At 39.7% G+C, this 532,525-nt stretch overlaps 1 protein-coding gene, 1 non-coding gene and 4 pseudogenes across 19 annotated transcripts; 5 read left to right on the forward strand and 1 right to left on the reverse strand.

Annotated features, from left to right (window-relative positions):
- Nucleotides 1–40,489: 40,489 nt before the first annotated feature.
- On the reverse strand, nt 40,490–395,647 carry STAU2 (staufen double-stranded RNA binding protein 2). Of its 18 annotated transcripts, none has more exons than XM_021672674.2 (17): nt 394,983–395,078; nt 389,024–389,137; nt 387,438–387,503; nt 353,470–353,600; nt 332,486–332,645; nt 301,356–301,491; nt 256,911–256,946; nt 246,897–247,056; nt 245,539–245,646; nt 242,970–243,182; nt 227,159–227,296; nt 221,356–221,487; nt 200,949–201,009; nt 176,631–176,938; nt 149,121–149,234; nt 46,682–46,770; nt 40,490–40,532 (listed from the first exon to the last, which is right to left on the reverse strand). In XM_021672674.2, exons 4-17 carry the CDS (start codon nt 353,581–353,583, stop codon nt 40,505–40,507), a joined length of 1,797 nt encoding a protein of 598 aa, XP_021528349.2. In that variant the 5' UTR covers nt 353,584–353,600; nt 387,438–387,503; nt 389,024–389,137; nt 394,983–395,078; the 3' UTR covers nt 40,490–40,504. The 18 variants fall into 18 exon arrangements, with proteins under 18 accessions (XP_021528349.2, XP_021528257.2, XP_012319199.2 ...); XM_021672582.2 differs by lacking the exon at nt 40,490–40,532 and adding an exon at nt 44,404–45,523; XM_012463776.3 differs by lacking the exons at nt 40,490–40,532; nt 394,983–395,078 and adding exons at nt 44,404–45,523; nt 394,360–394,380.
- Nucleotides 365,054–370,973, forward strand: LOC135278093 (thyroid receptor-interacting protein 11-like; annotated as a pseudogene).
- A 13,382-nt stretch (nt 395,648–409,029) lies between the features above and the next one.
- On the forward strand, nt 409,030–409,329 carry LOC105724910 (leydig cell tumor 10 kDa protein homolog; annotated as a pseudogene).
- A 44,230-nt stretch (nt 409,330–453,559) lies between these two features.
- On the forward strand, nt 453,560–475,393 carry LOC105716338 (BOS complex subunit NOMO1-like; annotated as a pseudogene).
- Nucleotides 475,394–490,215: 14,822 nt separating this feature from the next.
- On the forward strand, nt 490,216–501,387 carry LOC105716340 (tubulin beta chain-like; annotated as a pseudogene).
- A 23,817-nt stretch (nt 501,388–525,204) lies between these two features.
- LOC135278219 (U4 spliceosomal RNA) lies at nt 525,205–525,345 on the forward strand. Its single transcript, XR_010345756.1, has one exon. It is a non-coding gene; the product is annotated as a U4 spliceosomal RNA (small nuclear RNA).
- Nucleotides 525,346–532,525: the final 7,180 nt, after the last annotated feature.

Below are 532,525 nucleotides of genomic sequence, written 5' to 3' on the forward strand. Positions count from 1 at the left end.
CTCTTTCCTTTATAAATTACCCAGTCTCAGGTATGTCTTTATTAGCAGTGTGAGAACAGACCAATACAACTTCTGACCTATGCAGTGCAGTAGTCAAGTCTGTAGCACCTCTGTCATCTTCTACTTGTTTCAGCATGTTAGTCCTGTCCACTCAGGCTGGCTGCAGGTTTTTAAGGACAGAGACCAAGCCATGCATCTCTGTACAGAGCTTGGCAGTGCTGGGTCCATTGTCACCAATAACGAAACAAGTGTCATGTAGTAGATCCTCTGAATTCAGTTCTGCATTTGTGGTTTATCAGAATAAGGTGAAAAGGGATGAAAGGAAAGGTGAGCATCTGTCATACACAGTCTTCCCATGGCTCATTTGTTCATTCATTAGTAGTGAGCATGATTATTTTCCTATATACCCTGTTAGGAAATAAAATAAATTTATTTTCTTGTAGCTGATCTGAATTTCTAGCAAGGCTCCCTGGGTAGTAGGAGAAACTTACTTGCAGTCAATCTAGAGTTTTCTTTCCATCTCCCCAGGCTGGATCTAAGAGATGGAGAGCCTTCCATTGCACTACAGCTGGGGAGGGGAGCTGAAGCTGGAGGCCCGGTCCCAGGTGTGATCTAACCTCCATGAAGGACTTGCTGAAACATTCCGGGCTTCTATGGCTGGTCGCAGCTGTGCCCACCCACTTTCCCAACCTAGAGACCTCCAAGTGACTGTCAGGTCCTTGTGCTCTGAGGATGCCATGGCCAGCCTGAGGGATGTTCTGCAGTTGGGCCCACAGAGCAGGCTGTCCACCATTTATGCCACCCTTGGGCTCACGGGGAAATCCTATGGCTCCTAGGTGAGGCGTGCACAGCCATGTCTCCTCTGGGGCCTTGGTTCCACCTCCTCCTGGGCTTAACCAGAGGCTCGGGCTCAGCTCTTATCTCTCTCAGGTTCCTCAGGCACACCTGGGATGTGGCTTACGGTAATGATGTGGAAGAGAGGTCAGGGGGCTCATCCATGCTCTCCTGGCCTCTCACTTCTCTGCAGGACATCTAGATCTGATTCGAGCAATACTTGTCCTAATCAATGGTTTCTGCCCTGAGTTTCCTCAGAAGTTCCACCTTCCCAGTCACTCATTTCCCAAGGCAATCAGCTCCATTCTGTGGCTGCCTGAGTGAGGTGCAGCAAGGGTTATGGGGTAGAAGGAAGTGTTGGGAAGAGCAAATGCTAACGTTTTTAATGGAAATATCTCATCCATCTAGCAAATATTAATGGAGCACACCTCCTACATGATGGGCACAGTGCTAGTGCTGGACAGACCACAGAAAGAAAACTGGGGACATCACTGCCCTGTGGAGCCAACAGCACAGTGCAGAGTTTCCAGTCCGGAGGCAAAGAGCTATGGATCCCTCCTGCACGGAAGAAACTCTTAGCGCTTCAGAAAACTGCAATCTCAAAGGATTTAAAAATGACTTCTTAGACATATTCGATTTTTTTTTTTTGACAGAGTCCTGCTCTGTCACCCAGGCTGATGTACAGTGTGTTCTAGGCTCACTGCAGCCTCTGCTTCCCGGGTTCAAGGGATTCTTATGCCTCAGACTCCTGAGTAGTTGAAATTACAGACATGCATCACCATACGGGGCTAATTTTTTTTTTTTTTTCATAGGGATGGGCTTTTGCCATGTTGGCCAGGCTGGTCTCAAACTCCTGACCTCAAGTGACCCACCTGCCTTGGCTTCCCAAAGTGCTGGGATTACAGGCGTGAGCTACCATGCCCAGCCTGCCATTCAATTTTTATTATAAATAAGAACTAAAAGAAAAGACAGCCCCTGAGAAGAAAGAAAGCATTTCATGGGTCACACTTGTGCACTTACAAAATGCACACACACAAATATGTGGTGAATAAAATACTCATGTCTCTGAGCAGTGGCATTCCACTTCCTTCAGCTCTCCTCCATTAGGATGAAGCTGGGGAAATGTGTGTGGGTGCTGCTGCTTCCCTGATTCCCTTTTTGGAAATAAAGGGATGGAGGATGGGGGTCCTCTCACAGGCCAGTGTGTTTCAGTTCCCAAGGCCTCCAGCACTGGGAGCGGCCAGAGAGGCCATGGGCATCATCTCAGGGGAAGAGAAAGTTGAACTACAATGAACAAAGGAAGCCAAGTCCTGCAGTGCCTGGGGGCTGGCCTCGGGGTATCAGGCCAGCATGGTCCCCTAGAATAACACTGCCCAGAAAGATCCTCATGGAGAGGCAGGGGACAAAGAAAGCAGGAGGCCAGCTACATTCTGAGACAAGCAGAAAAGAGATTGTGAAACTCCCTGATGGCCCAATACAGAAAAGAGGGATTTGCTTCTCTAATGCCACAGAAATGCATACAGAAAATACTATTTTTTTACTCTGATTTATTGATGATTGCAAAGGAAAGGCATGTTGATTTCTGGCTCTCTGGTGATATGCTTTTGTTGATGGAATTTTTTTTTTAAGACAATACAGTTGACCCTTGAACAACATGGGTTTGAACTGCACAAGTCCACTGAAATACTCAGGTTTTCTGCCGCCTCTGCCGCCTCTGCCACCCCTGAGACGACAGAGCCCACCCTTCCTCCTCCTCAGCTTTCTCAGTGTAAAGAGGATGAGGATGAAGACCTTTATGATGATCCACTTCCACTTAAGAAATAGCAAATATATATTTTTCCTCCTCATGACTTCCTTAATAACATTTTTCTCCAGCTTATTTTATTGTAAGAATACAATATACAATACATATAACACACAACATTTGTAGTAATCAGCTGTTTACATATGGGGAAGGCTTCTGGTCAACAGTAGGTGTTAAGTAGTTAAGTTATGGGGAGTACAAAGTTATACACATATTTTTGACTGTGCGGGTAGTGGGTAACAGCGCCCTTAACCCCTGCATTGTTCAAGGTCAACTGTATATCACACATTAAACTACTAACAGAAACATAAAACTGTAGGCCAAGCGTGCTGCCTCACGCCTGTAATCCCAGCACTTTGGGAGGCCTGGGCGGGCGGGTCACCTGAGGTTAGGAGTTTGAGATCAGCCTGACCAACATGGCGAAACCCCATCTCTACTAAAACTACAAAAATTAGGGGGGTGCAGTGCCACACACCTGTAATCCCAGCTACTCAGGAAGTTGAGGCAAGAGAATTGCTTGAACCTGGGAGGCAGAGGTTGCGCTGAGTGGAGCTCATGCCACTGCATTCCAGCCTGGGCAACAGAGGGAGGCTCCATCTAAAAAAGAAAAAAAGAAAGAAAAGAGAAAGAAATGTGTAAAATATTTATTTAAGGAAGCCTGCATTTTTCTCAAGCAGTTCTTAGCAGCTTCTATGAGAATCATGCCAGAGGAACACGGCAGCATTTGTCAGTGTCGGCTGTGTGGCCCTGGGCATTGCTAGATAGTGGAGATGAAGGTGGGTAAGGCAGAGCCTGGGTCCTCGAGGAACTTACAGCCAGCAGGAGGAGGAAGACACTCAGTGAGGAAGAAAAGAAGCGTGTGAGGAAGGAGGAAGAGGTGCCTGGGTTCCTGGAATAGCGTGCATCCTTCCACCTACTCACGCTCTCCAATGGCTCCCATCTTGTTTTGAGTAAAAGCCAAAGCCCATCAATGGCCTCTGAGACCCTGCTCCACCTGCCTGGCTCCTGTCCTCTCAGGCCTCATCTCCTGCTCTCTCGCTGCTCTCTTTTTCCCTTGTTTCCCTCCAGCAAGCCAGCCACAGTGGCCTTCTGCCAGGCGCACCCACCTCAGAGGCTTTGAACTTGCGGTTCCTGATGGAACACTCTCCCAGGGACAGCTCAGGATGACTTCTTCACCTACTTCAGGCCATCATTGGCCCTGTGAGGCCCTCCTCCCACCCCAACATCCTCCATTATTCCTTCCTGCATCACATACCCCCCCATAGCATATGGGGGACCCTCAGGGGCCCATGGACCCCACTTTGAGAACCACTGAATTAGAATTCGCTGGGAGGTTTATTAAAACCCAGCTCTTCTGCCTGCCCCTGAGAGGTGCTGTTTTAGTAGCTCTGGAGAGGAGCCTGGAACTCTGTATTTTAACAAGCAGCTCAGGGCTAGGCACAGTGGTTCTACTTGTAATCCTGCCACTTAGGGAGGCTGAGGCAGATCACATGAAGCCAGGAGTTCAAGACCAGCCTAGGCAACGCAGTGAGATTCCGTCTCTACCAAAAATTAGCTGGGTGTGGTAGTGCGTGCCTGTAGTCCTAGTAACTTGGGAGGCTGAGATGGGAGGATCAATTTTAGGCCAGGAGTTCAAGACTGCAGTGAGCCATGATCACACCTCTGCACTTTTATTTTGAAACAGAGTGAGATCCTGTCTCAAAATAAAAAAGAAATAAATATATAAAGCAGCTCAAGTGATTCTAATGACTCATAATATGATCCAAAGCCACCTTTTGCAACAATAATGAGAAGCCATTGAAAGGTTTTTAAATTGAGAGTGACAAATTAGATCAGGCCTGCAGGGAGCCCTGAGGGTCTTAACCTTAGAGAAAGATCCTAGGAGTCTAAATCAGATGCCAGAAAACTATACCCTGGCGGATGAAATCCTGCCCGCTACCTGATTTTGTAAGTAAAGTTTTACTGGAACACACAACCACATCCATTCTTTTATATATTGTAATTGTCTATGGCTGCTTTGGTACTAAAATCGCAGGGTTGCATCCAGTAGTCCCCCCTTATCCCAGGGAGGTATGTTCCAAGACCCCCAGTGGATGCCTGAAATCCAGGCTAGATATATACTATGCTTTTTCCTATATGTACATACCTCTGATAAAGTTTAACTTATAAATTAGGCACAGTAAGAGAAGAACAACAACAATAATAGAACAATTATAGCAATATACTGTGATATTTTATCATACTATACTCACTTGTTTTTGTATTGGGGCCAGGTAACCACATAAAGCAAAACCATGGAGAAGCGGGGAGCTACTGTAGTTATAACAGAGAGTGTAAGGTCGGCAAAGCAAGAAATAATTGCCTGACACTTCCCAGAGAGAGTTTGCTGACCTCTAGTCTAAATCAAGGGCTGGAAGGCAGGGAGAAAAAGTGATCAATATTTAGAGCCAAGAGTAGAGGAGTGGCTGGGATGCGGTGGGGGTGGGGAAGGGAGCTGAGCCCCTGAGGATGGGCCCTGGCTTTCTAGCTCAGCCGGCAGGGGGACGGTGACAGCAGCAGATGAGGTACATGTTTTTGCAGGAAGAAGCCCAGAGTTGAGTGAGGATGGTAAGTATGTCTGGGGACACATGTTCCATATATTCTCCAGGCTTAATGTACAGCTTCATTGAGGTTTTCCATACTTTGTCCCTATTGCCTTGGTATTCACTTTCAGAAATAACACTAATAGCTATAGCAGAGGAACCCTAGACACTAAGAGAAAATGTGTTACCTCATTCATCGTCATCACCCTAATGAAAAGGTACAATCATTTTCATTTTACAGACCAGAAACATGAGGCTTATTGGTTAAATAACTTCCTCAAGGACAGATCTGTCAGACTCTAGAGTTCTTAACATCACCTTTTGTAAACTTGAAGATCCGCATGCTTTGTATGGTTTACAGAAGCAACTTTTTAAAAGGCCACTGCTGAGTACAGGTAATGGAGGATCCTGTTGTTGGTATGTTTCTGTCCAGTTTCCCTGCACTCTTTGCTTCGTTTCTAAGTCAGTTTCGATCCATAACAAAACATTACACTTAATCCCACCTACGGTAACTGAATATTTTTATTACTAGTTGTTGTGGAGCCTTGCCAAGGCTTTTGATAAGCTAAATAAAATAAGCTACATCCATTGGTAATTTATTCCCCCTCATTGATACTGTCAAAGCTGGAGGAGGGAATGAGCCTCAGAGCAATGGAAAGTTCTGCAGTCAAGGTCTAATCCTCAGTGCCATCCACAGCAGCATGGGAGCAAGCACTTTAGAAAGGAAATGAAATGCCCCCCCAAGCTGGTGATGGTCCCATTGAGTTTCAGCACAAACTCCACTTTCATCTCATTAAAGCCTGAGTTTATTTCGCAGCCAAGAGGAAGGAAAAAGAAATATTACTCAGATGCTCCATTCCTTTTCCATCTTAGCTAAATAGCACTGCAAACCTACTACCAAGCAGTGAGAAAATGAAGAGAACTGGGTTTATGTGCCAGGTTACTTCAAGAAAGTTCATAGAAAAATCTCTTGATAACCTGGGATTACTTTCCTACAAAAGATCAAGACTGAAAAGAAAGGAGGGGCTGGGCACTGTGGCTCACTCCTGTAATCCCAGCACTTTGGGAGACCCAAGTGGGCAGATCATGAGGTCAAGAGATCGAGATCCTGGCTAACACGGTGAAACCCCATCTCTACTAAAAGTACAAAAAATTAGCCTGGCGTGGTGGCACACACCTGTAGTCCCAGCTACTACTTGGGAGACTGAAGCAGGAGAATTGTTTGAACCTGGGAGATGAAGGTTGCAGTGAGGTGAGATGGCACCACTGCACTCCATTCAGCCTGGGCAAAAGAGCAAGACTCCACCTCAAAAAGATAAATAAAAAGGAGAAGGTAGTAACGGGAAAAACAGTAAATAATATTTTTTAAATAACACAGTAAATGATAGTTCTAGAAGACATCCACTTCCAAATTTGTTATGGTTAAGAGCCTGCCCCAGTCTCTGACTCCTCCCTTAACTCTTCCCTTCCAGGTTTCTCACTGCAAATAAAACGAAATTTGAACTCCATACTGTGGCCTATGATCCCCTAATGATCTGGCCCTTGTGTCCACATTGGCTTCTGTGGGATCCTCAAGGCTGCGTCCTCTCCGCCTCAAACTTCTGACTCTCAGACCTCTGTCTAGAACACGCTCTGCTGCTCTTCATTCTTGGGGTCTTGGCTCCAGCTGGACTCCTGGAGAGGCTGTCCGGAAGTGATCAGTCTCTCAGCAGCCTCGGGTTTCTTTCCTTGTAGCATTTATGACAATCAGCAGTATCTTGTTTATGTGTTGGTTTAATTGTCTCTCTTTTGTCTGCTCCACCAGAATGCAAATTTCCTCAAGTTAGAAACTGTGTTTGCTTTTCTTCTGATAGATCTTGACTAGAATAATGTTGGGCACATAGCAGGCATTCAAAAAGTCTTAGCTGAAATTCCACATCTTTGCCCTTAACGTTTTATTTTGTCTCATTTTTGTAATTCTTTGAAAATATCTGTGTGATATTACCCTAATTAATCTGTAAGTTTAAAATAGTTTTAATCAAAATCTCAACATAGTTTTTCATAGCCCTTGACAAACCAATTGTAAAATTCACAAAGAAGAGTAAATGTTTAAGAATAACGAAGATAACTGTCTCAAAGGGAAGTGGAGTAAACATGTACTGTATGAGAGATCAAGATACATTACAAAGCTAAGGTAATTTAAACAGCATGGGACTGGCACAGGAACAAATAAAAAACATAGATCAGGAGTATAGACATGGGACTTTGGTGCATGGTAGAATTGATGTTTCACATCAGTGGGGAAAAAGCAGATTATTCAATAAATGGATCTGGGACAATTGACTAGCTGTGTGAAGGAAACAAAAATCACCATCTTACATCACACACACACACACACACACACACACACACACTTCGGATGGCTTAAGACCTAAGTGTAAAAAATAAAACATTAAAATTATTATTAGGAGAAAAACATTATTAGAAAATGTAGAAATTCTTATTATGATCTTGGTAATACTAGGGAAGTAATATTAGGGAATGCTTACTAATCTAAGGCCCCAGAAATACAAACTACAGAGGAAAAAAATGATTTTTGACTACATAAAAATTAAGTCTTCTCTCCAACAAATGGCATCATAAACAATGTTAAAATTTTAGCAACATGACCTGGCTTGGTGGCTCATGCCTGTAATCCTACCACTTTAGGAGGCTGAGGCGGGCAATCACTTGAGCCCAGGAGTTCGATATCAGCCTGGGCCACATGAGAAACCCCATCTCTACAAAAAATACAAAAATTAGCTGGGCATGGTGATGTGTGCCTGTAGTCCCAGCTACTTGGGAAGCTGAGTTGGGAGGATCAATTGAGCCTGGAAGGCAGAGGTTGCAGTGAACCAAGATCATGCCACCACATTCCAGCCTTGGTGACAGAGCAAGACTCTGTCTCAAAAAAAATTGGCAACATGGTGAGAAATTTTTTTTTTTACATTTTATGTAACAAAGGACTAGAAAAAAATTTAAGATATAAATTAATAAGAAAGAGACCATCAATTAAAAGTGGTCAAAAAATATACACAGTTTTAAAATGGAAATATAAATGACCAATAGACATATAAGTTACTCAGTCTCCTTAGCAAACAGGGAAATGCAAAAATGAGATGCTAGTTCACACCTATGGGATTGGCAACATTTAAGTCTGATATTATCTAGTGCTGGTGAAGATGTGGGCAAAGAGAAATCTTCAATTGAAATGTTTCAATTGTAGATTAGCATACTCTGCCCTTTGGGGGCAGCAATTTAACGGTATGTGTTATAACCAGAGTTTCTACTCTACCACCCAGCAATTACAGCTCTAGGCATCTTCTCTAAAGAGACCTGAGCACACGGAGGCACATGCAAGACTGTCAGTGCAGCATTGCTTGTTAATGTGAGAATTTTAAATGTATATCATGAGGCGAAATGCCTACATAAGACAATACACAGTACATTAAGAGAAATGAATCCGATCTATAGGGATTAATGTAGATAACCCTCAAAACATATTGCTAGGCGATAAAAACAACTTTCAAATTATGTATACAAAGTGTGGTAATCACTTATACAAAGATGTCCACATGAAACAATGCTATGCATTTTCTGGGGTGCATATAAATGTATGCAAAGTGGTGAAAGTGGTCTGGCTGTATACCCACCAGTTCATGACCACAGTTTCTCCTGGAGAGAGGAGAAGGGTGGTAAGATTGTGTGGCAAGGTGCTTGAAGGAGATATTTGCTATGTGCAGTGCTCTATGTTTTTAGAAGGACGTATTCATCTATCTCTTGTGTAATTGAAATAGTAAAAAATAATTTGTATTTAAGAAAATAAGCTAGTCTTCAATGAGTTGGATACAGAAGTTGAGAGTAACACATTAGAAAATTGTATAGTGATTTGACAATGCCTCAGCCTTCAATCTCATGATCAGTGGGCTCATCTCAAGAGTGTAGGCCAGCTGTTAAGCTCAGCAAGAGGTTTTCCCAAGCTGGGGACACAAGAGAAAGATCAAGAGATTCCAAGTGAGAGCAGGGTTCAATGCATTGTTTATATGAAGATGGAGCGGGATCCTGAGAAGGAATGTGAATGGCCTTTAGTGGCTGAGAGAAGGTCCGGGCTGACGGCCAGTGAAGAAACAGAAACTCCAGTCCTGCAACCACAAGGAGCTGAACTTTGCCAACGGCCTGAATGAGCCTGAAAGCAATTCCCTCCCTAAGCCTTGAGATAAGCCCAGCTGATGTCTTGATTTCAGTTTTGTGATACCCAGTGGAGCCCAGCTGGCCTTCCGATTTATGGAACGGTGTGCTGGTAAATGGGTGTTATTTGGAAAAAACAAACAACAACAACAAAAACTAGAGTAAAACACCATAATCAAGAATATGTTTTCCTGGGATGGGTCTGTCCCAAGTATTAGGAAGTTGGTACCCACATAGCCCCTCCTTCTGCTCTGTTTTCTTTTGTTTAAGCCTGTGGTTCTTAACTGATATTGGGGAGGGGAGTGCTCCCTTCCCAGGGGATGGTTATTGTTTTTAGGCAAAAGAATTTGTAGGCGTTTGAGATCGTCACAATGACTGGGGGAGGTCTTTCCTGCCACTAACTATGAGCACTGAAGAGGTTAAACCCTAAACATCTTATACTGTAGGCACTATGCTGCCCTATGAATGGTCTTGCCAGTTGAAAAAACATTGCCTTCAGGCGAACCAAACTGAAACTTACAAATGTTAAAAGATATGGGATTTTCTTTTTTTTTTTTTTTTTTTTCTGAGACGGAGTTTCGCTCTTGTTACCCAGGCTGGAGTGCAATGGCGTGATCTCGGCTCACCGCAACCTCTGCCTCCTGGGTTCAAGCAATTCTCCTGCCTCAGCCTCCCAAGTAGCTGAGACTACAGGCCTGCGCCACCACGCCCAGCTAATTTTTTTGTATTTTTAGTAGAGACGGGGTTTCACCGTGTTGACCAGTATGGTCTCGATCTCTTGACCTCGTGATCCACCCGCCTCGGCCTCCCAAAGTGCTGGGATTATAGGCCTGAGCTACCGCGCCCGGCTTCTTCTTTTTTTTTTTTTAATCCACAAATGTAAAATTGGTTGGAGAGGGTCTATGAACAGGCTGCTCTTCTGTGCAGCTGGGGGCTTATCATCATCGAACAAGACTCCATAGTCGCTGAGCGAAGCTTACACATCACTTGAAATCAACAGGAAGGAGAGAGGATTAGTGCCATTGGTGGCCGATAGCACACCCAAATTACAGTCCTGTTTACTTGCGGGTTGGTGTGAATTTATGAGGTAGGCCGCGGGCAGGGCGTGAAACAATGAGCTGCTGCTTGTGGTGTAATAGATTTGCCAATGGAAACTGGACTCTGGAGAAGGCACCACAACGTCCTGGGGTGCAGGGCAGCATGTTGGCAGCCTAAAGTCAGCCCCACAATAACTCAGCCCCCATGGGCAGTCGGGTCAGAGAGATTTATAGACCCCAAGGAACACGTGCAACCAAGGCTGCTCAAAGGAGGCAATACATTGTGAGATTCTGACTGTCAAATAGCATGTTGGGGTTTCTTCAGTGGTCCCAAGACTTAAAGATTACATCTTTAACACATCAATAACTTAGCCTCTGGTTAGCAAGGCTCACTGGGGCATGACTAATCAGTGGATGAAAGTGTCTTTGTGGGGATTAACTTTAATGAAAAGAAAAAGGATAGTTATTTGGGGAGTTTGAAATCTTCCATAAATCAAAGGGAACACTGACAAAGCAGGTTCATAAGGTAAGAATGAAGCCATTGTGGGGAAAATTAAGGAACAGCTACTTTTTATATAAATCACAGATCAGGGCTACATTGGTTGAGGATTCCATGGGAACAGGACTGTTTGACTTCTTCAGGTGTAAAGGGGGTAATACTTGGGGAAGCTCCACTCTCCTTAAGGAAAAGCAGATGTTCTGTGTCCTTATTAACACCTTCCCATTGGCTTCCAGAGTATCTGAAAACTGGCTAATTAAATCTTTGAGGGAGTATCTCCACTTATTCCAAATGCAGCTTTCTAAATATATCCTGAACCTATCCCTTACCAAAGGGCCCTGTAATTCAGTCTATCCAGGAAACCATGGGAATGACTCCATGAAGCCCATAGATTGTATAAGAAAGATGATTCTCTGTCTCCCTGAGAGCCATAAGAATGAACCAGAGATGGCCTCCCCTGTAATCAACTGATCAAGTTTACTCCACCAGTAATGGCTGACATGAGAGGGACACATCACCAATGTCCTTTTCCTGCCAAAACTGTGTAACCTAAATCTAATCACAAGGAAACTACCAGATAAACCAGGTTCAGGTAAATTCTACTAAACAACAGGTCTGTTCTCTTTTTTAAAATGCCAATTTCATCAAAGACAAAGAAAGTCTGAGGAAGCATTCCAGGTTAAAGAGATAAGATGACTAAAATGCAAGGTGTCAACCGGGATTGGATTCTTGTCAAGGACAAAAAAGTATTCCTGTAAAACAGCATTGAGACAATTGCTGAAATGTGCAGATGGCCCACGCTATAGATGATGGTGCTCTATCAATGTGAAATTCTTGAGCTTCATAAATGTATAGTGGTTATGTAACAGACTATCCTTGTTTCTAAGGGATACACATGGAAATATTTTGGGGTTAAATTTCACGGTATCTGCAACTGACTTTCAAAAGGTTCAGAAAATTGTTTTCATATATGTAGAGGAGATGAGAGAGAGAGGGAGCAAAACATTAGCTGACAATTGGTGAATCTAGATGAAAGGTACCCAGAAGTTTATTGTACTACTTTTGCAAATTTTGTCTAGGTTTGAAATGTGTTCAAAACAAAAAGTAGAAAACGGAGCCAGGTATATTGGAGAACAGTAAATGCAATGTAAATGCATAGAATCTTAAAACAGCAAAAATGCAGCAAATGCACAGAATCTTAAAACAGCAACATTTCTAGCTGAGTTCTGGTTGTTGCAGTCAGAAACAGTCCACCAGGGAATGTGTGTAGCATGAAAGAAATGGTTCAAAAAGTTTCCATTAAGAATGCTGTTGGCCTCAGTATGGTGGTTCACACCTGTAATCCCAGCACTTTGGGAGGCCAAGGTAGGTGGATCACCTGAGGCCAGGAGTTCGAGACCAGCCTGGCCAACATGGCCAAACCCTGCCCCTTCTGAAAATACAAAACTTAGTTGGGTGTGGTGGCAGGTACCTGTAATCTCAGCTACTCTGGAGACTGAAGCAGGAGAATCGATTGAACCCAGGAGCCAGAGTTGCAGATGAGATGAGATCGCACCACTGCACTCCAGCCTGGGTGACAGAGTGAGACTCTGTCTTAAAAAAAAAAAAAAAGTTTTTGACTTCAAGTTTCATACAACCCACCTTGAGCAAATAGGAATCTGTGTTTCCCACACTAGCCATTCTGGAGCTGGGGAGGAAGCTCCCAGTCTCCTCTCTTTTCACTGTGCCATTTTTAGTGAACTGGCCTTTTGCCCGTAGATGCAAAGTGCCTACAGCACTCCCAGGCATCAGGTCTTCTCTCCAGGAGAGAGGAAGATAGAAGAAGAAAGATGGGGCAACACCTGTTTAGAAAAGCAAAAACCGTCCCATAAACCTCTGTGATGCAGTTTTGGTAAATGTGTTCAAAATGCATCTGTTCTCTGGTTACCCCTTCCCTTGACCTTGAAGTTATGGATGGTCACGTTTCAAAGAAAGATAACTAGAAGCCCAGAGCCTGGGATCAGTTCTGAGGTTCTGTTTTTCACTCTATAGGTGTCACTCAACTTTTCTGGGCCCCAATTTCCTCATTGCAAAATGAGAGAGTTTTCCTTTCCAGCAATAACAATCTATGATTGGATAATCTTTCCGATTGTTGAAGGGCGCTTTTGTCTGAAGTTCACAAAACTTTGACTTAAACTGGCTTCAACAATTAGAAAATTTACTATCTCACAAAAGAGGAAGGCCAGGTAGGCCTGGACTCAGGGTGTTTGATTTAACTGCTTCAAAGCAGCAAACATCAGCCTGCCGGTTCTTTCTGTGTCTTGGCTTCATCCTCACGCTGCTGATGCGGCTATTCCTGGTGGTGGATCCAGATAAGACAATATGCATAGATAGAAAAACAGTGTCTTGTCCTTAGTTCTCTTAGAGGAGATGGGTGATTTCCTAGAAGCCTCCTAGCAGATCCTCTTATGGCTCATGAGACAGAATTGGTTTGTGTGTGGGTCCTGAACCATCATTGGCAAAGAGGACAAAATTATATCCGGTAAAAGGGATGGGAAGGACAAATAGGTACAAACTCTGTGTCCTCCCATGACAGAAGAGAGTGAACCTACTCCCACAGGGCCTCTGACAAGGGCTTTCCCTCATCACATCATGACCTCCTAAAGGCTCCTCTTAATGCTTTCACATTGGCCATTGAGTTTCAACATACAAACTTTGGGGAGCACATTCAGACCATATTAGCCCCCCACAAATTCATATGTTGAAATTCTAATCCCCCAAGGACAGAGTATTAGGAGATAGGGCCTTGTGGGGTGATTAAGACATGGGGGTGGAGCCCTCAGGATTGGTCCCTTATAACAGAGACCCCATGGGCCGGGCGCAGTGATTCATGCCTGTAATCCCAGCAGTTCGGGAGGTCAAGGTGGGTGGATTGCTTGAGATCAGGAGTTTGAGACCAGTCTGACCAACATGGTAAAGCCCCATCTCTACTAAAAATACAAAAATCAGCTGGGCATAGTGGCGCGTGCCTGTAATCCCAGCTACTCAGGAGGCTGAGGCAGGAGAATTGCTTGAACACAGGAGGTGGAGGTTGTAGTGAGCAGAGATGGCGACACTGCATTCCAGCCTGGAGACAGAGAAAGACTCTGTCTGAAAAAACAAAGAGAGAGAGAGAGACCCCAGAAAGATCCCTTGCCCCTTACACCATGTGAGAATCTTGCTAGGAGCCAGCAGTCTGCAAGCCAGGAGACAGCACTCACCAGAACCCAAGGGTGTTGGCGCCTTGACCTCGAACATCCAGCCTCCAAACTCTGAGAAATACATTTCTGTTGTTTACAAGCCACCCAGTTTGTGGTGCTTTGTTACAGCTGCCCAAACAGCCTAAGACGAGGTCTGTGTAGCCACAGGGGTAATTACGATGTTTGTTTTCTTTTCTGTAATCTTTAGCTATATGATCTTATTCCTACCCGTTCTTTCTTCTTACACGTTATGATAAGAGCTACAAATTTGCCTCAGAACATTAATGTTGAGTCCCTACAGTGTCCCATCTCTAAGAGTCTCCCTTTTATATCTATAGGTTTTCTTATTCTAATCATTCTCTGCCTACCTCAAGAAACAGGCATCCTCTAGGAAAATTTGGGGCTCTTCTCCTTTAAAAATGACTTTCCTCAGAGAACCATCCCAGCAACCCGACCACAGCTGGTCTTCCCTGGACACCATGAACCACACTGTCCAAACCTTCTTCACTCCCACCAACAACGACCGTGCCCCCAGCTATGAGATGCTGAAGGAGGAGCATGAGGTGGTGCTGGGGGCGCCCCATAACCTGGCTCCCCGACATCCACCGTGATCCACATCTGCAGCAAGACCACGTGCCGGACCATGTCTTCTGGTCCCTGTTCAACACTCTGTTCATGAACTCCTGCTGCCTGGCTTCATAGCACTCGCCTACTCCGTGAAGTCTAGGGACAGGAAGATGGTTGGTGACCTGACCGGGGCCCAGGCTGATGCCTCCACCGCCAAGTACCTGAACATCTGGGCCCTGATTTTGGGCATCGTCATGGCCATTCTGCTGATCATCATCCCAATACTGATTTTGCAACTCTATCAATAGATCAAGAGGAATCATCCAGGCCAGGGGCTCTGCCTGTGACCTGTTTCCCACATACTCAACCTTCCATTCCTTTCCTGCCCCGGAGCCAAGTCCTGTATCAGCCCTTTATCCTCATGCACTTTTCTACAATGATGTTTAATAAAGTGCACATGTTCCTGGTGGGAAAAAAAATGACTTTCTTCATAGCCTAATCAATATCCTTTCTGTACTTAGTTTTGATACTCTCTCAAGAGTACTTCATGATTTGGGGTGAGTCTCAGTTTTCCATTTGTTAAATGGGGCTCAGAATGTCAACTTTATAGACTTGTAAGGATCAACTGTGACAGTGCTTTGTAAACTCTTAAATTATATATTGATATCAGTTATTACTAAAAGGAGTTTACATTAGCAGTTGTAGTGGTAGGAACCTTCAAAGAAGGGGCTTAGCTTTGAGAGGATTAAAGTCTAATAGACAAAGGCCTGCGTTGATGTTATGCATAAGTTAAGTAGGTACTCCCTATGTGGATTTATACTCTAGGGACTGGGAAAAGCAATGAGGCAAAGAAGTAGCCCCCATCAGCCTCCTAAGGGCCTATATTCCACCATTTATTTTCATTGCTTAGCCTAAGTCTTTGGTTACTCTTCAAATACAAAAACTCAGTTTTGGGGTTTTTTGGGGACAATCATTTTTGGCATGTATGCTAGGAGCTATGGATGCTAGGAGCTGGGACCAGAAGAGTAGACAGATGGTAATGGTATATTGCCCTGAGTGTAGATGCAACCATGTGATCAGATTCCTGAGTTCTGGGCCTGAGGCTATGTGGGAAAGCTGAACCTTGGATTTCAGTGCTGAGCTGAGACTCTTTAGGTACAGTGGTGCCTGGTAGAAGCAGTGCTAGAACCCGAGCACCAGGAACCCAGGCTTTGCTGGTGGTACTGGTGCCAGAAGCAACTTGGGTCAAAATGACGATGTCAGCACTGTTTTGGTCCCCTCAGCCTCCGCATTCTGATCTTTCTCTTCATGAAGAAAAAATCCTTTCTTGAAGAAATATTGCTCAGTTTAGGCCTGCAGGTGTCCCAGAGAATAAGAACAATGAACTCACAATCAAAAATCAGTAAGCACTGGTGGCTCATGCCTGTAATCCCAGCACTTTGGGAGGCCGAGGCAGGTGGATCACGAGGTCAAGAGATCGAGACCATCCTGGTCAACATGGTGAAACCCCGTCTCTACTAAAAATATAAAAAAAATTAGCTGGGCATGGTGGCACATGCCTGTAATCCCAGCTACTCAGGAGGCTGAGGCAGGAGAATTGCCTGAACCCAGGAGGCGGAGGTTGCGGTGAGCCGAGATCACGCCATTGCACTCCAGCCTGGGTAACAAGAGCAAAACTCCTTCTCAAAAAAAAAAAAAAAATCAGTAAGCACATGAGAAGATAAACCACTCTCAGTGAGAGTAAACAGAAACAATAAACAAGAGATTTTGGATCACAGGGATTAAAAACATTGGAATTGTGAAATATGTATAAAATGTGTTTTAAAATAAAGACTGCAATCACAAAGATAAGTAAGTAACAATCAGTATCAGGACAAGGCAGATTTTGAAATAAATATATCACTTCTAAAAATTAAAAATATAAAATTTTAAATGTAAAGCCGAATGGAAGGGTTAACTATCAGACTACACACACCAGAAGAGAGAATTTGTGAAGTGAATGCTATGTTGGAAGAAATTGCACAGAATACAAGGCAAAGAAAGATTGTCAGACTGGATTAAAAATGCAAGAATAGGCTGGGCACAGCAGCTTACGCCTGTGATCCCAGCACTTGGGAAGGCTGAGGCAGGAGGATCACTTGAGCCCAGGAGTTCAAGACCAGCTTGCACAACATAGTGGGACCCCATTTCTACAGAAAAAATTAAAAATTAGCCAGGCTAATTAATGTTCCCCAGTCTGGTCTCGAACGCCTGGGCTCAATGATCCTCCTGCCTCAGCTTTCCCAAGTGCTGGAATCACAGGCATGAGCCACTGTGCCTGGCCCATTGTGACTTTTATATTATGAATATTTACCACAATTTTCAAAAAGTGAAAAAAAACTTCACTAGTAAGACAACAACCTGATTTTCAAATAGTCAAAGCCTTTAAATAGACATTCACCAGAGAGATATATAAGTGACCAGTAAGTACAGGAAAAGATGCTGACTTTGGTTAGCCATTATGGATATGCAAATCAAAACCACAGTGAGATACTAGTACACAGCCACTATGATGTCTGTAATTTTAAAAGTCAACACTACCAAGTGTCGGTGAGTATGTGGAAAAACTGGAATTTTCATATATTGCTGATGGGAATATAGAATTATACAGCCACTTTAAAAAACAGTTTGATGATTTTTAAAAATTAAAACATATGCTTAACTATATATCCCAGAAATTTTACCATAAGTATCTACTCAAGAAAAAGTTGTCCACACAGACTTGCATAACCAGCATCATTCATCATAACCGAAAGCTAGAAACAACCCAAATGTTCATCAACAGGTGAATGGATAAATAATGTCTGATCTATCCACGCAGTGGAATAAGAGCAATAAAAACAAATGCACTACTGATGCATGAAACAACATGGATGGACCTTAAAAACACTAGATTAGATTTTTTTAAAGCCAGATACCAAAGTCTGTATATTGCATTTGTATGAAATTTGTAGAAAAGGCAAATTCATGGAGATCAGTGGTTGCCTGGGGCAGGGAGTGAGAGTACATATTGGCTAAAGCAGGTAACGAGGGAACTTTTAGGAGCAGTGGAAATGTGTGGTTTCACAGCTGCATATATGTACATGTATCAAACTGTACACTTGTGATGGGTGAAATTTATAGTATGTAAATTACATAAAAAAACTGTTAAAAAATGAAATAGATTAAAGAGGTATAATAAACAAATACAAATGATCTTTGATTAAATCCTGGATCCAAAACCAAAACTTATTCAAGGAAATTTGGGGACATTTGTAGAAATATGAATTTGGGCTCTAAATTAGATGGCATGGTCATTTTTATAGGTATGATAAGAGTAGGTTAATGTAAGAGAAAGTCTGGCTTAAAAGATGTCTGCTGAAGTTCTTAGGGATGCAGTCTCATGATTCTACAACTTATTTTCTTTTCCTTTTTTTTTTTTTTTTTGAAATGGAGTCTTGCTCTGTTGCCCAGGCTGGAGTGCAGTGGCACAGTCTTGGCTCACTGCAACCTCTGCCTCCCTGGTTTGAGCAATTCTCCTGCCTCAGTCTCCCGAGTAGCTGGGACTACAGGCGCATGCCACCACACCCAGCTAATTTTTGTATTTTTAGTAGAGATGGGGTTTCACCATATTAGCCAGGCTGGTCTCGAACTCCTGACCTCATGATCCACCCACCTCGGCCTCCCAAAGTGCTGGGATTACAGGCATGGGCCATCACGCCTGGCCCTACAACTTATTTTCAAATGACTCAGAAAAAAATAGAGAAGAGATAAAACAAATGCAGCAAAATTTGATGTGAATATAGATGAAGGGCAAATAGATGTTCATTGTATTAATATTCAGTTTTCTTTAGATTTAAATTTTTTCTAAATAAAATTTGAGAAAAGAACAAGAAACCCATGCGTATTCACAATAATGAAACTATAATACCAAAGAAAAGTAGGAGGTATTAACGGTAGACAGAGGGGGGAAAAAAGACAGATTAATTACCAAGGAATGATATTTAGAATAACAGCAGATAAGAGCAACAATTTTTTAAATTAATTAATTAATGTTTTTAAGAGACAGGGTCTCACTCTGTCACCCAGGCTGGAGTGCAGTGGTGTGATGATCACTGCAGTCTCCACCTCCTGGGTTCAAGGCATCCTCCCACCTCAGGCTCCTGAGCAGCTGGGATCACAGGTGCACACCATCACACCTGGCTAATATACATACACACATACACACACACACACACATACATATATACATATGTGTATATGTACACATATGTATATATATATTTTGTAGAGATGGCCCAGGCTGGTCTAGAACTCCTTGGCTCAAGCAATCCACCCACCTTGGCCTCCTAAAGTGCTGTGATCACAGGCATGAGCCACACCCAGCCTTGATATTTTTTAAGGTTTGAGAGAAAATAACTTAAAATCTACATTTGAGCACCCAGCAAAACTATCTTTCCCAAGAGAGTGAACGACTGCACAGGACGTCTAATAAGAAACATCTAAATCTAAAAGACTGTGTTCCAGCAAGAAGGAAGGTTTATCCTTAAGGAGTTTGAGATGGAATGCTGGGAAAGAAAACATATGTGTAAAAATCATAGTAAAAATGGTTATGCCATGTCACATTTGTATGGTTAATAAAAGGACAGATTAAGACCCTGGACCATAAATAAATTGGAAAGGGATGTTTGGAGGGAAAACATTCTAAGATTGTTGCATTCATTTGGGAGGGTAAAATATAGTTTAACTTTAGACTTTGTTAAGACAGATGGGCATTGTAATATTCCAGGAGAAACTACTAATATAGCAAAGGAAAATATAAATTCCAAACTAGTAGAAAGAATAAAAGTGGGGAGAAAAAGGAAAAGAACCAAAATACCTAATCGAACCAAAAAGTTCAATAAAACAGAACAAAGAAGCATAGAAACTCCGGGAATTACAGACATTTAAAAAGCAAGATGGAGAAACTAATTCAAATGTACTGCCAACCAAAGTAACTGGAAATGAAGTACATTCATCAGTTACAAAAATACAGATTGTCAGATTGAATTAAAAATAATTCAACTGTATGTTGTTCACAAGAGATGCACCTAAAATAAAAGAACATGGAAAATTTCAAAGGAAATGAATGGAAAAACATGTGAGGCAGATGCTAACCAAAGGAAAGCTGGCATAGCAATATTAATATCAGAAAAAAATAATATCAGGACAAAGAGCATTTTAAAGTGTATATGAGGATGGGTACCGTGGCTCACGCCTGTAATCTCAGCACTTTGGGAGGGTGAGGCAGGCGCATCACCTGAGGTCAGGAGTTAAAGACCAGCCTGGCCAACATAGTGAAATGCCATCACTACTAAAAATACAAAAATTAGGCGAACGTGGTGGCGGGTGCCTGTAGTCTCAGCTACTCTGGAGGGTGAGGCAGGAGAATCGCTGGCTGGGAGATGGAGGTTGCAGTGAGCTGAGATCGCACCACCGCACTCTAGCCTGGGAGACAGAGCAAGACTCTGTCTCAAAAAAAAAGCGAATATGATAATAATGACTCAGTTCAACAGGAAGATAGCAATTCTAAACATATAAAACTAGAGTCTCAAAATACATAAAGCAAAAACTGATAGAACTATATGAAATTTATAAGTTCATCTTGAGAGTGGCAGATATCAACGTATTTCTTAAGTATTGATAGATCAAGTAGACTGTATATGTTTATATATATATGAAAAAATATGTAAAAAATAGGAACAACTCAAATAACAATGCTTTAACTGACATATATAGGGCACTATGCCAATTAAGGAATATGGATTCCTTTGAAGAATACGAAACATTCACACAAATGGATCACGTAATGCAAGTCTCAATGAATGTCAAAGATTTCTGTTTATTTTTCCTTATTGCAATTAGTTAGAAATCAATTAAAAAATAAATAATTAAGAGAAAAATACTTAGATCTAAACAAATTAGTAAAAATAATATATGGCAGATCTTGTGGGATGTAGTCAAAGCTTTACTAAGAGTGATATTTAGCCCTTTTTTTTTTTTTTTTGGAGGTGGAGTCTTGCTCTGTTGCCAGGCTGGAGTGCAGTGCTGTGACCCCAGTTCACTGCAACGTCCACCTCCTGGGTTCAAGTGATTCTCCTGCCTCAGCCTCCCAAGTAGCTGGAATTACAGGCACGCGCCACCACACCCAGCTAATTTTTGTATTTTTAGTAGAGACAGGGTTTCACCATGTTGATCAGATGGTCTTGATCTCTTGACCTTGTGATCCTCCCACCTCGGCCTCCCAAAGTGCTGGGATTACAGGCGTAAGCCACTGTGCCCAGACTAGCCCTTAAATATTTGTATTAGCAAAGCAGAGTCAGCCAGACATGGTGGCTTGTGCCTGTAATCCCAGGATTTTGGGAGGTTAAGGAGGAAGGATTGCTTGAGCCCAGGAGTTGCAGACTAGCCTGGGCAACATAGCATGACCCCCATAACAAACAAACAAACAAAAAACTTTAGCCAGAAACAAAAGAAATAGGTGCCGCATGTGGAAACTTGAAAAGAAAAGCAGAAAAGCTGGAAGTTAAGTGTCTAATTTAAGAAGTGAGAAGAACAAAATAAATCCAAATGAAATAACATGATAAGGGTAAAAATAAATATAAAGCAAACATACAGTAGCAAAGATCAAGAAGCCAAAGTGTCTGCCCTGTTCTGAATGTTTGCCCACCCCTCCGCAACCTGCATGCAGATGTTGATACACACTACATATATGTACATACCATCAGAATATCTATACACACACTACATATATGTATATACCATGTATATATATACATACCACAGTTTTTTTATTCACTCATTGGTATATATATATGATATGTACATATATGTAGTGCGTGTGTGTGTGTGTGTGTGTATATATATATATATATGACAGTTTCTTTATCCACTCATTGATTGATGGGCATTTGGGTTGGTTCCATATTTTTGCAATTGCAAATTGTGCTGCTATAAAGATGTATGTGCAAGTATCTATTTTGTATAATGACTTATTTCCTTTTGGGTAGATACCCAGTAGTGGGATTGCTGGATCAAATGCAAAGCAGTGATACACCCCCAAATTTAGGATAATTATGACCTCTGTGGAGGAGACCTGGGGCTCCTGGATGGAGAAAGCATCAGATGTATGCCTTATTGGCAATGTCCTAGTTCTTTGGCTGATGGGGCCACATATTTTCATTATATAAGTAATCTGTATAAACACATGATATATATATGTGTGTGTATATATATACACACAGATAATACACACACATAAATATTTTTAAGGTGATTTTTTTCAAATAAAAAAAAATTCTGTGGCCAGGCACAGTAGCTCCCGCCTGTAATCCCAGTAATTTGGGAGGCTGAGGCAGGCGGACCACTTGGGGTCAAGAGTTCAAGACCAGCTGGTCTACACAGTGAAACCCAGTCTCTACTAAAAATGCAAAAAATTAGCTGGATGTGGTGGCTGGCGCCTGAAATCCCTGCTACTTGGGAGGCTGAGGCAGGAGATTCGCTTGAACCTGGGAGGCAGAAGTTGCAGTGAGCCAAGATCACACCACTGCACTCTAGTCTGGGTGACATGAGCAAAATTCTGTCTCGAAAAAAAAAAATTCCACAATGTTTTGATTGGTCGCTCCTTACGGGACTGCCCTCTCTCTGTGCAGTTGCACTGCATTTCTTAGAAATCACAGGGTTAAGGGCCCAGGATCCTGACTCCTGCAATTATTCTGTGGGTTTGAAACGGAGCGTGTTTTACCAGGCCAAGAGCCCACCCTCTGGCACCCGTCCTGATTCCTTCTCACTATTCATCTCAATCAGTCTGTATTCAGTGGCTTTATAATGTTCCAGAATTTTCCATGAAGATAATTTCCAGAAGAATGAGCGGTGAGGTTTGGACAGCAAACTCATTGGCTCACTCCCTGCCCCTACAGGACTAGCAGGGAATGATCTGGCCATTCTCACCACCTACATGACCTGCCCAGGCCTTAGAGCTCACCAGCCTCATCTCCCAATATCTTGGTAAAGAGGGGGAAGCCACAAAGCCAACTCTGCCTCCTATAGCTGAACTTCGGTCCTCACCACTTTCTAGCCTTGGGCACTACACAGCAGGGCCTCCTGGGCTCTCCACACAACAACGCTTGGAGAAGGATGGGCACTCAGTGGAGTCCTGGCCCAGACCTGTGACCTAGGCTGACCTTACTTCAGAGCAGGACCCTAGTCCCACACCTAAATCTGGCCCTCCACTACTTTTGTAAATAAAGTTTTACTGGCACAGCCTATGGCTGCATTCTTGCTGTAATGGCGTAGTTGAGGAGTTTTGAGAGACCCTGTGGCCCACAGAGCTATTTACTATCTGGTCCTTTTACCAAACTGGTTTGCTAACGTCTACACCATTCTGCAGTGCCAAGGACTCTGTTTACCCCTTAATGGGGAGCTCCCTGTATCAAACCTGGTAGTTGACAAACACGAGAGGCCCCATGGGGGATGAGGGTAGTTGTGAGTGACTTTCCTCATCTTAGCCTTCAGAAGACCTGGGTTTGGGTCCCTTATCTGCCACTGATTGGTGAATCACTGAATTTCTCTCCACTTCATCTACCCATCTGGTAGATGGAAAAGACAATCCCTGTGGCAATGCCAGTCACTCTGCCTTTCCCAGTGAGGATCAGATGAAATACTATCTGTCTGAGCTTCTCAAACTGAGAAGCACAGAGTCAAGAGCAGCAACTTTCCAACCTCAGCAGGCATCAGAATCACCTGGAGGGCTTGTTAAACCTTAGCTGAGGGCTCCGCCCCCTGAATTGTGGATTCAGTAGGTCTGGGTGAGGCTGGAGAAAATTGCACTTCCCTGAGACTCTCTGCCCTAGTGAGTGGTTCTTCACCATGGCTGCACATTAGAGTTACAAGAGAACTTTAAAAATCCACAAAAAAATAAAATACCTAGGAATACAGATAACCAGGGAGGTGAAAGATCTCTACAAGGAGAACTAACAAAACACTGCTCAAAGAAATCAGAGATAACACAAATAAATGGAAAAATAGTCCATGCTTATAAATAGGAAGAATTAATATTGTGAAAATGGCCATACCACCCAAAACAATTTATAGATTCAATGCTATTTCTGTTAACCTACCAATGACATTCCTCACAGAACTAGAAAAAACTATTTTAAAATTTATATAGAACCCAAAACGAGCCTGAAGAGCCAAGGCAATCCTAAGTAAAAAGAACAAGGCTGGAGGCATTGTGTTACCAGAATTCAAACTATGCTACAGGGCTACAGTAACCAAAACAGCATGGCACTAGTACAAAAACAGACACATAGACCAATGGAACAGAATAGAGAAACCAGGAATAAGGCCACACACCTATAACTATACAATCTTTGACAAACCTGACAAAAACAAACAATGTGGAACGGACTCCCTATCCAATAAATGGTGCTGGGATAACTGGCTAGTGTTAGAGACAGAATGCTTGTTCTTAGGTACCACAAGGGAAACTTAGCATTTAGACAAAAAGTTTTCTTAACAAGTCCATTTTATTTTCTGCAGAAAGGGCACTGCTCATCAGCAGTCTTGCCACAAGAGTGCAATGAACAAAGGAAAGGCAGGCATATTTATTCCTTATGCATTGGGTTCTTACTGCTGTGTCCATTCTCTGTTGGTTGGAGCCAGACCTTACAATTTAAAACTGAACCCAATTGACTAATAACTTAAAACTTTTCTAAATAGGTAAAGGCAATGGAGAACAAAGGAAAAGAGGAAGTTGCTTGTGAAAGCACTTAGAAAAGTAATAACATTCCTAAATAAGGAAAGGGTATAGGCTGCAAGCTGGGACATGCCTGTGAGCACGTCCAGCACAAATATCTTGGTTAAAGTACAAGGACATAGAATATACTTATTCCTTTATTTCTGACAGCTACATAGGATAGGGCTTAACAAAGGGTTGTTAGCAAAAAGCAAAAGGTTTTGAAGAAAATTAGTCTTTAAAAGAGACTATTGTTTCTAACATTTATTATTATTATTCTTTAACAAGAAGGGAAACTTTGAAGAGGAACTTTTTACTTTCTACAACTAGCCATATGCAGAAGACTGAAACTGAACCCCTTCCTTATACTATATACAAAAATCAACTCAAGATGGATTAAAGACTTAAATGTAAAACCCAAAACTATAAAAACCCTGGAAGACAAGCTAGGCAATACCATTCAAGACATAGAAACAGGCAATGATTTCACAACGAAGATGCCAAAAGCAATTGACACAAAAGCAAAAATTGACAAATGAGATTTAATTAAACTAAAGAGCTTCTGCACGGTAAAAGAAACTATCAACAGAATAAACAGACAACTTACAGAATGGGAGAAAATATTTGCAAACTATGTATCTGATAAAGGTCTAATATCGAGAATCTATAAGGAAATTACAAGAAAAGAAAACCAGGCCAGGCATGGTGACTTATGCCTGTAATCCTAGCACTTTGGGAGGCCAAGGTGGGTGGATCACAAGGTCAGGAGATTGAGACCATTCTGGCTAATATGGTGAAAACCCGTCTCTACTAAAAATATAAAAAATTAGCCAGTCATGGTGGCATGTGCCTGTAGTCCCAGCTACTAGGAGACTGAGGCAGGAGAATTGCTTGAACCCGGGAGGCAGAAGTTGCAGTGAACCAAGATTGCACCACTGCACTTCAGGCTGGGCAACAGAGTGAGACTCCATCTCAAAAAAAAAAAAAAAAAAAAAAAAACAGAAAGAAAAACAAACAACCTATTAAAAAGTGGGCAAAGGGATCAGGTATGGTGACTCATGCCTGTAATCCCAGCACTTTGGGAGGCCAAGACAGGCAGATCACTTGAGCTTAGGAATTCAAGATCAGCCTGGTAAACATGGTGAAATCCCACCTCTACTAAAAAAAAAAAAAAAAAAAAAATTAGCCAGGCGTGGTGGTGGTGGGCGCCTGTAGTCTCAGCTACTCAGAGGGCTGAGGCATGAGAAGTTCTTGAACCCTGGAGGCGGAGATTGCAGTGAGCTGAGCTAACACCACCTGTACTTCAGCCTGAGCAACAGAGTGAGACTCCGTCTCGAAGAAAAAAAAGAAAGAAGTCGGCAAAGGACATAAACAGATATTTTCCAAAAGAAGACATACATGCAGCCAACAATCATATGAAAAAAAGCTCAACATCACTGATCATTAGAGAAATGCAAATCAAAACCACAATGAGATACCATCTCACGCCAGTCAGAATGGTTACTATTAAAAGTCAAAAAATAACAGATGCTGATGAGGCTGTGGAGAAAAATGAATGCTTTTACACTATTGGGGGCAGTGTAAATTACTTCAACTATTTGGAGGATGGTGTGGTGATTCCTCAAAGACCTAAAAATAGAAACACCATTTGACCTAGCAATCCCACTACTGGGTATATGCCCAAAGGAATATAAATCATTTTATCATAGAGACACATGCATGTGTATGTTCATTGCAGCTAATTATCCACTATAGCAAAGACATGCAATCAACCTAGATGCCTATCAGTGGTAGACCGGATAAAGAAAATTTGTTATATATACACCACAGAATACCATGCAGCCATAAAAAAGAACAAGATCATGTCCTTTACAGGAACGTGAATGGAGCTGGAAGCCATTATCCTTAGCAAACTAACACAGTAACAGAAAACCAAATACATGTTCTCACTTATAAGTGGGAGCTAAATAATAAGAACACGTAGATGGAAACAACTCACGCTGTTGGCCTATCAGGAGGTGGGAGGAGGGAGAGGATCAGGAAAATTAACTAAAGGTACTAGGCTTAATACCTGGGTGACAAAATAATCTGGACAGCAAACCCCCATGCTGCAGACTTATCTATGTAACAAACCCGCACATGTACCCTTTAAGTCGAAATAAAACTTAAAAAATCCAGACGCCCAGGTCACGGCTCAGGACAATTATATCAGAACCTCTGGAGAGGGACCCAGAAATTAGAATTTTCTGAAGCACTTCAGGTGATTTCAGTGCACAGCCAACATTAAAAACCATTGACAGAGAGTATTAACCAGTGACACGGGGAGGAATATCTGGGTCTTTTTCTTGTTTATTTATTGATGCTATGAGATTTATACTTTTAAAAAATCAGATTGAATACAGATATATTTATGGAATAAAATGCAAAATATGCATGAATTTTCAGGCATTTTCTGTTTGCAATAAACTGCTTAGGTTACATCCTGCTACCAAAAAGTATCTTGCATTTTGAAAGAAGCTGAGGTCAAGCTGCCTTATCCTGAGGAATCTTTGTCCAAATTCCTACACAGATGTGTATCCAGTGCAGCCACTGATAGCATCTCCAGGGCTACTTTCTCTTGGGTCCACTAAATCAACTTCCTCCAAAGTGCACTTGCATCTATTTCTCTTCTCCTCCACCATCCAAGCCACCATCCCCTCTCACCTGTGTCCTGCAGAGGCCTGTCAATGAGACTTCTGGCTGCTCTTCCCTGCATTGCCTACCAACAAGAGCAGTTTTACGAAATGTAGAGCTGGCATGTCTCTCCCTTGCCCCAAAACTGTCAGTGCCTTCTCCTTTACCCAGAATAAAATCTAAACTCCTCACCTGGTTTATAGCTCCCACCCACTGCCCACCTCCACACCCGTGTCTTGATTCACTCTCATTGAAATGACAGGGTTTCACTCAGCTCCTCAAGAACCCAAGTGCAGCCCCACCCAAGGCCTTTCCTCCACCCCAGCACTCTTCCCCAAATCTCTGCATCCTCAGGACTCAGCTGGAAAATGCTGGCCCATGATCACTTCCCACCACCTTAACTAAGGCAGACAGGCACTCCCCACCTACATTACACTCCATCGCATGGCCTCTTCCACCCTGTCTCTTTCCTTATAACAATGATCATAGCTTGTAATCATTTTCTTTCTTTTTTTTTTTTTCTTTTGAGATGGAGTTTCGCTCTTGTTACCCAGGCTGGAGTGCAATGGCGCGATCTCAGCTCACCGCAACCTCCGCCTCCTGGGTTCAGGCAATTCTCCTGCCTCAGCCTCCCGAGTAGCTGGGATTACAGGCACGCACCACCATGCCCAGCTAATTTTTTGTATTAGTAGAGACGGGGTTTCACCATGTTGACCAGGATGGTCTCGATCTCTTGACCTCGTGATCCACCCGCCTTGGCCTCCCAAAGTGCTGGGATTACAGACTTGAGCCACCGTGCTCGGCCAGCTTGTAATCATTTTCTTTCTTTCTTTTTTGGATTGTCTACCCCTCCAGAATCAAAGTTCCTTTAGAAAAGGAACTGAGTCAGGGCTGGGCACGGTGGCTCATGCCTGTAATCTCAGCACTTTGGGAGCCCAAGGCAGGTGGATCACGAGGTCAGGAGATCGAGACCACCCTGGCTGACATGATGAAACCTTGTCCCTACTAAAATACAGAAAATTCGCCGGGCATGGTGGTGCACACCTGTAGTCCCAGCTACTCAGGAGGCTGAGGCAGGAGAATCGCTTGAACCTGGGAGGTGGAGATTTCACCCAGTGAGCCGAGATTGCACCAAGGCACTCCAGCCTGGTGACAGAACAAGACTCTGTCTCAAAAAATAAAACAAAGTAAAATAAAAATAGAAAAGGAACCGAGTCTCTTTGTTCTCCATCCTGCCCCTAAAACCAAACACTGCTCAGTCAATATTTATTGCATTAAGGTTACTGTTTTTATCAACCACCCTTGACTTCTCCCTCTTGTCACACAAATGACATGACATGCAAGGGTGCAGCACCCATGTCCATGGTGGGGAGGTGGGAGTGGGTGAGGCTCAGGCTCCAGGGGGCCACTGCCCTCATTCCTGACAACTGTGGCCAGGTAGGCCCATGGTTGCCGGATCCAGATTTTTATGTGATTTTAAAATCTTGGCAACTAAACTAAAATTAAAAGGAAAAAAAAAAACCCACTGGGAGGCCAAACAAAACACACAACACATCTGTGGGCTGTATTCAGCCCGAGGGCGGCCAGTTTGCAACTTCTGCTGATATCCAGATGGACCGAATTTCTCCTCTAATCTACCAGCTCAGTTACCCTATCAAAGGAGGAATGAGGTTAGATGTGGTTCGGATTATCAATGTTTCCTAAGAAAGGATAGTCCTTTGAACCATGAATTTGACTATGAGCTTCAAGGGCTGTAGGCTTGGTGATGAGGCGAGCTTGGCCAGCCTGTCATTCAATCCACATTCCTTCATCCCTGCTATGTGCCCAGGACCAGGCAGACTTTGGGTAATGGCTGATCAAAGCCTTAAGCCGTGCTGCTTCCAGCCAGGTTCCAGTGCACCCCTTCCCCACTGTGGCCCCCACTGAAGACCAAACTTTATTCCAAACCTGACCCTTCTCCCCAGCAGCAAAACTCATATCTCCCACCTCACATATCCCCTTCCTGGCCCCTCAGAAACCTGCTTGCCCTCAAGGACACCACCTCCTCCCCGACATCCTTGTCAGAGGAGATGTTCATCCTTCCAGCTTCCCCTTCTCCCACAGTGGCAGCTCTTAAGGTAAGTGCCATAGTTTGGGGCAGGGGATGGCCAGCACAGTGGCTTTGTTTTGTTTGCTTCGTTTTACTATGATTCCTCCATCACCTACCTAACTTTCCATCCCTCTCTCCATCCATCAATAAGCGTTCCTTCCCAATGCATTTCAAAGCAAATTGCACATCACTAATATTCAATATTTGTTAGTGGTTTTTTCTTTTGAGATAAAATTTGCCTTCCATGAAATGCACAAACCTTAAGCGGATAGTTGCTAAGGTCTGACAAATGCATACCCCTGGGAAACCAAACTCTTGTTGATATACAGAACATTACAATCATCTCAGAGAGTTCCTGAATGCCCCTGTCCCACTTACTGTCCTCACTCCATCCCCCAGGAAGCAAGCACTGTTTTATTTTTCACCACAATAAGTTTGGATGACTCCAAAACTTCATATAAATGAAATCATGCAGCATACACTATCTCGTGCAAGGCTTCACGCAGTGTAATGCACTTGAAACTCATCCGTAGTATTTTGCATATATGTAAGTTGTTCCTTTTTATTGGCGAGTATTCCATTGTATGTTTCTCTGTTTTCCTATCTATGGGCATGTGGACTGTTTCCAGTTTTTGGCTCTTGTGAACAAAACTATTCTGAGCATTCGTGTGCAGGCATTTTGGTGTTCGTTTCTGTAGGGTAAATACTTAGGTGTGGAATTACTGGGTCACAGAGTCAGTAGATGCATGTGTCACCTGCCTGTGATGGGGATTTCTGTTTGATCAAATGATATTGGCAATCACAACTCAGTTTCTTCCGTGGGCCAGACCTGATTGGATATCTCCAGCAAACGAAAGACCAAGAACTTGCCCTCAAGGTGCTTGTAGTCTAGTGAGGGGGACTGATGAGCACATGTCCACTTAAATGACAACACCTGGGACATGGGGCTCTCCATCTGCTAAAGAGAGAATGAATGAGGATGCCCAGCTGAGCCTCATGTTCTGAACAGGGAGAAGTCCCAGCTTCCAGGAGGGCTTCTTGCAGGAAGCAGTACTTAAGCTGCACCTAGAAAGGGTGGGTGAGAACAGGGCAGGGGGAGGAGAGTCATGCTAGGCGGGGAAGGCAAGGAAAACCTGGGGGCAGGACAGGCCTGGGTATGTCCTGAAGACAATTGGCCTGGCCTAGAAGGGCCTGGGGAGTAGAGTAGCCTAAAATCAGGCTGCAGGATGTTCAGGGCACAGATCTTTGAATGTCAGGGTACATTTTACATTTTGTTTTGTTTTTTGAGACAGAGTCCCTCTCTGTCACCCAGGCTGAAGTCCAGTGGTTCAATCTCGGTTCACTGCAACCTCCTACTCCCAGGTTCAAGCGATTCTCTTGCCTCAGCCTCTCGAGTTGCTGGGATTACAGGTGACCACCACAATGCCCAGCTAATTTTTTGTATTTTTTCTTTTTTAGTAGAGACGGGATTTCTCCATGTTGGCCAGGCTGGCCTTGAACTCCTGACCTCAGGTGATTCACTTGGCTTGGCCTCCCAAAGCGAGTTTCAGTTTTTGAAAGACTCTTCTTCTTCCCCTTGTAGGACACAGTAAACTGGGTTATCAGTCCTTTTAGCCCTCAAAACATCCAGACACAGCCATGAAATGTTTAAGTTTCTTAGAATTTCCAGTTGCAGAAAAATGATTCTGTCATTCCAACACTGCTCCAGTGACATCTTGGTTTTACTTTTGAGTTTTTCAGTTCAGTGGTTAAGCTTCACAAGAACTGCATAGAGCTGGGAGTCTCTTGTCCTAGGATTAAGTGGTTCCTACAATTGCTTCTTAATCACCCCCAATTTGGGACTTCATGCCCTGCTCTCTGCTCTGTGCTGCCTACAGAACTGAAGGCTGGAAAAGCAGGATTTTGGCCACAGTACTTAAGTGAGAACATCTCTGATGCTCATGTTCCATCCTCAGCAACCTGGGCCACAGAACAATATGCTCCAAATGGCTGGCATTGTCTTGAGGCTTCCAGGTGACAAGAATGAGATTGTGCTTCAGGGTTTTTGCATTCTTTCCCGGTAGGACAAATCGTCTCTGGGCAAGAACAAATGTCTCCACTTCTTAAAGTCTGTGTATCTTTTCCAGACTTTGCAAAGAAACTACCAGCGACTAAGCCTAGCTGGGTCTCTGACTAAGAATCCTATAAAGAGACTTAGATGGCCTCAGGCAGGAGAAAAATCTGTTGACCGGCTCTTGCAGAACTTACAACACACTTGAGTTGGCAAAACTCCAAAGTGGCCTTCTGATGTGATTTGCCGGGTTGTAGAAAGTGGGCAGCCTTGGGGAGGTGCTCCCCCGAAGAAGAAATGGAGGACCACCGTGTAAATATCCAAGGTACCTGCAGGCCTTCACACCACCATTTATTCTATTTAGAAGACAAATCTCGCTGAAATAACTCAGATAGGTTCCCTGGGTACAAACCTCAGCTTTCATCATGCTGGAGAGTGCAGGGAATAATTGCCTAATTATTTATAAATTTCCCGAGATGGCCAGACAGCCCACAGCTAGAGGGCAGTTTGTATGGAGTTGTAGAACCTTTATGATTTCCTCTCCTCTGCCCCTATCAAGTAGACTGTCCCAGTTTGCTTGGAGTTTGTGGTTTCAGTACTAAAGTCCCATATCCCTGGGAACCCTTCAGTCTTGGGCAAACTAGGGTTTGGTCACCCTGTAAACAGTAGCAATCCTAAAAAGCATGTTCTCTAAATAAAACTTGGGCTTTCTAAAGTGTTGGTTAAAAGAAGAATTCTCAGAGGTATGTGCTGACAGCTACCACCCCAAATCCAGAGCCACCTCGCTGCCTACCAATGGTGGCTGAGTGGGGCACAGTCATGACCCCCCTCTAGCCAGGCTGTCAGTAACTTGGGCCCTGGGCCCTGGAGGATGTGCCGGTGGGTCAGGGGGAAGAGTCAGGGCCATGGTTTTGGCTGCAAATATTGTTTCTGGATAAGTTTCCAGTCTTTGATGAGGCAATAGATCTTACATGACTGTTTTATTTGTAGATTTCAGAGGAAGCAAATGATCTACACCCAGTGAGCCTGACTCTGACCTGCAGTTAGCAGGTCAGGTCATTGCAGGCCTTTGGAGGGCTTCGTTCTGTGCTGAGTTAGGAGAATCCGTCCCCTATCCCACCTAGAAGAAAGATGATACAGCTTTGGAGGGTGATTTGTTGCATCCTGCAGAGTGAAAAGGAGACAATTCAGCTATGTAGGTTTTATTTCTGGAAGGTCATTCTCTTGTATGCCTATTCCTCTCCATTAGACTTGAGGGATCTGAGATTTTTGCTGCCAAGGAAGCCACTTTTGTCCTCCACATATGTGAGTGTTGCTCCTCAGGCAGCAATCGCAGAAGCCAGTGCAGATCAGAGCTCTGAATGATCCCTCTCCTAAGCCGCATTCGAGATATCATAGAAGTTTGGAAAATCCCATCATTCCACAGGGATTGGGCCAAATAGTCTGAAGCAGATGTCAGTCTAAACACAGATAAACTGTTCTAGGAGCTGCCTCCCATCCTCTATCCCACCCCCACCACACACACACCTGATACTGTGACAATGCCCCATTAACAACATCACCAATTGACCTCGAGGAGGCAAAGCTGAGCTCAGTGCACACGGCTCTCAGACAATTGTGGGCATCTGTCCTCTCCCGCTCATGCCAGCCAAGACACACAATGTGTTCTGCATTACGGACCAGACAGGGGGTCTGAAATACAAGGAAATAATTCAATCTTGTAGGCTGGGGTGAAATTGTGAATCAAAAGAACAATTTATGAGATCATCCAAACCTGGATGTGAAATTAATACCACACGGGATAACTCACCGCAGACCACCTTGTTTGATTTTATTTTTTCTTAGGAATAGGGTCTTCATCCTGCTATCATTTATGTTCCAGACACTAGAAAAACAACATAACCCTCTTGCTAGAAATTCCTGTAAGTCTGATGTGTGAAGAGTTATGACAGTAGTGTGAGCTTGAGACAAATTTTGTCTATTATAAATGAATTCACTTTAGTGGAAGAGACTAAGCATGTTTCTTAACCATTATCACAACCCAGCAAGAAAAGTGGAACTTTGGCCAGGGTAGTTGAACCAGAACTTTTCAAGTCGTTTGTTTCAAGCTCAAAGCCCTGGTCCTCGGGACCCCACTCTCGTGGTGAACTGGCGTTTTCTCTGGGCTCCCACGAGACAAAAAGGAAGCCACTTCAGCCTTTTGCCATTCCTTCCTAACCTGCCACACAGGGTCCAGGAGCCAAAACAAGTCCTGGTCCCACCCTGGAGGAGCTCAGGACTGAGGTTCTGAGGGGTTTGGAGCAGGCCACAGGGCTGAGCATGGTTCACAGGGCTCTGGTGGCTGCAGAGACTCAAATCCGTGGTGCTGAATAAAGCCACAACCCCGTAGTTACTGGGATCAAGTGTCTTATTATGTCACTAAAATCGGCCCTCAATGCAAGAAAGAATGGGAACCCAGTCATCTGGGACCACCTACTCTTGGCATCGGGCCCTGTCCTATGGAGACTGGCTGAAACACAAAATCACTGCTGCCTTCAGCCGTCTAGGTAAAAGTGGCCCTGTCCCAAGCGGCTCCGCTAACCCGTTTGTAGCAGGCCCTCTCTTCTCCAGGTGGCTTTTCCCAGTCCCTCTGGGCCTCCACCCCGTACCTGCGACATTCGCTGCACTGGATGCCCCTACAACAAGGAGACAGAGAGGCCAAAGGAACACCGGCTTTCTTGCGCTACTGAAAGAGATCATGGGCAGGATTGTATGCCGCACAGATGGATGCTAATGGGTAAAGTTTGCTCTCGTCGGTTTACTCCAACAATTGGGTAGCAGCTCTACGGAAAATATAAATGAAAATGGTTCTGGTTATCTACAAACCATCCCCACACTTAGTGAGTGACCCAAACCAGCAACTCTTGCATCGTTTCTCAAAAGGCCAGGTGCTGACTGGGCTCTGTTGGGGGCGTTTCTGCCCCATGTGATGTCGGCTGGGGCTGAGGTCATGTGAGGCTTTCTTGGGCTGGCACATCCCAGGTGACCGCTCATTTGACTGGCAGTGGGTCCCAGCAGTGAGTTTGGAGCTGAGTGGAGGCTGCTGACCACAGTGCCTATGTGTGGCCTCTCGTGTGTCTTCGGCTTCTCATGGTGACTGGGTTCCAAGAGTGAGAGTCAGAAAAGGGAGTGGCCCAAAGAGGGAGGAGGCAGGAGGCTGGACTCAGAAGGCTGGCCCTGAGATGGGCACGATGCCACTTCCACTGGGTTCTACTGATTTAGCAAGTCCAGGGCCAGCCCAGCTTTAAGGGGAGGGAAATAAACTCCACTTCTTAGCGAAGAGAGTGGCAATTTACAGCCACCTTTAATCCAGCACTGTAACCTAAAGTGCAGCCTTTCCAGAGAAGACACTATATGCTAGCCCGTGCCCACACAAGCCCATCCTCTCAACCTACGCAATTCTTGCTAAGGGTCCCGAAGCCAGTCTGACTTCCCATGGAGTTTAAAACCAGTATTCCCAGCCTAGGCAAATGGCGAAATCCAGTATCTACAAAAGATATAAAAACTAGCTAGGCATGGTGGCATATACCTGTAGTCCCAGCTACTTGGGAGGCTGGAGAGGAAGGATCACCAGAGCCTGGAAAGTTCAGCCTGCAGTGAGCTGTGATCACCGCACTGCACTGCGGCCTGGACAATAGAGTGAGACCCTGTCTCAAAATAAAATAAAATGAAATAAAACCAGTACTCCACTCATGGCTCTTCCCTTGAAGTGGATGCACTGTCCTCAGAAGGTGAATCAAAACAGGCGGAGCTCAGACCATAGCCACCAGAGCAAAGGACAGCTCATTGTCAAGGTGGGAAGGAGCCTCCCCCTTGGGGCACCTGCATCGGGCAGCACCCACGGGCTGGGCAATGGCAGTTGCCATCTCCAGGGTCAGCCACCACACTCCCCAGTCACAGGCCACTGGGGAGGCACTGATCTGACAGAGAGTCACTTGTTTTCAAGTTCCTGTGGGCACTGACTCCTGCTACAGCATGGACAGCCCAAACAGGTGCCAGCACTGGGTGGCGAGTGGGCAGAGATCGCTGACAGCAGCATCGTTTCTTCACTCAATATTTGGATGCACACTGCCACGTTGTCCTCCAGAAAAGCCACACCAGTTGCTAATCCTTATATCTAGTGTACTGGTATAGCTAAAACCCTTATATCTAGTGTACTGGCATAGCTAAAACCTGGACAACAGTGGGCTTAGGACTTAGCTGAAGGAGCTGTCTAGCATCCCAAAGGAAAGTCAGGCTCCCTTCCTTGTGTCCTCCTCCGCCTGTCAAAGTCACCCATGACCTGCCAGCGCCAGTCCTGACAGGCTCCCTTCCATCTTCGCTCGCTCACTCACCTCCTCATTGCTATGATCAGTGCTCCTGTCCACCCCATTCCCCATGGCTGGCCTTTTCTCATTGCTCCGATTCCTTCTCAGTTTCCTTCATGAACTCCTCTCTTCTGCCCACCCTTTGAACATTACATAGATGCTTCCCAAGGCTTTGCCCTAGGCTTTTTACTCTTCTCTTATTCCAAGGGGGGAAACACTGTAATTATATTACTCATTACAACCCAAGGGCTTACTGCTCACAGATACCCATTCTTCAACTTAGATGTCCCTTTCCATGTTGTTTTTGGTTTTGGGTTTTTGTTTGTTTGTTTGTTTGAGACAAGGTCTCGCTCTGTCACCCAGGCTGGAGTGCAGTGGCGCCATCACAACTCACTGCAGTCTCAACCTCCCAGGCTCAAGTAATTCTTCTGCTTCCCAGCTGGAACTACAGGTGTGTGCCACCACACCTGGTTAATTTTTGTATTTTTTTGTAGGGATGGGGTTTCACTCTACTCAAGCAATTCTCCTGCCTCAAGCAATACTCCTGCCTCTCAGCTGGAACTGCAGGTGTGTGTCACCACACCTAGCTAATTTTTGTATTTTTTTTTGTAGAGAGAGAGTTTCGCCATGTTGCCCAGGCTAGTCTTGAACCCCTGGCCTCAAGCCATCCTGTCACCTTGGCTTCCTAAAGTGCTGGGATTACGGGCATGAGCCACAGTGCCTCTCTCAATGTTTGATTCTACATCCTTAGTTACCAGTGACGATCTTTCTTGGATGTCTCACAGGCATGTCAGACTCAACAAGTCCAGACAGAACTCCTTGCCAACATGCTTTCCCTTGGATTTCCTGTCTCCATGACTGGCATTGCCACTGGTCCAGGTCCCTATGCCAGGGCACTGGAGCCAGCCTGGGGGACCTTCCCATCTATCTACACCCCCATATCCATTTGGTGATGACAGCCTGTTGAGCCTGCCTTCTTTGTGCTTCCAACTCTTCCTGTCCTCCCTCTCTGCTACTATTGCCCTCATTCAGACCTTTATTACCTTAAGCCCTTTGGAAATGATGTTTTATCACCTACTATGTGGTGCTCTCCGGGTCTCTAATCTTCTTTTCTCAGTGCACCAAGACACAATGTAGAAGGACAATGCAATGGCACTGTTTGTGATCAGATAGTCACAGACTGTGTTTCCCATACTGGCCAGGAGGGATGGGCTATTTACAGTTCCTTCTCTTTACCTCTAAGAAACATGCCAACAGACACCAAACCCTGCTTGGGCCTGATATTTCAGAACCATCTCACCAGCCTTGGTTTCTCTGACTCTGTGGGGGTGTGTGTGCCTTCCTGGGTCATTGATAGGCTTCTTCTCCCAGCTTCCCATGGCTCCCTGGGGAGCCTAGGTCAGGAGGTACAGCAGGAGGTGTGTGGGAAATGTGTCATCCCTTTTTCAGAAATATTCTCTGACCCATGCATCATTCTCACTAAACCAGGCCCAGGAGGCATTTGGGGGCCACAGGTATTTGCTTTGTGGAGAAGGTAACTCAAAGATGATCCTAGGGTCTGGGTGGCTCACAGGACTCTCCTGCAGTAGCTCCCTATTCTGGGTCTGAAATCATTCAGTTTGGGGTAATACTTGCTTGCATGTGTGTTTTTTGCTTGTTTGTTTGTTTTTTGGTTTTGGGGTGGGTTTGAGATGGAGTTTTGTTCTTCTCACCCAGGCTGGAGTGCAATGGTGCAATCTCGGCTCACTACAAGCTCTGCTTCCCGGGTTCAAGTGATTCTCTTGCCTCAGCCTCTCAAGTAGCTGGGATTACAGGTTCCTGCCACTATGCCCAGCTAATTTTTGTATTTTTAGTAGAGACGGGGTTTCACCATGTTGGTCAGGCTGGTCTTGTACTCCTGACCTCAGGTGATCCACCCACCTCAGCCTCCCAAACTGCTGGGATTACAGGCATGAGTGACCATGCCTGGCCATTACTTGTATGCTTGTTTTATGATTGTCTTTAAGAAACCAAAATTCCATAATGCAAAGCAGCTGTGCCTTATTCATCTCTGCCCCTTTCTCTTCTTAGCACCTGGTTCTAGTTTCTGGCACACAGTCATTGATCAATAATTATTGACTAATTCATTGATTGAGTTTCGGTCAATCATAACTTATGTTTATTGAGTACTTACCTGTGACACATACAGTTCAAAACACTTTAGATATATTAACTCATAAAATTAACTTATTGAGTCCATGTAACAACACTGGTATCCTCATTTTAGAGCTGAGAGTGAGACTTGGAGCAGTGAAGGTAACTTACTAAACACATAGAGTGAGTTAGAGGGAAGGCCAGGAGTTGAACCTAGGCAATTTGATTCTGGAATCCAACTCTTAACCATAGCCAACACTGCTTTTGTGGTACAAGGTGAATGAGGATTATGCATCAGTAGTTGGAAAGGTTGTTGGTGGTAAAAGTGGTGTTGGAAGGGGGATGTTGGCTCATAAAACCTCAACTATCACAGGGATTTACCCCAGAAACAGGAAAACTGTGAACTGGATTCCTATAGCTTTGGTTGTATTAGGTTGGCCAACCCAGGTCACAGATTAGAAAAAGCAGGAGTCTGGGTAGACATTCTATTATTTTTTAGACAGGGTCTCATTTTGTCGTTGAAACTGGAGTGCAGTGGCACGATCTCAGCTCACTGTAACCTCTGCCTCCTGGGCTCAAGTGGCCCTCCCACCTTAGCATCTGAGTGGCTGGGCCTACACGTGTGCACCACCATGCCTGGCTAATTTTTGTAATTTTTAAGAGATGGGGTTTCTCCATGTGTCCCAGCCTGGTCTTGAACTCCAGGGCTCAAGCAATCATCCCCACCTTGGCCTCCCAAAGTACTAGGATTATAGACGTGAGTCACCATGCCCGGCCAGGACACTCTTTTCTATATTAAATCCTGGGTGATTGGCCCAAGTGTCCCCATGAGGCTTATGAGAAGCAGAGAAGCTGAAATCAATTCCTATTGAAGTGCATCTATTTCTACCTTCTTACATTTTCTCTCCATTTTTCAATCCTATTTCATCTCCCTGTTGAACTGGAAGCTTTTGAGGGTAAAGACCTTACTTCAGGCTTCATTTTCCTCACAGTGACTAACTCAAGGATGGAGACTGAATCCATATTTGCTGACTCACTGATAGACTAGAATTTGGTTAAGTTTGGAAACTGGAAGGCACGATATGGTTAGCCAGACATTTTCAGGCTAGTCATCTCTTCTCTTCCTAAGACAGAGGGAGTAGCTGCAGCAGAGCCGAAGGCACACACAGCTGTTGTGCATTACATTGTGATGACTGTGAAAGCAACTCTGGTTCCATACCAAAAAAAAAAAAAAAAAAAAAAAAAATTAAAGGTGCTGACTTTTTCTGATGTCAGAGATAACCCATTGGCTAGATTCTCCTTGGACTTCACATCCAGACCCGGTCTTTGCCAAAGATGGAAGTTTATTAATTATCCTGAGTTGGTGAAGCGAGATCTAGTTCCCTCCCCTGCACTCAGAGAATTAAGAAGGACTAGTGGCCAAACACCACTCTGGAAAATTACTACCCACGTAGGAGATTTTGTGCCAGGCTCAAAAGGAAATGGAAGATTTTGACTGCTCATTCCTGAGCTAAGGAGAAGGCATTTAAAGACTTACCTGTAGGGAACACTTAGTCTGCTCCCATCACAGACGCTTTCTCCAGACCTTCCTGTTTCCTCGTTCTTCTCCAGTGCATCTTTTTTTTTTTTTGAGATGGAGTTTCACTCTTGTTTCCCAGGCTGGAGTGCAATGGTGCAATCTCAGCTCACTGCAACCTCCACCTCCCGGGTTCAAGCAATTCTCCTGCCTCAGCCTCTGGAGTAGCTGGGATTACAGATGTGTGCCACCACACCCAGCTAATTTTTCTATTTTTGGTAGAGATGACGTTTCACCATGTCGGTCAGGCTGGACTTGAACTCCTGACCTCAGATAATCTGCCCATCTCGGCTTACGAAAGTGCTGGGATTACAGGCGTGAGCACTACGCTCAGCTCCAGTGCATCTTGGCTTCCTCATCCATTTCAGTTTTCAATTCAAATTTCTGATTCTTTCTATCATCTGCCTCCTCCCATCACCTCAAATAACCAAGTCTCCCTTCTTCTTTGGGCTCTTTTGAAAACTTACGAGCAAAATTTGAAAGAGAATTAGATCAAGTTTGCCTCTGTCTTTCCCAACCTCAGTTGTAAGAATCAGAAAGTTCCTTACAGTTAAAATCCACTCAGGCTAACAAAGCAGGGAAGTGGCCTTTGGTCTTTGGGTCTATACACATCACGGAGGATGAAGGACCAGTCCACTATGTACGTTTCTCATTATCCCTGTGTGCCTGAGGAAATGAGGTTTTTAAAAAATATACTAATTTAAGATCTGTGGAAAAAAATCTCAGTTTTTATTCTAGGTAATTTTATGACTCATTCAGGATAGTTCTGTTTCATCGGATCATTGAAACTAAAGACTGAAAGGATTAAACAAAACCAAACAAAATACTACAGACTTTGCAAACCTGAGAGCAATCTATGACATTTAGGAGAAGTAACTCCTTTAAGCTTCACCGTTAATGTTGAAAATAAGAATTAGCACATGGTTATAATGAGCTTTGTCCTCTGAAAACTGTGGGAAGTAGTTGAGGCAGATATTTAATGGGTTGTCTCCCAAAACAGTGATGATCTCTTCTCTGATGATTACTCCACCGTGCCACATAAGGGTAGGCTTGGGGCAGCCATATTTGTGCAATGTGGGCTGGAGTGAATGGCTCGTTCAAGACGGGTCAGTCAGTGGCTCCTTCCTAAGACAATGGGAATGAAATCAAGAGAGACATTCAGTGTTTCTGCAGGTGGCTGCAAATTTGGGTTCTATTGGTAACCATGTTCTCTGATGTGTGTACTTGAGAAGCAGAGGTAGTTTACAGAAAGAGAGAAAGAGGGAGAGAGGGAGAGGGAGACAAAGAGCCTGCGGAACTGAGAGAGAACTTCCAGGTTTCCCCACGGCCTTCCACTTCCTGGCCCCAGTTTCTTTCTACATTTCTGCTCATAGGTTCTGTAAAGCATCCCTCTGGCTTTATAATAAATTTCCCCTTGCTGGTTTGAACCGGTTTTTATAACTTGAAATCAAAAGAATCCTAATTGATATGAGTGATATTTTTCTTCCAGGTTATTTGATTAAAAATTCATATGTATTAGAGACAAAATTTAAATATAAGCATACCACTATAGAGGTACTAACAGAAATGCTAACGGGAAGATTGGTCTAGAGCTGCAGTGCTTTTAGGGGGTCATCATTTAATACACATGGAAACGAGGCCCAGAAAGGCCACATCCCTTGCCAAGGTCACATCCGTGTCCAAACCAGGCGCCTAGACTTGACTCCTAGACCATTACTCTTTCCCTAATACTCCTTCACTTTGATTGAAGTATTGCATTTACATTCACAACTTGAGCACTTTTAAAAATACTCCATACACTCCTGCATAGTCTTATCTCCAGTTTTTGCTTGAAAAGCTGAAACTTGAAGATGCTAAATGACATCAGCAAGGCTACACACTAACAGAACTAAAACTAGAAGCTTTCACCCAGGCAGGAGGCTCCACCCAGGAAGCCAGATTTCTCTGTCCATGAATCCAGGTCGATGTTGATGCAGTTAGATGGGCAAATCTATCAGGCAGAGTTTTGGGGGTCATTCATCTATTCAACAAACGTTTATTGAGTACTTACTGAATTAAGGTGGGCATTGTTCCTGGGTCAGGAGATATGGTGAGGAATAAATTAGGATGATTGGTCTTCTGAGTGTTGGTGAGCTTAAACCTAATATATGTGTATGTGGGGAGGAGTCTATGGATGTTTGGGCTTTGAGTGGCAGCAATAGTTTACCACTAGAGTGTAAGTTCCATGAAAGCAGAACTGGCTTATTCGACAGTGTCACCAGAATAAATACCATGGTGGCCAAAGCATGGTAGAGTGAATGAGGGAATGAATGTGACTGACCCAAAGAGTCAGGGAGGTAAACAACGACTACGACACAGTGACTCTGAGTACAGAAAGTTCAGCTATCCAGGCTCATCTCCTTATCTGTCTTTCCCAGTTGCTAAAGCGTGGCTTCTTTAGAGTGAAGTTGTTTTGTTAGTTTATTTATTTTCTGAATTTCCAGCACACATCAGAGTGTACTGGGGATATAGTCAAGGAAGCTCTTGCTCCTGTTAAGAGGTTGGGACATAAGAGGAACTCTTCCCCAATGTGGTAACTTTTAAACAAGTCCTGACAAGGTGAGAGAGAACTTGGGTAGTGTCTGCCAGAAAAAGACAGTTGGGTTTGATCAGGTCTAAGGCAGTCTCTGTTTTGACCCAGTTATTAGTAAGTCCCTCCTCACAAAGACACACACATGTGATTGTGGAAACAGTGGAATGTATCCGGGATTAGAATGAAATCTACCAGCTGATAGAAAGAATATAAATACAGAAGTGGGAACATGGGGGAAGGATGGTTCCATGGGTCCAAAGTCCTCTGAAGTGAGGGTTTTTTTGACTTGCCATGTTCTTGATTAAGAAATGTCACAGTTCCCCTTGGATTGCAAATACAATATCTGACCAACAGTAACACCATTGATTGCCATGGGTGCCTGCCTCTGTGTCATGTAAAAAAAACAGTGAGATTTAACATTTATTTCTTCACTGAGTGTTGAATAATAAATCATCCATTCGTTCATTTATTCAATGTACGATTTCTACATTTATCTGGTGCCTATATTATGGTAGGTCAGGCTATGAGCAGCTTAAAGATAAATTCACACAGGATTATGCAATTAACAGCTCATCAGCTTTGTGTACAAAAGTGTTAGGTCCTCAATCATTCTTGGCCATAGTGGAAAGAGGTGGCCTTTGGAAATTAAAAGTACAAAACAAACTTTAGGCAGTTGCAGTGATAACCCACCTGCAGCAGGATTTAAATACCAGCCAGTTGGTCTGGACCACGTTTCCAAAGTCACTAGGAGTCCTGAAAACCTCTGTATAACAAGGTAAGTTTTTCATTAAGTTATTTTTATTTTATGGTGCAGGAAATTGGTTGAAGCTGTCAAAAAGAATCACTATTAAGAATGCTTTCTGGGGAGAAGAATGCTGGGACAGCTTATCAGAGGGGTCACCCCAGGAAAGGGGAGGGATGCCTGTCAAAGCCTGATGGGTGGTGTCTCACCGTTGATCTCTGGCAAGTTGTCCTGGAAAGGATGGTCTGAGTTCCAAAATGCAATATTATATTTCCAATTAAAATGTAAAAATAAACCTTTTTCATAAAACACATTGGCCTCGGCATTGGAAAGCAACTACAAAGCCCAGTGCTTTGATTGAGAAAAGCTGAAAGCAGACACTGTAATTGATAAAGGAGATAAGTCAATCTGTGTCCTTTAGAGAATAATGAGTTCCATTTTTCATCAAAAAGATCTCCTTGTGCCGAAGAAACATACTTTCAATAAATCTACTTAATGGTTTCCCCTCTAATGATATATAACATTGCTCTTTGGAACCGAGCGTTGCAGCGAGTCCCTGCCAACAACTGCAGGCCACCCATCATCTGCGTTGGTAATTCAACCCAAAGAAAACCCAGGCGGTTCCCAGGAAGTGCTGCTGTGCAGGGGAAAATACCCAAAGGCCTTGCTGGGCTCTGTGAGCAGGTAGAGAGAGGATGGAATTTTGTATAAATAAGCTATCACTAAGCTGGAGCTCTTATGCACATTTCTATTCCCTCGCCGCCCCCGACCACTGCTGTATTCATGGATATATCAGCTCTAAGGAAGACTCTGTGTCAGACAGCTCAAGAGTTAAATCCTTCAGACACTTGGGTCATGAGAACTGATTAGCTGTGTTTGTTCCTGGAGCTCACTGCTCTCCTACAGACCTGACAGCCTTGGTGTAGTTCGATGTGGACTGCAGGAGGGAGCCTACGTTTATTGCGTTGGGTAAACTGAAGATCCCCTTCAACGATCCTGCCCGAAGCAGTCCCTCGCCCCATTTGAGGGTCAAACCTCAGGTGACGCAGGCCTAGCAGAAGAAAGGGCCCCTGCCCTTCAAAGGGAATGATTTAGGGCTGTCTGCGCCCTGGTGTCAGGCAGCAGGACTGAGTTTCTATCCAGTTTACCTGTGTGAGCTCCAACTTTACAAATGTGCTGCTTTTTTTTTTGCAACGACCCAGCTTTATGTAACATAACCTATTTCCTCCAAGGGCACCCAGCCCTCCCAATACTGGCGGACTTCCCCACGTGGGAATCATTAAAAACAACCCTAGAGTTATTTCCTTATGTTGCTGTTTGTTTATTCTGCAGTCGCGTGTGAGTCAGCCAGATCATGATTTGTGGCGGTTTTGCTTGTGAAATCTTACATAATTATATTCCTATTGTCATGTTGGGTCGAGCAGTTAGACCATATAGTGTTTTCTCATTGCACAACGTTTGCAAATCAATAAGGAGAAAGCCTGAACAATGCGATGACGTTGGCCAGGAACCTGGCCCGAGTCACCCAGAGGCGGCTCTGCAGTTTCGCAGGTACAGCCTATCTGTCCTCTAATTCCACTGCCGGGCAGGGTGACTAGGCTGGGTGGTGGCCTTTCGGATGGGTTTCACAGAGGTGATATTTAAAAGATGAGAGTGAGAGAACGAAAGAACAACAACAGCGCTTCACACAGAAACCAACCACATTTTTACTGCATTTGCTCCACGCTGGATTCCAACATGCTGGCCCGGAGCGTGGCTGGCTGGAAGCAACTCCAACAGATTTTCCCTTCCCCGCCATGTACATTATTTATTTTTGATCCTACTCACTGTCCCAAGTCCAGAGGCAGTTACGAAAAACACTCTTGATGCAAACCGTGAGTGGCTACAACACACGGATGGAGGTGGGTGCGATTCCCACAACTGGGAGTGGGCGCGATTCCCACAACTGGGAGTGGAATCCGGGAAAATGATATATAGGGGCAAGATGCCCCTTACTTGCTAAGCGTATACGGAGCTCAAAACCCACAACTGCTTTGTTTTGTTTTCAGTTCCTGGAGTATGATGAAACTACTTGCTCCTAACATTAGTTTGTATTTTTCATCAAATATCTGACCTGATTTAAAACATGTTTATTTGCATACATCTTTTTGTAGTGCATCTTATAGTTATTCATACTGATATAGGATGAAGATAATAAATATCTGCATAAAAGGAGAAACCATGTGACTCTATATGAAGACAACAACCATCACATTCCACAGCACATCATCGGTTAGTTTTCAAATTGTCAAGCATTATTTAAAATGAGAGAGAGAGAATATAACTGAACACAAGCACCACGACAAAACAATCATAACAACAGAACCAAACCCAACTTCTCTATTATTAATCATGTTAAAATTTTAGCTCTGTTTCTAACACTTTTCTTTACTTGTTATTTTAAGCTCCAGTAGCAGGATCAGATTTCTGCTGCCTCTGGGCAAATGAGTTATGATCTGATCTTGAGTTCCAAGGGAAATGCTCAAAGTTTTATTTTTCCCCAGTTGAATAAACAGTACCATGTATATTATCTCTTGTGTTAGAATAGTGTTGTCTTCACATAAGACTCAAATAATGGTATTAGTCATTCATTTCCCTGAACACAGACACCCTCATGCGTGCTGACAGGTTTATAAGGATGCGGTGGCAGCCGCGGGTTCTGGGAGCTGCTAGACGGCCGAGTTTGATTTCTTGCAGTCCTGAGCGATGGAGCCCGGGGCTGCCTGGTTATTGTCCGCTTTCTCTCTCAGATGCTTGGCTTGTCTGAAAGATTAATACATTAACAAGAGCTGAAGGTCTGGGGTTGCACATCTTCAGACATGTTTATTAGCAGATGGCACAGAGGATTCAGAGGTCACCACAAAAGTGACATTTTAAAGTGAAACAACAATATTTATGTTCAGATAGTCTACTGATGAGATCATGTGGAAATGTTTTTGATTAAATTAGCTTATAAATGGTTGCCAATCTATAGACGACTTAACATGCCACGTCTGTTTACCAAATGTTTTCTTCTCACGCTCTCACCTTCTAAATATTAATGACCAAATGCTGTTTTATCTTATTAAAAAAATTTTTTTGGTGTGCTCATTTTAACTGTAGGATCAGTGTATCTGGTTTTTACTCCCCGAGTTGACTATTTTTATTTTCTCTTAAATCTAAAGATGTCTCCTGCATGTGTTCTGAGATCCCACCTGCTATTATTACTGCTTTGAAAGAGTTTGAATTCTACTATGTAAATAAAACCCCTTTCCATTTTTTTTTTAGTATAAATTGGGTCTCTGGAGAGACCCCAAATTCAGTCTCTTTGATGAAACCTTCTGTTCACATCTCATTAAAACAAAGCTATGAGCTGAATTTCAAAAATAATTATGATAGCTGCATTTTTGCCTTTGTAGCCCTTGGAAGCCAGGCTTTGGTGGCAATGTGTGCTGGTGTTTCATAGACAACAATGTGAAAAAAACAAACAGCCAAGGGGAGGGGCGCCTCCTCTCAACTTCTTTTTCTTTTCTCTCGGCTTTGCCCACAACTTAGCAGGAGGAGTGTGAGTGAAAACTTTTACCTCTGAAAATGGCTTAACCAGACAATGCTCTACAGTATGAAGTGAAAACCAATCACTTCATACTGTAGAATTTTGCAAGTCTCTACAGTCAAGACAACGCACAAGTATTTCCAACAAAGGCAATGAAATGCAATAACAATGATCAATTAGTAGGTTAAAACTTTCACAGACACATTACGGGAGATGTATATGGCTTTATATATTGTTTTGCATTTCTTTACATTTAATTGTATTATTGATAATTGTGTAAGATGTAGATACTATTGTCTTGACTTTTTAAAAACATTATTATCTTTGTCTTATCTTTTGTACAGTTACAGAATTACAAATGAGAGAATACTGACAGGGGATTTACTCACTTTTCAAGAGGACCTTTTTCGATATTCATTGTTCCATCGATTGGATCCAATCCTTGTTCAGAAAATTGTTTCAAGGCACTTAAGGCTGCCTAAAAATGAAAAAAGAAAACAAAACATGGAGAGCCATTCACTGACTTTAATATAACGAACAAGTAACTGTGAAAGAAAGCTGAGATAGAAAGACTCTCATTTTCATTAGTCTAAAGAAATGCTTTTTTTGCATTGTTTAGCGAAAGTACATCAGAAAGGCTGCATTGTCAGGCAGCAGTGTATATACATAGCCAGAAATAGAAGGGCTTTATTTCAGTCTTCTGCCTTATCCCTTCCCCACAATTTTGCAAAATTGTGATGTGTTTTCTGCAAACATGGAAACACCTCGTATAAGCTTAAAATACGTCAATGGTGACATTGCATAATTTCTCACGTTACTGAAACTACAAATTATTTTCCCTCAGACATAACATCCAAATTTTCCACCTTGAGTATTCTTTCCAAGCTGAGCATAAAGATATTGTTCAAATTTATAGACATTTAGCCCCAATCAAGCTACAGAATGTCAGCAGAGGAATGGACAGCAGGTCCTCGTGCAGATCAAGGGGATGGATGGTACCATGGGATCCTGAGAGGATGAGGACAGAGAGAAAGTTCCGACTGGTCATGCCCTGGGGAGGCAGGCCTGCCGGGCAGAGCCTTCCGAGGTGTTGATAGGCTCGGAGTGCGTGGGAAGCCACAGGGTGTGAACAGGCTGGTGGAGCCTCTCTGGATAGCTGGGAGGCACCAAAAATGCCATGCTGATAAGATCTACATAACTTGTTGACACTCTTGTGCACGTTCCAAACTGTTATTTCTTTGAGGAAGAATTTGGGTCTTCCTCCCCTCCCCCAAGCCCGACACTGATGAGCGAGATTGGAAGGCTCTGTTGAGTCTGAGATGGGCGTGACCAGGCACGGCTGTTTTCACATTGGGGGCATCCTGCTGGGTCACACTTGGGGCATCTGTGTCTTGTCAGCTGCCTTTGAAAATGAGCTAGTTCTTGGCAGTTTCCCAAACTTTTATCTGCCAAGAGCTCCTTTTGGGTAGCTAAGTGCATGATTTCCTTTAAATTTCTTTACTCAGAATATATTTTGGAGGTGTGATTTTTTTAGTTAATAGACTTGTGAGGTTACAGAAAACTTGGGCGGGTAGTACACAGAATTCTCATATTCTTCCCTCCCCTAAATACAGATCCCCCAGTCATCAACATCTTGCATTGGTATGGTACATTTGTTAGAGCTGATGAACGAATATTGATAGCTTCTCATTAACTGAAGTCCATGGTTTACAATAGGACTCCTTCTGTGTGGTATATTCTATGGGTTTTGACAAATGCCTAATGGCATGTGTCCACCATTAGAGTAGAATACAAAATCGTTCCACAGCCCTACACATCCTCTGTGCCCCACCTGCTCACCTCCCCCCACACCCTGCCAACCCCTGGCAACCATTGACCTTTTTTACCATCGCCACAGATTTGCCATATAGTAGCTGGGATCATACAATACGCCACCTTTTCAGATTGATCTTTTCACTTAGCAATGTGCATTTGAAGCTCCCCTATGTCTTTTTTTTTTTTTTTCTGAGACAGAGTCTCACTCTGTTGCCCAGGCTGGAGTGCAATGGCGTGATCTGGGCTCACTGAAACCTCTGCCTCCTGGGTTCAAGCGATTCTACTGCCTCAGCCTCCCAAGTAGCTGGGAATACAGGTGTGCACCACCATGCCCAGCTAATTTTTGTATTTTTAGTAGAGATGGGGTTTCACCATGTTGGCCAGGCTGGTCTCGAACTCCTGACCCCAGGTGATCTACCTGCCTCAGCCTCCCAAAGTGCTGGGATTACAGGTGTGAGCCACTGCACCCAGCCCCTCTATGTCTTTTTGTGAACGACAGGCCTTTTCATAAATGAGCTTCGTAGCTCCTTTCTCTTTATTGCGGAATAATGTCCCATCCCATGGATGTACCACAATTTGTTTGTCCATTCACTTATTGAAGGATATCTTGATTCTTTCCAGTTTTTGACAACTATGAATAAAGCTGCTATCAGCATCCATCTGTGGGATTTAATGTGCAATATTCATAATACTTCTTTCTTCTCTCTTGTTTTTCTATTTTTTTTTAATCACAACTCCTATAACCAAACAAAAGTCGGCATGTGTCCTTTATTTTCCTTTAGATTACTCCTTCCTTTTGAATCTTTAAACTGGGCTTCCTAGTTCAGAGGTGCTAACGTGAATGCCCATGCAGGTCTGCAGCCCTGGCCCGAGCATCTCCAAGCAGGGAGGATGCAGTGCTCAGGTCTCGGTAATCATCATAATCTCTTTGGACCAGTAGTGCTGCAGGGAGAAGGTCAGTGATGCCACCCCACAGCTCCTGATCCTCACTCATGCTCATGCTGGACAACAGCTAGGTGGGTTATGGTGGGAAGTGGGCACTGACTTCAGTGGGGTAGGAGCCATGTGGCCACCTCCCTGGGTGCTATTTTAGGCTGAATTGTGCTCTTCTCCTACGTTCATATGTTCAAGTCCTAAACCCCAGTATCTCAGAATGTGGCCTTATTTAAAAAGACGGTTAGTACAGATGTAATTAGTTAAGACGAGGTCATACTGGAGTAGAGTAGGTCCCTGATCTAATATAACTGGTATCCTTATAAAAGGAGGAAATTGGAACACAGACATACCCAGGAAGAACACCATGTGAGGATGATGGCAGGGACTGGAGAGATGCCACAGCAGCCAAGGAATGCCAAAGATTGCCAACAAAGTACCCAAAGCGAGGAGAGGGGCCCGGAACAGATTCTTCCTCACAGCCCTCAGAAGGAACCAGCCCTGCAGCACCTTGATCTTGAACTTCTAGCCTCCAGAACTGTGAGACAATACATTTCTGTTGATGAAGCCGCTCAGTTTGTAGTACTTTGCTACAGCAGCTCCAGCAAATGGTAGAGGGACCTCATAGTTTCTCTCTAAGGATAGCAAAATCTCATTCTCTCTCTCTCATGTTTCCCTGTATTATTTTTTGTTATAGAAAAGTGAGAATATATAGACAAGCAAAAAGAATGTAAAAATATCCACAATCCTGCTCACCATTCACAACCTGTGGTATGTCTTTCCATGTCACTTGCTTTTTTTTTTTTTTTTTTTTTTGACAGAGTCTCACTCTGTCACCCAGGCTGAAGTGCAGTGCTGTGATCTCAACTCACTGCAACCTCCGCCTCCTGGATTCAAGCAATTGGATCAGGGACATAGCCTACTTCTGCCTCCCAAGTAGCTGGGATTACAGATGTGAGCCCCACACCTGGCTAATTTTGTACTTTTAGTAGAGATAGGGTTTCACCATGTTGGCCAGGCTGGTCTTGAACTCCTGGCCTCAAGCGATCCACCTGCCTCAGCCTCCCAAAGTGCTGGGATTGCAGGTGTGAGCCTCTGCTCCCAGCCTCCATATCACTTTCTATCCCCTCCCCATGTCTACAAACTTTAGCCTGGATCACATCTTCACACCTTAGGTAATCTGCTCTTTTTTTTTCATTGATAAATAATAATGTACACATTCATGGGGTAGGTAATGATGTTGCAATACACATAATGCGTAGTGATCAGATCAGGGCAATTAGCAAATCCATCATCTCAAACATTAATATCTCTTTTTGTGGGGTTCATATGATAGCCTCCTTCCAGCTGTTTGGAACTACATATTATTGTTAACTATAGGAATTCTACAGTGGTATAGAGCACTAGAACTTATGCCTCATATCTAGCTATAATTTTATATCCTTTAATAAATTTCTCCCATCCCTCTCTTCCCCCTGCCCTTCCTAGCCTCTAATATCCTCCGTTCTACTTTTTACTCCTATAAAATCAACTTTTTTAGCTCCACACACGAGCAAGAACAAGTGGTGTTTAACTCTCTGTGCCCAGCTAATTTCACCTAATGTTGCCCAGTTCCATCCACATGGCCAGAAATGACAGGATTTCATTCTTTTTTACAGCTGAATAGTATTCAGTTGTGTACATACACTGTGTTTTTTTGTCCACTCGTATGTTGTGTGTTCTTTTATTGAATGTATTTTCCTTTATCAACAGAAACATTTCAGTAGCATCACTTCTCATGACTGCACAGTATCCTGTTGACTTTACATGCCCTTGTAGGTTTAGCCGGTCCTACTGTTGGACATTTAGGCCAGTTCAAATTTTTAAGCTGTGACCAGCACTGCACCAAACTTTCTATTAGTTAAATCTTTATGTATCATCCCAATATTTTCCTTATGATAAATTCCAAAAAATTGCATTTCTGAGCCAAAGATGATGCCCATTTTTAAAGATTTTCCCCCCTTTTTTTTTTTTGAGACAGAGTTTTATTCTTGTTGCCCAGGCTGGAGTTCAATGGTGCAATCTTGGCTCATGGCAACCTCCACCTTCCGGGCTCAAGCGATTCTCCTGCCTCAGCCTCCGAGTAGCTGGGATTAAAGGAATGTGCTACCATGCATGGGCAATTTTGTATTTTTAGTAGAGACGAGGTTTCTCCATGTTGGTCAGACTGGTCTTGAACTCCCGACCTCAGGTGATCCACCTGCTTCAGCCTCCCAAAGTGCTGGGATAACAGGCATAAGCCACCATGCCTGGCCTTACAGATCTTAATATGAGCTCTCCATCTACCCTTGGAGAGGCTGTGCCAGCAGCAGCAGTGGGAGGAGGGTGTTACTCTAGGTGCTGCTGGAATTACTTCTCAGAACCATTTTGTGGCTCAGAGAAGCAAACCAGTTTTGCCATTTTTTTGGTCCCACCTTATTTTAATGTGTTCATTCTGGTTGTTGACCTTCTTCACTAGACTTGGCTTTGTCTAAAGTTTTGCTGTTTTCAAAAATTAAACTCACCCTCAAAAGACTGCGGTTTGGACTGTTCTCCCCACCCTCCCTGCAAGAAAAGAATTCACAGAGGAATTTGACTCTCAAGGAGCTTTGATTCAGTGACTCTGAGGTCCTTTCAAGTCCTGAAGTGCCGAGGTAGCTATGCTGAGAGCAGTCCCAGTTGTGCACGTGCCCACGGGCTGGGCCCATCAACCGGGCCCGCTGTCCCACTTCACACATATGCATGGGATGCTAAAGGCCAGCCTCACTTACTTGTAGGCTCCAAGGACCAATCCATGCCAGACCTTTTTCCAGATATTCCCAGTTCACAGAGTGGGCTCCTGAACTTGGAGTTATTTGTATATTCAACAATTTGAACAAATGACCAGCTATTTTGTTCTGATCCATTAATATGTGAATTATTGGCATAAATGCTGTTATTTATCAATTTCTTCCTAAATGGACAATTACATTTTTAATTCTACTATTTTTTGTAATACACTGATAACTTATTTAACATTTTCTGTGATGAGAACATTTGAAATATACTCTCAGAGCAATATTGAAATGTACAGTATCCATTATTAGCTATATTCACCACATTGTGCAGATTTCCAAAAAAATCAAACTTACCTTCTTATCTAACTGAGATTTTGTACCCTTTGGCTATCATCTTCCCATTCCACCTGCACCCAGCCTCTGTACCTACACTACTCTCTGCTTCTGCAAGTTCAATCGTTTTCTATCCCACATATAAGTGAGAACATGCGGTATTTTTCTATGTTTGGCTTATTTCACTTAGCATAATGTTTTCCAGTTCTATTCATGTTGTTGCAAATGACATAATTTCCTCCTTTTTAAAAGTTGAATAGTATTCCATTGTGTATATATACCACATTTTCTTTATCCATTCATCCGTTAATGGACATTTAGGTTGATTCCACATCTTTGCTGTTGTGAATACTGTTGCAATAAACGCGGGTGTGCAAATAGTTCTTGACATCCAGATTTCAAACTTTTCAGGCAAATACTCAGACGTGAGGGTGTTGGATCCCAAATGCACCATCACAGAGGGCTACTGAGAGCCGGGAAATGGAACTTCGCAATGTGATATCGATGAATGGGGTTACTAAGGGCTCTAGGGCTTCTCAGTCCTGTTTTATTCCTAGCAAGGACAAGACAACAACTAAAAATGATTTTTAAAATATTTTAAAAAATCGTTTTTAGGCTACTTGTAGCCTGTTTTCACTAGGTGCACTGGGAATACTTGGTTCTTAGTGTGGCCTGAACACCAGAACCAAAGGACCTACTTCACCCAGACCAGGACCTGGCACCCGCTCTCTCCTATCTGAAGACAGCTGCGTATATGAGACGAAGGTCAGGTCTCAGGGGGCAGCTTCAGTGTTTCAACCCTTGCAAAATCTCCTGGATGACTTTATCAACATGCCAGGCAGGTCCCCCATGTGCTGTCAAAATGATTGTCATCACTCCAAGAATGTCCTATAGTCTGGAATGGCAGCGTGCTCTCTCACTTGACACCATGAACGGATTTTCAAAATTCTTGCGTGGCTGCTCTCCTCCACAGGTATGCTTAAAGGCTTCCAAGGGACAGTCCCTTATCTACCTGGTCAGATAACTCAACCCACATCTCACTGATAACCCTGCATACAATAGCTTATAATCATGAGAGGGATTTCTTTCTAATTGATAAGAGGCAGTGGTGACCGATTTATCTTAACCTGTGTAAACAGTAATAGCTACCATTTGATGAGCATCACTCTGCCCTTGTCATAGGACCAGCCCTTTACCTGCCATGACCTGAGGTGTTATCACAGCCTTGTGAGATAGTTCCTACCCAAAAGGAAACAGAGGCTCAGAGAATTCAGTAACCTACTTAAGGTCACTGTGGTAGAGCAGAGATTTGAAATCAACATACGTTCTTGCTCAGGTCTCTCTCTCTTTTTTTTTTTTTTTTTGAGACAGGGTCTCGCTCTATTGCTCAGGCTGGAGTGCAGTGGTGTGATCAGAGCTCGCTGCAGTCTAGACCTCCCAAGCTCAAACGATTCTCCTACCTCAGCCTCTCAAGTAGCTGGGACTATAGGCAGGCACCACCATACTTGGCTAATTTTTTTTTATTTCTAGTAGAGACAAAGTCCTGCTATGTCATCCAGGCTGGTCTCAAACTCCCAAGCTCAAGCAACCCTCCTGCCTTGGCTTCCCAAAGAGCTGGGATCACAGGCATGGCTCATGTCTCTTATTTCCTCCAAATTTAAAACTGCTCACATTCAGCATACCCGATTTCAGCAGAGCTTCTTTTAATATTACTATTTCAAAATTACTCTTATTATCTCTTCCATACTCATTCTATTAATTGTTTCTTATCAATAATTACTTGAGGTAAGCTCAGAAAGTTATCTCCATTTTCTAGAAAAGGATTGTTTTGTGGGGAGCACACGGTTTCCCGTTGGCAGTCCGCCCCCAGCCCTGGGTTGGCCTCCGAGGCTTCGCTCAGCACCTCTGTAACACTTGCAATTTTGGCTAAAACTAAATGACTCGAGTAATTATTTTGTCACTTGGGTTTTATTACCCAGTGGCCACAAACAAGACTACTGGATTCTTCCTTTCTTCACATTCTGAGAGTCTTGTTCCCTCTACTTGTCTCTCTTCTCCATTTTTCTGAAAAGACTTTCATTTCTTACCTTCCTGTGGCTTCTGGCAGGAGGGAGAAGCCTCAGGGTTTTGCTGGGCGCGTGACATGCAGGACGCTGCAGTGAGAAGAGGTACTGGGATTGCAAAGGTGAAGCGAACAAAAATCAAGGGTGAGGGTTTAACTGTGATGTACAGATAGCGACAAGCTCAATACCTTCAGGAAAACAGTGGGCAGGGCTGCCCACGTACCCCTCTCACAGGTACAGGCAAAACCCTTCAGAGCGACTGCCTCCACTGCTCGCCATGAGCTCAAGGAATCAGGGCTCTCCTCTCACACTTCATTACCCTCTATTTTCCCAGAAACGACACTTTACGGATTAAAGAATGGCATGGAGAGAGATGAATTTGCTTCTCTTTCTACAGGAAAACGTCCAAAATAGGATCACATCAGTACCTATAAGAGCCACACTACCTTTAGCAAGACCCAAGTATATACTGAAGTCGGCAAGCAGAATGAGCTTTTGCTACCAGATCGATGGTTTCAAAGAACATATAATGCAGTGGCTTTGTGAACAAACACTAAAATTTAACAGTCCACAAAAATGTTTTACTACACATCTCCAAACCTGTCCAGAAGATGGTAAAATCAACAATAGCCTCATGTTTAAACTAGAGGCCAACTGCTTTAAAATTCAAAAAATTATAAATATGCTATATAATGTTAAAAGACACTTTGGAGTGAGAGAAAAATCAAATAACCTTCATTTTGGAAGACCTACTTGAAGCCTAATTAAGAAGCAAGCTCTAAACTTTATATTTACTGAGAGGGTAAATTGATAACAAGGTGTTCAAATCCTACGGTCTGCAGTTCACTTTCAACATGGACAATTTGCTGTGTAATAAATGTGAAGTAATATTGGGGAGTTGTGGGCAGGAGGCAAATCTGGGTTCCTTAATGAGGAACATCCTGAATGATGCTTAAATCCAAGCTGCGTAACTTCCCACACGCTGAGGATTAGAGAATTTCAAAGATACACTAACATAAGTAACCAGAACGCCCCATAAGTCTTTGGCCATAGACAAACAGACAACTAAATGATTTCATTTCCAAGCTTAGAAGATATTTTCCTGGCAAATCAAAACAAACACATTTAGCATCTGCTTGTATGTTACCGCAGGCTACTAACTGGAATCTTAAACTTGGCTTTATGACAGTATGTTCTAGGATTTTGAAAAAAGAAAGGAAAGGTACATCTAAAGCAATAAATGTAGGTTCGTTTGAAAGGAAAAAATTAAACAAGTTTTTTAGAGAAGTGGATGACATTTCCTTTCCTTGTCTTTTCAGGTAAACACATATTCATTTGCATGTGATTGTGTGCATGTGTGTGTCTGTGTCCCTTAGAGGAAAGCATCTGTGTAGATACACAGAAATATTTTTGTCCCCCAAAGATTTTACAACTGTTTTGTGAGCAAAGCCCCACGGATTCTAGAACAGATGTCACTACCGTTTCATGTATCGCTTGTTTTGCACGTAGTTATAGCAATGCCAGAAACATGATGCCAATAAGATACTTTTCATGCCTGTTTTTTGGCCTTCCTTTGCGCACGCACGCACGCGCGTGTGTGTGCGTGTGTGTGCCCATAGAATGGAGGTGAGTCCAGTCATTTTTGTAATTTCTTACTTTCCTCTTGTCAATTAGCAATTTGCAAATAGTGTTGAAACCAGCCCTGCTTCCTTCTTCAGAATTAAACAGTTTGTAACCACAATGTAGCAGCATTCGGCCATTCTCTGAGAGATGACAGCAGTCTTCATTAGCAAAATGTGGGTATTAATTTATCCCCTGTGACATGTAGTTCTTTGTGGCGTCTGTGAGCATTGATGCCCAGTGCATCTTTTTATTTTTCCTTTTTTCATTTCAGACTTCCCCCACCAACGTCATATTCTGGTTCCGAGAAATAGACAAGTAGTTCCCATTAAAGTCGATAGTAACCAAACCTGTCTAAATTTGGCTTTCATTTTTTAAGTGTTCAAAGTTTTGATTTGTTTTGCCTTTTCTCCCTGAAGAACTTGTTTATGTTGAGCTCTTCCTGGGAGCTGATCTAACTGCTAGATTCACCTCAGAATGCACACAGTAGTCTTATATGCAGTTGATTAAATCCGTCTCCTTTCACAAGGAAATAAGAGGTTTCAAATGTAAATGTCTTCATGTGCAGTTGAGTATTCTCCTAATTTCTCATCCCAACAATCTCTGATACTGATTCTATATTAAATCATCAAAATAACTGAAAAACCAGGAGGTTCTTCAATAAGCTTGAAAGTTTATTGCCCAAAGTATATGAATATTAATGTTTCTAAGTCATCATTTTCTTTCTTTGAAAGGTCAGTAATTAAATACCACGTACCATGTCTCTTTTTATATAAAATAAGAGAAATCAAAAAGAGACTTGTATATTTCAAAATTTATCACATTACGACAGGCTCTTCAGTCTATTACATTTCAGATGAATCAATGATATGACCATTTTTTTTTAAATAAAAAAGGATTATATTGAACTTTAACTCATTTGCTTCCCTGTTTTCTAATAATTTTATTATAGCCTGAACTTTTTATTCGTGCTTCCACAATCCTATCAATTCAGATAATTTCCATAAAATTGGTACTTTCTACTTGTCTATTATTTCTAAAACTTACTCTCGGAACAAAGGAGCATCTGCTTGCTAAGGTGATGGTTACTCATGAAAAAAATAGAGGAGTAGGTGGTCGGAGAGACATGCAGATTTTATACAGTTGCCTCAGACAAAGAACAGGTGTTTTAACTCTAGAATTTGGGGAATTCACTTAAAATCGAGCACTTAAATCACAGACTTAGCCGCTGCCTTTATTTCTGCGGTCAGGCTCTCAGAAGGGGAATGGCGTAGCTGCTAGCCTTGACAACACAGAGTGGAACTGACAGCAGGAGTAACTGCACAGAAAGTGTTCTGTGCTTAGAACAACGCTCAGTGCAGCATCCTCGCTACTAGGTCTTCCTCTAACCAGGCTCTTCCTGTTTTCTGAATATTATTTCATTTCAAATTCTGTTTTTTTGTCCTTTACTTAATTTTTTTTTTTTTTATACAGAGTCTGGCTCTGTCTCCCAGGCTGGAAGTGCAGTGGCACGATGTCGGCTTACTGCAACCTACGCCTCCCGGGTTCAAGCGATTCTTGTGCCTCAGCCTCCCAAGTAGCTGGGATTACAGGCCTGCATCACCATGCCTGGGTAATTTTTGTGTTTCTAGTAGAGATGTGGTTTCTCCATGTTGGCCATGCTGGTCTTGAACTCCTGGGCTCAAGCAATCCATCCGCCTCAGCCTCCCAAAGTGCTGGGATTACAGGTGTGAGCCACTGTGCCTGGCCTATTTAATTATTTTTGATTCAACACAAAGTTCCCTTTGTCATGGGGCTTACTGAAACAGAGCTATGGGTGCATCCATCTGCTGCCGAGGTACATGTCCACACAGCAGGCTCACTCTGTGTGGTGGGCAGCATCGCAGCCCCCTAAATGCCCACATCCTAATCCTCAGAACCTGTGAACACATTACCTCCCATTGCAAAAGGGACTGCACATGAGATGAAGGTGTATGAATGCTGAGGTAGGAAGGTTAGCCTGGGTTCTCCAGGAGTCCGCTTCAAATGACACAAGTCCTTTAAATCAGAGAACAATTCCTGGCTGTGGTCAGAAAGAAAGACGTGGCTAGGGACAAAGGGTCCAAGAAAGGCAATGTTGTTGGTTTTGAAGATGGGGGAAGGGGCCTTCCAGCTCCGAGAGGTCACTCACATTCCTTGTGTTGAGTTAAGGAATGTAAGTGGCCTCTAGAAGCTGAAAAAGGGAAGGAGGTGGATTCTCTCCTAGAACCTCCAAAAATGCACTGCTGACTCCTGATTTTAGCCCAGTGAGACCCTTGTGTGACATCTGGCCTACAGAACTCCAAGATCATACAATTGTGTTGTTTTAAGCCACTAGGTCTGTGGCAATTTGTTAAGGCAGCAAGAGAAAACGAATAGACTCTCGCTGTCACCTGAACAAGGAAGGGAGAGTGCTTGGCATGTGGAGTCTGTTAGACCTGGATTAAAACTCCACCTCCACTGCAGACCAGCTGTGTGTCCTTACGCAAGTCATTTTATCTCTCTGACCCTCTTTTTCATTTGTAAGTTGAAGACTACATGAATACAACAGATTATTTCAGAGGTGAATGCCTTGACCCTGGTGGTGTTTAATAAATGAAGGCTTTCATTACACATCTTTCTCTCTTTTGCTCTCTCTTGAGTCCAACATCCAGCCATGAAATTCTTTCCACTCCCTTTCTCACTCCATGTTAACTTAAGTTCAATTTCCTTTGTATTTTTCTTCATTCCTTCAGCCTGTTGCTCTCTCGCTGTTCTTCCTAAGAGAAAATTATCATTAAGCCACTCTCTCAATCAAAAGCGATTAGTAACTCCCGGCCCTAGAATCACATTCCATATCTTTGGCCCAGCGTTCAAGGACCCCATTGGCTGGCCTCATTCAATCCCACAGCCTCACTGAGTGCCAGTCCATTTCCCAGACTGTGACGCCCACAACCCAGGAGACCAGTCCCCAGCCTCAGGAACACCTGGCAGATGTCAGTGTTATCCACAAGCTCCCTGGCCAGCTAGTGTGGAGATGCCCCGTGGACCTTCTGCCCTGGTGAGGTCGGTCTGCCCACTGTCTCCACACCTTTTCTCCTGCAGTCTTTTCTGCTTCTCCAGGTGGATGTCCCTAATTCCCAGCCTGTCTCCCTTTGGGTTCCTAACAGTGCTTGCCATTTGCCTCTCTAAACTGTGAATCACCTTTGATGTGTTTACATCTTATCTCCCAGGTAGCTGGCCAACCCTTGGCTGGTGGGGTCACTTCCCTCTTTGAAATCTCCACAGGGTATCTACAGAACATCCTCAAAAAAATATTCCTCAGCTGATGACCATCCACTTCTATCTGAAGTTCCCCTAGGCAGACAGATGCTTGCAGACAGGGGTCTTATTCTGTTCTCTCTGTTCTCGGAGCCAGCATCTTGCCCTGGTTGGCTTTCCTCTCGGCAGGGCGTGCTCCACATGTCTCTCCGCCTCTAACACACCCCTCCACCCCTCCCTTGGGCTCTGTGGCCAAAATGCAGTCCCAGAAAGCATGGGTTGTATCTATCCGTCCAAGGAAAATGCAGGAGCCCCATAATTTACCTTCAAAGAATATGGATAATAGTTACTGTTTGTTTGAGATGTTCGTCATTTGAGGTGTCAATCATCCATCATCTTTGAGGTCTGAAACAAGTACTTTGCTCTCTCCAGACCAGTCTGGGGTCTGCAAAGGAGAGGCCTGGGAAACGTTATCTGGGAAGACTCCACAATTGGGGTTTTGCCCAAGACCTTGGTGGTGGCATATCCTGAACCAGAGGGACCCGAGGGGAGCACCTCTCGCCTGAGAAGAGCCTGGCTCTGCAGGGCAATCATGGCTGCGTTCTGCCTCCACCCCTCACCCCTCACTGCTTGGAAGGTCCCTTTGAGATTTCTTGGTCCTCTGATATTCAACTCCAACAAAAATGTGAAGCATTCCTGCTGAACATGGGCACAGACAGCTCTACTTAGGAATTTCATTTTGGTTTGAGCAAGTAATTGATAAAACCTTACATTACGGTTATTTCATCATTTTTGCTGCACTTAACGTACTCTTAGAGTGCATGTGGGAATGTTGGGGAGGGGGTGATAGTCAAACAAGATAACCTTTGAAGTTCTGTTTAATTCTGAATATTGGTTTTATTGAAATAGAGGTCCTGGCATAAAAGATGGTAAAGGCAGGTGACTCACTGGTTCTCTCAGGGGGTGAGGGATGCAGCGAGCCTGATGTTTTTCTTGGGACCCCTGGTGGCCATCCTAGTGGTAGGAAGACAGCAGAGATGGAGCCAGAATAGACCGCTCCATCCCAAATGTGTCTCCTTAACCTCTTACATCTGACTTTACACGTATATTTCTATTTTTCGACTTTTAAAAATAAAAGTTCTAAATATTTGCAAAAGTACAAAGGATAATAATACACTGAATCTCCCTCATCCATCATCTACATGAATTATCAATATTTTGCCAATTTTTGTGTGTGTGTGTGACAGAGTTTCACTCTTGTTGCCCAGGCTGGAGCGCAGTGACGATCTCAGCTCACTGCAACTTCCACCTCCCAGGTTCAAGCAATTCTCCCGCCTCAGCTGGGATTACAGGCACGTGCCACCACGCCCGGCTAATTTTTTGTGTTTTCAGTAGAGATGGGGTTTCACTATGTTGGCCAGGCTGGTCTCAAACTCCTGACCTCAGGTGATCCACCTGCCTTGGCCTCCCAAAGTGCTGGGATTACAGGCGTGACCCACCACGCATGCCTGACCTATTTTGCCAATCTTGTTTCAGGTGTCTCACTCCATATTTTTCCTGTAACATTCCAAATCAAATATCAGATAAAGATACATGCCATTAACACACCTAATAATATCAACTCTAAATCCTTTATATCATCTAAATACCCACGTGAACATTTCCCTGATAGTCTCAACAATGTCCTTTAAAGTCAGTTTTTGAATCTACATCCTGACAGTTCACATACTGTGTTCGATTGATTGATCCTTTAAGATCTAGGAGTCCTGTGGTGGGCAGGATAATGGCCCCCAAAGGTGCCCTTGTTCTAATCCATGTTACCTGTGATATGTTACTTTACCTGGCAAGGGGACTTTGTGGAGCTGAGTTAGGGTAAGGAGCTGGAGACGGGACAAGTAGCTAGGACTACCCAGGTGGGCCCAATCTAATCACACACATGCTTAAAATTAAAGAACCTTTCCCAGCTGAAGACAGAGATGAGGATGTGCTAATGGGAGAAGGGTGTGAGGGACGTGTCATTATTGGCTCTGAACATGGAGGAAGGGGCCATGAACCCCGGAATGCAGCAGCCGCTAAAAGCTGGAAAGGCAAGGAAGCGGCTTCTCCCCTACAGCCTCCAGAAAGGAACTCAGCCCTGCGGACACCTCAATAGCTGCAGTGAGTCCATGGGATTTCTGACCTGTAGAACTGCAAGATCACACGTTGGTTTTGGTTTAAACCCCACATTTGTGGCAATTTGTTACCACAGCCATGGAAAATGAATATACAGCTTTTAAAGAGGGACTGAAAGTCACACTGAGGTGTAAGGTTGGTGTTGGGCCCAGGGAAAGGGGAGAGTCTGGCCAAGATGCCTGGGGAGGGGAGGCTGAGCCTGAGAAGAGAGGCCGAGGTGCCAGGGGGTCCTTGGTTGCCTCTGCCCATTCCCCACAGACCAGTCGGGCAAGAAGAGAAGAGCTCGCCCCACTCCTGCAGAAGGAGGATCAGGCTGCCTGCCCGCTACACCCTTCAACAGCCTCCCCTGCACTTGGAAGGTAATCACACCTCTTCCCAGGGCCCATGCACCACGCCCCCTTCCCTGCTCTGCTCTATGCTGGGCTCTTTTCTGTTCCTCTCCTGGGACAAGCTCCTTTCCGCCTCAGGGATTCCCACTGGCTGGTCCCTCTGGCCATCCCTTCTCCACCAGCTACTCATCAGCTCTAGGTCTTAGCTCAAGGGAGGCCTCCCCCAACTGCTCCGTCTAGAGTGTTGTCCCCCAAAAAATCACAGCACTGTGCTTATGGCACTTGTCTCAGTCTGTCATTATTTCCTTGAGGGAGGGGCCTGGCCTCTCTGACTCACCACTGGGTATGGCCACACATTCAACAAATACTCATGGAAAACCAGGCACCACACTAGGCGCTAACAGACAGTCATCACCTTTCGATGGCATGCATCGCAGCAAGGAGACAGGCAGGACAGCGACGGCAGTGGAACCAAACGGCTGTGAGGAAAGGACATACAGCAATGGCACCAAGAGGTGTCCCAGAGAGGCAGCATTTGGGGTGAGCCACAGGGAGCTGGGGTGAAAAGCCACTCAGATTGGCCGCAGCCTTGAGGGTGAGTGGGAATTGAGGGCACCGTGAGTGTCCCAGGCAGTTTCTAAGCGATGGTGTAGAAAGGGGCAGTGCCTTATTCTGGGGAAGGCTGGGCCACGTCCAAGGAGTGGAAGCTGCAGGTAAACGGATTCAGGCTCAAAACAGGAAGGAGCCTGACATCCGGCAAGGGCACGCTAGATGCTAAGACTGGGTGACGCCCACTGCTATGAGCCAAATGTCAGGTGGGAGGCAGGCGGCTGTGAGGCCTCTCATCTTTCAGGCTCCCTGATACTCAGAGTTAGGCCTGCTCACGGGGACAAGGCCACACAGGTAAACAGCACCAGCAAATTTACAACGTGAGAAGGGCTATCGGAGACATGAGGTTTAGAACTACCAGATGTGCGGTGAGCGTGGTTTGCTGGTGAAAGCTGTCTTCCCACTGTCAGGAGGACCCATTTGTACCTGAACTTGGCCACTAGTCACATAAGAAAGCCTCCATATCTGGTTCCTCAACGTCTCCATTTAGAAGACGGCATCAGCAAAACCATCCTACCACGGGGATTAACTGACGGATGTGTCTGGACTTCCTGAGGGGTTCTCCATGGACAGTACTGTGACTGACTCTTGGTGCGGGGAGAATCCCTAAATGTAGCATCTGTTGACACCCCCACCCTGGCTGATGTGCAGTTGGGAAGACGTGTGCACAGCTGGCACCGTGAGATGGCAGGAGCTGCGCCAGCACCCCTATTGCATGCAAAAGTCAAGCACTATCTTCAGTTCCCTGAATCCTATGTGGAGGCAGGACAGCAAGCTGATTAAGAAGCTGAGATTTGGCTGGGCATGGTGGCTCACACCTGTAATACCAGCACAAGGAGGCTGAGGCGGGTGGATCATTTGCAGTCAGGAGTTCGAGACCAGCCTGGCCTACATGGTGAAACTCCATCTCTACTGAAAAATACAAAAATTAGCCTCGCATGGTGGTGGACACCTGTAATCCCAGCTACTCAAGAGCGTGAGGCAGAAGAATCGCTTGAACCCACCAGGTGGAGGCTGCAGTGATGGGGTGGGAAAGAGGCTGAGATTTTCAGCTGAACAAACTTGGGCTCAATAGCAGCTCCACCTCTTACCAGTCATACGACCTTGAGCAAGTACAAATCCTCATTAGTAAATAGGAAAGTATCTTCTGCTGATGAAACATTCACCCTGTTCTAAGGACTTGCCATCTCCTGACTCACTTCATCTTCACAGTAACCACAAGTTGGTTTGACTCTGATCTGCAGTTAAAGACAAAGAGACCGAGACATAGAGGAAGTCATTTGTGCAAGCTCCTATGACTTGCTCCTGATAGATCTGGAATGTGGACTCAGGCAGCCTGGTTCTGGAGCTGAATTCTGAACTACCTATATCATCCCACCTCAGTCCAGGAAGAGAGTGTGTCACCTGAGTGCTCAAGATACAGCGCGAGTCCTGGAGCTTCTTAATAGTGAAGGTCAGGGTGCAGGACCTGAGAGGGTGTTAATCAGCTGCTTCCATTTTTTCCTTAATATTGGGAGACTAGATTTTGCTTGACTTCTGGGACCCTCTGCCATCTTGCTTTTCCTCCTACTTCAGCTCTCAGCCTCCTGTATAGCTGGCTTTTCCTTCTTGACTTTTCAAGCCCATCCTTGGATCTCTTATCTATCAATATTCTCTCCCTAGATGATTTCACTGAGACCAATGGCTTAAATCCCTTATAAATACTATGGCCCCAAATTCCTATCTTTAGCATGGCCTCCTGCCCTAGAGGTCACATATCCAACTGCCTAGTGGATTTCTCCACTTAGATGTCTAATAAGCATTTCAAAATTGCCCGAAATGAAACTTGATTACCAACCCCAAACCACTTTTCCCCGAGGAAATGGTATCCCTGTTCCACCAATGGCTCAGGCAAAAACCCTAGCAATCAGCCTCACTTGCTTCCATTCTCTCCCATCTCCCACATCAAACCCATTTGCAAGTTCTATTGGTCCTTTTTTGAAATGCACTCAGAGTCTACTCACCACCAGCTCTGCTATGGCTCTAGCCCAAGCCACTGTCATCTCTCTCGGAGGCCCAAGCTGTACCTTCCCAACTCGCACCCCTGTGTCCATCCCTACTCACCCAAAGCTAACCCTTTGCATATATCCAGAGTGATGTTTTTGAAATGTAAATAAGAACTGGTCGCTAGCCTATTCAAATCCTCCAAGAGCTTTCCATTTCTCTTACAACAAAAGCCAGACTCCTGACTACAGTCCCAAAGCCTTAAATGATCCTGCTCCACTTGCAGCTCCAGGATCATCCCCTGTGATGTGCTCCCAGCTCACAGATCATCAGCTACGATGTGCTCCCAGCCCCAGGATCTCCAGCACATCAGCCTCTTGGCTCTTCTTAGAACTCCCTGAGTTCACTCCTGAGTCTCCCTGAGTCTCAAGGACTTCCCTATGATTTTCCTCTCAGTTCACATGACTTGCTCCCTCACTTCATCCAGGTCTCTTCTCCAATGTCCCCTCCTTGTGACCCCTGGATCTAAAGGAGTCAAACCACCCCACTCATACTCTTATATTCTCATAGGTCCTCACACTGCCTCACTTTTGGCAAAATTTCTTAAAATTTTAATGCTTCCTAAAATTCTGTTATATATTTAACCATTTACTTGTTTAGTATCTGTGTCTCCCATTAGCAAATAAGTTCTGTCAGGCGTGGTGACTCATGCCTGTAATCCCAGCACTTTTGTGGGCGGATCACCTGAGGTCAGGAGTTCAAGACCAGCCTGATCAACATGACGAAACCCCGTCTCTACTAAAAATACAAAAATTAGCCGGGCGCGGTGTTGTGTGCCTGTAATCCCGGCTACTCGGGAGGCTGAGGCAGGAGAATTGCTTGAACCCGGGAGGCGGGGGCTGCAGTGAGCCAAGATCATGTCACTGCACTCCATCCTGGGCAACAGAGCAAAACTTTGTCTCAAAAAAAAAAAAAGAATGAAAAAGAAAATAAGTTCCTCATAATTTTCTGCTTTATTCATTGCTGAATTTTAATTGTAGATCCTCCATACTTATTGGCTGAATGACTGAAAGAACGAACGAGTGGTTAAAAACAGTACCCATGTGCAAGAATATCTAGCCACCTCAAAGCCACCTCTTACATACGGTTTCATTAATTTTCAGAAGTTTCCTGTGGACATTAGAGAGCAGATTATGTCCCCTGTTTATTGAAACCCAGAACTAATGATTCGCTTGATGTTTAAAGACAAATCAGTCTGGAGTAAGTAGCTGCTGCACGTTGGTTGGCCTTTCAAATGAAGTAAGGTAAGTGTTATATGTCTCTAAAGTGTTTTAAATTTATGTCAATTATATTGTCAGAACTTTGGAAGAAACTTTATTGGGACTTTAATTTTTTTTCTAGTAAGTATTTTTTTTTAACTAACACAAACGCAAAGTTACTCTCAAGTTCAAGAAGTAAACTATATCTTCTTTTAGCTACAACTGAAAGGAAAGCACATCACTAGTGATACCACACTTGATTTGGCAATTTTTAGAAACCCCATTAAAGTAGTGTTTAGAGTCTATACTTAACCATTTCAAAGAAGCTTGTATCCTGATTTCTGCAAAACATCTTCATTAAGACAATGTAATCATACAAAGAGATTTACTCTGTGTTTGAATAATATGGTCATAAGTGGTCCCCCTTACCTACCTCCACCCCCAAATGAGAAGAAATTTAGTATACTCATGGGGATATGAGTTAGGCCTGCCAAGTACTTTTGGAAAAAATTCTCCTAAATTGTTTCTAGAAACTGCTAGTACTCTAAGAGGGTTGACACATTCTAATATATCCAAACACAGTTTTTTTTTCTAATTGCTTGGCTGCAAATGAACATGTAAGGTTAAAAGCATAAGAATTTATTCCATGATCAGTGATGGAATCCTAATCCATCTTAAGCTGTATGCATGACAACTGGCATTTCCTAACGTGTATTACGAGACAGAGAATTTTTTTTAAATTTTTGCCTAAGGGTACATTCCCTTTCAAAAGCAGAATATTTTCTTTTGCTTTCTCAAGATATCATGCTAAACTTCATTCTTGATGGTTCATCTATTAAGGAGGCAAAACAGAAGGGAGAATCCATGATAGATTTATAAATTTGGGGCAAAATGTAACACAAGGCATTCCAATATGCAATTTCAAATCGAAACCTTAACTTGGGCAAGGGATGTTACATCAACTAACAGCATTCTTTAGAAATGCCTGACATTCAATTGGATAGAATCATATATTGAAATAGATTGTAGGCATATTGTGAATATTTTTCCTCTAGCATCTGGTAGTATCAAAACCCAGGAGGAAAAAAAAGGGTGACTGTGCCAGAATTAAAAAGCTGCCTCTTTGGATAAATATGTGGAAAGGATATGAATTAAGTTATCAAAAGGATAGAAGAATTTGCTGAAAGTAGGAGGGGGAGGCTGTTTCTAAAAGCAATAAGCTATTTGGAATTTGGCAGTATGCAACTTAGTGCTTTGTATAGCTAGTATTATTAGCCAAATAAGGGTAAAATGACATTTCAAAGGAGGAAAATGAATGAATGAATACACACATAGAAAGCAACAAGGCAATATCCTGATTTCTAAATGTAACTAGTACTCATAGTATTTGAGATGTAATGTGGGATGAGCACCAAGGGAAATCAGGCACCTTCTCTACGAAGAAGCCTTTTTGGATTTGAAAAAAGTATCAGCTGGGCTCAGTGGATCATGCCTGTAAACACAATGTTTTGGGAGGCTGAGATGGGAGGCCAGGAGTTTGAGACCAGGTTGGGCAACACAGTAAGACTGCCTTTGAAAACTAAAAATTAGCTGGGTGCGGTGACATGTGCCTGTAGTCCTAGCTATTGGGAGGCGAAGGTGGGAGGATTGTTTGAGCCCAGCAGTTTGAGGATGCAGTGAGCTGAGATTGCTCCACTGTACTCCAGTCTGGGTGACAGAGTGACACCCTGTCTCTTAAAAAAGAAAAAAAGGAGTGACTTGTGATTTCTGTGCCCTGGATACTAGTTAAAGTAAGCTAACTGCTAAACAAACACTCAAGAATCTCAATGTTTCTGAAAAGCCCAAGTGGGTATTCCTGGGCAGTGGACCCTGGTCAGTCAGGGACCCAGACTCCTTCCATCTTGTGACTCTGCTCTCCTCCAGGCTAGCATTAAGGTCCTTTCCTTTCAGCCAATAGAAGAGAAAATAAAATGGAAGGTAGTGGGCCGTGCGCGGTGGCTCACGCCTGTAATCCCAGCACTTTGGGAGGCCGAGGCAGGTGGATCACGAGGTCAAGAGATCGAGACCATCCCGGTCAACATGGTGAAACCCCGTCTCTACTAAAAATACAAAAAATTAGCTGGGCATGGTGGCGCATGCCTGTAATCCCAGCTACTCAGGAGGCTGAGGCAGGAGAATTGCCTGAACCCAGGAGGCGGAGGTTGCGGTGAGCCAAGATGGCGCCATTGCACTCCAGCCTGGATAACAAGAGAGAAACTCCGTCTCAAAAAAAAAAAAAAAATGGAAGGTAGTGCATATTAGGATATTATGAATGAAGAGTGAAAGCCTTCATATTCCATTGACCAGAACCCAGTGACACGACCACACCTAACTCCATGAGAGGCTGAGTAGTGTATCTGTGAGCTGAGAATTCTGAGGAAGCAGGTGTGAATAATTAGTTTCTACTGCAAGTGGTACCATGGCATTGTACTCACTTCTGAGGAATTTCTGTTCTATCCCTCCACGGTAAATTGTAAGTTCCTAGAACAGGACAGAGTTAGGTCTTATGTGTCTTGGTATCTATAACACTAACACTGGTATGGAGTTGAGGCTCCATTTGTAGTCAGTGGATGTGGCTGCCTGGCTCACAAAGCCCAGCAGGGTGACCTGGAGATGTTAAGACCGGTGTTCTGTGTTTTAATATTGCCAAGAAATACTTGCATTTTTCTCCCCTCCTCAAGATGGCCTCCCTGTGAAGACACTTCCAGAAGACACAGGGACCACATGCTAACAGTGGGCAAGGGGCACATCCTTTGTTAACTCTCACAGTGTCTTCAAGCTAGGAGAAGCCTTCAGAGGAAGGCGTCCTCACACCCTTCATCTCTAGAGGGAGCTCCTAGAGGAGGAGGCTTTGTTCCTGGAAGACAAAGAATAGGGTGGAGGGTTTCTAGTGAAACCCAACCTCAAGAATACAGAGAGAGCCAAACTCGAACCAGACGTCCTTATCAGCCAAGAGAGAAGTCAGAAGTTCCAGGTGAGTGAGCAGGACTATAGAACTTTAGACAAATCCAGAATCTTATTCTCTCTCCATTTTGTTTCACTTAAGACAGGAACAGCCCCCGTGTGAGGAAGGGGTTTCTGCAGGGCTGCACTCCACTTTGCAGTCAGGCTGGGGGAAGATGAATCCTAAGGAAGAGATGGCAGCAGCAGTCTCTTATTCATTTTTTTATACAAAAGTACAAAACAAAAGCCAAAATCACAAAACACAAAACAAAACGCCCAAAACTACAAAACAAAAAAGCGCAAAATTACCAAACAAAAAACACGATTTTAAGCTTTATTTTATTATTATATTATTTTGTTTTTTATTTTTTTTTTCTGAGACAGAGTCTCACTTTGTCACCCAGGCTGGAGTGCAGTGGTGCAATCCTGGCTCACTGCAACCTCTGCCTCCTGGGTTCAAGCAATTCTTCTGCCTCAGCCTCCTGAGTAACTGGGATTACAGGCGTGCGCCACCACACCTGGCTAATTTTTTTTGTATTTTTAGTAGAGACGGGGTTTCACCATATTGGCCAGGCTGGCCTCGAACTCCTGACCTTGTTATCCGCCTGCCTCAGCTTCCCAAAGTGCTGGTGTGAGCCAACGCACCTGGTGCTTTATTTTTTAAAACACAATTACCATCAAAGAAAAATAGATAAATTGGGCCTTATCAAATTACAACTTATGCTCTGTGAAAGATTCTGTAAGAGGGGGAAAATGGCAAGATGCAACAGGGAGGAAATATTCGAAGACTACATATCTTGACAGAGGACCAGTATCTGGACTATATAACGAACTCTCAAAACTCAACAGTGAAAACAAAGAATCCAGTAAGAGAATGGGCAAAGGGCACGAAGAGACATTTCACCAAAGAGGATTTACAGATGGCAAATAAACATGAAAAGATGCTCACCATCACTAGCTATTAAGACCACGTTATACACTGTCAAAACAGCTGACATAAAAAGTCGTGACACCACTCTGTGCTAGAGAAGATTTGGGGAACTGCATCCTCATCCGCTTCTGATGGGAATGTAAACTGGTTCAGCCACTCTAGAAAAATAGAGTGGCAGTTTCATAAAAAACTAAACATATACTTACCATACAGCCTAGCTATCATTTACCCCAAAGAAATGAAAATTTATGTCCATACAAAAACCTGTACACAAAACTAGAAACAACCAAAATATCCCCAAACAAGTGATGGGTTACAAATGGAGGTGCATCCATCCCGTAGAATACTACTCAGTCATAAAAAGGCAGAAACTATTGATACAACTTGGCTCGACAGGAAGCTGAGTGAACAAAAGTCCATCTCAAAGAGTCACGCTATTACGATTCCATTTATCTAACGTTCTTAAAATGATAAAAGCATAGAGATGGAGAAGTGATTCATGGTTGCCAGGGCTGGGGATGGTGGGGAAGCAGGGGATGAGGGAAGACTAGAAGGGAATGACAGCACAAGAGAGAACCTCCCGGTGACAGAAGAGTTCTGCATCTCGATCACTGCAGTGGTTGCACAAATCTTACACGTGATAAAATGGATCAGAACTGCAACAAATGTGTTCTACTAATATGAATATCTGGGTTTAGGTACTGTCCTGCAGGTCTGTGAGATGTAACCACTGGAAGAGACTGCGTGCAGAGTACATGAGACCTCTCTGTACTATTTCTACTATGTTCTGTGAATGTCAATATCTAAATGCAAGGTAAAACAACAGCAAAAGTAGAACTGTGCTTTTGGAAAAAATAGTATTTTACATTTTAAAATTAAATTAAATTTTTTTCTTTTTCTTTTTTAAGACAGGGTCTCACTGTGTTGCCCAGGCCAGTCTTGAACCCCTGGCCTCAAGTGATCCTCCTGACCCGGTTTCCCAAAGTGCTGGGATTACAGACGTGAGCCATTATGCCTATTTCTAATTTTAAAATGAATAATTCTCATTGTAAAATGTTTAAGAATATTTCAATGTTAAAGGAAATTCCCCCCTATTGTCTCACCCTTCAATCAACTCCAGTCTCATGTCACAGAGAAACTACTATGAACAGTTGGGTGTGGTGTGCATTTTTCCAGGTATCTTATTTGTTATATTCTTATATACACATATATGGACTTTGGTTTTTTTTTTTCCTCAAATGGAATCACTATGCTAATTCTTCTGCAACTTGTTTTTTTTTAATGTAAGAATAATAATACATCTTGAACATCTTTTCATGATACCATAAACAGCTCTCATTCTTTTTAATAGCTGCATGGCATTGCATTGTATGGCTGTACCATAATTTATTTAATCAGTCCCATGATAATAAACATTTAGATTGTGTCCAGTTCTTACCAAAAGTGCTGCAATGGATATTCCTCTACAAACATTTTGTGCAAATACTACATCTATAAGACAAATATGTGCTTTTGATAGATACTGTCAAATTGCTTTCTTAAAAATTTCTAACAAGTTGTGGGTAAAAGCAGCTTTAAAGAGAACAGGAGGGCAGCTGCATCCCCAGGACCTGGAAGGGAAGGGACCCGAAGTCGCCTCGCTGACCACGAGGTGGCCACCTGGAAGAACCAGGGCGCCCCCCACCTGCACTGCTGGGGAGGCCAGGCTGATGGGAAGTCAGCAGTCGTGTTCCTTTTCCTCCTGCCTCTGGGCGGCTAGGGGACACTTCATGTTAATCCGGAAATGAAGTGAGATGCTCTAACATGAGAAGATCTATCTTCCCACCCTCTGGGAACCGACAGCAGCATTGGCCTTCCCTCTCAACACACACTGGGACATCCCTATGAGTGCACACACTGGCTAGGGCATCCAATGATGGGTTTTTAGCCAACATCATCCAATTTCACTTCCTCGTTTCCAACCACCGACCCATTCCGGAAACAATTCTAGTTTGACTTTACACTGGACTAGCCCGGGTGCAAAGTGACTGGACCCTCCCAAGGAGGACCCTGGGCAAAATCCTAAAAAGGGCCTGCCATACACTGCATGAGTGTTAAACTAGAGAAAGCAAATTTTGGCATAATCATATTGGCTTACAGGAATTCATGGGTCCGGGATCATTTTGGGAAAGAAGGATAGGATTTTGTGACATTTGCTAAAAGGAGACACAAGTCTTAATAGGGTTGAGGGACACTGATCTGGTCCTGAGCTCCTAGTTGCTCAGAAACTGGAGTCTCAGAGAGGTCATGGGACCGTCCACGTCACAGGGCTGAGAGATGCCCCACCTGGCCTTGAACCCTGGTTATCTGTTTCCCTGAGTCTGAGTTGGTGGACAGAGCAAGGACAATCCGGCTGGAGGGATGGCTCGGGGTTTGTGTTCACCTAGCCCTTTCGGGACACTGCGTACTGGCACTGTGGGAACGCAGGTGGAAAGCCGGGGCCTTCCGTGGGCGCTGGGGGCCAGTGCGGAGCGCGGGAATGTTCCCACCACCACGTGCGCGCGGACAGCAGGTGCTCTGAGGAGGGACCTGCAGCGTGGCTGGGGCTGGAAAGACTTCCTGGACGAGGGGCAGCCCGCGTTTTCCTCAAGGATGAGCTGGAGTCGGCCCCAGACGCAGGAGCGAGGTGCCGGGACAGGGCCTAGTTGGGTAAGGGCCTGGGCCAGCAGCAGCTGCCTTAGTGCAGGGACCGCGCAGCTCCGTGTCCCCGCAGTGGGAGGGCGGCGGGCAGGGGCCTGGCGAGTTAGCCCACAAGCATCTGCCGGGGTCGCCACAGCACCATCCCACAGACGGCCACTGAATCAACAGCAGTCGATTCTCTCCGGGTTCTGGAGGCCGGAAGTCCAAGAGCAAGCAGCAGGATCGTCCCTCCTTGGCCTGCAGGGGGCGGCCTTCGGGCTGCGTCCTCCCAACGCCCCCCTTCAGAGCAGCACACCTGCTGCTCTGCGTCCTGACCCCCTCTTCTGAGGACACCAGTCAGGTTGGATTGGGGCCCACTCTTATGATCTCATCTCCACTTTACCTCTTTCAAAGATTTTATCTCCAAATACATCCACATTCTGAGGTACTGGGGGTTAGGGCTTCAACTGATGAATTACAGAGGTGGGGGCACAATCCAGCCCATAACAAGGCTTTTGTGTCATTTCGAGGGGCACAGACTCTCCCACGCACCAACTGGAACCAGGACAGCAGCGAACTCAGATTTGTTTTTGGAAGGCCTGTCTGCCCTGTGGCTGGGGCGGGGCAGTGGGATCCCCACAAGAGGCCTCCAGGACAGACTAAGCCGCCCCTTGACTAAGCCCCCGACCACTTTTGCTGGTTGGCTCTCTGGACTCCTGAGGCCCGGAAGGGCTTAGCGTAGGGGTGAGGCGGGGAGAGGCCTTTCCCAGGGGCCCCCTCACTACTCCTGCCTCTCGGGAGGAGCTCTGCAGGGTCCCTGTCTGGACCCAGCCCTCTGGGGACCTTCTGCAGACTCAGAAGGGAGCAGCACCTTCCCTGCAGGGATACAGGGAGGGCCAGATACCTTCCAAGATGCAGTCCTGGACAAAGGTGACAGGATATGCCAGGCTTGAGGAGGCAAAGGATCAGTGGACAACCAAATGGCCTTCAAACCAACCCAGGCGGGTCACTTTGGGTGCATGGATTTGGGAGCTCTATGAATTTACACATTTTAAAATACATATTTATAAGTAACAAACTTACTTCTTTAGGCACAGTACTAGAAATATTGGAAGTATATTAGAAGTAAAGTTATTAGACCAACTGGAGATCTTTTTAGCCAATATCTTAAAGACATTTATGACTATATTGAAAACTTATTTTCAAAATACTGCAATAGCTGTATGGCGACATAACTTACGGAAATTGCATGCATTTTTATCTTACATAGTTTAAAAATATTCTTCTGTGAAGATGCCCATAAGTTTCACCCTACTGCCAAGAGTCCATGGCTCAAAAAAAGTTAAGAATCCCTGTTTAACCAAAGCTATGGATGAAATGAGATGGCATTCAAGGAGAGGAAACTAAAGACTCATTTTACCCTCTAGTAATAAGACATCTGGGGGCTAGGACAGGGAAAGAAAAGCAAAGTATTGGTATTCTTCTGATGACAAGAGTTCCTTGATTTTCATCATCCTTCTGAACCCAAGTCACAAGTCTGAAAACCTTTATGATGCTGATCATCTCAAGGACCCCTCCGCCTTCAGTCTTGGATGCGTTTATTTGAAACCTAACAATGTGTGCCAAACCTGGAGAAGGCTAGGGAGTGAGGGATTTTGCTAAAGTCACACAAGTGTGTGTGCTGTCTCTGCTCCAAGCTGACTAGATGCTTCTATTGTTATGTATCGAGACATCTCAGGGTGTGGTTGCCCTAAAGGGGACAGTGAGGCAAGAAGGTGACGGCATTTGTAGTTACCAGCCACCCTCCTGCTCTTTTAGGATGTTTGTGTATACACACCCTAATGCCAGCACAGGAGGATGTGAGACCAGGCCCAGGAGGAATCTGTCCTCACAAATACCAAAGGACCCAGTTATCTGTGTGCTGATCCACACGCTGCCAGACAAAGCCTGTAGTTGGCAGGCATCATGCCACATTTCTCTCCCAAAGCAACCCTATAAACGTAATCCTTGGACAGGGCCTTCTCATTTCCAGCAGCTCTTTCATAATTTTGTGCTTTCTACTTCTTGAGATGTTGTCTTGGCTCATCCCACTTGAACCTACGGCCATCAGCTTCTTTAATAGGGGTGTCTATAAAGAACTGCCCTAAAATATGCTTTTCCAGTGCACTTAATGTCTTTCCAATTACATCCAGATGTGAATAGCTGAAGGAACAGTTCTCAGGACTGGACAAGATGACATAAATCTTGCAGCTGACAGAGATCCCACTGAGCTCAGTTGGGGAAACTCACAGAGAACTTGTTTGGGGCCAGAAAAGCGGCTGGGTATAAAGACAGATGTGTACACTTGGATTCAAAAAAATACGTTAAGAGAGAAAGCGTTCCTCTAACACAGTGCCTCGAAATACGGCTGAGGCATGAGCAGGCTGGGCTGCATCCCCCAAACTAGATCAAAGGAGGTGACTGAAAAGGCTTTGGAGAGAGCAGACCAACTCAGCGATGCTTCCTGGTCTCTTTAATTGCTCTTCTCAGGGTGAGGAAGGTGGGCACTCCTGACAGACCTTGCTGGAGGAGAGCAAGAGCTGTTTGTGCAGCTGAGGGCTTGGCTTTTATTTTTTTAATGATCAGGTTTTGTACACTTTCCAGAATTTTCCTTTTAAAAATAGTATATTCTTCCTTCTCTTCTCCAGATGCTAGGAAGTGCAGGTTCAACCCAAACCGTGTCTATTTCAAAGGGACAAAAAAATCCAGAGCCAGAGTTAAAGGAGTTTGGTGGCATGCCATCCAAGGACTGAAGGCTTTGGTTTCCTTTTACTCTCCCAAGTAATTTTGTTTTTGAAGGTTGGAAAACAAATTCCATGGAAGGATCAGCTTCTGCAGGATACAGCATGGAGCAGGGCAGGGCTGAGCCAGGACCAGGGCAGACCCAGTCCCTTAGACAGGTGCCGCCCTGGACAGACAGCTCCTGACGCATCCAGGGGCTCACTTTCGAGCGTTTCAGGTTCCCAGAGGAGAAATTGAGGGTTTTCTTTTTTCTCTCAAGAGGCTCCCTCCAATTATCCACTGCCTCTTCTCTAACCCTTCTCTCTCCCCATCACGACACCCAGCTGTGTGACAGAGGACACAGGGACTTTTCTGCACACTTGCTCTGAGGCAGTTCACAGGGGCCATTTACAGTGCCTGGTCAGGGCCATTCTTGCAAACCTTGCTGGGGCCCAGCCCACCCAGTGCCGGAGGAGCCCTGTCCTTCTTCGCTGAGACCTTTTGCTTTTTCCTGCCATGCATCCCACAGAAAGCCTGATGATGGTGCATTTCGTTGACAATTTTATGACCCTGGCCATTTTCCCCGAAACAGTATCTTTAAAATGGCTCCTTGTGTTCAGGTGGGTGAGAGCAGAGCTGTGCTCCTCCCTCTCCTTCCTGTCGCTGAAGGTCTCTGCCTGGAACAATCACACTGAAGCAGCAGAAAGTGAGTTCTGGATCACAGAACTGCACACATCACTTTGACCACTGTTAGTTTCCATCCTGAGATAAAAGCCAAAACATATTTTTTAAATTTATGCTTTACATCTTTTAGTTGGGCATTGCTTTTCTGAGCGAATTCTAAGTATTGTAAAGATGTCTTCAAAGATAGACAACCTCGACTCTAAAGAAATTAATGCAAATTACAGTGTATCTCGGTGACATACTAATTTATAGCACCGTAAAGGTACAGTTCAAAGCTCCAACGAGCCAGAAGGAAGTCGGTGGATTGATGGTTTGCAGTAAGAAAGGTTTAGAAACAATAAAATGTAACTAGGATTTTTAGTTTGGAAATGAACTAGGGGTCCATTTGTTCCACGTTACTGAGTTTTTAATTTAGATCTGCTGTTAAAACCTAATGCATTTTGTATTTGTGGCTAGTAAATGACTCTGACTTGATGTCTTCAAGGAAACATTGAAAAAGAGCAGGCGTAATTCTCAAAGATGAGACTTGCAGCTGCAATTTTCTTAACAAAAAATATAATCTCTAGATCTCACCTCTCAAATGTGGTTACAAAGCAGAAAAGTAAAAAGAAAGAAACAAACAAACAAAAGAAATGCCTGTGATTTTTTAAAAAGAGATTGGCAGTTATTGTCAAAGGGAAAACACATTTCCGTAGAGGCAAAATTCACTTGTAACAGCATCTAAAATATTATGCTGTATTTTCATGAACCATTGCTGGCAATTATTAATCCCAAAATCTGAATTTGAGTAAGAATGTAAAAGCAATCATTTGATGTTACAAACAACAACTACATAAGCATAGCTTCCCATTTCTTTGCTCAGTATTCGTGTCATTTACACTCTATACGGACACCTAATGGTGCAAATATATTCGGCAAACACACTCTAGATTCTAAGAGCTGTCTGGGAAAGATCAAATGGCAATTTGCTACCTACCCAAACCAAACTGGTGAAAATTGGCACAAGTGCTTGGGTGCTTTGAGGCCTGAGTAGCTAAACCAGTTTGAAAATAAATACCTTTTTTTTTAACTCAGAAAGAGAAAAAAAAAGTCTTAAAAGGCAATTAATTTCTTAAGATAGGTAGATTTTTGTTTTCAGTTTTATACCAACAAGAAATATAAACTCTAGTTCGGTAACACAAATAACATCTTTTTAAAAAAAGATACAAAGGTACTGATCAGGCATTTTGCTTTATTGTTTTAAGAAGGCAAGGCTGGGCGTGGTGGCTCAAGCCTGTAATCCCAGCACTTTGGGAGGCCAAGGCAGCAGGCGGATCATGAGATCAGGAGTTCAAGACTAGCCTGGCCAACATGGTGAAACCCTGTCTTTACTAAAAATACAAAAATTAGCTGACTGTGGTGGTGGGCGCCTGTAATCCCAGCTACTCAGGAGGCTGAGAATCGTTTCAACCCGGGAGGCAGAGGTTGCAGTGAGCTGAGATCACACCACTGCACTCCAGCCTGGGCGACAGAGCAAGACTCTATCTAGGAAGGGGCGGGGAAGAAGGCAAATGACAAATGTCCTAGGTGTGGGTGAGTGTACCCTCTCCCGGTGACGACACCAGTTCTCTGAACTGACGACTTGCTCCAGCAGCCACCCCACTCCAGAGGGCTAAGCTTCAGGCTGTCCCTCGGAGGCACGCCTACATAGCCAGAAAACAAGTGTGCACTTTTACTAAATGTTGTGTTCCTTTTACTCAAGACCACCTAATTCTAAATACTTTTTTTCCAAAAAACTCAGAATATTAGACTATTTAAAAATTAGTTATTCTTAATGAATGTTATCTATGAAATAGAGGTTACTAAAATTATTTCTCAATAGAGCGAGCTGTGAAAAAGGAATTCTGTTCCCCAATCTGGCAGTCCCAAATTCTGCACTATAGGCTGTTAGTTTTTAAAATGCCACACATTCATATCATTGTGTTTTACGACACATGCCAAAACATTAAACAGTAACTGTGATATGACACCGACTGGACAAATTTAAAATTTATGGAAGCCTGAATAACAGTATTTCTTCCCGGATTATTGCTGAATTCATTTGCAGCTATAACCTAATCTTTACAATGTTAAGAGAACCTACCCTCAATTCACAGTTACTTTTGCTTCTTGATAATATTACCATAAAATTGGATGTGGAAGACTTCTTTTTGTGATCTGTGTATTTGTACGGAGGGATGCTTTCTCAATCCCTGAATCAGAGGTGGCAACACACACGGGCAGTGAAGATTAGGACTCATAGAATGGGGTCCTGGGTCCCTCTGTCCCAACAGGACATGCCAATCATTTATCCATCCACTCTCTTCTTCAACACAGAAATAGCAATAACAGACCATGATGATATCTTCCATTTGAATGGCATTTTCCATTTTCTTATTTTTAAAGAGAGAAGAATAACAGTATTAGGCAAGGAAGAGACTAACGAGGGTATTCTTTCAAAGGCGATTCAATATGACTTCAGCCTACTGAGCTGCAGAGGTTACAGATGTATGGTCTGTAGATGTATATTAACACACAGAGATCATAGCTTTAAATAACTTTATAGTAAAGCCACAGTGGGACTGTGGCCTCCACAGGACAATGGTGCCCAGTGAGAGCTGCAGCCTATGCAGGTCTAGGAAGTGGTGGCTGTGGAGCACTTGAGTGGACCCACTATTAGGAGAGAGGGGTGGTTTAGGTAGGACCTTGGAGTCCAAGCCAGCTCACGGTTAGAGATAGGATTCAGCTTCAACTGGAGATGGGAACATTTAGCCAGTTCATCCTACGCAGTGTTTGCGGCATGATCCTAGAATTCTACCATGTGCAAGCCTACCAAAAACATGTCTTGCTGCCGGCAGCAGGGCCATCTGGATCCCATCTCCTCATACAAAGGTGCAGGTCACAGAGCCTACTGTCTGCTCTGCTTGGGCTGGCTCTGAGTCTCACAGTTATCTGATGGTAGGGAAGTTTACACTTGCAAAGGCTCAGGAAGGACAGGTTGTGACGTTGATTTGGGGAACTTAGCAACTTGGTCTCTGGTCAAACTACTACTCTCTCAGGGGCTGTGTGGCCAGGGTGGAGGGCTCGAGAGCCAGGAGTACAGGTTGGGAGTCAAAGGCCATCATGTTTAGGACTCTCACTGTTGCTGCAACAGACACTGAGAGAAGATCTCCTTTGACCTAGAGAGATTGTGGGAACTGTCCCCACTGGGCTCTGGGGCAGCCTCAGCTCAGGGCAGGTCAGAGCAGCCCAAACCAGGAGTGTGAGGTATGTTCACAATCCCCAGAGACAGGCCCAGGGGTGCTCTGTGCCTCTGCTGAGATTATTCCCTATCCCTAAAAGGCCTTTCCCTCTTATCTTCACCGAAAAAAACACCATCATTTCCTCCCCTAAAATGCTCCCCAAATTCCCTGAGTGTCCGTCCTTTGCACTTCCAGAATGCTTTGCCCATGTATCTGTTACAGTTTTTTTAAATCACACTGACAATATGTGAGACTACAATGTGTCTCTGTATGCCACCTGGCCATGGTCAAGGGGCGTCAGGTACATATCTCTCTAGCCCCAACACAGAACCTAAAACATAGTTGATGTTCAATATATATGAGATGGATGGATGGATGGATGAGAAGCTGAGGCTTAGTGTCTGAGCGTGTCATCCAAATCAAAGTTCACTGGCTGTTTTCAAAGTTTAAGAAGATAGGTTAAATGTCTAGGTCCGTATCAGAAAGGGATCCATGTACTGGCATAAATGAATGACGATGGGACATGCTCTTCAGTGGGCAGACTCAGGCTTAGCAGCAAGACCAATAACCTTAAAACTGTCAGATCTGTGAACAGCATGTGTTTCTAGCTTATTGTCATGGAGCATTGTTCAGTTAAAAATCAAAAGTCAAACAGGGTATAAATAAATGTGCCACATGAGATTAGGCACAAAAGGGCAATCTAAAATATACAGTGTGGTCTATTTAAAACAGGTCCCAGTTGGCGATATAGAAGACTTTAAATAGGCCTCTTTAAAATAGGTGAGCCTACATTAATCCAGCGTAAGAAATGGAACCTCTCATCTTGCATTACATGGAGAAAGAATAACTGAAATCTGCCCAGAGTTATCAATCATTCATTCAGTCAGGTATCTTTGGAACACCTCCTAAGTGTACAATATAGTCCCTGCTTCAAGGAGAATATAAAGAAATTGGAAATGTGGTCATGAAGGAGGAAGAGTTTGTTGGGTGGGAGGGAGAGGGAGCAGGTGCTCCTCATGGCAGGAAGGGAGGGGGCAGAACAGCCCTAGTGTGGAGGCAGGAATGAGCATGGGGCCCATATTCGGAGGTCTTGGGGAGTTTCTATTGCATTCCATCTTACCAGATAATTATTCTCTTCCTATCGTTCCTGTGTGGGTTACTGGGCCTGATAACATTCTCTATGTTTAGGAGCCGTTGATATTTTCTCTATGACAGCATATTTTTCAAGTATGGAAAAATGTACATGCAAACACATTTGGGCATCTATTTAAAAATGGAAATACAGGGGCTGCTGGATTCAAATTCCAGGAGTTGTACAGAACATTTTCTTAGTAGTGAATCACACACAGTATACCGAGTAACAACATTTATCAAATGAAACCAAGGTCTTTTAATGTTCCCAAATCTTTGATTCTCTGATACAATAAATATATTGCTACTCGAACATTCTTTTAGCCTGGACATCTTTCTTAAACTTGCATTGGGAACTCTCTGGAGTTTTCCTCAGGTCATATTATATCCATGAATTAAGATTTTTTTTTCATAATCCTCTCTGGCCTTTTCTAGCTCATCCATGGCACTGAAAGGGATAGAAATGATGACTGTGCAGTCAGATACCTGTTTTCCAATGGAAAAAGGCAAGAATATTAAATAAATACACAGAAAGAAATCTCAACAACCAAAAACCACCTCCCTTCAGATGCTACTATAAATGACAATCAACCATCCAATACGCTGTAGGTTGGTGTCCAAGACCAGGCCCTTGGAGGCTGCAGCTCCCCCAGGGACCTGATTCGGGTAAGGGGCAACAAGGCTGCCCGCAGGGGCTGTGTGGCCTCCATGATCTTACAGGTGTAGTTGAATCTTCATCTCGAATGAACCACTTAGGCTTAGGCACCCTCTCATATTTCCATTGGTGATGTTGTCATAAAGGAATTTCCTTTTATACTTTCAAGCCTAAGAGATTTGGTGCAAAAAAGCTATGCCGCCAAAAAAAAAAGATGGGGGAGGAAAAGAACATCTTCTCCCACGTCCCTATGATGCCAAAGTTTTGTCAGAATTTATTTAAATCTGGATTTTAAATACCATTGTTAGTTTTTTCTTTGGTGTGATATTTGTATTTGTCTGACTTCCCCTCTACTGAAGTTTCTCCATTTTTGATTCACACAATTTCCATTAGGATAGGCATGATATGTAAAGTACTTAACAGGTAGGGAGTGCACAGGCAGAATGAATTGCCACGCTGGGCTGGGGCAGAGCCTGAGATACTCCCTTGTTGCACTAGGTGTGACTCCTTGAGTAGCTGGGTCTTTGGGAGGCAAAGGACGTCTCAGGAGAAGGACCTAGGCATGGGGTTGGTGGAGGGCACTGGGGACTTAAGGCCATAGCTACTACTTACCACTAGCAGATATTGGCAGCATGGAAGTATTTCAATATTTTAACAACCTGCATGGGCATACTAAGGCACACTCACACCAACCTGCTGAATATCACCCCCATTAAGATCTACCCTGAATTTTCATTACTAAACTTGACTTTTAAATTTCCTTCCCAGGAACCTCGCAGGAAGAACTATTTCATTAAAATTATCAGCTTTACTTCCATAAAATAAAATTGGTCCTAGGATTGACTTGGAATTTTGGTTTTCGCCATTACGGTTTTCCTCATTAGATGATTCAGCTTCACAATAATGGTTATGAATCTCATGGTTTCCACTTTGATCCCTGTTCAGTATTATTCTAAGAAATTCAGCAATAGTATTCTTATTCCTTCTTTCATTTAATCGTACAAACACCTTTTTACCTTATCAGTTCTTTGAGCTTAATCCCATCTAGTAAGTTTACAGAAACAAGAAAGAAAGAGAAAAAAGCCTACAGTTTCAGTAACAGTTGCCAGACATTCCTCTCCCGATACTTGTCAAGCAAGGCTCAAGGAGAAAGCTAAAAAACGGAGAACAAAAAGAATCCCCCCCGAAGTACCTACAGTATAGAAGCTTCTTTAAAAAAATATTCACTAACTTGAATATTATCTCTAACTGCAAACATGTTGGCTTATTCTGAACCCATTTACAAAGATATGAGAAAGTTACTTCTTGTTACATGGATCTGATTCTTGTCATGTATATTCTCAAGAGGGGAAACCAGCATTTTATCCAGATATATTTGGAACGAAAGTGGTGTAAACCAAGCTCTGAATACAGAAAGAACAGGAAGAAGTTGATGCTGGTCAGTGGGTGGATGGCACTGGAGAAGGGCGGTGACACTTGACATTAATTATACATCGCCCCATCCGATCCTAGTCAGGGTATTTGCCAAGAAGTTCTTACATTCCTGTGGCCAGGGAACAGGGCCACACTAGAGTTTCGTGGAAAACAACAGTGCATTATAAAACATTTAAATCACTCCAACTACCTACAATGACTAAAGAATTTGACATTTCCATTCAATGAAACAATTTTCATTGAATGGAAGCCTACTTTCATGAAAGTAATCACACTTTCACCTTAAGGGTTTTTTTCAAAAAGAACTTTACTATATTCATTTTCCTTTAACAACTAACGGCTGGTGTTTTAGTGTTAACTTGCCAAGGTTTTTATATTACTAAGGTAGATGCAGAGGCATAATGTGAAAAAGAATGATAACATTTAAAGGATGCCCTTACTTTGAGAGTGTATAGTCACAGAGGAGGAGCCAAGAAGCCAAGCTCCTTTTCTAACATGAAGAATAAATTCCTAGTGAATACAGATAATATGAACTATTTCAGATAGGCTTTATTATTAGATTTGCACCCAAAAAAAAGCCATACTTTTCAAGTCTATACAAATAGCCTTCGAGAATACATTTTCCATATAGAAATCAGAAACCCCTAAATACATTCTGAGAGCCATCTTGAATGTCCAAAGTGTTTAAAAGGGGAACTTCAGTTGGGAAGCATTCTGGTTTCTGGAGTTACGCTTTTACCCTTCACCCTGTCAGGAAGTGGGGCCTCCTATGTGAAGTTGCCTCTCATTAAGATGATCCCCTCCGCAAAGACCTTAACCAACAGCCCTACCATGTGCAGAGCTCCCAATGAAATCAAAACCCAACCTCAAGCTCACGCAGCTCCGCTTCCACATATCGCCACATCCCACACATGCTGCTGTCATCACGCCCACGCTGTTGTCACAACACCCAGCGGGCTGTTACTAAGGGCCCTGGTATGCTACTGAATATATGCATTCAATAGGAATTTCCAAAACATATTTCAGGAATACTTGTCCTTGGTTCTACATCTTCATCTGCTCAATGCGGCCACTGTCTCTGGAAGGAGCAACTCCTATCGGGCACGGCTCCTTTGACTCTTGGGGCCTCCTGCGTCCCCAGCCCCAGCCGTGAATACACAATGGAGATCAGAGGAATGCTGCAGGAGGAATCTAGGGCAGTGCTTAATTGGATCATTCCCCTTCTATTAGACCATTCATACAGGTCAGCACATCTCACTTCACCCTCTCCCTCTACTCAGTAGCGGCTGCCAACTCAAGCTCAGATGTAATTCGTTTTGTATCTGTATCGTCTTAAGATTCCCAAGGTCTTAGCTTGAGGTACCTGACAAGCTATGTGTCTGGCAAACATTCCTTCCAGCCCCTTCGATTCTACAGAGTAGCTGTGGTCTCTATATTTAATCAAACAAAAACTAGAAGAAAATGGGGGAGGGAGGGCATTATTGTTGTTTTGATTTAAGTGGTTTGGCCAAGGTCATCTGTTCCATGCTAGAAGATAGACAGCACAGATGACTAAATCAGTATTTGGGGGCCCTTAATTCTTGTTAAACATGTATGGTGAATTACTACAGGGGAGGAAAGAGGTTTTGAACAAGTTTATACACATTTGATGATACCTAGCTTAAAAACTCCTTTTCACTTTTCCTGGAAATTGATGTGAGTGACCCAACAGAGGTAAAGGATGGCTAAATAATCATTACATTGGGCTTTTTTTGAGGAAAATGCTTAAGTGGGAGGGATGCCTTGTTCTCTGCTAAGGCTCTGAGTACTCCTAGATCCATGGTCTTCTAGACCCAAGGTGTCTTGTGCATTCTCTAGTTGCTTTGCAGGTCTCCATTTTGGTGACAATAGAGGCATTATCAGTTGCTGCTGGAATGACAGCCATAATTATTTACTACCAGACACTGTACACAGCTTTATTTTTATATTTTTCAGACCAAAGTCACAAGGACCTCTAAGATAGTCTTAACATTATCTTATGATATGTTGGTCACATCCTACAGATATCTCATGCTTCTGAGAGCTATTCATTCCAACGGTTTAGCCATTGACACAAGAACCAGCTTAAGACTGGGAACCTGAACTGTAGCTCTGAGCTTCTGTTTCTGCCTGCTCCTCTCCTCTCCCCACAACTACTTTCCTTCTTTCAGTTGAGTTCAACCAGCATTCACTGGGTGCCAGGCTCTTTGGTATGTACTGCGTAGTAGGTGATGATACAGGCTGTAGAGTCAGACCAACCTGGCCTGAGACCTGGCTGGGAGACTTAGGGGAAGTTACTTTAGCTCTCTAAGTCTCAGTTTCTTCAATGAGCATCCTCAAATGAGACAATGCACACAAAGTATTTAGCAGAGTGCTTGGCCCACAGGAGATGTGCAGGACATAGTAGCTCTCACTATTACACAGATCTACGTGACAGCTCACAAACAGCTCATGAGCTAGTGGGAAGGAAAACACTACAGGCCATCTGAATTATTTCCTAGTAAGGGCTAGTTTCAAAGGAGCGATAATTATTCCAGCCTTAGTAAGTGGGTAGGTGGAAGATGGGACTCACAGGAGTAATACAGGAAACGATACCTGAGCTATACTTTATTGGATAAGTTGTGGAAGCCATCCCCTGTGGTTTGAAAGAGATAATCACAAACCTTGTAGAGTCATAAGTAACATGGCAAACATGAGGTGACTTTGGAAGCTCCACACCTTTCTTCCATGTATTCAATGCATCCACGTGCTGAGGAGATACCACTTGCATCATGTCATGCTGATGGCAGCAAAGAGGTCAACAGATAGCATAAGCACAAGCACGGCAGCAAGTAGGAGGAGGATGGAGACTGTGTAGGAGGGGGAGAATGAGGTGGGGAGAAGCAGAAGCTGGTCAGGAACGCAACCGCGGGCTTTCACCAATCTGTGGAATGTAGGGGAACTCAAACTCAGAGCCTGCAGGGATGGAACTGGACAGTCCCCAAGAACTCTGCACTTGGGACTCTGCCCAGCCATGTGGCCACACCCAGGGCCCCAGCTTTCTGGTTCCCAGCAGCTCTGCCCAGGTTTTTCCCCTTTGTCAATCCAACCTTCTTTCTTCTTCTTCGTCTGCTTCGATTACCTAAGCCAGGTCTAGCACATCACCCCCTCTCTATCTTTTCTCTTATTACCTCCCATGTAGAATGACTTTTTGTTCATATCTATCAGTAAACAAAACATTTTACTTATTCTATTATTTTATTTTATTTATTTATTTATTGAGACGGAGTTTTGTTCTTGGTTGCCCAGGATGGACTGCAGTAGCATGATCTCAGCTCCACCTCCCAGGTTCTGTAGTTCTCCTATCTCACCCTCCTCAGTAGCTGTGATTACAGGTGCAAGCCACCATGCATGTCCTATTTTATTTTTTTGACAGTCTTGCTCTGTCGCTCAGGCTGGATTTTAGTGGTATGATCATGGCTCACTGCAACCTCCACCTCCTGGGCTAAAGCAATTCTCCCTCCTCATTCCCCAAGTAGCTGGGACCACAGACATCCACCACCATGCCTGGCTCATTTTTGCATTTTTTAAATAGAGACAGGGTCTCGCCATGTTGCCCAGGATGGTCTTGAATTCCTGGACTCAAGTGATCACCCTGTCAGGCTTCCCAAGGTGCTGGGATTACAGGCATGAGCCACTGCACCTGGCAAATAAAACATTTTAAACCTAAAAAATATGTAAACGATTTTCCCTAGTCCTGCTGCATCTATGCACTTCAAGCACTGCCTATATTGTGATATGTGAAAATATGTGTCTTTAGTCAAATTTAATGTCTTTATGATTCCTAGTATTAAAAAAAAATGACAACTTCTTTGAGTGCCTTTAGTGTATACACAACAAAGACTATGGGATTCCAGCGGGTGTAGCCAATGATGCTGAAGAAACCTTCTTTGAACGTGTTTTTGCAGAATAATGACCTTGAAGGCAGTCATATGAAGAGGCAATGGGAAAGCCCCTTCTTCTTCCTTCCAGGATGCCTGCCTGTCTGCCTGCCTACCCACTGGCACTTGCTGAGGTACAGTGGAGATGCAGAATCTGGTAGACCTGGGTTTGACCCCTGGCTGTGTGATTGTGGACAAGTTATTTAGTAGTTATGATGCTTACTAGAGAGTTACAAGATGAATACTGTCCAGTTTGATCTGACTTTGTACCTTCAACACAATATGCTGGTCTTTGGAAATGAAAATGGCCATAGAACTTGTGTATGGCAACGTGTGTGTGCTGGACTTTCGCTGGCCTATTTTTACTTTCTTTTGACCTGCCTCAAACTGGTAAAATACAAATTAAAAACAGCTTTTATAACAATGTTGTCCAGAAAAATTGTATTCCCTGTATCTACATTTCCTATGTACCAGTTCTGAGGAGTAAATATGATTTCTGTATGAATCGCTGAGTACTTGTTCATAAAGGATACTGCTTCATAAGAAGGACTACAGAAAAATAAATCACCATAGTTATGACGGAAGCTGATGTTACTAATGTCACAGTTCAGGTTGCTAAGTCTAAGTGCTCAAGGCCTTAGTCTGATGCTCTTCCCACGACTTTACTATAGGTTTACTAATTGATGTGCAATCTAACATTTGGACCCTTACTTTTATGAGAAGCATGTTTGGAAAAAGAAATCAAGGTATCTACTCCATTTGAGAAGGAGGCTTTCAAACAGGTAGTTTTCTCTGGTTCTAATTTATCCCATATCTGGAATGAGTAAGTTTCATTTTTGCAAAATGATTTCTGCTCAGTGAGCAACCACAAGGAATATTCATGAACTGTGGGATGCATGATGAGATAAGGACAGTACCTTATGTCTGCTGGAACTGACTTGGAGGGATCTTTTATTTTCACCTCTCACACAGATTTGCTCACCTGTGTGTGCTGAGAAGGAAGTGAGGTTGATTGCTACAAAAGACTTCAAAATGGTGTGAATACATCATGATTCTTCTCACTGAAGGCCAGATTTGTTAAGAAACATCTTTAGCATACCTATTTTTTCCTTTTAGTAAAGAATTTGGATTTTGAGACAACAGTTTACAATTGGCCTCACAGTCTAGCAATTTTTAGCTTTTGAATGAACTTTTCCAGGCTATTGCCTGAAGTAAAGGACCCTGTTTTTCTGTTTGGTTTGTTTTGGATTTGTCTTTCTGCACACAAGCTCCTAAGAAACAGGCTGGCAGATAGATCAAGCAGAACCCGATTTTGAGAAGCTATCCAATCTTCTAAGCTCACGTCAAGCTAGAAAATTAGTTCTCAGAAGTCTCCATTTTCCCTCAGAATCGTCTCTGAATGAGGTCCTTGCAGCTGCTTACTGTTCTTTTAGAGGGTGACACCTATTCTCTATTCTCCTTCACTTTGAATATCATTTTTCAAGCTTTCTGAGAAGCGCTGTTACACTTCTATGAAGAGACTCCAACTGCCAATCTTGAAATATTCTTTGAAATCAGTAACACCAGGTGCTCTGTTCAAGAAGCAAAGGAGGCAGCTCCATATATTATACAATGCAACATTTGTTCGCAGGCAGCACTGGATTTAAATACACACACAGATGCACATGTGTACACATACACAGGTACACACACACACACACACACACTGCAGCCTTAATAGTTCAATGTTTCTCTTGAAACACTCCAAGGGTTTCAGGAAATGCAAGGAAACTTTCAAAAATAAAGCACACACACAAAAAAAAGGAAACAGAAGAATCAAAGGAAAGATTTAAAAAGGAATCCAAATTGAATATGTCTTGTAATAACATGCTTAACAGAAAGGAAGCTGGGAGGTTAGATGAAGTTATATCACCAACCTGCAAATAAAAAGATCTCTTTCAGAATGATTAAAGATCTACTCTTTGTAAGCAATTTTAGAGACATGGATTTGTTTTGTGAAATCATATTAAGAAGATACAGCTAAAATGAGGTCCTTGCCCAGTGGAGGATGCCACTATGTTCTCAGCATAATTTATGTATGAAACCAAAAAACATGTAAGAATAAACAGCAAAATGATGCCCTCTACTCTTGCTGAGAAAATACTTATCTTTGTTTTGAGTTTTTAGACAGCCTTGCTCATCAAAGAGCAGAAAAATGCAAAGGAGAGAAGTCAGGTGGAAGAGAAATAAGCCAAATAAGCCCACCTCAGCCCACACTGACAGCTGAGCTGGGCCCCTCAACTTCCAGCTGCGGAGGCAGTGGCTGAACAGCGCTGGGGCAACCTCTTCAGTGCTCAAGAGTCATTTCCATTTCCTTTGGATGCCTATTTTGTGTTTTCCAGCACATGCAATAATATCATAGTAAGTATTTAATGGCATTTTTTCTTAACCACAGTTCCTTTATGATATCCTAAAATATAGCCCATCGTCCTTGATTTCTATATTTAATAGGAATGTTTTTGACTAGAAAATGTTATACTCATTTTTTCTTTGTTAGTAGAAGTATTAGAATGCCTCATGTACTATTTTATTTTTTAATTATGTCTTCAAACTAATTATCTCTTTCTAACTAGGCGTGGGTGGCTGCATATAGTTTTTTGTTTGGGATGATTAACTTCCCTCTTTGCTTTTATAGGACAGTGTTTTTAACCTTTTTCTGTTCCTAACCTTCCCCAGGTGTGACCGTTTTGAGTTTGTTGTGACTGACACTGAATACCAATAATTCTGTGTCTCCATCACTGGCTTGCTTGGGTGGAATCCTTGTAACTATGTGTGGTCACTCGCGTGTGCATGTGTATTGCTTGATTAGACCATATGGGACTTGGTGTCTCCTTCCCTTGTTGTCTTTCATTCTATTGCTGCCTCTTCCTCACCCCTGTTTTCATTTATTTATTTACTTATTTTGAGATGGAGTCTTGTTCTGTTGCCCAGGCTGGACTGCAGTTATGCGATCTCGGCTCACTGCAACTTCCCTCTCCTAGGTTCAAGCAATTCTCCCGTCTCAGCCTCCCAAGCAGCTGGGATTACAGGTGCGCACCACCACGCCTGGCTAATTTTTGTATTTTAGTAGAGACGGAGTTTCGCCATGTTGGTTCACCCCTGTTTTCAAAGGCAGTGTAAGCTGGTGCAGAGTCATGCCCAGATGCTCTCATCTTAAACTTAACTAATTCATCAAACTCAAGCAATGCATTCTTGCACTTTAGGACAGCACACTTGTAGACCTCACAAATACAAATGGCAATCCATACATTATATTCCTTTAAGCCAAAATACCATGGTTCAATCTCACAACTGGTTTTCTGGGTTTTAGACTCACGGAGTTACCCACTCATCTTTATTATTTCCAGGTTCTATTTATCTTAATGTGGCTAGAAAATGTGTTCGTCCTTCTTTTCACTGGAGTTCTGTGTCTTTAAAAAAAATAATCCCTAGTCTTTGTAATAAAATTCCTCTAGAGGAGAGGTGAAAGGGCTTGAGCAACGCCTTTCTCCCCTCTGGCTTATTAGAGAGGATGAAGGTTTCTAGGCAGGATGAAAGAAATAATCCAGGAAGGAAGCCAGGAAGAAAAAGGGGGTGGAGGGAAACTTAAGCCAGTGTCAAGAGGTTGGCGAATGGAAGAATGTGACACAGAAGAGGGTGAAAGGAGAAGCCACTCTGATAAATCTCACCATCCTTTCTTAAAGGCCTGTTTCAAAGGCCTCTTCCCGTGGAGTTGCCCCAGCCTTTCCCGCCCTCTCACTCTCCCACCTCATCTGAGACTCCACTGAAATCCCAGAACGTTTTACCTGCGTCTCCCTTATAGCCTTCACCAACTTCTATTTTGTGTTGTGGATATTTATGTAACTTCCTGTAAGCCCGGACTCGCCACTTAATCAACCATTATTGAGCACCTCTCTGGGTGCAGGGCACTGTCCTAGATGCCAGGGATACACAGATGGCTGTGGCACCACCCCAGCTCTCAGGAGCCTCCCAGTCTTGGCCTGGCTCTGGTCTACACCACTAGGCTCACCGTCCATTGCACCCACCATGGCCTGTCAGTGCAGTCTCCCTGCCTGTAATGGCCTTCCTCTCCTTTTCTCTTGTTTGTCTTTCAAGGTCTTAGACATAAACTCTTCAGGAAGATTTTTCTGAACTGTTGCGCTCCTATAGAAGATGCACACGTCTCTTTCAGGACTTCCCATAAGTTGACCTCTTCCATTTACAAGTCTATCTCTGCCAGTGGACCCAGAGCAGAAATCTCGCTTTCTAATCTTTGATTCTTCAACTTCAAGAGCTATGCCTCTTCCATGGTAGATAGCCACTCAATATTAGTTGAATGAATAATTGATTAGTTCTTCTCACACTGTCCCTCTGAGGTGGGGTGGGAAAGATATCACTTGTCCCGTTTTGCAGGTAGGAAAACAAAGGGACAGAGAGCATCAATAACGTGTCTCCAAATTTAAATGATGGTTGAGCTGGACAAGAAGTGTGTCTGCTCTATCCTCCATGCTAAACAGATCTATTAGAAAACGGTGCACCTGTTTCCCCTGTGTCATTTTAGAAAGTGTGTCTAGACGGAGACTGAGTAGAAGGACGGAGTGAAAGAACAGGGGACAGATGTGGTAGGAGGCCTATTTGGCAAAAGAGAGAAGTCACCGAATCACAGCCACTTCTTGTCATTTCTAAAGAAGACAGACTGGGGGTTAGTGCTGCTGCATGGATTCTATCCACGGTCAAGTGAGAAAGGAAAAGAATGTGGGCTGAGAAAAACAAGGGTGAAAAGCAGATTAATAGTGGCTGCTACTGGATAAGAACTCATAAAAAAATATCCAGACAGAGGGCACCTGGGGAGAATCAGATTAAACCTTGAATTAAAGCGAGGCTGTTTGACAAACAACACTGTGACCCAGGATATATGGGAAACCGGCTGAGGAGATTTATGAGTGAGTTTCTAATTGAGGTGGCTTGTAAATGTGCAGATATATTTTTGTTTTTCTGTAAGGGTAAACAAAAGGCAGGCAGCACAAGCAGATGGAGGAGCCTGACTGATCCATTTGAAGCGAGAAGCCCTGGATTTAGGTCTCTCAAAATGTACAGGCTCTGTGACTTTGGGCAAGTGACTCAGCTTATCTGAACCTCAGTTTATTTTTAAACAGTGGGTAAAGGCGATGCTTTTGCAGGGATGTGGTGAGATCAACTCTTCTTTTCACTGGTAAATTTGGATTTGTTTTTCAAATGACTCCATTCAGGGTTGGATTAGATTGCTGGCCAGCTTTCCCAGAGGCTTCTAGGCAGATGTGTCTTCATGTCTCCCTGGGAAGCCTTCAGTTGTGTAGCTATCCCTGAGTGCAAGAGAGTTTGGGTTTTCCTTTGGTTTGGCTTCTATAAAGGGAAGAATTTAAGGCAGAAGAAAATTAGGAAAAGCTTTGGATTAGTCAACATAGGCTACAATACCCAATACGGGGTAGCAACAGCACAGAAGGAAGGGATTAGGAGACTAATAAAGCAAAGCAGTAGGCCAAGGAAGGTGAATCTATTAAAGAGTAAATTAAAAGTAGTAGAGGCCAGGCACAGCAGCTTACACTTGTAATCCCAGCACTTTGGGAGGCCTAGATGGGAGGATCGCTTGAGGCCAGGAATTTGAGACCAACCTGGGCAACAGAGTGAGATTCCGTCTCTACAAAAAATACATTTTTTTAAATTAGCTGAGTGTGGTGGTGTGTGCCTGTAGTTCTAGCTACGCTGGAGACTGAAGTGGGAGGATTGCTCAAGTCCAGAAGTTTGAGGCTGAAATGAGCTGTGATTGCACCACTGCACTCCAGCCTGGGTAGCAGAGTGAGATCCTGCCTCTAAAAAATTTTTTTTTTTTAATAATAGAGATAGTGGTATGAAGAACCCACTAAGAAATTACTGAAGCAGTGCCACCACTAGTTTCTAGGAATAATAACACACAGGCACATTTCTGCAAAACTGAGTAGAGATTGAGTTATTTTTTTTAGGGTCTCCCTTTCTTGGCATCTGATATTACCATTTGCTTTTTACGTCTTCTCTTTAACTTCTACTCCAGTCCCCAAATCCTAATGGTTTTTAGTCCTCTAAATCAGTACTCCCTAATGCTATTTTATAGTGAATTCTGTTTTCCAAGGTTTTTTAAATCTTTCTTTCCCCTAATAACTCAACCGTCTTATATTTAATTTTTCTCAGATTCTCTTTTTTTTTTTTTTTGAGACAGAGTCTCACTCTGTCGCCCAGGCTGGAGTGCCATGGCACATCAGGGCTCACTGCAGCCTTGACCTCCCAGGCTCAAGCAATCCTCCAGCCTCGACCTCCCAGGTAGCCAGGACTATGGGCACACACTAATATGCCCAGCTAATTTATTTATTTATTTACTTATTTTTGGTAGAGACAGTGTTTCACTGTTTTGCCCAGGCTGGTCTTAAACTTCAGGACTCAAGCAATCTGCCTACCCAGGCCTCCCAAAGTACTGGGATTATAGGCGTGACCTACTGTGCTCAGCCTCAGATTCTAATTCTTGATTCCTGCTTCTGTAATTAAAAAACGTGGGGGCGGTGGGATGGGCGCGGTGGCTCCCGCCTGTAATCGCAGCACTTTGGGAAGCCAAGGCGGGCAGATCACCTGAGGTCAGGAGTTTGAGACCAGCCTGGCCAACATGGTGAAACCCCATCTCTACTAAAAATACACAAATTAGCTAGGCATGATGGCAGTTGCCTGTAATCCCAGCTACTCAGGAGACTGAGGCAGGAGAATCGCTTAAGCCCAGGAGGCGGAGGTTGCAATGAGTCCAGATCGTGCCACTGCACTCCAGCCTGGGCAACAAGGGCAAGACTCCATCTCAAAAAAGAATAAAAAGATGTAGGTAGGTTAACACTCTCTTATAATACTTGCATTTTAATAGCAGCCATTAATCCCTGAATGCAAAGTACAACAGATAATATCGGTATGTTTGGGAGCCTTGTAGGATAGAATCAGTGGAGGAGGGACTTTCAGATCACCTGAAATGTGTCAGATGTTACATACCTACACTGTTTGAGCTAAATGCTAGCCCTGTTAACAAAGCCCAGGAGTGGAGGAGCAGGAAGGGAATGCAGAATGGATTTGCCTTTCATCAGCGTGTGGTGTGATAGGACAGGGCGGTAGTGTACTAGAATTGGGTGGAGAGGGACAAATCTGTCAAAACATGAGAAGAAAAACTGATGCACTAAGAAGAGATGACATTACATTTAAAATAAAGCTTCAGGAAAAGCTATACAGTTGGGTAACACCCAATCAAAATAGTGCCGCTAATGGACTAATGATGAGCATGGAGACATAACTGTGAATTACACATGGAACTGAGGGAGGGCGGTGGGTGTAGGGGAACAGGACTGGGGGAAGATATATTAAGGGTAAATGAAAAGTTGGTCCCACTTAAACCAGGCCAAAGTTACAGAAAATGCCTTTGCTTCATTTATTCTTCAGTAAAATATATTATTTTTTTCTCCTATGTGTTTAACTCTAAGTGTGCACTATTAGAAAACCATCAATAAAAAATATGGATAAATGAGGGAATAATTACTTAAAATATAAAATAATTACCAGCTTTACAAAAGAATTTTCTTCAAGGCTTAAGTGCCATTTAAAATAATGTTCAACATGCCAAAGAAGTTTTTTTGCATACAGTACAAACTTTAAAGAATTCTATTTCATAAAGTAAGGCTAGCTCATATAATAGAGAAAAGTTTCAGTGAATTTGGTTCAGCATTAAAAAAAAGCAACCCATAAAACATACACTGCTAATAGATAAAGGAGATAAAGAAATGCAACCCACCTTCAGCTGCACTAAGGAGTCATTTTATAGGTTGTGCCAGTAAGCTCCTGTTTCACCAAGAAGAATTCATTAAGTGAGAGCAAGTCAATGAAAATGAGCTTTATTAAAAAAAACAGAACTGATGTAATTAAAGGTATTGGTGAAAACTAGCTCAGTTATGAAGGGGAAATGACTCAGCAGCAAAGAAATGAAACCATATACCATAGAATCTTCTCCCAGTTTTAAGCTCTTTGGGGAAAAAATATACTCCACACAATAGCCAAGGTGCATGCCAGCATGAAGGAGGAAGAAGTGCTTATATAAAACCTCATTCTTCACATACTAGTGAATTATAGCATTCATGTGCTGGCAGGCCAAGCAGTTAATGAGGACAGTAAGAAAGCCTGAGACGCAGGCTGACCCGGCTTCAGATGGGCAGCGCTGACCTTCATCAGTGCTGTTCTGCACGGTACAGTCTAAATGAGAATATGTGGCCTCCGGAATACTTAAAGAAAGCTGTATCCAGGGGAAAATATGCCTAAGACACTTTGAGCACCCCAGATCCAATAATATCTCTGTGGAAAAAATGTGTAGGGAAGTTGGATGATAAAATAGCCACAGCAGAGTTGCTGTGCAAATACGGTTTTTGAAAAAGAATCGTCCTATCCAATTTTATGTGGTCTTAGTCACAAAGCCTGAATATGAGACAAAAATCCACACGCCTCAAGTCCAAGCAGTGTGCACACTGGGCGTTTTTGCAGACCTCAGATATATGGATATGGGATGGAACCAGATGGCTGTGTGATGACTGGCACCTTCTCCCCCGGGAAGCCTTCAGCTTAGTGTTGCCTTGTGATCTGACCCCTGGCCTGGAAGGCAGAGAAACAGCCAGAGGCTTGGATTTGCCAGTGATGCCACTTGATAAGCCACTGCCTAGTCTAACACCTCCTTATATAGCACCATCACAAGGATTAAGTGCTCACCAGCTAAAACATAAAATTAAAAGTGGATCTGAAGGTGCTTTGAGTATTAGAACACTTAGACCCTCCTCACCCACATGCCAAGGATGTCAGGCAGAAAGCGGGGAAGTAAAGAGGAGCATCATGAGAAGAAAGGAGATGGAAGAAGGTTGGAAATTTCCAGCTACAAAATAATAAATAACCCACAGTAAAATAAGTTCCAAGTGGGCAGTGCTTTGCAAATGAGAATGTCACGTTTTCATATACTCTGTCATCCATATAACCTTTTAGAGAGTTGCTAAGACGAGTGAATAAAATACTGTCTGCAAGAGTGGTTTACGAACTACAAATCCTTTAATAATTTACTATGGTATGTGGTCTAAATGGTTAACAAAAAACCCCACAAAACCTGGGAAGCTTGAAGAGGAATATCTGAAAATGGTTATGCCTTTATCAAGTCCCTGGAGTCTGCAGGCATTTTCCTCTTGAAATGTCTGCCAACATGCATTGGAACTGAATATTCTGAGGTAATAAAAGGAATAGTTCACTTATAAAATGTAAATCAAAGTTGAGTGATCAAGTTTAGGGGATGGGTTACTTCATGATCTAATTACCGTGGACTTGCTGTGATATGTAAGGAAAGCGCGCTAGCAAACGTCTCCGGTGCATCTGAAACTTTATCTCACCTAGAGAATGAAAAGACCATCAACACTTTCTACCCACAATCTGCAGCTCTATTAACAAACAAAAAGCGAAACCAAAGCCCACCACTTTCTATCTCTAAGCAGTGTTCATGGTTGGGTGTCTCATGGCTTTGTTCTGCCATTCCTCAGGTAAATGAGGTGTGTTCTGTTCATCCTAATGGGTGAGTCTTTTAGGGGGAGAAGGAAAAAAAGTAGGCTGGTTTGAATGTAAGTTAATCCTGCCTTTTGATATTTATACAGCTAATTTCTATTTAATCTTCCAACAAACAAGTAGTCTATATGCCAAAGCAGCAGAAAAGGCAACATTTAAAAAATGGGCCAGTCTCCTCAATAGAACTGAGTACACATATTCACCAAAAGATAAAAGTAACAGTGTACATCACAATATTATTCAACATAGCTAAAATCTAGAAAGGATACATAAATTATGAGACAGCCACATAACTGAATATTAAACAGGCATGAGAAGAATAACTGTGACTATAAACAGATACAATATTAAGTGAAAGAAACAGAAAACAGACTCAATATTGAGTCACCAAAAAGTATTTACAGTAAGATTTCACTTATGCAAAGTACAAAAACAAGGACCACTAAATTATGTTGTTGGAAGATAGAAGAGAGAAGAGTGGTGACCTTTGGGGAGGGGGTGTGACTGGAAGGGGATGATAGGGTGGGGGCTTCTGGGAGGCTAGCGTGTCTCCTGAGCAAGATACTGATTTGATTACACAGGTGTGTTCAGTTTATGAAAATACATTAAATGTGCATTGATGTACACTTTTCTGTAGTATATTGTATTTCAGTGAGTTTTTTTTTTTTTTTTAATGGAGTAGACTCTAAGTTGGCAGGATTCAGTTAGACTTGCTTTGACTAGTGCTCTGAGGCCATCTGTTCTCAAACCCCCTTGTTCCCACAGATCAGGATGCAGCTGAGGCACAGAAGCTTGATTTGCTTCGAGGCTTTACAGCTGAGACCCGGAACATATGAATGAGTATTTTACTCTTACTGTAAATCATGGAGTCAGTAAATAGATCTATAAATTTAGTGGATGCTATTTTAGCAATGTGGATTTTGTTCCATTTTTGAGATGTCTTAAAAACCTTAGAGATTTCACATCTCCTGTCCAAAAGAAATCTATAAAAATGGTCTATTAAATTTATTTAAGTCAACAAAGGATTTTCTTACGGATATGTGATCACGGTCTCATTTAATACTAATTGAGAAGGTCCCTTTGGAAACAATCATGCTATGACTTTAACTCCCTCATTTTGTGGATCAGGAATCTGATACCCAAAGAGGTTAAATGATATGCGTATGGTCATGCAAATACTCAAAAGCAGAATATGGACTAGAATTTAGGTTCCGTGACTGCTAAACCAATGTACTTTTCATTCTAGCTTTCTGGCTTCCATGTTATTGTTGATTCACAGAATTATGAACAACTAAAAAGAGATGATATGAAGGTAAATGACATGTAAAGACACTAAATGTTTACTTCATTGTGATATTCATATTTTCTAAAGAGCAGGGCCAACATATTATGTGATCCTGAGTGATTACCGATTTTTAGAAATTAGCTAACAGAAGTTTGGAAATTAATATGTTAACAGTATCTTGAAAAAAATTGAATACTCTTATATTGGAAATTATTGTTACCAACGGGAGCTATATGGACACTTTATTTTCTTATTCAAGAACATACCTTTTCCGAGGAGCACAAATGTCCTCAGACCAGCTAGAATAGAATTTATCAGGCCCTTCTACACACATCTGAGGACATTTATCTGAGATAAATCTTGGTGTTATTATAGAAGTTCTTGCTTTGAGAACATTTGGATTATTTTTATCTTATAATGCTCTTTCAAGGACTATCTACCTGCTGTGGGTCATTTCTATTTGTAAATGGTAATAGTCACCTGAAATCAAAACTGTATTTACCCATGTCCATTCTGTTTCCCAGAACCTAGATGGCTCTAACTCACTTGCTATAGAACAAAAGAAATTCATTATTTTTCAACTGACTTACTTTCTGTATTATGGGTAATGTACTATGACTTTGTATTATGACCCTTATCAGATTAAAAATATATGTTTCCTTGATCATGGCTGTAGAACATTTATGGTCTGGTTCATACACTTCCAATAATAGGAAATGCAAGATTAAACTAGGCTTTAAAAACAATCACTGATGAAAATAAATTAACAACATAAAATATTGAGGCAGACATTAGTATCTTACCGCATTCTCACCCTCAGGCCCTCAGATCACTGGATGTAGACTGTACTTTCCTCTCAAATCTGAGGAAGTGGTTACATCTCTCATGGCCCTTGTACCCACAGATGACCTGCTGGCCAAAGGCCCAGTGGACACATGGAGACAATTGCTCACTAGAGCAGCCAGACTAAGAAGTGGCTTGTAAGTACCATAGAAATGCCAGCACAGTGAGAGTCTTACATGTATACCATTCCAGTTCCAAACAACAACTGCAGGGGCATAATGTGAAGTTAATTCATTCAACAAGTATTACTGAGCACCTCATCTGGCAACTGGAGCGCAAATGAGATAATCCACATGAAGGGTTTGGCATAGTGGCTAGTATATGATAGACGCTTTGTATAAACAACTACAGGATAACACTTCCTGTGACATTGAAGAACTGGAAGAATTAACCAGGTACGTGGGGGTGGAGTGGAAGAGAGTCGTCAAAGGCAAAAAAGAGCAGTGCCACTCAGGGACACTAAGAAGCTCAGGAGAACGGGGCCATCACGGGGAAGGGAAGAGTTGGGGCTACAGAGATGAGCAGGTGGCAACACATGGAAGCCCCATCATTCTTGTTACCGAGGTTGGTTTTGATCTTGTAGACAGTGAGAATTATAAAAAGCAATGCTTTCCACACTGTAGGATCTCATCTATTAGTTAGCTCTGAAATAACTTTCATGGGGTCCAACTAGCACTACTTTTTCAACAAAAGAGATCAAAATAGGATATGATAGGAAAGGACAGAAAACATAAAACTTGTTTATATATATACTGATGTGAGTATTGAGTCATGATGTTAAATTTATTTTTTATTGTGAGTCACAGTCCAAAAAGTTTGAAGGTCATTTCTTTGAAAGCATTTAAGCAGAGGAATGATCTGAACAGCCTTGTGCTTCAGAAAATCAATTTGGCTGCTGTGCAGAAATGACCGGAGGGCGGCCCGCCTGACTACAGGAAGAACTGTTGCTGCCATCAGGCTAACGACGACAATGCTAACTGAGGGTGGGGCCAGTAAAGACGGATAGAAGTTCTACAGAGGGATACCAGGAGGGATACACTGAGGAGGACAAGATTTAGGTGAGGAAGGTGTCAAAAATGCAACCTGGACTGTCTAGGTTTCTGCGTTAGACAATTGGGTGGGCCTTGCCCTTCTTTGTGGCAAACAAGGAATGCCAGAGCAAAAACAGTTTTAGGGACAGAAGAAGATTATTAGGTTGGGACATGTTGAGATAAAAAGTTGAAAACATAGAGAATAAGTATAATTCGGATAATTTTATAGAAAAAAAATCCTTATATTCCTCTACAAACCAATCATGATCAAGTGTTTATTGTCTGATGCACTAAGGTGTGGTACTAATGTTAGAAATATATATATGGCCGGGCACGGTGGCTCACACCTGTAATCCCAGCACTTTGGGAGGCTGAAGCAGGTGGATTATGAGGTCAGGAGTTCGAGACAAGCCTGGCCAATATGGTGAAACCCTATCTCTACTAAAAATACAAAAAATAGCCAGGTGTGGTGGCGGATGTCTGTATTCCCAGCTACTCAGGAGGCTGAGGCAGAAGAATCGCTTGAACCCAGGAGGCAGAGGTTGCAGTGAACCAACATTGCACCACTGCACTCCAGCCTGGGTGACACAGCGAAACTATTTCTTACTAAATATATATATATATATATTTAGAGACATATATATATATATTTATATGTAGAGAAAGAGACTATATATAGTTATATAGAGACTAATATATTATATATATAATATATAATATATATGTAGAGAGAAACTAAATATATATATATATTTAGTAAGAAAATGTAGTAAGTACAGAAGGGATTTGCTAGTGCCCACAATTTGGGGAAGAGTTTTTAAAAGACATTTTCTAAAGCAAATGCAAAGAATTATTATTGACAGGTAAGTGTTGTAAAGATTAAAGACAAAGTATATGAGCACTTACAGAACACTCATTTATTATACAGGAGTATACTGATTGTTTTTTCTATAAAATCATCCGAATACAGGGGTGTCCAATCTTTTGGCTTCCCTGAGCCACACTGGAAGAAGAATGGTCTTGGGCCACACATAAAACACACTAACACTAACGATAGCTGATGAGCTAACAACAACAACAAAAAAAAAAATGAAAAAATACCTCAAACTGTTTTAAGAAAGTTAATAAATTTGTTCTGGGCTGCATTCAAAGCTGTCCTGGGCTGCATGTGGCCCACAGGCAGCAGGTTGGACAAGTCTGATCTAGTGTAATACCTGACACATAGTAGACGCTCTAAAAATAGGGTTTTGTTTCCCTCCACTTTTCTATACCTTGTCACTAGGTCTCAAGATGCAGCAATGCAAACTATTTACATGAGTTTATTTCAAGTCACTTGACAGCTAGAGTTAGCAAATGATGCTCTGATTCACAAAACGGTTCATGTTCTTTGTTTTACAAGGGCTGCCAAGAAGTTAATGGGCAAATTCATAAAACATCTCTAGTAAATGTAGAGAAACTCATCATATGCATTTTGTTTATTTCACCTATCCTATTTTTAAGCCTTTTTCTCAATTCCTTCACCCTCCAAAAATCATTAAGAATTGTAAAAAATCACTTGAAATCTTTTTCTGAAATAAGCCAAAGCCTATAGGCAGGTGGGTAGATGGATAAATAGACTAGATAGACAGATGGATGGCTGAAACTGATGGATGGCTCTATTTTAAATTATTAATCAAAGATCTATGAGTTTGGGTAGCTGAATTGGTTCCCTGAACCTTGTTTCTTTCTTTTATTAAAATAATGTATTACACATCAAATGTAGAGACATCAAATGTAGAGAGAAGAGTATAATGAACCCCTATAAACCCATGCCCAAGTCCACAATTATCAATTCATGGCCAATTTTGTTTCATCTATACCTTCACCCACTCCCCCAACCCCTGGATTAATTTAAAGCAAATTCTAACAACTACATCATTTCATTGGCAAAATGTTTTAGTATTAATCTCCAAAGAATAAAGACTCATAACTACATCATTGTGATACCTTTAAAAAGTTAACAATAATTTCTTAATAATATCAAACATCAGTGTTCAAATTTACCCTAATGTTTCTTAATTTTTTTTTAATAATTTGTTTGAATTTTAGATACTGATTATTTCTGAGTCAACTTATAAAACCATTTATCTGAAAGTTAAATTGAGGACCAGAATAAAACCTTCCCAAGGAACCTTCTCTTCATGGCATGAGGCTCGGATTCCTCTAGCTGTTCATTCAACTTCCTTCTCTCTTCCTGCTTTCTCCCTATTCTGCCTTATCTCCTTTGACTAAAACACGCACACACACACACACACGCACACTCATACAATGAGGGAAGCTTTAAAAGTTGTGCTACATGTTAGGTTGTATGAAAATGAATGTTTGACATAAAAATAAAAATGGTGATACAGCAGGAAAAAATGAATAAGCACTTAAGAAAACTAGTCTTAAGAATTATCAAACTTTTAATTAATGACAACTATCAAAACTTTGAGCAGAATATCTTCCAACAAAGATATACTTAAATACAATATACATGTGTGTGTGTGTGTGTGTGTGTGTGAGCAGATATAAAAAGAACACTTTACTGCGCATTTTGAAATAAAATATCCTACTCCAAAGTTTCTGAAGTTTCATATCCATTATATCCCTCAAAACATCTTCAGGAACATAGACATATTAAAATAAATGGCTTCAGGAAAGAAAAAAAAAGAAAAAGCATCCTCTACTGGCAGATGCATCTTTCCTTCTACTGCTCCCATCTTCCTACTGGTTTCCCTGTCTCCAATCTTTCCTTCCTCGGTGTTATCTAACACAGAGATGCTAGCAAAGTTTGTTTTCTAAAACACAGAACCAAAATGTCATGTCTTATTTAAAAGTCTTCCATTGTTCACCACTGACTGCATAATAGAGTACAAATTTCTAACACTGGCAATCAAAGACTGATATAATCTATCCCCATCCAATTCTCCAGTCTTCTATCCCACTGGTCTTTCCACCCCAATATCCTCAACACCTTGGCTATGTTGAAATAGTCTCATTCCCTGAACATGTCTTCCTTATGTCTCCTATGGTTCTGTTCATGTTGTTCTCTCTGCCTGAAGTACAATATTTCTTATTTACCCAATGTATAATAAATGTGAGCTTGCAATGAAGAGATAAAGGTATAAGACATGAGCTTTGCTCTCAAGAAGCTTACAACCTCATGACAGACAGAGATAACTTTCAAGAGAGGTGTGATAAGTACAGACATACTAAGGTTTGGTGTTGACATGAAGAGGGATTTTGCTGTGGACATGAGACTATTAGCATTTGGAAATACAACATGCAGAAAACACATGGAGAAAGGAGAGTCCAAATGATGAATTAAAATCTCCCAAAAGTAGACATGTCGAATTAATATATAGCCATGGGATGGTTGTATCTAAGAGATAAATGAAAACCATTTCATTATCTACGAGATGAATGAAAATCACAGGTAAGGCCTATGAGAGATTGTAATTGCAAACTCAAATATAATCAATTTGCTTCTTTTAAGAAGCCTTTGCTATCAAATAAACACGAAATCTGTGGGAACCAAACTAGAAGTGTAGGATGGTAAAGGAGTGTAGGAGGCTGAGCAATCTGACTAAGGCATGAAGAAAATGAAGCAGTTACTTCCAACAAAGAATGAAGCATGTTAAAGTCCGCATTCACAGAAGGAAGAAGTTCAATGTGATGCTAATAAATCAAGCTAGCCTAAACTTAACGGTGTGCCATACTTGCTGCTACATTCGGTTTGACATCATTTAAATAATGTAAATATTTTAAAATTCTTTTTATAAAAAGTATAATACATACAAAAGAATACATATATGCTGTTTTATTTCAAACAGAACATTATCAGTACTTTGGGAGCCCTCAGAATCCTCCTGCCCAATTGCCTTTCACTCTCTTCCTCTGAGTGGCAACCACTGTCTTGCTTTTTGTATTAATCATTCCTTTACTTTTCTTTATAACGTCACCACACACATTTTACCACCTAGAAAACACTTGGGGTTTTAATTTTGGAATCCTGCATAGCCAGCGCAAAGCCAGAGTCTAAGAAAAGCACAACACTGCCATTACGTATCAATGGAGGGCCGGGAGAAGAGAGACACTCAGGTTCTCTGAGAAATCAAATTGCACCTCGGAATTCTGACGCACGCCAGAGTTTCAGAGTCACTGCGAGTCCCTTCTAGCTTCTGATTCTAGAATAAGTATTCGGATCAAAATAAGCCAAAAATAAAACAAAACAAAACTTTTTCTGAGGTGAACCAAACTGAAGAATTCTCCAGCTAGAATGAGATTTCTGCAACCCCGCATTTCTAGAATGTTGCTCCAACCAAAGACTGAGTTGTTGTATGTTAGGTTCATACTAATAACAACTATGCAAAGAACTAAAACGTTTTAAATAGAATTGTATTCCAAAAATATGGGGAAATATTTCCTGCTTTGACTTTTTAGCTGTGATTTTTAAAGGTAGGAAATACGGCTTGTGGGAACATAATAATGAATTCTCGCTACATGTGACCAGTGAGTATTGGGGATGAATCAGAGTTGAGTATGACGCAAAAATCCCCTCCTCTTAAAACAACTCTACAAGGCAGCACTTGTGTCTGCTTTTAGGTCTAGTACAGTAGATGGGCCATTTTCTGAGTCAAGTTTCCCTACCGTGCAGTTAGTCTGTGTATAGACAGTCTTTTGAGTGCTATCCCACAGAGGTGGGGTTCTTTTTCCTTTTATTTGAATTTACTTTTATACCTGGAGAGATTCTTTTGGCGGCTGCTGGCTTATACCATTTGAGCGCCTCCCAGGTGTGGGGCCACACTTGGCGCTTCACACCTATTATCTCACCTAATCCCCATTATAACCCTGCTGGGTAGGTGTTGAAAGCCTCATTACAGACAGGTAGAGCAACTGGCCTGTGGTCACATTGCCAGGAGTCTCTTGGTGAGCTGGCAGATAAACTCCCTGTCTCCAACTCCTGGAGAATTCCCACCTGGGCCACCACAGCTACTGGCTACAACTTCAAAAAAATAGAGAATAAAGAAAACAAAAAGATTTATGGTCTAAAAAAAAACACCTGTCTTTTTTTCAGTTGAAAAATTTAATAGACACTTGAACATATGAACAAGTTGGTTTATTTTCAGGTATCTCTAGGTATGAAAGGAATCCAAAGGAAGGAGAAGAAATCCTTTGCCTTGGCACTTTGCAAACTGACTGCATGCAAACACACACTCTCACACGAGCACTCTATGCCACAGAAGCTCTTTTGGGAGACAGTAACAGAAGTGATCTCAGTATTCTGCCCTGCGTGTAACATAGGCCACTTATTTGTGTTAAAATATATTTAAGTTTTATTTTTAACAGAAGTCTTTTATTTGGGTTACATGCTATGTATACTATTAAGAAATTTATTTTCACAGAGAAATTAAGAATTACTAATTGTGACATAAATATTTTATCATATAGAAATAACGGGGGGATTATGTTTACAGTTTGTTAATTGATTGAAAACCACTCAAAAACAAGATTTCACAACTTCATTTGCAGGATCATGTTGAGAAATCAGGACCAACTACTGTGTACTTACACCAAGGTTCAGGTGTTGAAGTACGAATGCTATTTAGCCAACTGGGATGACTTAATTGGTGGTTTTCTTCACAAAGAATGGTAAACAGAGCTCCCATATCTCTTATAATTTCCTTGTATCAGAACCAAAAATAATATTTAATATTTGCTTTGCACCTTACACAAGAAATTTTTTAAAATCCCCATATACAGAGTAATCAGTGGTCAGCAAAGAATGTGCAGGCCTCTAACAGACTCTGCAGGATGGAGTTGTTGGAGCTTTTCCTCTGGTCTCTAGTACCATAAAAATGGAGTTACAGAAAAAGTGCTTTCAACATGCTGATAAAAGATTAAAAAGAATCACTTGGCCTGAAGGAATTTTAACAACATAACATTAAGGAGAAAAGAAGCTGTAAAATAAAACCAAAAAGCATGTCCACAAGAACACGAAAAAATCAGGGGGCAAAAAAAAAAACCTCACAAATTGACCAGGCAATCATGAGCAATCATTGACTTGGTTTGTTATAATTTTAAATTAACTTCCCTTCAAATATGTGATTTATATGTGACCATTTATATAGCTCTTATCTATGATTTCAAAGGTGATCAGTTCAAAGCTTAATGAATTTTCTTGATATTGAATTTTTAAACCTTTGAAATCTTATATTTCAGTAATGTACTGCTACCTTAATATTTAAGCAAAGCTGCATGATCTAGAGAAAATTCAATCTCTTCTGATGATTAAATTTCAGTAATTGAACATAAAAACATTTGGAACAAGAAGGACTGTATAAATGAACTGTCAGCATATATTACAACATTACAATGTTGCTTAGGTAAGAAAATGCTCCTTGAAGAAGTTGGCACAATGAGAAGCCAATAGGAAAAACAGAGGAAGTAAGCTATCACTGAAATAATGAGCAGGAATTCCATTAAGGCTCCAGGCCAGGTATGTGAAGGAGGTGTGATTGATATGCAGGACTTGGAGATTAACTGTGTGGGACCTGCTGAGGCCATGCCTACATGCATCTAACATAGTGCTATATTTGGTATCAGACTTTGACTGAAGTGGTGTTTACAGAGTCACTGCTCTTGCTAGTTCTTTTCTTTTAAATGCTAAGGATTTTGTTTCAGTCACAGTGTCAGAAAGGGAGAATTTTCACGAGGCAAAGAAAAACACAGTCATATCCAGAGTTAGTCTCACATTAAGATGCAATTAGTGTTCACTTTTAGTGTCACCAACAATTTAAAAAGCTACATTTCATACAAATACAGGGATGACAATGACCATGAGGTCATCAAGTCCCTATGTTCCTATCAGTAGGTCCCTTTGGATACTGCTAATAAATGATAAGGTTTTAGAAGCCAACATAACGATATGATATAAAACCAATTTCAAAAATTTGATATTTCTAAGTATGGCAGTATGGAAGAAGACATTGGATTGGAATCTAGTTCAAGTTAACGTAACATCTTTGAAATGTTAAAAGACAAAGGTTACTTCTGAATATATTATTTCTATTGCAAGTGACTACATCATCGAATAGTGGTCAGCTTGGTAGATTTGGAAATCCTGAGTCTTTAAAACATTCTTTCTGGAATAGAAATGAAGCCCTGGAACTCTTGCAGAGTAGAACTCAGCTAATGAATGGCTTTCTATTACACGACTTGCAATATAGTGAGGGTTAAATAATGTTCTACCAGATTCACCTATTACTTACAATAAAATATGTAAAAAAAAAATACGACAAAAAATCTTAGGTTGTAAGGTGGGTATCAGTCTCGCTTACCAACACCCAAGTTATACAAAAGGATCCCATTTTCCTGTTTATGGCTTCTGCTTTTCACTAGAAGAAATGAACAGTCTGTGATTCCCAGTTCTGCTGCTAGCTCACTGTAAGACCCTGATAAATCAATCACTCAGCACTCCATGGCAATCACACTCAGACATAGGCACACTGGAGGTTAGTTCAAATTACTTACAAAGGTTTCTCTAATAAAATAAGGATTGACAACTGGGGTCTTGACAGAAGAGAAGTCACTTTAAAGTATTTACCTTTTCCATACTTTATTAATTAGTTGGTAATTTCACATCATAATTACACTTGATCCTTCTTCTAAGACCAAATTCAGGTAGATACATTCTAATTTCACAGGCAAAAAACCCAGAACAGCCCCTCTTGTTTGGATTCTATGATGCATTCCTCAACCCCAGCAACTGGTATTACAGGTACTGTTTAAAATGTTGCTTTGTTATCCTGTGAACTACATCCTTACTTTTTTTTTTTTTTTTTTTAAAGAGACAGAGTCTTGCTCTATCACCCAGGCTGGAGAGCAGTGGCGCAATTATAGCTCACTACAGCCTTGAACTCCTGGGATCAAGCAATCCTCTCACCTCAGCTTCCAGAGTAACTAAATTATTTGTTTCAAAATTATTATTTATATAACATGTAAGCATTGATTCTTTCTAGGACAGGCACAATTCTGTGAATGTAAAAGATGGTGTTCTGCCCCCGAGGAGTTTACAATCCAATTACCAAGTGGCCTTGTGAGAAAAGTGCAAGTGTAAGTAGGGCCAGGGAAGGGAGTGATCTGAATCAGCCAGAAAATTAAAATACATGCTTCTGAGATTTCAAGAACCAATACAATGGCAAGCTCGGTAGCTCAGGCCTGTAATCCCAGAACTTTGGGAGGTCCACTCCAACCTGGACAACAGAATGGGACCCTAGCTCAAAAAAAAAAAGAACAAACAAACAAAAAATAGGCAAAAGTAGGGAGAAAGGAGTCCAAAATGAGGAGAGGCAGAAGGAAATAAACAGTCAGGAAAATTAGGTAATTTGGCCAAAGCTAAGGACTGTTTGTGGGGGCCAGTAGAGGAAGAGGCTGACAGGAAGTTCAGGGTATACCCTTCAGGGTCTTGGCTTCTTCTCTTAAGGAGTCTAGACAGAGGGAAAAACATAGAGGCCAGGCCTCTTTCTATAAGTAACTAACCTGTAACTATGCCAATTAAGTACATAATACAACACTCTTCCTCTTATTGATTGTGTGAACTCAATGAACACAAGAGTCATGTTTTTCCACTCCTGAATCCCAGGGCCTGCCATTAGTAAACACTCAACTTTTTGTTGAATAAGTAAATGAACAAATAACTACATTGATTCATTAAAGGTAAATATGAAAACTTTAATTTTGCTATTAGTTTATCTCTTAGTGAAAATAAGTTCCTGTGTAATTTATTTCAAATAAATGAGCACTCGAATAATCCAGCAGAGTTTCTTCCCTCCACATTACTTCCTTCCCAGGTTACTCAAAATGTCATATAACTAGAGAAATATTAACAAATTTTATATGCAAGAGATGATGTCACAAACTTGTACTTGAGACTGGTTTTGCATATTATCAACTAGCTATTAGTATAAAAAAATGGCTACTTTATCAAACATGACAGCTAATTTAAAAAATTCGTTTCTCTTTTTCCTGAAAAATATCTATTACTTATATAAATATATGAGACAGAGTTTTGCTCTTGTTGCCAGACGGGAGTGCAATGGTGCAATCTTGGCTCAATGCAACCTTCACATCCCGGGTTCAAGCGATTCTCCTGCCTCAGCCTCCTGAGGAGCTGGGATTACAGGCATTTACCACCATGCCTGGCATTTTGTATTTTTAGTAGAGATGGGGTTTTTCCATGTAGGTCAGGCTGGTCTAACTCTTGACCTCAGGTGACCCACCTGCCTCGGCCTCCCAAAGTGCTGGGATTATAGGCGTGAGCCACTGCGCCATATTTTTTATTTTCTTTTCTTTTTTGAGACAGGGTCTTGCTCTGGTACCCAGACTGGAATGCAGTGGCATGATTATGGCTCACTGCAGCCTTTACCTTCTGGGCTCAAGTGATCCTGTCACCTCAGCCTACCAAGTAGCTGGGAATATAGGCTTGTGCCACCACACCTGGCTGATTTTTTTTATTTTTGGTAGACATACTGTCTTGCTATATTTCCCAGGCTGGTCTTGAACTACTGGGTTCAAGTGATCCACCTACCTCAGTCTCCTAAGGCACTGGCATTACAGGCCACTGTGCCCCACCTGATATCTGTTTCTAACAGGGTTATTTTAAGCTGGAAACACAAGCAAATATTTTTATAATGGCAACAGGAAACTATATCTATTATTTCAAAATTTTGCTTTCTCACTGGCCATTGAACTCTTGAGATGGGTGGAAGTGGTAAAGGCAGTAAGCTCTTGTGACATCATCCAAGCACAGAAGCATTTTCGTGAAATCACGGCCTAAGAACACTCTTGTTCATCAGGCTGCCAGTGCTATCTGTGGATCAGTTAGGAAAATGATGCAAAGAACTTATTTTAAAAGGATTCTCCAGGATTTCCTCTAGGAAGGACTCTGGGACTCAGTGCCTGTAATTAACTCTGGTGGGTAACAGGAGTGGAGGTTGGCAAATGTGTCTTGACTGGTATGGAAGAGAGTGAACCTGGTCTTTCTCTCCCACTGAAAACCTCTAATAGCCATTGGAAATTAATAAGAAAGTGAAGAGGTGACTTGTGAATTTTCTGTAATAATAGAAGAGGCTCCCAAATATAGCAATGATTATGGATGAAGAATTTACTTCTTTCTCCTTTTTCACATAAACACACAGAAGTGCCCTTCCATTTGATAAAGAGGGTGACAGGAGATCTTCTGGTTTGTTTGTTTAATGTCTAAGTCTCGTCTGATCCTGCTGCACTCTGCAATTTGAAAAGGAACACTTTTCTTATACATAGCCCACATAAGGCATCTTGGCACATCTTAAGAGCTTTACACATATCTCTAGAAGGCAATATTGTGGCATTATTATCAATATTGAACAATGGTTCAAAGAATCCCAGGACAAATTAGCTTAATACAGATTAACCACTGGTACAACAAAAAACCAAAATTTGGTATCCAAAAAAGGAGAGGTTAAACTCCACTTAAAAACCAAAAAATAAATTCTCATTAGGTACAAACTATAATATAAAAATTAGTAAATCACAACCTATGTTAGCTGATTGAGATAAAATATTTAGAAGAATCAGTAATTCTGAAACACAAATTTTCTTACATAAATTCTTTTGGAAAGAAATCTGTTTACCATGAACAGAAAACATTTTGTGTGGCTCAACTATTTAAGCTAGGCCAATTATTTTGTTTCATGGCATACACTTTGCACTCAATAAATGTTAGGAAATATATGTGTGAATAAATAAAAAATTTACCATAAATACTTTTTGTCTCTTGAAAACACAAAGGGGTAATATGATTGTACTCTTTTACAGAGTATGAATTTTTAAATAACCTTAACTTGTAAACATAATTTCAAATTCCAAATAAAATGATAGGACTAAAATCAGAAAACAATATATCATTTTCTGAATTTTTACAGTGCTTTTGACACTATGTTTATATTCCAGTTGTGAATGTTCAAATACAAAAATGGATTCTAGTTTTCTATTTAGAATACCAAATTCACCATAAAATAGCTTTTGATCAGACAGATCCCAGCATTTATGTCTTGCTGGTTCAAGGAAATAAAGCTGTAATAAAGGAAATAAAGCTGTAATAAATCGCTCCAAAGCAAAGGCAAAATGACCACCCAATTAAGCTATAACTAAAAATCACCTTGAGGTTACACTGGGAAGAAATATGAGGAAAAGGGCAATTAAAGATCAGTCTTTTAAATCTGAGGTCTCCTCATTGACAATGAAAGATTCAGTTACTTAAACTGTTTTTCACTGTTTCATTATGAGTTGCTTTTAACAATATTTCATCCCTCAACAGGGGAAATCAGGAATCCTTGAAAAAAAAAAAAAAGCCATACCAGGCTATCAAAATCTTTGCTAAGGAAAATAAACTAATCAAGATTGATCTCCTGGGTCTCTCAGAAGTTCACCAATTCCAAATGTTCTCATAAGTTTCAAAAGAGAAGAAAACAGTAAAGCTTCTATATAATACAACGTTTAATAACTCATTGTGGGGCAGAGGAATTAATGACAGTGGTATTTTGTAAAATACATTGAGCTCTGAATTCAAATAAGTACTCATTTATTTCTTTTCTGAATAATCTAACTTTCTCTTTCCCAGATACTAAGAAGTCAGAGTCAATTTTTTTTCTATCAATTCTTAAGGGATTTTCTAGAATAGTTGTAAAGAAGATTGGATATACTGCTGTTAGCAATAATTTCAGCAGAAGGAATTTTTTTTTCAAATTTACTACTTTTTAAAAACCAACAATGTAACTAAAGAAAAAATGTCTACAAAGCAAACAAAATAGTGACTTCCCTTATGTTTAAGCACAATGATCCATTATTTCCTTTTCAAGAGGCCTTCAATATTAGTTACTGAGAGGGCAAATGACAATGATAAAAAATATTAATTGCATTACTGGAAAGAGACTATAAGGCAATAAGCTTATTTTCCCTCATTTAAAAATGCTCTTCAGGCTTCTTTTAAATTCCATTTTAAAAAAACATAGTTTGCTATAAATGACACACAAATGAGATGGATAAATAGTTAAGTACAATCGATGGAGGTCTTAATCTAATGTACTGTTGTCTGTCAGCTAATCTCTCCTGGTTTAACAATCTGAGTTTAACTACTTCATGATGAATGAGACAGGGTGCAAATGACCTGAGTGTTTCAGCCCATAAAGCAGGCTTAGGGAAATAAAACCTGCAAATTTGATCACCAGACTTAGACTGACCACCATTGGCAATACAGTTAGGGCTTTAAAGGAATTGTCTATGTGTAGTATTAAGTAATGAAATTCCAATCATTTATACTTGAAGTACCATTTGCTGTAAAGCAGTTTACTACTATATGCAAGATTTGCCGTTACATAACTGAAATTCGGATAGCTCTGAATTCAAACTTGGTGAGCTAATTGTCAGAGGACCTACTGAGGCTGAGAGTTTTATAGACTCAGTTCTGCAGAAAGTTTCTTAGGAGCATTAACATGTACTCACATTGAGCAAGAAAGACTCCAGTTGTTAACAGCAGTAGGTCTATTGTTCAGGAAGTAATACTTTTCATGAGATTCATTATGAAAGAGAGGGGGGAAATCCTTTTTGGCATTCTGCATATAAAATCTTCTCAGAAAGACATCTGCAGTTTTAAAAAATTCCACCTACTTTTACTACTACAACCTTTGTTAATTTTCTACAGTTCTCTGCTCCAGTAACTTAAAAGTCATTTCCTTAAGAAAACAGATGACAGACAACTTGAGTGACTGATTATATTGTGCCATCACTTTGTTTTTCTCAGAGGCCTTGGTTTAAGAGGATGGATGTTAGTGTAAATGACAGCAAGGGGAGCTTCGCATAAGATTTCACTTCTGTTCAAAGACAAGCTAATGTAACCTCACTGCGGTGCCATCAACTTGACAAATGGACACTGCGCAACCCTCTGCCTCCCACTGAAACCCGAGAGCCTGATTTACACAATATTCTCCCTGTGGATGGAAAAAGACTTCATGCTGCTAGGCTGTATAATGGGTTGATCTGATAATTCTTTTCATGTAATGAAATTTGATAATATGAAGGTGAAATGCATCTCAAAGATTGAAGCAAGCTAATGAACTTATAAAACTACACTTAAGTCTTTAAAAACCCGAATAAACATTAAAAGGAACTTAGCTCAATCCATGTTGAGACAACGTAGCAGTTCTCATGTTTAACTCTGCAATCAAAGATACATGGCCTTTACTTAGAAGGAATAAAAGATTCCAGCTCTAAGGAGTATAGCTCTATTCAAACAATTCAATATAATCTGTAGAAGTTGCCGTGCCTTATCTTTACCATCAGATTTTGCTGGTCCTCAGTTCTTTACCACAAGAATTCTACATTACTTTATCCTGTTAATTTCTCTGGAAGCTCAATATTTTCCTTCTAAAGTAGGAAATTTCTTAAAGCATTGATAAATAGTGCCATGCAAAATTAACAAATAGTTCATCCGGAGATTTAAAGGTACCCTAAACTGGTACAAAAATGACACAAAAATCACAAAAATTAGAGCTTCATAAGAAACATACACTTCTGCTTTAAAGTTGTAAGTTCTTACATATTCAAAGTATGAATGTTTAAAGTTTCTGAAAAGAAATTCATGGTATAGTATATTTTACAGGCAAGGCTGATTTCAAATCCTCTGCAGTAAAACTGTCTGTTAGTATTAATGCCTGGAAATAAACACCATGAATGTAAACTACAATCAGAAGCAGTTTTAACACATGTAAATGTTGAATGAGGTAGAATTTTAGTCTTATATTTACTTTGCTGTTGTCACAAATAAAAAAAGCACTTATGAAAACATTTCATGCTGAAGTGAATGGATTTCAACAGCTGCTGATTTGGTGACATGGAGAACCCCAGAGGAGACATCCTGCTGAATTAACGTTTTGGAAATGTTAAAAAGAAACTTCAAACAGACCTTGTTTAGCAGGCGGTCAAAGATTTTGCTCTGTGGGGATCATGTGAAGGCTAGCAAAGCAGTCACTCAGCCATGAATCAGACTTGTCAATAGTTGCCTATTTTCTCAACAGGTGACTTAAACAGGCAGGCATACAGTCTATTTCCCCTAACATTTCTGTGTGTACTTGTGCACAAAAAATTGTCCTAGACTTTACTCTGGGATTATTTAGGAAGGCACAGCATGTAGGGATGGGGAAATAGTTGTTCAAGGCATTTAGATGCATTTTTAAAATGTGCGCTTTTGCTTTTTTTTTTTTTTAACTAAAAAAATTAGCTAAGTTACATATAAAATCTTATTTTCAAAAAACTTTTATCCTAAGTTAGAAATTTGGAACAGATTGAATCGAAGAATTATTTAGGACAGTAAAGAATCTTGAAGATAACAAAGATCAAACCCATGATTTCACAGATGGGGAAACTAAGGCCTACAGAGCTTTAAGTGATTTGCCAAATATTTACTTGTTGATGTGTTCGGACTAGAACTTCCATTTTCTGACTCCTCAGTTCAAAATTAGTTCACTATACTTATCCTTAAGAAGTAGCCTTCTTTGAGCAATGTAAAAATACTCAAGGGAAGAAACCATTAAACTGAGTAAAATCTCATGGTTCAGTGTTTTTCTGATTTGGCATGTTTTGATTATTTTCCTTTAAGCTGGCCACAGAGAAAGAGAGTTAATGGAAAATTCCTTCCCCACACCACCAAGATGTAGAGGTGGGGGCTGGGGTGAGAAGAGGCCCAGTACCAAGATGTGTTTTCTACTTTCAACATTTAGGAGTTTAGTGGAAATATAGAGTACAAAAACAATAAAGCATTTCTTTGTTACTGACTCAGATCAGCATTGTAAACTATGCCATACAAGCTACTATTATGTCAGAAAATTACCAGGTATCCATTAAATGAGCTCAGACTGTTTTCTATTGTTCAATGATTTTTTTTAGTTGTTTTGGAAAGCCTAAGTACAGAGTTCAGTGAAAGTTCTCAGAGGTGACTCCACAATCACAGCAGTCCTCATTACCTTAGTCAACCTCTCCTACTGCCTCCATCAATGCACGGTCATTACCAGCCAACGCTAAAATGGAATTCGAGGCTTAGTAAATCACCTCCAATTGACAAGATGCTTCCTAGATAAGTACCCTCTTGAAAATACTTTCTACATGATTCAGAGTTAAAAAGTAGGAAGAAAAGTAAATGCCAATCCCATCAACATACACACACATATAAATACACAAACCTCTTAGGGTCCAAGTTCACTAATTCTTGTTATTAAAATCCATCTTTTAGAAGTTTAATTCTTCATATGCTATGAGGAAACAGGTACTCTAATGCAAACGTTGATGGGAGTGTAAAAGACAGACTGGATTTACACATCAAAATGAAAAATGCATTCATCCTTTGACCCAACATTCCTACATATAGAATGCTGAGGAGATAATTCAACAAGTGAGGAAAGATATATTTGCAAAGATTATCATGGCAGTATTTTTTACGGTAAGACAAAGCTGGAAATTAAACTGGTGGTAAAATAAAGGTATATATACATACTGCAAACATGCAGCTGTTAAAAATCACTATTCACTTAATATAAAGCTACAGTAGTAACAGTAAATAGATCAATGGAACAGAACAGAGAGCCCAGAAACAGACCTACACTTATTTGTCATTTGATTTTTTAAAAAATGCCAAGAAAATCCATTTATATCAGAATAACTGAATATCCATGTGGAAAAAATAAATTTCAACTTCTTCCTAACATCACATACAAAATTTAACTTGAGGTCTACCTTAGACCTGAATGTAAAAGCTGAAACTATAAAGCTTTTAGATGAAAACAAAGGAGAAAATCTTCACAAATTGAGAAGAGGAAAAAGTTTCTTAAAGATAAATAACCATAAAATAAAAACCATAAATTGAACTACATCAAAATTTAAAAATTCTGCTCATGAAAACACATTGATAAGAAAATGAATAAGGAAGCCACAGACTAAGAGAAAACATTTGCAAAACATAAGGGTTTGGATAAGATATATAAAGAACTCCTATAACTTAATAACGAAAAGACAAACAACCTAATTTAAAATTGACATAAATTTGAATAGACTTTTCACAAAGAAAGATAAATAACCAATAAACACAGGAAAAAGTACTCAACGTTATGTCATTAGGGAGTAAAAATTTAAAACCCTAATGAGATACCATTACACACCCACCAGCATGGCTAAAATTAAAAGGTCAATATCAAATGTTGGCAAGGATATGCAGCAACTGGAAGTTTCATACATCGCTGGTGGGAGTGTCAAATGGTCTCTTATATAAAACACACACCTACCCTATGACCCAGCAATTCCACCTCTAGGGATTGACGCAAGAGAAAAAACCATGTCCGCAAAAGACTTATACAAGAATGCTCACAGCAAACTGGAAACAGCTCAGGTGTCTATCAAAAAGAAAATGAATAAACAAACTGTATTTATGCAATGAAATACTATTTAGCACAGAAAGAAACAAATCATGGATACACACAACAGGACTGAATCTCAAAAACACTTCACTGAGTAAAAGGAGGATTACAGTTCATTTATATAAGGGTTGGAACAACGGTTGCCTTTGAGGGTCGCGTGGGCTGAGATTTGCTGAAAAGCGATATGAAAGAACTTCTTATTGTGATGACAATGTTTTATATCTTGATAGGGGTCTGAGTTGCACAAGCATATGATCATAACTTGTCAACTGGTACACTTAAGATCTGTATACTTTGTTCTTTATCCTAAAAGAAAAAAGGAACCATAAGTAAATACTGAACTCACGTTTAATGACACCCATGCTAAAGAACTTGCGGTGGAGGGAGTATACAGATATCTATTTCTTTCTTTGAAATTCAATTCAAAAACGAGATGGGTTAAAAGAAACCCACTTAAATAGAAAGATGAGATGAACAAATATAGCAAAATATTAATTATACAATTTAAGTGGTAGGTATGTGGGTATTCATCTCAAAATTCTCTTTGTCTCTCTTACTCTCTCAGTGTGTGTATATGCATGATGGCAGGTGATTTACAAAGAGCATGTTTAATTTTTCAAAATACCATTTTTCCAAACTGACATTTTAACCTCTATTAATAGACACTTGTTTATTTTTGCACTTAATGAAGTTTAACTTCTCTTAAAACATAGCATGACTGAATAATTTTCAAGTTCATCTATGGCAAATGTCAAAAGAAGATATAAAATAAAACTGGTTCTGCTTGATCAGTTGATTTGAGTATCAAAGTTTTCCACATTTTTAGACAATATGAAAGTACAGTAGTGTTTGTGCCACCTTCTATTAAAAATCTACAACATGGCTCAGAGCAAAGACTCTTTTAAAAATAATCTATAACAACAGTAAATTGTATGCCACTTGCATTGTAATTAGAAATCCTAAAACTTTCATGAAATATGATCTTAAATTTTAAGGGAAGTTTTGTTAATAAATAACATTTTAAATTTTGTAGATGACTGATTTGCATGTACGCAGAAGGAAAAGCAAAGTCCTTCCAATTGTGTTGAGCCATTAAAATGGAGATGAACCATAAGATGCTGCAAAGCCCAGAAGGTCATGTGTAACTAAGCACATATTCTCAGGATTCTTCTATCATATATTCATATTAAAAGCTTAAACTGTATTCCCATTTATAAATCAATGGATTCTGCTGATAAAGAGGGGAGTTTTTATTCTTGTTTGTTTTATTCTTATTTGTTGGGTATGATAGTTTTCATTTTCAATGGAAACAATAAATCTACTTTGTACCACATTCTAGGATGGTTGGGTGTAAATATCAAGCAAGGAAATTGATATATTCAAATTAGTAGTGAGTTGGTCTGTCCAGGTATTTTAAGTACCACATACATTTCTATATATAAAATTTGGTGACATATAAGGGAATATGCTTATGCTAGTCAGTAATTTATAAATATTGAGTATCTATAATAAGTTAATATTATACTGTATAGTAGACCTCAGAAGGATTTCTTCATTTTGCAGGCTGTTAAATTATGCTTTTTCCTCTCAGGTATACAAATACTTAGCATCAGATAGCAAATAAAGTAGAAGTATTCTGCCACTTAATTGGAATTGAGGATTTTTTTAATGGTTAATAAGAAATAGTCAAAATGTTAAAGGAAGTTTATCTTAAACATTTACATTTTTCTTCTAACAAGTTATTTTTAAAAACATATCAGTTACTTTGCCAAATGATTTAATTCCTTATTGTGTTCAAATAAAATGTCAATAAAAGTTTATACTTTTTATTGCTTAATTTGCTCATATTTGAATATATTAAATATTAAATATTGCCCTTACTTAAATCATAAAGGAATAATTCATAAAGCCAAATATATATATATATAATGTATAGTCAACACTATTTATGGATTTATCTAATGAAAAATGTGACTATAAAACAACGATTAAAATATCTAAAAATCATGTATATAAATGAGTATTGTTTTATGCACATTCATCTAGGGAAGCGACAACTGGTTCATATAGTCGTCGAATTCCATTCGGAACCCTCTCTTTCACGAGTGTCCACCTCAAGTTTGTCTCCCTCCACACACATATGTACACACAAGAAGCTGCTCTCTTTTATGAACACATTTTCAGACACCCAGCATTACTTAGCAGACACCTCCATATAACTTGTAGCTATTTCAAAAAATCAAAGTCACCTCAAAAATATACAAATTTCCTATCAAAAGAATGTTTAGAAAATTCCAAAGATGTTTCTGAAAGTGGAAACCTAAATGTGTTACTAAAATATGCATACACAGCCTCCCAAGATGCAAAGATGACCACTTTGGAGGAGCTGAAGCTTACTTAGATGCATATGTTCTGGAATGTGTACGTGTCTGTGTGTTGTAACTGCCACATTTGAAGGAAGTGTGCTAGAAATGAAAGAACTGTATCAGGTATCACAAAGCCTGGGTTTGGGTATCAGCTCTGCCATTTATAGGTTGTATATGTTTAGATTAATCCCTTTACTTCTTTGGGCTTTAATTTTCTCATCTTTGAAATAAAAGTGTTGATCTAGGCCAGCACAGTCCAACAGAAATATAATGCAGGCTACATATATAATTTTTATAGCCACAGCTAAAAAGTAAAAAGAAACAGATGAAATTAATTTTAATAATATTATTTATTTAACCAACACAGTATATTACCATTTCAACATTTAATTAATAAAAAATTATTAATGAGATCATTCACATTCTTTTGTTTTTGGTGCTGCCTTTCAACTCCAGTGTGCATTTTATTCTTAGAGCACACATCCCAATTTGGATGAGCCAAATTTCAAATGCTCAATAACCACATGTGGCTAACAGTTAACGTACTGGATAGCACAGACCTAGACAGTTGTTAATAGTCCTTTCAGTTTTTAAATTTTTATTACTTTATTGTCAAAATTAATATATTAATAAAATTAGCATAAAATTCAGCACAAGTATATGAAAATCATAGATCAAACGCTTCCACGGAACATCTACTTTCATCAGGAGAGGTTCATTAATTCTTATCTGGCAGTTTAAAATTCTGGATGATTTTTTTTCTAACATTGAACAATCATTAAGAAGCAAAGAACTGGCAATTATCTTCTGAACTCAACCTCACAGAAAGTGGATTACTTCATCTATTAAATTGGCTTAAGTCTATTAAATAATTGCCAAGTCCCCATTTCATATTCTGTGATGCAGATTTGGCTTTAATCTGAAGCTTTAGATCTTTACGTAATCATAAGAATCGTAAGACTGGTTTTAAAGTGAATAAACATCCAAAATCACGGCTATGGCAATAAAGCTTATTTAATTTCTGCTTTGTTTCATGTAGTCTAAATTATTAAGATTATTAAAGGGCTTTATTATAGTGAACCACATTTGGTATAAGCAAATCGATATTCAATAATAAATATCATTATAATTCTTGGCAACTCATTATTGGGAAAGGCCATGTTCATTAAAACAGGTGATACAAAAGCTGGTACTCAGGTCATAACTGAGAAAAACGTATAAACTATTAGCTATGGCTGGGTGCAGTGGCTCATGCCTGTAATCCCAGCACTTTGGGAAGCCAAGGTGGGCAGATAACCAGAGGTCAGGAGTTCAAGATCAGCCTGACTAACATGGAGAAACCTCCTCTCTACTAAAAAAAATATATATATATACAAAAAATTAGCCAGGCATGGTGGCACATGCCCATAATTCCAGCTACTTGGGAGGCTGAGGCAGGAGAATCACTCGAACCCAGGAGGCAGAGGTTGTGGTGAGCCGAGATTGTGCCATTGCACTCCAGACTGGGCAATAAAAGCGAAACTCTGTCTCAAAAACAAAACAAAACAAACAAAACAAAACAGCTATTAGCTAGGAAGTAGCCCTCAGTAATAAAGACTGAAGTAGAACCTACTTGCATCACAGGACAACTTTTCAAGTTATCAGCTACACTTGCAATAGAACCTCTGCAAGTGATTTATCTCCAGGTACAATCATACATAATTTCAACTAGCTTATCGTTTTTATACCAAACTTTACAAAAATTATATAAACGTTCTCCCTGATGTTACTATAATCTTTTGAACCTTATCTTTCCCCCTCAAACTTTTAACAGACTAGTAATAACACACTGGAGTGTTTCTGTATCACTATAATTACCATAACAGAATTTCTTTAAAAGAAGTGAATAAAACATCTCACATTCTTTGTCAAAATACAAAAGGTGTTTCTGCAATTCTCTACATTTTGTTTTAACAAATACACAATGAAAGCTGGTAATGATAAAACATATTTATAGGTGGCAACATTATATACTGATCTCTTAATATCTAGCACAGGACACACTGTCTTTGCAAATTTGCCAATAAGATAAAATCATGTCAGCTGAAGTTCACTTTCTACATGATTTATATTATTTAATGAACATTTAGCAGAGCCAGCCTGCCACATAATATTACCTTATTTCTTGGGGGGAAAAAGGTAAACATTATTGCTATGCTGTAGTCCCCTATAATTCCTCCAGGCAATTATCTATTACATGTCAGAGACCAGTGAAGAAAGTAATAAAGGCAAAGGCAAGGGAACGCTAAAGGTAGTATGGTCCATGCCTAGCACATTGCCTGGCATTTAGGAGACAGTCAGTGTTTGTTGAACATATGGCCATAGAGCATATGTACACAGTACAGTCTATATGTGTGTATACACTGTGGCCTGCATTGATTCCATAGGTAAATAAATACACTATACATTTAGTAGGTATGCATGTTTACTTTTTTTGCTAGAAAATTTTGTGAGTCAAAAACTTTATCCTATTCTGAAGTCCAAATCTAACTCTCCTTTGGGGTGACATCAAAACTCAAGTCTCTTTACTGCTTTCATTTTTATGCACTTCATTTGTTCATCAAGTATTTGTATAACTGGCACTATGATAGGCATGGAGCTGACATTAAAAGAAATCATAAAGACAAACACATAGACTAATAATTATAGTTCTTATTTTGTAAACAAGGGAATTGCTATTTGGAGAGATTAAGAAACTTGCCCAAGTCAACCCAGCTAGTGAGTATATGAACCAAGTGTCAAAGCTGTACCCATATGTTTTTCAACTATTCCATGAGACATAAATATCGAACTGTTAAGGGAATGCGAGGGTTAATTTTATGTGTCAACTTGGCTGTGCTGTGGTGCCCAGCTGCTTGGTCCAACACTAGCCTAGATGAAGATATTTTGCAGATGTGTTGAACATATATAAATCAGCTGATCAAATAAAGCAGATTACCCTCCATAATGTGAGTGGACCTTATTCAATCAGCTGAAGACCTTAAGAGCAAAAACTTAGGATTCCCAGAGAAGAAGGAATTCTGCCTTAAGACTTTAACACAGAAATCATGCTTGAGTTCCATCCTGCTGGCATACCTTCAACTCAAGACTGCAATATTAACTCTGCCTGCTTCCACCCCACTTACCTGGAGTATAGATTCTGGACTTGCCAGCCCCCACAATCATGTGCAACAATTACTTAAAATCAATCAGTCTCACCCCCACCTACTCTGGCAATACATACATATCCTGTTAGTTGTTACTCTGGAGAACCCTAACTGATACATGGTGTCATGGCTAAACATCGAGGTTGAGAGGGCATCAAAATGTGGCCAGTAGTGCACTACTTGGAAGTGGATAGAACCCAAGTGGACCCAAGATACCAAGGATAAAGCCCTGGGCACGATAGCATTTAAGGGGCCAGCAGAAGACAGAGAGCCAAAAGGAAGAGATAAGTCAGTAATGGCAAAAGGTGGCTCCACAAAGGAGGGAGGCAATCCTGCAGAAAGGGCAGGTAGGAGGAAGTCTGAGCACAGGCCTTTGTATTTGGCAATCAGTAGGGCAAGGGTGACTGCAGCCAGGGCAGTCGCAATGGTGTCTGGGATGGTAACCATCCTGTATTCACTATATTGTCTAAGAGTGAAGAAGAGGTGAGAAAGTAGAAAAAGGTTGGCAATTGAGGAAAGAAAGAAAATAATAGCTCAAAAAAGACAGAATGGTGGAGGTGGAAGACTGTTGGAATTAGGAAGACATCTGTAAGTTGAGGGAGAGCTTTCACTGGAGAAGAAGATAAAGGTAAAGAGCAACTACCGAGAAAACAAGTCCCAGAAGTAAGATATCCTTGCATATGGGTTCTAGACCACGGGGTACGGAATAACGCTAATCAGAAGTGAAATACCTCTGTCGAAGACAAGCAGTGATAGTCAAGAAATTGGTGCTCTCATGGATTGAGCTGACGCTGGGGCTCCATGCCTTTATTTTATTTATCTTATACTTTCTCAGAGAATTAAGAGATGAGGTCATTACTGAGGGTTCTTATTAAATAACATATATGTGTCCAGTATCATATGGGGTTCAAAAAAGCATAAGTCCCATTCTTTGCCAGTCTATCTGACAAGCTATTATGGTACTGTATATATTTAGTCATTAAGCAAGCAAAAAGTTCAAACTATTCCTATATAGTGGTCTCTCAGAAGCAATGGAATATTGGTTCCAGAAACGCCCATGGATACCAAAATCCACAGATGCTCAAGTCCTTTTATGGCACAGTATTTGCATATAATCTATGCACATCTTCCATATACTTTAAATGATCTCTGGATTACTTGTAATACCTAATACAATGCTTACATATCACTTCACTGGTATGGATTCAACATACTATTTGGCATGTGGCAAATTCAAGTTTTGCTTTTTGAAACTTTGTGAATTTTTTTTCCAATTATTTTTGATCACTGGTTATTTGAATCCACAGATGTTGAGGGCTCACTGTAGTCAAATTATCCCTAGTATTAAGTTACACAGTATTTTGTGGGAAACCTTTAACAAAATATGCTCATTTCTGCCAGTGATTAGTAAAAAAAATATTGTTGGCCCTGTTTTTCATTGGTACACTTTAAAAAAAAAAAGTTGAAAATGTGATTTCTGCTAGTTATATTTTCTATTTTAAAAATAACCATATGATCTTAGTGGCAATAAGAAGAGACAAGTGTTATATGACCATGATAAAATTGCACAGTATATTTTAAACTTACTCTGTTTAAAGGTTTAGAAGACTAAATTAAGACTAATGATATGATCAATGTCTTCTGTTTTATTATTTTCTTACCTCTGAATATTAAAGTGATTACACAAATAATAATACTTTTTCATTAAAATACAAAGGAATTTGCATAATTTTCTCACATTCTGCTAAACAAGGAGATGGGTGGTTAGAGGCTAAAATCTTTAAGTTCTCCAATGATGCATTAACTAAACCAAAAAGACAACTTTACTCATTTCAAAATGTTGTATTATAAAAGCAGTCTTCGAAGGCTAACACAGAAGATTCTACTATGCTTAGACTTTAAAACATAAATAACCAATTTAATGCATCACTAATGATGTACAATAGATGTCTTCTGTAGTACCAATTCAAATAAGAGACTGATGTAATCTGCCAGATACTTCAAAGTAACTAATTTGGTAATAAGAAAATACTTCTTTTGTGCAAACTTTTCTACTTAAAAAAAAAAAAAAAAAACTGCAGAAACCCTCCCAGTTGAATATTTACTAAATAAAAGTACTGGACCTTCATTAAAATGTGATTTAATAAGAAAAAGAGAATGACGTACTTTAGGCCTTCAAAATTTATCTTGAGTAACATTAGGCTTTTAAATGGAAATACATCTCTATACAAAGAAAACAGATATTAATGGCAAATTATGATCTATTTTAGAATTGTATATTTATATTTGACATCTTAAAATTTTAAATATCTATTACATTTGTTGGTATTATGTTATACACCCTATATACACACACTCCAGATGCCTTATCTATGAAAGTATACTAGTACCTTTCACTTCTCTATAAATCTTCCCCAGTATGTGTAAGTAAAACATTTCCCAGACTCTAAATCTCTAAAGGTAAAAACTTAGGTCAGAGCTTCCTGAGCATATTCTAGTATGATGTTAACATGTTTTTCTGGGGAAAGAATCTTGGACTTTTCTTTGCCTTTGTTCTCCCTTACCCATCACAGAATTCATAATTTTGGCCTTAATGAAAAAAAAGGTATAAAATTCAACAAGTATTTCCAAAAGCAAGTTTAATAAAATTATTGTTTATTGGCCAAGACATCTGTCAACTGCTCTTTTGGCTCACAAATTCAACCAAAATATAAATGTAAATAAATTAAGATGTTTTCAATTATCTATTGCTTCTTCTCCAGGAGCAACTAATCCTGAGAAAGTACCTATTTGGAGCAGAGAAAGAAAGCAGGTTTCCATTTCTGTTAGCCACTTGGGGGTAGAGTGTGTGTGCAGAAGTAGGACACAGGAGATGCTTCTCAGGGCTCCTTCTGCTGGTATTCAAAAACCCCAGAATCCAAATTACCTAATTTGTGGAAAACATTTTCTTAAAATTGGATTTTTTAATGGCTAATAATTAGGCAGAACTAACACCCATGAAGTTACAGTAAGATTTTCCTTTATTACATAATATTTTAGGATATATGTTCCCAATTAAATAAAAATTATTGATTTGAACCATTTATAATAAATGTTACCAACAGAACATTATTATGATACCTATTCCACAGAATTGCAGAAGCACCAGAAAAGACATTCCTCAAATGAATTTTTTAACTTAACTCTTGCTTCACCTAACTGTTGTACATGTCCTATACCAGTACATTAGCCATAATGCTTGCAAATTTTCTTAACTTCCCTCGATCCACTGGATAGAATTCAAATTCGCCATCCTAGTGTCTAAGATGCTTCACTGTCTGACCTGTACCTCACGTTCTAACCCTTGTTTCCACTAATATCCAGAGATCAACGCTATACCTCAACGAAAAGTCAAATAAATGACTTTGCGCCTCCCCACTCAGTGTCTAGGCCCATGTTAGCTCTAGCTAGTAAAAGGCCCAAATACCTTTTATTAAATGACTTTTTTCTCTATTGCCTAGAGGGAGCCCTGGTTCATCCTTCAAAGGCCATCTTCAGCATAAAATTTTCTTAGTGCAAATCATTCCTGCCCCATTTCTAAAACTACTTAAGCATTTTGCTCGTATATCTTATAGGCCAGTTACATATTGTTGTTTACATTACAGATTTTCTTCTAATTATAATTTAATTTTTAGGGACAGCATCCATTTTTTTATACATGCTTTAAAATCCACATGGGCACATACTGTCACACTGGCTTACATGAGGCAGATATTCAACAAAGGTTTATTGAATAATTAACTTTTATGTTATCGTAGTTTTTTATTTTGGATTTATTCTTATTTGAGCTATCACCATAGAAACCAGTGGAAAAAACTGTTATTGCCTGCAATCTCCTTTCAAAAGCAAACAATAGGAACGATTAATCTCTTAAGTTATAAATTTGATTGGAGGTAAGAATAGAGATCAGTCTCATTCATAAAAGGAGACAGTAGAAGCCCATAACAAGACTGATGTTGGGAGCTAAGTAAAAGGTCTGAATGATAGGTTCCCTCACAGCTGTGGAAAAGACACGCTGCATAGCACAGTGTACACAGGAGATATCATTTGACATAAAACGTAAATGAATACATAGTACACCAAAGTGCTTTATAATGAAGTTTTGCTGAATATATATTTTTTACTACCCTATTGAAGTGGTCAAATTTTAAAACCTCCAAATCAATGAGGCTTAAAGTAATAGCGAGGCTCATTTCCTGGGATGATACATGATTCTCTGTTGGGAGTTCTATCACCTACATAAATTGAAAAGCCTGGAACGGAAGAATTAATAAAATAGGATTTCTTTTCATGGAATTGATCTAAACAGTGAATTACAATTTGCGAATTACTTATCTAAAACAAGAACAAAATACTCGACTGCCTTGATTCGTGTTTAAAAACCAACAGTACTTTTTTTTTTTTTGGCACATAGGGATACTAAATAAATGTTTGTTGATTTTGTTGAATGAATAAATAATGACTAGCTGCTTTTTAAAATTAGAATATTAATCGCTTCTTAAACTTTTGGTTTAGACCAAGTGTAAAATTAGAATATTAAATAATTAAACAAGTGATGCAATGTTAATATCTGAGCAGGTACTTCAGGGGAAGAAAGTGAAAATTTGTCTCTTGGCTGAGATTGAGAAATGTCCCCGTAAATTTTATACTGTTTACCGGCTTTGTAGAACACCACCACAGGGCAACTCTATTTCTCTTTGACGGTCCCAGCGGCCTGACCAACCTTAGAGAGGGAGTCAGTTTCTATTAGAATGAAAGCAATAGTCTGCTGCCCTTCTAAAATATCTGGAGACAAGAGGACAAAGTAAAAGACATATAAAAAGAAAGAAGAGGGATATTGCTATTGATGTCAATATTAAAATGAAAGCAGACCATTATTTGGTGACCTTAATAAATGTCTTAGGTCATTTTTCCACATATTCTAAGACCCATATAATCAGAAGGACCTCCAGAACTTTTCAGATTCATGAAAGCCCGGAGCGGGAAGTAACCGAAAGTGACATTAGCTTAAAAATGACTTCTAACAGCTTCCTACCAGCTACTACCAGATACAACAGCTTACTTAAAATGAAACTGATAATTTGGCACCGGGTTCTTCAATACTTGGCATTTCCCAAGTACTCCTGAGACAAAATTATCAATGACCGCAGTCATTTTTTCTTTAGTGTTTCATGTGAAAGAAATACTGTCATGAAATATTCATATTGCTATCAAAAATCAACACAAGTTATAGACTCACTTTTCCTTCCTTTATTTTACAGACTTTAAGGACTGCATAGACTATACATTTCAAATATAGAGAGTGTTTGAATTTTTCAAAATGACAGTTTTGGGGATGCAACACTTAGGAAGCAGTGACAACTGCTCCCACAGGGTTAGGAGCCCAGCTGTTCGGTGTCTCTCTGGCAGCTTACTTTTGCCACCTAGTGGGTGAGGCAGTTTCAGAGTCGGGTGTGTGTTTCACATAAATAAGGTTGTCTTTTAAGATCTAATGACCAGCTTATTCAAAAAACAAAACAAAACAAAACAAAAAAGACACTTGTTTTTCCCAGTGAGGATTTTATATAGATTTTTTAAATAACGTTAAATAATTTCTCCAAATTGGTCTATTCTATGGCTCTTGGTTTTCTTTCAAGCAGTTAGTATTCACTACAATGATTAAGTTAGAGAATTCAAGGTAAAAATAAAACCTTTCTGTATACAGCTCTAATTTGTAACTCTTAAAAAAAAAGGCCTTTTCCTGGTTTCTAGTTATTTTCTATCCCTTGACTTTGTAGTATCTCACAAGATTTACCTTTTGGCTCACTGTTCTTTCTACTGAGGTGGGGACCAAATCTGTATCTTAATCCCTGATTTCTCACTGTGGCTCTAATCTTCAATCTTCAGTCTTCTACCGAATCATCTCTGGAAGACATTTAATGTGGCAAATATGGCAAAAACCTAAGTCATCATCTTTCAAAAGAATCAAAGAATGGCCTTTCCTTTTGAGCCAGTGTGGCAGGCTTAATCAGAGCTAGAGTGGAGCCCAGGGCTAAAAATGGCAGAAGAGATTTTTTAAGCAAGTAAAAATTAATAAAACAGTTACGCGAAAGGAACAATCAGAAGTCAGGATCAGTTTACTGGGTGGGGCAGGAGGAAACACAACGATGAAGAGAGGGTGGAGCAATAATAATGAACAGGAATTGAGGTCGGGAACATGGGAAATTTAAGGCAGGTCACAAAGTTCAAGTTTAAAAAAAATGGAAATAAGAGGTAAGAGAGGTTGGAGACAGTACCACAGCTCAAGTCCTTAGGCTTGTAAATGTCAAGAGGACTCCAGAGACATGGAAGGTTTGGGCCTAAAAATGCATAGTGACATGTTTTTCCACTCTTTCTTCAAAATATAAAAGCCCCTAGTTTCCATGGAGAGTCTGCTAAATTTCTTGAAGTTTCTGACCCAAATAAATTATTGCTCATGAAAATTTCCATGATCGTGAATGACCTTACAATAGAATTTTAGAAAGCTACTTCTTAACAGCTTTATTAATAACATGAATATACCATACCATAACGTTCTTCTGATACGGTTTGGATATTTGTCCCCTCCAAATCTCACGTTGAAATGTAATCCCCAGCGTTGAAAGCAGGGCCTGGCAGGAGGTAACTGGATCATGGGAGCAGATACCTCATGAATGGTGTAGCACCATCCCCTTGGTGATTAGGTGAGTTCTCAGTTCACATGAGATCTGGTTGTTTAAAAGAATCTGGCATCACCTCCCTCTCCCTGTTGCTCCATATCCGCCATGTGACATGCCTGCTCCCACTTAGCCTTCCACCAGAATTGTAACCTTTCTAAGGCCTCACCAGAAGCCAAGCAGATATTGGTGCCATCCTTGCTGTACAGCCTACAGAACTATGAGCCAATGAAACCGCTTTTCTTTAGAAATTACCCAGCCTCAGGTATTTCTTTGTAGCAATACAAGAATGCACTAACATGTTCCACTGTGAGTAGTTTTAGTAAATTTAGAAAGCTGTGCAAATGTCACCATAATCTAGCCTGAGAACATTTCCATCACCACAAAAGTTCCCCTGTGCATGTCTGCAGTGAGCCCTTGCTCCTATTCCTCATCAAGGCAGCCACTGATCTGCTTTGTTTCTGAAGATACAGGCTTACCTCAGAGACATTACAGATGAGGTTCCAGACCACTGAAATACAGTGAAATTGTATTGCAAAAGCAAATCACACAATTGTTTTTGTTTCCCAGTGCATGTGAAAGTTATGTTTACCTAGACTGTGGTCTATAAGTGTGCAATAGCATTATGTCTAATAAAAGCACACACTTTCATTTTAAAAAGTTTATTGGTAAAAAGTGCTAACAATCATCTGAGTCTTCAGAGTTGTAATCTTTTTGCTGGTAAAGGGTCTTGCCTCAGTGTGGATGGCTGCTGACTGATCAGGGTGGTGGTTGCTGAAGATTGGGGTGGCTGTGGTGAGTTCTTAAAATAAGACAACCATAAAATTTGCTGCATAGGCTGACTCTTCCTTTCACAAAAGATTTCTCTGAAGTATGCAATGCTGTTTGATAATATTTTACCCACACTAGAAATGTCTTAAAAAATTGGAGTCTATCCTCTCAACAACCCTGCTGTTGTTTTATAAACTAGGTTTGTGTACTATTCTAAATCCTTTTTGTCATTTCAACACATTCACAGTGTCTTCACCAGTAGTTTCTGTATGAAGAAACTACTCACTTTGCCTATTCACAAGAAGTTCAAGTTTGATCACAAGATTGCAGCAATTCAGCACTATCTTCAGGTTCCATTTCTAATTCTACTTCTTTTACTATTTCTACCACAGCAGTAGTTACTTCCCTCACTGAAGCCTTGAACCCCCTCAAAGTCATCCATGAGGGTTGGAGTCAACTTCTTCTAAATCCCTGTTAACGTTGATATGTTGACCTCCTCTCATGAATCACAAATGTATCTTAATGGCATACAGAATGGTGCATCCTTTCCAGAAGGCTTCCAATTTACTTTGTGTAGATCCATCAGAGGAATCACTAGCTATGGAAGTCATAGCCTTACAAAATGTTTCTTAAACAATAAGACTTGAAAGTCAAAATTACTCCTTTACCCATGGGCTGCAAAATGAACGCTGTGTTAGCAGGCATGAAAACGTTCATCTCCCCGCACATCTCTACCATGGCTCTTGCATGACCAGGTACACTGTCAATGAGCAAACATCTTTTGAAAGAAGCCCTTTTTTCTGAGCATATGGTCTCAACAGTGGGCATAAAATAGCCAGCAAACCATGCTGTAAACAGATGAGCTGTAATTCAGGCTTTGCTGTTCCATTTCTAGAGCACAGGCAGAGCAGAGTTAGCCTTAAAGGCCCTAGGATTTTCAGGATGGGGAATGAGCACTGGCTTCAACTTAAAGTCACCAGATGCATTCGCCCCTAACGAGAAAGTCAACCTGTCCTTTGAAGCTTTGAATTCAAGTACTGACTTCTCCTTTCTAGCTATGAAAATCCCAGATGGCACCTTCTTCCAATAGAAGGATGTTTTGCCTCCACTGAAAACTCGTTTAGCATAACTACCTTCTTCAACGATCTTAGCTAGATCTTCTGGATAACTTGCTGCAGCTTCTACATCAGCATTTGCTGCTTCACCTTGCACTTTTATGTTACGGAGATGGCTTCTTTTCTCAAACCTCATGGACCAATGTCTGCTAACTTCTATCTTTTCTTCTGCAGCTTTCTCACCTCCCTCAGTCTTCATGGAATTGAAGGGAGTTAGGGCCTTGCTCTGGATTAGGCTTTGGCTTAAAAGAATGCTGTGGCTGGTTTGATCTTCTGTCCAGACCAGTTAAACTTTTTCCATATCAGCCATAAGGCTGTTTGGCTTCCTTATCATTTGTGTATTTACTGGAGTAGCACTTTTAATTTCCTTCAAGAGCTTTTCTTCTGCATCCACAACTTGGCTAGTTGGTGTAAGAGGCCTAGCTTTTGGCCTCTCTCTACTTTTGACATGCCTTCCTCACTAGGCTTAATCATTTCTAGCTTCTGATTTAAAGCAAGCAATATGAAACTCTCAGTTGAACACTTAGAGTATGTTGTAGGGTTATTAATTGGCCTCATTTCAATATTGTTATGTCTCAGGGAATAGGGAGGCCTGAGACGAGGGAGAAAGATGGGGGAATGGGTGGTCAGTGGAGTACTGAGAACATACAAAACATTTATTAGGTTCACCATCTTATATGGGCATGATTTGTGGCACCCTAAAACAATTACAATAGTAACATCAAAGATCAATGATCACAGATTACCATAACAGATATAATAATCATAAAAAAGTTTGAAATATTTCAAGAATTACCAAAATGTGACACAAAGAATGAAGTGAACACACGTGCTTGGAAAAATGGTGCTGATAGACTTGCTCGACACAGAGTTTTCACAAATCTTCAACTGGTAAACAATACACTGCCCGCAAAGCACAGTAAGGCAAAGCATGATAAAACAAGCTATGCCTGTAATTTACCTTTTCTGGAAATTTCATATATATGTAATCATACAATACGTCATCTTGTCTGTTTTTAATATAGCATGTTAAGTTCATCCTTGTTCTAATATTGATGTAGTTCAAAATAGTGCAGCAGTTCCTTTTCATTGCTAAATAATATTCCATTATATGGATATATGACATTTTGGTTGCCCATTAATCAGTTGGTGGACATTTGAGTTGTTTCCAGTTTTTGACTACTATAAATAATGCTGCAACTATTATTTATATACAAGTCTTTGTGTAAACATATGTTAATTTTTCTTAGGTAAATACCTTGAGTGAAATTGCTGGGTCATGAGGTAAATTTATGTTTAACTTTTTAAGAAACTGCCAAACTGTTTTCCAAAATGGCTGTACATTCCTACCAGCAATCTGTAAGGTTCCTATATAAAGTTTCTCCACATCATCACCAACATTTGTTATAGTCTTTGAGTACAGCCATCTTAGTGGGTGTGAAATGGTATGTTACTGTGATTTTACTTTGCATTTCCCTGATGGCTAATGATGTTCAGCATCTTCTCAGGTGCTTATTAGCCAATTGTATATTTTCTTTGGTGAACTGTCTATTCATATTATTTATTCATTTCAATTGGGTTGTCTTCTAATTATTTAGTTATAGGAGCTCTTTATATAAACTAGATACAATTCATTAATCAAATATATAATTTGTAAATATTTTCCTCTAATCAGTGGTTTTTAAAAATTTTTAAATATTTTATTTTAAAATACATTTTTAAAAGCAAGAGGGAGAGAAAACATCAGTGGCTGCCAGGGGTGGGGAAGAGAATAATTGTGAGGGGGTAAAGGGTATATTTTGGGTGATGCACAAACATAGTTATATAACTATGCATTTTTTAAAATTCACAGATTAGATATTAAAAAGGGTGACTACTGGATGTAAATCATAACTTTCTTTTTTTAAGAGAAAGATACTGAAAAGACAGGAGCCAAATATTTTCCTTACATAAAAAAAAAATAGGGTTTATGGTTTTCTCTGGTAGACAGTAGAAACGATTACTGGGGAATTAACAGTAAGATGAGAGATATCTTCAATACCCAAAAGGTAAAAAAGAAAAATTAAGAACAATATGCTTATGCAGAAGTAATTTCTTTTTTGTATTTGATTTGATAATTTGACTTGTAATCTTTCTCTTGGAAGAAAACTGTTAGAAATGCTTGTTTTCAAATTTCACAAAATTCTCAGGTAGTAAGCAAGCATTAGAACAACAGAGGGCTCTACAACTAGTTCCATACAGCATTTTAGTGTAGAAATATGCATAAATCTTTAATAGGAAAGTATATTTGTTTACAGAAAAAAATTAATATTTGGACAAATAGTCAAATTTGTATAAATAGTACAATTCAAATGTAACACACTACTATAAACTATGTATTTAGCTAAATAAGTTGTTTACAATAATTTCAAAATATACATATGTGGATGTATTAGTCCGTTCTTATGCTGCTAATAAAGACATATCTGAGACTGGGTAATTTATAAAGGAAACAGGTTTAATTGGCTCACAGTTTAGCATGACTGGGGAGGTCTCAGGAAACTTACAATCATGGCAGAAGGGGAAGCAAACACATCCTTCTTCACAGAGCAGTAGCAAGAAGAATGAGTGTCCAGTGAAGGGGAAAGCCCCTTATAAATCCATTCATAAATGGATTTCTCAGGACAGAAATCCTGAGAACTCGCTCACATAAGGAGAACAGGATGGGGGAACCTGCCCCCATGATTCAATTATCTCTACCTGGTCCCTCCCATGACATGTGGGGATTATAGGAACTACAATTAAAGCTGAGATTTTGGTGGAGACACAGCCAAACCATATCAATGGATTTGCACAACTGATACTTAGAAGCTTTTCATATCTATTTGTAAATTTAAAAGTTAAGCAGAATCATCTCTGTCATGCAGTTTGGAGCTGCAGCAGATCAACTGCCAGTGCCTGCCTATGTGACCACCAAGTGCAGCGTGGGCTCATCAAAGAGAGGCTGCTCTCTGGGTTCTTCCTCTTTGGCTACTTGTGGTGTCAGTGCATGAGATGCTCTTATCTTATCCATGAAGGGATACAACCTACTGGACATGAAAAAGTGAGGAGACTAAACATGCAGTGTTGTGCTTACTTCTAAGCAATGGAGCTAATCTAGAAAGGTCCACACCAGACTGATAAAGCATTTCACTTTTTGTTTAGTATTTGCCTTCATCAACATCACTTTTACCATCATAGTCATTCCCCACCTCCATCTTCCTCTTCTTTCTTCTTTTCCTCTTTAAGAACTTTCAGGTATTTACTAGTGAAAACCTTCTTTGGCAATAATAAACCTTCAAGAAACCAAAAATTTTCTGATTTCTCAGCTGTATTTGCTAAATCACTGTTAGTACTTTGTTCCTTCCACTGTCATGTCTGTAGGAATAGGTGGCTAGAGACTTAACAAAGAGTTTCGTGGCCTTGGCCAGGAGCACCAGTACTTCCAGGTTGATGCTTAACACCATGGGGGAGCTCTTAATAATGACTGGATGTGGGACAGGGACAGCAAGAGGAGTCACTGCTCCCTGTGCTTGTCTTTGCCCACAACCTCATCTCCCACTTTTCTGCCCCTCCCATGTGGGTGGCAGCTGGTGCCCCACCATGAGGCGGCTCTCAATTTTCATTTTTTTAATGGTGTCGTTAATGCACAAAAGTTTTAAATTTTGGTAAAGTCTAATTTACCAATTTCTTCTTTTATGGGTCATGCTTTTGTATCTAAAAACTGTTCACCTAACTGAAGATCATGAACATTTCTCCTATGGTTCTTAGAGAAGTTTTACAGTTTTAGGTTTTACTACTATCTATTTTGAGTTAATTTTTGCATATGGTATGAGGTAAGGCTCCAAATTCATCTTTTTCATATGAATATGTTATTTTCCCAGTACCCTTTGTTGAAATTATTCTTCTTTCTTGATTAAATTTCCTTGGCACTTTTGTTGAAAATTGAAGGCCAGGTGTGTGGCTCACGCTTGTAATCCCAGCACTTTAGGAGGCTGAGACGGGTGGATTATGAGGCTAATAAGCCTATTTGAGAACAAGCCTGACCAGCATGGTAAAAACCTATCTCTACTAAAAATACAAAAATTAGCTGGGCATGGTGGTGCACGCCTATACTCCCAGCTACTCAGGAGGCTGAGGCAGGAGAACCGCTTGAAACCCAGGAGGCGGAAGTTGCAGTGAGCAGAGATCACACCATTATACTCCAGCCTGGGTGACAGAGCGAGACTCCCTCTCAAAAAAAAAATTTTTTTTTTAAATATAAAAAATAAATATAAAAGTTCATTTCTGGACTCTCAATTCTGTTTCATTGATCTACATGTCTATCTTATGCCACTGAGTACTGTAAAATTTTAAACTGAGAAGTGTAAATGTTTCACTTTTGTTATTCCTTTTCGAAACTGTTTTAGCTATTCTCTTTGTATTTCCACATACATTTTAGGATCAGCTTGTCAATATACTGCTGGGATTCTGATTGGGATTGTATTAAATCTATAGATCAATTTAAGAAAAAAGTGCCAACTTAACACTAAGTGTTCTTCTAATCCATGAACATTGAACACTTCTCATTTATTTTAGATCTTTAATTTCTTTTAGCAATGTTTTATAGTTTTCTAGGTACAAATCTTGCACCTCTGTGTTTTAAACTGATTCCTAAGCATTTTATTCTTTTTGATGCTATTGTGAATGAAATGGTCTTAATTTCATTTTTGAATTTTTTTCCCAGTATATACAAATACAACAAATTTTTGTATGTTCATCTATAAGTTGTATCCTGTCTGTAACTGAACTTGTTTATTACTTCTAATAGGGTGTGTGTGTGTATGTCTGTGGGGGTGGGTATTTTTCAGGATTTTCTACATACAGGATCACATCATCTGGAAATAAAGAAAATTTTGCTTCTTCCTTTCAAAGCTACATGCTGATCTATCCTGAAGTCTATGGTGAGTTCTTTCTTCTGCCATCTCAAATCTGTTATTGAGTTACTCTAGTGAATTTTTCATTTCAGTTACTGTATTTCCATTTGATTTTTAAAATAATTTCTCTTGAGTTTCTTTATTTGTTGAGCCATTGTTGTTATACTTTCCTTTAATCCTTTAAGCATGGTTTTCTTTAATTCCTTGAACATATTTTAGCTGCTTTGAAGTATCTGTCTGCATAGTACATCTGAGCCCACTCAGACACACTCAGTTTCTACTCACTGCTTTCCCCTCTAAGTATTGGTCACCCTTTCCTTTCTTTAAATATCTTGTAATTTTTTAAGCCTCAATTTTTGGTACAATATTGTACTAACTCTGGATTTTGACACTCTTCCCTCAGGATTTTGTTCTTGCTGTGGTTTTCTTTATTCGTCTACAAACTTGCCTAAAGTAAATCTGTGGAATTCATCTCCTTCATAGTGCATAGCTGCTTGTCTCTCTACTTAATTTTTTAAAACATATTTTCATTTTCATTTTTAAACCTAATTTCTTGGGGGTCACTCCCATGTCTGCAGAGCTTAGTGGTCAGCCAATAATTAGTTGGTAGTTATGCTCAAATACCCTAAGCTAGTAAGGCTTTTACCCTCTGCCCTTGGGTCTATGGTTGGGATGGGAGAACCCATTAAAAACTCAGGCAGTTTTCAAGTCTGCCCTGGCATTTACTTTCTGCCAGGCCTTTCTGCATCTCCTCTGCATATGTGCAGATTTCACAATCATCCAGGGTGTATAGTTAGCTTGAGCCCTCTCTGTTATCTTCTGCTTGTGTTGTAAGCATTTTGGAGAGTTTATCAAGGCTCCCTATCACTGCACCATTTTCCTAAATCTCCCTGATAAATTTCTGGCTGGTCTGCTGATACTCTGTTGGCCCCAACTAAGAATGTAACCTCAGGCGCAGAGTTGCTAGCTAGCCTTTCTTGTCTGTTACCAAGATGGCTACTGTTACTCATAATGTTGGTGGGCACAGGGCTTTTCACATTCCATTTCATATTAAGGAGGCCCACTCCATCCGTGAAACTGAGGTTTTTATGGCCTTTACCCTTGCGGAACTACTGTGCTGAGTTGGCAGGTCGGGGGTGGAAGCATCCCCAGGCAGAAACACCACAAAATCCTAATTCGCTTATTTGGAGCACTATAGATTTTCTATGATTAAATGATTCTCAATTTGTTGAGTGTCTTTTATCAATTTTCAGAGTCCTAAAGTTGCTGTTTTTGACAATTTTGTCTAGTTCTATTGTTTTTTGGAAAGGGAATTAGTCCAGCTCTCACTCTGTTCTTTTGGTAGTCTACCTTTAGAACTATTTTTAAGAGCTATTTTTCACTACTCAGCTGGTAATCAAGGCCTGCTGATTCTTTCTCTGCAATAGCTCTCTGGGAGAGACGCTGCTTTTCTTGTCATTTTCAGAGTCACGCCCATCAAGGTGATCAGTATCCATTCCAAAAATTCCTATGATAGAAGCCTTCCACCTCTTCAGTCAGTCCTGCATCTGGCTGTTAGATTGATCTTATAGACACCTGCATAATCACAGCCCTTGTTCCTGAATAAAGAATGACTTTGTTGCAAAGAACATAAATTTCATACTGCTCAGCCTACCTTTCAAGAATGTATTCAACTGCCTTGATCTCATGTACAATCATTTATGTCTGGAGCTCCCACCAAGTTGAGTTTTTCTATCCCCACATATTCTTTGTCAACTTCCATTTTTCTACCTTTTCTCATGCTGTTCCCCCTATGTGGAATGTCCTTATGATTTGCCTTTCAATTTTTGGTCCATCAACTCGTAAAAGAAGCTTAATCAGATTAATTCTTAAGTTCTTGATCATTCCTATACTCCGTAGCTCTTCAATATTCATATGCAGATTTTAAAAGCATTTCTGGCACAAAATCATATTGGTTTGCAATTGGTCCTCAATTGCTTTCTGTGTATGTTTTATTTTTTCTTCAATTTTTTTTCCTTTTTAAGACTTTATTTTTTAGAATAGTTTTAGGTTCATGCAAAATTGAGCACAAGTTACAGAGAATTCTCATATAACTCTTGTCTCCAACTTTTAATTATATTTAATTTAGGACTTCCTTTACTTACAAAATAGAAAATACTTCTTAGCATCTAGTACAGTGGTGGACATGTAGGTGGTGCTTAAAACATGACTGTTGAGTGAATAAACTAAAATGTTTCTTTATCTTCAATGAAAATTCTCAAAAATCTTTGAAAATGAACACTTTCGGATTTTTTTTTCTAGAATAACTCTTACATATACCTCTGAAAGTAGTAGTATTAAAACTATTTAATAGCGTGGCATGCAAACAGACAATAAAATTGGACAACAAGAAAGATTCCTGAAAACATCTGGGCCAAATAATGACATATTAGTTCCTAGACCATGGGATGTCCCAGAGGTCCTGGACATGAGGCCATGATGGCAGGGGGTGAAGAATGAGGCAGCAGCTATTTGCCAAGTGGTATAAAAGTATTTAAACAATTGGCACAACAATATCAGTGGACAGATTGAATGTCAGTTCTGCCAGCAAGTTGACTGATACTTTCTGGATTTCGTAATGGCTATAGAATATCTGTAAAGTGGAATTCTGTCAACCTTTAGCAGTTTTGGATTTGGAGAGAAACATGAGAGTAAGTCCCTGTAATGTAAAGTGCAGACAAGAATAGTAATAAGCCAGTGTCAAGGATCAGCTAAACAGCACAAGATCATAGAGTACAAAAGTTCCTGTAGGCCAAGAAAAACCAACAGTGAAGACCCTAGGGAAGTAACCGGAAGTCAGAGTTCAAATTAAGTAGGTGGAACAAGCCAAACAGTAAGGAAATTCTAGGTGAGGATCCCAGCAAACAGTTGTCTAGGAAGCAGAAATGTATCGATAAGGAGACTCTGACCTCAAGGCAACCTTCTCCCTGAGTTGAAAAAATTTCTTTCTTTCTTTTTTTTTGAGACAGGGTCTCACTCTGTCGCCCAGGGTGGAGTGCAGTAGTGCGATCACGAGGCTTACTGCAATCTCCACCTTCCAGGCTCAAGCAATCCTCCCACCTCAGCCTTTTGGGTAGCTGAGACTACAGGTACACACCACCATATTCAGCTTTTTAAAAAAAATTATTTGTAGAGACCAGGCTTCATAACGTTGACCAGCCTGGTCTCAAACTCTTGGGCTCAAGCAATATGCCTGCTTTGGCCTCTCAAAATGCTGGGATTACAGGCATGAGCCACTGTGCCTGGCCTGAAAAACTTCTTATATTTCTTATGTTTCTTATGGCAGGAACCTATGTGAAGGCATGACCTCTCTGCAGGTGAGGTTAGATGAGCCAAGGAGGAAGCCTATCAGCATATCAGTCTTTTAGAGTAAGACATTTAAATGTTAGTCTTGATAGGGTAGTGACTCTTTTTTGTGTGTTTTTTTGGAAATAGGGTTTCACTCTGTCACCCAGGTTGGAGTGCAGTGATGTGATCACAACTCATTGAAGCCTCGAACTCCCAGGTTCAAGCAATCCTCCCACCTCAGCCTCCGGAGTAGCTGGGACTACAGGCACACACCAGCATGCCTGACTAATTTTTTGGTATTTTCTGTAGAGATGGGGTTTTGCCATGTTGCCCAAGTTAGTTGTGAATTACTGGACTCAAGCAATCTGCCCACCTTGGCCTCCCAAAGTACTGGGATTACAGGCCACCAGCCACTATGCCTGATTCCAGAGCAGTGATTCTTCTTACCCAACAGTAGAGACCCTGACCTAGGTTTGCTGTTAGCAACCTGTTTCATCTATGTTATCATTGTTTCATCTATGAAAGGTAACAGAAGACATTTTTTATCACTACCTTGCCCTTAAAATTTAAATTCACATATGTTAAATATTTGGGGGTTTAAAAATGCCTTCAAATTTCTTCCATCAGAGGATACAAAAGAGAAGCCAATTAACTAAAGAGTATTAAAAAAATATGCAATCTGAAAAGGCATTCAGTGCCAACTTAGAAACGAAGAGAGCAGGCCAAATAACTATTAGCAATGAAAGAATAATATTGAAAATTTTGAAAAATAACCAGTAACTGGTTTGTCTAAAGAGGAATTTTGGACATGGGGAGAGGCATGACTTAATTGAAGGTGTATTGCTAAGGGAGAGAAGGTTACCGCTTTTCAGTTTTAAATAGTGTAATAAATCATACACAACACCATAATTTAAGTTTATGAGGAAGGTAATACTCTTTTTAGGTTGTAAAAGTGACCTCCAGTGGGCAATAATGCTCTCAATTCTGTGGCCTAGGGAACTATATTCCATTGATCGTCACTTTAAAAAAGTCTATATAGGCAACAGTTTTCCACTGTAACTTTCACATCTATTTAGCCAATTATACACACATGGTATTTATTGGTTTAATAATGTATCTGGTTTGATTCATTAGTAGTGAACTGTTAACAGAAAGGTTTTTAGACTATTTCCCCAATGATCTTCAAATCAACATCAAACAGAGACATTCAGAATAGTAGAAATAGTAAATTCCTACCTAAATATTTTTAATTTAGAGGGGACACTGAGAATTAAAATACTGAATTTAAAACGAAGAAAATGGCCAGGCATGATGGTGCATGCCTGTAATCCCATCACTTTGGGAGCCTGAGGTGGAAGGATCAATTGAGCCCAGGAGTTCAAGACCCAGGCTGGGTAACTAAAAAAAGAAATTAGCTTACTAGGCGTACTGGTGTGTGCCTGTAGTCCCAGCAACTCAGGAAGCCAAAGTGAGAGAATCGCTTATGCTCAGGAGTTTGAGGTTACAGTGAGCTATGATTGTGCCACTGTACTCCGCCCTGAGCAACAGAGTGAGTTCTTGTCTCAAAAAATAAACAAATAAAAAATAAAAATAAAAACGAAGGAACTACCAATAAGGAGCATATATGCAGGTCCAAAATTAAACAAAACTTGCTAGAAAATCTAGAAAACACTTTGGGTTCTATTTATACTTTGTCTTCTATGAGATCATGAACATAAAATTATCTTCAGAGATAACCTGTTATGAAACACCAAGCTACAGATAAACTGAGGTACAGATTAAATAACCACATTTTAAGTCTTTTTTGGTGTGATAAGTCAGGGTTTTTTAATACTAAAATTTCACACTTTTTTGTTATTCATCATTTCAGGAAAAAAAAAGTGGAAGAAGGAAAGCAGTAAGTAAGTTCATGGGTTTTGACTCTAGTCCAAAATTATTTTATAGCTCAAATTAATAAGTCACTTATGTGCAAAATATCATTGGATATATGCAACCTCTCAGAAATGTGGTCATGCTGTTCTAAGCATAAATGAAATTATAAGTCAGTTATAAAATACACAATATTCAATCTTCCCACTACCTTCCCCTATAACTCACTGTTGGTTCTGGAAACTGCTTATACATCTGAAATGAAAAAAGTGAAAGATCACTATGGAAATAGCAGAATATTCTTTATTATTTAAAAAAAATGTTCAGCTCAGAAGTGTTTCTAAATAGAATTTCAGCAAGGAGAGAAAAGTAACCTTTGTCATAGGCAAACCTTCTTTTAGTGCTCTGATAAATACTAATGAAGAGTCTTATTTATTATTCCTTCAGAAAATAAAACTGGTTTCCACTGCAGAATAAATAAATTCAAAACTCATAGTTACAACTAATTGTGCTATAAAATGGGCAATATTTCCAGAAAACTGGCTTCTTTCCAAAAGAGAATGGACTCTGAATAACCATGTTTAAGGAAATATTTGATACAAAATTCAGAAAGTGAATGCTTAAGGCTTCTTCCTTCTAATCCTAGGATTGAACTGGCAAACTTTTCCTGTAAAAAGACAGTAAATTAGGATTTGCAGGCAATAAGGTCTTTGTCATAACTACTCATCTGTCATCAGAGTGTGAAAGTGGCCACAGGCAATATCAAAATCAATGGTTGTGGCTGTGTCCCAGTAAAGCTGTATTTATAGGCACTAAAATTCAAATTCCATATAATTTTCACATGTTATATCATTTTTCTTGTGATATTTTTCAACCATTTCAAAATGTAAAACCCATTCTTAGTTCAGGTAGTGGGCTGAATCTGACTCACAGGCCATAGTTTACTGACTCTTATTTTTGTCCAGAGTCTATTTATTTTTAGTCTATTATTTAGATAGAATAGTATCTATCCAGTGGTAAGAAGCTCCTGTTGACTTTTACTGCTGTAATTTTTTTTGAAGATATGATTAAATTCCTTAACTATAAGATATAATTTGTGTAAAATGAAAATTGTATATAATAAAGTTAAATGTCAGCAGAAGACATTTTAGTTCTAAAATCAAGGGACAAGTTTCAGAGGGAGGACACATTTTGAAATATATTAAAAAAAAAGTCAACAAATATGAAAGCACTTTCCCAAAACAAACATTAAAGTCGATGTTCCTTTTTAATATATCTCTCTTAGCACTCTAATTCATAAAAAGTAAACAAAAATCAAGTTACATTTTGAATTTTGGCAGCTCCAGGACCTCCTGGAAGTTGCCAGCGGCAGTGATTATACCCGATCTTTCCACACCCCACAGCATTTGGCACTGCTGATGTACAGAGCAAGCAAAGCCACTAAAGTTCAAAACCTGCACTGAATCTATCTCAAACAAAGAATGCCAGGACTCACTGCAGTGGCCCCTAGTATGATGACGTGGGATCTGTTATTATGCAATGTCAGTTAAGTATGTCTTTTATATTAGTAAAAAACTTCATTGTCTTGGTAAATTCTTGCTCAAACCTAAGATGTTTGTGTCTCTTTAGATTCTGAGGAATGCAGTCACGAATGACACTATTTGGTGAATAGTGACTTGTATACTCCATTGCTAGAATAAGGAGGAAGCCCCTGGTATTTGAAGAAAGTAATTTAGGACACCATGAAAAATGTACTCATATGCATAACAGGTTAGAACAATAAAAGTTATAAACAGATGAAAGAACTAATGGAGATATAGGATGGACTCCTAAGGGCAGTTACATGTATTTAGAGTATGTGACTACACTGAGATCAAGCTCTGGGATTCTTTCACAAAAAAATGTCCTTATAGGGCCACCACTAGAGAAAACTTACTAGGTCAAACATTCTATTTCTCTCACTAATTTTACCAAATGAATTCTACCAATCTAATTTTCTTAGAAATTAATTTAATCCCATCCTATAAATGTATACCAAGTGCCTCTTAAGTGCAAGAGCATAAACACTGAGAATACTGAAGTGAATAAGACTCCGCCTGGACCTCAAGGAGGTTACTGCCAGTGGGATAGACCAACATGAAAAAAAATCATGTGAAACAGTTTGATAAGTGTAACAATGGGATAACGTATGAAGTACAGATAGAGCACAAAGGAAGCAGAGTTTTAACGCTCTCTTGGTTTGGGGAAGGCCTACTGACTGGAGTGACATCTTGGTCGAATCTCACAGAACAGTTAAAATTCCCCTATGAGCAAGGAGAGAATGGGCCAGGCAGAGGGAACAGCACACGCAAAGGTACAGATATCAGAGCATGAAATGCGGTAACTCAGGACCACTAGAGCATAAAGCGTGGGTGTAAGTACAGGGTGAATGGTAAAAGATGAGATTGGAGACACAGGCAAAGAACCAAATCATAATCTCCTGAGATTTCATCCTGTAGACTTGTGCATCCAACACCCATGTGGCTACTGAGCACCTGAAATGTAATAGTTTCAAATCGGATGTTCTATAAGTGTAAAATACGTACCATATTTCAAGTATGAAAGAACAGTATCTCAATAATCTTAAAAGTTGATGATATGCTGAAATGATACTTTAGATATATTGGGTTACATAAAATATTATTACAATTAATTTTAACTGTTTCTTTTGACTTTATAAAATGTGGCTACTAGAAAACTTAAAATTACATATGTGACACTTAATCTCTTATGTAGTAGTCCCTGTGGTTGATTCCTCAACAACTACTTTACCCCAAGCATTTAAACCAGAAGTGGTTACTTCTCTTGCCAGCAACTGGTGTAGAGATGGGCACATGACCAACCCAACCCAGGCTTATAAATTATGAGGGAAAGATAGCTGGAGGGGTTCCTGGTACAGACGTCTTTGCCCAGAACACAAGATCAGCCCTCTCCTTCTGGATGTGGTTATACTGCACATGACACAGAGAACTCCTGTGGCCATCTTTCTGAGTCAGAGGATGAAGTGGAGGATGGCAGAGCTAAGAAATGGGAATAACCTGAGTCCTTGTTGACATCATTGAGCTGTTTTATCAACCAACCCTGGAGCTCACCCTTCCTTTGAACTTCCTGTTACGTGAGATACCAAAGTTCCTTATTATTTAAGCCAATATGAGTCAGGTTTTCTGTTACTTGTAGTCAAAAGCATCCTGGCTGATATACTCCATTAGACTATAATTACCTCAAGGGCAAGGAGCACAGATACTATTACTTAAGACCATCTAGCATTGCAAAAGTTCTGTACATAGTCTACAATCAATATATTATTGTTGTGATAATATTTATTGGGGTAATATGTGGGAAAGCTTTCCCTCTCTTAGTTCTAAAATACCATTAGCTGTGAGACATTACAGCCTACTCACGCAAGAGACTTTTAATTAATCAGATAATAACCTATAAGCAGAACTTAATAAAAAATAGAATACCCTTTAGATTTGTAAATTGTTATACTTCATGCATATCCTTTTATTAAGAGGCCTGACTTGAATTCTAGTCAAAGCATGCACATTGGAAACAATTCAGCTTAATTTTACTAATGTGAACATAAACTCTTAAAGGTGATTTAGGAAATATACAACCTCTAGAGTTTATACCTCATTATTCTGAGAATTAAACAAAATAATATATGGAGAGTCTAGCACAATATCTAGCATATGGTAAACACACTACATATAGATTTGGTTCTTGCTTATTTTCCCTTGTGGAATTGCTTCCCAACTTATAATGATTCAACTTATGACTTTTTGACTTTAAAATGGTGATACACATTCAGTAGGAACTATATTTCCAATTTTGATTTTTCCTGGGCTAGTTATATGCATCTCATACACTCTTGAGATGCTGGGTGGCAGGAGCAAACTGCAGCTTCCAGTCAGTCACTTGATCATGAGAAAAAACAGCTAATGAGGTAGGCTAGGCTAAGCTATGACATTCAGTAGGTTAGGTGCATTAAATGCATTTTCTACTTAATAATATTTTCAACTTGGATGGGTTGAAGAGTATTTGTAATGTATGAGATATGCAGTCATTTACTCTATGTGGTAATCTTGCTTTTGTTGACTAGAAGTCAGATTATGGCAAATACTAATATACATATGTTAAACTTCATTGGCTAGTTAATGCTTGGTTAGGCGATTGATTTACTAATTCATTCTTCCATTTATATGAAGCAAGTAAGTTCAAGATTAACCTCAACACAATAAGGTAGGCAGCAAAAAAACTACGAACTAGAAATTAGAAGCTATAGTGTTTTTACTAAGCTACACCTACTTAGCCAATCTTTGTGAGATTTGGTGATACTGACAATGCAATCAGAATGAAGATGAATAAAAAGAAAACAAAGATAGAGAAGGATGTTTATGACTTTGAGACTGTAAGTAGAAGGTGATTAATGCATTTAAAGGAGATAGACAGGAAAAGATACTCAGTAACATCTAAAAGTGATACAGAAAATGTGTCATGACAGAATCAAGAATAATACTTGCTGAGTTACACCAAGTTAGGAGATTACAAAACCCTCCTGCACTATTACTAAGAATGTGGCTTTTAATAACACACACTAACTAATACCACCAATTTCCAAATAGGATATGCTGAAAAATATTGAGCAAAACTCTCACTAACTCAATCTTAAAAAATAAATGATTGACAAGTTCTAAATTTCATAAGAAAAGTGGCTCAGCAAGGACTAAAACTTTAAATCAGTGACCTTTGCATGTGCCAGTGTCTAAAGGAATATTCCCACACACACAGTTGCTCACACTTAGCTCATGTTTGCTGAAGAAATCTGTATCTGAAAATTGAAGCTAAGTTTTTGTTCTGGACAATTAAACTAATTTGAATGTGAATTTCTAATACCACATTTGTTGTGACGAATAAGGTAAACACACATAGAGCATTCTCTCCAAGACACCACGAGGACCTCCGGGCGAACCCAGCCTGAATGACTGCCCACTGTCTAGATGAGAGTTCAGGATTCCAGAATGAGAAACTCTGGCCTACAGACCTCTTCCCTAAAGCAGACAGAAAAGGGCTTAGACCACTTTTTGGAGGCTAATAATTACTTTAAGAAGTCTGAAGCATGCCTTAACTAATCACTGGCATTTGGAGAAGCTCTAAACCAGGCTATGGGTTAAATTTAGTGCATTCCAAGGTACAGCCAACATACCAAGAGAGCACAGGAGAGGCAAGAGGATAGCATCTTTCATATTTCCTTGGAGTCAGGACTGCATGAGTAGATGATAAAGCAATGCATCTGGGTTTTTTTTTTTAACATTAGGTTTAATCAAGTATTATCTACATACAGTAAAATTTACCCTTTTTAGAGTATAGTTCTGTGAGTTTGACAAATGCATAGTCATGTTTCTACCACCACAATCAAGATATAACACATTTCCATCACCTCCCAAAATTCCCTCATCATACTTTGTAGTTAATCCCTTGCCATACCCTAGCCCTCATAACCACTCATCTGTTTTCTATCCCTATAGTTTTGATTTTTCCAGAATGTCATATAAATGGAATCTACAGTATGTAGCCTTTTGAGTGACTTCTTTCACATTCCATCATGTAACTGACAACAAGGCCAGTGAGAGTGGGACACAACTGATGAACAGGAAGTGGTAGGAACTGAAGTTGGAGAAGTGGAGGGGGCCAAATCATATAGGAGTTAGTGTGTCATAGCAAAATTTTTTTGCATTTTATAGGTGTGATGGGAAGCCATTGGAAGGTTTTGTGTAGTTGAGTAATGTAATCTGATTAATTTTTCACGCCTGTAATCCTAACACTTTGGGAGGCTAGGTGGGAGGATTCCCTGAGTCCAGGAGGCTGAGGCTACAGTGAGTTGTGACTGTGACACTGCACTCCAATCTGTGTGACAGAGCAAGACAATATGTGAAAGAGATCACAGTAGAACAAAAGTAGAAAAACGGAGGCTAGTTTAGAGACTACTACAGTCATCTGGGTTAAAAATGATAGTGACTTAAACTAGAATGGTAAAATTGGAGGTGGTGAAAAGTGGTCAGGTCAGAGACATTATTTAGAGGAAGAGATGCTGGGACAGGGTATAGCATGTGAGGGGTCTAGGGGTTCAAGGAAAGCTCCAAGGATGGTCTGAGCAACAAAGTAATGGTAGTGACATTCACCAGGACAGAGGAAAAGACAGAGGAAGGAGGAGCAGGCATGGTCGGGGAGGCAGAGAACAGAGTTCCATAAATTTGGAAGTCATCAGCATATAGATGGTACTGAATCCTTCCCCTGATCATTTTGCATATTTGTACCAACTTCTGATAGAGAAATTTCACTTAAGTCTCTGTTCTGTTACCCTTTAATACAGTAAGTGAATGCACCAGATAATATATTTAATCTCCACTAAGTTCCTAGAGTACAATTTTTTTTAAATAAGAAAATAAGCTGTAAGGCTCAAGTCTAGAGAGTTCTTCCATTTCTTACCTTCGTTTTCTATGCAAGTGAGAACAACCTGAGTTTCATAAGAAGGACCACTTCTAAATTTCACATGTATTTTTTTTCTCAGAATACTAATTGTTTGTTCAACTTCATTGGCTCAAATGGATTATGAATAGAAACTTTAAAAAATGATTACATTTTTTCTTGCTTTAAAATGTTTCCCTGTTTAGTATCATTTACAAATTAATGGGTGAAAAAGGCATTTAGTGGTCCAAGTTTTCCATCTTATGAGATCAAGTTGATGCTGATATGGCGAAGGAGTACCTTTTGCTTAGACAGACCCTTGGGTTGGGGAGAGGGTAACATAATGTAGAAAAGCCAGAGGGTGTGAAGTGGAGGTTTACTTTGTATCTCCTTTCACCAGGGAGCCTAATTATCCAAGTACAAGAGAGGAGCATGATCACACCACCCACTTTGCACCTTCTAGGCCACTACAATAGTGTTTGATGTACAGGATTATTCCTGCCTGTCATTTATTCCAGCCATTTATTCATCTACCAATTTGACAATTTATTCATCTACCAATTCGACCATTTATTCATCTACCAATTCATCATCAACACATTTCCTGGAAGTTTCTTTTTTATCTTAAAATTTCATGCAAATTTGTAAACTATAATATAGTTGTATTTACTTTAATATAAAAAGTCTTAATTTATCATTGAGTGCAACTGACAATCAGTTAGATATAGTATGAGACCACTATGTACAGTTGTGCAGGTGTACACTGCACACCTCAATGGGGTACATTCACACTGCAGTTATTGTGGATTTATTACAAAACTTTTCTGTCAGACAGCAATAAAACACCTTCAGGAAGAGGTACTTTTTTTTCTAATTTGTAAAGGTGTCATATGGGTGAAAAGTAGCCCTGAACTTTGAGTACCTTGGCACACAAACTCGGCATAAGCCTGAACCAGCCTCATTATCTTATGTATGAAGCAGTCAAGTCCCTAAGAGGTGAAGAAACAAGGTCCCACAGCTAGTTCAAGGCAAAGCTGCATTTGATCCCAGTCTCCACTGGCACTCCAGTGCTCTTTTATAGCAACATGCCACCTCTGTGGCGGTTGCTCTTTTCAGACGTGTGGGTTACTGATACGCTCTTTCATTTCTTTGCTCAGCCTTAGAAGAGACCTTTGCAAGACAGGTATCCTATGCTGCTTTTGATATTTGCTTCTAACATGAGTGGATACATAGATAGACATAAAATTAGCTACACAGTACTTGCCTAGTATTCAAAGAGGTGAAGTTGCTAGACTGTAAGCTCCATGAGAGCAAGAACCATGTCTGATAGTCTCCTCACATATCCTTAGCACCTAGCGTACAGTCAATTTACAGTTTATACAAGGAAACATAATACCTTTCTGTAAGCTAATTTAGGCTTTGACCCTCAGGTTCCTACTGCACTCTCTTCTACAGCTAGAGCATATGTCAATGTAAAAACCTGAGAAGCACTGGAGTGGTCTGTAAGTGGCTTTCCATATTAATATGCTACATTTGTTTATTTTTGGTTGGGCTCATTCAACCTGAAGCAAGAAGATCAGTTATAGAATCATAACATAGCACTGGAATGGATCTTGTAAGTCATCTAACCCAACTCCTTCATTTAACATAACCAGGAAACACAGTTGCAAGAAGGTAACAGAATCCATCCAGGTAGCTGCAGCAAACCTACGCTATGGTTCATTCCTAAAACTCAGATTTTCTGACCACCAATTACTTGATCTTCCCTAAATATCACAATGCTTCCCCACCGACCAACGAATAATGATTGGAAACAGTGTCAGAGACATCATGAACTAGAAAGGTGTGTCCTTAAGAATGTTTTCCAAGGTCTTGTTTGAGTTGGACGATGATAAATCATGAGTTTGAGAAGATAGACTACTTATTCTTTCCAAGTAAGAGGCACTACTGAGATAGAAGAAAAGAAGATTAGTTAGGTAAGACTATCAGAAATCCTCAAATGTACTGAAAAATGGATATAAAACTGGATTATAGTTGTTATGTACGTGAATGGTTAATTTAGAAAGCATAATTGGTTAGTCATACAGCAAACTATGTATGTCTATTTACTCTGACTCCAAGCCAGAAATTCCATGATCTAGAACATTAGTCTAAAGTGATGATTATTTTAATGAAAAATACATATTCTCTTGTAAACAGGATGTATCTCGAGCTACTATCTAAACAATGAAAGGAATTTGTTTACTAAGAAACAATACACTTCACAGATTTCTAGCTTTATTTCAGAAATAAAACTTTAAATGTAAAAACAACATGGGAACTTCATTTCAATAATATTCCAAGTTATGGGACGAAGTTGATGGTTCTATATATAAACTGTATATATATAGGTTCATATAGAACTGTATATAACAGTTATGTGCTGCATGATGTTTTTGGTCAATAACAGACCGCAAATATCATGGTGCTCCCAGAAGATTACAATACCATATTCTTACTGTACTTTTCTATGTTTAAATATACAGATAGCATTGCATTATAATTGCCTACAGTATTCAGCACAGTAACATGCTATACAGGTTTGTAGCCTGGGAGCAGGAGGCTCTACCATATAGCCTAGGTGTGTGGTTAGCTCTAGCATCCAGGTTTGTGTAAGTACATTCTGTGATGCTTGCACAACAACAAAATCACCTGATGATGCACTTCTCAGAACATATCCTTCTCATTAAGTGATGCATCACAAAACCCTTTTCAACAGAATCAAATGAGTATATTACAGTGGGACTCCAGTGTTATCTATATTGTTTGTTGACCCTTCCTCTCATATGTAACTATTAAAGATAAAAATAACCTGTGGGACAACTATTTCTTTCTTATAAAATAATTCTATATTTAAAATAATAAAGAACTGTGAACAAGAAGCCTAAAATCATTTAAATCTCCTATGATATCAACTTCCCAATACAAACAATTTTGATTTTTCAAGTCTAGCAGATAGTGCCAGCGAATAATGTATTAGGGAAAGCAAAGCTGCATGTGTGCACATAGCTTCCATTTTGATGGCCTTCCATTTCTGAGCTGGGCCATAACACAGCAAAATGGCAGTGGCATATTATACCTGATCATGGCTGGCTTCAGTGGAGCTTCCAATAGCATGGAAAGTCATCTGCACAGGGGCTAATGTCAGACAGGTCACACACTCTTTGCCACTTTGTCTATCACAGTAGTGAACCTATAACAGAACACACGCAATCCACTGAACACCATTTTCAGAGGGGACAAGATGCAACAGATCCTTTTTCAAAGGGTCTAGATTTCAGGAAAATTCAAATAACTTACACAGAACACACTTTAAATATTTAAAACCTTATTGAAACCCTCCAATACCTAGGACTTGAATTGAATCTATTAATCCATCTTAAGTCTTTTTGAGGATTTATGGGAGTTTAGAAAATGCTATACAAAGTGCTTTATATTATAGCTAGTAGAAAAATTCACAACTAAATGCTACACCTATCTTTCAAGTCCAGATTTTTATAATGCATGATCCATAAAGGGCTCAAGCATAAGCTTAAGTCGAAGTTCATCTGATTCTAATGTAACTTTGTCAACCTGAATTTTCTCTCCTCTTTGACTGCATGTGTATGTGACTGCCACATAATTGGTGGTGACACTCTTCTATGTCTTCAGTACAGTCCCTACAAAATCACTGTTGAATATGTACCACTATATCCTGTTCTGTCTGAAATTTTGACATTACAATCAAACTGAATTAAATTGAAATGATTTGCAATATGCAGACTAGAATAAATAGTCACAATATTATCTTTCATTTAGTTAAATACAACTAACCATTATTAAAACCACATGTAAGACACTTCACATCAGAGGCAGGCTACATGGGGAAGGGGGAAGAGTGTGAGTCCATCTTCCCATTGAGAAAATTTCTATCTTTCCATTTATCTGGTGTCAAAAAAAAAAAAAAATCCAGGTTTTTAAAATTGTAAGCTAATAAAGTAAAAAGAGCATCATTTTTGTGATAAAAAATTAATGAAAACATGCCTATATAATAAAATGGGGTTCCTACTCATTATATTAAACTGGTTTTATTAGCTATAACTTGCTCAATTTGTTAAATGTGTATAGATTTGGGATAAAGGCTTAAGTGAAAGTCTTGAATTTGTGAGGAAGAAAATTAAAACACATACCTGAGTTAGTTCCTTGAGTTTTATTCTAATTGCTGCATAATGTCCATATATTTTTATTGCAGGATATGGCCTTCATTTATTTTATCATGTATAATATGGATCTGACTGAAAACTACAATATGAGTCCTAGTCTAATGGTTTAATAATTCAAGTTTTTTAAACCACCACGGTTGTTAAGAATGGCCATCATTTTCCCTGGAGGTAGGGAAACTTCCTCCTGGGAATCTATAAAAGTAGTTTAGAGCTCAAATCAAGTCAATATAAAAGCCGTATTCCCAAAGTACTATAAAGATTTTGTTATAAAAAGTAATTTTACCAAGTTAACCTTGGGGAAAAAGATTTGACGACAACTCTAATTCATTGTACTACACTTCCTGAGCATATTAAAAGCTCAGTCAATGTATATGAGTTCGAGAATGTGGAAGTGTTGTTTACTATGCCGCAACTAGGTATGAAGGGGAAAAATGAAACATCACATAACAGGTTTATGTAAAACCCAATAAATGCTGACACTATAATAGCGACAGTTCACAACAATTTATGGTATGGTTAAACTACTATGTATGATATAGTGCTATTATAAAACATGCTCTTTTAAAATTTAATAAAATATAATTACCCTTTCGACACCAACTGAGAGTCTGTATGAAAGATATGACAATCCCCTAAATATACAGTGACAGTAAACACACTTACATGTCAGCTGACTTACTGCAGCTCTATTCTTTCTCCTAGAGTAATGAAAATTAGAAAGGACAAAAATAGGACAATTCTAGTCAAAAAAATAAACTTTAAACTTTGTTTCCATTGGTGACTCAGATACCCTTCTTGACAGAGATAACTTTTCTCCTAACTGTATACAATTCACTGTGAAGCCTGCAAGTACCGAATAAAATACTGTGTCCTGTAGACATTCGGTATTAGTGTGTTTACATGGATAACTCATATATGAAAGATCAATGTAAAGGTGCAAGTTAGCATACAGCTCCAAAGATGTCACAGCACCCAGTGATGTGACAGAGACTGCTAGTTGTCCTCCAAGATTCTTCCACAGTAATTCTTAGCCAGGCACTTAGATGTTCAGAATAAAGACCATATTTTCCAGATTCCCTTGCCGGCCATATAACTAAGTAGACTGGAAATGAAAGAATTATGCAGCAGCTTCCTGGAAACTTTTAAAAGAGATTTTAGGTGTGTGCCTTTTGCTCTTCTTTACCTATTTTACCAACCTGCTGTTTGGAGTATAGATATTATCATCCTGACCATGAGGATAAGGACCAAAACCTACATGAGAGTAGTGAGTTGGAAGGAACCTGGGTCCATGAGGACTTCATGGAACAGAACTATCATGCCAGCTGTAGCCTGCAAGCTTATGGACCTTTAAGTGACCAAAAAATAATCTCTATATTAAGTCAATGGACTTTTTATCACTCACAAAAGAACCTAATCTCAGTGAGATTTTTTTCCTATTGGCCCAGAACTGACAACAAGACCCATGGCTAAAACCAAAAGAAGCTGCCAACATTTAGGGCTAGGCCTTCCCCCAAACCCCCTTGTAAAAGTCAGTACAATTGATCTAACCACAAAGCACACAGAGGAACAAAGAATGGGGAGGTGCATCAGGAGGGAATCATCTGGAATGTCAGCCTGATGAGAAATACAGTATTTCCAGTGAGTGGGTAGCTCTAAGAGAATAGCTGATAGCAAGTGGGAATACCTGCATGAAGGGGAGGCTGACATTTCACTCCCTGGTGGGAGGCTTGCTGAGAACTGAAACTGTAGGCCCCTTTTGAAAAGAAATTTTGACCGAGTTTGCTGTATGTCCCTGGCAGTTTAGAAGCAGATGAAAATACAGAAACTGGGCTTGGAGATATCTGAGAACTTCACTGAAGGAGTCCCAGGTAGGTAGTATACCAGAAAAAACAAAAAGATAAAGGAAGATATGATCACTTCCTATCTCCATGGCCCTTGAACGGCATAAGAGAATCCCAGCAGAAGCCAAGGGTCTACACAGGGCAGCCAAAGTAACACTCACTAACAGAGGAGGTCAGAACACAGACCACTGGGAAAGCCCAAAGGAAACATGGCTGTCCCTCAGGGCCAGAGGGGGCCACTGACTCAAGAGACGTAGATGTGGTGTACCTGGAAAGGCACAGTGGAGGCCACCAGGAGCGGATGAAACCAGGATGAGTAGCAGCTTCCTCTACCCTGGTCACCCTGTAAGCCTCAAGAGCAGGAAGGCCATGAAATAGAGGTCTAGCGTGCAGGAAGGTGTCTCAGAGCCAGGTTAAGCTCCCACCCCATCAACCACAAATAAGAGATGCTGGAGTGAGAGGAGGAGTGAAAGAGATCAATGTATACTCTCCCTGCTCTAAGTCTCTTGAGCTAAAATGAATGGCTTGCAATGGAGGATGTCAACTTGAGGTTTACACTGATGCATTAGATTTTTAAAAGCTAAAAGCTAAAAGCTAGCCAGAAAACTATGGGATTTGCCAAAGACATTACAAAGGAACATGAATTGGAGCTATGACAGGGCACAGAGGAAGGTGGTAACTGGAGAAATATAAAATCATTCTGTGTTATATCCCCACTACACTGAGACTGCTCAGTAAATCAGATAAAAATATGTGGGAGAAAACATGAAACTATTGCTTGAGGACCCAAGTTCAAATTAAATGTAATAATATGCTGATAAAAGACCTTAAGAAAAAGTCACATTTTACGTCCTCAACCAATGACTCATAAAAACAAGCTAAATATGGCTTTATTCAGGCATACATTTTTTCTTGTTGGAAATAAAAATATCAGTGTTCATCAAATTTGAATTTAAAAAATATGTGAATAACATTTTGAAATTCACCCTTCTAAGTCTAAAAATGCTTCTTATGATTCAAAGCATTTGCAGGAACCAGGAATCTTATAACACTACACTAAAATAATTAGGGCAATAAAATTCCATTCATTGTGTCTGTAACACACAAATCTTCAGAACTGACTGGGTAAACTCTTTCTGCTAGAACAAAGCAGTGTGTTTCTACAAATGTGGCCCTAAAAATTCCGATACACAATATCATAGGACCTTGATTTTGATGAAAGAAAAATGAATAAAGGTTAATTATAGAAAGTTACAAAAGAATCATCACCCTATTTTTGCACACCAACAACAAAATCCTAAGACCCCTGAAACTGACTTAACAGACCCCCCTCCCCACCCCGAGTCAAAGAGGACCTCAGAGAAATATTAAAAACTGAATTCCTAGCCATGATAGAAATGGGGGTTGGGTATGTGCAGTCATTTTAGGCACAACTAACCAACATTAACACTGAAATAGAGATCATAAGACTGATGAAACATATTCTTTGTGGCAATAAGATACTAAGTTCCAAACTGACACTGGCATAGCATCACATGACAGATAGCAGACCCTGAAGGAAATCAAAATATTTCACCTCTATATATATTTATCTGACATACTTTAAAATGGCCCTGCAAAGCAGTCTCTTGTGGGGGAAACGCATCTGTAGAGAATCTCCATTAATGTGGCCAAGCCTCCCCTTTTTAGGCCTTTCCTGGGTTTAAGAGATTAAATGAGAGTCTGGGCTGAGGATGGTGGCTCACACCTGTAATCCCAGTGCTTTCAGAGGTCAGTGGGGGAGGTTCCCTTGTGAGACCAACCTGGGCAACACAGGGAGACCCTATTTCTATAAAAAATTTTTTTTTTAATTAGCTGGGTGTAGTGTGCCCAGGAGTTTGAGGCTGCAGTGAGCCAGAACTGCACCATTGCACTTCAGCCTGGGTGACAGAGTGAGACCCTGTCTCAAAAGTACAAAAAAATTAAAAAATGAGAGTCTGACAACTTTAAGGTCTGAAAAGAGACATTTACCATCTATTCGCTCTAAAGGCTGTTACCTGTGAGGCTTCATCTATGTAACAATAACCCTGGCCTCCACAACCATTCCCTTTATATAAGCATTTATTTCTAAACTGGATTCAAGTCGTTAGACAAAGCTCTTTCAACCAATTGCCAATCAGAAAATCTTTGAATCTACCTATGACCTGTAAGCCACCCACCTCCTCCACTCCCCACCCAGCCCATCCACAGCTTCAACACATTCTGCCTCCTTAGGTTGAACCAATATACACCTTCCAAGTATTGATTTGATTTTATCTATAATTCCTGTCTCCCTAAAATGTAACTCCAGTGCCTAGGGCACACTTTCTCAGGACCTCTGGTCTGTTCCCTGAGACTGTTCCCTGGCTCTGGTCACTCACTGGCTCAGAATAAACTTCTTTAAAAATACCTCAGAGTTTGGTTTTTCTATCAACAATTTAAGATTTATTTTTTATGAATTATATCATTTTGCTGCCTTTGGTACTCTAACATGTGAGCAACCAATCTTGATTTTTATAATGTTATAGAGCTTCTTCTGGATTTATAAAACTACTATAAATTGATATTTTGTTTCTCATGATTTTACAAAAACTATTCCACTGAAAGGTGAGTTATAAATTTCAATATATCAATTAAATAAGATGACTTTCTTTGAAATTTGCAAATCTATAATTTTTAAGACAAGTGTTCTAGTTTGATTTGTAATCTCATAAACCTAGAAGAGATACTATACTTGAGATGCTATACTAAGTTTCCTAGTTTGATATGTACTCTTCTAAACCCAGATGAGATACTATACTTGTGCATTTTGATATTGACTTTGCCGGTCTAAAGACTTCCTTTTTCTCTGAAGAGAAAATCAGCAAGTATTCATAGAATCACTTCAAATATTCATAGAATTTAAGAAACAGACCAGGCATTGTGGTTCACACCTGTAATCCCATCACTTTGGGAAGCCAAGGTGGGAGAATTGCTTGAAGCCAGGAGTTTGCAACCAGCCTGGGCAACATACAGAGATGAGACCCTGTTTTTATTTAAATGAATGAATGAATGAATGGATGCATGAATGTCTTAAAATAAATTACATAAAAAGCTAGGTATGTGAATTTTTTTCATGCTGGTTTAAAAATATGAGAGACCATTCAAATAAAAATTTAAATTTCCTACCCCCACCTCTGAAAAGAAGTTAAATCTAACTATTTCCTGCAGGGCTAGAAGTCCTTGATGTTGCAGGACTACTTAATATTTTACTAATCTTAGCAGGGACCTGGGCTAACTGCTTGTCTGTCAGATGTTTTTAATGGCTACCTTCTATGGAACAGAAGAAATGAGGAGGGTATGAAAAAGACCTATGTTTAAAGAAAGTTGCTTGTTAGATCATTCAGGAACTATAAAGGCCTGTATAGTCATATGTGATATATAGCATAATCACTGTGTTAAAAAAACATATATTTGATTAGTACACCTCAGATTCATTAGCTACGGAGTTGACGTCACCGCAGTAGGTAGCAATTCCACTGTAGCTACTGCACAGAAGCCCTGCACAGAAGAGTACAGGCAGCAAGGAGCTGAAAAGTGACAGTTTAACACTAAATCTTAGGAGATTAAAAACATGCTGGATTCTTGCAGCATCTGTACCCTAGTTATACAAAAGACCTAAATCTTTATTAACACAAAATAGCATATTCTTGGCAAGACACAGAGCCGCTTTCTTTCATAAATATTGACCTAAAAAGGAGATTAAGTTGGCTTTAAAACTTTCTTAACTACCACTTTTTTGGATCACTTGATGACATGTAAGTTACTGAATTTATTTGAGTTAACTACAGTCAACAGTACAAATCTACATTATGTTAGTTCTATTTGTAACTAATGAATTAACGTATAATAAGTAAACAAAGTTAGTTTATCCATGGAAAGTATACAGAACTGTAGCTGGGTCATGATTAGCATTAATAATAAATATCAGATAATATTATTATTATAACACATCCATTCATAATGTAATAAAATAAATGACAAGATATATAAATACTGAGAGTAATATTAATGAGAATATGTTACTGTCTCTTGTTTTTTTCCCCAATCCTTTTCATAACTAACACCATATCCATGCCTTTGTAATAAAAATGTGAACATATATTTAACATGCTCAGTCATGTACCAGTGTTTTAGTTGATACATAACCTGTTTCACTCTAAATGCAATATGCTTGTCACATTAATGCCTCTAAAGGGACAAGGATAAATGAATGAATGAAATCATTTTACATAGATTGAGACACAACTTGGAATTATCTTTTCTCTCTTTTAAAATTCCTGTTTTAGATAAGCTTTGAAAATTACATGCTTATATTTGATAATCAAAATCTGGCAGTGATGTGTGAAGATTTATTTTTTTGTATAAACCAGGGATAAAAATTGTCTAACAAATGCAACAGATGTGCTGTCAGCATTGTTTAGTGGTATAATAACATTCTTACTGTAAATGACAAGCATGTACATGACAAAAATCCTAAATGTTTGCTCTCTGCTTTTTAGTTTCTGTTAACTATGCCAGTGAAGGTCTAGGGAGACAGTCTATTGGGACATAAATTACACTTACACACACATACACAAACAATTATTTTAGTTTTACATTTCCAACAAAAGAAAATGCTAAGTGATTTTTTTTTTTTTTAATAAGACAAGGTTTCACCATGTTGGTCAGGCTGGTCTTGAACTTCTGACCTCGTGATCCGTCCACCTCGGCCTCCCAAAGTGCTGGGATTACAGGCGTGAGCCACCACACCCGGCCAATACTAAGTGATTTTTAGCAGTCAGCTTCATGTATACCAGAAAAGGAACTTCCCTCTTTTACATATGTAAATGAATGTATATGGGTATGTCAAAACATGAGTGCATACTGCAAAAGAAGCCACATTAAAAGGGCTTTGTAAAGAACTAACTTTTTTTTTTTTTTTTTTTTTTGAGACAGAGTTTCGCTCTTGTTACCCAGGCTGGAGTGCAATGGCATGATCTCGGTTCACTGCAACCTCCGCCTCCTGGGTTCAGGCAATTCTTCTGCCTCAGCTTCCTGAGTAGCTGGGATTACAGGCACGCGCCACCATGCCCAGCTAATTTTTTGTATTTTTAGTAGAGACGGGGTTTCACCATGTTGACCAGGATGGTCTCGATCTCTTGACCTCGTGATCCACCCGCCTTGGCCTCCTAAAGTGCTGGGATTATAGGCGTGAGCCACCGTGCCTGGCCTTAGAACTAACCTTTTAATAAGAAAAATTCTTTTCAATATTAAAGGAAAATTACGGCTATATAGGCAGTCAGTACACCATCAAACTAATATAAATTCTTCTCTCAATGGGGCACACTCTACTATTTCTAATGTATTAGAACTCTATTGTATTGAATATCACTTCAAAAAATAGGTATCAAAGCCAAGACCTTACAAGTTTTACAATATACTGACTTAATTAATAATAGCATTTGTTTTTTTGCAAAAATATTTTAACATGGAATCACAGATTTTTTTTCTACTCAGGAATAATAGATTTTTCAAACTGTATAATATATATTTGAATTTAAAATACAGTTACATTTATAATGACAGACCATTTATGACTTCCACATCCAAACACGATGAGATAGATTTATTTTTCCCTATTTTTCCTGCTTAACTACAAGTAAAACCTCTGGACGTTATACATAAAATAAACATAAGATGATTCAGAAATGTGGAGAGGAGGAAGGCTAACTAGGGTCTTTGGGACCCAAGGAATAATACAGTGGTGAATTCCTGGGTTTTCTTTTTGCTTCACATATCCTGAGCTAGGTACTAGAAAAGCCAGCAACTTGAAAGTGCCCATGGGTATAGAGGAGAAAAAAAACCCTAAGAAAGTCTGCTCTTTCTAACTAAAAAACCAGAAAAATAATAATATAACAAGATAGAAATCTTTTAGACAGTAACTGCCTTACTCCAGGCAAACACTATGGAAAAAAATGGTAGATTCACCTCCATCCCCAATAGCAAAGGTCAATTTGGAGGCCTATAACTTTCACCCTTGCCAGATTGTAATGAGGTGACCCAATTTCCTTGCTGAAGTTGTGACAGAGATGGCCAAATGAGTAATCAGGACTTCTATCCCTGTTGGATCCCTGGACAGTCACCTCTACCTGGCAATGATGGGGCATCCTACTCCTCCGTGTCAGGACAGGCATGGTGGAAGGTCAGGACTTTCACCACCACCTAGCTAGAGCAATATCTCTCCCTCCCAAGATGTCAACAGAGGCTATGTGGAAAATGTGAACTTCCAGTAACAAGGCAGTACCCCTATTCCCTAACTGGTACAATGAAAGAGGAGGCTTATTGAAACAGAAGTTTTAGGAACACAGCACTCAAAATGTCCAAAATTCAGCAGAAAATCACCCTTATACCAAGAACCACAATAATCCCAACTTGAATGAGAAAAGGCAATCATCAGATTCCAACAAGATTTCACAGATGACAGGCTTATCTGACAAGTATTTAAAGTAACCATCATAAAAATGTTTAAATAAGCAATTATACACACACTCTTGAAACAGATTTAGAAAAACAGTCTCACCAAAGAAATACAAGGTAACTCAGTAGATGGGCTTAATAGCAAAATGGAGAAAACAGAGGAAAGTATCAGTGAACTTGAAGATAGAAAAATATAAACTCCAAAAAACAGACTGAGAAAAAAAAAACAGAGCTTCAAGGGTCTGTGAGATCATAACAAACAATATCATACTTGTGTTATCAGAGTCCCAGAAGGAGAAGAGATAATAAGTGGGACTGAAAAAAATTCAAAAAAATAATGGCTTAAAATTTACCCAGTTTTGGTAAAATATAAACCTACACCTTTAAGAGGCTGGGTAAGCCCCAACAGGATAAAAACAAACAAACTGACACACAATCAAACTTCTGAAAATTAAAAGCTAAGAAAAATCTCGAAAGAAGTGAGAAACAACTCCTGACCTACAGAAGTAAAAGAACGATAGTAGTTTCTCGACAGAAACCACAAATGCCAGAAGGAACTGGAGGAACTGGCATAATGTTTTTCAAATGTTGAAAGAACTGTCAGCCCAGATTTTAGTATCCAGAAAAGATATCCTTGAGAAAGGAAGAAAAACCCAAAACATTCTCAAATACAAAGAACCAGAGTTTGTCACGAGCATACCTATCCTGAAACAATGGCTAAAATTAAGTTACTGAAACAGAAAGAAAATGATAAAAGCAGGAAGAACGAACACAAAAAAGAGTATGACTATTGGTAAATACAATAGGTTTTCCTTCTCTTTTTGAAGTTTCTAAATTATATTTGACATTTGAAGCAAACACTATATAGCACTGTCTAATGTGGTTCTAAAAGCATGTAGAGGCAGTATGTTATAAAGAGTCATATAAAGAGGGCTAAGATGAGCACAGGATATCACTTCCATGATAGTCTTACCAAAAATGCACAAACTCAATCTAATCATTTGAAAACATCAGGAGAACTCAAATTCAAAAACATTTTACAAAATAAGCGATCGATTTTCTTCAAAAGGGTTAAGATTATGAAAGACTGAAGAACTGATACTCGATTGGAAGAGACTTGAGAGACATGATGACTAAATGCAATGTGGATCCTAGACTAGATTCTGGACCAGAAAAAGGACATTAGTAGAAAAACCGACAAAATTTTAATAATATCTGTACATTAGTTAAGAGTATTATATCATTTTAAATTTCCTGGTACTGATAATTTTACTGTGGTAATATAAGTAGTTACAATAAAGTCAGCACTATTTTTTTTTTACTTTTTTGAAAGTTTAAAATCCCTTTTTAAGGGCCATTTACAATATGAAATAAAATAATTAGTGCTATGAATTAAGGAGATTTGAAGGTAGCCAAGAGCCTATTAAGAATAGATAATAAACAAGTTTTTCTTTGCATGCCAGAATTTTATATTACAAGAGTCTTAAAACAATGAGAAAAGGGAATTTGTGGGGATTAAATTTTCTCTTAATTAGAAAAACAAAGTCAATGAGGCAATGTGGTACTGTCTAACTCTGATATGGAAAAGAAAAAGGATGAAGAAAAAGTTTCTAGTATAAAGGCCTGGAAACCTGTAATATCAAAAGCTTCAAGAAAAAGGGGAGTAAAAGCTTTCTCCTTAAGTCAGAGTTTTAGAGGAAAAGAGGCAATAACATAGGCCTATGCATGAGAATCATAGTAATGGGGACCAAGAAACTTGAACCAAGAAACATCCACACATACTACTTGATTTGCAAAAGAAGTAAGTTGGTACTTAAGCTACATATTCAAACTGGTAGCAAATATTACTACCTATGACAGATTCTTTTTTTAGACAGTCCTATTTTTACTCTAGGAAAGCCTTTCTAGCACTACCTCAACCTTCTTCCCTATCATTCACTTTACTGCAAAAAGTATATACTAGATCAGGCATGGTGGCTCACACCTGTAATCCCAGCACTTTGGGAAGCCAAGGTGAGTGGATCATGAGGTCAAGAGATCAAGACCATCCTGGCCAACATAGTGAAAGCCCATCTCTACTAAAAATACAAACATTAGCTGGGCGTGGGAGTGCACACCTGTAGTCCCAGCTACTTGGAAGGCTGAGGCAGGAGAATCACTTCAACCTGGGAGGCAGAGGTTGCAGTGAGCTGAGATTGCACCACTGCACTCCAGCCTGGGAGACAGAGCGAAACTCTGTCTCAGAAAAAAAAAAAAGTTTGCACCAAAGTCACCCTAATGGGGAACAATAACCACATAAATATCAACTCTATTAAATTTTTCTATGCAGCATTTGACACCAAATTTGATAGAGTCAGGAGAGACTACTGTCCCAGAAGCTAAAAGAAAGGAAAGTCCAAGAAGAAAGTTTGGATTTGAGTCCAGCCAGATTAAGTGCCTCCAAAAATAAAACTCAAAACTATTCAGAGGACTGTAAACAGAATCCAAAGTCTCTATAATATATCATTCACAAATGTCAGGATGCAATCCAACATTACTTAACCTAGAATAAACAGAAAAAGGTGACTCATACTCAAAAGAAAAGGCAATCAAGACACCAAACTCAATACATCCGCTGTTGAAACTAGGGGGGAAAGTGGTTTTTAATGCACCTATGCCAACTATATTTAAGAATGGAAAGGCGGAGAGATCCAAGATGGCTGATGATTAGCAGCTCGGGCACGTACCTCCCAGTGAAAGCACAAAGAACGAGAGGACGCCACACTTTCAGACGAATATTAGTTGCTCACGGACCACGAGATTCCCAGTGGAGGAGCTCCACGGGTCGCCAGGGCGACTCTTGTGGCCGGCGTGGCGGTTTTGCTGGTGCCTTAGCACGCCAGTTCTTGGTGCAGAGTCCGGAGATTTCCGGGCAGAAAAGCACCATCAATCTTAACACTGCTGTTTTGGCCAGCTCAGTGGATTGCTCAGATTTCGGCGCAGGGAATCAACAAGTTGGACGTCAGAGACCCAGTTAGAAAGTCGGTAATTATAAAGACGACAGACGGACAAATATATAATGAAGGGAAGAAACCACCGTAAAAAGGTAGAGAATACTCAAAATCAGAATGCCTCTTCCTCTACAGGGGATTGCAATTCCTCATCAGTAACGGAACAAGGCTTAATAGATTACACGTGTGTTCCAATAACAGAAGCAGGTTTCAAAACGTGGGTGATAAGAAACTTCTGTGAATTAAAAGAACTTGTTCTAACCCAATGCAAAGAAACTAAGAACCTTGAAAAAAGGTTTGACGAAATGTTAACGAGAATGGACAATTTAGAGAAGAATATAAGTGAATTGATGGAGCTGAAAAACACAACACGAGAACTTCGCGAAGCATGCACAAGTTTAAACAGTCGAATTGATCAAGCAGAAGGAAAGATATCAGAAGTCGAGGACCAGCTCAGTGAAATGAAACGAGAAGACAAGAATGCAGAAAAAAGGATGAAAAGGAATGAGCAAAGTCTCCAGGAAATATGGGACTATGTGAAAAGACCTAATTTACGTTTGATAGGTGTACCTGAATGTGATGAAGAGAATGAATCCAAGTTGGAAAATACTCTTCAGGATATCATTCAGGAAAATTTCCCCAACCTGGCAAGGCAGGGTAATATTCAACTCCAGGTAATACAGAGAACACCACAAAGATATTCTTCAAGAAGACCAACCCCAAGGCACATAATCGCCAGATTTATTAGGGTTGAAATGAAGGAGAAAATACTAAGGGCAGCCAGAGAGAAAGGTCAGGTTACCCATAAAGGGAAACCTATCAGACTTACAGCAGATCTCTCAGCAGAAACCCTACAAGCCAGAAAAGAGTGGGGACCAATATTTAACATCCTTAAAGAAAAGAACTTTCAACCCAGAATTTCCTATCCAGCCAAACTATGCTTTATAATCGAAGGAAAAATTAAATCCTTTGCGAACAAACAAGTACTTAGAGAGTTCACCACCACCAGGCCTGCTTTACAAGAGCTTCTGAAAGAAGCACTATACATATAAAGGAACAACCAATATCAGCCTTTCCAAAAATATATCAAAAAGCAAAGAACTTTAACACAATAAAAAATTTACATCAACTAATGGGCAAAACAGCCAGCTAGCATCAAACGCCGGTATTAAACTTATATATATTTTAATTGGATAAAAAGCCAAAACCCATCGGTATGCTGCATCCGGGCCCATCTTACATGTAACAATACACAAAGACTCAAAGAGAAGGAGGAAGATTTACCAATCAAACAGAGAGTAAAAATAAACTAATAAACAAAAAGCAGGAGATGCAATTCTCGCCTCTGATAAAGTAGACTTTAAAGCAACAAAGATCAAAAGAGGCGAGGAATGACATTACAAAATGGCAAAAGGATCAATGCAACAAGAAGAGCTAACGATTCTATAGATCAACGAGATAGAAAATTAACAAGGATATTCAGAACTTGAACTCAGACCCGGAACAAGTAAACTTAATAAACATTTATACAACTCTCCACTTCAAATACACAAAACATACATTACCACCTCACACCTATTCCAAAGGTGACTATATAATTGGAAGTAAATCACTCCTCAGTAATCGCATAGCATTTCATAGGTTTAAATTAAATATTGGTTGGCTGTTTGTTTGTTATCTTCTTCCCTTATTCCTTCCTGACTACATCATTAAGTATAATTATCAGTATAAAAGAGGTTTTCAATACCCATTACTAAATTGCATTCTAGCCTGGGCAAGAAAGCAATACTCCCATTCTCTCTCCCTCTTTCTTTTCCTTCCCCCTCCTCCCCATTCTCTCTCTCTTTCTCTTCCTTTTTCCTCCTTCCTATTCTCTCTCTCTCTTTCTCTTTAAAAAAAAAAAAAAAAAAAAAAGAATGGCAAAAGTACAAATGACGACATAAAAATAATCAGCCAGCCTCCCTACCAACATGAGGAAACAGAAAAAGTGAGAATAGAAAAAGATAGTGGAAAACAGAACACTAAATTCTTCCATGCCGTGAACACAGATAAGCAACACTTGCAAGAATAGGGAGAGGGTCAGAAAAAAAAAAAAAAAAAAAAAAAAAAGAATGGAAAGGCAAATATATCTGCAATGGATGAACGGATAGAAAATCTCAGCAGAGAAACAGAAACTAATGAAAAGGACCATATAGAAATTCTAGAAATGAAAAATATAATTACGCAAAGTAAAAAAAAAATACTGGATTAAGGAGACAGAAGTCACTGAACTTATAGGTCAATAGAAATTGTATAATCTGGGCCAGGCATGGTGGTGGTTTGTGCCTGTAATCCCAGCACTTTGGAAGGCCAAGGCAGGTGGATCTCTTGAGGTGAGGAACTCAAGACCAGCCTGACCAATATGGTGAAACCCCATCTCTACTATAAATACAAAAATTAGCCAGGAATTATGGTGGGTGCCTGTAGTTCCAGCTACTCGGGAGGCTGAGGCAGAAGAATCACTTGAACCCAGCAGGCAGAGTTTGCAGAGTGAGCCAAGAAGGCACCACTGCACTCCACGCTGGGTGACAGAATGACTTCATCAAAAAAAAAAAAAAAGAAAGAAATTGTACAATCTGAAATTAAGAGAAAAAATATAATATAAATAATGTCTCAAGGAATCTGTGGGTCAATATCTAAAATGCATGTAAATGAAATCCCAGACAGAAAACACAGAATAAAGGAGACAAAAATTATTTGAAAAAAATGGCCAAAAATTTTCCCTAATTTATTAAAACAATAAATATACAGATTAAAGAAAGGAAGAGACACATTGAGTTGAACAGTGTATCCAAAAAGATAGGTCCAAGTGCTTAGCCCTAGTACCTTTGAATGTGACCTTATTTGAAAATAAAGTATTTGCAGATGTAATTAAAGATCTAGGAATAAGATCATTCTGAATTTAGGGTAGACTCTAAATCTAATAACAAGTCCCCTTATACAAGACAGCAAAGAAGAATACACACACACACAGAGGAGAAGGCCATGTGAAGATGGAAGCAGAAACTGGAATGATTAATCTACAAGCCAAGGAAAACCAAGATTTGCTGTGGTAGTCACAAAAAGCTAGAAAAGAGGCACAGAAAAGACTCTTCCTCAGAGCCTCTAGAAGAAACCAACTCCTGCTGATGCTTTGATTTCAGACTTCCGGCCTCCACAACTGTGAGAGAAAAATTTATTTTGTTCAATCCAATGTTTTTTTTCTTCTTCTTCTTCTTTTTGAGACAGAGTTTCACTCGTTACCCAGGCTGGAGTGCAATGGCGCGATCTCGGCTCACCGCAACCTCTGCCTCCTGGGTTCAGGCAATTCTCCTGCCTTACCCTCCTGAGTAGCTGGGATTACAGACGCGCACCACCATGCACAGCTAATTTTTTCTATTAGTAGAGACGGGGTTTCACCATGTTGACCAGGATGGTCTCAATCTCTTGACCTCGTGATCCACCTGCCTCGGCCTCCCAAAGTGCTGGGATTACAGGCTTGAGCCACTGCGCCCGGCCTCCAATGTGTTTTTATATAATCAATTATATAATGGATATCTTACATTTAGAGATTTTCCCATATTTTGAATTGTTTTCTTTTAACAGATGTCAAGTTTACCAGTTAGTAATTAGTAATTCAATGAATATTTGAAAAGAATTGGTAGAGTTCCAGCTTCTGACAACAGAAGAATGAATTCACTGGACAAAATCTTTTGCAGATAAATCAGGCAGATAACCATGGCAGATATTTTCCTTGAAAGATCAAAACTTATACAGTAAGACTTACGAGTTTATGACTTTTTTTTCAATCTTGTGATTCCTATAGTTCTACTGGTGGAAAACTGCAGTCTTACCCACTGAGGGAGGCAGAGGAAAGAGTTTAGGGTTGGCAAATAAGCTAGACAAAGAAATCCTAGGAGCAAGATGCAGACGTGGCACAACATTAAATCTGAATCCTTTACCCAAATTCCAGCTGACTGATAAACTTCACATGCACACGGGAGATTTTGGAATGTTCAAGGTAAAAGTAGACAGAAACCAGTGAGAACTGGTTGATATTTGAAAGTCTGCTACTTTTTTAATAGAGTGCAGACCTGGTCTGAATGTAGCTCAAATGATTGAACACTAAGGCTTTACAGGCCTGGAGTATTAATGGGTGTGTGGCTGGCTGATCAGCTAGAAATTTAGGGGAGAAAATGCTACAGAGTACAAAAGGCAAAGAAAGTGGGCACCAAAATATAAGCATAAACAGCCCAAATATTTGGCTTTCACTATTTGATGCAAGCACAAGGGAGACCATAACAGAAAAAGCTGCAGTTATAAGGTAGAAATACTGAGTAGAGTAGAGCAGTTAAGGGATCCCACCATGGGGAAGATAAAGCTCGCAGTTTTAGCTCAAGCAACTTAACCAAAAACCAAAACCAAAATAAAAATATTAATCTGAGGAAGAAATGATGATCCAGAGTTGCAACATGGTATCCACAATGTCCATTTTCTTTTAACAGAAACTAAAGACATGCAAAAATCAGGCAAGGGGCAAACCACACTCATGAATAAGGCAGTCAACAGAAATTGACTCCTAATAGGTCCAGCTGTTGGGCTTAGTTGACAAAAAACTTCAAAGCAGGTATGATATAGATGTTCAAAGAATTAAAAGAAAATATAATCTCAATAACTATACTGATATGAAATCTCAACAGAAAAAAGGAACTATAAAAAACAATCAAATGGAAATGTCAGATGTGAAAAATAGAACAAAATGAAAAATTTATTATAGGGGCTCAAGAGCAAACTGGAGAGGACAGAGGGAAGAATCTGTAAGAATCTATAAACCTGAAGGTAGAACAATTGAAATTACATAACCCAAAAGACTAAAGAAATATAAATGGAGCCTCTGAGACCTGTGGGAGAGTAACAGAGGTTTAACATATGTGCAACTGGAGTTCTGAAAGGAAAGGAGAAAAAAACTAGAAAACTTTTTTGGAAAAAATAGTGGTCCAAAACATTCCAAAAGTGATTTTAAAAAAACAACAACAACATAGCATTATTTTACAGTTCTAAGAAGCTAAATGAATCCCAAACTAGATTAAAAACACTCCTACATGTAGTATAGTCAAATTGGTGAAAAACAAAGATATACAAAGTATCTTAATGCTTTAAGTATTAAGACGAGAGATTTCTTACATAAGCCTAGACAAAACATAACACATGACGTATATGGTGCTGTAACAACTGGCTATCCTATGAGAAAAAAACAAATTGCAACCCTTACTCCAAAGCATACATTAAAAATTAACTTTAAGTGGGTCTTAGCATTAAACATAAAAGCTAAAACCATTAAATGTCCACAAAACCATTAAATGTCCATAAGAAAACTTAAGATAAAATGTTGGTGTTCTTAGGGTAGTCAAAGATTCCTCAGATGAGACCAAAAAGGCATAAACCTTAGGGGAGAAAATTAAAAATTTTACTATATTGAAATTGAAAAAGCTCTGTTTTTCAAAGGATCACATTAAGATAACAAAAGACAAGTCATAGGAAGGGAGGTAATATTTGTAATGCAAATGATTATGACCAGAATTTAAAGAACTCTTATAAATCAATAATTACAGGAGAAAATCCCAATTAAAAACTGGGCAAAAGATGTAGCCACTTGGCAAAGATATACAAATGACCAATAAGCACATGAAATGAAGTTCATATCATTTGTCATCAGTGAAATACAAACTAAAATATCAGTGAGACACCATTATACTCTCAATAGAATAAGACTGACCATATTAACGTGTACAACCCTCATACGTTGCTGGTAGGAATGTAATGTATGTAATACATTTTAAAAGAATCGAAAGTTTCTTATAAAATTGTATGTATACTTACCATATGATCCAGCAATTCCACTCCAAGGTATTTTCCCAAGAGAAACGGAAACAAATGTCTGCACAAAATCTTGTAAATAAATGTTCATAAACAGCTTTATTCATAATAGCCCCAAAGTAAAAACAACCCAAATGTCCATGAACAGGTAAACTGAAACAATGTGTGGTATATACGCATACAATAAACTAATTCCTAGCAATAAAACTACGGATACATGAAACATGCATGAATTTCTAAATATACTGAGTGAAAGATGCCAGATACAAAACTGTGAATACTATATGATTCCACCTATATGAAATCCGTGAAAAGGCAAAACTAATTTTTAGTGTCAGAAAGGATTGTGTGGTTGTCTGGAGGTGAGGAAAATCAGTGGCAAAGAGTCAGAGGAAAATTTTTTGTGATAAGAGTCCCATCTTGATTATGGTGGTAGTATAGATTTTGGTTAACTGTACACATTTTTCAAAACTCATCAAACTATACAATTAATAATGGGTGTGTTTTATTACATGTAAATTATACATCAATAAGTTGATTAAAACACATGTAGTTATCTCTGACACAACTGAAGACACTAAGTCATGGTTTAAATTTTGCATAAATAATCATAATAAACCTCATAATTAACTAATTTCCAAGCAATTGTTACATTAGGAGCTTAACACCACTTAAAGTTATTGTATGTGTTCAGATGTGTTCAAGGTGCCGTTGCACCTATACCCAACCCTCCCCTCTTCCACACTACCATTCTGATGTTAGCTGATTGAGAGCAGAAACCCTGGCTATCATATTCATGCTATATACTCAGTGCCAGGTTGTGTACCTGGTCCCTGGCAGGTGCTCAATACATACTGATTGAATTCATGAATAAATGAATCCCTTACATGTTAGTATGAATCTAGAATCTCTTGTAGGCCTTTGTCCACTCTCCCTGGGCAATATTATCTGTTTTTGTGGCTTCTGTTACATCTATACACTGATGACTCTCAAATCTGTATGTTCTATGTTCACTTACTGATCACTAGACCCATTTCAACTGCCTACTGGACAACTCCATGTGAATGTCCCACAAGCAACCCAAATTCCACGTTTAAAATAGAACTCATTAACTTCCTCTAAGTTTATTCATCTCATCCATACTAAAAACAAAATGTTGCCTAAAACATCTCACACTCATACTATCTCACTTACCCCCTCAAATGGTCTCTACTTACTTTTCAACACATGTAAATCTAGCTTCCACCCTAACCATTAGGCTAGTGAAAGCATCCTCTCTGAAGCCAGCACAAGAGATCATTTAATTTCCTCAACTGAAGCTTAGACAACTATACTCTAGATACACTCCTCCATGCCCAATAGCTCTGTCTTAACTCAATCTCTACTTTTTCTGTCCTGGGTTCATGTAAACCAGTCTAATTGGTCTTTCTGTTATCAAGTCTGTCTCTTTCTTGTCTAGTTCATCTTTTACACTGCTGACAGAATTATTTTTCTGTTAACCAACCATGTCGCTTCTGTTTTTAGAGACAAGTCAGTGGTCTTTGTCTAATGGCTAAAAAAATTCTAACTCCCAATAACACACACATTTTTTCAGCCTCCTCACTAGCCACTTTCACTTTATTTTCTAAAACATTATGCCCTTTTGTCTTCAGTACTCTGATGCTATAATTCCTTTTCTTCTTATCCACCTAAAAATTTGAAGTATTCTTTAAAACGTATCTCAAATATTCCCTCTGCTATGAACTCTTCCCTAATTCCTTCGGTCAGAATTGTTCATTTCCATTCACAATTCTTGACATCGCTAACCACATTTCCAAGTTAACCCTTACCGGGTTACACTTACTATGTCATTTATTATATGGGGTAGACATTGCATACATTATTTCTTGCACTATGCTACAAACATTTAATTATTTTTTATCTGACCATTGTGTAATGTTTGAGCACTGATCCCTGAAGATAGGATTAATTTTTGGTAGTGATTAATCTTCTTCTGCATATTGATTTTATTTGCTTGTCAGTCCCCAACCTGACCGTAACTCCCCGTGTCCAATATTTAGCATGCTACCCAGAATTTGCAGGCCCTTAATGAGTATTGCCCAGTGTGAATAAACAAATGTTCCATGTCCTATGCTTCAGCTGAATCAATTCCAGTGTTCAATGGGATGGTATTCTATGGACAGATTAACTTCATATCCATCTAATTTTTCATATACATGCTGAAATTATGGAAACCAGTTCACAATGTACTATCTACCACCCATATTTCCCTTAATGAGAGTTTTTCAAACTGTAAACCTAGTACTATTTTCCAGCAATGTTTCAAATGTTCCATTTTAGGACTTGATTCTGGACTTTGAGACAGAGTCTCGCTCTGTCTGTTGCCCAGGTTGTATTACGGGTGTGAGCCACCTCTTCCAGCCTGTGCTTTTCTTATATTTAAGAAAAAAAAAGGTAATAGTAAAGATTTTTTTAAAAAATTGCAAGTTTTTCAAATATCTGTTTTCTTTGACAGTTAACTCTGCTTTTCGATGTGATTATGTTAAGATGGCAGAACTTTCTAGAACCTAAAATTCATCAGGGTTTAAAATCAAGTAAAAAGAAGTAAACTACATTACTAATATGATGTTTTAGGTATGTAGTCTCAAATGTGTATTTACATATAAAATTTTATCTTAGAATAAAATCTAAAGTCCCTTCCAACTCAAAGGAGTCAGAAGTCAGAACTCTTTTTAAAAAAAATATTTATTTATTTATTGAGGCACGGTCTTGCTCTGTTACCCAGGCTGGAGTGCAGTGAGGTCTTGGCTCATTGCATCTCCACTTCCCTGGTTCAAGCAATTGTCCTGCGTCAACCTCCCAGTATCTGGGATTACAGGCGCCTGTCCCCATGCCTGGCTGATTTTTTTTTTTTTTTTTTTTTTGGTAGAGACACGGTTTCACCATGTTGGCCAGGTTGGTCTCAAACTCCTGACCTCAACTGATCTGCCTGCCTCAGCCTCTTAAAGTACTGGGATTACAGGCATGGACCACCACACCTGGCCAAGGGGTCAGAATTCTTAAATGGCTTACTCAGTTGTATATATAGTTGAGGGCAGAAATAAATTTATTAATAAAATCTATGACAGAAACAAACCAATATCCAGAAGACTATGGGCCACCATCACACATTAGTCCTAATTACAGGGACTGGTCTTCAAACATTATATGATAGTTTTTTCAAAATAAAGATTTGTAGGCAAAATTGTACCAGGTATTCTGAAATAATGCATGTAATGCCTACTTCACTATCTTATACATGAGTCCATCAATAAAGGTCAGTTTCCTCCCGAGTTTAACCATGTATCTCCTAAAGGCATGCCCCTGTTGTGTTAGAGCAATTTTTTTGCGTGTGCAAAAATCTTATACACGCAGTATTCCACATACTTGTTCTTTCTTAAGAGTTGCCTTGAGTTCTCGAGAAGAGAACAATACACATGAAATTTCAGCCACTGTCATTTGTGGGGAAAAAAAAAATCTCCTTAGATACAGCTGGATGCCGGAGAAAGGGAAATGCTGGAGTCACTTCAACGTGACTTGGAATGAGTGTATGTATGCAGCTGCCAGCCACCTGATGAGTACTATAATTAATTTTATGTCCTTAAATAAAAAATCACATCATCATCATTGCCAATCCTATCTAGCAAAAGGAACTATAATCCATCTTTAGATGAGAAATCATTTTTTTCCTTCAAATACTTGATTTTCAAATAATTCAAAGTAGTAAAATTTTCATGTTGAGTTGAAATCTCTTCTGATACAAACAGAGAAAATTATCAGACAGTTCTACTTGAAAGGACGCAAAATGACAATCTTTTTCTGCATCATGATGGCTCACTTCAGATTTACATTAAAGTTTCTGGGGTTGGAACAGCTCTTACTATGTTTATATATTACTTATACTTTGAAGTATCTTGTGTTCCTTACTACGTATGTAGGCACTGGTGCATAAAAGCTCAAAATGAGTATCTTTATTAGTGGTTATGTCCCACAGAAACATAGGGTGGGTGGTTAGTCCCAAATAGTCTATGAAATAATAATGGACTGTTTTACTCAAGGCCTGCTTGATTCTTACCTGAATTACTGTTACTCACTGCAGTTTTTATATGCACCAGGATTTCTTTCTACAAACATATTTTTTTTTAATGGAGTTTAAAATTTCAGCAAAATGAGTTGATCTAAAATTCCACTGTTTTTTTTTTTTTTTTAACGGAATCTCAATCTATCACCAGGCTAGAGTGCAGTGGTGAGATCTTGGCTCACTGCAACCTTCGCCTCCCGGGTTCAAGTGATTCTCCTGTCTCAGCCTCCTGAGTAGCTGGGACTACAGGCACATGAAACCATGCCCAGCTAATTTTTGTGTTTTTAGTAGAGACAGGGTTTCACCATGTTGGCCAGGATGGTCTTGATCTCCTGACCTGGTGATCTGCCCGCCTCAGCCTCCCAAAGTGCTGGGATTACAGGTGTGAGCCACCATGCCCGGCCCAATTCCCCTGGTTTTTATGGAAGTACAGGTATGTGTTATGTCTGAATACCTCATGGAGTTTAGCCAATATATCAAAGTCTAAAGACACCAGACACAACAGGTCAGTTTGTGTGAACTGGGGCTGCCCACTGGAAGAACAAACCTGAGTGTTAAGGTCACTAAAGGAAGAGCAAGCCTTCAGGAGAGTTCTAACACAGGGTCTTTCCAGAGTCCTGGGAAGGTAGTAGAGGTCAAATTCAAGAGAGCTTTTTAAGAATTTTGAAGATTTTAATGGCAAATCAGAGCAGCATCTGCTGACCAAACCCACAAATATGTTTTGCTCATTGTAGTCTAAGTAATTTCTTACGGTTTTATACCATTTGCTTAATAGCCTAAATGAACATTTGAGCTCAGAGGCAACACGGTAAGTTATGTTTCAATTACAAATTAAAAATGGGGGGAAAACACACAATTGCCCTTCCATATCCATGGGTTATGCATCCAAATATCAACAATATTTAAAAAGAATAAAAAATACCAAAAAAGCAATATAGTATAACATCATTTACGTAGCATTTACATTGTATTATTATAAGGCATCTAGACATGATTAAAAGTGTAAGGGAGGATACATGTAAGTTATATGTAAATACTATAACATTTTATATAAGGAACTTGAGCATCCATGAACTTTGGTATCCTTGGGGGTCCTACAACCAATCCTTCCGGTAGATACCAAGGGACAACTATATTCCTAAGTGTGGGTAGATATGTACATGGATGATTTCTTTCTCCATATTCTCCTAAGAGAAATCTACAAAGTTGAACTTGTATTGATCTCTTATCAAAAATGAATACCTTATTCTTTAAAAAAAAAAAAAGCTGCTGCAAATAGCCATGTTGATGGTAACTATATGTATTGGAAAACATGAGCTATAGCAGAGATAAGAATAAACAGAAAGGAGAAAGGTTGATTCTCAGATTCTCAGGGAGACCAGCCACTCCTACCCTACTCCCACCAGCCCCATCTCAATGTAATCTACACTAAAGTCATATTGTTAAAAAATAAACACTTAAAGAAGTCTGTGGCTACAAAAGAAGCCTGCTATCATCATATTAAACTCAACAAAAGGAGGCGCATCAGTTGAAATGTATTAAGCATGAATTATATTTGAAAAGGAAGATTTTAATTTAAGTAGACATTCTCATCTTGCTAGAAGTGGCATGATTATAATACAATAATGAAATGCCCCTCCATAAAACACTCCTTGATTTTGCTAAATTAACTAATCACAGTTTAAGTAAAACACCAAGTGCTTCTTTATATTATTTGTGTGAGGAAAAAAACTAGCGTGTTATATACTTTGAAGTTTTCACAAACAACACTGTTTCAGTGGATGATGCTCACAGGAGAGGCACAGAATAGCAAACTGAAATGAAATCCATCTAGAAGGGATGATTTACTAAAATAATCCACTTTCATTTCCAAACTAGTTTTTAACGACTAATTAAAACAAAGAAACCACTTGCATTTAGTTATAAAGAGATTTCTAATATAATTAGCATATAAAAGCATATTAAAGATGTGAAAACTTAGAATAATGTAAAGTACAACATGAAACAAATTCTTTCACTTCAGTTCAAATGCACAGTATTTCAAGAGTGTCTTTTGCATAATAATTTTCTTTAAAAAAAAACTGAATGATTTTGAAACATTTTGGCATTATAATAAAAGCGTACACAACAAGGAACCCTGAAACACTATGGTAGGACTACAAGTTTGAATGAGTTTTTATAAAATGTGTAGAAGTTATAGAAGCATAAGATTAGGCTGAATAACAAAGTCTGAAGTTCACGGAACTACTGAATAAAACATTTAAAAGAAGGTAAATAAAATGTATTAATACTTGATAAAACTTGAAAGAAATAAACATTCATTTCTGACAGAGATCTAAAAGGTTCGATTCAAAAATATGATAAAAACTTTAGGTGAGACCAAACAAGAATAAAAGAACTGCTGAGAATGTGTAAGTGTTCGGTCACATTCTGCTCTGTTAAGTCAATTTTATTAATAACTTTAATTGTATAATAGTTTTATGTATTTTGTAGATTTAAAAGAAAGGATTTGAGCTTGAATACCTACAGTCAGTTGAGCAAAGTAGCTTTTTGTAATTTAAAAATTCAAATTAAAGACTGGGTGATGAAACAAAATTAAAGGTTAAAACAACTTTGTTTTCAATACACTCACATATTTTTACTTTGTAATACAATACAGCTGTCACATACAATGGCTCTAGTAGGCTTAAATCAAATTGCAATGGGTAAGGAAAGCCAAGGAAGGGTTTACAAAATATTCAATAACCAATAATATCTGTTCAGTGTGCAATAAAGTAAAAAAGTTCTAACCTAGAAACACAGAAAAAGAATTTATTGTTTTTAAGTTCCAGAAATAAAAGTAACAGAATATATTGCATATAATCTGTAACAAGCTGGTCCTATAATTTCTAAACTACAGTCCAATTAAAACATTTAAGTAATAGAAACAATCTACATGTTTTTCTACCAGGTAAATATGCCTAAGAGAGTCACCTATAAAGAAATAGGCTTTAAAACTCTTAACCACAAAGAATCTTTTGCTGCGACATTATGAAGATGGGCTATACATGCGGCTGGACTAAGCCATTTCCCAGAGATTCTGCTCACTGCTTAGCTGCAGGTGGTGGTCCATCAGTGACATAGTATTTCACATGAATACCAGCTCATTCAACCGAAAAAGCACAGTAATATTTTAAAACCATCTGTTTATAGTCATTAGTATGTAAAAATCACAATACACAGATTAGGAAACGTGTAACGTGTCCATAATAAGAGTATATCATGTCAGCATAAGCTTTTTAAAAAGGCCTAGGCAATGCAATAATGAGGGAAGCAGACTCTGTGTTGACTACAGTGAAGATACGTTAAAATTATAATTATTGTCATTGCCAAGAACTAACAAATAAAAATAAATTTAAGAAATTAAGAAGTTCTGGCAGCACAATTACATCTATGGTAACAACAGCTCCAAGCAAAAGACCAATTCAGAGCTTGAATGAAATTTGTGCTTTGTTTCTATAATACAGTGTTACTCTCAGACATTTCTACATGACTAGATTCATAAATAAGCAGTGGATTTCTTTTCATCACAATTTATTTCTAATTCATCCTATGCAGATTATAGATAGAACTAAAAATTACTTAGGTTTTTTCCCAGTACTTTATATAAATCGAGATCTTTTTTTAAACAGTGATTTATTGTGTTTCTTAAGGTAAAACAACAAAAACAAACTCTAAAATTATAACTTTAAATTAAGTGGTTAAAATTTCAGATGACAGAGCCAATAATTCGTAACAGCTTCTTTAAGTTCATATTAATAGTCCAATTAAAAACACTAACAACTACCTGGCAATAGTTTGAAAGAATCAGAAGGGTTTGGTGAAGGGGGGAAAAAAATCCAAACATGCAAAATACCCCCCAAACACATGATCTTTTTTTCATTTTATAATCTAAACTTGTAAAATTTTTATAAATACATGATCATTCTACACAATACAGATCTTGTAGAGCATTTCTAAAGGATATTACAGTTTTTGGTCTTAAGGAATAAAGACTAAGATGGAAAAAAAGATGAAAACAGTGAAATCTGAGGAAGCAATACACTCTCTACACACAAGCAAACTGTAGTTCATCCAGTCAAGTTAGCGGTTACAGTTCAGTACATGATTTTCAAGGCAACTAAGAAATCAGGACACAGATATTTCCCCTTCCTAGAGTTAACAATTCTTTTAAAAGCTCTGATGTATCTATAAAGGAGTGTTGATTTTTGTGGGTTTTTTCCCAAAAGGAAACAAAGAATAAATAGAGGGAAAAAAGTTTCCATCCCTAAATTCACAAACACAACAAGTTAAGTTAAACTATATGCTAGTTTTAGACTACCCAGTGAAATAGAATTGTTGGTACCATCTGAAGCAGGTGCTACCCTCCCTAGTCAGTTCAAAATATGATCCAGTAAAACAAATACACATTGTTATGCCTCAAACAACTATAAAGCATTTCATTATTCTTCAAATACCATGTTTAATTAACTCCTAAGGTAACAGACTTCTAGAGTGTTGTATCTTAATGGTGTACCTGAATCAATACTAGCAACAGAATGCAAAATTCAAAACTGCTAAAAAGTAAAATCATCATTAAAAAAAAACTCAATCCTTACATAAAAAGAGAGAGAACTGAGTGTGAAACACTAACACCAAATGTCTGAAGGCAGAATTTTTGTTTGTGGAAGACAGAGTGAATAGATAGATGCACCTAATCAAGACCAAATGGAAGACAGTGAAGAATATGAGAAATGTTTATAAAAGAAAAATAAGGAAAATGGAGAAAAGGCAGCAAAAGAATTACTAGATAGAACAAAAATAAGAGAAAATGAGGCATGTGCATATGGCTATTTTTTTCATTTGTCCTTTGTGTTCCTAAATAACTTAAAATGTAAGTGGCATGTAGGCCACACTAGCAGGCAAGAATGAGCCTTGTGATGGATAGAGATGAAGGATCTGAGGCTAATGAATTGTTTTGTTTTTGTTTTTGCTTGTAATTCATACCTGAAAGCCTTGAATCCTTGCTAAATATTCCAGTTGTTTTGAAGGTTGTACTGGAGAACAAGGGGGAGTAGGAGAACTTCCTTTTAAACCTATGGCTTCAGCTATAGAAGATGTTCCATTCATAAGGAGTTCCCTGGCAATTGTAGCTGAACTATTCGATGTGGGAGATATACTGAAGAAAGAGCTTGAAGGTTGGTTCATATCTTTGGGTGACAAATAGCCTAGAGTAGTGCCAGAGATTACTTTGTGGCGGCTGGCTTCCATCTCTTGATAAACATCAGGAGACAAATGAAGAATTCCTTTTGGAGCTATAAATAAAATGAAGGAATACTGTTATTGCACTTAAAATAATTAAGATAGAAACATGTTATAGCATTATTAACTCAATGGCTTTACTTGGTATAGTAACAAAGAAATGCGAAACACTGCCAATCAAATACCTTTGTCATACTGTAGAGGCATTTGTAGCTTCTATTAAAAGGTGAATAATGTTGTTTCAATTTTCCTAAAATTACAAGTTTAAAAAAATCAAAAAAAGTGGTTTCATTGGGACTTGTGTGTAGTAGGGAAGCTATAGGGACACGGCAAACTGATGTGTGGAATTACAATGGGGGAGAAAATTGGGAATCTGCAGTGTCTTTACCCTGCATTTTAATATTTTATATCTCATAAAAGAGGCATGAAACCTCAACATGTATAGCAACTGAGGCACACCAGGTAAAATGAAAGCTGAATCCATCCAAATTTATTTGGAGCTACAAATGCAGGTATTCAATAGCCTAGTGGTCCTCTCACCTCCACAAGGATGTCCCACAGACAACTCTAACTCACGAACACCTTAAAAAAACAATAGGGTATCATCTCTAAATTAGCACTCTCCCTAACTTGCTTTGCTCATACCACCATGAGACTACACATGACCCAACCTAGACTCCTGGCAACCATCTCTGATTTACTAATAATCAAGTAGTTATCATGTTGCTCAAACATCTCAAGAATCTGACCATTCTAGGGATTATCTAGTGCATTAATTTAAGCCAGGCCATGGACAGATTCTGAAATCAAGAGGAGTGAGCCTGGGGCTCAGAGCTTTGAGACAAGCAAGACTGAAGCCAAGTCTTCAGGCAACTCCCAGATAAGCTGGGTCATTGGATACATAGTGCACCTCTTTGCCTCTCCAGGAAAAAGCTGAACGCTGGAGCTTTTCAACTATTAGCTTTGTGCTGGGCTGAGGAGGGGATGGTTATGGTGACCACCACCACCACCCACCTCTGTTTTCATTGGCCCTGGGTTGCTAAAATATGCCATGTCCTGTCAGCACTCTGAGACTGGCCAGACAGAAACCAGTCCTCTGGGTAGCCCCAGAAAAGCTAAGGCATTGGATGTATGGTACACATCTTTCCCCTTCCAGGCAGAAAGAAGCTGGGAGCTGGGGGAAGGGGGCGGTCGTCCTGATTGCATGGCACTGCACTATAGATAGGGATTATGGCATGAGGGTATGCCAATTAAGATCTGGCTAGTTTCATGCTTACCTGGCACACAGGAGCCTCTTAACTGATTTCTGGATTTCTGACAAAGAAAATTCACCTATAAATTTATAGTTAAATTGCTGTGCTCCAGGGCTTCCTATTCTACCATCTTGCCAAGGCTAGACCACTCACTTACTTAAGGGTCTTTCACTGGTTTATCAGTTACGCTATAGGACCCAAAATCCTTAGGATGACTTAGGAAGCCCTTAATAATCTGGCTCCTACTTATCTCTCTATCCTCATCTACTAAATATTTCACGAAGATCCCATGCTCCAGTCATACAGATATATCCAATACTTCAGGCTATTTGATTCCAACACATCTTTATTTCTATTGTTCGGTTACACACATACACATACTCTCTTAGTTAAGCTCCAACTGCTATTGTGCTAGTTAAGCTCCAGGTATTGTGCCAACCAATACTGTCCCGATATCAAGTCATGCTCAGTCTGTCAAGAGAGGAATGAAAATGAATAATACAATGTGATAGGGGTCTCACTAGGGATGGGTAGAGAGAGCAGTGGGAATGGGAAAGGAGAACTGCTAAAAGCTCAGCAAAGGCTTGCTGGAGATGACAATGACAGTAAATTTCAAAGGATGAGGAGAACATAGTCAAGGAAGAAGAGGACTGATAGCAGATGGCCAGCAGGAGCAAGGGCAGGGACCTAGAGAATTTGTGTTCTAGGAAACCTCAGGGCATGCCTTACCACAAGAGCATACAGAGAGTAGGGACTGCAAAAGGTGGAGGCAGGCAGGGGCCAAGGTCCAGGGAACTTTACTCTGATGCCATTCAAGTATAAAAGAGTTTTGTAAGTTTAAATAGCTTAAAATAATACAGACAGCCCTCTGCATGCTTGAGTCCTACATCCCTGGATTCAACCAACTACAAATAGAAAATATTTCTAAAGAGAAACAACAACAACAAAAAAACAACATCAGGAAACCCCACACAATAAGAAATAACAATAAAACAATAAAAAACAATACAAACTTAAAAACCAATATAGTATAATAACTACTTACATAGCATTTACATTGTATTTGATGTTATGTAATCTGGAGAGGATTTAAAGTATACTGGAATACGTGCATAGGTTATATGCAAATATGATGCCATTTTCTATCAGGGACTTGAGCATCTGTGGATTTTGGTATCTATAAGGATTCCTGGAACCAATTCCTCACAGATACCAAGGGATGACTGTCTATCAGTCCTATTTTATGCATTTTCTTTATTCTTTTTATGTTAGCTTTCAAATTCTCTACATTAACATGTGTTAGTTTTTTATAATCAGGAAGAAATTTCAATAAATTTTTTTACAAGAAAACATTATGTACTGGAAAAACTTAAGATAAACATTTTGCTTTAAAGATATGTTTTTAATCCTGTTTTATCTATGCACTTTTTAGTTGTTGTGTACTGAAAAATAAGTTAAAAACATAGGAATATCATATGATCCTGTCATTGTTTTCAAAACAATATACTTCTACTACTAATACTAAAAGCATAACATTTCATTATATGTATGAACTGTTTCTTTAAACAATTCCATAATATCGGACATCTAATTTACTGCCAGTTTTTTGCAATTATAAACACAGTGATGAACATTCTTGTAATTCAATCCTTATTCACATAAAAATTTATTTCCTCAAGTTAGAAGTGGAATTGCTAGTTGAAAGGATATTTAGGGTTTTGACACTAATAAATTGCCCTCCAAAGAAGTTGTACCAATATCAGACTCACACAGAGATATATGAAAGCACCTTGTTTCCTATTTTGGTATTGGATATTACTATTAAAAAATCTTTGCCAGTGATCAACAGTAACAGAAAGCAGGTCAGTGGTTGCCTGGAGAGTGGAGCTGGTGGGAGTGACAGATTGCAAAAGGGTATGAGAAATCTTCTGGGAAGATGAAAATGTCAAGACTGATTAAACTGTAGACATTATGTGCAGTTTATTATACCTCAATAAAGTTGTAAAAAAATTTGCCAATTTGATGAAGTGTCATATTACTGATTTTTGTTTTTTTACTATCTGCATAAACATTACGTATATTTTAATTTAACAAATAAATGTGGACTCTAACTTCTATACTCAATTTAAAAACTCAAGAAACTTAACAGCATTACTTTAATATTGTTATTATACAGCATTAATGGGTTTGCCAATAGCAGTATTATAAAGCAACAAAAATGCTCTCTCCGCACTCAAGAGAGGCATTACCTCACAGCATAAGAACGTGGAGTTCAGGCTCTCGTATTCTACAGTAAAGCCTGAGTCCACTTTTCTTCACAAATAAAGAAGATTCCTTTCTACAGAGTTCAACTAACAGACCTGTCATAGAAATAGTATAAAGACATAGATTTATGTGATCAAGAACTGAATGACTTTTAACTTGAACATCAGTAACAGTGTTTGGATGGGTTGTAATTCACTTAGGATCTTCCTGTTGCAAATTAAGTTGCTTCTCAATAGTATAAAGCTCAAAAGTCGAATCAAGAGTAATTTAGGGTATGCATATTTAAGGATCTTAAATTTATTTTGTCAATTAGGTTTCTCCCAAAAAACTATCCCAATTTATACTTCTATTCATAGGATGTGACTGTTCTCCCACACTTCTCCCACAACAGGTTTCAGTTACTCTAAATAACCACTGCCACTCTACAGTAATTTGTTGTTAATTTATTTTTGTTTGGTTACTGCTCAGGATAAACTTTTTCTCCCGTAACTACTTTAGGTCTGTGCCTTCTTTGACCTCAGTTTTGCTCATGCACTTCAACCATTACACTTCCCTTGCTCGGGCTTATAACATCCATTATATTCATTCACCCTTTATCTGAAGAGGTCCTGAACCCATTCTGCCATCATCTATCTTTTGTTCCTGATTTTGCCTTTGATGCTCCCATTTCATACAGTCTATACCCACGGTACACTACAATGCAGATACAACATGGGCACTATTCTAGTACTTTACTTCTCATTTAATTCCCATAACAATCATATGAAACAGGCATTATTATTTTTCTATATTAGAGATTTAAAAAACTGAAGCATGGAGAAGTTATGAAACTCTCCCAAGGTCATATGGATAATAAACAGCAATGCTAGAATTTGACTCCAGGCAGTCTGTCTCTAGAGTCTGGATGCTTAACTATTACATTAAACAGCCTCCTAAAAGAACAGGTAGGAAACTAAATGCATCATCCCCCCAGTTCCAAACCCCTAAGGCTTAATCCAGTAAGTAAACTCATGGCCTGGAGGTTGCCCAGATTGGCTCCAAGGATGACCCATGTCATGACTGTCCCTAGATGTTCCAGAGATGAGCTCACCAAAATCTCACTGATGAATGTGAAGTTCATACATGATTTTAAAGGTCTAAAGTTGCCAGGGACTGTGATATCTTATAAGAAATGCCAGGCTATTGTGCCCACTTGACATGTTTTTGCTCAGTAGATCTGTGCTTCTTTCAGATGGGTATATGAATGTGCTGGCACACAAATCTTCCCAGAGCATCTTTATGGAGCTCCAGTTCTTACTGAAGAGTTGTAGAGGAAGTTTTGAATTGGAGATCTCTTAAAAGGTTTTATAAGTGAACCTTGTCTTTCAATGATCACTGATGTCATGATTCTTTCAGAGATGCTGAAGAACATAAATGTTTATGAGTAGCAAGTGGTATCAGAGGTATTAAAATGTGGCACACAAATGCAGCAAGAATTATAATGCTACCACACTGATCCAAATGGTTAATGTCATTCCACTGGAACTCCCAGTTTCTCTGGAAGTCCTTGGAATGAGCATAGCTATTTCACAATAAAATAATTTCTTTTCATTTCCCACAGCAAAGCTTTGAAAAAATCTTTATATTTCCACTGCCAGATTGAATTTATGCCTCAATAATGGTAGACTATAAATCTGTTTATAAATTTTCAAATATCCAATAATACTCAGGCCCACTTTGCCACAGTAAGTTTTTCACAATAAAAAATTATAATTAAAAATTCTTAAGAACTACAAAGAGGGGCTTCTGGTTCAAAACAGGAAACGTGAGAAAAGTATGAACAACAACATGATTATCTGTCTTATAGTGATTTTTAAAAATCATTTGTATGAGAATTGGTAGGCTCCAAATAAGGTCTGTAGTCTAGTTCATTGTGTTGTGGAAATTTCTTGGTTTTGAAAATGTACTATAGTTATATAAGACATCACCACTGGAAGAAGCTGAGTTTTGGGTACATGCAATCTCCCTGTACCATTCTTACAACTTCTTGTGAGTCTATCATTATTACACTTAAAAAAATTTTTTAAACACTGACACAAAAGCACTGTTTTATGCTGCTCTGGGCCTCTCCCTCAGTATAGAGACCCTGGAACAGAGCGGTACTGGCGACACCAAAGTGGCAAGGACTAGCGGCAGCATCAGTCCTACATATAGCCCTGAGGATAAGCAGGGCTGGCAATGGCAATACCTGCTCCTTAACAGCTTTGCTCATGGTCTTTGCCTAATGCATAGGCCCTGGCTCCCCAGGCTCTGGGTGCTTGACTTTTAGCTACCTGAAAGCAAGAGAGATCCTGATGGCAGTGTGGGCCTCATAGCTGGGACCCTGTTCTTTCCTAGGGTGGCTGAGGCCACATATTAAGTAAGAGTACATGTGACCCTAGGGAACCTACTGGACCACCATGACCACCATGGTCATATTCCTGAAGGTCAGGGGCAGACGGAATGTATCCTTGGCATGATCTTTAGGTACCAGACTGATGTGAGCTACAGAAATCCCCCTTGCTGCTGCCCTGTTGTTGGGATCCAATGGAACAGGTAGTATTTGTATGTTACTCCACTCTTCTTTTTCACACAGCTCACTGCCAATCTGGTCTTCCAGTTGAGGCCCTCAGACCCTTAGTTCTGCCTAATTTTTTTTTTTTTTTTTTTTTTGAGACGGAGTCTCGCTCTTGTTACCCAGGCTGGAGTGCAATGGCGCGATCTCGGCTCACCGCAACCTCCGCCTCCTGGGTTCAGGCAATTCTCCTGCCTCAGCCTCCTGAGTAGCTGGGATTACAGGTACGCGCCACCGTGCCCAGCTAATTTTTTTGTATTAGTAGAGACGGGGTTTCACAATGTTGACCAGGATGGTCTCGATCTCTCGACCTCGTGATCCACCCGCCTCGGCCTCCCAAAGTGCTGGGATTACAGGCTTGAGCCACCGCGCCCGGCCAGTTCTGCCTAATTTTTAAGCCAAATAAACATTACTTGTGAAACCAAAAATCAACAATGCAAAATTTAAAATAAACTCTCGTGAAAAACTAAAAAGAGAAAAACGTTAGCTAAGAGCAAAACAATGAAAAAAATAAAAAAAGGCAAAGAATTTGTTAGAGGTTTCTTCTTAAGATCAGTTTTAGAATCTCTTGGAAGATAAAGTTAGAAAAAGAGACATTAAAAAAAGTCATTATTGAACAGATGAATAAAATGATGTGTTTTAATGTGCTCAAAAAGCATAACTTGAACAGTGGTGAAAATTAACCTTGCTCTTACACTTAGAGTTGAACGGAAGCACTGATTTTTGTTAACTTGTGCATTTTATTGGTCTTTTTTTGTGTGCCATGTTTAACATAATGATGTATGTGAAGGGTTCTTAATTTGGTGAATGTTCATGAATAAAATTACTGACAAATAACTTTTCAGGAAGATATTTGTCTTTTGGTGAACACAGTATCAATAGGAAAATGCACTTAGTCCAGTCTTGCCCCCCAAAAAGGCAGAATCCCACTCCATGACACAGCATCCAGCACACCTCCAAGAGGAAGAAGGAGGAATACAAAATAGTAAATGACACATATTCCTAAAACACTAAAAACAAACAGCAATAACAACGATAAAGGTTTTTAAAAAATGTTTTAAAGATCAATTTATGATGAACTGGGAAATACCTCTGGAAAGCTGGTGTACCTCAGTCAAAGAAAAGTGCTAGTCAGAGTTTTCAAATCCATGGCTGTTATTTTTTCTTTTAAAACAGGAAAATCAAAAGTATGTAATAATAAAGAATATAAACCTGGGTATAATGAATAAATTCATCATTTATCTTTTTTTTTTAACCTTACACAAATGCAGTAACTTACACTTTTGTCAGAAATGTTCTTTAACAAGAAGATTCTGGAGCCCAAAATGAGCCATGTAAATCAAAGAACAGTCTGGCACATGGATTTTTAATAGTAATCCAAGGGCCCCTAAATAGTCTGAAATAGGTTGACTTCACAACAAGGGCAGTGCACATTGTATATGACTCAGTGTAGTGCAGGGAAGTGATTGGGGAGTTCAGGAATTCCCCAGAAGTGCATTCACCACTCATCTTAGTAATAAGGAAGACTTCGCTTAGTTGGTTTATTTAGAAGAAATTTTTCTCAAGGCTCAGTTTTTCAATAAAGACACAACTGTGACTATTTCTACCAAGTAAGACAAAATAGTTGCAGTGAAAATGATGTTTCAGAGTAGCCTGTGAGGATAATAAGTCCTCTTCAATTTTTAGTTTAAGTGGGGTTAAAATGTTGCTCATAAAACAAATATCATTCTCCTTAGTTATGTTTCTTCACAGAAAAACTCCATTAGTTATGATTTCCCCTAAGACAGAAAAACACCAAAAAAATGGATTATATAAGTCTGACATATGACACAAATGACCTGATCTCTCAGCAGGAAGAAACACATACTGAAATGTCTACCACAGCAGTTTCCAAACACTGCACCACAGTACTTCTCTGCCAGGATTCCTATCGCTTCCTAGTCAATACCTGCAAAGAGCTCACAATACAATAACAATAATAATTCTAGCTAAAACTCATAGAGTCCTTACTAGATATCAGGCTTGTTCCAAATATTTTGCATATATTAGTTTAGTAATCCTCACAATTACTCCCAAGAAGAAGAGACTACAAATATCCCTATTTTACACTTGAAGGCCCTGAGACACAGGTGATATGACTGGCTTAAAGTCACAGCCAGTAAGTGGCAGGTGTTGGGGCCAATATCCAGGTGTCTGGCTACAATCAGCACATATAACTACCTTTCACTAGTAAAACAACAACAAACTAAGAACTACTGTTCTTTATATCTACACATTTAAGAAGCTCTGGGCATTTGGATTCTTGAGATATTCTAACACCATGATAGAGACAAGAAACTGTCAAGATAATTGATCTTCATTTCTTCATTTCAAACCTATTTTCTAGGCTCAATGAACCTCAGTCTCCCTCTCACGGTAAGAGAAAATATGAAGGCCAGTACAGTGGCCTACCCCTATAATCCCAACACGTTGGGAGGCCAAGGAAGGAGGATCACTTGAGGCCATGAATTCAAAACCAGCCTGGGCTATAAAGCAAGATGCTGTCTCCACAAAAAATTAAAATTTTAGCTGGGCAGGGTGGCATGCGCATATAGTCCCAGCTACTCAGGAGGCTGAGGCAGGAGGATCCTTTGAACAGAGGAGTCCAAGGCTACAGTGAGCTACAATGTCATCTCTGTAGTCCAGCCTGGACACACTGTCTCTTTAAAAAAGATAGACAGACATTCTCATTGTGAAACCACCCACGAGAAAAATGTAAAAATAATGTACTTGGCCATTTTCATAATTTTGTTTGTGGGAAGAAAGCAACTTCAAATATTAGGTTCACATAAAAGAAAGACTTAAGCACAGCCTTAGAATGAAAGAACTTAACCCACAAAACACTTTTACAATTCTCCTTATATGATCTAATTATGATTTAACAATTTACTACAAATTAGTCTATATATTATGCAGAAACTTATGGAAGATTCCAGAATATTATGAACAAAAACAACTAACTGGAACTGTATAAGTATTAAGTACTGGGCTGGGTGCAGTGGCTCACACCTATAATCAATACTTTGGAAAGCTACGGCAGAAGGGCTGCTTGAGCTCAGAAGTTTGAGACCAGCCTGGGCAACACAGCAAGACCCCCATCTCAAAATTATATTTTTTAAAATAAAAAAATTAAATACTAAGTACTTATTCAATTTTTAAATTTCCTTGTAAAAATAAATTCACTTTTTAGAACCAGGAAAAAAGCAGCATGGCAAAAAAAAATTTAGACAAAACACACTTTATTCCAGCCAAATATACACACAAAAAACCCCTGTATACACACAAAAAACCCCTGTTCTCCAACTTTAATCTATGTACCAAAGGCAGAGAGGGGACTTTCACCTTTGCAAAACTGTAACAAGGCTCCCTAACTTCCCTGATATGGTAGTGTCAGAAAAAACTGAGTAGGCAGCTGGGACTTTCATCCTAGCCCCGTGGTGTCAGTGAAGACCATGTAGGGACACTAAACTTCTACCCCTACCTAGCAATAATAGGATGCCCCTACCCCTCCCTGCTGGAGTGGTGTCAGGAGAGAAATAAAGGAGAATCAGAACTAGTGGGAACAAGATCACCTCACTATGGTGTCAGTGGAGATCATGTGGAGACCAGAATTCCCACCTGATCCAAGGTTGGCGGTAGGGGAGAGGGTATGGCTATAACACAGCAGCATAAGGGTGACAGAACTGTTCTGTATCATATTTATATTAATACCTTAGTTTTGATATTGTACTATAATTCTGTAAGATGTTACCAGACATAAACAAGGCAAAGGGTCCACAGGATCTCCTTGTATAAATTCTTACAACTGCATGTGCATCTACAATTTTCTCAAAATAAAAAGTTTTATTAATTATTTTAAAATTTATTGTAGAGACAGGATCTTGCTATGTTGCCCAGGCTGGTCTTAAGCTCCTAGGCTCCCACTTCAGCCTCCCAAAGCACTGGGATTATAGGCGTGAGCTACCATGCCTGGCCATCAAAATAAAAAGTTTAATAAAAAAGAAGTCTTGGGTGACACCAGCAAGATGGTAGAACAAGAAGTCTCAGCCCTTATTCGCTCACTCATACACTGATTTAACAATAATATATAGACCAAAATACCTTTCTGAGAATTCCAGAATCCAGTTAGGAAGTTGTAGTACCCCAGATGAGCACAAAGCCAAGAACGGCCACACTGAAACATGTAAGAACAATTTCATTTTACCCACACCAGCCCCCTAAGTCAGCATAGCTTAGTGCTGGGAGAGAACATTCCAGATCACAACTTCTCCCTTGGGGTAAAGATGAATGGAATGTGCATACAACATTTTAGTCTTTCAGAGGGCTTCCCAAGGGACTGATTTTTGTCTTGCTTTACGTGGAGTGCCAACAGAACCAGCATATTTTGGATACCTGGAATATTTAGTTTTCCCAGCACCGTTTGTTGAAAATGTTGTATACATACAGCATGGAAGACTATGCAGCCATAAAAAAGAATGAGATCATGTCCTTTGCAGGGACATGGACGGAGCTGGAGGCCATTATCCTTGGCAAACTAACACAGGAACAGAAAATGAAATCCTGCAAGTTCTCACTTATAACTAGGACCTAAATAATGAGAACACATGAACACATGAGGGGAACACCACACACTGGAGACTATTGAAGGGCAGATGGTAGAAGGAGGGAGAGGATCAGGAAAAATAACTAATGGGTACTAGGCTTCATACCTGGTTGATGAAATTATCTGTATAACAAACCCCTATGACACAAGTTTACCTATATGACAAACTTACATTTGTACCCCTGAAATTAAAATACAAAAGTTAAAAAAAAGAAAATATACTCAGTGGGTCCTCAAAAAATGTTTTGTTCAACATCATTTTGTTATAATATTAAAGAGAAAAAAAAATCAAATCCCACCTGGGGCCACTGTCTATGTGGAGTTAGCATGTTCTGCCCATATCTGCATAGGTTTTCTCCAGGTCCTTCAGTTTCAGCCCACATTTCAAATATATACATATTAGGTTCACTGGCAGGTCTAAGTTGTCCCAGTGTGAGTGTCATGTTGTGTGTGTGTGTGTGTGTGTGTGTGTGTGTGTACACCCACACACATATGACCTGAAATGGAATGGCATCCTGTCCAGAGTTGGTTCTTGCCTTTGCTCCCTAAGCTGCTAGGATAGGTTCTGATCAACCTCAATCCTTAAATGGAATAAGTGGATTAGAAAATGACTGACTAAATGAATGTAAGTTAATGTAAAATTAAAATCTGTAAAATGCATGATAATCATATAATATGGTTTGGCTCTGTATCTGCATCCAAATCTCATGTAGAATCAGAATCCTCAGTGTTAGAGGAGGGGTCTGGTGGGAGGTGATTGAATCATGGGGGCGGACATCCCCCTTATTGTTCTCCTAATAGAGTTTTCACAAGATCTGCCTGTTTGAAAGTGTGTAGCACCTCCCCTGCTCTCTTTCTCGCTCTCTCTCTCTCTCCTGCTGGCCACGTGAAAACGTGCTTGCTTCCCCTTCACCATCCACCATGATTGTAAGCTTCCTGAGGCCTCCCCAGAAGCAAAATCCTGAACAGCCTGAAGAACCATAAGCCAATCAAACCTCTTTTCTTTATAAATTGCCGTCTCAGGTATGTCTTTATAGCAATGTGAGAAAAGACTAATACATTTCACAAATGCACAACAATAAACAATGCAGTACGAAAGAGTTCAGTGAACCCACCATATTTGTTATTGTTTTTGAATTGTGTGGTGGTAGGAAGTACTCCTTACAATTTTCACTTTGCAAACATTCTTTGCTTTAACCCACCAACACTATGACTGCCATCACTCACCACACATTGAGTAAACAATTATCTTGTTTTATTAATCTTTCTTACTATTGTAAGTGTAAGCTTATATTTATATCAATATTTAATATTACAATTTGTGCCTTTATTGAGAAGTCTGGTGATGTTTCTGTAAACACAAATATGTTGTAAGAACTTAATTCTTGTTTGTATAAATCAGCCTGTGGTAAAACCGATTTTGTTATATATCATTTCACTTAAAGCAGTGGTTTCCAAGAACCTAACAAGGATGTTAAGAACTTAGTGTAATTAATTTTTTTAAATGGCAAAGCAAAAAAAAAAAAAAGAAGAAGTATAACGCTCTGTATTAACACAAAATGAAATAAAGTAAAAACAACAATAGTACATTGGTAAATGCACCAGACTGGAGCCCAGCTATCTGGGTTTGAGTTGAGGAAGCAGATATTCTCTTTATCATGCTTTCTTCATCTGTAAAATGAATTAGTCTTAAGGAACTTGAAAATCTCTTTCGGCTCTAATAATCTATGAATCATCTTAACACAAACCAGAATGCTTGGAATAAAAGAATACACTTGAATAACATCACCCAAAAAGCCTGTTGAGTGTTTTTAAAATTCGACTACTACTAAAGTTTTTTAAATCTTAAGAAAAATCAAGTAACGTAGATGGCTGTGTCACTGATGTAATAATAGTTAAAACAAACATTTCACATAGTTTTTCAGCCATTTAGTGTTTTTACATGATCCACCCAATATGAATCTGGTATTTGAAACAATAATTTGAACATTTTCCACATAATAAAACATCCTAAACATTTTATAAAAAAAGATTCTAGTATATGATACATAAAACATTCTTTCAAAAAATGCATACTTTAGTGGAATTTCTTAAAAACATTGTTCTCTTTTTTTCCCTTTTCAGCAAGTGATATATACAGAAATAAAGGTGTTGCCTAGTGGCAACTGCAGTGACCCTGGAGTCAGAAGACATGAGTTCAAGTCTTCACTATCTTCAACTAATGAGTGTCTTTAGATCCGTTATAAAATCAACTGAACCTCATTTTTCCTGTTTGTAAAATGTGAGGCTGGACATTCTCCAACCTTTTCACACTTAGGACTCCTTATGTTGTTTTTCTTCTATGCAAACCATGCTTAAATGATCTGTCTTTCTGACAGACTGCATTTATTAAGTAATAAAAAATCATCTTTCAAATACTGCCAACCTGAGATTCAGAACATCTTGAGGTCTGAATTCAAATAAAATTCTAACCCAAAGCAAAGCAATCTACTAAGAATAATTGTATTATTTCCATTAGTTGCTGAAATACTAATTATGACAACCATTATTATTATTACACTGAGTCCAGCAATACCACGCTGAGAATCTCAGGTCTAGATGATAATTCTAAATTCCTAGAATTCTAATTGTTATATGTTATAAACTACTTAAAAGATCATTAATACAGTGGGGAAAAAAGTGAAAACGTTAATTCTTTCATTTGTTCAAATACTGAGCACCAACAATGCCAGACACTACGCTATATGAGTAAGAAAATCAATGATTTTTTTTTCCAAATAACACCTGCCTCATTTTTTTTTAGGTTTCCCTCTTTTTTTTTTTTTTTTTTTTTTTTTTCAGATGAAGTCTTACTCACTCCGTCACCCAGGCTGGAGTGCAATGGCACAATCTCTGCTCACTGCAACCTCCACCTCCCAGGTTCAAGCAATTCTCCTGCCTCAGCCTCCTGAGTAGCTGGGATTACAGGTGTGTGCTACACCACGCCTGGCAAATTTTTGTATTTTTAGTAGAGACGGTTTTTCACCATGTTAGCCAGGCTGGTCTCAAACTCCTGACCACAAGTGATCTGCCCACCTCAGCCCCCAACTGCTGGGATTACAGGGCATCCCTCCTTTTCTTATTTGCTGGGGGGTGCGGGAGGAGGGTTGGGTGAGTGGGTGAGAGGGATGGTGGTGTTTATCTTATATACAGACTTGTCTTTCAAGAAGCAATTTCATCTTTAAAAACTCCTGAAATCACCATTAATACAAAAAAGGGTACAATATAGTCAATAAATACTTTCTAAGGAAATAAAAGAATGAATGATGCATTACATTATACAAAGAAGTTTTAGGGAGACTATTCGCACTGCCTTCCTGAACCTTAATAGGTTTCAACCATACAGATAGTTCCCTGTTGCTTCTTTTAGTGCTTCATAATTGATGCTTCGACTACTCTCACACTTTTTATTTATGCTGCCAAGGAGATTTTTTGTCTTTTCAATTCTTGTACTCCTTATAGTATGTGCAAGAAGATTACAGACCGAGCAATTCTTTATTCACATCTGTTTAAACACACATTGCTTTAAACTGACTCATGTTAAAACAGAAGAAAGACTCAATGATTCAGCCCGGTGCAGTTGTTCATATGTATAATCTTAATACTTTGGGAAGCCAACGCAGAATGGATTGAGGCCAGGAGTTTGAAACAAGCCTGGGCAACTCCACAAGACCTTGTCTCTAGCAGGGGGAAAAAAAAAGCTGGGAGTGTTGGCATGTGCCTGTAGAACTAGTTACTAGAACGGCTGAGGCAGGAGGATCCCTTGAGCCCAGGAGTTCGAGTCTGCAGTGAGCTATGATCATACCACTACACAACTGACAGAGCTCTGTAACAGAGAAGAGACCCTGTCTCACACACAAACACAAAGACAATGATTAAAACTGGCACATGAATAGTTAGATGAACAGAGGAGAATACAAAGCCTGGCATAAAGCCAAATTCATACAGAATTTTAGTATATGGTAACAGTGAAGTCTCAATGCAGTGGGGAGTAAAGCTGGATCCACACTTTCAGTATAAATCACAGATGGATCAAGACTTCGAGATTTCAAAAAATGAAACTATAAAAGTTCCAGAAGATAACTTAAAAGAAATGTTTTTAATTTCAGAATCGGGACGGTATTATTAATCATACCCAAATTACAAATGCTAGAAAAGACTGTTTCAACATGTCATTCAAATATATTAAAAAGAAAAACCAAACTTTAAAAGAAAATTCCATCATAAACAAAGAAAACAGGAAAGTATTTTCATGTCATAAAGGCACACAGATGCACATACGTAGTCCTACCAAGTTAAAAAAAAAAAAAAAGAAAAAGGAAAAAAAGACTAATCAGTTTAATTTCCAAACGGACAATAGATATGGTTATGCCATTCACAGAAAAAGTATAAAAATGGCTCATAGATATACCAAATATATACTTAGTCTCATTCTTAATAGCAGAAATGCAAAATAAAACTATATTGAATACCGTATTTCAACTATCAGATTGGCAAAGATTCACAATTTTGATAGCACACTGTGTTACTGAAGCTGTAGGGAAACAGGAAATCTCATATATTGATGGTAGAGACATAAATTGATGTCTCTTGAGAGTACTCTGGCAACATCTATCAAAATTGAAAGTATACATACTCTGTAATGCAGTAAATCCATTTGTAGGAATTTATCCAACAAATATGCTACTACATATGTAAAAGTACTTATGTATGACATTTTTATATGGCAAGATTACTTATAATAGGAAAATACTATAAAGAATCTAAATATCCATCAGTGAAAAACTGATTACATAATAATAAAGCCCTATACATATCAATAGAAAAGGATCTTCAGGAAATATTAAGTTTAAAAAAAAGGTAGAACACAGCATGTCTGAAAGGATAGGGGATAGAATAATATATATTTGAATTTGCTTGTGTATATATATGTATGTGTGTGTATATGTATATAATTTATATACGTATATAAATTGGCGGTAGGTTCACGGGTGTTTATCTTGTTTCGTAACATATAAATGTTAAATATGTAATGCATCAAATATTGCCTGTTTTTCTTTATAAATAATAGCAGTTAATGTTTCTTCACAACTTGTAATACACTTTGAGATTTTATAAAACTCCATCTTTCTAGACAAATTGAATGAGTAATTAGCAACAATATTTTCTCCTTATGCTTACTGTACAGTTTCTTTGGTAACACAGAAAAGCAATTAAGTAGTTCTTAATACTTCAACTTTCAATTTCTGCAAGATATTTATCTGTTTATGATTATAGTCTGCTCCTAGTTTTGAAAATACTAATTTTAAACACCTTTTGATCCCCATAGACCTCTTAGAATACACAGCTCATATTAGAAATATCCAGCACACATTTCAGAAATTGAAATTTCATTCAGACTTTAGAAAACTGTTTCCTCTTCTTTACTTTCAGAAAAGATTCCTGAAGACTTCAGTACAGAGATCATTCTGCTTCTCTAGCTGTTTAAACATAATACTTATGTTTAAATTCAGCCAGATTGTGCATTTCAGGCCAAAGTTTACATATCTGTCAGTGTTTTAAATATTCTTGATTTTTTCCTGATTATAAAACCAGTATATGTTCATTACGAAAAACGAGTCTATTTTCCCATACGTTTTAGTTAAGCTCTAGAAAGAAACAGGCCTAAGTTCTGTATACTTAGGACTGATTCCCTTCAGAATGGCAATAAGTCAGAGTCCTGACAGCAGCATGTGAAGGCATGTTTCCCCAACAATTGGAAGTACCACTTTTAAATTCCTGACAATTTGCATGGATCAGAAATTTCATAACATTTATTTTTAATCTGCACTTTCCTGATTGCTGAACATTTTTTCATGATTTCTTGTCTGCTCTTTTTAACTGTCTTAAGACCTTTGGCTATTGAGGTGTTTGCCTTTTTTTTTTTTTTTTTTTAAAAACTGACTTATATGTGTTCTTTGCATATGTTCAATCTGTTGCTATGCTGCAATTTATGCTGCTCGTCATTTGCCTTTTTACTTTCTTATGCTGCTCCCTGAACTTGCTTTTAGCATTTATGTATATAAATCTATCTTTTTTACTGTATGGTTTTATCCTTTGCTCTTATGCTTAAAAACACCATCATACTGCAATAAATAAATGTATCCTAAAAATGCTCATATTATTTCCATTTTTTAAAAAAACATATCTGATATCTTTTTACAAGTAAAAATGAGTCAAGCAAGTTTTTAAAATCATTACAATTTAAATTCATTAAATCTTTCCTGAGAATATTTCAGAAAAACATGTTATCTGTGCTAATCTGATTAAAAACTTACTTTCTAATTTCAGATTCTTTTTCCTTTAAATCAATGGACGTTGAAAGACAGACTCAACTGGTATGACTAAAACAGAGGCAAGCTTAACACTACTTCTTCCTAGATTCAGTAGGCAAGAAAGGAGAATTTTTGTCAAAGTAAAGTTTTAAAGCTTTTTTTTACAGCTTCTCACCAGTCAGGTAAGTCTAATATACAGTCATCATGGAAAGGAAAGATAATGTCATTCTGAAATATTTGTATCTTTCCTCCTGTATTCAGGGGAGGAGGAGCAATTCCACCTGCAGTCTCAGATGGACAGCAATGAGAATGTGTATGTTCCCATTGCTCCCAATTGCTCCAGATAGCCCTTCGTTTATAGGATCTTAGAAAGTAACCAGGTATTCAGGGACTGGGTTGCCCAGCACAAGTAACCCACCAATCTTTCTAAATAAGATCACTACAAGTTTGCTACATTCTTACATTTCTAACACAATATTTATGTCTAAAAAAGTATTAAGTTGGATCACTCAGCTTTGTATTTAAATCCAATTGGCTCCAACTCTTTTAATGGTCTCACTACAAAGTGGTTTCTGCTATGGGAATCCCAAAAGGAATTTGTTCAGGGAACTCTCTCAAAACACTATTAAAGAAAGTACATGTTAATCTATTATCTCAAAAGTACAACACTTACACAACAACTATCTCTCCCCCACCCCCAACAAAACTAGGGAAAACAAAAACACTAGGGGTTCTAAATATAGTACACAGCATTTGGGAAACCAGCGGGCAATCTACCCAATGTCATATCACTGGCATAATGTAGCCTCCTGGTTGGGCAGTGTTTAATAATACATGCATATAAAATAAAAGTGACAAAAATCTGGGTAAGTCAACTAAGATCCTAAAGATGTCAACAAGAATGCTACTGCATCCACAAGTATTTGTCTTTGGTCATCTCTAATGAACCTAGATGTGCCAGCATATTTCACAGGGGATAAATAAAACTTTTTAAAGGTTAACAGAAAAATATTTATATGAAAAATGCCTCCAAATAATCTTTTAGTGGGTGGATTTGGCACATACCAGTGAATAACTTTGAGCTTAGTCCAATCTTGAATTAAGCTACAGTTCACCTTTAAGAAACAATGAACCTGCTTTTAAGCAAAAGCCTGTATTAATAAGAAACATGGAATGTGAATACAAAAAGAGATATTATCAGCTGAACTATATCTAAATATTTTACAAAGTTTTCCAAGAGCTGTCAGTAGATCTTTAAAACTCATGATCTTTTTTTAAAAAAAGTGTTAGTCATTCATCTGTAAAAATCTAGTTTTTTATGTGTACACCAAGCATAAAATTGAATTGCCCCACGCTAAACTTAACATAAACCTCACATTACAAAGTTATGTGTTCTTATACTTCAATATAACTATGACAGTGATTCAAAGGGTAAAAACACACTTAGCATAGTCTACCTTCTGCTGCATTTCAGTACAATGAAGAAAGCCTGAGCAGCACCCAAAAATTAGGTCCATATTTTAAATCTGCAGGCAATCAAGCAAGGAAAATAAATTGAGGAACCAGGCTATGTAACCACAATCATTTGCAAAATCATTTAAACTGTTTTCTAGTTGTAATTGTTAGCAGTTTCCTATGACTGTAATCTTTTAAAAAATATCTTCCACTTCAACAATTAAATGCACATGTACATTAATGTTTTTTGTCTACTTACAGTTAGGTTCTAGCTATGCCAGATTAAAATTCCTCTTTTTCCCCTTTCCAATTCTGCATTCCTTTCTTTCCATTTTTGCATATTATGGTTCCAAGTTAATTACATATTATTTATTCAAATAATGGGTGGCTAAAAATTTAATCTTTAAAACTACAATTTTTAAGCAATGTAGAGTTTAACAACAACAAAAAACATAGTGAAGAAAGCCATTTCACGATGACAGTGTTTTTCACAAAGTAATATGTAATCTTTTCAGATTTTATTCAAGGATAATCATTTTATAAATGTTATAAAATTAAAGATTCTCAACATTATAAATTAGTATGCATAACACTTAACAGAGAAAATTGAATAGTAAAAGGTAAAATGAGTTGTTCAAGGTCAGACAGCATGTCAGTGAGGCAGTCAGCATGGCAATCTCAAATTCCCGTCTTCCCTGACATGTGCCATCCCACAAGATCCCTGCTCTAACCTTTGCCTGCAAAATGCTAACTCCAGTATTCTTCACAGGACAGAAATCATTTAGAATACAATTTCAAACTTAAGAAACTGATTAAGTAGTAAAGAAGTTAACCTAAATATTACCATGATACATGAATTTAAATTAATTTTCAGCTAATTGGTCCATCATCTGAATGATCAATTCCTAAGCAGAGACCAACTTCTTCCTAATGTTGTATTTAAGTGACATTGAGCTGGCTCAAGGGGAGTCAGGCTTCACTTGTGAGAACCAACCCTTGGAGAACGAAACAGCTACTTTTCAGGGTTGGGCTGCCCTTATCCTCTATGGTAACCCGAGGAAGGGACAATCCAGTGTTCATTCAAAGAACTCTTAGAGCAGCTTCCTCGCCTCCTTACAGCTGGAAAGGGATAACAGAACATTCTTATTTCAAAGGTTTAATCTGAACCATTGTAGGCCAGGAATTCCTAAAGCATTAACCATCTGGTTAAGTTTTAAGCTGGCTTCAAATAGTTTTCTCACTTCTAACTTTACGTCTCAAGGGAACCCGTTATGCATTCTTACACATTTCTGATCACTTAAACTCATTGGCCTCTTTGTGATATTCTTCTCATATTTGCACAAGACAGAAGTATCCCTCACTTTTCATCCCATGAGATATATCCCTTAGCAAGTTAAGAAAAACAAACACATAAAGCTAGAGGCGAAAACATCACTGTTTAATGATAGAGCTTGCAGGTTATCTATAAAGTGATTTCATGTTAAAATTGTCAAGTTAATAACTATTTGATTTCTATATTCAAATACATAATGTTCATATTCTTTCAAAAATATGTTTAGTGCCAAAATGTAACTATTCAATAACAGGTTATATATTCTTGGATCACCATGTGTATGCACAAAACATCTGATAGACAAAAGTATAAGAATGGAATTTTTGGCAAGCCTACATAGAATAATATCATTTTTATAAAAGAAAAGAGGGAGGAGGCATGGAAGGAAATCGACATTCATTACATGCTTACTAGGTAACAGGTACTATGCTAAGTACTTTACATAAAACTGCAATAAATTTTATGTTTATTACATTCCCTCACCAAGTCATTATAAACTAATATATTCAAACATCAAAGGAACTGAATACAAACTCTAGGAATCCTGAACTGATTCCATTTTTTCCTTGGGCTATGTGCTAAGCCCATCATATTCATCACCCCTATTTATATAGGCCAAGGGCTGAGAGGCACATTAATTTAAATTATTCCCAGAAAGCAAACCCAAAATACCATTACCTCACTGAAATATTCTTTTCAAGAGGCTAGTTTTGATGATCCAATAATTCAATTCTTATGAGCATATTTTAATAAGAATTTGTTACTAATTTCATTATACATCAAGAGATGAGCCACTAATATTAAAGAATAAAACCATGGATTATGATAATTTACAAATTTAAGCTTTTTCAGTGTCTAGAGGTTGTAAGGAAGACAGACAGGGTTGGAAATGAGACAGACTGGGTGTTTTTACTAGCCAAATGTTTTGATTCACTGATTTACAGTAAAATGGTAACTTCAGTGAAATACATGCTTTTTAGAAGGTGAGGGAGGGTATTAAGGAAAAATGTCTAAACGTTTAAGTGATGTTGATAAGTCTATCCGTGCCTTAGATCAAAATATCTTGATCACATACATTTGAAAAAAATCAGTAAACTGATATTGATTTTTAAGTGTTTGACAATACTGTAAGTGGAACAAAACTGTGAGCAATTTTATTCTTACATTTCTGACATTTCACTTTGCAACTTTAATAAAATATTTTTTTTTTCCAATTTTGTTTTTTTTGTTTGTTTGTTTGTTTGTTCTGAGAAAGAGAGAGAGAGAATAGGAAGGAGGAAAAAGGAAGAGAAAGAGAGAGAGAGAATGGGGAGGAGGGAGAAGGAAAAGAAAGAGGGAGAGAGAATGGGAGTATTGCTTTCTTGCCCAGGCTAGAATGCAATTTAGTAATGGGTATTGAAAACCTCTTTTATACTGATAATTATACTTAATGATGTAGTCAGGAAGGAATAAGGGAAGAAGATAACAAACAAACAGCCAACCAATATTTAATTTAAACCTATAAAATGCTATGCAATTACTGAGGAGTGATTTACTTCCAATTATATAGTCACCTTTGGAATAGGTGTGAGGTGGTAATGTATGTTTTGTGTATTTGAAGTGGAGAGTTCTAAAAATGTTTATTAAGTTTACTTGTTCCGGGTGTGAGTTCAAGTTCTGAATATCCTTGTTAATTTTCTATCTCGCTGATCTATAGAATCGTTAGCTCTTCTTGTTGCATTGATCCTTTTGCCATTATGTAATGTCATTCCTCGCCTCTTTTGATCTTTGTTGCTTTAGAGTCTACTTTATCAGAGACGAGAATTGCATCTCCTGCTTTTTGTTTATTAATTTATTTTTACTCTCTGTTTGATTGGTAAATCTTCCTCCTTCTCTCTGAGTCTTTGTGTATTGTTGCATGTAAGATGGGCCCGGATGCAGCATACCGATGGGTTTTGGCTTTTTATCCAATTAAAATATATATAAGTTTAATACCGGCGTTTGATGCTAGCTGGCTGTTTTGCCCATTAGTTGATGTAAATTTTTTATTGTGTTAAAGTTCTTTGCTTTTTGATATATTTTTGGAAAGGCTGATATTGGTTGTTCCTTTATATGTATAGTGCTTCTTTCAGAAGCTCTTGTAAAGCAGGCCTGGTGGTGGTGAACTCTCTAAGTACTTGTTTGTTCGCAAAAGATTTAATTTTTCCTTCGCTCATAAAGCTTAGTTTGGCTGGATAGGAAATTCTGGGTTGAAAGTTCTTTTCTTTAAGGATGTTAAATATTGGTCCCCACTCTTTTCTGGCTTGTAGGGTTTCTGCTGAGAGATCTGCTGTAAGTCTGATAGGTTTCCCTTTATGGGTAACCTGACCTTTCTCTCTGGCTGCCCTTAGTATTTTCTCCTTCATTTCAACCCTAATAAATCTGGCAATTATGTGCCTTGGGGTTGGTCTTCTTGAAGAATATCTTTGTGGTGTTCTCTGTATTACCTGGAGTTGAATATTACCCTGCCTTGCCAGGTTGGGAAAATTTTCCTGAATGATATCCTGAAGAGTATTTTCCAACGTGGATTCATTCTCTTCATCACATTCAGGTACGACTATCAAACGTAAATTAGGTCTTTTCACATAGTCCCATATTTCCTGGAGACTTTGCTCATTCCTCTTCATCCTTTTTTCTGCATTCTTGTCTTCTCGTTTCATTTCACTGAGCTGGTCCTCGACTTCTGATATCCTTCCTTCTGCTTGATCAATTTGACTGTTTAAACTTGTGCATGCTTCGCGAAGTTCTCGTGTTGTGTTTTTCAGCTCCATCAATTCACTTATATTCTTCTCTAAATTGTCCATTCTCGTTAACATTTCGTCAAACCTTTTTTCAAGGTTCTTAGTTTCTTTGCATTGGGTTAGAACAAGTTCTTTTAATTCACAGAAGTTTCTTATCACCCACATTTTGAAACCTGCTTCTGTTATTGGAACACACGTGTAATCTATTAAGCCTTGTTCCGTTACTGATGAGGAATTGCGATCCCCTGTAGAGGGAGAGGCATTCTGATTTTGAGTATTCTCTACCTTTTTACGCTGGTTTCTTCCCTTCATTATATATTTGTCCGTCTGTCGTCTTTATAATTACCGACTTTCTAACTGGGTCTCTGACGTCCAACTTGTTGATTCCCAGCGCCGAAATCTGAGCAATCCACTGAGTCGGCCAAAACAGCGGTGTTAAGATTGATGGTGCTTTTCTGCCCGGGAATCTCCGGACTCTGCACCAAGAACTGGCGTGCTAAGGCACCAGCAAAACCGCCACGCCGGCCACAAGAGTCGCCCTGGCGACCTGTGGAGCTCCTTCACTGGGAATCTCCTGGTCCGTGAGCAACTAATATTCGTCTGAAAGTGTGGCGTCCTCTCGTTCTTTGCGCTTTCACTGGGAGGTACGTGCCCGAGCTGCTAATCATCAGCCATCTTGGATCTCTCTCCATAAAATATTAAAATTCTAATGACTCAGCAAAATTCAAAAATGCGTATGGCAATGTTAAGTGAAAACATAATAAAATTTTATGTATATCATAATTAAATAAAAAATTGTGTGCATATGAAAATAACTGGAACTCTGAAAGATGATCTGACAGCGTAATCAGCTTATAAACAATTACTTCTTTATATTTCTTATTATGCTTTTTTTTTGAGACAAGAGACTCGCTCTGTCGCCCAGGCTAGAGTGCAGTGGCACAATCTCAGCTCACTGCAACCTTCGCCTCCCAGGTTCAAGCAATTCTACTATCTCAGCCTTCCAAGCAGCTGGGACTACAGGTGCACAACCACCACGTTCAGCTAGGTTTTGTATTTTTAGTAGAGACAGGGTTTCACCATATTGGCCATGCTGGTCTCAAACACCTGAGCTCATGATCCACCCACCTCAGCCTCCCAAAGTGCTGGGATTACAGCAACTTTAAAAAAACATCTGATCACTACATGTATTAAATGGCACTTTGTTTGCAATGGCTTAACTATGTTAAGTGTATGTTGATAAGTGTATCTATGCTTTAGTTTTCCAGCTATTCTGTCAGTTCCAAGAAAGCAAACACCAGGACTCCTTTGTACCCTCCACAAAACTTAACACAGCCTGTCAGACCCAGATAGACCCAACTGAGTCACTGATGAACACCAAGTGCAGAAAACATAAAAATGAGAACTTACTATTATTCGTTGGTTCAGGAAACCCAGCCTTCGGACCACTCCATCCTTTGTTTTCCCCTGTCTGAAAGATTAAATCAATTGTTCAAATCCAGAGAAACAGGCTTACTCAAAAAGGAAAAAAAAAAAAAAGGGTGACTCATCAATTCAGCAAAGGCAAAGTTCTCTCACATAGTTATTCTGCATATTCTCTCCATCTCTGACCCTGGGATGATGGCTACAAAAGAAACTAACATGAAGAGTATCATTTATTCCTTTTCTGCACCTGAATCTATTTCTTATATCTTTCTGCTGTTATTTGAGCACGTATATTTATAATTTAAGGCACAAATAGGCAAATATTCAATATATGTATTATATAGAATATAAGCTCTAGCTGGTGATTAAAAAACAAATTTTTTTTTTTTTTGAGACAGAATCTCACTCTGTTGCCCAGGCTGGAGTACAGTTGTGATATCTTGGCTCACTGCAATCTCCACCTCCTGGAGCGATGCTCCTGCCTCAGCCTCCCAAGTAGCTGGGACTACAGGTATGTGCCACCATGCCTGGCTAATTTTTTTGTATTTTCTCTTTTTTTTTTAGTACAGATGGAGTTTCACCGAGTTAGCCAGGATGGTCTCGATCTCCTTATTTTGTGATCTGCCCACCTCAGCCTCCCAAAGTGCTGGGATTACCGGCCTGAGCTACCGCGCCCAGCCCCATGTTCATTTTTTTCTTTTTTAAAGTTGTTCTTACTGAATTATTTCCTTTTCATTATACAACTTAGGGTGGCAGGGAAAGATATAGTGGCAGACAGCAGAAGCAAAAACGAAAATAAAGAATCCTGAAAAGTAAGATGACAGTATGTTAGAAACGACCAGCAGCTTCATATGAGCCAGGGAGCATCTCTTTCTCTAATTAGCTCTTTTATCTCTTTAAAACACAAATTCCTGTCTTCATCCACATTTACCATCTTGAGAGACTGCTGCTATAACCTTTGACTGCAAAATGCTAACACAGGCATCCTTCACATGACAGAAATTATTATGTAATAAAATAGACTGATAGAGGTAATAGCTAATAGCTAACACTCAAGATTTAAAAGTGTGGTTGCTAATGTGCTAAGTGTTTTGCATGGATATGGATTATTTCATTTTCATCCTCACAAAAATTTGGTAAGATAAGCAATATTAACATTCAATTTTACAGACAAGCAAACTCGGGTTAGAGAGGTTCTGTAACTACTCTAAGGTCACACAGATAATATGCAGAGGTGCCAGGATGTCAAACTACATCTTCCAGCTAGAGGAGAGTAACCATGCTACCTTTGAACTATCATTATTAGGAGAAAAAAAGAAGCTGAAGAAAGGAATAACAGAAAAGTAACAGATGAAGTAAAACTGTGCCATCTAAGAATGAAAAGAAAAACAGTGAGATGAAGAACAGAGTTTGGAACTATTAAGAAGAATGCTCTAGGCACAGCTGGGATGGAAAGGACTACTGCAAAAACAAATGAGAGAAAACAGAAGTAGATAGTTCCAAGGGATGAAAGAAATTTAAAAGATTTTGAAAAGCAGCTAAAATCATTATTCACAGGAAAACCTGGTGAACAGAAAGAAACAAAACATATTTTGTTTCTTCAAATTTTCTTTCATATTCCTACCTTATTTTAAATTGTATACATACCTCCAAGACAGAGCCTGTACTTATCAAAGTGCTGCCAACTGTTTAGGTTCTTAGAGAAGTATTTGTTTCGGGAATCGTGGGGCAGTTCTACAAGTAGCCACAGGATACTAGTCTATCTAAACAAGTTTTTCATTTTTAATGAGTGGAATTAATAAAATCTGTTTTATTCGACTAAACTAATTTCTTCTATCTTTGCCTTGCTTTTGTTACCTTAATAGTATATAATTTATCCAGTAGGTAACATATGATTTTCATCTGAGAGCTATGCCTAACTTCAAAATTTCTTTCTTTTAAAGATCACTGTTTGAAGAGGAAGAGGTCAGGAGAGACAAGGTCAAAGTAATTACTAATGAGAAATTCTCTCTTGGAAAGCAGAAACCCAGCAGGCACAAAGTACAGCTCAATCCTTACTTTCTGTATTTCTTCTATGGTACCCCTCAGACACACATGGGAAATACGAAAAAGATGATACGGTTTGGCTCAGTGTCCCCACCCAAATCTCACCTTGAATTGTAATAATCCCCACATGTCAAGGGGAAGACCAGGTATCGATAACTGAATCAGGGGGGCGGTTCTCCCATGTTGTTCTGTTGATGGTGAATGAGTCTGACAAGATCGGATGGCTTTATAAGGGGCTTCCCCTTTTACTCTGCACTTATTTCTCTCTCCTGCTGCCCTGTGAAGAGGTGCTTTTTTGACACAATTGTAAGTTTCCTGAGGCCTTCCCATCCAGCCCTGCAGAACTGTGAGTCAATTAAACCTCTTTCCTTTTTAAATTACCCAGTCTTGGGCAGTTCTTTACAGCAAACAAACTAATATATGAGACAACAGTAGGAGGTAAGTCAATCAAAGTCTGGAATTTGAAAAGCAGATGAACAAGTTGTGGCTAGCTTAACAGATGTGAGTAACTGAAATCTAACCTGCAAAGGAAGAAGCTAACAAAGAGCTTACAAACAGCAAGCAAAGTGATGTGTCACCCACAACCCCAGAAAGCCTCCAGAATTAGGAGTACACCTGGTACATTTAAAGATAAATCCTGGAAGGGGCTGAAACAGAAAGATTGTGGGGAAGTCTTCTCAAGGTCTTATGAAATCTCCATATCACCTCTTTGACCCCAAGCAGCCAGGTGCCTACCCCTTCCTAACAGGAGTTTCCTACTGGGAGAGGCTAAAACAGAGAGGTTCTGGACACCAGGCACAGTTGAGGGTGAAATCTATGTGTCACTCTGCAAATACGGAGATGGAGTTTCAAGGTTCCATACTGAAAAATAAGATTCCCAGCCTCTTTTCTCATTTGCCCTCAGAAGACACACCCAGGCTTCTAACACACAAGGAACAGGAAAATAATTCAGAGAACAGAAGAAAAAAAATGCAAAAAATAAAAATACTCAGGCACATAAGAGAAATACTATACCCATTAAGCAAGAATAAGAAGACATAAAAAGGAATATCTTGAGACTGAGGAAGAACTCTGGGAAATAAAAAATGCAATAGCTGAAATGAAAATTTCAAAGAGGGACTGGAAAACAAACTTGAGGAAATCTCCCTACAAAACAGACCAACAACAAAAACAGAAATAGGTGGAAAAAAGAAAAATCACAAGACCATTCATAAGATTAACAGGCATCCCAGAAATAAATAACAGCAAAAATAAAAGGAAAGAAATTATTAAAGAAATGATATAAGAAATTTCTCCCATTTCACTCCAGCCTGGGTAACAAGAGCGAAACTCCGTCTCAAAAAAAAAAAAAGAAATTTCTCAGTTCTAAAGTATATGCATTTCTAGATTATAACTCAAATGTTCAACACAATTTATCAAATAAACATAAAATACACACATCTCAGAACCCCTGGGAAAATAAAAAGTCAGAAAAGCATTGAGAGGGAGGAGAAGGGTAAAGGTTTCATATACAGGCTGAAGAATCAAGTGTTGAAATTTTAACAGCAATGCTGGGAGGTACAAGACAAGGGTGCAATGCCTTCCAAACTCTGTGAAAATGTACTTCCAACTCAGAATTCTATCTTAGAAAAAAAACTATCAAGTGTGTGGGAAATATAAAAAAATTTCAGACCACAAAATCTCCAAAAAAGTTTACTTCCCATGTATCCTTCAAGAGGAAGCCCCTAAAGTAGGTACTCCATCAAAACAAGAAAGTAAACCAAGAACAAGGGAAACTGTCCAGAAAACAGGCAACTCAACAAAAGACAAGAGGCCAAGGAAATTTTCAGGATAATGGTGAAGAGAAGAATCTAAACAGTAGCTCTGCAGCAGGCCTATCAATCAATCTGCAATACAAGAGGAGGATAAAGAGCTCTATGGGTGGAGTAGGGTGGAGGTTGGGAAAGGAATGGAAAAAAAAAACTGCATGATGTGCTTAAGTGGTAAAGACTTTGGGGATAAATTAGAGAGATGCAGAAAAGTGTGTGTGGAGTATGTACCAGAGTTAAATCCTCATTTTCCAGAGCAGAAAGTATATTTAATTTTCTTACTTTTATATTACTTCTCATAATATTTAAACATGAGAAATCAAGAGATAGCCCAAATTACCCACAGTGGTAAATAAAAACATAAATAGTTACAACAGGTGGTAAAGTGGTTGCCTCTGGCAAGGGGGAGCAGAAATGGCCAGTGGCAGGAAAGGAGAACAGGATATTTTGGTGTTTTAAATTATAAAGCTTGAGTTTTTATACTATTAATCTTGTATAAATTCTGCCTTTTTATATATGTATTACTTTGAGTATGAGTACTACTTGGATGAATGATCAAATACAAAAAAAGAGTAGTCACATCTGACTTACGACAAACTCCAAGATATAAGAAAAACTCTAAAATATCCAAATGAAAAAAATCAAGATGCAAGAGTGGCATATATAAAAGAGGTGAAGAGAGTATTTCATTTTTCCTTAGAATGTAGAAACATAACAGTGACAAAGAGGCAACTTGAAAAGAAAATCGTAACTTTTCTCGAACCCTTCAGAGACCTGAGATTACAAGACAAACAAGCAAAATGAATTCTAGAGAGTAACAAATCCTGTGGGAGAGACAGAACTCACAAAACTGTTACAGCTTTGGCCGGGTGGGAATGGCAGAGATGACTGCCATAAATATAAGTAAGAAGAAAGTAGATGAAATGTTAATAAATTCCTAAAGCCTGAGTATGAGCTAGCATAATAGTTTAGAAAAACTGGGAGCTCCAGACAGGAGTGGTTTTCCATAGTCCTGCCCTGGATTCTCAGGAGGACAACTAGGGGTACAGCTGCAGACAAAAGAGAGCCCAATTTGGTGCAGGCATGCAGCTGGTTAGTGGCTGCACTGAGGAACAAGCTCAGAACCTTGCCACTTCTCTAGGCTCTTCTCCAATACAAAACAAAAGGTTTAAGCCACTGGAGGAAGGGTAGAAACAAATCCTATCTGCCTTTGGGGCAAAGGCAGGAAATTCTCTTGTCCTAAGAGCTCAGTAAAGCCTCACTCCTTCTGAAGAAGGATTAAAAGCTTAAAAGCTATATGCTCCTGGGGGGGAAAAAAAGATAGAAAACCTACTTTAAGAGTAAGATACTACACTTTGGGAGGCCGAGGCGGGTGGATCACGAGGTCGAGAGATCGAGACCATCCTGGTCAACATTGTGAAACCCCGTCTCTATTAATACAAAAAAATTAGCTGGGCACGGTGGCGCGTGCCTGTAATCCCAGCTACTCAGGAGGCTGAGGCAGGAGAATTGCCTGAACCCAGGAGGCGGAGGTTGCGGTGAGCCGAGATCGCGCCATTGCACTCCAGCCTAGGTAACAAGAGCGAGACTCCGTCTCAAAAAAAAAAAAAAAAGAGTAAGATACTATACCAGTATAAATAGGAGGTCTTCAAATGCTGGGAAATGTACAGGAAACTCTCTCATGCCCGAACTGCCCACAGATCCAAGACAAAGTTTGGTTACCACAGAGAAGAGAGCAAAAACTGAGAAAGATCTGCTTCTGAGACCCAGACTCACAGAGTCTGCCAGAAAATGAAGCTGGACAAAAAAAGTCAAGAACTATGACACCCATCACAATCCCAAGATTAAATAATAAACAACAGCAGTCTACTACAGCACAAAGAGAGATGACCCCCATGCCATAACACAGCAAAGAGACCTCTAAACCTGACGGCGGAGCAGAGAAGCTATGAAAAACCCCTCTCAAAACCTCACCCTACACAAAGCACAGGTAACAGTATATCACTGCTGAAGGAATTTGTAGTTAATAGTGACTATGGCAACAACAAAACCCAAAATGAATTCAGTTACTAACTAAACTGATGCAACCTTCCATCCAAAAAGTCTGATAGAGACATATGCTGATTTCTCAACAAATACTATTTGACTTAGCCTCTACTATATTTCTGTCACAAGGTCCAACACTTGTTCAAAAATTATGAGATACCCAAAACTGCAAGAAGAAACAAACTACTGCCAAAACAAGGAAGTCAACAAAACACGGCCTTGGGATGACCCTGGTGCCAGACTTACAGAAAGATATGTTACAACATCTATGATTGATAGGTTGAAAGACCAACTGGAAAAAGCAGACAACATACATGAACATATGGAGAATTTCAGCACAAAAATAGAAACTACAAATACAAAAGGAAATACTAAAGGAAAAATACTAGCGATCAAAACATTTATGTCTTTATTAATAGTGTATTAATTCAGACTGTACATACCTGAAGAAATATCATTGAACTTGTAGACAAATCAACAGAAATTATTCAAACTGTTTAATTAAAAAAAAAACAGTATAGAAAAAAGAAACGGAAAATCCTAGAACTATAAGACAATACCAATGATCTAATGAATGTATAAATGGAAACTCCAAGGAGAAGAGGGAGAAAACAAGGAATAAAATATATTTTAAAAGTTAATAGCTAAGAACTTGTCAAAATAACTGAATGACATCAAATCACAGATCCAAAATGTTCAGAGAACCCTAATCAAAATAAGGAGGATCAGAAGGATGAGGATGAGAAAGATGAGGAAGGAAGGGAAGCAGGAGGAAGAAGAGGAAGAGGAGGAGGATAAAAAAGAGAAGGAGGGCTGGGCACGGTGGCTCAAGACTGTAATCCCAGCACTTTCGGAGGCAGAGGTGGGCAGATCACAAGGTCAGGAGACTGAGACCATCCTAGCTAACATGGTAAAACCTCAACTCTCCTAAAAATACAAAAAATTAGCCAGGTGTGGTGGTATGTGCTGGTAGTCCCAGCTACTCAGGAGGCTGAGGCAGGACAACTGCTTGAACCTGGGAGGTGGAGGTTGCAGTGAGCCCAGATCGCACCACTGTACTCTGGCTGGGCGACAGAGCAAGACTCTGTCTTAAAAAAAAGAGAGAGAGAAGAAAAAGGAGAAGGGAGGGAGGAGAAGGGAGGGAAGAAGGAGGAGGAAGAGGGAGAAGGAAGGAGGAGGAGGAACAGGGAAGAAGAGAGAAGAATAGGGAAGGAGAAGGAGGAGATGGAAAAAAGAGGAGAAGGAAGTAGGAAGAGAAGGAAGGAAGAGGATAAGGAGGAGAGGAAGAAAAGGTGAAGGAAAAGGAGAAGGAAGAAAAATAGGAAGAAGGGTGGGGAAAGAGTGCAGGGGAAGAGAAGAAAGGAAGAAACAAAAAAAAAATCAAACTTAGATACATCACAGCCAAATTGTCGGGAAACAAAGAAAAAAATATTTTGAAGGCTGAGAGAGGCGAAAAAATACATCAACAAGAAAAAGCAAGTAAGAATTACAATAGACTTTACATTGAAAATTGTGCCTATCAGAAGACAATGGAGCAAGATCTTTAAAGTACTAAAAGAAACAAGAAACACAGAAACCTATATCCAGAAAAAAATAACTTCCAAAAATGAAGGTAATCCATTGGAGGCTTAGAAAAGAAAAAGAGAAGGCCAGGCACAGAGGCTCATGCCTGTAATCCCAGCACTCTGGGAGGCCAAGGCAGGCGAATCACAAGGTCAGGAGTTCGAGACCAGCCTGGCCAACATGATGAAACCCTGTCTTTATTAAAAATACAAAAAATTAGCTGGGCATAGTGGTGGGTGCCTGTAATCCCAGCTACTCGGGAGGCTGAGGCAGGGGAATTGCCTGAACTCAGGAAGCAGATGTTACAGTGAGCCAAGATTGCGCCAATGCACTCCAGTCTGGGAGACAGAGTGAGACTCCGTCTCAAAAAGAAAAAAAAAGAAAGAAAAGAAAAGTAAAATTTTCCGCTACAGCAGTCACTGAGGAGCAGCAGCCATAGTTCTGCATTATCCCATGGCATGGGCCTCAACCAGGGCCCAGCGTGAACAAGAATGTGAGCAAGCTGAGGCAGGGCTGCCACCCTGGATACCTCACAAAAGCACACAAAGTGTGTGTAAGACATTATCCGTGAGGTGTGTGGCTTCCCACAGAGAAGTGGCATGCTATGAAGCTGCTCAAAGTCTCCAAGGACAAGCGGTCCCTCAAGTTCTTTTAGAAAAGGATGAAAACACACATCTGCATGAAGAGGAAGAAAGAGGAGCTGAAGCGGTATCCTGACTGCCATGAGGAAAGCAGCTGCCAGGAAGGTCTGAACCACCACCCCACATTGTGCATAATAAAACCTATAAAGAAAAAAAAATGAAGGTGAAATAAAAACTTGTTTGGCAAACAGAAGCTGAGAGAATGCACTGTCTACAAATCTGCTAAAATAAGTAATATTAAAGGAAGACCTTCAAGCAATGGAGGGGTATGATACCAGAAAGAAATCTGAATCTACACAAATAAATGAAGAATATCAAGAATAATAAAAATGAGGTAAATATAAAAGATATTTTTCCCAATTTTAATCACTTAAAAAGACAACTGACTATATAAAGCAAAATTAGTAACAACAAATTGTAGGGTTTAAAAAATACAGAAAAGTAAAATGTATAACCACAACAGGAGGTCAGAGAAACTTAGAGAAATAACATATGTGACCACAATAGATGTCAAAGAGAAAAAAAAGTAAACAGAGTAAGTGAAAAAAAAAGGCAACTAACACAATGATGAGCCTCAATAACTTCAGTAAGTGCAAATGATCTAATCACCCTAACTAAAGGGCAAAGCTTGTCAAATTAAATTTTAAAGAGGAAGACCCAATTATATGCTTTCTAAAAGAAACCAATTTAAAGATAGGCTAAAAGTAAAACACAGGAAAAAAAAAGATTCCATGCAAACATCAGTCAAAATAAAACTGGAGTAGCTATATTAATATCAAACAAAACAGATTTCAGAACAAGGAATAAAGAGAAATACGCAATAATAAGGTGGCCAAGTCATCAAAAAGACACACCACCACTAACTGTATATGTATATAACAACAAAGCTTCAAAATGTATAAAACAAAAACTAATAAAACTGAAAGAGGTAGACAAATCCAAATTTATAGTTGGAGACTAACACTTGGGCTGTGCCCAAGTAGACAGAAAATCGTAATAGATATAGAGCCTGAAAGAAGAATTCAAGAGGGAAATTAGAATATATTTTAAAGTGAATGAAAGTAAAAATCTGTATAGGATGTATCCCAGATGTTAAAAAAAAAAGAGAAGAAAAACTCAACTTGTCAAAATTTGTAGAACAGAGCTAAATCAGTGCTTAAAGAAAAATTCACAGCATTAAATTCTTATATTAGAAAAAATAAAGCTCTCAGATGTATAGCCTAAGCTTCAAAATTACAAAAGAACAAAACCTTAAAAACAAAAACAAGTGAAAGATAAAATGGATAAAATGAAGAGCAGAAATCAAAAAACTGAAAATAGAGAAAAATCAACACAACTAAAACCTAATTGTTTGAAAAGATTTAAAATTCTATAAAACCCCTAGCCAAACTGAACAGAAGAAAGAAAAAAGAAATAAATGATCAATATCAGAAATGAAAGTGAGTATCATTAAAGATTCTGCCACTATTAGAAGAGTAAGGGAATGTTATTTACAGATTCTGCCACCATTAAAAGAAGAAGGGAACGTTAGAAACAATTTTATACTAGTAAATTCAGCAACTTAGATAAAATAAACCAATTCTTAAGACTCAAACTACCAAAGTTCATTCAAGCAGAAGCAGGTAACCTAAGTAATCCTATTTATTTTTAAAGTCTAAGTTTGTAGTTAAAAAACTCTTTCCAAAGAGAAAATTCTAAGCCCAAAAGCCTTCACTGGTAACTTCTATCAAATAATTAAGAAATATTGACCAGGTGTGGTAGCTTACGCCTGTAATCCCAGCACCTTGGGAGACCAAGGCGGATGGATCATTTGAGGTCAGGGGAGCAAGACCAGCCTGGCTAATATGGTGAAACTGTATCTTTACTAAAAATACAAAAAATCAGCCAGGTGTGGTGGTGCACGCCTGTAATCCTAGCTACTCGGGAGGCTGAGGTGGGAGAATCGCTTGAACGCAGGAGGCAGAGGTTGCAATGAGCCGAGATCACCCCATTGCACTCCAGTCTGGGTGACAGAGTTAGACTCTATCTCAAAAGAAAACAAACAGGGGAGGTGATCCAAGATGGCCGTTAGGAGCAGCTCAGGATTGCAGCTCCCAGTGAAAGCACAGAGGGTGAGTGGACGCCGCATTTCCAGACGGATTTTTGTTACCCACAGACCAGGAGATTCCCAGGCGGAGGAGCCCTATGGGTCACCAGTGCAGCTGTTTTGGCCAGCGTGGCTGTTTTGCCGGCGCCCCAGCGCGGCGGTTCCCGTTGCCGAGTAAACGAGACTGGGTCCACCCCTTAGCCAGCAAGGGAAGCTCCGGGAAGGCAGAGTCGCTCATTCATCTGATTTAAAATAAAAGGGGGACTGAAACAGGGAGCCAGGCCAGGAGATTCCTGGGCAAAAAAGCACCACAAATCTCAGGGCCACTGTTTCAGCTGGCACAGTGGGTCGCTGCATGGGAAATCACACAGATCCTGGTGCCTTTCCAACAGGTGACCAGAACACCTGGTAGAGAGCCGACCGTTCAACTAAAAAACAAAAGGCTCTGAGGCAGGGAGCCAGGTGATCAGGCCCGGCTGGTCTCACCCCCACAAAAACAAAAACAAAAACAAAAAAAACAGCAATTAGAAAAACTCGGGGTTGAGAGCTCCACAGCAGGCACAGCTGAACCCGGGATGGTCCAGCTCTGTGGGGGAGGGGCGTCTGCCATTACCGAGGCACTCCACCACTACGGAGGCAGTCCGCCGTTGCTGAGGCAGCCTGCCATTGCCGAGGCAACCCGCCATTACAGAGAGAGTCCGTCATTACAGAGAGAGCCCGTCATTACAGAGGCAGGCCACCATTGCTGAGGCAGTTCTAACTACACCCATATAAACAGGACTGCAGGGAAGTTCACATGGCAGCTGGGCAGAGCCCATAGCAGCTCAGCAAAGCCTCTACAGGCAGACAGTGACTAGGCTGCCTCCTTGCTGGGCAGGGTAGCCCTGAAAAAAAAAAAAAAAAGAAAGCAGTACAGTGGAAACTCATAAATAAAGCCCTAACTCCCCGGGACAGAACACCTAGGGGAAAAAAAGGGGTTTATGAGTTCTGTTGCAGCAGACTTAAATGTACCTGCCCAGCAGCTCTGAATGAACAACGGAGCTCACAGCTGAGCACTTGAGCAATTATAAAGGACAGACTGTCTCCTCAAGCAGCTCCCTGACCCCCGTATATCCAAAGAGTCACCTCATAAAGGAGAGCTCAGACTGACATTAGGCAGGTACCCTTCTGGGACAAAGCAGAAGAAGAAACTGGTAGCAATCCTTACTGTTCTGCAGCTGCTGCAGGTGATCCCCAGGCAAGCAGGGCCTGGAATGGACCTCAGTAGTCCTACGGCAGAGGGGCCAGACTGTTAGAAGGAAAACTAAGAAACGGAAATAACTTCATTGTCAACAAACACGACGTCCACTCAGAGACCCAATCAGAAAGTCAACAACCACAAAGCCGACAGGTGGATAAATCCACAAAGATGGAAGAAATCAGTGCAAAAAGAATGAAAACACCTGAAATCAGAACACCTCTCCTCCTACAAGGGATCACAACTCCTTACCAGAATGGGAACAAGACTGGATGGAGAATGAGTGTGATGAAATGACAGAATCAGGCTTCAGAAGGTGGGTAATAAGAAACTTCCGTGAGCTAAAAGAACATGTTCTAACCCAATGCAAAGAAACTAAGAACCTTGAAAAAAGATCTGACGAAATGCTAACGAGAATGGACAACTTAGAGAGGAATGTAAGTGAATTGATGGAGCTGAAAAACACAACACGAGAACTTCGCGAAGCATGCACAAGTTTCAACAGCCAAATTGACCAAGCAGAAGAAAGGATATCACAGGTCGAAGATCAACTCAATGAAATAAAACGAGAAGGCAAGATTAGAGAAAACAGGGTAAAAAGGAATGAACAAAGTCAACAAGAAATATGGGACTATGTGAAAAGACCTAATCTACGTTTGATAGGTGTACTTGAATGTGACGAAGAGAATGACTCCAAGCTGGAAAATACTCTTCAGGATATTATCCAGGAAAAATTCCCCAACCTAGCAAGTCAGGCCAATATTCAAGTCCAGGAAATACAGAGAACACCACAAAGATATTCCTCAAGAAGACCAACCCCAAGGCACATAATCGTCAGATTCACCAGGATTGAAATGAAGGAGAAAATGCTAAGGGCAGCCAGAGAGAAAGGTCGGGTTACCCACAAAGGGAAGCCCATCAGACTTACAGCAGATCTCTCAGCAGAAACCCTACAAGCCCGAAGAGAGTGGGGGCCAATATTCAACATCCTTAAAGAAAAGAACTTTCAACCCAGAATTTCATATCCAGCCAAACTAAGCTTCATAAGTGAAGGAAAAATAAAATCCTTTGTGAACAAGCAAGTACTCAGAGATTTCATCACCACCAGGCCTGCTTTACAAGAGCTCCTGAAAGAGGCACTACACATAGAAAAGAACAACCAGTACCAGCCACTCCAAAAACATACCAAATGGTAAAGAGCATCAACACAATTAAGAATCTGCATCAACTAACAGGCAAAACAGCCAGCTAGCAACAAAATGGCAGTATCAAATTCACACGTAACAATATTAACCCTAAACAGAAATGGACTAAATGCCCCAATCAAAAGACACAGACTGGCAAATTGGATAAAAAGCCAAAACCCATCAGTGTGCTGTATCCAGGAAACCCATCTCACATGCAAGGATACACAAAGCCTCAAAATAAAGGGATGGAGGAAGATTTACCAAGCAAATGGAGAGCAAAAAAAGCAGGAGCTGCAATTCTCATCTCTGATAAAATAGACTTTAAAGCAACAAAGATCAAAAGAGACAAAGAAGGACATTACATAATGATAAAAGGATCAATGCAACAAGAAGAGCTAACGTTCCTAAATATATATGCACCTAATACAGGAGCACCCAGATACTTAAGGCAAGTTCTTAATGACTCACAAAGAGACTTAGACTCCCACACAATAATAGTGGGAGACTTTAGCACCCCATTGTCAATATTAGACAGATCAACCAGACAGAAAATTAACAAGGATATCCAGGACTTGAACTCAGACCTGGACCAAGCAAACCTAATACACATTTACAGAACTCTCCATCCCAAATCCACAGAATATACATTCTTCTCAGCACCACATCACACCTACTCTAAAATTGACCACATAATTGGAAGTAAATCACTCCTCAGCAAATGCAAAAGAACGGAAATCATAACAAACAGTCTCTCAGACCACAGTGCAATCAAGTTAGAACTCAGAATTCAGAAACCAACCCAGAACCGCACAGCTTCATGGAAACTGAAAAACTTTCTCTTGAATGTTGACTGGATAAACAATGAAATGAAGGCAGAAATAAAGATGTTCTTCGAAACCAACGAGAACGAAGACACCACATACCAGAATCTCTGGGATACATTTAAAGCAGTCTCTAGAGGAAAATATATAGCAATAAATACCCACATGAGAAGCAAGGAGAGATCTAAAATTGACACCCTATCATCAAAATTGAAAGAGCTAGAGGAGCAAGATCAAAAACACTCAAAACCTAGCAGAAGACAAGAAATAACTAAGATCAGAGCAGAACTGAAGGAGATAGATACACAGAAAACCCTTCAAAAAATCAATAAATCCAGGAGCTGGTTTTTTGAAAAGATCAACAAAATAGACAGACTACTAGCCAGATTAATAAAAAAGAAAAGAGAGAATAACCAAATAGATGCAATAAAAAATGATAAAGGGGATATCACCACAGATGCCACAGAAATTCAAACCATCATCAGAGATTATTACAAACAACTCTATGCATATAATAGAAAACCTGGAAGAAATGGATAAATTCCTGGACAGTTGCCTCCTCCCAAGACTAAACCAGGAAGAAGTCGAAACCCTGAACAGATCAATAACAAGGTCTGAAGTCGAGGCAGCAATTAAGAGCCTACCACCCAAAAAAAGCCCAGGTCCAGATGGGTTCACAGCCAAATTCTACCAGACATACAAAGAGGAACTGGTACCATTCCTTCTGAAACTATTCCAAATAATCCAAAAAGAGGGAATCCTTCCCAAATCATTTTATGAGACCAACATCATCCTGATACCAAAACTAGCAGAGACTCAACAAGAAAAGAAAACTTCAGGCCAATATCCATGATGAACATAGATGCAAAAATCTTCAATAAAATACAGGCAAGCCGATTGCAACAGCACATCAAAAAGCTTATCCACCATGATCAAGTAGGATTCAGCCTGGGGATGCAGGGCTGGTTCAACATACCCAAATCTATAAATGTAATTTACCACATAAACAGAACCAAAGACAAAAACCACATGATTATCTCAATTGATGCAGAGAAGGCCTTCAACAAAATTCAACAGCCCTTTATGCTAAAAACCCTCAATAAACTAGGTATTGACGGAACGTATCTCAAAACAATAAAAGCTATTTACGACAAACCAACAGCCAATATCATACTGAATGGGCCAAAACTGGAAGCATTTCCTTTGAAATCTGGCACTAGACAAGGATGCCCTCTCTCACCACTCCTATTCAATATAGTATTGGAAGTTCTAGCCAGAGCAATCAGGCAAGAAAAAGAAATGAAGCGTATTCAATTAGGAAAGGAGGAAGTCAAATTGTCTCTATTTGCAGACGACATGATTGTATATCTAGAAGACCCTATCATCTCAGCCCAAAATCTCCTGAAACTGATAAGCAACTTCAGCAAAGTCTCAGGATACAAAATCAATGTGCAAAAATCACAAGCATTCCTATACACCAATAACAGACTTAAAGACAGCCAAATCAAGAACGAACTGCCATTCACAATTGCTACAAAGAGAATAAAATACCTAGGAATACAACTAACAAGGAACGTAAAGGACCTCTTCAAGGAGGACTACAAACCACTGCTCAACGAAATAAGAGAGGACACAAACAGATGGAGAAACATTCCATGCTCATGGTTAGGAAGAATCAATATCGTGAAAATGGCCATACTGCCCAAAGTAATTTACAGATTCAAAGCTATCCCCATCAAGCTACCAATGACCTTCTTCACAAAACTGGAAAAAACCACCTTAAACTTCATATGGAACCAAAAGAGAGCCCACACAGCCAAGTCAATTCTAAGCAAAAAGAACCAAGCGGGAGGCATCATACTACCAGACTTCAAATCATACTACAAGGCTACAGTAATCAAAACAGCATGGTACTGGTACCAAAACAGAGATATAGACCAATGGAGCAGAACAGAGACCTCGGAGGCAACACCACATATCTACAACCATCCAATCTTTGACAAACCTGACAAAAACAAGCAATGGGGAAAGGATTCCCTGTTTAATAATGGTGTTCAGAAAACTGGCTAGCCATATGCAGAAAGCAGAAACTGGACCCCTTTCTGACACTTTACACTAAAATTAACTCCAGATGGATTAAAGACTTAAACATAAAACCTAACACCATAAAAACCATAGAAGAAAATCTAGGCAAAACCATTCAGGACATAGGTGTGGGCAAGGACTTCACGACCAAAACACCAAAAGCATTGGCAACAAAAGCCAAAATAGACAAATGGGACCTAATCAAACTCCACAGCTTCTGCACGGCAAAAGAAACAGTCATTAGAGTGAATCGGCAACCAACAGAATGGGAAAAAATTTTTGCAGCCTACCCGTCTGACAAAGGGCTGATATACAGAATTTACAACGAACTAAAACAGATTTACAAGAAAAAAAACAAACAAGGCCATTCAAAAGTGGGCAAAGGATATGAACAGATACTTTACAAAAGAAGACATACACGAGGCCAACAAACATACGAAAAAATGCTTATCATCACTGGTGATGAGAGAAATGCAAATCAAAACTACATTGAGATACCATCTCATGCCAGTTAGAATGGCAATCATTAAAAAATCTGGAGACAGACGCTGGAGAGGATGTGGAGAAATAGGAACACTTTTACACTGTTGGTGGGAGTGTAAATTAGTTCAACCACTGTGGAAGACAGTGTGGCGATTCCTCAAGGACCTAGAAATAGAAATTCCATTCGACCCAGCAATCCCATTACTGGGTATATATCCAAAGGATTATAAATCGTTCTACTATAAGGACACATACACACAAATGTTCATTGCAGCACAGTTTACAATAGCAAAGACCTGGAACCAACCCAAATGCCCATCGATGATAGACTGGACAGGGAAAATGTGGCACATATACACCATGGAATATTATGCAGCCATCAAAAACGATGAGTTCGCGTCCTTTGTAGGGACATGGATGAACCTGGAAACCATCATTCTCAGCAAACTGACAGAAGAACACAAAATCCAACACTGCATGTTCTCACTCATAGGCAGGTGTTGAACAATGAGAACACAAGGACACAGGGAGGGTAGTACTACACACTGGGATCTGTTGGGGGGAAATAGGGGAGGGACAGCGGCGGGTGGGGAATTAGGGAGAGATCGTATGGGGAGAGATGCCACATATAGGTGAAGGGGAGGAAGGCAGCAGGTCACACTGCCACGTGTGCACCTATGCAACAGTCTTGCATGTTCTTCACATGTACCCCAAAACCTAAAATGCAATAAAAAAAAAAAAGATAAGCTTGTGAATCTGTAAATCATCTTATTTGAAAAAAGGGATCTTTGCAGATATAATCAAATTAAGGATCCTGAAATGTGATTATCTGGATCCAGGCAGGCTCTAAACCCAGTGACAAGTCCTTAGTAGAGGAGAGAGGGAGAAAGAGACACAGAAACACACTGAGGAGAAGACAATGTGAAGACAGAGGCAGAAATTGGAGGGATTCATCTACAAGCCAAGGACTGCCAAGAATTGCCAGCAGCCACCAGAAGCCAAGAGATAACAGATTCTCTGTTAGAGCCTCCAGAAGGCTCCAAAGCAGTCAACAGCTTGATTTCAGACTTCTGGCCTCCAGAACAGTGAGAATAAATATCTGATGTTTTAAGCTACCAATTTGTTATGGCAGCCTTAGAAAACTAACACAGTGATGGTCATGTACTTGACTGGAAAAGCCCTGAACAATTTAACCAACTATCTCCTTATTCCTTACTTATACTCAGGGCACCAAACATTACTCAGGGAAATACCACTCAGCTCCTGGATTTCCATCCTCTCCAGGCTTCTCTCCTATTCAAAGTGCACTTCTTCTCACTCTCCATCGCTGGCTTCTCCTCACTGACCAGAACTCAGAATGCTGGAAGATCCCGGGGCTCTGCTCTCAGTCTTCTCCAACAATACCCCCTATTAAGAGCTCCCATTTATGCACAGGCTTCAGAAACGTGAACATACTGATGCTTCTCATTGTTCCCTCTTTAACCTTAATGTACCATTTGAAACTACAGATTCACGTCTCTCACATCAACCCTTGGATATCTAATTGATGACTTAGATTTAATAGGAACAAACAGAAATCTGGATTTCTCATCTGACAAGTTTGTGCCCTATTGTAGTAGTTCATGTCTCAGCACATTTCCTCAAATTCATGAGTCACTTTTTATTCCTCTTTCACGTGTTCTGTTTCTCCAAAGTCAAAGTCAGTTACTCTGCAGCCTCTCAATTCTAAAACTTCAGTTCAAGCCACAGTCATCTCTCACCAAGACTGTGACAATGGCCTCTTGATTGATTAGAAGCCCTGCCCCCAGGACCTAGAGGATTAGTCTGATCATGTCACTTTCTGAACTCCTCTATGTCCCCCAACACATGCAAACATATACAGTCCTTTCTGTTACACTTGGAGGGAAATTCAGACTCTACACTATGGTTCCGCAAGACCCTGACAACCTGTAACGGTCAGAGAGCATTCTAACTGCTGTAATAAATTTGCCCAATAACTAACTATGGCTCAAAAAAAAAAAAAAAAAGAAAACAAACAAACAAATTCTGTTTTGCTGCTTTTGCCACACTCATCAAAAGTCTTCTTATTGATAAATCAATATATTCAGTCCTTCTCTTATTTGATCTCTCTGCAGCATCTGACTACCTCCTAGTACTTAAAGTCATTCTCTATTCCTTTTTTGCAGGTAGTCTTTCCTCCTCTTTTTTCCTATACCTTTCATGCATCTTATCTGCTACACAGATCTTACCTATTACAGTTCTAAAATATCTCCGGAGTCTTTCCCTTCCTCCTCTCTACTTTCACTGTCACAGTTCAGACCCTCAATATCTCTTACCTAAACAACTCCACTTGCCTCCCGACTGGCCTTCCTGCCTTTGGTTTTGCTCTGCTCAAATCCATGCTCTGCAGTACTTAACAGAATTATCTTTTGAAGAATGCAAACCAGATCAATTCACATTCATGCTCAAATCTTAAATGAGTGTTTCTTCAAACTTTCCACTTTGCATAGTAACTGTGACTTCAGCTTTTCCTGACTTTCCAGGTTCATCTTCATGATCTCTAGGTTCTGGGATACTATAGTTTTGTTATATGGTTAAAATTCCACACTCCCTGCACTTAAAGATCAGCTCCTTGAGTGCAGAGACCAAGTTTCAGTTATCTTATTATATTCAGTCATTTTAAGTGTCTGTCATTTAGTGAGTGTGATGATTAATTGTATATGTCAACTTGTCTGGGTCACAGTGCCCAGATATTTGGTCAAACATTATTCTGGGAGTTTCTGCAAGAGTGTTTTGGGGTGAGATTTACATTTAAAGTGGTGAACTCTGAGTAAAGGAGATCACTCTCCACAAGGTGGGTAGTCCTCATCTAATCAGCTGAAGGCCTGAACAGAATAAGATGCTGACCTCCCTGAGCAAGTGGGAATTCTCCAGTAGACTGTTGTTTGGAATGAAACGCCCAACTTTTTCCTGAGTCTCTATCCTGTCAGCTTCCCTCATCATATTTTACACTAGCCAAGCCACCACAATCACATGGGCCAATTCCTTAATATATATTCACAGACACACAGACACAGATACATACACATACACACATACACATACACAAACACACACACGTTGATGGTTCTGTTTTGGAGAACCCCCTACTTATACACTGGGTATGTAAAAAATGTTTTTCAATTTAATGAAATTAACTAATGCTGGTTTTTTGTTCTGTTTGCTTTCACTTAATTTACAAATAAAAATGTCTGTGAGGAGATTTATTTTGACATGTTTTTATAGATCACTCACCAGTTTTAAGTCAATATAAATGCGTTAAGTTAAAACAACATATATACAATATAAGGACTACAGAAACTGGAACACATGTTAGGTTTCATGTTACAAATACTTTTAAAAGAAGAAAAAGTGTTGACTAGCCAGGTTACAAAAACAGAATTGAAATCTCTAGCAATACCACACAGACAAAGGTCTTTTAAAATCATTCAAAAGAATTGCCTAGAAAACAAAAAAGTACATCTAAGTGTTTTTACATAGATAATTTTGTTTCTAACTCTAAACTTCTAAAATGTGTTCCAGTAGAAACTAAAAATATCTCTGAAACAGAATTCTTACATGAGAAAACGGCCTGGTCTAAAGCATATTACTTTTGATAAAAGTAATTAGTAAGCCTGTTTTGTGAATGTTCACATAAATAAAATGTCTGATAGAAATAATGTCTACATAGCCACAAATAACAAAATGATACTTAATATAAAACAAAAATAAGCCAGTTTCTACCAAGTTATCTGCCAAGTTCCGAATTCAGGGTTCTCTGCTTCCCTTGTAATAGATGTAAGTGTTAATGATGTCATTAACTGCTGCAGAAAAAATAGGGGACCATGAACACAGGTCTTGGCAAAAAATAAATACCCCATGAGTTCACCTTTAAATTTAAAGTAAATAGAAAAATTAGTTTATAGAGTGTCTGTCCAATACAGTTCCTGCCCTAAAGGGATGTCAAAATTTTTATTTCCAGTGTTTTCAGCTGTATTCCAAAAAAAAAAAAGGCTAACAACCTGTGTTCTTAAAAGGCACAAATTAAGACTGTGTCTATATGGCAAAAACAACAAGTCAACAAGTTAAAAATTTTTAAACTGGTATTATATAAAATATGTACAGCCATAAAACAAACTTTCTGTATTTTCTAATCATAAGATTATAAATACTCATTAATATCTCATCTTACTCTGTAAATAGATGTTATTTTGTGCTTGGATCATCTATCTTTTATTGCCTTAGAAAAGTTAAAACTGACATCTACTTTAATACCAATTAAGATCAAAATTTATTAATCACTTTGATATTATGACAGATAGAATACATACATGTAAACTTAACTCTTACCTTCTCAAGTTGATCCTGAAGATTAGTGGATGCTTTATAACCAAGTTGTAATAGCATTGCTTCTGCAGCATTTTTTTTGGCTATCTTTTTATTAGGTCCTGTTCCTGTAGCAACTTCATTGCCTACCTTCACCTGACAAGATTAAAGAAATAAATTAATGGTAATTGTTTTGGTAAACAGGAACTCCTTACATCATAAACCAATTCTACTCTCCAGCATTTGAAAATATAAAGCTTAGTCTAAAAAATGGCAACTAAGATAACATTTATATAATGTCATATATGTACATAGAGAAAAATATGAAAAAATTGTCCTTAAAATATCAATGGAGGATTTATCTCATGATGGTAGACTTTTATAGAATTTTTATTTCCATTTACATTTATGTTATTTGATTTTTTAAACACTGAATTTATATTCATATAAGCAGAAAAATAAAATTTACATTTTAACAGAGTTCATGTTGATTATGACTCCATTTTAGCATTCTTACATTTCAATTAATAAAATGAAAGGCTGAAATTCATATTGGTGCCATTTAAAATACTGTTCACATGGCAACATTATGTAAACATTCAAGTTTACAAAGATTTATATTGAATAGTTCCTGAAAAGAATTAACAGACAAGTGTTGCTACAACAACAAAAAGAAAAAGATTCATGGCAAAGTTGGGTTTACTGCAGGAATGCAAGTTTGGCTTAATATTTGAAATTCATAATGAAACTATTTGCAAATTAGGAAAAGAAGAAAACTTTCTTAATATGATAAATGGCATTTTACAAAAAACCTACAGCAAACCTCAGGAAACATTATACTTAATGTTGAATGAAACTGAAATTAGAAACAAGACAAGGATGTTCCCTATTATTACTACTGTTTAACAGTTTACAAAAATCCTAGACAGAGAAATAAGGCAAGAAAAAGTTAAAAAAGAATCAGAAGGGAAAAGAACTCATTATTTATAGACATGATTTCATATATAAGGAATCTAAGAAACTCTACAGATGAATTATAAGGATTAGATTGTAACAAGCTCTCTCAGTATGAAAAAGAGAACTGCATTTCTACATTCTATCGACATTCAAGTAGAAGATGAAAAATATTAAAGGACATCTTTTACCTTAAATGAAAATCAAATACCTAGGATGTGCAAATATTCTACATAGAAAACAAAGCCTTGTTGAGAAACTTTAAGAAAAACCTAATAAATTGAGCGGTATGCCATGTTCACAGATTGAAGACAATACTAATGTAATGATATCAGTTTTCTTCAAATTGACGTAAACTCAATTAATTAAACTCGATGAAAACTCAATCAAAATTCTATACATCTTTTTACAAGACTTCAACAAGATGATTCCAAAATTTACATCAAAATGTGAAGTGCTAAGAATAGCCAAGATCCTTTTGAGGAAGAACAAGGTGGGGGGTACTTATTTGTCTGATATCTATACTTATTATAAAGTTAATATAAAGAAAAGTTTAAATTTGACTGCATTAAAAATTACTCTTGTTCTTCTAAAAGCACTATTTAAAAAGGAAAGTCACAACACAAGGGAAGGTATTTAAAATGCCATATAACAGCAAAGGACTTGCATCCAGAATATATAGGAGGTTCCCATATATCAGTTTTTAAAAAAGCAACCAGAAAAATGAGCAAGAAAAGTGAATGGTCAATCCATATCTGAGAAGTTGAACTTTTTTACCAGATGTCATTTTGTTTAAAAAAAATTAGAAAGTTTCAATAATAGCTTCATGCCACTTTACTAAACTTCACAATGACAACAAAATTCAGATTTCAGCTATATAGAGTGATGCACCTAGCCATACTTTTCTGTCTTATGTGTAATATCATAACATTGGCTGTTTCATCTGTCCCAGAACACACAGATTCTCATTGGGTATCCACACTTGGGTACTGTTTATCATTTATTCTTACATCCTTATTTAGAGTTTTGTTTGTGTTATTATTTCCATTACTACTTTTAAGTTTCAGTGAATCACCCAATTTTAAGGAACTGGTAGATTATACAACAAAATGGTAACAAAACACAAACTTAAACATAAACAATGTGCAAATGATATGAAAAAGGAATTGCACTCTCTTTTAACAGTTTCAGTAAAGACGAACTAAATGACAGTTCATAGAGCACATGAAACACTGAAAATTTAGTCATCACAGAATTTCTGTAACAGTTATCACAAGTTGTATAGTTCAAACCTGCGAAATATTTTTGAAATATTTCACTGCCTTTTCTTCTAAAACTGGAAATTACCACATCGTGACAAATCAGAATTAGTCTTTGAAACTCACTTTGAGAAGGACAAATCTAATACAGTCAGGCAAGGTCCTTAGAGTTAGATGAATACACACCACCTGCCATATCAGTGTCTGCCTCAACATGGAAGGCCCTATGGATAATCTACTCAAATCCCTGACTAGAGCTACCTCTGCTACCTGTTATTTTTTCTAATGCTTGGTTCGTTTCCCCAGCTTCATCAGTCTCTATGTTGTTGCTGGAATCTTTGTTAGTGAAAAGATTAGGTCAGTTATGTCAGAAGCTTCCTCTACTGTTCTGAGGGTCAAAAGGCATGCCAAAGTAAATAGAAGCCAAAGATCTCTGAGCAGTAAATAACTGTAAAACTGTTTTAAATCTGTTTTTACATGCTGTCACATTTTACTCACTCTCAATTTTTCTGCTGCTTCATCCCTAAATCTTACTTATCTAGCAAGGCCTGATGCCCTCTGGCTCCAGGCTCCTGCTCTTGGACTTAATCAGCTGTAATGCTGTTCCCATCCCTGTAATCACCTTGTCTCTCTGTCTGCTAGATATCCATCTGGCTTATTCTGATACCTTCAAGACTTACTTTTTCTAAAACAAGTGCTTTCCAGATTCATTTTCCTATTTACCCAGCCCTTGCCTCATGCAAATTTTAATAATCGCATGGTTCAGTAGTTTGTAAGCAGTTATCCCAGAGTAATTTGTTAATATAAAAAGACCACATTGCCAAAGGACTTTCATTCCCTGCTAATAAACACAATGGTCACTCAAAACGTCACTTTATTATAAAAGTTAAGTAAGTATATAAATTTCACAAGTCATCTTCCTTGAAAGGTCACAAATTTTATAACTATTGTAAATAAAGTCTCTACATTTAAATGTTAATTTCTATCTATAAAGAAGCTCAATTATTTTACTATGTGGTAAATTTAAGACTGCCAAATATTTATCTTTAAACAGCTCATTTACATGAATCAAATCTTCAAAAACCTAAGACATTAAAAAGTTCTGAAATAGGATTTACCAAAAATTTAATTTTTATTTATATCTTAACAACCTGGGGATCTTAATCACAGGCTGAAAAGTATATAACACAGTGTGCTGATACGCAATTCGGTTTAGTTATCATTATTTGCTGCTTGAAAGATTAAAAATACTCCTGACCAAAATAATGAAAATCTTTAAGAAATCTGCTTTGGAATAAAATACCCAAATAATGTCATGAGAGATTTTCTTTTGTTTATCTAGCAATCAACACAAGTAACTGCATCCATTTTATAATACACCGACATTTTCTTTGGTAACAGATAAAAATGAAAATCTCATCTCTAAATATTTTGCTTCCACATTCAATTATAACAAATGATAACACTGCCTAAGTAGTTTATACAAAAGCCTTTACTTTGATAAAATTGCTGCAATACTGTAATGAATCCACTGGGGCTTCCAGAAGGGGAAAAAACAATATGAATTCAGTGCGAAAACATTTAAAAGCACAGCCAAATGTCCCCATTTGACTAGAATGTTTATGAATACCCATAAAATGGAAGCTGGCCTAAGATACGCTAAATTCCTCTTTCAAAAGTGGTACTCAATATACTCCATAGAAAAGGATTTGTTTAGTAAAGCCAAAGCCAGTTTATATTCCCAATATATGTCTAAAATTTAGGTGATTTTTTTCTTCAAGTTTTGGCATTCAAAGTATATGTTCCAGAATTCTTCAAAGCTAAGAATGATAAGGAGAAAAATAGTGAACTTATTTTACCAGCAAAAATAATAAGAACAATCATGTGCTGGATCCTAATAACATCTTGACAATAATGTGTTTACTAACCAGAGAATTCCCCTCATTTTGGATATCTGGGTTCCCAGGAGTGGCTTATCTATGACTACATTATAAGTTTACATCTTCAAAAAAGCCATACAGGCAGGAAGGCAGGCAGAAAATATCTATCAAATGTTTATTAAGGTCCTACTATTTACAAACTACTGTATTGAGTATTGTAAGATAAAGAAACACTGAAATTATAAATTGGGAGGGAAGGCATAACTTAGCTATACATTGAAAGTTAATCAATATAAGATACTGTATTTGAGTGCCAAAATGTCTACCACATGGTCAGCATTTAATATCTGTTGATTTTATCTAAATTACATAAAATGTGAGATCCTTGGATTTGACTAACAAGTTTCTTTGACTAACCAATTATTTAAAAAACAGTTTGAGACTAGGCACAGTGGCTCACACCTGTAATCCTAACACTTTGAGAGGCTGAAGCAGGAGGATCACTTGAAGCCAGGAGTTCAAGACTAGCCTGGGTTACATAGTAAGACCCTGTCTCTATAAACAGCAGCAATAAAACAAAATTTAATTAGCTGGTCATGGTGGTATATGCCTTGTAGTCCTAAGCTATTCAGGAGGTTAAAAAGGAAGGATTTCTTAAGCCCAGGAAATCAAGGTTGCAGTGAGCCATGATCATGCCACTATACTCCAGCCTGGCTGAAAAGACCCTGTTGCCCCACCAAAAAATAAAATAAAACAAAAAATTAAAAATCAGTTTGGGGAAAATAATAATTTAAATATAGACTGGGTATTAGATGATTCTAATGAATCAAGTTTAATGTAAGAAAAGCTTTCATATTTCTTAGAAATATACACTGAATATGTAAGGCTGAAATGACATGTGGTTAGAAATTATCTTTGAACTACTTCAGGAAAAGAAGAAAGAAAGGAAGAAAGAGAGGGAGGAGAGAAAAATTAATAGCTGAATCAAGTTTGGCAAAAATCTTAATAACTGTTGGTTTGGGTGATAGGCATATTAATGGTCCATTACTATTCTCTCCCCACCTATGGATATGTTTGAAATTATAATAAAAAAGTAAAAGAAAAATTTCTTAAGACTAGGGTTTGAGCTGGCAAGTGAAGATGAATAGGTAGGAGTTGAAAAGGAGAGCATTTTAGGCATTCTACCTCATTCCCAGTCCATCTGTCAATACACTAGGAGCCTCTCCTCAATTTTCTTGGCCACACAATGCAGCAGTCAGATCTCAGCAACTCGGAATGCCTCAGCCCCCACTATGGTTAGCTAGCCAGCTTGCTCTCTTTTTCTAACTTTCCTGACAGCCCACAAGCTCAGGCTTTTGGCCCTGATCCATCTACTACATCCATCCTTCTAAATTTTGTTTCTAATTCCATGTGTCTCCAATTCCCAGTAGTTAATAGACTCTGGCTACAAAATGTAACACAGTAAGTTAAGAGATAGGCATTATATGATAAACTCCATGGTAAATAACCTGTGTGAACTCATAGTCCCTTGGAAAACTCACGTTATCTATTTATTGTAACATGTCCTTGGCACTTGAATGTTTCCACCAAGTCAGTAGGTGAGCCTGGACGGAATGAATGCTTTAACTGGAAACACAGTTTTACTTTCTGCTATTAAGTCCTAGTTTGCCGATATGTCATTTCCATCCTGGGGATTTCTAAATCTTTTCCATAGTTTTAAAAGGTTAGAAATACCTGCATCACAAATTCTCGACGTCGAGGCATTCCTCTTTCAGAAAGCAAAACATAATCTGGCTCCTTTTCCTTTTTGGCCTGTTGAATTTGTGCCAGGCGGCTAATAGGGTTCATCCCTTGGCCATATTCTGGTCCAGCCTAAAAATTAATTTAAGACAATGTTTTAAAATACACTTGTGAAACTTCTTATTGAATCTTTAAAGAAATGGTGCTCCTCCCCTCCACCACCATACCCAAAACTGTGACTAGAAAAGATAAACGAGTCATTTATGAATATTTATAAAGGAAAAACCATAAAATAGACCTGTAACCAAGGCTTCTATGGGATTTGGGGCTCAGAGGTATTAATGGCAAGCTGGGTCAACTATGCTTTTAAAATTGGGCAAACGCTTCAGTATACCAGAGGTGCTTCACAATTTCTGTTCATCAAGAAACATCAAAAAGAATGTAAGGGGCCAGGTGCGGTGGCTCACCCCTGTAATCCCAGCACTTTGGGAGGCCGAGGACGGCGAATCACGAGGTCAGGAGATCAAGACCATCCTGGCCAACAGGGTGAAACCCCATCTCTACTAAAATATAAAAAGTTAGCTGGGCATGGTGGCGCACGCCTGTAGTCTCAGCTACTCGGGAGGCTGAGGCAGGGGAATCGCTTGAACCCGGGAGGTGGAGGTTGCAGTGAGCAGATATTGTGCCACTGCACTCCAGTCTGGTGACAGAGAAAGACTCTGTTCCCGCCACCCTCATCACACACAAAAAAGACCAACCATGAACTGGGAGGAGATATTTGCAACACTTCATTTTTATTTTATCTTATTTTATTATTTGAGACAGAGTTTCACCATTTTATTTTATTTATTTATTTTTATTTTTATTATTATTTTTTGAGACTGAGTTTTGCTCTGTCATCCAGGCTGGAGTGCAGCGGTGCAATTTCAGCTCACCACAACCTTGGCTTCGCAGGTTCAAGCAGTTCTCGTGCCTCAGTCTCCCAAGTAGAGGGGACTACAGGCGCGCACCACCATGCCTGGCTAATTTTTATATTTTTAGTAGAGATGGGGTTTCATCATGTTACCTGGCTGGTCTCGAATTCCTGACCTCACGTAATCCGTCTGCCTTGGCCTCCCAAAGTGCTGGGATTACAGGCAAAAGCCACAGCACCCACTGAAACACTTTAATTTTAAAAAGATATATCTAGTATCCAAAATACATTTTTTAAAACTCCTAAAAAGCATTAAGAAAAAGAGAATATAAAAGGGAAATAGCAAAAGAGATAAACATATGCGTCACATAAGGAAAAATCAGCATATGAAATAATTAACCTCTACAACACAGAAAATACATATTAAAAACCTTAGTGAGTTACTATTTCACATCCAACAATTTAGCAAAATTTAAGAAGTCTAACAGCCCCACTGGGACTTACAGAAACTTTTATAGAATATTGGGAGTACTATAAATGGGAAAACAAGCTGGCAATGTCCAGTAAAGCCTGAGGTGGTACATCCTACCCCCAGTAGCCTATTCCTAGGCACATATATTCCCTAGAAAACTGTTAACTCATGTGTGCAAGCTCATATGTATAGGAATATCCACAGATGCATTATTTGAAATAGAAAAAAGACCTAGAATATTCATCAATAAAAGAACATAAATTACAGCATGTTCATACAATGGAATGGTATACAGCAGTGAAAATGAATTAATTATTGCTACATGCATCAAGATGAATTTCAGAAAGATAATGGTAAGTAAAACAGGCAAGCACATAATAATATATATAGTATGATACATTTTATGTAAAGCCTGCTAAAACTACAAAATACTGCTGAAATTAAGATCTAAACAGTCAATACATCATGTTCATGGATCAGAAGACTCAACAATAAGATGTCAATTCTTCTCAAAATCCCAGTAGACTTTTTTCTTTTTTTTGGTCTGAGACAGAGTCTCGCTGTATTGCCCAGGCTAGAGTTCAGTGGCACGATCTCAGTCATAGCAACCTCCACCTCCCAGGTTCAAGCAATTCTACTGCCTCAGCCCCCCAAGTAGCTGAGACTACAGGCACACGCCACCATGCCTGGTTAATCTTTGTATTTTTAGTAGAGACAGGGTTTTGCCATGTTGGCCAGGCTGGTCTCAAACTCGTGACCTCAAGTGATCCTCCCACCTCGGCCTCCCAAAGTGCTCAGATTATACCATGCCTGGCCCCCAGTACGCTTTTTAAAATTTAATGTATAAGCTGATACTAAAATTCATATGAAAATGCAAAGGACAAAGAACCAGAACTTTGGGGGGTTAAAAAAAAGACTCAAACTACCTAATTTCAAGATGATAAAACTATGGCATTCGAGACAGTATGTGTAGTATTGGTATAAAGATAGACAAAGGGACCAATGAAACAGAATAGTGAGTGCCCAGATACAGATACACACACACACACACACACACACACACACACACGGTCACATGATTTTCAACAAAGGTACAAAAGGAATTCAGTGGGGTAGTCTTTTCAGCCAATAATGTTAGGACAATTGGCTATTCGTATGTAAAAAGAAAAAGGAAAAAAATATCTTCAAGCCAAATCTCATATCATTTATAAAAATAATTAACTCAAAATGTCTCACAGACATAAATGTAATGTCTAAAACCATAAGACCTCCAGAAGAAACATTGTTGTGACTTGGTTAGGTAACAATTTCTTAGATACAACACAAAAATCACCTTCCATGTAAAAAACTACTAATAAAACAATAATACAAATAATAAAAAAGAAGTTAAATAAGTCTACAAAATTAATAACTTCTGTTCTTTGAAAAAAACAAGACACATGATTAAAGAAAATATTTGCAAACTACATGTGATAAAGCACCCGTATCCAGAGTATATAAGGACCTCTAAAAATTCAATAAATTTATCATTATTTGAAACAAGCAATTAATATTTTTTAAGCTGGCAAAAGATTTAAATAAACACTTCATGGCCGGGCGCAGTGGCTCACATTTGTAATCCCAGCACTTTGGGAGGCCAAGGCAGGCAGATCACAAGGTCAGGAGATCAAGACCATCCTGGCTAACATGGTGAAAACCCATCTCTACTAAAAATACAAAAAAAAAGTAGCCAGGCATGGTGGTGGGTGCCTGTACTTGCAGCTACTTGGGAGGCTGAGGCAGGAGAATCGCTTGGACCCAGGAGGCGGAGGTTGCGGTAAGCCGAGATCGCACCACTGCATTCCAGCCGGGGCGACAGAGTGAGACTTGTCTCAAAATAAATAAATAAATAGATCCAAGATGGCCGAATAGGAACAGCTCTGGAGTGCAGTTCCCAGCGAAAACGCAGAGGGTGAGTGATCACCACATTTCCAAATGAATTTTTACTGCCCAGAGACCAGGAGATTCCTGGGTGGAAAAGTGACACGAGTCTCCAGCATGGCTGTTTCAGCCGGTGCAGCAGGTCTCCACACAAAAACTCACACAAATCCAGGAGCCATTTCAACTGGCAACTGGAATGCCTGGGAGACAGAGTCGCTCATTCAACTGAAAAAAAAGGGGCTGAAACAGGGAGCCAGGTGATCTGGCTCAGCTGGTCCCACACCCACAAAGACCAGCAATCTGAAACGCTCTGGATTGAGTTTCACAGCAAGCACAGCTGGACCCGGGACATCCAGCTCTGTGGGGGGAAGAGTGTCTGCCATTATGGAGGCAGTCCACCACTACTGAGGCAGTCCACCATTACTAAGGCACTCCACCATTACTGAGGAAGTCCGCCATTACCGAGGCAATCCACCATTACCGAGGCAGTGGGCTATTACAGAGACAGTCCGCCATTACCAAGGCAGTTCTAACTATACCCCTATAAACAAAACTGCAAGGAAGTTCACACAGCAGCTGGGAGGAGCCCACGGCAGCTCAGCAACGCCTCTGCTGGCAGACTGTGACCAGGCTACCTCCTTGCTGGGCAGGGCATCTCTGAAAAAAGGCAGCAGACTGACAGGAACTTATAAATAAAGCCCCACCTTCTCGGGGCAGAGCACCTGGGAAAAAAAGGCGGTTATGAGTTCCGCTGCAGCAGACATAAACGTACCTGCCCAGGAGCTCTGAACAGAACAACAAAAGCTCACAACTCAGCACTTGAGCTCCTATAAGGGACAGACTGCCTCCTCAAGCAGCTCCCCGACCCCCATATATAACCAAAGAGACACTTCATAAAGGAGAGCTCAGGCTGACATCTGGTGGTATCCTTCTGGGACAAAGATAACAGAAGAAGAAACTGGCAGCAACCCTTACTGTTCTGCAGCTGCTGCAGGTGATCCCCAGGCAAGCAGGGTCTGGAGTGGACCTCTAGCAGTCCTATAGCAGAGGTGCCTGTTAGAAGGAAAAACTAAAAAACAGAAAGAAATAACTTCATCAGCAACAAAAAGGATGTCAACTCAGAGATCCCATCCAAAAGTCACCAACCACAAAGACCATGTAGTTAAATCCACAAAGATGGGAAGAAACCAGCGCAAAAAGGATGAAAATATCCAAAACCAGAATGCCTCTCCTCCTCCAAGGGATCACAACTCCTCACCAGCAAGGGAACAAGGCTGGATGGAGAATGAGTCTGATCAATTAATAGAAACAGGCTTCAGAAGGTGGGTAATAACAAGCTTCTCTGAGCTAAAAGATTATGTTCTAACCCAATGCAAAGAAACTAAGAACACTGAAAAAAGTTTGACAAAACGCTAATGGAATAAACAGCTTAGACAGGAATATAAATGAATTGATGGAGCTAAAAAACAACACGAGAACTTTGCAAAGCATACACAAGTTTCAATACCTGAATCAACCAAGCAGAATAAAGGAAATCAGAGATTGAAGATCAGCTCAGTGAAATAAAATGAGAAGGCAAGATTAGAGAAAAAAGAGTAAAAAGAAATGAACAAAGCCTCCAAGAAATATGGGATTATCTGAAAAGACCTAATCTACATTTGATAGGTGTACCTGAATGTGACGGAAAGAATGAATCCAAGCTGGAAAACACTCTTCAGGATATTATCCAGGAGAACTTCCCCGACCTAGCAAGGCAGGCCAATAAAGTCCAGGAAATACAGAGAGCACCACAAAGATATTCCTCAAGAAGAGCAACCTCAAGGCACATAATCGTCAGATTAACCAGGGTTGAAATGAAGGAGAATATGCTAAGGGCAGCCAGAGAGAAAGGTTGGGTTACCCAACCTGGTAAAAGGATCAATGCAACAAGAAGAGCTAATGATCCTAAATAGATATGTACCCAATACAGGAGCACCAGAAAACATAAAGCAAGTTCTTAATGACCTACAAAGAGACTTAGACTCCCACACAATAATAGTGGGAGACTTTAACACTCCACTGTCAATATTAGACAGATCAATGAGACAGAAAATTAACAAGGATATCCAGGACTTGAACTCAGACCTGGACCAAGAAACCTAATAGACATTTACAGAACTCTCTACCCAAATCCACAGAATATACATTCTTCTCAGCACCACATCACACCTACTCTAAAATTGACCACATAATTGGAAGTAAATCACTCCTCAGCAAATGCAAAAGAACGGAAACCATAACAAACAGTCTCTCAGACCACAGTGCAATCAAGTTAGAACTCAGAATTCAGAAAATAACTCAGAACCACACAACTTCATGGAAACTAACAACTGATTCTTGAATGTGAACTGGATAAACAACGAAATGAAGGCAGAAATAAAGATGTTCTTCGAAACCAATGAGAACGAAGACACAACATACCAGAATCTCTGGGACACATTTAAAGCAGTGTCTAGAGGAAAATATATAGCAATAAATACCCACATGAGAAGCAAGGAAAGATCTAAAATTGACACCCTGTCGTCAAAATTGAAAGAGCTAGAGGAGCAAGATCAAAAAAACTCAAAAGCTAGCAGAAGACAAGAAGTAACTAAGATCAGACCAGAAGTGAAGGATATAGAGACACAAAAAACCCTTCAAAGAATGAATAAATCCAGGAGCTGGTTTTTTGAAAAGATCAACAAAACAGACAGACCACTAGCCAGATTAATAAAAAAGAAAAGACAGAAGAATCAAATAGATACAATAAAACACGATAAAGGAGATATCACCACAGATTCCACAGAAATACAAACCACCATCAGAGATTACTACAAACAACTCTATGCACATAAACCAGTAAACCTGGAAGAAATGGATAAATTCCTGGACACTTACACCCTCCCAAGCGTAAACCAAGAAGAAGTCGAAACCCTGAATAGACCAATAACAAGGTCTGAAGTTGAGGCAGCAATTAATAGCTTACCAACCAAACAAAGCCCAGGTCCAGATTGATTCACAGTCAAATTCTACCAGACATACAAAGAGGAGCTGGTACCATTCCTTCTGAAACTATTCCAAACAATCCAAAAAGAGGAAATCCTCTCCAAATCATTTTATGAGACCAATATCATCCTGATACCAAAACCCAGCAGAGACTCAACAAGAAAAGAAAACTTCAGCCCAATATCCATGATGAATACAGATGCAAAAATATTCAATAAAATACTAGCAAACTGATCGCAACAGCACATCAAAAAGCTTATCCACCATGATCAAGTAGGATTCATCCTGGGGATGCAAGGCTGGTTCAACATACCCAAATCTATAAATGTAATTTACCACATAAACAGAACCAAAGACAAAAACCACATGATTATCTCAATTGATGCAGAGAAGGCCTTCAACAAAATTCAACAGCCTGTTATGCTAAAAACTCTCAATAAACTAGGTGTTGACAGAATGTATCTCAAAATAATAAAAGCTATTTATGACAAACCAACAGCCAATATCATACTGAATGGGCAAAAACTGGAAGCATTCCCTTTGAAATCTGGCACTAGACAAGGGTGCCTTCTCTCACCACTCCTATTCAATAGAGTATTGGAAGTCTAGCCAGAGCAATCAGGCAAGAAAAGAAATAAAGCGTATTCAATTAGGAAAGGAGGAAGTCAAATTGTCTCTATTTGCAGACGACATGACTGTATATTTAGAAGAACCTATCATCTCAGTCCAAAATCTCCTGAAACTGATAAGCAACTTCAGCAAAGTCTCAGGATACAAAATCAATGTGCAAAAATCACAAGCATTCCTATACACCAATAACAGACTTAAAGACAGCCAAATCAAGAACGAACTGCCATTCACAATTGCTACAAAGAGAATAAAATACCTAGAAATACAACTAACAAAGGATGTAAAGGACCTCTTCAAGGAGAACTACAAACCACTGCTCAACGAAATAAGAGAGGACACAAACAGATGGAGAAACATTCCATGCTCATGGTTAGGAAGAATCAATATCGTGAAAATGGCCACACTGCCCAAAGTAATTTATAGATTCAGCGCTATCCCCATCAAGCTACCAATGACCTCCTTCACAGAACTGGAAAAAACCACCTTAAACTTCATATGGAACCAAAAGAGAGCCCGAACAGCCAAGTGAATTTTAAGCAAAAAGAACCAAGCGGGAGGCATCACACTACCAGACTTCAAACTATACAACAAGGCTACAGTAATCAAAACAGCATGGTACTGGTACTAAAACAGAGATATAGACCAATGGAACAGAACAGAGGCCTCAGAGGCAATGCTACACATCTATAACCATCTGACCTTTGACAAACCTCATAAAAACAAGCAATGGGGAATGGATTCCCTGTTTAATAATGGTGTTGGGAAAACTGGCTAGCCATGTGCAGAAAGCAGAAACTGGCCCCCTTCCTGATACCTTACACTAAAATTACTTCCAGATGGATTAAAGACTTATACATAAGACCTAACACCATAAAAACCTTAGAAGAAAACCTAGGCAAAACCATTCAGGACACAGGTATAGGCAAGGACTTCAAGACTAAAACACCAAGAGCACTGGCAACAAAAGCCAAAATAGACAAATGGGACCCAATTAAACTCCAGAGCTTCTGTATGGCAAAAGAAACAATCATTAGAGTGAACCGGCAACCAACAGAATGGGAAAAAATTTTTGCAATCTACCCATCTGACAAAGGACTTACATCCAAAATCTACAAAGAACTTAAACAGATTTACAAGAAAAAAACAAACAAACCCATTCAAAAGTGGGCAACAGATATGAACAGACACTTTACAAAAGAAGATATATATGAGGCCAACAAATATATGAAAAAATGCTCATCATCATTGGTCATTAGAGAAATACAAATCAAAACTACACTGAGATACCATCTCACACCAGTTAGAATGGCGATCATTAAAAAATCTGGAGACAACAGATGCTGGAGAAGATGTGGAGAAATAGGAATACTTTCACACTGTTCTTGGGAGTGTAAATTAGTTCAACCATTGTGGAAGACAGTGTGGCGATTCCTGAAGGACCTAGAAATAGAAATTCCATGTGACCCAGCAATGCCATTACTGGGTATATATCCAAAGGATTAGAAATTGTTCTATTATAAAGACGCATGCACACGTATGTTCACTACAGCACTGTTTACAATAGCAAAGACTTGGAACCAACCCAAATGCCCATTGATGATAGACTGGACAAAGAAAATATGGCACATATACACCATGGAATAGTATGCAGCCATAAAAAATGATGCATTTGTGTCCTTTGTAGGGACATGGATGAACCTGGAAACCATCATTCTCAGCAAACTGACACGAGAACAGAAAATCAAACACCGTATGTTCTCACTCACAGGCAGGTGTTGAACAATGAGAACACATGGACACAGGGAGGGGAGCATCACACACTGGGGTCTGTCGGGGGGAACTAGTGGAGGGACGGTGGGGGGTGGGAAGTTGGAGAGGGATAACATGGGGAGAAATGCCAGATATAGGTGATGGGGATGGAAGCAGCAAACCACATTGCCATGTATGTACCTATGCAACAATCCTGCATGTTCTTTACATGTACCCCAGAATCTAAAAGGCAATAATATATATATATATATAAAATAATAAAAATAAATAAATAAAAAATAAACACTTCATTTGGCCTCATGTGACACTAAACACATAAAAATTCTCAATATCATCAGCCACAGAGGAAATGTAAATTAAAACCAAAATGAGATATCAATACCCATGTAAGTGAATATCTGAAATTGTAAAAACTGACTACGCTAAGTGTTAGCAAGGATGTGAAACAATTAGAGTTCTCACACTCTGCTGAGGAGAATGTAAAAGAGCAAAGATGCTACAACTTCAAAAAATTAAGTTGACTATATACCTACTAAATGACCAAGCCATACCACTTTGAAGGACTTACCCAATAGAAATGAAAGCATATGCTATTAAGATATATACACAAATGTTCATCGCTGTTTTATGAGTAACAACTAAAAATTAGAAACACCCCAAATATCCACTGACAGGTGAATGGATAATCAAGTGGTGGTATACCAATACAATGAAGTATTACCTGCAAAAACACAGAACCAGCAATTCATACATGCAACAATAAGGATGAATCTCAAAATAATTATGCTGGGGTAAAGAAGCCAACCAAAATAAGAGTGTTATCTTGGCAAATGAAGGTAGAAGATTACAAAGGGGCATAAGGAAACTACTGGGAGCAACAGATGGGTTCATTATCTTGATTGTGGTCATGGTTTTACACATGCAAACAAATATGAAAACATATCAAACAGTGTACTTTAAACATGTCCAAGTCACTCTATGTCAATTAGACCTCAATAAAGTTGTTTAAAGGAACTAAACAAATGCCACTTTTTAAGAAAAATAACATAGTAAAACTGTAAGGTAGGAAATGATCATGCAAAACTAATGATAGTGGTTGCCTAGGGAAGGTTGCATGAGGATGTGATGGAAGGGGAGCATACAGAGAGCTTCAAACCTTATCGAGAAATGTTTTATACTCAACTTGGGCAGCAGGTCTTTCTCACACTTACTTAGTATGCTTTTTGACTTATATACAAGTTTATATATAGCTTTCGGCATATATTATAACATAAAAGCAAAAATCCTTTGAAACCAAGTTCTCTTTCTACATATGAACTTTCTTCATGTATTTCTCCTAGAAATAAAAGTGTGCATCTATTATATGGTCAAAACTTTACTTCCACCTGTGAAAATTTATTCTTTCTCTATTATCGGTAGAGACAAGAATAATCACTATGTTACAGATTATACATTACACTAAACTTTTTTTTTTTTTTTTTTTGAGACGAAGTCTCACTCTGTTGCCCAGGCTGGAGTGCTGTGGTGCGGTCTCAGCTCACTGCAACCTCCGCCTCCCAGGTTCAAGAAATTCTCCTGCCTCAGTCTCCTGAGTAGCTGGGATTACAGGCACCTGCCACCACGCCCGGCTAATTTTTTGTATTCTCAGCAGAGATGGGGTGTTTCACCAGGTTGGCCAGGCTAGTCTCGAACTCCTGACCTCATGATCTGCCTACCTCGGCCTCCCAAAGCACTGGGATTACAAGCGTGAGCCACCGCGCCTGGCCTGCACTAAACTTACTTAAGAGCCACTGTGCAGTCTTAGCTTTTCCAGATGATTGCTGCCATTTCGTCTTGACAATGTCTAGTTTGGTGCTGCAGGTACAGCCTCCAGGCAGATCCCTCATGGTCTTTCAAACTACGTTTTGGATTTTGGACTTTATCCAAAGAGCAAGAAAATTATAAAAAGATTTTAAGCAGAGGCATGATATGATTAGACAGTGTCGCTAAAAGATCATACTTTTTAAAAGATCATTTGGTGTCAAAAGTACTTGTAGCCAGTTAAAACCTTACTGTAGTAGTTTAGGTAAGAGACGACTGTGAGTTGGACCAAAGAGCAGTAGAAGAGATGGAAAAAAGGAACCAACTTAAAAAAATATTAGGTGAGAACACCTTGCACAGTGGCTCATGCCTGTAATCCCAGCTACTCAGGAGGCTGAGGCAGGACAATCACTTGAACCTGGGAGGCAGAGGCTGCAGATTGCAGTGATCCAAGGTCGTGCCACTGCACTCCAGCTTGGACAACACAGCAAGACTCCGCCTCAAAAAAAAAAAAAAAAAAAACCAGAAATATTAGGTGACAGAATCAATAGGCCTAATGACTGATGAGACCTAAGAATTAAGAAAGTTAAAGACCGGGCGTGGTGGCTCACACCTGTAATCCTAGCACTTTGGGAGGCCAAGGCGGGTGGATCAACTAAGGTCAGAAGTTCGAGACCAGCCTGGCCAACATGATAAAATCCTGTCTCTACTAAAAATACAAAATTAGCCAGGCATGGTGGTGTGTGCCTGTAATCCCAGTTACTTGGGAAGCTGAGGCATGAGAATTGCTTGAACCCAGGAGGCAGAAGCTGCTGTGAGCCGAGATTGTGCCATTGCACTCCAGCCTGGGCAACAAGCAAAACGCCATCTCCAAAAAAAAAAAAAAAGAAGTTAAAAATGATCTCCAGCAGTTTCCACAGCTAGATGTTAGTGCCAGTCACTGAGATAAAGAATGCTTCAGGAGAAAGAGGTTTAGAAGAGAACATGATGAATTTGGGCCGAAATTTGAGGCACCTGTGAAACAGTAAGTGGAGATGTCTAATAGGCAGCATAGAGCATAGAGTATTTGGGAATCATCTATATAAAGATGGAATTGAACACCTAGAAGTAGAAGAACAGCTCAGGGAAAGAGTAAGAGGAAAAAGACTGAGAACTTCACTGTTGCAATGGTTAAATGAAGGGAAAAGAAAGAGCAAAAGGAAACTTTTAGCTTTTGATAAAACGCTGGTTTCAATTTCTACTTATATCCTGAAAAATAAAAATTAAATAAATTATAAGGGGAATGAAGAAGGACTGATGAGAAAAGACAAATCCACTTAATAATTTATAAGTCTAAGATTGAGATCCCAATGAAAAGGTAAAGGGAAGCTCTCAGTCCAGCACTAGAAGTAGTATGCCCAGTTCGTGAAGATGTTAAATAGGAATGTGTTTCCAGTGGTATACTGTCTTTATTTCTGTTTAATTTGACTCTAAGAATGTCTTTGAGTTCCAAGGAAATTATTGTTGATATAGATTCCACTGACAAAGAATCAGATACACAAATCCATTTAGATAATGATGGAGTTCTGCATACATCAAGAATGGCTTTGGGCTGGGCGCAGTGGCTCTCACCTGTAATCCCAGCATGAGGTAGGCAGATCACTTGAGCCCAGGAGTTTGAGACTGCCTGCAAAACATGGCAAAACCCTGTCTCTACAAAAAATACAAAAAATTAGCTGGGCATGGTGGTATTGTGCCTGTAGCTCCAGAGTTGGGAGGGTCACCTAAGACCAGAAAATCAAGGCTGCAGTGAGCCGAGACAGTACCACTGCACTCTAGCCTGGGCAATAGGAGTGAGACCCTGTCTCAAAAGCAAACAAACAAACAAAAAAACAATTTTGGGAGGCCAAGGCAGGCAGATCATTTGAGGTCAGAAGTTCAAGACCAGCCTGGGCAACATAGTAAAACTCCATCTCTACCAAAATATACTAAAATTAGCTGGGTGTGGTGGCATACAATTAGTCCCGGCTACTCTGGAGATGACATGGGGGAATCGTTTGAACCCAGGATGCAGAGGTTGTAGTCAGCGGAGATCATGATGCCACTGCACTCCAGCCTGGGACACAGAGTGAGACCCTGTCTCAAAAAAAAAAAAAAAAATTGGGGGTGGGGGGACTTGGTTTCTTGCTCTGACTGAAATGAACTACCAGCACCCTTGGCAATTAAGTTATTCCTTGGACAGTAAATCTTATATCATTCTATATACCAATAAGGGCAGTCTTATAAAAACTGTCCAGAACATTTGATATCCAAGATTGGAAAGCCCTGTTTGAAGTCTCGTCTTATAGAGAAGAATTATACTTAAAAACAGAATGTAAACACAAAGACATTATCAGGGCAGTTGTACATGTTAACAGGATAACCCTATACAGTGAATCTTAAAATCCAAAAGTCCACAATTAACCAGTGTCAAATGGGCACTGGAGTCAGACATGACAACTGGATCTGAAAGCTGACTCTGCTACAGGATCTTGGATAGTTTTCTTAAATATAAAGGGCTTCATCTGTCAGGCAGAAATGAATGCTACCTTACAGAGTGATTAAGAGAATCAACTGAGACAATGTGATTGTTTTATTTACTTTAAATAAAACCAAGGCAAACCATCATAGATATTTTTCTCTGCTTCCACTAAGTATAAGGAACTATACACAGTTGATGTATAAGCCATACAAGGAAGTGAGAACAATGCTGAAAATCAGGATACTATTCCAAGCTGATCCATTTACTGGCACATTATAAGGTATGAACATACTTAAAAGTATCTAGATCCCAACTCATTATACACATGTTGTTCTCTCAAAATAATCTTACACTTCAGAGGGTATCTACAGGATTTAACAAAAGACAGACATGGCAAAAGTAACTCCAAATGTGGTGTATGTGAGGAAAAATGCAGAAGGCTAACGTAGTCTGGGAGTAGGAGAGGACCAGAGGAGTCCCTAAAAAGGTCAAATTTATGCTGTGATCTGAAGGATGCATAGGATGGAAATTCTGGGATAATATTGCTTATATACTGGAAGCAGTAGCAAATAATTGAGAATTCAAAATGTTTCTCCTATCTCCCGCCTCTAGGGAATAACATTTAAATTATCATCTTGCTTTTAATAGCTGTAGTTAAAACAAGAGTTAGATTTATATGCTACTGTAGAAATGTACAGATCTTTTCTAGCCTAATAGTTGTTGTTGTTGTTATTATTATTATTATTATTTAGAGACGGAATCTCACTCTGTCTCCCAGGCTGGGGTGCAGTGGCAGTGATCTCAGCTCACTTCAACTGCTGCTTCCTAGGTTCAAGTGATTCTCGTGCCTCAGCCTCCTGAGCTGTAGCTAGGATGATAGGCACACGCCACCACAGCCACCTAATTTTTGTACTTTTAGGAAAGATGAAGTTTCGCCATGTTGGCCACACTGGTCTCAAACTTCGGGCCTCAAATGATCCACCCGCCTAAACCTCCCAAATTGCTGGGATTACAGGTGTGAGCCACTTCGCCAAGCCTGGTTTATTATTCTTAATTTATCAAGACTTAGTTTAATAGATCAGACGGAAGTTATTGTGACCAGTTTTGGGCCACCATTCCAACATAAAATGCTATTCTTCCATCATAGAAAAGCCAAAGATTTTATATACTAATAGATTTAAGAAAACAGTTCATGGATATATTCACATACACATAAAATGTGAATAGGCAGTATTAGATACAAATTACCAATAGCTAATATGTATTACTTATTACAGTAGTTGCATTATCACTAATAACAATGAATACTTAATAATTACTAATGCATTTTGTGCATTGTTTTAGTTAATACTTATAACAATCCCATGTGGCAAGGTCAATTATTATTCCCACTTTATAAATGAATAAATATTTTAAAAAGTTAGGTAACTTGCTCAGGGATTCATACTCAAAACTGACTCCAAAGGTCATTCTCTTAATAGCTATATTCTACTCCCTGACTGTATAAGAGGAGCATCTGAATGAAAGCACCAGTCCTCCTGGGAACCACTATGACTCATAATAAGTGAATCTATTTGCATTTATTTTTAGTCTACCTTACATATAAATATATAATGCCAGTTCAGGGAATGCATTACCTACTATATCTTCTAAGTGAAGTAATGTCAGTATTTATTAAAAACAAGTATTTAAGTAGTTATTTTTATATGTACGTATGTAGGTGTTTTTAAATAAAACAAAGGTACAAAGGTATAAAACTGTAAAAACACCTAAATTGTGCCACTGTGCAATCAAAATAAAAGAAATCCATTGAGATTAAAGATATTTCTTATCTGTAATCCTTCATTTGTACAGCCTAATCAGAAGTCTGTTAAATCAGTGAGGATGAGCCAGCAAATGAAATGCTGGCAATTTAAGGCTTTCTCTAGAAACAGAACTCTAACTCCATACATGTCATATGTGTCAAGCATTCATGGACACTGTCCTATACTAAATGCTGATTCATCTCATTCTTCTGATATTTACCTTTTTTCTCTTATTAATGTGAATAAATTCTGATCCAATAAAAGAAAGACTCACAGTATCTTGAAAAGGTGTGTGCTTCATATTCTTCTGTGGCAAGGTATACACATCTGAACGAATGGCAACAAAATAACACCATCTACTTCATACGGTTGCTATGTGGATTAAATGTGATTAAAGCATGCAAAGTGTTGGGAGAAAGTCTGGCAGATGGAGTGCTTTACGATTTCCAGCTGCTGTAGCTATCCTCATTATATTATTCATATGTTTTTTTTGTATCCTGTTTAAATTTCATGATATCCTAAGAAGTCATTATGTAACAGCCTTGTGTGCAGAAAGAACACTGGATTAGAGATCAGAGCAGTTCAGGTGGTTCGACATGACTGCTGAATAAAAATGAGCAAACCCTTTGAACATGTTTTATAAAATCTTATTTGTAAAATGAGGGCTAACATCATCTACCTTACATGGTTACGAGGAGTAAGGTGACATGAATGGAAAAGCACTTTTTAAACAACAAAAAACCTATAAATATCTAAGGTATTATGATTATTTGATGAACAAATGCAGGTAAAATAGGTGTCTAAAAAGCAAAACAAAATTGTCATTAATTTAGAGTCACATGTCCTGCCCTGATTTCAGCACTATATATAATCCATAAGTTCAGGGACCTGCCTTATAGAAAAACGCTTATCTTTAGCTATTATAATATTTATTTAGTAAAACTGACTGATGTTCACAAATATAAACTTACCTTTACTATTGTTTTAGGGCGTTTTTTAAAAAATAGTTTTGGCTTTTCCACCACAGGAAGAGGTGGAAGTTTTTTAAGCTCCTGTAAGACGGTGGTTGCAGCGCGCTTCTTGGAGAGTTTTTTGCTATTTCCTTCTCCTTCTGCAGAGAACTCTCCTACTGACACTCGAGTAACAAAGCTTTTCATATGTGGCGGTCCACTTTCTTTAATAACCTAATAAATATGAGTAAAATATTAAATAATGTATAGGCACTTCAGATGTATTTTTATGGAATGACAATATTCATATCAAAATCAAAATTGGTATTATCTCAAAATTATAGTATTTCTTTAAGAAAGCTATTATGAAGGTATTATACTGGGACTATTTATTTATGACACTTGATGCTAAATGCAGTTGAAACAGAAGAAATCTAAATAAACACATTTGATTCATAGTCAAAATTATTTTTTATTACTTTAAAACTGACAATTCTGATTACAGTTTTTCCATGTCTTAGGAAGCACAAATTTAAGAACATCAAAGATATCATTAGATACCAGATTAGATTGGTCATCTAGAATGATAGTTTGTATATAATTACAGACATATCTAACTTTCTCCTATGTATGAGTAAGTTACTGGAGAAACTTGTAGTTCTATAAACCACAAGGCACCATGCCTATGGAAGCCTCTCAAAAACAGCTGATGGATGAAAAATAAGTTGTTGTTGATAGAGATGTCAAAGGCTGTTTTACAGAAAGGGATATTTATTCTTGTGACATGATTTTAAAAAGGTAAGTAGGTATGCCAAAAATACCTAGCTCCTAGAGTAATGAGTTATAGATCTGTCAGCTATGAATGCAATGTTCCTAAACCTTGTTTAATCTGCTCTCACTTTTAAACTATGCCAGCTTTTGGAGGAAATATGCCTTACAAAACCTGAAGACTCAAAACTTTTAGTCTCTTTCAAAATTCTGACCTATACAAGATACCCTATTTAAGTAGTTTACTATTTAACGTTACACTGAAATTTTGTCTTCTAATGTTGGATTTCAATTAGGAAAAGGAATGAAAGTACTACCAAATCTCAATAATGCAACGTTAGTAGGGAGAAGGAATTTATCATAAGCATACTTTCCAAGTAATTTAGGTTTACTAGTTTAAACACCAAAACTGTTTAACTGCTTTGATAGACATTCTTCTTAATTTAAAAAAGAAAGTATATGTTTTACTGACTTAAAAGAGAATACTAAATATCTAACCTTTAATTATGTTAGATCATCATTGTAAACATCAGATATCCTATACCATAATATGTTCATGTTCCCTAGAACATCTAAGACTTATAAAACTGTCTGTTCATATTCATTGTAGCCTTTTAAAAACTCCCAATAATTTTTTAGTATAAGCAATTACTTTTTACAGATTTTCCAAATTTTCCATATCACTTCTTGCTGGACCAATAGGATCTCAAGTACATTCTCTCCCTGACTTCCTCATTTTGCTGCTTTTAAACTGCTGTGGACTGAGAACTCAGGTAACACAACTTGTCAGAATTGTGTCCAAGAGAAAGTGAACAGTTTCTCAGTACAACTCAGATGATCCTGCTTTGGGAGCTTTCTAGTAGGTGAATGATATACAATGTGAAGGAAGATTCTCTACAACTCTTTATATTTTTCCTGGTTCTTGCCTACTTTCCAGATATAAGTTGTAAAATTAGTGACCTCTTACTAAGGGAGGTATTATAATAATTATTTTTTAAAAACGTTTTAAATTTCATACATTTTTATGAATATATTTGTGACATATTTATGTAGCTGTAAAGTCAAGAGTTGCTTCATTAATTCTTCTTAGTGATTTTTGTTAAAGTTAAACATATTTTGGCATCTACACAATTGAAAAAATTGGATATTAACAAATATGTGTCACTAAATCTTAACTTGAATAAATTTAATTTAATGCTATTTAAAAGACCAAATCCTGGCCTGGCAAGGTGGTTCACGCCTGTAATCCCAGAACTTTGGGAGGCCAAGGTGGGCGGATCACGAGGTCAGGAGATCGAGACCATCCTAGCTAACATGGTAAAACCTCGTCTCTACTAAAAATACAAAAAAAATCAGCTGGGCATGGTGGCGCATGCCTGTACTCCCAGCTACTCAGGAGGCTGAGGCAGGAGAATCGCTTGAACCCAGGGGGCACAGGTTGCAGTGAGTCGAGACTGTACCACTGCACTCCAGCCTGGGTGACAGAGCAAGACTCCGTCTCAAAAAAAAAAACAAAAAAACAAAAAAAACCCAAATCCTATAGGGTACCACAAATTATCTTATACCCAGAAAATAACTTTAATAATTAAAATTGAAATATCATGTGTACAAAGGCTTAATACAGAAAAGAAAAAAAATCAGAAGAAATCTGATATCATCACGATTTCTATTTTCACCACAGCCTAGATCATTTCATAATACTGAATTTGAACATATAGAAGCACATTAACTCTTACAGGATACTAGTATACCAGTTAATTTGATTTGTTTAAAACAAACAGAGCAGGGAAAAAATATGGGAAGATCTCTACCAAGTACATACCTCAAAACTGACAGGCATATTTCGCTTCAGAGCAATTTCAAACACCAAGCTGATCTCAGACTTATTTGCATCTTTGTCATCATCCATATCCTTTCCTGATTCACCATTCTAAATCACAAAAATATAGGATAACACTGAATCTTGCCGTTATAACAACTTTACTTTTATTCTACAGTTAAGATGGCCTAGTTAAAATAAAAGAAGAAACAACAAACTATAGGCTGTATCTGCTACATTCTCCTGTAACCACAGTACTCAAGGGCTTTGCTGCCAGGCTTTCTGTTATTCAGTTTTGTTTTTAGTTTGTTTTCCTTGAAGGAAAAGCGTTTAATGCAGACTTTGGAAATCTTTTACAACCATACACTTATTTGAGTTTAGCCTACATCCCTAGACCTGGCTCTCTTGTTTTAGAGTTCTCTACTCCCCGACCACCAACATCCAAGAATTCCTCCACTGGTGTTCTAACGTGATCTATGAGGATGAAGTTACAAAAAGAGTACAGGATGCAAACCAGGAGCATCCTAGTTGGAACTCTATGTCTGGCACAGGTATCGGTTTACTTTATTCACTTATTTAACACATACTTCTGGAGGGCCTCATACATGCTGAACCTACTATAACTATTAGGGACTGTATTCCTGCTGTGAAGAGGTGTATGATCTAGTGGGAAAACAGGTAAAGAAATAGGAGCTATCATGAAAGAGTACAAGCAGAAAAACACCTATCATAATCTATCCATTAAGATAAATGTCAAAGGAGAAACAAACAATCAGTTTGGAGAAGGGAAAACTGTAGAGGCTGAACTGCAGAGTTTGAAATAACTAAGTGGAAAAGTCCAGTAAGAAGCTCACTGTACTATGTATAGGACATGCCTGAGCTAGAGATACTGTTTTGGAGTCAATCGAGAAAGTAGCTGAAGCCATGAGAATGAGTGAGATTACTCAAGAACAGCCTCAATATCCTCATTTGTAAAACAAAGGTGGACGGAAAAAACCATAAAATCTCCTCCATTTTAAATCCTTGATTCTAGATTCATACAATGTCATCTATATTCAGTAGACACAGTATAAAATGTAAGGCAAATCAATGTTATTTCTCATCCTCATATACATCCCCAAATCCCCAGTTGCCTGGGAAGTAAACACGAGGGAGGAATCAAAGGTAAAGTCATCCTGCAGGAACACATGAGTCAATTATAGCAGACCATCTGAGACGCAAATCTTAGCAGGTCTTCTCTCTAATATTCTTCCCTATCAGAACAGATTATTTATTTTAATTATAAAATGCACAGATTTGTCTTCCAATAATCTCACTGGGAAAGTTTAAAGAAGAGACTGTCACATGCAGCAGCACCACACCTGAGGCGACTTTTCTGGAATAGGTTCATTCTGTAGTGCTTGGAGGGCTTTCATTGCAGCATTGTGTCTAGCAGCTTGTCGAGTCTTTCCTTCCCCAAAAAATTCATTATTTCCTACAGTGAGCTGAACATAAAAGATCTTAGGCATTGGGCAATGATACCTAAAATAAGAAAATAAAAACATTAAAGTTAGTTTAATAAAACCATTCTATAATGATTCATAAGATTTATTTTGTTTAAAATGATACCAATTATATAATGTACTATACTCTTAATAAAATTTTAACCTCAAAAATATACATTTTGGATAAAATGTGAGTCAATACATTTACAGATAATAGTTTATCCTGATCTCCACGAAAAACATATATAGAATACAACATTAAACATAAAACAATACAGTAAAAATTATTTAATCATATCACAGGAGACTTCCTGGTGAGAAGTTTTCAGTTAGATTTTGACAGAAGTAAGCGAATGGTCTGGTGAAGCTACAACAGAGTCTGGGACAGGCAAGAATGTTCAGGTGACAACATGTAGATTACTGTGCTTTTTGCAGAAGATAATTATGATTAGAAATACAGGGGCAGAGAAATGGACTGAGTACAATGCAAAAAGTAATAAGGAGAGTAGATTCAGCATAAGGATAAGGAGTTTAGGCCAATTCTTAAGCAGGAAGTGCTATATTCATACATTTTACAGTGACTGAGGTAATGATGCGTGATTAAAAAGCTGCAATAATGCAGATATGAAAAAATAACAAAGGCTGTTAAGAAGAAAGAAAAACCCAAAAGAAATTAAGGAGAAAAAATTAAGAAGATATGTAATAAAATCCATTGATTCAACAATTATTTACGGAGTGTTTTATATATGACAGGGTACTATGGCAATGAACATAAACACATTAGAGTAGGGAAGATAAACAATAAGATAAATATGTAGAATTATCTAGTATATTAGAGATAGATGTATGAAAAAGTAAACAGGGAAGGGTTCAAAGGTGTCAGGGAGGTAGGTTTTAGATAGGGTGGCCAAGAGAGGTTTCCTTGAGAAAGTATCAATTGTGGAAAGACCTGAAGTAAGTGAGGGAACAAGCCATGCAGGTATCTGGGACAGTATTTGTGAAGCAGAGAGAATCCAGCAGCAAGGGCAGCGAGGCAGGAGTGTGCCATGCACGTTCAAGTAACTCGGAGGAGGTCTGACTGGCAAAAGTTTAGAGAATGAGGAAATAAAAAGCTAGGAGATGAGAAGAAGTGACCAGATTTCCATAAGGCCGTCCCTACACATCGCTGTAAGCATCTTTTACCCTGAGTGAAATGACCAGCCACTGTAAGGTTTTGCACAGAGAAGTAACATAATCTGACTTACCTTTTAGAATAACCACCATCTACTATTCTGAAGACACACTGTAGGGGAACGATGCTGGAGGCAAGGATATCTACTAGGCTACTGAGATAATCCAGGGGAAAGGTGACTGTGGCCTGAAGTAGGGTGTAACAATGAAAATAATAAGAAGTGATGGTTTCTAGACAAATTTTGAAAGTACAGATGATGGGTTTACCCAAAGACTGGCTATGGAATATGAGAGGGAAGTCAAGGTGACATCAGGGATTTAGAACTAAGTAACTGGAAAATGGAGTACCCATTTACTGAGACAGTGAAGACTGCAAAAGAAATGGGTTTGCTGGGGGTGGATTTCAGTGGCTCTGTTTTGGAGATGTTCAATTATTAGGCCTGTTAGCTATCCAAGTGTAGATGTCAACTGGACAACTGAATTTATTAGTCTGGACTTCAGGAAAGAGGTCCAAGATAGAGAAAAAAGTTGGGAATCACCAATATATAGGTGGTATTGAAAGGCATAAAACAATGAGAACTGCATGGGAGGGTGTGATAGGAGAAAAGCCAAGCAAGCACAATATTCTTCCTGAAAACCAAACAGGAAAAAAGTCTGTCAAGGAGAAGGGAGGGATTAATTGCATCTAATGCTACTAACAGGTCAAGTAAAATGAGGACTGAGAAATATGACCACTGAATTGAGCAACTTAGCAAAATAAACAGAATCGATTTTGATGAAATGGTGGATTTACAATTGTAATGCTGAAAAAAATCACTGGAGTGCTTTTTAACTCCAGTGCTAAAAAAATGTTGTTTCCAAGCAAAAAGAAGAGCAACTGAGGTCCTACTATATTTTGGATAATTACTGGACATCCAAGTAGTGACACTCTATATTCAACCTGAGATAAACTGGAAAGAGCCCATCATGTAGGAATTCACTAGGCAGATGGGACTAATCAATGAAGGTTTACTGAAGGTGAATAACTAGAAATGTTGATTGGTACTGAAGATGCAGATTTGCAAGGTAATAATTGAAACCATGCAAGTGGATAAGCACCTGGAAAGGGTAAGTGTAAAGGAATCAAAAAGGAGCTTAACGGTAAGAACTGATTAATGCCTATGATCAAAGTGCTAGGGAAACAATAGACAGCAGTGAAGGAGATGAAAAGGGGTCAAAGTTAGAAGAAAAATTACAACACAATGTCAGGGACAGGAGTAATTAAGAGTCAAGTGAAGGGGAGGAATTCAGAGCATGAAAAAAAGAAAAAGTCAATGTTTAAAATGCTTAACTTAAATTTTCTTGAACTATAGTTTTCTATTAAATTAAGATAAAGCATTTTAAATGTGTTTTCATTATATGTCATATGTTCTCTTTTAATTAGCAAATATAAAAAGTTAAATTAAAAATCACAGTATTTTAACATGCAAAGACTAGAAAGCATTAAAAAATCACAATCTTTTTTGTTTTTTTGGTTACGATAACTAAATAGTGTACTGAAGTGCACAATTTCCTGTCATCTATTTTATTTTAATCCCTTTAATGCAGAAATTTATTTTAATCCCCTTAACGCAGAAATCTGACAGACTAATATGAATAATGCTGCTCTTTACTTTGTGTTTCACAAAATTCAATTTTCCCACCTCCAAAGAACTTTTGTTTATTTGTAACTTTTGTTTATAAACTTATGTTTATTTTTAACTGGTTCTATTATAAAAGTTTAAAACAGACAACTTGAAATCAGAAATTTACTCCTGAACTGAGATCTTATATGGCAAACTTTCACCATAGAGCAAATGTTTACAATTAATTATAAACTTCTGAAAATAGAAGGTCCACAACTGAAATGCTAACAGACCTTTAACTACAGTAGAGGGAGTGGGCGCCACTATAATCACTAAGGCCTGCTGACAATTACAAAACTCATTTTGGTTTGCCACAGAGACAAACAAAATTTCTGTTCATTACAACTTTACTGGAATATGATGTCATAACACATAACCATACTGAAACAATCTGCTGATTTTCTGGCCAAAATATTAATTGCACACCAAAGAGCCCTTGGGGCCTCTCCCTTTTTGGTCATCAAATATGGCTCAATGTATGTGTATGTGCATGCACATGGATATGTATGTACATATAAATTGTACTGTATAAGTGTCAAAGGAAAAATTAAGTATGTTGCATTTTTACCATAAAAAGTAAAAATTCTAGCACTAACAACAGGAAATCCCAAGACTGCATGCCTGACTTATTTCATTCTGTTTCACTTCATCCTCTTACTTAACAATGATTCTTAATAATATACCCCACATGGTTTGAATACCTTATATATCACATCTCCTCATACTATCATGACAATCAAGATTAGCCAGAGCACTCTCATTAATGGCATCCAGATTTAATTACAGGGGAGATGATGCAGAATGGTTCTTGTGTGTTAGGTCTGGTCTCAAAATACTTATTTCCTTTGGCAAAGAAACATCCACAATTTATTAACTATAAAGATTGATATGTTCTACTTAATGGAGTTCCTTTTATTTTTACTTATTTCAAATATTAGGCTCACTTTTGGTAAGGTACTTGATATAGTTTGGCTGTGTCCCCACTCAAAATCTCTTCTTGAATTGTAATCCGAATTGTAATCCCCATGTGTCATGGAGGGATCTGGTTGGAGGAAAGTGAAATGGTTTCCCCCATGGTATTCTCATGATGGTGACTAAGTTCTCGCAAGATCTGATGGTTTTATAAGCATCTGGCATTTCCCCTACTGGCATTCCTTTCCTCTCCTGCTGCCCTGTGATGAGGTGTCTTCTGCCATGACTGTAAGTTTTCTGAGGCCTCCCTAGCCATGTAAAACTGTGAGTCAGCTAAACCTCTTTTCTTTATAAATCACCCAGTCTCAGGTATTTCTTCATAGCAACACGAGAACAGACTAATACAGTACTTATAAGTGCTGTACATATTTTTACAAATTAGTATATTTACCTAATCAGACAGAGCTATTCTTAAATGATTTTTCTCAAGTAGAATTTTGTGGTCAATGTTTAGATCCTCATAGTGACTACTGATAAAAGATGAACCACAAAAACTCACTCACCCAGGTTATTTAAGTTTCAGGGTCAAATGTTTGAATTTCCTTTGGATCCCAAAAAAGTCTTGAGATTTGGCCTACCCCCAGCCTCCAAAGTATAATCCTACTTCATCAGAATTATCTTCCATGCTTGTTAAAAATGCAGATTCCTGTGATGCAACCCTGATCTGCTGCATCAAGAGTTTCTGGGGATGAACCATAATTTTAAGCTGCCCTGCTGACACTCTGCACAATAAAGGTTCAGAATTATCACCACATCCCACAATGTGGCCTATGTGACTTGGCAATTACTTCAAATGTCATTCAAGAAACAGACCACACATATTCCTTACTGCACAATGGTTAGGTCTTTCATATCTCTTTTTCATTTAATCCTCACTGCAGCCTGGTGAGACAGGAGATGTTCCCAAGGTCACCTTAAGAATGTCCCCAAAAGAGTTGCTGCGAGTCAAATTTAAGTCTGCCTAACTGCAGAATCCAGGAAACTCCTTATGGACTTTCCTTAAAATCTGCTTTATCTTCTTCCATTTTTGTTCATTAAATTGTCTATCTTCTTGGCAGGCCAGAGAACCTAATACAAGGGATCTAAACTAAGATCCACTAATAGACTTCAGAGATGTTTTATTGAATGAATGGCTGCTGAAACACCATGACAAAACACTGTGTTTCTGCAGCATGTCAGATCAAAAAGAGACACAAGGGCATGATATAAAATCAAAGTGAAACATCAGAATGATGAGCATTATGTGCCACACTACTTAACAGCCTAAATTTGAGAAAGGCTTCTTACAAGGCCTTTTTATCCCCATGCCTCCTTGTCTTCTACCTGCTGGAAGTCTTGCAATAAATAAATAAAATTGTAAATAAAATAAAATAAAATCTTCCTTTTCTTTAGATCTCAAACAAACCTTGAGATGCAGCCTATGTTCAAGATACCACAAGTCAATATAACAGTAAAGAAAGAATGTATATTGATTCCTTTGATTTAATACTTGACATTCTATTAGTTTTGTTTTTTGAGTAAAGGAAAGATCTTACATTCACTTATATTTGACTGTTAGTTGTAACAACTTTTTATACCACATATCCTTGCCATCCTCCCTAAAGTTACTTCATTTAAGGCCCTCTTTATGGACTCATTTTATATCATCTTTCTAAACAACTAAAATCTGTATGTCCTCCCTACCATTCTGTGACTGCTTTATACTCCAACATCTCCACTTTCCTAAGTATCATTTTTACAAGGTGAGAAAGACATATTCCAAATAACATTAGGATTTTTACAAATTGAAAAATAATTACCTCATTCTATTTGATAACATTATTCATAAATCTCAACCCAGCTTAAACATTCGTATCTCCCTTACATACTTACGTCTTAAAATATATGAAAATGCTATCTTCTGATCTAATAAGGAGAGGCTTTGGATTTCTGTGTTTATTTCTAACATTGACTGGAAACAGAAATGTCACTTAACCTTTCTATCTCAGTTTACTTATCTGCAAAATATTTGTAGAATTTATGTTTAAAGAACCCTAAAGGCCAAAACTAAGAATTCAAATGACATGTTGATCATTTTGACTCTTTGTACACTTTTGGAACTGCTAAGCATTCTTTTTCCTGCTGTAAAAAAATAACAGGTTTTTATCATAAAGCTATAAAATAGTCCTTGGCACATTTTCAAAATTGTATGTATATAAAATGTCTAGATAGGAGACAGTTCTTTCTCTATTCATATCTATAAATTTTGAAAAATATATCTTTTATGAGATCTGTTAATTCTTGAGGAATTTCAAATATTAGGACTGATTAGAAAAGATTCACACACAGGTCAGCGGAAAATATGCTTTAAGAGGTGTATGGATATTCTATTTTATTTGCAGAATTACTGTAAGTATGTTTTAAATGCTTAGAGGAAAATATAGAAAGATATGCACTAAAAGCTAGGATAGGGTGTTTTGAAATGATAGAATTATAAATGATGTTCTTCCTTCCATAATTTCAAGTTTTAAAAAAGAATACGGTAAACTAGAATAAAAATGGAAAAAAAACCATTTAATTGAAGGAAGTCCACACAAAGGTAAATCTGTGTTCAAAATTACATTTGATGAATTAGTGAAATGACTTATGGAATACAGAACACAAACAAAGAGAATAAGTAACTTGTACTGTATCACTGACAGTAGTGCCATAATCAGGACTATGCAAAGCACAGTATGTTATCAAAGAGCCCCATTATTGTAAACACACAATCACCACCCTCAATCCCATACTTGGAACCAACATAAACCTATTCTTGCCCCTTCTCTAAATGGATATATAGATAAATCATTATCACATCACCATTATCATAATTAGGGCAAAAACATACAAAGCACTTACTATGTGCCAGGCACTATTCCAAGCATTTAGATACTAATCTGACTCAATCTTCACAAGCCAACTTCATTTTACAGATGAGGAAATTGAAGAATAGAGACATTCAGTAACCTTCCCAAGGCCACCCGACTTGAGCCCGCATTTGAGCCCAGGCAGTCTCACTCCAGAGCCCATGCTTGTAACTGCTACACTATGCTGCCTCTGAATGAACTGGATAGATGTGCACTATAAACTGCAGAAATACTACTCTAAACTCTGCAGAAGTCATGCTGGACTTGGAATATCAAAGCAACTTAAGTCTCACTAGACGTACGAGATCTGGCAGATTCTGAAGATCTCTAGATCCCTGTATGCCAAAAGTCAGGTGCAGGATATCAGTTGCCAAAGGGAATGCTGGGACACTGTTTAAGTCTAGAGGACCAAGTTGACTGCAAAGTCCTACTTCCTCTCTGCTCATTCTTTGTCTCCTCTTAACCCACCCATCTGGAGCCCAGGCTTAAATGTTCCCATTAGGGAAATATAAATCAAAACCACAGTAAGACACCACTTCACACACCCACTAGGATGGTTATGGTTTAAAAAAAAGTCATAGAGACATGCAAATTGGAACTCTGATACATTCTGTTGGGAATGTAAAATGGTACAGTTGCTATGGAAAATAGTTTACCAGTTCATCAAAAAATTAAACACAGAATTACCATCCAGCAATTTCACTTCTAGATATATACCTAAGAGAAATGAAAACTGGGGTTCAAACAAAAACTTATATGTAAATATTTATAGCAGCATTATTCCTAACAGTCAAAAAGTAGAAATAACCCACGGATCCTGATGAACAGATAAACAAAATGTGGTATGTTCCTACAATGGAGTGTTATACAGTCATACAAAGGAATGAAGTATAATTACATGCTACAACATGAATAAACTTACATTATGCTAAGTGAAAGAAGCTAGACACAAAAGGGTACATACTCTATGATTCCAATTAGACAAAATATCCAGAATAGGCAAACCCATAGAGACAGAAAGTAGATCAGTGGTTGCCAGGAGCTGGGAGGACGGAGTTTAGGGAGTAACTGTTAATAGGTATGGGATTTCTTTTGGGAATGATAGAAATGTTTTGGATTAGACCATGGTGATGGCTGTACAACACTGTGAATGTACTAAATGCACAATGAATTGTATACTTTAAAATAGTTAATCTTGTGTTATGTGAATATTATTTCAAAAATCATTTTTTTTTTTAAATGTTGATACTCCCTAGGGTTCTGTTTTGTTTCTTACTGACAAGACAGCTTCTGTAGGTGATCTCAACTACTCCCATTCACATTCTTGATGGACTCTCACAAACTAGCCTACCAAATTTTGTAAATGGAGGTGTAAAACACCTCCCTTTTACACTCTAGGAAGTTACTGACCTGGTCTTCTTCCTACTCTTGTCTAATTGCCAGGGGGTATGTGAATTAAATTAATTCAACTAATACTTATTAAGGGCCTACTTCATGCTGGGATTGAGTTTTAGTTTCTAGAGATGGAGGACTGCCCTCAGGAAACCATCAATCAAGTAAGTACATACACACACACACATATACATATCAACAAATGAGATGGGCTAGAAGAAAAATGAAGCAGAGTATAGAAAAAGAGTAACAGGGGTCTCCTTTAGACAGTGACGTTTGAACACATATTTTGAATAAAGTGAGAATTCTAGGCATGGAAATGCCAGAAAGAAAAAGTGCTCTAAGCAAATAAGACAGCAAGTGCAGAGGCCCTGCAGAAGTAACCTGTTGGTTGGTCAATTTTTCAGAAAGAGCAAGTGTTCCTTGTACCTGACAAGCCCTGAATCAAGGAATGATTAGTAGGAAACGAGGTCTGAGAAGTCACCAGGCAAATTAGAACTTAATTCCACATGATGGAAGCCACTGGATAGTTTTAAGCAGAAAAGTGGCACTGGAAAGTTTTAAGCAGAAAAGTGGCACAATCTGACATGATTTAAAAAGATCTTGTTGCTATTTACCCAAAGAGAGGCAAGAAGAGAGTAGCTGGCAGGCCATTGCAGAGTACAGGCAAAGTCATCTCTAAAAATAGGAGTCTGAATTGTCCAAGAAAACACAGTAGGATTGCAGGCAGTGCTACAATTTCACTTAAGGATTGTGGTCATTATTTCAAGGTGGACCAGTTAGCGCAGATGTTTTTCTGTAGCTTCCTAGGAGCAAGTGCAGCAGAGTCAGAGGAGCTGGAATTAACCAGTTACAGTTTTGTCAAACATTGCTGCTCATTCCAACTGGGAGGTAGTAGAACACACAGGAATTAAGTGGCCATAGGACTGGTGAGAAATGGGTAATCAACTCCAGTGAAAAGCAGCCACACTGAAGCAGGTAAGGAAAGGGTGCACCCACCCTAGAAGTTCTGCTCAAAGTCTTCAGGTGCTAGAAGACACCACCCTATTTCCTGCCCTCCCACTAGATGTGGGTGGTCAGACAGCATGTGGCAGAAGCAGTAAGGTGCACCTCCCTGTGGTGGCTGATATGCACAGCAGTGCTGGAAGTGTTCTGACTTTGTAACTGTGTACAAGGGTCCCGGGCAGGGTAACCTGGGGCCTCTTCTTCCAGTGTGCTGCCACTGTGTTCCCTTGGGTGCTGCAGCAGGCCTGTCTGAGAGATAAATGACTAGCACCGTGGAAACCAGCATAATTGCGGAGTGATGCTACAGCAATGTGGCGGGGCAGGGGGCGGTGTTGAGCGGGGGCGTTCCTTGGAGCAGCATTTCTCAAGTAGGATCCCACATAGACAACACCAGAGTCCTCTTAATGGGGTCTAGAAACACTTGCTAAAAGTACATTCAGGGCTGACTGAAATGATTCAGGATGGAGTCCAGGAATGTGCACATTACCTAACAGCCTGCGTGGTTTTTACACATGCTACAGATTGAGAATGGCTTCTTCACAGGGGCTTTCTTCCCTGTTTGTGAATATGAAGGCTTCTGAGTCCTGAATATCAACTTTGTACTCATCTGCCTTACAGAGTGCTCTTCCTGTCTTTAATGGTATTTTAGTTAATTCTCTCTTTCATAAGAAAAAAACTATGATTTTTCCTATTATTTCCAGTATTTGTTTTTCCTATTTCTTTCCTCAATTTACTAATTTTGTTGGTCCAAACTTACAAAAGAATACTAAATAGCAGCTGATAAAGGATATTCTACTTACTTGAATGAGAACACAGCTAGGATATAGCCATTAAACCTTGCAACAAAAAAAAAGAAAAAAGAAAATAAAACCACTGACAGTGTAGACAGAGGAAAGTATTTTCAGGTTGAGAAAAAGATCTACTAGATTTAAGTTCCAGCTACTAGATCTATAAAGACTTTTGGCAAGAAGCCTTACATTCTATAGGAGCTATCAGTAATAAGAATAATTTTGTCTGTATCAACTTTCAACTTTATTCAAGTGGCAAACCAGTTGAAAATTATTACACTTTTCATGAAATATAGCATACCTGTGTATTGAGGGACAATTTTCAAATAGATATGTATGTACACACATACACTTTGCAATTCAAAAACCAACAATTTTTTAAAATAAGTTTTGTGTGTGTGTGTTTTGGTTTTTTGTTTGTTTGTTTTTGAAATAGGGTCTTATTCTATCACCCAGGTGGAAGTACAGTGCATGATCACTGTTAACTACAGTCTCAACCTGTTGGGCTCAAGCAGTCCTCCCACCTCAGTCTCTCAAGTAGCTGGGACCACAAGCGTGTGCCATCATGCCTGGTTAATTTTTCTTTTCTTTTTTGAGAGACAGGGTCTCCCTATGTTACCTAGGCTGGCCTTGAATTTCTGGGCTCAAGTGATCCTCCCAACTCAGGCTCCCAAAGTGCTGAGATTACAGGCATGAGCCACTTTGCCCAGCCACTTTTAACTTTTTGATATATAATTATATTAAATACTGCATTCCGGTAATCTAATAGCAGAATCTTAAGTACTAAAAAACTTATGGAAAATATGGATTATTTGTTTGAGTTCTAAGAATATTCCTATTATTTAATTCCAGCACCAGATATCATTTTTGGTTAAGAGTTCTCTGAGAATGCACTTTGAAAACAACTGGTGTGAAAATCTCACAAGTCCTTCCCAGCAACAAAAGGATTCATGAAACGAGCTCTAGAAAATACTTATACTTCTGTCTCTCCATTAAGTCCACAAGCATATGTTTTTGAGAAGTGTTAAAAGTATAAAAAAGCAAGAAAGTATAAAAGATGCAAACAAACTGGATTTTTTAAAAGGGCGTTTACACTCTTTTTAGACAAACTAATTTTATAATGTCTGTAATAAAAGATTCAAATGGATGATTAAGTCTGCACTAAAATCCTCCAAGAAGTTTAGAAACTGTTTGCTTTGTTACAACGTCCAGCCCAGGCATCTACTCCAGTGCTTTTGCTGATCAGAATTAACTATCAACTTTGGATGTTTGCCCACTTCATATACTCCCAAAAGTAACATGGAGACATTACATCAGTGGTACTGCAGAAAGATTAATGTGCTTTGTTTGGAGATGCAAACAAATTATACTTGCTGCATACTTCTAGTATTCTGTCTCTTTTACTCAAATCTAAATGAATTTTGTCATACATTTGCATACAGTTTAATGATAACAATAATGTGTAGTTAATAGGTGCTCATTGGAACATAAAAAATTTACTTGGCATTTTCCCAGCTAATTGTTTTTACAGCTTGACTTCACTTTATACATTAGGTGCATTCATAAAAAGGTTTACATAAAGCAAATATTTTCATACTAAATCCCATTTTCCCACTGTTGCCCAATATTAAATCTTGAGTTATATTTCTATAGGAAAATGCTGGCTCCAACACATCATAAATATTATAATTAAAAATCTAAACATGTATGCCAAGGAACAGGTATATTTAATACATTATTTTAAAAAACACTTTATCCTCTCACCTGCAATAAGAATTAATCTGAAAGATAATCATTGTGTTTCATAGTCTCACAATCATTAGAAGGACACATACGTTTAAAAAAACAACTGCAGGGTTTTAAAGTGGTTTCACAGAAACTAAAAGTAGAAATATAATTTATTAGCTGGAATTGCTGCATGGAGATGTCCTGTCAGATTTTAGGCATGCAAGTAATCCCAGATTATTGACAATAATCATTTAAGGGTCTTAGAAATTTCTTCGGCTATAAGTAATACATTTTGGGGGTTCATTACAATCCATACCAGATGACTTACTGGAATTATATAGATTATTTGGAGCCAATACCATTGTCTGACTCGAAGGCCACTTTTCTCTTCTGAGGCAGGGTCTCCCTCTGTCACCCAGGCTGGAGTGTAGTGCTGTGATCATGCTTCACTGCAGCCTTAACTTCCAAGGCTCAAGCAATCCTCCCACCTCTGCCTCCCAAGTAACAGGGACCACAGGCGTGCACCACCACACCTGGCTAATTTTTTTTATTTTTATGTTTTATAGAGATGATTTTCAGAGAAATAGGAAAAAGAACTTTGCTCAACTACCGGATCCTTTCATACTATTTAATATTAAAAGGGTAAAAAAAGCAACATTTGCTTAAATAGTACAGTACTAGGAACTTTTAGAAAACTCTTCCACTTTTAACTTAAAGTACCTTGGATTAACACTAAACAATTTACAATTTTCAGTTATTTTAAGTTATTTTTAAAATTTTTCCCACATAAATCCTCTGGGGAATGCAGTAGGTGGATTTCAATTATCTACGCTCTCCTTTTCCTGCTCTACTGCAGATACTCAAGGTATGCTTTTATATCAGTTCATCAGCATGAACTGTGGCTCTTATTCCAGGAAGCACATCAGCTGAGAACTAACCAATCCTCTTTATCTTTGCCATGTACCCTCAAGTAAAACACAGCAATGAATAAGGGAGACGATAGTGGTAAAGAGATGACACTGATAGCCAGTCTTAATACCACACATAGAAAGGGGCTGAAGTAATACTTAGAGCTTTGAACAGCTGAGTTCTGGCCTCATATTATGATGGTTTATTCCTGTTCACAATATGAATACGTATATTTTAGTCACACTAAATACAAAGTGTGGCCAAAGACATTCTTTTCTGTGGACAAAATAGTTTTTGAAGATATTCTGAAATAAGTCAGTCTTCATGATATCCTACTATTGCCAAAGAGTGGATGTTTACATGAGTTAGTGTAGCACAGCAGAAAAAGCACGCATTTTCAAGACATATTACTCATGGGCTAGAGAGTCAGCTCAGTCCCTTACTGGCTGTGTCACCTTGAGTAAGATACATGCTGTGTCAGAACATAGTAAGCCCAGGAAAATAGTTGGTTGGCCTCTTCCCTTCTTGGTAACTAATCCATCAGCCTTCTTTGATATTCTACAATGTTTCTATGAAGCTTCAGCATCTCTCAAGCTTTTGGTTATTCCCTGTAAAGTATACCCTTAGCCACCAGCTCCTGGGGGAGGTCCATGAAATATCTGCGGTTATGCTGGCAGAATCTCTAGACTCTCATTTCACATTCTCTGTGGCACCCCCAGTTTCCCATTAGTACTTGTACCATATGAGGGAAAACACCACTTCATGACTGTCTAGGAGATCTGACATTTGGTTCACTGGTCACTCAAGGGTGCCAATCTAGGCCAGGCACCATGGCTCATACCTATAATCCCAGCACTTTAGGAGGCCAAGGCAGGAGGATCACTTAAAGCCAGGAGTTTGAGACCAGCCTGGCCAAAACAGCAAGACTCTGTCTCTACAAAAATGTAAACAATTATCTGGACATGATGGTATGCCCTTGTAGTCCCAGCTACTCAGGAGTGGAGGCAGGAGCACTGCTTGAGCCCAGGAACTCAAGGGTCCAGTGAGCTCAGCTTCAACTGTACCCTTGCAATTGGGTAGCACTGCACTCCAGCCTGGGCAACAAAGTGAGACATCATCTCTTAAAAAAAAAAAAAGAATGCCAATGTACTTCAAAATACCAAGCAGTGTGCAGAAGATAAGCTGATAAATTCAGACATCATAAAAACCAGTAGAAACCAACTAAATAAATCTCTGGAATAATTTGATGTAAAATAATGAATAACTACTACAATTTTTTAAAATTCTCTTTGTCTTATGTCTTAAAGGCCATTTATTTACATGCTTGGGGTTCTGTTCTATACAGACTGTTCTGTGACCCATCAGTCAATTACAGTACAGGAGTCTAGTAACTCATTTATCTTTAAAGAAGTGCATCTTGACCAGAGAACATGAGAATGTCAACAAATCATAAGGAAATAGATAAAGCAAATTGGTCAAGGTCCTTGTAACTGAAGCCAAGAAAAAGCCTGGGAAATTAATGAATAATAAGCTCCCAGGAAACTCAAACTGAGAAAAGCCCTAAGCCATGATGAGAATAATACCTGAAATGATTAAATATGTAGTCCAAACATTACTGCCTACGGTCCTAAATCTTGCCCAGCCGCAAAAGAGAACTGCCAAAGAGCTGAGGTGCTCATTTTGATCTCAATGAGAGAGAGGAGGAATAAGGTGGAAGCAAGGAGTGGGGAGAGAGGGAGGGAAAGAGAGAGAGCACACAAGCGTGTGCAAGAGAACAAGGGCAAAAAATACCTGCTGATAGTAGGTATGATATTAAAAATATAGACTATTGAAAATCCACATAAAGACTGATTTGGATTTAGAAAAGGTGAGAATATAAGATCGTTTTATTTTCATTTTAAAATGAATATGTAAACAACTAGTAAGTTCAGTACATTAAAAAAAAAATGTCTTGCTCCCTTTACTGATTTGGAGAAAGCCTGCCACATATTTTTACAAAGACAGGATGTCAAGCAAACCAGTAAGTCATTCAAACCCAGTGTATATAAGGTTCCTTAAGTATTTGAGGACACAACATGGAGAGTTCTGAAAATCTGAGACCCACATGGGAGTAAAGAAAGAATGTATCTTAAGCAAATTTGCTTATTGTTCTCCTGAAAAACTCATTCAAGTAAACAAAAAAAGGTTTGCAAATAAGACCAAATAATCCTATTTACAGAGGATGACACTTCTTATGAGACTTAAACAGAAACCTACAACACAATCTGAGCTTATAAGACTCCGAGAACTCCAAAGCAGGACAGTGATCAAGACTGACAAGAGCACGACCATGGTGATCTCTCAGGAAGCTAAAATCATCCCAGTTATGCATAAGAAATTCTGGCCAGAAACCGAACACTTCGGAGCTGGTGAACCCATGATAAAATCATACAGATGAAGAGCTAAACTTTAATCTTAGTTGTCACTTGACTCTTATTTTATCAAAATGTAATTTTAATATAATCAAAATAAGTATATCCTATTACTTTCCAAATTTAGAAAGGCCAGACTCCCTTACAAATGCTTGAGAACCCTCTATTAGACCTCATAATTCCTCAACAAAGGGAAAAGTTTAGAGTAAATGATACGCATGCTATTCCAGTAGTGTTCTAGGAAGGCTACAGAAGGGACTGATTTCTGCTTATACACAGGGAAAAAGGGAGTCGTATTCACTGCAGCCCTAGTGTATGGTATCTAGCATTGTACCTAGCACTTAAAAGGAGTTCACTAAATATTTGTTAAATGAAGCAGAGGTTATAGCTAACAATTACTGAGTGGTTTACTATATGCTGGCACTGAGCATACAGTAACTCATCTAATCCTCACAATAGTCTGATAAGGTAAATACATATTGTTATTATTTCCATTTTATAGTTGAGGAAACTGAAAAACAGAGAAGATAAGTTGCTTGCCCTAGGTGGAGCCAGGTTTCAAATGAAGGCAGAACGGCTCCACAGCCCTCTAACCACAAGATTACATTACTATATTCCTCTCAACGTAAAAGTGAATGATTGCAAGAGAGACAGGACCAGCAAGGGCCAGGTTTTCAGCTATGTGGGAGTAAAGCAATCAGGACTAGGAGAAGGACAAGTTCAAAGTGAAAGTGAAGAAAGAGACCCAAGCATCTAAGATCACCTCCCTCTTAACTTCCACACTGCATTTCAATAGAAGAAAAGGCTGGCCAACTGGCACCTCCTTAATAGCCTTCCTTTAGATAGCAGGTATAGTATGGGGGAATCTTTCCAGAAGGCATTGTTTTTACTTAAACAAAATCACACCCCCTCCTACTCCATCCACCAAGACCCTTTCACCATGTAATTTCTAAAACTGTAAACCCAAGACCCTTTCACATGTAATTTCTAAGGCTGTAAACCCAAGACCCTTTCATGTGTAGTATCTAGAGTTGTAAGCCTATATAAAGGCAGAGCTTCTCTTTGTTAGACGAGATCGGCTGTTAGATAACTATGTCGCCTTGCTCCCAGCCAAAATAAATCACCTCTTCCTTCCTAGTTCGGTGTCCAATTCTCCTGCTTCAAAAGGATGCATGTGAGATCCTGACGGGGAAGTGCTGGGAATAAATGCACTTTGTGACTATAGGCTCCAAGGGCCTCTTAATGTTGGGCATGATCTAACCTTAGGATGGGCTAGATCACTGGTTTCATCTTTGCCTATACACTGGAAGTACACGAGGAGCTTTAAAAAATACTGAGGACTCTGCAGGAATTGGGCAAATTTAAAAAAAAGTGCTGAGGACAAGTCAGTAAGAAAAAGACCATTGAGGCCAGGCACAGTGGCTCATGCCTGTAATCCCAGCACTTTGGGAGGCTGAGGCGGCTGGATCACCCGAGGTCAGGAGTTCAAGACCACTCTGGACAACACGGTAAAACCCCGTCTCTACTAAAAATAAAAAAATTAGCTGGGCATGGTGGTGGATACCTGTAATCCTAGCTACTCGGGAGGCTGAGGCAGGAGAATTGCTTAAACCCAATAGGCGGAGGTTGCAGTGAGCCGAGGTCATGCCACTGCACTCCAGCCTGAGTGACAGAGCAAGACTCCATCTCAAAAAAATAAAAAGAAAAAGACCACTGAATCAACAGAAAAAATAGCACAGGTTGTAAATTTAAGACCACAGAAAAGGAAATATAAATGACTTAAAGATGATGTTCAATCTCATTCATAATTAAAGAAATGCAAATTAAAAAGCCAAAGAGATATCATTCTTCACCTAATTATATTGGTGAAAAACTCCAAAACACTCAAAACAGCCTCATCTCTAGTCTAGATTATTGTAATAACCTCCTAACTGCTCTGTTAATCAGCAAAATGGTTCTTTCAAAAATGAAAGTCAGATCACATCATTATGTTGCTCAAAACCTACACTGGTTTTGCATTTCATTCACAGCAGTAGCCAGAGTCCTTACAACGGCCTACAAGGCCTTACATAAATCTGGCTCCCAGTCATATCTCTGGCTTCTTATACCCCTCACCACTTCACTTACTCCTCCGCTAGCCAAACTGTCCTCCTTCCTGCTCCTCAAACTTAGCAGACAAGTCTCCACCTTAGGGCCTTTACAATGGCTGATCTCCTGCTTCTCCCCCAGACATCCTCAAGGCTCACTTTCTTAAAGTCTTTGCTGAAATCTCACCTCTCAATAAGACCTCTCAATTTCAAATAGTAATTCCCATCCCTTTACTCAAATAGAGCTCTACTCTTCCTATATAGCACTTTTCACTTTCCAATCTATTATACAATGTACTCATATTTATTTTTCATTGTCTATCTCCCCCAACTAGAACGTAAACTTCATGAGGGCAGAAATGTCTGTTGATGTACTCCAAGTACCCATAAGAATGTCTCACTATGTGTATGCATAAAGTTAGATTCTGCAACATCGATACAGCTAAATGTCCATGAATGCAGGACTAAGAGGTTAAATAAATTATGGAGAAATCACACAGTGGGATACTAAACAGTTAACTAAAAAAGCAGTAACCCTATTTCCAGTATTGCCAAGCGAACTCTTACTGAACTGATTCTCCTTCAGAAAACGTTAAACTCTGAACAAATTGTGAAAAGCAATCATCTAAAGGTACCAAAAAGTGAATAAAACAGGTGGATACTGGAAGTGAGTTAACATCCCGAAAAAAGGAACAGCATAGGATGCATTTCTCTCCCCCTCTTTTCTTTAAATTTTAATAGCTTGAATTTGAAGGCAGGCCCCAGTCTATTCCATGTGAGATAGCTAAAATGCCACTAGACGACAGTCTTACTGGTTTGAAGACCCAGAGACAAGGGCTCATGTTCCACAGCCTCTGGAATATGAAGGAGGAAATCTTAGAAATAAACAATCTGGAGAGAGAGGGAGCTTCATATTTTATGTATAAAACTGTCTCAATCTCTGTCTGACCCCTGAACTAACACACACACACACACACACACACACACACACACACACACACACACACCCCTGGAACAGATTCAAAGAAACTTAGCTAACAGATTAGAATTTGAGGTACCTGCCATCTAGTGCAGAAAAAAGAGACGCCAGCCAACTAACTGCCTGCTTAAAAAAATTTTGGGGGCAGGCATAGTGGCTCATGCCTGTAATCCCAACATTTAGGGAGGCCAAGGCAGAAGTATTGTTTGAACCCAGGAATTAGAGACCAGCCTGGGCAACAAGGCAAAACCCCATCTCTACAAAGATACAAAAAATTAGCTGGGCATGATAGCACGTGCCTACAGTCTCAGCTACTCAGGAGGCTGAGGTGGGAGGATCACCTGAAGTTGCAGGGAGGCAAAGGTTGCAGGGAGCCAAGATTGCACCACCGCACTCCAGCCTGGGTGACAGAGTGAGGGCCTGTTTAAAACACACACATGCGCGTGCACACACACACACACACACACACACCACACTCCAGCCTGGGTGACAGAGTCAGGGCCTGTCTAAAACAAACACACACACACACACACACACACACACACACACACACACACACACTCTCTCTCTCTCTCTCTCTCTCTCTCACTTCAGAGGAACATAATAGAATCTAGGTTCTACAGCATATAATTTACAATGTCCAGAATATAATCCAAAATTATTCAACACATGAAACAAGAAAAAATGATCCATTCTCAAGAGAAAAAACTGTCAGCAGAAAACTACCTTGAAATGATGTAGATGTTAGAATTAGCAGCAAAGAGCCGGGTACAGTGGCTCACGCCTGTAACCCCAACATTTTGGTAGGCTGTGGTGGGTGGATCACTTGAGGCTATGAGTTCCCTGACCAACATGGTAAAATCCCGTCTCTACTAAAAATATAAAAGTTAGCCAAGTGTGGTAGCACACAGCTGTAATCACAGTTACTCAGGAGGCTGAGGCACGAGAATTGCTTGAACCCAGGAGGCAGAGGTTACAGTGAGCCAAGATTGTGTCACTGCACTCCAGCCTGGGTGACAGAGGAGACTCTGCATTTAAAAAAAAAAAAAAAAACTAGCAGCAAGGTTATACTACGTTGAAAGAGATCAAAGAAAATATGCTTTTAATGAATAAATGTATGGAGAATTTCAGGAGAGAACAGTAACTATAAAAAGCAGCCAAACAAATTCTAGATATGATATAAAAATTTAAAATTCACTGGACAGACATAATAGCCAAAAGCAGATGACCAAGGAATCAAGATTAATCAACAGAAATTATACTATTGAGAGAAATTAGAGAGAATAAAAGAAGTGGGAAAAAATGAACTGAACCTTAGGGATCTGTTAGACAATATTAAAAAGTCTAACAGAAGGAGGGGAGGAAAAGCAGGGAGCAGAAAAATATTAAAAGACATAAGACCCAAAAACTTTCCTTTGGTAAAAGGCATACTTACATATTCAAGAAGCTCAATGAACTAGATTAACATAAAGAAAACCACACAAGATATGTTATAGTTTAACTGCTAAAAACTAAAAAGACATACTATATATGGAGACAACAATTCAAATGATGGCTGACTTCTCAAGAGAAAAATATGAGGCCACGACATCTTTAAAGTTTTTAAAATGCTGAAAGAAAAAAAACCTGTCAACTCAGAATTCTCCATTCAATGAATATATCCTTCAAAACTGAAGGCAAAATAAAGACATTTTCAGTAAACGAAAATTCAGAAACATCATTGCCAGAAGACCCACACTACAAGAAATACTAAAAGATGTTCAAGCTGAAGAGAAGTAAAGCCAGACAGAAACCTGGATCTTCAGAAAAAAAAAAAAAAAAAAAAAGAGAGAGAGAGAGAAAGAGAGAGAGAGAAATGATAGATATGTGGGCAAACAAATTCAAGATCTTTTTCTCTTAATTTCTTTAAGATATATAGACTAAAGCAAAAAATCATAACATTGTGGAAGTTATGATCTATATAGATGTAACACAAATGACAACTACAGTAAAAAGAATGGGCAGGAAGTTAAATATGCCTGTATGGTTGCAGGATTTCTAAAATTTCCTTTTCTTTTTTTTTTTTTTTTAAGACGGAGTTTCACTCTTGTTACCCAGGCTGGAGTGCGATGGCGCGACCTCGGCTCACCGCAACCTCTGCCTCCTGGGTTCAGGCAATTCTCCTGCCTCAGCCTCCTGAGTAGCTGGGATTACAGGCAAGCACCGCCATGCCCAGCTAATTTTTTGTATTTTTTTTTTTTTTTTTTTTTTTTGAGACGGAGTTTCGCTCTTGATACCCAGGCTGGAGTGCAATGGCGCGATCTCGGCTCACCGCAACCTCCGCCTCCTAGGTTCAGGCAATTCTCCTGCCTCAGCCTCCTGAGTAGCTGGGATTACAGGCACGCGCCACCGTGCCCAGCTAATTTTTTTTTGTATTAGTAGAGACGGGGTTTCACTATGTTGACCAGGATGGTCTCGATCTCTTGACCTCGTGATCCACCCGCCTCAGCCTCCCAAAGTGCTGGGATTACAGGCGTGAGCCACCGCGCCCGGCCCTAGTTTCTAAAATTTTCATAGTCAAGTTAGAAAAACAATGCAGCTTCTTATACACTGACATGGAATACTGTTTAAGGTATTTTTCAAAGAAAAAAAAACAGATTCAGAATACTATTACAGAATGATAGTTTCTTAAAGTAAGTATGTATACATATTCAGAGAATATCCTGAAAGGATAATATATGAAACTGGCAGGGGGAAGGGGAAAAAACTGGGTAACTGGAATGCAGGGGTGGTATATTTATATTAAATTTTGAATTTTTTTAGATTTTATATTGTATAAAATACAAAAAATTAAATATCCACAAAAATCAAAAAGTAAAGGCTTTGAGAAGTTCTACAATAAGAAAATATTTAGATTTTCCTTGATCCAGCATTTTACAAACCTATATGATTGTAGGAAACTGACTCCTCTCCCTTTTTCAAGTAATAGCTATTTCTATCATAATACCAGTGACTGTATTGCTTACATCATATTAAAAAAGCACTCTTTAAAATCAATTTTTTACTAGTTCTATCAACTAAATCTATTAAGAATATGACTCAGGTCATTTGAAATACTCTTTTTTAAAAAAAGAGTCCATCAGAGTAACTTTAAATATAATTGCAATTTCACTGGCAGTCTAATAAAATTCCATCCACTCAAGTTCTAGACAATATTTTCTAAGACATTCAAGAATTCAGTCACTGTCTCATGGTTACTTATTTTTAAAAACTCATTAGGTACCCCTGTTATTACTGTCCAAACTGAATGATATCAACTATTTCTGAAAACATGAAAAATTGCTTGTTGAACCTACAAATGGTTCTATAAGATGCCACAATTTATTTTAGTTGCTAAAGATTAATATAAAATTAATATGAAATATAGCCATTATTTTGATATAAAAAGAAAAACAAACACACAAATTCTTGTTAAAGTTCAACAGATATTATTTAGATTATATTACCTTGGTTTTAACAATTTAACAGTTTAATAGTGAAATTTTTTCCCTGTGATATACTAATTTCACCAGTTCCTTTGAGTTTTTAAATCCACTTGACAATTTTCTGTAACAGTGTATTTTATTCAATTCATCTAACAAAGGAAAAAGAGCACACAATTTGTGAATACCCAGAAATTCCTTAATCATGGAGATTGTATACAATTGTTTCTATGCCCTTTGAAGAGAGGACATGATCCTAGTTTCATTTGTGCTAACAAGGAGAATTACTAAAAGATCGTCGAGAGGAATGAGATGCTAAAATGAAAGACATGGAAGCCTAACAACACATTCTGGCCTAGCTAACCCTTCCTAAGAAAAAAAAGATGGTACTAATAGTAAGGTGTTAATAAGCCGTATGTGGTATCCTCATACTCAACAACCTTCTCAGATTACTCAAGATGAAAATAATCTTCTGTATTACAACTAAAACTAGAAATTACATTGAAAAGGACATGTTAAGTACCTTAGAGGCCCCTAAATATTTAAAGCTACTTTTTTAAAATTTTCATGTTTTAGATGTTTGAGCAGGACATCAATAATTCCATTACCCTTGCTCTGATTTGATATTATTTTTACCTCTCCAAAACCATAAAATTTGCAAAAAGAAAAAATTAAACTGCAAAATTATTCAATATTTGGAAACAAAAACTTAACAAACCCTCTTAAGAACCAATAAGAGAGACATCAAATAGAATACAAATAGATACTTACAATTTTATAAACTGATAGCAACATTCAAATCAAAGAGGTGAACCATTCTAAGAATATTTACTACTGTTGTGTTAAGAATAAACTAAATTATGACTTCCTTGGGCCAACTATATCCAGTAAGAATAACATTCTGTTGCTAGTATGATCATTTGAAATAATTATTTTTAAAAAGAACTTAGCCTACCAAAGTCAACTTTTTCCCCAATCAATCAAGTATATAGGAAAATATAAAATTATTCAAATTTTCTCTCTCTTTTTTTTTTTTGAGACGGGAGTTTTGCTCTTGTTACCCAGGCTGGAGTGCAATGGCGCGATCTCGGCTCACCACAACCTCCGCCTCCTGGGTTCAGGCAATTCTCCTGCCTCAGCCTCCTGAGTAGCTGGGATTACAGGCACGCGCCACCATGCCCAGCTAATTTTTTGTATTTTTAGTAGAGACGGGGTTTCACCATGTTGACCAGGATGGTCTCGATCTCTTGACCTCATGATCCACCCGCCTCAGCCTCAAAAAGTGCTGGGGTTACAGGCGTGAGCCACAATGCCCGGACTCAAATTTTCTCTTTATTTTACAAGGACACTTCTCAAGCCCAAGCGTTTCCTATAACAATAATGACATCATATACTGTTTACTAATCAATAGGAAAAAGAAGAAAATTAAATGAAATTAGAATAAAATATAAAACTCTTACCAGAAAACAATAAAATAAAATCAGCAGGGACAAATAAATGGAAATTATTAGAAGACACCGACTTAAAGAACTGGTTGTATATAAAACATAGCTCCCTATATTTCATTACCCAAACTTATAAAATAATCCCATAAACTCTATTATTCATTAGTATAGACCAGGGGTCCACAAATGTTCTGAAAAGAGCCAAATAGTAAATATTTTAGGCTTTGCAGGCCATAAGGTTTCTGTCACACCTTCTCAATACTGATGCTGTATTGAGAAAGCAGTCGTAGACAATACATTAACAAATGAGTGTGATGGTGCTTCAATAAAATTTTGTTGTTATGGACACTGAGATCTGACTTTCATATAACTTCTACACAATACAAAACAATCTACTCATTTTTTTCAATGATTTTTAAATATACAACCTTAGATCATGGGACACACAAAAACAGAAAGCTGTGGGCTCTAGACTGCCAACCCCTGCCTCATCTAGATACATATGAAAAGTAGTTACTAGAAATACTTTCCAAACATTCTTTTTAATAATTGAATATCAATAATGCTGCATTTTTATTATGCCATTATTTTTACCATATATAAGTTCTAAAACAGTATAATCTGCCAAAATAATGACTGAATCAAAGCTAAGAAAGCTAAAATGAAATATTAATATTTCAAAGCCACAAAAAAAGAGGCAATAAAAAAAAAACAGAAAAGTGTTGTTTCATTACACATTTCTAGGTCATAAATTTCACATAGACTTAAACTAACTCTATACAATACTTGCCCACTGAGTGACACGAAGTTGTTATATTATGCCAAATTTAGAATTTCATAATTCCAAATGTAATGTAGTATTAAAATGTGGCCAAAAGAATCCTGGAGCCTGAGTGACATGGTGAAACCTGGTCTCTACAAAAAACACAAAAATTAGCCGGACACAGTGGCACTTGGACCACCTGGTCTCTATTAAAGAGCTACTCAGGGGGCTGAGGAGGGAGGAAAGCTTGAGCCCAGAAGGTGGAGGTTGTAGTGAGCCAAGATGGTGCCACTGCACTCCAGCCTGGGCAACAGAGTGAGGCCACCATCCCCCTACCCCCACACAAAAAAAGAATCCTGGTAGTTTCATAATTAACACTGTTTCATATGGTAATACTGAAATTTCTTAGAAAACTCAAAGGACAAAGTCATGAAAACTGTATTTTAATTATAGCTTACCTTTAACTAGTTGTTAAGATCTTGAGCAAATCAGGTCAGCCAGCATTTCCTAAAGTTTGCCCTGTATCCACAGATCATTCATTAATGTCACAGGATGTATGGCCAACTGAGTCTGAGAAATGCTACACATTGTATACATTTCTAGAAGTACCTAAGTATATCATAAATTCTGAAAAGTTCTGCAGTAAAGAAAACCGTTGGTTTAATCTAGTATTGCCCAAATTTAACTACTTTTTGTGTGCCATACTTATTAACATCCAAAAAAACTAAAATTTCTTAAAACACACTATAGAAAATTTTCTAATCTCTAGTCAAAATCAGATAAACATCCCTTTGGGTTCTAAATTTTAGAATTCTGTGAGACTAATTCTAAATAGTAATTTTGTGAAAGCTGTTCAAATATTAAGCTTGGTTTACAAACCTGGAACCTCTGGATCAAATGTACTCCTTTATACTCCCACAATACTATGACCTTCCTCTTCTAGAGCACTTATCGTTAAGAAAAAATCATTTTTCTACCCTTCTAGACTTACTCTTTAAGTGGGAGATAGAACCATCCTAGTTTCTTCAACACCTAGGAGAGTGCCTGGATCACTCACTAAATGTGTTTTTATTTTGGTTTTTTTTCCACTTTATTGCAATAATCTCCCACCTGATCTACCCATAACCACTCCTGCCTTTCTCCTACTGCTCCTCTACACAAATGTGGTCAGGTCTTTTCCATTTAAAAACTTTTCATCTTCCACTCTTCTGAAAATGAAGACTGAACTGTGTAAAATAGCACTGGAGGATTCAGTCTCTGCATACCCTCTCCTGCTTTACCTCTTTTATCGCTACTTCTCTTTATTTTATCTGCTTTAGCCATACAAATCTAATAGAGATGAAACAAGATGGCACAGAGAAAAAAGCAGGGCAGTGGCCTGGGCAATGTTAGGGTAGGATAGGGTGGAGTGGATTGGGGTGAAATGAAAGGCCAGACTGAAAAGGTACATTAGACCTTGGTAAATGAGAGGGAACAGAAAATAAATACCTCTAAAATGGGAGTATACCTGACTTGTTTGGAAAATGCAGTCAGTGTGACTGAAGTGAAGTTGGAACAGTGGGGAGCAGTAGGTGGATTAGAGAAGTAATAGAGGTCTGGAAGAGTAGGGCTTTGCAGGGTGATGTAAATGCAATCGATTCCCATAGTTACCTCTCTCATCTAGATCTCTCCTGAGTCCAGACTCCTACATGAAACACATATTCGACATCTCCTCTTGGATGCTGTACAGACATGTCTATCCCCAAAGTCCTAACTGCACACCAAATCTGTTTCTTCTCCATGCTTTCCCATCTCAGTAAATTGCAGTAACCTCTACCCACTGGCAAATGCCAGAATCCCAAAAGGTTCTCCCACTAAATTTAGAATAGACATGAAATTCCAGTTAAACATCCTCCACACTCAGTAACTATCACCTTTAATTAATATAGCAAACATGTTAAAGACCCTAATCTCATATACACAGTACCCCGTTAAGTATTACCACCCACTCACATATCACACACATATTGGAAGGAAATCACTTGCATCTGAGTCCCAATCAAGGAGTTCACATTCCTATGGGGCAGAGGCTAGGTGAAGTGGATCTGCGTATCCTCTGAAATGCCCGATATCCATCTAATACAGAATGGTACATGTACCCAGAGGGTTAGCCCAAATAGTGTAATAGTTTTGAGCTAAGACGTAGTCATCATAAAGGAAGAGGTCCTTATAGCCTCTGACAGTATCAATTTAAAAATAGGAGGTCCAGTGAGCCCCATCAAGCAAGATCAAGACCCATATACCTGTACTTGTCTACTCTAAAAAGAGATGAGAACACAGACTAGGAACTACTGTTGTGTTTGAAAATGTCCCCATGTTTGTCTTCTGTGCTACTGTGTTATTTCAAGGTGACTAGAAACAAACTCCACAACAAAAATGACAATAAATTATGGTGTATTACTACAGCAGAATACCATGCAAGTTTATTAGCTGTACACTTAGTTACATGGAAACTCATAATACGTTCTGAAGTGAAAGCAGAGTATATGATTTGCATAAATACATACACTCATATAAAATGCTACAGCTGCACCTCTAGTAAGCCAAAGGTTTGTGTGGGCTTGTCCTAGAAAGCAGGAAAGTGAGGAACTAAGAAGGCAAAACAAAAAATTAGACATGGATTTTGAAAAGTATGTTTTACCAAACTCACTTGACAAATTTAAAAGAAGTGAAATTATACATAGTATATTCACTGACCATGATGGAATCAGACTAAACATCAATAACAAAGATAACAGAGAAAATCTCCACACATTTGGAAACTACACTTCTAAAATAATCCTGGGGTTAACGAACTATCAAGAGAAATTTTTTAACTAAATGAAAATAAAATATATCAAAATTTGTGAGATGGCGAAGAGAGAAAAATTCATAACACTAAACACATACATCAGAATTAGCCAAGTGTGCACCTGTAGTACTAGCCACTCTGGAAGCTGAGGCAAGAAGATCACTTGAGCCCAGGAGTTTGGGGCTGCAGTGAACTATGATTATGCCACTGCACTCCAGCCTGGGCAACAGAGTAAGATCCTGTTTCTTAAAAAAAAAAAAAAAAAAAAAAAAAGTTATAAAGAATGGTCTGAAAAAAAAAGAAAGAAAAGAGGAAACATCTCAAATAAATATGTAAGTTCACACTTCAAGAACAAAGAACAAGAAGGGAAAGTAAATCTAAAGAAAGCAGAAGGTAGTAAATCTAAGAACAGAAATCAATAAATAGAAAAAAACTACAGATAAAAGCAATTAAACAAAATCTTGGTTCTTTGAAAAGAATAATAAAACTGACAAACTTCCAGCAACACTGACAAAGAAAGAAGAAGACACAAATCATCAATATCAGAAAAGAATCAGCGATATCACTAGAGACCCTGTAGACATCAAAAGAATAAGGGAATACTAAAAACAATTCTACACATAGAAATTTGACAGCTTAAGAAAAAATTAGCCAAATCCTCAAAAAACACAAGCTATCACAACTTACCCAACATGAAGATGACTTGAAAAGGCCTATATTCAATCAATTGAATTCATAAATTTAAAACTCATATAAAATAAATCTCCAGACATTGGTGCTTTCAGAGAAGAATTCTGCCAAACTTTTAAAGATGTAATGTCAACTTTGCACAATCTCTTCCAGAAAACAGAAGAGGAGAGAATGCTTCCCAACTCTTTTTATGAGTACAATAGTATCCTGATATAAAAAATCAGAAAAAGAATGCCAGAGGGGGCTTGGGGAGGAACTATAGACAAATATCCTTCATGACTATAGAGACAAAAAGCCTTAATATTGTATTAGCAAGTAGAATTTAGCAACATACATAAAGAATCTTAGACCATGACCAAATATTGTCTATTGTAGGCATACAAGGCTGGTTCAATATTTAAAATTCAATCAATATAATCTATCACATCAACAGATCAAAAAAGAGAAATCATATAATCAGTTAATTGATGCAATAAAACATTTAACAAAATTCAACACCCATTCATGATAAAAATTCTCAGAAAACTAGGAAGAAGAACATGTCCAATTGGATTTAAAATGTTTACTAAAAATCTACACCTAAAATTACACTTGATGGTGAAAGACTGAATGTTTTGCACCCAAGACCAAGAATGAAGCAAAGATGTCCACTCTCACTACTCTTACACAACACAGTGCTTGAAGATCTAGCCAGTGCAATGAGGTAAGAAATGAAACATGTACTAGTCTGTTCTCACATTGCTATAAAGAAATACCTGAGACCAGGTAAATTATAAGAAGAGTTTTAACTGGCTTATGGTTCTGCAGGATGTACAGGAAACACTGAAGCTTCTGCTTCTGGGAGGCCTCAGGAAATGTACAATCGTGGCGGAAGGCAAAAGGGAAGCAGGCACATCTTACAAGACCAGTGCAGAAGGAAGAGAGAAAGGGAGGTGCTATACTTTTAAACCACCAGATCTCATGATAACTCACTCACTCACTATCATAACAGCATCAAGTGGATGCTAAACCATTAATGAGAAATCACTCCCATGATCCAATCACCTCTCACCACACCCAACCTCCAAAATTTAATATGAGATTTGGGTGGGGAGACAGATCCAAACCATATCAAAATAGAAAGGCAAGCAGATGAGAAACAAAGAAATTAAAATGTCCCTATTTAAAAATGGCATAATTGTCTATGTAGAAAGAAATATATTTTTTAAATTACCTAGAACTAATACAGCAAGTTCATAGGACACAAGATCAAAATACAAAAATTGAAATGTATGTCTGTATACCAGCAATAAATACAAGGAAAGTGACAGTAAAACAATAAGATAAAATTTATTCTAAAATTTACATGGAAAGGCAAAGAAAGTAGAAAAGCTCAAACAATTCTGAAAAAGAAGAACAAAGTATAAGAAACCACTCTGTATTAACACTTATTATGTAACTTCAGTAATCAACACTGTGAGGAGTTGGCAAAGAGACACAGAGTTCAACAGAACATAATAGAGAACACAGAAACAGACCCACACTAGTGTGGCCAACTGTCTTCATACAAAGGTAAAAAAGCAATTCAATGGAGGAAGGATAGTTATCCAACAAATGGTACCAGAATAACTGGATAACCATAGGCAAAACAAAAAAAAACTTTGACCCAAACATGACACCTAATAAAAAGAAGCTACCTCAAAATGCAAATTTAAATGTAAACCATAAAACTTTTAAAAGAAAACCTAGGAGAAAACCTTTGGGGATCTAGGATTTGGTGAGGCAATTTAGATATGACACCCAAAGCATACTCAAAAAAACTGATAAACTAGACTTCATCAAAATAAGAAACTTTTGCTCTGTGAAAAACTATGTTAAGAGGATGAAAAGACAAACCATGAACAGGGAGAAAAGGTTCGCAAACCACAAATCTAACACAGGATTCATATCTAAAATATATATGAAACTCTCAAAACTCAACAGTAAACAAACCAATTTTATAGAAAATGTACAAAAGACAGAGACATTTCACCAAAGACACACGGCCAGAAAAACACACATACACACATGAAAAGATGTTCAAAATCCATAGCCATTATGGAAATGTCAATTAAAACCATAATGATAATTACTACACACCTATCAGAATGACTAAAATAAAAATAGTTACAACTACAAATGCTGGGGAGGATGAGAAGAAACTGAATCTCTCACACATTCCTGATTGTGATGCGAGACAGTTCAGCAATTCTGGAAAATAGTGTAGTAATTTCCTAGAACACTAAACACATATTTACTACACAACCCAGGTATCACACTCTTACATATTTATCCCAGAGAAATAAACATTTATGTCCATAAAAAATCCATACGTAAATATTCATAGCAGCTTTATTTGTATACCTAAAAAGTAAAGAAAAACAAAACATCCCTCAATAGGTGAAGGGTTCAACAAACTGTGGTACACAGAACACTACTCAGAAACATAGACTACTACTAAAAAAGTCACATACTATGTGATTCCATTTATGTAATATTCTTGAAATGACAAAAGTACAGAAATGGAGAACAGACTCATGGTTGCCAAGGGCTAAAGATAGTAGGGAAGGAGGGGTGAAGGAAAGACTAGTAAGGGACAACATGAGGGAGAGCTCTGTGGTGACAGAATAATTCTGTATCTTTTTTTTTTTTTTTTTTTTTTTTTTGAGATAGTCTCACTCTGTTGCCCAGGCTGGAGTGCAGTGGTGTGATCATACCTCACTGTAGCCTCAAATTCCTGGGCTGAAGCAATCCTCCCATCTCAGCCTCCCAAACAGCCAGGACAACATACATGTACCGCCATGTCTGGTTAATTTATTTTTATTTTTGTAGAGATGGGGTCTCACTATGTTACCCAGGCTGGTCTCAAACTCCTGGCCTCAAGCAATCTGTCCCACCCGAGCCTCCCAAAGAGCTGAGATTATAGGCATGAGCCACCATGCCCGGCCAACTTTTGCATCTTGATTGCTACAGTAGTTGCATGAATCTACATGTGATAAAATGAAACAGAACTACAACACACACATTTACCAATGTCAGTATACTGGTTTGAAATATTGTCCTACAAGTCTGTAAAATGTAACCAATGGAGGAGACTAAGTGCAGAGTACATGGGCTTCTGTGTGCCATTTTTACAACTTTCAGTGAATCTCTAATTACTTCTAAATAAAAAGATTTTTTTTAAAAGGAAATGAGACAGAAAGAATAACTAAATCAGTGGTAATTAGCAGTATCGACATTCTGAAGTTTCCAAACATATATCTTGAAAATTTACATCCCACATATATCATCATTCCTAGTATTTTCTTGAATGATTTTATTTCATGGTGATTTTTATTCTAGAAAAAAATGCTTTGAAGTGAGGTTTCAACTGTCTTACTTCACAGTATCCAAAATATCCAATAACAAAATTATTTTATAAATGGATTTTAGAGTTTTGCAGAAATAGATTTACAATTCAATTCTATAACTTACCACATATATGAAACTAAGCAAATTAAACTTGAGTCTCTGTTTTTTCATAAAATGGGATAAAATATATATGCCTTGGAGAATTACCATGTCTGTGTATACAGAAGCTGGCAGTGTTCTACATACAGTAGACTACATAACTTTTACTGTTATCATCTTATCTCCCTGAAGGGAACAGACATTCCTATGGGCCGGAGCAATTTCATGTATTTCCCTTGAATCACCTTACTGCTGTCAGCATGGTGATAAGTATACAAAAAATACCCAACATGCAATTTTCTTTGAACTTTTAACCTCTGCCATTAAAATTACCCTTTTTCTTTTCTGTAAATGGTTATACCCTGACTTTCTAAAAAGGGTTAAGTTTGGAGTTTTTCAGGGGTGTTTTATTTTTCAAATGAGAGTTTTCTTGTTTTTGTTTTTTAGAGACAGGATCTCTCTGTCACACAGGCTGACAGTGGTACCATCACAGCTCCCTGCACCTTCAAACTTGTCAGCTCAGGGATCCTCCTGCCTCAGCCTCCCTAGCAGATGGAACTACAGGCCTGCATCACCATGCCCAAATTACCTTTTAATATTTTGTAGAGATAAAGTCTTGCTATGTTGCCCAAACTGGTCTCAAACTCCTGCCTCAAGCAATCCTCCCACCTTGGCTTCCCCAAGTGCTGGGCCACTAGGCCAGCCTTCAATAAGAGTTTTTTGATGAAACTAATAGTTTCTAAAGGCAGTAAGCCAAGAAAGAGCAGTTCATTGGTGTAATAGTTCAGATCTGGACATAAAACACAGACCGAGATTTCCAAACATTCTACACATTCCATATTCTTGTTTCTAACTCAGCCAGTGTAAAATATTTTTGAATACCCAATGAGTGGCATTTTCCAACGTCTCATCACTTCATACAGATCATTATTCTTGCTTACCATTTAAGTAAAGAATCCTATTGTATTTAAATTGACTAACACTGCTCCCCATTACCCCTTTCCCAACACAGAGCTCCAGGTTGCTGACTTTGATCTTTTACAATTTTCTAGAAATTATTATTTTTTTATTTATTATACTTTTAAGTTCTGGGGTACATGTGCAGAATATGCATGTTTGTTACATAGGTATAAACATGCCAAGGTAGTTTGCTGCATCCATTGCTCCCATCATCTTTATTAGATATTTCTCTTAATTTTATCCCTCCCCAATCCATCCACCTCCTGCTTTTCCTCTCCTAACCCTCCACCCCCCAGGCCCCAGTGTGTGATGTTCCCCTCCCTGTGTCTGTGTGTTCTCATCATTCAACATCCACTTATGAGTGAGAACATGCGGTGTTTGGTTTTCTGTTCTTGTGTAAGTTTGCTGAGAATGATGGTTTCCAGTTTCATCCATGTCCCTGCAAAGGACATGAACTCATCCTTTCTTATGGCTGCACAGTATTCCATGGTGTATGTGTGCCACATTTTCCTTATCCAGTCTACCACTGATGGGTGTTTGGGTTGGTTCCAAGTCTTTGGTATGGTGAACATTATATTTTTCCATCACAATATAAATTATAAAAAAGATAATAAATGCCAGCTCCTACTCTGTAATTTGGCATCTTCTTTGAAGAATTTATTCTACTAATTCTTCTCCTAGTTCTAAACTCCTAAAAAGAACTATAAAGTAACTATCAAATAGGATTAATGAACTCAACTTTAATACTGCTTACCAAGCTTCTTTCTCTTACTCATAAAAGACATATTAAAATGTACCGTTAGGGACAGTGCAGTTTGTATAGTATCATCAATGTATGACAACAGAAGTTCCAAACAAAACACTAAGGTTTTAGACATCTTTGAGAGCACACTACTCAAAGATGCTCTTCTATACCTTTTACCTTTTTATAAAAATTAAAATATATACATGTCTTCTATGTAACATAAATATATATATGTATATGTATATATGGTGCAAAGTTAGTACAAAGTTCCCATATATCCTTCATCTAGCTTTCCCTAATGTTAGCAACAACTAACAAAAACACAGTAACACTGGTCGAAACTGGAAAGTGAACACTGGTACAATAGTTTTAAGTAAATCTCAGATTTTATTCAGAGATTCTATACTTTTTGAGTAACTGGACTTCCAGATATGTTGGGGATAATTGAATATCCAGATGTCTTGGGGGAATTTCTATTATCATTCCTAATTTAACATCGTTCCAGCTGTTTAATGATGAACTTTGATTCTCTATTAGAGCATGGAGTCATGGTAACATTGAATCTTATGTTGAATGGAATCTTGGAAGTCTTTTAGATAAACATTTTTTAAAGTATAAATAATGACCCATTAGCAGGTCATGAAATAAATTTAATAAACCACAACTATAATTTTTAATAAAATAGAAAATATTAGAGTATAATACAGATGTTAAGCATATGACTGCTTCATAAATCTTTTGTTTTAGTGACATATATATAAATGTGTATGTGTGTGAATGTATGTATATTTGTATGTACTGAGTCATACTATTTTAAAAAATTCCTTAGCAAAGGTCAGAGCCAAAAATGTTCCAAAAGTCACTCATTCACGTCAAACCAAAGAAAGAAAGTTCTCTTTAATACTGCTGACAGACGATAACCCCATCTCTAACTAAACACTATTAAAGGTAGAATATTTGCTACTTATATATCAGACAGTAATACGTATTAGAAAATTTTTAATGTGGAACTAACATTTCTCTGTTGACTTTTGATCTACAACTCACAAAAAAAGGCAGGTTTTTTCCTTCTAAAGAAAAATATTGTACAATCTTATTTATTTTTTCTTCCTCTTTTTCTTCTAATTAGTGAACATTGTTACACCTAGATATCAAAAGTTCCAAAAAGAAAGCTTCCTTTTCAGATCCCAAGAAGAGATTCTGAAAACAAAGGGCAATAATAGAAGAACAGAAAAAAATATATCTAAGGACTCTAAATGAAAGAATAAAAGCAATGCCAAGCAAAAAGGTCAAGTCAATAAAGGAACATCTTTGTAGAAGTTATATAAATAAAATTATCAAACTCAGGCAGATAATTTCATAGAAGTATGCATTACTTACTAGCAAATCTCATTTTGGAATGTTTCACTTTTAAGTTTTTTTTAAACACATAAAGAGGAAGAAAACTTCACATTCAAATGAAAGAAAAAACCATGCACAAATGAATCCTTTCTGCTTTCTTTAACATAAAAGGAAGTGATTTCATGAAATTTATTAAAACTGTTATTTCTGTCCAATCCCAAGCAAAGTACTTCATCTCGTTAAATATATATATATGTAACACACAAACACACACACATATATATACATACAGATATTCACTAAACCTGTATTCCACTATCTGGCCACTTCATTCTACTCAGGAGGCAGATTCTTAGCAAAATGTATGAAAGAAAAAATAAATTCTGAAGTAAAAAAATTCAACAACTAGATAAAACTCAATGTACTCCACACTTAAGGGGACATTTTAGGGCCTAATTAAAGCCCTGCTACTCTTAATGCCCCAAATTCAAACTCTATTATCAGTTTTCAAGCTAATAGCAATTTAAAAGCATTAAAGAAAGGAGCAAGCACTGCTATGCAAAGGTGCACTGACACAAACAACAAAGAAGACGACAACCTGACTGACAAGAAGGATTTGGAAAGTAACTAAAAGCAGACTTGGGTACTCTAGAAACAGATGTCTAGGATTATCTGGTATAAGGACAAACCATGTATATATCTCATGAGGCTTATAATAATACTTATTGTTTATAAGTCTGACAATGAATTAAGAGAAAGGATTATTTAAGATAAGAATTGTGGCATTTTCTATTTAACGATATAAAAATATATACATGTTATAACTTTTAGAAAATTTTTGATCCAAAATTGCTGAATTAAGTAAAGTTTTAGTTTCCAAAAAAAAGTGAATCCACAGCAATGTGAGGAAGCTGGCTGTCCAGAACAACTGTCCCTGAGGAGTGTGGTTAACTGTAATTCTTATCTTCTTTTTTATTTCTTTCAGAAGTTCTATGACTATTTAAACCATCTCATCTTTGATGTTAATAGAGGGTAACATGTTTCTGGGTTGTGGGGAGCAGTATAAATGACTTGGAATTACCTGGGGAAGTTTTTTTAAAAAAATACTGGAGTTCAAGCTCCCCAGCCAGAAATTCTGATTTAATTAGTCGAGATAAAGCCTGGGCATCAGAATTTTTAAAGCTGCCCAGGAAAGTCAGCTGTTCAGCTAGGGTTGGGAACCACTTAGGTAAATAGTTTTCTTCATGACACCTTTCGGAATCATTAAGAGAGATACTGTACATAGCATTTCCAAAATTTGTCTTCAAATCCCTTTTAACATGGAACATCTTATAACACTGATTTAGGTAACTCTTCATCTGAAAATCAAGGCAAATATTAAGTTTAGAATCAAGTTGTATAACTTTTCAAACTTTGTAAAAGTTCTAATGTGGTTAGGAAGAGAAAAGGGGAGGGAAAAAAGAAAAGGAGGATTTACTTTTATCTTGCTACGACATTTTTTATATTACAAAAATTCCAAATGAAATATTTTAATTTCAACTTAAAACTTCCTGGTTTATTTTAATCAAGCTTATATTAAGCCTGGGACTCAAAAGCATTTATATGTTGTGAAAGCTAACTCCAAAGATAAAATCGTGCTGCCCTCTAATGGTTCAAGATAAATATTTTTACCTATAATACTAGTAAGGTGATAAACACAATCTTATTATTTTATAAATGGGAAGATTACATGATATACAAGAAAAGAAAAATAAGATTTCAATTTTTGGTATAACTGAGCTCAAAAGATTAACTATGACTGCTATGTTCAAGTTCAAGACCCTTTTAATTGTCCAGGCACGCTTGCTGACCCCTGTAAACTCCCAACACTTTGGGAGGCCAAGGCAGGAGGATTGTTTGAGCCCAGGAGTTTGACACCAGCCTGAGCAACATAGTGAGATCCCATCTCTACCAAAAATTAAAAATTAGCCAGACATCATGGGGTTCCAACTACTAGAGAGGTTGAGGTGGTAGGATCACTTGAGCCCAGGAGGTTATGGCTGCACTGAGCCGTGATCGTACCACTGTACTCCATCCAGCCTAGGTGACAACAAGACTGTCTCAAAAAAAAAAAAAAAATTATCAAGCCGTTTCTTAAACTACCATATTTGCCTATCCATGCGTAAATCAGGATAAAAATGTATACCTCCTCTGCATTCCATAATAACCATCTCTAATTTAGCTTCTTTTTCAAATAAACCTATGGCGACAGTGTTCAAGCTTGAATGTTCATACTCCACAAAGGAATTTAGAAAATTACACATATGCTTGCATATTTCTTAAAAGTATGTAAAATTTTTTAAAAGCCAAAGTTCTAATTCACATTTTAGTACTTGCAAGGGATGTACTTTCTAATTTACTATAAATATTTACATTTTAAAATAAAATTATGTCATTCTTTTAAGTGTATCCAAAGAAACTGAAATATCATAGCAAGCTGACATCTATCCTTATCTACTTAAAAAAATACACAAATTCTGTTAAATACATCAGAAATTTTATACCAGTTGTATCTTGTTTAACTTGCATTTTACTGTACTCTCTCCAAATAATTTTACCTTAATTTCATATTTTATAACTAAAAGTCTTTTCTTTCTCATTATGCCATAATTCTATGCATCAAAAATAGGCATATTAATTAAAATTATAGAAGTTTGTATTTCCATGTAAGTTAAAAAATATTTGGTGCAATGAGCCATCATTGCAATTATTATTAGCAGATAATAAAATAAATATTACAAATTTTAATACAGAACTTTTAAACAAAAAGTAAAATACTAGCCGGGCGTCGTGGCTCACGCCTGCAATCCCAGCACTTTGGGAGGCCAAGGCAGGTGGATCATGAGGTCTGCAGATCAAGACCATCCTGGCCAACATGGTAAAACCCTGTCTCTACTAAAAATACAAAAAAAATTAGCTGGGTGTGGTGGTGCATGCCTGTAGTCCCAGCTACTTGGGAGGCTGAGGCAGGAAAATCGCTTGAACCCAGGAGGTGGAGGTTGCAGTGAGCCAAGATCACACCACTGCACTCCAGTCTGGAGACAGAGCAAGACTCCATCTCAACCAAAAAAAAAAAAAATTAATGGCTATGAATCTCACTAACATTTATAGACCTTTTTTTCTTTATATTGATGTATATAAGAAAGAATATTTCTTACTGCCAAAATGATAGGTTCTCAATTCTACTCTTATTTCACTTATTTCAAGTATAATCACTAGGAAATGTAATTCACATTAAGAAGTAAATTACTCTGAGTTTTCTTATAACAAAGTCACTCAATTTTTTCTATGCCAAAACTCACATTGTGATCTACCAAGAGAAATCATTTTTAATGTTGTGGCAATTGATGTTAGGTCCTCTTACAATTTGTTGAAAGCAAATAACTAGAAACTACATGACTCTCAATAGGATGCATTACACATTTGCTACAATTACTCAGTTTTTCCATTTCTGGGAAGTATTCCAAAACAGTATTACTATGACTTGTCAAATGATTATTAATTATACCTGCTACTGTTTCCCTTAGCAGTTTAATTTGATATACTCCAAAAGGTAGAAAACATCAAAATATTGTTAATTTCAATATCCTCCTGCCGAAATAATATCTGTTTTATAAAATGCTTTTGTCTTATCATATGTTTCAAATATACTTTCACCCAAACCATACAGCAGCAAACAGCTCATTCAATTTATGGTAAACACCCACTATCGACCAAAGGCCAAATCAGGCTAACAAAAGAAAACCTACCCTTATTTCGCAACTCAAATACATTTCAGGCTTAAACAAAAAAGATTTTAAATTTGTCTCCTAAAACGAGGCCCAAATATACACTATATATAAGAGACACCAAAAACAGAGAAAGGCTAAAAAGAAAAAGTGACACTAGGTTAATGAAAACAGAAAACAGTGATTGTTATGCTGATATCAGACAAAGCAGAATTCAAGCCAAAAGGTATTAATGACTAACACTAGGTATTAATGCTAAAATCTACAATTCTTAAGTGAAATATAACAGTTATGAATACCTATGTACCACATAATGCAGCAACCACCTGAAGCCAAAAACTACAGGAGATGCAAGGAGATATAAAGAGAAGCACACAAATACTAAGACATTTTAACACATCACTCTCAGTACAAGACAGATCAAGTGGACAAAAAAAAAGATATACAACACTGAAGCAACAAAATCTTACGGAAGATCTTATGTTGTCTATGTGTATACATATGATCCTCCATTTGATCTCAAAGAAAGCGTAAGTTAATGCCACAAGGTAGAGATATTAGTCCCAAATTGAAATACAACAAACTAGAAATTAATAACAAAATTTTAAAAAAGCAAAAGGCCTTTCTACTTGAAAAGTAAATGTTTTATTAAGCAATTTGTACATGAAAGGGAAAATACAAACTAGACTGAAAGAATGATAACAAAAATACTACATAACAGAAACTATAGTACAAATGTAAAACAATGGTCAAAGGAGAATTCATAACCTTCAACAGTTTTATCACTAAAAGTATTCAAACAAATAAATTAAATTCAACACAAACAAATTTTAGAAGGTATATATTATTACTAATTTTATATTAGACTTTTTTCTCATTTTGTTTTTTCTTCTATATTCACATTCATATTAGATTGTAATTTCCTTTTCTGTACCGTCTTTACCAGGCTTAGGTATCAATGACAACTTTATTTGCTAAAAAGAATTCAGACACCAGGTGCGGTGGTTCATGCCTACAATCCCCACACTTTGGGAGGCCAAGACAGGCAGATCACCTGAGGTCAGGAGTTCAAGACCAGTCAGGCCAAAATGGTAAAATCTCATCTCTACTAAAAATACAAAAATTAGCCGGATGTGGTGGCACACACCTGTAATCCCAGCTACTCAGGAGGCTGAGGCACAAGAATTGCTTGAACCCAGAAGGCAGAAGTTGCAGTGAGCTGAGATAGTATCACTGCAGTCCAGCCTGGGCAACAACAGAGACTTTATCTAAAAAAAAAAAAAAAAGAAAAAAAAAAAGAATTCAGAAATTCCTCTTCTATCTCTTACCTTTTTCTATTCTGTATAACATTAAGCCTATCTGGTCTTTGATATTTTGGCAGATAGAATTCCCCCATGAAACCACGTGGGCCTGGTGCTTTTGAGTTTGTTTCTTTTAACTTTCTCTATTGTTTTTTCCAATGGATACCACTGCTTTTAAGCTTTCTGTCTCAATTTTGGGAAACAGTATTTTCCAGGAAGTTATCTCTATCACCTAGGTTTTCAAATATATTTGTATAGAGGACTGCAAAGAAATCTCTTATACTGTGTTAAAAATTTTCACTGTTGGAATTATCATGTCATTTTGCTTATTTGTGCTTTCTTTTTTTTTTCCTTTGCTTGATATTCAGTGGTTTCTCTATTTCCTTAATTTTAAAAATCAGGATTTTGACTTATCAATTACATCTACTGTTTTCTATTCTCTTCATTTCTCCTTTAATCTTCATTATTTCATTTTCTGTACTTTCTTTTGGCTTGTTTTTTAACTATCTTTTACAATGTTGAATCATTCTATGCAATAGCAAACAAAAAAATGTCTTTTCAGGAGTACACTAAAGCATTCTTTATAAATTTTCACACATTTCTTGATAAGTTTATTCCACAGTTCATCTTCTTTGTTGTTGTTAAAAATGGAGTTTTCTCTATAATCATATGCCCTACCTGTTAATTGCTTGTGTATTTAAGGCTACTGATTCTAGATGTTAATTTTTAACATGCTACCCTACTGAATTATTTTATTATTTAAATTATTTTCTACCTTTTATTCCTCTAAATTTATCTCTCTTCTCTAATTGCATCAGCTATTACTTGTAAAGCAATGCTGAGCCCTGTTTCTTTGGGGCTGCTAAAAAAAAAAAAAAGAAAGAAAAAAAAAAGCAATGTTGAATATTTATGGAGGTAGTATGCCCTATTCCTGTTGCTGGCGTTACATAAATTAAATAACCCTCTACTGTACTTTCAAAGCATCTGTGGTAACTACCACTACAACATTTCTCATTCTGAGTTATCATCTATCGTCCCCTACTAGGATATGAGCTCAGTCAAAAGTACAGGAAGCATCTTGCTCATCTTTGTGACCACCAGCAACTCACTTGTAAAGAACTGTTGATTGATTCATTCAATATGTCAGTGTGAATCTATGAATAAGTGTCAATGAATCAAAGAAAAAAAATGTGTCCCCAAAGAAAAATCCAGAATGGAGAATGTTACAATTGGTAGGACCATTTCACATCCATTAGGATGGTCATTAAAAAAAAAAGAAGAAGAAGAAAAGAAAACTAGTGTTGGTGAGGATGTGAAGAAACTGGATCCCTTGTACATTCCCAGGGAGGATCTAGATTTTATTTTATAAAGCACAAATGGCCTACAAGATGTAAAATTGTTTAATTATAGCATGTCATCCACACTCCTTAAAACTAGCATGTCATCCACACTCCTTAAAACTAAGGGTTGCACTAAACTTCACATTCTGTACTCTTGCTATAAAAGTCACATCTTACTCATGGTGCCCTGGACTAAGTATTAATAACTGTCTTTCACTTCTACCTTCAGCTGTCTCTCTGCTGCTTCTATATCTGATTATTTAGCCTACTCCTATCTTTAAGCCTTCTCCTAAAACATGCCCAACCACTTAAGGCGTCCTGCTTCCTTTGGCTAATTAGCCTTGCTTCTATTAAGCAATTTGAAACTAAAGCTGCAGAGGGGGCAACTGTCTCTCTCTATCACCTGATGGTAACTGGAACATTCCTCTCCTCTCCACTCCTGCTACTGCTAGAGCTGCAGAAGACTCACTCTTACTCATCAAGGGGTACTGAGGGAAAACTGTTCCTTTGAAGCCAAAGTTAAAACTATTTACAAGGCACACTAGTCACACTCAGTAACATGGGGTATTAAGAAATATCTTAGGGAGCTGGGGGCGGTGGCTCACACCTGTAATCCCAGTTCTTTGGGAGGCCAAGGTGGGTGAATCACCCAAGGTCAGAAGTTCGAGACCAGCCTGACCAACACAGTGAAACCCCGTCTCTACTAAAAAATGCAAAAATTAGCTGGGCGTGGCAGCGCATGCCTGTAGTACCAGCTACTTGGGAGGGTGAGGCATGAGAATAGCTTGAACCCAGGTGGGGGAGGTTGCAGTGAGCCAAGATCATGCCACTGCACTCCAGTCTGGGCGACAGAGCAAGACTCCGTCTTGATTAAAATATATATATATCTTGGGAACTTCACTATCATTTATCACAATGTTTCAATGAGAAAATATATTTTAAGTGTCCAGTAACCAACATAAAAACAAACTTTGGAACATGGCCTATTTTGATGATCACCCAAAATCTTACCCAGAATTTATTAGACACAATATTACATTTCCAAGAAATTCTATTATTGCAGAAACTTCTATAAATATGTAACATAAACTCTCATTAATAGTCACAGCACTTATTTTAAAAACCATACTTAAATGTGTTTCTAACTCCAATGGATATTAAAAACTTCACAAAACCTTCACTGAAAATCAACATTTGAAGAAAATACAGAGAGTGATTAAGGAGAAACAGCTGGTGGATAACCTTGTTTTTTGATTCCTAAAGGAAACTTCCAAAGCAAAGCAGGAAAAAAAATGCTTCAGAAGTTTTTCAAAATTTTTAGAGCAATGACTAGCAACCTATATAAATAAATCTTTTAGAATTCTGAATACAGAAAGACTATGTATTTATGTCACATGACATATTAAAAAGAGTTTCATAACTTAAACTGTCATTTTGTCCAGATTTTTTTTAAACACAAGTAAATAAGCATTGCTAAGCAAGATTTTACTCAACTGAACAAAAAATATACTGGCGAGAGAGCATTGCTTCAAAGACAAAATAAACCAAGTATTGTATTTGCTTTTCAGAGCTTGAGCAAGAGTAATAAAACTAGCCTCAAATCAAAGAACAGAGAATGCTGTTTATTTCTCCCATTCTAGACAAAAGTTGTTAAAAATTTTAATCACTTTAGGAATAGAAGATAGACCCCTAGTTGTAAAGAAAATTGTGAATTCAGTATTAATCAGATTTAAGTCATGCCTACATTTTCCTAAAGAATCACAACAAACTTGAGGGGATACAAACATATAGTAATTGCCTTTTTGTGGCTATTTTGCTTATATCCACCTTTGTAGAGAATAATGCTTGAACTTTTAACATGAAGAACTCAAAAAGTACTTCAATCGCATTAAAAATAAGGTGACCAAATGAAAATCAGACTAAGGTCAACTCAAAATTAGAGACACTTTTAAATTTAAGAATTGCCCCTGTTTACTTCTGCTTTTGTTTTTGTTTATGGGGGATATGAAAAATGTCAAACTTCTGTGACACGAAAAATAATTGTATTTAACAAACAAACAGAATATTTTAAACGTCTCCAACCCAAAATTAAGTGGTAATCCTTGGGCCTGCCTGGCTGCCTCTAAAAGCAGAACAAAGGAGCATCGAGTCCTGAATTTCTATAATGGTAAATGTATTACCAAGTTATTAGTACTTGAATACTAACTCTGTGGCAAGAAAACAAACTAGATACTCTTTGGGAATGAACGTGAGAAAGCTGATAGACCAAAGATAAAGCGAATGATATTAAGATAGACAAGGCAGAAGAGGTATGTATATAAAATGCTGCATACAATTATACAAAGGTCACAGATTTTCCAAAGCTCATGTTTAAATCCCAACTTAATAACTCCTGATATGCACAGTTTTCTAAGGGAAAATGATTCTCTGGTTATAGAGGCAGTATTATTCCAGGGTCAACTAAATTTTAACACAGGCCAAAAAATATCCGTGTGCAATACAGAATCAGTCATTCCTCCTATAAAGCATATACCCAGAAATAATAACAGAATCACAGCCTGATTTTATTAATTTTTTTAATTAAGCAGAAGTAAATTCTTTAAAATCTCCCACAGTAACAACATCCAGTACAAATACACTGATATTTAAATTCCTTTTACGGTAAAGTAAGGTAAAGGGCCATGAATGGTCAATGAATACTTTATTAAAACCTAAAAACAACACTGTAAGAAAGAGTTATTCATTCTTCTAACTTACAGATGAGTTAACTGAGAATTAGAAGTTGAATAACTTGTTCAAATCCACATAGCTATGATTGCAACTCCAGAGTTTGTAATTGTAACTAAACAAGCTAAACTATAATAAAAGCTAACGATTATAATAACAATTACTGCACAAAAGCAGAAGCTAAGCAACTGAACCAGCCTATCACTCTGTTATCAAACACCCTAGAAGGTAAATGTTATTCTAGCCTCTAGAAATACATTTACAATGTTTTGGCCAAATGCCTGAAGAGGCAAAAATCTGGTGCTCAGAAATATTTTTAGTCTTAAATAAAATGATTACAAAATGTATTTTTAAAATCCATGTTATTGAGGTCAAATTTACATTTAATGAAGTGTGACTATTTTAGGTTCATAGTTTGATGAATTTTGACAAACACTCATATTAACAATCACCAAAATCAAAATATAGAACATTTCTATCAGGCCCAAAAGTTTCCTTGTATAGGAAATTCCCACCCCGAAATCTAGGCAATCAAATAACCTCTTTCTGTCACTATGTACTAGTTTTGCCAATTCTAGAATTCCACAAAAATAGAATCCTACAGTATCTACACTTTCTTTTGCTCAGCATATTGTTTCTGACATTCATGCATATTGTTGAATGAATATCAAGTTTTGCTGTTGAATAGCATTCCAAGTCATGGTTATGTTACAGTGTAACCATTTACTTGGTGGTAGATATTTGGGTTGTTTCCAATATGGGGCTATTATAAAGAAAAATGCTATAAACATTTATGTATGTACAAGTCTTTGAATACCCATATATTTTCATTTATCTTAAAATACCACATGGAATTGCTGGGTGGTAAGGTAAGTACTACATGCTTAACTTCGTAAGAACATGATAAACTCTGACAAGGTGCCTGTACCATTTCATATACCCAGCAGCAATATGTGTGACTTCCAGTGGCCCCACCACTAGGTGTTGTCAGTCTTTTTAAACTTTAGCTATGGCTTTAATTTGCATTTCCCTGATGACTAATCACTTTGAGCATCTTTTCATGTGTTTATTAGCCATTCTTATGTCTTCCTTATTGAGTGTTGATTCAAAAATTTTGCCCATTTTTGTCTTATTAATAAGTTGTAGGTATTCCTTTATATATTCGGGAGTAAGGCCTCTTTCAAATATTTGTATTACAAATGTTTCCTTCTAATATATGTCTTGTGTTTTCATTTTGTAAAAAGTGCCTTTCAGGTACAGAAGTTTAAAGTTTGATGACATGTAATTTCTCAATTTTTTCATGATCCATGTTTAAATTTTGATGACATGTAATTCTTCAATTTTTTCAATCCATGTTTTTTATGTTCTAAGAAATCTTTGTCTATCTCCAAAGCAGCAAAGTATTCTGGAAATTGTACTTTAACTTTTACATATAGGTCTATGACCCATTTCTGATTTATTTTTGTCTATGGTGTGAAGTCAAGGTTCAGGTTCTTTTTTTTCTGTCTGAAAGGCCAATTATTTTATCATTATTTGTTGGAAAGAGTATCCTTTCCCCATTAGCATCTTCACTGGAATTAATTTTGAAAGAATTAAATTGACCATATGTGGACTGATCTTTCTTGCCTCCTCATATTCCAGAGATCAGCAAACTTCTGTAAAGAGCCAGGTATAAAATACTTTGGGCTTTGAGGACATATGATCTATCACATCTATTCAACTCTGCTGTTGTAACACAAAAGCAACTATGTACAATACATAAACAAGTGACTGTGGCTGTGTTCTAACGAAACTTTAATGACACGTACCAAAATTTCAATTTCATCTAAATGTCATGTGTTATAGAATATCATTTTACTTTTGATGTTTTTCCAACTATTTACAAATGTAAAAACCATTACTTAGCTGGCAAACCATACAAAAACGGGCAAGCCAGATGTGAGCCATGGGCTATAGTTTGCCAACTGCTGTTTTATTCTGTTCCACTGATTCATATATCCGTCCCTATGTCAATATTCTGCTATCTTGAGTATTGTAGCCTTATAGCAAATCTTAAAGTCAGGTAGTGTGGGCTAGCTAATTTTGTTCTTTCTTTTCAAAATTGTTTTGGCTACTGCAGGTCCTCTTGCATCTTCGAATGTCAGCACTACCTTATTAATTTTACCAAAAAAAAAAAAACCTATGATTTTGATTATGACTGCATTGCATCTTCACATTAACTTTGGGAGAACTGAAATCTTAAATAATAGAGTCTTCTTTAATTTGAGCAATATTTTATAGCCTTCAGTATACAGGTTGTATACCTATTTATAATTAAATAGCATGAAAACATCATTTTTGAAGATAAATTGAAGAAGCCCTTTATCAGATTAAGAAAGTTCTCTTCCACTCCTAGTTTGCTAAGTCTATATCATTAATGAGCACTGAGTTCTGTAAAATGCTTTTTCTGCACCTAATGAGATACTCATTTGGTTGTTCTTTATTCTATTATCTGATTAATTACTTTGATTATTGAATACTAAACCCATCTTGCTTTCCTAGAATAAACTTTATTTAATCATAACATTATTTAAATTTTCCTGAATTTAATTTGCTAATATTTTGTTAAGAATTCATATATCTGGCCGGGCATGGTGGCTCACGCCTATAATCCCAGTACTTTGGGAGAACGAGGCAGGTAGATCACTTGAGATCTAGAGATTGAAACCAGCCTGCCCAACATGGTAAAACCCTGTCTCTATTAAAAATACAAAAAAATTAGCCAGGAGTGGTGGCACACGCCTGTAGTCCCAGCTACTCCGGAGGTTGAGGCACGAGAATCACTTAAACTCGGAAGGTGAAGGTTGCAGTGAACCAGGATCACACCACTATACTCCAGCCTGGGCAACAGAGCAAGATTCTGTCTCAAAAAATAATAGTAATAATACTTTTTATATCTGTGATCATGGGGGATACTGATCTTAAGTTCACTCTTCCTCATCCTTGCTTTGGTAACCTGTCCAAATTTTCTTCTCTGGTTTATAAGAGTTTTAAAAAGACAATTTATTTTTAACATGTCTTTGTTATGGGTTTAGGTTAATTTTTCCCAGATAAAAAACCTCCTAATTTAACAATATGATTCTATGTAAAAAAAAATTTTTAAATTATCTTGCTGCCTATCTTTCAGTTCTATGTCTATTCTATAAAGTGATACCCACATGAAGTTGTATCATTTTAAGAGTTCTGACACACATTCGATGTGTAAAGCATATGATAAAAGAGAAAAGAATATACTCCCCAAACCAAGGGATGTAGTATACAAAATGCAAAGTTATATATATAACTATTGAAACAAACTGGGCTTTTTACCACTTTATGTTTATTTCATTTACCCAAAAGAATTTAATATTGTATACTTGGATGACGTTTTCCTGTTAGGCTGAACATATGAAATTGACATATTTGTAGGTCAAAGAAACGTCAAATACTGGCAGTTTCATATGGTTTAACCTTTAATTTAATGGCCTTGGAACAGTAACCAAAGTGAGCTCACCCAATCGGTAGGTTGTTTGATCAGTATACAAGCACCATCTGGTGGCAGAAACCAAAACTGTAGGTTTGTAACTGTTCATATCATGCTGGTACAAATACAGTCATCCCTAGGTTATCTGTGGGGAAATGGCTCCAGGACCTTCATCCTACCCATTACAGATACCAAAATCCACGGCTTCTGAAGTCCCTGATATAAAATCGTGTGGTAGTATTTGTGTATTATCTATGTACATCCTCCCATATACTTTAAATCATCTCTAGATTACTTATAATATCTAATACAATGTAAATGCTATGAAAATAGTAGTTACATTGTATTGTTTAGGAAATAATGACAAGAAAAAAAAAAGTCTGTACATGTTCAATACAGATGCAACCATCCTTTTTTTCCTGAAATTTTTTTTTTCTTTTTTGAGACAGAGTCTCACTCTGTCGCCCAGGCTGGAGTGCAATGGCGTGATCTCGGCTCACTGCAACCTTCAGCCTCCAGGGTTCAAGCGATTCTCCTGCCTAAGCCTCCCAAGTAGCTGGGATTACAGGTGTCCACTACTATGCCCGGGTAATTCTGTTTTCTTTTTAGTAGAGACAGGGTTTCACCATGTTGGCCAGGCTGGTCTCAAACTCCTGACCTCAGATGATCCGCCAGCCTTGGCCTCCCAAAGTGCTTGGATTACAGGCATAAGCCACCAAACCCAGCCTTCCTGAATATTTTCAATCCACAATTGGCTGGATCCATGAATGCTGAACCCATGGATACAGAACCCAGGGATACAATGGGCCAACTGAATATTCAACATCAATTGTTCTACTTTCCAGTATGCTTTTTAAGAGGGCATTACAAATGAGTGAAGAATCTTGTATTCAAAGTGTGAACAACCTGAGAATAAATAGCACACCAACATCACAATACTTAGCAACAATTCAGCCTATATAACGGAAACTGAACTATAATATACAAGCTGTTTTCATAAGTCAGAATCTTGGCTATTATTAATTTTACTGATAACATAATGAAATAAAGTCAATTTGGATGCTTCAAAAAACTTCTTTCGCCCTATCAAATTTCCACTGATAGCCATCATTATCTGTAAAATTATTTCTGAGTTTCACAAATTTATTCCACAGGGGTACAAGGAGAAACCAAAAAGCCTTAAGTAAGTGTCTAACTCTGGCCATAGAAACAATTAATTTTTAGGCAAAATAGTCCAAATTATTTTCTTCTTGTTTAACTTGCTATAACTCAACACATGTTAAAAGAAAACAACTTGACCAACCTAGCTATAAGAGATTGGACTAAGAATTGGATATATTAGCAAAAGGTAAACTTGACATAAAATATACTAAACACATCTAATGAGGCCATAAAATTGTTTCAAACTGAGTCCTAACAAATCAACATAAACATATCCTTCCTTTGGGGAAGGAAGGATACATCTTCTATGAACAAAGAGCTGATGGGTCAAACTTGGGATGAATCCTAAACAATGCCATTTTCTCAAGATAAATTACACAAACCTATTCTGAAAGCTCTAGATGCTCTACTACCTCTTGCCATGTATACTTCCAACAAGTCTTCAAAATCAAAGATAATCTTTGCTATCCTTCATTGTGGCCATAGAGTGATAAAATGACTCCCAAATACTTCACAGGCAATTTAAATGCAACACAGTGCAAATTAAACTCTTCATCTTTCCAAAAACCTGCTCCAGCTACTCTTGTGGTGAACAGTATTATTAGCCATCCAAATATCTGAAGTTATCATTAATATCCCAAGTGCAATCAAGTCTACCTTCTAAATATCTATGAACACTGTCCCCTCCTCTCCATCTTCACTATTCCAGATCTGCATCACGTTATGCCTGAATTACAACATCTTCATAATTCTTTCTCCCTTGAAGTTTCAACCTGTCCAATCTAATTTCCACATACCGCCAAAACAGTATTTCTAAAACATATATCCAATTATTTTATCCCTCAGCTTAAAATCCTTCAATGGCTCCCAATCACCTTCAGGATAAAATCCAAACCTCGTGGCATGGGCACTTCAGGACATTAAAATCGGGGCCCTGCCTAGACTTCAGTCTTCTCATTCCAGACTTACTAAATTGCTTGTAAGTCTATGAATGAACTCAACTTCTCAGGATTCCTAGCCTTTGTTCCCAAAATCTATATTACTTTTCCTTGCCCTCCTCACCTGGCTAAATCCTAGTTAACCTTAAAGTTCATTCCTCCTGGAAGGCTTCTTTAGTGCCCCAATCTGGGTGCAGTGCTTCCTTCCTTCCTAATGTTTCCATTAGCACCATTGGGGCACATCTATCATTCAGTTCTTTCTTTTGTTTTCCTCTTCTACTAAACTTAGTCTATTAGCCCGTCTGTCTTTCCTCAAAGTCTCTACTCAACACAACATGTGGCAATGACTACGCATGCAAAAAATGTCTGCTGAATGAAGATGACTCCACAAAAGTCCTTCATTTGCTATTACTATCTCTATTTTGTAAATGAGGAAACTAATGGAGGTCCAGAGCCTTGTCTAAGATCACATAGGTAAAGGCATCAGAACTCGGAACTGAACCAAATGTTCTGACTGTAATGGAAATCATTTTCTCTCAGAGTCTTTGCTTTTGAGGAACCACTCTATAAAATAATTGTGCCCTGCAGAGTAGTTTGGATGGGGCTAACCTGTTTCTACAGGCTGGACATATAACCCAGGCTTGGCTAAAGTGAAGTATCCTCCTACCCCCAACCTAGTTTGAATGATTAATTCCAGGATGGACAGTTTACTCCAAGTGTTTGTGGTGAATTTTCTAAGGACTATCAGAAAAAACAAACAAAAAAAAAAAACTGCACCTTCTTCATTGTAAGTACAGGATATACAGTGTATGAAGTACAGCAAATGGGAATCAGCTTATTTGAAAACAAAGTAGAGAAAAAAAAAAAACAAGAGCTAGAAAGAGAGAAATAGAAAATGAGGAAGAACAACACTAAAGCCCTACATCCAACCATGCCTGAACATCTCCCTGAGACACATCCCAGTTACATAGGTCAAAAATTCCCATTTTCACATTACCTAGTTTGAGTTGTGGCCCTTTGGAAATCTGCACCGGCAGACCAAGAGGCCACATGGTCTGCTGATCTGCCATTCTAGCCATTTGCCAAGCAATAATACTTTTTTCATTGGTGAATATACAAAACTGAAAAACTGTCTAACTTCAGCCATTCTATTTCTCTAGATAAGGTACAAAATTTTTATAAGAAAAATGGGAAAACAAAAGCATAAACTGTTCTCCAAGCTTTATCCTGTACTTTGTCAAATGAATTTTTATATGCTTTCTGCTTTATAATGTATCTGTTAGTGAAAAGTGCCTCTAATGAGAAAGAAAAACACGTGACTGAATATAATTACTGTCAAATACCTTGGGCATAATAAAAGGAGATAGGTACTTCAGAATCCAAGTCATTTCTACAGAGTTTGCTCATGGATAAATGCTTTTTTTCTCCCTCATCATTAAAAAAGAAGAAAAAAATCAGTTCTTCTTAGGTCTTTGAATGAGTTCAAGTGGAAAAACCTCATCAGTAAAGAAGGGGAGGAACAGCATAGGTAATATCTAATTTTGCTTAATATTACTTTAAGTAGAAAATAAAAGGACCTTTTCAAAACTCCTTTCCTGCCTTAAGAAGCTAATGATTAATCTGGGTTCTGACAAGAAGAGTGTCTCCTTGCATCTTTGATTCCAGAGTCCCTATAATCCATTCAAGTGTTGTCATCTATAAATTAAGGTCATATGCAAAATCACGACTGTAACAGTCTACTGAGTAATGGTTAGGTCTGTGCTTTTGTGAGCAGAAAGAGCTTTTCATTTGAAATATGGCATGGCAGCTTACTAGTACCTTCCTATATTCTTTTTATTTATTTATTTTTTTTTTTGGTGATCTGCAGAAAATCGTAAAGAAACTCCAAAAAACTGAAGGGAAAGTCCAAATTATCTATTCATGGGAATGGCCTAAGGCACATCCTTTATTTATGACTCTGGGGAAGTCATAAATAAAATTCTTGTACCCCTCAAGACAACCATAAGAATTAGATCTTGGAACTAGAAACTGCCAATAAACGAAAAATGCCAACATTCTTAACAGAAAATCAAGAAAAAAAAAGAAAAGAAAATCAAAACCACATGACCCCTGTGTAATTTCACATACTGTCTTCTCTCTCCCTGGGCTCTGATCAAGCCACACTGGCCTCCTGAGGCCATGCCAGGCACACTCCTGCTGCAGGGGCTTTGTACTTGCTATGTCTTGAGAGTGGAACATTCACTCTCTCTCAACATTCACACTGCTTTTTCTCTCTCTTCCTTTGAGGTCTTTATCAAAAGTAACCTTCTCAGTGACTAATCACTTCTTATTGACTGACTACCTCCCCTACAAGAACATGAGCTCCATAAGGACAGGGATTAGTGTCTGACTTTTCATTGCTTTATCATCAGACTTTTTAAAAGTAATAAAGTTAGAAGTAATAAAATTAGTATATTTCCATTTAAAAGTAATAAATTCACTTGTCAGAACTGTAGCAAAATTTCAATAAAGGACTATAGATATCAAAATACAACAAATGTTAAGATATAATACTCTCATAAATCTATTCATTATAGTACATTAACAATAAAATAAGTATACGATAGACTAGGTTCCTTACTCAGGTGACCAAAGGTATTTACTGTGCCGAAGTGGGCAACTAGCTTTATTTATATACATTGGGGAATTTCACACTAAAGATAAAGGCAATGGGTATATTATATAGAGAAAGAGAAAGTAAAACAACTACAAGAGAAATGTGTTGTCCCTTGTGACTTCTATGCAGTGTGAACACCAAGCAGAGGTTTGGGAAGCCTGCGACTGGATGCATCACAATTAGAAGCAGAGATGCTACAGGAGAGAATGAAATATACCAAGGAAGCCAAGAAAAGCTGAGGGTTTAGGCTAGTTAGCAAGGGGAAGATGGTAGATACACTGTGGAAGCATTACCTAGGGGGAAAAAGTGGACTAGAAGCTGCCAACTGCAAGTTTCCACACCTGGTGGACAAGGGACACGACCACAAAGAAGAGAGGAACTAAAGGACAACACAAGACGCTTATACAGAGGCGAGGTGTATAGGTGCCTCTCCCTTCCTAGCATACAGCAAGTTCCCCCCAGGCATAGCTGAGAGGAAAAGGGAATGGCAGAAGTCTAAGAGTGTGCAAATTCTTCTTAGAGAATCTAAACAATAATATTTAAAGAAACTATTTACAATTGAATAGGACTGAGTTTTAAATGGATAAGATTAAAAGTAATTTTTCCCCTACGAAGCAAGAAGTTAAAAAGTATCAGATTATGTATGTGCTAAATATTTTCTCTACACATCTAAGTTACGTTATCAGTAAATATACAAAACCATAACAAAAGCATCAGCAAATGTCTGATCAAATCTAGGAAATAATTTCTTAGGCATAAAACCAGTGAGAGAAATGAAAAAAAAAATCAATAGATTAGACCACATAAAATTTTAAAACTATAGGATATTAAAAACAAATACACACTTAAAAGCCAAATTTTTTAAAGCAGGAAAATTACAACAAACAAAACATACTGAAAGTTAACTAACAACCTCAACATATAAACATTTGAAAACTGGTGAAGCAATGGAATAAAAATTAGCAAATTAAAATAGAAAAATCAAAAAAGATAAAAAATTAACAAACATCTAAATAGAAAAACTGTCCAGCTTCACTAGTAGTCAATAAACTGAATTTTAAAAAATACTACTTTATGGCCAGGTGAAGTGCAATCCTAACACTTTGGGAGACCAAGACAGGTGGATTATTTGAGGTCGGGAGTTTGAGATCAGCCTTTCCAACATGGTGAAACCCCATTTCTACTAAAAATACAAAAGTTAACCAGAAATTGCTTGAACCTGGGAAGCAGACGTTGCAGTGAACTGAGATCGCGCCACTGCACTCCAGCCTGGGTGACAGAGTAAGTTTAAAAAAAACAAACAAACTACTTTTTAACTATCAAAGAAGACAAAAACTTTTTTAACTCAATGTTGTCAGAGTAAAATAAGCATTCTCATACACTGTTAAGAAATCAGTACAAACTTTAGTGTAATTGGGCAATACTTTATTATTTTTAAAGAATATTCCCCTTATAGTAATATAAGGAAATAATAAGTGATATGAACAAAAAACTTACATAATGATTATTTACTGCAGCAATCTTAACAAAAAAGGGGGCACAAACAACCTAGATGATAAAAAATAGGCACATATTTATATACCTTACAAAGCCATATGAAGCATTACGCAGCCATCAAAAACATTTCGTGCCAAGCACGGCACAGGACCTCATGCCTGTGATCCCAGCACTTTGGGAAGCCGAGGTGAGCAGACCACTTGAGGTCAGAAGTTCAAGACCAGTCTGGCCAACATGGTGAAATCTCATCTCTACTAAAATACAAAAATTAGCCGAGCATGGTAGCATATGCCTGTAATCCCAGCTACTGCGGGCTGACGCACAAAAAAATGCTTGAACCCAGAAGGCAGAGATTGCAGTGAGCCAAGATCACACCACTGCACTCCAGCCTGGGTGACAGAGTGAGACTGTGTCTCAAAAAAAAAAAAAAAGAAAAAGAAAAAGAGAAAAAAATTTCTTTAAAATTAAGGATACGACAAATAGCCATATTAAGTGAAGAGAGTACTATATTGCATATAGAAGATACACAAATTATGATATATCCATACAAAGAACACTAACCAGCAATAAAAAAGGGCAAAACCCAGATATAAGCAACATGGATGATTCCCCAAACAAGAAAATCATTATAAAAAGTGAAAGAAGCCAGACACATGTAAATACTATATGAGTCTAGTTTTAAAAAATTCAACAACAGGCAAAAACTAGTCTATGGTAAAAAAAAACAGTGATTATTTCTGGGAGGAGGGTGTGTCAGCACAAAGAGGTCTGATGAAACTCAGGTGATGTGAACATTTGTATTTTGATCTGAGTGGCAATCACAGGAGAATATATATATGTAAAAAGTCATCAAATAAAGTACAAATACATATACACATAAATAAAATAAAGTCATCAAGAGGTACACTTAAGATTTGTATATTTTACTGTATGTCTATCATATTTTATTTATCATGTTTTGTATTTTGTTTATCATGTTTATTTTGTAGTACTTTATCTCCATAAACTACTACAAAAATTGCATATAAAGGACAACTTCAACTTGGTTAAATATATTTAAATGCAAAGAAAAAAGAATGTAAAGTATATGAATTTATAAAAAGTGGCAAATTTTAGCATTATTCCTATTTTCTTTTTTCCTTTCTGCATTTTCCACATACCTACAATGAGTTTTATGAACAGAAAAAATAAACACTAAACTTGATTTTGAACCTTCTGCCATGTTTCTAAAAGAAACTTCTGTTACACTTGTAACTATCACAAAGTGAAACCCCATCTCTACTGTTACTGTGCAGAAAGATAGTAAATGCTTCCTCCCTCCAATAAATTCCCTGTAAATTACAAACATTCACGTTCATTAGTGTATTTGGACAGATCAAAAAAAAAAAAAACAAAAAAAACACTGAGCTCTGCTTGGTAAATGAATGAGAAAGTCAACTGGGAAGTCAACACTATCAACTGTGAAATGACATTAAGACTTGGTCTTCTCTGCAACAAATACAGGGCCCTCATGACACAATAAAAACTAATTCCTTCAAATTGTTTAGGTTTGTGGGGTAGAGAAAAAAAACAGTTCCTGAAAACGGGTTTTTTAAAGTTATTACTTTAAATATTCCTTGTGAACATGCTTTATCTAAATTCCACGCAAAATGCCAAGCATCAATTGGATTTACAATGACTCTTTTGGGTTTGAGAAACTTTTACAACATGCATAAAATATTAAGAAAAAAAAACAAAAAAGACATACAAACCTCTGATTGTACATGCCCCGAAAGTTGTAATTAGCTCTATAATTTGGGAATGGCTTTGGATCTAATGGCCTGTAGATGGCAGGCTCTCCCCTTTTCATAGCAAGCCCATTCAGTTCCACAGTTGGAGTTATACTGCCTGTTTAAAAAAAAAATATTAAAGGCACACAAATGAAATACCTTCACAATAAATCATGCAAGCTATATTTATGCTACATTTAACTACTATGGAAAAATTGAGAATGGATGGACCACTTGTATGATTTTCTAAGAAACTACATGAACAAAGGCAAAAGCCAAGAAAACAGTTTCTAATAAAATCTTCTTGGAATTTTGCAATGTTTTCTGACATTAAAATTTGAGTGTGAAATCATTACTATTAAAACATAGTAAACAGAAGATCCTTAGACTGCTTAGTGTGAATATTATTTTTTAAAAGTACTGAACTTCACCATTACTTACCCCAGAAAGCTTGCATGTATTTAATCATTAAAAACATCATCTGTGAATGTTTTTACTTACACTTTGGTAATTAAATAACTAAGCATTGACAATAAAGTCATCAGTGGTTCTTGGACTTAACTAACAAAAAAGGTTTTTTGAATTTTTTTCTATAACCACCAAGACAGAGTAAATGTAAGCAATATTTCCTGAAACTAAAATGTCACCTATTCCTCACAAATACTAAACATATGTACAAGCAGCATTATCGATAAAAACAAAAGACTGGAAACAACCTAAGCAACATCAGTGCAGCACCAGTTATATAAATGTCCATACCATAAATCACTGAACAGCTATAAAAGGAGGAAGAATACTACACACCTTGCTTTTTTTTAACTTAACAATATACCTTGGAGGTTATGTCTTAGCAGTGTAGGGTATAATGTTAAATGAAAAAAAAAAATTAAAGTATCAAATACTGTGTGCTTTAACATTATCTTTTGTCTAAGAAAGGTGAAAATGAAAATATAGATATATATTTGCTTATTTTTTTTTGGCATGTGTTCCTACATATTTGCTTACTTTAAAAAAATAAATAAATAAACCCAAAACTAAAAGAGAAAAAAGTTACTTTTAGCTTGGCAAAGCCACTGTAGCCATATTGCCTCTCTAGATTCCTCCTCTCTAGGCAGTGCATCTCTGAAAGAAAGGCAGCAGCCCCAGTCAGGGGCTTTTAGATAAAACTCCCATCTCCCTGGGATAGAGCACCTGCGGAAAGGGGCAGCTGTGGGCACAGCTTCAGCAGACTTAAACGTTCCTGCCTGCCAGCTCTGAAGAGAGCAGCAGATCTCGCAGCACAGTACTTGAGCTCTGCTAAGGGACAGACTGCCACCTCAAGTGGGTCCCTGACCCCCGTGCCTCCTGACTGGGAGACATCTCCCAGGAGGAGTCGACAGACACCTCATATAGGAGAGCTCTGGCTGGCATCTAGCATGTGCCCCTCTGGGACAAAGCTTCCAAAGGAAGGAACAGGCTGGAATCTTTGCTGTTTTGCAGCCTCCACTGGTAATACCCCAGCGAACAGGGTCTGGAGTGGACCTCCAGAAAACTCCAGCAGACCTGCAGCAGAGGGGTCTGACTGTTAGAGGGAAAACTAACAAACAGAAAGGAATAGCATCAACATCAACAAAAAGGGTATCCACATAGAAACCCCATCCGAAGGTCACCAACATCAAAGACCACATGTAGACAAATCCATGAAGATGAGGAAAAAAAACAGCACAAAAAGGCTGAAAATTCCAAAAACCAGAATGTCTCCTCTCCTCCAAAGTATCACAACTCCTCACTAGGAAGGGAACAAAACTGGACAGAGAATGAATTTGACAAACTGACAGAAGTAGGCTTCAGAAGGTGGGTAATAACAAACTCCTCCAAACTAAAGGAGCATGTTCTAACCCAATGCAAGGAAGCTAAGAATCTTGAAAAAGATTAGAGGAATTGCTAACTAGAATAACCAGTTTAGAGAAGAACATAAATGACCTGATGGAGCTGAAAAACACAGCAAAAGAACTTCGTGAAGCATACACAAGTATCAATAGCTGAATCGATCAAGCAGAAAAAAGGATATCAGAGATTGAAGATCAACTTAATGAAATAAAGCACGAAGACAAGATCAGAGAAAAAAGAAGGAAAAGGAATGAACAAAGTCTCCAAGAAATACGGGACTATGTGAAAAGACCAAACCTACATTTGATTGGTGTACTTGAAAGTGATGGGCAGAATGGAACCAAGTTGGAAAACACTTTTCAGGATATTATCCAGGAGAACTTCCCCAACCAAGCAACACTCAAATTCAGGAAATACAGAGAACATCACAAAGATACTCCTCAAGAAAAGCAACCCCAAGATACATCATCATCAGATTCACCAAAGTTGAAATGAAGGAAAAAATGTTAAGGGCAGCTAGAGAGAAAGGCTGGGTTACCAACAAAGGGAAGCCCATCAGACTAACAGTGGATCTCTCTGCAGAAACCCTAAAAACCAGAAGAGAGTAGAGGCCAATATTCAAGATTATTAAAGAATATTCAACCCAGGATTTCATATCCAGCCAAACTAAGCTTCTAAGGAGAAATAAAATCATTTACAGACAAGCAAATGCTGAGAGGGTCTGTCACCACGAGGCCTGCCTTACAAGAGCTCCTGAAGAAAGCACTAAATATGGAATGGAAAAAGGAAAAACATACCAAATTGCAAAGACCATTGATGCTATAAAGAAATTTCTTCATATTTGCCTGCATCAACTAACAGGCAAAATAACCATCTAGCATCATACTGACAGGATTAAATTCACACATAACAATATTAGCCTTAAATGTAAACAGGCTAAATGCCCCATATAAAAGACACAGACTGGCAAATTGGATAAAGAGTCAAGACCCATTGGTGTACTGTATTCAGGAGACCCATCTCACGTACAAAGACACACATCGGCTCAAAATAAAGGGATGGAAGAAGATTTACCAAACAAATAGAAAGCAAAGAAAAAGCAGCGGTTATAATCCTAGTCTCTGATAAAACAGACTTTAAACCAACAAAGATCAAAAGAGACAAAGAAGGGCATTACATAATGGCAAAGGCATCAATGCAACAAGAAGAGCTAACTATCCTAAATATATATACACCCAATACAGGAGCACCCAGATTCATAAAGCAAGTCCTTAGAGGCCTACAAAGAGACTTAGACTCCCACAAAATAATAGTGGGAGATGAAGTCTGTCAATATTAGCCAGATCAACAAGACAGAAAGTAAACAAGGATATTCAGGACTTGAACTCAGCTCTGGAACAAGTGGGCCTAATAGACATTTATAGAACTCTCCAGCCCAAACCAACAGAATATACATTCTTCTCAGCACCACATCAACTTATTCTAAAATTGACTACATAATTGGAAGTAAAACACTCCTCAGCAAAAAAATGCAAAAGAACAGAAATCATAACAGTCTCTCAGACCACAGTGCAATCAAATTAGAACTCAGGATTAAGAAACTCACTAAAAACTGCACAACTACATGGAGACTGAACAACCTGCTCCTGAATGACTATTGGGAAAATAATGAAATTAAGGCAGAAATAAATAAGTTCTTTGAAACCAATGAGAACAAAGACAAAACGTACCAATCTCTGGGACATAGCTAAAGCAGTGTTTTAGAGGGAAATTTATAGCACTAAGTGCCCACAGGAGAAAGTGGGAAAGATCTAAAATCGACACCCTAACATCACAATTAAAAGAACTAGAGAAGCAAGAGCAAACAAATTCAAAAGCTAGCAGAAGACAAGAAATAACTAAGAACAGAGCAGAACTGAAGGAGAGAGAGACAAGAAAAACCCTTCAAAAAAAAAAAAAAAAAAATCAATGAATCCAGAAGCAGGTTTTTTGAAAAGATTAACAAAATAGATAGACCACTAGCCAGACTAATAAAGAAGAAAACAGAAAAGATTCAAATAGACACAATAAAAAATGATAAAGGGGCTATCACCACTGATCCCACAGAAATACAAACTACCATCAGAGAATACTATAAACACCTCTATACAAATAAACTAGAAAATCAAGAAGAAATGGATAAATCCCTGGACATACATCCTCCCAAGACTAAATCAGGAAGAAGTCGAATCTCTGAAAAGACCAATAACAAGTTCTGAAATTGAGGCAGCAATTAATAGCCTACCAACCAAAAAAGGCCCAGGATCAGACAGATTCACAGCCGAATTCTACCAGAGGTACAAAGAGGAGCTGGTACCATTCCTTCTGAAACTATTATAAACTATAGAAAAAGAAGGACTCCTCTCTAACTCATTTTATGAGGCCAGCAACATCCTGATACGAAAACCTGGCAGAGACACAAATAAAAAAGAAAATTTCGAGCCAATATCCCTGATGAACATCGGTGCAAAAATCTTCAATAAAATACTGACAAACCAAATCCAGCAGCACATCAAAAAGCTTATCCACCATGATCAAGTCAGCTTCATCCCGGGGATGCAAAGCTGGTTCAAAATATACAAATCAACAAATGTAATCCATCACATAAACAGAATGAATGATAAAAACCACATGATTGTCTCAATAAATGCAGAAAATGCCTTCAATAAAATTCAACACTCCTTCATGCTAAAAACTCAATAAACTAAGTATTGACAGAACATATCTCAAAATAGTAAGAGCTATTATGACAAACCCACAGCCAATATCATACTGAATAGGCAAAAGCTGGAAGCATTCCCTTTGAAAACCGGCACAAGACAAGGATGCCCTCTCTCACCATTCCTATTCAACAAAGTACTGGAAGTCCTAGCCAGGGTCATCAGGCAAGAGAAGGAAAGAAAGGGTACTCAGATAGGAAGAGAGGAAGTCAACTTGTCTCTGTTTGCAGATGACATGATTGTATATTTAGAAAACCCCATGGTCTCAGCCCCAAATCTCCTTAACCTGATAAGCAACCTCAGCAAAGTCTCAGGATGCAAAATCAATATGCAAAAATCACAAGCATTCCTTTACACCAATAATAGACAAGCAGAGAGTCAAATCATGAGTGAACTCAAATTCGCAATTGCTACAAAGAGAATAAAACAGTTAGGAACACAACTTACAAGGGATGTGAAGGACCTCTTCAAGGAGAACTACAAACCACTGCTCAAGGAAATAAAAGAGGACACAAACAAATGGAAAAACATTCCATGCTCACAAACAAGAAGAATCAATATCGTGAAAATGGCCATACTGCCCCAAGTAATTTATAGATTCAATGCTATTCCCATCAAGTGACCACTGACTTTCTTCACAGAATTAGAAAAAAACACTTTAAATTTCACATGTAACCAAAAAAGTGCCCATATAGCCAAGACAATGCTAAGCAAAAAGAACAAAGCTGGAGGCATAATGCTACCTGACTTCAAATTATACTACAAGGTTACAGTAACCAAAACAGCACGGTACTGGTACCAAAACAGATATATAGACCAATGGAACAGAACAGAGGCCTCAGAAATAATGCCACACATCTACAACGGTCTGATCTTTGATAAATCTGACAAAAGCAAGCAATAGGGAAGGGATTCGCTATTTAATAAACGATGTTAGGAAAACTGGCTAGCCATATGCAGAAAAGTGAAACTGGACCCCTTCCTTACATCTTATACAAAAATTAACTCAAGATGAATTAAAGACTTAAACGTAAGACCTAAAACCATAAAAACTAGAAGAAAACTTAAGCAATACCACGCAGGACACAGGCATGGGCAAAGACTTCATGATTAAAACACCAAGAAGAATGGCAACAAAAGCCAATATTCACAAATGGGATATAATTAAACTAAAGAACTTCTGCACAGCAAAAGAAACTATCATCAGAGTGAAGAGGCAACCTACAGAATGGGGGAAAATTTCTGCAATCTATCCATCTGACAAAGGGCTAATATCCAGAATCTACAAAGAACTTAAACAAATTTACAAGGAAAAAAAAATCAAAAAGTGGGTGAAGGATATGAACAGACACTTCTCAAAAGAAGATATTTATGCAGTCAATAAACATATGAAAAAAGGCTCATCATCACCGGTCATTAGAGAAATGCAAATCAAAACCACAATGAGATACCATCTCATACCAGTTAGAACAGCAATCATTAAAAAGTCAGGAAACAACAGATGCTGGAGAGAATGTGGAAAAATAGGAATGCTTTCACATTGTTGGTGGGAGTGTAAATTAGTTCAACCACTGTGGAAAACGGTGTGGTGATTCCTCAAGGATGTAGAACCAGAAATACCATTTGACCCAGCAATCCCATTACTGGGTATATACTATATTCTACTATAAAGACACATGCACACATATGTTTATTGTAGCACAGTTCACAATACCAAAGACTTGGAACCAACCCAAATGCCCATCAATGATAGACTGGATAAAGAAAATGTGGCACATATACACCATGGAATACTATGCAGCCATAAAAAAGGATGAGTTCCTGTCCTTTACAGGGACATGAATGAAATTGGAAACCATCATTCTCAGTAAACTAACACAGGAACAGTAAACCAAATACCGCATGTTCTCACTCATAAGTGGGAGTTGAACAATGAGAACACATGGACACAGGGAAGGGAACATCACATCGCGGGGCCTGTCAGAGGGTAGAGGGCTATGGGAGGGATAGCATTAGAAGAAATACCTAATGTAGATGACAGGTTGATGGGTGCAGCAAACCACCATGACACATGTATACCTATGTAAGAAAACTGCACATTCTGTACAGGTATCCCAGAACTTAAAGTATAATTAAAAAAAAAAAAGTTACTTATAGGAAGAAGGCACAAACAGAGGAGGAATGGAAGCTATATGTCTCTGAATGTACACTGTTTTATAGATTTTATTTTGAAAACATGAATATTTTTATATAATTATAGAAATCAAAATTTCATCCAAAAGGAGTGGGGGAGCAATTCCTAAAATCGAAAGAAAACTAGAACTAAATCTATTTATGGTGACTTAAGCCCAGAGAGAAGTTTTTCAAAAGACTTTAAACATTGTAAAATAGCCATAAGATCCTAAAGAGAAAAAAAATCTTAAACTATTTTCAGTAATCACATTGTTAGTAACAAGTAATATGCTTTTAACTTAATTCAAACAAAATTAAATCAAAACGAAGACAAAGAAACCTCTAAAAAGAAAACAAAGCGATTAAAACTGAACAATAAATCAAATTGGTGGCCTTAATCATACAAAGGATAATTATTTCAAATAACTTTAACATATAGTCAAATAACCACATATCCTAAAGACTTTTTAAAAACCCTGAAAACAAATCATAAACTGTTTCCAGTAATCATGGTGTTAGTCATATTGGTGTCCCTCTGTCTCAGTGCAATTGCTATTATAAAATTATTATATAGAAAGATATAAAATAGATTAAAGAATTAACATTAGAAAGATTTTTAGTATATAAAGAGACACAAATATAAAATCAAATACAGTACGTAAAACTCTGTAGTCTTAAATCCGAACTGAAAATATCAAAACGAAATCATGATGTATTTTCTCTTAATAATAAAAAAAAAAAAAAACGCATGGTATTTCCTAGCTTAAGTATCCACTTAAGGGGTCTAAAAGCCATAAGCAATGCATTAAGCAATGAGGATCACCAGCATACAGAGTCTGGTTTATAATTATCATTTCCCAACTTTAGAAAAACAACAATTCTTGAAGAAATGGCTGCTTCCAAAGCATGAGACTGGTAAATGAAAGGAAATAACTAAGTACTTATCTTGACTTTACAGAACAAATTATACTCAGAGAAAACAGATAATGAAGGAAAAGTTCTTCATCTACTAGCTAGAAGGATTCCAGCCAATAAATGCAGAAAAGATGACCCTGCCATCTAGCAACTACTGATAAAATAATGGATCTTCTTGGCAATGAGCATTGGCAGGCTTCTACGATCATTAGATCAACTGGAGAACTTTATGGGAAAAATGATAATGGATGAACCAGCTAGGATAACTGGACCTACTGATCTATTTAAAAATCACAAAATAAAAGACAACAAGAAATTAAAAGTCTTCTGATGTAGTACAATATGAAGTAGACAAAACTACCTATAAAACAATTACCAAAAACTTCAAACCTGAATCTGTGTAGCCTCTAGGTTATCAGTTTACAAGAAATACAAAACCAAGAACACAGAAATTCTATAGGACTAATGAGCTGGTTTCTTAAACAAATAATTATGTAGAAAAATAAAGATGAAAAAGGGATTCTACATCTTAAAAATTAAACTGAACAGATATTATCAACCAATTGGAATAAATGATCCTCATTTTAATCTTTATTCAAATAAACCAATTATGAAAAAAGTGAGGTCAGACGTGGTGGCTCATGCCTGTAATCTCAGCACTTTGGAAGGCTGGGTTGGAGGAAAGGGGGCAAGGAGATCACCTGAGACTAAGGGTTTGAGGTTATAGTGCTTTCATAGAAAACATTTACAGAGTAACTTCAAACTATGAGATGCCTCCAAGTAATGTTAAGTGTTATTATTTTGAGTATATGAGAGTTGGATCCAGGTTTCAGAAACATAATCATCACATAGGGTTTCTTGTGTATCTTGATCACAACACTGCACTCTAGCCTGAGTGATGGAGCAAGACTTGTCTCTAAAAACATAAAATAATTTCTTAAAAAATTTTAATGAGACAGTAAGAGAAATCTGAACTCTGGACATTTTTTAATATTAAGGAGTTAATTGTTTTGTTTGCTTGATAGTGATATTGGGATTAGTTTTTTAAGAGTTATCTTAAAATTCAGTATGTATCTTTAAAGATACATTTACGGATGAAATGATATATCAGAGATTTGCTTCAAAGTAATCTAGGGAGAGATAGATGAGAAACAAGATTGGCTGGCTGCCATGAGTTGGTAATTGTTGAAGCTGGTGAGGGATACTAGGAACATTCACTATCTTATTCTCTTGTGTAAAATTTGAAAAATTCCACAATTAAAAAAACACACAATGTAAAATTATGTCACGCTATTTTAAGTACCAGAAGTTTAGTTAAAACATATGTATATATGTTCTAACAAATCATGAAGATTAATATAAAGCTTTTATAGAAAGTGAAATTCACTGTAAATTCTCTGATATTTCATTTGAATCATGCCTTTGTACCATACATTTAAGACCCCATTCATTACATACAAAAATAGGTCCACTTATTGCAGCAGAGAAATTGGGGCTGGCATAAAGTACCAGCCAAAGGGAGGCAGAGCCTGACACAAATGTAAAATTGGCATCCAGGTTATAAGCAACCCAACAAGAGTCAATACACTGCCCATTTCATTTCTAAAGAATTAATGTGAAAACACTGAAGAGCATAATAACAGGAATAAAATCAAAGTTAAGAAGAGGGAAAAGGGAAAAATAAAACGAGAAGGAGGAGGACAGAGGAGGAGGAAGAAAGAAGAACAGCAAAGAAAAGTTAACCTAATGAATATTAAGTCCAATTAGTCCAAATCCCTGATTTAATATATACACTTAACAGCAAAAGAAAGTCAAGCATAAAGAGGCTCTCTCTTCTTCCTTTCTTTTTCTTTCTTTCTTACAGAATTTTACTGAAGGGCAAGTAAAATTCACAAACCTTAAGCATATAGTTCAGTGAATTATTACATATGTAAACACTCATGACTGCCATCATATCAAGATATGAACCTTTCCATCACCCAGAAAGTGCCTTCAGCCTCTTTCCAAGTCAATACACCTCCCCAGGTTACCCATTCTGAATTCAGGCATTATAGATTCGTTTGCTGCTTCTTCATATCTAAACATGTACCACTTTCTATCTTGCTTCTTTCACTCAACATAATTTTGTTTGCATATATTAGTACTTTAACTTTTTAAAATCACTAAATAGTATTCTACTGAATGAAATACCATAATTTGCATTTTGCTGTTGATGGAACATTTGGTTTGTTTCTAATTTGAGGCTATGATGTATAAAGCTACCTTGAACACTCTTTAACAAGCCTTTTAGTTTTAGATAAGGAAAAAAATTAACAACAACAACAACAAAAAATGCTGGGTCACAGAGCAGGTTTATGATTAACTTTATTAGAAACCGCCTAACAGTTTTCCAAAGGTATTTTTTAAACACCATAGCTGTCTATGCCTTTAAAAGTTTAAATTTTAAATTTCATAAAGACTTCAGTTTAATAATTAACACATTAATCTGTTGTCCAAGATTTATGACACTTTGAATTCTACTTTGATCATCATATAGTCACAAATAGCATAAGATTCAAATAGGGGAAAAAAAGGAAAACAAAAAGTTTGAAAGATTTCATCATTTAAGGAAGGCAATAAATAAGAAATATGATTGAAAATCACCAATGAGGGGATTTGAATACACCGTTGAGATGTACTGTCTGCCACTCATACCATAAATTGTATTTTAAAATAGGTAAAAGTGTTGTATTCATATCATTTAAATAAATAAATAGCCTCATATAAATTCCTCATCTGAAAGTAAGACTACAGTCTTAGAAATGTTACAAACTGGTCTTTGTGAAGGAAAGTAGAAGAGAAGCAGAAAAGCAAAACCCATGCTAAAAGATTTCCAACTCCTAGAGCAAAGTATCTCCATCTCTTTGATACAGAACTAGACTGACACCCCCACATGTGCATACAGTAACGCTTTCATAGAAAACATTTATAGAGTTAACTTCAAACTATGAGATGCCTCCAAGTGATGTTAAGTAGTAGTATTTTGAATGTGTGAGAGTTGGATCCAGGTTTCACAAAGATAACCATCACATAGGGTTTCTTGTGTATTATAAGGCTATAATGTTATTTTATTTTGGGTTTTTTTTGTTGTTTGTTTTTTTGAGACAAGGTCCAGGCTGTTCTTGAACTCCTGGGCTCAAGTAATCCTCCTGCCTCAGCCTCCCAAAGTGCTAGGATTACAGAGGTGAGCGACCGCTACCAGACAAGGCTATTGTGTTGATACTATAAACACACCATCAATTTTTTGTGGTTCTTAGATATATTAAAGGAAATTTCTGTATTTCCAATGATAAATACAAAAAGGCTAATTAGGAGTACACATATACATAAGAATTTTGGATTCCTATATGTGGTTAAAAAAAAAATGCTACAGTTAGTTTTCAAAAAACAACATGTTACTAACACTTAGAATAACTCTGTAGAAAAAAAAAATCCCTGGAAAATAGCAGTCGCTGAATAAATATTTGTTGAATAAATAAATTGATTAACTGAGAAACCAGTGTTTAATTGAGAAACCAGAGTTCCATGAAGAAATGGCTGGCTCCAGGGCTGGGGCAAGGAAAATACAAGATAACCTAGGAACACTATATTATGCTAGAAAATAAGAATGTCCAGAGCATGATGGAGAAATATCAAAAGGGCAAAGGAGTCAATTGGAGGGTCCATACCACTAGCCAAACCTGGAATATTTAAGCAACAAAACAGATAATGATAGTAACAGATTATAAACCTGTAAGTAGAATAGGAATCCAAGAGTCTACAGTGAGATAAATAAGCAAACAAAAAGATGAGGGAAAAGCAAAAGTGCTACCCTTGGGTACAATGCCAATTAGCAAATCTGAAAAAGATAGTGGAATTTTAAAAATCACCCTTTGGCAACCTTCAGAGTCACAACTGATTCAGACAAGAATCATCAACAGATGCTAAATCTGGAAGGTTAAAGAAAGCTTGATAAGGAGCAGAGTATTTATATATACATATATATACACACACACATAGTCTCCTCAGAAAATACTTATTACTTATTATTCAGTAACAAAACATATGGATTAATTAACTTTACAGCAAAAAAGCCTGACATACTCCTCATCACATGACAAAAGTTGTCAGTGATAGGACAAGTTAATCTCAGGCGTCCCCTGATACAAAGCACTAGGGTAAGTCCAAGTCATTTTTGTGGTATTCATGCTAAAATGCATAAATCATGAGCAAACACCAGACAAACTCAATTGAGGGGCATTCTACAAACTCTGTGATCTCGTATTCTTCATAAATGTTAAGATAAGAAAGACTGAGGAACTGTTACAGATTGAAGTAGAATGGAGAGAAATGGTAAATACATGTAACACATGGTCTTGATTAGATCCTGGAGCTGTAAAGGTTTGGGATGATTAGTGAAATCTGAAATGGAGTCTGGATTAAATAGTCATATGGATTAAAGTTAACTTCCTGATAGAAGAGTGTCCATGTCGTTAAGAAATACACATTGAAATACTAAGGGGTAATGGGACACCATGTCTACAACTTATTCCCAGATGGTTCAAAAATGCTATCAATAGGGAATCAAGGTGAAGGATACATCAGCAGTCTATGTAGTATTTCTACAAATTTTATATAAATCTGAAATTACTTCCTTAGTTTAAAAACAAAAATAAAAGGGAGAAAGCAAAACAGTCCTGTAACATATTCCCAATTACTGACAGATCAACCATGCTGTGAATGAACTTAACTCCTCATTAGGATATAACTTCTTTTTAAGACTCATTTACACACGGTGGAGTCAACACTGGATCTTACCTCCAGAGACCCATTATTTCTCAATACGAGTTACAGTCAGCAGGTTTACAACAAAGGTGCCACCACACTGCAGAGGGGAATAGACTATCTTTTCAATAAATGCTGCTGGATTAAATGAATGTCCATATATTTTTTAAAGAAAGAAAAATATTGAACTCTACCTCACATACGTAAAACTCAATTGCTGACAGATTGTAAATCTAAATAGGAAAGATATAATAATAATGAGGCTTCCAAAACAATATGAAGTTATCTTCACAAACTTGTAGGAGACACAGATGTCTTAAATGGTACACCAAAAAAACATTAACTGTAAAGGAAAAGGCTAATAATTTAGCCTCCATTAAACAAGAATTTCTTTTTTTTTCAGATGGAGTCTTGTTCTGTCACCCAGGCTAGAGTGCAGTGGTGCAATCTTGGCTCACTGCAACCTCCGCCTCCTGGGTTCAAGTGATTCTCCTGCCTCAGCCTCCTGAGTAGCTGGGATTACAGGTGCACACCATCATGCCCAGCTAATTATTGTATTTTTAGTAGAGTTGGGGTTTTACCATGTTGGCCAGGATGGTCTTGAACAAGTGATCCACCCATGTTGGCCTCCCAAAGTGCTGGGATTATAGGTGTGAGCCACCGCATCTGGCCTCATTAAAAAAGAGCTTCTATTCACCAAAATGCACCCTTAGGAGTATAAAAAGATATTTGCAATATACATATCTGACAAATGATATGAATCCAGAATATGTAAGAATGCTGTAAGTCAATGAAAAGTAGAAAAAATTTTAAAACAGACAATGTAGATTTTTAAGTGGGAAAAACATTCCAAATAGCACCTTACAACAGATGCTAGCCTAATGCCAACCGGCATATGAAAAGATGCTCACCTATATTAGTTATTAGGAAAATACAAATTAAAACTACAATGAATTACTTTTTTTTTTTTGGTGAGACGGTATCTTGCTCTGTCACCCAGCCTGGAGTGCATTGGCACAATCTCAGCTCACTGCAACCTCTGCCTCCTGGGTTTAAGTGATTCTCCTGCCTCAGCCTCCTGAGTACCTGGGATTATAGGCATGCACCATCACGCCCAGCTAATTTTTGTATTTTTAGCAGAGACGGGGTTTCACCATGTTAGTCAGACTGGTCTTGAACTACCTCGTGATACACCCTCCTCAGGCTACCAAAGTGCTGGGATTACAGGCATGAGCCACCACGCCCCGCCTGAATTACTATTATACCTCTCAGCACGATAGCTAACACTTTGAAAGCTGGAGATATCAAATGTTGATGAGGATGTGGAGAGCTCTCATACTGCTTTTGGGAAGATAAACGGACATTCTTTGACGTTATATATGAACACCAAATACATTCATAACTATGACCCAACAGTTCCAATCCTAGATATATTCCCAAGAGAAATGTATGCATATAAGAATACTGTTCATAGCAGTATTATGTCTAATAGCTCAAAATTGGAAACAATTCAAATATGTATAATAGCATCATGAGTACAATGTAAATTATAGTATACTCATGCAATAGAATACTACATAGCAATAAAATACTATACCATTAAATGCAACATAGGTGACTCTCATGATGAAATACTACACCATTAAATGCAACATAGATGATTCTCACAAGATAGATGACTCTTACAATATTGATAAAAATGAGCTATCACAAGAGTCTACTGTCTGACGCCAACAAGAAGGCCCAACTAAGCTGGGAGAAATCAGAATAGTGGTTTCCTTCAGAGTTGTTTAACCAATTGAAGTGGGCATCAGGGAGGCTTCCATGGCATTGGTAAAGCATGCGGTAAAGTGTTCACAGCATAAAAATTCATCAAGCTCTTTAACTGTAATATGCCTTTGTCTGCATAAAATATTATACCTTATTTTAAAAGTTTGCCCTAAATAATCTATTCATTCTCTCAGCTCACTATAACACTGAACCATGGAGATTCTTATCTCCACTGGGGCCTTTCAGACACTCCCTGTTTCCTTCCTCTGACTCTTGCTTGTTTACTTCCTGCTATAATCCTCTAAACACGGACTTGACCCAGAGATCAGCATACAATTAACTGCTCTTGCTTTACATTATATGCCTTAGACAGCTTGTTCTGTTCCATTCCAAATGTCACTCTCAACACTCCTGCAGAGTAGGAGGCATACAGTACTCAATGCACATGAGTTTCTTTCTTTCTTCATCCGTAAACTATGGCAATGGTTTCCTTGCTTTTAGTATTTCCTGCCTTGCCTTTACATGCCAAATTGAGCTTCCTAAAATACTCCTTTAATGCATCATGCACTGCTCATGAATATTAATTCCTCTCAACTACATATAAAACTTAATCTTGCAAAGCTGGCATTCAAGTCTTTCCCAATGTAGACTAACTACATTTCCAGTCTTATCTCCTACAAGTCATTTACCTGCTCTAATTAAAAACCATCTATAATTTTTTTTTTTTAGCAAATCCATTGTCCAGATTCCTACTTGAAACCCTTTCCTCATAGTATTTCCTCCATCTAGAATATTCTTTCCTCTCCTCTATACTTGCCTAGAATATTCTTCCCTCTCCTCTATACTTGCCTACTTTCATTCAAGGCCTGTATCTTACTTCAATGACTTCAGTCCATGTTTATCATTACCTGCAATATTGATGGCTGTTATTGTCTACTTACCATTTAATCTTTACCATCAAGTTATGTGTTCATATATAAGACTATAAGACCCTCACTGAAAAGGACAATGTTTTATACCTCTTAGATATGTAAAAAGTGAGTGTTAAATAAATCATGGTGGTGGTAGTACTAATGATCAACCAGTATTATGAAGAGGCTTTTAAAAATTAAATATTTTAGGAACTTAAGAATTTTTTTTCTATTGTAATAATATTTTGGCTTATTTAAGCTTCATAAATACTGCAATCAGTTGAAAAGAAGCAAGAGACTTGTAATCGGAAAGCCATGGATTCTGAAAAGATTAGTCCTTGAAAGAGTAGGGTATATCAACCTAGCAAGGACCACATGAGAATGAAACAAGTCTCTATGTGATCTGATTATGAATATAAGCAAGTAGACAATGATCAAATAGATTTTAGAGTTATTGTTGACAGGCACAAAACATTTTTTTTTAACCTCCATAACAAAATACCTAAGGTGAAATTAATATTGACTGGACGGTAACCACTTGAATTAATCAGTTAACAAATAAGTAAATGGATATATGGCTGGTACTCAAATTATAGCAATTCCATTAACCTAATATTATCAATTAATACACTATGTCCAAAATACAGGTTTGTCTTTCCCAATAGATAACTGGACATATAGATTCATGGAGGTCACCTGAAGAAAATAGTGGGTATCAGGCAGGACTAACTTGCAGCTCCCACTTGGACAGACAAAACAGCATGTGGAGACTCACAATGTGAACTTTGCTCCAAGAACTACCACAAGAACATAACAGGAAAACCAAAAGAATTCACAGACCCTTTGAAAGAAGCGACTTGCTGCTGCAAACTCTGTGAGACAGCCAAAACACTGTGAGTGCCCAAAGTGTGAGAGGGGGAATGTCTGCCTCCAAACACACACCCTCACTGGAGAACCTGAAAATCCAGTTCACGGGAGAAGAATTTAACCTTACCTAGAGTGGAAACAAATTTAGAGAACTGAGCAAAACATAAGGGCAGAAGAAGCAGGCCAGTCATGGTGGCTCACACCTGTAATCCCAACACTTTGGGAGGCCAAGGCAAGTAGACTGCTCGAGCCCAGCAGTTTGAGACAAGCCTGGCCAATGTGGTGAAACCCTGTCTCTACTAAAAATACAAAAAAAAAAAAAAATAGCTGGGCATGGTTGTGCACACCTGTAATCTCAGCTACTTAGGAGACTGAGGCAGGAGAATCGCTTGAGTCCGGGAGACAGAGGCTGCAGTGAGCCAAGATCATGCCACTGTACTCCAACCTGGGCAACAGAGTGAAATCCCATTTAAAAAAAAAAAAAAAGGCTGGGTGTAGAGGCTCATGCCTATAATCCCAGCACTTTGGGAGGCCAAGGCGGGTAGATCACCTGAGGTCCGAAATTCAAGACCAGCCTGGCCAACATGGTGAAACCCCATCTCTACTAAAAATACAAAAAATTAGCTGGCATGATGGCAGGCACCTATAATCCCATCTACTTGGGAGGCTGAGGCAGGAGAATCGCTTGAACCCGGGAGGCAGAGGTTGCAGTGAGCGAAGATTGTACCACTGCACTCCAGCCTGGGTGACAGAGTGAAACTTCGTCTCAAAAAAAAAAAAAAAAGAAAAGTAGAACAAGCAGTGGTAAGAGAGCCCTATAGGCACTCCCAGTCCCCAGGGAAGCCATTTTTTTTACTTTTATCTCACAGGGGTCCTTCGGGAAGATAGCCAGTGGAATTGGAGAAGGGCCGCAGTAAGAAAAATACTTCCAGCTGAACGCTATAATAATTTTGACAGAATGTAAATTTTCCCGGGCAGAATCTGGGCAGTGGCAGGGAATAGGTTACCAATAGAAAGTACAATTATAAGAACAGAAGCCACAGCAGGCAGGGAGGGGCAAGGCCTGAAAGTGCTGCTTACTTTCTCAACAGGAAGGCTTGTAGCCTGGGGCAAATGCTTTTTCTGCAGACACTCCCCAATACCAGCCTGGAGCCCAGTAGCTTCACTGGATAGCCAGACCTAGAAGAAAATATAACCTTCACCATAGTTCCACTCTCAGGAAGCCCCATTCATAGGGGAAGAGGGGAAAAAAAACACATCAAAAGATCACCTTGTGGTTTAAAAGAATCTGAACAGCAGCTCTTGAGTCCAAGATCTTTTCTCTGACAAAGTATATCTGACACAGTATGAGAAGGAACTAGAAGAAAAATTCTGGTAATATGACAAAACAAGGTTCTGTAACACCCTCAAAAGATCACAATAGTTCACCAGCAATGGATCCAAACAAAGAAGAAATCTCTGCATTACCAGAAAAAGAATTCAGTAGGTTGATTATTAATAGCTCAAGGAGACACTAGAGAAAGGTGAAAGGCAACTTAAATTTTTTTTTTTTAAATAACATAAGACATGGATGAAAAAATTCCAGAGAAATAGAATCATAAATAAAAAACAGCCACAGCTTCTGAAAATGAAAGACACACTTAGAGACATGCAAAATATACTAAAAATTTCAACAACAGAATCAAACAAGTAGAAGAAAGAACTTCAGAGCTCAAAGACAAGGCTTTCAAATTAACCCAATCAGGCAAAGACAAAGGAAAAAGAATTTTAAAACATGAACAAAGCCTCCAAGAAATGTGGGATTATGTTAAATGACCAAACCTAACAATAACTGGTTTTCCTGAGGAAGAAGAGAAATCTAAGTTTGGAAAATTTATGTGAGGAATAATCTAGAAAAACTTCCCTGGCCTTGCCAGAGATCTAGACATCCAAATACGAGAAAGTCAAGGAACATCCGGGAGATTCATCACAAAAAAGATCATCACCTAGGCACACAGTCAGATTATCTAAAGTGAAGACAAAGAAAATAATCTTAAGAGTTGTGAGGAAAAAGCACCAGGTAACCTATAAAGGAAAACCTATCTGATTAACAACAGGTATCTCAGCATAAAATCTATAAGCCAGAAGGGATTGATTGGGGTCCTATATTTGGCCTCTTTAAATAATTATCAGTCAAGAATTTTATATCCAATAAAACTAAGCTTCATTAATGAAGGAAAGATAAAAGTATTTTTCAGACAAACAAATGCTGAGAGAATCTGCCACTGCCAAGCCAGCACTACAAGAACTGCTAAAGGAATTATTAAATCTTGAAACAAAGCCTCAGAATAGAACCTCCTTAAAGCATGAATCTCACAGGGCCTATAAAACAATAACACAATGTGAAAAAAAAAAAAAAGAAAAAAAAAGTTTTTCAGGCCAACAACTAGCATGATGAATAAAATAGTACCTCACATCTCAATATTAACGTTGACTGTAAATGGCCTAAATGCTCCACTTTAAAGATACAGAATGGCAGAATGGGTAACAATTCACCAAGTGTCTGCTTTTTTCAAGATACTCACCTAATACATAAGGACTCACATAAACTGAACGTAAAAAGGTGGAAAAAGATATACTGTGCAAACAGATACCAAAAGCCAGCAGGAATAGCTATTTTTATATCAGACAAAACAGACTTTAAAGCAACAACAGTTAAAAAAGACAAAGAAGAACATTACATAATGCTAAAAGGACTAGTCCAACAGGAAAATAACACCTAAATATAAATGCACCTAACACTAGCGCTCCCAATTTATAAAACAATTACTTCTTTACCTTAATAAATGAGATAGAGAGAAACATAGTAGTGGGGGACTTCAATACTCCACTGACAGCACTAGATAGGTCATCAAGACAGAAAGTTAACAAATAAACAATGGACTTAAACTATACCCTACAACAAATGGGTTTAACAGATATATACAGAACATTCTACCCAACAACTGCAGAATATACATTCTATTCATCAGCACATGGAACAAATTCCAAGATAGACCACATGATAAGCCACAAAACAAGTCACAATAAATTTAAGAAAATCAAAATTACATCAAGTACTCTCTCAGACCACAGTGGAATAAAACTGGAAATCAACTCCAAAAGGAACATTCAAAATCAGGCAAATACATGGAAATGAAATAACCTGCTCCTGAATGATTGCTCGGTCAACAACAAAATCAAAATGGAAATTTAAAAATTTGAACTGAACAATAATAATGACACAACCTATCATAACCTCTGGGTGCTAAGAGGAAAGTTTACAGCATCGAATGCCTGCATGAAAAAGTCTAAAAGAGCACAAATAAGACAATCTAAAGTCACACCTCAAGAACTAGAGAAACAAGAACAAACTAAACCCAGCAGAAGAAAAGAAATAACAAAGATGAGAGCAGAACTCAGTGAAACTGAAACCAAAAAATACAAAAGATAAATGAAACAAAAAGTTGTTATTTGAAAAGATAAACAAAATTGATAGAACATTACCAAGATTAACCAAAAAAAGAAGAGAAAAGATCCAAATAAGCTCAATTAGAAACAAAACAGGAGATATAAGAACTGATATCACAAAAATAAAAAATATTCAAGGCTACTATGAACATCTTTACACATACAAACTAGAAAGCCTAGAGGAGACAGATAAATTCCTGGAAATATACAACCCTTCTAGATTAAACCAGTAAGAAACAGAAACTCTGAACTGACCACAGCCAGACTGAAATGGTAATTTTAAAACTGCCAACAATGAGAACAACAAAAAGTCCAGGACCAGAGGGATTCACAGCTGAATTCTATCAGACATTCAAAAAAGAACTGGTACTAATCCTATTGGCACCATTCCAAAAGACAAGAGAAAGAGGGAATCCTCCCTAAATCATTCAATGAAGTCATTATCACTCTGATACCAAAAACAGGGAAGGACATAACAAAAATAGAAAGCCACAGACCAATATCCCTGATGAACATGAATGCAAAAATCCTCAACAAAATATTAGCTAACTGAATCCAACAGCACATTAAAAAGATAATTCACCATGACCAAGTGGATTTCATACCAGGGATGCAGGGACAGTTTAACGTCTACTAGTCAATAAATGTGATACACCACATAAACAGAATTAAAAGCAAAAATCACATGATCATCTCAACAGACAAAGAAAAAGCATTTGACAAAATCCAGCATCCCTATATGATTAAAATCCTCAGCAAAATTGGCACAGAAGGGACATACCTTAAGGTAATAAAAGCATCTATAACAAACCCAAAGCCAACATTATAATGAACAGGAAACAAGTTGAAAGCATTCTCCCTGAGAAGTAGAACAAGACAAGGATGCCCACTTTCACCATAGCTATTCAACATAGTACTGGAAGTCCTAGTTGGAGCAATCAACAAGAGAAAGAAATAAAGGGCACCCAAATCAATAAAGAGGAAGTCAAACTGTTGCTGTTTGCCGATGATATGATCGTATACCTAAAGACTCATCCAAAAAGCTCCTAGATCTCATCAATGAATTCAGTAAAGTTTCAGGATACAAAATAAATGTACACAAATCAGTAGCTCTGCTATAAACCTACAGCGACCAAGCTGAGAATCAAATTAAACACACAACCCCTTTCACAATAGCTGGAAAAAAAAATACTTAGGAATATACCTAACCAAGAAGGTGAAAGAACTCTACAACAAAACTTACAAAACACTCCTGAAAGAAATCACAAAGGATACAAACAAATGGAAACACATCCAAACTACTGGATAGGTAGAATCAATATTGTGGAAATACCACACTGCCAAATGCAATCTACAAATTCCCATCAAAATACAATTATTACTTTTCACAGAACTAGAAAAAAAATCCTAAAATTTATATGGAACCAAAAAAGAGCCCACATAACCAAACCAAGACTAAGCAAAATGAGTAAATCTGGAGTCATCACATTACCTGACTTCATACTGTATTATAAGGCTATAATCACTAAAACAGCATGGTACTGCTATAAAAATAGGCACATAGACCAATAGCATAGAATAGAGAACCCAGAAATAAAGCCCAATACTTACAGCTAACTGATTTTTGTCAAAGCAAACAAAAAATACAAAGTGGGGAAAGGACATCCTATTCCACAAATGGTGCTGGGATAATTGGCAAGTCACATGGAGAAGAATGAAATTGGATCCTCATGTCTCACCTTACACAAAAATCAAATCAAGATTGATTAAAGACTTAACTCTAAGACCTGAAACATAAAAATTCTAGAAGATAACATTGGAAAAACTCTTCTAGACATTGGGTTAGGCAAAGACTTCAAGAACCCAAAAGCAAATGCAACAAAAACAAAGATAAACAGATGAGACTTAACTAAACTAAAAAGCTTCTGCACCTTAAAAGAAATAATCAACAAAGTAAATGGACAATCTTCACAAATTTTGTATCCGACAAAGGACTAATAGCCAAAATTTACAAGGAACTCAAACAAATCAGCAAGAAAAAATTAATGCCATCAAAAAGTGAGCCAAGGAAATGAATAGACAATTCTCAAAAGAAGATATATAAACAGCCAAGAAACATGTTCAACAACATAAATTATCCAGGGAAATGCAAATCAAAATCACAATGCAATATCACCTGATATGGTTCAGCTACGTCCTCACCCAAGTCTCATCTTGAATTGTAATCCCCATATTCCCCATGTGTCAAGGGAGAGACCAGGCAGAGGTAGTTTCATGGAGGCAGTTTCTCCCTTGCTGTTCTCATGATAGTGACTGAGTTCTCACAAGATCTGATGGTTTTATAAGTATTTGGAGAGTTCCTCCTTCAGTTATTCTCTCTCTTGCCACCTTGTGAAGAAGGTGCCTCTCTCTCCCTCACCTTCCACCATGATTGTAAGTTTCCTGAGGCCTCCCTAGTCATATGGAACTGTGAGTCAATTAAATTTCTTTCCTTTATAAATTGCCCAGTCTCTGGACAGAGAAAATGTGGCACATATACACCATGGAATATTATGCAGCCATCAAAAATGATGAGTTCATGTCCTTTGTAGGGACATGGATGAAGCTGGAAACCATCATTTTCAGAAAACTAACACAAGAACACAAAATCAAACACCGTATGTTCTCACTCATAGGCGAGTGTTGAACAATGAGAACACATGGACACAGGGAGGGGAGCACTAAACACTGGGGTGTGTTGGAGGGAAATAGGGGAGGGACAGCGGGGGATGGGGAGTTGGGGAGAGATAGCATGGGGAGAAATGCCAGATATAGGTGAAGGGGAGGAAGGCAGGAAATCACACTGCCACGTGTGTACCTATGCAACAATCTTGCATGTTCTTCACATGTACCCCAAAACCTAAAATGCAATAAAAAAAAATAAAAACAAATTACCCAGTCTCAGGAAGTTCTTCACAGCAGTGTGAAAACAGACTAATACACCACCTTACTCCTGCAAAATGGCCATAATTTTAAAATAAAAAAATAATTGATGTTGGCATGGATGTGGTGAAAAGAAACACCTTTACACTGCTGGTGGAAATGTCAACTAGTACAACCATTATGAAAAACAGTATGGAGATTCCTTAAATAACTAAAAGTAGATCTACCATTTGATCCAGCAATCCCACTAATGGGCATCTACCCAGAGAAAAAGAAGTGATTATATGAAAAAGACTCTTGTATATGCATGTTTGTAGCAGATTCACAATTGCAAAAACATGAAACCATCCCAAAAGTCCACCAATCAACAAGTCTATAAGGAAAATGTGGTGTACATATATATCAAGGAATACTACTCAGCTATTAAAAGGAATGATATAATGGCATTTGCAGCAAACTGGATGGAGCTGGAGACCATTATTCTAAGTAAAGTAACTCAGGAATGGAAAACCAAATGTAGTATATTCTCACTTTATAAGTGGGAGATAAGCTATAAGGACACAAAGGCATTAAGAATAATACAATGGACTTTGGGGGCTCCAGGGGAAAGATGGGAGGGCAATGAGGGGTAAAAGACTACACGCTGAGTACAGCATACACTGCTTGGGTGATGGGTGCAACAAAATCTCAGCAATCATCACTAAAGAATTTATCCAAGTAACCAAATATCACCTGTTCCCCAAAAACTATTGAAATAAAAAAAAAAAGATAACAACACATAATGTTGTTGGTATTGTATGCAATTAGAACAACTCTTTAAAATTTTTCTTAGGAGCTTAAAATTAGAATAGTCATTTCCTTAGCAGTATTTTACATGCAAGTGGTTTGGAGAATTTGTGGATTTCTTTTATTTTTAAGACAGTCTCACTCTGTCTTCCAGGCAGGAGTGCAGTAGCATGATCTCGGCTCACTGCAACTTACGCCTCCCAGGTTCAAGCAATTCTCCTGCCTCAGCCTCCTGAGTAGCTGGAAATACTATGCCACCATGCCCAGCTAACTTTTGTATTTATACTAGAGATGGGGTTTCATCATGCTGGCCAGATGGTCTTCAAATCCTGACCTCATGATCCACCCGCCTCAGCCTCCCACTGCTAGGATTACAGATGTGAGCCACCGCTCCCAGCCAAATTTGTAGCTTCCTTAATAAACATCATACAAATGTTATAAATTGACTATCAAGGGCCAGGCACAGTGACTCATGCCTGTAATCCCAGCACTTTGGGAGGCCAAGGCAGGCAGACAGCTTGAGATCAGGAGTTCAAGACCAGCCTGACCAACATGGTAAAAACCCATCTCTAAAAAAATAACAAAAATTAGTAGGCATAGTGCCATGTACTTGTAATCCCAGCTACTTGGAAGGCTGAGGCAGGAGAATTGCTTGAACTCAGAAGGTAGAGGTTGCAGTGAGCCAAAATCATGCCATTTTACTCCAGCCTGGGCAAGAAAGTAAGAACTCTATATCAAAAAGAATAGAATAAAATAAAATAAAATAAATTCATATCAACCACTTCTAACATTTTAACCAAGTAATATAACAGGATGCTTGGGCTAATTTTATAACTTTTTATTTAAATTAAGATGAATAAATAACTTTTTTACTATTAAAACTATATATTTACAAAGAGAAATTGGGAGAGAGATCCAAGATGGCCGGTTAGGAGCAGCTGAGGATTCCAGGTACGAGTGAAAGCACAGAGAGTGAGTGGACACCACATTTCCAGATGGATTTTTACTGCCCACAGACCAGGAGATTCCCAGGCAGAGGAGCCCCATGGGTCTCCAGGGCTGCTGTTTTGGCCAGCGTGGCTGTTTTGCCTGTGCCCCGGCGCAGCGGTTCCCAGTGCACAGTAAACAAGACTGTGTCCCCTCTTAGCCAGCAAGGGGAGCTAAAACAGGGAGCCAGGCCAGGAGATTCCTGGGCAAAAAAGCACCACGAATCTCAGAGCCGCGGTTTCAGCTGACACAGTGGGTCACCACACGGGAAATCACACAGCGCCCGGTGCCTATTCAACAGGCGACCAGGTCACCTGGTAGAGAGCCAACGCTTCAACTAAAAAACAAAAGGCTCTGAAGCAGGTAGCCAGGTGATCAGGCCCGGCTGGTCCCACCCCCTCAAAAACAAAAACAAAAACAAAAAAACAGCAATTGGAAACGCTCTGGGATGAGACTTTCACAGCAAGCATGGCTGAACCCAGGATAGTCCAGCTTTGTGGGGGAGGGGCGTCCGCCATTACGGAGGCACTCTACCACTACAGAGACAGTCCGCCATTCCTGGGACAGTCTGATGTTGCCGAGGCAACCCGTCATTACAGAGACAGTCTGTCATTACAGAGGTGAGCGACCGTTCCTGAGGCAGTTCTAAATACACCCATATAAACAGGACTGCAGGTAAGTTCACAGGGCAGCTGGGCGGAGCCCACAGCAGCTAAGCGAAGCCTCTGCAGGCTGAGAGTGACCAGGCTGCCTCCTTGTGGGCAGGGCAGCCCTGAAGAAAAAAAAAGGCAGCAGCACAGAGGAAACTTATAAAGCCCTAACTCCCTGGGACAGAACACCTGGGAAAATAAAGGGGGGTTTATGAGGCCTGCTGCTGCAGACTTACAATTTACCGGCCCAGCAGCTCTGAATGAACAATGGGGCTCACAGCTCAGCACCTGATATAATATAAAGGACAGACTGTTTCCTCAAGCAGCTCCCTGACACCCATATATCCAAAAAGTCACCTCATAAAGGAGAGCTCAGACTGACATTTGGCAGGTATCCTTCTGGGACAAAGCAGAAAAAGAAACTGGTAGCTGTTCGGCAACTGCTGCAAGTGATCCCCAGGCAGGCAGGGCCTGGAGTGGACCTCAGCAGTCCTACAGCAGAGAGGCCAGACAGTTAAAAGGAAAACTAAGGAACAGAAATAACTTCATAACAACAAACAGGACGTCCACTAAGAGACCAAATCAGAAAGTCAACAACTAAAAAGCCGACAGGTGGATAAATCCACAAAGATGGGAAGAAACCAGCGCAAAAAGGATGAAAACACCCAAAACCAGAACACCTCTCCTCCTACAAGGGATCACAACTCCTCACCAGCAAGGGAACAAGACTGGACGGAGAATGAGTGTGATGAAATGACAGAATCAGCCTTCAGAAAGTGGGTAATAAGAAACTTCCGTGAGTTAAAAGAACATGTTCTAACCCAATGCAAAGAAACTAAGAACGTTGAAAACAGATTTGATGAAATGCTAATGAGAATGGACAACTTAGAGAGGAATATAAGTGAATTGATGGAGCTGAAAAACACAACATGAGAACTTCGCGAAGCATGCACAAATTTCAACAGCCGAATTGACCAAGCAGAAGAAAGGATATCACAGGTCGAAGAGCAACTCAATGAAATAAAACGAGAAGGCAAGATTAGAGAAAACAGGGTAAAAAGGAATGAACAAAGTCAACAAGAAATATGGGACAATGTGAAAAGACCTAATCTACATTTGATAGGTGTACCTGAATGTGACGAAGAGAATGAATCCAAGCTGGAAAATACTCTTCAGGATATTATCCAGGAAAACTTCACCAAACCTAGCAAGGCAGGCCAATATTCAAGTCCAGGAAATACAGAGAACACCACAAAGATATTCCTCAAGAAGAGCAACCCCAAGGCACATAATTGTCAGATTCACCAGGGTTGAAATGAAGGAGAAAATACTAAGGGCAGCCAGAGAGAAAGGTCAGGTTACCCACAAAGAGAAGCCCATCAGACTCACAGCAGATCTCTCGGCAGAAACCCTACAAGCCAGAAGAGAGTGGGGGCTGATATTCAACATCCTTAAAGAAAAGAACTTTTAACCCAGAATTTCATATCCAGCCAAACTAAGCTTCATAAGTGAAGGAAAAATAAAATCCTTTGTGAACAAGCAAGTACTCAGAGATTTCATCACCACCAGACCTGCTTTTTAAGAGCTCCTAAAAGAGGCACTACACATAGAAAAGAACAACCAGTACCAGCCACTCCAAAAACACACCGAATGGTAAAGAGCATCAACACAATGAAGAATCTGCATCAACCAATGGGCAAAACAGCCGGCTAGCATCAAAATGGCAGGATCAAATTCACACATAACAATATTAACCCTAAACGTAAATGGACTAAACGCCCAAATCAAAAGACACAGATTGGCAAATTGGATAAAAAGCCAAAACCCATCAGTGTGCTGTATCCAGGAAACCCATCTCACATGCAAGGATACACAAAGGCTCAAAATAAAGGGATGGAGGAAGATTTACCAAGCAAATGGAGAGCAAAAAGAACCAGAGGTTGCAATTCTCATCTCTGACAAAATAGACTTTAAAGCAACAAAGATCAAAAGAGACAAAGAAGGGCATTACATAATGGTAAAAGGATCAATGTGCAACAAGAAGAGCTAACGATTCTAAATATATATGCACCTAATACAGGAGCACCCAGATACATAAGGCAAGTTCCTAATGACTTACAAAGAGACTTAGACTCCCACACAATAATAGTGGGAGATTTCAACACACCATTGTCAATATTAGACAGATCGAGACAGAAAATTAACAAGGATATCCAGGACTTGAACTCAGACCTGGAACAAGCAAACCTAATACACATTTACAGAACTCTCCACCCCAAATCCACAGAATATACATTCTTCTCAGCACCACATCACACCTACTCTAAAAGTGACCACATAATTGGAAGTAAATCACTCCTCAGCAAATGCAAAAGAATGGAAATCATAACAAACAGTCTCTCAGACCACAGTGCAATCAAGTTAGAACTCAGAATTCAGAAACCAACCCAGAACCACACAGCTTCATGGAAAATGAACAACTTTCTCTTGAATGTTGACTGGATAAACACTGAAATGAAGGCAGAAATAAAGATGTTCTTCAAAACCAACGAGAACGAAGACACCACATACCAGAATCTCTGGGACACGTTTAAAGCAGTCTCTAGAGGAAAATATATAGCAATAAGTGCCCACATGAGAAGCAAGGAGAGATCTAAAATTGACACCCTATCATCAAAATTGAAAGAGCTAGAGGAGCAAGATCAAAAAAACTCAAAACCTAGCAGAAGACAAGAAATAACTAAGAGCAGAGCAGAACTGAAGGAGATAGAGACACAAAAAACCCTTCAAAAAATCAATCAATCCAGGAGCTGGTTTTTTGAAAAGATCAACAAAATAGACAGACCACTAGCCAGATTAATAAAAAAGAAAAGAGAGAATAACCAAATAGATGCAATAAAAAATGATAAAGGGGATATCACCACAGATTACACAGAAATTCAAACCATCATCAGAGATTATTACAAACAACTCTATGCATATAAACTAGAAAACTTGGAAGAAATGGATAAATTCCTGGACAGCTGTCTCCTCCCAAGCCTAAACCAGGAAGAAGTCGAAATCCTGAACAGACCAATAACAAGGTCTGAAGTCGAGGCAGCAATTAAGAGCCTACCACCCAAAAAAAGCCCAGGTCCAGATGGGTTCACTGCCGAATTCTACCAGACATATAGAGAGGAACTGGTACCATTCCTTCTGAAACTATTCCAAATAATCCAAAAAGAGGGAATCCTCCCCAAATCATTTTATGAGACCAACATCATCCTGATACCAAAACCTGGCAGAGACTCAACAAGAAAAGAAAACTTCAGGTCAATATCCATGATGAACATAGATGCAAAAATCTTCAATAAAATACAGGCAAGCCGATTGCAACAGCACATCAAAAAGCTTATCCACCATGATCAAGTAGGATTCAGCCCGGGGATGCAAGGCTGGTTCAACATACGCAAGTCTATAAATATAATTCACCACATAAACAGAACCAAAGACAAAAACCACATGATTATCTCAATTGATGCAGAGAAGGCCTTCAACAAAATTCAACAGCCCTTTATGCTAAAAACCCTCAATAAACTAGGTATCGATGGAACATATCTCAAAACAATAAAAGCTATTTATGCCAAACCAACAGCCAATATCATACTGAATGGGCAAAAACTGGAAGCATTCCCTTTGAAATCGGGCACTAGACAAGGATGCCCTCTCTCACCACTCCTATTCAATATAGTACTGGAAGTTCTAGCAAGAACAATCAGGCAAGAAAAAGAAAGAAAGGGTATTCAATAAGGAAAGGAGGAAGTCAAATTGTCTCTATTTGCAGGTGACATGATTGTATATCTAGAAGACCCCATCATCTCAGCCCAAAATCTGCTGAAACTGATAAGCAACTTCAGCAAAGTCTCAGGATATAAAATCAATGTGCAAAAATCACAAGCATTCCTATATACCAATAACAGACTTAAAGAGAGCCAAATCAAGAACGAACTGCCATTCACAATTACTACAAAGAGAATAAAATACCTAGGAATACAACTAACAAGGAACGTAAAGGACCTCTTCAAGGAGAACTACAAACCACTGCTCAACGAAATAAGAGAGGACACAAACAGATGGAGAAACATTCCATGTTCAAGGTTAGGAAGAATCAATATCGTGAAAATGGCCATACTGCCCAAAGTAATTTACAGATTCAACGCTATCCCCATCAAGCTACCAATGACCTTCTTCATAGAACTGGAAAAAGCCACCTTAAACTTCATATGGAACCAAAAGAGAGCCCACATAGCCAAGTCAATTCTAAGCAAAAAGAACAAAGCGGGAGGCATCACACTACCGAACATCAAACTATACTACAAGGCTACAGTAATCAAAACAGCATGGTACTGGTACCAAAACAGAGATATAGATCAATGGTACAGAACAGAGGCCTCGGAGGCAACACAACATATCTACAACCATCCGATCTTTGACAAACGTGATAAAAACAAGCAATGTGGAAAGGATTCCCTGTTTAATAAGTGGTGTTGGGAAAACTGGCTAGCCATATGCAGAAAGCAGAAACTGGACCCTCCCTGACACCTTACACTAAAATTAGCTCCAGATGGATTAAAGACTTAAACATAAGACCTAACACCATAAAAACTGTAGAAGAAAACCCAGGCAAAACCATTCATAGCATAGGTGTAGGCAAGGACTTCATGGCCAAAACACCAAAAGCATCAGTAACAAAAGCCAAAATAGACAAATGGGACCTAATCAAACTCCACAGCTTTTGCACGGCAAAAGAAGCAGTCATTAGAGTGAATCGGCAACCAATGGAATGGGAAAAAATGTTTGCAGCTTACCCTTCTGACAAAGGGCTGATATCCAGAATTTACAATGAACTAAAACAGATTTACAAGAAAAAAATAAACAAGCCCATTCAAAAGTGGGCAAAGGATATGAACAGATACTTTACAAAAGAAGACATACATGAGGCCAACAAGCATATGAAAAAATGCTCATCATCACTGGTCATTAGAGAAATGCAAATCAAAACTACATTGAGATACCATCTCACACCAGTTAGAATGGCGATCATTAAAAAATCTGGAGACAACAGATGCTGGAGAGGATGTGGAGAAATAGGAACACTTTTACACTGTTGGTGGGAGTGTAAATTAGTTCAACCATTGTGGAAGACAGTGTGGTGATTCCTCAAGGACCTAGAAATAGAAATTCCATTTGACCCAGCAATCCCATTACTGGGTATATATCCAAAGGATTATAAATCGTTCTACTATAAGGACACATGCACACGAATGTTCACTGCAGCACAGTTTACAATAGCAAAGACCTGGAACCAACCCAAATGCCCATCGATGATAGACTGGACAGGGAAAATGTGGCACATATACACCATGGAATATTATGCAGCCATCAAAAACTAGTTCACGTCCTTTGTAGGTACATGGACAAACCTGGAAACCATCATTCTCAGCAAATGGACACAAGAACACAAAATCAAACATCACATGTTCTCACTCATAGATGGGTGTTGAACAATGGGAACACACGAACACAGGGAGGGGAGCACTATACACTGGGGTCTGTTAGGGCGAGGGGGGGGAACAGCGGGGGGTGGGGAGTTGGGGAGAGATAGCATGGGGAGAAATGCCACATATAGGTGAAGGGGAGGAAGGCAGCAAATCACACTGCCATGTATGCACCTATGCAACAATCTTGCATGTTTTTCACATGTACCCCAATACCTAAAATGCAGTTAAAAAAAAAAAGAGAAATTAATTATTTTTTTCTTTTTTTATAATTTTTTTTTTTTGGTAGTAACAAATTCTATCCTAGATTCAAGTGATTCTCCTGCCTCAGCCTCCTGAGTAGCTGGGATTACAGGCACTCACCTAATTTTCTGTATTTTTCGTACAGACAGGGTTTCACTTTGTTGGCCAGGTTGGCCTCAAACACTTGACCTCACGTGATCCACCTGCCTTGGCATCCCAAAGTGCTGGGATTACAGACACGTGCCACCAAGCCTGGCCTCCTTCAGTTATTTTTATCCGTGTGCATGTGCGTGTGTGTGTGTGTTTGTAGGCATGGCATGTGTGTACAATTAATACTTGCTCACTCTGTGACTGGCCTGCTATAAATGAAACATACAATGAGCAGAACACACAGCACACAATGTAACAGAAGGAAGCAAGTCAGTGCCATACCTGGGTTATTGTTAACATTACTTTTGGGTGGCTTCTGAACTGGTTTGGGAAGCGTAGATTCAGTCAAAGCTTTATTAGCAACAGCCTGTTGAGCCTTCTTTATACTGCTGCCTTCGGATTCCCATGTCTGCTCACCAAGACTCAGCTGCACTGAGAACATCTTAGGAAAACATAAATAGACAAAGAAAACATTAAGAATTTTCCAAGAAATAAAATGAGCTGTCTGAGAGAAAAATAAACACACCACAGAATCAGAATTTAAGAGCTAGAGGTGACCTTACATACAGATTGTTTGCAAGAAAATCTTACTCTAACTAATGAAGAAATTTTAAGAGAGTACCAAATTCTGTTCTATCCTATTCAAAAGCTTAGTAGCAGGTCTAGGTATACATTTTGGGTAGAATAAATCAAGAAGCAATCTTTCCTCTAAATGCAATCACAATGTTAATGTCATTGTGATCCTCAGAAAAGTAGAATAAGTACAAAGAGTAAGAGAAACTGTAAGAGAAGCCAAAAGACCAAGTGTCTATAGCACTTTTATAAGATCTAATTCCTTAAATGTTACATTTAGCACAACTTAGGCAACGAGTCAGGCAATTCTTTTAAATATTATACTACCAAAAACTCTGAATCTCCACAACAAACATTTAGCCAATCACTAAATTGTGTCCATTTTAACATCATAAATATTTCTCAAATCTTCTTCCTCTCTCTGACAACAACACTGCACTGGATCCAGCCTTTCATCGTCTTTAGCTTGGACATGATATTCTTCCAGCTGATCGCTGCTAAAACTATCTTTCTAAAATACAAATAAATCCAATTTCATCACCCCAATCAACACCAGGTTAAAACCCTTCAACTGTTCCTGTTTTAGCATGGCACAAAGGCTCTACCTGTGCATCCTCATTTCACACACATCCATCCCCTCATGTGTCCTACATTCCACTCACACTGTATTTCCATATAAGCCTGCAAAGTTATTAATCATCTTTAAAACGTAGAGTCAAGTTACATGATATGTGCATAATTGGTTTTACTCCACAGACTGCTTATTTTTTCTAGGAATACAAAGTATTAACTCAAAATTACTTCTTAATTACAAAAAAGGATATTATCACAGAAAGAAGATCAGATAGAAAATACCTTCACTAAGTTAGCATCACCAATAATCATACAAATTGATGTCATGTGCCCCTGAGATGATCCAGTGAGAAGTAAATACAACAACCATGTAGTATTCTTGGCCAAAAATGTTTAATCTAATCATAGAGAAACAATCAGACAGATGTAGATTATGGGACATTCTACAAAACAAATGGCCTAGGCTCCAAAAATATCAATGTCATAAAAGGAAAAAAGAAAAAAGAAAGAATGCAGGGAGGTTGTCATAGATTAAAGGACACTAAAGAGACATGAAAAGACATGATCAATACAATGCATGATCCTTGATTATATCAGAAATGGGAAGGGGAAAAAAAGCTATAAAGGACATTTAGAAGACAACTGGGGAAATGTGACTATGAACTGTATATTAAGAAATAGGTTTAGCCAGGATAAAATTTCTTGTGTGATAACAGTATTGTGGTTATAAAGAAGAACGTCTTTAGTCTTACAAGGTAGACATGTAAGTATTTAAGAATGAAGTGTCATGGTAGCTGAAATTTACTTTCAGATTGTTCAAGGAAAAAGTGTATGTCAATATAGAAGGAGCAAGAAATAAAGTAATGTTGCAAATAAATGATCAGTGAATCTAAAACATACATGAGTGTCTATTACACTACTCTTCCATTTATTTCTGTAGATTTTTAATTACTGAAAAGAGAACTGGAATTTGTCATTTGAAATTCACAACATAAATATACCTGTTTAAAGTGATTAATTTTTCTTTTATTCTAATTCAGTTTAAAATATATATCTAAAATGTATCTTTAATGCTCTATCTGGTTTCAAAATGATTTTTCAATGACTAGCTCTTTGTTTTCCTTCAAATTTTGGTATTTAACAAAGAAAAGAACTCTGTTACAAACTAAGAAAGTTTAAAGATTTCATATGACATATATTATATAATCTTACATACAGCCCACATGCTTGAAAACAGAAATACCCACATGAATGACCCTGAGATTCCTTATCGCATCAGGAAAGCACATTAAATTTACTCTGCATATCTCCAGACCTGACTCTCCTAAACAACAATCATATAAATCTAATTTTCTACCTGGCATTTCTACAAACTCAAGAGGTATAAGGTCAAACAAAACATCGCCTTCTCCACTCTGTCCCCTCCAAATCATTTCACACTCCAAAATGTTTCATCCATTATCTCCCAACAGTTCAGGTTCAAACCTCATTAGTTGCATTTATCCTTGCCTATCCTTGCCTTCCTAAGGCTTATTTAACATCTCGTAACTCTTCCTTGTAATTTCTATTGTCACCTCCTTAGTCTAAGACCCCTATAAAGTCAGACTCAGAATACTTCATTTAGCTCCTGTCTCTAATCTTTCCTGCCTCCTAATATCCAGATGTCACCATTTTCCCAATCTCATGAGCCAGACACCTTTGAGTGGTCCCCCATTCTCTCCTCCTTCCAATTATCAACTACTGATGCAACTTAAATGTTTTTCAAACCTGGCCTCCTCTCTTTATACTAAGATACATATATATGCACCAATGTCTTAGTGAAGAATATCAGTACCTCGCCCCTAAACTACCACAGCACCATCTGTGGCATATAAGAAATATGTATTTGGTCTCTGGCCCTGGTTCCTAACACAGAGCTTCCAAAACTTTGTAATTTCCCGAGGGACAGCAGAGCTAGGAGCATTTCTGTTCTAATATTTGGTCTTTGATTCCAATTTCTAACACAGAGCTCTTAAATTCCTTGAAATTTCCTGGGTGACAGGAACATCTTTTTATTCCAATAAGCCAACTCTTGGCAGGCCCCTGGACAGAGAGGTAGTCTGAGGGCTAGTCATCAGAAAAACTAAGCCATGATTAGAAACTTCATTTTTCAGCCTCACCTCATCCCTATCCGCCATGGGTAAAAGAGGGGCTGGAGACTGAGTTAATAATCAATCATGCCTACATGATTGAGCCTCCATAAATATCCCTAAAAGATAAAGTTCAAAAAACTTGTAGGCTGGTGAACACATTGAGGTGCTTCAGGGTGGTACACCCAGGCAGGGCTTGGAATCTCCATTTCCCTTCTCACACACCTCATCCTATGTACCTCTTTATCTAGCTCTTCACCTGTATACTTTAGAATATCCTTTATAAGAAACTGGTAAACATAAGTATATATTCCCCTGAGTCTTGCAAGCTGTTATAACAAATTATGAAACCTGAGAAGAGGGTGCTGGAAAACCCCAGTTTATAGCCAGTTGGTCACAAGTTTAAAAGACCCAGACTTGTGACTGTCAAGTGAAGTGAGAGCGGTGTTGTGAGACTGAGCCCTTAACCTGTGGGGTCTGCACTAACCATGGGTAGTTACTGTCAGAATCAAGTTAAATAGTAGGATAACTAGTCAGTATATGGGTACAATTAGAGAATTCATTGGTATGGGAAAAAACCCCGCACATTTAGTGTCAGAAGTCAAGTGTTACAACCAGGTGTGGTGGCCTATGTCTGGAATCCCAGCACTTTGGGAGGCCAAGGTGTGAGGATCACTTGAGCTCAGGAGTTTGAGACTAGCCTGGGCAACAGAGAAAGACCTCAGCACTACTAAAAGTTCAAAAAATTATCCAGGCATGGTGGTGCACACCTGTAATCCCAGCTACTCAGGAGGCTGAAGCAGGGGGATCCCTTGAGCCCAGGAGATCAAGGCTGCAGTAAGCTACGACTGCACAACTGCACTCCAGCCTGGGCAACAGAGCAAGATCCTGTCTGGAAAACAAATTTTTTAATTAAAAAAAATTTTTTTAAGTGACGTATTGAGAGTATAGAAAAAAATTTATTTTTACGATCTTAAAGCAATTCCCTTGATATCAGATGTTCCCATTCAAACTACCATTCTTACCACCATCAACATGAACATTCTGTAAAATATAAGTATTTCCAAGGCAATCCTATGCTTTTCTAAAATCTCTCTAAAGACTCCTACTACATAAAAAGTTTAGTAGTTTTAAGACGGAATGCCGAAGACACACTGTTTATGAGTTTAAGTCATGATTTGACCACTTACTATGTACAACACTGGGAAGTTAATTAGTCTTTTTAACTCTGTTTCTTACCTGTTTAGTGAAACAGTGCTAATAAGAACACATGGTTAGTTGTGAAATTAGAATAAAATGGTGTAAATGCCCCCATTTGAAAGTCAGAGATTGTCAAACTAGATAAAAATGCAAAATCAAACTACATGCTACCTATAAAAACTGCACTTCAAATATAAAAGCACATATAGTTTTAAAGTAATAGGACAAAAACCATACACTGACATAAATCAAAGAAAAATTAGAATGGCTATATTAATATCAGACTAAGTGGATTCCAGAGTAAAGACACAAAGGTCATTTCATATGAATAAAGAGGGCAATTAAGAAGACACTGATATCCTAAACATTTAGGCACCTAATAACACAGCTTAAATAAATGAAGGAAAAACTGACAAAAGTTAACTAGAAAACTGACAAAGTCAAACTCAATACTCCTTCTCAAAAACCAATATAACAACTAAGCCAAAAAAATCACCAAGAATATAGTGGAGTCAAACAACACTATCAGCCAACACAATCTGATCAACACTGTTAGAACACTCCAACTGAGAAGAGTAGAATATACACTTGTTTTCAACTGTTCACAGAACATTTTCCAAGACAGACCATATTCTGGACCAAAAAAATAAGTCTCAATAAATACAAAGAATTCGGACAACACACAAAGTGTGTTCACTGAGTAAAACTACAGAGGAGAAGAGAGTAAAATTACAGAGGAGGATAGAGCAAGATTGTGGAACAGAGGCCTACACCATTCATCACCCTCTCTGGAACACCAAATTTTAACAACTATGGACACAGAAAATCACCGTTACAAGAAACAAAACTCAGGTGACCAATCACAGTATCAGGTTTTAACTTCATATTGTCAGAAGAGGCATTGAGGAGAATAGGGGAGTCTTGAATCACCAACACCAACCCTCTCTCACACTCCTAGAGGCAGCCATGTGGCATGGAAAGAAAATCTGTACACTCTGAAGGAGAGCACAGCTATTGGAAAACAGTACATTAAACTCAGTGCTGCCTTGTCATAGCAGACAATGAAGTCATGCTGGGCTCAGCCAACATCTGCACAGGGAGGGAGGATTTGGACCGCACTAGCCAGAGGGGAATTGCCCATCATAGCAGTTGGAACTTGAATTTCTTGGCAAGACTTGCCACCACAGGCTGAAGTGCTCTGGAGTCCTAGGTAAATTTGAAAGGCAGTCTAGAACACAGGACTGTACTTCCTAGGCAACTCCTAGGGTGAGGCTGGGCTTAGAGCCAGTGAACTAGGGTAGCACACAACCTAGGAAGACACCAGCTGGAATGGCTAAGGGAGTGCTTATACCATCCTTCCCCCAACCCCAGGCAGTACAACTTGCAGCAACAAAAGTGTCTACTTCCTTCTGCTTAAGGAGAGAAGTGTGAAGAGTAAAGACATCAGCTAAGCCACCGAAGGATAAGGTACCAGCCGGAGCCATGAGGTCCCCATTCCAGGCCCTAGCTCCAAGACAACATGTGTAGACACACCGCGGGAAAGAAAGGAATCCACTGCCTTGAAGGTAAGGACTCATTTCTGGCAGGATTCATTACCTGCTGACCAAAGCACCAATGGATCCTGAATAATCACCAGTGATATCCAGGGAGTATGCAGTGGGCGCTGGGCTCTGATATGTGCTGGATTGAGGGGTGACCCAGCACATTCCCAGCTGTGGTAGCTATGGTGAAAGACTCCTGTTTGAGAAAAGCAAAGGGAAAAATGAAGGGAACATTGTATTGTGCTCTAGGTACCAGCTCAGCCACAGTGGTGAAGAGCAAAAAGCAGGCTCTTCCGGTCCCCGAGTCCACACATGAGCTGGATAGCATTTCCAGATCTAATTCAAAAAGTCCACTGCACTGAAGGGTGAGCCCGTGGACCAGTGGTGGTATTGGTGGCCACAAGGAGAGGTTTTTCTGCCTGTTGAAAGGGGAGGGAAGAGTGGGAGAGACTTCATATTATGGTTTGAGGGCCAACTTAGCCACAATAGAAGAAAACATCAAGCAAATTGCTAAGGTTTTTGACTCCAATCCCTGGCTCTCAGACAGGATCTCTGGACACCCCTGGAGACTGAGGAAAAACCTGCCATCCTGAAGGGAAGGGCCTTGGGCAAGGCCAGTGCTAGGCTGGCTTCAGATCTGACCCAGAGAAATCCCAGGGATGAAGACCACAGAGGTGCTGGCATCACCACACCACTAATTCCATGTGTCTTAGCACTCCACTTGTTTGGGAGAAAGTAAGGAAAAAGAACAACAATGTCTGCCTAGTAATCCCGAGAATTCTTTCAGATCTTATCCAAGGCTGCCAAGGCAATACCTCTAACAAGTCTCCAAGAACCACATCATTGTTGGGCTTGGGGCCCAAGTCCCTTCAAATAGCTAGAAAGCCTTCCCAAGAAGGACAGGCATAAACAAGCTCAGATTCTGAAGACTACAATAAATACCTAATTGTTTAAAGCCCAGACACCAACAAATATCTACAAGGATCAACACCATTGAAAAAAACATGACCTAACCAAATAAAGCACAAGGACTCAATCCTGGAAAAACAGAGATATATGACCTTTCAGGCAGATAATTCAAAAAAATTCAAGGCAACACAGAAAGGGAATTCAGAATTCTCATCAAAGAGATCAAAACTAAAAAGAATCAAGCTGATATTCCAGAGTTTAAAAATCCAACTGATAGCCAGGGCACAGTGGCTCACACCTATAATCCCAGCACTTTGGGAGGTTGAGGTGGGTGGATCACCTGAAATCAGGAGTTCAAGACCAGCCTGACCAACATGGAGACACCCTGTCTCTACTAAAAATACAAAATTAGCTGGGCGTGGTGGCACATGCCTGTAATCCCAGCTACTCAGGAGGCTGAGGTAGGAGAATCACTTGAATCTGGGAGGTGGAGGTTGCGGTGAACTGAGATCACGCCATTGCACTCCACACTGGGCAACAAGAGCAAAACTCTGTCTCAAGAAAAAAAAAAAATGCAGCTGACATGATGCGGAATACACCAAAGTCTCTTAACAACAGAACTGACCTAGAAGAAAGAATTAGTGAGCTTGAAGACAGGCTATTTGAAGTTACAGAGTTAGAAAAGACAAAAGAAAACTAAATTAAAAAGCAATGAAGCACACCAAAAACATCTAGAAAATAGTCTCAAAAAGGCAAATCTAAGACTTACTGGCCTTGACGAGAAGGCAGAAAAAGAGATAACAGTAGAACGTTTATTCAAAGGGATAATAACAGAGAATTTCCCAAACCAGAAGGATATCAATATTCAAATACAAGAAGGTTATAGAACACCAAGCAGATTTAACCCTATGAAGACTACCTAAAAGCATTTAAGAATCAAATTCCCGGGAGAGAGATCCAAGATGGCTGATCACTAGCAGCTCGGGCTCCTAGCTCCCAGTGAAAGCGCAGAGAATGAGAGGATGCCACACTTTCAGACGAATATTTGTTGCTCACGGACTAGGAGATTCCCAGCAGAGGAGCCCCACATGTCGCCAGGGCGACTCTTGTGGCCGGCGCGGCGGTTTTGCTGGTGCCTTAGCGCGCCAGTTTTTGGTGCAGAGTCTGGAGATACCCGAGCAGAAAAGCACCATCAATCTTAACACCGCTATTTTGACCGGCGCAGTGGACTGCTCAGATTTTGGCGCTGGGAATCAACAAGTTGGACGTCTGCTCAGAGACCTAGTTAGAAAGTCGGTAATTACAAAGACAACAGACGGATAAATATATAATGAAGGGAAGAAATCAGCGTAAAAAGGCAGAGAATACTCAAAATCAGAATGCCTCTCCCTCTACAGGGGATCGCAATTCCTCATCAGTAACGGAACAAGGCTTAATAGATTACACGTGTGTTCCAATAACAGAAGCAGGCTTCAAAACGTGGGTGATAAGAAACTTCTGTGAATTAAAAGAACTTGTTCTAACCCAATGCAAAGAAACTAAGAACCTTGAAAAAAGGTTTGACGAAATGTTAACGAGAATGGACAATTTAGAGAGGAATATAAGTGAATTGATGGAGCTGAAAAACACAACACGAGAACTTCATGAAGCATGCACAAGTTTAAACAGTCGAATTGATCAAGTAGAAGAAAGGACATCAGAAGTCGAGAACCAGCTCAGTGAAATGAAACGAGAAGACAAGATTGGAGAAAAAAGGATGAAAAGGAATGAGCAAAGTCTCCAGGAAATATGGGACTATGTGAAAAGACCTAATTTACGTTTGATAGGTGTACCTGAATGTGATGAAGAGAATGAATCCAAGTTGGAAAATACTCTTCAGGATATCATTCAGGAAAATTTTCCCAACCTGGCAAGGCAGGGTAATATTCAACTCCAGGTAATACAGAGAACACCACAAAGATATTCTTCAAGAAAACCAACCCCAAGGCACATAATTGCCACATTTATTAGGGTTGAAATGAAGGAGAAAATACTAAGGGCAGCCAGAGAGAAAGGTCAGGTTACCCATAAAGGGAAACCTATCAGACTTACAGCAGATCTCTCAGCAGAAACCCTACAAGCCAGAAGAGAGTGGGGACCAATATTTAACATCCTTAAAGAAAAGAACTTTCAACCCAGAATTTCCTATCCAGCCAAACTAAGCTTTATAATCGAAGGAAAAATTAAATCCTTCGCGAACAAACAAGTACTTAAAGAGTTCACCACCACCAGGCCTGCTTTACAAGAGCTTCTGAAAGAAGCACTATACATATAAAGGAACAACCAATATCAGCCTTTCCAAAAATATATCAAAAAGAAAAGGACATTAACACAATGAAAAATTTACACTAACTAATGGGCAAAACAGTCAGCTAGCATCAAATGCTAGTATTAAAGTTATATATATTCTAATTGGATAAAAGACAAAACCCATTGCTTTGCTGCATCCAGACCCATCTCACATGCAACGATACACAAAGACTCAAAACAAAGAGAAGGTGGAAGATTTATCAACCAATCAGAGAGTAAAAATAAATAAATAAAAAGCAGGAGATGCAATTCTCGCCTCTGATAAAGTAGACTTTAAAGTAACAAAGAGCAAAAGAGGCAAAGAAGGACATTACATAATGGCAAAAGGATCAATGTAACAAGAAGAGCTAACGATTTTATAGATCAACGAGACAGAAAATTAACAAGGACATCCAGGACTTGAACTCAGACCCGGAACAAGCAAACTTAATAAACATTTATAGAACTCTCCACTTCAAATACATAAAACATACATTACCACCTCACACCTATTCCATAAGTGACTACATAATTGGAAGTAAATCACTCCTCAGTAATCGCATAGCATTTCATAGGTTTAAATGAAATATTGGTTGGCTGCTCATTTGTTATTTTCTTCCCTTATTCCTTCCTGTTTACATCAAGTATAATTATTGGTATAAAAGAGGTCTTCAATACCCATTACTAAACTGCATTCTAGCCTGGGCAAGAAAGCAATACTCCCATTCTCTCTCTCTCTTTCTCTTCCTTTTTCCTCCTCTTCTTTATTCTTTTTCTTTCTTTCTTTCAAAAATAAATAAATAAATAAAGCATAAAAATAATAGAAATTTGGTAGCTTAGGAACATAAAATATCATTTATATTGTTAGAAGAAAATAGCCAAAAGCTATAGTTATGTCATGATTTTACATAATGTTTTCAAATAGAAAAAAATGCTTGGAAGTCCTTAGAAAATTTCTAATAATTGAGTGGATCACTGTAAAAAAAAAAAAAAAAAGAAATCACAAACCTATACAATGTTGAGTGATTGATTATAGTTTAATATAACGGGTAGAGAAGAGGTTCTTACATTTAAAAAAAAAAAAGAATCAAATTCCCAAGGTCGAAGATAAAAAAATCCTAAAAACAGCCAGAGAAAAGAAATAAATAACATACAATGGAGCTCCAATACAACTGGCAGCAGACTTTTATATTTTTGTTTGTTTGTTTTGTTTTGAGACAGAGTGTTGCTCTGTCAGCTAGGCTGGAGTGCAGTGGCACAATCTCAGCTCACTGCAACCTCCACCTCCCAGGTTTAAGCAATTATCCTGCCTCAGCCTCCAAGTAGCTGGGATTACAGGCATGCACCACCATACCCAGCTAATTGGTGGCAGACTTTTCAGTGGAAACCTTACAGGCAAGGAGAGTGTGGCAAGATGTATTTTAAGTGCTGAAGGAAGAAAACTTTCACCTAGAATAGCATGTCTGGTGAAAATATCCTTTAAGTATGAAGGAGACCTTCCCAGACCAAAAGCTGAGGGGTTTTATCAACACCAGACTTGTTCTACATGAAATGCTAAAGGAAATTCTTCAATCTGAAAGAAAAGGATATTAATGAAAGAAGAAATCACCTGAAGTTATAAAACTCACTGGTAATGGTAAGCATATAGGAAAAATACAGAAGAGTATAACACAGTACCTTTGGTGTATAAACTACTCTTAACTAAAGTAGAAAGACTAAATAATGAATCAATCAAAAATAATAGCTACAACAACTTTTCAAGAAATAGTGTAATAAGACATAAAGAGAAACAACAATAAGTTTAAAAGCTGGGGGGGATAAAGTTAAAGTGTAGAGTTTTTATTAGTTTTCTTGTTGCATGTTTGTTTGTTTATGCAATTGTGTTAAGGTGTTATCAGTTTAAAATAATGGTATTTTATAAGATAGTATTTGCGCTGGCACAGTGTGTCACACCTGTAATCCCAGTACTTTGAAAGGCCGAGGCAGGTGAGTTTGAGACCAGCCTTGCCATCATGGTGAAACTCCATCTCTACTAAAAATACAAAAATTAGCCAGGCATGGTGGTGCACATGTAATCGCAGCTACTCAGGAGGCTGAAGTACAAGAATCACTTGAACCCAGGAGGCAGAGATTGCAGTGAGCCAAAATCACACAGGTGCACTCCAGCCTGGGAGACAGACCAATACTCTCTCAAAAACTAAATAATAAAATAAAAATTTTAATTTAAAAAAGATAGTATTTGCAAACCTCATAACCTCAAATCAAAAAACATACAACAGATTCATAAAAAATAAAAAGCAAGAAATTAAAGCATCTTCACTACATGGAAGACAGGCAGAAAGGAAAGAAGGAAGAAAAGACCAAAACCACCAGAAAACAAGTAACAAAATGGCAGGAGAAAGTTCCTACTTAGCAATACTAACATTGAATGTAAATGAACTAAACTCCCCAGTCAAAAGACAGAGGGGCTGAATGGAGGAAAAAACAAGATCCAATAATCTGTAGCCTACAAGAAACACACCCCACCTATGAAGATACACACAGATGGAAAAGAGAGGGATGGAAAAACATATTACATGGCAAAGGAAACCAAAAAGGAGCAGATATAGCTATACTCATATCAGAAAAAGTAGTACAGATTTCAAGGCAAAAACTATAAGGAAAGACCAAAAAAAAAAAGGGGTCAATTCAGTAAGAGAATATAACAATTGTAAATATATACGCAACCAACACTGGAGCACCCAGATACATAAAGCAAATATTATTAGAGCTAAAGAGAAATATAGACCCCAAAACACTAACAACTGGAGACTTCAATACCCCACTTTCAGCATTGCACTGATCTCCCAGAAAGCAAATAAACAAAGAAACATCAGTTATTCTGCACTATAGACAAAATGGATCTGATAGATACACACATTTCATCCAATGGCTGCAGAATACACATTTTTCTCCTTGGCACATGGGTAATTCTCAAGGATAGACCACATGTTAGGTCACAAAACAAGTCTTAAAACATTTTATATATAAAAAAAAGAAAACCTGAAATAACATCAAGCATCTTCACTGACCACAATGGAATAAAACTACAAATCAATAACAATAGGAATTTTGGAAAGTAAACAAACACATGATAATTAAACAATATGCTCCTGAATGACCAGTTCAATGAAGAAATTAAGAAGGGAATTGAAAAATTCCTTGAAACAACCAATAAACCAAAGCATATGGATATAGCAAAAGCAGTACTCAGAGGGAAGCTGATAGTTACAAGTACCTACATCAACAAAGTGAAAAAATTTCAAACAAATAATCTAATAATTCACCTTAAAGAACTAGAAAAATGAGAAAATCTTGTTTTTCTCCAAGATTTCCAAGAGAAAATTCTAGACAAATACAACCTACCAAGATTGAACCATGAAGAAATCCAAAACCTGAGCAGACCAATAACAAGTGAGGCGATCAAAGCAGCAATGAAAAGTTTCCCAGTAAAGAAAAGGCTGGGACCCAATGGCTTCAATGCTGAATTCTACCAAATATTTAAAGTGGAACTAATACCAATCCTACTCAAACTATTCTGAAAAACAGAGGAGGAGGGAATGCTTCCAAACTTATTCTATGGGGCCAGTATTACCCTGATACCGAAAACCATATAAACACATATCAAAAAAAAAAGAGAAAAAGGAAAAAAACATACAGACCAATATCTCTAATTAACATTGATGCAAAAATCCTCAACCAAATACTAGCAAATATAATTCAACAATACATTTAAAAGATCATTCATCACGACCAAGTGGGATTTATCACAGGGAAGCAAGGAAGGTTCAACACACACAAACCAATTGATGTAATACATCATATCAACAGAATGATGGACAAAAAACATACAATCATTTAAATTGATGCCAAAAAATCATCTGATAAAGTTTATCATAATAAATTGGGGAAAACTGAAAGCCTTTCCTCTTAGATCTGTAACAGAATAAAGATGCCCATTTTCACCACTGTTACTCAACACAGTACTGGAAGTACCAGCTACAGCAATCAAGAGAAAGAAATAGAGGGCATACAAATTGGAAAAGAAGTCAAATTATCATTGTTTCCAGATGATAAGATCTTACATTTTTAAAAAGCAAAAGACTTCAACAAAAAACTATTAGAACAGATAAACAAATTTAGTAAAGTTGCAGAATACAAATTAAAGATATTAAATCAGTAGCATTTCTATATGCCAACAATGAACAATCTGATAAAGAAATCAATAAAGTAATTCCATTTATAATAGCCTCAAATAAAATTAAATACCTAGGAATTAACTCAACCAAGGAGCTCTCTACAATGAAAATTATAAAACACTGATGAAAGAAACTGAAGAGGACATGAAAAACTAAATTGGAAAAAGCATACTCAATGCAATCCCGATCAAAATCTCAATGATATTCTTCACAGAAATAGAAAAAACAATCCTAAAATTTATATGGTATCAAAAAAGACCCAGCATATCCAAAGCTATCCCAAGCAAAAAGAACATAACTGGAGGGACCACATTAACTGACTTCAAATTACACTACAGAGCTATCATAACCAAAACAGCATGGTACTGGCATAAAAACAGACACACAGACCAATGGAACAGAACAGAGAATCAGGAAACAAATCCACACACCTACAGTGAGCTCATTTTCAACAATGGTGTCAAGAACATACACTGGGGAAAAGACAGTCTCTTCAATAAATGGTACTAGGTAACTGGACATCCATAGACCCCTATCTCTTGCCATATACAAAAAAAAAATCAAATCAAAATGGATTAAAGACTCAAACAGCAAACAGGATATGAAAAGGTGCTCAACATCACTGATCATCAGAGAAACGCAAATCAAAACTATACTGAGATATCATCTTGATCAAGTTAAAATGGCTTTTATCCAAAAGTCCAGCAATAATAAATGCTGGCAAGGATGTGGAAAAAAGGGAACCCTCATATGTTGTTGGTAGGAATGTAAATTGGTACCACCACTATGGAGAACAGTTTGGAGGTTCCTCAAAAAACTAAAACTAGAACTACCATAAAATTTAGCAATCCCACTGCTCAGTATATTCCCAAAAGAAAAGAAATCAGTATATTAAAGAGATATCTGCATTCCCATATTTGTTAGGCGTGCTTACAATAGCTAAGATTTAGAATCAACCTAAGTGCCCATCAACAGATGAATGGATACCAAGTGGTATTTATACACAATGGAGTACTATTCAGCCATAAAAAAGAATGAGAGCCTGTCATCTGTAACAACATGGAAAGAATTAGAGGTCACTATGAAAGTGAAATAAGCCAGGCACAGAAAGACAAACATTGCATGTTTTCACTTATTTGTGGGGTCTAAAAATCAAAACAATTGAATTAACAGAGACAGAATAGAAAGATGGTTACCAGAGACTGGCAAAGATAGCAGGGAGGTTGAGGGAATGAAAGGATGGTTAATGGGTACCAAAAAAATAGAATGAATAAGACCTAGTATTTGACAGTACAAACAGAGATGATTACAACAAGGAATGAGGAAATTCTGTGGGAAAACGGAAATGTTTGTTCTTTTTTTCACAGAGATATTTTAGTACATGCAACATACCAAATGCATTGTATGCACTGCACGTACCAATCTCATGTACCTCATAAATGTATATACCTACCATGTACCCACAAAAGTTAAAAATAAATTTTTCAATTAAAAAAGAGACAGAACATTATTATTGATAAAAGGGTCAATTCGTCAAGAAGATAAAACAAATTATAAACAGATGCACCAAACAATAGAATAAAGAACTCTGAGAACTGAACAATAAGAAAACAAACAACCCAATAAAAAATAATGGGTGGCTGGGCTTGGTGGCTCATGCCTGTAATCCCAGCATTTTGGGAGGCCAAGGCGGGTGGATCACAGGGTCAGGAGATCGAGACCATCCTGGCCAACATGGTGCAACTCCATCTCTACTAAAAATACAAAAATTAGCTGGGCATGGTAGCATGCACCTGTAGTCCCAGCTATTCAGGAGGCTGAGGTAGGAGAATCACTTGAGCTCAGGAGGCAGAGGTTGCAGTGAGTGAAGATCATACCACTGCACTCCAGCCTGATGACAGAGCAAGACTCCGTCTCAAAAAAAAAAAAAAAAAAAGAAAAAAGTTAAACGTGCATCTGCTCTATGTTCCTGGCACTCTTAAGTTATTGCCAAAGAAACAGAAAATAAAATAGAGAAAGAGAAAAGGTAATATAAGTCTGATATGGTTTGGGTCTGACCCAAATTTCATGTTCAACTGTAATCCCCAATGTTGGAGGTGGGGCCTGTTGACTGGATCATGGGGGTGGATTTCTCATGAATGGTTTAGCGCCATCCCTTGGTACTGTCCTCACAGTAGATAGTTCTCATGAGATCTGGTAATTTAAAATTGTGTGAGATCCACCCCCCGCATCCCCACCTTGCTCCTGCTTTTACCATACGACAAACCTTTTACTTTCATCATGACTGGAAGCATCCTGAGATTCCCCAAAAGCAGATGCTGCTATGCTTCCTGTAGAGCCTGCAGAACTAAGAGCTACCTAAACCTATTTTCTTATAAATTAGCCAGTCTCAGGTATTTATAGAAATGCAAGAATGGACTAATACAATGTCTATATGAAGACTTGTATACAGATGTTCAAATTAGCTTTATTATAACAGCAAAAAGCTAAAAACAACCAAAATATCCATCAACAGATGAACGTCAAAAAAAAAAAAAAAAGTGTGCTATATCCAAATAATGAACTACTCCTGAATAATAAAAAGGAAGAAATACTGACACACATAAAACATGAGCAAACTCAAAATAGCAATGCCAAGTGAAAATAGTCTGGTAGAAGTACATACCACTATATGATTACATTTATATACAGTTTTAGAAACTGCAAACTAATTTATAGTCACAGAAAACTGATTAGTAGCTATGTGAGGTCCCAGGTGCAAAGAGAGATGATTACAAGGAAAAGAAAATTTTGTGGGACCCTGGAAATGTTTGTTCTTTTTTTTTCCACGTAGATATAAAGCAAAAACAGTACTTTTGGCATGGGTTAAATTATGAAAGAAATCAGTCTGCATTGCTTCAAAAAAGGTTCTCCCATTGTTTTAGTATACTCTCATGACTCTTGGCTACATTTCCCTTCCACTATCTTCACTCTCTTATCCTATACTTTCACTGCAAATGTACATAGAAAGAAAATGATGATTTCATCATGCCTGAAAATGATGTATTCAAGAGGCATATCCTACAGCTCAATATCTCTGCTCTAGCCCGATACTCATCAAATTGATGAAATCCCCTCATATAACAATCCCTACATACAATCAACCAAATTTAAGATGTAGAACATTTCATAGGACAAATGACTCTATTTCTCTAGCAAATCAATGTCATAGGAAAAGAGGGAATGGGGATAAAGGGAGTGTTAGTATTAATAAATAAAAGAGACCAAAGAGACATGACAACCAAATGTTAACACATGATCCTTGTTTGGACCCTATTTGAACAAACCAAATGAAAAAAGACATCTCTAAGTCTAATAAAGAAAAGATGGATACAGACCATGTATTACATAATATTTGGGCTTATTAATCTACTCATAATGACAGCAAAGTGGGCAATTTTTTTAAAGGTCCTTATCAGTTACAAATGCACACCAAAGCACTTATGAGTGAATAGTTTTTTAAAAACTTTAGTTGAAAAAACTGGGTAGGGGGTGGTAAATAAATTTATCTTGGCAAAATATTGATAATGTTGAAGTTCAACTTTGGTCTCTATTTCAAATTTTTCATAATAAACTAAAAGTAAGATCTTAAGAAGATGTTGGTGGGTTTCATAATGAATGTTATGAGACAAAGCCCCTAACAGCATAATATGCACCTTATTTGTTTTCAGTGCAGGAACAGTGCCCGTCACATAGTAAATATTCAACAGATGTTTTACTAAGGGGTTGTTTTAGTCCTATATATGACTAATAAACAATGATATAATTATTTGGGAACCTCCATCATCAACATAATGCTAAAGAACTTACAAATTGTCACTCCATTATACCACTTTAGGAGGTATTATATCACTCCATTTACAGATGAGAAAACCGAGACTTTAAATTAGTTGCTCAAGGCAACACAAGCTGGGCAATGAAGGGCAAAGATCAAGCTGGGCAACTCTAGCAAAGTTTTTTTTTTTTAGACTACTTGGCTTAAGGGCCAGTGGATGACACTGCCTCCTTCAGTGATAACTATTCCAAAGTAAGCCATCTCAAAGTATCAGCACTAGCACAGTTTACTTGACACTTAGTCGTGCCTACCAACAAATTACCAGAATAGGAAAATAATGGAAAAGAAGAAAATATCATTTTATGTTATAAATGGCTCTCTTCCTCATATTCTAATTAAAAGTCTTCTTTTGAGATTTGAGCAAACCAAAACAATAATCTGTAGGAAAAATAACTGTATACAGGTACCTAGAAAATAAAGCAATATTACAAAAATTCATATTATTATAAGGTATACTAACTTGTTTCAGAGTTCAATTAAAAACTGAGCAGAAAAATAAAAGAAGGCAAAGTAAAGATTAAAATAATTATTTTTTCTTAATAGTCACATATTAAAAGTTGTTCAGAATTTGTGATACTCAATGAGGGAAAGAGGAAAGCATGTAAACATAAGATAGGTCACTACCTGTCAATATGATGTATGAGAAGACAATTCCATACCACCCTGAAGACATTAACCTCTGTTCCGTGTTTCCCAACTCTGGCTGTACTTTTGAGTCATCTCAGAGCTTCAAAAAATTCCTGATGTGTGAGCTACACCCAAGACCATTAAAGTAAGAGGATGAGACATAGGCATAACTATGTTTTAAAGCTCCCAAAATTATTCCAATTAACAGCCAAAGTTGAGAACCACTTTCCACATATGTAAGCATATGTGTAGTATATGTGTAAACTGTCATATAATTAATTACCAGGAAAAAAAAATATTTTTTTTTTGAGACAGATTCTCATTCTGTAGCCGAAACTGGAGTCCAATAGTACAATCTTGGCTCACTGCAACTTCTACCTCCCAGGAACAAGCCATTCTCCTGCCGCAGCCTCCCGAGTAGCTGGGATTATAGGCATGCACCACCATGCCCCAGTTAATTTTTGTATTTTTTAGGAGAGACAGAGTTTCGCCATGTTGGCCAGGCTGCTCTCAAATGCCTGACCTCAAGTGATCCTCCTGCCTTGGCCTCCCAAAGTGCTGGGATTACGGACATGAGTCACCATGCCCAGCCCCAAGAAAATTAATGAGTTGAAACTAGGTTTAAATTTTTCTTACCAGAGATAATCATGAATTTCATTAAAATAGATTTTATGTCTCACCTAAAAGCCACAGTTAACTGTTGCTGTATGTACAAAAGAGATCTCCAAATCTCCTTAAAACCCAAGGGAATCCTGGGACTATCTAGAAATAAGAAGAGACCCACTATGGTCTACTTTCATCACAACAAACCTGTTTAGCCTTTAAAACCCAGCAGTGAAAAAAGCAGATACAAAGTCAGTTCATAAACTCTTCCAAAAATTACAATGGATTCCTAAAGAATCTTAAGGAAATCCAAATCCTTCTAAGAGTCCTCCAGAAACTTCCCAGGTAGACTGGCCTTCCTTTACCATATATGGAGGATGGGGATGGTGTCAATAACTATTAAGAGTATTCCAGCTCTTCACTCTTGGGAGGAGACAGAAGCAGCAAAATGAAATATGGCCTTGAAGAGGTGAAACGGGTTGGGATCCAGGACACAATGGAGGACCTGGGCAAGACAGCTGAGAGTACCTACATAAAAGGCACACAACATTTAAGCAGATTAAAGAGTGATGTGAGGATTGAGGAAAGTGAGGAACAGTAAAAAGGTAGCAGAATTGGCCAGGCACGGTGGCTCACATCTGCAATCCCAGAACTTTGGGAGGCCAAGGTGGGTGGATCACAAAGTCAGGAGATCGAGACCATCCTGGCTAACATGATGAAGCCCCATCTCTACTAAAAATGCAAAAGTTAGCCAGGTGTGGTGGCGTGTGCCTGTAGTCTCAGCTACTTGGGAGGCCGAGGCAGTAGAATCCCCTGAACCCAGGAGGCAGAGGTTGTAGTAAGCCGAGGTCGCACCACTGCACTCCAGCCTGGGTGACAGAGCAAGACTCTGTCTCAAAAGGTGGCAGAATCAATGGATCAGCAGGATGAAAGGACTGTGGAAGTCAAGTTACTAGAGGGAATGAACTAGAAAGGAGGCAAGTGTCACAGAAAGATGAAAGCTTGAAATTAACATTATGCAGTTACTGGTAAGTAACTTGATAAGGTCAAGAATGTGATTATAGGCATGAGTGGCTGAAGGAAGTTATAGAACAAGATCACTGGAGAAGCAAAAGGAACTTAAAGTTCAACATGTTGGAACAATCATCTATTTAGGTGTTGAAATCACCAAAAATTAAAAGGGGGAATGCTGAAGAGAGTGAAAGTGAGCCATAAGAAATGTGATGGAATCACCCAGATGTAAGTGACCATCATGAGGGGTTGCAGGGAGTTAGTCTGATAACATGAAACTCAAAACTAGGAGACAGTCTCAATGAAGAATACCTGTAATTGGCAATGAGGAACAAAGAGTATATACCAAAGGGACCAAGAAATGTAGAAGAGTAAAATACACACCCCAAAATGAGCTCAGTCTAGCACAAAACCAATGACCAACATATATTACTGTACTGCAACACAGAAACAGCTACCACAGAGAACTACAGGTCTCGCCTGAGGCCCAGTAGACGGATCAGAGGTTTCACAAACATTTGGAAGACTAACATGGAGCTGAGTGCTTAAAAATAAGTAAGGGCAAAAGGACCTTCAAGGCAGAAAGACCCTACAATTTAGGCAAAGGCAGAGAGATGTGAAAAGAACATGAAGCATTCTGAGAAATGCAAATAATTCAACATGATTAAGGGCAGAATGAGTCAGAGAGTCAGGACATATACCTGGAATGACAGACCAAGGCTATGACTATTTTAGCAAGAACAAAAGATATGAATGAATTAAATTGTTGCTCCTAAATCCTTCATAAAAACCAATAATAGAAAACAAAATTGACAAATTGTAGTTTCCTCTTATTTTCTTTAGTTTGAGGGAGATGCTAGAATGCAAATAACCTGACAGCCAGTTGCTTCATGAAGATTAATCAACCCTTAGAGAACAAATGCTGCCACATTGTATGTTCATTAACATACTATCCAATATCCAAGATATAAATATGCCACAGAAAATTATGCACAACTAAGATATTTTAAGCAATCGAATAGAGCTCAAACATGAAGGCATTAGCTGTAGATTTGTAACATGTAAATATGCAAAATAAATGTATGTAGTTATATATAAATAAAAATTGCTTTACATTTAAAAAACGATATAAGTGAATGCATACATAATAACAACAGTGGTATATACAACTTTTATAAATGATTAATGTTAGAATTAAATATCACATTGGAAAAGATGTCTCACTAGGTAACTGTTGGTATATTTACTCTGCCTCCATTTCTACTTTGGCAGCTGTGATTTAATGGAAAGCACATCATTCTTGGGAGCCAAAGAAAACATATTCAAGTACAGGCACTGGCACTGGCACTTATGAACTATTAAGCAAGTCATTTAACTTTCCTGTGCCTGAGTTTAATTTACAAAATGGAAATCAAAAATCCATATCTCCTGTGGTTTTATTAAGGTTTATATGAAGTACTGTATCTAAAAGAGCTTTGTAAACCATAATGAGCTATAAAATAGTTTAGTTACATATTTTGAAATATTATTAATGTAGAACTAAAAGCCTTCAAGCCATCCACCAAACCCCCACTCCCCAAAATAAAGCACAATTAAAATCTGAGATGATAAATCTGTTAGTTTGATAAGTATGTCTCACCACCTCTCTTCATAACCTTACCTTTGAATGAGCAGGCCCTCTTTCATTCAGAAGTTTATACTGGGGTTGGACTCTATTGAAACGGGCTAACTCATTTACCAGACACATTGCAGTTTTCTCTTTTGGGTTTGCCATTTTATCTTGGAGAGAAGCTGTAAATAAAAAGGCTATAAAGTTTTTGTGAAGAATGACTTTACAAAATGGAAGAAAAACTAGTTTTGACTTTGTTAGATTGAAGGCAGATTGTATATTTGGATTATTTTCATGAAGTTTGTATTTTAAAAATTCAAGTTACCTAATGTCTTCCATTACATGCAATAGAAATATGTATCACATTTTAAACAATAAATTAAGGTAAAAATTTCTCCTAAGTACCTAAGTTGTTCTATGTATATAACAGCACACTTAAAGATTTTAAAGTAAAATTATAGTAATTTTTATTTCTTATAAACTTTTCATTCCTCTCAAAAAATTTACTAGAAACACATACGTTTCCTGGTTCTTATTACTATGAAACTAAATTTTGTCTAGCTTCTCGATCCTTTCATCTCAATTTTTTTCCTTCTCATCATGAAGTAGCATGTTAGAAAAAGCTCTAGACTTGGGATTCAGGTCCTAAATTAAGTACCAGGTTTTCCAACAATACTTTTTTGGTAACTCTAAGAAAATTAACTTCCCTTTCTTTCTGTTTTTTTAAAATACATTTTTAAAGTTGTAAAAAGAATAATTTAACAAGCACCCATGTATCTAACACCCAATGCTTCTTAACCACATTCCACATTTAATTCTTCTTTAAAAAAAAAAAATGGTATTCCATTCCTGTTAAGTTCCTTATATCTTTTATGGAGTATTGATGTATGTAGTTCTATATTCACATAAATGGTATTATAGCATTATAATAAACATTCTCACCGTTTACTTTCTTCACTCTTCATTATGTTCTCAAGACTTACTTATTAGATCTAGCACATTAATTTTAACTACCATAGAATTTCTATTACAATATTACACCAGTTTTTTTTATCGACTCCTCTACTGAGACACTGGGTTGTTTCCAATTCTTCACTCTTAAAAGAGTGTGCTGCCAAATACTTCTCAAAGTGATTGTACCAAATTACCTTCCCCTGGCAGTTACAATTTCTCCTGAAGCTTGAAAACATAAAATATAATCAAGTATTTTAATTTTTGATAATTTCACATTTGACAAATAGTATCTCACTATTGCTCTTTGGATATTTTTCTCCACTACTATTTTTTTGTTTGTTTGGGGTTTTTCTTCAGATACAGTCTCACCATGTTGCCCAGACTGGACTCAAACCCTGGGCTCAAGCTATTCTCTCTCCTCAGCCTCCCAAGTAGCTGGAACTACAGGCTTCCTTTTTTTTTTTTTTTCATTATAGTTATTAACCTTTCCTTTTATGGTTTGTGCTTTTTACATCTTGTTTAGGAAGTCTTCTCTAAACATCAAGGTCTTAATGATTTTACTTAAACTCACTAAGCCTTCTATTCTATCCATAAAACAAGTGAAATAAATCTATCCTGCTTAAGACCCAAAGTTGCTGTGAGATTAAGAGTTGTAAATGTATGATACAGTTTCCTAAACTATGTAGCAAATACAAGGTAATATTAAAGTTTCAAAATATTTTTCTAATACCACATTATTTTATCCTATATTTTTCCTTTCTCTCATTTATAGACACATTGAACTACTTTTAATTTTTCTTTCACTTCCCATTAATCAATGCCAAAAAATATTTTAAAATCTAAGCATAAAACATGCAAGTGAATTACTTCCTGCTCATTTAAACTATAGTCACAATAAATACAGTTCAATTGTAGTCACAACAAGAACACTTAAAATGAATGAAAATGGCTGGCTTTAGGAACTTCATATACAAACTTCCTATGCCAAAGTTTAATACTGAAAATAATATTCTTTTACATTTCTAATACTCTTAACAGGCCCAATAATTTGTGCAATGTCTTGACTGTGATGATTATGATTAAGAAACTATTTTATAAGAAAACTACATAAGTACCTGATAAGACATAAGTAAAAAGAAAGAGAATCTAAGTAACCAATTGTAGGGCCAAGACAGCTGACAGTAGATTCTACAATTAAGCCATTGTAAGTGGCTTGCAAACTAAAAAAAAAAAAAAAGCAAACAAACAAAAAAGAAAACTAGTTATTATTACTTTTGGGAAGAGTACAAAAAAAAAAGCCAAGACAGTTTTGAGGAAACCTGTATTTTACCTATTACATTGTATATCACGCAAATTTTATAAAACATCCTGTTCAATTTGGAAAGTCAGTCATTATAAGAAAATACAAAGTAACCTGAGACTACAATCAGTTTTGGCTTTTGCATGTCATCACATGAATTCAAGTGTAACAGACAGCACAGCCAATTTAATATCAAAAAGCAAAAGCAGAATAATTTGTTTAAAATGAGAAAAGATTAAAATCTGATAAAAATCAGCCAAGTTTGCATAACACAATAATAGCATTTATACTACCACTGTGTAATTTTCATAATTCAGTAACTCTGCATATTCATCTGCTACAATGCAAAAAAATTAGAAGCATACAAACATAGTGTGAAAATTTTATACTATAAAAATTGGTAATAGCATAGGTTCTAAACATATTAAAAAGCAATTTAAATAGTTCATTTATAGTTCTGTGAACCCTTGTTTGGTATGAAAACCTAATCTAAATCCTTTAAAGGAAGATGTTAACAAATAACATGGTATAAAACTTATATTCCATTAATTCTGACTCCCTGTTTCATAAACATTAACATAAATCCAATAAACATTTTAATGGGTGATTAAAGTTTGGGTGTGAGAAGTGTCCAAGATCCCACTTTGATAAAGCTTTATAATTAAAATCAAAATGCTTAAAGTTGATAAATTAAGAAATAATTAGTCATAGTTGTAATATTTTATTTTAAAAAGGGATTAAAACAAATAGTTGTTCCTTTATTTAATCAGAAATCTTAATAGCATTCCTACTTGTCAGAGAGCTCATAGATACAGCAATAATTTATAAATTATACCAAAATTTGGATACAGCAACTACAAAAAGAAAGTGGTCTATAAAATCTGAGACACATAAACGATTTATATAAATCTTTTTAAGAGAAGTCAACAGTGCAAAAAAGTGACAAATGCACATAATGTTACATAGGTATACATCTGCAAAGACCTACAGATGTTACCACTGAAGGTATTTTTTAGGCTTCAAGTCAGTTTGGTGTCTGGAATGGTAGAGATCTACTTAGAAGTAAATAAAATTAATTAAAATGGATTCACAGTTCAGACTACCATTTCGAAAGAGCAACTGCCACATGATGGTTAAGAGTCTGTTTTGGCTATCTCTGTCACTTACTAATATCTATGTGACCTTGAGAAAGTACTTAAATCTCACTTTCCCACAGAGTAAAATAGAGATAATAGTTGTTCTTATCTCACTGGATAATGGTATGGATTGAATGAGATGATACCAAACACTGTTAACAATGATTAAAAATTCATTATTTTTCTGGTTTAAACAATTGTTTGTTAAGACAATTATACTATCATCAAATATTAAAACAGTGACATAGAAAGTCATGAAAAGAGAGTTTCTAAAACTAAGTAAAAATATTCTTAGTTAAAACATTCTGTTAGGATAAATTGATTTTATTCATACAAATATACTTCTCGGCTGGGTGTAGTGGCTCACACCTATAATCCCAATACTTTGGGAGGCAGAGGCAGGAGGATCCCTTAAGGCCAGGGGTTTGAGAACAGCCTGGACAACATAGTGAGACCTCGTCTCTACAAAAAAATTAAAATATCAGCCATACATCATAGCACAAGCCTGTAATCCTTGATACTCAGAAGACTGAGGTGGAAGGATTGCTTGAGGCCAGAAGTTCCAGACTACAGTCCAGCCTGGGTGACAGAGTAAGATCTTTTCACAAAACAAAACAAAACAAAACAAAACACAAACATATTTCTGTAGTAGTCTGTGAAAATCATGTATTTGTTATTATTTTTTTCCAACTGACTTACAAACCTGTAAGTTTGTTTCCACTGAAAAATTCTCAAATATGATATAAATTATATTAAAGGCTTCTTTTCTGTGTGATAGGAAATATTCTACCTTTATTGACATGAAACTTGATTAGATATAATTTACAACTTTGATAAGAAACACTAGTAAAATACATATTTATAATAGCAGTATTTGCATATCCAACAAAAACATAAATATACTCTATTTATAGATTCACTCTATTTTTATGTCTTTACAAACTGTCCTGGACTCTCTGGAACTTGAATCTTCATTTTGCCTGTTCATTTATATGTGTAGGAATCAGTAAAGAAACATAGAAACTGTGTTCAAGTCACTGAACAAGCTACAAAATAATGTAGCTCACAGTTTTCAGTGAACAGGCAAAACAATCCATCCCTAAAGGAGCTCACGGTCTGACAGAAGAAACAGACAGACAACAGACAAACACAGTATGATAAGTACTATAAGGCTGTTACAGGAATTCCATAGGCAAAGGGGGTATGGAAAGGCAATGATTAGATAAGGAAAGTAGAAATTCACTTAGGTAAGAAGGGAAGATGAGAGAAAGACAGTACAAGCTTTTCAAGAAGTGTAGACACAGAAGCACATAAAACAGGTAACTTTCTGGCAAATGCAAGCAGACCACTGGCAGAATATAGAACGCATGAGAAAAAACAGCAGGAAAAAACTACATGACTGGAATTTACTAGAACATCAGTAGTTTCCTAAACCAGAACTTAAAAGTAGCAAACATTTTTTAAAGTAGCTATATTCCAGCCAGAACTGCTGCTAGGAAGGTCACAGACTATCTCACTTCACAAGGCAAATCATTCCAAAGAATCCTTTTTATCCCTGGTGGCAGAAATGACTTGAATACAGTTTCTATGTCTCTTTACTGGTTCCCCTTTCTCTATTCTCTGCTATTGGAGGGAACTCATCCTAATTCCCAAGTAAAATAAGAAACACATGGACACAGGGAGGGGAGCATCACACACTGGGGTCTGACGGGGGGAAACAGGGGAGGGACAGCAGGGGGATGGGGAGTAGGGGAGAGATAGCATGGGGAGAAATGCCAGATACAGGTGATGGGGAGGAAGGCAGCAAATTATACTGCCATGTGTCTACCTATGCAACAATCTTTCATGTTCTTCACATGTACCCCAAAACCTAAAATGCAATTAAAAAAAAAAAAGAAAGAAAGAAAAAAGTCAAAAGAGCAAAGGACCCTTTCATGGGCTCTTGCCTTCTGGGAGCAATGTGACTATCTGTCCACAGCTATTAACTAAAACAGACCATCTATTTTCAAATTAGACCCTAACCTAAGGCTGTCCAAGCAAAATTATCAATGAGCTATCCAGGCGTCAAACTGCTCCATTTTAACAGTCTATCCCTTAGGAAAAAATTTAAGTTCCTCTCTCACAGAAACACAAAGATAAATTTCAGAAATATTAAAATGCAAAATACAAAAACATCACGGAAACTTGGCTAAATATCTGTCATTTTCCTGTAATACAGAAGGCCTTCCTAGATATGAAAAGGAACCTAGAAGCTATAAAGGCAAAATCTGACAGTTAAAAACATAAAAATAAAAACTTCTATAAAGCAAAACATACCACATATGATACTAAAAAAGAGTCTACATGCTGGGGAAGTAATACATGTAGTATGTGAAGACAGGCTGGGCACAGTGGCTCAAGTCTGAAATCCCAGCACTTTGGAAGGACAAGGCGGGCAGATCACCTGAGGTCAGGAGCTCAAGACCAGCCTGGCCAATGTGGTAAAACCCTGTCTCTACAAAAATGCAAAAATTAGCCAGGCATGATGGAGGGTGCCAGTAATCCCAGCTACTTGGGAGGCTGAGGCAAGAGAATGGCTTGAACCAGGGAGGTGGAAGTTGTAGTGAGTCAAGATCACACCATTGCAATATAGGCTCCGCAAGAGAGTGAGACTCCATCTCAAAAAAAAAAAAAAAAAAAGTGAAGACAAACTGTTAACATTCATAAGATAAAAAGATAATATAAATCAATTTTTTAAAAGCCAATAGAAAAAAAGGGCAAATGTACACACAATTAATTCACATAATTCGTTGAGTAAACATACCTGTTCAAAAGAATGATAAATAAAAATTTGGCCAGGCACAGTGGCTCATGCCTGTAATCCCAGATCTTTGGGAGGCCGAGGCAGGTAGATCCCTTGAGGTCAGGAGTTCGAGACCAGCCTGGCCAACATGATGAAACCCTGTCTCTACTAAAAATACAAAAATTAGCCAGGCATGGTGGCAAGTGCCTATAGTTTCAGCTATTCGGTAGGCTGAGGCAAGAGAATCACTTGAACCTGGGAGGCAGAAGTTGCAGTGAACTGAGATGGTGCCACTACACTCCAGCCTAAGCAGCAGTGAGACTGTCTTTAAAAAAAAAAAAAAGAAAAGAAAAATTCAAATTCTAATGAAATGCAATTTATTTTTTATATATCAATGTCCCATTACTTCCAGTTGTGGAAAAGGCTATGTTTCTCCCACTACATTGCCTTTATGCCCTTGTCAAAATTACTAGTTATCTACATATGTATGAGTTTATTTCTGGACTACCTATTCTGTTTTCACTGATCTATTTACTTTCTTTTTTAAGATGGAGTCTCGCTAAGTCACTCAGGCTGGAGTGCAGTGGTGCAATCTCACCTCACTGCAACCTCTGCCTCCCCAGTTCAAGCAATTCTCCTGCCTATTTACCTATTTTTATGCCAAACTACTTTTACTATAGCTTTATAATTCTTAAAATTAGGTAGTGTTGGCTCCCACACTGTTCTTTTTCACAGTTGTTTTAAGTTCTTTAAAGTTCCATATGAATTTTGTCCATTTCTACAAAAAAGCCTGCAAAGATTGAAATAGATCTCTTAAATCTATAATTTGGTGAAAATCAACATTTTAACAAAGTTGAGTCTTCCAACCCATTAACAGGATTTATAGTCATTTCTCATTATTAACAATATGTCAATGGCTATTACGTGAATTAGCAATTACTGAACCATTGCTCCCAGGGAAACTAAAGGATTAGGTTCTTGCAAGCTTTTGGTCACATTTTTGTCAACTGATTATATACCATGTTTTATGTGTTTCTGTTTAAAGACCTCGTTTAATATGTACTACTAATATATGTTATTGATTCATTAGTATTGAACTGATGTCCAACAGCACTGTTTAACTCCTGCCTGAATAAAACTTACCTAATACACATATTTTCTCCATAAGGCATATTAGAGCCTCTTTGTACTTACAAACACTATATGGCACTTAAACATTATACTTGGGGTCCACTTTAAACATCAAAATAACCAACAAAAAGTGAAACACGTAAAAAATATAGCACTCAGTAAACCAAGAAAGGGCTATTTGCTTACAATATGAAAGCCAAAATAAGAAAGCAGAGCACCGACTTGTTTGATCCCAGCTGGGAATGTGTGCACTGGGTGACTCAAAATGTTTTGTCCCTGCAAGTGTCCAAGAATGACCACAAAAGCACTTTAAGTATTCATTTTGGGGTAACAAAAAAAAAATTAGTAAGCCAATTCCCAAGTAAAGAATCCATAAATAATGAGAATCAACTGTATCTTATTTAGGTATTCTTTGATTTCTTGCAGCAATATTTTGTAGTTTTAATTTTCTTTTACATATTTTGTTGGACTTATCCCTGAGTAGTTCATATTTTTGATGCTTCTGAAAATACTACTCTTTCATTTTCATTTCTGATTGTTCTCTGCTAATGTATAGAAACACAATTGGTTTTTGCGTACTGCTCTTCTATCCCACAATTTTGCTACAGTAACTCATTAGTTCTAGTAGGATTCCTCAGATTTTCTACATAGACAATCAGGTCATCCGTGAATAGGATAGTTTTATTCATTTATTTCCAATCTGAAAACCATGTATTTCTTTCTCTTACCAGATAGCATGGGCTAGAACCTTCAGAGCTACATGAAATTGAACTGGTAAAAGTAGACATCCCGTATTCTTTTTTTTAAAAAAATGTCTAGCTGGGCATGGTGGCAAATGCCTGTAATACCAGCTACTCAAGAGGCTGAGGCAGAAGAATCACTCGAGCCTGGGAGGCAGATGTTGCAGGGAGCTGAGATAGTGCCATTGCACTCCAGCCTGGGTGACAGAGCGAGACTCCATCTCAAAAAAAAAGTGTCTAGTTTTTCACCAGTAAGTACAAGGTCAGCTAATAGGATTTTTCATAGAAGCGTATTAGCAGACTGGGAAAGTTCACTTCCACTCCTAGTTTGCCGAGAGTCTTAATAATACTGAATATTGAATTTTGTCAGATGATTTTTCTGCATCTATTGAGATGATCATGTGATTTTTGCTTTTTAGTTTGTTAATATGGTGAATTACACTACTGATTTTTTTGAGCATTAAACCAACCCTACATTTTGGGATAAACCCTACATGGTTATGGTATCTTATCCTTTTTTTTTTTTTTTTTTTTTAAGAGAGAAAGAGAGAAACAGCTAACTCTCACACTGAGTGAGAGAATCCAGAAAGATGGACTCCAGGGGAGGAAAGCAGCTTCCACATTGAGTGGAAGGGAATAGAGAGAGATGGATGGAGTTTAGGAGGGGAAGACAGGCTTCCACCAGAGAGTGTGGAAGGACACTCCAGAGGGAAAATCCAGGAGAGAGAAAGATGGCTTCCATGCAGGGAGTATTCGTGGAAGGGGACCCAAACATGCAGTCCTGACATCTTATCCTTATATTAAACTATTGAATTAGATTTGCTGAAACTTTGTTTAGATTTTTGCAATTATATTTATGAGACATATTGGTCTGTAATTTCCTTAAAATGTATTTGTCTGATGCTGGTATCCCAGTAATGCTAGCATCATGAGTCTTGTAAAAAATTCCTTCCACTCAGTATCTTTTAAAACATATAGAACTGACACGATTTTTTCCTTTTTTTTTTTTTTTTTTTTCAGACAGAGTTTCGCTTTTGTTACCCAGGCTGGAGTCCAATGGTGTGACCTTGGCTCACTGCAACCTCTGCCTCCCCAGTTCAAGGGTTTCTCCTGCCTCAGCCTCCCAAGTAGCTGGTACCACAGGTGTGCAGCACCACACCCGGCTTACTTTTTTGTATTTTTAGTAGAGATGGGGTTTTACCATGTTGGCCAGGCTGGTCTTGAACTCCTGACCTCATGATCCACTCACTTCAGCCTCTTAAAGTGCTGGGATTACAGGCATGAGTCACTGCACCCAGCCCTATTTTTTCCTTAACTGGTATAATTCACCACTGAAACTATCTGGACCTAGAGTTTTCTTTGTAAGTAGACTTTTACTACAATTTTTATTCCTTTAACACATGAAAAGCTACTCAGGACCAGCCATGATAGCTCTTGTCTGCAATCCTACCACTTGAGGAAACCAAGGCAACAGGACCACTTCAATCTAGGAGTTTGAGACCAGTCTGTGCAACATGTGAGACATCATCTCTATAAAAAATTAAAAAAAAAAAAAATTAGCCAGGCATGGTAGCATGTGCCTGAAGTCCCAGCTAGAAGGCTGAAATGGGAAGATCACTTGAGGTCAAGGCCACACTCAGTGAGCTATCATTGGACCACTGCACTCCAGTCTGGGTGACAAAGTGAGACTCTGACTCAAAAAAGAAAAAAAAAGCTATTCATATTATCCAATTTCTCCTACTTCCCTTGGGATTAATTTGCTCTTCTTTTTCTGGTTTCTTAAGATGGAAGCTGAAGTCATTTGAGTTCGTTCTCCTTTCAAAATATATACATTTGGTGCTACAAATTTATCCCTAAATACTGTTTTAGTAACATCTTCTAATGTTGTATTGCTGTTGTCATTTAGTTTAAAATATTTTCTAATTTACCTTTCTTTCTTTTTAAACCATAGATTACCTGTATTTTTTAATTTCCAAATATTTGAGATTCCTCAAGAATCTTTCTGTTAATGATACCTAATTCCATTGTAATCAGGTATCATTTTTTAATGACTTGAATCCTTTTGAATTCATTTAAGACTTGTTTCATGGCCAGGCACAGTGGCTCATGCCTATAATCATAGAGGAGTTTGGGAGGCAGAGGCAGGAGGATCACCTGAATTCAGGAGTTTTAGACCAGCCTGGGCAACACAGTAAGATCCCAACACTACAAAAAAAAAAAAAGGAGGAATATTAGCTGGGTATAGTGGCACACATCTGTAGTTCTAGCTACTCAGGAAGCTGAAATGGGAGGACTATTTGAGCCCAGGAGGTCAAGGCTGTAGTGACCCATCGTGGTACCACTTCACTACAGCATGGACAACAAAGCAAAACCCCATCTCCACCAAAAAAAAAAAAAAAAAAAATGCTTTATGGCCCAAAATATGGTTTATCTTTGTATATGTTTTCATCGGAAGAAAGTAATTGATCACTTTTGGCTTTAAGATTTTTTTCCCTTAAATAACATTTGCAAAATATCTTGTTTCACCCCTCAACATGTAATTAAGACTTCCAGTCTTCCAAATATATTAGAAACTACAGTTAATCACAGCAAAACTTGCAAACAACCAAATTTAGTTCTGGCCTGAGCCAGACCTATTTACATATTTGAATTTATCTCATTTTTCATCTTTCTTTGTTCTATAAATGTTTCTATTTTAAAAGCATATTGCAATTTACAAAATTTGCAATAAATGTCTTTTTAAATGTACAAGTTCAACAACTAATAAAAATATGAACATCCAGATACAGTTAAGTTTCAAGTCAGGACTTTTTTATGATGGGTTTATTAAAAAATTAAAGAAATAGTCTCTTAAGTTTCAGACATCTGGGTACTTGTGCTATCAAAGTGGTTTCATTGCCCTCAGTGGCCACCATCATGAGAATAGTTAACTCTTGGATTGCTGTACCTCATATATCAGGAAGTGGCATGTTCGGTGATGTTGCTAAGTATACTTATGTAGATGCAGCTTATGGCTTAACACTTACATGAAAGTTGTATGAATTTATGTAAGGAAATGTTTAGTTTTAAGATGATATCTTTAAATAGATATCTTAGCTAAACTAAGTGATATATCTGGAGTATAATATGCTCAACAAGAAAAATCTCAAAGGAGTTATGCTGAGTGAAAAAAAGCCAGCCTCAAGAAGTGAAATACATCCTGCACATGTATCCCAGAACTTAAATTAAAAAAAAATTGTTGGTGAGTGTCATGGTGGCTGGTGAGTTGGCAGGAATTGCCCAGGGAGCTGGGGAGAGTCACTAAAACAGAGGTAGAACTGGCCCAATCTGGATGGTGGGAATGAGCAGAAGGCCCCATGTGGATGACGGCATCACTAGAAGAGGGCCCCTGGTAAAGTCCCAGGCCAGGCCTCTGTGTTCCTCAGCAGAACCTGGAGCCCACATTGCCTGGGAACCCCGCTTTGTTATGGAATCCTGCGCATTTGAACTAGTCTTGTGAAGGGAGGCATTCAAGGATATTTGGTCAGATTGTCCGACGGCGCTAAATGTTTTTTTTTCCAAGTGGACCGGGTCGGTCGCTAAACTCACCATGATGTCGTCCTGGTTTGGGGGCCTTAGCTCCTGATGAGGCCAGTCTCTGGGTCAAGTCAGGGGCAACCTGGCTTCCCTCACTGGCCAGATTTCAAGCTTCATAAAGTTTACACTGATGCGGGGTACGGAGGAAGTGGAAGCAGAATTACCTGATTTTATGACAAAGGAAATTGAAGCCATTCATGAAATCTTGAGATCAGAGAATAAAAGGTGTAAGAAACTTTGTATTGATCTACAAGAGAAACATGAAGCATCAGAGCTTCAAACGAAACAGCAATCTACAAGTTACCAAAATCAACTTCAACAAAAAGAGGTAAAAATCCACTATCATAAAGCCAGACAAACTGTGCTCCAGGACAAGATGCTGAAACTGCAGTCGGCTGCTCAGTCAGTACCTTCAGGAGCTGGTGGTGTACCAGCAACCACTGCATCTTCTTTCGCTTTGGGATTAGTCATCATCCTTCAGGTTTCCATGATGATGACATGGACTTTAATGATATAATTTTGTCCCGACAAGAAATAAACAAATTCTCAAATGAAGTTTCAAGACTTGAGTCTGAAGTTGTCTATTGGAGGGATATTGGTCACACTTCAACAGCACGAAGAACACATAGCTCTGCTCAAAGAGAAATAAACAAACTACAAAATACCATTAAGGAACTGAAACAGAACCAAAGTCAGGAAACAGATGACCATCAACATGAAATGTCAGTACTGCAGAATGTGCACCAACAGAAATTGACAGAAATAAGCCAACGACATCAAGAAGAATTAAGTGACTATGAAGAATGAATTGAAGAACTCACGATCTGTTACAACAAGGTGGCCTTGGAGCTACAGAAACCGATCACTCTAAAATCTATGAGATGCAAAATACTATTCAATTTCTACAAACAGAAAAAGTAGAGTCTACCAAAAAAATTAAAGAACTTGGGGATAAAATAAAAGATACAAATAAAAACTTATCTTCTGCAGAAAATCATACAAATATGTTGAGGAAAGAACAAGAACAGCTAAATGTGGAAAAGAGACAAATAAAAGAAGAATGTGAAAACTTGAAATTGGAGTGTAGTGAATTGCTGCCCTATGGTATGAAGCAAAGTGATACTGTGACAGAAAAGGAAAGAATTATTGCACAGAGTGCATCAGTGGAAGAAGTGTTCAGACTATGACAAGCACTGGCTGATGCCAAAAATGAAATAATGAGATTGAGTAGTTTAAGCCAGGCAAACAGTCTTGCTGAAGACAATCTGAAACTTAAAACACATATTGAAGACCTAGAAAAAGAAAAGTCACTGCTGAGTCAAGAAAAAGAACTTCAGATATCACTTTTAAAATCAAACAATGAATATGAACTAATTAAAAGTACAGCTACAAGAGATGTAAGTTTGGATTCAGAATTATAAAATTTAAGACTTAATTTGGAAGCAAAGGAACAAGAACTCAATCAGAGTATTAGTGAAAAGAAAATCCTGATAGCTAAGATAGAAAAATTGGACAGACAGAATCAAGATGCTAAAATGCACATGCTTTTGATAAAAGATCAGCTATCAAAACAACAAAATGAAGGAGATAACATCATCAGTAAACTAAAACAAGATCTAAATGATGAAAAAAACGAAAAGTCCATCAACTTGAAGATGATAAAATGGACATTACTAAAGAGTTAGATGTGCAAAAAGAAACATTACTTCAAAGTGAAGTGGCCCTAAATGATTTACATTTAACCAAGCAGAAACTTGAGGACAAAATAGCAGATTTCGTAGATCAGCTAAATAAATCACAAAAAAATAATGTAAGCATCCAGAAGGAGAATGTGGAACTTAAAGAGCATATTAGACAAAATGATGAGGAGCTTTCTAGAGTCAGGATTGAGTTAACTCACTCTTTAAATCAAGACTCTAGTAGTAATTTTAAGGACAACTTAATTAAAGAAAAAGAAGCCAAAGTTAGAAACTTAAAGCAAAGTCTTTCAGAATTAGAGCACCTCAATGAAAATTTGAAGAAAGTTGCTTTTGATGTCAAAATGGAAAATGAAAAGTTAGTTTCAGCATGCAAAGATGTTAGGCATCAGCTGGAAGAATATATTGCTAATAGCAATCAGCTTTCTCTTGGAAAAAACACCATTGTGGAGACTCTAAAAATGGAAAAAGGAGAGACAGAAGCAGAATTGTGTCAGGCTAAAAAGAAGCTATTGGAAGAAGTAAACAAGCATGAGAAAACCATTGAAGAATTGTCAAATGCATGTAACTTGAATACCTCTGCCTTGCAGCTGGAACATGAGCATTTAATTAAACTCAATCAAAAGAAAGACATTGAAATAGCAGAACTCAAAAAGAATATTGGGCAAATGGATACTGATCATAAAGAAATTAAGGACATTTTGTCATCTAGTCTAGAAGAGCAAATGACACAACTTTTAAACGAGAAAGAAATTTTTATTGAAAACCTTCAAGAAAAAAGTTCAAAGTTGCAGGAGGAATTGGATAAATATTCTCAGGCCTTAAGAAAACATGAAATTTTAAGACAGATCATACAGGAAAGGGACAGAAGTCTTGGATCCATGAAAGAAGAAAATAATCATTTGCAAGAAAAACTGAAACGGCTTGGGGAACAGCAGAGTCAAACTGCACCTGTGGCTGATCCAAAAACCCTTGATAGTGTTACTGAACTAGAATCTGAGGTATCTCAACTGAACATGATCAAGAATCATCTTGAAGAAGAAACTGAACACTATCCAAAGATAACTGAAGATCAAAACCAGAGTAAGATGCAACTACTTCAGTCTTTACAAGAGCAGAAGGACATGGATGAGTTGAGACACCAGCATGAGCAAAGGAACACCTTGCACATCCAGCTGTTTAGAGAACAATGAGGAAGTTAAGTGTTTGCAAAAAGCAATTGAACCAATCAAAACCCAGTTTTATGAAGAAAAGCAGAATATTCAAACAGATAACTCTGATGTTTTTCAAGAAATCAAAGTTCAGAGCCTTAATATAAAAAACAGAAGTGAAGAGCATGATTTATCTAAAGCTGAAACGGAAAGATTAGTGAAAGGAATCAAAGAGCGAGAACTGGAGATTAAACTTATAAATGAAAAGAATATAGTTTTAACTAAACCGATTGATCAGCTGTCCAAAGATGAAGTTGGTAAACTAACTCAGATCATTCAGCAGAAAGATTTGGAGATACAAGCTCTTCAGGCTAGAATGCCTTCAGCTTCCTGTACTCAAGATTTTGTTTACCTTCAACAGCAACTGCAGGCCTATGCTATGGAAAGAGAACAGCTATTCACTGTTTTGAATAAGATGATTAGGGAAAATAACCATCTAAAAAGAAAATATCACAAAATGATGGATAGAGTTGCTGCCAAAGAAGCAGCTCTCATCAAACTGCAAGATGAAAAAAGTTGTCCACTAGATTTGAAAGTAGTGGCCAAGATACGTTTAGAGAAACTCTTCAGAAGTTATCACATATCATTCAAGAGAAAGACATCAAAACAGATGCACTAAATCAAAAATGTCAGACCTTATTGGCAGTTTTATGAACAGCACTGGTAATGAGGTTGGAGGTGTTAATAGTAATCAATTTGAGGAGCTCTTATAGGAACGTGGCAAGTTAAAACAGCAAGTAAAGAGAATGAAAGAGTGGAAACAGCAGGTGATGACCACAGTACAAAATATGCAACATGAGTCCACCCAGCTTCAGGAAGAACTTCACCAACTTCAGGCACAAGTTTTGGTTGACAGTGATAATAATTCTAAATTACAAGTGGACTATACTGGCCTGATCCAAAGTTATGAGCAGAATGAAACTAAACTCAAAAATTTGAGGCAGGAATTAGCACAAGTTCAGCACAGCATTGGGGAGCTTTGCAATACCAAGGATCTTCTTTTAGGAAAACTTGGTATTGTTTTACCCTGGCTGTCTTCAGCATCATTGCTGACTCCCCATTTAGCAGAGTCTCTTACAGCAAGTAAGTCTGATGTATTGAATGAATATTCTGAACTGCTACAGCAAGAGCTAAAAGAGCTCAGAAAAGCACTACAGGAAAAAGATGCAACAATTAGAACGCTCCAGGCAAATAATCAGAGATTGTCTGATTCAATTGCTGCCACCTCAGAGCTAGAAAGAAAAAAACATGAAAAAACTGATTCACAAATTAAGCAGCTAAAGGAGAAACAAGATGTTCTGCAAAAGTTACTCAAGGGAAAAGATACCTCAATCAAAGCCAAAAGTGATCAATTACTTTCTTCCAATGAAAATTTCACTAACAAAGTAAATGAAAACAAACTTTTGAGACAGGAAGTAACAAACCTGAAGGAGAGAATATTAATTCTAGGGATGGACATTGGCAAACTAAAAGGAGAAAATGGAAACATACTAGAAACATCCAGAGAAAAGGAAACAGAATATCAAGCATTGCAAGAGACTAACAGGAAGTTTTCTATGATGTTGCAAGAAAAAGAGTTTGAGTGCCATTCAATGAAGGAGAAGGCTCTTGCTTTTGAAGAGCTATTGAAAGAAAAAGAACAGGGCAAGATTGGGGAGTTAAATCAGCTTGTAGATGCAGTTAAATCAATGCAGGAGAAGATAGCTGTGTTTCAACAGGAGAGAGACCAAGTCATGTTGTCCCTGAAACAAAAGCAAATGGAAAATACTGCCCTATAGAATGAGGTTCAACATTTACGTGACAACAAATTTCAGTCAAACCAAGAGCAAAAGAGATTGCGTAATCATCTTCTAGAATCAGAAGATTCTTATACCCGTGAGGCTTTGGCCGCAGAAGATAGGCTAAACTAAGAAAGAAAGTCACAGTATTGGAGGAAAAGCTAGTTTCATCCTCTAATGCAATGGAAAATGTAAGCCATCAAGCCAGTGTGCAGGTAGAATCATTGCAAGAACAATTGAATGTAGTCTCCAAGCAAAGGGATGAAAGTGTGCTGCAGCTTTCTGCCTCTCAGGAAGAAGTAAAGCAGTATGCTGTGTCACTCGCCAACCTGCAGATGGTACTACAGTGCTTCCAACAAGAGGAAATAGCTATGTATTTTGCTGAGCTAGAAAAGCAAAAACATCTTAGAGCTGAATGGAAGAAAAAGGAGGAACATCTGGAAAGAAAAGTGTTATCATTACAGGAACATTTGGATGTAGCAAATGCTGCACTGGATTCAGCATCAAGACTTACAGAACAAATTGAAGAACTTAGAAAACAAAATGAGGTCCGACCAGAAATGCTGGATGATGTACAAAAGAAATTGATGAACTTAGCAAACACCTCAGAAGGAAAAGTGGACAAAGTCCTAATGAGAAACCTCTTCATCGGTCATTTCCAGGCACCAAAAAATCCGCGTCATGAAGTGTTACGGTTGATGGGGAGTATCCTGGGTGTGAGAAGGGAGGAGATGGAGTAGTTGTTTCATGACAATCAGGGCAGTGTTACCAGGTGGATGACTGGGTGGCTTGGAGGAGGATCAGAAAGTGTTCCCAACACACCTTTGAAATCAAATCAGCAATCTGTGCTTCATAGTTTTTTCAGAACTTTCTGTTAAATTTCTAGAAACAGAATCTCATTCATCTGTTCCACCACCAAAGTTTTCTGTTCATGATATGAAATCTCTAGATTCACCGGGAAGAACACTAGATGCAAATGCACCAGAAAGTTTTAAACATACAGCAGAATCCAGGTCTGGTAAAAGAACATATGTAAACCCATTTTTGTCTCCTGGCTCAGCAGCTGTGCCTCTTATTAACCCAGCTGGACTTGGGGACTTGGACCTGGTGAGCCCCGGCATCACCTTTTGAAACCCATCTCAGATGTTTGGCCCACATTTACACTTTTGCCAGTGTTACCTGATAACAGTGCTGGAGTTGTGTTGAAAGACCTTTTAAAGCAACAGAGGATTCAGCCAGAGACAATTTAGCACTTCAAATAAACCATGAACACTATGCGTATGTACTTTATCACAAAATGGCCTCTTGCAAAAAGTCATGTGTTTGTTTGTAGTTGTGCTTCCTCTGAATTTAATAAAAACATTCGTAATGTTTTTAGAAACTGCAGGTGTCAGGAGCAAGTGTTTGTTACATAATCTGCTTTATTCCTTCTGATTTGACCTAATTTAAGCTAGGAAGATTTGATTCATCTTTTATCTTAATTTACAAAAATACAGAGAGACAAAAATACCAGTAGCTGTATGTTAGCTTTTTATTTCCTTCTGTGATTTCCAAGCCCATTTAAGCTAGAGATTGTGGTTCATCAAAAGAGCTGTTTTTTTTTTTAAATGAAGAAGTGGCTTCTCTGCATAGTGTGAAAAGTTGATCTGAAGCATATATTGATCATCTTTAGAGGACTTTGTGGGAACAGGCCAACAAGATTGTCCCTGAAAGGTTATAGGTGCCCTGACACAAAATATGTATTTCATCCTCTGCAATGTTATCATGTGTGTAGATTCTTTTTCTGTAGTTGTTTTAAATAGAGATGGGGTCTCACTATGTTGCCAGCCTGGTGTCAAAGTCTGGGGCTCAAGTGATCCTCCCTCCTCAGCCTCACAAAGTGCTTGGATTACAGGCATGAGCCACCACGCCCAGCCCTGCATGTAGATTCATGTGATTACTGCCATAGTCAAGATACAAAACACTTCCATCACAAGCATCCACTCCCCCCGCCTGCACTGCTCTCTCATAATCATAGCCGCCTCTCTCCCTGTCCCTCTCCTGAATCCCCAACAACCACTAACTGTTCTCCATCTCAGTCATTTTGTTATTTTGAGAGTGTTATATAAATGGAATCAGAGGTCACCTCTTCAGACTGGCTTTTTTTCACTCAGCATAACTCCCTTGAGATCCATCCAAGTTTTTGGACGTATCACTTGTTTTTTCCTTTTTATTGTTGAGTATGTAGTCCAGATATATCACGTAGTTTTAACAGCTAAGATGTCTACTTAAAGATATTAACTTAAAACTAAATGTTTCTTTACACAAATTCATACAGCTTTCATGTAAGTGTTAAACCATACAGCTGCATCTACATAACTATAATTAGCAATATCACTGAACATGCCACTTCCTGATATATGAGGTACAGCAATCCAGCCTGAGATTGGGTAGTTTATAAAGGAAAGAGGTTTAACTGACACAGTTCCACATAGCTAGGAGGACTCAGGAAACTTAGAATCATGACAAAGGCAAAGGGGAAGCAAGGCACCTTCTTCACAAAGTGGCAGGATGGAGAATGAATGCAGGAGGAACTACTAGACACTTAGAAAACCATCAGATCTCATGAGATCTCACTCAATATCATGAGAATAGCATGTAGGAAGCTGCCCTCATGATCCAATTACCTCTACCTGGTCTCTCCCTTGACACTTGAGGATTATTGCGATTATGGGAATTATAATTCAAGATGAGATTTGGTTGGCGACAAAAAGCCTAACACACACACACACACACACACACACACACACACACACTCTCACTCTCTTTCTCTCACAGAGGGAGCGTACCCTATAGAAAGTATATGAAGTGATCAAAGACTAAGCAAGACCACTGCATTTTAATGGGAAAGGGACCATATGAAGAGTCAGAACTAATGGGTGCTAATTCTAACCATGCCTGGGCTCCCCTTATCTTCATGAGTATTCTCCCTGAGTTATTTGCAGGTTAATTTCCCTTGTGTAGAATAAAATGATAAATTTGCCCTGAGTAGCAGTCTAGGTTTTACTCTAACCCCACACTACCTTCCCATCTTATTTCACATATGTCCGTGGATACAATTAGTACCTAAACACAGAATGCTCAGCAATTGAATTCTCTATTCTAGACCTCACCCTTAATTTTCCAGCCCCTACATCCAGCTGCCTACTTGACATCTCCACCTGCATTGCTTTGCCTCACATTCAGCATATTCAAAACCAAACTTCACTGCTTCCACATTTCACTCTCTACTTACATGTCCCTACAGGAAAAAAAGTGGAAAAATCCTGGTCTCTTTCTAAAGTTCCCCCTTGCAACAATGTCAGCACCATTCATTAGCCTGTGCAAACCAGCCACCCAAGTGTCACCCTTGACCTGTTACCTCTGCCTCTTTTTCCCCTCAATCTGGTTCATCTGAATTCCTAGATGGCCTGTGCAAGTGACCATTTTCTCTTGCCTGAATTCCTAGAATTACCTCACTCTTGGTCATTTCACATCTACCCTTGATCCTCTCCAGTCAACCTACAGAAAAGATACTAACTTAAAACAAGATGTATTAAAATAACCTTTCAGAAATTTCTCCAGGTGAAACTTTGTTGATTGGTTGAGTTATATTGGATAATGTGCAGTGCAGTTAATTTAGATAATTAACAATGAATCTAGTATGAAATACCATCTTCCGTGATGGGTATTTCTCATGAAATTAATAGAACAATTCAGCTAAGCCCCCTTCTAAACAATTTCCTACTCTAATTTACTCCTCTTCTGTTTTATTTGGACATGTTTTTGATAAAATGTACAACTTCATTTCACAGCTCTTTATTCACGTCTGTTTCTCTTAGCAGACTGTGGGTTCCTTGAGGGTGTAGCTGTGCACACCAACACATCCAGCTAATTTTTATATTTCTTGTAGAGACAGGTTTTCACCATGCTGTCCAGGCTGCTCTTGAAGTCCTAGGTTCAAATGATCTGCCAGCCTTGGCTTCCCAAAGTGCTGGGATTACAGGCATGAGCCATCATGCCCAGTCAATTATGAGTTTTAAATATATTTTGACTATTTCCAACTTACAATGGGTTTATCAGGACCTAACACCATCATAAGTCAAGGAGCATCTGTACTTGACTCTTGCTTTTTTTATATAATCTGACAGTCTTTGCTTTGTAAATTGAGTGTTTAAGTCATTTATATTTATTATAACTATCAATATTACTAGATTTACATCTACTGTTTTGCTCTATTTTTGTCCTGTTATTTGCTCATTTTTTTCATCTTTGTCTATCTTCTTTTGGACTATTTTTTAGTACCCATTTTATATCCTACACGGGCTTACTATTTTTATTTTCTTGTATAGGAATTGTTCTAAAACATACACAGCCTACCTTCAAATGTCATACCACTTCATATATGATATAAGCACCTAAAAATTCTATACTTCCCCTTACCCCATTCTTTATGCTACTGACATCAATTAATTTCCATGTATAAGCCCTCAAGGCATTGTTAGTATTTGTGTTTTAGTCAATTATCTTTTTAAGAAGTCAAAAATGGGCCAGGCATGGTGGTTGAGGCCTGTAACCCCAACACTTTGGGAGGCAGAGGTTAGTGGATTTCTTGAGGTCAGGAGTTCAAGACCAGCCTGGCCAACACAGTGAAACCCCATCTCAACTAAAAATACAAAAATTAGCCGGGCATAGTGGCTCACACCTGTAATCCCAACACTTTGGGAGACCAACTTGAGCAACATGGCGAAACCCCTTCTCAAAAAAATATACAAAAATTAGCCAGGTATGGTGGTGCCTGCCTGTAGTCCCAGCTACTTGAAAGGCTGAGGTGGAAGGACTGCTTCAGCCTGGGAGGCCGAGGCTGCAGTTAGCCATGATAGTGCCACTGTACTCCAGCCTGGGAGACAAAGCAAGACCCTGTCTCAACAACAAAAACAAAATTTTATTTCAATACCACCAATTTTAAGCTATTTGATTATAATGTGCCTTGGTTAGGTTTTTTTTTTTTTAGTATTTTTCTCCTTTAGGTTGACTTCTTACCATCATCTATAGGTTTATAGTTTTCACTAAACAGAGAACAGAGGTTTAAAGTCATTATTTCTTAATGGCATTCACAGCAACCTAGATGGAACTAGGAATTTATCCTAACTGAAGTTAACTCTGGAATGGAAAAACCAAACATCATATGTTCTCACTTATAACTGGGAGCTAAGCTTATGAGGATGTAATGGCATAAGAATGATACAGTGGACTTTGAGGTATAAAAAACTACACATTGGGTACAGTGTACACTGCTTGGATAATGGATGCACCAAAGTCTCAGAAATCACTACTAAAGAACTTATTCATGTAACCAAACACCACTTGTTTCCCAAAAACCTGTTAAATTTAAAAACGTCATTATTTATTATAATATTTTCTATATAATATTCCCCCACTCTTCTAGGATTCTAATTACATGTGTCTTAGACCACTTGATATTTCCCACAGCTCACTGATACTGTTTTTTTCTTTAATCTTTCTACCCTGTGCTTCATTTTGGATAGTCAATATTATGTATTCAAGCCCACTGATGTGTGTCTTATCTGCTATTAAACCCATCCAACACATATATTTTATTTCAGCATTGCTTCTTCATCTCTGTTTTTGTATCTTCCATGTACTTCCACATCATCTTCCTGTTTTCCACTTGCTTCTTGAACATTTAGAGCATATGAGTAGCAACTCTTTCTGTATCTTTGTCTGCTAAATTAATCATCTTTGTCTTTTCTGGGTCTCTTACTATTCAGAAAATTTTTAAATCCTGGCTATGGGTCTATTTTCATTCTTCTAAGCATTTTAATATTTTATTGAGATAAAATTAACATAATATCTAATTAATCTATTTAAAGTGAACATTCATCTGGGTGTGGTGGCTCACGCCTGTAATCCCAGCACTTTCGGAGGCCAAGGTGGGTGAATCACTTGAGGTCAGGAGTTCAAAACCAGCCTGGCCAACATGGTGAAACTCTGTCTCTACTAAAAATACAAAAATTAGCTGGGTGTGGAGGCAAGTGCCTGTAATCCTAGCTACTGGGGAGGCTGAGGCAGGAGAATCACTTGAACCCGGGAGATAAATGTTGCAGTGAGCTGAAATTGTGCCACTGCACTCCAGATGGGTGACAGAGGGAGACTCCATCTCAAAAAAACAAATAAAGTGAACATTCCACTGGCATTTAGTACATTCACAGTGTTGTACAACCACCACCTATACCTAGTTCTAAAACACTGTTATCACTCCAAAAGAAAATTCAATATCCATTAAGTAGTTGCTTCTCATTTACCCTTAACTCCAGGCCCTGGCAACCACCAATCTGCATTCTGTCTCACAGATTACCTATTGTGCATATTTCACATAAATGGAATCATACAATATGTGACCATTTGTGTGTGACTTCTTTCACTTAATTTTTTTTTTTTTTTTTTTTTTTTTTTTGAGACACAATTTTGCTCTTGTTGCCCAGGCTGGAGTGCAATGGTGAGATCTCAGCCCACTGCAACCTCTGCCTCCCAAGTTCAAGCAATTGTCCTTCCTCGGCCTCCCAAGTAGCTGAGATTACAGGCATGTGCCACCATGCCCAGCTAATTTTTTTTTTATTTATTTAGCAGAGACGGGGTTTCACCATGTTGGTCAGACCAGTCTTGAACTCCTGACCTCAGGTGCTCCACCCACCTCAGCCTCCCAAAGTGCTGGGATTACAGGCCTGTACCACACCACCTGGCCTCAATATGTTTTCTAGGTTCATCTGCATCATAGCATGTATCAGTACTTAATTTCTTTATTGCTAGACATTATTTTATGGAATGTGGACTACTACAATTTGTTTCCTCATTCATCCACTGATGGACATTTGGGCTGTTTCCAACATTTAGCTATTGTAAATAGTGCTGCTATGAACATTGTGGTCATGTATTTGTTTGAGTACCTGCTTTCAATTCTTCAGGGTACATACCTAGGAGTAGAACTGCTGGATCATATGGTAAGTTTATGCTTCCTTTGAGGAACTGTCAAACTCTTTTCCACAAAGGCTGAACCATTTAACATACCCACCAGCAACATACAAGTGTTCCAGTTTCTCCATATCATCCTCAACACTTGTTACTGCCCATCTTGATTCTGGCCATCCTAATAGGTGTGAAGTGGTATCTCATTGTGGTTTTCGTTTGCATGTCCCTGATCACTCACTAATGATGCTGAGCATTAATGATGTGTATATCTTCTTAGAGTAACTGTCTATTCCAAGTCCTTTGCCCATTTTTTAGTTGAGTTGGTTTTTTTTGTTTAAGTTTTCATTCTTATATTTGGCCCTTGGTCCATTATGAGTTAATTTTTATATATGGCATGAGGTAGGGGACCAACTTTATTGTTTTGCATGTGGATCTCCAGTGGTCCCCAAACCATTTGTTGAAGAGATTATTCTTTCCGCATTGAATCATCTTAGCATGTTTGTTAAAAATCAATTGCCGGGCAGGCATGGTGGCTCACACCCGTAATCCCAACACTTGGGAGGCTGAGGCAGGTGGATTACAGGGTCAAGGGATCAAGACCATTCTGGCCAACATGGTGAAACCTTGTCTCTACTAAAAAATATCAAAATTAGCTGGGTTTGGTGGCACGTGCCTATAGTTCCAGCTACTCAGAAGGCTGAGGCAGGAGAATTGCTTAAATCCAGGACTCAGGTTGTAGTGATACAAGATCGTTCCACCGCACTACAGCCTGGGTGACAGATGAGACTCTGTCTCAAAAAAAAAAAAAAAAAAAAAAAACTGCCTACAGATTTACTAATCCTGGACTCTTAATTCTATTCTATCAGTCTATACATCTATCCTTATGCCAGTACCACACTGTTTTGATTACTGTAGGTTTGAGGTAAGCTTCATAATTGGGAAATATGAGTCCTCTGGCTTTATTCTTTTTCAAGACTGTTTTGGCTATTTGGATCTGTTGCAATTCCATATGAATAAAAGGATCAATTTCCAATTTTTGCAAAAAAGGCCAATGTAATTTTGATAGAGATTGCATTTAATCTAGAGACTACTTTAAGCAGTACTGCCATACTAATAGCAATATAAAGTCTCCCAATCCATGAACACAAAATGTCTTTTCACTTATTAAGGTCTTCTTTATTTCAACATGTTTTGTAGTTTTCAGTGCACAAGTCTTTCATAAATGAGTCATCTCCTTTAGGCTTTTGGATGTTATTATAAATGAAATCTTTTTAAAATTTTTTTGGATTGTTCATAGCTGGTACATAGAAATACAAATGTTTTTTGTGTGTTATCTCATACCTACAACTTTGCTCATTATTTATTAGCTTTAGCAGATGTTTTTCTGGATTCTTTGTGATTTTCTATATATAGGACCATGTCATCTGCAAATAGAGACAGTTTTATTTCTTCCTTCCAAATCTATATGTGTTTTTCTTGTCACACTAGTCTGGCTGTAACTTGCATGACAATTTGAATAACTGTGGTGAGAATGGGTATCCATGCCTTGGTTTCTGATCACAAGGGCAAAGATTTCAGTCTTTTACTATTGAGTTGGATGTTAGCCATGGGTTTTTTTTCATAAATGCTGAATGATGAGGAAACATTTAAAAAAGTTCCCTACTGTTCCTAATTTTGAGTGTTTCTATCAGGAACAGCTGTTGGATTTTGTCAATTGCCTTCTGTATCAATTGAAACAATCACATGGGGGTTTCCCCCTTCATTCTATTACATCACACTTGCATTCCTGGGAATAAGTCCCACTTGGTCATGGTGAATATTCCTTCAAATATGCCGCTGGATTCAGTTTGCTAGTATTTTGAAGATTTTTGCATCTGTATTAATAAGGAATATTGTTCTGTAATTTTCTTATTATGTCTTTGTTTGGCTTTGATATCAGGGTAATACTGGCCTCAAAGTGTGAGTTAGGAAGTATTCTTATCCTCTTCTTTCCAATTTTTTGGAAGAGTTTGAGAGGGATTGGCAGAAATTCTTCTTTAAATATCTGGTAGAATCCACCAGAGAAGCCATATGGTACTCGACTTTTGACCAGAAGTTTTTGTTTTTGTTTTGAGACAAGGTCTCACTCTATCGCCCAGGTTGGAGTGCAATGTCATGATCTCAGATCACTGCAGTCTCAACCTCCCAGGCTCAAGTAATCTCTGTTTGGGAGGTTTTTTGTTTGTTTGTTTTTTAACTAATTCAATCTGTTCACTTGTAAGTCTCTTATATTTTCTATTTCTTCCTGAGTCAATTTTAGTATTGTGTACTTCTAAGAATGTGTCCCTTTCATGTAGGTTATCTAATCTGTGGCATAAAATTGCTCATCGTATTCTCTTTAATTCTTTTTGTTTCTTTAAGGTCAGTAGTAATGTCCCCACACTCACATCTAGTTTCAGTTATACTTATCTGTGCTTTTTCTTTGTCAGTCTAGCAAAAGGTCTGTCAATTTCATTGATCTTTTCTAAGAATCAAACTTTTGGTTTCACTAATTCTCTATATTATTTTCCTATTCTCTATTTCATTTATCTCCACTCTAATCTTTATTTACTTCTTTTCTCCTGCTAGCTTTGCATTTTCTAGTTTCTTTAAAATGGAAAGTAAGCTTATTTATTTGAGATCTTTATTACTCTTTAACACAGATGTTTACTGCTAATAATTTCCCTCTCAGGACTGTTTTCACTGCATTATTTAAGTCACATATATTGTTTCAATTTTAATTCATCTCTAAGTATTCTCTAACTCCTCCTGTGATTTCTTCTTTGACCTGTTATAGAAGAATGTATTGTTTCATTTCCACGTATTTGTAAATTTTCCAGTATTCCTTCTGTTAATGATTACTAACTTCATTCCACTGTGACTGGAGAAGATACATAGCATGATTTCAATATTTTTAAATTTACTGATAACTTGTTTTGTGGCCTAACATAGCCTGGAGAGTGTTTCATGTACACTTTAAAAGAATATATATTAGGCCAGGCTTGGTGGCTCACGCCTGTAATCCTAGCACTTTAGTAGGCTGAGGTGGGTGGATCACTTGAGGTCAGGAGTTCAAAAATGGCCTGGCCAACATGGTGAAACCCCATCTCTAAAAAAAATTAAAAATAAATTAAAAAAAAAAAAAGAATATATATTTTGCCCAGGCACAGTGGTTCACACCTATAATCCCAGCACTTTGGGAGGCCAACGCAGTCAGATCACAAGGTCAGTAGTTCAAGACCAGCTTGGTCAACATGGTGAAACCCCGTCTCTACTAAAAATACAAAAATTAGCTGGGCGTGGTGACACATGCCTGTAATCCCAGCTACTCAAGAGGCTGAGGCAAGAGAATTGCTTGAAACTGGGAGGCAGAGGTTGCAGTGAGCCAAGATCAAGCCATTACACTCCAGCCTGGGTGACAGAGTGAGACTCCAACTCCAGGAAAAAAAAAAAAAAAAGACCAAAAAAAATACATATTTGGCTGTTGCTGAATGTTCTATATATGTCTGTTAGATCTAGTTGATTTATGCTGTTGTTCAAGTCCTCCATTTCTTTACTGATATTTTTATCTAGATGTTTTATCCATTGCTAATACTGAAGCAAGCATTTTAATTTTTGACTGAATGACAAAAACTAAATTTTACATTGTTGGGTTCTGAATTTTGTTGTATTCCTCTAAATAGTGTTGTTGGGTTCTGAATTTTGTTGCATTCCTCTAAATAGTGTTCTGGTGCAGTTAAATTACTTGGAATCACTTGCAGCCTTCTGAGGACTCTTCTCAATGCCCCACATATTCTACAACATATTTTACTTTGCATAGTAGAAACATGACTATTTGAAGGCTTATGTGAACTCTGAAAGTTGTTTTTCTTAGTGCTTTCCAGGTATTTTTTTTCTCTGGCCTCAGGTAGGGCCTGTCAAGCATCTACAAAATCAGAACTCAGCAAAAGACTCCAGGAGAACCCTCTGGAGATTTCCAAAATGCATGCTCACTTGTTCATGCCCTCTTGGTTTTTAGTGTGTGTTTCCCCAACCCCAACCCCAACCCCTTTAACTCTTTTTTCTCTGGTACTCTGCCCTGCATTTCTAATCACCTTGATCTTCCCAAATTTTTATCTTTGTCTTTTTATCTCAATAGGACTGCTGGGCTCTGTTTTGGTACCTCCACACTTTGCACTGCAGCCAATAAACTGCCTCTAGGCTCTGCTGTAAGCTGGTGTAATTGAAGGGCTTTCCCTCACTTGTTCCTGTTCTCTCAGTGATTACAGTCTGGTGCTGCCTGTCATCAATATCTAAAAGCTACTGTTTATATACTTTATAAATTCTCAAGTTATTTAAGGAGGAAGAGTAGATTTTTGCTACATAACAATTACCTCCAATTTAGTGGCTTTAAAAAAACAGGCATTGGCCAGGTGCGGTGACTCACACCTGTAATCTCAGCACTTTGGGAGGTTGAGTCAGGAGGATCACTTGAGGTTGGCACCAGTCTGGCCCATAGAGTGAAACACCATCTCTACTAAAAATACAAAAATTAGCCAGGTATGGTGGCACACATCTGTCTGTAGTCCTAGCTACTCAGGAGGCTGAGGCAGGGGAATCGCTTAAACTCAGGAGACAGAGGTTGCAGTGAGCTAAAACTGTGCCACTGCACTCTAGCCTGGGTGCCAGAGCACAACTCCATCTCAAAAAAACTAAAAAAAATTTAAAAACAAACAAGCATTTCTTTTTTTACACACAGTTTTTGAGGGTTAGCAGTTCTTAGATGAGTAGTTCTGGCTCAGGATCTCTCATGAGGCTGAAGTCAAGATGTCAGTAGGACAGATGTTTAGGACTGGAAGCTTGACTAAAACTAGGAGGTCTGCTTCCAAGAAGGCTCACTTGTATGCTGTTGGCTAGAGGACTCAATTTCTTGTTGGCTGTTGGCAGGAGGCCTCAGTTTCTCACCACGTGGGCCTCTCCACCAGGCCGTTCACAACATGGCAGCTAACTATTCTCAGAGTGAGTAATCTAAGGCTGGGGGTAGTGAGGGGAAGGAGGCGGAGCCACATTTATTTCATAAATAACCTATCCTAAGAAATGATCCATCACTTCTGCTATGTTCTATTAGTGACACAGATAAACCTCAATATGAGTATGGGGATTACACTATGGCGTAAATATCAGGATGCAGGGATCATTGGGGGCCATCTTGGAAGCTGGTTACCCATAAAATAAATCCAGTTCGTGTTACACTAGCACAGGGGAAAGTAGAAGTCTTTCTTATACATTTTAACCCCCTTATGCTTACTATTTTTCTCATTCCCTAACTTGTAGACTATATCCTATGGCTATAAGAGAGATGAGCAGATTACAATCTCCACACCCAGTCTTGGAAAGAAAAATAACCATTACTAAGTAGCAGCAACTTTTAAGAGAAAAGAATAGAGTTCCTGGTGCCTGTAGCAAGAAGCAGGAGGACCCTAAAGCCAATCTGGGCTCGAGAAAGTGGTTCATTCCCCCAAATACTTTACTCAATGACCTACCTAAATGTCTGCCATCTACCCTCCTTTCCCACCAATATCCAGAGTCAGGCAGCAATAGCCAATAGCATTTTTTTTTTTTTTTTGACATAGAGTCTTGCTCTGTCACCCAGGATGGAATGCAGTGGTGCGATCTTGGCTCACTGCAACCTCTGCCTCCCAGGTTCAATCTATTCTCCTGCTTCAGCCTCCCAAATAGCTAGGATTACAGGCGTGTGCCACCACCCTGGCTAATTTTTTGTATTTTTAGTAGAGATTGGATTTCACGGTGTTAGCCAGAATGATCTCCTGACCTCGTGATCTGCCTGCTTCAGCCTCCCAAAGTACTGGGATTACAGGCATGAGCCACCACGCCCAGCCCAATAGCAGTGTTAATAGTCAAATTAATAGCAGCAGTACCAGGACCAATGCTAAGCATTTTGTCTTTGTTACCTCAATTACTCCTCACAACAAACCTCTGAGATCATGGTCATTATTCCTTCAACTCTAGACTTTGTTTCTTGGTAATTATAATCTGGTCTTACACTATCCAATGTAATAAAAACTTTTCTTTTTTTTAATGACACCTGGCTCCTTCTTGCCCTACAGGGTTCTCTTACTCCTCTTGACACAGAAAAATTCTGTCTTGTCCTGCCTGTCATCCCTTCCACTTCAGTTAGGCCTTTAAACTTCCTCTTAACTTCCATGTTCCCAACATCTACTACCAAACCTCGCTAAAAGGAACCACCAGACTACTTTGATCCCTGTAATTTCCAGGGGTCAAATTCCCAGTTGCTAGGCTCTCCCAATTCCAGTTCCTTAGGGCACATTGACCTGTCAAGTCTGCCTCACCAGCTAATCTCCAAAACTTGGCCCTATTTCAGCTACTCGTTTAAAAATATTATTTCACCACATGGATCTTCGTAATTTATATTTACTATAGCTTACTGTTAAAATGAGTTCCTTTTACCAGGGGACCTATAATTAAAGATCAGGGAGAAAGGCCCAAAATATACCATACTTGTACTTATTAAGGTACCCTAGAAACTAGTATACTCCTATTAGTTATCTGTTAAATAATGAATAAAAAATATAAAGTAATGATTATACATACTAAAATATAAGTAATGATTATAAATACAGAAAATTCTCAAGGGGCATAATCCAAAGAATGTTTGTTACAAATAAAAAGAAATAGATGACAGTAGACATATAGAAGCAATTCACAAAAGGCAAAACACAGAAGAACAAGAAATACTTAAATATTACATAAACACAAAGTAAAATACCACCTTTTGTCAGACAGATTGGCAAAGACTGAAATTTTGTCAAGGAAGTAAGGAAATAACTAGATATACTTCTGGCAAATATAATTTTGTCTTTTTGGAATCTATACACCAAATATTTTTAAAATCCACATACATCTTTAACCAGTATTTCCATTTCTAATAATTAATTATAAGAAAATAATTGGACAAAGAAATGTTTATTTAAAAAAATTCACTATGGCACTAACTACAATAAAAATCTGTCCAACAATAAGGGCTTGGTTAAATAAATTTTAGGACATCCAAACTAATAATTATTATTAAATCACTTCAAAACAGTACACATTGTATAATCCTAGTTTTTAAGAAATAACATATTCACATAAAAACATACCTGCATAGAAAAAAAATCTAGAAATATACACCCCAAAATGTTACCGGTAACATTTTGTTACCGGTAACATCTCTGTAAAAAAGTGGAATTTTTTGTGATTTCTTTTCTTTTTTTTCTTATCTGTCACACCTAATTTTCTACAGTAAGCACAGGTTGCACATGTATAATAATAAGACACATTCTTAAAAGGCAAAACAACAACTAAGATCACAATTTAAAGGCAGAACAGTGCCACTATTAGAACACGGAACATCCATGTTCCATAATATTAAAGTCAGGCAAAGTTAATATCAGATAACTTAGTATTCAATAGCCTAGTTTTTAATTACTTTTAGTAATACATAAGGAAGAATCTGTTATGACTAAAAAAGCACGTAACTCAGGTATTTCAACAAAACAAAAGACTTCCCAAATAAAAATGTAGTACTAATCCTAGAGACAATGTTGAAAAATCACATAGTAAAAATCTCAACTGTTTCAAGTTGAGTATCAACTTAAATCCCCTTTGCATGCCTAGGGTCTCATTCTGTTACCCAGGCTGGAGTGCCACATTGGCACTATCACGGTTCACTGCAGCCTCAACCTTCCAGGCTCAAGTGATCCTCCCACCTCAGGCTTCCAAGTAGCTGAGACCACAGGTATGTGCCACCATATCCAATTTTTTTTTTTTTTTGTAGAGACAGGGTCCTACTATGTTGCCCAAGTTGGTCTCAAAATCTCGGGTTCAAGCAATCCTCCTGCCTCAGCCTCCCAAAGTGCTAGGATTACAGGCATGAGTCACCACACCTGGCTCTTTTACACATTTACCTTGAAAACCCTCACTGTTATGAGAAAGTGGCTGCTGAGAAAGTAAGATTTAAAAATCACTCATGAGTTTAAGAATTCAACTCTATGTTTAGCTGAAGAGAAACTCGTTATCGTAGACTTGAACAATTCGGGGGATGACAATTGAGAGTCAATAACAAGAGGGGGTCTCTTAAGTTTTTCTAGGACTACACATCTGCTACAGGTTGAGCATCTCAAATCCAAAAATCTGAAATCCAAAATCTTCAAGATTTCAAAGTTCTTGAGTACCAACATAATGCTCAAAGGAAATGCTCATTGGAGCATTTCAAATATGGGATTTTTGCATTAGGGATACTCAGCCAGTAGGCAAAATTCCAAAATCAAAAAAAAAATCTGAAATCCAAAACACTTCTGGTCCCAAGCATTTTGGATAAGTTATACAAAACCTGTACAAGCTAAGAATGTGTATCCCCAGGCACTGGGTACAATTTCTAGCCAATATCCAGGGAATTGCTTATGGCCATGTAGAACATGACCTAGGAACTGTCTGCAATGCCTGTTTCAACATGACCTGCAACACAGCCAGTTAGTAAATCCTCATTAGGATTAATCCATAAACTATAATTTTCAATGAAGTTGGCTGGCATAAAATGATCATTCCCAAATGTCTGTGGCAGAATATGAAAAATTATTTAACTGCAACCAAATAATTAATAGCAGGTATCTGTGGAAAGTTATTTAATGGCAAATTCACACCTACAACAGTTTGTGAATCAAGTCTCATAATGCTTCCACTGGGATTTGATAGCAGCTGTGAGGAAACAGGAAGCACTAAGCACAGGACAGCTCTACGATTTCTTTAATTAGTAACGTTTTTTATGAAAGCAATTTTTGTTGCATAAGGAAAGTTTCCAGTAGAGGAGAAAACTAAGTAACAACTTTACATGAGAGAGAGTTAGTTGCATTTGTGTAACACAAGCAGCATACAATACCAAAACTGACAACATAATTTCGTAGTTACTGTTGAAAATAAATTAACTCCTTGCTTTAGTGACAACTCTAGCACCATTCACACGCTCATACACCCAACAAATAAATATATGAAAACTATTTACATTGTTTATTCTAGGAGCTGGGGATGTAAACGTAAACAAGCATAGTCACTGTCTGTCTTCATGAAACATACTGTCTAGCAAGGCAGACAGATGTTAAAACAAATAATTACATATTTGACTATAACTGCAAATGTCATGATGTTATTAAACAAAAGGGCAAGGTGCTATGAGAGCATATAGTAGGACTGCAGTCAAGTAAGCCAAACACAGGGGAGAAGAAAGGTCCAGGCAGAGGAAATCTGTGCAAACCCCTGCAGCTGCAACAACCTTACCCAATCTAAGAAATAAAACAGTCTAGTACAACAGAAACACTGAGATTATTTCTTGGGCACACATCAAGTCTAAGATGTATAAAGACACCCAAGAGATCGAGATAGTAAATACTACGTGAGTTTGGAACTCAGAAGTATAAGCTTAGAAGCCATTAGCTTAGAAATAGCATGGGATGCACAGGAACTGGAGATTTCTTAGGCAAGGTGAGCAGGACTGTATATTGGAGGGCAGGGGGTCAAGATTACTTTCATTTTTTTTTGAAACAGAGTCTTACTCTGTCACCCAGGCTGGAGTACAGTGGTGCAATCTCAGCTCATTTCAACTTCCACCTCCTGGGTTCAAGCAATTCTCCTACCTTAGCCTCCCAAGTAGCTGGGATTACAGGCGTGCACCTCCACGACTGGCTGATTTTTTTGTATTTTTAGTAGAGACAGGGTTTCACCATGTTGGCCAGGCTGGTCTTGAACTCCTGACCTCAGGTGATCCACCCGCCTCGGTCTCCCAAAATGCTGGGAATACAGGCATAAGCCACCATGCCCAGCCACGATTACTTTTTTAATCATAGAAAAAAAAAATTTAATTACTTCTCTCTGGATTTGCAATCAAAAGAAATAAAGCATTTTGTCTGCTTCCTTGTTTTTTTGTTTTTTTTTTTTTTTACAGGGGAGAGGATCTCACTATGTGCCCAGTCTGGCTCAAACTCCTGGGCTCAAGAGATCCTCCCACCTCACCTCCCAAAGTGCTGGGACTATAGGTGTGAGCCACCCAGCCTGGCCAAAAGTATTTTCTAACACTATAGTTACAATACAATGTTCTATTTAATGGGAAAGGTAAAATTAAATGTATAAAGTTTTTGGAGAAACACCAAGAACTAGGAAAAACACTTCTTTCAGTGAGCCTAAGGTATTACATGCTGTAGTTTATCAGAGCACTTCCTTCTAGCATTTTTCAGTGACCTGGAAAATGAATCTTTTTTTTTTTTTTAACACAGATACAACTACTTCACAAGATTTGTCACTAAAAATGCTTTGAGTCTGCAGAACTGCCACCTACTGAAGCTATATCATGATCATAAGCATTCTGAACACATCAACAGGTCCTAAAGGGATGTGACATCAAGAACAGACAAACCTTCTGCCTTGCACACCCAAAAGTTATCAACTTTCAAAAAATCATTCTAATCCTTAAACAACCTGCCGTACGCAGCTTCCAATGATGATTATATAGTACGTAACTGCTTTCAAAAGTGATGAGTCAGGTTACAGTTACAGAAAAGAAAGCCTGAGTTATAATGTTCCACAATTTATGGCCAAAGCACCATGTAAGCATGAAAGATGCCTTAACACAAACTCACCTGATTTATTTGAAGCATGTTAAGACAATATTGACCAAACTGCTGTATCCCTCACGGCTCCAAAAACTGGAAAACGAAAATGAAGAAATAAAGTTCAACTTAGTTAATAATCTCAATGACTGGTATTTTAAACACATGCCCTTGATCAAAATCAAGTATAAAATGTAATTTATCCAGATCTGCATAGAACTTTCTATGACGATAAAAATGTTCTATACTTGCACTGTCCAATCTGGTAGTCATTAGCCACATGTGGCTACTGAGCACTTGAAATGTGGCTAGAGCAATCAAGAAAATACATGTTTTTCATTTATGTTAACTTAAATAAGCACGTCACTAGTGGCCACCATACTGGACAGTACAGATCTGAACAAAGCCCCTTCTGCTTCTAGACTTCTAAGACAATCCCAACAAAAGTGAAGCTGTTAAAAAACAAATCTGAAAGTTAATATTTAACGTATACACCCCTTTTTGCAGTCATGTTTTAAACAGCTTTGCTCTCATCTTCTATATGATAAATTAATACTAAATAAGATGCAACACCACAAGTATTCTCTTAGATGGTATGGAAACAAGCATATAGTACAATCATCTTGCCAAATATTTTTTTTCTCTGTCATTTTGTCTGTTATCATTGGTATAAAAATAGTATGCATATTAAAATTTCAGGTCAGGCATGGTGGCTCACACCTGTAATCCCAGCACTTTGGGAGGCTGAGGTGGGTGGATTATTTGAGGTCAGGAGTTTGAGACCAGCCTGGCCAACATAGTGAAACCCTGACTCTACTAAAAATACAAAAATTAGCCGGGCATGGGTGGTGCCCGCCGGTAATCCCAGGTACTCGGGAGGCTGAGGCAAGAGAATCACTTGAACCCAGGAGGTGGAGGTTGCAGTGAGCCAAGATCCAACCACTGCACTCCAGCCTGGGCTACAGAGTGAGACTCCACCTCAAAAAAATTTTCACATTAAATTTTCTGGAAAAGTTACCATCATGACTATTGTTACATTTGGGTTTACTTCCTTCTGGGCCTGAATCCTTTTCCTTGGTTATATTTCTTTTACATGGTGAATCTCTTTTACATGTAATTTAAAAACAGATACCAATGGCAGGAAGGAAAGTACAAATTATAAACAAATAAATCATGGGATCTTATAACGAAAAACGTTTATATAAAACAAAATTATGTACAGACCTCTCCCCAAAAAATTATCTACAAAGCAACAACACAGTTGTGATACACAGCAAAAGGGCTACATCTAATCACTTGTGTAGAAACTTTTATGCTGTAAAATTTTAATACTGAACTTTCTCTTAGAAGCAAATGTTTTGTAAGTACACACACACACACACACACAAACACACACTATTTGGCTACCATTTTTTCAAGATGACAAACGAGTCAATTCAAAATGACTTTCAAAACTTTAATATTTTTCTTACAATAGTGTCCTCAGTATCTGCATCAATTTTTATTTCTTTTCTAATTACTTTCACATTTCCTATAAGAATGGGATGCTGTATAAAGAGCACAAGGCTTGGGTACTGGTGAATTTCAGTTTTAGTCAAAGTTCTTCAGGAGATTACCTTCTGAGCCTTGGTCAAATTACTTTGTGTATCTTTTGAGTTCTTCTTTTTCTGTCTTCTTTTTTTTTCTTCAATCTTTAAAAAGTAAGCTAAAGTCCTTGTAGTAGGCAGCCTCTAACAAATAGAATACAGCAGAAATAATGAGATACCACTTCCAAGATTAGGTTATAAAAATTCTTGGGTATCACCTTCTCTCACTCATTTGCTCAGAGCGAAGCAGACGCTAAATTGTGGTGCCCTTTGGAGAGGCCCACATGGCAAAGAACTGAGAAAAGCCTCTGGCCAATAGCCATCAAAAATTGATTTCTTCAGTCCAAGAGCCCCAAGAAACTGAACCCTACATGTGACTCTCGTCACATGAATTAGTTTGGAAGCAGCTCTTCCACCAGTAAAGCCTCCAGATGCAACTGCAGCCTCAACTGACAGCTTGACTACCACCTCTTTTATAAGCTACAGGCACCCAGCTAACCTGTACCCCGATTTCTAGCTCACAGTAACTGTAAGATAATGTCCTTAAATTCTGGTGCAATGTGCTATACAACAATAAATAAAACAATCCTATCCAACTCTATCATTCAATACTCCTACGGTGCTTTACATATTAATTTACATTTGGATAGGCAAAAAAAAAAAAAAAAAATCCCTGTTCAACATAAGCAAATGAGTAACATTAGAACGTCAAAGTGGCAAATTATAAAACTTAAAACAGTTACATTTTCAATTCAAAAAATGAGGTTTTAAAAAGTGTAGCATTCGTCATGTGGTGTTAAAATACACATTTTCAATAGGAATGGAGTATCTCATTAAAAACACTAGCTATAACTAAAAATACAAACACAACCAATCATCTTTTTTTAACTGAAAACAGTTCATTTAAAAGGTAAAGTGTGAACAACCACTAAAAGCATCTCAGTGATTTAGTATCCCTTGCTTTCTAGAATTTAACATTACTGGTTGAGTACAGCGGCTCACACTTGTAATCTCAGCACTCTGGGAGGCAGATCACGAGGTCAGGAGTTCGAGATCAGCCTGGTCAACATGGTGAAACCCTGTCTGTACTAAAAACACAAATATTATCTGGGTGTGGCAACGCATGCCTGTAATCCCAGCTCCTCAGGAGGCTGAGTTTGGAGAATCATTTGAACCTGAGAGGCCAAGGTTGTAGTAAGCCGAGATGGTGCCACTGCACTCCAGCCTGAGTGTAGCAGAGCAAGACTCTGTTTCAAAAAAAAAAAAAAAATAGCATTTATCATTATTAATTAGGCACTCACCAACTTTGAAAAACTCCATTTTGTCTTTATTAGTATAAGCTTTTAAAGTTATAAGTGCTTATCTACACACCTGTATGTATTTATTTAGTATTAGAGGCTGCTAACACTGGTGGCTGATTCCAAGAAGTAAGCACAGCAAGATATTGGGGTACCTTTTTGAAAGTTCTAATCTTCTTTTTATTTTTTGAGACAGAGTCTCGCCCTGTTACCCAGGCTGGGGTGCAATGGCTCAATCTCAGCTCACTGCAACCTCCACCTCCCAGGCTCAAGCGATTCTCCTGCCTCAGCCTCCCGAGTAGCTGGGGATATAGGCGCACACTACCAGGCCCAGCTAATTTTTTTATTTTTAATAGAGATGGGGTTTCACCATGTTGGCCAGGCTGGTCTCAAACTCCTGACCTCAGGTGATCTGCCTGCCTGGGCCTCCCAAAGTACCAGGATTACAGGCGTGAGCCAACAGACCCGGCCTGAAAGTTCTAATCTTCTGATATATAGAAGATATTCCATGAAGTAACAAAAATGAAAACTTTATCAACATAAAATTGACCATACACTTTAAATATTCTGTAAGGCTTTCCTTTACAATATAAAGAGCTGTATAAATTAAAACACATGAAACTAATATGTCTACCACTGCACTCCATAACTGACTAACATTCTGAAAAATTATACTTTTTTAATCAAACCAGCTATATTAGATTTATATCAATTTAAAAACTGTAATTTGTAATTATACCACGGACAATTCAGAATGCTCACAGTGGTACATTTGAAAGACTTTGTTTCTACTTTAAAGACATGCCCAGTCTACTGTCATATATTTTAAACAATTTGATAAAATATCAAGAAATGTCAAAAAAATGCAGAGCAGTTTTATAATACCTATGGTTAAAATCCATCTCCTTGGCTCACACCTGTAATCCCAGCACTTTGGGAGGCGAAGGTGGGTGAATCACCTGAGGTCAGGAGTTCGAGGCCAGTCTGGCCAACATGGTGAAACCCTGTCTCTACTAAAAATACAAAAATTAGCTAGGCATGGTGGCAGGCACCTGTAGTCCCAGCTACTCTGGAGGCTAAGGCAGGAGAATGGCTTGAACCCAGGAGGCAGAGGTTGCAGTGAGCCGAGATTGCACCACTGCACTCCAGCACAGGTGACAGGGTGAGACTGTCTTTAAAAATTAAAAAAATAATAATAAAAAGCCACTTCCTCTATGAAAGAAGTTTCCAGCTACAGTTGATTCCAATTACAACTAAGTACTTTCAGAGAAATGTATCCATGTGTCCCAAAAATGCCCTACAGTGATCTGGTCAGGCATATTAGGACAGGCAATACCAGATTCCAAACTACTAAATGAAAAGAGGCAGGGCAGTTTACGGGGAGAGGGTACTACAAACTGGGGAAGATGTGATCCTCATGAAGAATTAATGATCCAACCTGTAACTGCAATGTACTGCTGATATAAGTTGTACTTTATGAATTACATTTTGCCCATCTGAGAAATTAAAAGCTGTAAAAAAAAAATCTATTTAATCCCCAATAATGAAATTGTATAAAATTGCATTGTTATTAAACTAATATTTATAATTTTTTTATATCAGCACCCATCCTACAGTTGATAGGCAATTCTCACTTAAATGCCTTATTTGAAAACATGAAAAGCAAAACAAAATTTACTATCCCTATTCTTAGACTACAAACTGCTACAAAACTATCAATTCAATGCTTCTTACTCTAAAAAGGTCATAGGGTCCCTTAAAGAGCTTTTATAAGTGTTTTTTATTTTGATTTTTTAAAGTAGGTACCCAAAAACACTGCTTTTATGTAAGGAAAACATAAGTCTTACTACACCAACTATTCTCGTGGAAATAAATGCCACAGGCCAGGAAAAAAAAAAAGGAAACTAACATCAGATACCAATTTTATATGTGAGGTGCCACATTTTGCCATTTTTACATTAACTCATTTAATCCTCATTATCTTGGGATGTAGGCATTATCTCCATTTTTCTAGAGGTTTGGTTATTTGCCTACAGTCACACTGCTAGGATTAAAACCCAGTTCACTGTGGCTCAAAGTCCTATTTTCTTCACTATATACCAAATTATAAAAGACTTGCCTTTTTTAAAAAAATTTTTAAGCATCAGAGTGGTGAAAAATAAAAGATTTGCCTTCTTATTTTTCCTGTAAAAAGTCAAGGGCTTTTGTGTCCTATAAGGGACACAAATATATCTAAGTGTGAATAATCACACTGTGCATGTCTCAAATTATGCAATCTAATAGAGAATTCAATTTTGCAATATCTAGAGTTTTCCCTCTATTATGATCTGTACACATAAAATGATCAGATACCCAGCACCAAATGTGTCTAAAACAAAAGGAGATAATAAGAGTAAAGAGAAGGGTAGGCACAAAGGAAAAAAAAAACAAAAACCATTTGGCAAATATACCTTCTAGAACCTAAACAGTAATCCTCGATTTCTGGATAGTCTGTATATTTAAAAGCTTGATGACTATCTTAGATTTTTTTTATATTCATATTCTTTGTTGAAAAGCAAACCAAGTCACCCTTCCTAGCACTTCATTCCAGACAAGCCAAGTAAGCTAAAATGTAAAATTTACACGATTTTCCAAGCTGAAGTATTTAGGAGTTAAGGACCACAATGTATGTAACTTAAATGGTCCAGGGGAAAAATATTTTGTGTCTGATAGACAGCAAATAATAAATGCATAAAATGTTAACAGGTGAATCTGAATAAAGGTTACCAAAATGTTGTTTGTATTATTCTTGTAATTTTTCTGTAAGCTTGAAATTATTTCCAAATAAATTAAAATTACACAGCATTCTATTTGAAATTAACAATACATACTTGGATCATACAGCAACATTCTTACAAATACAAAACACTGGTTTTTATGGGGAAAAAAATGCAGTAATTTGTGAGCAAGTACGTACCATATCCTACCAACTAATCATCACTTAGGAATAAATTTCAGACTACCCTACTATATAATGAAACGTGGCAATGGTGACTTGACTTGAAACCATAGCAGGAAAAACACACAAACACACCAGATAGTTTGGCATAACTGCTTCACAAATTTAATACAGGCCTGCTGCAAAATGCAGCAAATCTACAATTAAAGTGATATGTGATATCTCTGGTTTGCAGTAAAATACAAACTGAACAATGAAAATCTTGCCATATTACAAAACAGAAATGGAGAGTAAGTCTTGGTTTTGGTAGTTTTATTAAATAACATTTTTCCACCACAGCTCAGTTCACAACTGTATACTTGAATCATCTAAAGAAAGCAAGGACGGGGAAAAAATATCTTGGAGAAATATTAAAATATTTTCTCCTCCAAGGTTACTGTCATCCTGCCTGCCCATCACAATTTTGATTTCAAGTATTCACTATGCTGGTCTAAAACAGAGGATGCATCAGAAGTCAAGTAATGCTCAGCAAAAGTTCACCAAAATTATAAAATCAAACATCAAATAATAAACGTTTTCAGTTAACAGTAAAGTATCTTTAAAGGATCATCTCCACCCTTTCTTCAGGATCCACCCACTTTAAAATCCTTTGGTAAATTCCCAGGTCTACCCTAATAGAATGGTCCCTCTCTATCTACTCAAACAGTTCTTAACCCTTTGGAGTAGGGATAGGGGTAGGGGGACATCACAGACAATATGTACCCTTACCAAAGAAAATTATTCACAAATGCAAAATTCTACACATATTTCCAAGGACTTTCAGAACCCCACGGCCATTAATGCCCATCCCCTCCTTAAGAATCCCAGCGTGGCGTGCCTCAATCGCCTCTGTGGAGCACCCCCCCCCACACGCCTCCGGGCCACAGTCCCCGGGTCGCCCCTGGAGAGATCGGAGCTCCTGCTCTCACACAGTGGATTCCGTAACAGAGCTTTGTCTCCTCGCCTTCACCCTGGCAAGGTCACTACCGCCAACTGCCCCTTTAAGCCGAGCCATCATGGTAGGAGTTCGTAGGAGCCACAGCAGAACTTGCCCGTCACAGGATATATTTTGTCCCCTCGGCCCCACCTACCTTCTCCATTTCGGCAAGTTACGTCTTTACCACTCACCCATTCTACAGAAATAGCCGCCGCCGCCACCCCCCGGCGCGCCCCGGCCCCGTCGCTCCGCCTCCAGCACCCCCAGGCCCATTCCCCGCAGACCCTCCCCCGGTCGCCCTCCTCGGTCCTCCCCCAGGTGCTCCCCCTCCCTCACGGCCACACCGCGGCTGCACTCGCCGTACCCTCTTCCGGCCGTAACCACCCTGGCCCCCAAGACCCCCAGCCTCCCGCGCCCGCAGCCGCGCTCCCGCCTCCCCCACCTCTGCACCCCCACTTGGCCCGGCCTCCTCGCCTTCTTCCCGGCTCCTCCCCTCAGGACACCTGTGTCATCCCACCCCCTCCGCCACACACGTCCCCCCACCTCAACTGCTTCGCCTCCCTGTCCTCCCTCCCCCGCCGGTCTCCCCTCCCGCTGCTGCCCCGAGAGAGCCGGAGGAGGGAGGGAAGGCGCGGGGGAAGGGAGGCCGCGAAGGGGGCCGCTGTTCTCCGGGTTCGCCGCGCCGCGGACCTGCAGGGCTCCCCAGCGCCCTCTGCCTCCTCCGCCGGCCGGGCGGAACTCGGGGTCTCCCGGGCGCCCCAGATGAGGGGTATTTACCTTCTTGCCGGGGACACTTTGAGACGGCTCCAACATTGGCAAACACTACAGAGAACTGACCCCGCTCGGCCGCCGGCGGCTTCCACCCCTCGGGCTCCCCGCCCCCCGCCTCCGCCCGCCTCCCCGGCGCTCGCGCCGCGCGCCCCCGCCTGCGCAGCCGCTCCCGCGCCCCAGCACGCCCGACCGGCGCGCGCGCCCGGCACCGGCTCTACCTCCACTCCGCCTCCCGCCAGCCCGCGCCAGCGCGGCCATTGTTCGCGACGCCGCTCCCGCCCCCTGGCGGCTGCCGGGCCCCCGCAGCTGCAGGCTCTGCGGGACCAGCGGCGGCGAGCTGGACCCCAGGGCGAGGGCCCTTCCCGGGGTCCTTGGGCACGCGGGCGAGCGAGTGCGCGAGGAGCGCGCCCCGTCCGCAGTCTCCTCGTCCCCGGCGCGGCTCCCCGCCCCCTCGTCTGCCAAGGGTGGGCCTGGGGGCAGCCCCTTCCACACCTGAACTCGGCAACTTCCTTCCCCGCCCGACTGACCGTCTGCTCTTTCAGATCTGCACCCTGTGCTCGGATTCCCCGCTTGTACCTTTCCCAGGCTCTCTGGCTGCCCCTCTCTGCTGTGCAGGGGACGCGCGACCATCCCGCGTCTGCTCCGGCCGCCGCTGTGCGACGCACGATTTAGCGGATCCTGCACCTTTCCAGACGGGGGCGGGGGCGGGGAGGAGGTTGCTTCAGCGTCTCGCCCAGCAAACACCAGGGATCCTTAATCACCTGCTCGCCAAGACCGGCGGCGTGGCCAGACCTCCTCCTCCACCGAAAGAATTAGTCACATGAAAAAGAAATCCTTGGAGCCAAAAATGAGGACCATTGAAAACAATGCCCTAGATCCTAGATTTATGCAGCAAGGGTGCCAGAAAACACAAATTACCTCTTGATTCGTCCTGATTTTGATGTGGATTACTTTTGTCTAGATAACTTCAAGCCAGTTAAGCTCGATGAAACTGAACACTTCGTTTAGTAAACGGCACCAAAAATAATCTGACAATAAAAGAAATTTCGAAACAGAATTATTAGCGTGTTTTCGCAAACTTATCCATTTGCAACGTTATTTCTAGGGTTTCTTCCCAGTATCACTTCTCTGACTGAGAAATGTCTCCCAGGCCGGTAATTTCAGTCATCATCTAAAACCAATCTCCTGTCTGCACCTGGAAAGGTAGTGTGTGTCCCGGTTAAGGGCACGGGCGCCAGAGTCAAATACCCAAGGCTGGTTATCCGCTTACTAACTGGAGAGGAGACCACGGACATGTTACTTACCCTGTGCATCAGGAGGAGACTACATGTGATATTTTGTATTTAAATGTGACAATGCATATGAAGCCCTTTAAGTAGGGCCTGGCATGTAGTACCTCTCCCGGTACAATGTTAGCTACAACTATATTTTTCCTCCCAGAACTGTTTGCGTGTTTTCACCTCTGCTAGTTCCCTCAGATTTAACATGTTGCATCCTCCCTCAATCTGTAGCGCTCCTTCTAGGGGCACAACACCTAGTCAGCATTCTAATACAGTCAGTCTAATGCCTCACCTAACTACAGGAAAATATATTCTGAGGAACGTGTTATTAGCGATTTTTGTCGTTTTGTGCACATCGTAGCGTGTTCTTACACAAACCTAGGTAGTCTAACCCATTATTCGTCTTTGCTATGTGATATATAGCTATTGCTCCTAGGCTACAAACCTGTACAGTGCATTACTGTACTAATACTGTAGGCAATTGCAACACAATGGTATTTGTACCTAAACATATCTAAACATAGAAAACGTACAGTAAAAGAACTGTATAATCTTTGTTTGTTTTTGAGATGAAGTCTTGCTTTGTCGCCCAGACTGGAGCGCAATCTCAGCTCACTGCAACCTCTGATTCCCTGCAATTGTTCAAGCGATTCTCCTGTCTTTAGTAGCTGGGATTACAGGAGCATGCCACCACACCCAGCCAATTTTTGTATTTTTAGTATGGACGGGGTTTCACCATGTTGGCCAGGCTGGTCTCAAACTCCTGACCTCAAGTGATCCTCCCGCCTCGGCCTCCCGAGGTGCTGAAATTACAGGCGTGAGCCACCTGCACCCAGTTTAAAGAGCCGTATTATCTTAAGGGACTGCTGTTGTATATGCAGTCCACCCATCCATTATTGACTGGAAGATGTTGACCAAAAATTGTTGAATGTTTTGAATGAGTATCTTCCCTTCCCACCAGCCATACCAAAGGTCAAGCCACCTGTCTCTGTGCCTTTCCATAGGCCATTATACCTCGCTGCAGGCTACCCTCTACCCTCCTCTCACCTGGTGAACAAATTATCTCTCAAGGCATTCAAAAATCACCTTCTTAGCTGGGTGAAGTGGCTTATGCCTGTAATCCCAGCACTTTGGGAGGCCAAGGCGGGCAGATCACGAGGTCAGGAGTTCGAGACCAGCCTGGCCAATATGGTGAAACCTCATCTCTACCAAAAATACAAAAATTAGCCAGGTGTAGTGACGCGCACATGCAATCCCAGGTATTTGGAAGGCTGAGGCAGGAGAATAACTTGAACCCAGGAGGCAGAGTTTGCAGTGAGCTGAGATCATGCCACTGCACTCCAGCCTTGGCAACAGAGCGAGACTCCGTCTTGAGAAAAGAAAAGAAAAAAAATCACCTCCTTGAGAGGCATTCTCTAACACTCCTCTAAGCAGGCCAGTGCTCTTCTCCTGTTCCTCTCTTCTCTGATATTGTAGGTATGTTAGAATTGTGTTTTCTAGCCTGCCTATATCTGCCAAACATTGCATTGTTGAAAGGCAGGCTCTATGTCTCATACGTATCTGTAGTCCCAGCATCCAACAGCAAGTAGGTGAACAATAAATGCCTTTAGTGTAAATGGATGAGTTTATGCTTTTGGAAATCACTCTGAAGTGGTTAGAAATTTCATTCTCTTTGATTCATATCATTAAAGTTAATTGAAAACTGTCTTCTGTAACTGTTTCTTATAACTGATTATCAGCCATTGGTAAACTCCAAATAGAATGAATTTTCCTAAGTCACAATTATCTGAAAGGAAATTGTTTTTTAACTTGAATCAGCACTTTCAGTTACTCAAGGTATATAGCATCCGTACATGAAATCATTTGAGTGACATGGAAATCCACACTTCACTCTACAATCATTTTAGGATTTACTTTTTTAAAAATTTGTATAGGAGTTGAAAATAATGAATATTTAAAGAGCAGTGGGCCAGCCGGTTGCAGTGGCTCACGTCTATAATCCCAGCACTTTGGGAGGCCAAGGTGGGCATGTCACCTGAAGTCAGGAGTGTGAGACTAGACTGGACAAAATGGTGAAAACCCCATCTCTACTAAAATCAGAAAAACTGGCTGGGCCTGGTGGTGCACGCCTATAGTGCCAGCCAATCAGAAGGCTGAGGTGGGAGGATCACTTGAGCCTGGGAAGCAGAGGTGGCAGTGAGCTGAGATCACATTCCAACCTGGGCAACAGAGCAATACACTGTATTAAAAAATAAAAATAAATAAAGAACAGTGGGCCTATTAATAGGCAGCTGATTAAAAGCAACTGAGGCCAGGCACTGTGGCTCACGCCTGTAATCCCAGCATTTTGGAAAGCTGAAGCAGGAGGATCTCTTGAAGCCAAGAGTTTGAAACCAGAGTGGGCAACAAGGTGAGACCCCCCATCTCCATTTAATTAAAAATAAATTTAAATTTAAATTTAAAAAATAAATCATCTGATTTATCAACTTTTTTTTTTTTTTTAGAGTTTTGCTCTTATTGCTCAGATTGCAAAGGCGTGGATTGCAAAGGCATGATCTCGGTTCACTGTAACCTCCACCTCCCAGGTTCAAGAGATTCTCCTGCCTCAACCTCCCAAGTAGCTGGGATTACAGGCACGCATCACCATGCCTGGCTAATTTTATATTTTTAGTAGAGATGGAGTTTCTTCATGTCGGTCAGGCTGATCTCGAACTCCCAGCCTCAGGTGATCTGCCTGTCTCAGCCTCCCAAAGTGCTGGGATTACAGGCGTGAGCCATCGAGCCCGGCCTTATCAACACATTTTTAGCAGGCACCATTGCAGTGAAATGTTCAAGCATCAGAAAAAAAGATAATACTTTCAAATTCACCATGATCGGATTTGAGCAGTTGGAATGGGACAGATGTCAGAATCACAAACTCCAGTTTCCCTCTATGTTCTCTTTTTATATCTTATAATGCCCTTTTCTTGACATTTATTTTCCTGTAAAATACATCTAGTGCCCAGCACCCACCATAGAAGTTACCCTCCTTTATCGACGATATCGGATTTTTTTTTTTTTTTGAGATAGAGTTTTTGCTCTCGCCCAGGCTAGAGTGAAGTGGCACAATCTTGGTTCACTGCAAACTCCGCTTACAGGGTGCAAGCGATTCTCATGCCTCAACCTCCTGAGTAGCTGGGATTACAGGCATGCACTAACAGGCCAGGCTAATTTTTTTTTCATGACTTGATTATTTATTTTGATAGGTCCCATGCAAAGGAGGGGCCTAAAGTGTAAGCTTCATTAGCTTTACATTAAATGTGACCCCTAACACAACTCTCCCAGACAGGGAGTTAACTTTTTTTTTTGAGATGGAGTCTCACTCTGTCACCCAGGCTAGAGTGCAGTGGCATGATCTTGACTCACTGCAACCTCCACCTCCCGGGTTCAAGTGATTCTTCAGCCTCAGCCTCCCAAGTAGCTGGGACTACAGGTGCGTGCCACCTCGCCCGGCCAATTTTTGTATTTTTAGTAGAGACAATTTGTTTTGCCATGTTGCCAAGACTGGTCTTGAACTCCTGGCCTCAAGTGATCTGGCCCCCTCAGCTTCCCAAAGTGCTGGGATTACAGGAAGGAGCCACCACATGGCCCTGAATTTATTTTTGTCATTTATGTGTTTCTTCTATTATATCTTAAGCTCCTTGAAGGCAACAACAATGACTTTCTCATCTTCGTTTCTCTGGGATTTAGCACAGTGCTCACTAAATGCTTGTTGAATGAAGGGATTAGCGAATTTGACCAACATTTACTTAATACCTACTATGTACCAAGTACTATTCTTGGTCTAGGGATGTATAGCTATGAAAAAAATCTGCAAAATCTTTGTCCTTGTGGAACTTACAGAGGAATGAATGAATAACAAATGCATAAAATAAGCACTTCTAAATACTGTATTTTACCTTTATTAGAATATCATTCTGAGGCTGGGTGTGGTGGCTCATGCCTGTAATCCCAGCACTTTAGGAGGCCAAAGCAGGCAGACCATGAAATCAAGAGAGCAAGACCATCCTGGCCAATATGGTGAAACCCCACCTCTACGAAAAATACAAAAAAAAACTTAGCCAGGCATGGTGGTGCGCACCTGTAGTCCCAGCTACTCAGGAGGCTGAGGCAAGAGAATCACTTGAACTTGTGAGGTGGAGGTTACAATGAGCAGAGATTGTGCCACTACACTCCAGCCTGGGGGACAGAGCAAGACTTGTCTCAAAAAAAAAAAAAAAAAAAAAAGAATACCATTCTGAAAATTCCCAATGTATTTATGTGTTCACTAATAAAACGATTGCTTGAAACTCAACTTGTTTTCATAATAATGTCAAAATAATTGTTAAGATATTAGCCACCTAACGCACTGCTAAAAAACAGTAGAAATAAGTTATGTTACAAGGTAGGCTGGGTGCTGTGGCTTATGCCTGTAACCCCAGCACTTGAGAGGCAGAGGCAGGAGGATAGTTTGAGGCCAGGAGCTCAAGACCAGCCTAGGTAACATGGCCAAATCCTGTCTCTACAAAAAAATAAAAAATTAGCCAAGTGTGGTGGTGCATTTCTGTAGTCCCAGCACTTGGGAGGCTAATATGGGAGGACCACTTGAGCCCTGGAGGATAAGGCCATAGTGAGCCATGATCACACCACTGCACTCCAGCCTGGGCAACAGAGAGACCCTGTCTCAAAAGAAAAAAAGTAATCAATTAAATATAAGAAACAAGCAGGTATATGAAAAAATGCTCAGCATTACTAATCATCTGGAAAATGCAAATCAAAACTCCAATGAGCTATCATCTTACCCCAGTTAGAATGAATGCTATCAAAAAGACAAAAGATAAATGCTGACCAAGATGCAGATAAAAGGAAACTTGTGCACTGAGAGTGGGAATATAAATTAGGACAGCCATTATGGAAAACTGTATGGAAGTTTATCAAAGAGCTAAAAATAGAACTGCCACAAAACCCAGCAACCCCACTACTGCGTACCTATCCAAAGAAAAGAAAATCAGTATACCGAAGAGTTATCTGCACCCCCATGTTCACTGCAGCACTATTCACAATAGCCAAGATATGGAATCAACCTAAGTGTTCATCAGTGGATAGACAAATAAATGGGTATAATGGAATATTAGTCAGCCTTACAAAAAGAGATCCTACCCTTTAAGACACAATATATGAATCTGGAGGATATCATGCTAAGCGAAATAAATCAGACACAGAAAGACAAATATCACATCTTCTCATTCATATGTGGGAGCTAAAAAGGCTGATCTCATGAAGACAGAGAGTAGAATGATGGTTACCGGAGTCTGGGAAGGGTGGGTAGGGGAAATGAAGAGGGATTGGTTAATGGGTACAAACATGCAGTTAGATAGAAAGAATAAGTTCTAGTGTTCAATAGCACAGTAGGGTTGCTATAGTTAAAAACAATTTATTATATATTTTAAAATAGCTAGCAGACAAGATCTGAAATGTTCTCAACACAAAGAAATTATAAATGTTCCTGCCTTACAAGAGCTACTGAAGGAAGTATTAAACAGGGGAAAAAAAGAGAAATTATAAATGTCTGACGTAATGAATATCCCAGTTATCATGATTGATCACTATACATTGTATGCATGCATCAGAATATCACATGCACCCCATATATATGTACAGATATCATGTATCAATTTAAAAAAATCTCAACTAATAAGAAAAAAGAATAAGAAAACAAAAATATACTTAATGAAGTATGGAAAGATTTTTTTAAGTCTTTTCTTTTTTTCCCTGAGACAAGTCTTGCTCTGTTGCCCAAGCTGGAGTGCGGTGGCACAATGATGGCTCACTGCCGTCTTGATCTCCTTGGCTTAAGTGATCCTCCCTCCTTAACCTCCCAATTACCTGGGACTACAGGCACGTGCCACCACACCTGGCTAATTTTTTTTATTTTTAGTAGAGACAAGGTCTCACTGCATTGCCCAGGTTGGTCTTGAAATCTCAATCTTGAGGCCAGGAGTTCAAAACCAGGGCTTAGTGGAAAGTGTGAATATCCCCAAGAGAAAAAAAAATCAGAGACAAGATGATAGATATAAAAGAAAAAGAAAAGTCATTACAAGCCTAATTGGGTCCTATTATTCACTTACTTATTTTTTTGAGATAGGGTCTTGCTCTGTTACTGAGGCTGGAGTGCAGTGGCATGATCACGACTCACTGCAGCCTTCAACTTTTGGGCTTAAGAGATCCTCTCACCTCAGCCTGAGTAGCTGGAGCTGCAGGCATGCACCACCATGCTTGGCAAATTTTTATTTTTATTTATTTTTTTAAATTTTATTTTATTGTTTTGAGACAGAGTCTCACTCTGTCACTTAGGCTGGAGTGCAGTGGTGCCATCACAGTTCACAGCAGTCTTGACATCCCAAGCTCAAGTAATCCTCCCACCTCAGCTTTCTGAATAACTGGGACTACAGGTACATGCCACCATGCCCAGCTAATTAAAAACAATATATTTTGTTGTTGTAGAGACAGGGTCTCATTATGTTGACCAGGCTGGTTTTGAACTCCTGGCCTCAAGTGATCCTCCTGCCTTGGCCTCCCACAGTGCTGGGATTACAGATATGAGACACCAACCTGGCCACAATTATTTTTATTTTTAAAAAAATTACTGAACATCATGTGACATAAGACTTAAAAGAGGACAAGTCCACCTGCCTCGACCTCCCAAAGTGCTGGAATTCCATGTGTGAAACACAGTGCCTGTCCTCTTTTAATTTGTTAAAAATAAAAATAATAGGGATTTCAAGACACCACCAGAAATTTGGTCTTCAGCCAGTCTATCTAGCATTCTAACTCTAATTTTTTCCCTTAAATTTGTATGGCATTGTTTAAGTCTTGATTTCATTCTTAGTTAAAATACAAGATAAGATAGCTTTACAGTCTGCCCTTTCAACTCAATCTGTGTTTTATCATCTGTAAGCTGAAGGTTTTTAAATAGAATATACAAATTCTACAAACCCTGGCTTCTCAGGCAGCCCATTTGAAGAGTTGTCAGCTGCCACATCAATGAGTCAGCACTTTCATGACTAAGCCATCCTGGGACCCCATGGAGAGCTCTAGTCAGGAGGAGAGTGAGGATTGGCACAAGCCCATAGAGGTTCCCATCCTCTCTGTGCATCCAGTGGTCACCAACAAGATAAAAGTGAACCAACTGCAGCCACAGGGGTTGGCCCCCAAGAATTGCCCCCACCTGAAAGACGGCAGCACACACAACGTGGGATTACACTGCTTGGGATTGGTGGAGATGGGAAATAGGTTCAGACACAAAGGGAGCATTGATAACCGGGTGGCTGCTCCATCTGTGAGATGTGGGGGTGGAGGGTATTATACTCCCCAGACTCATGACTAGTAAAACAGCATCCAGAAAGCCCATCAGAAAAATATGTTACATTTTTCTGTAGTGCAAAGCCTTCATAGAAATAGTCTTCTGTTCCATGAGTTATTTTTCTTTTGGCTTGAGTTCTTCCTTTATCTTTTGAATACAGTATTCAATTTATATATTTATTTACTTATTTAGCTATAATAACCAAATATAAGAAAGCTATTAAGTTGTACCTATAGCTTAGAAAAACAAGATACTAAATATTCTTCTACTGAATACATCACAGTATAGCCTGCAGGTAGAACATTAACCATAAAAACTTGATTGAAAAGCATAATGTGAAGAAGTGTATATATACCAGTTATAATTTACACAATTAGAATAGAACACAAATGCTGACTTGGAAAACATGAATAGTATATAACAACTGTCCATGTATTTCATGAAAGTACTTGGACTTTAAAATGAAGAAAATAAAAACAGGGTTTAAGCATAGTCTAGTGGTGGCATATTACTAAATCACAACTTTCACTGTCAGGCTGGCTGTCCTGTTATCTATATATAACACATATTAAAAGTTCCTGGACGAACCTGACATACATGTTTTTATGCTTCATGAAACTCTCAGGAAAGCCATGCTTGTTCCAAATATGATGAACTTAACATATGACGCTTAGATTGCCTTCCTCACGAAAGAGCCTTGCAAAAGCAGGTTTCACACATGGCAAATTGGCTCTCCATGTGGTAGAGACAGCACCACCAAAACCCGAGACAAAGGGACTAATGGTTGAAGCATTCAGAGTCCAGAATACTCTGCTTAGCACTGCAGGTAAAGAAAAAGCCTAACATGGAAGCTGCATCAAAATGAGCTTTCATTTCAGCTGTCACAAACAAGAAGGCCAAAGTTTAGCAGGAAGTTACTATGCTTGGACTTCCAGAGTACATGCATTTGTTTAATTGAGCCCCAGGTAGAAGTCCATGTTGGTCGTAGATAGAGCCTGTCACACTTGTGTTAATCACCCTGTCCTGTGTTAAAGGCCCACATTTTATACTGTGGGGAATCTAGAGTCTGCTGCCATCTTTAAAGATGGCTATACACACCACTGTCATTTTTTCATACTTCAAGTTCTGGGATACATGAGCAGAACATGCAGGTTTTGTTACATAGGTATACATGTGCTATGGTGGCTTCACCCATCAACCTGTCATCTACATTAGGTATTTACCCTAATGCTTTTCCTCCCCTTGCCCCTACCTTCTGACAGTCCCCAGTATGTGATGTTGTTCTCCCTGTGCCTATGTTTTCATTGTTCAACTCCCACTTAGGAGTGAGAACATGCGGTATTTGGCTTTCTCATCCTGTGTTAGTTCCTGTGTTAGCTTTCTGAGAATGGTTTCCAGCTTCATCCACATCCCTGCAAAGAACATGAAAACATCCCTTTTATGGTTGCATAGTATTCCATGGTGTACGTGTGCCACATTTTCTTTATCCAGTCTATCATTGATGGGCTTTGGGGTTGGTTCCAAGTCTTTGCTATTGTGAATAGTGCTTCAATAAACATACGTGTGCATGTATCTTTATAGCAGAATTTATAATCCTTTGGGTATATATGCAGTAATGGGATGGCTGGGTCAAATGGAAATATCAATAACTTTCTTGACTGCTTTCAGTGACTAGAAGAGCTGTTAAGAGATAGGACTACTTGAATTTACTTCTTGTAAATAGGCACTTAAACGTACTTTTCTTCCTTCTTCCTTTAGGACCACTTTCTAGCCTGTTAATGCTCTGTATAGAAGGGCATCTAATGAGCCGTTGATGTCTCTAAGTATTGCATTGATATCCTTGATGTGCCATGTTAGAAAACTGCAGCTCAAGCCACCAAATTACAAAGGCTCTTCTGCTAGAGTTGGAATGGTGGAAATGTATCCTGCCTCTAAGGAGTTTGAGGTTCTCAGGACAGGAAGGTTGGCTATAGGAGGAGCTTGCTATTGGAGGATAAGCTTGAGTTCTCAAGGGCAATACCACTTAGATCTGTTATAGGAAGATAAAGCCCTAGGCATTATCTGGCTTTGTCCCTGCAATTTTCCTCATAAACTATAGAGCCAACTCATTAATTTCTATGAAAAAGCACTTGGAGTTTGCGATCATGTTAAATCTATAAGATTGAGTGTCTGCTTATGGTGTTGGGGGTTATAGTATCAGGGAGGTTTTAGTTTTGGTAGTTCTCAGCCTTTCTATCTCTTCATATATGTCTTTTCTTCAGAGAAGTTTTGGCTTACAGCAAAACTGAGCAGAAAGTAGAACCTCCCCCTCGACCTTTGCCTTTCTATCAAATATCTCTTGCCTCTTTGCTCTTCTGTCTTGGGCTCCAGTAATGTTAAATCATGAGATACCATTGTACATACTGTTCTATACAAATTCTGGTTTGTAGCATTTCTTTTAATTCTATTTTCTTTTAGGTTTGGATTTCTATTGATCTTCAGGTTTATTGATGAGCTTCTCAGCTATGTCCAGTGTTGAGACACTTGAAGACTTCTTTTGATATCATCTCTTCTAGCTCTTCCACTTTTCCAACTTAGTTTTCATTTCTCTGAATTCCCTATCGATGCATGTTGTCCACTGTTTGTGGTAATTTTTTAATTTCAAAAGTCCCTGCCTGTTTGCAGCATCTGAGGGATCCCTGGGTTGATCTATCCCTTTATGATAGGCTTTCTGTTAACTTTTGTACATCAGCTATTATGAACAAAATAGAATGAAATACTTGCAAGTGGGCTACCATATGTATAGAGGTGTGGGGTGGTGAGTCAATCTAGTCAGATGCTGAATTGGCTCGTGGCATTTTGACGCTGTTGGTACTTTAATTGCTTCCAGTTTTTCCCATGGGTCTGCCTTTTGTGCCTATGGTGCCAGAGGGCTTTTTCCTCTTCATTCCTGTCCATCTCAACTGGTCCTCTATGCCTGTGCGAGAAGGTTTCTCCATGCTCCGGTCCTCTGTAGCAGTAGACAGCTGTGCTAGTTACCAGTGCTCGGCTTATGGTTGAGGGCAGAGGGCTCCTCTCTTCTCCTTGCCCAGCCTTGCACTCATGCTGTTACTGTTTCTGGGCCTCTGAGGTGGCATTTCCTGAACAATTCTGCCCACCATCCTCATGACAGCTGTACTCCATGTGGCCTTGACATTAAAGAATATCTTGCCCCTGTCCCCAGCAGTAGCAGCACACCTGTAGGTAGAGGAATAAGGAAGCGGGAAGACTGGGGTTTTCCGGCTCTTCTCCCCCACAGAAGCTGAGGATTTTGCCTTCAGAGGCAATAGAGGAGAGAACATACTTTGCTCCTTACAAGGGCAAAAGAGGTTTTACTTCCCTCCCTTCTCCAGAAGCTCTCTGGGTCTTTTGCAGACCTTGGTGGAAAGAGTTTTCCATGCATCTTCTCTTGCTGTTTCTAAGAATCCAGGGAATGGAGAAGTCTGTGCCTTGCCTCCAGCAGCCAGTCCTACCCTGCAAGGCACTCTGATCTCTGTCGGTTGTCTTCATGCACAGCCAGTGGGGACTGTTGGCAGAGCTTGAGTGTGAACTTGTGTTTTGAGCCCCCGATGATTCCAAAATTTTGCCACAGTCTACCTTTAAGAATTCTATCACTTCTTCCCTGACTACTACTTAGCTACCTCTGTGGCTGCCTCTCTTCCTCCTGTGCCGTGCTGAGTCTGTCTTCTCAGAGGGGCTTAGCACTCTTTAGAACTTAATTCACTTGGTTGCCTTTCAACCTCAGCTCTTGAGAACTCAAAAGATAGAACCATGTAGATTATCTGATGCTTAAGGGGACAATGTTCTCTTTCTACATACCTTCTATTGCTTCTAAACAGAAGCAATACCTCACTCTAAAATGTTCTTTGACTATGAGTTTCTTTTTGATCTATGGATTACTTTGTTATGGGACTCTCAGTTCCCAAATATAGGATGACTTTTTAATTGTATTTCTAGCCTATTTGCATTTACTCAGAGCTCGCTTTGTGTGACTTGCCTCCTGAAGTTTTGTTTGTATCTGACCTTTTTTGGCAAAAGCTCCACATTGACTTGAATGGAACGTGGTGTGCATTTGCTGCGTGTAGTTTCGTATTTGTCCAAGTTTATTCATTATGGTCTTCAAATATTCAATATCTATCTTAGGAATGTATATTAGTATCCCAGTATACTTAAGAATTTTTCACCTTAAACTTCACATTTTGGTTTGTATATCTTGATCAAGATAATACATGTCTCCAAACTAAACATTGTCACTTTGAGGGGATCATCCCTAATTTCTTGCCTCTATATTCCATCTAACATGTTAATACAGCTATACTAACTTTTTGTTTTGATTTTTCAACTTGTCATGTTTTAGGCATCTTAGATGACTAGATTATCTGAAGCCTGACAGTATCTTAACTAAAGCATTTAGCCCTTTGAAATTATTACTGATCCTTGGATTCAAGACTTATTAATTCCACATGGTCTGCCTTTTCTTCCCCTGCTTGCCTCCTTTGATTACATTTTTGTCCCATTTCTCTTCTGTTAATGGGTTTGAATATTCTAGGAGCAAATAAAGAAAACACGAGTGGTATCAATACCTTAGTGCTCTAACTAAATCTAACATTTAAAGTTTATCTCTTAAGGTTATATCAAGATTATCTCTAGCCTGTGGGAGTCTCTGCAAGTAGACAAGATTCTGGAATCTGATTATTGACTCACCAGCTGTCTATGGCAGCAAGACCACAATGGCAGATATCAAATGGAGTAATAACTTCCAGCATACTGTAGTGATCATTCTTGAATTTTGGTACGTATCAGAATCACCTGAGGAACTTGGAAAACATAGAAGTCAGACACTGTTGCTTCATCTAGCCTGGGCCTCTGCTTAATTGGCATACCAGGCAACTGCTCGAAGTTTGAGAAGTTCTGTATTAAAGCATCGTATTAGAGATTTCTCCCTTGTGGAGAATGAGGATGACAGATGGAAGAGGACATACAATTTCTCTGGCATTTGGGAGAGAAGCAGTAGAATCAGGACTGAGAAGTTGGTTAACTGCCAGACTAGCACTAAAGAGAACATGGAAGCCCAGACCAGCTACTTAAAAGCTATGACACCATTTAAAGGAGTTCTCATCTCCTACAGCCAAAGTGCAGTTGGTGCTAAAAGTCGAGCCTAGCATTTGACTAGAAACATACAGGCACAAGGAATATCAAGTTCTCGTACCTGGCAAGTCTCCTTAAGTCAGGATCTGATGAGAAAGGAGTAAAATGATACATCTGGGTAGATAGACTCTATATCCTTGAGTCTCCCAGAATTCACTGTTCATCTCCCCTTAAAAATACAGAGGCCTCGGCTCACAGCCCCGCCTCTTCCGCTACATGCCGGAACATGGCGCAGGGACAGCGCAAGTTCCAGGCGCACGAGCCAGCAAAGAGCAAGACTGTAGCGGCGGCCTCTGAAAAGAATCGGGGCCGAGGAAAGGCGGCCGTGTTATCGCTCCCAAGAAGGCGCATGTTGTGCAGCAGCAGAAGCTCAAGAAGAACCTAGAAGTCAGAATCCGGAAGAAAAGCGAACATGACGTAATAATGAAAGCCAGCAGCAGCCTGCCCAAGAAGCTGGCACTGCTGAAGGCCCAAGCCAAAAAACAGGGCAGCTGCCACCACCTCCTCCAACAGGGTGCCTTCCTGAGGACGCTGGCCCAGCTCAGGCCAACACCCCACCCTCCACCTCCGTGATGGGACATTGCAGTGATCCCACAAGCTGCAGTCTCAGGAAGAGGACCATGTCCCCCAGCTCTAGGCCTTACCTAGAACTTCAGTGGGGGCCTGGCCCATGGGCAGGTGAGCAGCAGATCTTAGCATACTGGGAACTGTCCCCGTGTCCCTTCCCAGGTCCTGCCTCCACAGGTTTAACCCAGAGTAATAAACCTGGCTTTGTCAAAAAAAAAAAAAAAAAAAAAAAAATACAGAGGCGTCACCTGAGACACATGCATTAACCTCTTGAGCTATGCCCCTGTCTTTCTGGCTTCCAGGACAGTTGTGGCAAGTCACAGCATGACCCAACTGGGGCAATCTTCCTACTATAAGAGGGGAAGGGATTAACTCAACAACGGATCTATGGGATCTGGTTATTCTGAGTAGGAAGAGAGACCTAGGAATGAGTCTTGAGGATGCTGGAACAGGGAAGTCGGAATATAAGGCTTAGACAACAGAATATTTTTCCATAGGGACTCTCATGGGACTAACGAATGGTCTAGAGAGGATATGTGGAACCAGTCCTAAAATGCTGCCAGTATGGGAAATCTTGGGGAGGAGGTTTTGAGGAAAATAATGGCCTATAGCAGCAATTCTGAAGACCTATTTACATAATCAAATTCTGGAAGATTCAAAAACCTCATCCCAAAGCTTCATATAACCTGTCATAAAGAAACCAGTCTCTGGAGGTAGGGTACAAGCATCCATTTTAGAATTCCCCAGGTGACTCTAGTGTACAGCCATGTTAGAGAACCACTGATAACAAATGAGGAAGAGATGCTAGCTCTACCTTGGTATATTTTCAAAAAATTGGTCTGTAAGCCATAGTTGATAAGGGTAGGGAGAGAGAAAGGGGCTCAAATGTAAACCTGATAAAAGAATTAAAATTCCAGAAAAGCCTAGATAATCTCAAGGAGGCCCCAGGGTTCACTTTATTCCATAAGAGTACTAGTGAAGTCACCAGCCTCACTAAAGCTAGTGGTGGCTTTATTCTGTAGGCCCAGGTTGGTAAGGAAGGTTCCTATATAAATCCACAAAGCCAGAATGACCATTAGAAGTCCTAATTCACAGGGCTACTGGGCCACTGAAAATAGTGTAAAAAAAAAACAGGGGGGTAGTGGTTATCCCAAAAGATGTTGCATGAGTTACCTAACCAGAAGAGACTAGTGAAGACTTGTCAGTTGGCCAGATGGAAAGCCACTATTTCTTGACCAATGGTCAAACCTGAGCCAGTACTGGCTAAGCCTACTCGAGAAAGGACCTGCAATACCATATCACACAATATCATAGTGATTTCCCCATGTCCTTCAAAGGAATTTATGGTCATTTGAGGAACTATACCCCTAGGGAAAGGTAAATACTTGGGTCTTTCAGAAGCTGCTGGATGCAAGGTTGGATATGTTACTGATATGAAGGGCCCAGACCCCCTCATGATGTTCCTTTTAGAGTGTGTGGAGTCAAAGTTCTCTCCCAAGTAGATCTTGCAGTTCATCCTGTGAGTCTCTACATCTACTTTATGGTCATTCCATTGGTTGAATGCCTGGATGGGCTGGGCTCACTTGGACGTTAGGTCAGGAGTAAATGAGATCTTTGCTAAGAGTAGAATAGGGATTCCTAAGGCAGGAAATACCAAGGAGAAACCCATGAAATTATCTTGCTGAAGACAGGAAACCAAGGTGACTGCTATATCTGGGTAGAATGGTAGAGATAGTTTTCAAAGTCGTAAAGGATGCAGAAGCTCCCTGTCAGTTATATCCCCTTTAGTAGTATCCCTTTCAGTGTACCCGTATGGTACCTGCAAAAATCAGATGGACTCGTGGTGGTGAATGATGAAGGACAATAATAGGCAACAAAGGATCACAGAAACTGCCTTGTCACTGTGTAGGTCAGAGGCTGCCAGTCTGATAGACCTGAAGATGGCCTCCTGTCCACAGCTGATACATCAACTTTGCCTTGGATAAATGGCTGCCTTGAAATTCCTGTGTATTTTGAATAGCCATCATTTGCTGTGACCAGTACGTAGAATAAAAGTGTTGTTCTTGCCAAGGGTACAAAACAGGAGTGGCTGTCCTTGGCATCTATTTAAGAGACCCACTCGAGGAATTTGTGCTTTTCTTCAGTCAGTTCTGGTACCTGGCAGAGAGGTTCCTCCCAAGGTTCTCAAGTCCCACTTAATACTGGCAGGTCATTTTGGATAAACAAAGAAAATGACTATAAATGACTGAGGTAAAGCTTTTGCTATAGAATGTGTCTAGGCAGTGGCTTGTCTGGAATTCACTAAGTGTGTCCTGGTGTTCTCACATTTGGCCCCCCCAAAAAAGCTATAGCCAGTCTGGTACCTTTAACTGGGGTCTCAGACTTCTTGAAGTAATGTCTGGGTTTCCCCTCCAGGCAAACCAAGCTAGACCATATGAATGAGGGCTGAGGTGACAAATGTGGAATGGATGGTGGAGGAGGTGGGGACACAGTATTGGTGATCTGTTGTACATTGGGTTCTCCTAAAGGTGCCAGTGTAGTTTGGCATATGAGGTTGAAGGATCCACACCTGTGAAAGGAACAGGGAAAAAGCAGATTAGGCAGATGGAGAAGTGAACACTGGAGCAGGTCAAAGCCTGAACCAATGCAATAAGGGGAGGTGTAGTGTGAGTGTTGTCCATCAGGGTCCTCATACTTGGCCAGAAGGACCAGGCCCACATTTCTCCCTCTCACTGGATTACAGGATGTAGGTTGCCTCAGGAAGAACATCTAGAACAAGGAGACTCTAACAAATGCAGACCCTGAAGGAGATGGTGACCATGTAGATTTCAATCCCAGACTGGCTGGCAAGCAGAAGCATTGACTTTAGTTCTGGGTGTGACATGGCTGAGCAGAGGGGAGCTAAAGCTACAGGAAGTGTGAGGGCACATAGACCATGGGCAGCAGCCTTGGTGACATTGTTATACTTGCCCATGGCTCACCTTCCAGCTTGCTGTCCCATGGCCACCAAGATGATCCAGCTCTTGCTATCCTTTCTTCTACTTAGTTTTGATGTCTCCAAGCAGATCTTGTTAGGGATTTTTCCCTGTTGAGGATGAGTTCAGCTATCCAGACCTAAAGGAGAAACAATGCTTGGTTCTTTCTCCAGGTTATCCCACTCTTAGAGAAATGATGGTCTCCTATTGCTGTCTCATCACCTGGTAGTAATGGTCCCATTCCTACCTAAGCATGGATTCACCCCATGGTCCAGTATTATCAGAATCCTTGGGCATGATTATATGAAGCCATCCTGACCAAAGGGGATGGAAAGACTGGGACGTGGCCTGGATGGTTTGACTAGATGGACTGGGGAGCAAATAACTGTTTTCCAGGATGACCCTCTGGTTGCTCCTTCCCCTAAAACAAAAAGCACAAGTAAAGAGGGGGCACCATCCTCACTGAAGCTGGTATCTGTCTCCATATGCCAGGATAGATAAGGGAAGTTGTTAAAGAACTGGGCTCTCTGGTATCCATGGGAATGAGAGAACGCAGAAATAGCAAAGGTCAGGCAACAGCACTCAACCATCAGAGAACATGGACTTCATTACCATGAGTCACAAAACCAAGAACAGCAGAAGCCCTGATTCACAGGGCTGTGGATCACCACAGTGTATCTAGTGGAAAGAGATGAGTGACTGATGAAGGTATTTGCTTGACTTACATAACCAGAGGTGAAGAGTCGGTTAGTAGAAGACTGACGCCAACTGTCCCAATGGAAAGTCACCATCCCTTGCTCAATACTCCCTTCAATACTGACTAATTCTTAAAGGATGCTACAATACCACAACAAGCACATGTAGTACCCATGTATATCCTTCCCTGAAGGTATCTGTGGTCACTTATGAGGAAGTAGACCATGAGGAAAGGAGAACAATAAGCTGTTTCAGGAGTTGGTGGATGCAGGGTTGGACTTACTGACATGAAAGGATTAAGACCTTCCTCATAGAGTAAGAGTGTATGGCTCAATTAAAGTCCTCACCCAAGCTAGTCTCAGTCCAGTGAGTCTCTGCATCTACTCTGAACACTGCACTGGTCTCTGAATGCCTGAAATGGATGGACCTACTTAGCAAAGCCCTTTTGCTTCCTGTTCAAAAGACTAAGGGTTATAATGGTGGCAAAGACAATAAAACTGCTCTAGGGTCAAGGTTAGTAAATCAGAAGTAATATCACAACTGGGTTGAATGATAGAGATTAATGTTTCTTAATAGTCTCAAAGGATGCAGAAATAGTGGTGCCAATCAATCATATCCCTGTTCAGTTTACCTATACAGCCCCTGCAAAAGTAAGATGGGCTCATTGTAGATGATGGAATAGAACAATGAACAATAAATGATTAGATTACTATGGTATACTGGAGAGCTCAGAGGCGGCTGGCATGACAACCTCTTGTCCAAAGTTGATGCATTATCTCTTGTGCCTTTGATATCAGCTGTCTTGAAAAATGCATATATAACTTGAACCAATATGTCTTAATTGCTGTGAACAATAGGTACAATAAAAGGGTGTTCTATGATTAAGGTGCTATAAACAGGAGGGGCTACTCTGAAACATGCACTTCACCTTGCCACAGCTTTATGCTCTAGATTAGACAGTGTTACTGGAAAGAGACAAACTTTCCTACCATGGGAGACAAACTCTACACCAAACTTGGCTATGTGTGCCACAAGGTCATTTTGGAACAACAGGTAAAAAGATAGATCATGAGAGCAAGGGCAGTTGCTCCAAATGCAGCCAGGCATGACTTTTGTGGTATTCACTGGACATCCCTTGTTGATCCCATGACTAGAAACAACCAGGAATGTCAGTAACCGTGGCTGGATAACCACCTTGTAACCAGGGACTCAGACCCTTAAAAGATGAATGCATCAATGATCCCTCTTTGCAAGTATCCTAGACCACACAAACAAGGGTTTAGGGTGAATGACTTCTAATAGAGGTGGTAGATAAAGAATGTAACAACAGCACTGACTTGTTGCAGGTTTTGGGCCTCCTAAAGCAGGTACCTATCTAGTTTGGGGTATACGACATTTATACAATCCTGAGATTGGGTAGATGGGCAAAGTCAAACACTGGAGCTAAGCCAGAGAGCCTCAACCAACCTGAAATGGGGAATCCATAGTATGACTGTTAATCAGTGTCCCTTGCTGGGCTGAAAGGACCCAGGCTTGTTTTTCCCTTTCACTCAGTCACAAGATACAGGCAGCCTCGGGAACATCACCTAGAACAAGGATATTCTAACAGAGATGGTGACCTTGTACCTCCCAGGCTAGGTGACAGGTGGAAATAGCTATGTGAGCCAGGTCAGGTTGCCAGAATGGGTGTATGGAGCAGGGTTGCAGAAGCTAAAGGTACCTGGAAAGCCTAAGAAGGATCCCAGTAGTGGCCTTGGCCATGTCCTTACACTTACTTGCCTGATTTGCTGTTGGCTCATGTGACCTCTCCCCTGGGACAACAGGATTGCCAGGTTGTTGCTGAGCTTTTTTTAATGATCTGAGGTCACCTACTGCCTCTCCTTTGAAGTCGGTATTTTCACCCATTATTTAGTTGATCCCATTCCATTCATATGGCCTGAGGTTTCCTATTGCTGTCTTCTCACCTGTTAGCGGTGGTCCTATTCTTGCTACCACATCTGTTCACATCGTTTGCCCAGAGTTAGAATTCCTGGGCCCATCTGCATTGGGTCTTCCTAATCTGTGAGGGTGGGAAAGGCTGGTAGGTGGCTTGGGTAGTTTGCATAAGTAGGGATTCTAGGGTACATGCTTCTGCCAAGGATACTCAGAGTTGAGGGGTAAAAATCAACCCAGGCACCCCTGAGGCCTGGGAAGGCTAAGTACTGAAAGAACTATAAGCATAGTGAACCCTGTATAAAAACCTTACAACAGACTCACTGGAATCTTCCTGTACCAGAAATCAGTGATGGTTCTAGAGAATGATCATCAGTCTTCTGACCTCAGAGGCATTCTGGTGCTATGTGTCTAAAGTTCATAGCATAGCAGTTCTGGATTCAGATATAGTCTAGACTCACCTGCTTTGAGTGATGGCTCTGGCAGTTCTAATACTATTTTGGACCTTTCCTGCAGTCTTGGGAGAAAAGCTGCTACCTCAGTACCACAGAACAAAGGATCTGCAGGGTTGCATGGGGAGTCTCCAGTTTGCTTACGGCATCACCCAGTGACACTCCACCCTGTGGATGGCCTTTGGAGACCCTCTAAATGCATACCAAATGTGCAGGCGAGTTTATCTTCTCCAGGGAAGACTTTCCAATGGGGGAGAGGAGCTAGTGGATGAATTTACTTGACTCATTGAGAAGGATTATTGGAGAAGACTTGGCCTCCATAAAGACTTAGGAGCAGACTGATCAATCAGCTTGCTTGGAAGCAATGGCTCACACAGGACACTTTCTCTTATTGACTGTTCCTCAACTGCTGCCTCTTGTTTTTCTTTGGATTCGTCACTATCCTCAAATGTCAGCAAACATGTTTTTGCCTCAGGATCTATATTCTAGGACACCTGGCATGAAATCTATTAACTGTACTTGCCAAAATTTAGATGTTGACTCTAATCAAGAACCTGAAGCTTAACTTAGGAGATAAACAACATGGGGGAGTAGGAAAATGTTGGCTAGGCAGCAGGACTAACTTGCAGCTCCCACTCGAACAGACAGCAGCATGTGGAGACTTGCATTGTGAACTTATGCACGAAGAACTATTGCAGGAGTATACCAGACAAGTTGAACACACCAGACAAGTCTGAAAGAAGCAGCTTGTCACTGCAGGCTCTGAGACAGTCAAAAAACTGGGAGCAAAGTGAAGCGGGGAACGTCCATACCTGAGCACACATCCTCACTGAGGAACCTGAAGGTCTAGCTCATGGGAGAAAAATTTAACCTTACTTGGAGCTGAGATGAATATAGAGACCTGAACAAAACATAGGGGTAGAGGAAGTGGCAGGAAGAGGCCTGTGGGTGCACTCTATCTCCAAGGAAGTCTTTGGACTTTGTCTCGCAGGGGTCCTTGGGGGAGGGCTGCCAGTGGAATTGGGGAAGAACCACAGAGGAAGAACTTCCAGCTGAACTTTGTAACAATTTCGACTGAAGGTGAAATCTCCTGGACAGAATTTGGGAGAGGCGGGTGAGCAGGGAATATGGATGCAAGAACAGAAGCTGTGGCAGGCAGGGAGGCATGAAACATTGAAAGCCCTCCTTGCTTTGTCAGCTTGGAAACTCTTAGTCTGGGGCGAGTTTTCAGCCCTGCTCATGGCTGCCTGGAAATAAACTCAGTGCTGTTGTCAGTGGGCATGGTGGGAGTGAGGTTGATATTTCTGGTTGTGTGGGAGCTGGGTAAGCCTGTCACTGCTGGCTTTCCCCTACTTCCCTGGCAACCTGCAGAGACAGCCATAATTCCCCTAGGAACATAACTTCTTTGATCTTAGAACCATCCCCTCCCCCAATCTTCCACAGCAGCAGCAATAGCAGCAAGCTCCATAATCGTATACCTAGAAAACCCTCAACATGTATCTAAAAAGCTCCTGAAACTAATGAATTAACTGAAGTTTGAGGATACAAAACTAACATACATAAATCAGTAGCACTGCTATACACCAACAACCAAGCTGAGAAATCAAGATGTCAATCCCTGAATAGCTGCTAAAATAAAACACTTAGGAATTTATCTAAAAAGGTGTGAAAGACCTCTACAAAGCAACTACAAAGCACTGCTTAAGGAAATCATTGATAACACAAATGGAAACACATCCCGTGCTCAGATGGTTGGAGTCAATATTGTGAAAATGACTATATTCCAAAGCAATCTACAAATTGATTGCAATTCCTATCAAAATACAATCAGTCTTCACAAAACTAGAAAAAACAATCCTAGAATTAAAGAAACTAAAAAAGCTTGCATAGTCAAAGCAAGAATAAGCAAAATGAACAAATCTGGAGACATAGCATTAATCAATTTTTAAAGTAGACTATAAGGCTATAGTCACCAAAACAGAGTGGTATTGGTATAAAGTCACACAGACCAATAGAACAGAATAGAGAACCCATAAACCCAAATATTTACAGGCAACTGGTCATAGACAGAACAAAGTGGGGAAAGGATACCCTATTCACAAATGGTACTGGGAAAATAAGCAAGCCCCGTGTAGAAGAATGAAGCTGGATCCTCATCTCTCACCTTATACAAAAATCAACTCAAGATCAAGTACTTAAATCTAAGACCTAAACCACAAGAATTCTAGAAAACATCAGAAAAAAAAAAAACCCCTCCAGACATTGGCTTAGGCAAAGACTTCATGACCAAGAACAGAAAAGCAAATGTAACAAAAATAAATAGGTGAGACTTAAACTGAAAAGGTTCTGCACAGCCAAAGAAATAATCAGCAGAGTAAATAAGACTACCCAGAGAGTGGGAGAAAATCTTAGCAATCTATATATCTAGCAAAGGACTAATACCCAGAATCTACAAGAAAGTCAAACCAGGAAGAAAAATGAATCCCATCAAAAAGTGGGCAAAGACGATTATGAGCCTTGGGGTTGCTCTTCTTGAGGAATATCTTTGTGGTGTTCTCTGTATTTCCTGGACTTGAATATTGGCCTGCCTTGCTAGGTTGGGGAAGTTTTCCTGGATAATTTCCTGAAGAGGATTTTCCAGATTGGATTCATTCTCTTCATCACATTCAGGTACACCTATCAAACGTAGATTAGGTCTTTTCACATAGTACCATATTTCTTGTTGACTTGGTTCATTCCTTTTTACCTTGTTTTCTCTAATCTTGCCTTCTCTTTTTATTTCATTGAGTTGATCTTTGATCTCTGATATCCTTTCTTCTGCTTGGTCAATTCGGCTGTTGAAACTTGTGCATGCTTCGCGAAGTTCTCGTGTTGTGTTTTTCAGCTCCATCAATTCACTTATATTCCTCTCTAAGTTGTCCATTCTCATTAGCATTTCATCAAATCTTCTTTCAATGTTCTTAGTTTCTTTGCATTGGGTTAGAACATGTTCTTTAGCTCATGGCAGAACCATTCAGGACATAGGCGTAGGCAAGGACTTCATGACCAAAACACCAAAAGCATTGGCAAGAAAAGCCAAATAGACAAATGGGACCTAATCAAACTCCATAGCTTTTGCACGGTGAAAGAAACAGTCATTAGAGTGAATTGGCAACCAACAGAATGGTAAAAAATTTTTGCAGCCTACCCACCCGACAAAGGGCTGATATCCAGAATTTACAATGAACTAAAACAGATTTACAAGAAAAAAACAAACAAGCCCATTCAAAAATGGGTGAAGGATATGAACAGACACTTTACAAAAGAAGACATACATGAGATCAGCAAGCATATGAAAAAATGCTCATCATCACTGGTCATTAGAGAAATGCAAATCAAAACTACATTGAGATACCATCTCATGCCAGTTAGAGTGGTGATCATTAAAAAATCTGGAGACAACAGATGCTGGAGAGGGTGTGGAGAAATAGGAACACTTTTACACTGTTGGTGGGAGTGTAAATTAGTTCAACCATTGTGGAAGACAGTGTGGCGATTCCTCAAGGACCTAGAAATAGAAATTCCATTTGACCCAGCAATCCCATTGCTGGGTATATATCCAAAGGATTATAAATGGTTCTACTATGAGGACACATGCACACGAATGTTCATTACAGCACAGTTTACAATAGCAAAGACCTGGAACCAACCCAAATGCCCATCGATGATAGACTGGACAGGCAAAATGTGGCACATATACACCATGGAATATTATGCAGCCATCAAAAACGATGAGTTCATGTCCTTTGTAGGGACATGGATGAAACTGGAAACCATCATTCTCAGCAAACTGGCACAAGAACACAAAATCAAACATCACATGTTCTCACTCATAGATGGGTGTTGAACGATGGGAACACATGGACACAGGGAGGGGAGCACTATACACTGGGGTCTGTTGGGGGGGAGTTGGGGGACAGCAGGGGGTGGAGAGTTTGGGAGAGATAGCATGGGGAGAAATGCCACATATAGGTGAAGGGGAGGAAGGCAGCAAATCACACTGCCATGTATGCACCTATGCAACAATCTTGCATGTTTTTCACATGTACCTCAAAACCTAAAAGGCAATTAAAAAAAAAAAGTGGGCAAAGGACATGAATAGGCAATTATCAAAAGATGGTATACTGATGGCCAAAAAAAACAAGAAAAATGCTCAACATCTCTAATTATTAGGGAAATGCAAATCAAAACTACAATATGACACTACCTTTAGTCCTGCATGAATGGCCATTAAAAAGGGAGGGTGCAGTGTTCACACCTGTAATCCCAACTCTTTACGAGGCTGAGGTAAGTGAATCACCTGAGATCAGGAGTTTGAGACCAGCCTGGTCAACATAGTGAAATCCCATTTCTACCAAAAATACAAAAATTATTTGGGTGGTATGGCAGTTGGCTGTAGTCTCAGTGATTCAGGAGGCTGAGGCAGGAGAATCACTTGAACCCAGGAGGCAGAGGTTGCAGTGAGCCAAGATCGCACCAATGCACTCCAACATGGGTGACAGACTGAGACTGTCTCAAAAAATTAAAAACAAAAATTGGCCTGGATATGGTGCAAGGGAACATTTCTACACTGCTGGTGGGAATGGAAACTAGTACACACACTGTGTAAAACAGTGTGGAGATTCCTTAAGCTAAAAGATCTATCATATGATCCAGAAATCCCACTAAGTATCTACGCAGAGGAAAAGTCATCAATCGTTCAATCCAGAAATCCCACTACTAGGTATCTACCGAGAGGAAAAGTCATCATACAAAATCTTGCACATGCAAGAACCACAGTATTATTGTGCTTGGGATGCACCCTAATTCAGATATAGCTACAGTAACCAAAAAATTAAATCACTATACCAATGTCCCTTCAAATACCTGGAATGCTCTCCCAAGAAGGATGGTATATACAAGCCCAGACTGCAAAGACTACAATAAATACCTAACTTTTGAATCCCCAGATACCAGCGAACACCCCCAAATATCAAAACCATCCAAGAAAACATGACTCCACCTAACAAACTAAGGTACTAGGTAGCAATCCTAGAGAAACTTCAGACAGAATTCAAAATAGCTATTTTGAGAAAACCCAAAGAAATACAAGATATAAGGAATTCAGAATCCTATTGGATAAATTTAACAAACAAGTAGACATAAAGAGTCAGATATTCTCGGTTGAAAAATGGAATTGACATACTGAAAAATGTGTGGGTTTCTTAATAGCAGAAAGGATCAAGCAGAAGAAAGGATTAGTGAACTTGATGATGGGCTATTTGAAAATACAATCAGAGGAGATAAAAAGAAAGAATGAAGTATGCCTACAAGGTGTAGAACATAGACTCAAGGGCAAATCTAAGAGATACTGGCTTTAAAGAGGAGGTAGAGAAAGAGATGGGGGTAGAAAGTTTATTCAAAGGGATAAGAGAACTTCGTAAACCTAGAGAAAGATGCAGTATTCAGGTACAAGAATGTTGTAGAACACCAAGCAGATTTAACCCAAAGAATATTACCTCAAGGCATTTAATAATCACACTCTTAAAGGTCATGGAAAGAATAAGAATCTTAAGAGCAGCAAGAATAAAAGAAACATACAATGGAGCTCCATCCAATACATCTGGCAGCAGACTTTGAATGGAAACATTACATGCCAGGAAAGAATGTCATGACATAAAGTGCTGAAGAAAAAAACTTACCCTAGAGTATTATATCTGGTTGACAATATCCGTTAAACATGAAGGAGAAACACTTTTGCAGATAAAAGCTCAGGGAATTTGTTAACAGAGGACTTGTTCTACAAGAAATGCTAAAGGGAGTTCTTCAACCTGAAATAAAAGAACAATGAGCAGCAAGAAATCATCTGAAGGTACAAAACTCAGTGGTAATAAGTACACAGAAACACAACATTGCAACACTAATTGTGGTGTGTAAACTAATCGTTTTAAGTAGAAAGATGAAAAGATGAACAGATCAAATAACTGCAACTTTTCAAGACAGATAGTACAATAAAAAATAGAAATAAAAAGCAAGGAGACAAAGGTTTTAGTAGTTTTTGTTGTTTTACACAGTCAGTGTTGTCATCAGTTTAATGGGTTATATTTGCAAGCCTCATAGTGTTAGTGTCAAATCCAAAAACAGATACACAAAAAGCAGAAGGAAAAATTAAAACATACCACCAAAGAAAATCAGGTGGAAAACAGGAAGGAAGACTCCAACATCAAACAAAACTGGTGGGAGTAAGTCCTTATCAATAACATCGAATGTAAATGGACTAAACTCTCCAATCAAAGGACAGAGTGAGGTAATTACAAACCCAAGACCTGGCTGGGCACAGTGGCTCATGCCTATAATTCTGGCACTTTGGAAGGCCAAGGCAGGTGGATCACTTGAGGTCACGAGTTCGAGACCAGCTTGGCCAACATGGTGAAACTCTGTCTCTACTAAAAATAGAAAAATTAGCTGGGCATGGTGGCAGGTGCCTGTAATCCTAGCTACTGGGGAGGCTGAGGCAGGAGAAATCCCTTGAACCTGGAAGGTAGAGGTTGCAATGAGCCCAATATCTCGCCATTGCACTCCAGCCTGGGTGACAGAGTGAGACTGTCTCAAAACACACCTACACATGACTCAATGATCCATTGTCAACAAGAAACACTGTTCACCTATAAAGGCACACATAGACTGAAAGTGAAGGGATAGAAAATGATATTCTATGTAAATGGAAACCAAAAAAGCAGGAGTAGCTACACTTGGATTAGAGAAAATAGATTTCAAGACAAGAACTAAAGAGATGATGGTCATTACATAATAAAAGGGTCAATTCAGTCTGAGGACATAAAAACTGTAAAGGTATATGCACCCACCACTGGAGCACCTAGATATAAGGTAAATGTTACTAGACCTGAAGAGAGAGACTGCAATACCATAATAGCAGGAGACTTCACCCCACTTACAGTAATGGGCAGATAATCCAGACAAACCAACAACCCTCAGACTTCATCTGCACTATGGACCAAATGGACCTAGTAGATATTTGCAGAACATTTTATCTAATGGCTACAGAATACATTCTGACAGCAAATGGATCCTTCTCAGGATAGACCATATGTTAAGCCAAAAAAGTCTTAAAACATTTTTTTAGAAAAATAAAGTATTTTCTCTAACCACAATGGAATAAAAGTAGAAATTAATAAAGAAATTTGAGAAAGTATACAAATACATAGAAATTAAATACACTTCTGAATGACCAGTGAATGGTCATTTGGTGGAATTTGCCACCAAATTCTTTTCCAGATAGATCTGATGATCTCCTCTCTCCTGGCCAAATGTACATCCTAGCCCCTTTTGCTTAGTTGGAGCCATAGGTCTAACTTTGGCCAATAAGTTGGGAGTGGAGGTGACATGTCTCTTCCATGCCAGGGCACAGAAATGTTGATTCCAGATTCTTCAGAGCTTTTTTCCCTCTGGCAGCTACTGTCAACCTTTGAGGTAGTGACTGTTCTGTCAATCCTAGGTCCTTGATTGAGTATAATACATGCTCTCTCCTGTTGAATGCAAAGGACACACAGCATATGTGAGAAATAAGTCATTGTAGATTTAAGCTGCTGAGATTTTGAGGGTTGATTTTCACTGCAGAATACCATAACCTATTCTGCTTGATACATATACAACAGGAGACACAGACAAGGCTGTTTTATAGTACCAGTGTTCACAATGGCTTTGGAAACAACCCAAATACCTGTCCCCTGAAGGAGGATGACTAAACTGTGGTGTATTTACTCAGTAGGTTATTCAGCAGTGAAAGTAAAATAACTAGTGACATGTAACAATACATAAGAGCTTTAGCAATGTAAATAAAGTGACAGTAAATCCAAAGGATAATTTATAAATATAACACATATTTTCCTCTATGTAACAAGATGCCCTTTTAGAAAACTAAAAATCAAATACTTGCTAAGAATACACATAGACATCATAAAATCATAGAAAAAAGCAGAAAAGTGACAACCACAGGATTCAGAAGAGTTACCTGAAGTATGAAGAGCCACGGAGTAGGATGAAAACTGCATTCTTATATGTAGGCTATTACCAAGATCTAGATTTCTGAGGAGTAGCAGGGGAATAAGTATATTATAAGTACAATATTATTAAGAATAGCTAATGGCAGTTTATTCATGATTAAACACTTTAGGAACTAGAATCATTGCTAATTCATAATCTAAATCTACGTACCTGAGATTGTTACACATAATAAAATGGTCCTATTGTTTCTATCTTTGCAGAAAGAGGAGCATATACGTAGTTGGGTTCTCGAGGTCAGACACGCAAGGTTTCTAGAGTTTGGCCACCCTGACATTCCGGAACTCAGCCGTCCATTGATTCTAGAACCCAGAATCTTTCAGAACTGAAGAATGCCGACCCAGTAGCATTCTGGACGTCAGACAACTTAACTTCCGGCTAGCAGGCATTTTAGGGCTTTAGAATTCCGCCGTGCTGTGCATTCTAGAATTCTGCCACATTCCTATTCTAGAATACAGACATTTGGTGCTTCTGGAATTCAGAAACCCTAGCTTCCAGAATGTTGACTTTGAAGGACTCTCGAGTTCAGACACACAAGGATTCTAGAATTCGGCCACACTGACATTCCATAACTAAGCCGTCCATTGATTCTAGAACCCAGAATCGTTCAGAATGGTAGAATGCTGAAATAGTAGCATTCTGGACATCAGACACCTAAACTTCCGGCTAGCAGGCATTTTAGGACTTTAGAATTCCACCGTGCTGTGCATTCAAGGATTCCACCACATTCCAATTCTAGAATACAGACATTTGGTGCTTCTGGAATTCAGACACCCTAACTTCCGGAATGTTGACATTGAATGACTTTCGAGTTCAGACACAGAATGATTCTTGAGTTTAGCCGACCTGACATTCCAGAACTCAGCCGTCCATTGATTCTAGAATGCAGAATCTTTCAGAACGGTAGAATGCTGACCTAGTAGCATTCTGGACGCCAGACACCTTAACTTCCGACTTGCAGGCATTTTAGGACTTCAGAATTCTGCCGTGCTGTTCATTCTAGAATACAGACATTTGGTGCTTCTTGAATTCAGACACCCTAACTTCTGGAATGTTGACATTGAATGACTCTCGAGTTCAGACATGCAAGGATTCTAGAGTTTGGCCACCTGACATTCTGGAACTCAGCCGTCCATTGATTCTAGAACCCAGAATTTTTCAGAACGGTAGAATGCTGAACTACTAGCATTCTGGACGTCAGACACATTAACACTCAGCTAGCAGGCATTTTAGGACTTTAGAATTCCACCGTGCTATGCATTCTAGAATTCTGCCACATTCCAATTCTAGAATACAGACGTTTGGTGCTTCTGGAATTCAGACACCCTAAATCCGGAATGTTGACATTGAATGACTCTCGAGTTCAGACACACAAGGATTCTAGAGTTAAGCCAACAGGACATTCCGGAACTCAGCTGTCCATTGATTCTAGAACCCAGAATCTTTCAGAATTGTAGAATGCTGACCTAGTAGCATTCTGGACGTCAGACACCTTAACTTCCGGCTTGCAGGCATTTTAGCACTTTAGAATTCTGCCATGCTGGGCATTCTAGAATTCTGCCACATTCCGATTCTAGAATACAGACATTTGGTGCTTCTGTAATTCAGACACCCTAACTTCTGGAATGTTGACATTGAATGACTCTCGAGTTCAGACACGCAAGGATTCTAGAGTTTAGACACCCTGACATTCCGGAACTCAGCCGTCCATTGATTCTACAACACAAAATCTTTCAGAACAGTAGAATGCTGACCTAGTAGCATTCTGGACGTCAGACACCTTAACATTCAGCTAGCAGGCATTTTAGGACTTTACAATTCCGCCGTGCTGTGCATTCTAGAATTCCGCCACATTCCCATTCTAGAATACAGACATTTGGTACTTCTGGAATTCAGACACCCTAGCTTCCGGAATGTTGACATTGAATGACTCTCGAGTTCAGACACGCAAGGATTCTAGAATTTGGCCACCCTGACATTCTGGAACTCAGCCGTCCATTGATTCTAGAATCCAGAATCTTTCAGAATGGTAGAATGCCGACCCAGTAGCATTCTGGACGTCAGACACCTTGACTTCCGGCTAGCAGGCATTTTAGGATTTCAGAATTCCGCCCTGCTGTGGATTCCAGAATTCCGCCACATTCCGATTCTAGAGTACGGACATTTGGTGATTCTGTAATTGACACCCTGACTGCCAGAATGTTGACATTGAATGACTCTCGAGTTCAGACACACAAGGTTTCTAGAGTTTGGCCACCCTGACATTCCGGAACTCAGCTGTTCATTGATTCTACAACCCAGAATCCTTTAGAACAGTAGAATGCTGACCTAGTAGCATTCTGGACATCAGACACCTTAACTTCGAGCTTGCAAGCATTTTAGGAATTTAGTATTCCGCCATGTTGTGCATCCTGGAATTCCACCACATTCCGATTCCAGAATACAGACATTTGGTTCTTCTGGAATTCAGACACCCTAACTTCCAGAATGTTGACATTGAATGACTCTCGATTTCAGACACAGAAGGATTCTTGACTTTGGCCACCCTGACATTCTGGAACTCAGCCATCCATTGATTCTACAACCCAGAATCTTTCAGAACATTAGAAAGCTGACCTAGTAGCATTCTGGACGTCAGACACCTTAACTTCCAGCTGGCAGGCATTTTAGGACTTTAGAATTCCGCCGTGCTGTGCATTCTGGAATTCTGCCACATTCCGATTCTAGAATACAGATATTTGGTGCTTCTGGAATTGACACCCTAACTTCAGGAATATTGACATTGAATGATTCTCGAGTTCAGACACCTAAGGTTTACAGAGTTAGGCCACCCTGACATTCTGGAACTCAGTCGTCCATTGATTCTAGAACCCAGAATCTTTCAGAACGGTAGAATGCTGACCTAGTAGAATTGTGGATGTCAGACACGTTAACTTCTGGCTAGCAGGCATTTTAGGGCTTTAGAATTCCGCCGTGCTGTACATTCTAGAATTCTGCCATATTCCAATTCTAGAGTATAGACATTTGGTGCTTCTGGAATTCAGACAACCTAACTTCCGGAATGTTGACATTGAATGACTGTCGAGTTCAGACACGCAAGGATTCTAGAATTCGGCCACACTGACATTCCGGAACTGAGCCGTCCATTGGGTCTAAAACCAGAATCTTTCAGAACGGTAGAATGCCAACCCAGTAGCATTCTGGACGTCAGACAACTTAACTTCCGGCTAGCAAGCATTTTAGTACTTCAGAATTCCGCACTGCTGTGCATTCTAGAATTCTGCCACATTCCAATTCTAGAGTATAGACATTTGGTGCTTCTGGAATTCAGGCACCCTAACTTCCGGAATGTTGACATTGAATAACTCTCGAGTTCAGACATGCAAGGATTCTGGAGTTAGGCCACCCTGACTTTCTGGAACTCAGCCGTTCATTGATTCTAGAACGCAGAATCTTTCAGAACAGTAGAATGCTGACCTAGTAGCATTCTGGACGTCATAAACCTTAACTTCTGGCTTGCAGGCATATTACGAATTTAGTATTCAGCCATGCTGCACATTCTGGAATTCCACCACATTCCGATTCCAGAATACAAACATTTGGTGCTTCGGGAATTCAGACACCATAACTTCCGGAATGCTGACATTAAATGACTCTCGAGTTCAGACACGCAAGAATTCTAGAGTTTGGCAACCCAGACATTCCGGAACTCAGGCGTCCATTGATTATAGAACCCAGAATCTTTCAGAACGGTAGAATGCTTAACTAGTAGCATTCTGGACGACAGACACCTTAACACACAGCTGGCAGGTATTTTAGGACTTTAAAATTCCGCCGTGCTGTGCATTCTAGAATTCCGCCACATTCCGATTCTAGAATACAGACATTTGGTGCTTCTGGAATTCAGACACCCTAGCTTCCGGAATGTTGACATTGAATGACTCTCGAGTTCAGACACAGCAGGATTCTAGAATTTGGCCACCCTGACATTCTGGAACTCAGCCGTCCATTGATTCTAGAACCCAGAATCTTTCAGAACGATAGAATGCTGACCTAGTAGCATTCTGGACGTCAGACACCTTAATTTCCAGCTAGCAGGCATTTTAGGACTTTAGAATTCTGCCGTGCTGTGCATTCTAGCATTCCGCCACATTCCGATTCTAGAATACAGACATTTGTTGCTCCTGGAATTCAGACAAACTAACTTCCGGAAAGCTAACATTGAATGATTCTCGAGTTCAGACACGCAAGGATTCTAGAGTTTGGCAAACCTGACATTCCAGAACTCAGCCGTCCATTGATTCTGGAAGCCAGAATCTTTCAGAAATGTAGAATGCTAAACTGGTACAATTGTGGACCTCAGACAGCTTAATTTCCGGCTAGCAGGAATTTTCGAGCTTAAGAATTCCGCCATGCTGTGCATTCTAGAATTCTGCCATATTCCAATTCTAGAATACAGACATTTGGTGCTTCTGGAATTCAGACACCCTAGCTTCTGGAATGTTTACATTGAATGACTCTCAAGTTCAGACACACAAGGATTCTAGAATTCGGACACCCTGACATTCCGGAACTGAGCTGTCCATTGATTCTAGAACCCAGAATCTTTCAGAATTGTAGAAAGCTGACCTAGTAGCATTGTGGAGGTCAGACAACTTAACTTCCAGCTAACAGGCATTTTAGGACTTTAGAATTCCGCCGTGCTGTTCATTCTAGAATTCCACCACATTCCTATTCTAGAATACAGACATTTCGTGCTTCTGGAATTCAGACACCCTAACTTCCGGAATGTTGACATTGAATGTCTCTCGAGTTCAGACACGCAAGGATTCTAGAGTTTGGCCACCCTGACATTCCGGAACTCAGCCGTCCATTGATTCTAGAACCCAGAATCTTTCAGAATGGTAGAAAGCTGAACTAGTAGCATTCTGGACGTCAGACACCTTAACACTCAGCTAACACGCATTTTAGGACTTTAAAATGCCGCCGTGCGGTGCATTCCAGAATTCCGCCACATTCCGATTCTAGAATACAGACATTTGGTGCATCTGCAATTCAGACACCCTAACTCCCGGAATGTTGACATTGAATGATTCTCGAGTTCAGACACGCAACTATAAAAGAGTTTGGCTACACTGACATTCCGGAACTGAGCCGTCCATTGATTCTACAACCCAGAATCTTTCAGAACGGTAGAGTGCTGAACTAGTAGCATTCTGGACGTCAGACACCTTAACTCTCAGCTAACAGGCATTTTAGGAGTTTAAAATTCCACCGTGCTGTGCATTCTAGAATTCCACCACATTCCGATTCTAGAATACAGACATTTGGTGCTTCTGGAATTCAGACACCCTAGCTTCCGGAATGTTTACATTGAATGACTCTCGAGTTCAGACACGCAAGGATTCTAGAATTTGGCCACCCTGACATTCCGGAACTCAGCCGTCCATTGATTCTGGAACCCAGAACCTTTCAGAACGGTAGAATGCTGACCTAGTAGCATTCAGGACGTCAGACACCTTAACTGCCGGCTAGCATGCATTTCAGGACTTTAGAATTCCGCCGTGCTGTGCATTCTAGAATTCCGCCACATTCCGATGCTAGAATACACACATTTGGTGCTTCTGGAATTCACACACCCTAGCTTCCGGAATTTTTACATAGAATGACTCTCAAGTTCAGACACGTAAGGATTCTAGAATTCAGACACCCTGACATTCCAGAGCTGAGCCTTCCATTGATTCTAGAACTCAGAATCTTTCAGAACAGTAGAATGCTGACCTAGTAGCATTCTGGACGTCAGACAGCTTAACGTCCGGCTAGCAGGCATTTTAGGAAATGAGAATTCCGCCGTGCTGTGCATTCCAGAATGCTGCCACATTCCAATTCTAGAATACAGACCTTTGGTTCTTCTGCAATTCAGACACGCTAACTTCCGGAATGTTGACATTGAATGACTCTCGAGTTCAGAAACGCAACGATAAGAGAGTTTGGCCACCCTGACATTCCGGAACTGAGCTGTCCATTGATTCTAGAAGGCAGAATCTTTCAGAATGGTAGAATGCTGACCTAGTAGCATTCTGGACGTCAGACACCTTACCTTCTGGCTACCATGCATTTTAGGACTTTAGAATTCCGCCGAGCTGTGCATTCTAGAATTTCACCACATTCCGATGCTAGAATACACACATTTGGTGCTTCTGGAATTCAGACAACCTAGCTTCTGGAATTTTTACATAAAATGACTCTCGATTTCAGACACACAAGGATTCTAGAATTCAGCCACCCTGACATTCCAGAGCTGAGCCGTCCATTGATTCTAGAACTCAGAATATTTCACAACAGTAGAATGCTGACCTAGTAGCATTCTGGACGTCAGACACCTTAACTTCCAGCTAGCAGGCATTTTAGGAAATAAGAATTCTGCCATGCTGTGCATTCTAGAATTCCGCCACATTCCGATTCTAGAATACAGACATTTGGTGCTTCTGCAATTCAGACACCCTAAGTTCCGGAATGTTGACATTGAATGATTCTCGAGTTCAGAAACGCAACTATAAAAGAGTTTGGCTACCCTGACATTCCGGAACTGAGCCGTCCATTGATTCTAGAACGCAGAATCTTTCAGAATGGCAGAATGCTGAACTAATAGCATTCTGGACGACAGACATCTTAACACTCAGCTGGCAGGCATTTTAGGACTTTAAAATTGCGCCGTGCTGTGCATTCTAGAATTCCGCCACATTCCGATTCCAGAATACAGACATTTGGTGCTTCTGGAATTCAGACACCCCAGCTTCCAGAATTTTAACATAGAATGATTCTCGATTTCAGACACGCAAGGATTCTAGAATTCAGCCACCCTGACATTCCAGAGCTGAGCCGTCCATTGATTCTAGAACTCAGAATCTTTCACAACAGTAGAATGCTGACCTAGTAGCATTCTGGACGTCAGAAACCTTAACTTCCGGCTAGCAGGCATTGTAGGAAATAAGAATTCGGCACTGCTGTGCATTCTAGAATTCCGCCACATTCCGATTTTAGAATACAGACATTTGGTGCTTCTGCAATTCAGACACCCTAACTTCCGGAATGTTGACATTGAATGACTCTCGAGTTCAGACCCACAACAAAAGAGTTTGGCCACCCTGACACTCTGGAACTGACCCGTCCATTGATTCTAGAACCCAGAATCTGTCAGAATGGTAGAATGCTGACCTAGTAGCATTCTGGACGTCAGAAACCTTAACTTCCAGCTAACATGCATTTTAGGACTTTAGAATTCCGCCGAGCTATGCATTCTAGAATTCCGCCACATTCCGATTCTAGAATACAGACATTTGTTGCTTCTGGAATTCAGACACCCTAGCTTTCAGAATGTTTACATTGAATGACTCTCGAGTTCAGACATGCAAGGATTCTAGAATTTGGCCACCCTGATTTTCCGGAACTCAGCCGTCCATTGATTATGGAACCCAGAACCTTTCAGAACGGTAGAATGCTGACCTAGTTGCATTCTGGACGTCAGACACCTTAACTTCCGTCTAGCAGGCATTTTAGGAATTTAGAATTCCGCCGTGCTGTGCATTCTAGAATTCTGCCACATTCCGATTCAAGAATACAGACATCTGGTGCTTCCTGAATTCAGACACCCTAACTTCCAGAATGTTGACATTGAATGACTCTCGAGTTCAGACACAGATGGATTCTTGACTTTGGCCAACCTGACATTCCGCAACTCAACCGTCCATTGATTCTAGAACCCAGAATCTTTCAGAACAGTAGAATGCTGACCTAGTAGCATTCTGCATGTCAGACACCTTAACTTCCGGCCTGCAGGCATTTTAGCACTTTAGAATTCTGCCGTGCTGTGCATTCTAGAATTCCGCCACATTCCGATTCTAGAATACAGACATTTGGTGCTTCTGGAATTCAGACACCCTAACTTCCGGAATGTTGACATTGAATGACTCTCGAGTTCAGGCACGCAAGGATTCTAGAGTTTGGCCACCCTGACATTCTGGAACTCAGTCGTCCATTGATTCTAGAACCCAGAATCTTTCAGAACGGTAGAGTGCTGAACTAGTAGCATTCTGGACGTCAGACACCTTAACACTCAGCTAACAAGCATTTTAGGACTTTAGAATTCCGGCGAGCTGTGCATTCTAGAATTCTGCCACATTCCGATTCTAGAATACAGACATTTGGTGCTTCTGGAATTCAGACACCCTAGCTTCCGGAATGTTTACATTGAATGACTCTCGAGTTCACACACGCAAGGATTCTAGAATTTGGCCACCCTGACATTCCGGAACTCAGCCGTCCATTGATTCTAGAACCCAGAACATTTCAGAACGGTAGAATGCTGACCTAGTATCATTCAGGACGTCAGACACCTTAACTTCCAGCTAGCATGCATTTTAGGACTTTAAAATTCCGCCGTCCTGTGCATTCTAGAATTCCGCCACATTCCGATTCCAGAATACAGACATTTGGTGCTTCTGCAATTCAGACACCCTAACTTCCGGAATGCTGACATTGAATGATTCTCGAGTTCAGAAACGCAACTATAAAAGAGTTTGGCTACCCTGACATTTCGGAACTGAGCCGTCCATTGATTCTAGAACCCAGAATCTTTCAGAATGGCAGAATGCTGAACTAATAGCATTCTGGATGACGGACACCTTAAAACTCAGCTGGCAGGCATTTTAGGACTTTAAAATTGCGCCGTGCTGTGCATTCTAGAATTCCGCCACATTCCGATTCCAGAACACAGACATTTGGTTCTTCTGGAATTCAGACACCCCAGCTTCCAGAATTTTAACATAGAATGATTCTCGATTTCAGACACGCAAGGATTCTAGAATTCAGCCACCCTGACATTCCAGAGCTGAGCCGTCCATTGATTCTAGAACTCAGAATCTTTCACAACAGTAGAATGCTGACCTAGTAGCATTCTGGACGTCAGACACCTTAACTTCCGGCTAGCAGGCATTGTAGGAAATAAGAATTCGGCACTGCTGTGCATTCTAGAATTCCGCCACATTCCGATTTTAGAATACAGACATTTGGTGCTTCTGCAATTCAGACACCCTAACTTCCGGAATGTTGATATTGAATGACTCTCGAGTTCAGACCCACAACAAAAGAGTTTGGCCACCCTGACATTCTGGAACTGACCCGTCCATTGATTCTAGAACCCAGAATCTGTCAGAATGGTAGAATGCTAACCTAGTAGCATTCTGGACGTCAGAAACCTTAACTTCCGGCTAACATGCATTTTAGGACTTTAGAATTCCGTCGAGCTGTGCATTCTAGAATTCCGCGACATTCCAATTCTAGAATACAGACATTTGTTGCTTCTGGAATTCAGACACCCTAGCTTTCGGAATGTTTACATTAAATGACTCTTGAGTTCAGACATGCAAGGATTCTAGAATTTGGCCACCCTGACATTCCGGAACTCAGCCGTCCATTGATTCTGGAACCCAGAACCTTTCAGAACGGTAGAATGCTGACCTAGTTACATTCTGGACGTCAGACACCTTAACTTCCGTCTAGCAGGCATTTTAGGAATTTAGAATTCCGCCATGCTGTGCATTCTAGAATTCTGCCACATTCCGATTCAAGAATACAGACATTTGGTGCTTCCTGAATTCAGACACCCTAACTTCCAGAATGTTGACATTGAATGACTCTCGAGTTCAGACACAGAAGGATTCTTGACTTTGGCCAACCTGACATTCCGCAACTCAGCCGTCCATTGATTCTAGAACCCAGAATCTTTCAGAACGGTAGAATGCTGACCTAGTAGCATTCTGGACATCAGACACCTTAACTTCCGGCTAGCATGCATTTTAGGACTTTAGAATTCCGCCGAGCTGTGCATTCTAGAATTCCACCACATTCCGATTCCAGAATACAGACATTTGGTGCTTCTGGAATTCAGACACCCTAACTTCCGGAATATTGACATTGACTCTCGAGTTCAGACACGCAAGGATTCTAGAGTTTGGCCACCCTGACATTCCGGAACTCAGCCGTCCATTGATTCTAGAACCCAGAATCTTTCAGAACGGTAGAGTGCTGAACTAGTAGCATTCTGGACGACAGACACCTTAACATTAGGCTGGCAGGCATTTTAGGACTTTAAAATTGCGCCGTGCTGTGCATTCTAGAATTCCGCCACATTCCGATTCCAGAATACAGATATTTGGTGCCTCCGCAATTCAGACACCCTAACTTCCAGAATGTTGACATTGAATGACTCTCAAGTTCAGACACGCAATGATAAAACAGTTTCGCTACCCTGACATTTCGGAACTGAGCCGTCCATTGATTCTACAACCCAGAATCCTTCAGAATGGTAGAATGCTGACCTAGTAGCAGTCTGGACATCAGACACCTTAACTTCCAGCTAGCATGCATTTTAGGACTTTAGAATTGCGCCATGCTGTGCATTCTAGAATTCCGCAACATTCCGATTCTAGAATACAGACATTTGGTGCTTCTGGAATTCAGACACCCTAACTTCCGGAATGTTGACACTGAATGACTCTTCAGTTCAGACACGCAAGGATTCTAGAGTTTGGCCAACCTGACATTCCGGGACCCAGCCGTCCATTGATTCTAGAACCCAGAATCTTTCAGAACGGTAGAGTGCTGAACTAGTAGCATTCTCGATGACAGACACCTTAACTCTCAGCTAACAGGCATTTTAGGACTTTAAAATTCCACCGTGCTGTCCATTCTAGAATTCCGCCACATTCCGATTCTAGAATACAGACATTTGGTGCTTCTGGAATTCAGACACCCTAACTTCTGGAATGTTGACATTGAATGACTCTCGAGTTCAGACACGCAACGATAAAAGACTTTCACTAACCTGACATTCCGGAACTGAGCCGTCCATTGATTCTAGAACCCAGAATCTTTCAGAACGGTAGAATGCTGACCCCGTAGCATTCTGGATGTCAGACACCTTAGCTTCCGGCTAGCATGCATTTTAGGACTTTAGAATTCCACCGAGCTGTGCATTCAAGAAATCCGCCACATTCCGATTCTAGAATACAGACATTTGGTGCTTCTGGAATTCAGACACTGTAGCTTCCGGAATGTTTACATTGAATGACTCTCCAGTTCAGACATGCAAGGATTCTAGAGTTTGGCCACCCTGACATTCCGGAACTCAGCCGTCCATTGATTCTGGAACTCAGAACCTTTCAGAACGGTAGAATGCAGACCTAGTAGCATTCAGGACGTCAGACACCTTAACTTCCAGCTAGCATGCATTTTAGGACTTTAGAATTCCAACGAGCTGTGCATTCTAGAATTCCGCCACATTCCGATGCTAGAATACACACATTTGGTGCTTCTGGAATTCAGACACCCTCACTTCCGGAATTTTTACATTGAATGACTCTCGAGTTCAGACACGCAAGGATTCTAGAATTCAGCCACCCTGACATTCCAGAGCTGAGCCGTCCATTGATTCTAGAACTCAGAATCTTTCAGAACAGTAGAATGCTGACCTAGTAACATTCTAGAGGTCATACAACTTAACTTCCGGCTAGCAGGCATTTTAGGACTTTAGAATTCCGCCACGCTGTGCATTCTAGAATTCCGCCACATTCCGATTCTAGAATACAGACCTTTGGTGCTTCTGGAATTCAGACACCCTAACTTCCGGAATGTTGACATTGAATGACTCTCGAGTTCAGGCACGCAACTATAAAAGAGTTTGGCCACCCTGACATTCCGGAACTCAGCCGTCCATTGATTCTAGAACCCAGAATCTTTCACAATGGTAGAATGCTGACCAAGTAGCATTCTGCACGTCACACACCTTATTTTCCGTCTAGAAGGCATTTTAGGACTTTAGAATTCCGCCGTGACGTGCATTCTTCAGTTCCGCCACATTCCAATTCTAGAATTCACACATTTGGTGCTTCTGGAATTCAGACACCCTAATTTCTGGAATGCTGACATTGAATGATTCTCGAGTTCAGACACGCAAGATTTCTAGAGTTTGGCAACCTAGACATTCCGGAACTCAGGGGTCCATTGATTCTAGAACCCAGAATCTTTCAGAATGGTAGAATGCTTAACTAGTAGCATTCTGGACAACAGACACCTTAACACTCTGCTGGCAGGCATTTTAGGACTTTGAAATTCCACCGTGCTGTGCATTCTAGAATTCCGCCACATTCTGATTCTAGAATACAGACATTTGGTGCTTCTGGAATTCAGACACCCTAACTTCCGGAATGTTGACATTGAATGACTCTCGAGTTCAGGCACGCAAGGATTCTAGAGTTTGGCCACCCTGACATTCCGGAACTCAGCCGTCCATTGATTCTAGAACCCAGAATCTTTCAGAACGGTAGAGTGCTGAACTAGTAGCATTCTGGACGTCAGACACCTTAACACTCAGCTAACAGGCATTTTAGGACTTTAAAATTCCGCCGTGCTGTGCATTCTAGAATTCCGCCACATTCCGATTCTAGAATACAGACATTTGGTGCTTCTGGAATTCAGACACCCTAACTTCTGGAATGTTGATATTGAATGACTCTCAAGTTCAGTCACGCAATGATAAAAGTGTTTGGCTACCCTGATATTCCGGAACTGAGCCGTCCATTGATTCTAGAACCCAGAATCTTTCAGAATGGTAGAATGCTGACCTAGTAGCATTCTGGACGTCAGACACCTTAACTTCCAGCTAGCACGCATTTTAGGACTTTAGAATTCCACTGAGCTGTGCATTCTAGAATTCCGCCACATTCCGATTCTAGAATACAGACATTTGGTGCTTCTGGAATTCAGACACCCTATCTTCTGGAATGTTGACATTGAATGACTCTCGAGTTCAGACACGCAAGGATTCTAGAGTTTGTCCACCCTGACATTCCAAAACTCAGGCGTCCATTGATTCTAGAACCCAGAATCTTTCAGAACGGTAGAATGCAGACCTTGTAGAATTGTGGATGTCAGAAACTTTAACTTCCGTCTAGCAGGCATTTTAGGGCTTAGAATTCCGCCGTGCTGTGCATTCTAGAATTCTGCCACATTCCGATTCTAGAGTATAGACCTTTGGTGCTTCTAGAATTCAGACACCATAACTTCCGGAATGTTGACATTGAATGACTCTCGAGTTCAGACAGGCAAGGATTCTAGAGTTTGGCCACCCTGACATTCTGGAACTCAGCCGTCCATTGATTCTTGAACCCAGAACCTTTCAGAACGGTAGAATGCTGACCTAGTAGCATTCTGGACGTCAGACACCTTAACTTCGGGATAGCAGGCATTTTAGGACTTTAGAATTCCGCCATGCTGTGCATTCTAGAATTCCGCCACATTCCGATTCTGGAATACAGATATTTGGTGCTTCTGGAATTGACATCCTAACTTCAGGAATGTTGACATTGAATGACTCTCGAGTTCAGACACGCAAGGTTTCTAGAGTTTGGCCACACCAACATTCCAGAACTGAGCCGTCCATTGATTCTAGAACCCAGAATCTTTCAGAACAGTAGAATGCCGACCCAGTAGCATTCTGGATGTCAGACAACTTAACTTCTGGCTAGCAGGCATTTTAGTACTTCAGAATTCCGCCCTGCTGTGCATTCTAGAATTCCGACACATTCCGATTTTAGAACACAGACATTTGGTGCTTCTGAAATTCAGACACCATAACTTTCGGAATGTTGACATTGAATGACTCTCGAGTTCAGACACGCAAGGATTGTAGAGTTTGGCCACCCTGACATTCTGGAACTCAGCCGTCCATTGATTCTACAACCCAGAATCTTTGAGAACGGTAGAATGCTGACATAGTAGCATTCTGGACGTCAGACACCTTAATTTCCGGCTTGCAGGCATTTTAGCACTTTAGAATTCTGCCGTGCTGTTCATTCTAGAAATCCACCACATTCCGATTCTAGGATACAGATATTTGGTGCTTCTGGAATTCAGACACCCTAACTTCCGGAATGTTGACATTGAATGACTCTCAAGTTCAGACATGCAAGGATTCTAGAGTTCGGCCACCCTGACATTCTGGAACTCAGCCGTCCATTGATTCTAGAACCCAGAATCTTTCAGAACAGTAGAATGCCGACCCAGTAGCATTCTGGATGTCAGACAACTTAACTTCTGGCTAGCAGGCATTTTAGTACTTCAGAATTCCGCCCTGCTGTGCATTCTAGAATTCCGACACATTCTGATTTTAGAACACAGACATTTGGTGCTTCTGAAATTCAGACACCCTAACTTCCGGAATGTTGACATTGAATGACGAGTTCAGACACGTAAGGATTCTAGAGTTTGGCCATGCTGACATTCCGGAACTCAGCCGTCCATTGATTCTAAAACCCAGAATCTTTCAGAATGGTAGAATGCTGACCTAGAAGCAATCTGGACCTCAGACACTTTACCTTCCAACTAGCAGGCATTTTAGGACTTTTGAATTCCGATGTGCTGTGCATTCTAGAATTCTGCCACATTCCGATTCTAGAATACAGACATTTGGTGCTTCTGGAATTCATACAAACTAACTTCCAGAATGCTGACATTAAATGACTCTCGAGTTCAGACACGCAAGGATTCTAGAGTTTGTCCACCCTGACATTCCGGAACTCAGCCATTCATTGATTCTAGAACCGACAATCATTCAGAACGTTTGAATGCTGACCTAGTACCATTCTCGACGTCAGACACCTTAACTTCCGGCTAGTAGGCATTTTAGGACTTTACAATTCCAACGTGCTGTGCATTCTTCAATTCCGCCACATTCCGATCCTAGAATTCACACATTTGGCACTTCTTGAATTCAGACACCCTAACTTCTGGAATGCTGACATTGAATGACTCTCGAGTTCAGACATGCAAGTATTCTAGAGTTTGGCAACCCTGACATTCTGGAACTCAGGCATCCATTGATTCTAGAACCCAGAATCTTTCAGAAAGGTAGAATGCTGACCTAGTAGAATTGTGGACGTCAGGCTCCTTAACTTCCGGCAAGCAGGCATTTTAGGGCTTTAGAATTCTGCCGTGCTGTGCATTCTAGAATTCTTCCACATTCCAATTCTAGAATACAGACATTTGGTGCTTCAGGACTTCAGACACCTTAACTTCCGGAATGTTGACATTGAATGACTCTCGAGGTCAGACACGCAAGGATTCTAGAGCTTGGAAACCCTGACATTCCGAAACTCAGGCGTCCATTGATACTAGAACAAACAATCTTTCAGAAAGGTAGAATGCTGACCTAGAAGAATTGTGGATGTCAGACACCTTAACTTCCGGCTAGCAGGCATTTTAGGGCTTAGAATTCCAGCATGCTGTGCATTCTAGAATTCTGCCACATTCCGATTCTAGAGTATAGACATTTGGTCCTTCTGGAATTCAGACACCATAACTTCCAGAATGTTGACATTGAATGACTCTCGAGTTCAGACAGGTAAGGATTCTTGAGTTTGGCCACCCTGACATTCTGGAACTGTGCCGTCCATTGATTCAAGAACCCAGAATCTTTCAGAATGGTAGAATGCTGACCTAGTAACAATCTGGACGTCAGACAGGATAACTTCCGACTAGCAGGCATTTTAGGACTTTAGAATTTCGCCGTGCTGTGCATTCTAGAATTCCGTCGCATTCCGATTCCAGAACACAGACATTTGGTGCTTCTGGAATTCAGACAAACTAACTTCCGGAATGTTGACATTGAATGACTCTCAAGGTCAGACACACAAGGATTCTAGGGTTTGGCGACGCTGACATTCCGGAACTCAGCCGTCCATTGATTCTGAAACCGAGAATCTTTCAGAATGGTAGAATGCTGACCTAGAAGCAATCTGGACGTCAGACACTTTACCTTCCAACTAGCAGGCATTTTAGGACTTTAGAATTCCGACGTGCTGTGCATTCTAAAATTCCGCCACATTCCGATTCTAGAATACAGACATTTGGTGCTTCTGGAATTCAGACAACCTAATTTCCAGAAGGCTGACATTAAATGACTCTCAAGTTCAGACACGCAAGTTTTCTAGACTTTGGCCAACCTGACATTCTGGATCTCAGCCGTCCATTGATTCTCGAACCCAGAATCTTTCAGAACGGTAGAATGCTGATCTGGTAGCATTCTGGACGTCAGACACCTTAAGACTCACCTAGCAGGCATTCCAGGACTTTAAAATTCCACTGTGCTGTGCATTCTAGCATTCCGCCACATTCCGATTCTAGAAAACAGACGTTTGGTGCTTCTGGAATTAAAACACCCTTGCTTCCGGAATGTTGACACTGAATGACTCTCGAGTTCACATGCAAGGATTCCAGAATTTGGCCACCCTGACATTCCGGAACTCAGCCGTCCATTGATTCTACAACCCAGAATCTTTCAGAACTGTAGAATGCTGACCTAGTAGCATTCTGGACGTCAGACACCTTAACTTCTGGCTAGCAGGCATTTTAGGACTTTAGAATTCTGCCGTGCTGTGCATTCTGGAATTCCGCCACATTCCGATTCTAGAATACAGATATTTGGTGCTTCTGGTATTGACACTCTAACTTCCGGAATGTTGACATTGAATGACTCTCGAGTTCAGACAGGCAAGGATTCTAGAGTTTGGCCAACCTGACATTCTGGAACTCAGCCGTCCATTGATTGTAGAACCCAGAATCTTTCAGAACGGTAGAATGCAGACCTAGTAGCATTCTGGACGTCAGACACCTTAACTTCCGGCTGGCAGGCATTTTGGGACTTTAGAATTCCACCGTGCTGTGCATTCTTCAGTTCCGCCACATTCCGATTCTAGAACTCACACATTTGGCGCTTCTGGAATTCAGACAAACTAACTTTCAGAATGCTGACATTGAATGATTCTCGAGTTCAGACACACAAGTATTCTACAGGTTGGCCACCCTGACATTCTGGAACTCAGTCGTCCATTGATTCTAGAACCCAGAATCTTTCAGAATGGTAGAATGCTGACCCAGTAGCATTCTGGACGTCAGACACCTTAACTTCCAGCTAACAGTCATTTTAGGACTTTAGAAGTCCCCCGTGCTTTGCATTCTAGAATTCCGCCACATTCCGATTCTAGAATACAGACATTTGGTGCTTCTGGAATTCAGACACCGTAACTTCCGGAATGTTGACATTGAATGACTCTCGAGTTCACACACGCAAGGATTCTAGAGTTTGGCCACCCTGACATTCCGGAACTGAGACGTCCATTGATTCTAGAACCCAGAATCTTTCAGAACGGTAGAATGCTGACCTAGTAGCATTCTGGACTTCAGACACCTTAACATCCGGCTAGCATGCATTTTAGGACTTTAGAATTCCGCCGAGCTATACATTCCAGAATTCCACCACATTCCGATTCTAGAATACAGACATTTGGTGCTTCTCGAATTCAGACACTCTAGCTTCCGGAATGTTTACATTGAATGACTCTCAAATTCAGACACGCAAGGATTCTAGAATTTGGCCACCCTGACATTCCGGAACTCAGCGGTTCATTGATTCTACAACACAGAATCTTTCAGAATGGTAGAAAGCTGACCTAGTAGCATTCTGGACGTCAGACACCTTAACTTCCGGCTTGCAGGCATTTTAGGACTTTAGATTTCGGCCGTGCTGTGTATTCTAGAATTCCGCCACATTCCGATTCTAGAATACAGACATTTGGTGCTTCTGGAATTCAGACACCCTAACTTCCGGAATGTTGATATTAAATGACCCTCGAGTTCAGACACATAAGGATTCTTGACTTTGGCCACCCTGACTTTCCGCAACTCAGCCATCCATTGATTCTAGAACCCAGAATCTTTCAGAAAGGTAGAATGCTGACCTAGTAGAATTGTGGATGACAGACACCTTAACTTCTGGCTAGCAGGCATTTTAGGGCTTTAGAATTCCGCCATGCTGTGCATTCTAGAATTCTGCCACATTCAGATTCCAGAATACAGACATTTGGTTCTTCTGGAATTCAGACAAACTAACTTCCGGAATGTTGACATTGAATGACTCTCGAGTTCATACACAGAACCATTCTTGGCTTTGGCCCCCCTGACATTCCCGAACTCAGCTGTCCAATGATTCTAGAACCCAGAATCTTTCAGAACGGTAGAATGCTGACCTAGTAGCATTCTGGACGTCAGACACCTTAACTTCCGGCTTGCAGGCATTTTAGCACTTTAGAATTCTGCCGTGCTGGGCATTCTAGAATTCCGCCACATTCCGATTCTAGGATACAGATATTTGCTGCTTCTGGAATTCAGACACCCTAACTTCCGGAATGTTGACATTGAATGACTCTCAAGTTCAGACACGCAAGGATTCTAGAGTTTGGCCACCCTGACATTCCGGAAATAAGCCGTCCATTGATTCTAGAACCGAGAATCTTTCAGAACGGTAGAATGCTGAACTAGTAGCATTCTAGACGTCAGACACCTTAACTTCCAGTTAGCAGGCATTTTAGGAATTTAGAATTCCGCCGTGCTGTGCATTCTAGAATTCCGCCACATTCCAATTCTAGAATACACACATTTGGTGCTTCTGGAATTCAGACACCCTAACTTCTGGAATGTTGACATTGAATGACTCTCGAATTCAGACAGAGAAGGATTCTTGACTATGGCCACCCTGACATTCCGCAACTCAGCCGTCGATTGCTTCTAGAACCCAGAATCTTTCAGAACGGTAGAATGCTGACCTAGTAGCATTCTGGACCTCAGAAACCTTAACCTCCGGCTTGCAGGCATTTTAGGACTTTAGAATGCTGCCGTGCTGTGCATTCTAGAATTCCGCCACATTCCGATTCTAGGATACAGATATTTGGTGCTTCTGGAATTCAGACACCCTAAATTCCGGAATGTTGACATTGAATGACTCTCGAGTTCAGACACGCAACGATAAAACTGTTTGGCCACCTTGACATTCCGGAACTCAGCCGTGCATTGATTCTAGAACCCAGAATCCTTCACAATGGTAGAAAGCTGACCTAGTAGCATTCTGCACGTCACACACCTTAATTTCCGGCTAGCAGGAATTTTAGGACTTTAGAATTCCACCGTGCCATGCATTCTTCAGTTCCGCCACATTCCGATTCTAGAATTCACATTTTTGGTGCTTCTGGAATTCAGACACCCTAACTTCCGGAATGCTGACATTCAATGACTCTCGAGTTCAGACACTCAAGAATTCTAGAGTTTGGCAACCCAGACATTCCGGAACTCAGGCGTCCATTGATTCCAGACCCAGAATCTTTCAGAATGGTAGAATGCTTAACTAGCAGCATTCTGGACGACAGACACCTTAACACTCAGCTGGGAGGCATTTTAGGACTTTAAAATTCCGCCGTGCAGTGCATTCTAGAATTCCGCCGCATTCCGATGCTAGAATACACACATTTGGTGCTTCTGGAATTCAGACACCCTAGCTTCCAGAATTTTTACATAGAATGACTCTCCAGTTCAGACACGCAAGGATTCTAGAATTCAGCCACCCTGACATTCCGGAACTCAGCCGTCCATTGATTCTAGAACCCAGAATCTTTCAGAACGGTGGAGTGCTCAACTAGTAGCATTCTGGACGTCGGACACCTTAACACTCAGCTAACAGGCTTTTTAGGACTTTAAAATTCCGCCGTGCTGTGCATTCTTGCATTCCGCCACATTCCGATTCTAGAATACAGACATTTGGTGCTTCTGGAATTCAGACACCCTAACTTCCGGAATGTTGACATTGAATGACTCTCGAGTTCAGACACACAATGATAAAAGAGTTTCGCTACCCTGACATTCCGGTACTGAGACGTCCATTGATTCTAGAACCCAGAATCTTTCAGAATGGTAGAATGCTGACCTGGTAGCATTCTGGACGTCAGACACGTTAACTTCCATTTAGCATGCATTTTAGGACTTTAGAATTCCGCCGAGCTATGCATTCTAGAATTCCGCCACATTCCGATTCTAGAATACAGACATTTGGTGCTTCTGGAAATCAGACACCCTAACTTCCGGAATGTTTACGTTGAATGACTCTCGAGTTCAGACACGCAAGGATTCTAGAATTTGGCCACCCTGACATTCTGGAGCTCAGCCGTCCATTGATTCTGGAACCCAGAACCTTTCAGAACGGTAGAATGCTGACCTAGTAGCATTCAGGACGTCAGACACCTTAACTTTCAGCTGGCATGCATTTTAGGACTTTAGAATTCCGCCGAGCTGTGCATTCTAGAATTCCGCCACATTCCGATGCTAGAATACACACATTTGGTGCTTCTGGAATTCAGACACCCTAGCTTCCAGAATTTTTACATAGAATGACTCTCGAGTTCAGACACACAAGGATTCTAGAATTCAGCCACCCTGACATTCCAGAGCTGAGCCGTCCATTGATTCTAGAACTCAGAATCTTTCACAACAGTAGAATGCTGACCTAGTAGCATTCTGGACGTCAGACACCTTAACTTCCGGCTAGGAGTCATTTTGGGACTTTAGAATTCCGCCGTGCTGCGCATTCTAGAATTCCACCATATTCCGATTCTAGAATACAGACATTTGATGCTTCTGGAATTCAGACACACCAACTTCCGGAATGTTGACATTGAATGACTTTCGAGTTCAGACACGCAAGGATTCTAGAGGTTGGCCACCCTGACATTCCGGAACTCAGATGACCATTGATTCTAGAACCCAGACGCTTTCAGAACGGTAGAATGCTGACCTAGTCGCATTCTGGACGTCAGACACCTTAACTTCCATCTAGTAGGCATTTTAGGAATTTAGAATTCCGCCGTGCTGTGCATTCCAGAATTATGCCACATTCCAATTATAGAATACAGACATTTGGTGCTTCCTGAATTCAGACACCCTAACTTCCAGAATGTTGACATTGAATGACTCTCGAGTTCAGACACAGAACGATTCTTGACTTTGGCCACCCTGACATTCCGCAACTCAGCCATCCATTGATTCTAGGACCCAGAATCTTTCAGAACGGTAGAATGCTGACCTGGTAGTATTCTGGACGTCAGACACCTTAACTTCCGGCTTGCAGGCATTTTAGGACTTTAGAATTCTGCCGTGCTGTGCATTCTAGAATTCCGCCACATTCCGATTTTAGAGTACAGACATTTGGTGCTTCTGGAATTCAGACACCCTAACTTCCGGAATGTTGAAACTGAATGACTCTCGAGTTAAGACACAGAAAGATTCTTCTGTTTGGCCACCCTGACATTCCGGAATTCAGCCGTCCATTTATTCTACAACCCAGAATCTTTCCGAATGGTAGAGTGCTGAACTAGCAGCATTCTGGACGTCAGACACCTTAACACTCAGCTAACACGCATTTTAGGACTTTAAAATTCTGCCGTGCTGTGCATTCTAGAATTCCGCCACATTCCGATTCCAGAATACAGACATTTGGTGCTTCTGCAATTCAGACACCCTAACTTCCGGAATGTTGACATTGAATGATTCTCAAGTTCAGACACGCAACTATAAAAGAGTTTGGCTACCCTGACATTCTGGAACTGAGCCGTCCATTGATTCCAGAACCCAGAATCTTTGAGAACGGCAGAATGCTGAACTCGTGGCATTCTGGACGACAGACACCTTAACATTCAGCTGGCAGGCATTTTAGGACTTTAAAATTGCGCCATGCTGTGCATTCTAGAATTCCGCCACATTCCGATTCCAGAATACAGACATTTGGTGCCTCTGCAATTCAGACACCCTAACTTCCAGAATGTTGACATTGAATGACTCTCGAGTTCAGACACGCAATGATAAAAGAGTTTCGCTACCCTGACATTTCGGAACTGAGCCGTCCATTGATTCTAGAATCCAGAATCTTTCAGAACGGTAGAATGCTGACCTAGTAGCATTCTGGACGCCAGACACCTTAACTTCCGGCTTGCAGGCATTTTAGGAATTTAGAATTCCGCCGTGCTGTGCATTCCAGAATTCTGCCACATTCCAATTCCAGAATACAGACATTTGGTGCTTCCTGAATTCAGACACCATAACCTCCAGAATGTTGACATTGAATGACTCTCGACTTCAGACACAGAAGGATTCTTGACTTTGGCCACCTTGACGTTCTGCAACTCAGCCGTCCATTGATTCTAGAACCCAGAATCTTTCAGAACGGTAGAATGCTGACCTAGTAGCATTCTGGACATCAGACACCTTAACTTCCGGCTTGCAGGCATTTTAGGACTTTAGAATTCTGCCATGCTGTGCATTCTAGAAATCCGCCACATTCCGATTCTAGAATACAGAAATGTGGTGCTTCTGGAATTCAGACACCCTAACTTCCGGAATGCTAACAGTGAATGCCTCTCGAGTTCAGACACGCAAGGATTCTAGAGTTTGGCCACCCTGACATTCCGGAACTCAGCCGTCCATTGATTCTAGAACCCAGAATCTTTCAGAAATGTAGAATGCTATACTAGTAAAATTGTGGACCTCAGACACCTTAACTTCCGGCTAGCAGGCATTTTAGGACTTTACAATTCTGCCATGCTGTGCATTCTAGAATTCCGCCACATTCCGATTCCAGAATACAGACGTTTGGTACTTCTGCAATTCAGACACCCTAACTTCCGGAATGTTGACATTGAATGATTCTCGAGTTCAAACACGCAACTATAAAAGAGTTTGGCTACCCTGACATTCCGGAACTGAGCCGTCCATTGATTCTGGAACCCAGAATCTTTCAGAATGGCAGAATGCTGAACTAGTAGCATTCTGGATGACAGACACCTTAACATTCAGCTGACAGGCATTTTAGGACTTTAAAATTGGGCCGTGCGGTGCAGTCTAGAATTCCGCCACATTCCAATTCCAGAATACAGACATTTGGTGCTTCTGAAATTCAGACACCCTAACTTCCGGAATGTTGACATTGAATGACTCTCGAATTTGGACACGCAAGGATTCTAGAGTTTGGCCACCCTGACATTCCGGAACTCAGCCGTCCATTGATTCTAGAACCCAGAATCTTTCAGAACGGTAGAGTGCTGAACTAGTAGCATTCTCGACGTCAGACACCTTAACACTCAGCTAACAGGCATTTTAGGACTTTAAAATTCCGTCGTGCTGTCCATTCTAGAATTCCGCCACATTCCCATTCTAGAATATAGACATTTGGTGCTTCTGGAATTCAGACACCCTAACTTCCGGAATGTTGACATTGAATGACTCTCGAGTTCAGACATGCAACGATAAAAGAGTTTTGCTACCCTGACATTCCGGAACTGAGCCGTCCATTGATTCTAGAACCCAGAATCTTTCAGAATGGTAGAATGCTGACTTAGTAGCATTCTGGACGTCAGACACCTTAACTTCCGGCTAGCATGCATTTTAGGACTTTAGAATTCCGCCGAGCTGTGCATTCTAGAATTCCGCCACATTCCGATTCTAGAATACAGACATTTGGTGCTTCTGGAATTCAGACACCCTAGCTTCTGGAATGTTGACATTGAATGACTCTCGAGTTCAGACACGCAACGATAAAAGTGTTTGGCCACCCTGACATTCCGGAACTCAGCCGTCCATTGATTCTAGGACCCAGAATCTTTCAGAATGGTAGAATGCTGACCTAGTAGCATTCTGGACGTCAGACACCTTAACTTCCGGCTAGCAGGCATTTTAGGAAATAAGAATTCCGCCATGCTGTGCATTCTAGAATTCCGCCACATTCCGATTCTACAATACAGACCTTTGGTGCTTCTGCAATTCAGACACCCTAACTTCCAGAATGTTGACATTGAATGACTCTCGAGTTCAGACACGCAACGATAAAAGTGTTTGGCCACCCTGACATTCCGGAACTGTGCCGTCCATTGATTCTAGAACCCAGAATCTTTCAGAATGGTAGAATGCTGACCTAGTAGCATTCTGGACGTCAGACACCTTAACTTCCGGCTAGCAGGCATTTTGGGACTTTAGAATTCCGCCGTGCTGCGCATTCTACAATTTCGCCATGTTCCGATTCTAGAATACAGACATTTGGTGCTTCTGGATTTCAGACACACTAACTTCCAGAATATTGACATTGAATGACTCTCGAGTTCAGACACGCAAGGATTCTAGAGTTTGGCCACCCTGACATTCCGGAACTCAGCCGTCCATTGATTCTAGAACCCAGAATCTTTCAGAACGGTGGAGTGCTCAACTAGTAGCATTCTCGACGACAGACACCTTAACACTCACCTAACAGGCATTTTAGGACTTTAAAATTCCGCCGTGCTGTCCATTCTAGAATTCCGCCACATTTCGATTCTAGAATACAGACATTTGGTGCTTCTGCAATTCAGACACCCTAACTTCCGGAATGTTGACATTGAATGACTCTCAAGTTCAGACACGCAACGATAAAAGAGTTTCGCTACCCTGACATTCCGGAACTGAGACGTCCATTGATTCTAGAACCCAGAATCTTTCAGAACGGTAGAATGCTGACCTAGTAGCATTCTGGACGTCAGACACCTTAACTTCCATCTAGCATGCATTTTAGGACTTTAGAATTCCGCCGAGCTGTGCATTCTAGAATTCCGCCACATTCCAATTCTAGAATACAGACATTTGGTGCTTCTGGAATTCAGACACACTAACTCTCCGAATGTTGACACTGACTGACTCTCGAGTTCAGACATGCAAGGATTCTAGAGTTTGGCCACCCTGACATTCCAGAACTCAGCCATCCATTGATTCTAGAACCCAGAATCTTTGAGAATGGTACAGTGCTGACCTAGTAGCATTCTGGACGTCAGACAACTTAACATCCGGCTAGCACGCATTTTTGGACTTTAGAATTCCGCCGTGCTGTGCATTCTAGAATTCCGCCACATTCTGATTCTAGAATACAGACATTTGGTGCTTCTGGAATTCAGACACCGTAGCGTCCAGAATGTTGACATTGAATGACTCTCGAGTTCAGACACGCAAGGATTCTAGAGTTTAGCCACCGTGATATTCCGGAACTCAGCCGTCCATTGATTCTGGAACCCAGAATCTTTCAGAACGGTAGAATGCTGACCCCGTAGCATTCTGGACGTCAGACACCTTAACTTCCGGCTAGCATGCATTTTAGGACTTTAGAATTCCGCCGAGCTGTGCATTCTAGAATTCCGCCACATTCCGATTCTAGAATACAGACATTTGGTGCTTCTGGAATTCAGACACCCTAGCTTCCGGAATGTTTACATTGAATGACTCTCGAGTTCAGACACGCAAGGATTCTAGAATTTGGCCACCCTGACATTCCAGAACTCAGCCGTCCATTGATTCTGGAACCCAGAACCTTTCAGAACGGTAGAATGCTGACCTAGTAGCATTCAGGATGTCAGACACCTTAACTTCCGGCTAGCATGCATTTTAGGACTTTAGAATTCCGCCGAGCTGTGCATTCTAGAATTCTGCCACATTCCGATGCTAGAATACACACATTTGGTGCTTCTGGAATTCAGACACCCTAGCTTCCGGAATTTTTACATAGAATAACTCTCCAGTTCAGACACACAAGGATTCTAGAATTCAGACACCCTGACATTCCAGAGAGGAGCCGTCCATTGATTCTAGAACCCAGAATCTTTCAGAACAGTAGAATGCTGTCCTAGTAGCATTCTGGAGGTCAGACACCTTAACTTCCGGCTAACAGGCATTTTAGGACTTTAGAATTCCGCCGAGCTGTGCATTCTAGAATCCTGCCACATTCCGATTCTAGAATACAGACCTTTGGTGCTTCTGGAATTCAGACACCCTAACTTCCGGAATGTTGACATTGAATGACTCTCGAGTTCAGACACGCAACGATAAAAGAGTTTGGCCACCCTGACATTCCGAAACTCAGCCGTCCATTGATTCTAGGACCCAGAATCTTTCACAACGGTATAATGCTGACCAAGTAGCATTCTGCACGTCACACACCTTAATTTCCAGCTAGCAGGCATTTTAGGACTTTAGAATTCCGCCATGCTGTGCATTCTTCAGTTCCGCCACATTCCGATTCTAGAATTCACACATTTGGCGCTTCTGGAATTCAGACACCCTAACTTCCGGAATGCTGACATTGAATGATTCTCGAGTTCAGACATGCAAGAATTCTAGAGTTTGGCAACCTAGACATTCCGGAACTCAGGGGTCCATTGATTCTAGAACCCAGAATCTTTCCGAACGGTAGAATGCTTAACTAGTAGCATTCTGGACAACAGACACCTTAACACTCAGTTGGCAGGCATTTTAGGACTTTGAAATTCCACCGTGATGTGCATTATAGAATTCCGCCACATTCTGATTTTAGAATACAGACATTTGGTGCTTCTGGAATTCAGACACCCTAACTTCCGGAATGTTGACATTGAATGACTCTCGAGTTCAGGCACGCAAGGATTCTAGAGTTTGGCCACCCTGACATTCCGGAACTCAGCCGTCCATTGATTCTAGAACTCAGAATCTTTCAGAACGGTGGAGTGCTCAACTAGTAGCATTCTCGACGTCAGACACCTTAACACTCAGCTAACAGGCATTTTAGGACTTTAACATTCCGCCGTGCTGTGCATTCTAGCATTCCGCCACATTCCGATTCTAGAATACAGACATTTGGTGCTTCTGCAATTCAGACACTCTAACTTCTGGAATGTTGATATTGAATGACTCTCGAGTTCAGACACGCAGTGATAAAAGAGTTTCGCTACCCTGACATTCCGGAACTGAGACGTCCATTGATTCTAGAACCCAGAATCTTTCAGAACGGTAGAATGCGGACCTAGTAGCATTCTGGACGTCAGACACCTTAACTTTTGGCTAGCAGGCATTTTAGGACTTTAGAATTCCGCCGAGCTGCGCATTCTAGAATTCCGCCACATTCCGATTCTAGAATACAGACATTTGGTGCTTCTGGAATTCAGACACACTAACTCTCCGAATGTTGACACTGACTGACTCTCGAGTTCAGACATGCAAGGATTCTAGAGTTTGGCCACCCTGACATTCCAGAACTCAGCCGTCCATTGATTCTAGAACCCAGAATCTTTGAGAATGGTACAGTGCTGACCTAGTAGCATTCTGGACGTCAGACAACTTAACATCCGGCTAGCACGCATTTTTGGACTTTAGAATTCCGCCGTGCTGTGCATTCTAGAATTCCGCCACATTCTGATTCTAGAATACAGACATTTGGTGCTTCTGGAATTCAGACACCGTAGCGTCCAGAATGTTGACATTGAATGACTCTCGAGTTCAGACACGCAAGGATTCTAGAGTTTAGCCACCGTGATATTCCGGAACTCAGCCGTCCATTGATTCTGGAACCCAGAATCTTTCAGAACGGTAGAATGCTGACCTAGTAGCATTCCGGACGTCAGACACCTTAAGTTCTGGCTACCAGACATTTTAGGACTTTAGAATTCCGCCGTGCTGTGCATTCTTCAATTCCGCCACATTCCGATTCTAGAATTCACACATTTGGCGCTTCTGGAATTCCGGAACTCAGTCGTCCATTGATTCTAGAACCCAGAATCTTTCAGAAAAGTAGAATGCTGACCTAGTAGAATTGTGGATGTCAGACACCTTAACTTCCGGCTAGCAGGCATTTTAGGGCTTTTGAATTCCGCCGTGCTATGCATTCTAGAATTCTGCTACATTCCGATTCTAGAGTATAGACATTTGGTGCTTCTGGAATTCAGACACCATAACCTCCAGAATGTTGACATTGAATGACTCTCGAGTTCAGACATGCAAGGATTCTAGAGTATGGCTACCCTGACAATCTGGAACTCAGCCGTCCATTGATTCTAGAACCCAGAATCTTTCAAAACAGTAGAATGCTGACCTAGTAGCATTCTGGACGTCAGACACGTTACCTTCTGGCTAGCAGGCATTTTAGGACTTTAGAATTCCGCCGTGCTGTGCATTCTAGAATTCCGCCACATTCAAATTCTAGAATACGGACATTTGGTGCTTCTGGAATTCAGACACCCTAACTTCTGGAATGCTGTCATTGAATGACTCTCGAGTTCAGACACGCAAGGATTCTAGAGTTTGGCCACCCTGACATTCCGGAACTCAGCCATCCATTGATTCTAGAACCCAGAATCTTTCAGAATGGTAGAATGCTGACCTAGTAGCATTCTGGTCGTCAGACACCTTAACTTCCGGCTAGCAGGCATTTTAGGACTTTACAATTCCACCATGCTGTGCATTCTAGAATTCCGCCACATTCCGATTCTAGAATACAGACATTTGGTGCTTCTGGAATTCAGACACCCTCGCTTTCGGATTGTTGACATTGAATGACTCTCGAGTTCAGACACGCAAGGATTCTAGCATTCGGCCACCCTGACATTCCGGAACTGAGCCGTCCATTGACTCTCGAACCCAGAATCGTTCTGAACGGTAGAATGCTGACCTAGCAGCATTCTGGACATCAGACACCTTAACTTCCAGCTAGCAGGCATTTTAAGACTTTAGAATTCTGCCGTGCTGAGGATTCTAGAATTCCGCCACATTCCAATTCTATAATACAGACATTTGGTGCTTCTGGAATTGAGACACCCTAACTTTTGCAATGTTGACATTGAATGACTCTCGAGTTCAGACACGCAAGTCTTCTAGAGTTGGGCCAACCTGACATTCTGGAACTCAGCCGTCCATTGATTCTGGAACCCAGAACCTTTCAGAATGGTAGAATGCTGACCTAGTAGCATTCTGGATGTCAGACACCTTAACTTCCGGCTGGCAAGCATTTTAGGACTTTACAATTCCACCGTGCTGTGCATTCTAGTATTCCCCCACATTCCAATTCCAGAATACAGACATTTGGTGCTTCTGGAATTCAGACACCCTATCTTCTGGAATGTTGACATTGAATGACTCTCGAGTTCAGACATGCAAGGATTCTAGTGTTTGGCCACCCTGACATTATCTAGTTAATGTTCTAGGGACCATGACTGTGAGCAACTCAGAACAGGGAAAGAGGTTTCTTTTTTGTTCACCTGTCCAGGGTGGAGTGCACTGGTTTGATCATGGTACATTGCAGCCCTGAACTCCTGAACTTCTGGGCTCAAGGACTCCTCCCACCACAGCCTCCCAAATATTAATAGTTTGCACTACAGGTGTACCACCTTGCCTGGCTAATTCTTTTAACTTTTTTTGGTAGAGACCAGGGTCTCTCCATGTTGCTAGGACTAGGGAAGAAGATTTTTGACTACAACTTATCCCCTGGCTCACCCACTGAAGAGATGGAGACCGAGTTGCCAAGGGCTCATATTTAAAGGTCAATTGGCCAAATCAAACCTAGAGTAGAGGAGCGAGACCTGGTTGTCCTGAGACTTTCTTCAAATCTGCATCCTGTCCCCATGACTCAGTTTTCTCATCTGTAAAATGGAGATAACATCAGACCTACGTCTGTATAGTTTGTCAATGCGGGGCGGCGGGGGAGAGAGAGAGAGAGAGAACACAACACATCTGGGGGTGACATTTACCATCCCATACAGACCACTGAGTTCTATACTCAAAAACTAAAGCCAGCCTGCATCTTGATGAATGATAGCACACACGAGGGACAAAGCTGCTCTGCTGGCAGCTGGAGTAACAAAAGTAAGGAGGAGTGGTCTTGGAACAGGCTCTGCTGGCCGGGGCTCTGTTTCCCCACACAGGTCTCTCCAGCTGGAGCCCCGACGCTAGGGAGGAAGGGGTGCGGGGCTGCTGTGGGGCTGATGCTTCCCCAGGCAGGGGCAGGGCCTGTTCCAGGCAACTGCAGGGTTCCTCGCGGTCAAGGGTGTAGCCTTGAAGAGCCGGCTCCTCCCGGCTGGAGCGAGGCTGCATGAGGCGGCGCAGCCTCTCAGCCTCTAGTACCCGCTGAGCATCCTCAGTGGCGGTTGGCGCAGCCGCCCCTCCAGTGTTCCGGGCTCAGTCCCAGCTCCCAGAGCCAGATGCAAACTCTGGGCCAAGTTCTGCCTTGCTGACTGCTTTCTGCCCCAGGACCCGGATCAATAAAGGGAAGGAGAGCAGGGGGAAAATGATAGAGAAAAGAGTGAAAAGAGGTGCTTGATTTCACTCACTAAGGAGTTACCGCTGGCCGCAGGTCTTAGTCCCCAAATCTCGGCTTACTGATCCCTTTAAGAAGGCCGCCTGGTGTTCCTCTAGCCCTCCACCCCACCAGAGGAGAGCACCTGCCACAAGCCCCGCGCCGCGCTAAGTGCTTTGCTATGTAAACTCAGTTTTCCCAACATCCCTAAGCCGGAAATACGTTGCCACCCACTTCTTGCGGAGGAGAGAACTGCCTCGGAGAAGCTGGCTGGCTCGCCTGGAGTTTTGAAGCTAGTGGCAGAGCGAGGACCCCGAACAGGGACTGTGCGATCCTCCAGAGCGGCCACAGCCCACAGCCCCTTGGCTTTGCCGAGTTATTGTGCGGCCGCGCGGTCTGCACCTGTGGCAGCCGTCGCTGGGCAGGAGGGGACGGAAAAGAGAAGGACCGAGGGATTACCAGGTCGCTCCCCTGACGGACTCCCGGCCTGGAGCGCGGGCAGACCACTCCCAGAGTGTGGCTTTGCTCCTTCTTCTCCAGGGATCGGTTCCCCAGCGGGCTCAGGGTTTCGGGGAAGTGTCCGCCCAGCCACTTGGAGTAGCAGGGGCGAGAGGAGGATCTGGGAGGCCCGGGGAGGGGAGTGGGAGAAAGCTAGGGTTGCCAGAGTCGCAGCTGCCTGCGGAGCTGGCCCGGGAGGAAGCGAGGCGGAGCGCGCAGCGTCCAAGCGGTGAGTGCATGGCGCTTTCATTCAGACTTTCTCCAGTTTCGATTCTGGCGTCAGCGAAGATGTGACCAATTCCAGAGATGGGAATAGATTATGCAAATCACCATCTGACGAAGGGTCACATGGCTCCCATACTTTAAAAACTACTTCTATAGGAGTGTGACAGCAGCGAGCCCTTCTCTCTAAGCGGCTCCGGGGTGAGGACAGCTCTGGTTCTGGTGGAAGCCCTTCACACTCGCTCCCTGCCACCGTCCGCGGCTTCCTGCTGCCAAGTTTTCATCTTCCGCCTTCTCCGCCTCCAGCTCCCCGGTCAGGGGCCGAGAGAAGGCTGCCCTCTTCTGATCTTACCGGCCGGGACTGCTGGAAACACAGAGAGGTGGTTTTTGTTTTGCAAAACTTTTGTTTCAGGGGAGGGGGTGTGGCGGTGCAGGATGAGAATCTCCCTTCCTCTGCTGTTTCTGCAGCCTCTACTGTTGCTTTGCTGTGGGAAGCCCCACACCTTTTGATCCGAAGGGACGCTGGAAGGTAAAGTGCATTTATTTTTATTCTCCCACGCCCCGCCACTTCTTTTCTGTGCTGGGTCCCCTCTGTCTCCCCGATTCTTAGATCCCTCCTTGTTCCTCTGAAATCCTTCCTTTCCCACTGCGTTGCCCATTTTCTCCTCCAACCCATCTTGGAGTCCACTTGTCTCTCTGCTCTTCTGATGGGCCATCCCTGGCAAGTCTTGCCAGAGGCAAAGGCTGACAGGGTGTGCTGGCTCTAGCCAGCCCTCTCCTTCCCTTATGTGGCTCCCTCAGCCCCTGCTGGTGCTGTCCAGCCAGCCCAGTGGCCTGCCAGCAGCTCTGAAACCTGGTCCTCAAGCCTGAACCTGGAGGTCTGACAGTCAAGAAGGTTCTTAGTAAGAGCTCTGTTTTCTGGAGCTGCCTTTTAATCTTGGTGTAGGTGTCTTGAAAGTTCAGGTGGAAAGGTAGCTGTTTTGGTTTGATTAGCACTTGCAGGGAGCGAGTGTGGGTCACTTGTGCATAGAAGCTGCAGGCTGATTCCCCAGGTTGCCAGCCTTTTCCTCTTCAACACTCTTGTTCTCCCCTCACTCTTCCTATTCCCACTCCTCCTCCCTTTCCTCCTCTTGGCTTCTAGCATTTCTTCCTCTTGGGTTCTGTGTGGCAGTCTTTTCCAGTGGAGGCAGCCTGCCTAAGGGGAGCCAGAGGCAGTCACCAAGATTGAGAACTAAGTCAGCTGGTTAGCAGAGGAGGGCTCAGGAGAAACTAAACTGAACCCCATCATCTCATCTTCTACTAGAATCGGCTGAGGTTGTGCCAAATGGTCTGTGTCTGCTTCTGCATGTGAGGAGGGTGACTGTGAATGAATGAAAAACCTTGCTTTACTCAACATGTTTCCAACTCTGGTGCTAACTAGAAGCATTTCCTGGGGCAGGTCTCATCTCTGGCTCCTCACCTGTAAAATGCTAAAGCTCCTAACTTCTGTGTTCCATGCCTCTGAGTACATGTGAGTCATTTCATTCATTCCAAAAAGTACTTACTGCAAACCTACTTAGTGCCAGGCACTATTCTGGGAGCAGGGGAGACAGCAGTGAACAAAACAGATGGCAATCTCTGCCTTCCAGACATTTACCTTTCAGTGGTGGGAAGGCAGACAGTGCACTGATTAAAATATCAATGGTGCTCAGTGTTATGAAGAAAAATCAAGCAAAGGGGGAAGGTGCAGCATGCTGGTGGGGGAAGGTGGTGATGTTAGGATGTGGTCAGGGAAGGCCTTATGGAGAAGTTGACAGTTGAGTAAAGAGCTGAAGTGGGTGAGAGAAGGAGGCATGAGGACATCTGGGTGAAGAACAATCAGAAAGTCCCAGAGGCTGAAGTGGCCCAGTCCAAAAGTAGTAGGAATGCAGCTAGAGAACTTTGGGTCCAGAGCGGATCAGACGCCAAGGGGAAGAGTCTTCGTCCCATACGTGGGTTTATTCACACATCTGTCTCAGGAAGCCAGCAGCCTCCTTTTCTCCTAGACTTCCCCATCTGATCTACGCTTGAGTGGCTATCTGGGTAGAAGGTGAGGAGTTGTCCAACTCATTATATCCATGATTCACATTTCTGCTGGTGGGGGCTTTTGTTCATTACTTTCAAGACAGTTAACCTGAGTTCTGCTCATGTGTATGCAGCAGCATTTTCTGGAACCTTATTCCTCTTCCATCTACTGCATTCTTCCACCCTCCCCCTCCTTTCTCTCCACCTCTCCACCGCTATATCTCTTTCCTTTTGGTATCTTTTTCCTTTGGCTTCTTAACTCTGAGATAAATTAACTCCAAGATGGTCATTTGGCATCCTTCCTTGCTGGTTGATAGGAGAGTTTGATACTCTCACTTCCTAGCCAGTTGTCCAGTGATGCATTCAGGATGGCTGGAAGAGTGCTGGGTGGGTCCATGTATGACTTTCTGAAACAGTGTCATGACAACAGCACCTACCCAGTGTTAAGTCACAGGAACCATCAGTAACCTGAGCTGCACTTTGGGAGCAGGGCCATCTCCCAGGTGGCACTGTGCATGAGCAGGGAAGCTGGAAGAAGGGATTTTGTTGCCCATAGGAGTTTCTCCATGGCTTTAGTCATTCACTTAAAAAACTGGATGAGTGCCTGGCACATGCCACCACTAGAAAGGGCGCTGAGGATGTCTGAGCTTCCCTAGATTGGAACAATAGGGGAAGCCTATTTTCCAACAGACCCACAGCCTCTGGCATCCAATTCCAAAATCCAGTCTCTCAAAATTGGAAAATGTGTTTGGTAACTTGTTTGGCAGTAAGACCTGGCCTTACCTGATCTGAACTCATTTGGCAGCAAAAACCTGACCTGAGATGAAAGGAGGCTATTGATTATCTTTGTGTTTGCCCTCAAATGTGAGTGATTATGTATTTCTCTGCAGAAATATTAGGGTGTATGATCTGGGGGGATAGCTCAGGCCCACTGGCAGCATTATATAATATATGGATTATGTTCCATAATGCCTTTCTAGAATCTGAAAACTTCTGAAATCTGAAACTCACCTGGTCTCAAGCATTTCGGAAAAAGAATTGAGGACCCGTACTCCCAAAATAGGAAGGTCCTGGGCGTGGTGGCTCACACCTGTAATCCTGGCACTTTGGGAGGCTGAGGCAGGCAGATCACCTGAGGTCAGGAGTTCAAGACCAGCCTGGCCAACATGGTGAAAACTCGTTTCTGCTAAAAATGCAAAAATTAGCTGGGCGTGGTGCCTCATGCCTGTAATTCCAGCTACTCAGGAGGCTAAGGCAGGAGAATCATTTGAACCTGGGAGGTAGAGATTGCAGTGAGTCAAGATTACACAATTGCACTCCAGCCTGAGTAATGGAGCAAGACTCTGTCTCAAAAAAAAAAGAATGTGGCTGCCATCTTCCGATTTGGGGAAGCACCTTATGGATTAGCCCCAAGTAGTCACTACAGTTACGGAGAGTTAGCACAATAGAATTTTACTTCTACCTACTCTCAGTGTGAGAGTCAGAATCAGAAACCACTGCTGATACCCTGCTAGATTTCTGTGGTCCTACTGAGGTTATATAAGCCTCGATGATCTAAAGAGTGGGGGTCCTTTGTTAAGATGACTCTAAGGTCTTTATAGAAAGCATCAATTCAGCAGATTACTGGGCAGTCTTCTATAGCAAAGACAAGGCACTTTATGTTTTAAAGTGCCCAGGTTGTGGGAGTCGTGTTTGTGGTGATCTGGGCAGACCCAACAAAATTAACATACTCTTGAGGCTTGAGCTAACAGCAACTGGTGCAAACAGCAGCTCAAATATTCATTTAGAGTGCTTGATGTGAATATAATGTGCCAAGCCACAAATGAGGCAGAATAAAGAACTTGGTATATCACCATAACTATGTGTCCAAATGAGGCAGGGTCTGAACTTTGAGGCAAAGTGAAACGTTTCACTGCCCAACAGTTTAAGCCACAAAATCTTAGGGAAGGCTTGGCTTTCCTCCTGTTTTATTACAGGGAGAGACACAACATTTCACTCCATATAGTAAAGCAACCACAATCCCTGCAATTTATAAAGAGTGCAGGTGACAGGATAAGGCCAAAGGAAAGCATCTGAAATAGAAAGCAGTGATTTCTCTTAAATGCAGCATTTTAGAAAGAACAATCATCTAAACTAATTATGGGAGGTGCTGGCCTTGCAATTCTAAGAGGCACTGTCCCAATTTTAAGAAGCTCACAGTCTTGGGAAAGGAAAAGAGTAAACATAAACAGAATGTAAGAACAAATGAATCACTTAAAAGCTGCAGAACCTAGTACCTTCCTACCACTAGTTGCTTTCTATTACTGAAAATAGAAAATGACCACACACTATCCTCTAGAGTCCTATGAATAAATACTGGAAATACTAGGCAATAGTTCCAATGTGAGACAATACATTGAGTCAGCTACAGGCTTGTGACGACTTCAATTGAGAAGTCATAAGCAAGAGGGTCTCTAAGAGAAGCAGTATAAAAATTCTTGCATCATAAAAACAGAAGCATTTGCACAGAATCAAGCCATTTTTGGTTCACTTTTAGCATAATCATACATCAGATATCTGAGCAGAATCTGCTGTGAGCAAAGCTGTGAGGTTTAGCACAACCTCTCTTGCATTGAGAGAGAAAAGAAGAAACTTTCTGAGAATTCAGTCTTTTCTGCCCGATGCAGATTAAAGTAAAGCCTTTCATATATATTCCTTAAGAAATTAGTAGACCAATAAATAGTATGAAAGGCAAGAAAAAGTGAAAGGATGGGTGTCCCAGATGTTTCAGGGAAACATAATATAGAAAAGCTCCTCACCAAAATGAAGAATGAAAGAGAGAGCATCCACTACCTCATCCCAGTGTGAGAAGAAACAGCTTCTTTCTGCTCCAATTAGACTGAATAAGATGACAAAACCCAAATCCTTCTTGTAAAATTTGTTTTAAAGAGATCATCAAAGATGAACTCAAATCACTAAGCAGAGTGTTAAAACCCAGGCTAGATATTATAGACAGAAAACAGATTTGCTGTAAAAATTCTATGTAAGACAAATTAAAGTACAGCTCCTTAACAACTCTGACACTTAGAAACACACTGATTGCATTTCAGAAGTGGTAAAAAGATAGGGACCAGAAGTCAGAATAAAAAACTGGAGGGAGAAGAGGTGAAGCAGCCACAAAACAGAGGGAAAGGAAGGGAGAAGCAGCAAAAGAATGACAATGTTATGTACATGTATATAAGGAAAGCACACACTCACATACTCCTGTAAAGGGCACCTCTCACCCCTCAAATCCTTTTAAAAAGCCTTTAGTTACTATGTGGCATGGTTTGCATGTGTGATGATAGATTTGATACTGCATATATAAATATATAACCACAGTGACGGATCCAAGATGGCTGATTAGGAGCAGCTCAGGATTGCAGCTCCCAGAAAAAGCACAGAGGCTGCTGCAGATGATCCCCAGGCAAGCAGGGCCTGGAGTGGACCTCAGCAGTCCTACAGCAGAGGGGCCTGAATGTTAGAAGGAAAACTAAGAAACAGAAAGAGGATCCAAGATGGCCACTTAGGAGGAAGTCGGGATCGCAGCTCCGAGAGAAGGCACAGAGGGTGAGTGGACGCCGCATTTCCCGACGGATTTTTACTGCCCACAGACTAGGAGATTCACAGGAGGAGGAGCCCATGGGTCGCCAGCACCGCTGATTTGAGCGGCGAGGCCACTCGGCCTATGCCCTGGGGCAGGGGGCGGCAGCTCCTTGTACAGAGCGAGAGAGATTGAGTTCCCTCTGAGCCAGCAAGGGGAGCTGAAGCAGGGATTCAAGCCAGGAGACTCCCGGGCAAGGGCGCGCCACAAATCTCAGAGCCGCTGCCTCGGCTGATGCAGCAGCTCACAGGGCAGTGGATTTTTACTGCCCACAGACCAGGAGATTCACAGGCGGAAGAGCTCCACAGGTTGCCAGCGCCGCTGGTTGGACTGGCGCGGCTGCTCGGCCTGCATCTCAGGCAGGGAGCAGCGGCCCCTTCTGCAGAGTGAGCAAGACTGGATCCCCTCTAGGCCAGCAAGGGGAGCTAAGGGAGGGAGTCAAGCCAAGAGATTCCCAGGCAAAGAGGGCACCACCGGAAACACGGCTGAACCAGGGACAGTCCAGCTCTGTGGAGGAGGGGCATCCCCCACCGGGAAACACCCTGCAGTTCCCAGGACAATTTGCCATAACCAAGACAACCCGCCACTACAGAGACTCCGTCACTACAGGGGTGGGCCAGCATAGCGGAAGCAGTTCTAACTACACCCATATAAACAGGACTGCAGGGAAGCTCACATGGAAGCAGGGCGGAGCCCACAGCAGCTCAATGAAGCCTCTGCAGGCTGAGTGTGACTAGGCTGCCAAATTGTGGGCAGGGAAAACGGTTGCAACAGCGGAAAATCATAAAGCCCTAACTCCCTGGGACAGAACACCTAGGGGGAAGAAAAGGGGGTTTATGAGTTCAGCTACTGCAGACTTAAAATTACCAAAATCAGAAAGACAACAACTACAAAGTCAACAGGTGGATAAATCTACAAAGATGAGAAGAAACCAGCGCAAAAAGGATGAAAACACCCAAAACCAGAACATGTCTCCTCCTACAAGGGAGCACAACTCCTCACCAGCAAGGGAACTAGGCTGGATGGAGAATGAGTGTGATGAAATGACAGAATCAGCTTTCAGAAAGTGGATAATAAGAAACTTCTGTGAGCTAAAAGAAGATGTTCTAACCCAATACAAAGAAACTAAGAACCTTGAAAAAAGACTGAATGAAATGTTAACAAGAATGGACAACTTAGAGAGGAATATGAGCAAATTGATGGAGCTGAAAAACACAACACGAGAACTTCGTGAGGCATGCACAAGTTTCAACAGCCTAATTGACCAAGCAGAAGAAAGGATATCAGAGGTTGAAGATCAACTCAATGAAATAAAACGAGAAGGCAAGATTAGAGAAAACAGGGTAAAAAGGAATGAACAAAGTCAACAAGAAATATGGGACTATGTGAAAAGACCTACTCTACGTTTGATAGGTGTACCTGAATGTGACGAAGAGAATGCATCCAAGCTGGAAAATACTCTCCAGGATATTATCCAGGAAAACTTCCCCAACCTAGCAAGGCAGGCCAATATTCAAGTCCAGGAAATACAGAGAACATCACAAAGATATTCCTCTAGAAAAGCAACCACAAGGCACATAATCCTCAGATTCACCAGGGTTGAAATGAAGGAGAAAATACTAAGGGCAGCCAGAGAGAAAGGTCGGGTTACCCACAAAGGGAAGCCCATCAGACTCACAGCAGATCTCTCAGCAGAAACCCTACAGGCCAGAAGGGAGTGGGGGCCGATATTCAACATCTTTAAGAAAAGAACTTTTAACCCAGAATTTCATATCCAGCCAAACTAAGCTTCATAAGTGAAGGAAAAATAAAATCCTTTGTGAACAAGCAAGTACTCAGAGATTTCATCACCACCAGACCAGCTTTACAAGAGCTCCTGAAGGAGGCACTACACATAGAAAAGAACAACCAGTACCAGCCACTCCAAAAACACACCAAATGGTAAAGAGCATCAACACAATGAAAAATCTGCATCGACCAATGGGAAAAACAGCCAGCTAGCATCAAAATGACAGGATCAAATTCACACATAACAATATTAACCCTAAATGTAAACGGACTAAATGCCCCAATCAAAAGACACAGATTGGCAAATTGGATAAAAAGCCAAAACCCATCAGTGTGCTGTATCCAGGAAACCCACCTCACATGCAAGGATACACAAAGGCTCAAAATAAAGGGATGGAGGAAGATTTACCAAGCAAATGGAGAGCAAAAAAAAGCAGGAGTTGCAATTCTCATCTCTGATAAAATAGACTTTAAAGCAACAAAGATCAAAAGAGACAAAGAAGGACATTACATAATGGTAAAAGGATCAATGCAACAAGAAGAGCTAACGATCCTAAATATATATGCACCTAACATAGGAGCACCCAGATACATAAGGCAAGTTCTTAAAGAATTACAAAGAGACCTAGTCTCCCACACAATAATAGTGGGAGACTTCAACACACCATTGTCAATATTAGACAGATCAACGAGACAGAAAATTAACAAGGATATCCAGGACTTGAACTCGGACCTGGAACAAGCAAACCTAATAGACATTTACAGAACTCTCCACCTCAAATCCACAGAATATACATTCTTCTCAGCACCACATCACACCTACTCTAATAGAGACCACATAATTGGAAGTAAATCACTCCTCAGCAAATGCAAAAGAACGGAAACCATAACAAACAGTCTCTCAGACCACAGTGCAATCAAGTTAGAACTCAGAATTCAGAAGCCAACCCAGAACCGCACAGCCTCATGGAAATTGAACAACTTTCTCCTGAATGTTGACTGGATAAACACTGAAATGAAGGCAGAAATAAAGATGTTCCTCGAAACCAACGAGAACGAAGACACCACATACCAGAATCTCTGGGACACATTTAAAGCAGTCTCTAGAAGAAAATATATAGCATTAAGTACACACATGAGAAGAAAGGAGAGATCTAAAATTGACACCCTGTCATCAAAATTTAAAGAGCTAGAGGAACAAGATCAAAAAAACTCAAAACCTAGCAGAAGACAAGAAATAACTAAGATTAAAGCAGAATTGAAGGAGATAGAGACATGAAAAACCCTTCAAAAAATCAATAAATCCAGGAGCTGGTTTTTTGAAAAGATCAACAAAGTAGACAGACCACTAGCCAGACTAATAAAAAAGAAAAGAGAGAATAACCAAATAGATGCAATAAAAAATGATAAAGGGGATATCACCACAGATTCCACAGAAATTCAAACCATCATCAGAGATTATTACAAACAACTCTATTCACATAAACTAGAAAACCTGGAAGAAATGGATAAATTCCTGGACAGTTGCCTCCTCCCAAGACTAAACCAGGAAGAAGTTGCAACCCTGAACAGACCAATAACAAGGTCTGAAGTCGAGGCAGCAATTAAGAGCCTACCACCCAAAAAAAGCCCAGGTCCAGATGGGTTCACAGCCAAATTCTACCAGACTTACAAAGAGGAACTGGTACCATTCCTACTGAAACTATTCCAAATAATCCAAAAAGAAGGAATCCTTCCCAAATCATTTTATGAGACCAACATCATCCTAATACCAAAATCCAGCAGAGACTCAACAAGAAAAGAAAACTACAGGCCAATATCCATGATGAACATAGATGCAAAAATCTTCAATAAAATACTGGCAAGCCGATTGCAACAGCACATCAAAAAGCTTATCCACCATGATCAAGTAGGATTCATCCTGGGGATGCAAGGATGGTTCAATATACGCAAGTCTATAAATGTAATTCACCACATAAACAGAACCAAAGACAAAAACCACATGATTATCTCAATTGATGCAGAGAAGGCCTTCGACAAAATTCAACAGCCCTTTATGCTAAAAACTCTCAATAAATTAGGTATCGACGAAACGTACCTCAAAATAATGAAAGCTATTTATGACAAACCAACAGCCAATATCATACTGAATGGGCAAAAACTGGAAGCATTCCCTTTGAAATCGGGCACTAGACAAGGATGCCCTCTCTCACCACTCCTATTCAATATAGTACTGGAAGTTCTAGCCAGAGCAATCAGACAAGAAAAAGAAATAAAGGATATTCAATTAGGAAAGGAGGAAGTCAAATTGCCTCTATTTGCAGACGACATGATTGTATATCTAGAAGACCCTATCATCTCAGCCCAAAAGCTCCTGAAACTGATAAGCAACTTCAGCAAAGTCTCAGGATACAAAATCAACGTGCAAAAGTCACAAGCATTCCTATACACCAATAACAAACTTAAAGAGAGCCAAATCAAGAATGAACTGCCATTCACAATTGCTACAAAGAGAATAAAATACCTAGGAATACAACTAACAAGGAACGTAAAGGACCTCTTCAAGGAGAACTACAAACCACTGCTCAACGAAATAAGAGAGGACACAAACAGATGGAGAAACATTCCATGTTCATGGTTAGGAAGAATTAATATCGTGAAAATGTCCATACTGCCCAAAGTAATTTACAGATTCAATGCTATCCCCATCAAGCTACCAATGACCTTCTTCACAGAACTGGAAAAAACCACCTTAAACTTCATATGGAACCAAAAGAGAGCCCGCATAGCCAAGTCAATTCTAAGCAAAAAGAACAAAGCGGGAGGCATCACACTACCGGACATCAAACTCTACTACAAGGCTACAGTAATCAAAACAGCAAGGTACTGGTACCAAAACAGAGATATAGACCAATGGAACAGAACAGAGGCGTCGGAGGCGACACAACATATCTACAACCACCCGATCTTTGACAAACATGATAAAAACAAGCAATGGGGAAAGGATTCCCTGTTCAATAAGTGGTGTTGGGAAAACGGGCTTACCATATGCAGAAAGCAGAAACTCGACCCCTTCCTGACACCTTACACTAAAATTGACTCCAGATGGATTAAAGACTTAAACATAAGACCTAACACCATAAAAACACTAGAAGGAAACCTAGGCAAAACCATTCAGGACATAGGCGTAGGCAAGGACTTTATGACTAAAACACCAAAAGCATTGGCTACAAAAGCCAAAATAGACAAATGGGACCTAATCAAACTCCACAGCTTCTGCACATCAAAAGAAACAGTCAATAGAGTGAATCGGCAACCAACAGAATGGGAAAAAATTTTTGCAGCCTACCCGTTTGACAAAGGGCTGATATCCAGAATTTACAACGAGCTAAAAAAGATTTACAAGAAAAAAACAAACAAGTCCATTCAAAAATGGGCGAAGAATATGAACAGATACTTTACAAAAGAAGACATACATGAGGCCAACAAACATATGAAAAAATGCTCATCATCACTGGTCATTAGAGAAATGCAAATCAAAACTACATTGAGATACCATCTCATGCCAGTTAGAATGGCAATCATTAAAAAATCTGGAGACAACAGATGCTGGAGAGGATGTGGAGAAATAGGAACACTTTTACACTGTTGGTGGGAGTGTAAATTAGTTCAACCACTGTGGAAAACAGTGTGGCGATTCCTCAAGGACCTAGAAATAGAAATTCCATTTGACCCAGCAATCCCATTACTGGGCATATATCCAAAGGATTATAAATCGTTCTATTATAAGGACACATGCACACGAATGTTCATTGCAGTACAGTTTACAATAGCAAAGACCTGGAACCAACCCAAATGCCCATCGATGATAGACTGGAGAGGAAAAATGTGGCACATATACACCATGGAATATTATGCGGCCATTAAAAAAGAGGAGTTCGCGTCCTTTGTAGGGACATGGATGAACCTGGAAACCATCATTCTCAGCAAACTGACACAAGAACACAAAATCAAACACCACATGTTCTCACTCATAGGCGGGTGTTGAACAAGGAGAGCACATGGACACAGGGAGGGGAGCACTATACACGGGGGTCTGTTGGGGGGGAGTTGGGGGGACAGCGGGGGGGTGGGGAGTTGGGGAGGGATAGCATGGGGAGAAATGCCAGATATAGGTGAAGGGGAGGAAGGCAGCAAATCACACTGCCACGTATGCACCTATGCAACAACCTTGCATGTTTTTCACATGTACCCCAAAACCTAAAATGCAATTAAAAAAAAAAAAAAAGAAACAGAAAGAAAGAACTTCATCATCAACAAACTGGATGTCCACTCAGAGACCCAATCTGAAAGCCAACAACCACAAATACGACAGGTGGATAAATCCACAAAGATGGGAAGAAACCAGTGCAAAAAGGATGAAAACACTTGAAACCAGAATGCCTCTCCTCTTACAAGGGATCACAACTTCTCACCAGCAAGGGAACTAGGCTGGATGGAGAATGAGTGTGATGTATTGACAGAAACAGGCTTCAGAAGGTGGCTAATAAGAAACTTCTCTGAGCTAAAAGAACATGTTCTAACCCAATGCAAAGAAGCTAAGAACCTTGAAAAAAGACTTGATGAAATGCTAACAAGAATAAACGGCTTAGAGAGGAATATAAGTTAATTGATGGAGCTGAAAAACACAACACGAGAACTTCACGAAGCATACACAAGTTTCAACAGCCGAATTGACCAAGCAGAAGAAAAGATATCAGAGGTCAAAGATCAACTCAATGAAATAAAATGAGAAGGCAAGATTAGAGAAAAAAGAGTAAAAAGGAATGAACAAAGTCTTCACGAAATATGGGACTATGTGAAAAGACCTAATCTATGTTTGATAGGTGTACCTGAATGTGATGGAGAGAATGAATCCAAGCAGGAAAATACACTTCAGGACATTATCCAGGAAAACTTCCCCAACCTAGCAAGGCAGGCCAATATAAAGTCTAGGAAATGCAGAGAACACCAGAAAGATATTCCTCAAGAAGTGCAACCCCAAGGCACATAATCATCAGATTCACTAGGGTTGAAATAAAGGAGAAAATGCTAAGGGCAGCCAGAGAGAAAGGTCGGGTTACCCACAAAGGGAAGCCCATCAGACTCGCAGCAGATCTCTCAGCAGAAACCCTACAAGCCAGAAGAGAGTGGGGGCCAATATTCAACATCCTTAAAGAAAAGAACTTTCAACCCAGAATTTCATATCCAGCCAAACTAAACTTCATAAGTGAAGGACAAACAAAATCCTTTATGAGCAAGCAAGTACTCAGAGATTTCATCACCACCAGGCCAGCTTTACAAGAGCTCCTGAAAGAGGCACTAAACATAGAAAGGAACAATTAGTACCAGCCACTCCAAAAACATCAACACAATGAAGAATCTGCATCAACTAACAGGGAAAACAGCCAGCTAGCATCAAAATGGCAGTATCAAATTCACACATAACAATATTAACCCTAAATGTAAATGAGCTAAATGCCCCAATCAAAAGACACAGACTGGCAAATTGCATAAAAAGCCAAAACCCATCAGTGTGCTGTATCCAGGAAACCTACCTCACATGCAAGGATACACAAAGGCTCAAGATAAAGGGATGGAAGAAGATTTACCAAGCAAATGGAGAACAAAAAAAAGCAGGAGTTGCAATTCTCATTTCTGATAAAGTAGACTTTAAACCAACAAAGATCAAAAGAGACAAAGAAGGACATTACATAATGGTAAAAGGATCAATGCAACAAGAAGAGCTAACGATCCTAAATGTATACACACCCAATACAGGAGCACCCAGATACATAAAGCAAGTTCCTAATTACTTACAAAGAGACTTAGACTCCCACACAATAATAGTGGGAGACTTTAACACCCCATTGCCAATATTAGATGGATCGATGAGACAGAAAATTAACAAGGATATCCAGGACTTGAACTCAAGCCTGGACCAAGCAAACCTAATAGGCATTTACAGAACTCTCCACCCCAAATCCACAGGATATACATTGTTCTCAGCACCACATCACACCTACTCTAAAAGTGACCACATAATTGGAAGTAAATCACTCCTCAGCAAATGCAAAAGAACAGAAATCATAACAAACTGTCTCTCAGACCACAGTGCAATCAAGTTAGAACTCAGAATTCAGAAACTAACTCAGAACTGCACAGCTTCATGGAAACAGAACAACTGGCTATTGAATGTTGACTGAATACACAATGAAATGAAGGCAGAAATAAAGATGTTCTTTGAAACCAACGAGAATAAAGACACAATGTACCAGAATCTCTGGGACACATTTAAAGCAGTGTCTAGAGGAAAATATATAGCAATAAATGCCCACATGAGAAGCAAGGAAAGATCTAAAATCAATACCCTATCATCAAAATTGAAAGAGCTAGAGGAGCAAGATCAAAAAAGACTCAAAATCTCTAGCAGAAGACAAGAAATAACTAAGATTAGAGCAGAACTGAAGGAGAGAGACACACAATAAACCCTTCAAAACATCAATAAATCCAGGAGCTCGTTTTTTGAAAAGACCAACAAAACAGACAGACCACTAGCCAGATTAATAAAAAAGAAAAGAGAGAATAATCAAATAGATGCAATAAAACATGATAAAGGGGATATCACCACAGATTCCACAGAAATACAAACCACCATCAGAGATTATTACAAACAACTCTATTCACATAAACTAGTAAACCTGGAAGAAATGAATAAATTCCTGGACACTTGCATCCTCCCAGGTCAAATTAGGAAGAAGTCAAAACCCTGAATAGACCAATAGCAAGGTCTGAAGTCGAAGCAGCAATTAAGAGCCTACCACCCAAAAAAAGCCCAGGTCCAGATGGGTTCACAGCCAAATTCTACCAGACTTACAAAGAGGAATTGGTACCATTCCTTCTGAAACTATTCCAAATAATCCAAAAAGAGGGAATCCTCCCCAAATCATTTTATGAGACCAACATCATCCTGATACCAAAACCTGGCAGAGACTCAACAAGAAAAGAAAACTTCAGGCCAATATCTATGATGAACATAGATGCAAAAATCTTCAATAAAATACTGGCAAGCCGATTGCAACAGCACATCAAAAAGCTTATCCGCCATGATCAAGTAGACTTCATCCCGGGGATGCAAGGATGGTTCAACATATGCAAGTCTATAAATGTAATTCACCACATAAACAGAACCAAAGACAAAAACCACTTGATTATCTCAATTGATACAGAGAAGGCCTTCGACAAAATTCAACAGCCCTTTATGCTAAAAACCCTCAATAAACTAGGTATCGACAGAACGTATCTCAAAATAATAAAAGCTATTTATGACAAACCAACAGCCAATATCATACTGAATGGGCAAAAACTGGAAGCATTCCCTTTGAAATCGGGCACTAGACAAGGATGCCCTCTCTCACCACTCCTATTCAATATAGTACTGGAAGTTCTAGCCAGAGCAATCAGACAAGAAAAAGAAATAAAGGGTATTCAATTAGGAAAGGAGGAAGTCAAATTGTCTCTATTTGCAGATGACATGATTGTATATCTAGAAGACCCTATCATCTCAGCCCAAAATCTCCTGAAACTGATAAGCAACTTCAGCAAAGTCTCAGGATACAAAATCAATGTGCAAAAATCACAAGCATTCTTATATACCAATAACAGACTTAAAGAGAACCAAATCAAGAATGAACTGCCATTCACAATTGCTACAAAGAGAATAAAATACCTAGGAATACAACTAACAAGGAACGTAAAGGACCTCTTCAAGAACTACAAACCACTGCTCAACGAAATAAGAGAGGACACAAACAGATGGAGAAAAATTCCATGCTCATGGTTAGGAAGAATCAATATCGTGAAAATGGCCATACTGCCCAAAGTAATTTACAGATTCAACGCTATCCCCATCAAGCTACCAATGACCTTTTCAGAGAACTGGAAAAAACCACCTTAAACTTCATATGGAACCAAAAGAGAGCCCACACAGCCAAGTCAATTCTAAGCAAAAAGAACAAAGCTGGAGGCATCACACTACCGGACTTCAAACTCTACTACAAGGCTACAGTAATCAAAACAGCATGGTACTGGTATCAAAACAGAGATATAGACCAATGGAAGAGAACAGAGGCCTCGGAGGCAACACCACACATCTACAACCATCTGATCTTTGACAAACCTGACAAAAACAAGAAATGGGGAAAGGATTCCCTGTTCAATAAATGGTGTTGGGAAAACTGGCTAGCCATGTGCAGAAAGCAGAAACTGAACCCCTTCCTGACACCTTACACTAAAATTCACTCCAGATGGATTAACAACTTAAGCATAAGACCTAACACCATAAAAACCCTAGGAGAAAATCTAGGCAAAACCATTCAGGACATTGGCATAGTCAAGGACTTCATGACCAAAACACCAAAAGCATTGGCTACAAAAGCCAAAATAGACAAATGGGACCTAATCAAACTCCACAGCTTCTGCACATCAAAAGAAACAGTCATTAGAGTGAATCAGCAACCAACAGAATGGGAAAAAAATTTTGCAATCTACCCATCTGACAAAGGGCTGATATCCAGAGTTTACAATGAACTAAAACAGATTTACAAGAAAAAAACAAACAAGCCCATTCAAAAGTGGGCAAAGGATATGAACAGACACTTTACAAAAGAAGACATACATGAGGCCAACAAACATATGAAAAAATGCTCATCATCATTGGTCATTAGAGAAATGCAAATCAAAACTACATTGAGATACCATCTCACGCCAGTTAGAATGGTGATCATTAAAAAATCTGGAGAAAACAGATGCTGGAGAGGATGTGGAGAAATAGGGACACTTTTACACTGTTGGTGGGAGTGTAAATTAGTTCAACCATTGTGGAAGACAGTGTGGCGATTCCTCAAGGACCTAGAAATGGAAGTTCCATTTGACCCAGCAATCCCATTACTGGGCATATATCCAAAGGATTATAAATCGTTCTACTATAAGGACACATGCACACGAATGTTCATTGCAGCACAGTTTACAATAGCAAAGACCTGGAACCAACCCAAATGCTCATCAATGATAGACTGGACAGGGAAAATGTGGCACATATACACCATGGAATATTATGCAGCCATAAAAATCGATGAGTTCGTGTCCTTTGTAGGGACATGGATGAACCTGGAAACCATCATTCTCAGCAAACTGACACGAGAACACAAAATCAAACACCGCATGTTCTCACTCATAGGTGGGTGTTGAACTATGAGAACACATGGACACAAGGAGGGGAGCATCACACACTGGAGTCTGTCAGGGGGAAATAGGGGAGGGACAGTGGGGGATGGGAAGTTGGGGAGAGATAGTATGGGGAGAAATGCCAGATATAGGTGATGGGGAGGAAGGCAGCAAATCACACTGCCATGTGTGTACCTATGCAACAATCTTGCATATTCTTCACATGTACCCCAAAACCTAAAATGCAATAAAAATATATATATATATAACCACATATATATCACATACACACCTAAACACAAATACACAAATCTGTACATTTATCAACTACACAACACAAGCACAGACCAATTAGGAGGGACTATAGTCCTTATGGCTACTGCTGTCTTAGTTACCGTATAGTGGAATTTCAGGGAAAGAATGAGAGTTGGGGAGCGGTGGCACAGATTTGGGAGGGTTAAGACAGTAACAATGTACCAAACAAAAATGTATTTCAATATTCTAACAATTGGTCCAGCTGTGCTGGTGTGAACTAGCTCATTACTAGCTACAAGTGTGTGTACACACATGGAAGTCAGAGAGAGATTTAAGTCATTCATATTCTTTCTTCCTCTTTTTTTTTTTTTTTTTTTTTGAGATGGAGTCTTGCTGTCACTCAGACTGGAGTGCAGTGGTGTGATCTCAGTTCACTGCAACCTCCTACACTCCAGGGTTCAATCAATCCTCCTGCCTCAGCCTCCTGAATAGCTGGGATTACAGGTGCATGCCACCACATGTGGCTAATTTTTGTGTTTTTAGTAGAGACAGGGTTTTGCTATGTTGGCCAGGCTGCTCTCCAATGTCCATGTCTTACATTCATACTTTACTACTTAGTAATACACTTTTATTAAGAGTTCCACAAGCACTAAATTTAAACGAAGAGAGAAGTGACTTCAATGAAAATGGTAAAGACCTCTGAAAATCCTCTCCACTATGAAAAACAAACAAATAAACAAACAAACAAACACCACTGGCAAACAATCACCAGCATCAGTTTTTCTTTCTTTTTTTTTTTTTGACACAGAGTTTCACTCTTGTTGCCCAGGCTGGAATGCAGTGGCATGATCTCAGCTCACTGCAACCTCAGCCTCCCAGGTTCAAGCGATTATTTCGCCTCAGCCTCCTGAGTAGCTAGGATTACAGGTGCCCGCTACCGTGCCCAGCTAATTTTTTGTATTTTTAGTAGAAATGGGGTTTTGCCATGTTGGGCAGGCTGTTCTCGAACTCCTGGCCTCAGGTGATCTGCCTGCCTCGGCCTCTCAAAGTGCTGGGATTACAGGCGTGAGACACTGTGCCTGGCCTTTTTTTTTTTTTTTTAAAGACAGGGTCTTGCTTTGTCACCCAGGCTGGAGTGCAGTGGCGCAATCTTGGCTCACTGCAACCTCAGCCCCCCAGGTCCAAGTGATCCATCTCAGCCTCCCAAATGCCTGGCACCACAGGCACACACCACCATGTCCAGCTAATATTTCTATTTTTTGTAAAGATGGGGTTTTATCATTTTGCTCAGGCTGGTCTCAAATTCCCAGACTCAAGCTATCCACCCGTCTTGGCCTCCCAACATGCTGGGATTACAAACATGAGCCACTGCACCTGGCTAGTTTTTTCAATAAGATAGAGATTAACTAAAGGCTTGTAGAAATTGGAGAGTGTATTCAAGAAAAACAGCTGAAACTCAGTAAGAACAATGAGTTCTATGGTGCTTAAAACTGCCCTATTCCAATCCGCCCCTCCTACCACCCCTTCAAAGCCCCATTCCCAGAGAACTGTCATCAACTGACCTGTTCAGAACTCACACTTGCAAGGCTGTCTTTATTTGACCTGACCAAGAGCTTATCCACTGCAAATAGCCTTTTTTCCAGGAGCATTTGTCAAAAACATTAAGGATAACAGTTTAGGCAAACAGAAGACTAACTAAAAACCTTATAAGGAAGAGCTGGAGAATGAGATGTTCATGGAGAGTTCTGACAACTTGACATACTCCTGGATGGGATCTAGGGGGCAACAGTGAATGTGTGAGCCTGTGCACATGCTCAGAAAAGATCTGATAAAGCTCCAAGCTCTCACCTCTGGCTGACCTTGAGGCTCTGGGCAAGTATGAACTGGGGGTTAAAGCAGAACTGCCAACTGCCTGGCTGAGTGTTGAAGGTGTGCCCCAACATGCACACAGAGCCCCCCAGCAAAGATCTGCCTTACTGGTTCTAGGCACTGAGGGAAACTCTTTTTAATCATCAGCTGACCACTAACTAACCAAGCAGAGCCTTCAATGGATGGATACGACCAAGAATACAGACTTTACAGAAAAATCACTAAACCACAAATAGTGACAAGAACAAACCCTCAAGAGAGGGTAGAATCTGATTTCTAGGGTTGCCACACTAATAAAGTTTCTAGTTTAAAAAAAATTACAAGACATGAAATGAACCAAGAAAGCAGATCTACACATAGGTGGGAAAACAGACAACAGAAATTATCCCTAAGGAAGCCCCAAGTTGGGCTTCTAGACAAAGACTTAAATCAGCTATTTTCAATCTGTGCAAAGAACTAAAGGAAACCACGTCTACTGAACTTAAGTATGAGAACATCTCACCAAATAAAGAATATCAATAGATAGAAATTAATTTTTAAAAAATTATTATTTCTTTATTTATTTAAGATGGCGTTTCACCATGTTGGTCAGGCTGGTCTTGAACTCCAGACCTCAGGTGATCTGCCGGTCTTGGCCTCCAAAGTGCTTGGATTACACCACCAAGCCTGGCTGATAGAAATTAATTTTTAAATAACATACCAAAAATGAAATTCTGGAGTTGAAATGTACAATAACAAATGAAAAATTCACTAGAGGGACTCAACAGCAAATCTGAGCAAGCAGAAAAAAGAATAAGCAAACTTGAAGATATTTTATTTTTAATTTTAACATCAATTGCCATTATCCAGTCTGAGGATCAGTAAGAAAAAAGAATGAAGGAAAATAGACAAAGCCTCAAATCATAACCAATATATGCCTAGAAGTCAAGGAGAGAGAAATGGGCAGAAATAATACTTAAAGAAAATCTGAAACAGACCTATAACAAGTATAGAGAGGGGACTTGGGAATCAAAAACTATGCAACAGGCAGTCAGACCTGTTTTCAGAAGGCCAGATTCACCCAGAGGTGGAAGGAGTCAAGACTGTCAGTGAAAAGGGGGCGAGTTCACCCCTGATCACAGTCTTTACTGATGACAAAGGTGTCAACAATGATCTCACAGAGGGAGAGCTATGTTCTGACTATGGTGGAAGGAATCATATGCCTTGGCAAGCATAGGCTCTGACACAGAAGCTAAAGATGACCAGCCTTTTCCTAGGCTCCTCTTATCCCTTAGCAGTGGTGTGTTATTTTTCCAACCTCTTGACTCAAGACAATGGCATTCTGACAGTCTCAAACCTGAGCCCTGCCAGTATTACTTCAAACCCATTATGAAAGAATTTCAGTTTGAGCCATTCTCACAAATGATCAAGGTGCAGGAAGGCCAGAGGCTGAAGATCACCACCATGGGGTATGGAACCACCTACAGGTGCTGTGGCATGGAGTCTTCTTTAAATGGAGAACCTGAACAGGGTATTGCAGTGGAAGTGCTGTGCCATAATGACTCCAGCATTCACAGAGAAGACACCACAACAGATGAAGAGGGCAAGTTCAAATTACAGGGACTGCTGCTGGGATGCATGCACCAATTTCCATCAGGTGGTTGAGGCTGAGAATAATTACATTGATGATGTAAACATAGTTTTCTGGTAGATTAATCAACTTGACTTAAGTAGAAATGTGATCACTTCTTCTGAATACCTTCCTACATTATGTGTAAAACTTTCCGGAAGCAAAAACCTCACTTGACAATCCAATTCAGATGGTCTCCCTTGGTCAATCCTCTTCTTCCACTTGCCCCAAATGCACAGAGACAGTGAGAGAATCAAGTTTTTTCCAGACTTCACACTCTCCAGATCCTAGTATGACCATGGCTTGCCTCAAGTTTCTTTAACTGCTGGACTACCATAAACATATCACCTTGATTTTTACCCCTACGAAAAAGCTACCTGAGCCAGACATTACACAAGGATCCCATATTGCCCTGTCACTAACACTGCTTGTTCTGTTGGCCAATTACAAGCATGACAAGCTCCTTCCCTTGCTGTGGCAGCTGACAAGTCAAGTGCAGGAAGTCCATGCACTTGGCCAGGCAGCCTCACACAATAATGACCCAGAAGATGCAAACAGACAAGACAAGAACAGAAGATTAGATGGGCAGGAGGAGGAAGAGGGGGCAGCTGCAATCTTACTTGGGACAGGCCAGGAGGCCACCTCCTGTCCCTAGGATTGAAACAGAAAGTATGCATCAGCTCCCTTCAGCCAGTGCTGTTAGCCCTGTGCCCCATGCCAGCATCAACTGCCTCCCCCTTCACAAGACCCCCTGTGCAATGCAATGAATAGACCTAGCTGTCACCCTGCTGAACACAATTAATAATATAACTTATTATTTTTGTCAAAGTATTATTTGTGCTGTGCTGGTGGTATGGAAATGTAATTCTACATCTTCAGCATTCATTTGTAAGGGTTCTAGTAAACATGGCATTTGGTTTCACTATGAAGTGCCTTTTAGATTTCACCATTTCCTTCATTTCCCTTTGCATTTGAGATCCCTACTGGAAATAACAGCAACCTGTATCTTCTACTAGGAGGATACGTTGGAAGGTAACAATCAGTAAAATTGCCCATTTGTATTGTTAGAGGCATGTGAACCAGAGGAACTACATCTTGAATAGGAGCTGGGTAAAATGAGGCTGAAACCCACTGGGCGGCATTCCCAGACAGTTAGGCATTTTAAGTCACAGAATGAAATAGGAGGTCGGCAAAGGATACAGGTCATAAAGACCTTGCTGATAAAACATTTTGCAGTAAGAAAACTGGCTAAAACTCACCAAAACCAGGATGATGACCTCTGGTCGTCCTCACTGCTGTACTCCCGCCAGTGCCATGACAGTTTACAAATGCCATGGTAACATCAGGAAGTTACCCTATATGATCTAAAAAGGGGAGGAATGAACAATTCACCCCTGTTTAGCATAACATCAAGAAATAACTGTAAAAATGGGCAAATAGCGGCCCTCAGGCTGCTCTGTCTATGGAGTATCCATTCTTTTTTTATTTTTATTTATTTATTTTTTAAAGGCAGGGTTTCACCATGTTGGTCAGGCTGGTCTTGAACTCCCTACCTCAGGTGATCCACGTGCCTTGGCCTCCAAAGTGCTTGGATTACAGGCGTGAGCCACTACAGCGGCCTGGAGTAGCCATTCTTTTATTCCTTCACTTTCTTAATAAACTTGCTCCCATTTTATGGACTCACCCCGAATTCCTTCTTCTGTGAGATCCAAGAACCCTCTCTTGGGGTCTGGATTGAGACCCCTTTCCTGTAACAGTATTGCAGCTCAAAACAAAACAAAAAATGTCGCACACACAAAAAACTCTGAACCATGTGGCTTCACTGGTGACTTGTACCAAATGTTTAAAGAACTAGCTAATCCTTTGCAAACTCTTCCAAAATATAAAAGGAATACTCCAAGTCATGAGGCCAGTATTACACTGATCCCAAAACCAAACACAAAGGTATCAGAAGAAAATAAAACTACAGACCAAATTTAAATTAATATCTTTGGTCGCTAAATTTGGAACTCATTGATAAGTATTTTTAAAGACAGTCCCAAATGGCTATAGAGACTTAGATGCTCAGGTGATGCCTTAAAAGAAAAACAAACAAACAAACAAACACCCAATGTGTAGTTCACCCAGCTGGGCCTGGCAATGTTAAGTAGTTTTTCCTTTAACTGCCCCTGACTTCCTCCGCCTTTGATGAAGTCTGAAAAGTTATTCCACAGCAAAACGAAATGCTTCAAACTCTAGTCACATCCTTGAAAAGTTCGACTCTGATGACCCAAACAAAAGGTGCCCACAGCCTTTTAGCATGAGTGACAGCTATATAAGTTACATCCTCAATCTGCTTCCCTTTTTAGATATGGAAGCCAACCTAGCTTATTCTCCCAAACCCCACTCCTCTGACAGTCAGATATAAGGCTCCTTTGGACTTTCCTAGCAGCAAAAACAAACATTACTACCAGCAGCATACACAGAATCATAGTAATCTGACACCATATTAGAGATTCTGCATCAGTAGAATTAGACTTTAAGCTTAGGAATCTGTATTTTCAAAATGACTTTTTCACTGTTCTGATGTTCGGCCAAATTCGGCAAACACCAATCCAATAAAATGAATCAAAGACAGAGACTTCCATTTCTAGTTTCCCTAGAGCCAACTACTTCGTATCTGAGTAAGTAAAATCAGCTGATCTCAATTTCCTGGCTATGAAATCGCAATTGTGATTCAACCCTCTCCATAGCATCAAGTGACATTCTGCATAAAAATGTCTCTTAAATGACACTTGGTACTATCAGATACTACATTTGCAGGATTTGGACAGGGTAGTGTCAATGACTGCCATGGCAATGTAATCAAAGATCTGTCAACATTATAAAATTACCCACTCCTCTACCCTTCAAACTTACAGAGCCTACATGAGTGTCAGTGTGCAAAAAGCTCCAATACATTAAACGCTTGGTCTGTTTTTATGCCTCTGGCTTCTCAGAATTGAAAATGTCTTTCAGCCCCTCCACTGGCTGCCTCACTTCAGGAATCTTCTGAAGGCTATGGTTCTATCCAGTTGTTGTTACTTAGTAAGCACTTAAAGGGAGATCAATCACAATTAGAAAAACAGATATAATTATGCTTTAATCAACAAATATTTGAGGGCCTACTACATACAATGCAACTTCCTAGACAGCAACAGCATAAAAACAGGCAGAAACCTTGTCAACTTCCTCAGCAAACTAGGTAGCAGGTAAGACAAACATTTTAAACATGAGTTTGTGTTACAATTACTTTGAACAACTTTATCTTCATAATCACATTATTCCTAATAGTCACAGTGGAAAAAAAGTATGTCTATCAAGTCAAGAATAGAAAAAGTGTAAAGAATTCATATGTCATCAACTCATGAATTGATAAATAAAATGTGGTAAAGTGGAAATAATCCATGTGTTATCAACTCATGAGTATAAAATGTATAACCATACAATGGAATATTATTCAGCAATAAAAAGAAATGAAGTGCTGAGGCTACAAATTGGATAAACTAAGCTAAAAGAAGCCAGTCACAAAGGACCACACATGTGTAATTCCATTTATATGAAATGTTCAGAATAGACAAACCCATAGACAAAGCAGGAGTCTGATGGTTGCCCAGGGCTGAGGGAGATCGAGGGAAAATGAGTGACTAATAAAGGATAGCGTTCCTCTTGGGGTGATGAAAACGTTCAAACGTTGACTATGGTGATGATTGCACAATTCTACCAACATACTCAAGACCATTCACACTGAATTGTATGATATGAGAATTATGTGTCAATTAAGCGGTCATAAAAAAAAAACTTCATGACATTATCTATTAAAGCTTCACATATGGCCAGGTGTGGTGGCTCATGCCTGTAATCCCAGCACTTTGAGATGCCGAGGTGGGCGGATCATGAGATCAAGAGATCAAGACCATCCGGGTCAACATGGTGAAACCCCATCTCTACTAAAAAAAAATACAAAAATTAGCTGGGTGTAGTGGCACACACCTGTAGTCCCAGCTACTCAGGAGACTGAGGCAGGAGAATTGCTTGAACCCAGGAGGCAGAGGTTGCGGTGAGCTGAGATCACGCCATTGCACTCTAGCCTGGGCAACAAGAGTGAAACTCTGTCTCGAAAAAAAAAAACTTCACATATAGGTGTTCTCTGTGGCCATGACTCCTCTCCAAAATGTATACCTAACAGAATTGCATATATATATATTTTTTAACCAAAAGGCCATATGTGGTGGCTCACGCCTGTAATTCCCAACACTTTGGGATGCTGAGGCATGCAGATCATTTGAGGTCAGGAGTTTGAGACCAACCTGGCCAACATGATGAAACCCCATCTCTACTAAATATACAAAAAAAAAAAAAAAGAAAAATTTAGCCAGGCATGGTGGCTCTTGCCTGTAATCCTAGGTACTCAGGAGGTTGAGGCAGGAGAATGGCTTTGATGTGGGAGGTGGAAGTTGCAGTGAGCTGAGATCATACCACTGCACTCTAGCCTGGGTGACAGAGCAAGACTCCATCTCAGAAAAAAGAAGCACTATTTACAACAGCCTGAAGAAAAATAAAAATCTTCATCAATAATACATGACCACACAATGAAGTAGTACACAACAATGAGAATGAACAAAGGCTGGCTCCACGCAACCACATGGATGCCTACCACTAACATTATTGAGGGCAACAGATGTCGGACACAAAGGAGCACATAAGTATGATCCCACTTAAATACAGCTCGAAAGTGAACAGAAATCAACTATTTTTTTTTTCTTTTTTGTGAGAGAGAGTCTCACTCTGTAGCCCAAGCTGGAGTGCAGTGGCATGATCTGGGCTCACCATAACCTCCACCTCTGGGGCTCAAGCGATTCTCCTGCCTTAGCCTCCAAGTAGCTGGGACTACAGTCTCATGCCACCACACCCGGCTAATTTTTTGTATTTTAGTAGAGACAGGGTTTCATCATGTTACCCAGGGTGGTCTCGAACACCTGAGCTCAGGCAATTCACCCGCCTCAGCCTCCCAAAGTGCTGGAATTATGGTGTGAACCACCACATCCACCCCTGCAGTGTTATTAATAGCAATCAGGATAGTGGTTACCACCAAATGGAGGGTGGCTAAGGGTGAAAGGGGATATGAGGAAGGTCTCTGTGGTTATGGTAATGGGTTCTACAATCTGAATGCCAAATACACAGGTGTGCCTCCTTTTGAAAATTTGTGCAATTGCATACCCATATATCGTTTTTTTTGTTTTGTTTTTTTTTTTTTGTTTTTGAGACAGTCTTGCTCTGTCCCCCAGGCTAGAATACAGTGGTGCAATCTCGGCTCACTGCAACCTCCACCTCTCAGGCTCAAGTAATTCCTGTGCCTCAGCCTACCGAGTAGCTGGGATTACAGGCATGCACCACCACGCCCAGCTAATTTTTGCATTTTTTTTTTAGAAGTAGAGATGGGGTTTCACCATGTTGGCCAGACTCGTCTTGAACTCTTGGCCTCAAGTGATCTGCCTGCCTTGGGCTCTCAAAGTGGTGGAAATACAGGCGTGAGCCACTGCACTGAGCCCTGGATCTTATATTTCAATAAAGAATTTACTGAAAGAGACACAAGAGACTTGTCAACAACAAATAAAGAACAAAAATCCAAATGTGTAAAACAGCATGAGCTCCTGGAAGGTGGAGTCTATGTCTCTCACATTTTTGTGTCCCTCCAATGCTGTGAACCTAAGGGTGCCCAGAAAGCATTCACTGAATGAATCAAGGAAGATATTCCTACCTCTATCTTTGTTCTAGGAGGGCTGAGGTGCTCTGAATAGAAAGAACAATTCCAATGCCACTCACCTGGGCTTTCTCTCTCTTCGCTCTAATCAGTGTGTCTTGGTAATGCTGGGCCCCTTCTGCAAGGACTCCCTCAAGTTTAGCTGTAGGAATCTGCAGGGCTTGCAGAGTCTTTAGGGCATCACCTTCATCCAGGGCTTCATTAATTAAACCAATGGCTAAAATCCCTAAATATTAAGAGATACAAAGTTCTTTTTTAATTACAGAAGTATATAAACAATAGTGAAACATGCTAACTAATCATCTCTAATCATAAATCTACCTAAGAGTAACCATGATTCAAATTGCAACTTACCATTAAGCAGCACTGTTTTGTTTTGTTTTTTTAAATATTAGTTTGTTTCATCTGAACTCATTTGTATTCATACTCCTATGGAATGCTCAAGTCCTTTTGTTTCATTTTTAATTGCTCTAACTCAAAAGTGATGAGGATTTTGATGAAACTGGCCTTATTGTATAGCTCTCAGGTGCATTGGAATGTATAATCAAAACCATTCTTGAGTCACAAAGAGTCTTAAAAGGGTTCAAGGGTTCTTAAAGAGCCAACTAATTCAACACTTTTATAGAAGAAATATCAAGGCTTAGCAATCTCTTCCCCAAGATTATACAGCAAACAAATGGCAGAAGAAAGATCCAAGCCCAGGGCTCCCTGATGCAAGGCAATGCTCTTCCCACTAAGTTAGTTGAATATTTTTCACAGGAAACATAAATTAAAATGAGAAACATTCACTCCCCAGTTATCTTAGGCAGCCATGCTGCTTTTGTAAGGACTCTGCTATATAATAAAGTTTTGGCTGGTCTTTGTCTTTGGGGAAGCCTCTAAGACCCTTGGAATATCCTGAGTGATAGGTGTGTCTCTGTTATTCATGGTGGGCCCCTTTGCCCACACCTGAATTTATGCCAACCAATGACTCCCGGTTGGCCTCTTTCTTGTTGTTTCTTTGCGGCAGTTCAAACAGTTCCTCTATAGACAAGGAAAAAAGGCTACACATGAGCTAACAAATGCAGAAGGAATGACAGAGGAACAAATCCTCATTCAGCAACTTTTATTGAAGGTGTTGATTTAGGAAAGATTAACAATTGGGTTAAAATATTAGACAAATGTTTAATGGAGAACTGGATATTCTGATGGTGCAAAAGAGATGATGTGCTAGTGATGAAGAAAAAAATGTAAAAATGCAATGGAGGTATAAGTGGTCTCCCTAACCCAGGGATCAATCTCAGTATCTCTAATGGTGGGAAAAGTGGGTTATATATGCCTGTTGATAAGAGGCAATATGAAATACATATCACCAAAAATGTTGAACTGAATCATGACAAGCCTGTAGGTCTACTTTCCAATTTACAAGAATAAGATGAACATGAGAAAGCAACTAGAAATATCCATCAAATAGGATGTCTTATATGGTAATTGGTCCCATCCCTTTAACAAGTCAGTGTCGTGAAGACAGGGACAATTCTAGATTAAAAGATATCCAAGGGACACGACAGCCAGATATAATACATGTTCCTAGGCTAGATCCTGTTTTCAACAAAACAGCTGTAAAGGACAGTTTGGGAACAACTGAAGAATAAAAATGAACTAGGTAGGGTTAGATGACATTTAAAAAGTATTATTAACTTTGTCAAATATCGTGTTATTTTGGCTATGTAACATTTCAGTAAATCTACTTACATATGTGGGAATGGAACCTCATAATATTTTTCAGCATAACAAAGAAATAAATGAATCAAAGTAGAACCAAACAAAAGTATGCCCATAATAAAGTCATAATGCCTGAAAAGAAAATAGGAGCACTGACATACAAAAGACAGAGGTAACAGCTCTCTACTAGATTCATTCCCTTCACTCTGGGCACCCACCTCTGACATTTTCTCCCTCAATATTGGTAAGGCCAGTAACTGAACTGCTCAACTGCTTCCACACTGTGTTCATGTCTCCTGATTCCAATGCCCTGTTGATTAGGGCCACTGATGACAACATCTCCATTGTGACAGAGAGCTGTGGGTGAGATTACACTGTACAGAAAGGAACAGAAGGGAAAACAGTGAGGAAAGACATTCTCCAATACCAAGGGGGTTATAAGTTTAATAAAACTGTAAGAAAACCAAGTTTCTGCAAAAAAGTTCTACCTAACCACACGAAGAAGTAGGTATTACATTCATTCCCACCCAATTTTGCTCACAAACAGGACAGGTTCAGTGAACTCACTTCAGGACTGTTGCTGCAGGGTAGCCAGCTCCTTCTGATAGAGATCAGCGGCAAATGGATACACCTGGGGCAGCTGGGCTTCAGGATTCATCAGTTCCAAAACAGTTTTCTCAGCAACACCCTTCTGGATGGCAGCATTAATCGCTGCTACTGCTGCCAATCCTGTGTAGAAAACAGGAGTCAGAAATGCAGTGGGCTTAGAGAGCCCTCAGGGGAAGAAGGTGCCAATGTTCACTGGAAAAAAAATTACATCCTGTGGTTATCAGCCAAGAAGTTTGAAGTGAAACTTACGTCTTTAAAAAAGCAGCCTCCTTTGTATGAAGAAGGGTGAACTGTATAGTACGTAGACCATAACGCAATAAAGATTTTTTTTTCCAAAAAGCAGCTTCCCAACTGTTCTTTTCCCTACTTTCTTCCCATTCAATTCATCCTGTGTGCTACCACTACTTCCCACCATCTCTTCCTTCTCCTACTGCCTGGCTTCTTATACCACCAAAGCTTTCTACAATCTTTCCACCCCTTGATCTTATACAACTCAACCCAAAACATTTACAAAATCTGTATTCTAACAACCTTTCCTTAAAGATGTTTTTGACCACCTGTACCTCTGCTCCCACCTCCTTTTTCCCTCCTTGTCCTGAACTAGAAATGTTCTTCTCTTTCATCTTTCACCATCCAAATCTTAGCGATCCCTTAAGTCTCACCTCCTCTAGATAGTTCCCTAACCAACCATCAATAAAGTGAGCCTATATTGACTCCGGTTCTACTTTTAAAACTGGAGTAACTCTGGCAAAACAACAACAGCAATAATGAAAAAGCCACATAGACCAATGGAACAGAATAGAGAACTCAGAAATAAAGCCACGCACTTACAGTCAACTCATTTTTCAACAAAGGGACCAAGAACACATATCGGGGAAAAGACAATGCTATGGTTTGGTTTTGGCTTGTTTGTCCCCACCAAATCTCATGTTGCAATTTGATCCCTGACATCACTCTGAGAGTATGAAAAAAAATGTAGAAACTTGATCCCCAGTGTGGTGGTGTTGGGAGGCAGCGCCTAGTGGGAGCTGTTTGGGTCATGGGAACAAACGTCTCATTAATGGCTTCATGCCATTCTCATGACAGTGAGCTCTTGCAAGATTGGATTGGTTCTTGGGGAGAATGGATTAGTTCTCAGGAGAATGGGTTGTTATAAAGCCAGGACCCCCACTGACTACACCCCCCTCATCGATCCCTCTTCACATGAGTCCACCTGCCCTTTGATCTTCACCATGTTTTTGATGCAGCACAAAAGCCCTCACCAGAAGCAGATGCTGGTGCCTTGCTTCTTGTACAGCCTGCAGAGCTGTAAGCTAATAAATTATCCCACCTTGTGTATTCCTTTATAGTAACATGAACTGGGCTGAGACAGTCTCTTCAATAAATGGTGTTGAGAAAACTGGATAACCATATGCAGAAGAATAAAGCTAGATCCCCATCTCTCATCATATACAAAAATAAATCAAAATAAATTGAAGACTTAAATCTAAGACCTGAACTCTGAAACACTGGAAGAAAACATCAGGGCAATGCTTCAGGACACTGGTCTGAGCAAAGCCTTTTAGCTAATACCCTGAAAGCACAAACTATGAAAGCAAAAATAGACAAATGAGACAAAAATAGACAAGCTAAAAAGCTTCTTCACAGCAAAGGAAACAACAAAGTGAAGAGACAACATACAAAATGGAAGAAAATATTTGCAAATGATCCATCTGAAAAGAGAATAATAACCAGAATATATAAGAACTTCAAACAATAGCAAAAAACCCTCACAAATAATCCAATTTTAAAATGGGCAAATAAGGTGAATAGACTTATCAAAACAAGACATACAAACGGACAACAGGTGTACAAAAAAATGCTCGACATCATTAATCATCAGGGAAATGCATATCAAAACCACAGTGAGATATCTTCTCACTCCAATTAAAATGGCTTTTATCAAAGACAAACAATAACAAATGCTGGCAAGGCTGTAGAGATGGGGAATGCTCATACACTGTTGATGGGAATGTAAATTACTGTAGCCACTAGGGAAACAGTATGGAGAGTCCTCAAAAAATTAAAATAAAACTACATATGATCCAGCAATCCCATTGCTAGGTATATGGCCAAAAGAAAGGAAATAAACACTCCCATGTTGATTGCAGCTGTATTCACAATAGCCAAGATATGAAATCAACTTAAGTGTCCATCAATGAATAAACAGTAAAGAAAATGTAGTGTATACACATGATGGAATTTATTCAGCTGTAATAAAAGAATGAAATCCTGTCATCTGCAGCAATGTGGATGAAACTGGAGGTCATGATGTTAAGTGAAATAAGCCAGACGCAGAAAGGCAAATACCTCCTGATCTCACTCATACATGGGAGCTAAAAAAGTGGATCTCATAGAGGTAGAGTTGACTGGTGGTTCCCAGAAGCTGGGAAGGGTAGTGGGGAGGAGATAGAGAGGTTTGTTAAAGGGTACCAAATTACCATTAGATACAAGGAAAAGGTCTCGTGTTTGACAGTACAGTAGGATGACAATAGTTAACAATAATGAACAGTTCAAAATAGACAGAAGAATTGGAAGGTTCCCAACATCAACAAAAGACAAATGTATTAGGTGATAGATATTCCAGTTACCCTGATTTGATCACTACACATTATATGCACACATCAAAATATCATACACCAGTGCTTCCTGGTTGGTTTAAAAAACAAACAGGGGGGTGGGGAGGGATAACATGGGGAGAAATGCCAGATATAGTATGCATCTAAAGTTAAATAAAACACACACACACACACACACACACGTACCCTCAAAATATGTACAACTATTATATATCAATCAAAACCACAACAACGACTAACTGGAGGAACCCTCTTGCCCCCAAAAGTACCTGGCAGTTGGTTATGGCTAGCAGGCTCAGGGTGGGGGATAAGGGTGCAGAAGATAACCTCAGACCTTTCCATGACACAAAGCCACAAGTTTCCTCCCAAACGATGTCAGTGGACTCTTACTTCTCTGATACTCCTGGGCAGCACTGTTTGCAGCATCCACTCCAGACTGCACCTCCTCCTTCTGCAGGGGGTCAGCCTGACCACTTTGAGAAAAGCAAAGAAAATTATGTAAAGATTTCTCATGCCTATGACTCTGGGCCTTAAGGTTCTCATCTGTCAACAGCAGTCACTAGGGACAGAGAACCACAGACATAAGTGACAGCTCAGGCTACATGCAGCCAAGATGGCAGCCCCAGCTAGAGCCAAAACCCTCTGCCAAAGCTAGGGTGAGTGACTTTACAGACGCTAGTATATTCTTAAACATATTACATCAAAAACCTCAAAGCGTTCTGAGGGAAAAATGTTTGTAGAATCTTAAGCACATTAATGTTACTTACTTTGACCAATGTACCCTGGGTATTTGTAAAATATATACTTGACCTTATTTAGACAAAAAGAAAATCTCCTCATGTTTGTTCTAAAAAAAAACTCACAAAATCCCACACAATCTACCCTCTGCACAATAAGTACTTTTCCAGTGCTGGCCAGAGCAAGCTAACGAGGTACGGTTTTTTTTAGTGGAAATTCCTGATATAAGAATGCAAAAAAATTCAGGTTTTCCCTAAGGTTTTTTAGTTGGAGACAGAGAGAGACACTTAAAGTGAAGGAGTGGTTAGAGTGGGAATGGGAGGGTATGGTTTGTTTATTTTAAAAGAGGATTCATAGCTCTAAAAGCAAAAGGGAGCAGAAGACATAGGAACTTTTTAAAACTAATTTATATACAGAGGAAAAAAGTGCATTAGGGAAAACAAAAAGGCAGCATATATGTCTTTAAATGATAGCATGGGATTCGAATGGATATATACAAACCCTTGCAGCTGCAACCCAGACTATGTTTACACATCTCTACTGCTGTTTATCACTCAGGAGCTGCTTCAAGTACCAGTCACTATTCTGTTGCTGCAGCCCTCGAAGACCCAATGCTGGTGACTGCAGAGCCTTGAACAAGGCCAGTGCAACTCCTTGCTCTAAAGCCAGGTTGATATTTGCTAATGCAGAAAATGCTGAGGAAAAAAGGCAAAAGATTATGAAAGGACTATGTTAACATAACAGCCTAGAATAGCTTTCCTTCCCTAAAACCCATCTCAGTTCCAGATAAGGAAATATAACTCAGAGAGCCTTTACTCTGTGGTTCTCAGAAGCGTTAAGATCTTGGGATTGGAAAAGAACCTTAGAGTCATCAAGTCCAGGGGTTCCCAATAAGCTGTTAATTGGATTTCATACAGATTCCTGGGCCACACTGCCAGCATACTTAAGAACTTCCAGATGTAGGCAGCTCAACACCAATATGGGTAGCAATATAGGAGCCACCAATCCAGACCAACATGATGCTTAAATTCCCTCTAAAATGCCACGTAGTTGCGTAGTTGTCCAGATTATGCTTACAGACTACCAAAGAGGAGAAGGTATGTCCTACGGCCGTTTACTACATCTTTGGACAATTTTGTTTCAAAAAAATATATATATAATATACATATATATTTTGTATATATGTATATTTATTATATATACAAAGATCTCTTTTACATATTTAATATTAAATGTGTAAAAAAAATTATATGTGTGTATATATATATATTAAATATATATTTTTTGAGACGGAGTCTTGCTCTGTGGCCCAGGCTGGAATACACTGGTACAATAATGGCTCACTGCAACCTCTGCTTCCCAGGTTAAAGCAATTCTCCTGCCTCAGCCTCCTGAGTAGCTGGGATTACAGGCACCTGCCACCACATCTGGCTAATTTTTGTACTTCTAGTAGCGACGGGGTTTCACCGTGTTGGTCAGGCTGGTCTGAAACTCCTGACCTCATGATCTGCCTGCCTCGGCCTACCAAAGTGCTGAGATTACAGTCGTGAGCTACCATGCCCAGCCTGTTTCAAATATTTTTAAAGCTCCAACCCTAAAGTTCACACAGAATACATTCAACTGCCCCTCCCTATGAGAGCAAATGCCTTACTAACAGCCTTCTTTCCTTCAATCACTTCTCATATACCATCATTTTGAATCCTCTCATTACCCTGATATTTCCTGAACACACTCCGCCCACAACAGTCAGTGCCCAGATATCAAGGGTGGTCCAACCTGTGCAGAGTGGAAGGCACCATCTTCCCCCCTCCACATTCTCTCTTCTAATCACAGAACCCGAGATCACGCAAGCTCTATAATACAATACATGACAATGAAAACCTAGATGTTCCTTCATCTGAAAATGATAATGAAGATGTCTTCCCTCATAGGAATATTATTAAGATTAAATAAAATCATATACATAAAAGCATTTTATATATTGTTTTTTTAAAAAGGTATTATTAGCCTGAAAGTCAGAATAAAATAGATCTCAGAAATGATAGCCACTAGGAAATCATAATTACTTTATTACTTTCAGTTTCCTTATTTTTCAAAGAGAAAATGCCTGTCCCCACCACCACTCACAGATAAACATCTAATTTTATCAAAGTAGCAAAAAGGAATCAAGAAAATACTAAAAATCAAAGTATCTAGGGAATGGAACTTATCAATTGCAAATATTTTCATTAGTAAAAAACAAAACAAAATTAATAAGCTATTAGAAAACCAAAACAGCCCAAAGGAAAATAAAGTCTCAAAACTAGAAAATGGGAAGTAGGGGCAATGAGAATACTAAAACTATTTTAAAAAAAAAAGAAGAAGAAAAAGTTAAAACATTGCTAAGAATGTGAGGTCTCACTGTAGGTTCCTAAGACACTGTTTATTTCTTCCTACTATTTGCACCTACCATTCAATTAACTGAGCACCAAACCAAGGTGATGGCTTCTCAACCCATGTCTGCAGGTCTATGTGGCTGTTAGTCAATGAATCATCCATTTCTTCAATTGATATTTACTAAGGATCTGCTATAATGCTGCAAATAAAATAGTGAAAAACCAAATACCCCTGTCCTCATGGAGCTTTCATAGTAGCTAGGGACAGAAAATAAAATCAATGTAGATAACAAACTGAATTTCTCTAAATATATAGCATAGAATCTTACAGTATCTATCTACAAAGGCATCCAGTAAATTTTGCTTTTCTTAGAAGTGTACATGTATTACTTAAATATGCAACTATTAAATGAGTATCTATAAACATTTATATTGCAAAGATGAAAAAGTGTGGAAAATTACTTAACTACTTCCTCTCACTGCTTTAACTAATTAGTTATAATTCTAATTTTCCTTATTCTACTTAACAAAAAATAAAATAAAAACTGTTTTCATTTTTAACAGCCTCCTAGCTGGAGGGTTTATAATACCTGGGTGGGGGGGGCCAGGGTGGTATTACTCCCCCTCTGGTGGGGGCTGTGGGCAGCCCTCTAGCTGCAGGGTTATAATATCCAGGGGGTCCTGGGTGGTATTACTCGCCTTCTGTTGGGGGCTTCATCTGTGTGTATATTTTATAGAGATATGTCTCCTAATATCAATGTCAAGTTGATATGGGTGTATATTTCAAAGAGATATTACTCCTAATACCTTAGTTGTAGAGTATGTTTGAACACTTTGTGATCTTGTTTGTAATATTCAGCATATTTTTGCATTACTATAAAGAAATATCTGAAACTCGGTAATGTATAAAGGAAAGACGTTTAATTGGCTTACTTTCTGCAGGCTGTACAGGAAGCATAGAGATTTCTGGGAAGGCCTTGGGAAATTTTCAATTATGTCAGAAGGCATAGTGGGAGCAGGCATGGCTGGAGCAGGAATGAGGAGGAGGGAGGTGCTGCACACTTTTTTTTTTTTTTTTTTTTGAGGCTGGCTCTCGCTGTGTCACCTAGGCTGGAGTGCAGGAGTGTGATCATGGCTCACTGCACCCCCAACCTCCTAAGTTTGAGCCATCCTCCCACCCCAGACCCCCAAGTAGCTGTGACCGCAGGCATGTGCCACCATGCCCAGCTAATTTTTAATTTTTTTGTAGAGACAGAGTCTTACCATACTGTTCAGGCTCATCTCACATTCCTGGACTCAAGTGATCTTCCCACCTTGGCCTTCCAAAATGCTGGGATGACAGGCATGAGCTATGGGCCTCAATGCTCAGCCAAAATTTTTATTTTTTAAATTGTTATATTAGTTTTTATATTTTTTTCTTGATTATTTGCCTGTAGACCCTATGGATACCTGAACCCACAGATGCAGAGACATGGGAACATGAAGCTGTCACAGAGGTTACCTGAGAAGAGGAGAGAAGACAGTGACAGGAGACAGTTTTCGGCATTGTCTGAAATCTTTTCCACAGGGATATATTCATGTATGACTTCATGGAAATGATAAATAAGTGATGAAAAAGAAGACTGCTCTGTGGAGTACAAAGGAACGGCACATGAACATGACCTGTCAGGTTGAAATGCTGTCCCTGAGGCTCCGTGCATCAGCCACAGTGGCCATCAGAAGCTGGGGACTCAAAGCAGAAGGTCAGAGGCCTGGGCAGATGGGAAATAACCAAGGCAGGCAGGCATCTGGTGGGGAGGTGACATGCAGCACAGGGTTGCCCCAGTCTGCAGGATGTGCGCCTGGGAAGCAAAGCCTTTCTCCAAGGCCACGCCTCACCTCTCCTCCACTTCAAGTGCTGAAATATGCCTCCCTCCTTTCTGCACAAACTGCTTCTGCAAAGAAGCCCAGCAGTATTTTTAAAAGAGAAAAGTGGGAAAGAACCCCAAATACTCAACCTAGCAACCAGACAAACTCTCCACTCATCTGATAACCTCCAAACAGCCGTTTACTGTGCCTGAAGTGGATGGTGTCACAAGGTATGAAGAGAGAAGTAAAAAAACTAGCCATGCAGCTCTGAACCTACACGCACTATGAATCAATGCCACATGAACAAGGAAAGCCTTCATACCCATGAAGTTTAAAGAACCAGTGCCAAGAGGCACCCCCATGAAGCCTGTTCTGTGGGGGCATCAATGAAAACACCCAGCTGCTAACATGGGCTTCACTAGGATCCCTATCTTAGAGAGAAAGGGATGACTGTGAACTTCAGATGATAGTGAACTTCAACTCTGTTTAACAGCTTCATATCATGATTTTTATTTAGGAGGAAGAAAAGTCTCTGGGAGTTCTGGAAAAGTGGAAAAGGGAAAGCCACATTTTGGCAAGATAGCCATTGCATAGCAGCAGCAGAAACCCGGAAGTGCAGGGTGGTTCTGGGCAGGTACCACCTGGCCAGCCTGGAATCCTGCTCAAGGGAGAGCCACAGGAGCACAAGAGGACCTGGCCCAGGGTCCCCTCACGTCTGCATTACTGGGCTCTGATATTACACCGGAAAGTGCCAAGAATATTACTGATGGGCAGTGGGACACTGAGATAGTGGAAGGACAGTGTGTAACCACACCTGGGTCAGGCTCTCCAGTCCTGGTGATGCAGAAGGCAGCCAAGCTCAGAGTCCAGGAAGGTGGCCTTCAGCTGGGTGTGAGGTCAGCCTTCCACTTCTTCCCAGTCCTAGAAGACAATGGAATCCTAAGCCAGGGTGATTTCCCCAGGAAACGAGTAAAATAAACAAGGGAGGGGAGATATGAAATAGCTGAGATTTCTTTCTAAACCCTGCAGGAAGACAAGGAGAGCTAGGACTTTGCTTCCCAAGGCAACAGAGGTCTGCTGGGAGATGCCATTATCACACGATGTGCTGGGGCTTCTGTCCTGGTCAGCAGGCCAGACTCTGCCATCCAACTGGGCCCACCCTGCTGTCCACTGGCAGCCACATTTTTGGCCTGTATGTTCCTTTTAAAAGTATGTCTTGTGATTGTGAGCAGAGGCTTTAAGCAAAAGATGCATTAAAAATTGGAAAACCTATCACTGGATCCCTCTGGAGAAGAGTGTGTTGGTTGGAAATCACTGGTTCTGGATTCTTGAATGAGACTGACTCGGTTCTAACCAGGCTCCACTTACTAGCTGCACAACCTTCAAAAAATGACTTTACCTCACCGACTTAAGTTTTCTCATCTGTAAATTGGGAACAACAGTGCCTCCTTCATAGGATAAGATCACCAATGCACACGTGTCTGGCATACAGCTGGTGCTCAATAACTATTGCTAATTACTAGCGTCTTCCGGTTCTCAGAGAAGTTAGGTCTATATTATGCCAATTCAGCAGCTGTTGAGAACACACTGTCTCCCCAGGACTGTCCCAATCTTTAGGATAAATACAGTTCATGTCTGACAATGGTTATCATGAGGAAAAATCACTAAGAACAAAACGGCTTTACAACTCATACCAGCCTTTCATTTCCACTAATAGGTTTTGTTTCCATCAACATTTAAATTTTTCAAAACTTTAGCCAGGCATAGTGGCATGCACCTGTAGTCCCAGCTACTCTGGAAGCTGAGGCAGGAGGATCGCTTGAGGCCAGGAGTTAGAGTCCAGCCTGGACAACATAGTGACACCCTGTGTCTAAGCAATTTTTTTTATTCAAAACTCTTCCTAGTGTGCTCATGTGTTTCTCTCCAACTCCCACAGGAAGCGCTTACTTCTTACGCATAATCATCACAACCCTGACTAGATTTTTCCGGCAATAACCTGACAAATGGCAGGGTGGGGTGCTCTGGTTCAACCTGGCATCTCTAACACAGGGATAAAGAATCAGGGCATGAAGCCCCAAGTCCTAAGTGTAGGGGTGAGTGGGAGTGGCCACCAGGCTGTCCACCTACCTCCTTCTACCCTACCCAGGAGCTTCCTTGGCTGAGGGAACCCCAGGTTTGCCCCTCTCACTCCTAAGGTACTGCGAGCGCATGTGGCATTCCAGTCAGTCAGAACTCTGTTCCCTTCCCCCAACACTCAGCCACACTGTTAAAGTAGGGGCAGCTTTGGAGGTCCTCCAGTGCACTGAACAACCTCTAAAGCTCCCAAGTGCTCCTGGGGAAAAAACACCTACTATGCTACTAAGGCCAGCCCATTGGCATCTCAGAGAAATACTTTTACGTTACCTTGGTGTGTAGTCTAAAATCACACCTAGGGTCCAACTCAAAGTAACATACAGCAATTTACACTCCACAGTGCACTTTAACTTATATTATCTTTACTGCAATGTTTATACCTCCTTGTGAAGTCACCATCAATTTCCTCAACTTAAAGGAGGAGAAACTGACTCAAAGAGTTTACGTGAGTTGCCCAAAGTCACTTATTTGACTTTGAACTGATGAGGAAGCTCATCAGTTAAAAGCTGAGAGCCCTGAGCAAACTAATGAAGAGCAGAGGCCAGCTTCCAGAACCATGTTTCCCACCTCCAATTTTCAACAGCTTTGCTTTCAGAGTGAGGAGCACTGGCTTTCTCTGACATTTGGGAAAATAATCCCCTCTTATTTCCCCTGCACCTCCATGCTTCCTTTAAACCCTCTTCACTAACCCTGGCCCCAGCTAAAGAAACGTGTGGCTGCTACTTCTACACCAGGAGTGCTGTCCACCTCTTCACCAAGAAAGCTTCTCCACCCATGTCAGCTCCTTCCAGACAAGAGCTTATCAGATGGGTCCGAGCACGCTGGCATCAAATGTTCACCAGGAGCGTGTTTACCAGATTATCCTGGGTAACCCATTCCTTGTTTCAGAATCTTCCCAAGGGCCAGGGTTTGGAGACAGAAAAGTGAATAGAATTAGAGGGTAAGGGGCAGGGTAATCACTTGCATGTGTCCATGTTACACAATCCTAGATTTTTCAAAGGGAAAATTAAAGCACTGCTATCTTTAGTCTCACCATTTCTCCATCTTTCACTTCTCAGTTCCTGTTTCCCAACCAAAGACTTGGCCCCCATTCTCCTACGATGGAATGGAAAGCAGAGAGGAGAAAAACCCAAAACAGGTAAGGGAGAAGAGAGGCAGGAAAGAACCACCCGACTTGCTGAGAAGCCACACAAAGCCATTCTGTGTGCAGCAGAGACTTTTCTAAAAAAGGAGTACAAAGATGCAAACAGGATCACGTGACTTTTAGAACCTGCAATCCCAGCAACATCACTAAAGAGCATGCGGACCCCAGTTCATAATCAGCAGGCACAATGAGCATGGACCTACACACTCCAAAATGCTGAATCCTAGAAACAAAGACCGCATTTAATGCTGCTCTGTGTTTAGTTTGAGAAGTGAAGGGAAGAAGACAGAGAAATAAAGATATAAGGAATAAACCACAAAAGTGAAGCTTGTCTGTTTCTCAACCAGAATGTTGTCGGTATGGCTCCAATGACTGGAGGAGCACTGGGGTCCTTGGTCTTGCGCCAATAAGATCAACAACGCGGACACACGTGGAATGGTTTTTAAGGAGCAAAAAGTTTAATAGGCAAGATAAGAGGAAGGAAGAAGAAAACAGCTCCCCTGTACAGAGGCAGAGGGAGGGGGATTCAAAGAGAAACCCCCTGTGAGGCAGAGAAGTGGTTGCTTATATTGGGATACTGGAGGAGACTGTGTCTGGTTTGCATAGGACTGAGGGGATTGGTTTGAACATACGTCATTTAGGTAGCACATGAAAAACTTGGTCCTCCCACGTTAGCCCTTTAACATACAAATGTGAGTCACCATGTTCTGAATACTTGGTGTTATCTGGAGATGGCCATGACACTTGGTACACTCAGGTGACAAGGAGATGGTGGCAATCACCATATTGAGTGAGCCCAGTTTCAAATGGCCAGCATTTGCACATCAAAACTTGCCGGCCTGGCCCTTCAAGCCATCTTTTTTGTTATCAAAGAGATGCTTCAGAGGTTGTTTCTTATTATAGGAAAATTTCCACCGAGGATCTTTACTCTTATTATCTGCTTAAAATAATTTAATAGCTCCTGTATCATTTCCCCTCTCAAGAGAAGTGAACCTAACTGCTGTCACGGGGTGTTTGATGATGATTCTTTCTGGCTCCTTCCTGTTGAAAAGGGGTGTCATGTGGGGGAACAGCAGTTGAACCTTCTCCTGAGGTTAGTCTAAGGGTTCTCGGAGGAATGGCATGTCCATGTGTGGCTCTGCTCGCAGCATCACTTGGTGTTTGATTGCTTCTAGGTGAAAAAACAAATTTTATAAAAAGGTTTAAAATATAGGGTTAGAATAGGAGCATTAAGATTATCACCGTTTGTAGGGGTCTTATAGACCATAACCGAGTTTGATACCTGTTACACCAATGGACTGCAATACCGACTTATCTTCACTAGATGTCGCTGTACATTACCAGAAAAGTTAATATAAAAATTAACTTTTTCCAGAGACAAGCATACATTCCCCCCTTGACTTGCCATTAGAGAGTAACTTTAGACTTAGGCCATTTTTATAACTTGCAATATTATTGGCAGAAGTACGCTATTGGGTGGCTAAAATAACTTTAGCATAATTTTGACAAGTACTTGTCTTTAATTATTAAATTTTTTCATGACTTTCACAGACCCTCTTACAACAAACTTTCTGACTTGTCCTAAACATTCCTCCTTTAAACCACCAGTCATTTCCTTTTAGGAAAAGTATTTCATGCAAAATCCTTTTTTATATAAAATGTATTTCTTTATAAGCTTCTTTTTATAGCTTAGAGTGCATTATATTACCAACCTTTAGTAAAAAATCCCATTAAACTTAATGATAGTAAAACTTTTATGCTTACTTCTCATCCATAACTATCACTCCTGCTGTAAGGAAAACAACTTTAACTAAATTTTTCCTGCAATAATTAATCCTGTTATAAGGATGATAGTTAGGCAAACTATTACAGCAATTAGAATTTTACAACCAGAATTCCACATTGTGGGTGCCACAGTATTTAGTTCTATTGCAAATAGTACCGTGACTATCACAATTTCCACAAGAGTGGCATAGTAAAAAATGTGTAGAACTTTGCTTGCCAAGATATACCATTTCCCTTTAGGGATTTACCAAGCTACAAATGCAATACCATGTACAATTAAAGTTTCCCTGAAAATACACTTTAAAAAGAAATTCTATTATTTGGTGGCAAGTTTTGAGAGAAAAGGGCAGAAATGACAAAAATTATTTCTTGAGGTAAAGGTGGAACTGGGTAAGATGAGTAGCCCTCATTTATCTGTTTTGATTTTTAGCTTAAGATCTTATATTTCTACACATTGATATTCAGTTGTTGTTCCTCTGGGTTGTCAGGGGTTGCTCCCTCAGCTCTTCAGGCTTTGACTCGAGTGTGATGTATCCAGGAATTGATTCCTATAACTTTCACTGCTGAGAGGGTTGAATGAAGAACAGTGAGGCCCTTCCCAGCTTGACTTTGGGAAAGAGAGAGAAGAGTTTTTACTAATACTAAATTTCCTGGGTTAAATAAAGGTGGTTTTATTTTTGAGGGTTGGTGTTTTGCTAATTGTACTTCTTGTCGGAAGTGAGCTAGAGAGGTTACATGCTTAATTTAGAGGATATCTGCCTGAAAACAATGTCTGAGCACATTGACAAGTTTTATCCTTTCCCAGGTGAAAATGTTGGTGAAAGATTTTACTGGTGAAACCTTTATTGGCTGCAGGCTGGTAAATATGGTTTGCCATCCTGACTGTAGCCATCCTGAGGGCTGAAACGTACGACCATGAGAAGTGGCCTATTCTATTTTTGCAGGGAAATACTGAGGTTTGATTTCTTTTATGGAGCCTTTTTAGATTAGAAGGGGCTTGAAATGTGTTAATGCCTTGACGCTTTCATATCTTTGACTTAGCTGCCTGATTAGCTATTTCCTTCAGCTATCTTATTGTTACTACTTTTGATGTTCCTTACAACGCATCCCGGCTCTTTGTGGAAGAAAAATTGTGGATAATAATCTGCTAATTTCCAGGTGATATTTTATAGGAGATTCATTCGTGGTAAGAAATGCCTCTTCTTTTAAATGGCAGCATGAATGTGGAAAACCGGGAAAGCATACTTGGAGTCTGTATTTATGTTAGCAACCTTTCCCTTTCTTAAGTCCTCTTGTGAAAGCTATTAGCTCAGCTAATTGAGCGCTTGTGTTTGGCAGAGTGACTACTGCTTATCCTGCCTTATGTATTTCTTGCTTTACCAGCTGTTTGCTAGCTAAGAGGACAGTGATCTTGCCACATTATGTGGGCTGTAAACATCTGAATTATTTCCTAGGGTTAACTTGGAGGCTTTTTTGACTAGTAGAGCTGTAATGACGATGGCTTGGAAGCATGTGTAAATAGATCCTCCTAACTAAAACTAAGTGGAGAAAAATATTGAATTAGTTTTTCCTGAGATGCCCCTTATGATTGTGCTATGGGAAGAGGGGAGGCTTGGATTATAGAGGAGAAATGAGAGCAACTGGCTCTAGTGTTTAGAAGGAGGTTTTCTTTTCTTCCTTTAATTTTGAGAATCATATGGGGGCTCCTTGCTATAATGGCAGTTTGAGCCACTGGAGACAAGTTTGATGCCTCAGGACCCATCAGTCCTGCTGGACCATCTGTGAGACTAGTCCTAACCCATGGACCACCTCTGAACCCATGGACCACCTCTGGAGACAGTCCCATTTCCAGTGTTTTTTTGCCATAGCCTGGACAAGGTCAAAGTTTCTTCACCTTTTTGCCTGATCATTCTTTCTTAAAATGCCCTGGCCTGCCACACCAATAGGAACTAATGGATGCAACCTGGGGATTCTGGACTTTATAAGCCTGCAAAGCTGCTGCTAGAGCCTCTGTCCTTCTCCTGTGCTTGCTTTCCTTTGAGCCTCCTCCTGGTCTCTATTATAAAAGACCAAAGTGGCCACCTTTGAGGTGGTCTCTAGGATGCTCTCTGGTCCCATAGATCGCTTTTATAGTTTCCTTCTAATATCAGGAGCAGCTCGTGTAATACAATTGTCCTTCAGGATAACCTGCTTCTCAACTGAATTAGGGGATAAGGAGATGTACTTCATTAGCACCTCTCTTAACCTTTCCAGAAAGGCTACAGGATTCTTATCTGGCTTTTAGTTCATCATAGAGAGTTTAGAGTACTTGAGAGGTTTGGCCCTGGTTTTCCATAGGCCTTCTAAAAAGGTATATTTAAAGGTGCTTTCTTTCCATTTATTTCCTGAGCTAATGAGTTTCCAGTTAGGGTTGTTTACCAGAACTGCTTCCCTCCCTATTGGGAATGGTGGTTTTTTTTTTGCTATTTCTTCACTTCCTCAACTGCTTTATTGCCTTTTGGTGTATTATAGGAGATACATTGCCCATCTCCAAAATTATCTGCTGCTTGCAGAACTATTAGCTTTTTTAGCTGAGGTGAGGGTGTGATTTAGGAGCAGCATAACATTCCTCCATGTGAGGTTAAACACCTGAGTTAAACTTTGGAAAGTTTCTATATACCTATTAGTTTTTAGAAAATTAGCCTAAGTTTTCCTTTATTTGCCCAAGGTTATGAAAAGAGAAGGGAACTTGAGGGGGCCTTAACTAAGGAGGATCCTCAGAGGCTTCCCCTGAAAGTTGCTTTTTTTAATTTTGAGAAACTATTTTTCTGCACCTGCCTGATACAATCACTGAAAGAGCTGAGTTGATCTTACAATGCTTGCAAAGGTTTGGTAAAAATGTCATTCCCTTGTGTAAAAGAAAATGAGTTGCTTTTTTAAGGTTTTGAGGTTAAGGAAATTCCAGTGTTTCAGAGTGCACTACAGAGGGGTGCAAGCTGGAGATAATTTATTATCCATTTAGCAAAAGAAATGAGAATAAAGGCATCCTCTTAGCCTTCTTCCTTTCTGTATGATCCAGAGTGGAGAAGATGACAGGGAGTGTCTTCTCAATGTCTCCCCTTGCTGGCTTCTGGATCCTGGTACCATGTTAAATTGCATCGCATGGTTGTAGGGGAACATCCTCTCTTCCCATATCTGGATGCCTTTTCTTTATCCTGCCCAATTGCCCTGGCCAGGACTTCCAATACTATGTTAAATAGAAGGAATGTTTTTATATATTTGCAAATGTTGAGATAAATGTCAAAATCTTCAGCCTTGTACTATGTCTATGCAAAGTTTTTTATGTGTTTATTTTGTTCATTAAAAGCCTGTGGCCTCTTTTAATATGTGGTTTGGAGGACTTAACTCTTATTTGTGGATTGTATGTTTTTTCAAATTTTTGCCAGAAGTTCTGCTGTTAATGTTTAAGCAGATTATTTGGGACATGGAAATATTATAAACTAATAGAAAAATGTACAGAGTAAGGTCATATAAAATACTCTATTTTTTGAGACAATCTTGTACTGTCACCCAGGCTGGAGTGCAGTGGTGCATTCTCAGCTCACTGCAATCTCTGCCCCCTGCCTTCAAGAGATTATTCTGCCTCAGCCTCCCAAGTAGCTGGGATTGAAGGCAAGCACTGCCACACCTGGTAATGAGACCATGCCCAGCCTAAAAATCTTCTTAAAATCATAAAATGGAGATGCTTGGAATGTTAGGGTAACAAATCTGATTTTCCATCTTCCAATGACTTACAAGTTTAGTGTCAATACTGAGTGTTTAAGACCATTTATTGCATTGAATGAAAACACATCTCATTTTAATTAGCTGTTTGCCCACTTTGATTTTACCTTTAAGGACTCAGCTTCCTCATCTGTAAATTGAAAGTCTTATATAAGATTTCTAAGTCCAAGAGGAAAGAAGGGTGTGTTTTGAAAAATTATTTAAAGTTTGAGAAAACCCACGTTCTCAGTCAATCATGTAACCGCTTTATCTTTACTAGCTATAGGCCAGGTCACTGGTTCTCAAAGTTGGCTAAACACTGAAATCACTGGGGGAGTCTTAAGCCAGAATCCAGGAGATCTGGACATTAAGGTGTTTTAACTGGCCTTGAGTGTGGCCCATGGATTGGGAGTTTAAGGAGATCCCCAGGTGATTCGAATACATAGCAAAATTTGAGAACCACAAGTCTAGGTCATGTATTAGAATCATCTAGGTTGCTTCTTAAGGGTACAGCTGCTTTCTCCCTCTCAGAACCTTCCTGCCACTGCATTTACACCTCGCTGCTCCAGCCTCTGGGGTGCATTCCAGCCTGCAACCAGCAGAGAAAAAAGTTACATATTTTCTTGCACTATACATAGGTTGAGGCAAGCAAAAAAATTGAATTTTAACCGTGAGGGAAATCGTGCACATCAAGGCCGGTCACCGTGGCAACCAGATCAGTGCCAAGTTGTGGGAATAATTAGTGATGAATGTGGCATCAAACCCACTGGCACCTACCATGGGGGCAGCTACCTGCAGTGGGACCACAGTTTCCAAATTCTATCCTCATGTGGTGTGGAGGGAGGCAGAGAGCTGTTACTGCCTGCAGACTTCCAGCTGACCCACTCCTTGGGTGGTGGGGCGAGGCTCTGGGGTACTCTCCTCAGTAAGATGAAAGCGGAGTACCCTGATCGCATCATGAATGCCTTCAGTGTGGTGCCTTCACCCAACGTGTCCAACACCGTGGTTGAGCCCTACAATGCCACCCTCTCCATCCTTCAGTTGGTAGAGAACACTGAGGAGACCTTTTGTACCAACTATAAGGCTCCCTGTGACATCTGCTTCCACACTCTGAAGCTGATCACATTTCCGGGTATTACAAAGAAGCCGCATGTGGCAAATATGTTCCTTGTGCCATCCTGGTCATCTAGAACCTGGGACCATGGACTGTGTTTGCTCAGGTCCTTTTTGCCACATCTTTAGTAGAGCAGGCAACTTTGTTTTTGGTCATTGTGGAGCAGGCAACGGCTGGCCAAATGGCAGTACACAGAAGGGGCTGGGGTGGTTGATGCTGTCCTCATGCGGTATGGAAGGAGGCAGAGTTGTGACTGCCTGCAGGCTTCCAACTGACCCACTCACTGGGTGGGAGCACAGGCTCTGGAACGGGTACTTTTTTCCTCAGTAAGATTAAAGAGTACCCCGATCGCATCACCAACACCTTCAGTGTGGTGCCTTCACCCAAAGCATCTGACACGATGGTTGAGCCCTACAATGCCACCTTCTCCATCCTTCAGTTGGTAGAGAACGCCGATGAGACCTTTTGTATCAACAGTGAGGCTCTCTACATCTGCCTCCACACTCTGAAGCTGACCACAGCAACCTATGGGCATCTGCACCTTCTGGTCTCAGCCACCATGGCAGTAAACATGGTCCCCTTCCCACATCTCCATTTCTTTATGCCTGGGTTTGCTCCTCTCACCAGCAGCAGAAGCCAGAAGTATCGAGCTCTCATAGTGCCACAGCTCACCCAGCATATCTTCCATGTAAAAAACATGATGATCGATTGTGACCCCCACCATGGCCAATACCTCACTGTCGGATGTCCATAGAGGTCAGTGAACAAATGGTTAGCTATGCATAACAAGAACAGCAGCTACTTTGTGGAATGGATTCCACACAACATAAATACAGTATTTTGTAACACCCTACCTTGTGGCCTTAAGGTGGCTGTCACCTTCATCAGCAACAGAGTGGCCATCCGGGAGCTCTTCAAGGGCATCTTGGAGCAGTTCACTGCCATGTTTCAGACAGAAGACATGTCTGCACTGCTACATAAGCGAGAGCATGGACGAGATGGAGTTCACTGAGGCTGAGAGCAACATGAATGACCTCATTTCTAAGTATCAGCAGTAGTAGCAGGATGCACCACAGAAGAAGAGGTCTAAGGCACAGCCCCCATCGCCTCAGGATTCTCAGTTCCCTTAGCTGTCTTGCTCAACTGCCCCTTTCCTGGCCCTCAAGATTTGTGTTTGCTGCCTGTATCTTGTTTGTTTTCTTCTTCTGGGGGCTAGAACAGTGCCTGGCACATAGCAGGCACTCGATAAATGCTTGTTTGTTGGATGTTTCTTCTCTTTCTGGTCTGGGAAGCCTAGATTTCTGCCTTCTGGTGCCCATTCTTTCCATCTGTCCAGTTAGTATTTCCCCCTTAAAAATCTCCAAGAAGCTGGGTCTCATCCAGATCCCACTTAGAACCAACCAGGTGCCAAAAATTAGAAGATGGCCACCATCCTAAGCCCAAAGTAGAAAAGGGTATAAGGTAGTGGGTAAAACCACTATAAGGAAGGTGATAGGATTTTCCGTTCTAAAAGTTTTAGAGGGAAATCCACCCCACTCTCTCAGGCGGAACTTTTCCCTTTCCAGCTCTACCTCCCTCACTCATTGAACTCCTTTCCCTGGATCTGAGAAAGGTATCAAGGGGGTGAAGAGCAGCTCTTCCCCAAGCCTCCAGAAATGTCCTAATCCCCACCTTTTCTTAGCCTGAAAAGGAATTAACATCCCTGATTATGTAGAATGGTGTATACTGCCACCTCAGTGTTTGAGTCAATCTCCAGAGGAGAACGGAACCCTCCTCCATTGTCATTGCAACATCTCATATCTTCCTTTTGCTGTTGGTTTCCCCCCACTACACTTCGTTGTTCTATCCTACATTTGAGATTGCTATTTTGTGTTAAACTTGCTTTTTTTATATTGAAAAGATGAATTGTCCCAAGAGACAAAAACAAATGGGAATTGAGAAAAAAAGGCACAGCTATCATTCTCTGAGATTCAGATTCAATGGGTATGGAATGGAGTCCCCAGATCTACCTTTTAAACAAGTTCCTCTAACTCTTGGGGCAGGGGATCTCAGAACTACACTTTGAGAAGCATTGTTTGGATGCCTATCTTTGGTCATTTATTTAAGCTGGTTTCACTTACTTGCACCATAAGGAACAGCTTATCTAGATTGGAGTCTAGCATTGGGAAATTGGGAGAGGGTGAAGTGCATAAGGAGCCAAGAGGCCCTTCCTTGCCAATATTATGGATTGAGGTTTGCTTGAGAAATCAGGACACTACTATTAAGCCAACAGGCTTAGAGAGAGAGAATCCTTCCAAACACATAAAATCCCCTGTAAAAGAGACCCTCAGGTCTGAACTATTTAGACATGACCAGACTGTCTAGGGCTTAGACCAGATTGTCTAGGGCCCTAGTTTTTTGTTTCTTCATAATCCTAGGTTCTTACATTTGAACATAAGTAAGGTGCTTAGTAACATCCTGCTGTAAAGTCTCTAGCACAGTGTCCTTGACTCCTATCAGGATACTCAGTGGGTTATGCCCTCCTGCTGGTCTGGTCCAGTAGTACCACCCAGTGCCCTTCTGTGTCATCCAGGGCACTCATTCCATCCAGGCTCTCTAAGTAATGGTAGAGGAGGCCAAAGGTCTGTGGTTGGGTGTAGCAGACACTGCTGTTGCCCTGCCCTGGGCTCCTTCAGCTCCTTCCAGGTCAGGGCATGCTGGCCTGACTCCCATTCACCAGCACCTGCTTCTCAACCTGAGGACTTCCCCTATCATCCAACAGTTAATTAACATGTACAGTAGGAGCCCTCAATTAGTGACTAATGGGAGTTGGCATTGGCTCCCTTGTTTCTTGGGTGGGATAAATCTGAGGCTTGTTTCCTACCGTAGCTCCTAGAATTCCTCAACAGGACTTAGCTCCAGAAGCTACAATGGTGAGTAAGGTAGCCTTTGTCAGCTGCTCCCTTTGTCTCACTCCAGTTTCCTGGGATCACATCGACAATAAACTGTGCGCACTCAGACCCTAGTCTGAGTTCCTTCACAAAAAGATGCTAAGACAAAGACATTGGGATTGCCAGCTTCTTGTAACTAATCACCAATGTTTATATCTCAGCTACTTCTGCTTATTTAAATGTGATGCTCTTGGATTAGAAGTACGCATCTTTCATTACAGAGAAGGTTCTGGTGCTCAGATATCTGCACTAAACATCTTTGTCAATAATACTCAAAGGGGTTCCTGACCTTTAGACTTCATAAGGAGAATGGTTGTTACAAATTGCAAATAATGTATAATACACATAATCAGTTTTGTAACAAGTGGGCATGGATAAAATTAAAGTGGCTAGTAGGTGATTAAGCTCAGTTTACAAACATTATTTCAAGCTACAGATGCGTGGCACGAACTTTGTATTGTCAAGTGCTGCAGCCCTTATTGGACTTCTTTCTCCATTCTGGTCTGCATTATTTGATCTTCCTCTGGGCCCATGCTGTTCCATACCCCATACAGTTCTGTATTAGAACACTTCTATTGCAGTAAACAGGTATAAGGTAAACTTTGCCTATCCAAGTGATTACAAACACAAATATGTATTTAACACTCAGCTGTTTTTATGATTCTAGTCATATATAATTTGGTAACCACACACCCCTCTGGTTTGGAGCACAACCATTTCCCTTCAATACACATTGTGAAAAGAGTGGTAAGCCCCCAGTAACATAGCTCTCCTTTTTGGATAAAAAGGCAGCTTCCCGACTATGATTTAGAAGTCTTAAGTGTTGTGCAGGACATTAGTGAACATTTGGTGGTTGAAAAACCGGGAACATATGCTGGGGTCTTTGGAGGTATTTCCTCTTATCTCACAACTAATTGAAAGGTAAACAACAGGAATAGCTCAGTCTAGATCAAGCTATAAGCTTTATTGGTGGTGGTGGGCTGAAAAATGTAACTTGGCTCTAAACCATGATCAAATTTCCAAACATCCTCCCCTCCTACAACACTGCAAGTCTAATCTTATGCCCTTAAAGGGGAGATCTGGCCTTTAGAGCAGAAGCAGCATATGCCCAGGATCACTGGGTGAGATATATGGCCAGAGCATAGGAGGGGCCCTGACTCAGCTGACTAATTCTACCCATGGTCAAGGCCGTCATAAGATGTGGATGCTGGATGTGAAGAAGTGAGGAAAAGCCTTGCTGTGTAAGAGCACTGACACATCTCTCTATCCACTAGGGAAGCATGGCACTGTGAATGTCAGATTCTGATCTACCGCATTAACCATTTCTCTCCTAGGGAGAAGTAAGGTTGCTGAAGTGTGGTAGTTATTCCTGAGCCCTCCTGTTCCCACATGGAGGGGGAAAGGAGGTCCCTTCTGTGGACCATGTCTGTAGTGCTTCTGTGCCCATCACCACTTGGACACAAGTTCTCTAGTTGGATGGACTCACTAAATCTCATTCAAATCTTACCATTTATCTGCTATGCCATGTCCCTAGTTCAAACCCACCATAATGCTGGAATTACCACTAGACCTTTGTCTTCATCAACGTTGGATGGCATAACAAAATAATATAGGTTGGGTAGCTTAAACAATGGACATTTATGTCTCAGTTCTGGAGGCTGGGAAGTCCAAAGTCAAGGTGCTAGCAGATTTTGTTTCTGGTGAGGGCCCTTTTCCTAATTTACAGACACAGTTGTTTTTCCTCACATGGGAGGAAGAGACTCATCTCTCTTGCTCTTTGTAAGGTTATAAATCCCATTGTGGGCTCTACCCTCATGACCTGATCTAAATCCGGTTACCTCTGAATACCATTACATTGGGGGTTAGGGCTTCAACAAACTAGGAAGTGGAGGATTCAGTCCTTAACAAGCCTCCTGTGCATGTTTTCTCCTCTACATCCTTCTGTATCCAGGAGGCTGATCTTTACAGATTGCATCACCTGGGCTCCTGTGCCATCAGTCTTCTGGTAGGGTTAGGCCAATGGGAGGCATAGGCAGAAAATTCAAGGGTTAGAAGGACATGGCAGTCAGGGTACCCCTCCCTCTTCCTTCCGGGCATGGTTTTTGCAGTGGCATTCCTCTGGAGCCACAGTTTGCTAGGTGGCCACTTTCCTGGCTCCAGCCCCAACCAAGCCCTGGTACACAGCTGTGCTACCTTGACCCTCTTGGCTAGGTGTATGGTGAAGGCTCTGCTCTCACTACTTCCTGGGTGCTGTACTGTTCCCTTCATGGTTGCCTTGATTTGCCTACACTTCTGTAAGTAGCTCTTCCTTAAACTTTCTTTGATCGAACCCCATGAGTGTGCTGTTTCCTGTGGGAACTCTCATCGACCCTGTAAGTCATCTCCCTGCACACAGCAGCCCAGAGACACTTTTCTGAAATGCAAATCTGACATCACACCTCTGATTAACACACACCAGTCTGATTTACTGCCCTCAGGCTAAAATCCAACTCCTGCAAGGCGCTGTGTGATCTGTTTATTCTTCACATTTCCTCTTGTCATTCTCCCCTTTGTTTTCTGTACAGCCAGACTAAACTTTAGAGTTGACCAAAACCACCTTCACTTGAGTTTTTATGCATACTGCTTTCAGCCTGAGATACCCCTCTTTTTATTTTATCTTCCATAATCCCCATGATCCCAACCCTTTTACCTGGATAGATCTTATTTGTACCTTAAGCATCAGTTGTGGCGATAGTGGCAGTGGGGTCACCTCTCCTCCCATTAGCAGTCTGGATTAGGAACCTTCCTTTACTTTCCATAATATACATTTTGTTTGCCTGCATGTCCCAACAGATTTCCCTGCCTTTAGAGCTCTCATGTACCATCCTGTCCCCAGTCTTTGGAGCAATGCCTGGCAGAGTAATAGGAACGAACAAGAATGGTCAACAGGTAATCGCTGCATCATTCATTTTTTTGTTTCATGCAGAAACTACCTCCTGCTCAGCCTTTAAGCATTTATATAACTAAGAACCTTATAGAAGAAATATATGAATGTTCAGGCTGGCTGATTTGGATCTTACCAAAAAGATACTTTTGGTCACAGGTCATCCTACTCTCAGAACTTAATGCTGGCAAAAGGTGCACATTTGTATTTAACTGAACTCTGGGTGACTGAGAACCCAACTACGTATATGCTCCTCTTTCTGCAAAGATAGAAACAATAGGACCATTTCGTTATGTGCAACAATCTCAGGTACGTAGATTTAGATTATGAATTAGCAATGATTCTAGTTCCTAAAGTGTTTAATCATGAATAAACTGCCATTAGCTATTCTTAATAATATTGTACTTATAATATACTTATTCCCCTGCTACTCCTCAGAAATCAAGATCTTGGTAATAGCCTACATATAAGAATGCAGTCTTCATCCTACTCCATGGCTCTTCATACTTCAGGTAACTCTTCTGAATCCTGTGGTTGTCACTTTTCTGCTTTTTTCTATGATTTTATGATGTCTATGTGTATTCTTAGCAAGTATTTGATTTTTAGTTTTCTAAAAGGGCATCTTGTTACATAGAGGAAAATATGTGTTATATTTATAAATTATCCTTTGGATTTACTGTCACTTTATTTACATTGCTAAAGCTCTTATGTATTGTTACATGTCACTAGTTATTTTACTTTCACTGCTGAATAACCTACTGAGTAAATACACCACAGTTTAGTCATCCTCCTTCAGGGGACAGGTATTTGGGTTGTTTCCAAAGCCATTGTGAACACTGGTACTATAAAACAGCCTTGTCTGTGTCTCCTGTTGTGTATGTATCAAGCAGAATAGGTTATGGTATTCTGCAGTGAAAATCAACCCTCAAAATCTCAGCAGCTTAAATCTACAATGACTTATTTCTCACATATGCTGTGTGTCCTTTGCATTCAACAGGAGAGAGCATGTATTATACTCAATCAAGGACCTAGGATTGACAGAACAGTCACTATCTCAAAGGTTGACAGTAGCTGCCAGAGGGAAAAAAGCTCTGAAGAATCTGGAATCAACATTTCTGTGCCCTGGCATGGAAGAGACATGTCACCTCCACTCCCAACTTATTGGCCAAAGTTAGACCTATGGCTCCAACTAAGCAAAAGGGGCTAGGATGTACATTTGGCCAGGAGAGAGGAGATCATCAGATATATCTGGAAAAGAATTTGGTGGCAAATTCCACCAAATGACCATTCACTGGTCATTCAGAAGTGTATTTAATTTCTATGTATTTGTATACTTTCTCAAATTTCTTTATTAATTTCTACTTTTATTCCATTGTGGTTAGAGAAAATACTTTATTTTTCTAAAAAAATGTTTTAAGACTTTTTTGGCTTAACATATGGTCTATCCTGAGAAGGATCCATTTGCTGTCAGAATGTATTCTGTAGCCATTAGATAAAATGTTCTGCAAATATCTACTAGGTCCATTTGGTCCATAGTGCAGATGAAGTCTGATGGTTGTTGGTTTTTTGTCTGGATTATCTGCCCATTACTGTAAGTGGGGTGAAGTCTCCTGCTATTATGGTATTGCAGTCTCTCTCTTCAGGTCTAGTAACATTTACCTTATATCTAGGTGCTCCAGTGGTGGGTGCATATACCTTTACAGTTTTTATGTCCTCAGACTGAATTGACCCTTTTATTATGTAATGACCATCATCTCTTTAGTTCTTGTCTTGAAATCTATTTTGTCTAATCCAAGTGTAGCTACTCCTGCTTTTTTGGTTTCCATTTACATGGAATATCATTTTCTATCCCTTCACTTTCAGTCTATGTGTGCCTTTATAGGTGAACAGTGTTTCTTGTTGACAATGGATCATTGAGTCATGTGTAGGTGTGTTTTGAGACAGTCTCACTCTGTCACCCAGGCTGGAGTGCAATGGTGAGATACTGGGCTCATTGCAACCTCTACCTCCCAGGTTCAAGGGATTTCTCCTGCCTCAGCCTCCCCAGTAGCTAGGATTACAGGCACCTGCCACCATGCCCAGCTAATTTTTCTATTTTTAGTAGAGATGGAGTTTCACCATGTTGGCCAAGCTGGTCTTGAACTCGTGACCTCAAGTGATCCGCCCGCCTTGGCCTTCCAAAGTGCCAGAATTACAGGCATGAGCCACTGTGCCCAGCCAGGTCTTGGGTTTGTAATTACCTCACTCTGTCCTTTGATTGGAGAGTTTAGTCCATTTACATTCGATGTTATTGATAAGGACTTACTCCCACCAGTTTTGTTTGATGTTGGAGTCTTCCTTCCTGTTTTCCACCTGATTTTCTTTGGTGGTATGTTTTAATTTTTCCTTCTGCTTTTTGTGTATCTGTTTTTGGATTTGACACTAACACTATGAGGCTTGCAAATATAACCCATTAAACTGATGACAACACTGACTGCGTAAAACAACAAAAACTACTAAAACCTTTGTCTCCTTGCTTTTTATTTCTATTTTTTATTGTACTATCTGTCTTGAAAAGTTGCAGTTATTTGATCTGTTCATCTTTTCATCTTTCTACTTAAAACGATTAGTTTACACACCACAATTAGTGTTGCAATGTTGTGTTTCTGTGTACTTATTACCACTGAGTTTTGTACCTTCAGATGATTTCTTGCTGCTCATTGTTCTTTTATTTCAGATTGAAGAACTCCCTTTAGCATTTCTTGTAGAACAAGTCCTCTGTTAACAAATTCCCTGAGCTTTTATCTGCAAAAGTGTTTCTCCTTCATGTTTAAAGGATATTGTCAACCAGATATAATACTCTAGGGTAAGTTTTTTCTTCAGCACTTTATGTCATGGCATTCTTTCCTGGCATGTAATGTTTCCACGCAAAGTCTGCTGCCAGATGTATTGGATGGAGCTCCATTGTATGTTTCTTTTATTCTTGCTGCTCTTAAGATTCTTATTCTTTTCATGATCTTTACGAGTATGATTATTAAATGCCTTGAGGCAATATTCTTTGGGTTAAATCTGCTTGGTGTTCTACAACATTCTTGTACCTGAATACTGCATCTTTCTCTAGGTTTATGAAGTTCTCTTATCCCTTTGAATAAACTTTCTACCCCCATCTCTTTCTCTACCTCCTCTTTAAAGCCAGTATCTCTTAGATTTGCCCTTGAGTCTATGTTCTACACCTTGTAGGCATACTTCATTCTTTCTTTTGAGCACAATGTTTATGGTAACAGAGCCTACGTCACCCTGCACCGGAACATGAGGCATAGAGGGGCCTTCCTCCTCAGATGCCTCCTGTGGCCTTCTGCAATTTGTTGTTCCCTGTTTACATGTTACTCACAACCAATTTATGTACGCACTCTGTAAGCCCTTTCTCCTTTGCTGCTTTTCCCAACAGGATCTAATTAAGTTTAAGAGCTTCTGCACAGCAAAAGAAACGATCATTAGAGTGAACTGGCAACCAACAGAATGGGAAAAAAATTTTTGCAATCCACCCAACTGACAAAGAGCTAATATCTCTACAAAGAGATATTAGAATCTACAAAGAACCTAAACAAATATACAAGAAAAAAAAAAAAAAAACCTCATCATACCCTTTGCCCAAAGAATATGAAAAGCTACTTTTCAAAAGAAGATATTTATGCAGCCAACAAACATATGAAAAAAAGCTTATCATCACTGGTCATTAGAGAAATGCAAATCAAAACCACATTGAGATACTATCTCATGCCAGTTAGAATGGCGATCATTAGAAAAATCAGGAGACAACAGATGTTGGAGAGGATGTGGAGAAATAGGAATGCTTTTACACTGTTGGTGGAAGTGTAAATTAATTCAACCATTGTGGAAAACAGTGTGGCAATTCCTCAAGGACCTAGAACTAGAAATACCATTTGACCCAGCAATCCATTACTGGGTATATACCCAAAGGATTATAAGTCCTTCTTTATAAAGACACATGCACACATATGTTTATTGCAGCACTGTTTACAATAGCAAAGACTTGGAACCAATCCAAATGCCCATCAAGGACAGATTAGATAAAGAAAATGTAACACATATACACCATGGAATACTATGCAGCCATTTAAAAAAAGTTCATGTCCTTTGCAGGGACATGGATGATGCTGAAAACCATCATTCTCAGCAAACTAACACAAGAACAGAAAACCAAACACTGCATGTTCTCACTCATAAGTGGGTGTTGAACAATGAGAACAGATGGAAACGGCGGGGAGAACATCACACACCAGGGCCTGTCAGGTGTTGGGGGGATAGGGGAGGGTTAGCAGGGGGTGGGGGAATTGGGGAGGGATAACATTAGGAGAAATACCTAATGTAGGTGGTGGGGGGACGGATGCAGCAAACCACCATCGCATGTGTATACCTATGTAACAAACCTGCACATTCTGCACGTGTACCGCCTGGTGTATTAGTTCATTTTCACACTGCTATAAAGAACTACCTGAGACTGGGTAATTTATAAAGAAAAGAGGTTTAATTGACTCACAGTTCCACATGGCCTGGGGAGGCCATGGGAAACTTACAATCATGGTGGAAAGCAAAGGGGAAGCAAGGGACGTCTTACATGGTGGCAAGAGAGAAAGAGAATAATGAGGAAAGTGCTACACTTTTAAACTATCAGATCTCATGAGAACTCACTCACTATCATAAGAACAGCATGGGGGAAAACTGCTGCCATGATCTAATCACCTTCCACCAGGCCCCTCCCCTGACACATGGGAAGAGGGTCCCCTGGCCCAAAGCAGGTCCAGAAATGCTGTCCAAGAGCCTAGGCCTAGACTCAGGGACCCAAAGGGCCTGCTTTTTGCTCTGCTACCCTGTGGCCAGGCTGGCACCTAAGGTGCAAGATGAAGTTCCCTTTAATTTTCCCTCTGCTTTTCTCAAACATCAGGGGTCTTTTGCCATAGCCATCACCATTGAAAATATGCTGGGTTACCCCTGAAACCAGCATGTCTAGGAGCCCGAGGCCCATAGTTTACTACCTAGGTATCACTGCTGGTTATTCTGGACCCTAGGGCTCGTAGTGAGGAGATAAATCCTGCCAGGATGGGGCCTTTCCTTCAAGGCAGCAGGTTCCCTTTTGGCCCAGGGTGTGTCTAGGAATACAGTCTTGGAGTTAGGGCCTGGATTGGGAGCCTCACAACTCTACCCAGTGCTGTATCCTACTGTGTAAAATTCTGCCCCATAATACTTGTTAGAACTAACAGATAAATTAAACAAAGTAGCAGGATTAAAAAAACTACCACATGGAGGGAGGATCCAAGATGGCCAGTTAGGAGGAACTTGGGATTGCAGCTCCAAGAGAAAGCGCAGAGGGTGAGTGGACACTGCATTTCCAGATGGATTTTTACTGCCCACAGACCAGGAGATTCACAGGCGGAAGAGCACCACGGTTCTCCAGCGCCGCTGGTTTGACCGGCGCGGCCGCTCAGCCTGCACCCTGAGGCAGGGGGCAGTGGCTCCTTCTGCAGAGTGAGTGAGACTGAGTCCCCTGTAAGCCAGCAAGGAGAGCTGAAACAGGAAGTCAAGCCAGGAGATTCCCGGGCAAAAACGCGCCACGAATCTCAGAGCCGCTGCTTCAGCTGATGCAACGGCTCACAGGGCAGCGGATTTTTACTGCCCACAGACCAGGAGATTCACAGGCAGAAGAGCCCCACGGGTCACCAGCGGGGCTGGTTTGACCAGCGCGGCCGCTTGGCCTGTGCCCAGAGGCAGGGGGCAGCGGCTCCTTCTGCAGAGTGAGTGAGACTGAGTCCCTGTAAGCCAGCAAGGGGAGCTGAAACAGGGAGTCAAGGCAGGAGATTCCTGGGCAAAGAAAGCGCCACAGGAAACACAACTGAACCCGAGTAGGTCCAGCTCTGTGGAAGAGGGGCGTCCTCCATCAGGACACACCCTGCAGTTCCCAGGGAAATTTGCCATAACCAAGGCAACCTGCCACTACAGAGACTCTGTCACTACAGGGGCGGGCCAACATAGCGGAAGCAGTTCTAACTACACCCATATAAACAGGACTGCAGAGAAGTTCACAAGGAAGCTGGGCGGAGCCAACGGCAACTCAACGAAGCCTCTGCAGGCTGAGTGTGACTAGGCTGCCACCTTGTGGGCAGGGAAAACAACAGCAAGACAGCGGAAAATCCTTAAGCCCTAACTCCCTGGAACAGAACACCTGGGGGAGAAAAGAGGGTTTATGAGTTCTGCTGCTGCTGCAGACTTAAAATTACCAAAATGAGAAAGACAGCAACAACAAAGTCGATAAGCGGATAAATCCACAAAGATGGGAAGAAATCAGCGCAAAAAGGAAGAAAACACCCAAAATCAGAACACTTCTCCTCCTACAAGGGAGCACAACTCGCCACCAGCAAGGGAACAAGACTGGATGGAGAATGAGTGTGATGAAATGACAGAATCAGCTTTCAGAAAGTGGATAATAAGAAACTTTCGTGAGCTAAAAGAACATGTTCTAACCCAATGCAAAGAAACTAAGAACCTTGAAAAAAGACTTGACGAAATGCTAACAAGAATGGACAACTTAGAGAGGAATATGAGTGAATTGATGGAGCTGAAAAACACAACACGAGAACTTCGTGAGGCATGCACAAGTTTCAACAGCCTAATTAACCAAGCAGAAGAAAGGATATCAGAGGTAGAAGATCAACTCAATGAAATAAAATGAGAAGGCAAGATTAGAGAAAACAGGGTAAAAAGGAATGAACAAAGTCAACAAGAAATATGGGACTATGTGAAAAGACCTAATCTACGTTTGATAGGGGTACCTGAATGTGACGAAGAGAATGCATCCAAGCTGGAAAATACTCTCCAGGATATTATCCAGGAAAACTTCCCCAACCTAGCAAGGCAGGCCAATATTCAAGTCCAGGAAATACAGAGAACACCACAAAGATATTCCTCTAGAAGAGCAACCCTGAGGCACATAATCATCAGATTCAAGAGGGTTGAAATGAAGGAGAAAATACTAAGGGGAGCCAGAGAGAAAGGTCGGGTTACCCACAAAGGGAAGCCCATCAGACTCACAGCAGATCTCTCAGCAGAAACCCTACAGGCCAGAAGAGAGTGGGGGCCGATATTCAACATCCTTAAAGAAAAGAACTTTCAACCCAGAATTTCATATCCAGTCAAACTAAGCTTCATAAGTGAAGGAAAAATAAAATCCTTTTTGAACAAGCAAGTACTCAGAGATTTCATCACCACCAGACGAGCTTTACAAGAGCTCCTGAAGGAGGCACTACACATAGAAAAGAACAACCAGTACCAGCCACTCCAAAAACACACCAAATGGTAAAGAGCATCAACACAATGAAGAATCTGCATCAACCAATGGGCAAAACAGCCAGCTAGCATCAAAATGACAGGATCGAATTCACACATAACAATATTAACCCTAAATGTAAACGGACTAAATGCCCCAATCAAAAGACACAGACTGGCAAATTGGATAAAAAGCCAAAACCCATCAGTGTGCTGTATCCAGGAAACCCACCTCACATGCAAGGATACACAAAGGCTCAAAATAAAGGGATGGAGGAAGATTTATCAAGCAAACGGAGAGCAAAAAAAAGCAGCAGTGGCAATTCTCATCTCTGATAAAATAGACTTTAAAGCAACAAAGATCAAAAGAGACAAAGAAGGACATTACATAATGGTAAAAGGATCAATGCAACAAGAAGAGCTAACGATCCTAAATATATATGCACCTAATACAGGAGCACCCAGATACATAAGACAAGTTCTTCAAGAATTACAAAGAGACCTAGACTCCCACACAATAACAGTAGGAGACTTAAAGACCCCATTGTCAATATTAGACAGATGAACGAGACAGAAAATTAACAAGGATATCCAGGACTTGAACTCGGACCTGGAACAAGCAAACCTAATAGACATTTACAGAACTCTCCACCCCAAATCCACAGAATATACATTCTTCTCAGCACCACATCACACCTACTCTAAAATTGACCGCATAATTGGAAGTAAATCACTCCTCAGCAAATGCAAAAGAACGGAAACCATAACAAACGGTCTCTCAGATCACAGTGCAATCAAGTTAGAACTCAGAATTCAGAAACCAACCCAGAACCGCACAGCTTCATGGAAAATGAACAACTTTTTCCTGAATGCTGACTGGATAAACACTGAAATGAAGGCAGAAATAAAGACGTTCTTCGAAACCAACGATAATGAAGACACCACATACCAGAATCTCTGGGACACATTTAAAGCAGTCTCTAGAGGAAAATATATAGCAATAAGTGCCCACATGAGAAGAAAGGAGAGATCTAAAAGTGACACCCTATCATCAAAATTGAAAGAGCTAGAGGAGCAAGATCAAAAAAACTCAAAACCTAGCAGAAGACAAGAAATAACTAAGATCAAAGCAGAATTGAAGGAGATAGAGACACGAAAAACCCTTCAAAAAATCAATAAATCCAGGAGCTGGTTTTTTGAAAAGATCAACAAAATAGACAGACCACTAGCCAGATTAATAAAAAAGAAAAGAGAGAATAACCAAATAGATGCAATAAAAAATGATAAAGGAGATATCACCACAGATTCCACAGAAATTCAAACCATCATCAGAGATTATTACAAGCAACTCATGCACATAAACTAGAAAACCGGGAAGAAATGGATAAATTCCTGGACAGTTGCCTCCTCCCAAGCCTAAACCAGGAAGAAGTCGAAACCCTGAATAGACCAATAACAAGGTCTGAAGTCGAGGCAGCAATTAAGAGCCTACCACCCAAAAAAAGCCCAGGTCCATATGGGTTCACAGCCGAATTCTACCAGACATACAAAGAGGAACTGGTACCATTCCTACTGAAACTATTCCAAATAATCCAAAAAGAGGGAATCCTTCCCAAATCGTTTTATGAGACCAACATCATCCTAATACCAAAACCCAGCAGAGACTCAACAAGAAAAGAAAACTACAGGCCAATATCCATGATGAACATAGATGCAAAAATCTTCAATAAAATACTGGCAAGCCGATTGGAACAGCACATCAAAAAGCTTATCCACCATGATCAAGTAGGATTCATCCCGGGGATGCAAGGATGGTTCAATATACACAAGTCTATAAATGTAATTCACCACATAAACAGAACCAAAGACAAAAACCACATGATTATCTCAATTGATACAGAGAAGGCCTTCGACAAAATTCAACAGCCCTTTATGCTAAAAACTCTCAATAAACTAGGTATCGATGGAACGTACCTCAAAATAATAAAAGCTATTTATGACAAACCAACAGCCAATATCATACTGAATGGGCAAAAACTGGAAGCATTCCCTTTGAAATCGGGCACTAGACAAGGATGCCCTCTCTCACCACTCCTGTTCAATATAGTACTGGAAGTTCTAGCCAGAGCAATCAGACAAGAAAAAGAAATAAAGGGTATTCAATTAGGAAAGGAGGAAGTCAAATTGTCTCTATTTGCAGACGACATGATTGTATATCTAGAAGACCCTATCATCTCAGCCCAAAATCTCCTGAAACTGATAAGCAACTTCAGCAAAGTCTCAGGATACAAAATCAATGTGCAAAAATCACAAGCATTCCTATACACCAATAATAGACTTAAAGAGAGCCAAATCAAGAACGAACTGCCATTCACAATTGCTACAAAGAGAATAAAATACCTAGGAATACAACTAACAAGGAACGTAAAGGACCTCTTCAAGGCGAACTACAAACCACTGCTCAACGAAATAAGAGAGGACACAAACAGATGGAGAAACATTCCATGTTCATGGTTAGGAAGAATTAATATCGTGAAAATGGCCATACTGCCCAAAGTAATTTACAGATTCAACGCTATCCCCATCAAGCTACCAATGACCTTCTTCACAGAACTGGAAAAAACCACCTTAAACTTCATATGGAACCAAAAGAGAGCCCGCATAGCCAAGTCAATTCTAAGCAAAAAGAACAAAGCGGGAGGCATCACACTACCGGACTTCAAACTCTACTACAAGGCTACGGTAATCAAAACAGCATGGTACTGGTACCAAAACAGAGATATAGACCAATGGAACAGAACAGAGGCGTCGGAGGCGACACAACATATCTACAACCACCCGATCTTTGATAAACCTGATAAAAACAAGCAATGGGGAAAGGATTCCCTGTTCAATAAGTGGTGTTGGGAAAACTGGCTAGTCATATGCAGAAAGCAGAAACTCGACCCCTTCCTGACACCTTACACTAAAATTGACTCCAGATGGATTAAAGACTTAAACATAAGGCCTAACACCATAAAAACACTAGAAGGAAACCTAGGCAAAACCATTCAGGACATAGGCGTAGGCAAGGACTTTATGACCAAAACACCAAAAGCATTGGCAACAAAAGCCAAAATAGACAAATGGGACCTAATCAAACTCCACAGCTTCTGCACGGCAAATGAAACAGTCAATAGAGTGAATTGGCAACCAACAGAATGGGAAAAAATTTTTGCAGCCTACACATCTGACAAAGGGCTGATATCCAGAATTTACAATGAGCTAAAAAAGATTTACAAGAAAACAACAAACAAGCCCATTCAAAAATGGGCGAAGGATATGAACAGATACTTTACAAAAGAAGACATACAAGAGGCCAACAAACATATGAAAAAATGCTCATCATCACTGGTCATTAGAGAAATGCAAATCAAAACTACATTGAGATACCATCTCACGCCAGTTAGAATGGCGATCATTAAAAAATCTGGAGAAAATAGATGCTGGAGAGGATGTGGAGAAATAGGAACACTTTTACACTGTTGGTGGGAGTGTAAATTAGTTCAACCACTGTGGAAAACAGTGTGGCGATTCCTCAAGGACCTAGAAATAGAAATTCCATTTGACCCAGCAATCCCATTACTGGGCATATATCCAAAGGATTATAAATCGTTCTACTATAAGGACACATGCACACGGATGTTCATTGCAGCACAGTTTACAATAGCAAAGACCTGGAACCAACCCAAATGCCCATCAATGATAGACTGGACAGGAAAAATGTGGCACATATACACCATGGACTATTATGCAGCCATTAAAAATGAGGAGTTCGCGTCCTTTGTAGGGACATGGATGAACCTGGAAACCATCATTCTCAGCAAACTGACACAAGAACACAAAACCAAACACCACATGTTCTCACTCATAGGAGGGTGTTGAACAAGGAGAACACATGGACACAGGGAGGGGAGCACTATACACGGGGGTCTGTTGCGGGGGAGTGGGGGGGACAGCGGCGGGGGGAGTTGGGGAGGGATAGCATGGGGAGAAATGCCAGATATGGGTGAGGGGGAGGGAGGCAGCAAATCACACTGCCATGAATGCACCTATGCAACAACTTTGCATGTTTTTCACATGTACCCCAAAACCTAAAAGGCAATAAAAATAAATAAATAAATAAATAAATAAAATAAAAATAATAATAATAATAATAATAATAATAAAACCATAAGAGAAGCTGAAGTAAATAAATGTTAATATTTATATAAAAAAAAAAAAAAGAAAAGGAGGAAGTCAAATTGTCTCTATTTGCAGACGACATGATTGTATATCTAGAAGACCCCATCATCTCAACCCAAAATCTCCTGAAACTGATAAGCAACTTCAGCAAAGTCTCAGGATACAAAATCAATGTGCAAAACTCACAAGCATTCCTATACACCAATAACAGACTTAAAGAGAGCCAAATCAAGAACGAACTGCCATTCACAATTGCTACAAAAAGAATAAAATACCTAGGAATACAACTAACAAGGAACGTAAAGGACCTCTTCAAGGAGAACTACAAACCACTGCTCAACGAAATAAGAGAGGACACAAACAGATGGAGACACATTCCATGTTCATGGTTAGGAAGAATCAATATCGTGAAAATGGCCATACTGCCCAAAGTAATTTACAGATTCAACGTTATCCCCATCAAGCTACCAAAGACCTTCTTCACAGAACTGGAAAAAACCACCTTAAACTTCATATGGAACCAAAAGAGAGCCCGCATAGCCAAGTCAATTCTAAGCAAAAAGAACAAAGCGGGAGGCATCACACTACCGGACTTCAAACTCTACTACAAGGCTACAGTAATCAAAACAGCATGGTACTGGTACCAAAACAGAGATATAGACCAATGGAACAGAACAGAGGCGTCAGAGGCGACACAACATATCTACAACCACCCGATCTTTGATAAACCTGACAAAAACAAGAAATGGGGAAAGGAATCCCTGTTCAATAAGTGGTGTTGGGAAAACTGGCTAGCCATATGCAGAAAGCAGAAACTCGACCCCTTCCTGACACCTTACACTAAAATTGACTCCAGATGGATTAAAGACTTAAACATAAGACCTAACACCATAAAAACACTAGAAGAAAACCTAGGCAAAACCATTCAGGACATAGGCGTAGGCAAGGACTTTATGACCAAAACACCAAAAGCATTGGCAACAAAAGCCAAAATAGACAAATGGGACCTAATCAAACTCCACAGCTTCTGCATGGCGAAAGAAACAATCAATAGAGTGAATCGGCAACCAACAGAATGGGAAAAAAATTTTGCAGCCTACCCATCTGACAAAGGGCTGATATCCAGAATTTACAATGAGCTAAAACAGATTTACAAGAAAAAAACAAACAAGCCCATTCAAAAATGGGCGAAGGATATGAACAGATACTTTACAAAAGAAGACATACATGAGGCCAACAAGCATATGAAAAAATGCTCATCATCACTGGTCATTAGAGAAATGCAAATCAAAACTACACTGAGATACCATCTCATGCCAGTTAGTATGGAGATCATTAAAAAATCTGGAGAAAACAGATGCTGGAGAGGATGTGGAGAAATAGGAACACTTTTACACTGTTGGTGGGAGTGTAAATTAGTTCAACCATTGTGGAAGACAGTGTGGTGATTCCTCAAGGACCTAGAAATAGAAATTCCATTTGACCCAGCAATCCCATTACTCGGTATATATCCAAAGGATTATAAATCGTTCTACTATAAGGACACATGCACACGAATGTTCATTGCAGCACAGTTTACAATAGCAAAGACCTGGAACCAACCCAAATGCCCATCGATGATAGACTGGACAGGAAAAATGTGGCATATATACACCATGGAATATTATGCAGCCATCAAAAACGATGAGTTTGCGTCCTTTGTAGGGACATGGATGAACCTGGAAACCATCATTCTCAGCAAACTGACACAAAAACACAAAATCAAACACCACATGTTCTCACTCATAGGTGGGTGTTGAACAATGAGAACACATGGACACAGGGAGGGGAGCACTATACTCTGTGGTCTGTTGGTGGGGAGTGAGAGGGACAGTGGCGGGGTGGGGAGTTGGGGAGGGATAGCATGGGGAGAAATGTCAGATATAGGTGAAGGGGAGGAAGGCAGCAAATCACACTGCCACGTATGCACCTATGCAACAACCTTGCATGTTTTTCACATGTACCCCAAAACCTAAAATGCAATTAAAAAAAAAAAAAAAACTATCACATAAAAATCAATTGCCAGAGCTGGGCATGGTGGCTCACGCCTGTAATCCCAGCACTTTGGGAGGCCGAGGCGGGTGGATCACGAAGTCAAGAGATCGAGACCATCCTGGTCAACATGGTGAAACCCCGTCTCTACTAAAAGTACAAAAAATTAGCTGGGCATGGTGGCGCGTGCCTGTAATCCCAGCTACTCAGGAGGCTGAGACAGGAGAATTGCCTGAACCCAGGAGGCGGAGGTTGCGGTGAGCCGAGATCGCGCCATTGCATTCCAGCCTGGGTAACGAGCCAAACTCCGTCTCAAAAAAAAAAAAAAAAATCAATTGCCAGGATGGCTAGATCAGGGACTGAAAAAAAAAAAATTATTTCCATACACTACCATTGAAGAATCTGAAAAAGCAAGAAAATAATTTTATTGAAAATAATAAAGTATTTATAATAAATACAATCAAAGAGGTAAAGACTAATACATTGAAAACTACAAAACATTGCTGATACAAATTAAAGATATAAATAAATGGAAAGACAACTTTGCTCATGAATTGGAAAAGGTAATATTGTTAAGATGTCAATACAACCCAAAGTGTTCATCCCTATCAAATCCCAAAAGTGTTTTTTCCAGAAATTGAAAAAAATATTTAAAATTCCTATGAAATTCAAGGGACCCTGAGTAGCCAAAATAATCTTAAGAAGAACAAAGTTGTATGCCTCATATTTTCTGATTTCAAATTTTACTGCAAAGCTACAATAATCACATGAGTGTGGTTCTGGCATGAAAACACACACATATACCAATGGAACATAGTAGAGACTCCAAAAATAAATAATCATATTTATAATCAATTGATTTTTGACACAGGCACTAACATTCAATGAGGAAAGGATTGTATTAAACTATTTGGGCTTCTATAACAAAATAACTTGGACTGGGCAATTTGTAAACAACATGATTTATTGCTCACAGTTCTGGAGCCTGAGGAGTCCAAGAAAGAGACAGCAACATACTCAGTGTCTGATGAGGGCCTATTCCTCATAGATAGCACCTTCTATGTGTTGTGTTCTCACATGACAGAATGGGTAAACAGGCTTATTTATGCTTTTTTTTTTTAAGACAGTCTCCCTCTGTCACCCAGGATGGAGGGCAGTGGTGCTATCCCAGCTCACTGCAACCTCTGCCTCCCAGGTACTAAGTGATTCTCCTGCCTCAGGCTCCAGAGAAGCTGGCATTACAGGCACACATCACCAAGCCCAGTTAATTTTGTATTTTTAGTAGAGACGCAATTTCACCATGTTGGCCAGGCTGGTTTCAAACTCCTGACCTCAGGTGATCCACCCACCTTGGCCTCCCAAAATGCTGGAATTACAGGAGTGAGCCACTGCCCCCAGCCTCGGCCTCTTTCATAAAGGAACTAATCCCATTTATGAGGATGAAACTTTTATGACCTAACTAATCACCTCTTCAAGGTTCCAATTTTAATACCATTATCAAGGGGGTTAGGGTTTAACATATAAACTTTAGGGGAAGAAAAACACATGACCAAGCAGACAGTCTTTTCAATAAAAGTGATCCTGCATAAACTGGATATCTATATGCCAAAGAAAAACTAGGATGCTTACCTTACAGCAGATACAAAAAAATTAACTCAAATTAGATCAAAGAGCTAAATGCAATAGCTAATAGTACTAAAGTCTTAGAGGAAAACAATGGAAAGGTTTGTAATATTGGATTTGGCAATGCTTTCTTAGATTAAACACCAAAAACACAGGCAACTAAATTGAAAGTAGATAAATTACACTTATTTGAAACTTAAAACTCTTTTGCATCAAAGAATATGTTCAAAAGAGTGGAAAGGCAATCCACAGAAAAAAAGAAAATATTTGCAAGTCTTATGTCTGATAAGATATTTATAAATATATTCTAAGATATAGGTTATTTATATTAAAGAATTATATTCTACATTCTAAGATATAGATTATTTATATTAAAGAATTATATATATACTTCAATTTCTAGATCCTTGAGGAATCACCACACTGTCTTCCACAATGGTTGAACTAATTTACACTCCCAACAGTGTAAAAGTGTTCCTATTTCTCCACATCTTCTCCAGCATCTGTTGTCTCTAGATTTTTTTTAATGATCACCATTCTGACTGGCATGATATGGTAACTCAATGTGGTTTTAATTTGCATTTCTCCAATGACCAGTGCTGAGGAGCATTTTTTCATATGTTTGCTGGCCTCATAAATGTCTTGTTTTGAAAAGTGTCTGTTCATATCTTTCGTCCAATTTTTGATGGGGTTGTTTTATTCTTGTATATTTGACCCAGCAATCCCAATACTGGGTATATACTGAAAGGATTATAAATTGACCTATTATAAAGACACATGCACATGTACGTTCACTGCAGCACTGTTTACAATAGCAGACACTTGGAACCAACCCAAATGCCCACCAAAGATAGACTGAATAAAGAAAATGTGGCACATATACACCATGGAATACTATGCAGCCATAAAAGAGAATGAGTTCATGTTCTTTGCAAGGACGTGGATAAAGCTGGAAACCATCATTTTCATTAGGAGAAATACCTAATGTTGGTGATGGGGGGATGGAGGCAGCAAACCACCATGGCATGTGTATACCTATGTAACAATCCTGCAAGATAAGATCTGCAGGATCCTTTTCCAAATAGTTATTCACAGCTAACTGCCCATCAGGCCAAGGCCCCTGGGCTTTCAGAGACCTGTCCACTGTGAAATACACTCCAGGTCCCACCCCAGCCACCAGGCCACCCACCACTGGCTGCATCTTTGCCACTGCCCCACTGGAACAAGTAAACCCCTGAGGATTGAGGGGCTCTCCCACAGACACCACCCCACCATGAGCAGATCCAGGGCAGTGGGGGAGATATCGAACCACTTCTAGGTGGGAGGAGGGGCATCTTCTGCCAAAAACTAGTTGCCAATTGGCCCTCAACAAGACTTTACTCCTGAGTCTGAGGGGTGAGTGTAAGAGTGGCCAGAGCATCCACACAAGATGCCCGGCAATTGAACCAATGAAGAGCTCAGCCACCATTAGAACTGAAAGGCAAAAACAAAAAAACAAACAAACAAACAAAAAGAACTGCAAGGCACGCAACCCCTCCCACTGCCTCACTTCAGCATCTGTGGGGGCTGTACTGGGACATTTCTTGCTCTTGGGCCCCTCTGCTCCCTTCCCTGAGACAGCCAGAGTCCTACCTGCTTGTGGGGCCACTTCGGCCTCTCCTCTGGGGTCCTGATCTTAGGCTTGAAGCCTCTCTGGGGGTCTCCACAGTGCTTGGCCTCAAGAGGGAGGTTCAGTGACTTGGGCCTCGTTTCATGCCTGCTGGGGCTGCAGCTGGCCTTGCTGGGCAGGCAGGCCTCTGCAGAGTCCCCAGGTCCCAGCTCAGGCCCATGCTGGCCTCACCAGCGCTAGTGATGCTGGTCATGCTCATGCTCATGATCTGGTTGATGGCCTCCTCCTGGTCCTCCAGGTCCCCATCCCCACACCTCAGGTGGTAGGGAAAGGCACTGGTGTTCCCATTGGCCTCCATGGGGTAGCAGTCCTGGTAGTCCTCTTTGCTGTGACAGTAGTGTCCATCTTCTTCCTGGTCATAGGCCTCCAGTACAGAGGACTCATCCTCCAGGATGGGCAGGTGGCTGTCCGGGTAATTCTGGCTTCCCTCAGCCCTGTGGCCATAAGGGTGCTGGCCTGCCAAGTCTGCCCTCTGCCTACTCCTCCACTGCCTCCTGGCACTCGTCAGTGTCCACAGGGTGCACACCGTGAGCAAGGTACTCCTCCCAGTTGTAGTCCATGCCCTCCAGGTACCTGTCATCCTCGGGGCAGTAGTGAATATAGTAGGTGATGTCCTCTTCCTCGGGCAGGCCCTTGTCATAGTCCTCCTCCTCAGAGGTGTTATTCATGTAGTTGGCGCTGGAGTCCCCATCGGGGCTGTGGTAGTGGTACTCCTGCTCCTCGGGCATGGGGATCTCTGGCCACAGGGCAGCCAGCTCCTGGCCCTTGGGCACACAGCCTTCCTAGGGCAGCTCCACGTCCTCGCTCCTGGCCGTGGGAGACAGGGCCTGGCCTCACCCTGTGGTCCAACATGCTGCTCCCCATGCTCTCACACTTCCAGTGGGCCACGGCGGGCACTCACGCAGCCATCATCACCCAGGGGCAGCCACTGTAGGAGGAACATTGGGAAGGACAGAGTCAAAACGTCACAAAGCCTGGTCACACATGGGGTCGCTCACCCCCATGGCGCCTCCCACCACATTCTCCCACAGTAATGTGAAAAATGACAGCTGAAGATTTTCACTGCAGCATTCTTTTAAAAAACTGGAAATGACCCAAGTACCCATAAATTAAAGAATGGTTAAATAAATGATGGCAGAGTTTGCACACTGTAAGAGTCAACTAAGTATGCACTAAGTAAGGAAAGGTATGGGTGCCCCTCCAATTGGTTAGGGACTCTTACCAACAGCCTCTTAATTTTCCAGCAATTCCCAATATGCCACTGTAATCAAGGCTTCAGCCTACATCAGTGTAGACTATAGCCTTGAGAAATAAGAGAAGGCTTCCACATCTGTGTAGATGAAAGCCTTGTGAATCTACTTTTTTCAGCTAGCATAAGTCAGTAACAGCTAAATTTACTGAGCTATGTTATTTATGCAATGTTATATTATAGGTGACAATTTAGTACTATGTTCCAATCACTGTTCTACGTGTTTTCTATGTATTAACTCATTTAACATTCCTAATAACCCTGGGAGGTACTATTATAATCATAATAATCCCCATTTTATTTATAAGGAAACTGAAACCTAGAGAGATTATGTAATTTGCACAAGGTCACATAAGGATGGATGGTTAGTAAGCCACAGAGTGAGGATGCAAATCCAGAATCTGCATGTTTAAGCATTATACTATACCACCTTCCAGGTTCTTAAAGTTTATTCATACCTGTGTCAGGTAGGACTTGAACTCATAAATTGAGAATAAGGGAAAAGAGGGCTAGTTCTTGTCCTGAAATCTTTTCCTTCTATAATTCTGGTAATCCTTGCTCTTCCTGATCTTATAGGCCAGCTTTATGGAGTCGAAGCCATTTCCAAAGCCCAAGAAATTTCAGAATTTTCTCTAATGTCATCACAGGACTTAATTCTGAAGCTAAAGATAAAATACTGAAGAAGGCTGAATTTCATTTCTTTGCAGCCATCTCCTCCTCTCATCCATTCATTTGTCCATTCAGGAAACACATGTTACATTTGTACCACATTCTTGGCATAGAGTTGAAGTCATTCTACCACTTTTCCAGGAACTCAAAATATAGTGATACAGAACAATATGATAGCAAAAAATGCACAGAAAATAAAGTGTTGGAGGTAGAAGTGATGCTATAATAGAGCGAAGCAGCTTTGCGCAGTGGCAGTATCGTAGCCAATGAGGTTTAGCCGAGGCGCGATTATTGCTAATTGAAAACTTTTCCCAAAACCCCGCCATGACGACTTGAAATATAGTCGGCGTTGGCAATTTTTGGCAGTCTCTATGGAGACTGAATCATTAAAAAAAAAAAAAAAAGTGCTTGCTTTGGCAGCACGAATACTAAAAGTGGAATAGAGCAAAGCAAAGAGCAGTTTATTAATTAGGGTGTGAGATTCACTAGAGAGAAGACCAGACCTCGGCCATCTCCATTCCCAAATCACCTGCACCTCAAAAACTGTTTGATAAACACTTGATGAGCCAGGTAGAACCAAACTGGGAAATTAGAGAAGACTCCCACAAAGATTTAGCATCTCAGTTGAGTCTCAAATAATCACCAGAATTTTAATTTGTGAACGTGAGAGAAAGGACAATCCAGGTTGAAGAAACAGGAAGTTAGGAAAATGAAAGAAACTTTGCGAGAAACAGTGAATTGACTGTTATTTTGATTAGGAAACTAATGATGATTACAGAATCAATTTGCAAATTGCTACCAAAAAAAAAAAAAAAAAAAAACCTACGGTATTTAACCTTTGCTTTCTTGGAGCATGCCTGATACTAGGGTGGGTGTAAATCAAGTTCTCTTGCCACAGCCCATGATACACAAAAAGCCACCTTCTTCCCAAAAGTATTCCCGCAGTTTTCCAGCTGCCCAGACCTGCCAGTGAGGTCCTAAAACTTTCTCATTCCACACCCCAGTTCCCTCCTCTAACAGGCTTCTGCCTACACTATCGCCCTACTCATCTGGAGGTTCACTTTAGGGCCACAAACCGATCCAGCTGAACAGGCTGATAAAGGACACCCCACACACATCTGTGGCTCACTGGTTGAGGAGGTGGCAGGCGGTGAGGGTGTACTGCGAAAATCAATACTAGTCAGCTGCCTCTTAAACTGTTGCATTTCCCTCTCCAGGAAAAACTGCTTATTTGTGGGAGCTGCTGGAGAAGCTCAAAGCTAAAGGAGCAACTAACAGAATATTAGGAAAAACGTAACAGAAGCGATTTCTTGGAAAGAAACGTTTGAATACCAACTCTTTAGTATTATGCCAACTTCCCCAAAGAGCAAATCCTGGAGGTGCTTATTAAAACCACAGACTCGTAGGCCCTCACCAAAGACCTTCTAAATCACCATTTCCAGGGTAGAGTCCTGAAACTCAACAATTTTTAGGCATTTCGGGTGATTCTTTTTTTTTTTTTTTTTTTTTTTTTGAGACGGAGTTTGCTCGTTACCCAGGCTGGAGTGCAATGGCGCGATCTCGGCTCACCGCAACCTCCGCCTCCTGGGTTCAAGCAATTCTCCTGCCTCAGCCTCCTGAGTAGCTGGGATTACAGGCGCACGCCACTATGCCCAGCTAATTTTTTGTATTTTTAGTAGAGATGGGGTTTCACCATGTTGACCAGGATGGTCTCGATCTCTTGACCTCGTGATCCACCCGCCTCGGCCTCCCAAAGTGCTGGGATTACAGGCTTCAGCCACCGCGCCCGGCCTTCGGGTGATTCTTAACAACAAGCAGGGCGAACCCAAAGGATAATGATACATTCTTTCAGCGAAGAAGCTCACGCTCATTTTCCGAACACGGCAGCCGCTGGGGGTGGGAAGCTACCTTTCTTGCCCGTGCTGTGTACCGCCGGACAATAAACCTCCACTTCTTCCTGCCGCTATTGGTCACGTGGATCAGGAAATGCTTGGAGGGGCTGGGAACGAGCTGTTGATTGAGAATGAGAGAGCCAATGAGAAACCACAGGAGTAGCTGCTCACCCAGAGTGCTTTGGGGCTGGGGGTGGGGCGGGAACTTAGTCTTCACCGTCTATAAAACGGCGAAGGGTAGCACAAGCTGCCTGCAGTTGGCAGAGTCTGTGTCTGGGGGAAGTTGGGTGGCTGATAGTGTGTGTTGGGTGCTTGCCTGGGTTGTAGTGAAAAAAGTAGGGAAGTGTTGGCATAAAGACTTAAGAGGAAGAGCTGTAGGAAAGGGGATTTGGGGGGCTGGTGGGACGGTGGTCTCTGAAAGCCGACCTCCTTGAATTTTCTTGGGTGGGTTTCTTCTCCTTGTGTAGTAAACCACGGTGTGTGAAGCAGCCTCTCTTCGCTGGCCTCCTTCATGTGACTTGCAGCGTCCTAACGTGCAAGCTGGCTTACTCGAAAGGCAGGAGTCCTTATCAGGGTCTACTAGAATCCTGCTCTCCAACCCCCTGCTTTTTCTGCTTGTCCCTTTATGGGGGCAGCCCTCCTCACGGGCATTACATGACTGGGGAAAACGCCTAAAACTCTAACAGTAGCTAAAAATGAAGACTGTTTGGGAAAGCTATTCTTTCTCCCATGAGTGAACCTCATTTGGGAGTGGGTTGCTTAGGAACTCGGTGTGCCCCCGTGTGTTCTTGGAGTGGGGAGGCTAGCTCTACTAAAGTCTTTACATCTGTAAGCTTTCCTAGGCAATAGAGTTTCTATCAGTTCACTGCTTAAATTGCTTATTGCATATTGTTTACTGCAAGCCCAAAGTCAAGTAAATTTCCATGACTTAAGTCAAATTTCCGGAAGTACTGTTATTTTTGCTCCTGTTCAGTTTTATGTATTGACATTCAATTCTTCTTATGTACTACAGAAGGCACTGTTTTCCAAGAAATTCTTTACCAAGAAAGAAAATTTTCTTGTTCTAGAAACTACGTTCATAGCTAGGAATTATCACTAAAGATCTTTAACATTACTTCTTAGGAAAAAAATATGCTCAAGCAAAATTAGAATGTATTCTAGTCTAAACCATAAGAAATTGCCTTGAGTGGTCAATTCTGGATTGTTGAGCTGGAATTTGTCTGGTGGAGGACCTTTGGGCACCGCCCCCCCAGCCACATGGAAAGTGCCTAACTTCCGGATGACGAAAGCCCCTCCTCCCTCGCAAGGAGGGTTCCTTATCTCACTCTGTCTACCGCCTTGGCTCGGCCCGATTCCAGCAGCCTTCCGGCCGGGCAACCGACTGAACCAATCACCATCCGCCCCACCAGCTCTCCAGTAACTTCCGGCCCGACAAGCTCCCCGCCCGGCAGACATCCCCCGCCCCAACAGCCAACCTGACTCATTGCCACCTGCCAAATCAGCTCTCCCACTCCCCCAATCCTTCTACCCCTATAAAAACCGCCAAACAAAAAAAGTCGGTGCGAGACTGCTGACTCTTCCCCCGGCACAAGTCCAGTCCGCCCGGAGGCTCTCCAATAAAGCCTGAACTCCTAAACTGTCTATTTGCCTGATATAATTCGGTCGCTCTCTGGGGTTCAAGCAACGAGGGTCCGGGCAGGTCGGACAGAATTCAGGGTCAACTGCGCCTACCAAGATGACCTTCTTTACAGCCTGCTTCTGGACACAGGAATCCAAGTACTAAGACAGTAGCAATAATTTAAAGTTCAATGGGACTCCTGCAGCGTTTCCTGGCAAGAATGGAATCCCTTGGATGGGGACCATTGTTCCAGGACCCATATATTCTTCCTGTTAGAGACAATGCCCAATAAACAGGCCTGTGAGTCAAGTGCCGATACAGCATCTCGGAAGATGAACCGATAAGTCGGCTGTTTCTCCAGTAAGCAGTGCTGATGTTCTTTCAGGCTGATTACTTCTGGATGGTGCATATGTGATAGGGCCAGGTGACCCCTGGAGCTTTGTTGTGAAGTCGGTCTCCCGGTCAGATGCTCTGTGGTCTCCCGGTCAGATGCTCTGTTGTGTGGGATCCATGCCTGTGAATCAGGCACTCCATAAGATCCCAGACAGTGAGGCTGGCTGATAGACTTTGCAGGCAGAAAAGGTAAACCAACACCCAGAGAGTGTTATTCCAGTAAGGCTGAATTGCTTGCCCTTTGTGCTAGTTTGCTAAGGTTGTAATAAAGTACCACAAACTGGATGGATTAAACAGTAGATATTTATTTTCTCACAGTTCTGAAAGCTAGAAGTCCAAGATCAAGGTGTGGGCAGGGTTGGTTTCCTGTGAGGACAGAGAGGGTAGGGTCTGTCCCAGGCCCTTCTTTGGTTTATAGATGACCATCTTCACATTCTTCCTGTATCTCACATCTTCGTCCCTTTGTGTGTGTCTCTGTGTCCCAATTTTCCTTGTTTATAAGAACACCAGGCTGGGCGCAGTGGCCCATGCCTGTAGTCCCAGCACTTTCAGAGCCTGAGGTAGGTGGATCACTTGAGCCCAGGAGTCCAAGAGCAGCCTCGGAGACATGGCAAAACCCCATCTCTACAAAAAATTAACCAGGCATGGCGGTGCGCACCTGTAGTCCTAGCTACTCAGGAGGCTGAGGTAGGAGGATTGCTTGAGCCCGGGAGTTGAAGGCTGCAGTGAGCCGAGATTGTGCCGCTACACTCCAGCCTGGGCAGCAGAGCGAGACCCTGTCCCCCCTGACAAAAAAGGAAGAAAAGCAGTGCCATTGCATTAGGGCCTGTTCTAATGACTTCATAATGACTTGATCAACTCTGTAAAGACCTTGTCTCCAAATAAGATCACATTCTGAGGTTCTAGGTGTTAGACTTCAACACATGAAATTACGGGGCATAGCCGGGGACCACATGGACTAATGGAGAAGGCATCTGACTTTGAATTTGAAAGACACACAGTTCAACCCACAACACTCTTTTAGGACAAAAGGATCCCAATGTAGTTAACGTGACATCAGCTGGAATGTTGGGTGCTGAGTGTATATACGTATTTTAATTATATATATACTGAGTATATATGCTATTCATATATATATGAATTTTTATATAATCATAATTATATATATATATATATTTTTTTTTTTTTTTGAAACAGAGTCTCAACTCTGTCCCCCAGGCTGGAGCACAGTGGCACCATCTCGGCTCACTGCAACCTCTGCCTCCCAGGTTCAAGCGATTCTCCTGCCTCAGCCTCCTGAGTAGCTGGGATTACAGGTGTCCACCACTACACCCAGCTAATTTTTTGTATTTTTAGTAGAGATGAGGTTTCACCATGTTGGCCAGGCTGGTCTGGAACTCCTGACCTTGTGATTCACCCACCTTGGCCTCCCAAAGTGCTTGGATTACCGGTGTGAGCAACCGCTCCTGGCCTAATTATTTATTTTTATGTAAAATATATAATACATAAAAATATATATATAATACTTACTAGAAATATTCTGCATTGTAGTCTGGTTACTTGGAAAGAGTGTAATCCTCTTGAGACTTGCTTTTTAAGGTTTTTTAGAGAATTCATTAAGGATTAATTTTTCCTCAATACTAGGCAATATTTTCTGAATATTCCACCCTATGCCACCTGAATTGCATGATTTTGCACTCTGGCTGGAGGGAACACAAATTCTACCCAGCTTGTGTGACTTCTGCCTATCGCTCATTTCGAATGGTTCCTTCCACAGCTTCATGGCCTCCCGCACACGCTGAAGCCACACTGGCTGCCCTCTGAGATCCTTGGAGCCCTCTCTCTACAAAGCACTGTCCTCTTTAGTACTCCGAACTGAGGACTCCAGTTACCCTGGGCCTCTCTGGACTTCCGGCTTTGTTTCCCCAGGTCAGGAGGATGGCTGGGCTCCACCTGCTTCCCTTCACTCCAGCAGCTGGGAGCACCATCCAGGCAGGGAGCAGGGGCAGGTGTAGGGCTCACTCCATCTGTTTTCCTTCTTTCAGAGACTGATGCCCTTTTTTGCCTGCTAGCCAATGTTTTGAAAACTGTTGTTTCAGCTGGGCATGGTGGCTCACACCTGTAATCCCAGCACTTTGGGAGGCCAAGGCGGGAGGATCACCTAAGGTCAGGAGTTCGAGACCAGCCTGGCCAACAAAGTAAAACCCTGTCTCTACTAAAAATACAAAAATTAGTCAGGTGTGGTGGCAGGTGCCTGTAGTCCCAGCTACTTGGGAGGCTGAGGCAGGAGAATTGCTTGAACCCGGGAGGCGGAAGTTGCAGTGAGCTTAAATCGCACCACTGCACTCCAGACTGGGAGACAGAGGGAGACTCCATCTCAAATATATAAATAAATAAAATAAAGTGAACATGCCACTGGCATCTAGTACTCAGGAGGCTGGGACTGGAGAATTGCTTGAACCCAGGAGGCGGAAGTTGCAGTGAGCCATTGCACTCCAGCCTTGGTAACAGAGCAAGACTCCACCTCAAAAAAAAAAAAAAAAAGAAACACTGAAAAGATGTAGAACAAATGCTTAGATGTGCTATTAATGAAGAGGGATAACAAATATTTTGCATAACAGAATAAGAAAACAAAACACTTGGATACAGGATCAGAAAAAAAACTAAACCAACAAACAAAAAGTCTCAATAGGAGGGTAAAGCCAAATGAGATGAAATCTTCTTTTTATCTAGACAAGATCTCACTATATTGCCAGGCAGGAGTGCAGTAGCTATTCACAGGCTCCATCATAGCACACCGTGGCCTCAAATGCCTGGCCTCAAGCCATCTCGTAGCTTTAACCTCCTGAATAGCTGGAACTACAGACATGGGCCTCCACGCCTGGTGTAAGATGACAAAGGAAGAAGTAACATACTTTACTTTGGACCAAAACAAATAAACAAAACAAAACTACGTACACAGATATAACCAACACAAAAGACGTGGCTTTTACCAATCAACATCATGAGTGAAGTGGCTGCCAAAAAAAGTGAATTCGAGCCTGGGCAACACAGTGAGACCCTTGCCTCTACAAATAAATTAAAAATTAGGCTGGGCGTGGTGGCTCATGCCTGTAATCCCAGCACTTTGGGAGGCCAAGGTGGGCAGATCACCAGGTTAAGAGATCAAGACTATCCTGGTCTACACAGTGAAACCGTGTCTTACTAAAAATACAAAAATTAGCTGGACATGGTGGTATGTGCCTGTAGTCCCAGCTACATGGGAGGCTGAGGCAGGAGAATTGCTTGAAATCGGGAGGCGGAGGTTGCAGTGAGCTGAGATGGTGCCATTGCACTCCAGCCTGGGCGACAGAGTGAGACTCCATCTCAAAAAAAAAAAAAAAAAATTAACCAGGAAGGCCAGGCATGGTGGCTCATGCCTGTAATCCTAGCACTTTGGGAAGACAAGGTGGGTGGATCACCCAAGGTCAGGATTTGGAGACCAGCCTGGCCAACATGGCAAAACCTCATTTCTACTAAAAATACAAAAATCAGCAGCTGGGTGTGGTGGCATGTGCCTGTCATCCCAGCTACTCGGAAGGCTGAGGCAGGAGAATTGCTTGAACCCGGGAGGAGAAGGTTGCAGTGAGCCAAGATGGCACCACTGCACTCCAGC

The sequence above is a fragment of the Aotus nancymaae genome, unplaced genomic scaffold (assembly GCF_030222135.1).
Source record: "Aotus nancymaae isolate 86718 unplaced genomic scaffold, 86718_ANA_hifiasm-v0.15.2.pri h1tg000036l, whole genome shotgun sequence".
Classification (NCBI taxonomy): domain Eukaryota; kingdom Metazoa; phylum Chordata; class Mammalia; order Primates; family Aotidae; genus Aotus; species Aotus nancymaae.

Bases quoted from the DNA above. Each gene is read 5' to 3' on its own strand.
- STAU2 (XM_021672582.2), bottom strand. From the start codon at position 353,583: ATGGCAAACCCAAAAGAGAAAACTGCAATGTGTCTGGTAAATGAGTTA. The intron at 301,492-332,485 runs GTATGGCACTGA...TTTTTTAAACAG, and splicing joins TAATGTTAACAATAACCCAG to GCAGTATAACTCCAACTGTG. The intron at 227,297-242,969 runs GTAAGTTTATAT...ATTAATTTTTAG, and splicing joins GCCCTAAAACAATAGTAAAG to GCTGGACCAGAATATGGCCA.